At 44.0% G+C, this 576,716-nt stretch overlaps 3 protein-coding genes across 4 annotated transcripts; all 3 read right to left on the bottom strand.

Moving 5' to 3' along the window:
* Nucleotides 1–16,205: 16,205 nt before the first annotated feature.
* Nucleotides 16,206–350,001, bottom strand: WDR35 (WD repeat domain 35). Of its 2 annotated transcripts, XM_029595967.1 has the most exons (28): nt 349,680–350,000; nt 319,810–319,927; nt 306,497–306,568; nt 296,190–296,282; nt 293,963–294,091; nt 286,465–286,598; nt 285,324–285,489; nt 282,234–282,379; nt 276,664–276,789; nt 274,523–274,708; nt 233,410–233,442; nt 208,167–208,227; nt 188,006–188,150; nt 177,161–177,230; nt 167,549–167,602; nt 160,365–160,474; nt 149,931–150,141; nt 149,735–149,815; nt 149,465–149,601; nt 124,104–124,307; nt 91,367–91,513; nt 77,533–77,665; nt 70,040–70,150; nt 59,339–59,503; nt 56,704–56,844; nt 46,491–46,647; nt 28,775–29,015; nt 16,206–16,842 (listed from the first exon to the last, which is right to left on the bottom strand). In XM_029595967.1, exons 1-28 carry the CDS (start codon nt 349,701–349,703, stop codon nt 16,692–16,694), a joined length of 3,546 nt encoding a protein of 1,181 aa, XP_029451827.1. In that variant the 5' UTR covers nt 349,704–350,000; the 3' UTR covers nt 16,206–16,691. The 2 variants fall into 2 exon arrangements, with proteins under 2 accessions (XP_029451827.1, XP_029451828.1); XM_029595968.1 differs by lacking the exon at nt 233,410–233,442 and having other exon boundaries at nt 16,692–16,842; nt 349,680–350,001.
* A 17,053-nt stretch (nt 350,002–367,054) lies between these two features.
* MATN3 (matrilin 3) lies at nt 367,055–416,521 on the bottom strand. Its single transcript, XM_029596882.1, is given in 7 exon segments — nt 367,055–367,206; nt 368,286–368,408; nt 375,458–375,580; nt 382,563–382,644; nt 382,646–382,686; nt 408,731–409,300; nt 416,359–416,521. Coding segments are annotated over 7 exon segments (1,254 nt in total).
* An 8,349-nt stretch (nt 416,522–424,870) lies between these two features.
* LAPTM4A (lysosomal protein transmembrane 4 alpha) lies at nt 424,871–501,566 on the bottom strand. The gene is made up of 7 exons (XM_029595970.1): nt 501,331–501,566; nt 463,502–463,622; nt 458,253–458,329; nt 458,048–458,170; nt 456,239–456,334; nt 443,072–443,170; nt 424,871–425,572 (listed from the first exon to the last, which is right to left on the bottom strand). The coding sequence occupies exons 1-7, from the start codon at nt 501,427–501,429 to the stop codon at nt 425,498–425,500; spliced, it is 690 nt and encodes a 229-aa protein (XP_029451830.1). The 5' UTR covers nt 501,430–501,566; the 3' UTR covers nt 424,871–425,497.
* Nucleotides 501,567–576,716: the final 75,150 nt, after the last annotated feature.

A 576,716-nucleotide genomic window follows, 5' to 3' on the forward strand; every position in this document is an offset into this window, starting at 1 on the left:
CTTGAGACAAAATGAGACACTGGAAAAACTCAAAGTATGTGACAGCAACATGTTCCACCATAAACCTGGAGCCTTTCATATAGATGACGGAGTATGTTGACAGAACAAAATTCAAGCATACCTCAAGCACCAAGAGATCCAACATCAGACCACAGTGTTCATGCTCCCAATTAGACCAGTGTAGGCATAGGGAAAAGCCATACACAGATGGAGCTGGCAAACAGCATGTTGTTGGATGACAACCTTACAGACAAGTTCTGGAGAGGCACTTATGAAAGCAAACTACCTGCAGGTCCTGCTACCAACAATGGCATATATGGTCACAACGCATGAAATGTGGCACAGTTGAAAACCTTGCATGAGTCATCTGAGGGCATCTGGCTACAAGGCCTACATACATGGCCCAAATAGAAAGTGCTCTAAGATGGTGGACAGAGCCACAGTGGGCACGCTGTTAGGATATAGCAAATGAGTCTATGGATACAGGATCCAACTCTCTGGCACTTTGATGAGTCACTCTCACTAAATCTCACAATGCCAATGAGTCCCGAGAAGATGGTTCCTGTGTACATTAACACCAACATGGGTCAAGATGAAGTTACAGAACTATCAGGCATTGTTGCTAGCACAAACTGAGGCAGAGCTACAGAACTTAAAGGTGCTTCAGATGGGAGCCCAGACGAGACTGTGGAGCATCCAGTTGAGATAGAGACTGAACAGTCCAGACAAATACTGAACAGGCTAAGCATAAAGAGGAACCCGCATTTTGAAGGTCTACCTGACAATAAAGGGTATACCAGCTCACACATTTCATGTACAGAATATAGGTCCAAGACATACTGAGGTCCTCAAACTGGGAGGATGTCAGAAGACCACCTGGGTGTGAGACTGGGAATTAGAGAGCAGCACAAGAAATAAGACTCTCCCCATGAGGACATGGCATGGACATTTGTGGGATTCCCAACAAAGACTGCCACCAAGATATCTTGGAGAGGTCAGATCTTGAGGGTTGACAGTTTAGCTGTCGAGAAGGGGTGTTAGATGACCAATAGCAGAAGGTCATTCTCCAGCACATACTGCAAGAGGTTAAGCCTCCCGCCCCCCTTTTGAGAGAGGATGTAACCTGTACTAGTGAGTCATACCTTCATCTTTCTTGCTGCCTTTTGTTTTGGTTATAAACTAGCACAATCACTTGCACAGAACCATGTAACTGTATATATAATGTTTGTTTTCTATCCCAGCTTTCTGAATAAAGAATCCTTGCATGCTGCTGTAGAAGAGCTCTGGGTCATTTCTGCTTCACAGTAAGTGTTTTTCCTGGAGTTGTGAGGATCCCTGTTGCACACACACCCAGTTCTGAATAATCAGATCAGGCCAGAACTGGTACCAGACAAAGGAGAGAAAAATCCATAAATTTTCAAGGAGCAAGAATCTGAAGAAATATTAAGAACATATTTCTTATGAGAGGCTGGCTGAACAAACTCACTGTTGGAAAGCAAAATTACATAAGCATTACAGCGACCAGAGGACATATAGCTTAAATTAAGGGCCGAGGGTCACCTACAGGATTGCATCTTCGATGCTACTGAACCATACCATCCAATGATCATTGGATCCCAGGTAATCCTCCATGGTGACATAAAAAATCACTCCCCCTATTTGTAAGCACCAGATTCAATATCACCCCCTCATGTGATGGTTCTGTTTCCAGATGCTGGAACAGTTCTTCCTTCAAACAATCCAAGATCTTTCTGCTTCTTCATGAGACTGTTGCTGGAATGTACCAATCAACATCCAGCAGATTGAAATCATCTATCAGTAGTACCTTCCCTTTCATAGCAATTTTGTGAACGTCTTCAGTTAAATTTCTATCCATTTTATCTGCCTGAGATCTGTGTATCACACCAACGTAGATTATTACATTCCCTCTTTCCAGATTAACCCACATGCCTCCTCCTTATGTCATAAGCCCTGCAGTTTTGTTGCATTAATGTTTTTTTAAATATATACCACCACTCCTCCTTCCATTCTTCCTACGTTATCCTTCCTGAATAGACTATAGCTTGGTATAACTATATCCCAGTCACGGTTCTCAGTGCACATCACTATGTCCAAATCAGTCTCTTCCATGACTGTCTCTAGATTTGGAACTTTATTTCCCACGCTATGAAGATTAGTATGGGAAATAAATACATGGAAATAGCTTTCCAGATGTTGCCCTTTTTCCCTATTTCTTTATAAGTGTTTGATGTTAAATTTACCTGAGAACTTTTACTTTCCATAGGACTTTGTCTACTCATTCCTGCTGATGCTGGTTTAAAGCCCTCAATATATTCATCGGTCTGTTTTGGAAGACAACTCACCCCCTTCTTTGACAGATTGGACTCCATCTCTGCTCAGCAGTCCATGGTCAGAACAATGGGTGATGAAGTAGTGAAGAAGTTGCAGTGATTATCAGACATTCCCCATTGAGAGGTGTTTTGTAGAAAGAGCTGATTTTATAAAACTGAGGAGCCATTTTAGCTCCCTGTTCTTTCCTTCATTCTTCACATTTATCTCCTATCTTAGGAAGGTAGCTGGGACTCAAAGGTGAAGTTCACAGGCCCCCAGGAATTTGGCAGTCTTTTTGGGATCAAAGAGGATCCTGAGAGTGAGAGGACCAGAGGCAATTAGTGGAAAATGGAAAGTTAATCTCAAATTAGTCTGAATATAAGTTACTTTGACTATTCCAAGTAGCAGATTTTCAGACTGGAGTCAGAAGGATTGCTAGGCTTATTAAACTACTAGAGAATTTCTGTTCATGCAAAGTCATCAGGAGCTAATCTGTAACTGTTCAGGATAATTTATCCAATTCCATCTACTGGAACCCAGTGATCTGCATACCACTGAACACTGTGAGCAGGTACCAATACAGGGAAAGTCCCAGGATTGGGAGAATTGGGAGTTTGAGGAAAGAATTCCCAAGGCAGAGCTTCCCAAAATTTTATCCAATGTGATCCCATTTTACTACTTGAAAATGTATATGACCCCCTCAGCCTCACATCCTCCTCTCCAACCCTTCTCTCATATCCCCCAGCTGATCCCCTCTCACCTCCCAGCTCCTCTTACAGCCACTGATTTTCTTTCATTCCCTCTCTCACCCTCCACAGTCAGTCACTCTCCAGCTGATCCCTCTCTTTAAACAACATCTTCTGTAAACATTCCCTTGGGCCAGGGTCAACAACATCACTTTTCTCTGAACCTTGGGCCAAAGGTGGATGCCAATTGTGATGAGAGGGTAGGCTGATGACAGGGACAACATTTTTCTCTTGGGCTGGTTCAGTGGTAGCTGAGGAGAGAAAAGTTGTGCAATCTTCAGTCCTGTTCACTTCAGCCCCTCCATGGCTGGTTCCAAGCCCAACAGTCTTCTGCAAGTGGCAGCAGCATTAGTAATGAAAATCAGCACAGTGCTGGTGAGCCAGTGCAAGCTCACAGGACCTGCAGCAGCCCTAATCCTTCCTCACTCAAGACTTCCTGTTACCACAGAAACTCAAGCACAATGGAGCCACTTCAGGGCCTGTGAGTGCTGGCTCACAGGCCACATGCTGCTTTTCACTACTGCTACTGCTTCTGACATCTGAAAAACAATGCCATTTGAGGCACTTGTGATTGCAGCTGATGTTTTCTGTGATTCCATTAAGGGTCCTGACCTACAGTTTGGGAAGCCTAACCCTAGTACAACAGATTGCTATGATTATGTAACAACTAACAGCATTTGGATTTTGATTTCTGAATGGCTTACACTAGATAAAAGTGTACCATCTGCCCATTTGCACCATCACCTTCTGCTTGGCATTCTGTCCTCACTTGGATTTTGGGACTCTATCCTATCTTGGTTCTCTTCTTTTCTTGCCCATCACACTTTTAATGTGTCTCCTCTGGTGGATCCTCCTCTACTGCCATCCCCCATCAATTGATATGCCTCAGGGCTCTGTCCTGGCCCCTCTATCTATACTAATTCCCTTGGTGCTCTGATCTCCTCCCATGGCTGTCAGTATCATCTTTATGTTAATGGCTCTCAGATCACTTCTCTATACCAAAAATTTCATGAGGAATCTAGTCCAAAATTTCAGCCTGCTTGTCTGACATTGCACTCTGGATGTCCCACCGCAACCTTAACTCAATATGTCATCTTCCTGGTCCCGTCAGCTTCTAATCTTCCTGGTCCCGTCAGCTTCTAATCTTGGTGTCATCTTTGACTCCTTAGTCTTCTTTTCTACATGCATCCTAAACACTTAAAATGTGTCGTTCCTTTCTCTACAGCATTACTAAAATCTTTCCTTTCCTTTTTGAACAAACTACAAGAACTCATCCACATCTCATAATTTTCTGCTTAAATTACTCCAACTTCCTCTTCACAGGTCTCCCAGTGAAACATCTCTCTCTACTACAATCTATCCAAACTTCAGCTGCATGACTTACATTTCAATAATGTTGCTACACCCACATAACCCCTCTTCTCAAGTCACTACATCGGCTCCCTATCTGTTTCCGCATACAGTTCAAGCTCCTCTTGCTCACATTCAAAAGTGTTCACTCTGCAGTCCTCTCTCTTTCTCCCTATGCTCCTCCTAATGAACTCTACTCATCAGACAAGTTACTCTTATCGATGCCTGTCACCTCCATTAACTCAACTCCATGTTTTCTACTTTGCTGCATGGAAAAGACTAAGGAGAGAGAGAGAGAGAGAGAGAGAGAGAGAGAGAGAGAGAGAGAGAGAGAGAGAGAGAGAGAGAGAGAGAGAGAGAGAGAGAGAGAGAGAGAGAGAGAGAGACTGGCCATAATAGCATGTCCCGTAGATAGGTATTTGTATCCCTAGGATAGGCCCACCTAGTAACTCGAGGTGGGGATTTGGTAAGAGTGTAGGGGGTTAGGGGCCGCTTTCACATTGTACATGAGACATACGAACAGAACAGTGGTCTCTTGTGAGGATTAGCTGGCCTTCGGAGTGAGGAAACTCACTCCAAGATGAGATTTGGGCAAGGGTCTCTCAACCTAGCATGATGTTACCCAGGTAGAGAGTCCATCAAGCTAGGTTGAGAGACCCTTGCCCAAATCTCATCTTGGAGTGAGTTTCCTCACTCCGAAGGCCAGCTAATCCTCACAAGAGACCACTGTTCTGTTCGTACGTCTCATGTACAATGTGAAAGCGGCCCCTAACCCCCTACACTCTTACCTAATCCCCACCTCGAGTTACTAGGTGGGCCTATCCTAGGGATACAAATACCTATCTACGGGACATGCTATTATGGCCAGGCTTGCTCTCTCTCTCTCTCTCTCTCTCTCTCTCTCTCTCTCGCTCTCACTCTCTCTCTCTCTCTCTCTCAAACAGGTCCCCCAGTGGTTGAATGCAGGAATTACATCAGGTTTGGCACTTATCGCAGTATATGAAATGGTATCGCACTGTGCACTAACTTAGCTCTTCGCACAGGTAATTATCGCAAAATGCGATAAATACTACATTAGCATAAACCACACCCCTTTTGCTATCGCATGCGGTACTTACCACATTTTGATAAATCCAGGCCTTGGTGCATTATGCTTCCTCTCTGGCCTTATTCAAATTAAATCTAAAAACCCAGTTTTGAGGCTGCTTTTAAATCTTAACTCTTGAGTATCCCACTCACAGCCTTATTGATTTTAACCATTTTCATAATAAATAAAGCTTCCAATGTCTCTTTTGCCCTGTATGTTTGTCTTGATTAGAATGTAAGCTCTACTGAGTAGGGACTGTCTCTTAGGTGTTTTGTATAATGCTATGTACGAGGAGTAACACTGTAGAAGTGATAAGTAGTAGCAATAGTAGTATTTGCATTAAGTAATTCAGTAAACAGATTTTATTTGAAACAATGCCAGCTTTGTGTTGTTGTATTTTTTTTTATACTGGAAAATAACAGAAAGACAATTCACAGGCCTAAGAAATTTGAAAGAATTTTCTCCACACCCCTTTCCCTTTGCCAGAAAAGGATCCAAGGAGTATAAGATGTTTAGTTGCCCCTATATACTACTAGCCAGTAGAAAAGGGGTTATATTGACATTGCACTTTACAAGGTGAGTTTTCAAAAGTTGTGTGCATAAAAATCAGCAGATGCATGTGTAAAATAGCATATTCTCACAAATTTGCTATTTTATAAATGTCGACATACATGTATATGTAAGGGTATGTGAGTAAATTTACATTTGTAAAAAAAGGGGGCAGGCCAGGGTCTTCCAGGGCAAAGCTAACATTTACATGAGTAAAAAGCTGTTTTATAAGCAATTTATGCATGCAAATTTGGCAGCTTACTTGCATGTTTTGACACCTGCTCTATATCTGGAGTAAGGTGAACCTAGAAGATGTGGTACGCCTGATTGACAAACTGAAGAGTAGTAAATCACCTGGACCGGATGGTATACACCCCAGAGGTCTGAAGGAACTAAAAAAATGAAATTTCAGACCTATTAGTAAAAATTTGTAACTTAACATTAAAATCATCCATTGTACCTGAAGACTGGAGGATAGCAAATGTAACCCCAGGGGCGATCCGGGAAACTACAGACCGGTTAGCCTGACTTCAGTGCCAGGAAAAATAGTGGAAAGTGTTCTAAACATCAAAATCACAGAACATATAGAAAGACATGGTTTAATGGAACAAAGTCAGCATGGCTTTACCCAGGGCAAGTCTTGCCTCACAAATCTGCTTCACTTTTTTGAAGGAGTTAATAAACATGTGGATAAAGATGAACCGGTAGATATAGTATACTTGGATTTTCAGAAGGCGTTTGACAAAGTTCCTCATGAGAGGCTTCTAGGAAAAGTAAAAAGTCATGGGATAGGTGGCGATGTCCTTTCGAGAATTACAAACTGGCTAAAAGACAGGAAACAGAGAGTAGGATTAAATGGGCAATTTTCTCAGTGGAAGGGAGTGGACAGTGGAGTGCCTCAGGGATCTGTATTGGGACCCTTACTTTTCAATATATTTCTAAATGATCTGGAAAGAAATACGACGAGTGAGATAATCAAATTTGCAGATGACACAAAAAATTGTTCAGAGTAGTTAAATCACAAGCAGATTGTGATAAATTGCAGGAAGACCTTGTGAGACTGGAAAATTGGGCATCCAAATGGCAGATGAAATTTAATGTGGATAAGTGCAAGGTGATGCATATAGGGAAAAATAACCCATGCTATAATTACACAATGTTGGGTTCCATATTAGGTGCTACAACCCAAGAAAGAGATCTAGGCGTCATAGTGGATAACACATTGAAATTGTTGGTTCAGTGTGCTGCAGCAGTCAAAAAAGCAAACAGAATGTTGGGAATTATTAGAAAGGGAATGGTGAATAAAACGGAAAATGTCATAATGCCACTGTATTTCTCCATGGTGAGACCGCACCTTGAATACTGTGTACAATTCTGGTTGCCACATCTCAAAAAAGATATAGTTGTGATGGAGAAGGTACAGGGAAGGGCAACCAAAATGATAAGGGGAATGGAACAGCTCCCCTATGAGGAACGACTAAAGAAGTTAGGACTGTTTAGCTTGGAGAAGAGATGGCTGAGGGGCAGCGGCAGATTCCCAATGAAGACCGGCCTGGGGATTCGCCACCCAGGCCATCCCAGGAGATACCACGTGGTCTGCCGAGCACGGCTCTTGTCACGGCCGCGCTCGGCAGACCATGTGACTAGCATGACCGGCCCACCGGAGGATGCCTGATCCCCCAATAGGCCAATCCTCCCCTGCTGAGGGCAATATGATAGAGGTGTTTATAATCATGAGAGGTCTAAAACAGGTAAATGTGAATCAATTATTTACTCTTTTGGATAATGGAAGGACTAGGGGGCACTCCACGAACTTAGCAGTGGCACATTTAAAACTAATCGGAGAAAGTTCTTTTCACTCAACACACAATTAAACTCTGGAATTTGTTGCCAGGGGATGTGGTTAGTGTAGCTGGGTTTTAAAAAGGATTGGATAAGTTCTTGGAGGAGAAATCTATTACCTGCTATGAATTAAGGTGACTTAGAAAATAGCCACTGCAATTACTAGCAACAGTAGCATAGGAAAGACATAGTTTTTGGGTACTTGCCAGGTTCTTATGTATTGGTCACTGTTGGAAACAGGGTGCTGGACTTGATGGACCCTTGGTCTGACCCAGTATGGCATGTTCTTATGTTCTTACTGGGTGAGAGGTGTGGGTAAAATAGGGGGGACTTCAGGCTGAAGAGGAACAAGGTTCTTGATGACCTTCTGATGGACTGGGTAAACTGGTAGACTAATTGGTAAATATGCCACATGCAAGTTAGAAAAGCTCCCAACTAACATGCGTAAAAACCGACTTATGGGGGGGGTAAATCCATGTATATTACACAGGTAAAATCTCCATATGTATGTTTTTAAAGTTAGAGATAAAAATATGCGAGTATAGCAGTTGCACACTTTATCTGAATAAATTCCAATTTATCTGGCTAAATCTTGAAATCGGTACTTATCTGGATAAGTTCTGATTTATCCAGCTAAGTAGCAGCAAAGATGCTACTTATCCAGCTAAATCAGACAACTAGATAAGTTTAAAAGGCAATACTTATCTGGAGTATCTATCTTAGCCAAATAAGTAGAGTTTTAAGACTTATCTGGATAAGTAGTGCCTTTGCTGTTACTTAGCCAGATAAGTTGGAAATTGTCCAGATAAGTGCCACTACTTAACCGGATAACTTGGAAATTGTTCGGATAAGTGCAATAATGTATTTGCACAATTTTTACGTGTGTGAATGTTGCCAGGTTCATTTATGCATATTTTATAAACTGTGTACATGGTATATGTGTAGGTTATAAAACATCTGAGCAGATTTTCGTGTGCCCACACACACACTTATATGGGCATGCACGTATATATTAAAGTTATCCTGCTTAGTCAGTACTTTATTAAAATTATAAACAGAATAAAGGCCTCACATAATAGAAATGTTTCAAAAATGTAAGTTAAAATTAAACCAGTTGATGGATTATATTCTCCTTCAAGACAAAGGAAGATTTCAAACTAAGTATAGGGCTGTTGCAAATGACCTTTTCACTTTAGAAGAGTGCTAGTTTCACATATGGTATGAAAAAAGTGCAAGGAGTGGTTTCACATTGCTTATGTGGAACAGCAATAAAGATCTCAGCAAGTTAGAGGAATCCATTGCATCATTGAATCCATGCATATTAACAATTCTGAGAGAGAATATGGGGTAAAAGCACTGTAGTAGTACATCTTCTGCCCTAGGATAAGGCTGTTGATATCGATGGGTTCTTCCTAGATTTTTATTTTAAAAAGGTGTTTAAAAAAAACCTCATTTTCATCAGGGTATTTAATTTGGCTTTGATGGGTGGCTAGCTTCTGAAGAAATTCTGCAGCAAAAGTATTTAATGTATATATTATGGGGGTGATTTTCAAACAGTACACATAAATTAGCAAAATTCATGCATATGTTATGGCAGTGTTTAAAGTGGACTTACACATATAAGTGTGGTTTGAAAAGGATTTCACCAAATTTATTCACACACAATTCCACCTGCTATTACAGTATAAGTGAATACAATTTGGGGGAAAATTTCCACACATACTTTTAAAAATCCAAAAGGATATGCCCAAACCCCATTCCCAACTCCCCCCCCCCCCCTTCTGGAATGCCTCCACTCAGTCCAGGTAAACTTATGTATGAACAGGGCATAGATGCGTTAAATTTGTCCCAATATCTAAGCAACTGGACTGCAAGGAATGTGGGTAGAGAAGAAGCATTATGGGCTGTTCTAAAAAATGAGGATGGTGCATCCATTTTTACTGGAGACGTTTACAGGCTTCTGACTCAAATATAAGAAGCAGACAGAGATCTGGTCAAAGACATCCAAAAGGTGGGAAAGAAGGGAGAAGTGTTGATTGTTGGAGATTTTAATCAGCCAGACGTAGACTGGAGAATCCCTTCTGGGAAATCTACCAGAAGTAGAGAGATTGTGGATGCCCTTCAAGGGGCTCTGCTCAAACAAATGGTAATGGAACCCTCGACCTAGTGCTCACTAATGGGGATAATGTCTCTAATGTCTGGGTTGGTGCCCACCTGAGCACCAGTGATCATCAAATGATATGGTTTGATATTGCAAGTAGGATACAGAGAGGTCAACAAAGACCCAAGTTTTGAATTTCAAAAATACAAGCTTTATCGAAATGGGGATGTACCTCGAGGTAGAACTAGAAGACTGAGAGAAAATGAGAGAGGTGGAACAACAGTGGGCCAAACTAAAAGGAGCAATTACAAAGGCAACAAATCTATAAGTTAGAAAGGTAAACAAAAGTAAAAGAAATAAGAAACTGATCTTGTTCTCAAAGGACGTGGCTGATAAAATAAAGGCAAAAAACCCCCCAGCGTTCAAGAAATATAAAGGATCCCAAAAAGAGGAATACAGGGAAGAATATCTGGTGAAACTGAGGGAGATGAAGAAAGAAATCAAGAAAGCAAAAAGTCAGGAGGAAGAAAGAATTGCCAAAGCGGTATAGCAAGGTGAAAAAACATTTTTCAGATATATCACAGAAAGGAGAAAAGTCTGAAGTGATATAGTGAAATTGAAAGGTGACAAAGATCAACATATGAAGAGAGACGAAGAAATGGCTGAAATATTAAACAAATATTTCAGTTCAGTGGTCACTAAAGACGACCTTGGAGAAGGACTGTCGCTTGTTGACAAAGACTGTGGATGGGGATGGAGTAAACAAAACTTCGTTTACAAAAGAGAATGTATGGGAAGAGCAAGGAAAACTAAAAGTGGACAAGGCCATGGGGCCGGATGAGGTACATCCCAGGATACTGAAGGATCTCAGAGATGTGCTGGCGGGTCCACTGAAGGACATGTTCAATAGATCCCTGGAAAATTGGCTGGTGCTGCAAGATTGGAGAAGAGCGATGGTGGTCCCACTTCACAAGAGTGGGAGCAGAAAGGAGGCTGGAAATCATAGGCTTGTTAGCATCACCTTAGTGGTGGGAAAATTAATGGAGACTCTTTTCTTTATTTCCATCGTCTAGTTTTTAAGGATCCATGGTGATTATCCCATGCCTCTTGAATTTTTTCACTGTTTTCCTTTTCACCACCTCCTTCAGAAGGACATTCCAGACATCCACCACCCTCTCTGTGAAGAAATATTTCTTGATGTTGGTTCTGGGTCGTCCTCCCTGAAGTTTTATTTCATTACTTCCGCCAAGCCTTCCCAGACACTTAACGCAGCCTAGATGCTCGCATACTCGTACTATATATTCAGTAGTCATTTACGTAGACCAGTCCCCTTGTTCCCCTATTAAGATACTGTGCTTAATTGTTTCTTTGTAACTGTACTATGATACTGAGTTCAAACGTTTCTTGTAACTATACTATACGATGTTCAATTTGTACTTTGTTCTATTGTTCTATGTAAAGCCCCCCCCCCCTTTTTTTTGGGGGCATTTCACTGTTTTATGTAAACCGGAGTGATTTGTATTTCATACAAGAACCTCGGTATATAAAAATTAAAAATAAATAAGTACATAAATTACCCCTAGTTCTACTGATTTCTTTCCAATGGAAAAGATTTGACGATTGTGCATCATTAAAACCTTTCAGATATCTGAAGGTCTGTATCATATTTCCCCTGCATCTCCTGTCTTCCAGGGTATACATATTCAGATCCTTTAGCCTCTCCTCATAAGTCTTCTCATACAGACCCCACACCATTTTGGTCGTTCCAAATGAGACCTCACCAAGGACCTGTACAAGAGCATTATCACCTTTTTCTTACTGGTTATTCCTATCTCTATGCAGCCCAGCATTCTTCTGGCTTTAGCTATCATCTTGTCACATTGTTTTTCCATCTTCAAATCTCCAGACACTGTTACCGTAAGATATCTCTCCTGGTGCAGGCACATCAGTCTTACATCCCCCATCACATACAGCTCTTTTGGATTACCGCATCCCCAATGCATGACTCTGCACTTGTTACGCTTGGGCTCCGGACAGGAGTAGTGCACACCACCCAGCAGGGTGGCTCCAGGTGGAGAGAGACAGGAAGCTCGAACAGAGTCAGGTACCAGGCTGGGTCAGGGCAGGCAGCAAGAATCAGAGTCAGGTTCAGGCTGGGTCAGGGCAGGCGGCAAGTGGCAGTGTCAAGTACAGGCTGGGTCAGGGCAGGCGGCAGTCAGCAGTGTCTGGGTCCAGGCTGGGTCAGGGCACAGTAAGCAGGGCAGGGCAGGTCAGAGGGCCCGTAGGCCACACACACACACACACGGAAGGCCCGTAGGCCACACACCAATAGCGGGGCAAGGCAGGTCAGAAGGCCCGTAGGCCACACACACACACACGGAAGGCCCGTAGGCCACACACCAATAGCGGGGCAAGGCAGGTCAGAAGGCCCGTAGGCCACACACACACACACGGAAGGCCCGTAGGCCACACACCAATAGCGGGGCAAGGCAGGTCAGAAGGCCCGTAGGCCACACACACACACACGGAAGGCCCGTAGGCCACACACCAATAGCGGGGCAAGGCAGGTCAGAAGGCCCGTAGGCCACACACACACACACGGAAGGCCCGTAGGCCAGGTATGGAAATCAAGGAAGAAGGCCAAAAGGCCGCACAAGGCAAGGCAAGGAAAGGAAAGGCCCGAAGGCCACGCAAGGCAAGGCAAGGCAAGGATAGGCCCGAAGGCCGCGCAAGGCAAGGCAAGGCAAGGATAGGCCCGAAGGCCACGCAAGGCAAGGCAAGGATAGGCCCGAAGGCCGCGCAAGGCAGGCTAGAGCAGGGAGCCCAGGTGAGCTCGATGCCGAAGCACCGAGGCAACTGTCAGGCAGGGTTAAGAGGGCACACCCAGAGCATAGAGTGGACATAGGAGATGGACTGGGCCTGTCAGGAAAGCCAGCCCTAGAGGGACCCCTGGTGGTGAGGCGGTAGCACAGCAGCCACCGCCGTAACAGCACTTCTTTGCATTGAATCCCAGCTGCCAAATCTTCGACCACTCTTCCAGCTTTCTTAAATCTCTTTTCTTTCTCTCTACTCCTTCAGGTGTTTCCACTGTATTGCAGATCTTAGTATCATCCGCAAATAGACAGATATTACCTTTTATCCCTTCTGAAATGTCACTCAAAAAGATATTGAACAAAACCGGTCCCAACAACAATCCCTGTAGCACTTCATGTAACATGGTTCTCTCTTCAGAGTAGGTTCCATTTACCATTACACTCTGTCTCCTATCAGTCAACCAGTTTGTAATCCATGCCACCACTTTGGTGCTCACTCCCAAGCTTCTTGTTTTATTCACAAGCCTCTTATGTGGGACTGTATCAAAAGCTTTGCTGAAATTCAAATAGATCACATCTAGCACTCTTCCTTGATTCAATTCTCTAGTCACCCAATCAAAAAAATCAATCAGATTGTCTGACAGGATCTTCCACTGGTAAATCCATGCTGTCTCGGGTCCAGCAATCCACCGGAATGTAGGTAGTTCACTATCCTTTCCTTCAGCAGAGTCTCCATTAATTTTACCACCATTACGGTGAGGCTAACTGGCCTATAGTTTCCGGCCTCCTTTCTGTTACCACTCTTGTGAAGTGGGACCATCACTGTTCTTCTCCTGTCCCGCAGCACCACTCCCGTTTCCAGGGATCTATTGAACAGATCCTTTAGCGAACCCACCAGACATCTTTGAACTCTCTCAGTATCCTGGGGTGTACCTCATCCGGCCCCATGGCCTTGTTCACTTTCAGTTTTCCTAGCTCCTCAAATACATTGTTTTCTGTAAATAGAATTTTGTCTACTCCACTCCCATCTACAGTCTTGTTAAGCAGCAATGACCCTTTGTACAATGCAGCTAGCAGAGACTGCAATGTACAAATCAACTCCTCTTTTTAGAATTTTAAAAGGAGCTATTACAAAGGCAAGAACTCTGTCTGTTAGAAAAGTAAATAAGAGTAAGGAAAAAGAAACCAATCTGGTTTTCTAAGGAAGTGGCTGAAAAAATAAAGGCAAAAAGAACAGCATTGAAGAAGTATTAAGGATCCCAAAAAAAGGAACACAGGGAAAGATATATGTTAAAACTTGGGGAGACAAATAAAACATTAAGGAAAGCAAAAGTTCAAGCAGAAGAAAGGATGGCCAAAGAAATAAAGTGAGGAGACAAAACATTTTTCAGATGTATCAGAGAAAGAAGGGAGCTCAGAAGTGGAATAATGAAACTGAAAGGTGACAAGGAGCCATTTCTTCATTACTCTCCACACATTGCTCTCTTATAAAGAGTCTCTCTCTCTCTTTTTCTCTTTCTCTTATAATATATGCGTGTAAAGGCTGCAGACATACACATATGAGTATACCTTATAAAATAGCGTGAATCTTTGCGCGCAGCAAGATACGTGTGTTTATGGGCACACGCGCAACCCTTTTAAAATCTACCTGATTATGAACACATATTCAAAGACAAACAAAATAATATACAACTTGTATCTGAGAAAAGAAAACATCATATGTTCCTAAATATTTAAAGCATTTTACCAAAATAAAATTTACATAGAACAAATATGATGATACATCATGTATTTTCAAACATATAAAATGAATAATAAACTTTTGTACATAAAAACCACAGCAATGTAAATTGATCCATAGCAAAAATTGACAAAATATGAAACAGATGATAATTGTAAAACCCAAATTGTTACTTATGATGTCACTTCAAACCCTTGCTGCTTCTGGTATTGATGTAAAACCCCAACAAGGGGCATTTGTTTTGCCAGATCAAGGCTTTTCAGGGGGGTTTCATCAAACTCGTGTGTTCACATCAAGTCATATTCCTTTCACCATCACGCAAGAAAAAAACACCACACTGTTACTCAAATGAGTTGATCAGATCTTATTACAAAGACATTAACTGCCCTTCATCATTCAAGGTGATATCATAAATTCAAAACATGACCTTGCTGAATGGTCTAATCTTCAATCAATGCCAAAGAATCTGGAAACACGAGCTGGCAATCACAGCCCTGCACCAGCTTACTCCTCTTTCAAAAACAAGGGTTTTTTCTGGAGAAAGGATATGAATTGATGTAAGTAAATGCGTTTGATGAAATTCCCCTGAAGAAGCCTCATTTTGGCAAAACAAAGGCCCCTTGATGGGGTTTTACATCAATACCAGAGGCAGCAAGGGTTTGAAAGTGACACCACAAGCAGCTACTGGGGTTTTAGAAGTATTATCTGTTTAGTATTTTGTCAATATATGCTATGGATCAATTTCTATCGCTGTGGTTTTTATATATATGAGTTAATTATTCATGCATCATCATATCTATTCTATGTAAAGTTTATTTTGGTACAATGTTCTAAATATTTAGGAATATATGTTGTATTATTTTCTCAGATAAAAGTTGTATATTTGTTATTTTGTTTGTCTTTGGATATGTGTTTCTAATGTGTATAATAGTTTATTTTTCATATTTGTAATAATAAAAATGTATTATATGTAGTTAGGTCCCTTTCCTTTTTGTAACTGTTAATATAATAGGGAATTTCAGGTGTTTAAACCTTCAATACATCATTTCTATTTATAAAACAATTTACTCATCTGGCATACATTTTATAAAGGTTATTTACCGTACTTTCCTGTTTTGCTGGAGAGTCTGAATGCAACAAACGTACCATGTTACTTTTTGTATACATTTTTGATTGCATAATTTTTCTTGTATAATTTTACCCCTTTCAAAAGTTTCATGAAATTAAAAATATAATCTCAAGATGCTCTGTTTCAAAACTTGTAAGAAACTGACTTGCAGGGTTTTTGCATGTTTTTGCTGAATCCCTTAGAATTATGCTTGAAAGCTATTTTGTTTGACTGTGATGATGCCAAAAATATTTGGATGATACACTGATGCAATTTTCTAATATGGATTCACCTCTTAACATGGATATAGAAAAGGAATCCCTTATACTCCCAGTTCTGAAAGGATGAAGAATGTGTTGGTGGTTATATTTGAAGATTTGGCACTAGACATCAAAATCATGTTGGTGTGTTTGAAGTAAGCTATGACTAATACACAGAGAAACAACAGTAGTATTATTTCTTCTTCCTTCCCACAGATAGAAAATTAAAGTAATGAATAGAATATACAGAAAGACACCTTTGTGTATTTGTCTAGTATGGATTTTTTAATTTTGGATAAATAAATTATTGTGCAGTTATTTCATCTGAATTGAAGACAATGGAATATTGTAGGTAGAAATATACAGAAGTGTGAAATAGAATTGCTTTTGATATGTTACAGATTATTTTACATTATAATTAAAAGCACTTAAAAAAAACAAAGAAAAAAACATAGATTTTAAAGTCAAAACTTCAGTTTCAGAATGCCAATTTGTGCAAATAGGCATGTATTAAACCTCTACAAAAGGACCAATTTTCCTGCAAATGTACAGTGAACATGGATATTTATATTAAGTTGGAAAAACAGTAAAAAAAATTATTGTAAAAAAATTATTAAATCTTTTAACAAAGATGTGCCTATAAATAGATAGGAATGCAAAACCTCTTAAAGTCCACTTTATCTCCACAATATTCTGAAGCAGAAACTACCAAACAAATCTGGTCATATTTGAGCAAATGTAGATTCCTGCTTCTTTCCTTCATCTACCCCACCGAGCTATGGCACAGTGGGCAGAAGTTGTAATTGCTGATTTCTTGATCCTGAACACAATGCTTACAGATATTGCACATCCAAAACTGATATTCTGTGATGGGCCTTCCTGAGGCAATGCAGGTTGGAAGTTTCCCTTCACCACTGTCAGAGCAAAAAAAGAGAAATGCAAAAAGTTAGCCTGCAGGATGGATCTAAAGTAAGAGTGATTAAATGGCTCTTACACGTAAGCATGTAATTACTTTTTTTTTTTTTTTTTTTGGTTAGACATTGATCTAAATTACAAAAAACACATCTCTACAAAAATTAAAGAAGGCTTTCATAAACTTCAAATAATCAAACACCTAAAACCTCTTCTTCACCCCCACGATTTAAAAACCGTACTTCAAGCCCTCATCTTTTCCGGTTTGGATTACTGCAACTCCCTTTTGATTGGTTTACCAAAATCATCTTTGAGGCCCTTGCAGCTACTTCAGAATGCTGCTGCCAGATTTCTAACGGGTAAAAGCAAATATGATCACATTACCCCTGTCCTCAACCAATTACAATGGCTCCCAATAGAAAAAAGAATTGAATACAAAGTTCTTTCATTGATCCACAATGCAATCTACAAAGCCGACTACACTGCCTTTGATGACATTATACACATACTTCGCCCTCAACGCACAACAAGAACTTCTAGTAAACTTCAACTTGTGATTCCCTCACTCCCAAATGCCAAACTATCCTCCACCAGAAACAGAGCCTTCTCCATCATCGGACCAAAACTATGGAATTCACTACCCCACTTCCTCACCGCGCAAGAAAACTCAAAATCCTTCAAAAAAGAACTAAAGTCTTGGCTTCTCAACCATTCTCTTAAGGACAACTCTCAATGACTTTATACTATAATCCCATTAACTGCCAACTTTAAATATTCCATTTGGACAATCTCTACTGATTCAAGCCACTGATGCCTCCTTTTTGAAGAACCCAGTTATCTCTGCCTATCTATTCAGTGTATCTACCCTGTTTACACTATGTTCTTTGTTCATATCTCTTCTTTTGGTGCCATTTCCCACTATTGTTAAATTTAAAGTTTAAAATCTTTCAATGTAACAAGTTGTTCTATATGTAAACCGGAGTGAAGGCAACTATGCTATATCTCGGTATATAAAAAAATGCTAAATAAATAAATAAAAAATAATTATAGTGCCTTATTAACGTCTTCAAACTCTTGTACATTTTTCCACATTCTGCTCTCCAAAAAATATAAATCAAATTCATTAAAGAGTTTGTTTCACTGACTTACACAACATATTCTACACTTTCATCATGAAAGAACAATTACAGAAATATTCTAAAAGCAATTCAGAATAAAAAAAATCCTTTATTGCATAGGTCTTCACTCTCTTTGACTCAGTACTTGGTGGAAGCCCCTTTTGTAACAATAACAGTCATGAGCTGTTAGGATAAGTGCCTACCAACTTATAGGATGGTGTAGTTTTTGTCCATTCTTCTTGGCAGAATAGTTCAAGCTTTTTCAAGTTGGTTGGGAATGATCTGTTGCTTGCAGTCTTAAAGTCTTGCCACAGATTTTCTACTGAATTCAGGCCTGGAATTTGACTGGCCACTCGGCCCTTCACTTTCTTCTTGTTGAGCCACTCTACGATTGCTTTTGCTTTTTACATAGGATCACTGTCTTGCTGAAAGGTCTATGGCTGACTGGAATAGATTTTCCTCTAGGATTTGCCTGTTCTTTATATCATATATTGATCTTCAAAAAATCCCCCTGTCTCTGCTGCTGCAAATCATCATACAACAGAAACAGCTTGATTCTTTGTCCAGGAGAATTTAAATCATCTTAACTACAGGTGATCTCTATTTAATATATTAGCTTTATTATGTCAATTTTTTGAAGTGGAGCTAATTTGGGTTTGCTATTGTAAAGGGTGTAATAACTGAGAGATGCAAGATTCACTCGTTCCCTTACCCACCACATCTTCACCCCCTACCACCCATTCCCAGGTTTTCCCACAAATCAATCGACAACTTTCTTTTGGTATAATAAAAGGCCGCAGTTTATTATCAAGACCCGAGCCCCACAATGTACTTACAATACAACGTTCCCCCCCCATTCAAGTAACAGTCCAACTGTGCCCCCCACCTCTTCCAGTGGTAGAGCATCCTCATATAAAGCCTCCGAGCATCGGCCCCCCTCTTGCTCTTTGGCAATCTCGTGCAGCAGCCCCCCCGCACTGCACAAGATTACCCCCCTTTTAAAAACTTTAACAATACAATGCAATTAACAACATTTGAGGCTCGGGTTTACCGCCAACTGCGACAAATACAACACCATATATCAAAACACACCCCTTTATTACAGGGCGGGAGGGTGGGCAAGCCTCAACCTGCTGCCTCAGCCGTTCCTCACCGACGGAGCGTTAACCCCCTCCACCCCTTCCTCTTCTATCACCAATCCGTGCGTCCTATTTGAATTCCACCCCTCCCATTGGTTTGAATCTCCTTCCTACTCCTCCCCCCCCCTCTATTCCTATCTCTCCTAACCTCCCGTCCCTTTCCATCGCTCTCTTGCCTCCAGTTATGTTCGCAGGGCGAGACAAGCTCACCCTGCTTGAACAGACTTTTGCAATCAAGACTTTGTTTTTCTAATCTTAATTGGTTTTGGAAAAATGTCTATAATTGTTCTTTCACAATAAAAGTATAGAGCATATTGTGTAGATCTTTAAAATAAACTCTTATCTTATTTCATTTCTATTTTATTAGACCAGAATGTGAAAAATGTATAAGAATGTTAAGACTTTTGCAAGACACTGTACATCATTGTAAATCAAATACCCTGCTAAGCTTTCAATTGTTCTTTTCTTGGCCTATAAAGAAAAATTTAGTCTAACCCATTAATCTCCTTTCCATTAATTATCCTGCCATACCAGTCCAGATACATGGATCATCACTTCCTACTAGCAGATGGAGACAGAGGACACACCTTTTTCTGTGACATCATCACCAGTTTATAGGATAGTGCAATGTAGCCAAAGACCAATATCTTTATGTCAAAGCAATGGAAGTAAAAATCTACCCCCAAAAGCAATGGAAGTAAAAATCTACCCCCAAAGGCTACATATCCATCTTTGCCTGAACATTCAACTTGTAATGCTTAGTGAAAGAACGTAAAGACAACCAAATGGCTGCCTTACAAAAAATCTTCCAGAGTAACCGCTGCAGCTTCTGCTTACAAAGAAGCCTGAGCTCTCATTGAATGAGTCTGCAAAGCTCCACAATCTGGTGACTTTTCAGCAAGTGTGCTAAAGAGACTGCTTCCTTAATCCATTGACATAGCGACACTTTTGAAGCTCCCTCTCCTTTAAATGGACTGCCAAACAAAACAAAAAACCTACTAGATACTCTAAAGGGGTTAGTTGCCATATGATATCTCAGGAGAACATTCAGAAGTTGAAGAGACCTACTTGTCCCAAGAAAATTCTCTTTCACAAAGGTCGGGAGAGGTATTGCCTGATTCAAATGAAATAGTGAGACAACCTTGAGCATGAAGGACCGAACTGGACACAATGATATTGAGTTTGCTGAGAAAACCAGGGAAAGATCTCTGCAAGATAATATTTACAATTCAGACACTCGTCTGGCTAAGCAAATAACAAGCAAAAATTCTGCTTCAGAAAAAGATCCTTTAAGGATCATGCTTAAGATGTTCAAAGGAAGAATGCACTAACACATTAAGGGGTACATTTTAAAACATACACATGTGCGTCCATGTGTGCGTGGTTCCTGGCATGCGCACATGGACGCACTGATTTTATAGCATGCGTGTGCCGGCTCACACATGTTATAAAATCCGTTGGCTGCACGCACATATACAAGTGGCGTGTGCAAGGGGGTGAATTTTTGCAAAGTCTGCCGGCGACGCAATCGGGCCTTCCCCAGTTCCCTCCCAGTCCAATCCAATTAAGCAGTGGACTGGGAGGGAAATTCCCTAACCCCCTGCCTTACCTTCCTTCCCCTAAACCTATCCTACCTTGCCTCTATTTTTTATTACTTACTGCTCCTCGGGAGCAGGAGTAATTTAAGTGTGCTGGTCGGCTGCTGGCACGTGCTTTCCCGGAACAGTGGCTAATGGCCGCTGTCCCAGCTGACCTCTGTCCTGCCCCTCCCCTCCCCTCCCTTTCTCAGAACCCGGTACTTGTGCATGTATCACCACTTACGTGCATGGCCGGGCCTTTTTGAAAATGCTCGTGGCGCGCGTAGGGCTCAGCCATGTGTGTAAGTGGCAATTTTTATGCGAGTAGTCAATTTAAAATTCGGCCGTAAGTACCAAATTAAGATCACACTGGGGAAACAGAGCCCTGAAAGGAGATCAAATGTGCAACACTCCATAAAAAATCCATGTCACATCTGGTTGGAAGGCTATCAAAACCACCTGAACCAAATCTCTATAGGAAGAGATTGCTGCTACCTGAACCTTTAGGAAACTAAGGGCTAGTCCCTTTTCCAATCATTTCTTCAAAAAGATTAAAATGATAAGAATGTCTGCCATCCAAGACAAGGCCTTGCAACAAGCTTCAAAAATATACCATACTTGCACATAAACCAATGATGTAAAAAACTTTCCAAACTTCAGCAAAGTAGCAATTACTGCTGCAGGACAGTCCTTCCTGTGCAACCAAACTCTTACAAGAGCCAAGCCTTAAGAGAAAAGAAGCTGGATCTACCATTATTACCAGTCCTTAACTTAATGTAAGAGAACTTGACTGCAAGGAAAACTGAAAGGGTGGCCAACGAACAATTTCCATATATCAAGGCCTTTGTGGCTAGTCCAGAACTACTAGGACAACCAAGACCAAAAGTCCTCAGTTAGGGGCCATGGTAGAAAGACATGAAGAAGTTTGCCTCTTGGCCACAGTTGGATTAAAACACTTGGCCTGATGGACCCAGACTCTTTTCTTCAGCTGAAGAACCTATAAAGCCTTAGCATTCTTCTGAGTTGCCATTAGATCAATATACAGTATGTCCCATCGGTCCTCTATGATCAGGAAGACCGTCTGACTGAATTCTCTCTTTCCAGGATCCAATGTATTTCCTGTGAGAAAGTTAGTCTGAATGTTTTCAACTCCTGTAATGTGAACTTCTGCCAGAAGAAGCAAATTTTGTTCTACCCACACAAACAGAAGACTTGCCTCTTGAAACACTGCTGCATTCTGAATGCCTCCCTATCTGCTGACATGACACTACTGTGGTGTTGTCTGAGAGTACCTAGACTGCTGCTCCATTCAATAGGAGTAGGAACTGCAACAGCGCTAATCTGATGACCCTGGTATGCAACCTGTTTATAGACCACAAGGCCTCCTTTCTTGGATTACAGTCCTTGAGTTACTTGACTGCAACTGTGGGCCCACCAGCCTATCAAGCTTATGTCCATTGTACCAGAATCCAACTGAGAGGTCTCAGGTACATTCCCTTTGATAAATTCATGAATGTAGCCCATCAATTCTTTTTCGCCCTCATGGAAGCAGAAAGGCTCAGACGGATCTTGTAATCCTGCAACTGTGAAGACCACTTCATCAACAGGGATCACTGGAAGGGCCACATGTAAGCCCTAGCCCATAGAAGCAACTCCAAAGTCACTGCCATTGACCTTAAAAGCTGGAAATAGTCCCACACTCTGGAAGCTCTGCAAACAAAGAAGGACTGCACCTTGGACAACAACTTCCTATCCTTTCCTGGGCCAAAAACACTTAGCCCACCCTGGTTCAATGAGAGCCCAAAGGTATTCCAGAGATTGGGACAGGCAAAGATTGTTCTTTTCAGTATTCACTACCCAGCCCAGACTCTAGAACATGAACTACTCTGACCAAGGCCATTTGGCTCTTCTGAAATGACTTGACACTGATTAGTCAAATGTCCTGATACAGATGAATCAGTATACCTTTCCTGTGTATGAAGGCTGCCATAACCACCATCACCTTGGAAAATGTCATTGGCACTGTTGTGAGACCCAAGGGCGGGGCTCTGAATTGAAAATGTTCACCCATTATGCAAAAACGAAGGAACTTTTGATGATCCTCCCTGATAGGAATATGAAAATATTCCTCCAAGTGATTCAGGGATGAAAGAAACTCCCCCTAGTTGACTGTCAGAATGACAAGAGAGTCTCCATACCAGAACATAGTACCCAAAGACACCTGTTGACTCTTTTAAGATCAAGAATCAGTTGAATGGACTTATCTTTCTCTGGCACCACAAAATAAATGGAATACCACCCTAGAACAATGATCTTCGGGGGTATCTCACTCTCTCCTGCTCACCTCTCCAGGTCAGGTGGACCTGAGGTAGGCCTCCCACGAGGCAGGTGAAGCAGGCAGCCCGCACGCACGCTAATTCGGCCGGAACCCACCCCCGAACCGGACAGAAGCAGACGGACGGAAAGAAAAGAGAGCGATTCCAGCCACTCCCCAGCTCTCCAGCAGACGGACGCTCACTCAACCCGCATCCTGCACCCAGCTCTCCAGCACTCGGACTCTCTCTCAGACTCCAGCCACTCCCCAGCTCCCCAGCAGACAGATGCTCATTCAACCCTCCTCCTGCACCCAGCTCTCCAGCACTCGGACTCTGAATCCAGCCACTCCCCAGCTCTCCAGCAGACGGACGCTCACTCAACACTTATCCTGCACCCAGCTCTCCAGCACTCGGACTCTCTCTCAAACTTTAGCCACGCCCCAGCTCTCCAGCAAACGGACGCTCACTCAACACTCATTCTCCTCCAGCAGACGGACTCTCACTCACCACAAGAGAAACTTGACACAAGGCTACCCAATCCCAATCCTACACAACAGTGTTCTTACCAAAGAAAAATCACCTTCGCAATTCCAGACTTGCGTTACCAGGACTCTCATCCCAATCATGATCTCCCCCATTACTCAACTTCTGGATCTTGCACTATTCTCATTGACACTATTCAATGCACAATCTCTCACAAAGAAATTGCATATTCTAAATGATTATCTCCTCAACTCAAAGCCAGACATCTGCGCTATAACTGAAACCTGGCTTAAACCTACAGACCTAGCCCTGATAAACCAACTACCTACACATCTTTACGATTTCTTCTCTCTTCCCAGACAAAAAAAAAAAAGAGACAGCGGCCTGCTCCTAGCTGCCAAAAAAGAGCTTAGACTTACTCTACAGCCAGCCAAGTCGGCATCTAAATTAGAATTAGGCCTGTTTAAATCTGAACAGCTTCAAATCCTCCTCATATATGCGCCGCCAGGCCTCCTTGACACTGATGCCTCCCCCATGGTAGAAACCATAGCCAAATATATAAACTTAGACTCTCCCGCTAAGATCTTAGGGGATTTCAACCTCCACATTGATTCAATCCCTCTCTCTGCCAACTGCGAAGCATTCCTCACCTCCCTCAAGGCTATGGGCTTCAAACAAATTATCAACAAGCCCACCCATAAAGCTGGTCATACGCTAGACCTTATTTTCATAAACTCTGGCTTCTCACATTCTAGCCCTCCTGAATGTATCTCAGTCCCCTGGTCAGACCATTCATTGATCTCCACCACCCTCACGAGGAAGAAAAATCCCAACGCTCACCCCCCTCAATCTACATTTCACTACAGGAGAACATGCACACCTGAGGTCCTCAGTGAGCACCTAGCAAAGGAACTTCTCAACCTAGATGTCTCAAACCCTAACTCGGCTCTACTCTCATGGCACAGTATCACAGAATCAGTAGCGAACAAATTATGCCCTCTTGCAGCTAAAAAAAATCAATCAGACAGCAGACAGGAAACAACCGTGGTTCTCCGATGAACTCAGAAAACTTAAACAAAACCTCAGACAGAAAGAGAACAAATGGCGTAAGACCCCCTGCCCTAGCACACTAACTGCCTACAAATCAGCACTCCATTTCTACAGTAACTCCACTCTTCGAACAAAAAGATATTTTTACGCTCACAGAATCCACGACCTCATTTTGGACGCCAAGGCCCTATTCTCCTATGTATCGGACCTCACAAAAACCACCACCCCATCCATCCCTGATGATCAAGCACAATCTAAGGCAAATGAACTTGCAATCTTCTTCCAGAGCAAAATATCCAACCTATTAACACTCCTGCCCCCCCAACTCTACCACTACTCCTATCTCTATCTCTCCCCCTTCAAACACCGGAACATCGCTTGAATCATTTGAACCTACATCCGCTCTAGAGATTGAATCCCTAATAAAGGAAATGAAACTCTCTTACCATCCACTCGACCAAATCCCGACTAAATTACTCTTCTTGGTGCCGGACACCATCTCCAAACATCTGGCGGATATCATAAACTGCTCTCTATCACAAGGAATCTTCCCCGATGTTCTAAAACTCGCCACTCTCAAACCCCTCCTCAAGAAACCAAACCTAGACTCTAGGGAACCCAACAATTTCCGTCCCATCTCCAATCTGCCTTTTGTTGCCAAGATTATGGAAAAACTAGTCAATAACCAACTATCAGACTACCTGGAAGACCATAACATACTCCACTCAACGCAATATGGATTCTGCAAATCATTAAGCACTGAAACCCTCCTCATTTCCCTCACAGACCACCTCATCATGGGCCTGGACACAGGACACTCCTTCCTTCTAGTACTCCTTGACATCTCGGCTGCATTTGACACGGTGAACCACGCCATTCTCCTAAAACAACTTTCAGACATCAGGATAAGAGGAATGGCCCTCAGATGGTTCGATTCCTTTCTCAGTAACAGAGGCTACAAAGTCAAATTAATAACAAAGAATCCCCACGCATCAACCCCACACGAGGAGTACTTCAGGGCTCCTCCCTGTCACCCACCCTTTTCAATATCTACCTTCTTCCCCTCTGCCAGTTGCTTACGAAACTAAAACTTAAACACTATCTCTACGCCGATGACGTACAAATCCTGATCCCTATAACCGAATCCCTCACAAAAACACTTAAGTTTTGGGACAACTGCATCCAAGATATCAACCTCCTCCTCACTAGCCTAAACCTTGTTCTGAACTCATCTAAGACGGAACTGCTCTTTATATCTCCCAGCCACAGCGATAACCTTCAACTGACCCACATCAACACCCTGGTCAGCCAAGCAAGAGATCTCGGAGTTATAATTGATAACAGCTAAATCTAAAGAAATTCATCAATTACACAACCAAGGACTGCTTCTACAAACTACAGGTACTAAAAAGACTCAAACCTCTTCTGCACTTCCATGACTTCAGAACTGTCTTCCAGGCCATTATATTTTCCAAGTTAGACTATTGCAATTCTATTCTACTAGGTCTCCCCGCCTCCTCCACCAAACCACTTCAGATGCTTCAAAACTCGGTCACTAGAATCTTAACAAATTCCAGCAAAAGAGACCACATCACACCCATCCTCAAAAATTTGCACTGGCTTCCTGTAAGCTTTAGAATCTTACACAAGTCTTTCACCATCATTCACAAAACCATTTACAACCGGATCCCGATCGATCTCCAATGCTCACTCACACTCCACACCTCTTCAATACCTATCAGAGAAGCATACAGGGGATCTCTACACTCCCCCCCAGCCAAATCCACTCTTCATTCAGCCACCAGAGAACGAGCCTTCTCGACAGCGGTGCCAACCATCTGGAATGCTATGCCCCTGACCTCAGACAAGAACCCTGTTTATTAACGTTCAGGAAAAACATCAAGACTTGGCTGTTTTAACAAGCCTTCCCTTAATCTAGGCCCATTCCAGCTATAGTCACACTCCAATGATATCTATTCAATGCACTCCATTACCGATATTATAAATGATTTGTTATTGTTTTAGTTTTGAGTTACCTTCTGCCACTGGCTCATCTTCTCCCCAATTCTAATACCCCTGTTATATTGTAACTTTCTGCCTTCCTTTATATTTATGTTAACGTTATTACCCCTTGTTCCATGTAAACCAATATGATATGATCTGTATCATGAATGTCGGTATAAAAAAGCACTAAATAATTAAAAAAAAATAATCAGGTAGAATGCTTCTAACTGCTGGAGTTTCTCCAGGTAATCCTTGCTACTACCCTGTTGGACTTGACCTGCAAGAGACATCATGAAGGACCATAAGGCCTTTTTAGTTTGTCCAATTTTCTTTCTGGTGCAATGCCAAGACCTCAGTTGATATGAGGCTTGTTTCTTTACAGCAAGGAATCCGTGCATACACCATGCTTTCTTGAATTTGCCTCCACAATTTCCCCTGGAATGCTGTTATATGCATAAATCACCTTTTGCACATTAACAATATTATTTAAGTAAGTGATTCAAAAATTAAACAAAAAGCCAAACAGCCAAAATGAAAAGTCAATGGTTTATTGAAATTTATTGTATTAACTTTTAATTCTGGCTATCTATGCAGGCTTCTTGCTAGTTTTAGATAGTTTTTTGGTTCTGGGCCTTTCATTCATTCCTTTTTCTCTTGAGTGGGTGTTTTCTGTCTTATGCAAGTCTGGATTTCAGGTTGTCCATACATGTTCTGTTACTCTGAAAAATAAAACTGGGAGGGTCTCCAGGACACAATTTGCTAACCACTGGGTTAATGCAAGATATACTGCAGGCTCTGGGAGGTCAATATTCAAAAGATTTGTATGGGTATCTTCGAGAGTTACTCAGACAAATCTTTCTTTACAAAAGCTTCCCACTACTAGTAAATTTTGTGCATGGAAATTGTTGCCCAGACAAAATTTACCTTCCTAAAAAGAGTTTGGGTTGAAACTTTAGCTGCAGGGGGCTGATATTCACAGCTCTCTTTGGCTAAAGATACCAGGACAAGTCTGGTCAGGGTGAATGGTAGGCCTATAGTTAATCTCAATATATTCAATGGCACTTACCAAGATAAAAGGCACTTAGGGGCGGATTTTAAAAGGCGCGCAAATAGCCTACTTTTGTTTGCGCTCCAGGCGCAAACAAAAGTACGCTGGATTTTAGTAGATACGCGCGGAGCCGCGCGTATCCACTAAAATCCTGGATCGGCGCGCGCAAGGCTATGAATTTTGTATAGCCGGCGCGCGCCGAGCCGCGCAGCCTACCCCGTTCCCTCCAAGGCCGCTCCGAAATCGGAGTGGCCTCGGAGGGAACTTTCCTTTGCCCTCCCCTCACCTTCCCCTCCCTTCCCCTACCTAACCCACCCGCCCGGCCCTGTCTAAACCCCCCCCTTACCTTTGTCGGGGGATTTACGCCTCCCGGAGGGAGGCGTAAATCCCCGCGCGCCAGCGGACCTCCTGCGCACCGGGCCGCGACCTGGGGGCGGGTACGGAGGGCGCGGCCATGCCCCCGGGCCGTAGCCACGCCCCAGTACCCGCCCCCAAAACGCTGCCGACACGCCCCCGAAACGCCGCGACGACCGGGCCCGCCCCCCGACACGCCCCCGACACGCCCCCCTCCGAGAACCCCGGGACTTACGCGAGTCCCGGGGCTCTGCGCGCGCCGGGAGGCCTATGTAAAATAGGCTTCCCGGCGCGCAGGGCCCTGCTCGCGTAAATCCGCCCGGTTTTGGGCGGATTTACGCGAGCAGGGCTCTGAAAATCCGCCCCTTAATATATAGGTAAAGTTAACTGGATGAAATTATCCAGTTAACTTCACTGCTCAATGCACCACTGAATATCAGGCTCTAAAAAGTTATATCTGAACTCTTATGCTATCAAAATAGTACAAATTATTGCACAACTGCCCACACCATAGTTTGTTTTTCTTCATTAATTTATAAACATTAATAAAGCAATGATGCCTTCCACATGCAAATGTGTTGCTGTATTGGGGATTGAGATTTAGTAAGTGCAGTTTTGTTTCAATATTTTTCATCCGAAGAAGGGACCTCTCAAGTCTCAAACGTTCATAAACTACATCTTTTTTGTTGATCCTTTAAAAAGAATCAGAGCCTACTAGATACCACATCTACAGTATATAGACAAACTAAAGCAAGTTGTCAGAAATATATTACGAGAGTTCTTTAAATAGAATACAGGTTGTGGTTTCTTCTGTTATCAAGCAACTAGTACTGAAAGTAATCCCACCTGTCACAAAGGCTGTCCAGATCAGTTTTTCTGTTGTCTTTTGGGCTGTGTTTGGTGAAGATCTCCAGAGCCAGGTCTTCATACTGTTGTCTCTGCTCAGGATTCAGGGATTCTAAAGATTCAAGCTGAATAAAGGCTTCAGAGCAGGTACCAAATGCTCTGTTAGCACAGGCACAAAGAGCTAGCAGGGAGTAGATCTCAACTGCTGGAATAATGTCTTCATAATCTCTCAAGTGAAGAGCTGGAAAAAACATAACAGGGATATCTAGAGTTACCTATATTCAGGCCAAAAAAATAAAGGGGTAGATTTTAAAAGGAGCGCGTGTGGCATACAAGTGTGCCCGCTATCCGGCGCGAGCATGTGAACGCCCGATTTTATAACTTGCGCGTGCAATTGTGCACCTTGCGCGTGCCGAGCTGCGCTGCCTTTCTCTGTTCCCTTCCCCCTAACCTAACCTTCTCACCCCTTCCCCTAACCTTTCCCCCCCAGCCCTACTCTAACCCCTCCAAAATTTTTATCTTACCTTTTGCGCCTGCCACCGAGCAGAAGCAAGTTGCGCACACTGGCAGCCTGCCGGCACGCGATCCTTCAACACAGCGGCAATGGCTGCTGTGTCGGAGGCCTCTGGCCCCACCCCTGCCGTGCCTTCGGACACCCCTTTAGTAAAGCCCCGGAACTTACATGCGTCCTGGGGCTTTATGCATGTCGCCGGGCCTTTTTTAAATAGGTCCGGCGCGCGTAACCTTTTGAAAATCCGGCCCAAAGTGCACAGGAAAATGGGTGCTCAGGGTTTGACATGCATTTTGGACACGCTATTGTACAAAGGGTGGATGCACGTCCAATAAGTGCATCCAACCGCGGGCAAAACAGTGTGCCCTAGACTTCGACAATCCTGCAGCTGCTGAGGAAGCCACTTAATTAGGTTGTTGCTGCATAATTGACAGCCCCTCTCCTAGTTCAACAAACATCTAAGATCCCCTGCTGTGTGACTGAAAAATAAACAAAGCCTGATAGTGCCTACAGTTCTGTCTCACAGCTATTCAGCATAGCTAGCAAGCTGTTCACTAAGGCATAAACTGATAAAACAGAGAAACAGATCTCTTTCCATTCCCAGGAATTATACTGCTGCTTCCATCTCATGATAAAGATATAGAATTGCCTGCTCTCACTGCTATATTTGCTGCTGCTGCCCTGAATCCAACTGAGAGGTGTACACTTTGAAAATTTTTGCTGGTTTCTTATCTCTATAAATACATTTAATTTTATTTGGAATATTTTCATCCCATGTCCATTTTTTTTTTATCTTTGCATAACTGTATGGCAATAACCATCACTTTATGGCAATAACCATCAGCCTATCCCTAACCCCACGCATCTCAATTTCCGCTGGATCATCGCTACACAACCTCACCTGCCCCCCCCCCCCCCCCCTGGATGTTTCCTGCCCATTACAATATATTTACACATAATGTTTTGAACACCCTAGCTAACTTTTCACCCGCCTCTTCCTTACGCCAGTCAAGACGTTGACACTTGACTTGTAAATAATTATCTACTATTATATTGTTATATTGACTATACTGTTACAAAGCTACCGCTGTTGTAAAATGCTGTCTTAGTTTGTTAGTTATTTATGATTTCCTACATATGTATCTATCCCTGCCTCTCCATGCATCTAGCACTCTATCTCTATCTTTTGCACGCTCCCATTCTGCGGATCTATATTTTTTGTAACTGATTTCTCTTTCCAGTTCTCCCTGTTTTTGCATTGTAAACCGGCATGATGTCTCTGACGAATGTCTGTAGAGAAAAGCCTTAAATAAATAAATAAATGACAATTTTATTTTTATATGCCAGTTTTCAAGTACAATTCAAATGGTGTACAATATAAAATAATATGAACAGCAATAAAAAAACAAAATGATGTAGCTTGGCAAACTTTGCCAATGCTGAGTGTAACTCCAGCATACAGAAGCTTAAATATAAGACTGTGAGGCAGTGCCCCTAGTGTTCCCCTGTTTACCTGGTCCACCTTAAATTCCTTAGGGAGAGTATGCTCCATGGCCGGGATCCTGCGGGGCAGGTGGAGCTCAGAGGGCATAACCAAGACTGGGGAATAAAAACTGGGATCCAGATGGGGATAACCAGACCAGGCCTGGATCTCTAGAAGGAAGCAGCTCCTGTTAAGTAACACTGTTCAAACACTGAACTGAGATGAAGCTGAGTGAGTACTGAGGGAAGCAGTATAAATTGTGAGTAGAGGGAGTACATTGTCTGAAGGGAAAGGTAGTCTACTGTTGTGTTTATGACTGAAACTGTGAATAAAGATATAGTTTTAAGAAAGGCTGGAGTCAGATTAGTTTATGTCTCCAGGCCTGTGGGAATTACCGCTCATTCCCACAAAGATGAAGAGGACTTTCTCATTAAAATGTAAAAAGAATGATTGCACATTTCAATTCAAAACAAATATGATAATGTTTGCTTGATGAATAATTGATTTTTATAAATGGTGAGTTTTGTATTTGTATACAGTTTAAATGTTTAAAAATGTGAATTTTTTCAATAAAATCTTAATTTTTTTTGCATGGTCAGAACTGTGAATCTTTATGGAAAATTATGCAAATTTGTCACAGAATTCACTAACCCTTGCTACAGAATCTTGAATATACTTTTAAAAATGTTTGTTAAACAAATAAATATAATAGCAGTGCTCTTCTGCTGCCTAGTTTATGCAGAACCTGCTTACCCTTATTTGCATGTGGTCTTGGGAAGAGTGGTGGCAAAAGAATAGACTGATTTAGATGAAATTGAGAGATTTCTTTGTATACTTGTTTGGATGAGTTTTTAAAACTGTGTAAGGAAAGTGCCAAAGTAATGACTATCAAAAATAAAACTTTCCAAGAAAACAATTACAGATATATTGTTGCCAGAGGTTCAAACGGTGGTTTTGTGAGTAGGTCAAGGATTACATTTAGATCCTATGGAATTGGAGGATCTTTTATTGTAGGTTTTAGGTGAATGAAATCTTTCATGAACCCGGTAATTATAGCTTGATGAGAAATGGAAGCTCCTTTTCATTCCTCACGGTATGCTGCTATAATTATGATAGAGTTAGTCTTTAAACTGGAGATAGAGAAGCTTAATAGATACTCTAGTACAGTGGTTCTCAACCTTTCTAATGCCGTGACCCCGAAATACAGTTCCTCATGTTGTGGTGACCTCTCGCCCCGCCCTCGCCCTGCGAGGGCGGAGCGAGGGCGGGGCTTTGGTCATATGGGGGCGGGGTTATGGATGGGGTTGGATTTTAGTGCATACTTATTTATTATGACATTTATAAACAGAACCACCATTCGTCATAAAACAATAAAATTAAGAAACATAAAGCATCAGTTATAATAGTAAAACCATCCTAATAAAAGAATATTTTAAAATTACTGATAAATAGAATTTCTATTAATTAAAATCATATACATTTTTATAATTTCCCAAACATCAATAAAATATTTCAAAACAGCACATATATCAAATAACACACAATAATTAAAACTAATAAGGATTTTAAAAAGCTCCTGCTGTCCATACATGGGAGCTCTTGATTTCCAGTCACCCTGATATTGTCAAGGATTAGGAGGTTATCCTCTCTCTCTCACACATACACTCACATGTCCATTCTCTCTCACACATACACTGTCACATACATACACATTCATGCTCTTATACCCACCATAACCTCTCACTCTCACAGACACTGATACACTCTCAGGGTGTAAGACACTCTCTCCCCCCCCCCCCCCCCCCCCCCCCACTCACACACACTCTTACTCCCCTGGATTTTCTCATACACACTCATGCTCTCACTCTTACTGGCTCCCTCACAACCTCAGAGCCTCTCAGATAAAACTCTATGCAGCAGAAATAATGCTGAATGTTGAGAATTGTGTTATGCAGACTAATCTGGAAAATGCACTAATTTCCTCATGAGTCATAATGAATCAGTCCTCAGCTGCAGGCTTCAATTGATTATCCTGGCTCCCTTTATGTTTGCCAAATACAGTTCATGTGTAACAGCAATCCTAATTCTCCACCAGATCAAGCTGATTTCACATCCCACTTCATACTTTGTCACCTCCAGCTAAGTCAAACAATTAATCTAATTACTGCCACTGCTGCCACGTGGCTATTGGGGAGGCGCTGATTGCTGCTATTGGCACTGAAGCCCATTCTGCTGCCTCCTCTGTGCAGGCCCCATGGGTTTCCACTTCCTCCATGTTGATCTCGTACATTTTGAGATCCGCCATAGAGAAAGTGCTACTCTTGCACATTCCCAAAGATTACATGTACCAATCAGTAAAAAGTAATTTATTTATTTTTTTACATCTGCTTCCCTTTATTTTTTTGCCAATTCCTTTTATATTGCCTTTTTTTCTGTTTCTTTTCTCTCCACCTGTCTTCTTCCCTCAAACACACAGTCAGGTTCTCATTCTCACATGCATTTCTCTCTCACACACACATACACACACACACAGGCTCTCACTGTCACATGCTCCCTCTCTCATACAATCATTCATACACACAGTCTCTCACTGGCACAGGCTGTCTGAGTCTCACACACAGGCTCTCTCACACCCCCACATGCTGCCTTGCTCAAGCACAGGCTCTCACTCTTACATGCTGTCTCTTTCACACACACAGAGGCTCTCACATGCTGTCTCTGCAAACACACACAGTCTCTCAACTCACTCTCACACACAATCTCTCAACTCATCTCATACTCGCACACACCTCTCTCTCACCTCTGGGCCTCTTCTTTACGGGTTGCCACAGGATGGGCTCTGCAGCGGCCCTAGTCTTCCCGGCCCCGCTGCTCCTCTTCTGCACGCGGCTGAAGGGCCTCTTCTACCCACGCGGCTGACACGCCTCTTCTACCCACGCGGCTGACGCGCCTCCTCCTTCCTGCCCGTGCGGCTCCGGCAACATTTGTCTTCCGGGGCAGGAAGGAAGTAGGAAGAGCACCTGCAGTGGCTGATACACCTCCTTCCTGCCTGGGCGGCTCCAGCAACATACTTCACTGCGACGCGCTAGCTTTTTGGGCCATGTCTCTTCCCTTTTGGGGTTGGAGGAGGCAGGTCTCCAGCTTCGCCCCGCCTCCCCGCAGCAGCCGCGGCGCCGCGGACCGGCAAAAAACCCCAACGGCCCGGTACTGGTCCGCGGACCGGTGGTTCGACCCCCGCCGGGGTCGCGACCCACAGGTTGAGAACCGCTGTTCTAGTAGAAGGGGAATAGGTCACCAGTTAGTAAATTTTTTCCATTCAAATCTGTACAGTTTCCTAGTGGAAATTTCTCTTAAAGCCATAAGAACATGCTTAACATCAGCTGGCAAATGCATGGATGAGAACAAATGGATTTCAACATCCAAACCATGAAAGCTAAAGATTGACCGTTTCAATGTAGGAAATTCTCATTGTGTTGTATAATGAGAGACAAGAATGGGTAGATATTCAAAAGCCATTTAGATGGATAACTGAAAAGTTATCTGACTAAATGGGTTATCCGGCTATAGTCTAGTATAGCCAAGTAAGTTGGGGGCATTCTGGGGGCAGGCAATAGGCATTTCCAGAAGAAGTGGAGTTAGTTGGTTAAGTTAACTGGTTAACTTTGATATTCGGACATAGATCCAATCTCCGGACCTTGCCCCATTCATATGAGAGGGGAAGATCAGGCTGGTGCCAAATTTCAAAATGGCGCCAACCAGACCAAGGGCAAGGGGGTGCCCAGGCCCCACAGTTGGACCTTCTTCTCATTGTTAAGATTTGGCAAGGTGCGGGAGGGGGGTTGGGTGATGCTTGGAGGTGCATGTGGAGGGGTCCCCACTGAAACCCAATGATTGTATTTGATAACTTTGGGGGAGAGGGAGGGGGCACTATACCTTCAATGCTGTTTTGTCAGTGCATTCTTTTAGGGTTTGCATGTCCCTTTAAATATAATGCGGGAGCCTCGGAACCTGCGATAGGATCCTGGGGCTCCCATGATACATTTACTGATTCCCCAGGAGGTGTTATTTTATCATGGCTGACCACTTTCTCGGTTGGCCACGCTAAAATATTTACATCAAATTGACAATTAATGACCCACCTTGCATGCATTTGTATTATTCATGTATGCAAACTGCATGCAAAGCTGGTCATTGTAACAGGAGGGAACTTGGGAAGGGCCATGCAAATTATCACTTATATCATGCATTGGAAAACTACTGTGGTTTGATGCATCACCCAGAAAGTTTTAAGGAATCTGTTCCCACTTGTTTGCTGATGTAAAGCAGAGTTGCTTACCTGTGATAGTTATTCTCTGAGGACAGCAATACAGTCCTCACACATGGGTGACATCATCAAAGTTTCTAGAAACACTGAGCATGAACTATAAGGCATGTGCAACATGCCATACTGCTATGCATCCACACAGGGACTCCTTCAGTCTATAATTTAGCTTAATATGAAACACCTCCAAGGGGAGATGGGCAAGTTTTGTAAGGACTGACATCCTGCTGTCATCTAAGAACACCTGTTGCAGGTAAGCAGCTCTTCTTTCTCTGAGGGCAAGCAAGTTGGCAGTCCTCACACAGGACAAGCAGGATGGTAGTCCTCACATATGGGTGAGTACCGAGCTGAGGATGTCCGAACATGCACCAAATGTACCCAACGGCGTGCAACAGGCACAACAACTGGGGTGGAATTTGGTAGAGGGCATCCTGAACCCCACCGGGCAGGCGGAAGGGTGTTGGTACGTCACGTTGGAAATAGGTTACGCAGGACAGATTGGCCGAAGATGGAATCTTGTCTTCCGGCTTTGTCTAGGCAATAGTGGGCTGCGAAAGTGTGGAGAGAACTCCAGGTGGCAGCCCTGCAAATGTCAGGAAGCGGCACCGATCGTAGGTGTGCTACTGAAGTCGCCATGGCCCTCACAGAGTGTGCTTTAACACGGTCTTGAAAAGGAATGCCTGCTTGCTGATAGCAAAAGGATATGCAGTCCGCCAACCAGGAGGAGAGAGTCTGCTTACCCACAGGTTGCCCTAGTTTGTTGGGATGGAAAGAGATGAATAACTGAGTGCTCTTCCTGTGGGCAACTGTACGGCCTAGGTAGAATGCTAGAGCCCATTTACAGTCAAGGGTATGCAGAGCCTGTTCCCCTGGGTTGGAGTGGGGCCTGGGAAAGAAGATAGGTAGTATGATGGATTGATTAATGTGAAACTCCGAAACTCCTTAGGCAAAAACTTAGGGTGAGTGCGGAGTACCGCCCGGTCCTGCAGGAGTTTAGTGTAAGGCGGATAGGTAACTAGGGCCTGTAACTCACTAACCCTGCGAGCTGAAGTGATAGCCAAAAGGAAAATCACTTTCCTTGTGAGATATTTTAGGTCACAGGAGTGAAGAGGTTCGAAGGGTGGTTTCATGAGCCGCCTGAGAACCAGATTAAGGTCCCAAGAAGGGGCCGGAGGACGTAAAGGTTGCTTGATATGGAGCAAGTCTTTAAGAAAATGTGTTACGAGGGGTTGTACCAATATAGGGACATCCCCGACACCTTTATGGAAGGCGGCTACCGCACTGACATGCATTCTGATGGAAGAGGTCTTTAGACCTGATTCCGATAAATGCCAGAGATAGTCCAAAAACCTTGGGATTGGACAGGAAAAGGGATCAAAGGATTGCGAAGAACACCATGATGTGTACCTTTTCCATTTATAGGAATAAGATTTTCTTGTGGAAGGCTTCCGTGAAGCAATCAGGACACGAGAAACCGAATCTGAAAGGTTAAGTGGTTGAAGGATTAACCTTTCAACATCCATGCCATCAGGGACAAGGCCTGAAGATTGGGATGGCGTAGACATCCGTCGTTCTGAGTGATCAGAAGCGGGTGCGTTCCCAAGGGAATGTGCCTGCGGATGGCGAGATCCTGGAGTATGGGAAACCACACTTGGCGTGGCCAGTGTGGTGCTATCAGGATCATGGTTCCCTTGTCCTCACGGAGCTTCACGAGAGTCTTCGAGAAAAGAGGAAGTGGAGGGAATGCATAAAACAGACCGGCTGCCCACGAGAGGGAGAATGCATCTCTGGGCTGAGAGCGCTCGCTCCAAATGAGGGAGCAGTAATTGTCCACCTTGTGGTTCTGAGGGGACGCAAAGAGGAAAATTATTGTGTGAGGAATCACACAGGGCTCCTTCATTGCAAGGCTAACTGCAGCACGGAAAAAAGAAGACTAAAGGGAGACCCCTGTGGCTTGAGGGATTATGGCATGCTGGGCATGCTCAGTGGGTTCAGTGTGTCAGTCAAAAGTTTCTAGAAACTTTGACAGAAAGTTTTTGGTGATAGGGCTCCGTCCGGTGACGTCACCCATTTATTGTCAGGGAAGTCATCTGGAAACTTAGGGCTTGCCCTAAATGCTCAGAACTGTCTTCCTTGAAAAAAGAGCTGGCTGAAGATAATGCTGAATTGGAAGCAATAAAGAAAGTTTCACCCACTTTATATAATTCAGGAGTTAATCCCACATTACCACAAAAAAACCAAAAGTCAAAACAAAAGGGGTTTACAGTGGGCTCAGGCAGGATAAGTCCTGTGACCCACAGACACCCATTCTTGACAAGATTACCCTCTCACTCACATAAAGCATTAAGGAACTCAAAAGACAGAATTACAGTGGGCTCTGGTAGAATCAGACCTGTGATGCAGAGACACACACTGTATCAAGTTACAAAAGTGCAAAAAGGCTTCTCTGTATTAGCTATTGAAGAAGATCTTGCGAAAGAGATTGACGTAATGTTACAGTTTTGGCTGCAGTGCAACCGCCTCACCACTAGGGGTCCCTCTAGTGCTGGCTCTCCTGACAGGCCCAGGCCATCTCCCCTGTCCACTCTATGTTCTGGGTTGGCCCTTATAACCCTGCCTGACAGTTCCCTCGGTGCTTCGGCATCGAGCTCACCCGGGCTCCCTGCTCTAGCCTTGCGCGGCCTTCGGGCCTTTCCTTGTCTTGCCCTGCGCGGCCTTCGGGCCTTTCCTTGCCTTGCGCTGCCTTCGGGCCTTCTTCCTCGCTTTTCTTACCTGGCCTACGGGCCTTCTGACCTGCCTTGCTCTGCTTACGGTGTGTGGCCTACGGGCCTTCTGTGTATGTGTGGCCTACGGGCCTTCTGACCTGCCTGCTCTGCTTACGGTGTGTGGCCTACGGGCCTTCTGTGTATGTGTGGCCTACGGGCCTTCTGACCTGCCTGCTCTGCTTATGGTGTGTGGCCTACGGGCCTTCTGTGTATGTGTGGCCTACGGGCCTTCTGACATGCCTTGCTCTGCTTACGGTGTGTGGCCTACGGGCCTTCTGTGTGTGTGTGGCCTACGGGCCTTCTGACCTGCCTTGCCCCGACTACGGTGTGTGGCCTACGGGCCTTCTGTGTGTGTGTGTGGCCTATGGGCCTTCTGACCTGCCTGCCCTGCTTACTGTGCCCTGACCCAGCCTGAACCTAGACACTGCTTCCTGCTGCCTGCCCTGACCCAGCCTGAGCCTAGACACTGCTTCCTGCCGCCTGCCCTGACCCAGCCTGAACCTAGACACTGCTTCCTGCCGCCTGCCCTGACCCAGCCTGAACCTAGACACTGCTCTCTGCCACCTGCCCTGACCCAGCCTGGACCCAGACACTGCTATCTGCCACCTGCCCTGACCCAGCCTGGACCCAGACTCTGTTTTTGCCATTCCTGTCTCTCTCAACCTGGAGCCACCCTTCTGGGTGGTGTTCACGACTCCTGACCGGAGCCCAGTCGTAACAGTATGCCGAAGCCATTCACATTGGGAGAGACAGAAAGGACTCAGTATTCAGACGGTGAGTCTCCATGCTTTATTATCTGTACCATTTGTCAAACTCTGAATTATCCTACGTACCTGAACTGTTTAGCTTGTCAGCTCTCGGACCAGGAGCACTGGATTTGCAGCAACTGTCACAAAAGAAATGTGTCTGTATACCAAGAATGCCTTAATTGCAATTCTCCCAAACCAGGCTGGTGGAAGTGTCTCTGTCTTCCTTGTCTTTTGCCTCCAGGCAAACCCTGCCCCCGCTGCACAGCTAATGGGCCACCGTCTCCTCAAAAAGATTCAGCCAGAGCTATCACACTCTGCCCTGCTTCTGGCTCAGCTAGGAATGTTTTCACCCTGGACAGTTTACTAACAGAAGATTGTAGTATAACTTGTCACAAAACTTTTCACCAAAAAGCAGCTTATACTCCAAGAAAACCAAAAACTTACCTGGCCAAGAGAACTTCTAGGACTTCCGTTCTAGGAGAGCAAGCACAAAAACAGATGGAACTCATTAACCCGAGCAGGGCTCTGCTTCCCACAGCTGCTGAACAGCCTGTAACGAGCACCTTCCTTAGACGTCCTAGAACTGTCTGTGCCTTGTCTAAAATGCTCCCCCAGAAACAAAATCAGGAGCTTCAGACTTTGGCTCGAGGTATCAAGCCCTTGGCAGTACAATCTGTGTCTTCCATGTACACTACTTCTAACCTTGCTGCTCTGCCATCTGAGTTTGCTTCATCGCCCCGAGAGGGGTCCGAACCTGCTTCATCGCCCCGAGAGGGGTCCGAACCTGCTTCTTCGCCCCGAGAGGGGTCCGAACCTGCTTCAACGCCCCGAGAGGGGTCAGAGCCTGTTACAACGCCCCGAGAGGGGTCCGAACCTGCTTCATCGCCCCGAGAGGGGTCCGAACCTGCTTCTTCGCCCCGAGAGGGGTCCGAACCTGCTTCATCGCCCCGAGAGGGGTCCGAACCTGCTTCATTGCCCCGAAAGGGGTCCGAACCTGCTTCATCGCCCCGAGAGGGGTCCGAACCTGCTTCAACGCCCCGAGAGGGGTCCGAGCCTGCTTCATCGCCCCGAGAGGGGTCCGAACCTGCTTCATCGCCCCGAGAGGGGTCCGAACTTGCTTAAACACCCCGAGAGGGGTCAGAGCCTGTTACAACTCCCCGAGAGGGGTCCGAACCTGCTTCATCGCCCCGAGAGGGGTCCGAACCTGCTTCAACGCCCCGAGAGGGGTCCGAACCTGCTTCATCGCCCCGAGAGGGGTCCGAACTTGCTTCAACGCCCCGAGAGGGGTCAGAGCCTGTTACAACGCCCCGAGAGGGGTCCGAACCTGCTTCATCGCCCCGAGAGGGGTCCGAACCTGCTTCAACGCCCCGAGAGGGGTCAGAGCCTGTTACAACGCCCCGAGAGGGGTCCGAACCTGCTTCATCGCCCCGAGAGGGGTCCGAACTTGCTTCAACGCCCCGAGAGGGGTCAGAGCCTGTTACAACGCCCCGAGAGGGGTCCGAACCTGCTTCAACGCCCCGAGAGGGGTCCGAACCTGCTTCATCGCCCCGAGAGGGGTCCGAACTTGCTTCAACGCCCCGAGAGGGGTCCGAGCCTGTTACAACGCCTCGAGAGGGGTCCGAGCCTGTTACAACGCCCCGAGAGGGGTTCGAGCCTACGACAACGCCCGGAGAGGTGTTCGAGCCTGCTTCATCCCCCCGAGAGGGATCCGAGCCTGCTTCATCGCCCCGAGAGGGGTCCGAACCTGCTTCATCGCCCCGAGAGGGGTCCGAACCTGCTTCATCGCCCCGAGAGGGGTCCGAACTTGCTTCAACACCCCGAGAGGGGTCCGAGCCTGTTACAACGCCCCGAGAGGGGTCCGAGCCTGCTTCATCGCCCCGAGAGGGGTCCGAGCCTGCTTCATCGCCCCGAGAGGTGTTCGAGCCTGCTTCATCGCCCCGAGAGGTGTTCGAGCCTGCTTCATCGCCCGGAGAGGTCTTCCAGCCTGCTGTTTCACCCCGAGAGGGGCCCGAGCCTGCTGCACTACCCCGAGAAGAGCCTGCTAAACCGGTCCTGCTGCCGCCCCCGGAGGGGCTCAAACCGGTACCACTAACAGACTTTCTGACTCAGCCATCTGAGCCTGTTGAATTGCTCCAGCTGTTGCTGCCCTCGGAGGGGTCTGATTTCATTTTTGAGTACCCCCTGCTAAGATGGGACCCAGGAGGAGGGGGAGGCCTTGAGGAGGGGGTACTGTTACAGTTTTGGCTGCAGTGCAACCGCCTCACCACTAGGGGTCCCTCTAGTGCTGGCTCTCCTGACAGGCCCAGGCCATCTCCCCTGTCCACTCTATGTTCTGGGTTGGCCCTTATAACCCTGCCTGTTAGTTCCCTCGGTGCTTCAGCATCGAGCTCACCCGGGCTCCCTGCTCTAGCCTTGCGCGGCCTTCGGGCCTTTCCTTGCCTTGCCCTGCGCGGCCTTCGGGCCTTTCCTTGCCTTGCCTTGCGCTGCCTTCGGGCCTTCTTCCTCGCTTTTCTTACCTGGCCTACGGGCCTTCTGACCTGCCTTGCTCTGCTTACGGTGTGTGGCCTACGGGCCTTCTGTGTATGTGTGGCCTACGGGCCTTCTGACCTGCCTGCTCTGCTTACGGTGTGTGGCCTACGGGCCTTCTGTGTATGTGTGGCCTACGGGCCTTCTGACCTGCCTGCTCTGCTTACGGTGTGTGGCCTACAGGCCTTCTGTGTATGTGTGGCCTACGGGCCTTCTGACATGCCTTGCTCTGCTTACGGTGTGTGGCCTACGGGCCTTCTGTGTGTGTGTGGCCTACGGGCCTTCTGACCTGCCTTTTCCCGACTACGGTGTGTGGCCTACGGGCCTTCTGTGTGTGTGTGTGGCCTACGGGCCTTCTGACCTGCCTGCCCTGCTTACTGTGCCCTGACCCAGCCTGAACCTAGACACTGCTTCCTGCCGCCTGCCCTGACCCAGCCTGAACCTAGACACTGCTTCCTGCCGCCTGCCCTGACCCAGCCTGAACCTAGACACTGCTCTCTGCCACCTGCCCTGACCCAGCCTGGACCCAGACACTGCTATCTGCCGCCTGCCCTGACCCAGCCTGGACCCAGACTCTGTTTTTGCCATTCCTGTCTCTCTCAACCTGGAGCCACCCTTCTGGGTGGTGTTCACGACTCCTGACCGGAGCCCAGTCGTAACACGTAATATCCGAAGAGAGAGAAGAAACCCAATGCATACAGAAATGTCACCCCCAAAATACAAATAAAAATGTAAAGGAAAAGGGTGAAGAGGATAAGAAAATTCAATTAAATAAGACACTAAAGCAATCCGAAAAAAGCTGTAACCAGAATGAGAAAAGCTGGAAAGCTATGAGCACAAATGCTCGTAGTTTAGTCAATAAAATCCCAGATCTGCAAGCCCTAATGATAGAGGCGGACTTGGACATTGTCGCTGTCACGGAGACATGGTTCACGGAATCTCATGATTGGGAAACGGCAATACCAGGCTATAACTTATTAAGGAAGGACAGAGAGGACAGGAAAGGGGGAGGAGTGGCTCTTTATGTCAGAAACAATATCCAAGCATCTGAGCTGCAAGGAAGATGGGGCAAAGAAGCTCTATGGGCTGACCTAAAAAAAGATGATGGGGCTTCCGTTTCTATTGGAGTGATTTACAAGCCTCCAAATCAAATAGAAGAGCTTGACAAAGCTCTAGTTGAAGACATACAAAAGATGGGAAAGAAGGGAGAAGTGGTGATTGTTGGAGATTTTAATATGCCGGATGTAGACTGGAGAATCCCTTCTGTAGAATCTAACAGTAGTAGAGAGATAGTGGATGCCCTACAAGGGGCTCTGTTCAAACAAATGGTAATGGAACCCACGAGAGAAGGAGCTATACTAGACTTAGTTCTCACTAATGGAGATAACGTCTCTAATGTCCAGGTAGGTGCCCACCTCAGCACCAGTGATCATCATACAGTATGGTTTCATATCACAAATAGGATACGGAGAAGTAGCACGAAGACTCGAGTTTTGCAGTTCAAAAACACGGACTTTGATGAAATGGGGAAGTACCTGGAGGAAGAACTAGAAGGCTGAGAGAACGAGAGAGATGTGAAACAACAGTGGACCAAACTAAAAGGAGCAATCACCAAGGCAACTAATATATATGTTAGAAAAGTAAAGAAAAGCAAGAGAAAAATGAGACCTATCTGGTTCTCAAAGGAGGTGGCTGACAAAATAAAAGCTAAAAGAACAGCGTTCAAGAAATATAAAGAATCCCAAAGAGAAGAACACAAGGAAGAATATCTAGTGGAACAGAGTGAGACAAAGAAAGCAATCAAGAAAGCGAAAATTCAAGCGGAAGAAAGGATCGCCAAAGAGGTAAAGCAAGGTGACAAAACATTTTTCAGATACATCAGTGAAAGGAGAAAAGTCCAAAGTGGAATACTGAAATTGAAAGGTGAAAAGGATCAATGGGTGGAGACAGATAAAGAAATGGCAGAATTATTAAACAAATTCTTCAGTTCTGTGTTCACTAAAGAAGACCCTGGAGAAGGACCGTCGCTAGTTAACAAGAAAATAGAGGGGAATGGAGTAGATGTAACTCCATTTACAGTAGAGAATGTATGGGAAGAGCTGGGGAAACTGAAAGTAGACAAAGCCATGGGGCCTGATGAGGTTCATCCCAGGATACTGAGGGAGCTCAGAGATGTGCTGGCGGGTCCGCTGTGTGACCTGTTCAATAGATCCCTAGAAAAGGGAGTGGTGCCGAGTGATTGGAGAAGAGCGGTGGTGATCCTGCTTCACAAGAGTGGAAACAGAGAGGAGGCTGAAAACTACAGACCGTTTGCCTCACCTCGGTGGTGGGAAAAGTAATGGAGTCGCTGTTAAAAGAAGGAATAGTGAACTATCTACAGTCAGAAGAATTGCTGGACCAGAGGCAGCATGGATGCACCAAGGGAAGATCCTGTCAGACAAATCTTATTGACTTTTTTGACTGGGTAACCAAGGAAATGGATCAAGGAAGATCACTCGATGTCATCTACTTGGACTTCAGCAAGGCTTTTGATACGGTCCCGCACAGGAGACTGGTGAATAAAATAAGAAGCTTAGGAGTGAGTGCCAAGGTGGTGGCCTGGATTGCAAACTGGTTGACGGACAGAAGACAATGTGTGATGGTAAATGGAACTTACTCTGAAGAGAAAGCGGTGTTGAGCGGAGTGCCGCAGGGATCGGTGTTGGGACCGGTCCTGTTCAATATCTTTGTAAGCGACATTGCGGAAGGAATAGAAGGTAAGGTTTGTCTTTTTGTGGACGACACTAAAATCTGCAATAGAGTGGACACACCGGAAGGAGTGGAGAGAATGAGACAGGATCTAAGGAAGCTAGAAGAGTGGTCAAAGACATGGCAGCTGAGATTCAATGCCAAGAAGTGCAGAGTCATGCATATGCGGTATGGAAATCCGAATGAGCTGTATTCGATGGGGGGAGAAGGGCTGATGTGCACAGAGCAGGAGAGAGCCCTTGGGGTGATGGTGTCTAATGATCTGAAGTCGGTGAAACAATGTGACAAGGCGATAGCTAAAGCCAGAAGAATACTGGGCTGCATAGAGAGAGGAATATCGAGTAAGAAAAGGGAAGTGATTATCTCCTTGTACAGGTCCTTGGTGAGGCCTCAACTGGAGTACTGTGTTCAGTTCTGGAGACCGTATCTCCGAAGGGACAGAGACAGCTTGGAGGCGGTCCAGAGAAGGGCGACCAAAAAGGTGGAGGGTCTTCATCGAATGACTTATGAGGAGAGATTGAAGAATCTAAATATGTACACCCTGGAGGAAAGGAGGAGCAGAGGTGATATGATACAGACTTTCAGATACTTAAAAGGTTTTAACGATCCAAAGACAACGACAAACCTTTCCCGTCAGAAAAAAATCAGCAGAACCCGAGGTCACGAGTTGAAGCTCCAGGGAGGAAGACTCAGAACTAATGTCAGGAAGTATTTCTTCACGGAGAGGGTGGTGGATGCCTGGAATGCCCTTCCGGAGGAAGTGGTGAAGACCAGAACTGTGAAGGACTTCAAAGGGGCATGGGATAAACACTGTGGATCCATAAAGTCTAGAGGACATGAATGAAGAACGGGTGGCTCACGGGAATGACGGCTACTACCTGGAAATAATACCCTTATTCAATAAACATACACACGATTAATGCGACTCCAACATTGCTCCAAGTTTCAACGGCAAGAGGAAATGTGGAAAAAGATTTGCATTCACAAAAAGCGGGGAGTAGCTTGCTTGTTACGGCGGTTACTACCCCAAACCAAATAAGCTTGATACTTCACTTTCAATGCATAACCAGCATAGCTCTCTGCTACAACGGCAGGGGAGAAAGTCTGATACTACGTGCATATCCAGCATAGCTCTCTGCTTCTACGGCAGGAGAGGAAGTCTGATACTACGTGCATATCCAGCATAGCTCTCTGCTTCTACGGCAGGGGAGGAAGTCTGATACTACGTGCATATCCAGCATAGCTCTCTGCTTCAACGGCAGGGGGAATGAAGAAAAGTGGATCTATATACAGACAACAATCAACAGGGACTGAGTTGCATAGTCTGGGTAGACAAATAGGCATGGTTGTAGCTTGCTTATTGCGGCGGTTACTACCTCTAACTAATTTAAGCTATAAATTACACTTAGATGCAGCTCCAACATTGCTCCTTGCATTAATAGTGGAGGTGGAAGGGAAATAGAACCAAAGGGTTACTAAGAGCCAAGAGTAACAGATAAGTATGAGAAAAAAAAAGTGCGAAGCTTGCTGGGCAGACTGGATGGGCCGTTTGGTCTCCTTCTGCCATCATTTCTATGTTTCTATGTTTCTATGTGAGGACTACATCCTGCTTGTCCTGGGATAACTAGACATTACACTAAGAAAATTCAGAGTATTCCTAGCTTGCCTACAGCTATTTTGGATTCTCTAGGGAAAAGCTATTCAAGAGCAAATTAATGAATGAAAATAAATATTAAATTAGTTAAAAGAAAACCAACAAAGCAGCTAGGTAAACACAATACCTTCATAAGGTTAAAGAATGTCTAAAGATGCAAGCTTTTGAGACTACTAACACCTCTTTCTTTGGCAATGTACTGCAAATAATACCTAAGCATACTGATACAGACACAAGGACCTTCACTGTATTGGCTGTAAGTTACCCAAGGCAAGGAGTTTTGGATTTCTGAAAGCCTGCATCCTAAAACATCTGTTAGCATAATAAACCTTTCATCTCTACCAAACTATGGGGCTGATTTTAAAAGCCCTATATGCGCCAGGCGTCTAAGTCCCAGGGCTTTACTAAAGCAGCGGCCCGGGGGCAGAACAGGCGGACCGGGGGTGGGGCGGGGCCAGAGGCCTCCGGCTCAGCAGCCATTTACAACTTGCGCCTGCCATTTTTTGGGGGGTTTAGCTAAGGGCTGGGGGGCGGAGGAGTTAGGGGAAGGGAAGGTGGGGTGATGGGGTAGGGAACGGGGGAAGGCAGTGCGGCTTGGTGCGTGCAAGGTGCACAATTGTGCACCCCCTTGCGCGGCCAACCCCCGATGTTATAACCTGCACGCGCTTGCCTGCGCATGTTATAAAATTGGGCATACATGTGTGTGCACTGCATAGCGCGGGCACATGTACGCCCGCACGCAGCTCTTAAAATCTACCCCTATTTGTTTATTAGTTTTTTTTTCAAAAATATACATTTTGGTATGCTAGCAAAATATTTTTTTCTTAGCACATTAATGTAAAAACAGGTGGTTAAATCTAGGTGCACAAACAATTGTGCTGCTGTAAAGCTATAGAGACTTATTACTGACTAATATGCATTTCACTTTTGCTATCATGCACATTCTCAATGAGACCTACTTGTCCTCATGGCTGCATCCACATAACCCTCATAGAGCTGTCTCTGTGCCAGTAAAAAGAAATGATATGCTTCTGCTCCACGCCACGCATTGTCTATGATCCGATTATCTGACGAAAGTGCATCTTCCTCTAGTAAACCAGCTAAAGCAGATGTAGCCTGAAAAAATGCAGATACAAATCACAAAGAGAAGCTAGCTAATAAACAGTTCAAACCTTAAACAAAAAACAGGCTTTGATTTTGCAAGTTTCTTAAGTCATATAAATAAGCTAACACCATAAGATATTCACCTGCTTAAATGTTCCCTAATCTTCAGCAGCTGATGTCTAACCACAGACCACATCTGCTACAAAACCCAAGCCACCATTGCTGTATCTCGTTGAACTCTATTCACTCCATCAATAACACCACCACCCACTGCAACCTCTCTTTGGCCACCTTCCCAAATCAGTCACCATCTCATCTCAGGCCTCCCATCCCCGACTCCAACTGCATCTCCTTAGGTCCTCTGCTAAGCTCCGGCCACTATCATGCCAGGAAGGACATACCCCACTCACAAAGGAAAATTAGTTTCTTACCTGATAATTTTCGTTCCTGTAGTACCACAGATCAGTCCAGACTCCTAGGTTTTGCCACCCCTCTAGCAGATGGAAACAGAGAAGTTTTCAAAACAAAATTCCACCTTATATAGGATGGTGCCACCTACAGTCTGGCAGTATTACTCAATGTCAAAGCAGAATGGCTCCTAGGAACTGAACCTGTAGAACCACTTGAGGACGGACAATCCAATTTCTGTAGATCTGAAAACAAATCAATCAATAACTGAGCGGACTCTCCCTTATTTCCAAGCGTTCCCCGGGTGGAACTTTGGACTGATCCGTGGTACTACAGGAACGAAAATTATCAGGTAAGAAACTAATTTTCCTTTCCCTGTACGTACCCGGATCAGTCCAGACTCCTGGGATGTACCAGAGCTTTCTTACCTGGGATGGGATCTGGAGAGGCCCATTCTGAGCACTGCTTCTCCAAAGCCTCCTTCACCCGGTGCCTGAACATCCAGTCTGTAGTGTCTGGCAAAGGTATGCAAAGGCTTCCAAGTTGCCGCCCTGCAGATCTCCTGTGGTGAAGCCATTTGACACTCCGCCCAAGAAACCGCCTGCGAACGGGTGGAATGAGCCCGAAGACCAAACGGTACAGGTTTACCACGCAGCAAATATGCTGAGCCTATAGCCTCTTTCAACCAGCGCAAAATCGTAGCTTTAGATGCCATATTTCCTCATTTCAGACCAGCCCACAGCACAAAAAGATGGTCCGTCACACGAAACGCGTTAGTAACTTCCAGGTAACGCAACAACGCCTGATGAACATCCAGCTTCCGTAAGTCTTTAGACATAGGTTCTGACCGGTCCAAAACGGGAAACGACGGAAGCTCCACTGACTGATTCACGTGAAAAGCAGACACCACCTTCGGAAGAAAGGAAGGAACCGTCTGCAAGGACACACCAGAATCCGAAACGGCTCTCTACAGGATAGAGCCTAGAGCTCCAATACCCTGCGAGCAGATGTAATAGCGATAAGGAAAATCACCTTTAACGTGAGATCCTTTATTGTAGCCATTTTCAGAGGCTCAAAGGGCACCATACACAGAGCTGAGAGAACCAAGTTCAGATTCCAAGAAGGGCAAGGGTGCCTGATCGGGGTATGTAAATGCTTTGCCCCCTTTAGGAAACGAGTCATATCATGGTGAGCAGCCAAAGCCATGCCTTGAATGGAACCACGCAAACAACCAAGAGCTGCCACCTGAATCCGCAGGGAACTACACGATAAGCCCTTGGCGAGTCCGGATTGTTAGAAATCTAAAATATCTGACTCTGAAGACATAGTAGGAACAATCGCCCGGTCCATGCACCAAGATTCAAAGATTCTCCACACGCGCACATACGCGAGATTGGTGGATGTCATGCGCGACCGGAGAAGTGTTGCCACCACAGCGTTCGAATACCCTTTGCTCCTCAGGCGGTGCCTCTCAAAAGCCAAGTTGTTAGACAAAAGCGATCAACCTCTTCCAAACACATGGGCCCTTGATGGAGAAGGTCCGGGAGTAGTGGCAACTGCAGGGGACCCGCCACTACCAGATTGACCAGGTCCGCAAACCAAGGCCGTCTCGACCACTCTGGAGCTACGAGGATGACTTCTTCTGGGTGTATCTCTACTCTCCTGAGCACTTTGCCTATCAGCGGCCAAGGAGGGAAGATGTACAGCAGCACGTCGGTCGGCCAGGGCAGCACCAGGGCATCTACCCCATCTGCTCCTGTTTCTCTGTGGTGACTGAAAAAACGTAGAGCCTTGGTGTTCTGAAACGCTGCCATGAGATCCAGGCGGGGTACGCCCCATGTGTCACGTATGAGCTGGAAAGCTTCGTCTGCGAGCTCCCATTCCCCGGGATCAAGGCGGTGCCGACTGAGAAAGTCTGCCTGAACGTTGTCGACTCCTGTTTTGTGAGACGCTGCAATACTTACTAAATGCTTCTCCGCCCAGCTGATCAGCTGCCGGGCTTCTGTGGCCACTGGCCACAGAAGCCACCGTGGTGGCATTGTCGGAAAGAATTCTGACTGACTTCCCCTGGAGGAGAGGGTGGAACGCTTGCAATGCTAACCACACTGCCCTGGTTTCCAGATGATTGATCGACCACTGAGATTCTTCCTGGGACCATTGTCCCTGCACTGACTTCCTCAGATAAGCCACTCCCCAACTGGAAAGGCTGGCATCCGTGGTCACCACTGTTCATTCGGGCACCTCCAGGGAACTCCTCGGGATAAGTTGTCCGAGATAAGCCATGAAGCGAGGCTGGAGTGCGCCGTATCCGTAAGAGGGAGAGGTAAACGAAACTGTTCGGAGACTGGATTCCAAAGCGAAAGCAACGCTGACTGTAAAGGACGCACATGAGCAAAGGCCCAGGGCACCAGTTCCAGGGTGGAAGTCATGGAGCCGAGAACCCGCAATTAATCCCGCACTCTGGGGAGACGGTTGGCCAATAAGTCCCGCACTTGTCCTTGTAGCTTGACAATTCAGTCCGAAGTAAAGAACACTCTCCCCTGTTGAGTGTCGAATAGAGCTCCTAAAAACTCCATAGACTGGGTGGGCACCAGTCGGCTCTTGGCTAAGTTGATCACCCAACCCAGTGATCGCAGGAGTTGAAGCACTTTATGAATTGCCAACTGGCTGAGCGACTCCGACTTTGCCTGAATTAGCCAGTCGTCCAGGTATGGATGCACCAGAAACCCCTCTCTATGCAGATGAGCCACCACCACAACCATTACTTTGGTAAATGTTCTGGGCGCGGTGGCAAGACCGAAGGGCAAAGCTTGAAACTGAAAATGGCGACCCATTACCGAGAACCTCAGAAACGTCTGGTGGTCGGCCCGAATGCCTATGTGAAGATATGCTTCCGTTAAGTCCAGTGACGCCAGAAACTCTCCTTTTCTTACCGAGGCAATGACTGACCGTAACGTCTCCATGCGAAAACGTGGCACCCTGAGGCAGCGGTTTACACGCTTCAAATCCAGAATGGGTCGGAAGGACCCCTCTTTTTTGGGGACTACGAGAGAAAGGGCTTTATCATTGGCTGGGCCCATACTATGGAACACAATGCCCCCCGAACTCAGATTACAGAATAATCTCAAAACTTTTAAGAAAAATCTAAAAACATGGCTCTTTAAAAAAGCCTTCATTAAAGAGTGTGGAGGGTAGAGAATGAAAGTACAGGGTAATGCAGATGAGAATGAATTTACTCAATCCTACATTTAAGAAGTAATATTTCAAAGCGATAGTAACTCAATAATATACCTGGACTTGACCAATATTACTCAAATAATGATTTTATTTATGAAATTGTAACCGAACTTTATTGGCACCTGTTAGAATGTACGATAACCTACATTTACTTACCTTAGTCTATGTGCCTATTTGTAAACCGTTGCGATGGTATATAACTTAGCGACGGTATAGAAAAGTTTTTAAATAAAATAAAATAAATAAATAAATGGAATAACGCTCTTTTCTCTGCTCTACTTGAGGAACTGGGGTGATGGCGCAGAGTTGCAGAAGGTGTTGCAAGGTATCTTGTACTGCCTGTTGTTTCTCTTCATAACCGCATGAGGAGACCAGAAACCACTCCGGAAGGCGGTGTGCAAAATCTAAAGCGTAGCGTTGATTTATCACAGTAAGGACCCACTGGTCCGACATCACCTTGACCCATTCCTCGTAAAACAGGGACAATCAGCCCCCGACAGCTGGAACCAAGGAATGGGTTGGCGTCCCTTCATTGGGAAGACCTGGCCCCAGATGTGGACTGGGTAGCCCCAGTTCTGCCAAAGCGTCGGCCACAAAAGGGCTGAGACCAGGACTGTTGGTGACCGGATGCTTGCCGAAAGGAAGAAGCTGGAGCTCTGGACGGACAAAATCTCCAATTCCCTCTGAATCGAGACCGTGAAGAAAAGGAGCCCCTCGATTTGGGCCTATCCTCTGGCAGTTGGTGAACCTTGTTTCCCCCCCAGGGATTGAATCATATCCTCGAGGTCCTTGCCAAAAAGCAATTTACCCTTGAAAGGCAATGACCCCAGCTGAGCCTTGGAGGAAATAACCGCCGACCAGTTTCTTAACCACAGGAGCCGACGAGCCGAGACTGCCGACACCATTTATCTGGCCGAAGTCCATTAAAGATCATAAAGTACATCTGCGTTATAAGCGATCAAAGCTTCCAGACACCCTGCTTGCTGTGCTTCAGCATCAGAAAGACCAGCATTAGCCTGTAACTGCTGAACCCAGCGAAGGCCCGCTTGTAAGGCAAAATTGCTGCACATAGCTGCCCGCACTCCCAGTGCCAAGACTTCAAAAAGTTTGCTCCAACTTTCTATCCTGCAGGTCCTTCAGGGCTGTAGCACCCGTAACCGGGATTGTGGTCTTTTTGGTGACTGCGGACATCGCTGCGTCCACCTTGGGCACACGCAGTATGTCAGTTGCTTCCTCCGGAAGAGGATATAGCTTATCCATAGCCTTGCTAACTTTCAATCCCAGATCCAGGGTATCCCATTCTCTATATAGAAAGTCCGTGGCATAAAAATGAAAAGGAAAGGAAGTAGCCGGGCCCCTCAGACCCAACAACACTGGGTCCATGGCCCCTAGCCTGGACTCCTCTGGCGGCCCATCTATGCTTAGCTCTCCGAGTATGGCAGGGATAAGCGAAGCCAACTCCTCCCTCCTAAACAGACAGACCACCTTAGGGTCGTCTCCTTCCACAATGTGAGAGCCTCGTGCTGGATCCTGTGGATGTTGATCAGGGTCTGTATCCACCCCCATCGGAGGCTTGCCCTGCGGGTCCTGGTCCCCTGGGTCCATATCCTGACCCGTGGAATCAGTATCAGTCTGATGAGCCCCTGTACGCAAAGGACGCTTAGCTTTGGAGGACCCAGAGACTCCCTTAGACTTAGACCGTTTTCGAGAAAGAGACTTAAGACCACTAGAGGAAGTTTTACCCCCAGCCTGCAGCTTCCCTTCCCTCCTGGCTTGAAAAACCTTGTGGAGAAATAAAATAAACTCAGAGGAGAAGGAGGAAGAGGGCTATCCTCCGTTGCAGGTGAGAGAGTCTGTAAAGGTTCGCTCCCTACAGGAAACCCTGGCTGAGGAGAGAGAGGAGGCGGGAGAATCCCCTCCCCATAGCTGCATGAGTCGCTGATCTAAAAGACTCCAAAATGGCCTCCATTCCCGCGCTCAGCGGGAACGGATCTGCCTCAGCTGATCTCGGTGCAGCTAACACTCAAGGAGCTCGGGCAGCCTTGCTTCTAACCATTTTCGTGGTCCCGGAGGATCCCTCCCCCCCGGGAAGACACGCCAAGCACAGCCCTCCCGAGAAAGACGTGTGTGGGCGAGCCACATGCGTGGCATGCAGACGAGCGCAGCATCGGGCAGCGGGCCTGAGAAAGCTAAAATTAAATTCTGTAAAAAATAGAAAAATAATCATGGTCCGCACAAGCGCCGAGTCAGGGAGGGAAGAGAGCCGCAGCGCCGGCGAAAGTGACAGAAAATGAAAGAAAATCAAAACTTTTTTTTTTTTTTAAACTTGCCCGGCAGTGGTCCACGATCCTGATCCAGCGGGGTGGAGTGAACCAAGCTCCCTGGTGTCGCACCCAGAGCTGCTAGCTTGGAACAAGAGGGCCCTCGATCCTGTAATGCAGCTGCCTCAACAACCTCAGGACCTTACAAACCCCCTAGGAGGCTCAGGACAGAAACTGCTCCTTTTTTTTAAAATTAAAGTAAAAAAGTTTTACCGACTGAAAACTGTCTAAACCTCACAGAACTAACTACTTTAACTAACTCCAATAAGAAATCAGCATAGACTGTAGGCCTTGCACCTCCACCATCTGCTGGAGACAGAGAAATACTGCCGGACTGTAAGTGGCACCATCTTATATAAGGCGGAGTTTTGTTTTGAAAATTTCTCTGTCTCCATCTGCTAGAGGGGGGGGGGGGGGGCAAAACCCAGGAGTCTGGACTGATCCGGGTACATACAGGGAACTTTCCTTAGCTACTGCTGCTGAATCTTTCCACTGAGTTGGCCTCTACCAATTCAAGTCCCTGAAACTGTCCCCTGTCTCATCTGACTCTTTTCCAGAAGGAAGTTTTCCAAATGAAGCCAACAAATATCTTGTATAAACCTCCCACAGTATTGACACATCATTTTTGCACAACAATCCTAGCAACAGAAAACACCAAGAAACTAAGATGGCCAAGTCACAGAAAAAAACAACATAAAATGGCTTAAAAAATAGTTTACTTGGCTAAATATTAACGAAACAAAAATTTTAAAAAACAAAACCAAATAAAAAAAAATTGGATTCCAGGTAAGTCAACAGTAAAGGACTTGTATCTTGAAAAAAAAAAAAACGGACGTTACACCCCCTTTAATGGTAAGCATAGCGATGATACCTTTTAAACAGGGTGCGCAGATGCACATGTGCATATGTTTACCGGCTCATGCTCAGGGATACAACTATTTTATAACATCTGTACATATATGCACGCATGTTATAAAATAGGCTGACCATGCGCACAGGTGCGCGCAGTTTTAAGGTGACGTGTGCCTAAGGGGGTAATTTTCAAAAGGAGTTACGAACGTAAATAAAATTACTATTGTAGTAATTTTCAAAAGCCATTCATTTGAGAAAATGTATTTTAAAATCCGGCCCTAACAAGTAAATTTTAAAAGCCCTACATGCGCCAAAGCTGGGAAATACGTGCGTATATCGGAACGGTGCACACCCCACGGATTTTAAGAGGCACTTGGGTATGCGCGTATCTCCGGGTCTAAAATTTTTCTTCATAAAAGGGGTGGGCAATGGGTGTGCCAGGAAATATGAATGAAACTAGCATATTTTATTTTATTTTATTTATTTATTTGCTTTTATATACCGACATTCGATCGAGATGTCACATCGGTTTACATCTAACATAACAAATAAGGCAAGGTCTGCTTATTTTACATTGAAACATGTTAACTTGTAACAATTAAAGTTGTACCTTTATATATTAGGATTATAACTTTCTGATATTGTAACTTAAGAAGGATAAAATTAAAATTATTATAACGATCTACATGTAGCAAAATAACATTGTGACATTGTAGCATAGCAGGATAACTTAACAATAAGGATCTACATGGAGTTATGGAGAGGAAAAAAGAGGAGGATTCCTTATTGGGTAGCATTTAGTAGAGGGCTAGGTGGGAAAGGGGTAGGGGAGGGGAGGGGGGGTAGGGAACTACTTCTGACAGAGAGAGTAGAAGGAGGGTTCACCGAGGAGATGTTCGGGAATAGAGTGTGTTAGTTTCAAGGTGTAGCTGGGTCCAGGCAGGAGGTAGAGGTTATGTATCTGGCGGGAAGGCTTTTCTGAAGAGCCATGTTTTGAGGTGTTTCTGGAAGATTTACGTGGAAGGTTCATTTCTGAGGCGGGGTGGGAGGGAATTCCAAAGTGTGGGACCAGCTACTGATATGGCTCGTTTTCGGGTATGGGAGAGGTGCGCTGCTTTGGAATTGGGAACAGTGAGGAGACCGGTGTCTGAGAATCTGAGGGTTCTTTGAGGGGTGTTTGGTATAATGGCATCATTGAGCCAGTTCATCCCATTGCTATTTATTTTTTTGTGGATGAGGGTGAGGGTTTTATATTGGATTCTTTGGCTGATGGGAAGCCAATGTAGTGCTTTGAGTGTGGGTGTGATGTGATTGCATTTCTTTATGTTCATGATGGATCTGGCGGCAGCATTTTGAAGTACTTGAAGGGGTCTGATGGAGGATTCGGGGAGGCCGAGGAGTACTGAATTACAGTAGTCAAGTTTGGAGAAGATTATAAATTGGAGGACTGTTCGATAATCCGGTGTATGGAGAAGGGGTTTGAGCTTTTTCAGTGTTTGCAACTTAAAGAAACCGTTCTTGACTATGTTGGAGATGTGGTGTTTGAGGTTGAGTTCATTGTCAATAGTCACTCCCAGATTTCTTGTCATATTCGTAAATTGCGATTCAACATTTTTGTGGGTTTCGTTGCTGAGTGATTGTTGGATATATGCAATATTTCAGTCTTGCTTTGGTTGAGGCAGAGAGATAGTTGTGAAAGTAGTAGAGTATTTATACACACCAATGCGTGCAGGGACCCTATCAGTGTAACTTTACTTCTGCTATGGATGGCATGTAAGTTGTGAAACAAAAAAAACTAGGCTAGTCAGCAGGGTTTTAATAGTTGGTCCTAACAGGGTGAAAAGGAAGCAAGTTAGATATGGGGTTTTGGAAGTCATCTCCTTTACTGGGGCGAACTGGGAACAAACTGGGGATACAGGTAATTGCATCGGCGAGTGTATCTACTAAAATCCCCCACACTTATGCGATCGAGGCAGCATTTGCAAGCAGATGCACGCATCAATGTAAAATTGTGCGCAGATGTATGCACGTATAGCCGATTTATATCATGCGTGCATATACGCACTATGGGGGTAATTTTCAAAAGGAGTTACACATGTAAATGTAACTACTATTGTAGCAATTTTCAAAAGCCATTTACTGGAGTAAAGTGCACTTACACAAGTAAATCCTATGGACAATTCAATGGCATATATTGTAGCAATTTTCAAAAGCCCACTTACTCAAGTAAAGTGCATTTACTCGAGTAAAACCCTGTTTTACTCGAGTAAATGCTTTTTAAAATCAGGCCCATATGTTATAAAATAGACGTGCAGTGGTTTTGATCAACCTGCTTCTTACTGCCATTATTTTCTACGATTTAACATTCTTCTTCACACACATTAGAACAGTGCTCTTCCAACTGTAAGTTCTCTTCTGGTTTCCCGTGCACAGGTCTTAAAATTCACCTTTTTGCGTGCAAATGCTGCTTCTACTGCATAAGCAGGGGGATTTTAATAGACATGTGTGATGTCATTTCCTGTTTTCCCAGTTTCATTCCTACTTGGTCCAGTTAAGGGATAGGACTTCCAAATCCCCCTAATTTAATAGCCTCCTTTCTTCCCTGGTAGCCCCGACCCTTAAAACCCTGCTGACATGCCTAGATTTTTTTATTTTATTATTTACATGTCATCCATAGCAGACGTAAAGTTAAATGGCAGGGGACCCCGATGTGTGCTTTTACGCACATTTGAAATCCAGGAATGCCCATACCTTGCCCAGACCACACCGATGCCCCACCTCTGTTTTGTAAAAAAATGTTTGTGCACACAGTGGGATATTCGTGCATATCCGGTTGACTTTTAAAATCTGTTTGGTGCATGCCAGCCCAACATATTCACGTATCTCCTGGTTTTGGTGTGCATCAGGCTTTTAAAATTCACCTTTAAGAACAGAAAAATACTTGTGGACAAATTTAAGGACTGCTCCAAAAACTAAAAATACATTACAAATTCCCCACAAAATTAAAAGTATTATTTCACAATTAATATAGTATTTTGCCCATTTCTTCCACTCTGCAAAGTAAATAATATGTGCAAAAACAATCTGAAAAAATGCTGCATGCCACTCTTTTGAGCAATTTTAAAATAGCAAGTTTTACCCAAGACAAGCATTTAGGGCTAGGTAAATACAATTTTTCCTATTAAAAGATGTGCATATTATACTGCAAGGTTAGATCTTAGCCACTTTAAAACTAGATGGCATTCTGCACCTCTGAATGCTTCCCTTTCAGCTTTCCTTTTTGAGTGTTTTTCATCTGTTCGTGGTACTGTTGTACAAGTAAAGCTGCTAATACATAAAGCTTTTTCACACGCAGTGGTTTAGTCCGTTTTTTTGCTTCTTCATCTGCAATCTGAAAACAAAAAAAAAGTTGCAAATGAATTTCTGCAATTACTTGCCTCAAATAAGAGGAAAATGAGGGTTCCTAACACTTGCAATCAAACCTTTTGTGACTTTAAACTTTCATAACTCTTTACAGTTTAATTTAGTATATTCGATGGTAAAATATTACAGTTGTACACAAAAGTTTAAGCACCCCGATCAAATCGTATGTTTCAATGATACTCTAATTGAACAGAAGCTGACATAGCCTCTACATGGTACAATGCTAAAAACGACAGCTTTCTGCAATTTTTAATAAAAAATTACTCTCTGATTATTTTAATATATTAAAGATAATAAAACTGTGACAATGGCAAATACAAAAATTTGGATACTCTTCCAGTTGATTCATTACCATTTTTATTTTAATGTTATTGATAAGGGCCAGAAAGATGATTGACTCATTATTCAATTCAATTACAGGCTGATACAGAAAAATGCGCGGGAGAGCCAGCGAGCGCCCGCCCGCTTATCCCGACACGCGCACAGGCCACTCTTCTGGGCGCACAATTCAGAAAGCCCAGCTATGTAAATTAGGGCCTGCAGTAAAAGGAGGCGCTAGGGACACTAGCGCGTCCCTAGCGCCTCCTTTTTGACAGAAGCAGCGGCTGTCAGCGGGTTTGACAGCCGATGCTCAATTTTACCGGTGTCGGTTCTCGAACCTGCTGACAGCCATGAGTTCGGAAAACGGACGCTAACTAAATTGAGCGTCCGTCTTCCAAACCGCAGGCCGTGGGCAGATTTTTAATTTTATTTTTTTTTTTAATTTTGGATTTTTTTTAAATTTTGGGGCCTCCGACTTAATATTGCTATGATATTAAGTCGGACGATGTACAGAAAAGCAGTTTTTTCTGCTTTTCTGTACACTTTCCCGGTGCCGGCCGAAATTAACGCCAGCCTTCGGCAATCCTAAGGTTAGGTGAATAAACTTGTACAGCTAAGTAAGATATCACCTACGCTGCTGAATATCCCTGCTACATTAGCTGGGTAAGTTTATCTGGCTAACTTTGCTGGCTGGTCAGCAGCTGAAAACAGACCTCAGATATATTTGGAATATTGACCTAAGAGTTGCTAACTATCCTTAGGAAAGAGACTCATTTTTTCCTAAATGTACCAGTTTTCTACTTTATCTTTCTTAAAAATTCCTTTGTGCCTCAGTATAAATAGGAGATTAAAACATCTTCAATTTGTCCTGAGTATCCTATTAAGAGAAGTTTTAGTAATATTTTAAGATAACTCATTTAACAGTCAAAATAATTAAGATCCTTCATTTTTCATCATTATATATTATTCATGGGTGATATTGTTGTTTAAAGTCTTTAAAGCTCCTCTTAAATGGTTACTTCTAACAGTCTGAATTTGAGTAAATATACCTCTACACAGACCCTTATCATAACCCCATGTTGGCATCAAAAAGCACAAATGTAATGTGAACAATTTGGGTTGACTTGGGGAGAAAAGTTTAAAAACAAAGAATATAGCCATAATAAAGGCTACCATCCTTTTTTCCCAGAATAATGTAAGAATATAACCAATACAATATATTGAGGCAAGCTGATGTTCTGAGGCATCTATCTGGCTCTGCTACTCTCATTTTTCAAAATGTTGTTATGTATGAAAAAGGATCAGCTCTTTATCAACCAGGGCACATAGAAGTGGGTCCATCCCTTTGGAATGAGCTCCTGCCAGAATTGCAAGCCATGGTAGACTATAAACAGTTTCGAAAACAGTCAAAGATATATCTATTTTAATCTGTTTTGTTTCAATATCTAAGTGTTTTATTGCTTGTAATTTTATGTTTTATGTTATATTGTACCCCGCTCAGCAGGAGATTCTTTTTATGAGCGACCTATAAATGCCTGAACATAAATAAATAAATAAAGAGAGAGACAGATAGGGGGAATGAAGAAAAGAGGATTTATATTCAGACAACAACCAACAAGGACTGAATTGCACAGGCTAGGTAAACAAATAAGAGTGGGAGTAGCTTGCTTATTGCGGCGGTTACTACCCCTAACCAATTAAGTTAGGTACTTTACTTTGATGCGGCTCCAGAACTGCTCTCTGCATCAATGGCAGGGGGAAAGGAAATTGGAACCAAAAAGTTACCAATAAGGGCCAAGAGTAACAGATAATTATGAGAAAAATAAGTGTGAAAGCTTGCTGGGCAGACTGGATGGGCCATTTGGTCTTCTTCTGCCATCATTTCTATGTTTCTATATAGATAGATAAATATATAAATAGATGTCCTTCAAATTAAATTGCTACGTATTTTATAACTAGGAATGCCAATTTCCTGGCTTTATTTTAAGAACCATGCCACAAAATCAAAAGCCACATTGATTATCTGACATATTAAATAAAGCCAGCAGCTCTAGGCTAGTAAGAGTCATTTTTCTGAGCTGATAATCGTGGAATGTTTTCACAACTCGGATATTCAGGAAACTTAAAAAATAGTGTAATACCTTAAACATGAGCTTTGCAGCTTCCAGGAAATAGTTAGCCTTACGATACAGTTCAATGGCATCAAATACTTTATTTTTTTTCAACAAATGAGAAGCATATTTAGCCAACAGGGATCCAATCTCTTTCATATTATGATTTTTAGCCAGTTCAACAGCTTTATTCCACTGAAACAAAGAGAAAAGAAACATTTATCAAATACGTTTCCAGCCATATAAAAACTAACTAGCACATAAGAAACAGTTTCAGGGATTTTTTTTCCAATTGTATCTTTAATACATTTTTTCAATTAATATAATGAAAAAAATAAGGCAATTTACAATTACAAATGGAAACATTCACAAATATATATACAAAACAGAACAATACCATACTGTAATGTGTAATATAACAGATAAAGCAGAGTTGCTTCCTGTAACAGGTGTTCTCCCAGGACAGCAGGATGTAATCCTCACATGTGGGTGACGTCATCAGACAGAGCCCTGTCACGGAAAACTTCTGTCAAAGTTTCTAGAACTTTTGACTGGCAAACTGAGCATGCCCAGCATGCCATAATCCCTGTAGCCACAAGGGTTTTCCTTCAGTCTTGTTTGTAGCAAAAGGTGCGAGTGAAAAATAAAATAATAAAACGGATTCGGACCCAACTCTGCGGGGTGGCAGGTGGGTTTCGTGAGGACTACATCCTGCTGTCCTGGGAGAACACCTGTTACAGGTAAGCAACTCTGCCTTCTCCCAGGACAAGCAGGATGATAGTCCTCACATGTGGGTGATTAGCAAGCTATAGGCTGACATATTTAATTTGGACCAACAGCATACAACTTGTGCAACAGGCACAACAACTGGTGAACTGTTGGGAAAAATGAGGCAGCCTGAAAATCACGGCAGATGGATGTGGAAGAAGTTGGGATTATATTGGAAATAAGTTCTTCAAGATGGATTGGCCAAAGGCAGAGTCTTGACGTCCTTCCTTGTCCAGGCAGCAATGTGCTGCAAATGTGTGGAGTGTGCTCCATGTTGCAGCTTTACAGATCTCAGCAATCGGTACTGAACGATAGTGTGCTACTGAGGTTGCCATTGCTCTTACTGAGTGCGCCTTCACTCGTCCCTGAAGAGAAAGGCCTGCTTAGTGGCTCCTATTTGCTGTACAGTTTGAACTGAAGCAGAACCAAAATGCTGAAACCAGACAAGAAGCAAGAGGAGAGCATTATGCAGCAGATGGCTTATACTTTAGCAAAATGTAGGTATATTTTTTTCACCCACTGCATTCCTCCCTCATTATTTTTTTGTTATAAACAGTCCCACAACTTCCCAAAGAGTATGCTCAGTCAATATAAGCTCCCTCACTAGCTGAAGGCTGAAGAGAAATCGTCCTCTGAGACTAACCCTTAACAGCACTCTTTGAGCAGCAGTGGTAGCAATCGCCTCTTTTACCTTCCTTTCCAGAAGTTGACATATAACCTCTGCTACATGAACAAGCTCTTCCATTCCAATCAGACAGAAAACATGAAATACAGAATCAAACCAGATTCTTTTGCTGCACAACACAGTGTGCTTCAGCTGAACCACGGACTGGCCCAAAACCTCATTCATTTATTTGATCTAACTTCATGTGCTCAAAAAGTCCTCAATGGAAATGTTTTAAAATATTTTCCTCTCACACACCTATTTCCTTATAAGTGTAAGTTTTGCCACAAGATGGCAGCAGTGCTGCTTTAATCAAGCTTCAGGTAAAATTCCAACTTAAAACTCAGGAATTGATTACATACAACAAAAACTCCACAAGCTCAGAACAAGATTCAGAAGGCTAAGAGCATCAACATTTTCAAAAAAATTTATTTTATAAACTGTCTGAATTAACATAAAGCAAAATTGCTTACCTTGTAATAGGTGTTATCCCAGGACAGCAGGATGTAGTCCTCACATGTGGGTGACGTTACTGACAGAGCCCTATTGCGGGAAAACTTTCTGTCAAAGTTTCTAGAAACTTTTGACTGGCCCTTTGAGGCCACTGAGCATGCCCAGCATGCCATGATATTCTCTGCCACAGGGGTCTCTCTCTAGTCTCGTATGTAGCAATAAGCTTTAGCCAAGAATAAAATAATAAAACGTATCGGACCCAACTCCGTGGGGTGGCGGGTGGGTTTTGTGAGGACTACATCCTGCTGTCCTGGGATAACACCTATTACAAGGTAAGCAATTTTGTTTTATCCCAGGACAAGCAGGATGCTAGTCCTCACTTATGGGTGATTAGCAAGCTAGAGGCTGAGTCATTTTGTAGTGAAGCAACAGTGAAGTATTGTTGTTGAAAATGAGACAGCCAAAGATCACAGCAGGTTGGATGTAGAAGGAGTTGGGATTATACTGGAAACAAGTTCTTTAAGACAGATTGTCCATAGGCTGAATCTTGTCGTCCTTGTTTGTCCAAACAGTAATGAGCTGCAAAGGTGTGAAGAGAACTCCATGTTGCTGCTTTACATATGTCAAGGATTGGCACTGAACGATAGTGTGCTACTGAGGTTGACATTGCCCTTACTGAATTTGCTTTTACTTGCCCTTGGAGAGGAAGGCCTGCTTTTTCATAGCAAAACTGTATGCAATCTGCTAACTAGTTGGGTAGAATATGTTTACCCGCTGCTTTACCCGGTTTGTTTGGATCATAAGATACAAAGAGCTGAGTGGATGTCCTGTGGACTGCAGTGCGGTCTAAGTAGAAAGCCAGTGCACGCTTACAGTCCAAGGTATACAAAAGCCTGTTCTCCTTGGTGAGAATGGGGCCTTGGAAAGAATGTGGGTAAAACTATGGATTGGTTCAAGTGGAATTCCGTAACTACTTGGGAAGGAATTTTGGATGTGTACGGAGAACCACTCTGTCATGTAGGAATTTTCTATAGGGTGAGTACGTCCCAAGTGCTTGCAGCTCACTAACCCTTCTAGCTGATGTAATGGCTATGAGGAAGATAGTCTTCCATGTGAGAAATTTTACATCACAGGAATTCATGGGTTCGAAAGGAGAACGCATGAGTCTTGTTAAGACCAGATTCAGGTCCCATTCTGTGACTGGTAGCCGAATTGGTGGTTTAAGTTGAGTTACCTCTCATAAACCTGCTGACAAGCGGTTGTATGGATATTGGTGCATCTCCCATCTTGTTATGGTAAGCTGAGATTGCACTTAAATGTACTCTTACAGATGAAGTCTGGAGACCAGAGTCTGAAAGATGGTATAAGTAGTCTAACAAAGAAGTTGTGGGGCAGGAGAAAGGGTCAATACTCTTTTGGCTGCACCACAAAGATCTGCCACTACATTGTGAATGCCTGCCAGATAAGTGGCCCGGAGAAACATTGAGTGTGTTAGGGCCCAGTTCCAAATCTGTGCAGCTTCTTGACAAAGGAGATACGAGCCCGTACCTCCCTGTTTGTTGATGTACCACATGGCTACTGTGTTGTCCGTTTGGATTAGAACAGTCTTGTGTGAAAGGCAGTCTTTGAACGCATGCAGCGCATAACGTATAGCTCGAAGTTCCAGGAAAACTGATTTGAAATGTTGCTTCGAGTTTTGTCCAAGTACCTTGGGTTTGGAGATTGTTTGTGTGAGCTCCCCAACCCAAGGTGGATACATCTGTAGTTAAAGTTAACTGTGGGACTTGTTGATGGAAGGGAAGGCCCTTGCGCAAATTGTCCTTGTTCACCCACCAAAGTAGAGATGAACGTAGTTGGTGGGTTACTTGAATTGGAGAGGACAGTGGTTGAATGGCTTGGAACCATAGTGATCTTAAAGTTCATTGGGTTACTCTCATGAGCCTTGCCATAGGAGTGACATGAACTGTGGAGGCCATATGGCCTAGTAAGGTTAGAAACTGATGAGCTGTTGCTTGTTTCTTTGAGTGAATCGAGTTTGTCAGTAGGGAAAGTGTTTCTGCCCGATCTCCAGGTAGAAAAGCCTTTGAGATGATGGTGTTCAATTCTGCTCCGATGAATTGAAGCAGGTGAGATGGGTTGAGACTTTTGATAATTGATGAGAAAGCCCATGGAATGTAGTAGAGTAATTGTTCGACTGAGAGAAGTTAGAGCTCCTTGTTGAGATTGACTTCTGATGAGCCAGTCGTCTAAATAGGGAAAGACATGGACACTTTCCTTGTGCAAGTGTGCTATTACTGCTAGACCTTTGGTGAATACTCAGGGAGCAGAGGCAAGTCTGAATGGTAGTACTCTGTACTGGAAATGTTGATGACCCACCATGAAGCGCAAATACTTGTGATGAGGAGGGAATATTGGTATGTGAGCATAAGCGTCTTGAAGATCCAGAGAACAAAGCCAATCTCCTGTTTGAAAAAGTGGGAGCATGGCGCCTAGAGATAACATCCTGAACTTTTCTTTTTTCAGAAACTTGTTGAGATTTCTGAGGTCTAGGATGGAGCATAGGCCTCCGGTTTTCTTTGGAATGAGGAAATAACAGGAATAGAATCCTCTGCCTTGCTGAGTCTGGGGCACTGGCTCTACAGCCCTGGCTTTCAGAAGGGTGGATAATTCTACTTGCAATTGTAGTATGTGATTTTCGCCGAGAGAGAGAGGTCTCGGAGGAGAATCTGTTGGAATTGAGAGGAAATTGAGTTGGTAACCTCGAGATATTATTTCCAGAACCCATTGGTCAGTTGTTATTTGAACCCAATGGTTGAAAAAGGGAGGATACTCGACCTCCTACCGGAAGCTCTGGATGAGGATTGGAGAGATGGCTGTGTTCCCTGGAAATGGCCTCAAAAGCCAGCAGCCGAACCAGTCTGTGGTGGAGGTTGAGGCCTGGATGGTCTAGGTCATCTGGGCTGAGACCTTTGTTGTGGTCTAGAAGACCTGCTTCTAGATGTAGGGGGGTAATATCGCCTCTGTCTATAGAAATATCTTCTAGAATTCTTCCTTTGAGGCCTATGAGGTGGCTGTGAAGGTGGATCTTGCAGGATCAATGATAATTGTCTTAGGGTCTCTGTATGCTCTTTTAACTGAGCAACTGCATCCTGTACCTTAGATCCGAACAGATTGTCACCAAGACATGGGAGATCTACGAGCTTATCTTGGACTTCAGGCCTGAGGTCCGAGGCTTTAAGCCATGCCCAACGTCTGGCACTGATACCTAATGCAGCACTCTGGAAGCCGTCTCAAAACCATCATAGACCGCACGGACCTCGTGTTTGCCTGCTTCTAGCCCTTTATGAATGATCATTTGGGCTGCTTCCTGATGTTGTGATGGAAGTGATGGAATAAAGTCCTGCATTTGTTTCCACAAATCCCTTTGGTACTGGGTCATGTACAGTTGATATGAAGATATCCTGGAATTTAACATGGCCCCTTGATAGACTTTCCAACCCAGGGAATCCAGAAATCTATGATCTTTCCCTGGGGGATTTGAAGAATGTGGTCGAATCCTCTTGGACTTCTTTTGGGCAGATTCTACCACAACTGACTGGTGAGGAAGCTGTGATTTTTGGTAGCCAGGAGCAGACTGCTCCAAATATGTAGTGTCCATTCTGGCACTGAGCATGGATGTTCCCAAATCTGCTGTTGTAATTGCAAAAGTACCTCATGGATTGGTATGGCTACCACTTGTTTTGGAGGGTCTACAAATTGAAGTAACTCCAATGTCTGTTGCCTTACATCCTGCTCTGTTTGTAAGGTGAATGGAATGGTGTCAGCCATTTCCTGGATAAAGGTTGTGAAAGAGAAATCTTCTGGTGGAGATTTCTTCCTTGGATCAGGTGGGGAAGGATCTGATATGAATCCTTCTGAAGAAGTATCTGAGTGGGTGTCACTCCAGGTATGATTTGGATCCTGTTCTGGAGAGACTGTGGAAGTTCTAGGCGGTCTAGGAATTCCTGAGGGACCTGGTTGTGGATCTTCCAAGGGTGAATCCTCCAAGTGTGGGATCACAGGTTTGGAAGGGAAAGCACCGACCACCTCATCGAATCTCTTCATCAGAAGTTGGTAGAGTGCCATTTCTGGACGTCCCAGGTCCCCGGGAGTAAATGGCATCGATGGTGACCGTGGTGGAATCGATGATGGCGTCGGTATCTTCGGTGGTCTTGCTGGAATCATCTTAACTGGAACCGTAGAAGGTGACGGCAGCGAAGGAATCATCGGTATCGGCAAGGGTACCGGCATCGACGGGGTTGTCAGCATCGGTGGAATCACCGGCAATGGAAAGGGTACCGGCATCGGTTTAATAACCGGCATCGGTGAATGCACCGGGATCGGTGATGGCACCGGCATCGGCGAAGTTGCCGGAATAGGTGTTTGTTCTTTTAGGGCCTGGAGCACCACTTGTCTGATAAAATCGGACAATTCCTGCGATACAGTCGGTGAAGTCAGAGCGACTGTACGCGGTGGCGGTATAGGCTTCGATACGACATCCACAGAGCCCTGTGGAGGTTCAATCGATGCTGGTATAGGCCCCGGCGCCAAAGGTAGCGGAGTTTCCTGAGATTTCTGCCGTTTAGCAGTCGGTTCCCCTGGGGAGAGGGACGTCGCTGGAGTCGATGCATGTTGATGCCGGTGTCGATGTTTTGTTCGATGCTCGACGACTGACCTTATCGATGCCGTCGACGGTGATGGATGATCGCCCGATCCTTCTAGGCGACGTTTTTTCAATAAAACTCGCTTTGTAACACCCACCGGAGACGACTTCATTGATGTTGAAGGAGAAGGAAGGAGCTGAAGGTGGAAGAGATGTTCCATCTTCTCCTGACGAAGTTTTCTTCCTTTAGGAGTCATCTCTGCACATTGAGGGCAGGATGAAACATCGTGTTTGTCTCCTAAACAGACAACACACTCGAGGTGTGGATCTGTTATAGACATTGTTCTATTGCAAACTGGACATTTTTTAAAACCGGAAGCCATTTTCTGTCGACAGCTGTTGATGAAAATGGGAAAAACGGGAATGAGAAAAAGTTTTTACTAAAAGTAAAAACGAGACAAAGTTTACTCACCGGCTGGTGGAAAACTGAGAGAGATCCTCTATGGGAGAAAATTTCTTGAGAAATCGATGACCTTTCAGTCAGATATACTGTGAGGAAAACTCACAAGGCTCCTGATCCGCGATGCTTACAGCAGCGTGGAAAAACGAAGACTAGAGAGAGACCCCTGTGGCAGAGAATATCATGGCATGCTGGGCATGCTCAGTGGCCTCACAGGTCCAGTCAAAAGTTTCTAGAAACTTTGACAGAAAGTTTTCCCGCAATAGGGCTCCATCAGTGACGTCACCCATATGTGAGGACTAGCATCCTGCTTGTCCTGGGATAATCCCAATTCATATTTTTATATAGTGAAAAGGCTGCAGAAACCTGATGAATTCATCTAATAAATATGTACATAAAATAGCAATTTAACACAACCACCCCAAAATTGGTTATGCTGCAACACTTACCCTAGATGGTATATACCATTACAGGGTAGTATATATACCCATTGTAAGACCACATTGTATAAAAAGGAAAGCATTATTGTTATGTAATTCCTCCATGCTACCCTCTTGCCGCTTAAGAGTCCCAAAAAGTACTGCACAGGTCTCACCTGTACCTGCACACATAGATGTGCTCCTTTTCTGGTAAACTCTCACCTGCTTCTGGGAATGTACCCTTTAAGCTACACTCTGATGGTTTCTGAGGATACTGTGACCTCACCACAACCTGAGATCACAGAAAGGCATTTATAGATTATATAATAAAAACCTTGGGATCATACAGTAGCTCGCTTACCTGGGTCACTAATCCGTCACAAATACAATGCTAATAAACTACATAGTTTATTATTAACAAGTATTTACAGTGAACACAAAAATGACTGAAAAGCTGCCAGCAACAAACAGGGGAAAAGAAAAGGGATTTTTGCAATTAATACTAATTCTTTTACCATTGACTTGTTTGCCAATTTAAACAGCATCATTTTCCCCAGCAGGATAGGAGATAATTCTGCTTGGCTCAAAGCCAAACTTCTTAGGCTATTATATAAAAAAACCAGCTGAGAAGCTAGGTGCTGATTTTCTCACTGCTTTTATCCCATCAGCACACAGAACCATACTGGGCTCTGAGGTTTAATCTGTAACGGTTTCAGCTCTTAGTTTACAGCTGAACTCTGCTCATCTTAGCTCCTATCCCTCTCAGCATATAGCTATGATCTCCAGCTGAAACATTAACTCTTCAATTGCTTTTCAGCATGATGTCACTGGTTTAGAGCCAAAGATTCACCCTGTCAGCCCTGGCTGCAGTAATTGTGGAACGCTGCACTGTTATGCGGCGACCTGATGGTTAACTTAATACCATTATGGGAAAAGGAGACAGGAATTTCATACGGCAGACAAATACTGAAATTAATAGCTAAAACATCTGTTTCATTACAATTATTTTCTGGATATCTGTGGCCAGTTACAAATTCTGAATCAACTCTAAACTTACTATGCGCCATCAGGGAGCAGTTCACAGATCACATTTAGCCCTATTGGGTCTAGCAAGGGTTAAAGAACCCTTTAAGAGAGGTAAAGGAATCCCCAATATTTAAGTTATAAAAATAAGAAAGAAATCATTTTTCTTTTACATAAATTGTCTTCTCCTCTAATGGGTATACTAAGAATATACAAACATGTACAATTTCAGCACAAGTGACTTTTTACTCAGCTTTGTTGAAAAGCTGCAGTCTTGAGCAAAACTATAAGTCTTATTTACTGACTGAAGAACTGAGCTGTGAGATCCTGCTGGCAAGGTTTGCATTGTATCATCCTTCTGTAAGTGTTCAAATTTCTCTGTGGTCAAACTAAGGACATAAGCTGTTTGAAGCAGAGATCTTATCAGTGGAAAAAATTACTTTACTTTCTATAACACATAAAAAAAAAAAATGGGTGGAAAAGTCATTTGTCTTTTTTTTTTTATCACATTGAAATCCCCAAGAAAATAAAATACAAACTGCAAAAGAAGATCCCTACGTATACAACACTGCGTATAACAACATAACAAATATAGAGGTACATTTACTAAGCCATGATAAGCAATTAACACATGAAAAACAGTATTTATCGTGCAAAAATTGCGGTAGATTTTCAAACACGCGCACGGGCATTCGTGTGCTTGCGGTTCCCAGCTGCATATTATAAAATCCGCCAATTTTATCACATGTGCACGCTGACACGCACATTATAAAATCCACTACCTGCATGCACATGCATGTTGTGTGAGTAAGAGGGGGCAATATTACATCAAGCACGTGGCAATGGACTGGGCCTTTTCCCAGTCTGCTCCTTTAACTTCCTAAACCCCCATCTAATTTGCCTCCCTTTTCCCCTATCTGACCCGACCCCTAAAATCCCGCAAACTTTTTTTGTGTTGTTTTAAAACGTACCTGCTCTCCAGAGCAGTAGCGGGTTGCGCTCGCTGGTCGGCTGCCGGCGCGTGCTTCAGTGGAACAATGCCTAATGGCACTGTCCCGGCCCGTCCATGCCCTACATCCGGCCCATCCCTTTTTGCTGAACCCATTCTTCTGTACGTACGGGCAAATACGCGTGTGGCTGTGGGCGTTTGAAAATCCACATGCATATCTGCCCGTTTTGGCATGCCGGATTTTTAAAAGCCTGCTTATATTGAGGTATTTTGATAGTTTGACCTACAAAACCACCCCTATTGAAAATAGCTGATTTGTATGAATTTGCATGCAAAGTGGCTAATGAATAGGTAATCCTATGCAAATAAAAGGCGGCTTTCCTAAAAAAAAAAAGCAAGTCGTATTACTTTAATGAAAACTCAGGAGTTGTAGATAACTGACCTCAGGGGCATCAGGACGCTAACGTGCATCCCAGTGACCCCGGGATGCTTCTTAAATAGTCTGCAGCATCCCTAAATTGGCCCCCCCAAAGTGGAAAAGTCCCCTGGAGGTCTTGCAAGATCTCTGTCCAACCCTGCCACCTCTAGAGATGGCCTAGAATTAAAAAAATACAAAAAACAAATTGCCAGTTTAAAATTATGCGGTGATGGCTTGCCCTCCCTACCCAAATCATCCGTGGATTTCAACACTGCCCCCCTCCCCGGGTTCTTTCCCCCCAAACACATCCTACTCCTGCCCCCAGGTCTCCCCCATTAGAAATAGTCCATTGTAGTCTACTTACCCCCCCCCCCCCCCACAACTTCCACCCCCTCTTCTATGAGAAAAATCTTTGGTAGTTTAGTGACCCACCCCTTATGCCTTTAGAAAGAATCCCCGATGTCTAGTGGGACCCGGAGCTCTCCAGGCTCTGGGCTGGTCAATGTTATTTTTCAAAATGGCATTGACTGGCCTTTGCCCCTATCAAGTGATAGGGGGAGGTTAGGGCTGATGCTTGCCTTTTTAGAAGATGGTAGTCCCCTGCAAAGAGGTCTGCCATCGTGCAGTTTCACCCTTTCCCCATGAGATATTTTCTGCTATAAAAAATATTGCAGGGAAACAGCTGTGATATTTTATCAGGGAAGGGTCAAATATCACAGGAAGACACCCCCCCCCAAAAAAAAAAAAATAATAAAAATTCTCCCTTCCTGCAGTAAAATATAGCATCATAGTAAGTGACCACCATAATTATTATGCAATATTGCATATTGCTTATGTCAGCAAACTAGTTGTCTAATGAATGGAAGAGATTCTGTGTTCTTAGAATCTGTATGGAACAACTGGTAACCATGCTGTTGTTTAAAACTTTCTCTTACCTGGTTAAGATGCACACAGGCATCTACTGCAGCTTTAGGGAGGTTACATTTCAGAAATGCAGTCACAGCCTGCTCACACATTCCCACAGTCACAAACATATGTGCAATATCCTGCAAAACAGAAACAGAAGCAGGCTCTAGAGGTCTCTTCCAAAGCAAGATTAATGTATCTCCAGTAATTACTGTGATAATCATCTTTTTATCAATTACTTACTTGCAGCTTTGTATAACAATATACATTTACAAAACTGTTTTGTAACAATATAACCTATTAAATCTTTGAACTGGAATATTTTGTATTCCTGTCATTTATTTATACACAAACATATAAAGTTAACCAGCTAATGCCACAATTAACTTATATCTCTTAATGATTGTCATGTTAATAGTCACAAAGTTGCACAGCTAATGCCGCTAAGCATTTCATGATAATGCATGGTGAAATGCTAATGGCAGACTGCAATAATGGAGGTGGTGTTTCTCTATCACAAATATGAGATTTTCTGAGACTGAGACATATCTCTATGTAGGTGTAGGCATCCTTTATTAGTTATTTTTATTAATTTTCAAAAATTTTCATTCAGGATAACTTGAAGAAACATTACAGCAATTGCAAAGAAAAAGAAAAAGGATAATATTCCCAAAATGAGCAACACTTGCAATACACATTGTATATCTTGAACCACATAAGAGGAGAGGTTCCAAAACTGAGTAGGCCATTTAGTGGGATAAATGTCCTGCTGACTATACTTTTTTAACGTTAACTGGATACATGAGGCTGGCTAACTTTAAAACCAAACTGGCTATGTTTTAATATAGTTGGTTAGGTTTAAAAGTTATACAAGTAAGTAGCACTAACAGTCTCAAAATTAAAAAAATTAAAAAATATGAAAGGGCCCATGGCTCAAAATATTCCTTCCCCAGTATTAAATATAAATTGTCCAGCGCCCCAAACATTATCGACCCCCTTTTGCTTCCTTTCCCCATTGTCATATAAAAATATTCACTTTTATCCCAACCACCACAGGCTAAAACAAGTTTTGATCCCCCGTCTCTCAAAACACATGCCTGGACCTCAGAGGGGTGGGATGGGGGTCTGGGGGTGAGAGAGGGGCGATCCAAACTCGTTTAGAGCCTGCAGAGGTGTGTGTGTATGTGTGTGCGTGTGTGAAAGTGAACATTTTTACATGACAACGGGGAAAGGGAGTAAAAGGTGGCTGGTAATATTTGGGGTGCTGGGCTTGACAGAGCAATTTAGATTGAATATTTATTTATTTATTTATTTTATTTATTTATTGGTTTTTATATACCGACAACCGTTTGCACATCGTGTCGGTTTACAGATAACTTAAAACTTTTTGGCAGTGTCATTACATAGAACTTTTTGGCAGTGCCATTACATAGAACAGTAAACGATGCAAACAAGAGAAAAAACATGAACAAATGGAAACTGGATAACTATTTACAGGGGAAGGAATACTTTTAAACATAGGCCCATTGATATCTTTTGTTTTTTGAGACTGTCAGCACTACTTACCCGGATATATTTTAAAGATAAAGATATCCGGGTAAGCAGAAAGTTATCTTTTAAAGATATCCGGGTAAGCAGAAAGTTATCCGGCCAGACAAGACTGGATAACTTTAGGCCAGCTCTGTAGCAGACCTGAAGTTATCCGGCTAACACAGTTGGATATACCCGATATTCAGCTATGTTAATTGGATAATTCGGATAATTCAACCCCCTCCCCGGAACGTCCCTGGCATGCTGCTTTTTTATCTGGCTATAATTTAGCCAGATAAATGGTTGAATGTGCCAAATTTGCCATTTATACAGCTAATTTTTGCCTTTCCCTTCCGGAAGGCTCTGAACCAAAAGCTTGCATGCTTATTTCAGTCGTGCTTCCACTTGCAGAGTTCTTGAACTTAGCCACTATTATACACTCTCTTATCAATAATTTCACTCCCCATGGATTAATGCCATAATGAAAACTCACACACCTGCTAGAGCACTGTGTTCATCTAACCAGAATCTTTTGGATATTCCTTCTCCTAAGATAGCCCATTTAGACAAAACCAATAGCAGGTCCTACCATTTAGCCTTCACAATAGCAGGTCCTACCTAAAGAAATTCATAATTTGAAGGAACAAAAGTTTTTTAAAGTCCTAAAAACCCATCTCTTTAAACAAGCCTTTGAAGGCTTTTATGATGTTTTGTCATATTTTAATATTTTGCTATGTGACTTTATTTGTATTGTATTTTATCTCTTATTTTATTTCTTATTTGATGTTGATTAATTATGAATGCTGCATTGTACCCCACCCTGAACATAGGAAGGGCGGGTAAGAAATGTTTTTCAAATAAATAAATAAATAGATGGCTTTTGAATATTGACCTCAAAGTAACAACTTCAGCCAAGAAAACTTACAAATAAGGCCTAACCAAAATTCTATGACTGCATTCAAACTAACATCAGCAGAGTTATTTTGCAAAAAGCATTCCAGTTGAATGGGATCATAAAAGATGTAGTTAGATCCTTGAAACATAACAACTCACTTACAGGCCGATTCAGTAAAGTCCGCGGGAGAGCGGACGAACGCCCGCTCTCCCGGCGCGCGCACAGGCCCCTCACCGGTGCGCGCGATGCAGTATTCAAATTAGGTGGCGCGGTAGAAACGGGGAAAAGGAGGCGCTAGGGACACTAGCGCGTCCCTAGCGCCTCCTTTTTGACAGGAGCGGCAGCTGTCAGCGGGTTTGACAGCCGACGCTCAATTTTGCTGGCGTCAGTTCTCGAGCCCGCTGATAGCCACGGGCTCGGAAACCGGACGCCGGCAAAATTGAGCGTCCGGTTTTTGGCCCGACAGCCGCGAGCCGAATTCAATTTTTTTTTTTTTTTTTACTTTTCGGGACCTCCGACTTAATATCGCCATGACATTAAGTCGGAGGGTGCACAGAAAAGCAGTTTTTACTGCTTTTCTGTGCACTTTCCCAGTGCCGGAAGAAATTGGTCGGCGCTAATTTCTGAAAGTAAAATGTGCGGCTTGGCTGCACATTTTACTTTCTGTATCCCGTGCGCATACCTAATAGGGCCCTCAACATGCATTTGCATGTTGAGGGCGCTATTAGGTGCCGCGGGTTGGACGCGCATTTTCCTCCCCTTACTGAATAAGGGGTAAGGGAAACTGCGCACTGTACTGTATCGGCCTGTTAAAAGGAAACTTAACTGAAAGGTGACACCTAGGGTCAAAATCCTCTGTTTTTTTAGACATAAAAAAGTTTCCTCTGAATCTGGGTCTTCCTAACTACATCAGGGAAGAAGGAGATCTTTTGGCCAAAAAAGGAAGACTCTCTTCACGAAAAAATGATGCAAATTCTTGATCATTTCTCTCATCTAAAGCAGCCACTGGAAGAGATATATATTTAACAGCATAAAGATAATATACCTTAATGAAATCAGGAATTGCCTCCTTGAAGACACTAACAAACTCCAAAGAGAACTTTCTTAGCATCTCCATAGGAGGTATTAATGGACAACAAGAAAAATTTAAGAAACACAAATTGAATCTGCTAAGATGATTACCAACATTTTCAATTTTTCTATGCAACAATTTATTCTTTTGAATTAAGAAAACGTTAATATCAGAGATACTAGTACATTGAGTTCTAAGGGACCCCAATTGATCATTATGCTCTGAGAGTTGAAGAGAATGTTCATTAACATGGGCAGTTAGATTACCCAACAATCCCAAAACAGAGATTATACTGGAAGATAAGGCTGATTCTAAGTTAGTTATTGCTGTCCATAAGGCTTCTAAGGTGACAGTAGCAAGTTTAGGCATAACTAGATTTCTCAGAGTAGATGTTAAAACAGTGTCTGCCCCTCAGGACCTCTTATCTAAGGAAGAAGGAGATATGATCCTATCATTGATCCACTGTCTTGATTCCCAGGTCCCTGAAGAACTGAACTTGGAGCCATAGGTGGTATAGGACCTTCAGGGCTCAGGAAGACCGAAGCCTTCTGATGAATGGAGCATTCAACTTCAAGTTCCTCCAGGCGCATAGCTTGGCTTAAAAAATGAAAGGCTTCAAATGTCGACTGAATATAAGAGGGGGTTACCTGCGACACAGATGGGAGTGACTTCACGTTTCCTTTCCTCTTCTTTCCCATTTGAAATTCGATGCTAACAAAAATCCAGGGAGAAACAAAGATGAAAACTGTTATCTCCCACTGACTTCAGCAGCTAGAGTCAAGAGGTGGTGCTCCCACAGATCAACTCCCCTAGATGCAGCAGGCCGATAGCAGGGCTTGACAGAATCATAGTAGTGACAGCAGAAAAGGATGAAATGATCCAAGTCTTCTGAGCAAGTTTCTTACGGTAGTAACTGCCGCTCCTTGCAGGTTACCCCCATGTTTCGGTTAAGGGTAGTAACTGCCACTTTGTATAGGTTACCCCCATGTTACTGTGAAGGATAATAACTGCCGCTCTGTGCTGTTATCCCCAAGCCTTATAATAACCCATGAAAATTACTGATATCAACATTTTTACTGGGTGATGAGCCTTCTTGAAAATTCAGACAGTGCTACTTGATGTGCTTTGCTTCCTCCCTGGCTCTCCCAGGGCAAACACTGCACACCACAATTTTATCTCCCACTGATTCCAGCAGCTAGGGTCAGGAGGTGGCACTCACGCAGGTCAACTCCCTTGGATGCAGCAGGCCAATGGCGGAGCTTCCTCCTGGGCTCTCCCAGATCTTTAAACAAAGTCAAGTCTCCTTTTTCCAGAAAAGGAATTAAGGCTCCTAGGGAAACCATCTTGAACTTTTCCTTTACTAGAAATTTGTTCAAAACTCTTAAGTCTAGGATGGAATAGAGTCCTCCTTTGGGATCAGAAAATATTTGGAATAAAATCCCTGCCCTCTTTCCCAGGGGGAAATGGGTTTGACTTCCTTGACCTCTAAGAAGGAGGAGATCTCCTTTAGTAGCAGTTCCTGATGCTGAGACCAAGAACTTCATGGTGGGCAATCTGATAGAGTTTGAAACAGATGTAATTTCTATCCGTTCTGAATTATACTGAGAACCCAGCTGCCTAAAGTTATATTGGGCAAATTGTTTATGTAAAGTCTTAACCTTCCTCCCACAGGTGGTTCTCCGGAACAGATACTGAAAGACTGGCTATGTTTTCCTGGATCCAATCAAAACCCTGTACCAAATTCTCATTGGTGAACTGGCTGTGACTTAAGAGTCCTCTGTTTTCTGGGATGGGATGAATTGGGTGAAAAATAATGCCTCTTCAACGAATAGAAATGTTTTCTCGGCATCCCACTCAAAAACCTCCTAGATGATGTGGAGAAAGGGTCAGTAATGGCTGCAGTAAGGGTCTGAAGTGTGGCATAGTGCTAAGGTAAGGGTATGATAATTATGGTTTAGGGGTACTAAGGAATGAGTACGCAACCATTTGGCTTTTTTGAGAGATTTGGCAAATATAGACTGGTGAGGCGGTAGCTATTTATTGAATCTGGAAGCCTTCTGGAATGCCTTCTTGTTAACAGGTTGTACAAAGGAGGGTCTCCCACATTTTCATCTGTATATCCTTAAGGACATCATGGATGAGCACTGTCACAATGTCCTTAAGGGCACTGAGAAACTGGAGTATGGCTAGTAACTGTGCCTTGTGCTCAGCTTCCTTCTCCTATTGAATGGAATGGCTTAAGCCATTTAATAGAAAAATTATTGCCTGAGTCTACACCTGACTAGCAGTCATGGCCTCTGTAAAGGTTCCACTTGACTGGTGGGGTTGAGTTATCAATGATCTTCTGTGTCTTAGTGAATCTTCCTACTCTGATACATTGAGAGATTGGCATTGAAGAATCTCTGCATCATTTTGATATCTCCAGGTGTCATCAGTGTTTCTAGGAGTGGTTGAACTTTGGGCTGCATCAGTATTGATGATGCTGATGCTTGTACACCGATGTCAGTAAGCCTTTAGTTTACTGTCTACTGGACTTTTCTTTCCATTAAGGCACTTGCCTCTAATTGCACTTCAAAATGTCCTCTATTCCATAAGAAATTACAAAAAGGCGAAAAAATAAGAGTCAGTCTCCCATTTAGTAAAGTGCTAAGACACCGTGTTTTTTTCATTTCATTGTTTGAATTACTTAATGGACACCTCACAAACAGAAAATTAAAAATACTTACCCTGTGGGGTAGATTTTAAGACCTGCGTGCGTGTGCTACCCGGCGCACACACATGTTATACAATCGGGGATTGGCGCACTCAAGGGGGTGCACAATTGTGCACCTTGCACACACCAAGCCCGCGCTGAGCTGCGCTGCCTTCCCCTGTTCCCTCCCAGGTCGCTCCGAAATTGGAGCGGCCTCAGAGGTAACTTCCCTACTCCCACCCCACCTTCCCTTCCCCTAACTCCCCCGCCCCCCAGCCCTAAGATAAACCCCCCCCCCCAAAAATTATCCTACCCTGTTGCGCCTGCCTTGGGCAGGCGCAAGTTGCGTGCACCGGCCAACAGCCGGCGCGCGATCCCCCAGCACAGCTGCAAATGGCTGCTCTGCCAGGAGCCTCTGACCCCGCCCCGCCCCCTCTCCGGTCCTTTTTGAAAGCCCCAGGACTTAAGACGCATCCCGGGGCTTTATGCGTGTCGCCGGTCCTTTTTAAAATAGGCCCGGCACGCGTAACGTTTTGAAAATCCGACCCTGTGTTTTTAGGCTATCAGATTTTGGGGGTAATCTTCTAAGCCATTTAAGTACATAAAGATTTGTTTTATATGCATAAATGGCAGTTACAATATTGACTGGGGCTCTCTTCTCATAAAAGTGAACTTGTAACCTGGTTTCACAGGTACTTTTATGTGAACTGAGCAGAGGCATTCCAGGGAGAGTCAGCACGTACAAGCATACTTTTTTATTTTAAAAAGCAAACACTTAAGTGTAAATACAGACTTTACTGCTATGTGGGAAGTTATAAAATTATCCTTCCTATGAGAAGTTTCTGATGCTTTGTTTGACAAAATTCTAGAAAAGTAAAAGGGCAATTAGAAAGGGGCAGAAGATGGCCAGTTTCCAACAGCTTGAACTTCAATGTTAAATTTACAGCTTGATGTCACGTCTACAGCAATGCAGGAAGCAAGTCAGGCACAGAGGAGAATAGTTAATATGCAAATTCTTTGGGGCACTAACTGATTTAGGAACAGCAGCTGTGTGCTACAAAATTAAATAATATGCAAAATTGTGAAATGCTCTGCTTCCATCTGCTCTAAAACAAAATCTCTTGTGCATAATGGCTTAATCAAGTGGTATTAAATTATCATCAATGGCCTGGGGCCAACAAGAATTCATAAAACAATGGACAAGACCAAAACAAAGCAACAAAATGCAAAAAATGCCAGGAAAAGCAGACAACCATGGTACTGTAGACAGCACACAAAACATACGAAACACAAAGCAAAATGATTAGATCTCCCCTTAATTTTATATGCTTACAGGAAGCAACTTGTTGTTTTCAGGAAGCGCACTGGCCAGCATCTCTAGTCCTTCATAGTCTTCCAGCATATAGTAACATTCAGCCAACCGCTCCTGGTTTCTACCTTGCAAATAATATTGTACAGCATTCACCCTAAAAGTGAACATAGTGAATCAATAGACAAGTTCAGTTTGAAGCGTTAATCAGGTCTGATGTCAAACATTTAGAATGCTAGATAATTAAAAAAATAAAGCAGAGTTGCTTGCCTGTAATAGGCATTCTCCGAGGACAGCAGGATGTCAGTCCTCACACATGGGAGACATTATATGATGGAGCCAGGCACACAAAACTTATGTCAAGGTTTCTGGAACTTTGATTGAACCTAACTGAGCATGCCCACGGCATGCGTTAACCACATGTCCATGTGGGTCCCTTCAGTCTAATAATTTAACTACAGAAAATTCATGAAGTGGAGACCCAACTCCACAGGGAGGTGGGCAGATCTTATGAGGACTGACATCCTGCTGTCCTCAGAGAATACCTGTTACAGGTAAGCAACTCTGTTTTCTCCGAGGACCAACAGGATGGCAGTCCTCACATATGGGTGAATCCCTAGCTTTAGGTGGCCCCCAACAAAAAAGGGGAACAACAAAAACAGTGCCAACAGGCACAACCACAACAAAATTTTTGTTGGCAATAAGCCTTTTTTGTATGTACATACCCTAAGTGGGGCAGTCTGGTACAAAAAAATAGGCTCTAGGAAGGTACAGAGTTGGGTTGTACACTTCAAACAAGTCCAGGAAGACAGACTGGCCAAACCTGCTTTCATGTTGGCCATCCCTGTCTAAACAGTAGTTGATGTGAATGAATGGAGAGAACTTCACGTTCCAGCCTTGCAGATCTCTCCATGGGAATTGATCACAAGTGAGCCACCGATGCTGCTATGGCCCAGACAGAGTGAGCTTGACAATGCTCACCAGAGTCAAGCCCGCCCGGGCAAAACAGAAGGAGATGCAATCTACCAGCTAGTTGGAGAGCATCTGTTTGGCAATGATGATTTATGTATTTGAAAGAAAATTGTATCCCCAGCTTGTTCTGATCAAAGGAAACAAAAAACTGGGTGGACTTTCTATGTATTTCCATCTGCTCCAGACAGATGGCCAAGGCTCTCTTGCAGTCCAAACTGTGCAGGGCTTGTTCATCTTGGTGAGAATAAAGTCTGGGGAAAAATGTTGGAAGGATATTTAACTGGTTAAGCTGGAATTCTGATACCACCTTAGGCAAAAGCTTTGAGTGCATATGCAAGAATACCCTATCATGAAAAAACTTAGTGTAAATGGATAAGTCACTAAAGCCTGAAGCTCACTGACCCTGCATGCTCCACCAGAAATATGGCCTTCCAGGTCAGGTACTTCAGGTAACAAGAAAGGAGAGGCTCAAAGGGAGCTTTCATCAGCTAGGACAAAACTACACTGAGGTCCCATGACACAGCAGGAGGTCTGATGGGAGATTTCAAATGTAGCAGACCCTGCATGAAACATGCAACTAAAGGCTGCAGAGATGGGCCTACCTTCTATATAGGTGATGATATGCACCAGTTGCACTAAGGTGAACCCTAACCAAGCTGGTCTTAAGACTAGGTTCTGAGAAGTATTCAAGCAGTTAAGACTAGGTTCTGAGAAGTATTCAAGCAGTTTTTATGTGGAGCAGGAGAAAGAATCTAGGACCTTATGCTCACACCACACAGCAAACCTTCTCCATTTCAATTCATAGGACCTTCTAATGGAAGGCTTTCTGGAAGCCAAGAGAACACAAGACACATCCCTCTGACAGGCCAAGGGTTGCAGAATCAGCCTCTCAACATCTCAGTGGTGAGCATGTCCACTTCAGAACTAAGAAGAGGTTCAGTGGCTGACACCAAAACCAGTGGAGACCATGAAGAATCCTGGGAGCCTTTGAGAATGAGTTATCCTCACCATGGGGTCATGTTGCAGGGCTCTCAGCATGTGCCAGACCATTCCCTTGCTCGGCATTGTGCACTGAAGAGGACCAATTCTGATGCTTCTTTAATTTCCCTCGATGCTCAGCATGGGTCTTCCCCAGTGCCTTGGTTGAAGAGGTTAAACCCGAGGTCTTCTTCGAGCAGGAAGAGCTAAACAATGGCCTGTCTCCAGGTACCCTACCAAACACTGACATTGAGGGAACCGATGGCCCCCCTTCCCTGATGCCTCCATTTCCATCGGTGCAGCTCCATGGTCCTTCGAAGTTGATGCCTCTGATGCTGACAGATTGGTCTTCCAGTGCCCAAACAGATGTTCCATCAAATTGAAGCAGGACCGGTGTACTTTGGGGGTCATTTCTATGTACCTGCAGCAACCCCAGATGTCACGTAATACTCTCAAGCAGAGGACACACCTTTCAAGGGTATTCATGATAGACATAGTCCTTTTGTATCAGGGGAAGCGCTGGACCCCAGATGACATGGTGTCCTGAAACAAAAGGGATTCAAAATTGGACTTATTGGTGACAGATAGCTGACGGCTGACAGACACTGACAGCACCACCACCCAGAAGGTAACAGACTGCTAAAGGAAACCAGGGCCGGTGGAAGGGTATTAAGTGCCCTAGGCGAACCTTCTGCCTTGCACTCGCCTCCCCCCACCGGTCCAGGCCCTGACTCTGACCTAATTCACTCAGACAGGTCTCCTCTCTTACACACACTTAGGTTCCTTGCCTCATTCACACTCGCACCTTTACACAGGCTCCCTCCCTATCTCTCACTATTACCATTGCTCTCTCATACACACAAACCCTCTCACTCACACACACACACAAACAGAGACGCTACTCATTGCCCACCAAGACTCTGCATCTCTCGGCCTTAAGCAGGATGGGCGCTGGCTCATGGCCCACCAAATGTCTGCTTTTCTTGGCCACGAGCAGGATGGGTGCTGCTCGCAGCCCTTTGAGTCTCTGCTTCTCTCCACGAGCAGGTCTGGTGCTACTCATGGCCCACCGAGTGTTTGCATTTCTCAGCGACGAGCAGGATGGGTGCTGCTCGTGGCCTGCTGAGTCTCTGCCACTCGCAGTCTGCTGAGTCTCTATTCCTGTTGGCTGTAAATGGGATGGACTTTGCTTGCAGCCCAACATAAGAAATTGCCATGCTGGGTCAGACCAAGGGTCCATCAAGCCCAGTATCCTGTTTCCAACAGAGGCCAAACCAGGCCACAAGAACCTGGCAAGTACCCAAACACCAAGAAGATCCCATGCTACTGATGCAATTAATAGCAGTGGCTATTCTCTAAGTCAACTTGATTAATAGCAATTAATGGACGTCTCCTCCAAGACCTTATCCAAACCTTTTTTGAACCCAGCTGCACTAACTGCACTAACCGCATCCTCTGGCAACAAATTCCAGAGCTTAATTGTGCATTGAGTGAAAAAGAATTTTCTCTGATTAGTCTTAAATGTGCTACTTGCTAACTTTATGGAATGCCCCCTAGTCCTTCTATTATCCAAAATTGTAAATAACTGATTCACATCTACTCATTCAAGACCTCTCATGATCTTAAAGACCTCTATCATATCCCTCCTCAGCCATCTCTTCTCCAAGCTGAACAGCCCTGACCTCTTCAGCCTTTCCTCATAGGGTAGCTGTTCCATCCCCTTTATCATTTTGGTTGCACTTCTCTGTACCTTCTCCATCACAACTATATCTTTTTTGAGATGCAGCGACCAGAATTGTACACAGTATTCAAGGTGCGGTCTCACCATGAAGCGATACAGAGGCATTATGACATTTTCCGTTTTATTAACCATTCCCTTCCTAATAATTCCTAACATTCTGTTTGCTTTTTTGACTGCTGCAGCACACTGAGCTGACGATTTCAAAGTATTATCCACTATGATGCCTAGATCTTTTTCCTGGGTGGGAGCTCTTTGCCACCCCCTAATGACTGGCACCCCGGGCAACTGCCTAATTCACTTATTGGGATGCGCCGGCCCAGAAGAAAACAAAGAAATGCTCAAAAATTTACCTTGGAAGAATATATCAGGAGGACCGCGGGACTCCACACTGAATGGTGACGAGAGAAGAAAGAAAACAATGGAAAACTAAAAAAAAAAAAAAATTTGCAAAAATCCAATTGATATGAAACTCCAACCTCGACAACTGGACTTCTCGGAATAAGAAAGACTGAAGGGATCCCGCGTGGATGCATGGTATAAAACATATCGTGGACATGCTCAATGAGAATCAGTTAAAGTTCTAGAAACTTTGACGTAAGATTTCTGTGCCGGGCTTCATCGGATGATGTCACCCATGTGTAAGGACTGCCATCCTGCTTGTCGTCTGAGAAACCAAGAGTTATCCTATAACCATACACAAGAATGTTTTATGCAGATAAATGTCGTCAATCTACCAAAACATACAACTGAAGGACAAACTTGGACACTATTCAATGCCTTATTACTAGGGCAACTAGAAAAGTATAAACATAGTAAATTTGCAAATTTCAGGAATGTTTCACATTTCAGGTATGTATTAAAATGTCCTTGTTTTCTATCGTTTCTGCAATCTTCTTAGTTTGTTCTTTTGCTGTAATTTACTAGATAAAGAAGCAGACTGGCTAAACACAGCCTTACGAGTACACGTTCCACAAAGAAGCCTCCGCTCAGCAAACAAAGCACTACTAACAATCCCTTCAGTAAAGTCAGCAAAATTAACCCAAGTGAGAGAAAGGGCTTTATCATTGGCTGGGCCCATACTATGGAACACAATGCCCCCTGAACTCAGATTACAGAATAATCTCAAAACTTTTAAGAAAAATTTAAAAACATGACTCTTTAAAAAAGCCTTCACTAAAGAGTGTGGAGGGTAGAGAATGAAAGTACAGAGTAATGCAGATGAGAATGAATTTACTCAATCCTACATTTAAGAAGTAATATCTCAAAGAGATAGTAACTCAATAATATACCTGGACATGACCAACATTACTCAAATAATGATTTTATTTATGAAATTGTAACCGAACTTTATTGGCACCTGTTAGAATGTATGATATCCTAGATTTACTAACCTTAGTCTATGTGCCTATTTGTAAACCTTTGCGATGGTATATAACTTAGCGACGGTTTAGAAAAGTTTTTATTTATTTATTTAGAATTTTTTTATACCGACATTCTTGATACAAATATCAAATCATATCGGTTTCCATTATAACAAAACAGTCGCGGCTAAGGCGTTACATTAAACAAGGCGTCTGAACAATGGAACGTAAATATTAAATAGTAATAAATGTAACATCGAACAGCATTAATAGGCGTAACAAAATAATAAATGGAACAGCGAACAATGTTAATAGGCGTAACATGAACTAATGCATCTACTAGGGTATCTTTCGTAACCTATGGACTATCCAAATCAGGCGTAATCGGGCCCTAAGGGAAGTAAGCATGATCATGGATCCCATAGTGGACTGTTATGCCCTTTGACCGGTGTCAGAGTGTTCTTGAGAATCCGGGAAGGCTTGTCGGAAGAGCCATGTTTTGAGGTGTTTTTTAAAAGTTTGATGACATGGTTCGTGGTGAAGCTCCGGAGGCAGTGAGTTCCAAAGGGTGGGCCCGGCTGTAGAGATTGCTCGTTTTCTTAATGAGGTTTTGACCCGTGGAGCATATAGAGATCCTTTGTAAGCTTTTCCGATAGGTCTTTGTGATGTGTGAGGGCGGAGTTGCGAGCTTAAATTGAGGTGGGCAATGCCGATAATGTCCTTGTGGATCATCATTAACACTTTGAAGGCGATCCTGGATTTTATAGGGAGCCAGTGAAGACCGTTTAGGATTGGTGTGATGTGGGCTCTTTTGTTTGAGTTAGTGAGTATCCTCGCCGCTGCATTCTGGACCATCTGTAGGGGTTTGATAGTTATGGCAGGTAGGCCTAGGAGAAGAGAGTTTCAGTAGTCTAGCTTTGTAAGTATGATAGACTGAACTACTAAGCAGAAGTCGCTGAAATGCAGGAGGGGTTTCAGATTTTTGAGCACTTGAAGTTTGAAAAAACATTCTTTAGTAGTGTTGAGGATGAAGGATTTTAAGTTGAATAGATTATCGAGTCGAACCCCTAAGTCTCTGATGGAGGGGGAGTGGTTGATGGATGATTTTGCGAATTGGGATGCTCTTTGGGAGTTGATGAGAGTGTGGTTTTCGTCAGGCGAGATGATGAGGATTTCAGTTTTATTTGAATTGAGGATAAGGTTCAAGCTGGAAAGCAGAATATTGATAGAATGTAAACAACTGTTCCAGTGTGCCCAGGTTTTTTGCAGGGATTCAGTGATAGGAAGAAGTATTTGAACATCGTCAGCGAAAATGTCATACTTAAGTTTGAGGCTGGAGAGTAGATGGCAGAGTGGTAGCAGATAAATGTTAAAAAGAGTGGGGGAGAGGGATGATCCTTGCGGGACTCCTCGGTTTGATTTGATTGGGAGTGATTCTTTATTATTGATCCTGACCTTGTAGTTTGATTTGATTGGGAGTGATTCTTTATTATTGATCCTGACCTTGTAGAATCTATTCTCCAGGAACGATTGGAACCAGCTATGTGCTTCTCCTTGAATTCCTATATCAGATAGCTGCTCCAGTAGGATGGAATGATTAACCATGTCGAATGCGGCGGATAGGTCGAGAAGGGCGAGAAGGTAAGGTTCTTTTCTTTCAAGATTGAGACGGATGGTGTCGGATAAAGATGATAGTAAAGCTTCCGTATTTTGAGATTTCCTGAATCCGAACTGGAAAGGGGAGAGTATGTTATTCTCCTCCAGGTACTCAGACAGTTGTTTGTTTACGAATCTTTCCATCACTCTGGAGATCAAGGGAAGATTAGCGATTGGACGGAAGTTTGCAGGGTCAGCGGTCGAAAGGTTAGGTTTTTTTAGTAAGGGTTTTAGGATAGCTATTTTTAGTTGTTCTGGAACCTTTCCTTGAGTTAGAGAGCAGTTAATGATGTCTGCTAACGCTTTAGAAATGGTGTTTGGAATGGAGAGTAGAAGATTGGAGGGTATTGCGTCCAATGGATGAGAGGAAGGTTTGAGCTTTTTGAGTATGATTTCAATTTCCATTGAAGATGGGGTCTCGAAGGATGTTAAGTTGAAATTCCTGGTTGGTGTTGAGGAGCTAGAAGGCAGTGTTGTCGTCTGTAGGGTAGAGATAGGCTTAAGGAGGTTGGTTATCTTCTTATCAAAGTAGATGGCTAGTTCCGTGGCTTTGTTGGATGCTTGCTCGTCAGGGATGATAGGTGGCGAAGGTTTTGTAAGAGATGTTACAAATGAGAATAAGGCTTTGGGGTCGAATGAGAAATTGTGAATTTTTTTTGCAAAGAAGTCTTTTTTGGCTTTGAGGATGGCCATCCTGTATGTATTGAGGTGGGCTTTGTAATTTAACGTTGTGACGGTAGAAGGAGACTTGCATAGATAGATATATATTTGGTCAGCCTTTTAAAAATGTCTGTCTCAGGGTAGACTAATTTTCTCTCTCCGTCATATGAAGCTTTTCTTTTTTTGTGATTATAATAGTCCAATTATGTAATTACATAATTGTTTGTCTTGTATGTTTATGTATTGTACATTTTTAAATTATGTATAGAAAGTCCTTTGACTTAAGACACAACTGGTTCCTGAAAAATGTGCATTAAGGTGAAGTCAAAACCGATAGTCTCTTAAGAACTATTTTATAAATGGATGATTGGTTCCAGCAGCAGGGTCCAATACCTATTTTCACCCGAATAACCCAGAATTTAGTAATATATAGTAAAAAGCATTACTTTTTTGTTTTGAAGAGGAAAGTGCCAAGACAAGCCTACAGGACATTGCACTAGCACTGTTTTGAGAAGAGGAAATCCTTGGTATTGTTCCTATTGACATTACCCTTACCAGGCCCCATGGTCATCAGCATACCAATGCATGCCTGCTGGGAGATGCTTGTGCATCTTGAAGTTGAAATATGTGTTGTAGGCCAGACTATGACTGAGTCCAAAAGTCTATACAAAGATCAGGCTACAGCTGAAGCCAGGCAAGGACAAGGCTGATGGCTTGAAACAATGCTGAGGTTGACACAGAGCTGAAGACTGCAGTGAAGCCACAGGAGAAGACTGAAGCAAAGCTGAAAGCTGAGAAGATGGAACTAGGCAGAAGCTGAAGACAGGAATCAGGCTGATGCCGAAAGCAGCAACCAGCTGGAGCCAAAGGCAGGAACCAGGTTGGAGCCAAAGGTAGGAACCAGGCTGGAGGGCTTGAGCAACACAGAAGAATTATAACAGGAGGAACAGGAACCAGGAGACCTTCTTGCTGAGGCAACGAATCCAAGTCCAGGCAGGCTAAGTAATCATGAGCATGTGACATCATTCATTGGGGCTAAGCGTCTCTTTGCCAGGTCCTAGTATCACATGCATCAGAGTGTCCAATGGAGGCTCCCTGTTACACAGTGAACGTCCACTGCCAAGGAGTCTGGGAAGGCGGCAGGATTCTAACAGTACCCTCTCCTCAAGCCTCTTCTCTTCGGCTTCTGAGAAGAAGAAAGTACTATTTTACCAACTGAAGGCTCGGGGGTCCAGACCGAGGATCTAGAGATTCTTTGGTTTTGAGACTGGACTGGAAAACCATTCAAAGCAGAAGACTTAACTGAAGAAAAGTTTGAAAGCTTGGACAAGGACTGAGACTGGTCCTGACTAATGGACAAAGGTTCTTTGGCAGAAGGTCAACACAGTTCAGAATTTACGAAGGAACAGGATGTATAATGAAGCAGCAAAACTGGCACATCAGACTAGATGATTCAAAGTGAAAAAAGGCCGGAGACAAAGATAAAATGATACAATGTTCTCGGCAGGACAGATCCCATTGGTCAATCTGTAAGGAATTCCAGTCAATAGATGGTTGATGAAGACTCAGCCAGGGTAGTCCAAGTACAAGAGGGCTGGATGCTTTAGATAGTACACAGAAGTGAATGTTCTATTGATGAGACCCAATCTGCATCATGATGGGCGAGGAAGCTATAATTATATGACCAGATGGGATTCTCTGTCAATGGACGAAATGACATAGGGAGTGGTTAAGCTGATAGTAAGGCAACCACATTGATGTAGCAATGATTCGTGAATAAAGTAGCCCATGGCTCCAGAATCTACTAATGCTTCAGTCTGAACTGAGTGTTTTCCGTAAAACACACCAGAATCGAAGTAGCGGAGAGGAAGCAGGATGGTGCAATACTGTCTTCCTGACAAGACTTCTCTTTATAGCTTTTTCCGGTCTCAGGGGGCATTGATGGACAAAATGATCTTGTTTGTCACAGTAGAAAGATTCTGCGATCTTCGCCTTTGTTTCTCATCAAGCGGAAGTTGCATTGGTTCTTCAAAGGCAGCCACCTTCAGTAGTTCCAGGATGAGTTGCGAAAGATTCGGAGGTCTGGAAACCACGAGCGAGGTCTGATGAGAGTTTTTCTTGTCATGAACCTATTCCTGGAATCTCAGGTCAATAGAAATAGCCAAGGCAATGAGTGCTTCGAGGGATGGGGATAGGTCCCAGGCTGCAAATTCATCCTTTATTTTCTCAGATAATCCCTGCCAAAAAATGGTGGTTTGGCTATCTTCACCCCAACCGAGTTCAGAAGCTAAAGTACAGAATTCTACCATATATTCACCAACAGAACGACTGCCCTGACGAATATGAAGGAGCTCTGTGGCAACAGACGTAACATTCCCAGGAAGATCAAAGATCAAATGGAGTTGCTGCACGAATTTGACCAAATTCCTGAAAAGCAAATCATCTTGTTCCCACAAGGAAGAGACCCAAGGCAGAGCTGGACTGTCCAACAGGGAGAGTGTATATGTGATCTTGATACAGTCGGAGAAAAACTGAGCCGGCTGTAATTCAAATTGCATCTTGCACACATTAAGGAATCCTCTGCATGCTTTATGATCATCCCCATACCTTGGAGACAGCAGTAGTTGAATCAAGGACTCACAAAGTCCAGATAAGGGCTGTTGCAGGGTTCACCAGAACTGGAAATGAGACTGAAGCTAGACATTGAACTTGCATTACATCTAAACGCTGTGACAAGGTCTCTAATGAATCTTTTACTTGAATGAGTTGCTGCTGGGCGTATTGCATAAACTGGTGCATGAGACTGATCAATTCCTTGTTTTTGCCCCTACATCTGGGTGATCAAGGCAACGATGGCCCGATGTGGGGACGAGTTCACTAAGCCCATGGCCTCAGCAAACTGTAAGGAACTATGTTTGTGTGAGCCCCTTTTGCCATGATGCAGCCTTGTAGGTAGAGTCCTGAGAACCATGCCAGTGGCAGGTGAGCGAGTCTTGGCATAGGCTAGACTATCGCATCAACGACATAGGCATTCACTTAGCAGAATTCAAATATTTGAGGATCGTAATCAACACTAGCATGAGCTAGTGAATTGAATGGCACTCGTTTGCGGCTCAACATTGATAAAGAATACATATGCCATTCAATGAGCCGTGGGAAATGAAGGCTAGTGAGTGCAAAAAAATACCCCTGAAGCAGAAGCACTTCTTAACATAATGTTATTTCAGGTTTCTGACTAATTACAGCCACACTACAGCTGCACACTTCTCCATTTTTGAAACGGAAGAATATACTTCATGAGGGAAGTGAATTTTCTTTGTGTAAAAAAATATATAAAAATATTTGGCTCACTGTGGTGCTCTAAGACCCATGATTATGACTGACTATGCAAGCAATTGGACAACATATAGTCTTCCTTGCTGCCGGATGTTATGATGGTTTTTTAAGCTCATGCTAGTATTGATTCAAAGATTTTAATTCTGCTATGTGCCTATATCGTTGATGCGGTACTCTTTTGCATTTCACATTTTTTGACTCTTTATAGTAGTTGTAGACTAGACTATGACTGAGTCCAAAAGTCTATTCAAAGACCAGGCTGTGACTGAAGCCAGGTAAGGACAAGACTGACAGCTTGAGACAAGGCTGATAGCTTGAGACAAGGCTTATGGCTTGAGACAAGTCTGAGGGTTTGAAACAAGGCTGAGGTTGAAGCAGAGCTGAAGATTGCAGTGGAACCCAAAGCTAAGACTGAAGCAAAGCTGAAGGCTGAAAAAATGGAACCAGGCTGTTGCTGAAGGGCTTAAGCAAGACAGAAGACTGGAACCAGGAGCATGAACCAAGAGACTTTCTTGCTGAGGCAACAAATCCAAGTCCAGGCAGGTTAAGTAGTCTTGAGCAAGTGACATCATCATTGGGGCAGGTACCCGACTCTCCCACCCACGTGTAAAGCTGAAGCAAAGCCGACTCTCCTGCCAGCTAGGACCCACCAAGCATCTCTTTGCCGGGTCCTAAGCCTACATGCATCAGAGCATCCAATGGTGGCTCCCTGCCACACGGTGAATATCCACTGCCATGCAGTCTGGGAAGGCTGCTGGATTCTAATACCTGTACACTGATTTGAAGTATGGATACACAGTGTTTATCCCACGCCCCTTTGAAGTCCTTTGAAGTCCTTCACAGTTCTGGTCTTCACCACTTCCTCCGGAAGGGCATTCCAGGCATCCACCACCCTCTCCGTGAAGAAATACTTCATGACATTGGTTCTGAGTCTTCCTCCCTGGAGCTTCAAATTGTGACCCCTGGTTCTGCTGATTTTTTTCCGACGGAAAAGGTTTGTCGTTGTCTTTGGATCATTAAAACCTTTCAAGTATCTGAAAGTCTGTATATCACATCACCTCTGCTCCTCCTTTCCTCCAGGGTGTACATATTTAGATTCTTCAATCTCTCCTCATAAGTCATTTGATGAAAACCTTCCACCTTTTTGGTCGTCCTTCTCTGGACCGCCTCCATCTTGCCTCTGTCTCTTCGGAGATATGGTCTCCAGAACTGAACACAGTACTCCAGGTGAGGCCTCACTAAGGACCTGTACAAGGGGATAATCACTTCCCTTTTCTTACTTGATATTCCTCTCTATGCAGCCCAGCATTCTTCGGGCTTTAGCTATCGCCTTGTCACATTGTTTTGCCGACTTCAGATCATTAGACACTATCACCCCAAGGTCTCTCTCCTGCTCCGTGCACATCAGCCTTTCTCCCCCCATCGAATACCGTTCATTCGGATTTCCACTCCCCATATGCATGGCTCTGCACTTCTTGGCACTGGATCTCAGCTGTCATATCTTCGACCACTCTTCCAGCTTCCTTAAATCCCATCTCGTTCTCTCCACTCCTTCCGGCGTGTCCACTCTGTTGCAGATCTTAGTGTTGTCCACAAAAAGACAATCCTTACCTTCTATCCTGTCCACAATGTCGCTCACAAAGATATTGAACAGGACCGGTCCCAACACCGATCCTTGCGGTACACCGCTTAACACTGCTCTCTCTCTTCAGAGAGAGTTCCATTTACCATCACACATTGTCTTCTGTCCGTCAACCAGTTTGCAATCCAGGCCACCACCTCGGCACTCACTCCTAAGCTTCTCATTTTATTCACCAGTCTCCTGTGCGGGACCATATCAAAAGCTTTGCTGAAATCCAAGTAGATGACATCGAGTGCTCTTTCTTGATCCAATTCCTTGGTTACCCAGTCAAAAAAGTCAATCAGATTTGTCTGACAGGATCTTCCCCTGGTGAATCCATGCTTCCTCTGGTCCAGCAATTCTCCTGACTGTAGATAGTTCACTATTCTCTCTTTCAGCAGTGACTCCATTACTTTTCCCACCACCAAAGTGAGGCTAACCAGTCTGTAGTTACCAGCGTCTTCTCTGTTCCCACTCTTGTGAAGCGGGACCACCACCGCTCTTCTCCAATCACTTATGAGTGTAACCCTTTTAAAATCCGCCCCATAATGTGTTGTGTGTAGAAAATTTATCTGCTCACTGAGAGGCAGAGAATATTGAAACCTTGGCTCTTGTCTGGCTAACTCAAAAAGCCTTTGAATATCAGTAGAAATAACACCCTGCCCCCACTAGAAAAAAAAATCATTTTTTAAAATTCTAAAAATTGACTAAAATGTTAAAAGTTAAACAGTAGAACTCATTTATTTGCATTATCATTCTAACAAGAAGTTATTCCTAATTCATTTTATAGTTTATATTTTGTTCAAATAACCTTTTCTGACATGTAGACAGGGAGATCAAAAAGCGTGACCCTACTGTTCTGAAAACCTAGTAACTGCAGTTTTGCTTTTACTTTCAGTTCTCTGCCCATTCCACCATTTTCTTTAAACTTGCACGGTTGTGCTCCTCCAGCTATTGGACAAACTGTTGCTTTCTTCAGAACAATACACAAGAACGCCTTAGGGACATTCAGTCAGTGTCAATGTAGAACAATGGCTGGGACTGTTTTTCAGTGTTCCCTGCCTCAGAGGATGAACTAAGCCATCATTCGTTCCCAAAGGATGAGGCACTCTAAACAGCAGTGGACTAATCCCACTGTAATGCTACTATAATGTTATAAGCTGATTAACATAAAGGAACTGTTCTCATTTTTCTCCAAATAGACATAGAAACTGTCACCTCCAATCCATTCTCATCTGTGTTTTCAAAGTTTCTTTGTCTTTAATTGCTGTCTCTTCTTTTTACAAGCTGGAATAAATGAGGAGTCTCCTGATTAACCTTTATTCATGTGAAGCTTTCTCTGGATTCTATATCTCATAATCTTACAACCCACCTATGGAATAACATATTACAGTATATGATACACACTGAGATGTATATAAAAATATTTAACCACCACACATTTTATTCAAAGATAAAATTGAACTATGGAGACAGAGAATACACTTACAAGGTGGATTACTATTCATACAATTCTCTTTGTAAAACACATACCATTTTTGTCTGTCTGCAAAATAATCACCAATAGCATTATATGCCTGTTCAAGAAGAGTATCATCCGAATCGCCAGAACCTGTTCTCAACAACTGCAGTACACGAAACCAGTCTCCCAATTTTATTCGCAGGCCAATAGCCAGATCTCTGAAAATAAATGATATCATATATTGAATACTTTCATTAGTATCAGCATTACAGAGTTTAAAACAAAAGCTGTCACTTATGTTCTTTTTCAAATACTTTAGAAAAGATAATTGCTTATTTGTAACTATTATTCTCCAAAGATAGCTTCTGAATAGAGTTGCATTGATGCTACTTACAGCATCATCTCCAAAACTCTGGAGCTTTCATACACTCTTCCTTAATAAACTTCCTGTTCAGTCAATACACCCGGTGTTGAGAGATTTGTACATTTTGGAATGTAAATCATGTCATTGATATATCATCACCAAAGGCGAATGTGTTGAAACCACAGGGATGCATACAAATACTTTGCTTCAAACAATATGACATATAGATTGGCCAAGTCCGGTGTCAAAGGTGATCCCATGGCCAAACTGTGAGTCTGTAAATGCACTTCATGCTTGAATGAAAAAAAGTTGTGTAAAACCAGCTTAGCTAACTGTACCACAAAATCTGTGGGAATCCAACTGGGTTGTGATCTACTAGCCATAACCGTGGCTACAAATGATAATGCACTGTCCTGTGGCACACCTGTGTACAAGGACTGAATGTCCATGGTGACCAACCAACTTTCTTCTTGCACCTCAATGAACTGATCAAGTAAAAGCAGTATTTGGGTAGAGTCTTGTATAAAGACCACGCTTCTTTCACAAACTGTTGTAAAGATTTGTCTATGAATATAGTCACTGGTTCTAAAATGGAACTCCTTCCTGAGACAATGGGGCGCTCAGGAGGAGCAGTAAGCGATTTATGAATTTGCAGACCCATGTATAAAAATTGGCATAACTATATATAAAACTGGCATAATCTGGTTATGTGATATTGGAGGTGGCAATTCCCTACTACAAATCTAAGATATTTGTTGGGACCTGGAAATATCTCTATATGTACATCATTTAGATCCAGGGAGCATAGATGGTTCCCTCTTTCTAGAAAAGGGATTAAGGTGCTGAAGAAAACCATCTTGACCTTCTCTTTTACCAGAAATTTATTCAGCTCTAGGATGGGATGAGTCCTGCTGCTCTGTTTAGATTCAGGAAATGCTATTTGGTGGGGTTTCCAATAGATGCAATTTGTATCCATTTTGGACAATGCTGAGGACTCATGTGTCTGAAGCTGCTTTTGTCCAATAGTTTACTTAAAACTTCAGCCTTCCTGACAGGAAGGTGCCCCAGCATTGATATTGAGATGATGCCTATGACCCCTTTGATCTAATCAAAACCCTGGATTTTGGCTGGGATGCTGGCTATAGATTTGGGGCTCTTTGCTGTCTGGGATAAGAGCAAAATCCCTGCTGCTGATGGGAATAATTGGGTGGTGGATAAAGTCTCCTCAGTGTCAATGTTCCCTCATATTTTTTAAAGACTGCTTGCATAAAACATTTGTGGGCAACTTTTTATAAGCCAAGTTCAAAATTGTGCTATATGAACCACCTGAATGGAAATATCATCTGGATTTTTTTGTGTGTGCTATGTTTTGCTGTGTGCACAGGGTTCATGACCTGTGTGCGCGCACACATGCACACAGCTTAGAGGGAACAGTGCTCAGGCTGCACTCAAATACTTCCTAGATGAGGAGGGCAATTCTGGAGCGGCTGTGGAAAAGCTTTGAAGCATTACACAGTGGTTCTTCACCTCAGCCACCACCTTCCTTAATCTTATCTCCAAAGAAATTCTCCCCTCTGCAAGGCATGTCAGTGAACCTATCCTGGACATCCTATCATAGTTCTGAGGTCCAAAGCCATGTCAGTCTGTGGGCGCTGTTGCGCTGGAGGTGGATTCTTGGACTGAGGTGGGGTTGATGCAACCCGCAGGCAAGGGCCTATGGGTCTCCACCATCAGCAGGTGGAGTGAGCTGAAGCTAGAGGTCACTGGAGCTTCACCTATACCAGCCCATGTTCCCCTCGGTTTGAGCCTTTGGGTGCTGGGGCCGGCAGGACTTAGGCGGGCTTCGAGATAGAACAACAAAGGCGAACAGTTCGGCTCAGAGACAGCAGCCAGCAGGTAGCATAGTATTATCCTGGACTGGTCCCAGTACAGGAACCCAAGCACCAAGGAACGAAGCTTGACTGAAGGTGCTTGAGAGAGAAAGGCCAGAGCCTTAGGAGTCCAAGTCCAGAGGATAGGTACAGAGGCATCACTGTCAAACTCGGATGAGAGCTGGTAGCAATGAGAAGATGTAGCAAGCAACATAGAACTCTGGACACAAAGGAGTCTATAGCGTAGTCGTTCGTAGCAATGGTCAAGGCACGGAGAAGGCAGGCATGGTCAGGCGTAGCAGAGGTCAGGCACAGAGAAGGCACAGAGAAGGCAGGTAAGGTCGGACGTAGCAGAGGTCAGGCACAAAGAAGGCAGGCAAGGTCGGATGTAGCAGAGGTCAGGGCTTGGAGAAGTCAGGCAAGGTTGGATGTAGCAGAGGTCAGGCTTGGAGAAGGCAGGCAAGGTTGGACGTAGCAGAGGTTGGCACCAGGAGGTCAGTCGAAGTACATACGAGATGAACGAAGACACAGGAACTGGAAGACACTCAGGAACACGGAACGAGGAAGCACGGAGGGAACAAGTACTCAGAACCAAACAGGGAACCAAGGAGACCTGTTGCAAAGGCAAAGCTTCTATGAAAGGCTTGAGCTTTTATATGCTGAAGGATTTGACGTCAGCATCCAGGTCCATGGCCAGGTTCCCGCCGCAGGCCCTTTAAAGGTTCTACTGATGCGCGCGTGCCTGGGGAGGGGTGTGGTGCTCCTAGCGGCGACTCTCCGCAAACCCCACAGAGAGGCCTGACGGATGGAGACATTCTGGCTGGAAGTCCTGGGAAGTGGAGCAGGGCCGGAGGCGCTGGCAAGGGCCTGAGGTCGGAGCCGGCGGCCCACTGCCACGAGCGACGGAGAGCTGGAGCCTGGAAGTTGCTTGGAAAGGTGAGAGGGCTGCTCCGCGGAGCTGTTGCAGGCGGCGAGCGTAAAGGCGCAATACCAACTGTAGAGACTCTTGATTCCATTTCAAAAACATCAAAAGCTTAACTGGATCATGTGTTTTCCACACTTCATCCCCTTTTCTGCTAGTGATTCCAGGGTGTCATGCAACTTCTGAGAGAGCTTTTTTGAAAATCCTTCATGTCCTCAGAATGTTTTATAAATAATGGCTCATAAAAGTTGACAGGAAGCTATTTGGGCATTTAGCATAGCTTCCTGGGAAGCCTTTCTTCCAACGAGATCAAGGATATGGGAATCCCTCCCTGGAAGCAATAAGGAATGGGTTCTAGAGGAGCCTAGTGGTTAGAGCATTGGGTTGCGAACCAGGGAAGCCAGGGATCAAGTCCTGCTGCCACTCATTGTGACCTTGGGCATGTCACTTCATCCTCCATTGCCTCATGAAAAAACATAGATTATGAACTCTCTGGGGATAGATAAATACCTAGAATATGTTATAATTTAGACTGTAAGTATTTTAAACAGATCTGTTCTTTTTTGTTCATTTTTGAACACAAAGATGTAAGGACTAATAAAAAATACTTGAGTAGAATCTTCTTTGAAGTGTCTGAAGGATTTTGTGGACGAGTACTAACACAATATCCTTGGAGAAAATCTAGCATTTTGGCTGTGGATTCTTCATCCTTCTGTAAATCAAATGGAATACAGCCATTTTCTTAACAAACTCAGCAAAGAATAGATCCTCTCGAAACCTCATTTTCTGTGGCGGAGAAGGGTCCAAGGGCAGACTTGTTAACCCCTCTTAATCAGAAAGGTCCTGAGATTCATAGCAGTATCTCCAAGAACACTCAAAGTCTGAGCTTCACTGATAAGTGGGTGGCATGGATTGGGCCTGCATCTGGTTAACAGACAAGGGATAGCAAATGTTGCTTACCTGATGTAACAGGTGTTCTCACAGGACAGCAGGATGTTAGTCCTCACAAATGGGTGACATCGAGGATGGAGCCCACCACGGAAAACTTCTGTCAAAGTTTAAACAGAACTTTGACTGGCCCCTACTGGGCATGCCCAGCAAGGCACTGACCCTGCAGCCAGCAGGGGTCTCCCTTCAGTCTGATTTTCAAAGCTACAGGCAGTGCCTAAAAAGTAAAAACAAAACAAACCCAACACCGCGGGGTGGCGGGCGGGTTTCGTGAGGACTAACATCCTGCTGTCCTGTGAGAACACCTGTTACATCAGGTAAGCAACATTTGCTTTCTCACAGGACAAGCAGGATGGTTGTCCTCACAAATGGGTGAGTACCGAGCTGAGGATGTCCTGACTTGCACCAAATGCACCCAATGACGTGCAACAGGCACAACAACTGGGGTGGAATTTGGTAAAGGGCATCCGCACCCTACCAGGAAGGTGGAAGGGTGTTGGTACATCACGTTGGAAAAAGGTTACGCAAGACAGATTGGCCGAAGATAGAGTCCTGTCTTCCAGCTTTGTCCAAACAATAGTGGGCTGCAAAGGTATGGAGAGAACTCCAGGTTGCAGCTTTGCAGATGTCAGGAAGCGGCACCGATCGAAGGTGTGCCACTGACGTCGCCATGGCCCTCACAGAGTGTGCTTTCACACGGTCTTGAAAAGGAATGCCAGCTTGCTGATAGCAAAAAGAAATGCAGTCCGCCAACCAGGAGGAAAGAGCCTGCTTACCCACAGGATGTCCTAACTTGTTAGGATGGAAAGAGACAAATAATTGAGTGCTCTTCCTGTGAGCAACTGTACGGTCTAGATAAAAAGCTAGAGCTCGTTTGCAGTCTAGGGTATGCAGAGTCTGTTCCCCGGAGTTGGAGTGGGGCCTGGGAAAAAAGATAGGTAGTATGATGGATTGATTAATATGAAACTCAGAAACTACCTTAGGTAAAAATTTAGGGTGAGTGCGGAGTACCGCCCGGTCCTGCAGGAGCTTAGTGTAAGGCGGATAGGTAACTAGGGCCTGCAATTCACTAACCCTGCGAGCTGAAGTGATAGCCAAAAGGAATAACACTTTCCATGTGAGATACTTTAATTCACAGGAGTGCAGAGGTTCGAAAGGAGGTTTCATTAGACGACCAAGAACCAGTTTAAGGTCCCAAGATGGGGCCGGAGGACGTAAGGGTGGCTTCAGATGGAGCAAGCCTTTAAGAAAACGTGTTACCAGGGGTTGTACTGAAATAGGGACACCCTGTACACCTTTATGGAAGGCGGCTACCGCACTGACATGCATCCTAATGGAAGAGGTCTTTAGACCGGATTCTGATAGGTGCCATAAATAGTCCAAGAACTTAGATATTGGACAGGAAAGGGGATCAAGGGACTGAGAAGTGCACCATGATGTGTACCTTTTCCATTTATATGAATAGGATCTTCTGGTAGAGGGCTTTCGTGAAGCTATCAGGACACGAGAAACCGAATCCGAAAGGTTAAAAGGCTGAAGGACTAACCTTTCAACATCCATGCCGTCAGGGACAAGGCTTGGAGGTTGGGATGGAGGAGGCATCCGTCGTTTTGAGTGAGCAGATGCGGATCCGTTCCCAGAGGGATGTGCCTGCGGATGGAGAGATCCTGGAGTATGGGAAACCACACTTGGCGTGGCCAGTGGGGTGCTATCAGGATCATGGTTCCTCCGTCCTGGCGTAGCTTCACGAGAGTCCTTGACAGAAGAGGAAGTGGAGGGAATGCATAAAGCAGACCTGTCGTCCACTTGAGGGAGAAGGCATCTCTCGGCTGAAAGTGTTGGCTCCGAATGAGAGAGCAGTAATCGTCCACTTTGTGGTTCTGAGGGGACGCAAAGAGGTCTATGCGGGGAAAACCCCACTTGTGAAACAGAGAGGTCACTACCAGAGGATCGAGTGACCACTCGTGTGGCTTGAAGACACGGCTCAGCTGGTCTGCCAATACATTGTCTACTCCCGGCAGGTAAGTGGCCCTGAGGTACATAGAGTGGGAGAGGGCTTCCGCCCAGATCTGCGCAGCTTCCTGACACAGAAGGAAGGAGCCTGTGCCTCCCTGCTTGTTTATGTACCACATGGCCACTTGGTTGTCCGTCTGGATTAAGATTATCTGATGGAATAGATGATCTTTGAAAGTTCGGAGTGCATAGCGGATTGCGCAAAGTTACAGGAAATTTATCTGGTGTTCGGCTTCCTCTTTGGACCATAACCCTTGGGTTTGTAATTCGTCCACATGGGCTCCCCAACCGATGTGAGAAGCATCGGTGGTTAGGATTACTTGCGGATCCGGTGGAAGAAAAGGTAAGCCCTGAAGGAGGTTGACCTGAGTTGTCCACCAGGTTAAGGATAGGCGCAGGGCCTGTGTGACTGTGACTATGGAGGACAGAGGCTGAAAAGCTTGAATCCATTGGTGTCGTAGAGTCCATTGTGTTACTCTCATGGCTAGTCGGGTCATGGGAGTGACTTGAACCGAGGATGCCATGTGTCCTAGGAGAATGAGGAACTGGCGAGCCGTGGCAGTGTTTTGAGACTGGAGCTGGCGAGCCAGGGATATTAGGGTGTGGACCCTCTGAAGAGGAAGGTAAGCCTTTGCCTGCAAGGTGTCCAAGTCTGCTCCAATGAAGGATAAGGTTTGAGACGGGACTAAGCAAGATTTCTCGTAATTGACAAGAAACCCTAAGGAAAGGAGTGTTTGAATTGTCAATTTTAGGGAGGATTGAGCTATGTGTTGGGAGGAGGCCCTGATTAGCCAATCGTCCAGGTATGGGTAGACGTGGACACCTTCCTTCCTTAGGAATGCTGCTACCACTACGAGACATTTGGTAAAGACCCGTGGAGCAGATGCCAGCCCGAAAGGTAGTACCCGGTATTGATAATGGTCGTGGCCTATCAGAAAACGCAGATACTTGCGATGAGATTGTGTTATCGCAATGTGGGTATAAGCGTCCTTGAGGTCGAGAGAGCACAGCCAATCCCCCTTTCGTAAGAGAGGGAGCAAGGCGCCCAGGGTTACCATCTTGAACTTTTCTTTTTGCAGATACTTGTTGAGGGCTCGAAGGTCCAGAATTGGACGTAGTCCCCCTGATTTCTTTGGTATGAGGAAGTATCTGGAATAGAATCCTTTCCCTTGTTGACAAGGAGGGACGGGTTCTATAGCATTTGATTGTAGAAGAAGGGATACTTCTTGTTGTAATTGAGTCAAATGGCTGGTTAGACTCCATGCCTGAAGGGGCGGGGAGTCTGGCGGAAGAGTTATGAAGTTGAGGTGGTAACCCTGTGCGATAATTGCTAGCACCCACTGATCTGAGGTGAGCTGTTTCCAACGGTGTAAAAAGTGGTACAGACGACCTCCCACAGGGATGTGTGGAAGAGGGATTTGGCATGTGCTCAGTACAGGGAAGTCAAAGGCCCGCCGTAGGCCCAGGAGGTGGGGCTACAGTAGGTCTTTGCTTTCTCGGCTGACGAGGCTGAGGTCTGCTGGAGGACCGTGCAGGACGAGCCCTAGTTGACGGAGGGTAGTAGCGACGTGGTCGAAAGAATGACTTCTTAGAGTCCTTCTTTTGCGGTTGCTTGGAGGTCACCTCAGGTGGGACAGATGAGAGTTGTTTCAACGTCTCATGGTGGTCTTTTAACTCCGCCACAATCTGTTGAATTTGCTCTCCAAACAAATTGTCGCCTAAGCAGGGCAAATCAGCAAGACGATCTTGGACTTCTGGGCGAAGGTTGGATGACTTTAACCAAGCCCAACGTCTGGCTGAGATGGCTGTGGCTGAAACCTTCGTGGAAGCATCAAATATGTCATAGGCAGTCCTAATCTCGTGCTTCCCTGCCTCAAATCCCTTGTGAAGAAGGGCTTGAAGCTGTGGTTGGTATTGGTCCGGCAACGTGTCAGCATAGTCTTGCATCTGCTTAAAGATGGCTCTGTTGTATTGAGTCATGTAAAGTTGATATGAAGCGATGCGTGAAATCAACGTAGCTCCATGATACACTTTCCGTCCTACACTATCCAGGAACTTGTTGTCCCTGGTAGGTGGGGTAGAAGAGTGCGGCTTAAGACGCTTGGCCTTCTTCTGCGCGGACTCAACCACAACAGAGCGATGATCCAGTTGAGGTTTTTGGAAACCTGGTGCTGACTGGACAAGGTATGTGGAGTCAGCTTTCTTGTTAACTGGTGACACCGATGAAGGAGATTCCCAGTTTTTCTTGAGCAGATCCAAAAACACCTGGTGTATAGGGATGGAAGCAATGATTTTTGGAGCATCCAGAAATTGAAGTAGTTCCATCATCTGGTGTCTATCATCAGCTTCAGATTGTAGTTGAAAAGGTACAACTTCTGACATTTCTTTCACAAAATTAATGAAAGATAGATCCTCAGGAGGAGATCTTTTTCTACTCTCTGTAGGAGATGGTGGCGAAGGCAGATCTGTGTCAGAAGAGGTATCATCATCATCACCCCAGGTATCGTAGGGATCATGTGTGGCTTGTAGCCCTGATGGACCTGGCTGAGGCTCTGAAGGCATCGATGGAAACCGAGGTGGAATCGGTGCGGTAGGTGGAACCAGAAATGGCATCGATGGCTTCGGTGCTGCCGATAGAATCGGTGCCTGGCGCGGAATCGATGGAGCCGAAGGATAAATCGGTGGAGATATACCAGAAAGTACCGATGGAACTACCCCGGAAGGGGGAATTCGAAACGGTGTTTCTCCTGCCGATGAGAAACCAGTCGGAGACGGTGGTGTTGTCGATAGCACTGGAATCACCGATGGAAGGGCCGTCATGAGTGCCTCCATGCGGCTCAGTAGCGGTGCTAGCGCTTGTATCAACGGCTCGGTGGTTGGTTCCCTCCTCGGTGGCGAAGCCGGTGCCGGTGTCGGTGCCGGGGGCGGCACTGGAACCGGTGCCGGAGACGGTGCCGATGGAGGTTGTAATTTCTTCATCGCTTTCTCGATGGCCTCCTGGACCAGCCGGTCCAGTTCTGCCCGGAGACCAGGGGTAACCATACCCGGCTCGACGGGAGAGGGAGGCTGAGGCAGGGCCGGAGGGACCACCGTAACCGGTGGGATCACGGCCCCCACACCCCGAGAGGGTGAGGGTTTCCTCGATGCCGGCGAACGAGACGTGGAGGGCATCCGGTCTGTTCGTGGCTTCTTTGTCGGTGGCTCGGCTTGAGCAGAGGTCGATGGCTGTGGATCCTCGACAGGCCGAGACTTATGCCGTCGATGGCGGTGCTTTTCTTTCCGATCCCCTCGCCCATCCGGGGAAGGGACGGGAGTCGACGGCCGAGAAGCGATCGATGGCGGACGGTCACCGGAGGGTTGACGATGATGGTACAACTTCGACGGTGCCGGTTCCGATGACGTCGATGCTATCGATGGCGTTGGGGTTGGTGCATGGAAGAGGAGCCCCATCTTCTCCATCCTGGCTTTGCGACCCTTGGGTGTCATTAAGGCACATTTGGTGCAAGTCAGGACATCATGCCCACTACCCAAACACATTACACAAACCCTGTGGGGGTCTGTGATGGACATAGTCCGGGTACAATCCGGACAACGACGGAACCCCGTTGCCATGGCTGGAAGCCAAAATTTAGGCTGGGGATCGGTAAGTGCCCACAGGCCTCGAGGGCCAAAATTGACGGCAGTCGATGGAAGAAGGCAAAAAACTTACCGGGTTCCGTAAGATGACTAAAAAATTTGTCGAAGGGAGACCCCTGAGGGGCAAATTTTCTTAGGAAATTAATTTCCAAATTCCTGTCAGGAACGTGGTTAGAGAGCTCCTTTCACCGCGTGGCAACTGCTGCGCGGAAAAAAGAAGACTGAAGGGAGACCCCTGCTGGCTGCAGGGTCAGTGCCTTGCTGGGCATGCCCAGTAGGGGCCAGTCAAAGTTCTGTTTAAACTTTGACAGAAGTTTTCCGTGATGGGCTCCATCCTCGATGTCACCCATTTGTGAGGACAACCATCCTGCTTGTCCTGTGAGAAACTAGATCCCAATGAACTTTTGTGTTTCTGTGAAGTTTCCTCCCACTGGAAATTAATATTGGTACAGTGGTACCTGGTGACAGTGTCCCTCCAGGAATTGGTTTTAAGACCCTTAAGGATGCCTTATGAGTCTCCAACAAGGGCTGGATATCAGTCTACAAAGACACCAATGCCATTGCTATCTTATTATCCAAGGCCTCTGAGATCCTTCTATGCAGTTATTCTTTGAAAACTGCCAATGCAAATATTGTTTGGGTGGCTGGAGGAGAGGCCTCATCTTCCTGGGTCATTTGAGAAAAATTGGTGGCTGGCATCTGGACCCTTGAAGGCTATTGCAATTCTTGAGAATGATGAGAGGATGAGCTGTCCTCTCTACAGGAGAACTTCAGGGGATTCTCAGCTGCAGCCTGAATGACCCTGCTCCTAGCATCAAGCAGACTGATGCAGATGGTTCTTGACCTTCGCCCCATGCACATCATCAGAGCTCCTTGATTGCATCACCAAAAAAGCAAAACCCTGCACTTCCTTTGGCTGGAAGCTAGACAATGGTCTATCCTTTTGGTCCATATCGGCATTCAATATCAAGGGGGATCAATTTACTTCCAATATCAATGCACTGCCAGCAGTCGATGCAGCTCCTGGGTCCCTCGATACTGATGTATCTGATGCTGATGAACTATACTTAACTCTACTGAAGAGCTTCTCCATTAGTTCTTGTAAGGAAAGATGTTCTCTAGGGGTCATCTTCTTATATGTGAAGCACACAGAGACTTTGTGGCTCTCCCACAGGCAAAGCACACATCTATCATCAGGGTCAGTGATAGATATGATGTGTTGATACCAGGGACACTTGTTGAAACCATTGGCCTTCTTTACCTTCTGGTTCAAGGCCAAAAACATCACTGAATCAAAATCAAAGGGCTTGATGGTAAAAAAAACAAAACAAAAAAACTTGCCCAAAGCACCAATGTCAATGCATCCAGCAGCCAACAAAAAAATAAAGGAAACTTGGAAAATGAGCAAAAAACCTACCAAAAGAGGCTAAGGGGGTGAATTGCAAGATCTCACATGAAAACAACATGACTTTTGTCAGTTTTGGGACATTTTCCAACTCAAGATGGAGAGAGAGAGAGAGAGACAGCTAGATGCTGTAACCGAAGGATTCCATGGAAAAATAAAGACTGAAGGGGCCTAGTGTGGGGCATGGTGATGCACAGAACAGTGTGCTATCTTGGCTGGGGATACAGACTTCTGCTTTTTCTTGAGAAAAGCTGGTATGGTAGGGAAAAAGATTATTCTCTCTACATGGGTAGGTTCGTTGGGTCCTCAACAAAAGCATTGGTTCCAATTGCTGGTGAAATTATTCACTTTTGAATATCTCTCTGCCAAAAGGAGTTCCCCTAAATGCTTCAAAAATATACTTGGAGTAAGTTTATTGAATTTCTTTCCCCTGTGATCCAAATCTTTAGCCGCTCTTTTTAAACTGCTCTACTGGTAGAGTGTTATTTAGTTATGTAAATCCATTATTTATTTATTTATGTATTCCTTTATTTATTTATTATTTGTCTTTCATTTTTATTTCCTTTATTTTTCCCCTTTGTCTTTAAAATCTCTTTTCTCGCTACCCAATATGCAGACATGTTTCATGATATTGCTAATAAGTTTTTGATGTTAATAATGATATGTTCTCTGTAGTTATGCAGTACTGATGCCAGGTGTCTGTATCCTATGTTCTCTTTTAAGAACATAAGAACATAAGAAATTGCCATGCTGGATCAGACCAAGGGTCAATCAAGCCCAGCATCCTGTTTCCAACAGAGGCCAAACCAGGCCACAAGAACCTGGCAATTACCCAAACACTAAGAAGATTCCATGCTACTGATGCAATTAAAAGCAGTGGCTATTCCCTAAGTAAACTTGGTTAATAGCCGTTAATGGACTTCTCCTCCAAGAACTTATCTAAACCTTTTTTGAACCCAACTACACTAACTACACTAACCACATCCTCTGGCAACAAATTCCAGAGCATTATTGTACGTTGAGTGAAAAAGAATTTTCTCCGATTAGTCTTAAATGTGCTACTTGCTAACTTCATGGAATGCCCCCTAGTCCTTCTATTATTCGAAAGTGTAAATAACCAATTCACATCTACTCGTTCAAGACCTCTCATGATCTTAAAGACCTCTATCATATCCCCCCCTCAGCCGTCTCTTCTCCAAGCTGAACAACCCTAACTTCTTCAGCCTTTCCTCATAGGGGAGTTATTCCATCCCCTTTATCATTTTGGTTGCCCTTCTCTGTACCTTCTTCATCGCAACTATATCTTTTTTGAGATGCGACGACCAGAACTGTACACAGTATTCAAGGTGCAGTCTCACCATGTAGCAATATAGAGGCATTATGACATTTTCCGTTTTATTAACCATTCTCTTCCTAATAATTCCTATCCTTCTGTTTGCTTTTTTGACTGCTGCAGTACACTGAGCCGACGATTTTAAAGTATCATCCACTATGATGCCTAGAACTTTTTCCTGGGTGGTAGCTCCTAATATGGACCCTAATATTGTGTAACTACAGCAAGAGTTATTTTTCCCTATATGCAATACCTTGCACTTGTCCACATTAAATTTCATCTGCCATTTGGATGCTCAATCTTCCAGTTTTGCAAGGTCCTCCTGTAATGTATCACAATCCGCTTGTGATTTAACTACTCTGAATAATTTTGTATCATCCGCAACTTTGATAACCTCACTCGTCGTATTCCTTTCCAGATCATTTATATATATATTGAAAAGCACCAGTCCCAGTACAGATCCCTGAGGCACTCCACTGTTTACTCTTTTCCACTGAGAAAATTGTCCATTTAATCCTACTCTCTGTTTCTTGTCTTTTAACCAGATTGTAATCCACAAAAGGACATCGCCTCCTAGCCCATGACTTTTTAGTTTTCTTAGAAGCCTCTCATGAGGAACTTTGTCAAACGCCTTCTGAAAATCCAAATACACTACATCTACCGGTTCACCTTTATCCACATGTTTATTAACCCCTTCAAAAAAATGAAGCAGATTTGTTAGGCAAGACTTCCCTTGGGTAAATCTATGTTGACTGTGTTGCATTAACCAATGTCTTTCTATATGCTCTACGATTTTGATCTTGAGAATAGTTTCCACTATTTTTCCCGGCACTGAAGTTAGGCTCACTGGTCTAAAGTTACCCGGATTGCCCCTGGAGCTTTTTTTAAATAGTGGGGTTTCATTGGCCACCCTCCAGTCTTCAAGTACAATGGATGATTTTAATGATAGGTTACAAATTTTAACTAATGGATATGAAATTTCATTTTTGAGTTTTTTCAGAACTCTGTGGTGTATACCATCCAGTCCAGGTGATTTACTACTCTTCAGTTTGTCGATCAGGCCTACCACATCTTCTAGGTTTACCATGATTTGGTTCAGTCCATCTAAATCATTACCCATGAAAACCTTCTCCGGAACAGGTATCTCCCCAATATCCTCTTCAGTAAACACCGAAGCAAAGAAATCAATTAATCTTTCCGCAATGGCCTTATCTTCTCTAAGTGCCACTTTAACTCCTCGATCATCTAATGATCCAACTGATTCTCTCACAGGTTTCTTGCTTCGGATATATTTAAAAAAGTTTTTATTATGAGTTTTTGCCTCTGTGGCCAACTTAATTTCAAATTCTCTCTTCGCCTGTCTTATCAATGTTTTACACTTAACTTGACAATGCTTATGTTTTATCCTATTTTCTTCAGATGGATCCTTCTTTCAATTTTTGAAGGATATTTTTTTGGCTAAAATAGCCTCTTTCACCTCTCCTTTTAACCATGACGGTAATCATTTTGCCTTCCTTCCACCTTTCTTAGTGTGTGGAATACATATGGACTGCGCCTCTAGGATTGTATTTTTAAACAATGCCCATGCCTGTTGAACACTTTTAACCTTTGCAGCTGTACCTTTCAGTTTTTTTCTATTTTCCTCATTTTATCAGTTTCCCTTTTGAAAGTTTAGTGTTAGAGCTGCAGATTTACTTATTGTCCCCCTTCCAGTTATTATTTTAAATTTGATCATGTAATGATCACTGTTGCCAAGTGGCCCCAACACTGTTACCTCTCTCACAAAATCCTGCGTTCCACTAAGAATTAAATCTAAACTAGCACCCTCTCTTGTTGGTTCCTGAACCAATTACTCCATGAAGCAGTCATTTATTACATCCAGGAACTTTATGTTTCTAGCAAGTTCTGATGTTACATTTACCCAGTCAATATTTTTAGAAGCTCTATTTGTCTAGTACCTTTCCGAGGGGTGGGGGATATTGGGGGGGGGGGGGGGGGGGAAGGATCTCAATTTGTCTGATTGATTGTTTGAATTCTCTATTTATATTCTATTCATATTCTAGGGTTTGATGTTGCATATACATCTCACTTCTCCTTTGTAAAAATTTAATAAACATATTGAACATAAAATATTTATTATTTACTTATCCACCATTCTGAGCAAGGACAACAGTAACATCCATAATGAGATACAAAATATATCATCAAAACAATCATAAAACAATACATAACACAATAGGGCTTATACATAAACTCAATTTACAATCAGTTTGGCCTGCTTCAATTAAGCGTTTCACTAAATTCTCAAAAGCCTGTGCAAAATTAAAATCTTAAGATGTTTTCCAAAAGATCTCATTATCATCTCAACCCTTAGATAAAGTGGCAAGGAATTCCAAAATGATGAGCCTGCTACCATAATGGTTTTTTTTTTTTACTTTTTTTCTAGGAAATTCAATGACCAAAGGGAAGGAAACTCCAACAAATTCTGGGTTGGGTTGCATATGCTCAGATGATCATGCCAAAATCTTTTATGTAAAATCTCAACACTGGGATCCGGATGATGCTACCTAACTGGTAAAAGCTTAGCATCCTAACTATCCTCGGAGAATCTTTTGACACCATAATGGTTATGCTCCTTTCCACAAAGTAAATTGTAAATTACTGAAGTGGTTTCTAACCCACACAAATTCACCAGCTTGTTCATGAATCTCCCCTTTGGAATGGTACTGAATTTTTAGTGAAATGTGCTCAAACCATAGCCACAGCCTTCCTATGAGTTAATTATCTCACCAATATAATTAAAATTAGGAAAATTATCAGCTGAAAACTTAGCTATCGAAGGAGGTCATTTATCAAGCCACGACAGAGCTATAATACATGATAAATGCTGTTTATTGTGTGATATAGCCATATTGTAGCTATATCACTCTTTTTTTAAAACTAAAATCCACTTATTACAATTAGCTGCTGTGCTTACATTTGCATGAATAAAATCACATTAGGTATGAAAAGCAGCTAATGAATACTCAATTTTATGTAAATAAAATAATGGGGCTGCCTTTGAAATATTTCAGCCAACTTATTTTATCTATACTTTTTGAGTTTTCGTTATTATAGTGAGGGAGCATTGGGACACTAGCACGGGTCCTGATGCTACCGTGCTAGAATTAAAAAGCCATATGGCCTCCACCCAAAAAAGTCAACAAAAGACCATCGGAGATCTTGCTATACCCTCACCCATCTCGGGTGAGGGGTATAGCATTTGTAAAAAAAGTGTTAAAAAAAAAGAGTATATTAACTGCAAGGCAACACCACACCCCCTCTTTAACTGTTCACCATTAAATAAAATATCCCCTCCTGCCCCAAATCAAGCTAGCTCAGGGGAAAGACACAGCAGCTGCAGTTATTGAAGGAACAGTATGTCTCATTTTTAGAATGGCACTTGCTAAGTGAATCTGAGGAGCAGTAAAAGTAGTGACAGGAAGTAGGGACCCCTTGAGGAGTGGGTGCAATAGTTGTTGAAGGTAGAAGTGCCTAAGAAAAGGCAACTTAGGTTGGGGGGGGGGCAGGGCCGGAGCTAGGGGATTTGGCACCCTAGGCGAGCCTTCTTCCTTGCGCCCCCCCCCCCCCCCTCCGGTCTCGGCCCAGACTCCTACCTCATTCTCAATCACGCCCGCTGACTGGGGTTTTCTGGGTCGCGAGCAGATTGGGCACTGCTTGCGGCCCCATATGGCTCGCACCCAGTGGCGCACCAAGGGTCTCCGGCGCCCAGGGGCCAATGCATTTGTGTGCCACAGAAAATCAGTGGCATCTCTAGACAGAAGAATTTGTTTTGGGTGGGGGGGAGCCAAAATGACATTTCTTCATCACACCCTGCTTTAAAATTGGTTATAAAAAAAAGTGTTGTTAAAAAAAGTCCAAAGGGTTAAAAAAAGTCCAAAGGGTCCTCTGCATTATTTTAAAAAGCTGGCCAGTTTCACACTTCTAGTAAAACTACTATAAAATTATTTGATAGCCTCATTCAACTAATTCTATATGGATTATGAGAGTGAAGTCTGGAATATATAGGAAGGGACAGAATGTCAATACAAATCCTGCACCTCCAGTTCTGTATCTCTGTGCATCCACTGAAATTCCCCCAAACAATGGAGCTTGGATGTTTCCCTTACAGCTCATCATACTAAAAGATATTTTCAAATTCTGGTGTCACCTCACAGCAACAGCAGCACAAACACCTTCCACTGCCAGACACATTGTGAACTAACACAAAGCACCGCAAAAAAGACACCCAAAATCTATACTGCAATCCCATCATAACATAACAGTAATAACACCAAGGACTCAAACAACAATAACCCTACCTGTGAATAAGCAAGGGTAAATATTACACTGGGTCCTAGAATACCAATACACCACCTACTGAGGAAACAAAACAAACCCAATTGCTATAGATCTCTATACAGACACTATATGATAGCAGAATCTCTCATCATGGTCACACACACAGAGCAGAGACAGACCCTCACCAAATACAGAATACAAAATAAAGGAGCACAAATTAGAAAAAACTGAAATGGAAACCCCAAGAAGCCAGACTCTGTATTAGCAATGGAAAAACAGAACAACCATTCCTCATAAAACAAATAAAATCAAGAAACAAAGCATCAGTTATAATAGTAAAACCATACTAATAAAATATTTTAAAACTACTGATAAATAGAATTTCTATTAATTAAAATCATATACATTTTTTACAATTTCCCAAACACCAATAAAATATTTCAAAACAGTACATATATCAAATAACACACAATAATTAAAACTAATAACGATTTTAAAAAGCCCCTGCTGTCCATACATGGGAGCTCTTGATTTCCAGTCACCCTGATATTGCCGAGGATTAGGAGGTTATCCTCTCTCTCTCACACATACTCACATGTCCATTCTCTCTCACACATACACTGTCACATACATACACAGTCATGCTCTTATACCCAACCATAACCTCTCGCTCTCACAGACACTGACACACTCAGGCTCTAAGGCACTCTCTCCCCCTCCACACACACCCCCACACAAACTCTTACTCCCCTGGATTTTCTCATACACACTCATGCTCTCACTCTCACTGGCTCCCTCACAAACACACAAACACACACTGCCAGGCAAGCTCCCACTCATTCTCACACAGACACACACAGACACACACACACACACACACAGGCAAGCTCCTAGTCATTCTCACACTGAACCCCAGGCAGGCTCCCATTCATTTTCACACCACTCCCTCCCCATCCCCCAGGCATGCACACATTCATTCTCACACACACAGACCCCCAGGCAGGCACCAATTTATTCTCACACACACACATACACCACAAACAGGCAGGCACCTATTCTCACACATACAAACCCCAGGAAGACACCCATACATTCTCATTCACAGACACACCCTCAGGCAAGCACCCATGCATTCACACACATACACCGCCAGGCAGACTCCCATTCATACACATGCACACACTAAAGGCAGAGACCCCCTCTCTTTCTTTTGCCAGCAACCTCAGAGCCTCTCTCATTCTTCTGCTGCCACTGTCACTGCTGCTGTATGGCTATTGCGGAGGTGCTGATTGCTGCTATTGGCACTGAAGCACATTCTGCTGCCTCCTCTGTGCAGGCCCCATGGGCTTCCAGTTCCTCTATGCTGATCTCGTACATTGTGAGATCCGCATAGAGAAAGTGCTACTCTTGCACATTCCCAAAGATTACATGTGCCAATCAGTAAAAAGTAATTTATTTCTTTTTACATTTGCTGTCTGATCTTAGTTTTCTAATCGGTTGGTCACAGGCTTTTTTTTTTTCCACCTTCCCTTTCTTATTTTTTTGCCAATTCCTTTTATAACATATTTCTTTTCTCTCCATCTGTCTGCTTCCCTCAAACACACAGTCAGGTTCTCATTCTCACACGCTTTCTCTCTCACACATACACAGGCACTCATTCTCACATGCTGTCCCTCATACAATCATTTATACACAGTCTCTCTCTTGCACATGCTGTCTAACTCTCACTCCCACATGCTGTCTTGCTCAAGCACAGGTTCTCACTGTCACATGCTCTCTCTCATACAATCATTCCTACACACAGGCTCTCACTGTCACATGCTCTCTCTCATACAATCATTCCTACACACAGGCTCTCACTGTCACATGCTGACTCACTCACACACACACACAGGCTCTCTCTCACTCCTACATGCTGTCTTGCTCAAGCACAGGCTCTCACTATCACATGCTGTCTCTCACACACACAGAGGCTCTCCCATGCTGTCTCTGCAAACATTCAGGTCTTCACTCCCACACACACATACACAGTCTCTCAACTCATCTCATACACGCACACATGCACACTGTACAAACCCTCAGTCTCTCTCTCACCTCTGGGCCTCCTCTTCACGGGCCACTGCAGGATGGGCTCTGCAGCGGCCCCGGTCTTCTCGAGCCGCGCTGATCCTCTTCTGCACGTGGCTGATGCTCCTCCTCCTTCCGGCACGCGGCTGATGCTCCTCCTCTTTCCTGCCCGCGCGGCTCCGGCAACATTTTTCTTCCGGGGCCGCGCGGGCAGGAAGGAGGAGGAGCATCAGCCAATGCAGGAACTTCTCCTCCTTCCTGCCAGCGTGGCCCCGGCAACATTTTTCTTCCGGGGCCGCGCGGGCAGGAAGGAGGAGGAGCATCAGCCAATGCAGGAACTTCTCCTCCTTCCTTCCCGCGCGGCTCCAGCAACATTTTTCTTCCGGGGCCGCGCGGGAAGGAAGGAGGAGAAGTTCCTGCATTGGCTGATGCTCCTCCTCCTTCCTGCCCGCGCGGCCCCGGAAGAAAAATGTTGCCGGAGCCGCGCGGGCAGGAAGGAGGAGGAGCACCAGCATGTTTAGACGCGACTGTACCACGGTCCTGCCGATCTTCTTGCTGTGTGTATCCGGCACACAGCATAGCAGTAGTTCACCGCTCAGCCGCTATTGGGATGACGTCCACCGGCGGCCATTGGCCATCAGCGGCTCGGCGCCCCCTAATGCTCAGCGCCCTAGGCGATCGCCTAGTTCGCCTAGTGCTTCCGCCGGCCCTGGGGGGGGGATCACTAGGGCAAAAAGAGGTAGCAGTGGCAATCAGAGGTTGGAGATAGAGAATAGACAGCAACAATAGATGGAGGTCAGGGATGCTACTGAAAGATGGCAGCTGGAGATGGGGGAGGGGGCCACAAGGAAAAGCAGCTGAAGGTGTGGGAAGAGCCCTTGAAATCCAGCAGTAATGTCAGATGGAGGTCGTAGACTGAGAAACAAAAGCAGCTGGGGAATCAGAGGGTGAGCCAAAGAACAGCAGGATTCAGGGTAAAAGGGCAGTGACAGCTGGGGATAGGGAGGGAGGCCTCAGAAGAGTTGAGGGTCAGAAAAGGAGAAAAAGAGGTAGTGGCTGAATGAAGGAAAGGAACCTAGCCTGAGGGTCCAGCAGCAGCAGGAAGTTTGGGGTCCTGAGGAGCAGCATGAGGAATTGGAGGGGAACCAGAAAATGGTGGCAGATAGTATGTGTATGTAAGGGGAGAGGGAGGTGAAACACTAATAAACACTAAGTCCTAAAGTAAAAAGTTCCTCTGGACTTCGCTCCAAGTTTCAAAGGGAAAGTTCATGCATACTTCTGATTTGAAAGACACTTGCACTTACTTTCTGTGCAAATAGAAAACTAATGAAAAAGTACGCATGTGGAATTGAAAACACAATCTACATGTGTACTTTTCCTCCTCCAACCTAAACACACTCTCGGGAATGCCTCCTATTAATGTGGCTATGAGTATGAATACCGAGAAGAACACATAATTTTAGCCACATTGAGGGAGGGCAATTTTCAGAAAGCTAATTTAAGCAGGTAAATTGCTTTAAAAGTTGCCCTCTGCCCATTTACCTGTATACTTGTGAGTTAACCAGCTAAATACCAGCTTTTAAATATTTTGGAAACTTATCCGGCTAAATTTTAGCTGGATAACTCATTATCCGGCTAAAATTTGGTTGTATAATGTAGTGGGCATTCCGGAAGAGTTTTGGGGCAGAGTCAAGTTAGCTAGATAAGTTATCCTGCTATCTTTACGACGATAGTCGTTATATTCAGTGGTGCCTCTATACCAAGAATATCCTGAGTTACAGGGTCATTCATCAAAATGTGTTATGGCGCTAACGCACACGATAACGCGCTAACACATGCAATAATAATGCTAGCGCACAGCACGAATGCAAATTTTGGGAAGGGGCGGGATTAGGGAGGATTCTGGGCAGGATTTATTAAAATGAGGGGCAATATTGCACCGTTTTAGTGCTGGAAATAACTACACCTTTTTTCCTGGTGTAAAGCTGTGCGATATGACCGAAATGCCATAACGCAATTCGCGATACATTTTTTGAATTGCATTTCGGCCATTTCTGGGCGAGAGAGAGAGAGATAGTGAGAGATAGTGCCTCTGGGGAGGCCCTCACAGTATGCAACTGTTTATATGACTCTAGGAGGGGCATTTAATAGCTTGAGGTAAGGTGTTGGTGGTGGGTTAGGGGCCAGTTTTTCATGCAGAGTGGGACGTATGAACAGCACAGTACATCTCAGGAAAGATTTGATGTAATTTAGAGCGAGGAAAGTCTCACAAAGATGAAATTTATTACTATGTTATCTCACCCTAGCTTGATGGTACCCTATTATAGAGTCCATCAAGCAATGGCGAAATGTCATATTTGTGAGACTTTACTCACTCCAAATGAAGTCAAATCTTCACCGAGGTGTACTGGGCTGTTCATACGTCTCACTCTTCATGAAAAGCTGACCCCTAAACCACCATCAATCACCTCAAGCTATTAGATGCCCCTCCTATAGAGTTATAAATACTTGACTACTATGAAGTCCTTATAGATAGTCAATCTCTCTCTCTCTCTCAGATGCAAAATAGGAATTATCACGGGGTGCAAAAAGTTTACGACACCCCTGCGATACTACCGATGAAAAACGCTATGTTACTGCATGGTGCGGTAATTCTAAAATCTCCATAAACCTGCCCCTTTTTCTTAGCATGGGTGCTATCCATGCGTTGTTATAGCATTTTGATGAATCTAGGGGTTAGTTAGCTGGTTAATTTATCCAGCTAACTTTGTAAGCCAGCCAGTAGCTGAATATCATCCCCTCTATTTTTCAGTCTACAGAAGAAACAACACTCTAATATAACAGAGGGGTGCATCTTAGAATACAAAACAACAATGGCAAGATAGCTACAAGCATGCTAATCCTGAAACTTAGAAATAAAGCAACCTCTTATAAATGCCCATCCGAAAATAAACACCCTGCTATTTGCAACTTCTACTAACGTAAGAAGCACAATATGTAAAATCTGCAAATCTGAACTTGCTTTTAATTAAAAGTTATTATAATAGATTTATTCAAACACTTGTTTTTAACTGTAATGACTGTGAACGTATTGACAATGTGGGTGAAAAGAAAGCCTATCTTAATTGAAATTATCATGTACGCTCAGGAACTGCAAACATATTTAAAGAGAAACAATGTACAATAAAAGTTTTATAATACATAATATATAGAATCAGCAACTAGAAGTGGAATGCCAGTTGTCTCTTGATCAAGGACTATTGTACAAAGGCCAGGCCGGAGGAGGGAGGGTAGAGGTTATAATGCATGGCGTAAAAATGTCAACAATCAAAAAAAAATAAGGTGATAACTTTTTATAAATTAAATCAATACATTTCTTGACTAGCTTTCAGGAGTTGCACTCTCTTTATAAGATCAAAATGCTACCTCTTGGAGGAAGAATCACTGAAAGAAATTTTACCGGCTCCTCTGATACTAGCTTTCCAGCAACCAGTGAACCTCAATTAAAAGTTATTAAGAAGCTGACTTTAAACAGAAACTCTGAAAGAAAATGGCACAAACTCCTGCAAGTCACCACAGTGCAAACTATGCCAGCACATTTCACAGGACCCCATAGTTACCCACATGGGAAAGACATTCAGTATAAGAGGCCTCTATTCATGCTACTCCTCTAATGTAGTATAGAGTGACTTATAAAAATCTTCATACTCGTGTACATTTTTCAATTTCTGCTGTCTAAAAAATACAAATCAAAATGCACTAAAGTAGGAGTTTGTCTCACTGATCTATACAACATACTCTACACTTTCATATTGAAAGAACAATTATAGAAATATTTCAAAAGTAATTACGAATATAAAACAAAAGTTTGATTGCATAAGTCTTCACATCTTTTGTCATAGCAAACCTAAAATTTGTTCTGGTTCAAAACATTAGCCTTAACAAAGTGCATAATAATTAAAATGGAGCCCACCAGTGTCCTATCACACTAGCTGAGTGGATCTGAATATTCCTGGATGAAAAATCAAGCTGTTTCAGTTATATGAAGTGAATTTGAAGTAAGGGTCAAAACATGCTGAACAAGGATTTGCCAGAAAAAACTCTGGGATAATGTTATTGAAAGGTACAGAGTGGAGGAAGGCTATAAGAAAATTCTAATGTATTGCAATATCCCATGGATACTGTCCTATCCATCATTGTAAAGTGGAAACAGTATGGCACAAACAAGACACTGCTATGATCAGGACATTCCGCCAAAGCATAGGTTAAGGAAACTGCTACAGAAGATCGCTGTAGAAAAGTTGAATGATGTGCTCCTAGCATGGGCAAAGAAACACCTAGGGAATGCTGCACACTTCTTGGAGAAGGTTTTGTGGCCTGATAAGACCAAAGTAGAACTTTTTGGTCTCAATGCTAACCGATATGTATGGCATAAAACAAACACAGCACATCACCTTGCTAACACCATTCCAACATCAAGCATAACGATGGCAGCATTATGCTGGGGTGCTTTGCTACAGTGGGAAAAGGGAGAGTTGTGACGATCGAGGAAAAGATGGATACAGAAAATGTGAAGGGGTGCTACTTTGGCAAAACAGGTCAGAAGTTATAGACAAGAATAAACCTAGACAAAGAAGAGCAAAGCTACACCTCCATGATGGAACATTTTTGACAACTAGATCTCTACCTCAATTATCTTATTTATTTTTTATTTATTTATTGGCTTTTATTATACCGGCGTTCGGGAAGCACATCACGCCGGTTCACAATAAACTCAAGAAAGGAGGAAATTACAAAAAGCAGGGAGCTGGAGAGGGAGCAGGTGAGAAAGAGAGTAGTGGGGGGTGGGATATACAGAGAGAAGAGGAAGAAAGGGCAGCTGAGAAAGTAGAGATGATTAACCATAAGAGCAAAGGGAACTTATTTACAGCATTTCGTTAAAATACACCAAAGTCTTGTTTAACATAAAATCGTAAATTACATCCAATATCGTAAATTGCATCCAGTAACGTAAATTACATCCCAGATTGGGTTTGCTCATTGGGAGAGGGGGAGATGGAAAGGGGGGTAAGGGGTCTAAGGTGGGTTGGCATCAGGGTAGGCCTGCCTAAATAGCCAGGTCTTGATGCCTTTTTTAAAGGTGAGCAAGGAGGGTTCAAGACGGAGGTGTGTGGGAAGAGAATTCCAGAGGGCGGGGCCTGCGATGGTGAATGCTCTTTCTCTGGTGGTAGTGAGGTGTGCGATTTTAAGGGGTGGTGTGTGCAGGGTGCCCGCAAGAGTGGATCTTGAAGGACGGTTGGAGGAGTGGAAATGGGGCATTTCCTTGAGCCAGGCGGAGTTGTTTTTGTAGAGTATATTATGAAGGATGGTGAGGGTTTTATATTGAATACGGAAAGGTATGGGGAGCCAATGCAGATCCATAAGAATAGGAGTGATGTGTTCTCTTTTATGGGTGTTAGATAAGATTCTTGCCATGGCGTTCTGTAGGATTTGTAAGGGTTTGATGGTGGAGTATGGGAGGCCTAGTAGCAGTGAGTTGCAGTAATTCAATTTAGAGAGAATGGTTGACTGCAAGACTAGGCGGAAATCCTTTGTATGTAGTAGAGGCTTGAGCTTTTTAAGGATGTGGAGCTTGTAGAAGCCCCCCTTCAGCAGGGACTTGATGTGCGGTTTTGAAGCTGAGGTGTTGGTCTAGAGAGACTCCAAAGTCTCTTACAGAGAGGGGTTGGGGATGGGAGAAGGTGGGGAGAAGAGAGGTGGAGGAAGACGTGTGTTCAGAATGATTAGATATGAGTAATTCAGTTTTAGCCGCATTAAGTGCGAGGTGAAGGTTGGATAGAAGGGAGTTAATGGAGACTAGGCAAGATTCCCAGAACTGAATGGATTCATTGAGTGTATTTTGGAAGGGGATGAGAATTTGCACATCGTCTGCATATAGAAAGAAATCCAGGCCTAGGTCAGAGAGAAGGTGGCAGAGGGGAAGTAGGTAAATATTGAACAGGGTGGAGGATAGGGAAGAGCCTTGAGGGATGCCTTGCGTGAGAGGAACGTGTGCTGATTCGAAGTTGTCGATTTTTATTAGGTATTCTCTATGGGAGAGGTAGGAGGAAAACCAAGATAAGGCTGTGTCGGCAATACCTATCTCTGTCAGGTGGGAGAGAAGGATTTGATGATTGACAGTGTCAAAGGCCGCCGAGATATCTAGGATGGCAAGTAGGAATGACTTTCCTTGGTCCATGCCTGTGAGTATTGTGTCTGTAATGGCTGGCAAGAGATTCTTGGTGTTTCGACCTTTGCGGAAGCCAAATTGGGAAGGGTGCAGAATGTTATGATCCTCGAGGAAATCCGTGAGTTGATTATTGACTACCTTCTCGAGGATTTTGGATAGGAAAGGTAGGTTAGAGATGGGCCGGTAGTTTGCTGGATCAGTGGGGTCGAGGGTGGGTTTCTTGTGGAGGGGCTTCACAACGGCAAGCTTGAGGGGATCTGGGACATTGCCAGAAGTGAGTGAGCAATTAATTATATCTGTTAGGGATTTGGCAATGGTTGTGGGTATGGAGAGGAGGGTTTTTGAAGGAATTGCGTCTGCGAGGTGGGTGGCTGGTTTCATCTTTTTTAAGATAGATTCTATCTCATGGGTGGTTGTGGGGGTCAAGAGATCCAAGACTGATGCCATTATTGTTTGGGAGAGGAGAAGTAGGGGTGGGCTTAGTGAGGAAACACATGAGAATGCTGGAGATTTTGTTGTGGAAGTACTTAGCAAGCTCCTCGCATTTTTCATTGGTGTTTTCTTCGTGTGAGGTGGGGTGGGAGGATTTAGTGAGTTCTGCGACATATGAGAAAAGCGCATTAGAATTGAATTGCAGATCATGAATTTTGGATGAATAGAAGTCCCGTTTGGCTTTGATGGTAGCTTGACGGTAATTGTGTAGTTATTGTTTATATACTGCCTTGTGTTGGGGGGAGGGATGGAGGAGCCAGGTGCGTTTCTTTGATCTGAGGTCCTGCTTGATCTTTTTAAGTTCATTGGTTTACCATGGTTTTTTATCTATCTGCGAGACAGGGATTTCTTGATGGATCATGGGGCAGAGTTCATCGGCTATGGTGTTGGTGATGTAGTTCCAAGAGTGTAGAGCAGCATCTGGATTTGACAGGTCAAGGTTCTTTGCTGCTTTATCAAATGCTAGGGAGATGGCTTCTGAGGAGCAAGGTCTACGGAAGGAGATAGTTTTCTTCTGCATTTGTGTAGTCATAGAGGGGGTGTTGAAAGCAATTTGGGCATTGATGAAGTGGTCGGACCAGGGGAAGGGGGAGGCTACAGGTGTGTTGGGTACTGAAAAGTGTGAATTGACAAAGAGGAGGTCGAGGGTGTGGCCTGCTTTGTGTGTAGGTGTGTTAATGAGCTGTCTGAAACCCAAGGCTTTGAGGGTGACTAGGAAGGTTTCACAGGCGGGCGTTGCAGGGATGGCGTCCACATGGAGGTTAAAGTCTCTGAGAATGATTGTAGGTATGTCGGTCTTGAGATTGTCTATAATAAATTCAATGAGGGGGGAAGGGTCATGTTCAAGTAGGCTAGGTGGGACATAGATGAGGTATATCTGGAGGGGGGTGGATTTGAAAAGCCCAATTTCTAGTCTGGGGGGGGGCAGGAGGGTTGAAGTTTGAGGTTAAGATGCTTTTTAGCGGCCAGGAGTAACCCACCACCTCTTTTCTTAGGTCTCGGGATAGAGAAGATGTCGTAATGGTGTAGGGGGAGCTGGTTAAGGAAAACATGATCTGAGTCTTTGAGCCATGATTCCGTGATGGCACATATATCAGGATTGTCATCCGTGAGCAGGTCGTGAAGGATGGGTGCTTTTTGAGGATAGATTGTACATTGATTAAGGCTATGGCGAGAGTGGCTAGGCCTAGAAATTGGGTGAGGGGTGAGATCATGATAGGTACTAGTGATTTCCGGGAGTTAGATGGGTGTGTTTGTGTTGTGTTGGATTTGCGTAGGTGGGGGAGGTGTACGGTGGGAATAGTCAAGAGGCACATTTTTTTTAGTCAGGAGGTAGAAGTACAAACAGAAAGAGCAACGGGGTTCTAGTAATAGATAGAGCGACTAAGGGTCTGACAAAATCTACAATGTAATTGACACTGGTAAAGACTGTGCTATATAGTACATAAGGTAAATCAAAGATAAGAGTCTGATCTAGGCTGCACAGTGCTTAGTCAACAAGAACCAAAATTTAAAGCGAGGGACAGTGGCAGATTTTCGCGGGAAAAGGTGCACATTAAGAATAGAGTGAGACAGCGCAAGTCACAGGAGCCGTGTCCCTTGGGCGCTAGATAGCTCATTCGCAGCAGGGGAAAGGGGTGGTAGAGGAAACCTCCTGTGAGGCATTGGCAGCAGGCAAGGAGGGGCAAGTGGGCAATGGGGAACCAGGGGGGGGTGGAGGGAGGGCACTGCGAGGCACAAAGGCGGCACACAAACAGGCGCACTAAGGGGCATGCCCCTTAGTCGCGCACCTTTGGCGCGCGACGCCTGCGATGGCGCCGCAAATTTAAAGGCACTGCGGGCCCCGAGTGATGATGTCGTTCAGGGGCGGGATTAGTGCGCTTACGGCAGGCAGGCGACTCCGAAAAAGGCCGTGTGGCTCAGAGGGTGAGAGCACTCCTTTTGACCCCGGCGGGTCTGTGCCAGCCGCACAAGAAGGCAGCGGCCGGTGCAGATCGGGCAGAGAAGGAAGGAGAATGCGATGACGCCGCAAATTTAAAGGCACTGCGGGCCCCGAGTGATGATGTCATTCAGGGGTGGGATTTGTGCGCTTACGGCAGCCAGGCGACTCTGAAGAAGGCCGCGTGGCTCAGAGGGTGAGAGCGCTCCTTTTGACACGGCGGGTCTGTACCGGCTGCACAAGGAGGCAGCGGCCATTGCAGGTCGGGCGGAGAAGGATCTTATGAACAAGACATAAAAAGCAAAATTCAAAACTATCCAGAAACATAAGACATTTGAAGTTAAATGATCAAATACTTCAAAAGTAACACAAAAAGACACAGACTTGGCTTAGGAAATTGCCATACTGAGTTAGACCAAGGGTCCATCAAGTCCAGCATCCTGTTTCCAACAGTGGCCAATCCAGGCTACAAGTACCTGACAAGTGCCCAAAAAAGTAAGTAGATCCCATGCTACTGATGCTAGTAATAGCAGTGGCTATTTTCTAAATCAACTTGATTAATAGCAGGTAATGGACTTCTCCTCCAAGAACTTATCCAAACCTTTTTAAAACCCAACTACATAAGAACATAAGAAATTGCCATGCTGGGTCAGACCAAGGGTCCATCAAGCCCAGCATCCTGTTTCCAACAGAGGCCAAACCAGGCCACAAGAACCTGGCAATTACCCACTAAGGGGCAGATCTTAAAACCTGCGTGCGGGCGTAGATTTGTTCGCGCAATCTGGCGCAAACAAATCTACGCCCGATTTTATAACATCACCTTGCTAACAGCCGCGCGCAAGTTATAAAATCCAGGGTCCGCGAACGCAAGGAGGTGCACAATTGTGCAACTTGCGCGTGCCGAACTGCGCAGCCTTCCTCCATTCCCTCCGCCTCCCCCACCTTCCCCTCACTTCCCCTACCTAACCCGCCCCCAGCCCTACCTAAACCCCCCCCTTACCTTTATTCCAAAAGTTACGCCTGTCCGAGGCAGGCATAACTTGCGCACACCAGCCAGCTGCTGGTGCGCCATGCTCCGGCACAGGCCACTGTGTCGGAGCACTCGGCCCCGCCCCCGGCCCATCGTCATGCCCCCGGCCACGTCCCGGACTGTCGTCATGCCCACGGCCCCGCCCCCAGACTGCCCCTTTTTCAAAGCTCCGGGACATACGCGCGTCCCGGGGCTTGCGCGCGTCGCCGAGCAGCTTTTCGGGGGTTACGCGCATATCTTACACATGGAACCCTTTGAAAATCTGCCCCTAACTGCACTAACCACATACTCTGGCAAAAAATTCCAAAGTTTAATTGTGCGTTCAGCGAAAAAGAATTTTCTCCAATTAGTTTTAAATGTGTTACATGCTAACTTCATGGAGTGCCCCCTAGACCTTCTATTATCTGAAAGAGTAAATAACCGATTCACATTTACCCATTCTAGACCTCTCATGATTTTAAAGTCTTCTATCATATCCCCTTTAGCCGTCTCTTCTCCAAGTTGAACAGCTTTAACCTCCTTAGTCTTTCCTCAAAGGGGAGCAGTTCCATTCCCTTTATCATTTTGGTCATCCTTCTCTGTACCTTCTCCATCACAACTATATCTTTCTTGAGATGTGGCGACCAGAATTGTACAAAGTATTCAAGGTGCGGTCTTACCATGGAGCGATACAGAGGCATTATGACATCCTTTGTTTTATTCACCATTCCCTTCCTAATAATTCATAACATTCTTTTGCCTTTTTGACTGCCGCAGCACACTGAGCTGACAATTTCAAAGTATTATCCACTATGACACCTAGATCTCTTTACTGGGCAGTAGCTCCTAATATGGAACCTAACATTGTGTAACTACAGGATGGGTTTATTTCTCTATATGCATTGCCTTGCATTTATCCACATTAAATTTCATCTGCCATTTGGATGCCCAATTTTCCAATCTCACGAGGTCCTCCTGCAATTAATCACAATCCACTTGTGGTTTAACCACTGTGAATAATTTTGTTTCACTGCAAATCTGATTACCTCACTCGTTGTATTCCTTTCCAGATCATTTATATTTTGAAAAACACGGGTCCTAGTACAGACTCTTGAGGCACTCCACTGTATACCCTTTTCCACTAAGAAAATTGTCAATTTAATCCTACTTATTGTTTCCTGTCTTTTAACCAGTTTGTAATCCACGAAATGACATCACCACCTCTCCCATGACTTTTTACTTTTCTTAGAAGCCTCTCCTGAGGAACTTTATCAAATGCCTTCTGAAAATCCAAATACAGTTCACCTATATCTACATATTTATTAACCCCTTCAAAAAAGTGAAGCAGATTTGTAAGGCAAGACTTTACTTGGGTAAAGCCATGCTGACTTTGTTCCATTAAACCATGTCTTTCTATATGTTCTGTGATCTTGATCTTTAGAACACTTTCCACTATTTTTCCTGGCACTGAAGTCAGGCTAACTGGTCTGTAGTTTCCCAGATCGCCCCTGGAGTCCTTTTTAAATATTAGGGTTACATTAGTCACCCTCCAGTCTTCAGGTGCAATGGATGATTTTAATGATAGGTTACAAATTTTAACTAATAGATATGACATTTCATTTTTGAGTTTTTTCAGAACTCTGTGGTGTATACCATCCAGTCCAGGTGATTTACTCCTCTTCAGTTTGTCAATCAGGCCTAACACATCTTCTAGGTTTACCGTGATTTGGTTCAGTCCATCTAAATCATTACCCATGAAAACCTTCTCCGGAACAGGTATCTCCCCAACATCCTCTTCGGTAAACACCGAAGCAAAGAAATCATTTAATCTTTCCGCAATGGCCTTATCTTTTCTCTTCTCTAAGTGCCCCTTTAACCCCTCGATGATCTAATGGTCCAACTGATTCTCTCACAGGCTTTCTGCTTTGGATATATTTTTAAAAGGTTTTACTGTAAGTTTTTGCCTCTACACCAACTTCTTTTCAGATTCTCTCTTAGCCTGTCTTATCAATGTTTTACATTTAACTTGCCAGTGCTTATGCATTATCATATTTTCTTCTGTTGGATCCTTCTTCCAATTTTTGAATGAAGATCTTTTGGCTAAACTAGCCTCTTTCACCTCACCTTTTAACCATGCCAGTAATCATTTTACCTTCTTTCCACCTTTCTTAATGTGTGGAATACATCTGGACTCTGCTTCTAGGATGGTGTATTTTAACAATGTCCACGCCTCTTGCACACTTTTTACCTTTCTAGCTGCTCCTTTCAGTTTTTTCTAACAATTTTTCTCATTTTATCAAAGTTTCCCTTTTGAAAGTTTAGCGCTAGAGCCGTAGATTTACTTACTGTCCCCCTTCCTGTCATTAATTCAAATTTGATCATATTATGATCACTATTGCCAAGTGGCCCCACCACCATTACCCCTCTCACCAAATCCTGTGCTCCACTATGAAATAGATTTAAAATGGATCCCTCACTCATCAGGTCCAGAACCAATTGCTCCATAAAACTGTCATTTATTCCATCCAGGAACTTTATCTGGATGGATACCCAGTCAATATTTACCCAGTCAATATTGGGGTAATTGAAATCTCCCATTAATACTGCACTACCAATTTGATTAGCTTCCCTAATTTCTCTTAGCATTTCACTGTCTGTCTCACCATCTTAGCCAGGTGGACGGCCAACCTAACCTTTCCCTCCTGGGCAGTAGGCCTTGGAGACACATCCTCAGTTTGAAAGGATAATGCACCTCCTGGAGATCAGGTCCTTGCTACAGGATCCTTTCCTGCTGCACCAGGTTGATGCTCTCCGATCATGAGACCTTCTTCCTCCAACGCAGCACCAGGGCTGCCAGTCTGAAGTTTGGACTTGGCTACCATGTCCCAGAAGGTCTCATCTATACACCTCTCTGTCTGCCTCAGCTCCTCCAGGTCTGTCACGCTATCCTCCAGAGATTGGGCTCGTTCTCTGAGAGATAGGAGCTCTTTGCATCAAATGCACATGTAAAACTTCTCACCGGTGGGGAAAAGATCATACATGTAACACTCGATGCAAAAGACTGGGAGGCCCCCCCACCTCTTGCTGCTGGACTGCTGCTTTTATCTCCAATTTGTTCCTAGTTAAGTTTTAGGTTGCTATGGGAGTAGGAATGTGTCTAATTAGGGTCCTTTAAATGTACCAGTGTATTCACTATATATCTGATAGTGGCCTACAAGGGAATGATCAAACTCTCAATAAGGTGTGGGGAATTTTGAAGTGACGATATAGGGCTGATTTTATTTTGTGTGTGTGTGTGTGTGAAAGTGGCACCTGCCTATAAATTAAAGGATGAGCTAGGGGTGGGTGGGAGGGTTGGGAAACAAACACACTAACTTGTTTATTAGCTGCTTTACTGACTATTTAAAAAACAAACACACACTAACTTTTGTTTATAAACACTATTTAAAAAACAAACACTAACTACTAAGCTGACTTACTGACTATTTAAAAAACATACAAACACACTAATTAATATACCCCATTAGTTTACTTCTCCCCAATACTTTTAAAACATTTCCCAAGCAGAACTTACTGATTCCTTTCAGCCATCAGCAAGGTGATCCTCTCCTCTCAGTGCTCCCACTGGATTGCTGTATTAATTACCTACCAGGCACAATTCTACTATCTCTGTCGCCTTCTTAACACTCTGCTGTCACATCAACTCACCTCCCCGGTTCCCTCTTCCCAACACCACTGTAATGTAATCTGTGTTGCTCAGGCAAGATCATCTTTTACTTTCACCTGTTCATTTTGTTTTTATCTGGTGAAGGCAGTGCAACTCCCAAAATCTAGTCAAGAAACATATTAAGTTAGTCCAATAAAATGGTCTTGATTTAAATTGTTTTTGTTTATTGACCTTTATTTCCACTCATTCAAGTAGACTAACATGACATCAACATTACTTTATCCACTTGGTGGGGAAAACTCCTGAACCTAGAAATCTGGTATACTGCATTTAAGAAGTGTGCCAGGAGACAAAAAAAATATATATATAAAGTACAGGTGCAGTGTTATTTACACTCTATATTAAAGTCTTATGATGGTCATATATTACTTTGTAAATTCTTTTTCTAAAAATAATAGTTCTGTTTTTCCAGGAATTGATAAAACTCCCACAACTGAAACATTTTCACTAAATATGTTTTTACTTTCTAGCTTTTATTTCATAGCTTGTTGTTGAATTTAAGTAATGCTTACCTTCTGTCCATATCTAAGTACATTCGTTCAGCTTCTTCAAACCTACCAAAATAGGCTGCAACTTCAGCTTGCTTCATTGACTCGCTCAGCAAGTTGCCGAGACGTTTCACAAATTCAATACCTTGGTAATCTTTGCAGCGCACAAATGCTTGCTCAGCTGTTGGAAGATCGAGCTTCTGAAGAGCAGCCTCTGCAAGAAGGCGCCTGTTGGAAAAACACAATATCCATTAGAAAGGAAATGAATAAAGCCATAATTCCAGCATTGCCCTGCAAAAAAAGATACATCTACAATGAAACAATTGCCTCTACATTTTAGATATGCCAAAACTAGTAAAGAAAAAAGTTGCTTCAAAGTCTACAATAAAAAAGGGATTACTATTTTTAAAGTTGCTGAATAATACACAATCTCAGGCTGAAATTTTAAAATGTGTTATTTTATGACTCATCAGATCATCAGGTGGTCTCTGCCAGGACCAATATATTTGTTCTCTTGTGCATATATTTCAAAGTTTACATATAGGCAGACTAATTTTTGGTAAGGCCAAACTAAATGTTTTTAGTATTTTCATGCAACCTATGTAGCTACAATGTCCACGGGAACATTGAAAAATGTTTAAGTTAAAAGTACCTGCTGAGACTTGCACCTTCAATTTTGCAGATACATTTCTGAATAAAACAATGCATGTAGTTTTGAAAATCCAAAACTATGCACTTTGCTTTCTCTCCCATTTCAACCCCACCCCAGAGATGTCTCCACTACAATGCAGGTAAAGCAAAGTTGTTTACCCGTAACTTCTCCATAGACAGAAGGACAAATCAGCCACAAAAGTGGGTGACATCATTCAATGGTGCCAATAGCTCTCTCAGAGCTCTGAAAAAACAGGAAGATCTTTCTAAGCATGCATAGACCTTTCCACACACCTGCCACTACCATTAACTCTCCTCTCAGTCTTTGTAGTAAGCTGACCTTCAACTCCAAGGGGAGGAGGGTAGGATTGTGTGGATGATTTTTCATATAGTCTATAGAGAACATCTGTTATAGGTGAGCAACTTTGTTTTCTTCATTGACAGCAGACCTCACAATTAGGAGGTCACAAGAAAATAATTATTCAGTTTTTACTTTATAGAGGAAAATGCAAACAATATTATGCCAGAAGCTGGAGGGAAGAGTTAAGGAATCAATAAATGGGCTCTTTACAACTGTCTGTTCAAGAGTTCTATCTTGACGTGAAGCATTTTCTAGACACTAGAAGAACTTTGCTCACTTCAGAAGGCAACTGTAGAGAAGATACTAGTTTGCCTTCAACTCCATACACTCAAAACTCTGAGCCATCCTTTGAGAGTTGGCCCAGTTCCACATTCTGACAGCCTCCTGACACAGGAGTATAACCTTCTTCCTTCCTGCTTGCTCACTTGATTGTTTGGATTAGGACAATTTTGTTGGTCAGCGTATCTCTGGAAGTCCTTATGGGTCAATTTTAAAAGCGTTCCTCATGCAAAAATGGCCACATACGTGCATATGTGGGCCTTGTGCGAGAAATGCACATTTTAAGAACCCGCTGAGTATACGTGTAGATACCTGTGCAAGCGTCAAGAAGGGGATGGAAAAGGGGTAGAGATTGGACAGAGCGTGGTTGTTCCGAGGCACCAAGAAATATGCATGTTAGGTCCATATTTTAAAAAAGCTGCCCATGGCGTGCGCCAGCTTGTTATCCACCCAAGTTTACTTCTGGTCCTGATGAGGAGAAAGTCTGGAGAGCTCGAGTTTTAGGGTGTTTAGCACAGCGTGAGGGTTTGGAGTCAAGTGGGGTGCTTGCAGGATGAAGAACTAGAGGGGTCTTGAAGATCTCAATGTAAATTGGACAAACTGGTGGACTACTTGTAAAAACTGGTTTTTCCCCTCATGCAAGCATGTTTTAAAATCTGCCTTCATGCTTTCGTAAAAGCCGCTAAAGCTGTGGCCAACATACACAGGGTTACTTTAAATGATACGCGCATATTTGCAAGCACAATTTAAAACTGCAGCCTCTCTCTGCTCACGCACCGATATGCATGTTTATGGACGTACGCACATTCTTTTTAAAATTACCCTGTTAGAGTTTTCCAAATCACCCTTAGCTTGAAGAAATTTATTTAATGAAGTACCTCCTGAACAGACCATAGACCTCGAGTGTGGAGTCCCCTCTAAATGAGCTCCTTAACTCAGGCTGGATGCATCCATGGTTAGGACAAATTTGGGTCAAAGGAAATAGGAAGGAGATTTTCCTGGCCATATTAGATTGGTTCAGCTATCAGGACAGGGAGTCCTTCAGTTGCTGAGTGGTTCAGACTTTGTCTCATAGACCTTGAGTAGCTTGAAGACACTGCGACCGTAGAGTCCACTGGAACTGTCTCATATTGAGACATGCCAAGGGAGTGGCATTTACAATTGATTCCATGAGACGTAACATTTTTACATAGAAAAGGACCGAATGGTCCAGCCAGTCTGCCTAGAAAGTTTCTTATGGTAGTATCTGCCACGCTGTGCAGGTTACCCCCATGTTTCTCTTAAGGGTAGCAACTGCCAATTATCCCCAAGCCTTATGATAACCCATATAAAACATAATTCTAGCAACATTTTTGTTGGGTGATGAGCCTTCTTGAAAATTCAGACAGTGCTACTTGATGTGCTTTGCTTATGGACTTGACCGCAGAAGCAGTTCTGTGCTTTTTCCCTTATGTCTGGCCCAACACGTTCAACTGCCCCAACACGTTCAAAAAAAGACTCAAGACATGGATGTTCGGTCAAGCGTTCCCATAACTCACTAAATCTTCCACAGCTACCACAGACTGTTCTCAGCGTATTGACAACCAGAACCTAGGCTCATGTTTTTTTCTTCTACTCATCAGTAATAAACTTTCCCCTCCCCCATTAGCTAATCTCCCTCCCCATAGGCTTGTTCACTCTAATAGTTCCTCTGTCCTGGTTCATAGTTATGTTATCCAAGTTGTTCACATCCCCTGTTCATTGTAAGACATATGTTGTCATTGTTTATTATCTGTTGCAATGTAAACTGGAGTGATAGGTAACACTGTTACCTGAACTTCGGTATAGAAAAGTTATAAATAATAAAATAATGTCTGTGTATCAGTACCCCAGACCAGTGGTTCTCAACCTTTTTCCCATCGTGACACACCGGACAGGCCACGCTCACATTTGTGACACACTGCTCATTACAATTCACGGCGAAAATAAAAAGTAAAGGTCCGGTAATTATTTTTATTGTTTAAAATGACACAAGGAAAAGATACATATTCTGTCTGAACAGAAATTGCATACATAGTAAACATCCCATACCAAAACAGCACCAATTTCCAGCACTTAAACAGTAACCACCTTACCTAAGAAAAGGCAACACTGAAATATTACACCAGGCCTTAAGACACCAATACATCTCCTATTAGGAAAACAGACCAAGTCAGGCTGCTATAGAGCCCTACACAGAAACTACACGCCAGCAGAAAACCTCACCTGAGTCACATGTACTGACCCTCACCTAACAAAGAATAAAGAGACCAAAACACATAACTAGAAGCATGCAGAAAAAAATGAATTGGAAACTGCAGCAAGCCAGAGTCTCTGTATGCAGTGTAATAAAGGAAAAAAGAAACATCACCCATCCTTATAAAACAAATCAAGAAATATAAAATCAGTAGCAGTAAAACCATACTAACAAAAAGAACAGATTATTTCGAAACAGCTGATGAGTGGAATATCCAATAATTAAAAACTCTTATCAAAAATTTCTAGATACCAATAAAATATTTCAAAATAGCAGACACAAAGACCCAGTAATGAAAAATAAGGATACAAAAATGTTTTTGCTCTGCATACCTGGAAACGTTTGATATCCAGGTGTCCTGAGATTGTTTTGAATTAGCAGGAGGAGGGGTGGTTTGCTTGGAACTTTCTCCTCTCTCTATCACATACCAGCGCTCTCTCTCACACTGACTCTCAATTACACACCTATACACACATGCTCTCAGTCACTCACATATACACATGCTTTTTCTCTCACTTATATAGGCTCTTAATTACACATTTACACACATGCTGTCTATCTTTTCACACTTACACACACAGGCTTTCAATCACACACATATATGCTGTCTTTTTCTCTCACACACAGACTCTCATTCACATGCTTACAAACATGCTCTCTCTCTCTCTCATTTACACACAGGCTCTCAATCACATACTCACGTCCTCCCTCACCTAAACCAGCTCTCACTCACACAGACACACATGCTCTCTCTCTTAATTATACACACATGCTCTTAATCATACATACACATGATCTCTCACACACACAAAGGATCTCAATCATACACACATACTCTTTCACCCAATCAGGTTTGCAATCTCAAACTTACACACACAGGCTTTCAATCACACACATACATGCTGTCTTTTTCTCTCACACACAGACTCTCATTCACATGCTTACAAACATGCTCTCTCTTTCTCTCATTTACACACAGGCTCTCAATCACATACATGCTCCCTCACCTAAACCAGCTCTCAATCACACACAGACACACCTGCTGTCTTTCTCTCACACATGCTCTCAATCACATACTCACATGCTCCCTCACCTAAACCAGCTCTCAATCACACACAGACACACATGTTCTCTCTCTTAGTTATACACACAGGCTCTTAATCAGACATACACATGATCTCTCTCACAACAAATGATCTCAATCATACACACATACTCTTTCACACAAACAGGTTTTCAATCACAAACTTACACATACAGGTTCCCAATTGTAAACTTACATTCATGCTCTCTCTTTCACAGGCAGGCTCTCAATCACAGACATACTCTCTTTCACATATATAGGCTCTCACTCACACACATGCTTGCTTGCTCATTCACTCTCTCTCCTTCCCTCCCTCCCCAGCACTAGCAGCAGCAGCAGCAGCCTCCTCCCAACCCTAACCTTCATTTTCAGTCCTTGCGGAGGAGGAGTCCCATCGGCCGCGGGGGTTGACGTTCTTCTTCCTTTTTCTCTGAGCCGTGCTGCTCATTCCTCCGGCCGCGCCTCTCTTCTCTTCTTCAGGCTAATGCTGACACACTAGCATGGTCTCTTCTTCCCGTGCACGCACCCGCTGCTCACCACATCCGTTTCCGGGCCGCGGGGGGGCAGGAAGAAGAGACCATGCCGGTGCCGCTGACTCCAGCTGTCCTGCTGCGTTCCGCCCGGACTGACAGCATTTTAAGGACCGGGGAGCAGCTGGGTCAGTGGAGGTCCGGGAACTGTGGCGACACACCTGCGTGTTCTTGGCGACACAATGGTGTGTCGCAACACACTAGTTGAGAACCACTGCCCCAGACCATAAAAGTCAGGGCACATGTTGGTTATTGTCTGAATTCAATTCCTCTTCCTTCCTTCCTCCACCATCAAAGTGGTGAGCGATGCTGCAGTTGCATCAGTTCCCCAGACAGTAAATGTCGGGGGACTCATTGGTTGTTGTCTAAATCAAATTCCCTTTTCCTCCTGCCATTGAAGCAGATAGCAATGTTGCAGTTGCACCAAAAGCATCAAGGCTTATTCCACTGCGGACATCAAGGTGATGATCCTTTCTTGTGAAAGAAAAGCTGTTGCCAGAATTGTGTCTAGTAAAGATCGTATTGTAGTAATATTACATGTGCACTCTCTTCCTATCTGTAGTATCACCTTAGGATCCATTCTGGAACACTTCTTGGCAGCTAAGTAGATAATAGCATCTCAGTTCCCTGTGACCAGGCTCTTCTCCCAAACCATTCCCAGCAGGCAAGCTGTGTTTATATTTATTTGTGGTATGCTGGTCTAGCTGAGATCCATCATCCTTGTAATAGGTAACATACAAGTAAAGACAGAATTGCTTCATGTAAGTCAAGTTACTGTTCTTCTCACCATCAGGGATTTCTTCCTTCTCTTCTTCTCTTTCTCCATTCCCACATCTCTTGTTTGAATCTCTTTTGTCTAGTATGCTAAGATTATGACTACATAGCCTAATTAAATGTTTAGCTGCCTAGTTATCACCATGCTTCCCAAGAACCAAGTTAACAGTCTGTTCCTTCATCTGGTCTATTGCTAATATATACTTCTGCTATAAAATGGCATCTGTCTTATGATATAAACCTGCAACTAAAGCAACTGTGTTTATGGAATATATATGAACATATAATCTAAAGTTTAGTCTCGTGTCAGAGTAACTTTAGATATCTCAGAGCCAAGACAAATTAGTTTGTATTTTACAGGGAGCAAAGCCAGTCTCCTTTTTGTAGAAAAGGAAACAAGTTGCCTCAGGAAACCATCTTGAATTTTTCTTTCAACAAGTACTCATTCAAGGCCCCTTAGTTCTAAGAAGGGATGGAGTCCTCTTGCCATTTTTGGGATTAGGAAATACTTGGAATAAAACCACACCCTCTTTCCCATGGTGGAACAATCTCGACTGTTCTGGCCTCTTAAAAGGGAGTAAAGCTACTTGAGTAGTAGTTCCCTATCATGAAAGGCGAACCAAGATTTGATGGGTGGGCAATCAGGTAGGATTTCCAATAGATGAATTTTGTATCCTTTCTTTATTATACTGAGAACCTAGCTCTGTTACACTGGATCAATGGTTTACATAAAACCTCAGCCTTCCCCCCAGAGGGAAGCTCTCCAGGACAGATACTGGAATACTGGTTATATCTTCCTGGATCCAGTCAAACTCTGTTTCAGGTTTTGACTGAGGAACTGTCAGTGGCTTTGAGGCCCTCTTCTGTCTGGGATGAGAATGAGGTCCTTATTGTTAATGATGGCAATAAGAGGATGGAAGATAATGTCTCTTCTGAGAATAGACATGCCTCTTCAGCACCCCATTCAAATATCTCCTAGATCAGTGGTTCTCAACCTTTTTCCCATCCTGACACACCTGACAGACCACGCTCACATGTGAGACACACTGCTCATTACAATTCACGGTGGAAATAAAAAAATAAAGGTCCAGTATTATTTTTATTGTTAAGAATGACACAAGCAGAAAACCTCACCTGAATCACATGTGCTGACCCTCACCTAACAAAGAATAAAGAGATCAAAACGCATAACTAAAAGCATGCAGACAAAAACTGATTGGAAACCGCAACAAGCCAGAGTCTCTGTACGCAGTGTAACAAAGGAAAAAAAAGAAACATCACCCATCCTTATAAAACAAATCAAGAAATATAAAATCAATAGCAGTAAAACCATACTAACAAAAAGAACAGATTATTTCAAAACAGCTGATGAATGGAATATCCAATAATTAAAAACTCATATCAAAAATTTCTAGATACCAATAAAATATTTCAAAATAGCAGACACAAAGACCCAGTAATGAAAAATAATAAGGATACAAAAATTTTTTTGCTCTGCATAGCTGGGAACGTTTGATATCCAGGTACCCTGAGATTGTTTTGAATTAGCAGGAGGAGGGATGGTTTGCTTAAACTTTCTCCTCTTTCTCCCTTTCACACTGGCTCTCAATCGCTCACATATACACATGCTATTTCTCTCTCACTTATATAGGCTCTTAATTACACATTTACACACATGCTATCTTTTTCACGCTTACACACACAGGCTTTCAATCACACACATACATGCTGTCTTTTTCTCTCACACACAGACTCTCATTCACATGCTTACAAACATGCTCTCTCTCTCTCTCTCTCATTTACACACAGGCTCTCAATCACATACACACATGCTCCCTCACCTAAGCCAGCTCTCAATCATACACACACATACACACATGCTCTCTCTCTTTCTCTCATTTACACACAGGCTCTCAATCACATACTCACATGCTCTCTCACCTAAACCAGCTCTCAATCACACAGACACACATGCTCTTTTTCTTACTTATACATACAGGCTCTTAATCATACATACACATGATCTCTCACACACAAAGGATCTCAATCACACACATGTACTCTTTCACACAAACAGGTTTTCAATCACAAACTTACACATACAGGTTCCCAATCATACACTTACATTCATGATCTCTCTCACACACAGGCTCACAATCACATACATTCTCTTTTTCACATATACAGGCTCTCAATCATTCACATTCATGCTTTCTCACTCACACACACACAGAATCTCAAACACATATGCTTGCTCATTCACTCACTCTCCCCCCTCCCCCCGAACTAGCCGGCAGCAGCAGCCTCCTCCCAACCCTAAAGGCAGCAGCAACCTCCTTCATTTTCAGCCCTCGCGGTGAAAGGACTCCCATCGGCTACGGGGGTTGACGTTGTTCCTCATTTTACTCCAAGCTGCACTGCTCATCCTTCAGGCCACGCCTCTCTTCTTTTCTTCGGGCCGATGCTGCCCGCAATAGCATGGTCTCTTCTTCCCATGCACACATCTGCTGCTCACTACTTCTTCCAGGGAGCAGGAAGAAGATCGCATGGCGGTACTGCTGACTCCAGCTCTCCTGCCGCGATCTGCCCAGGCTATCAGCATTTTAAGCCCGGGCGGAGGACCTATTTCGCTTGGGTAGGGGGAGCAGCTGGGTCAGCTGGAGACCAGGAAGTGTGACGACACACTGGTGTCGTCACACACCGGTCGCAACACACCGGTTGAGAACCGCTGTCCTAGATAATGTGTGTGTATGGGGGGAGGGGGGTTAGAAATGGCTGCAGAGAGTCTGAAACATGGCTCAGTAGTCCTTTATTTGATTTGTTGCTTCCTTGACTATCTCCAAAGAAATGTTCTCCTTTGCAACAAGATTATCTTACACATCGGACCTGAAATCTGTGGATCACAGCTATGAGAGTCTGGGGGCACCAATTCCAATGGCAGAAGCTCTTGATGCTGTTTAGAAATCTGTCCAAATGTTTTCCATACTCCTTACCCTTGTCCATCAATGTTTCACGGTCATTATATTTGTCCTGAGGGAGAAACTGTAACAGGTCTTTTATTTTAAGTAGCATGTCTTGCATGTATTGGCCCAGAAAGAATTAATAAGATACTATGCAAGAAGTGAGCATAGCAGCTTATCAGCTGTGGTAAACCTTTCCCCCAACAAGGTAAAAGGTATGATAATTTCTTCCTGGGAGCAATGAGGAGTGACTCTTCCAACACTTGGCCTTTTTGAGAGTGAATTCGACTGTCACTTTACTGGAGAGGCAGCTGCTATGATCAAATCCGGTGATACAGAGGGATATGCCCCTTGGGTGTCTGACAGTGACTAAAAGCCCAATACCTAAGATTAAGGATAGTGTGATGAAAACAGAAACCTCTGACCTCCTGGGATCCTGTTCCAATCCTAGACACATGCAGTTGTCTAAAAACGTGATACAAGCTTATCTCTCACATTCTATCCCAGCTGGCATGACTGTTATCGTTCCAAGGTCTATTTCACTTCAGAGATAAGATTTGGCAAACAGCCCAGATCTGGCAAAAATCCCAGATCTAGCGGGCAGGCCAGTTCTGGAAAAGGTCCCAGAACTTATAGTTAAATAAAGTACATTATTGACAACTGAAGTTAAAATAAAAAAAATGTGAAAGTTACATGTTTGCCTTTTAAAACTAAAGTCCAAGCAGTATGTAAACCAATATTTACACATTTAAATATTAGAAGCTTCTCTGCTAACAAACATACATATATATGCAATATAGCTTACCTGTACCAGGTGTTCTCAGAGGACAGCAGAATGTTAGTCCTCACATATGGGTGACATCATCGGACGGAGCCCAGTATGGAACTTTGACCTCAAAGAATTTAGAGCTTTCAAACATGCCCTACTGAGCATGTGCAGCTGTAGTCATCACCCTGCCCCCTAGGCAAAGTCCATTAGTCCATAACAAAGCTAACAGATGGAGAAACCAACACCCGGGGAGGTAGGTGAGTTTTGTGAGGACTAACATCCTGCTGTTCTCATAGAACACCTGTTACAGGTAAGCAACTCTGCTTTCTCCGAGAACTAGCAGGATGGTATCCTCAAACATGGTTGAATCCCAAGCTACAGGCTATCCAAGCAGAACAAAGTGGGAAACCGCACCATGCTGAAAGCACCACCTCTCTCCCTTTTTTCTGTGAGGCAGCTGATCCCAGAAGGGTCTAGGCGGGAAAAGAGTTGAGTTCTACAAAGAGAAAACCATAGAAAAGACTGACGCATAAAACCCTAATGTGTAACAGAGGCACCCAAGGAAGGAGAGTGATACGAGTACCAGCAAGAAACATACTTCGCATCACGGAAAACACTAACACAGTAAACACTAACAATGACAGTAGGTCTAGAATTTCCTGGATACAGGAAATGGTCTAGAGATATAAACAAGAGAAGGACTCTTGGATGAAGACTGCACAGTTTTCATTGGTGTTACAAGACAACTGAAAAACCAACTGGGGCTTGAGAACTCTCCAGAAAGAAACTGCAGTCCACTGGCATCCAAAAGACAGAATGTCTCTGCAGAAGTGTACTCATGTTTGGCTAATAGGCATAATGGGCAGAAAACCCAAGCTTGGAAGAATAATCAGCAACAATGGCAGGGTCTGTGACAGACCCTATGTGCCAAAGCACCAGACATAGCTGAATAGCAGGACAGCATCAAGAGTTTCAGGGGATGAAAAGCAATCCTTGAATGAGATCACTAGCCCAAATCCCCGAGCAGGGAGATAATTTATGCTGAAGCTCAACCACACTGCACCCTGTCAAGGGCAGGCTATCCATCCTGTCTACAGGATAGTTCAGGTGAGCAGGAAGACACTTTGGGCAGCCTAATGAAGTGAGAAAAGCTAAAGGCAGTATTGGCCAGAGCTTAGCGAAAACATAGGGAAAAAGTGGTGTATATTTTCCTGCATGTATACTCTCAAGATATACCACAAATTCCTTAAATTTTTCCCCCCTCCACCCGAAATTCCAACTGGAAGTCAGAAAGAGCAAAGAATACAAGGAGACAGACCACTGAACTGAGAGGGAAAGCATAAGTCACTAGGTTATATAACTCAATCCCAAGTGAACAATTCACTGCCGATTCTAGTAGGAAGTTACCCGAGATAGAGCCCTCAGCCTGCTTGGAACAGCTGAATCTGAGAGTGAATCCCCCAGGAAAGAAATCCAGAAACACTCTTCCATGAGACAAGAAGCTGGAGTGTTGCAAGTGCAAACCCCCGTCAAACAGGATTTCTTCACTGGTATGGAAACTCTAAGGGTATCAGAGCAGGGCAAGGACAATTTTGGAACAGACTGCCCTGAACCTGGCTCAGGTATTAATACTTTAGATATGACAGTATATACTTCCCCCAAGGAAGCACGAGGTCCAGTAAATGGAATAATCGTTTCATGAACCGGAAGTCCCCTGTCAGCAGACAGGGTTTTCCCTAAAATGGGGAAGTATAGCTTGCAAGGCACTGCAACCAAAAGCAGTACCTCTGTTGCAAGGTCCTCGTCCCTCAACTCCTTCAGCCATGGATATGGCGATAGGCTGAAAGGCATACTCGCCAATTAAATGGATTAGATCCCTCCTCACTGAGGTAGGGTCCCGCAGGCAAGAATGACTGGCAATAGTGGTCCTTATCAAAAATCGCCCATTAAGCTCAGCAGGTATCAAAGGTGACTCCTGGACAGGAGAAACCCATAATATTCACCAGGGAGCTACTATGGAAAGGCTCCCTCATGAAATAGACTTGCTGTGCCTTAGGACAACCTAAGGAGAACGCTACCGCTCTACCGGATCTCGGATTCCACGAGTAACTGAGAGCGACTGCCAGTCAGAAGCAGTGACATGCCTTCTCTGGAAAATGGAGAATGTGGGACACCCCTTGTAGGTGTGGACAACCAGGTGACCAGAGGGGAACCATAAGATTTGCCCTGAAATCCAATCGAATCCCCCTTTCCTGAAGTGACAGGAAAGCAATGGGAATTGGGGCCTCCGGATCCCAAAAAAGTTGTCAACTCTCCAGTTGAGAGTTGAGATACAATCACTGATTGCTGAGGTTCAAAAGCCACCAATCTGCCACTGGCAGCCACCATCGGATGGGGAAGGCCATCAAGGTAATCAACGTAGGGAGCCTAGCAAAAATGGTCAGATGACTGCCGCTGTCGTCCTTGGCCTGCAAAGAGATGCACCGATTCAAAGAATTGAGGGTCTGATTCACCGATAAACTTGACAGGGATGGAGCCCCAGGGGCTTCCCCACAAAGAGGATTTGTGACACAGAAGGGGTTTAAAGACATATTCCTCTTCTGAGGAAGGAGAAGATTCCTGTCACTACTCTCCTGGTGTCTACTCCCCTTAGGGTTTGACCAAGAATGCAGTCCTAGGTCAGTCTTGTGGCTGCGGCGCACAACCTGTTGTGCTTGCCATGAGGGAAACACACACACACACACACACCCATACAATAGAGGACAACTGGAGAATAGAGCCCTCCGCTGTAAAAGCACACTGACCAGTACTCATGCAGTGGTATCCTATCCTATGTATGGCAGCACATCTATGACCCCACTTTCCATGCTTGTGGGTAGAATCCCACGGCACAGCAAGGACCGAGCACCACTTGCTAGAGTTGATGGCTGCGTGTTGCCAAAAGACAAATCACAAAGTGTGTGATGACACAGGGTTGGACACACCCCTTGAAACTGCACCAGGAATGGATCACCAGTTTCCCTCATGGAATGACAACAGCAAAGTCCATGTCGCCCATGGCTTTGTAGTTATGTCTTGCGGTATCCAACCACATTCACTGGTACTCACAGTAATGATGGTGCCCAAAGGGGCCATAGCGCTTTCACGATCATCAATGATGGATCACATCAAGGGCACCAAACGATGCTGCACCCAGGACTTCGATGGAGCTTGACCGAATCTTGATCAGTTTGATGGTACATAGGGCGATCCCTGATGCCATAGGTGCCCACGGACCTCAATAGCCTGGTGGCACTGATAGAGACCCCAGTGACCGAAGGCATCGCTAGACCGGCGGTACCAGCAACCCCAATACAGCACTGACAGTGCCCAGAGGAACTGATGACTGCCAGTGCCATCGACGGGTCCCCTCGGTTCACCTATCCATCCAAGGACATCAATGCTGCGAGCTTGATGGTGTCATTGGCCAGCAGCTAAGAATGACAATAGCCTCGCTAGCACTCATTAACACCGATGGTGCATGAAACCAGGCAGGGCCTCTGATGCCCCACTGATCCCAGCTGTTCAAGGCCCTCAAGATCATTGGCATCCATGGTGCTCGATAGCCATAGGCCAGTGATGGGACAGCACAATGCCTCTTAGTGCCCCATCGGAAAATTGCCAAGGAGCCTAAAGGGCACCAGACTACTGCACCTGGATGCTTCAGCATACCAGGGTGCCTTGAGTAAATGGAGACCCTGGCGTTCGATCCATTCAAGGCCAAAATCCCAGGGCTTCAGTGGCACTCAAGGGCTCTCAAGAGCCCCGGTGGTTGACAGCTTTGGGGAGAACAGGGCACTCAATGGTGATCCCAGTGCCTCACTGGTGGCGCTCAATATTGTCGAGAGTGGCAACGAAAGGCATCAGTGGCCAACACGCCCAATGGCATCCATGGTGGCCCAGCACCTCGATCGTAACAGGGCACTGAGACAACTTACCTCGATGGCATTGAGAGTGGCCACTCACGCACCTCGATGGCATCGAGGGTATCGAACTTAATGAGGGCACTGACATTGGGAACGGCTCTGATGGCATCGAGGGGGACCATGGAGCTTGATGGCAGACCTGGTCCCCGATACTAAAGGTCAATGCCTCTACTCTGTCACATCGAGGCCAAGGTGCTCGATGTCTCCGGTGCATCAAGACTCCACATCTACAGATGCCTATGGCACAGAAGGCCCTTATGGCATCAAGGGTGGTCACACACCCCGATGGCATCAAGGGCGCCAACGGACATCGACAGCATCAAGGGTGACCAAGGTGCTCAATGGAAGTCCTGGTCCTCGACACAGTCCTGACATTGATAGGTCATATCAACAGTGCACTGGTCACAGATGTGCATGGGCAACCGTTATTGGGTATGGCACCGAGGATGCAGCAGCAAGTTACTTGCCCAAGCTCCTGCTCACACTCTCTCACAAGGAGACTGCACTGCCATCACCGGCAAGCAGGAAGAAAGGCTACGTCATCCAGGGTGCCTGCCCTTGGAAACTAGTTCCTTTGAATGTGGGGAGAATGAGCTCTCCCCCCAACAGGAACCAATCGATTGGTGAAACGACATGGAACTCCTGCCCGAGTAGAACTCAGGCGAGTCCCCAGGCTCAGTGGTCTAAATGGATTACTCATAGTCTGCATTGTCAGTACTGCCAGCACTTGACAAAGGTACAAAAACAGAGCAAGGAGAGGACACAGATACTAAACTGCTGGTGCAGTATTATTTTTTTCCTTTTAAATAAAGGATCGATATAGACTCTGCCAGACTGCACAGTGACTAAGGACCGCCATGAGGCTAGCAGACAGAGGAAAGAAAAAAAAGGAAAAGAAATGAAACTTCTGTAAGGTAAAAGAAAGAAAACAGCTGCAGCTCTAGAAAAAATCACTTACAAAAACTGTGAGGAGACAGCAGACTTGAATACATTGAGTCCTTTGGCTCCCGTGATCACACGGCTCTGTGAAAAAAAAAAAGAGTGAGGGGGCAGGGTGATGACTACAGCTACACATGCTAAGTAGGGCATGTTTGAAAGTTTTAGATTCTTTGAAATCAAAGTTCTATGCCAGGCTCCATCCAATGATGTCACCTATGTGTGAGGACTACCATCCTCTTTGTCCTTGGAGAAATAAATGCTTCTTCAATAATAGTAATTGTATAGTTGAATAAGTAAAGCAAAGCTAGGCATTCATCCAGCCAGCTATGAATGGATGATGTAAGATTTAGTATCTAAATTTATAAATTTTCCAGAAATGTGTTGCGTTATAAATCATTTACTATCTGTTCACTGAATATTGAGATCATGTGCTCCATGGCAAAGTAATACTCTTGATCAGTAGCTAAATCTCTGATAACTTAGTCAATTACTATGTATTAGGACCTTTTTTTTCTTGGAAGTTAGATTATAAATTATTAATAATTAAAGAGTATAAATATGGGATAATTTAGAGGTTCAGGACTGCCATTTCCAAACAGATGATAGTCCGGGACCAGACTGGCAATTAACTCATATAGGGTAAACAAAACCATCTTTTTATCTATTTTCTGGATCTAAGATAAGACTTGATTTTAAATATTGTTCCTCATATGTATAATAAATAAGTATATTATTTTTAAAGAAGATATCTGATTTATTGAGCTGCTCTTTTATATAAATTATTGCTCTTGAACTAATACATTATCTCTAAGGAACAATGAATGTGTTAAACTTATATGACATGGGGATCTAAGGAGAGGGAGTAACTTATAAGGGAACACCTTATTAATATTTCCCTCACTTAGTTCTACCTAACAAAGTGTAACCTGAGACACTGGAAGCCTTCTGGATGTGATACAGCGTGTTAGGATTCCTGTCAACAGATGGTATGGGCAAGGATGGTCTCCCACATTCTCATTTGTACCTCCTTGAGGAGATGTATGGCCACTGTCACAATATTCCTGGGGGAACTGATGAACTGGAGGATGTCCAATAAATTTGTCCTTGGCTCAGCCTCCTTCTCCAAAGTAAATGGAATGGGCTCTGTCATTTTCTTGACAAAGTCAGCAAAGGAAACGTCTTATAGGGGAGACTTCTTTCTTTTGGATCAGCGAGGTCTGAGGGAAAGACCTGTTGACTTCTCCTGATCTGAGTAGTCTTCAAATTCATAACCATGATACCAGTAATGCATAAGCTGTGAATATCATATACTGGTGAAGTTATCAATGTCTGTAACTGACTAGCAGCCAAGGCCTCAATAATGGTCCCCCTTGACTACTGGGGTCTAAACTCTGATGTCATATGATGCCTCAGTGAAATTAATACTAGTGCAGCTGATGCTGATGCTCTTCAGGGCATTGTTAATGGTATGATGTTGCCAGGTTCTGCGAGAGTTTCCAGGATGGGATGCATCTCTGTCTGCGTTGCTATCAATGATGTTAATATTTATGCACTGAAGCTTGCAAGACAATGATCCAAAGCCTGCTTGATCCTGCTCTCCACCTCCTCCTCAAATACTGCCAATGCTAATATAGTAATGGAAGCAGAATGAGTGGTGATATCTTTCTGAGACACTTGAGGTGTACTGATGGTAGTAATTGGATCCTCTGAGACTGAGGCATATCCCCAGATGTCTTGAGAGTGAGCAGACCTCTCTGCAGAGCTTATTGGGAAAACATAGTTACGTCCAGTATCTCCCTGCTCTCTGCACCAAGTACTAATGAGGACCAATGTCAATGCTTCAGATGCCCATACAGGTGGATTGACTTACCAGAACTGAAGAGACTGTCCATATGCAATTGATGGTTATGAAATCCGCTGGGATACACCTTCTGAGAGGCACTGAAACCAGGAATATTGTACCTAGCACCTAAACACAGCATTCATACTTCATGAGGATTAATTATTGACATCATGCAGTTGCTTGAAGCCACTGGTCATCTTCTCCTTCTGGGACATTAGTCAAAAAATGGCCACAGTGAAAACAGTTCCGAAAACAAAAAACTGCTCGATGCACCTACACTGATGCCAATATGCAGCTGAGAGAAACAATAAAAACTTCATAATGGACAAAAATCTAACTAGGATAATCTAGAAGGAAAGGGAAGCCCAACCTAAGGGAGGCTCATCACAAAAAGCAGTTTTACTCATGAAAACAATCTTGTAGTTAGAAAAACAAAACTTTTTCTGACTGTTGGCTCTGAAGGAGCCTCATGCATATGCCATGGCATGAGATAACCTACACATGCTCAGAACACTCTACAACAGGGCTTCCCAAACCTGTCCTAGGGCCTTCACAGCCAGTCGGGTTTTCAGGCTATCCACAATGAATATGCATGAGAGACATTTGCATATACGGATGCAAATGTCTCTCATGCATATTCATTGTGGATATCTTGAAAACCCGACTGACTGTGGGGTCTCCAGGACAGGTTTGGGAAGCCCTGCTCTAGAAAACACTGCTCCAATCCAGGCTCCATTGGATGACATCTCCCATCTGTAAGGACTGAATACCCTGCTTGTCCTCAGAAAACTATTTTTACTTGAGCCCTTGAGAAAGTGTGGCTCTCCCTGTGGCTACAACATACCCAGACTGACTTGTAGTCACACCAGAGTTGAGGTTATACCAATGCAGTGAGGTCCAAGGCATTAGTATATAGGCCCTCTATTAACACTGACATCACCACCATACTCTTTCCCTGCACTCCCAAAGATCCCCAGTCAGGTAAACATCCCAAATCATATTGAATGTAGGAACTCTCACTCTGAGATTCTCCCCCATAAGAAGATCCTGGGTTCTCCAAGGTGACTTATGAGTTCCCTCTTATCTTGGTGCTTCTTGTGTCTGATCTTGCAACTGGTCTCCCTTTCAAGGGTCAAAATTCTCCCACCTTATACTCCCAGCCCCATTGGAAGTCCTTTCCCTGAGGGGCATGGTATCTTAGCCTCCCAGTTCTTTGTCTCTCCTCAAGCCTTTAGAATATAGATATTTCTGTCAGGGACAGCAGGGATCAAACATGCAGCCCCAGGCATTCAAGACCAGGGGATCTTGAAGTGGAGCCACGGGAACTCTGAATTGGCAAGAATCCTTAAATATAAAGCAAAGCAAAGTTAGGATGATTTTCCTCTGGATGCTCCCTATTGGACCAGTATAAGGTGTGGCCCATATAGACAGCTGTATATAAGCACTTCTAGCCTGCAACATCTTTGCTGGTCTAACAGTCAGTACTGAGATTTCTGTGTCTTGTTCTGTTTCTTGGTCATGTTCCTGCTTTCCTCGCTCCTGCTCCAGTCATGGCTTTCAGCTGCACTCCTGCTTCCAGCTCCAGTCTTGGTCTTCAGTCCATTCTGGTTCCTGCTCTAATGTGGAAGTCATGAAGACCATCTGCACCCAAGGGCTCAATCCGTGGGGAATGGTGGCTGCCTTAGGCGGATGACAGCAGCTCCAGATCACCCAGTCTCTCAAGGTATGCCTTTGCTTAGCCACTGCACCTTTCCTCCATCCTTAGCGGAGTGGGCTGTGACAGCTTGGACCAACTCAAAACAGTAGTCAGGCTAAATGGAGCACCTCATGCTTGTGTAAAGGACCTTAAGAAGGCAGTGAAAGGGTTGCAGGCCCAGTTTCACACCCTTCAGATAAAGGTAGAATCCCTCCAAGGACCTACTGCCAATCAAGGTGTACCACCTCCAGAACTTGATTACCACTTCCTGAGAAGTTTGATGCGAATAGGGGTTAGCTGTGGGGGTTCTTGCCTCAATGCATGTTATGGTTTCATTTACACCTGCACTCCTATCCCTCAAAATTGCTCAAGGTGGGTTTTATGATCAGCCTGCATATAAAGAAAGCCCTGTCATAGGAAACACCATTTCTGGAGTGAGATAATCTAGTCCTGAACTTAGTAGACTCATTCGTGAATACCCTTTCCCAGGCCTTCAGTGATCCAGATTGCATTCAATTGCTTGAAAGTAAGATCCTAGAGTAGTGATGGCGAACCTTTTAGGCTTGGCATGTCAAAAATTCGGAAAATGCCGAACTTGACTCTCCTGGTGTGACACAATCCCCCCCTCCCCACTCCCAACAAAACAGACACAATTCTTTACATATTAATTTATTTACCAAAAATACAGTCCCATCATATCTGGTGCTTTGTATTATATAAAAAAAATGTCAAATAGTTACAAAAATGAAAAATGAGTAAAACAAACTAATAATGAAAAAAACAGATTCATTATTAAAAAGTTTCATACAGCACATTAATCAAACAGGATGAAACAGCAATTATGCAGAAATACATACACACACATGCTCTCTTGTACCCGCTGACATCCACACACACGCTCCCTTGTACCCGCTTACATACACACATGCTCCCCTGCATTCGCTGACACATCCACACAATGTTCCCTTGCATCCACTAACACACACACATGCTCTCCTGCACCTGCTGACATACATATACACACACACATATACACACAAACACACACACGTTTCCTCGCACATACTGACAAATACTCACACATGCTCCCTTATACACTCTCACTCTCTCTCTTCTTATGCAGCCTCTAAATATATTTAAAAAAATGTACTTACATTGGTGATCAGGAGGGATCAAGGCAAGGCTACCAGCTGGTGTGGGACAAAATGGGCAGAAAGGCCTGATGGAGGATGGGTGGGAATTAGTTATTTTTTGCCATGGCCCCAACATAAGGGGGGGCCATCCGCAGAAATCAGTGAGGAGACTTCAGCTGTGGTGAAGTAACAGTGGGAGGTTTGCTGTTGCCTCCCACCGCAGATAGAGACGGGGCTGGTGTGGGGGAAAGCTGCGGGAGTATTTCCCACCACTGCGGTGGTAAGGGGAGGATGAAGCAGACCCCACAGTTATCAGTGATGCCACGAGGAAAAAGAAAAATGCTGATTCGATTGCAGCCATGTTGGCGGGGGGGGGGGGGGGGGGGGTGTGGACTGAAGACAAGCAGAAGCCTATGAAGCTGTGGGAAAAGCAAGAGAAATGAGCAGGGTTTTGAGGAAGGCTCCCACTCTACCACAGCTGCTGCAGGGCGAACGTGTTGATCACAATGGCTTACAGGAATTCTATAATTTTGTCGGGTGTTGGTGGACACTGGTCTGTTACCCAAAATGTCATTGTGTCTCACCTTTGACATGTGTGTCATAGATTCACAATCACTGTCCTAGAGCTTCATCATGGCTGGAGCAATGTAACAGAGTATGCCATGGAGCTCAATCAGTTAGTGAATGATTTGGACTGAATGAACCATCTCTGTGTGCTCACTTCCTGTGGGGTTTAGTTGCCTACATCAAGGACGAACTGGCCCGGCTAGAACCCCCAGCCAACCCAGAAGCCCTGCTCACCTTATACACTGGAATTCAGAGACGTTTTGGAGTATGAAGCCAAGACAGAGAAAGATAGTTATAAACCCTGAAAGGATAGGTTACCTCTATAAATAGGCAGTTAATCTCTGAATAGCCCTTGCTGGTCAATGGCATGAAACGCCACCTCTCTAAGGAAGAAAAAGAGTGGCACCACTGAGATGTCCTTTCAGGGTATTTTCAAAATTCCTGCTACATCAGACCTCAGAATCAAAATGGTTCCCAGCAGGGAAACACAGACTCCCGGCCCCAGGGTCGGGATCAACATTGCCTTGGGAACATATCTCTCTCAAGTCACTATTTCAGTCAAACTGTTCTGGGAAAATAACAGAATTCCTGCGCTTGCTATGACAGACTCTGGAGCATCTGTCTATTTTCTGGACCTCACATTCACTCAGCAATACCAGGTCCCATATGACAGAAAGGATTAAGTATCATGGTAGACACCACTGATGGGTCACCCTTACTGACAGGGCCTGTAGCACTGAGATGGAACCTCTTGTTTTAACAATAAGACATTGATCTTATCAGAGTGCCACACTTCTCTTTCATTCTGGAAGATGCAGAGGTGATGTTCCTATCAACATATTACAGCAGAATTGGTTGCCCAATGAAGAACCCCACAAAGTGGGATCTGAAGAAGAGAATCTGGGCCATCGGTATTATCTAGATCTTGAAGCTGGGATTGGAAAATTGCTGTAAAAGTATGAGGCATATCGAAATGTTTTTGACAAAAAGTGAGTTGACACTCTCATCCCTGCATAGACCATATGACTGCCCAGAGCAGAAACCTCTTTTGGAAGAATCTATCCTTTATCAGAGCAGGAAATGAGGCCCTCCGGGAATACTTAGAAGAAAAATTTGCAGAAAGGTTTTATTTGACGTTCAACTTTACCAGCAGAGGCATGCATCTTTTTCATGCCCAAGAAGGTCAGTTCCCTCCGGCCTTGTATTGCCTATTGAGTTTTGAAAGCCATAATGATTAGCAACTGCTACCTCCTGCCTCTTATTAATGAAGTATTGGAATGCCTTCAGGCAGCCCAAATATTCCATAAACTTGATTTGTGCAGAACATATAATCTTGTCTGGATTAGAGAGGGAGATGAATGGAAGACAGCATTTCAAACATGCTGTGGTCACTTTGAATACCTGGTGATGCCGTTTGATTTCAGAAATGCTCCTGCTACATTCCAAAACTTGGTGAACAAAATATTTTGTGATATGCTAGTTCAGAGCGTAGTTATTTACCCGGATAACATTTTGATATTTTCTGAAGATTCGGCAGAGCATGTCCAATGGGTCTGTCAGGTCCTGGACCATTTCCAGAAACACAAATTATATACCATGCTTGAGAAATGTGATTTTGACAAACTTGTACTGATATTTTATCTTGAGCTTTTCCAATTTGACAGCTCCTCTAATAGAGCTTCTTAAGATGTGGACTTCGTTTGTTCAAGTGGACCCACGAACAGCAATTGGCATTTGATCAGTTGAAGAAGGCCTAGACGACGGCCCTGATCCTAGTGCACCCAGACCCACAGCAACCATTTATTATGGAGGCTGATGCATTAAGGCTGACTACTGGGCTATACTATTGCAAAGAAGTGGACCTAAAGACCTCCATCACTCATGTGCCTTCTATTATCATAAGATTACAGTTGCTGAAAAGAATTATCATGTTTATAACAAGGAACTTCTGGCTATAAATACTGCCTTTGAAGAATGGTGTCACCTTCTGGAAGGAGTCCATTACCAAGTCCAGGTTTTAACTGACTATAAGAATTTAGAATTCCTAAAGACCATGCACAACATGAATTCCAGTCCAGCTCAGTGGTCTCACATCTTTTCGCGGTTTGATTTCATAGTAACGTACCAACCATGCTCCAAGAACAGTAAGGTAGATGCTTTATCCCAGAGAGAAGAATCTGCTGAACCAGAAGCTACCACCACAATCCTTTCATCATAGAACTTTGCCTTCAGAACCAGAAATTCAGATTTGATGGAGGTAATATGAGGGAACAAGCAGCATGACAAGTTTGTACAAGTCCAGCTGCAGGGATAGAAAGGATCAACTCTATATACCAGAAGGTACATCATATTTGGAAGTCCTTCAAAGCTGCCATGATTCCCCATTGGCAGGTCATCTTGGTTGTCAAAAAACTAAAGAACAAGTGGCCTATGAATTTTGGTGGCCTGAATGGAGCCGAGACATAACTGAGTATGTCACCTCTCGTGAAGTATGCGCCGGAATAAGATTCCATGTCACCGTCCTTATGGACTATTCTTGTTGCTGCCTGTACCCTCAAGATCGCGGTGAAGAGGAGACTCCAGGGCGGCCTCCGGGCCGCGTGGGCAGGCCGACGACAGCATCCTGCCGTGTCGGCTGAAGACATAGAATGGGGTGAGTGTGCCTGCTCGCGGGGGAACCCACGGGCAGGAGCGTTCATAACAAGTGCATCTCCATAGTCTGCCAGTTCATATCCTCTTGGACTGAGGCTCTCAATTTGTTGCACGTTTCTGCCAAGAGATAATTAAACTCCCGGATGTCTAACCCAATTTGTCATCAGCACATCATCCACAATCTGATGGGCAGACAGAACAGCTAAACCAGACTCTAGAACAGTATCTCTGTTGCTTCTGTAAATTTCATCTGACAAACCGGGTGTAGTTACTCCCTATGGCAGAGTTTGCATATAACAACTCCAAGTATTTGGCACCTAAAACCTCCACATTCTTTGCAAATACTGCAGAACTCAGCCACCAGAGTCCTAACTGGAACAAAAAGAAATGAACACATAACACCAATATTGACCTCACTTCACTGGCTCCCTATTACGGTACGTATTGCTTACAAATCAATGTCCATAATCCACAAAATTCTAAACAATGATCATCAAGGTCTTAACACCCTAAACATAATCCCTCAAAATCCTCCAAGAAACCTACGCTCTAATAACTCAGGCTACCTAAACATTCCTCCTATCAAAGATGCACATCTGGCAACCACAAGAGAAAGAGCCTTTTCAATTGCTTCACCTAAACTTTGGAACACCCTACCTAAATTCCAGAGAACCCAACATGACCTAAAAATATTCAAAAAGGACCTAAAACACTAATGTTCCGCAAATTCTACACTGACCCTCAGACGTCTGATCATTCCAACTCTCAACTGAACTCTCAGTTATAAACCTCTTAATACAGTCTCTTCACCCTGAACTGCATACCCTCCTCTTCCAACCTAATAATGCTCTCTGGACTTGATATGTTTATTTCTGATACTGTTCAAATTTTTTTTTATTGTTGCACAACTGCTAAGGAAATGTATAACGTTCACATTGTTTTTTCTGTTACACAACTGCTAAGAAAAATGTATATTTTTGTAAACTGTTATGATGGCTCTACCGAATGACAGTATATAAAACTCAACAAATAAACAAATAAATAAATAATGATATCCATCCCCATTTCCACCCATGGGAAGCTCGGTAGTCCAGGGTTCCTGCAGCGACAAAATGGGTCAATGCTTTAAGAGAATTACATGTGAAAGTCCAACGTTAATTGGAACACACTAAGAATTCATAGAAAAAAATTGCAGATAGATGATGCCAGGAAATCCCCTAGTTCAGGAGCCTATCTGTTAAATATGAGGAAATCCTCTTACTTTATCCATCTCCTTTTAAGTGATCAAACAAAAGGAAATGGTATATTGTATCAAAGGCAACACAATTTGTTAATCTATCTCCTGCCCACCCCTTAGGCTTCAGTCAAAGCCAAAAGCAGTCACATAATTACTGAGCCATGTCTCAGGATCAAGTCCCAGGTAAAAATTTGAGGCTCCAGAAATGAAGTTGATATGCCTGTGGAGTCTTGGTCTGAAATAGTTGTTTCTACTTCTTCATAATCTTGAATGTGTTCCCCATCTAGTGCCCTATAAGTCACTTAAGTCCTCCCCAGTGAAACAAGATGTCAGTCTGAAGGTCTGTTGTGCCTTGGGGTATGCTCCTGCCTCTGATAAAGGGGATGGAACAGCTTTCCTATGAGAAAAGGCTAAAGTGGTTAGGACTCTTCTGCTTGGAGAAAAGAAAGCTGAGGAGAGATATGATAGACTCCTATAAAATCATGAGAGGACTAGAACAGGTAACTGTGAATTGCTTATTCACTCTTTTAGATAATACAAGGACTAGTCGGCATGCCATGAAGTTAGCAAGTATCTCATTTAAAACAAATCAGAAAAAAATTATTTTTCACTCAATGCATAATTAAGCTCTGGAATTCATTGCCAGAGGATGTGGACAATGCGACAATATTAACGTGGTCGCGTTACTGAGCCATGTCTCAGGATCAAGTCCCAGGTTAGCATAGCTGGGTTTATAAAAGGTTTGGACAAGTTATTGGAGAAGTCCATAAATAGCTATTAATCAAACAAACTAAGGGAATAGCCACTGCTTATTAGTGGGATTAGTGGCATGGGATTTATTTACTTATTGGATACTTGCCAGGTACTTGTATCCTGGATTGGCTACTGTTGGAAATGGGATGCTAGACTTGACTGACCCTTGGGCTGACCCAGTATGGCAACTTCTTTTGTTCTTACGTTATCCTTTCAGATGTAATAAAAAAGGCCTCTGGTTGGTCTGCAGGCCCCATCTTTGTAAGTAAAGCTTGCATTGTCAACTTCCTCATTCCCCATTCCAGTTCTCTGCCCCTACCTTTGGATCTTTCTCAGTTCCCTCCTCTGTCCCCCATCCCCAAATTTCTATTCTCCATTCTTGGATCTTACTCCCTCTACCCTTCTTTGCCCCCATCCGTAGACTTCTTCCTCTCTCCACCATCATCTCTGGTCCTCTTCCTTTCCCTGCATTTCTTGTCCTCTCTCCCTTTTTCCTTCCTTTCTCTCTCATGTCCCTCTCTTTCTCATTCTCTTTCCCCATTCTTTCTCTCATCCTCATTTTCTCCCCCATCTAGCCTCTTGTCCGGTTCTCTATTCCTCTACAGTCCTCTCCCTATCTCACTTATCTTACCTGTACTCTCTTTAACGCGACCACGTTAATATTGTCGCATTGTCCATATCATTATTTTAGTAAATTAGGCATTAAAGCCTAATGTACTACCTATGATAGAACAGGAAGGAAATGCATACATCCATACCTGCATTAACTTGGGTTAGTTCACAGACCAATTACTATGCAAAACTTCCAAAGTTTGATTTACATTTTATACAAATGAAATTCTCATTCAAAATAATAGTAAATGTAAAAGCTTATGTTATTGTGGCACAATATACAATAAGATAAACATTAATTTTACCAGAGTCGGGGATGAGGGTTGTCTTCTATGAACTGAGAAGCATCTTCAATCCCAACTTTTTCAATCAAGGCTCGACTATCTCGCAATGAACGAATTTCAAAGTTAATCATGTAATCTTTGTTAGGATGCTCGGGATCCTAAAAAACAATGTAAAGTTTCATTTACTTTCAATCATCTCTACATCTAGACGTACTTCTTATAGAAACCATTTAACACTGATGTCATAATTAACAGTTAATCTTATAATGAATTTAAAAATCTGAACTTTACCTTCAATATCTCATCCAAAATCACTGATTTAATTTCTAGATCTTCAAAGTTGCAAATATACCCAGAAGTCTGAATTGGCTCCTTAAAACATACAATAGAATTGCATTAGAATGTAAGTATAAACCCACCTCCAATTTCTGTAATTTTTAAAACATGCACAGAGGTTTCATGGTAAACAGCCATTCCTTGTTTTTACCTCAGGATCCAAATTTCTGAACACATACATTCGTGTTTTTTCCATCATTGCAAACAAATCTGGATTGTCATTTGCCCATTTCATATCCCATACATCTCTGCGCTCAAATTTTAGTTGCTCTCCTATCGCTTGCTGTCCAGTGCTATCTGTTATCTGGGCTTCCAAATCAAAGAAATTCAGAACTCCTGAAATGTCTATAATTGCAAGACGGCTGTAAACAGGAAGACAGGGAATGAAAAAATATCTCATTAATATTAACCAAACCTAAAAAGCATTAGGGTGCTAACTGTTTGTATCCTGAATATACATTTACTCATATAGCTTGAACCTTAATCAGCTATATTCAGCATAAAGCCTGATAAGTAATAACGGAAAAGAAAAAGGCAAGTATGATGATCCCCCGACCCTTAGTTTTATTATATTAGCTTTATTTTATGAATGTTTTTTGTACAGTTTGTATGTATATGATGTAATCCACCCTGGACAACATTGTTGATATATGCAGAATATAAGAAAGAGTTTAAATAAGTAAGTAAGTAAGTAAGTAAGTAAATAAATAAATAAATAAATAAATAGCGGCCCAAGGCAAACTCTATCTGAGATATATGAATTCAAACCAGGCTCCATATCCCCTGCTCCCTCATTCTACCATCCTGACAAATTGACAACCCTCATTACTACATTCCCAATCCCCCACCGCAACCACCACTCTTGGATCCTTGCCAAATCCCCAGGGCTGGGAGAGCAGTAAAGTTGAACCACTTTAGCCACATCTAGTATTGCCATGACAGATTAGCTCTCTTCTGCTCTATTCTTTCTTTTCCAGTTTCACCCCTCCCTTCCTGATCTCTGCAGGCTGATGCCAGGGAGGGGCTGGGCAGAGTAGGAAGCAGGGCACTGTTCTCTGCAGGGCACTGGATAACAGAGTTGGGGCACTGGCCCTCTATGTCGTGACCAGGGATAAAACAGCATAGCACAAGAACTTGGTAATTGTCCATACTATTAACGATTCTTCTATACCCTGTAATTTGTATTAGTTATTAGCACTATTATGTATTTTTTATTCTTTTAACCACTTTATATATTACTTTGGTAACACATTGAAAAGTTTTGTCATGACAATAGTGTTTCGTGAATCTAAATATGAGAAAAGCACTAGCAGAGGAGAGAAAAGAAAAGTGAATAATAGAAAAGTACCAGCACAGGAAGTAGTTGAGAGAGAGAGAAAAATACTAGTGGTACCTCTCTCTCATTCAATCTCCTTCCCCACTAGTTCTTTTCCCGTGCCTTAATGGTGGCAGAGAAGGCATAAGGAGGTAAAAAAAATACTAGATCATATACAGGCCGATACAGAAAAATGCACGGGAGAGCCGGCGAGTGCCCGCTCTCCCAACGAGCGCACAGGCCACTCTTCTGGGCGCGCGATACAGAAAGCCCAGGTACGTAAATTAGGGTCTGCGTTAAAAGGAGGCGCCAGGACACTAGTGCGTCCCTAGCGCCTCCTTTTTGACAGAAGCGGCGGCTGCCAGCGGGTTTGACAACCGACGCTCAATTTTACCGGAGTCGGTTCTCGAACTCGCTGAGAGCCACGGGTTTGGAAAACGGACAGTGGCATAATTGAGCATCCTTCTTCCAACCCATAGCCCGCAGTCAGATTTTAAAATTTTTTTATTTAAATTTTTTTTTTTTTGGGGGGCCTCGGACTTAATATCACTATGTTAACAAGTCGGAGGTTGTACCAAAAAGCAGTTTTTTCTGCTTTTCTGTACACTTCCCAGGTGCCGGCCGAAATTAACGCCTGCCTTTGCCAGGAGTTAATTTTTGTGAGTAAAATGTGCGGCTTGGCTGCACATTTTACTTTCTGAATCGTGCGGGAATAACTAATAGGCCCATCAACATGCATTTGCATGTTGCAGGCGCTATTAGTTTCGGGGGGGGGGGGGGTTTAGCCATGCATTTTCGACGCGCTTTTACCCCTTACTGTATAAGGGGTAAAAATAGCGCGTGGAAAACGCGTGGCCAAAAGTGGGCTAACAGTGTGCTCCGCTGGAGCTCACTTTACTGTATCGGCCCGATAATGAATAAATGTGTAAGTCTTCTCGGGGAGAAGGAGTACAATGCAATGTACACACCATTAAAGAATTTACCTTCTCCAAATTCTTATCTTTTGCATTTCACCTTTTATACCTTTTTCCCCATAGCATGCGTGCGAACAGCTCATTGTTCCTGACACCAAAACACATATTTTCCTTGCTCCACAAATAACCCTTACATCCCCTTCCTCAACATCTGCTTCCCCTTACAGCATTCTCACTTTATTTATTTATTTATTTATTTTTAATTTTTATATACCGAGGTTCTTATAGAGACTATAAATCACTCCGGTTTACATATAACGATAAACTGCCCAACAGAGATAAGGGGGCTTTACATAGAACAGTGTCTTCCTTGAAAAGTCATGATTTATCACTGCTGCCTGCACATGTCCTCTGCCCCACCAAGTTTCCCTTTATGTTTGCTAAGATGGAATAAAAGTGAGAAAACATGTTCTTTCTTCATTCTTATTTCCCATATCTAGAAATAGTACTTGGAAAACAAACAGCACTGAAGAAATGGGGCAAGGGTCATTCTCCATATGCAATGTCTCCTAACTTCACCGTCTGTATTTTTTTTCATATTTTTTTATTTCTGCGACTGGACTTCAGATGGATGGTAGAGGATGGTGACTTTTTTTCCTTTCTTTTTCCTCCTTTTCCTCTGCTTCATCGGCCACCCTCCCTTCCCTGGTGATCCAGGTCACCAGTCTTGATTATTGGGTGGCCTTGTGGAACAATTGTCACTGTTTTCAAACTGCAGATGTTCTGAGTTAATGGAACTATTTAACTATTTTTTTGGTTTTGACCTTCTTTTTCCTTGGGCACAGACTTTGATGTATTTTTTTTTTCAGCATGGGAGATCTGAGTGGCCTTTCCTTGCGTCACCACCCCCTTCAAGCCATTATCCTATTTCCCTGGAAACTCTTTAGAGCACTCTCTTTTTTCTGTGTTGCTTGATTTTTCATAATATGTTTCTGTTTTCTTTCCCTTCTTTCTGTGGAGCTCCATTTTCCTTTTCACATTTCACTTGTACCCACTGTACGCCATGTCTTTCTATGCCTTTATTGTATATATATTTGCTCTTTTGCAGTCATGTTTATGATTCATCACTCACAATGGTAGCTGATTTAAAGGTGTTCACTTTAAATATTAATGGTTTAAACCACTGCATCAAACACAAGAAAGTTCTGATTCACTTTAAATCTTTCAACAATAACTCACGTGAAACCCAATTGTAGCAGATTAAAGTACAGTGGCAGAATACAAATATGACAAAACAGAATGCCAGAAGTACTATGCAATTATAGAAAAGACGCTTATGATATTATTGACCAGTCATAATAGGCTTCATCTTGTAAGCAAGATTGCTGGATGGTAATGGATGCTTACAAGCTAAGTTATTGGAATTACATGAATTGCATGAACTATACACACAGCAAATGAAAATATAAAAAAAATTGATTTATGACTTGGGACTTTGACCGATGATTAAAAATAAGGCTTACCATCCAGCAATCTTGCTTACAAGGTGAAGCCTATTATTACTGGTCAATAATATCATAAGCGTCTTTTCTATAATTGCATAGTACTTCTGGCATTCTGTTTTGTCGGTTTAAATCTTTACATCCTGATATAGTTGGTTTTTTAGGGGGGGGGGTTTGTTTTTTTTTTTTACAGGAGACCCACCTTTCTTCTGGTGAGTCCCACAAGCTTAGCCAAGATTGGGTGGGTCAAGTTTTCTTTGCGCCTGCACAGCGTAAAAAAAAAGAGTTGCCATTTTAATTTGCAAATCTCTACCTCTCCAACTTATCCAACAAGAGTCAGCTCCTGATGGTAGATGGGTTGCTGCAGTGGTTTCCTTGCATAATACCAAACTGTTATTGCTGAATGTTTATGCTCCAAGTACAGATATCTCTTCCTTCTATGTCGATATCTCAGCTTTTTTATGCACCTATGTGATCTTCCTGTTATAATGGGAGGCAATTTCAACCAGCCAGTGGAATTGATCATGGATTGCCAGTCTACTTGTCTGGCCAGACCTTCTCTGTCTCATGCGGCTATTACGCATCTCATCTCCTTGTAGACCCCTGGAAATTGTTATACCCCACTGATAAAAAGTACACATTTTTCTCTTTTCCACATCATTCTTATTCCCGTATTGATTCTTTTCTGCTATCCAGCTCTTTGGTGCCTTCCACCTTTGCATCTACCATTTCTCTTATTCTCATCTCCGATCATGCTATGGCTTCTCTATTTCTCCATTGGGATCTGCTGACACCTAGTGCCCCTAGTTGGAAATTCAATGTACCTCTTCTGGATGACTCAATTTTTCGCTCTAAAAAGTGCAGTTGCTTACCTGTAACAGGTGTTCTCTTGGGACAGCAGGATGTTAGTCTTCACAGATGTTGACATTATCAGATGGAGCCCGACACAGAAAACTTTGTCAAAGTTTCTAGAAGCTTTGACTGCCATTATCTGCGCATCCACGCGAGGTCCCACTTCAGTCTCATAATAAAGCTAAAAATACGAGTGAAAAAATAAAGCAACAAAACACAGGATGACCCACCTCCTCGGGGTCTTGACGCCCATACTTGTCCAAACTGTAGTGGGCAGCGAACATGTGCAGAGAACTCCACTTTGCTGCCCGGCAAATGTCCACGATGGGAACCTCCCACAAGTGGGCCACTGACGTCGTCATGGCCCTCACAGAGTGAGCTTTGATTCGGCCTGCAAGCTGAAGGCAGACTTGTGCATAGCAGAAGGCGACGCAGTCTGCCAGCCAATTAGACAAAGTCTGTTTGCCCACTGCAACTCCCAGCCTGTTGTTATCGAAAGAAAGAGCTGAATGGATTGCCTGTAACATGCTGTGCATTCCAAATAGAAGACCAAAGTGGTGAGCATAGCACCCTAAAAAACCTTCCTACCCAAAGCATCCAAGTCCCTATGTTCTCACCCCGGAGAGGCAGAGGCAGGGGTGCGGGAGCGTTTGGCCTTTTTGAGGGCGGACTCCACAACTATAGACTGATGAGGGAGATGATACCTCTCAAACCTAAGGCTTGCTGTACTAGATAGGTGGCAGCTGCCTTCCTGTTCACCAGAGAGATGGAGATCGAGTGTTCCCACATCTGAAGGAGAAGATCCTTAAAGATGTCATGAATGGGAACAGCCACTATCTCCTTAGGGGCGCTGACAAATTAGAGGACCTCCAACATTTTATGATGTGCATCCTCCGCCATGAGAAGCTGGAAGGAGATAGCTTCGGCCATGGCCCTGACAAACCCCCAAAGGAGAGGTCCGCCTTTCTTCGGGTAGAGAAGGCTCTGACAGGGGGTCGTCCGAGATCTCAGAAGAAGATTCTAAAGAATCAACTCCCACGGGTCATAAGGGCCTTCTTCCTCACTGAGGCCATCGCGGGACCTGTGCGGGTTAGGCCTGTATAGATCCCTGGCCCTGGGTTCCAAGGGCCTCAAAGGCACCGAGGGCAATGCTGGAATCAACAGACTCCCCGGAGGCCAGAGGGCCTGAGCAAAGGCTTGGGGAACCAAGGCTTCTAGACCATGGCGCCAGATGCATCTTCCTCCTCGAAGGACCCAATGATGGGGATTGCTCTCGTGGGGGGGCATCGATGGCTGCTCAGGAACCAAGGGTCCCTCGGGCACCGGCTGCATCGGGAAGGCACCGAGGAGGATGACCAGATGCTCGAGCAGGGGTGCCAAGATAGATGGCGGAGGTTCCAGCACTGGTATCAGGGCCGGTGGCGGCTCAACGCTCCACAGAGCTCAAAGCACCGCACTCTGTACCTTGTGGTCCAAATCCTCCTGAAAGTCCAATGAGGACAGGACTGAGGAAGGGGGACGAGGTGTCACCGGTGCCTCCTCGGGTCTCTGGGGAGGCACAGTGCCCAGCACTGATATCAGTAGGAAACAGCTAGGACTCTCGGGTTTATCGGAGGATGGGGCCTCTGTACCACGGGGTCGCTTAGGTGGCAATAAGTCAGCCGCCAGTACCGCAATGGAACTGGAACCGTATGTCGACGGTGACTGGTGTCAATGCTTGCAGGATCTCCCACGGTGCTCGGCCAGGTCTTTTCCCTGGCGCCGAGGAGGCGGAGGATCCCGATGTCATGTAAAACGGTGAGACCATGGAGGACTGGTACCCATCCCCTTGGACTTTAGAAGATGCCGCCAGGGGTGAGGCAAGGGGGAGTGTATTGAGCAGCTCCCCCCAATCCCCGGGTGTCGATGACTCTGACACGGGTGTTTTTGGAGCAGAATTTTTGAGACAATAAAGTTTCTCCATTTTATCGAGATGAGCACGATGGCCCTTGGGGGTCATCTGATAGCACAGCTGACACCCTCGGACGTTTTGCGATGCCCCCAGGCAGAGGATGCAAACCTCATACGGATCCATGATGCACATGGTCTGTGGGCACTGGGGGCACCGACAGAAGCCGGATGACGCCATGAAAAACAGCTGGCGCGCAGTCGATGACCGGGAGCCACCTAGAAGTGGGATGCCGGGAATCAACCGCGAAAAAGGGAGAAAAATATTTATGTACCGCACCGAGGAGATACACCAACCACGAAGGGGGACCCGATGATGGACCAGGAGAAAAACTGCAAATTTAAAGCACAAAAAAAAAAGGCAAAATAAACAGAGCTCCAAAAACCGCAAGGCAACTGCACGTGGAAATAGAAAGATTGAAAGGGGACCTTGCTTGGACGCATGGATAATGGCATGCTGGGCATGCTCAGTGTGCCAGTCAAAGATTCTAGAAACTTTGACAAAAGTTTTCCATGCCAGGCTCCACCTGATGATATCACCCATCTGTGAATACTACCATCCTGCTTGTCCTAGAAGAATAAAAGCTTTCATTACAGAGTTCTTTATTTTAAATGATACTGACGATGACTCACGACAAATTCTTTGGGACTCCTTCAAAGCTGTTTTGCAGGGTAAAATTATTAGCTATTCTGCTCATATTCGCAAAACGACCTTCACTCAACTCACAGAGCTAGAAAAACAGATTTCAGCATTGGAACAGGCTCATGTGCATTCCCTAGATAATTCCCTTTTGGCAAAATAATACAAACTAAATTATCAGTACAATACCCTGTTGAGTAATCAAGCTGGTAAATCTATATTTCTTCAAAATTCTAGGTATTATTCAGAGCAAAACAGATCTGGAAGACTGTTAGCTAATTATCTTCAATCCCGCAAACAGCATCAGAGGATTATTGATCTTAAACTAAAATTGGTGCACTACTTTGTACAGTCTGAATTCCTTCAGAAATTTCAGAACTACTATATCTCTCTTTATTCTACTAAATCTCGGAATAACTCTTCCCTTATTTCTGTCTTTCTATCTCCCTTCGAACATACTACTTTCTCCCCAGTGGATAAGCAAAGGCTTGATAAACTGATTATCCATTCAAAAATCTGATTTGCCATATCTTCCCTCCAATCTGGGAAGATGCCTGGTATGGACGGATTATCGGCTGAATTTTATAAAGTCTTTCTTTCTCCACTTCTTCCTCACTTAGTAACTATTTACATAGAAACATAGAAATGATGGCAGAAGAAGACCAAACGGCCCATCCAGTCTGCCCAGCAAGCCATCACACTATTTTTTTTTCTCCTCTCTCATACTAATCTGTTAACTCTTGGCCCTTAGTAACCTTTTGGTTCTGTATCCCTTCCACCCCCGTCATAATGCAGAGAGCAGTGTTGGAACTGCATCTAAGTGGATATCTATCTTAATTAGTTAGGGATAGTAACCGCCGCAATAAGCAAGCTACACCCATGCTTGTTTACCCAGTCTATGTAATTCAGGCCTTGTTGGTTGTTATCTGTATATAGATCCACTTTTCTTCATTACCCCTGCCATTGAAGCAGAGAGCTATGCTGGATATGCGTGAAGTATCAGTCTTCATCCCTTGCCGTTGAAAGTGAAGCATTGAAAGTGAAGTATCAGACTTTCTCCCCTGCCGTTGAAGCAGAGAGCTGTGCTGGATATGCGTGAAGTATCAGACGTTCTCCCTTGCCATTGAAGCAGAGAGCTATGCTGGATAGGCATTGAAAGTGAAGTATCAGGCTTATTTGGTTAGGAGTAGTAACCGCCGTAACCAGCAAGCTACTCCCCTCATTTTTTGTGAATGGAAACCCTTTTTTTTTTCCACATTACCTCATGCCGATGAAGCTTAGAGCAATGTTGGAGTTGCATTAACTGTGTGTATGTTTATTGAATAAGGGTATTATCTCCAGGTAATAGCCATCATTGGTATTATATCCAGGTAGTAGCCGTCATTGGTATTATCTCCAGGTAGTAGATCCACAGTGTTTATCCCACGCCCCTTTGAAGTCCTTCACAGTTCTGGTCTTCACCACTTCCTTCGGAAAGGCATTCCAGGCATCCACCACCCTCTTCGTGAAGAAATACTTCCCGATACTGGTTCTGAATCTTCCTCCCTGAAGCTTTAAATCGTGACCCCTGGTTCTGCTGATTTTTTTCTGACGGAAAAGGTTTGTCGTTATCTTTGGGTCATTAAAACCTTTCAATGATCTGAAAGTCTGTATCATATCACCTCTGCTCCTCCTTTCCTCCAGGGTGTACCAGTGGCAGGTGACCACGCCCTCATGGGAAATCCCGAGAGGGACTACTGGTCAGGCTTAGTGTAGGAGACAGACACACACTAGTTCTTTTATTAGACAATATAGTAAACCACCAGAGGTGGCAGTAGTGAGCTGGAAGTGCCCAGCTGGGCTGTAGTCCCTCATGTATTGAAACAGCGATCCCAAGGTGGTTGAGCTGTAGAGAAACTAAGAAAGTGAGTAGGCAAAGCATGCGGCGTTCAGGAACAAGTCCTTGATGGTAACACTCACACAACAGTCTCTTAAGGCAGCCCAGGAGTTGGTATGCATTAGGCCCTCGAGGAGCGAGTACCTGGTTCCAGGGAACGCTCTGAGAGATAGATACAGACTCACTGATGTTCAGCCATAAAGCCTTCTTAGAAGCAATATATTAAACCACCAAAGGTGGTGGTAGTGAGCTGGAAGCGCCCGGCTGGGCTCTTCCAGCTCACTACCCAGGAGATGGTATGCATTAGGCCCTCGAGGAGCGAGTACCTGGGCCCTGGGAAAGCTCTGAGAGATAGATGGAAACTCACTAATGTTGTAAGCAGCGATGACTTCTTAGCAGAAGTGGTATTCAGGAGCAAGTCCGGGACGTGGGCCCTCGAGGAGCGAGTACCGGTTCCAGACTGCAACCTAAAAGAAAAAGAGAGAGCGAGGCCCCTGAGGAGTGGGTACCTCTAGTGAAGTCCGAGGAGGCAGAGTACCTGGGTTTGCAGAGAGAGAATCCCATCTGCAGCGACCAGGAGGAAGCGAACCCTTGCTAACTCGTCTTGTTAGCAAAAACTGAGACTTCAAATATCTGGAGCTGGTGACGTCATCTCAGGGGGACGCCCCTGAGGTTTGCGCCAACAGTCGGGCCGCGTGCGCCATTAGGCATCTGGTCAACATGGCGGCCGGCAGCGTTGAGCCGGTCCGGGAACACCGGAGGAAGATGGCCTGGAGACACCGCAGCAGCTAGCCTTCCATCAACCCCGAAGGGAGTCGCCAACGAGGTAAGGTGGGCGAAGCAGAGACGTTGGACAGTGAGGGACACAACATGTTCTTTTAACTTTTATTTTGTCAGCCACCCCGCGCACATGTTATAAAATTCGGGGTCGGCGCACACAAGGGGGTGCACACTTGTGCACCTTGCGCGCACCGAGTCCTAGGGGAGCCCCGATGGCTTTCCCTGTTCCCTCCGAGGCCACTCCGAAATTGGAGCGGCCTTGGAGGGAACTTTCCTTCCGCCCCCCCCACCTTCCCCTCCCTAACCCGCCCCCCAGCCCTATCTAAACCCCCCCCCCCATACCTTTGTTGGCGAAATTGCGCCTGCCTCTGGGCAGGTGTAGGTTGCACGCGCCGGCCAAGTGCCGGCGTGTGAGCCCCCAGCACGACTGCTGTGCCGGAGGCCTCGGTCCTGCCCCGCCCATTTTTTCAAGCCCCAGGACATACACGCGTCCCGGGGCTTGCAAAATAGGCTTGGCGCACGCAGGAGCGGGTTTTCGGGGTTACGCGCGTAAGCCTTTGAAAATCCGCCCCAAAATGTTTTACATCCTGCTTATTTGCCATTAGGAAGATAAAATTCCATATTTTACTTGACAGACAAAACTCAAGAAAGAAAAATGTATTTTAACCAGAAGTGTAATGAAATATTAGGTTCAAACCAGCTCTCCTTATAATCATTTGATGTCCAAGTATCTATGTTAAACCCCAACCTCTATCTTACCTGGAGTTGCAATTCAAAGACATCTGATAGGCCCTACAGTTTAGGACATACTTCTGGGCTAAACAAAAGTTTGGAAGACTGTATTTCTGAATGGTGCCAGATTCACGACCCTGTGGGAGTAAAGTCAGTTTGTTTATCTAGGCAATTTAAATATTTGTATTTTTATTATATTAAACTCTGTAGCAAGTTGTCCTTTAAACACTGCCCTAAGCACAGAATTTGCTCAATGCAGCACAATATAGGAGAAACTTCAGTATCACAACATTAAATATCTGTCTGCAGATTCTCTTAACACCCTTCATTTATTTAGTATTAAAATGTGACTCTTTTATACGATATCACATTTCCTCAGAAACAGAAGTAAAGTGTTTGCTACTGTAATCATCCTTAGACATATATATTTGGATATGCAAATAAGAAATGAATATAAAGCAGAGTTGCTTACCTGTAACAGGTGTTCTCACAGGACAGCAGGATATTAGTCCTCACATATTTATTTATTTATTTAAGGTTTTTTTATACCGGCATTCAAGAACTCGTTCTCATCATGTCGGTTTACAGAAAACAGGGGTGCAGAAATATAACCAAAAACATAACTAAACGTGGAGAAGAGAAGCAGTTACAATTAACAAGGGATCATGAACTGGGATTATAAGAAATAAAAGAGATAGAGGAGGATAATTATATACAAGTGTACAATGTAAATAAGGATGTTGGTAAGGATAATTATATACAAGTGTACAATGTAAATAAGGATGACATCACCAACATATGTTGGTGATGTCAGTGGACGGAGCACTGACACGGAAAACTTTTCTGTCAAAGTTTCTATAAAGCTTTGACTGACACTGGCACACTGAGTGCACTGAGCATGCTCAGCCTGCAATTATCCCTGTGACCACAGGTGACTCCCCTCAGTCTCGTCTTATAGCAAAAAGTGCAAGCGAAAAATAAAATAATAAAATGTACGCAGACCCAACTCCGCGGGTGCCGGGTGGGTTTCGTGAGGACTAACATCCTGCTGTCCTGTGAGAACACCTGTTACAGGTAAGCAACTCTGCTTTCTCACAGGACAAGCAGGATGGTAGTCCTCACATATGGGTGAGTACCAAGCTGAGGATGCCCGAGCAGTGCACCAAATGCACCCAAAGACGTGCAACAGGCGCAACGACGGGGGTGGAATTTGGTAAGGAGGGCATCCTGAAACCCTTAACGGGTTGGTGGAAGGATGTTGGGTAGTTAAACTAAAAAGAAGTTGAGTAAAACGGACTGGCCAAACACGGAAGCTTGCCGGCCAGTCTTACCTAAGCAATAATAGGCTGCGAAGGTATGGAGAGAGCTCCAGGTCGCAGCCTTACAAATATCAACAAGCGGCACCGACCGTAGGTGAGCTACTGAGGTTGGCACGGCCCTAACAGAGTGTGGTTACCTTATGAAACCATGTGGTCCAATTTAGTGACCAGGTCTCGATGGGATTGTAGCTGAAGCGGGATTAGAGAACTTAATGACCTTCGTGGTGGATCGCAGGACAAGTCAGTGAATCTCGATGGCTCCGTGGATTTCGGGAGGCATCAAGGACAGCCTGAAGGACGTAACGTTCGACTCAACTCTGTAATCTGGTATGGTAGCGCAGCTACAGAGGAGACAGGCTAGGCATGTCTGGCGCTTCCACATTATTTTGTGGTGGCTCAGAACCCCGCACTGATGTCGGTGGGGAATGCCTCGGCGCCTCGGGAGCAGAGGAGCACATGACTCATGAACCCGAGCCCGCTTCGCAACTGGCTCAATGTACCCTGACGCCAGTGCCGAATCCCTCGGAGCTCGGCCCGGTCATTCTCCAGCACCAAGGACTGCCACCACTGTGTGGAACAGTGGCGATGGCAGTAGCGATACTGTTTGGCCCGGTCATTCTCCAGCACCAAGTAGGATAGCACCGATGTCGTGGATTGCGTAGCTGGCAGATGGTCACTGTGCTGGTAACGATGATTGCCACAGTGCTCGGCCCGGTCTTTCCCCAGCGCCGAGGTAGATGCCCTCACTGTCTTCGATGGCAAGTGGTGAAGGACTGTCAGCATGCCTGCACTGCTCCTGGCACTATGTAGTGCCGTAGGATGATACGGGACTTTAGTTAAGAACCGAAAGTATGGAGCATTGTGTTTAGTCAAGGGCATTGCGTTTATGTGCTATGTCAGTACTAACGATATCGATGGCAGCATTGAAAGCGGCCTCAAGGGTATCGATGTAAACATCGATGGCCCGGGCAGAGCAACGATAACATTGACGGAAGCCATGACGGCATTGGCGTAGGTATCGATGGAATCGATGTGGCACTGGTGGAAACGACACGGGCGCCAATGGCACCAGTGGAAATGATGTGGGCATCGACGGCACTGAAGGGAACGGCGTGGGAGTTGATGGCATTGATGGAATGGGCACGGCCATCGATGGCATGGATGAAACTGACACAGCCATCGATGGCATCGACACGGGCATCAATGGCATCAACCCTGGCATCGATGGAATCGACCTTGGCATCGATGGCATCGATGGAATCGACATGGACATCGATGGCATCGATGGAATCGACATGGACATCGATGACATCGACTCGGGCACCAACCTGGACATCGAAGGCATCAGCCCAGACATCGAGGGCATCGATGGAATCGAGCTGGGCATCGATGAAATTCATGGAGAGATCAGTGTCATGACAATAGCATTGACAAAATTGATGCGGGGATCGATGGCATCGATGGACCGAGGGGCATCGATGGACCGAGGGGGGGCATCGATGGCATCGATGCAGGCAGGACGGCATGGATAGAGGTACTGACGGTATCGATGGGGGCATCGACCACACGAGGGTACCGAGGGAATCGATGGAGGCATGGATTCGACAGCGATCCTGAGGCAACGGTAACCGTGGATGTCCCTATCCCACTAGCCCTAATAAGCAGGAGGAGGATTGCAAGAGGACACTCGCAGACTTTGTGGGGCTAACTCACAGGCCGATACAGTACAGTGTGCTCCAACAGAGCGCACTGTTAACCTGCCCTTGGACGCGCGTTTTCCCTTACCCGTTATTCAGTAAGAGGCAAAAAACGCGCGTCCAACCCGCGGCACCTAATACCTATTAGGTATGCCCAAATGATACAGAAAGTAAAATGTGCAGCCAAGCCGCACATTTTACTTTAAGAAATTAGCGCCTACCTGAAGGTAGGCGCTAGTTTCTACCGGCACTGGGAAAGTGCACAGAAAAGCAGTAAAAACTGCTTTTCTGTGCACCCTCTGACTTAATATCATGGCGATATTAAGTTGGAGGTCCCGAAGAGTAAAAAAAAAAAAAAAATTTTTTTAAATGAGCCAGCGGCTGTCGGGCCGAAAACCAGACGCTCAATTTTGCCGGCGTCCGGTTTCCGAGCCCGTGGCTGTCAGCGGGCTCGAGAACCGATGCCGGCAAAACTGAGCGTCGGCTGTCAAACCCGCTGACAGCCGCCGCTCTGGGTCAAAAGGAGGCGCTAGGGACGTGCTAGTGTCCCTAGCGCCTCCTTTTGCCCATTTCTACCGCACCACCTAATTTAAATACAGAATTGCGCGCGCTGGGAGAGCAGGTGTTCGTCCACTCTCCCGCGGACTTTACTGAATCGGCCCGTAAGGATGAAAAGACAGGGTGAGGGAAGGCCGCAATTCGGTTGATAGGCCTGGGAAACTGTTAGTGAGGTGACAGGAACCAACTGAAAAACATGGCATAGTACTCACCAAGCGTCGATTAAATGTACATGAAGGGAGACCCATGCAGGGAAAAAGTGTTTGTGAAGTAAAACTTCAAGTGTTTCCGTGAGGAAATGTGAGAATTTCTCTCAGAGCTCCTGACCGCGATGCTAACTGCAGCGCGGAAAAAAGAAGACTGAGGAGAGACACCTGTGGTCACAGGGATAATTGCAGGCTGAGCATGCTCAGTGCACTCAGTGTGCCAGTGTCAGTCAAAGCTTTATAGAAACTTTGACAGAAAGGTTTTCAGTGACAGGGCTCCGTCCACTGACGTCACCCCCATATGTGAGGACTACCATCCTGCTTGTCCTGTGAAAAATGTAAATAAAGGGCTCTGGCGATTTTTTAAAATCTTATTTTACATGATAAACAGGATGGAACATTGTACCCACAACACCATGATCCAATGGATGGCTAATCATTTTTATGCTGGTAGTTCTGAAAGAAATCCACCACTGGAGAATATGCAGAATGTCAGAGAAATATATCAGAAACCTATTCAAGCCCAAAGCACACCTGCATTAACAAAAATGTTGTGTGGCATACTAATCTCATGCAGCAGAGAGTGTGGACATGGAGAAGACTCATAGTCAAAAGAAGAGCTAGGAAAGCACTGAAAGTCCCACCAGTCTCTTCCAAATTTTAAAAAAGAGAGAAAAAGTGGACAGAGGGACACATGAATTCGGTTATATTGTTCCATCTGTTCTATGGTTCCATGTAAAGCCCCTTTCTCCTCTGGGCAGTTCATCGTTTTATGTAAACCGGAGTGATTTGTGGTTCTCACAAGAACTTCGGTATATAAAAATTAAAAATAAATAAATAAATAAATAAATAAATAAATGAATCTGTCACAATGAATCACCTCCCTCTATATACAAGTACACGATCAGGGAGAACTCAGTGTGATGCAGGCAGCCAGCTCAGTTACCATGGCTACTGCATGTGGCTGACAGAGCTCTTCCAATGCTCATGTTCCCAGTGTACACTCTCCTTGTCTCACTCAGCCTAGGGATAAAACAGAAGCTGGAAGGATTCAAAGGAAGAAGCTCAAGAGGAGAAAAAAGAGGCAATGCTGCATGCAAGAGGTCCAGAATATTGGGAAGATATTTTGGATAAAAATTAACCACATCTTTTGAACAAAGGGAAGATTTTCAGCGCTAGGAGGAACTCCTGTTGTTGAGCTATCTGACTCTGGAATTAAGACTGGCACATTTTTCTGGGAATCAGACACTAATATATGGCCCACGGTTAATTCAGATTCTCTGCGTTTAGAGGTCAATAGGGTCACTGAAGGTAACAAACCTTTGCTAGGTAGCTGCACCGAGAAGGTTTCTGCACAGAGAAAGAAGCCACCAATTTCTATGCTGCTTTGCCCTTGATATTTAATGGCTGCAGGGGCGGTTTCAGTGCCAAGAGGAGACAGCACCGACAAGATGTGCACCAAGAAGGTTTTGCTGGTTGATGATGACAAGCAGGCTTCAGCACCAGATGCTGTTATCCTCTTCTCTGACAGTGGTTCTGGCACAGGCCCTCTTTGAGTCAGCACTAATATGTTTTGGCGCTAAAGATAATTTATTCTCACCTCTAATGTGTCTACTGTAAGACTTGGAAGTATGCATGCTGGAACTTATTCTGATTTACCTATTGCATTCCCTAACAAAATCAAGACTATAAGTACCTGCATGCAGGGGAGTAAAACCAGGACTGGATCAACCTGTCCTGAAAATCTGGAGCCAGTTGGCAACCCTACTTGGAGGTGTCACTGCACTCAGCACGAAAGGACTCTGAGCTGCCTGACTTAGGTGTTGGTCTTTTGCTGGAAGATCCTGATGAGGTTGGTGGAGACTTCAAGTAATTTTGGAGTTTCAGTTCCTTATACTTTAAAGCCCGAGGAGAAATGCAGCCACAAGCAGCGTAATTTGTAACATCATGCAAAGGGCCAAGGCAGCATAGGCAGCATTCATTCTAGGTCCTTAACAGACATTTTAAAATTACATTTTAGATATCTTTAGAAGTCTGCTTTTTCAGTCAACAAGGAAAAAAAAGAGGAAGCTAAATCAAACTCAGCTGTTAGCTAAAAGAAACTTGAACTAAGGAATTATTTTTTTAGACTTACAAGAAAAGCAAAATAAAAATAACAGTAAAAGAGAAAAATATGAAAATATGATACTGTATCCTAAAAAAATTTGAAGAGTGGCATGAAGAGAGTACAAGGTTTATGTCCTTTCACGTCAGTGGTAAAAAAGAGACTGAGGAGATTCATGCACAAAAACCCTTCTCAATCTTTCTGGTCTCTGAAAAAGCATGTTTCATGTCAACATCCTTGGATGATGTCACCCGTTTGTGCTTGGCCATGGAGAAAATGCTTTATACCTGAGTCAACAACTTTGAAAATTGACCTAATAATACATTAATGAATGATAATCTACAAGCAAATTATAATAAACAAATGTTCCTTTCAAAACAAATGTAGTATTACTGAGGCTGATTATTCATAGAGCTGATGAAAGTAACTTTATCCAGATATTTAAACAGGCATTCCCCAAATAGTGCTCTATTCCTCCTCTACACCCTGTTCCAACCCCTCCTAACCTATCTTATATCTTTCCCCTTCTTCCCCCTACCTAGAACCAACCCCCGCTCCCCCCTATTTTAAATTTACCCCTGGTATCAAAACCTCCCTAGACCCCCACCTTAACTTTCTTTTCAATACCTGCATTAATATTTTTGATCCTTGTTTTGTATAATACATATTTTTCTGCCTCATGTTAATTACCCTATTTATCCTATATTATATCTTCCTTCATATCTTATTTAACAATTATTCTACATTGTATCTGCCCTATTATCACTCTTGTCTAATTGTATTATAACTGTATATTTCCCTGTTATCATGTTTTGTTGACTTCCTCCAAGTTCCCACACTCAATGTTCCATGTATTGCGTTAATGTTCCTTGTAAACCGATATGATGTTTCCACGAATGCCGGTATATAAAAGCTCTTAAATAAATAAATATTCATTGGGCTTATATATGTCTACTGGTGAATATACCTGGATAACTTCAGGAGAGATATCTTTCTGACCAGATAGGAATGTAGTAACTTTAGCCAGACAGTGCTCAATTTCTATACAAGCTGGCTAAAGTTATGTTCTGCCCCCAGAACAACTCCAGTGTTGACTCTTTTTATCCAGATACATTTTCTGTGGACAGTAATTTATCTACTCTGCAGAGGGAAATATTCAAATCTTGGCTTTTCTCAGCCTTTGAAAACTGACCTCACAATTTCAAAGGGGCATTTTATCATTTATAACATCTTTATTTAGTAACAAGAAAATACATGATCCTTTTCTAAATCAACACTACTTGAAACAAGGATAATTTACAAATGAATGAAGCTCTTTATTACTTACCACAATAAGAGTCTTATCAGATGCTGTTATGCAACAGATAGGATCTTTTGTTACCTAAAATACAGACAATAATGTGTGGTGTGTCAGAGAATCAAAGTTAATTTCTCTTCACCTTATTTTCCTATGTAAATTTTCTATCAAGGAAACATTAGACTTTTGGTCTCTTCCCCATTATCTCCCAAATCAAGTACATAAATGGGTATGCAGGATGCCCATCCCATAACTGGTCATACAATAGGTTTCACCAGAAGATCAATTCTTGGCTTATCTGCTCTTTTCTTCTCCATTCTGAAGAGATAAAGGCAAGAAGACTGAGAATCACAAACAAGCATTTCACTTAGCATCACAAAATGCTAACCACAGTTTCACTAACCACAGCATTGCAGGGTTTATGCACTAAAATTTGTGCTAAATTGCTTTTTAACATGTGCGAGCTAAAATTAACAGGCAGGTTAAAATGTTATTTATTGTGCAATGCACTAACGGACGAATTTTCCAGAGGATACGCACGTGGCTGGGTCATGTGCACGCCAAGCCCATTTTAGAAATGGTCCTGTCAAGGGTATCTCCCAGTACACGCAGAAGTACCGGGCCAGCGAAAAAGAGTAAGCCGGGGGGTGATGTCTGGGCGGGGAGGGGGCCGACCGGGACAGCATCCATTAGGCCCTATCCCGGGAAAGTGCGTGCTGTCTGAGTTACTTCTGCTCCAAAGGAGCAGTAAGTATTAAAACAAAAATAATTAGACTAGCTAGGAAGGGTTTAGGGGTCGGGGAGGAAAGGGGAAAAAGTAGAAAGGGTAGTTAGGGGTAAAGGGAACTAGGGAAGGCCTACTCGCATTGCCAAGTGATTGTTTTTAAAATCCCCCCCCCCGCCGCGCACGCAAGTCCCAACCTGCCCACACATGCACTCACAAACATTAAAATCCGGCACGCATGTGCGAGCGGGCATCGTATTTTATAACATGTGCGTGCTGACATGCACATGTTATATAAAATAACCGCGTCCATGTGCACACGGGTTTTAAAATTGACCCCTAAATGATTTACTTTACATATTAAAAGTTATCCTCAATGGCTAAATAGCATGTGGCCACTACAAAAATAGCACTGTTCTGAGCCAACTTGTGGCTAGGCATCTGCAGCTCCTCAGGATCTCTGGATATCTAAGATAAACACTTAGGGGGTAATTATCTAAAGGATTTACATATGTAAAAGTAGCATATATTGCAGCAGTTTTCGAAGAACAAGCATACAAATCATCCTTTGTGAACTCAATCATCAAATCTTTACTCCAAATATCTGCAAGAGAAATTATGATATGATAACCTGATATAGAATGTAAGTATTTATACAACATTAATAAAGATGGCATAGTCTTTGAAATGGACCAGAAGTATATTGCACCCCCTTCTTACCAAAGATTCTGTTTATATAATTATTTAACTGGAAATAGTGAAAAATATCCTTATTTTGTAGCAGAATATGCAAAACCACATGGGCAAAGGGGGACCGCTCACCTTCGGGGACAACCACATGGGCAAAGGGGACCGCGGGACCGCTCACCTTCGGGGACAACCAGGTGGTTCCAGTCCCGTCTCCCTCGCGGTCCTCGCAAGCCCGGCTAGGCCCCAGCGTCCCGCGGCAGTGGTCGCCGGGCCTTCACTCTCACGCCAGGCCCCACGCCGGGCCTCGGCGTCTCAACAGTCAGCCACGCCCCTACACGTGCGTGGACCAGCCGCCCTGATATGGGTTTGAGGGCGGGTCCTAGTTCCACGGCGCACCCTGATTGAAAAGGATGTTAAAAGGAAGTCCCTGGCCTCTCTTCCTTGCCTTGGCAATCGGGTCGGTTTGTTCCTGCTCGTATCGGTTTGCCTGTTCCTAGTCTCGTTCCAGGATTCTTCTGTTCCAGTTCCGTTCCAGCTAGTACCTGCCTTCCTGTCCTTTTTGTTCCTGTCTGCATTGTTCGTCTTCCCGTTCTTACCTCGGACTGCCTTTCTGCTTGCCTGCCGCCTGCCAAAGACCACAGTCTGTTCCTGACTCGTCTGCCGGCCTGCCGCCTGCCAAAGACCACAGCCTGTCCTGACTCATCTGCCTGCCTCCTGCCAAAGACCACAGCCTGTTCCTGACTCGTCTGCCTGCCTGCTGCCTGCCAAAGACCACAGCCTGTTCCTGATTCGCCTGCCTGCCTGCCTCCTGCCAAAGACCACAGCCTGTTCCTGACTCGCCTGCCTGCCTGCCGCCTGCCAAAGACCACAGCTTATTCCTGATTCGTTTGCCTGCTTGCTGCCTGCCTACAACCTCAGCCTGTCCTTGACTCTGTTTGACCTCTGGATCTTGACCCTTGCTTCGTTGACCTCTCCTTGGACTGATTCCGGGACTTTGAACTTGCCCGTCTGACCTTGCTTGATTCTGGCTCTGTCCCTAGCCTTGTTATCACCAATGCTCTTCTGGTTCGCCTATCTCCAACCTGTTCCCAGCCTCGAACCCGATAGCGCTCTTCTTGCTCCTGTGGGCATGCCGGTCTCTGACACTCCCAGGAGACCCTGCGAGGCCCACCTAAGTCCTAGCGGCCCGGGTCCCTACGGGGCTCCTCCCGGGGGGACCGTGGGCTTCCAGTGGTGAAGATCAACACTGCCTCTGTCTCCTCTCGTGCTCCGCCCCCTGTGGTCGGTTCCCGCATTGCCTCAGGCCAGGGGTCCATCCACGAGCGCAACAAAAGGAATCTACCTTGTGTGTTGCATTATCAATAAAAAACTTTATAAAAGCTTTGCTTGTCTTGTAATTTTAAAAAGAAATCATGCATATCTCCTGGTGGAAAATCAAGTGGAAGAAATGGAGAGCACTCCCAGGATAGTTTTAGCATATTCTGCACAAATTTCCAGGAGGTACTGTTGGATTTTACCAGCAGTGAGTGCGCTATATGGAAAGGACAGTTAGCATAGCTGGGTTAAAAAAGGTTTAGACAAGTTCCTGGAGAAGTCCATAAAATGTTATTAACCAGATAGATATGAGAAAAGCTACTACTTATCCCTGGGCATTATCTGCATGGGATCTACAATATCTACTGTTTGGGATCTTGCCAGGTACTTGTGACCTGGATTGGGCACTATTGTAAACAGGATACTAGGCTTGATGGACCCTCGGTCTGACTCAGGATGGCAATGAGCTATGATGGTGGAAGTTCACTGCTTACTCTGACTGAGGGTCTGGATGGCTGATTTGACTTACAAGCTTCCTTTAAAGGAAGCTTAGCAAGGCATGCCTTTGGAAACGTTTGTTAAGAACCTGACAGCCTAAATTCCCCAGGCTTCTAAAGGATATGCCTAGGAGATCTTACCATGCTTCTCCAGCAGGATACCAAACATTATCACCCTGGGAGAGCTTCTGCAACTCAACGAAACCGTCTCTTTATTAGGGATGAGTCTTTTCAGAGTGGCAGAAAATGTAGCAGAGACAGAAATATAAATGGTGCCAGTTGCACCCATAGCAACCAATAGAGGTTGGGGAATCCATTCTCTGAAAATTCTGATAGACTACCATCTAGCTTCTTTTTACCAGATGTGCGTCCAGATTGCTTCAGACCAGTGGGTCTTGGACATCAAGAAAGATGGATATGCCTTGGAATATTACTGTTGTATTACAGATGCCTTTATGGTGTCCTCCTGATGCTCCCTTTGGAAGAAGGCAGTGGTCTAGCCCACCCTGGACTATCTCCATCAGATTGATCTATTTTTATTTATTTGAAACAATTTATATACCACTGATCCACAAATCTCAGCGGTTTAAAATTTACATACATAATAAATCATACACAATATTAATACAAAAACAATAACAATCAAAATTAAACATATGTAGGTATAAAATAAACAGAGGGTAACAAAGAACAACACAATATCAATGCTCAGGCTACACTGAGAGGTTTAAAAAATTGCCTTGCAAGAGATGCAAGGAATCAGATAGAAAAGGTAAGAGTAAAAATATGAGATTTAAGACATTTTTTGAAATGAAGGTCATTTTCTGCTCTGATCTCTTTATGTAAATCATTCTGTAAGTCAAAGCCTACTATACAGAAAAGTTGTGCATTAGACTTTGCCAGACAAGCATTTTTTAAAGACGAGATCTCCAGCAGATGTTTGGAGAAAGAACGAGAGAGCATACAAGATGGAATCATTGAACTGCAAAGATGATTGAAGGTGGAGCAGGATCATGCAAAGCTTTAAAAAATAAAGGACTTTAAATTTCACATGCCACACAACAGGTAGTCAATGAAGATTGGTAAGAACAGATGAAATATGTTCCTACAATGAGGAGCCAGAGATCAATCAAACCTGTGACAGAGTTTTGGACCAACTGTAAGGCCCTTAGGTGTGAGTACGGTAGGTCTAAATATAATGCATTGCAATAATCAAGGAGGAAAAGAACTACTGATTAAGTGACTTCGCAGAAATCTAAATAACCAAGAAGAAGCTTCAAAGAGTGAAAAAGACGCAGATTGAAGTACAATGTTTGAAACAAAGCATTAATATGGGAGCGTAATGAAAATGATGAATCAACACAACCCTCAAGTCTCAAGCCTAAACTTTGATGGGGAAGAAATATTTAAATGAGAGACTTAGAGTGGAAACAGAGGTTATCTGAGATAGTACCACTTTCAGCTGGATATCGATAGCAGCAGGAGGAAATTACTGAGTAAAAAAAGAAATGAATAAAAAATGAGCTTTTTTTGAACATAGGGCAGTATTTTCTATTTTTGTGTCTCTTTAATTTTTAGTTCATACTTAATTTTAATTTCCCTTACCTTTATAAATCAAAATTTGAACAACAGGTACCAATTAGAATTTAGGTTTTTGCTAAGAATCTTTGATTAAAGAATCAATACTGTAATACCTTTAAAATGCAACTAATACTTTATTTCACACCAGGTATATCTGTCTGAATAGAATGGTAGATCACATTGCAAATCTTAAAAATAATAGTTCTTCTGTGCTTCTCTATTATCCTTCTTAGATCATTTTGCTTAAGTGATTCCATATGGATAATATCATTGGGAAATAAGAGCTTGTTTTGGTGTCTTACAGATTTAAAAAAGTAAGGAATACATGAGTTTATATCAATTTATAAAGCAACATAGGTGGGAAATGTAGTCATATTCATTAATTTCATATTTATTAAATGTATAAGATGTTATGGTATTTTTCTTCATAATTTCTTCATAATTTATTAATTTCTGAATAGAGAATAAAAGTGCTTTATTATTTATCACTGGTTTTTAATGAACCATAGATGAGGGACCCTTTACTTTATGGTCTCCAAATAAGGAAGACACCTTCTGCACCTCTAAGATATGAAGCAGATCAACAGAGTGCTGAGAGTTCCCCCTTTCTGAATGGAAACTCTGAGATCAGTCATGGTGGCAGTAAAGTAGGAGAGTTTCTGACCTACTTGGGTTTAACAGAATCCTATCTTCATATCCCCATCTGAGGGATCCATCGGATGTTTTTAAATGTTGCTTTCTTAAAAGACTACTTCCAGTTCCAAGCATTACCATACACACTGGCTAAGGCATCAAGAACCTTACATAGAAACATAGAAACATAGAAATGACGGCAGAAGAAGACCGAATGGCCCATCCAGTCTGCCCAGCAAGCTTCACACATTTTTTCTCTCATACTTATCTGTTTCTCTTAGCTCTTTGTTCTATTCCCCTTCCACCCCCACCATTAATGTAGAGAGCAGTGATGGAGCTGCATCCAAGTGAAATATCTAGCTTGATTAGTTAGGGGTAGTAGGGGTAGTAACCGCCGCAATAAGCAAGCTACACCCATGCTTATTTGTTTTACCTAGACTATGTTGTACAGCCCTTGTTGGTTGTTTTTTCTTCTCCCCTGCCGTTGAAGCAGGGAGCTATGCTGGATATGCGTGAAGTATCAGGTTTTTTTTTTCTCCCCTGCCGTTGAAGCAGAGAGCCATGCTGGATATGCATTGAAAGTGAAGTATCAGGCATATTTGGTTTGGGGTAGTAACCGCCGTAACAAGCCAGCTACTCCCCTCTTTGTGAGTGCAAATCCTTTTTTCCATTTCCTCTTGCTGTTGAAGCTTAGAGCGATGTTGGAGTCACAGTAAGCATGTGTACGTTTATTGAATAAGGGTATTGTGTCCAGGCAGTAGCCATCATTCTGGCGAGTCACCCACTCTTCTTGAAGGTAATGGTAGTGGTGTTAATGGCTATATACTGAGAGGGGATATTGGTGCATTCATATTTAGAAAATTGGCTGATCCATGAAAAGACTGTAGCAGAAGGCCAAAACTCCACCAACGAAGTGATAATCTGTTACAAGAGCAGAGCTCATTGGTAAATTTTGCTAAGAGCAAATTGGAACTCACACTGTTCTTGGAGTACCTGGGAGCCCACTTCCGCATGAAGAGAGATTGAGTGCATATGACAGTGGAAAGAATTCAGAAGCTTCAGAATCAGGTGCGCAATCTGAAACAGGCATGAAGCCCCAGAGGATGAGACTATTAAAAGTACTGGGTTCCATAGCAGAAGCTCTAGACCTGTTGCCCTGGGCAAGAACTTACATGTGCCCCTTGCAAAGCTCCCACCTGTCATAGTGGTCCTCCCAGTCTCAGATCTATTTATTTTATTTATTTATGTTTAGCTTACACCTTTTCACTGGTAGCTCAAGGTACATTACATTCAGATATAATAGGTATTTTCTATTCCATGAAGTTTCCCCGTATAGCAAAGGCCAAGTGGAGCCTAGACTGGTGCATGGTAGCAAAGAATTGGGAGATAGGGTAGATTCCAGGATGCTGCATGTTCCCTGAGCTACTTCATCACAGGTCCCAGCACTGGAACTGCAGCTTCTGCCCATAGACTAACACTAGAACTGGAATCTTTACTCCACCTTTGAACAGGAGTAACATTTCCAGTGCTAAGAAAACATTAGTTAAGCCAATGCACTTCTCTGCATTGGGGAGTATTAGTTCATTAGGGCGTATGCCTTCATTAGCATAGGATTTCCATGTGAGGGCGCTAAGGAGAATGCATCCTTCCTGCATCGGGAGTAACATTTGTGCACAAAAAATGAGCGTGATGCTCAGCACACTTTATTACATCGGGCCTATTGGAATTTTGAGACCAGGAAAACCTCTGATGGTTGATATGCTACAATAGCACTTAAATGTACTCTGATGGAATCTTATTTTAATCTTGAGTCTGAAACATAGAGAAGATATTTCTTGCTGGGATCAACACTACTTTAAACTCTACTTTAAACTCTATAGATAAAGACATTGTTTCTAGATGCTGGTGTTCAACATCCAGGCTGTCAGCACTAATGATTGAAGGATGGGTTGGAGAAATGTGCCCCTCTTACTGAGACAGTAAGTATAGAAATATTGGTAGATGGATTGGCTGAGAAATTGATAGTCTTTGTAGTCAAAGAAACCAAGCCTGGCATAGCGATTACAAGCCTTTTAAAATCATTCTCGCCCTGTCCTGCCTCAGCTTCAAGATTGTTTTGGCAATGAGAGGAAGTGAGAAAAAGCATACATGAGGTCTATTAACCATGAAATTGTTAATGCACTGGATGCTAAGGCTTTGAGTCCTAGTCTTTTGGAGCAGTAGACTGGAGGTTTGTGGTTGAATAGAGCTGCAAAGAGATCCACTGTGAATTTCCCACTTGCAGAAAACAATTTAAGGAATCTGCTTCAATATTGGAATTCCCTGGTATGTGAATGGCAATGAAATGTGTTTTCCTCTTTATCTCCCAATTTCTTATTTATACAGCTTCTTGACATAATGTTCAGGAACCCATACCTTCATGTTTGTTTATGTAGTACATTGCTGCAATGTTATCTGTCTGAATCTGGAGAAACTTCCCCTTTGTCTTGTTTATTCCAAGTTCCTTGAGAACATATGTTGTTCAAATGGGCACATTTGTCATTAATGTCAGTTGGATTGAGGAAGAAAGGAATGGAAATCCTGCCCCTTGGGAAGATTGTTTGGGAGTGTCCACCACAGTACTGAATGACAAATAGGTTGAATAATCGGTAATGTGACTCAATGATTGTTTTTCCTAGTTCCAGTGACATTTTTTATGCCATTGCCTCATGTGAAGTCTTGCATACGGCGTGACATGTACCGTTGCTGCCATGTGATCTAGTACTTCTACGAATCTTTTTGCACAGAGGTTTGAGATTGGAAACCCTTGATCAGAGATTGTAGGTTGGACATTCTTTGAGAAAGCAGAACAGCTAGAATTCCTATAAATTCCAGCTCTTGTTACACATTGCTGGACAATCCTCATGTTTGAAACATTTAAGATTTTTTGTCATTGAAATAGTAAGGATTAATCCACGAAGGGGGAACTGGGAAAAGACCTAATTCAGCGTGAACTGAGATGGATCATTTTTCTTAACAGTATGGAACCAAATGATTTAAATAATGGTATTGGATGGGGACACTTTCTGTGAGATTTTTTTACATCAGCAGATTTTTTTTATATCTGTAGCTTTGTGATAGGCTGTACCCTTTTGAGATAGGCAATCATTTTGTTTATTTTTTTATGAATGGTATTGGTTATGCTTTATTTAAGCACTGATGCACAGTGCAGGTTTGTCATTTAATTTGAGAATCAGCATGTAGGCAGGCAATTAACCATAATCGAAAGTTTGGATGGATGTGTAAAGGTACACACTTTGTATGATGAGTTATTTTTTAGATAGTTACATTTTTTGAATATGTTGTAACATTTATGTTAACATTTTGCTAAAATATTATGTTGAAGCCATTTGATAGATTAAGATCATGTTGAAGCTATTTGACCAGAAATCTCCCTGATGCAGCCATATTGGTGAAACTGTAGCCACATCTGTGTGCTTTTCAATTTTTCTTGAGTCCTACCAGGACCTACCTGAACTGCCATATTTCCCTCTTATTCTCTGTTTGCAAGTTTGAAATCATTCCTCGTCTATTAAGTAAGTGCATATAATGTTGTTCCTATAATGATTTGTTTATGGCCTAGGTTGGGCTTCTTCAATTAGCTGATTTCCCAAGGTTGGGGAGACAAATGGTTTGCAGAAAAAGGAGGTGATATTGCTTCTCTGTCTACTAAAATATTCAGTGGTCTTCGTTCAAAAGCATATGGGGGACTTACTTAAAGATCTAAACAGGTATATCCTAGAGGAAAGGCAAGATAGGGGAGATATGATAGAGACAAATACTTTAATGGTTTCCATGCACAGGAGATGAGTTTCTTTCAACGAAAAGGAGGCTCTAGAAAGAGAGGTCATGGGATGGGGGTGAAATAGGGTAAACTCAGGAGTAATCTTAGGAAATACTTCTTTACAGAGATGGTATCTGATATATGGCACAGCTTCACAGTGTAGGTAGTGGAAACAAAAACAATAACGGAATTCAAGAAAGCATGAGATAAGCACAGGGGATCTCTGAGGGAGTGATGGGAATTATAAAGCTGAACTAGTTGAGTGGATGGGTATATTAGATATTCAATACAGTCTGTTTCTAAGTAACATAAATGGGTTCCAAGCAGAAAACCAGTGGGAACAAATGTACTTCATAGCAAGATCACAAAATAGTACCTACTGCTAAAATTTTACTGTAATCCAACGTTCCATCTACAGATCCAGAAGGAGTATCATCAACATGATAAACCCTAGAAGAAAAAACAATCCCATTAACCCCTATAACTAACAACCAAATTTGTATAGTGAAACAGTCTTAACTGGCAGAATACGTATATCAACATTAATTTAGCAGTACAACAGTTTTGCTTAGTTTTACATCTGTTGAAAGTATCTGAAAACAAAATATGCCAGAAATTGACAGCAAGAAATATAGTGGGTAAGAGTAGAAAATAAGCTCTTTATTTTATAGTAATAGTGTACAATAATTTATTTTCCTGTAACATTTCTAAGTTAAAGCTTGTGCTGGAAATAGCAGAAAGATATAACATATACTGGCTTCAATTTCATGCTCCAGAGCATTGAAGAGCTTTTTGGTATATTGTTATGTAACAGTTTCCAATATTTCTTGTAGCTTTTACAGGATCAGAAACTGAAGGACTAGGGGGTCAAGATATGAAGCTGAAGAATGGGAATTTCAAAGGAAATAGAATATAAGAAAATACTTCTTTACTGAGAGTGATGGGTGCCTGGAAAACCTACCAGAAGAGGTAGTAGTGAACAAAACTAGGATAAAATTCAAGTATGCTTGGGAAAGAAACAGAAGGCAATGGTCAGAAGAATAGATAGGGTAAAGAAATAGTGGGGTGGAGGGGAGAGGCACCTGAATTTTGCTCATGGTAAAGAAGTAAATACAGTATATATCAATCTACCCAGAACAGTGGAGAGCCAAAAGGGGGAGATGATAAAGTTGACTTGCACAGAGTGGTGATACAGAGTTGGCAAGGTGAATGAGCACAAAGCAGCAATAGGGCTTTGGTATGCTCTCAAGATATAACTAGGGAAGAAAATAGGTCACCTAGCATGGAAGACTACACTTCCCTATTAATGGCAAAAAAGGATACGGAAGGGCTTCCAAGAGGCAATCAAGCATGACTGTTTGACATTGGGAGATAGCCTTAACACAGTGTACAGTAGTAAGGACAAATGATAAAGAGCAGAGCTGGTGTAGCACAAGCAGAGTCAAATGAAGTAAAAAAGTTCTTATCTACTGACATCCACTATGTTATCATTCTTATTGGTAATCTGTACTTCATCACTTTTAGCTATCCATAGGCAACTGACATTGAGAAAATATAAGTTTTCAACAGAAACATGGCACTATTCAGTTCTTTTAAATAGTTTAATCTAAGAAAAGCCTAGATAGACACATGAAATTCTTTTTATTTATTTAAATTTTTTTGAATTCCAAGGCTCCCCAAACTGTGGGTAGAAACTCCAGAAGGGGGTCACTAAATCTTCAGCTGGAGTCATACTTGCTTCAAACAGCACCACTCTTCAGGCAGCAGTAGTCACAGCATTAGTATGGAGGTCAGAGTGGGGCTTGTGAGCCATCACACACTCAACAGGCCCTGAAGAGGCCTGCCTTTGCATGAGTTTCTTTGCTAGCAGGAAGACCTGCACAAGGAGGTATCAGGATTGCTGCAGGTTATATGAGCTTGCCTTAGCTCACAGGACCCATTTTGACTTCATTACTAATGCTGCTGCCACTTGCAAATCACTGTCAGGCTTGGGAACAGCCATGAGGTGAGGGCCTAGTGGACATGGACTGGTAGGGATTGCCTTTTCTCCTCGCTCCTCATCCACCATTGAAACTATCAAAGAGAAAAATGTTGCCCCTGTCCTCAGCTTGCCCTCTCTTCCCACCAGTTGCCATCCATCTTTTGCCATGGGATGGCAACTGATAGGAAAGAAAATGCTGCTATGGACCATGGCCATGGGATATTTGGAGGAAGGGCTATTTGAAGAAAGGGATAAGATGCAGGAGAAGTTTAAGGGTTGGATCAGTTGGAGACGGATTGGCTGTGGAGGCTGAGAGAGGGCAGAATGACAGACAATTGACTATGGGTTATAAGAAAGGGGATCAGCTGGGAAAAAGGTACGGCTGGGAGGTAAGAGAGGGGATGACAAGGAATCAATTCAGGGCTATAAGAAGGGTTTGAGGGTGATAGAGGATCATATGGGATGCAAAAAGGATTGGAGGAGGTAAGAGGAGGTGAGTTGGGGAGGTGAGGAACCTGACCTTTATGGTCTGGGAAACTGACAAGCATGGGGGTATCCTACACGGCATAACAGATACCACTAGAAACTTGCTGGGCAGACTGGATGGACCATTTGGTCCTTTTCTGCCATCAATTCTATGTGAGAGGAGCTGGGGGGTTTTAAGAGGTGATCATCTGGAAGTGACCATTCTAAGCAGATTGCACAGCAAACATATACAAGAATATAAAAATAAGACAAAAATATAAACATTAAATTCAATAACAATATCAATAAAAATAAAATAAGCATAAAATAAATAAGATATCATCAGAATAGGCCAGAATAACTCAAGAGAAGGCCAAATGAAACAAATATGGATCATTTTTTTTCCATAACAGCTTGAAATCATATCATGCCATAGAAACTGCCTGATGACAGAGAAGGATCAGTTACGAATAGACTGAATATAGAAGTTTATTTATTTAACAAATATTTATATTCCACCAATCCACATATCTCTTTACAGGAGGGTACACTTAACAAATTGTTTTGCAGAATGTATTGATTTACATGAGGAATATTCAACAAGAATATCTGCAAGACATGAGGGACTCAACCTGAAGATTACTGTAAACTATTTATTTTATTTATTTATTTTTAATTTTTCTATACCGAAGTTCCTGTACAAGTACAAATCACACCGCTTTACAATATAACTAAAAAATTCGCTAAGGAGCGTTACATAGAACAGTGAAGGGAACTGAATATGGGATGTGTTATAACTTGAACATATAGTACATGTAACTTATCAAAGCGTATAATTTAACATATCGTAACAGGTCTTAACCAGAACTAACATGTATTATAACTCAACATATCGTAATATATCGTGATACAGGTAACTAACATAATCATTTTAAAATTAACACACTGTGCTATAGGTAACACTTCTAACTTATGCTGACATTGTCCATTTGTTAGTCTTGGCAAATAACATATATCTGTCATTTCAAATTCACCTATCTAATGAAAAAGCAATCTGGCTTACCATAATTGGTGTTCTCTGTAGACAGCAGGACGAATTAACCATGACATGTGGGTAATGTCATCCAATGGCACCAAACAAACCATTCTCTCTTAGCTCATAATTTTTCCTCTACTGAGCATGTGCGGGAATTCCTGCATAGGCACACTGCATCATAAGGCCCTCTGTTGATTGTAGAGCTCAGCTTTAGTTGAGTAGCCGACGCTCCAGGGAGGCGCATGGGTATTAAGCATGGCTAATTCATCCTGCTGTCTATGGAGAACACCATTTACAGTAAGCAAACTTGCATTCTTTTCGACAAGCAAGACTGAAATAACCATGGCATGTGGGGAGTCCCAAGCTGAGGGTTGCAGCTGAGCACTTACTGAAAAAGCAACCTGGACCCCACAATGGAGAGTGGATCACTGGGAGAACAAACTGCACAAAACTGCTTGTCCAAATTTACTGTCACTTCTCAATAGATTGTCCAAACAATAATGGGACATAAAGGTGTGTATTAGAGTGGAGGGACAGAGGATATGAAGAGCACTCGAAGCACATGAGAGGGCCAGATTAGGGCCCCATTTGAGAGAGAAGCTCAACATGAAGGCCTAACCTGATCAGAAACAACAACTCTGCCTCCATTACAAATTTCATAGCAGACATGTAGGCTTGTGAAATAATATAGGAACTGCTTATTTTAGTGAAGGAACATTGCAAATACAAGAATGAGAAACTGCTTGCTTAAGGAATAGAATATTTGAGTGCAAGCCCAGAAAGGCAGAAAGAGAGTCTGTAGCTTAATAATAAGAAATTGTCTTACAATATTATAGCTAAAATTACAGAAGCTGCTCTGAAACACTGCTCTTTTATTTCTACTCTGATATATTTTAGGAGAAACTGATATTGTAGTTCAGAAAGAAGAAGTAGTGCCTACACTCTCTGAGGCTCAGAATAAAGAAGCAACTTGCTGCCTCAAATAAGCTATGATGCTAAGGACTTTTAACATGTAGCTGGTGGAGCCCAGTATTTCCAGATTGGGGTGATGGCTCTGAGTAACAGAAAACAAAGAAAATAGGATTGCGCCTGTGTGAAGCCAGATCCATTTCAGGGAGCTGGAAAACCCATGGCGGTCAGTCCAGACCTAGTTTCCCAAAAAAAGAAATAAGAGACAGGGGACTAAAGCAGTCTTTGGCAAAGGCTGAGCAACAACCCCCAACTACATCACTCAACGACCCCCTGTGTCTCGGTACCGCTTTATTCCAACCGGATAGTCTATGACCCCATTGGACCACGATCCAAAGACTTCGAAGACTCTGCTGACAGTGCAGGGGATCACTGATCAGAGACATGTCTTATGTCAATGAATACCTGTTGTTGTTTCTTCTCTCTCTCTAGTACATAGATATTGATTTTCAGTGCATTGCTATTGTTTTGTTATTGCCTATCTTATTACAGAAGTTTTGGGGAAAGCATTTGCTGTGGGTTATAATTCTGCTGTTAGTTTCCATTGGAATAAAGTTTACATATATCTAACCAAATGCTACTTGACTATGCTCCAACAGAGTATGTTTTCATTCCACCAGTTAACACAAGGCAAATGAAGCAAAATAAGGTATCAACTGACAATCAAGTTGCAGCTTTGCAGGTATCCTTAAGATCATAAGAAATTGCCATGCTGGGTCAGACCAAGGGTCCATCAAGCCAAGCATCCTGTTTCCAACAGAGGCCACACCAGACCACAAGAACCTGGCAATTACTCAAACACTAAGAAGATCCCATGCTACGGATGCAATTAATAGCAGTGGCTATTCCCTAAGTAAACTTGATTAATAGCCGTTAATGGACTTCTCCAAGAACTTATTCAAACCTTTTTTGAACCCAGCAAAAACTCATAATAAAAACTTTTTCAAGTACATTTGAAGTAAAAAGCCTGCAAGGGAGTCAGTTGACTCATTAGATAATCAAGGGGTAATAGGGGTACTTAGGAATCACAAAGCCATAGCAGAGACACTAAATGAATTCTTTGCATCAGTCTTCACTGAAGAAGATGTAAGACAAATACCCATGCCAGAAATGATATTCATAGATGATGATTCAACAGAACTGAAACAAATCTCAGTGTATCTGGAAGATGTAATACAACAAATTGACAAACTAAAAAGTCGAACATCACCTGGACCAGATGATCCAGGTGATTTTCTAAGAACTAAAAGAACTGAAAAATGAAATTGTGAACCTGCCATTAGTAATTAACATTTTGCAAACTATCATTAAAATCATCTATGGTACCTGAAGATTGGAGGGTTGCTAATGTAACACCAATTTTTAAAAAGGTATCAAGGGGAGACCAAGGAAACTACAGATCAGTGAGTCTGACATCTGTGCCAGGCAAAATGGTAGAAACTATCATAAATACAAAATTTCTCAACATATAGATAGACATAGTTTATTGGGATAATGGGACAATCTTGACTCACCATTCTGCTATATTTTTTGACAGTATAAATAAAAGTGTATAAATGTGAAGCAGTTAATATAGTCTTATCTGGATTTCCAGAAAGCATGAAGTTAGCATGGGGCACATTTAAAACTAATCGGAGAAAGTTCTTTTTTACTCAACGCACAATTAAACTCTGGAATTTGTTGCCAGAGAATGTGGTTAGGGCAGTTAGTATAGCTGTGTTTAAAAAAGGATTGGATAAGTTCTTGGAGGAGAAGTCCATTACCTGCTATTAAGTTCACTTAGAGAATAGCCACTGCCATTAGCAATGGTTACATGGAATAGACTTAGTTTTTGGGTACTTGTCAGGTCTTATGGCCTGGATTGGTCACTGTTGGAAACAGGATGCTGGGCTTGATGGACCCTTGGTCTGACCCAGTATGGCATTTTCTTATGTTCTTATGTTCTTAATGCAATCAACTGGCAACTAGATAATAATCTGGGTTGTTAATACAAAATTTTGGAAAATGGAACAAAAATCTTCCTGTGAAATAATATATTTCAAGTGACATAAGATTCTTAACTTATAAAAACCAGATTTTAACACAGCCCTCGTTTGCAGTACTAAATTCAATCGTGAATCAATCTAAACCCTCAGGTCTTTTGGGGATAAGAAAATAGCGGGAGTAAAACCTCTGGGTACATTGGTTGGGAAGGACAGGTTTTATCTCCCGCTGGATGATAAATTATCCTACTTCAAGACAAAGTTGAATTATGTGAAACAGATCCAGATTGAAGGCTGAACAATAGGGTGGCAATGGAAACTGAGAGAAGCACAATCGGCAACCAGATTCCAAAATCTTGAGTACCCAACTGTCTTTGGTGATCTTTCGCTATTCCTCCAGGTAGAGGTGAATGCTCCCTCCTATTGGAGGGACAGAATTCTAGACGTCAAGGGTAGTCAAAAAGTGGGCCCAGGTTTGGGATGAGCCTGCTATGTTGTTTTTGGCTGTCTCTCTTGCTGATATCCATGAGCCAGAGATTGTTCCTGCAAAAGCACAGGTGGAGTTCGATACTACTGGAATTGATAGAACATAAGAAATTGCCATGCTGGGTCAGACCAAGGGTCCATCAAGCCCAGCATCCTGTTTCCAACAGAGGCCAAACCAGGCCACAAGAACCTGGCAATTACCCAAACACCAAGAAGATCCCATGCTACTGATGCAATTAATAGCAGTGGCTATTCCCTAAGTAAACTTGATTAATAGCAGTTAATGGATAGAAAGGGCTTCTCTGGAAATAGGAATGCTTAAGAGCTAAGTAAGGACATATGCTGCTCAGAGCCTGTCAAGAGAGACTAGACCACCACATGTTGCTCCTTGATTAGAGCGACTATCTACCTGAGTTTGTCTCCAAAGAAGTGATCCCCAGTGCAGAGGATATCTGTCAACTTGTTGGGTATTTCTTTGTGTAAACTATTGGCCCTAAACTAAGCCATTTGGTGAGCTCCAATAGTTGCTACCAACAATTTGACTGCAGTGTTTAATGATTCATCTACTGAACAAATGAGATAAATTTGCATTCTTCAGCATTCAGAAGAGCTTGTGGATACCTGGGGTGACCCATGACCCCTGATCTAGCAGCAGTTTCAGTTTCTGAATGCATTCATGTAAGTACTGTACCATATAAAACTGGTGAGCTTCAAAGTGGACATTGAGCTTTAAGCTCTGGAAACATTTTTTCCCAAAGTTATACAACAGCCTAGGATCTTTGCCTTGTTGAGTGTTGGAGAAGATCCTTGCTTTCTTTGCCCATGTCAGTGCTAATTCTACCACAACTGATTGGTAAGGCAGTTGTACTATCCCAAAGCCTGGAGTCTTCTGAACTCTATATTTAAGGTCCAACTTCCTGGCCACAGGAGCACAGGAGACTGGAAATTTCCATATTCTTATTTGTAACTCTTGCAGGATCAAGTATACTGAGATCACTGAAGATTCTGCTGGAGTTTCTAGTAGCTGGAGAAGGTCGAAGACCTCTATGTGGAGATCCTTGTCCTTATGAATGTTGACTCCCAAGGCCTTTCCTAATTATCCAAAAACCTGGAGTAGGAGAGGTCTTTGGACAGTGACGAGTGCTCAGAAGGTTCATTAGGGAATCTGAAGGAATCCTCGTCGATTACTCTTCTGATTCGAAGAGTGAGGAGAGATTAACCCAGGAGGCTGAGGCAGGGTCCTCTGTCATCATGAAATTTAATGTGGATAAGTACAAGGTGATGCATACAGGGAAAAATAACCCATGCTATAATTACACAATGTTGGGTTCCATATTAGGTGCTACAACCCAAGAAAGAGATCTAGGTGTCATAGTGGATAACACATTGAAATCGTCGGTTCAGTGTGCTGCGGCAGTCAAAAAAGCAAACAGAATGTTGGGAATTATTAGAAAGGGAATGGTGAATAAAACGGAAAATGTCATAATGCCTCTGTATCGCTCCATGGTGAGACCGCACCTTGAATACTGTGTACAATTCTGGTCGCCGCATCTCAAAAAAGATATAATTGCGATGGAGAAGGTACAGAGAAGGGCTACCAAAATGATAAGGGGAATGGAACAACTTCCCTATGAGGAAAGACTAAAGAGGTTAGGACTTTTCAGCTTGGAGAAGAGACGACTGAGGGGGGGATATGATAGAGGTGTTTAAAATCATGAGAGGTCTAGAACGGGTAGATGTGAATCGGTTATTTACTCTTTCGGATAGTAGAAAGACTAGGGGGCACTCCATGAAGTTAGCTTGGGGCACATTTAAAACTAATCGGAGAAAGTTCTTTTTTACTCAACGCACAATTAAACTCTGGAATTTGTTACCAGAGGATGTGGTCAGTGCAGTTAGTATAGCTGTGTTTAAAAAAGGATTGGATAAGTTCTTGAGGAGAAGTCCATTACCTGCTATTAAGTTCACTTAGAGAATAGCCACTGCCATTAGCAATGGTTACATGGAATAGACTTAGTTTTTGGGTACTTGCCAGGTTCTTATGGCCTGGATTGGCCACTGTTGGAAACAGGATGCTGGGCTTGATGGACCCTTGGTCTGACCCAGTATGGCATTTTCTTATGTTCTTATGTTCTTATCTTGAAGGGAAATATTCCTGCGGAATATCCTCTGATTGGCTGTATCTACTGCAAGAGAGTGGGAAGGGCTAGATTCTGCCTGTGAGAGTTCAGATGGGACATCCTTTGGCAAGAGAGTGAAATGGATTCTCCCTTGTGGAAGCAAATCCGATCCTTTGGACAAGAGAGGTTGGAGAATGCCCTTCTTCTCTTTAGTTACCAGGGAGGTAAAGAATGTCTTTACCAACTCTGCCACTTAATCTAATGGCTGCCGTGTTCTCTGGCCAGAAGCTGGGGGAGGAACATCTTCTTCCAAAACTAATATAGGATTTTCTATAAGGGTTCCCCTTGGACTTTGGAGAAGTTGCTCCGTGTGGTGCATGGAGATCAGCGGCACCACTGAACAAATAGGAACCAGTATCTTCAGACAAAGACTTTGTTTTAAAGGTCTCAGTGGTGATAGTACCCTGGATATGGGAGCGATAAATGAAGAATACATCCTTCTGGACCTCCAGTTCTTATGGAGTACACTGATGGAGCTGGTCTTGCATCAATTTGAGGAATAGCTGCATCCGTAGCATCAAGGCCTAGTGTGCCAACAATGCTGATCTGTATTCCGAGGTCAGTGGTGTCACTGGCTCCCAGCTCCGATGCATTGACAGTGCAAAAGGTAAATGCACAGGGGCTTGATGTGTCGAGGATGCCAATGGTGCTAGAACTTGATGTCTTGCACAAGTCATGTGCACCAGAGCGGACCTTGAACGCTGTTTTTGTTGTTTTTTTTTAGTTTCCACCAAGCCCCGGGGGGGGCTTGGTGGAAACTAAAAAAAAGCATGAAAGTTTGGCACTTTCATGCTTTACTCAATTTTGACAGGGGAGAGGGCCCCAAGGTCTGCATCAAATTGAGGGGAGTACTGCTTGAGGAGCTCCTGCTCAACTTGGCATCAGGGGAGCTAGAAGAGGCTCTGTTCTGAGTGAAGGACTGCAACTCTTTATAGACCTGCATAACTCCTCCATCTTCCAGGCTCTGAATCTCTGGGTCCATGGTGACATCCAACAACAGTAGTAACAATTAGAAGCATTGTGGTTAGGCCCTAGCCATCGAAAGTGGATGTCCGCCATCAGTGATATACATCTTTTTTCCACATCTGCAATCCTTACAGCCTTCTTAGAACTAGGCATCCTTAGTTCTTTATTCAGCACTGAAAAGTGCTATTGAGGGGCTGCTGAGGCAGCGGAGCAACACAAATGTTTTGAAAATTTCAAGAATTCTGAAAAAAGTACAAATATGATGTTATCAAATAACAGAGAGAAAGGGTATACATCTATACAATAACTTGGATGAAAAAAGACTAAGGGGCTCACAAGGCAGCACCCACACAGGAACTCCTGCACATGCTCAATAGATAGAGACCTTTGTTTTCAGTTTTTATTTTATTTTGCCTGAGAATTTCAATGAAAACGAAGGTCCCTATCAAAAAAGCAAAAGTTCCATGAGATAAGAGAAAAGGGTCTGTTTGGTGCCATCAAATGACATCACCCATGTGTCAAGACTAATTCAGTTCTGCTTGTCGATGGAGAACAATGATATATTCTTGCAGCAAAGACAAACTGCACTTCTATTAAGAATTCTGATTCAAATATATTTATGTATGCATGTATTCAAGTAGCTTGAGAAAAGACACCAGAAAAATCTGTCAATAAGAATTATTTACACATGGCATAATCATTCTGGGCATGAGTAAACTATATTAAAACTTGCTAATATTCAATATGATAAAAATGTAGAGGACCAATCTGTCTAGAAGTTCAACTTCATGGTCATTTGACATCTTTCCAAGTGCAAAACTAACAAAATTTATTAAGGTAGTTTTGAAACACCATAGGCTGCTTGGGGTGAAACAGCGTGCATATGGAGATGGGCTTGGGGAGGAGAGGGGATGGAATTTTCAAAATGCATTTTTACGTGCATAAATGCATGATTATCCACAAAAAGTCTTTGATTATTGATCCTTAAATGATTAGGATTAAGGAGTTTACGTAGTAAGCATTATTCTCAAACATACCAAATGGGGAAAACGCTTCAATATATTTGGCTCTCAGAGTAGTATATAACTTGCAGATAACAGAAAATTGACAGTATTCACATCTGTCACATTGCAGATTAAAATAAAAATCAAAAGACAAACCTCTCTCGGCCATCTTTTCTAGTCCTTGATACCTGGTTAATCTCCAGTGCAGTAAGTTTTTTTGCTACACGATATTGCCAAGTATAAAATGCTTCTTTGGATGCTGCTATCACATGGGTTTTGGTCATAGTAACAAATAACGGACCTGTCAAGACAAATAGCAGTAAAGCTGAAGAAATGAATGTTTTAATATATCATTTTAATTTATTTTAATACAACAAGAATTTTTAACAGTTAAGCCAAACAGAATGCAGTATTTAAGCGTAAGTAATTTTCTTTGGAACACAGTACAGTAATCCTTTAGAAATTTATATTACTTTATTTTGATTTACAGCCCACTTATATTCAAAATAATATTGCTTCAAGAAAATAACACCATCAAAAGGCACATACATAATCCAAATAAATTTACAAAAAATACAGTAACATAAGGATCTAGCAAAACAATAAAACAAAATACAAAAAATAATAATTCTTGTTACAGTATGGGGCATATTTTTAAAAAGTATGCGAGCGCGTACTTTTGTTCGTGCACCCGGCGCAAACAAGAGTACGCCGGATTTTAATAGATATGCGCGAAGCCGCGCGTATCTTTTAAAATCTGGGGTCAGCGTGCGCAAGGCTGCGCAAAATCGGCAGCCTGCGCATGCTGAGCCGCACAGCCTGCCTCCATTCCCTCCAAGGCCGCTCCGAAATCAGAGTGGCCTCAGAGGGAACTTTCTTTCTGGCGCCCCCCACCTTCCCTTTCCTTCCCCTAACTAACCCGCCCCCCGGCCCTAACTAATTCCCCCCCACACCTTTATTTCAAAAGTTACGCAAGCCTGAGGCAGGTGTAACTTGCGGCCGGCTGCCAGCGCACCATGTTCCAGTCCAGGGGCTGGTCCGGAGGCCGCAGCCACGCCCCCGGAATGCCCCCTGATGATGCGCCAGCCGCAACACGCCCCCCGACACCCCCCCCCCCCCCCCAGGAAAGCCCCGGGACTTGCGCGCATCCTGTGGCTTGTGCGCACCGCCGAGCATATGCAACATTGCTCGGCGCACGCAGCAGGTGGAAGGGGCAGCTTTTCGGGGGTTACACACGAATCTTACACGCGTACCCCTTTGAAAATCTTCCCCTATGTGTTCTCTAGCCTCAGAGCAACTGTACTGCTGTTATGAATGCCGGTTCACATCTTCTCAAGTGGAAAATCTGAACAAAATTTATGAGGGCAGTTTTGAAACCTCATTAGCTACTTACAATGAAACAGCATGCATACTTTTACCTATTTCAGACACTTTACCCTTCAGAATGCTTATGTTCAGTGTTTCTTTTAAAATATAAAATAAAATAAACTTTCCAAATACTCTAAAATAAACACTTTTTGCTTATAATGTGAGTTCATGCCTTGTGTTTAGGTTTAAGATCCTGAAGATTTTCTTTGAGCCTGCAGATCATTGAGCAAAATGCCAGTAAATGCCCTGTCTATTGTGGATTATTTCTTAAGTCTCAGTATAAACATCTCAATGTCCACTGATGGGTGTTGTATTTAATTCCAATCTCCATTACTATCCAGATTTAAGGCTAAATTCTGACATTTCTATCTCCTGAACATTCATGAAATAACTGTACGCAACCTCATTCCTGTATCTACCGCCAAAATTCTTGTTCAAGTACTTTCACTGCGTAATAGTATAATTTTCTACTTGCTGGTCCTTCCTTGTATACAATGTTAGTTAGATCATTCATTCTTTTAATTAATTGCTCAAGAACTATTTCTCTGGGATTGCCACAAGGAAAATAAATATCTCCAGCTCCACCATTCCTCAACATGCAAACACACACTCAGGAAGATTTTAAAAGGGCTGCACATGCACCCATAAAGAAGTGGATCGGTAAAAACACCAGGGATTCTTTATTATCACAATCTTTACAAACAGGCTGAGTTTCGCTCATGCATGAGCTGCTTCAGGGGCTATTGAAAATATAAACAGATAAAAGTAACACATAAAACATTAAAATATGCAGACATTAATATGAAAATGAATAAAATAAATAAAAATGATTAACATACCAACAGACCAAAAAATAAACAAGGAAAGGATAAATCAAAACATAAATATATGCCAAAAAATGATACACATATAAAATATGATATACAGAACTCAATGAAAAACAACGAAGGACAATGTGGAAAAATTTAGCTATAATTATAGGGGCGGATTTTAAAAGGAGCGCGAATAGCCTACTTTTGTTTGCGCTCCAGGCGCAAACAAAAGTACGCTGGATTTTAGTAGATACGCGCGGAGCCGCTCATATCTGCTAAAAACCTGGATCGGCGCGCGCAAGGCTATGGATTTTGTATAGCCGGCGCGCGCCGAGCCGCGCAGCCTACCCCCGTTCCCTCCAAGGCCGCTCCGAAATCGGAGCGGCCTCGGAGGGAACTTTCCTTTGCCCTCCCCTCACCTTCCCCTCCCTTCCCCTACCTAACCCACCCACCCGGCCCTGTCTAAGCCCCCCCCCTTACCTTTGTCGGGGGATTTACGCCTCCCGGAGGGAGGCGTAAATCCCCGCGCGTCAGCGGGCCTCCTGCGCGCCGGGCCGCGACCTGGGGGCGGGTCCGGAGGGCGCGGCCACGCCCCGGGCCGCCCCGGGCCGTAGCCACGCCCCCGGGCCCGCCCCCGGAACGCTCCCGACACGCCCCGAAAATGCCGCGCGGTTCGGGCCCGCCCCCCCGACACGCCCCCTCCGAAAACCCCGGGACTTACGCGAGTCCCGGGGCTCTGCGCGCGCCGGTAGGCCTATGTAAAATAGGCTTACCAGCGCGCAGGGCCCTGCTCGCCTAAATCCGCCCGGTTTTGGGCGGATTTAGGCGAGCAGGGCTCTGAAAATCCACCCCATAGTGTAGTCAAATATGTGGATTCCTTACGGTGAACTGTAGAAATCACTTAGGGCCTCATTTTCCAATATCGCATTGGTATCACATGCGATACCAAAAAGGGATGTACCTTATGCTAATAAGCATGTGTATCGCAAATTGCAATATCAGCTATGCGAAAGGCTGTTATCGCAAGGTTCACGATGTTTCCTGACAGGCCTGTTTCAGTATGATGCAGGCCGAGAGAGAGAGAGAGAGAGAGAGAAAGAGAGAGAGAGGCAGGCTTGATGGACTCTCTACCTGGGTAACAACAAGCTAGGTGGAGAGAAAATTGCACAAATCTCATCTTGGAGTGAGTTTCCTCACTCCGAAGGCCAGCAAATCTTCACAAGAGACCACTGTTCTGTTCGTACGTCTCATGTTGAATGTGAAAGTGGCCCCTAACCCCCTACACTAATACTTCACCATCACCTCGAGTTACTAGGTGGGCCTCCCATAGGGATACAAATACCTGTCTATAGGGAGGGGACATTATAGCAACTAACTAACTCTCTCTCTCTCTCTCTCTCTCTCTCTCTCCCCCCCGTGACAGGCCTGCATCATACTGAAACAGGCCTTTCAGGAAACATCGTGAACCGCGATAAACCTTTACCGGCATGTAACGCAAATGAAAGAGGTGTAGTTAGGAGCCGCGCTAACAGTGCTGCTGTTTCGCAGCACACGATAAATCCTCCCTACTTTACATTTAGTCCGCCCCCTGAATATAAAATTAAAAATTTGCATTCGCAAATCACGTTAACTGCTGTTAGCGCGATTTGCAGAATTATAACATGCGGTAACTCCTTGGAAAATGAGGCCCTTAGTCATATTCGTTAATAAATCAGCAAATAAAAAACTAAGGGGCGGATTTTCAGAGCCCTGCTCGCGTAAATCCGCCCAAAACCGGGCGGATTTACGCGAGCAGGGCCCTGCGCGCCGGTAAGCCTATTTTACATAGGCCTACCGGCGCGCGCAGAGCCCCGGGACTCGCGTAAGTCCTGGGGTTTTCGGAGGGGGCGTGTCGGGGGCGGGCCCGAACCGCGCAGCGTTTTCGGGGCGTGTCGGGAGCGTTCCGGGGGCGGGCCCAGGGGCGTGGCTACGGCCCGGGGCGGCCCGGGGGCGTGGCCGCGCCCTCCGGACCCGCCCCCAGGTCGCGTCCCGGCACGCAGGAGGCCCGCTGACGCGCGGGGATTTACGCCTCCCTCTGGGAGGCGTAAATCCCCCGACAAAGGTAAGGGGGGGTTTAGACAGGGCCGGGCGGGTGGGTTAGGTAGGGGAAGGGAGGGGAAGGTGAGGGGAGGGCAAAGGAAAGTTCCCTCCGAGGCCGCTCCGATTTCGGAGCGGCCTTGGAGGGAACGGGGGTAGGCTGCGCGGCTCGGCGCGCGCCGGCTATACAAAATCCATAGCCTTGCGCGCGCCGATCCAGGTTTTTAGCAGATACGCGCGGCTCCGCACGTATCTACTAAAATCCAGCGTACTTTTGTTTGCGCCTGGAGCGCAAACAAAAGTAGGCTATTCACGCTCCTTTTAAAATCCGCCCCTAAGTGTCAACAATTGCACCAATCAATAGTATTTAAAAATATAGATGTTACAAATGCTGGTTACTCACAAATGTAATACACACACAAAAAGCCCTAATTATTAAACTGTTGTTTTAAATATGATGAAACAAAAATGAAAAATAAATAAATAAATAATAAAGATGAATGAACATGAGGTAATACTAACCAAACTATAGCAAGATGCTCTTCATTTTTGAAAAAGGATGGCACAGAAGATCTTAAAAAGCATGATCACTGTGTGCAGGCACAAATAGCCATATGAAGCCAGAAGTAGTCTAAAAGAGAACAACTTTAGAGCAGCCAACTTTAAGACTCCATTCCAATATGGAATACTGAAAGGAAAGATAAAAATAAATGCTGTACATAAACAACAATGTTTAAACACAAAAGAATACCAAAAAACGGAGAGATTGAAAAAACTATTAATGTTTCTTTTTTTGGACGGGTGCACTGCTTTAAAATGTGACTCTGCCAAAGGAAAAATCACCTCAAATCAAATAATAACTATTCCATCATGTTCATTCATCTGTATTATTTATTTATTTATTTATTTTTCAATTTTGTTTCATCATTTTTAAAACAACAGTTTAATAATTAGGGCTTTTTATGTGTGTATTACATTTGTGAGTAATCAGCATTTGTAACATCTATATTTTTAAATACTATTGATTGGTGCAATTGTTGACACTTATTTGCTGATATATTAAGGAATATGATTAAGTGATTTCTACAGTTCACCATAAGGAATCCACCTATTTGACTACACTATAATTATAGGTTAATTTTGCCACACTGTCCTTCGTTGTTTTTCATTGAGTTCTGTATAACATATTTTATATGTGTATCATTTTTTGGCATATATTTATGTTTTGATTTATCCTTTCCTTGTTTATTTTTTGGTCTGTTGGTATATTAATCATTTTTATTTATTTTATTCATTTTAATATCTGCATATTTTAATGTTTTATGTGTTACTTTTATCTGTTTATATTTACAATAGCCCCTGAAGCAGCTCACGCATGAGCGAAACACGGCCTGAGTTGGGCAGTTTGTAAAGATTGTGATAATAAAGAATCCCTGGTGTTTTAACGATCCACCTCTTTTTGGTCGTTACTTGCAATATTGGAGCGGTTTCCGATCTGTTTCCGTGCACCCATAAATGCATGTATCTCAATGTGCGCAAAGATATGCGCTTTTATAAAGTATACGCATAGGGGTACATTTTAAAACATTGTGTGCGTGCGTACTTTTGTTCCAGGGTCGGCGCGCGCAAGGGGGTGCGCATTTGTGCAACTTGCTCGCGCCGAGCTCAGTGCGTGCTGCCCGTTCCCTCCGAGGCCACTCCAAAATCAGAGCGGACTCGCAGGGAACTTTCCTTCTGCCTCCCCCCACCTTCCCCTACCTAACCCACCCCCCCGGCCCTATCTAAACTCCCCCCTACCTTTCCGCACGCCGGGCCGGCTGCCACGTGCCATGTTCCGGTCCGGGGGCTGGTCCGGAGGCCGCAGCCATGCCCCCGGGCCGAAACCACACCCACGGCAATGCCCCCGGATGACGCGCCGACCGCGTCACGCCCGACCCCCCCCCCCCCCCCGATGACGCGCCGACTGCGTCACGCCCCCCAACACGCCCACCCCAAGAAAGCCCTGGGACTTACGCGCATCACCTGGGGCTTTGCATGCACCGGAAGCCTATGCAATATAGGCTCGGCGCGCACAGGGGCATTTTAAAAGGGTTATGCACGTAACCCTTTTAAAATCTGGCCCATAGGTTTTAAAATACTCTTCACGCGCATTATGTCTGAAATCTTTACACACATATCTTACGCGCACTCGGGGAGAGAGAGAGAGAGAGAGACTCTTTATAAGGCTCAGCCTGATGCTCAATATATACACCATTGTAAGGGGGCACTTTGATTCGGGGTGAGCTTTTAGGAGGTGGGTTGGGGCTTGGGGAGTGATGTTATAGAAACATTCAGGGGTAATCACTGTAAAATTGACATCATTAAAGAATTTTAGTCTTTATAAGCGATGAAAAGAAGTTGATTTGTACAATGTGCCTAGCAGAGACTGCAGTGTACAAATCAATTCCTCTTGTTAGAATTTTCACTGCTTATAAGGTCTAAAATGCTTTAATGATGTCAATTTTACAATGAATACTTCTGAATGTTTCTGTTAACACCTGAATTAAAGTGCCCCTCTACAGTGGTACCTATATATAGAGTATCACACTGACCCTATACAGAGGTGCTCTCTCTCTCTCTCTCCCCTCCCACCTTGATGTTTACTGGACTCCTACGCCTACTAAAGAGTTGTAGCAAAGATACATGCGTAACATATGAGCACTGGCTGAGGAAAATTAGGAAGTACACGCGTCAGTGCTGGTCCCGCTTCTGGAACGCCCATTCCCTGCCCCTTTTCCGCCTACTTTTTCTGGGTGCACATACATTCATGTACGCGTGCCTTTCCTGGCTATTGAAAGTACAGACTAATTTTAAAACAAGCACGTGTTTATCCATACACCCACGCGCTCGTTTTAAAATAGTCTGATAGTTTTTTAAATTTAAAAATATGCACATATGTCTCAGCCCTCCTCCTGGAACACCTCTCCCCTGTGCATGTAAAAGTATGAGCACAGGGATGGTAACTTTCATTGGGGCACGCGGGCGCACATGTACGTGTGTTCGTCAGCCCGCGCTCAGGAACACAGCCATTTTAAAACATACTCGTGTATATGCGCACATGTTATAAAACAGCCTGGCCAATTGCACATGTGCAAGCAATTTTAAGTGGGTGGAGGCCTGTACGTGCAAATGCCTCTTCTACCATGTAAGTGGATGGATTTTAGACACAAGCGCCAACGGCATTGCAGGTTTTCCCAGTTTGTGCACATTTCGCATTAGTTTCATACTCTTCCTTCCCTCCGTTAGACCCAATCCTTAAAACCCCTTGATCTATCTAGATTTTTTTGTTTTATAAGTTACACGTCTTACTTAGCAGAAGTAAAGTTACACGGCAGGGGATCCCAGAGTGCACCAGGGCGCAAATTTACATACTGATTTCAAGTATAAATCCAGGAATGCATATACCCTGCACAGACCACATCCATGCCCTGCCCCTTTTTTTTTAAACTTTGCATTTGTGCACACAGCAAGTATGCATGTAACCAGGCGGCTTTTAAAATCCACTTGGCACACATGCCAGCCCGACATATTTGCACATCCCCAATTTTGGTGCGCGCTGGGCTTTTAAAATTCAACTTATATTGTGTACGGAGATGTGCTGAAATTTCAGATCATGCATTCATTTGAGCACATATGATTTTAAATATGCCTGCCACACATAAGTATTCCATTTTAAGAGATTACTCGAACAAACCTACTTCACGTATCTTCTATCGCACTTTGCCAGCTTTAATGCATGCATATTAGTGGATTTTAAAACATTCTCACGCAAGAGGTATTCCCAGTATTTTCCACCAGTTTGCCCAGTCCATGTCAAGATCATCCAGACCCCTCTGGTTCTTCATCCTGCCCCCCCCCCCCCCCCCCACGTTGACTGGACACCTAAAGCCCTAAAACGTGAGATCTGCAGACTTGCATAAATTTACTGCTGCTCCTGATGATGAGCAACTAATAAGCCGCCACTCACTGTGGCCTAAGATTTTAAAATACAGTTACGCGCAGTTGATCTCGCCCTGGAAAGTACAGTTGCTTATCTGTAACAGGTGTTCTCTTAGGACAGAAGGATGTTAGTCCTCACACATGGGTGACATCATCGGATGGAGCCCGGTACAGAACTTTGATCTCAAAGAATCTAGAGCAGTGGTTCTCAACCCTGTCCTGGGGACCCCCCCAGCCAGTCGGGTTTTCAGGATATCCACAATGAATATGCATGAGAGAAAATTTGCATGTTATGGAGGCAGTATATGCAATTTTTCTCTCATGCATATTCATTGTGGATATCCTGAAAACCCGACTGGCTGGGGGGGTCCCCAGGACAGGGTTGAGAACCACTGATCTAGAGCTTTCAACATGCCCTACTAAGCATGTGCAGCTGTAGTCATCACCCTAGGCAGAGTACCTCAATCCATGATACAGCTAATACATAGAGAAATCAACTCTCAGGGGAGGCAGGAGGTATCATGAGGACTAACATCCTGCAGTCCTAGGAGAACACCTCTTACAGGTAAGCAACTGTGCTTTCTCCTAGGACAAGCAGGATGGTAGTCCTCACACATGGGTGAATCTCTAGCTCTAGGCTGTCCAAGCAGGACAAAGCGGGAAACCGCATAGTACTGGACCACTACCTCCCTCATTTGCCTGAGAGACAGCCAATCCACCAGGGGCACAGGATGGAGAAGAGTTGGCTTCCACAAAGAAAGCCAGGGAAAAGACTGAGACACAAATCCTCATGTGTAGCAGGGTTGCTTGAGGCAGAGGAGTGATGTGAGTGCAAGCAGAAGCAAACTCTGCATCACAGTAAACAGTACAAGCAAGGTGCCTGATAAGTAAACTCCAATAAAAACAGTGGATCTAGATCCTCCCGGATATAGGAAGGACCCAGAGATGTAAACAAGAGAGACTCTTGGATGAAAACCACACAATTTCATTTGGTGTGAAAAAACAACCAAAAAACAAACTGGAGCCCAAGAACCCTCCAGAAAGAAACTCATCTACTGACATCCAAAGAATCGAATATATCTGGAGACAGTGCCCAGGTTTATCTGGTAGGCCAAATGGGCAAAAGAAACCTAAGCAATGCTTGGAAGAAAAAGCAGCAAACCACAGCAGGGCCTGGGACAGACACTGTATCCCGAAGCATCAGACCTAGCTGACCATATAAGACAGCGTCAAGGGTTTCAGGGGATGAGAGACAATCCTCGAAACAAACCTGTAGCCCAAAACTCCTGAGCAGGGAGATGAGATAGGCCTGAAGCTCTTGCAAAAGCACCTTCAGAACAGGTTCATCTATCCTGTCACAGGATCGCAAGGGGAGCAGAAAGGCCCTTTGGGCAACCAGGCGAATGAGAAAAGCTAAGGCAGTATTGGCCAAGGAATGGCAAAATAAGTGGAAAAAACATGGTGTATCCTTCCCTGCAAGTATGCAGAGATATATCATGGGTGCCTTAGGTTTACCTCCCCTCCCTCCGGCAACCCAATCAGAAGTAGGAAGGAGTAAAGAACACAAGAAGGCAGACCCAAGGAATGCGGGGGCAAGCACAATTTTCCCAGTTGTCTATCAACCCCCAAGCGAACAACTCACTGCCGAAACCAGTAAGGAACAACCCACTGTGAAGGAACCCTCAGTTTTCTTGAAACAGCGGAAACTGAAAGCGATTACCCCAGGGAAGAAATCACAAAGGCTCCACTAGGAGACGGGAAGCCGGGGAGTCACATGCGCAAACCCCAGTAGAACATGATCACATTATCAGTCCAGAGACCTGAAGGGCATCAGGGCAGGCCCAGGGTGATCTCGGAACAGAGTACCAAGCACCTGGCTGAGGTATCATTACCCCAGCCATAAGAGCATATACTTCCCCTCCTAACAGAGCATGTGGCCCAGCAATGGACAACATGCTGGGCCAACAATGGACTCCTCTGTCTGCAGACAGGGTGATCCTGAAAAAGGGGGGAAGAATAGCTTGCACGCTACTGCAAGCAGAGGACAGTGCCTCTGTTGCGGGCTACTGGGCCCCCAACGTCCTGAGCCATGGATATGGCAAAAGGGTGAAAGGCACGATTGCCCAGATAATTAACTGAAATTCCCCTCATATAGGAGGGTCCTGCAGGCAAGAGTGACTGAGATAGCGATCCTTAAAGAAGATGCCCACAGAATCCAGCAGATAGCAGAGTGACTCCTGAACAGGAGGAAACCTGGAGGGTCACCGGGGAGCAACACTGGAAAGGCTCCCTCATGGATAAACCTGCTGCATTTTAGAGTGCCCATGGACGAGTGCTATTCTCGACTACTGTTTCGGTTGGCATCAGTCAGAGCAGTGCCATCCCTTGTCCGGGAATGGAAAATGAGGGACAACCCTCAAAGGGGTGCACAGTCGGGCATCCAGAGGAGTACCCGGTTGAATCTCCCCTTCCAGAGGGGAGAGGGTAAGCAGCAGGATTGGGGCCTCCTGATCCCGAAAGACCTAGCAACTCCCCAAAGGAGAGCTAAGGCACAATCACTGATCACTGAGGTGCCAAAGCAACAAACCCACCCCAGGCAGCCAGCCTCGGATAGGGGAAATTGCCACTGCAATCCCCAGAGGGGCCTCAGCTGAAGACGGTCCAATTACCGCTGCTCCTTGGCCCTGGCCTCCATAGAGATGCACTGATTCAGATTGGGGCCCTGGACCAGAGAGAAAAAGCTTTTCAGGGACAGAACCCCCAGGGACTGTTCCAGAAGAAGAAGGGGAGTTGGACATGGTAGAGGTCAAAAGACATATTCCTCTGTTTAGAAAGGAGAGGACTCCTGAGCCACTCTCTCGATATCCACTCTCCTCAGGATCTGACCACGAATGCAGTCCTAGGTCAGTCCTGCAGCTGCAGAATACAGCCCGGATGGAAATAACCCACACATACACATACACACACAAATGCCCAGGCGGCAAAAGGCAACTGGAAGCCCTCCACTGTGAAAGCACACTGGGCGGAACTCATGCAGTGGTAACCCATCCACAGATGGTGACACACCTATGATCCTAAGCGCCGTGCTTGTGGGAGAAATACCATGACCCACGAGAACCGAAAACCACGTGCCAGAGTCGGTGGCTACATGCCGTCCAACAACCAAGCACAGAGTGTGTAATGACACCTTCGTGCCAGTGCTTCTCAGCACTATGTGGTGTGGACTGGCGCGGAGGCTGAGACCATGATGAAAAATGGCAGAATCCTAGTACGGCTGAGGGCTGCACAGCCAGGGAGAATGCCACCTGCCAGCATCCTAGGTACTTGGAACAGATGCCTCCTCTTTCCCAACCATGCAAGCTGCGCGTCAACGGCACAGTAACTCCAGTGGAATGGAGAGAACAGGGTGACAACGGCGTCTCTAGCACCACTGGTGCTCTGGGTAAGGCATGGTGGAGGGTGGCAGTCTATGGCGTCGCCCCCTCCAATACCTGATAACACTTTGAGAGGTGAGCCCTCGAAACTGCGTTGGAACCTTCTCACCTGCGAGTCCCACAGGGAACGACAGCAGCAAAGTCCCTGGCGATTGCAGGTGCTTAAGGAGTACTGCAGACATGTCCTGCGATCTCCGACTGCAGCCACTGGTGCCCAGAGTGGTGATGGAGCCTGTAGGGATCATGTTGCTTTTTTGATCACTAATGCAAAGCCACTTCTGGGCACCCAATGACTCTGCACCCAGGGCCCTAACTGCACTAAACTGAAACTTAATCAGTTCGATGGTAAATTAGCACCATTCCTGGCGCCATAGGTGCCCACAGATGTCGACCACCCAGGGGCCCCAGTGGGAACTCGGCCTGAAGGTATTGGCCAAGGATGCCATGGGCATCTGCAGGGAGAGGCCCTGCAGCCCACCCACAGGTCACTGATGCAAAAAGAACCAATAACCGCCAGTACAAAAGGCAATGCCCCTTGGCTCACTTATTCGTCCGGGGGTGTCTGTGCTGTAAGCTCAATGGCCTTGCAAGCATTAACATTAATGGTGTGCACATCCTGGCAGGGCTTCCAATGCTGGGATCGTTGGCTGAAGGGACAGCTCTGAGCTAGTCAGTGCTCCGTAGTGGACACCACCCAGGAGCCTTGAGGGCACTGGACCACTGCGTACAGAAGCACCGGCACACCAGGATGCCTCGAGTAGATGGTTACCCCTGTGCTTGATCTGTAAGAGGCCAAAAATCCTTGCCACCCGAGGGCTGCAGGGTCACACGGGGACTTCAGAGAGTCCCGGAGGTCGATGACCTCAGAGGTGACAAGGGCGCTCAAGGGCTATCCCAGTGCCTGGACAGTGGAGCTCATGTAGTCGAGGCATTAATGAGAGGCATCAGTGGTCCGAAGGCCTCTACAGTGGCCCCACACTTTGATGGCCTCAAGGGTGTCAATGTTATTGGGGCAGCACTGCATCACATTGGCACTGAGGTCATGCTGGCATCAAGGCCGCACACCTCAACGACCTAGTAGGTGGCTGCAGTATTGAAGCTATGCACCTCGACAGCATCAAGAACCTGCCACCTCTTCAACCCAGACAACCCCAAGGGTGGCCATGCATGCACTTTGATGGATCAAGGACATTGATGGCATCGAGGGTCCCACAGGCATCGAGAGCACCACAGGCATCAAGGGCACAGCGGCATCGATGGTACCATGGTCATCACAGCATTGAGTGCAGTGACAGCACTGAGGCATTGAGTGCACCAAAGGCACCATGACATCGAGAGTGCGCCGCACAACGGCACTGAGGACATTGTGGGCACCCTGGCACAAAGGACACCGCAGCACCGATGGCATCGCAGTATCGATGGCATTGCGGCGAGGCATCAAAGGCATCGACTTGCACTGTACTCCACCCCCTCGATGCCCAAGCTGGTGTAGCAAGACTCCAGTTCCACCAATGCCATCAACATAGAAGGCCACTATGGCATTGTGGGCAGTTACGCACTTTGATGGCAACAAGGGTGACCCTGGACCTCCACAATGTCAATGGTACTTGAAGATGGGCCTGGTCCCTGACGTGATCCTGACATCGATGCATTGGATGAACGGTGCACTGGTCACAGCTGAGCACAGGCAACCGTTCATGAGCATGGCACCGAGGTGTGACAGCAAGCTGCTAGCCCAGGCTCTGCTCACACTCTCTCCTAGAGAGACTGCATTGCCAAGGCTGGCAAGCAGGAGAGGAGGCAACATCATCCAGGGCTCCCATCCGTGGAGACTAGTTCCTTGAGATGTAGGGAGGATGAGCTCTCACCCCCCATAGGAATGGCATGGTCCTCGATCCTTCCACCGTCTGAATCCATGAATACCAATCAATCGGTGAACCGCCATTGAACTCCAGCCCGGGTAGGACTCAGGCAAGTCCCCAGGCTCAGTGGCCTACACAGATCACTGACGGACTGTATAAGTTAGTCCTGTCAACACCATGGAAAAAGAGAAAAACAGACAGAGCAAAGAGGGGGCACAGATATAAAAACTATAGAAGCAGTTTTTTGTTTTTTTTAAAGTAATAGACTCTGCCAGGCTGCACAGGGAAAGTGCCCAAATCTTCAGTTAGCTGGATAAAGTTTGAGTCATCTGCCTAAATGATTTTGAACAAGGACCTCTATGTAACCAATTAGTTTTAGCATACTGCGATGTCTTTATATTTAGTGTTGTCTGACACTCATCATTGTGCTTGGTTATTTCTCTCAATTACTAATCAAATGTTATCAGAATGGATGGGGGAAGAATTTTATTATGAGTTAAAAGGCTGTACTAAACAACAGCTTTTCTTCAGTATGAAGCAATTATTGTAGCCAGTATAAAATATTGATTGTGTCCTTCCTAGTTACATCTTTAGTTTTAATAATGTATTTAAAATAATATCAGCTTTTGTTCTACAATTTTTGAATTGTTCTGTCCATGGCTTTATATGTCTATAAAACTGTGTTAATCAAAATCAGAATTAATAATGGTCATTAAATTTATTTTTTCCATTGGCAATTATAACAGAGAGAATTAAAATCTCTCTATAAAAATGTAATCCTCTGCCTCCATGTTACACTAATGGACCACTGTGCAAAGCCTCTTGCAGTGGTTTCATGTCGCAAGGCAGGCAAAAGTTTAACATAATAAAGCACTGCATTTTGTGCCATTTTTAACTTGAAAATTTAACAGAGTTAGAGATGTCATAGAGTGACAGGACTCAAATGAAGAGAGAAAGGACAGGTTGTGGGGCACAGAGTGCAGGGGATGGGCTAGTGGGTGCTAATTTGACCGCAAATGTTTTGTGGGTCTCTGCGAGTTCATTATATTTGCTGCACCGGAGGTGGACCCTTGGGCCGAGGTGGGGTTGACGCTACCCATATAAGGGATCCTACGGGTCCCCACCATTGGCAGGCAGAGAGGGGCTGACGGACGGAGGCCGGCTGGCACTTCACCAATACCAGCCCTCATTCCCCGTGGGTTGAGCCTTTGAGTGCTGGGGCCGGTTGGACTTAGGTGGCCTCTGTCAGTGGTCATTGATGGGTGGAATGAGGTCAGCCCAGAGGCAGCAACTAGTGTAGGTATCAGTCTGTACAGGATGAGGCGGAGTCCCAGAGACCTGGGCACCAATAGGAACACAGTCTGACAGAGGGTGCCCGAGCAAGTGCAGGCAGAAGCCTGAATGAACCACGTCCAGGACAAGGGCTGAAGAGGCGTCTTTAAGCAAGCTGGGATCAGGGCTGGCAGCAGTCTGGAAGCAGTGGCAAGCAAGGCTGAGGTCTAGACGAGGAGAGAGTCAAAAGGACGGTCAGACAAAGCAGAAGTCCAGGGCTGGAGAGAAGAAATGGCGTAGTCAAGCGATGCAGAGGTCCGGGGCTGGAGAGAGGCAATGGAGTAGTCAGGCAATGCAGAGGTCAGAGGCTGGAGAGAGGCAACGGAGTAGTAAGGCAATGCAGAGGTCAAACTAGGTTAGCAATCCGAAGGAGAGTGAAGGAACAGGAACACTGGAACAAGGAAACAGGAATGAAGGCAATCAGGATCGGGAACCAGGAACTGAGGAGACAACGAGTACTCGACTAGCGAGGGGACCTGTTGCGAAGGCAATTTGAGAGAACAGAGCCCGGGCTTATATAACGGAGCTCTGCCGACATCATCATCTAGGGCTGTGGCCAGGTTCCCGCCGCGGGCCCCATTTATGGACTAGCTGTGCGTGCGCGCATGCCTAAGGAGGGGCGCGGTGCTGGTCAGAACGGCGTCTCTCTCCGTGGGCCATGCAGAGAGGCCCGACGCAGAACATCAGGAGCTGCAGCAGAGCTGGAGGCCCCAGGGGCGGACTGAGAATGGAGCCGGTGGCCCACAGCCGCCAAAGATGAGGGACCAGATGCTGGATCACTTTGAAAGAGGTGAGGGGGCCGAGCCACAGATCTGCTGCGGCCGGCGCACGTAACAATATTTACATAAAATATAAGGTTTATCACATTTTAATTACTGGAAATTTGCAACCATTATCATTGTTTTCCAGAAGCAAGCAAATGATGCATGGTCTCTAACATATTGAATGGTATTTAATATATGACATCTAAAACAGAGTAGAGTATCCTGACAAAATAAAGTATAAGATTTTTGAAGGCTCATGAATAAGACTAGTCTTGGGGAAGCCCAGTATCAAAAAGATTGTACATTCCTGTTCAAATGAATATACCTAAGACCTGAAGTTAAAAACATGATACGTCTATACTTTTTTTTCTTGTCTGCTTTATAGAGTCTTAAAACTAGAAGGCTGTTGGTTTTATACATAGTATGGACTCATTCAATAACTACACTGATACTTGCTTTGTATTTTGCTTGTTACATAGCAATAAGAAGTATATATCATATTTGTCCAATTATAAGATGGTCTTGAACATAAGACAATCCTCATTTTTTTCATACCAAAGTAGAAACACTGTATTTTATCTCCCTTCCCCAGTCATCCTGTAGGGTTTTGGCCAAGCATATGTTGACTTGTTTGTTCAAAGCAAAGTTAGTAAATAAAATTTTGCACCATTTATAAATTAGTACCTAGCAAAGAATTGCGTGAAGCCTCTGCTATGGCTCTTCTGGGCATGCTATGATTCTACTTGGCCTGTGCCAGGGACAGTTGCAGGTGCATGGAAGCCTGCATTGCTTCCCCTGATACAGGGATGGAACTTCCCTCCGAATGTGTCACTTCACAGCTAGTAATCCAAACCCTGGAGGGAGATGAGATTGCAGCTGGAAAGCTGCTGAGAAGCCAGAATTCTATGAGCCATGAGTAGATGGAGAGTGTTTGACATAAGCAGGGTGGGTGAGCCGCAAATAGGTGGTAAGCAGTCTCACCAACCGGCAAGTCTTAAATCCAGCAAGGCACACAGGCTGTATGGATGGAAGCACACCTTAGACTGGCGAGATGCAAGACCTGCTTTTCCACCTGATTATAATTATAAGACGAGGCATGTTTTTGGAAAAGCACATTTCCAAAAAAAAAAACCCTTCATCTGATAAATTGGGACAATATAGGATATATTTATTTTGCTGGAATTATTTTTTTTAATATACTGCTTTTTTGGCACTAGTGGATTACATTCAGGTACAGTGGGTATTTCTCTGCCCCCAGAGGGCTTGCAATCTAAAAAGTGAAGTTTAAAAGCCCGGTGTGCACATCAATTAAAGCAGTGGTTCTCAACCTTTTTTCTGTCGGGACACACCTGACGGATGGTTCTCACATGCATGACACACTGAACCCATGATCGTCACGGGGCTAGATGTAAAAGTACAGTTTGCATCTACGGGAACCACCCCCTCCCCCCCTCGACCCACAATAATGAATGTAAAGCAGAATTATGATATTCCCTGTACAACTCACCATACAAAAATGATAATCTGGTTCTAGTGTCATCTTAGTAACAGCAACTCAAACTCCTTCTACTACCAGGCTCAATAGCCCTACTTATGAAAAGACAACAGTTTACTACCAATGCATGTCCTCTTGAGAAAACACAACAAATAAGACTGATACAAACACTTACATGCTAGTAAAATATCTCATCTCGGTAACTGACACAGAACCGACCTAACATACTCCCAGGATCTGTAGTAACGCACATAAACTAATCCGCACACACAGTTACACCTGTATTATGGAATACACTCAAACAGGAGCAACCCTATCTATGAAAAGGCAACACTACAAATATTAAATCAGGCCCTAAACACCAAAACACCTCCTGTTAGGAAAACAGAACTGGCAAGCAGCTATAGATCCCCACACAGAAATAATTGTAAAACTATACTAATAAGCAGAATAAATGTTTCAAAACAGCTATGAACAGAATAACATCCAACAATTAAAAACTCATAAAAACTATTGAAAATTCTCCAAACACCAATAAAATATTTCAAAAAAGCAGACACATCACATAATATTAAATAATTAAAATGGCAGTCAATCAAGAAAGATAAACTTAAAAAGCCACCTTTACTTACCCCCTCCAGCAGCTCTCCTACTCCTGTCCTCTTCCATGCAGGCCGTAGCACACACCAGAAGCAGCAGTAGTGGTTAAGCTCTATACTCATGGTCCTCTTCCTTAGGGCCCATGACCAGTCTCTCTGCCTCTCACACAAACACCACACCAGTCACACCCCCATAACCAGTTTCTGTCTCTCACACACCAATCATCTCCCAACCAGTCTTTGACACACACACCAGTCACATTCCTGAACAGTTTCTCTCATGCCATACTCACACACAGGCTTCCCACTCCCGAGTTCTATCTTACATATACGGGCTTCTCACTCCCATACTGTGTCTCACACACACCCACACACCCAGGTTTCTCACTCCCATGCTCACTCTCTCCACATGCACAGGCTTCTCATTCTCATAATCACTTTCACTCTTTTACACACACCTGCACCAGTCTCTCTCTCATTCCCTTGCTCGCTCTCTTCACATGCACAGGCTTCTCATTCCCTTAATCACTTTCTTTCTCTCAAATACACACACCCCAGTCTCTCTCTCTCTCACACCGTCACCTTACCAACCAGTCTCTCTCTCATGCATGCACACACACACACACACAGGCTTCCCACTCCCATGCTCTCTCTCACATATACAAGCTTCTCACCCCCATGCTCTCTCTCACATATACAGGCTTCTCAGTCCCATGCTTTCTTTCACACACACACACACACCCACAACACCAGGCTTCTTACTCCCATGCTTTCTCACATATCCAGATTTCTCACTTCCATGCTTTTTCTCTCTCTCACACACACACACATCAGTCACCTCCCTGACAATCTCTCACTCTCTCACACACACTCCAGTCATCTCCCTGACCAGTCATTTTTATTGTCCCTCACATATACACACATCACCTTTCTGACCAGTTTATCTCAATCACACACATGCTCTCTCCCACACACTTACACATATGCTCTCAATCACACACACACATTCTCTCACTTACACACAGGCTGGCTGTCTTCTCTCTCTCTCACTCATTTCCTCCCCCCTCCCCTCCCCCCCAGGAGCACAAATGGTAGCTGCAGGAGCCTCCTCCAGCCCCTGCAGGCCAAGAAAGAAGAATCCCATCGGCCGCGGGAGGCTTATACTTCTGTCTCCTTTGCCGATTACTGGCTGCTTCAATTGCTCTGGGCCACACTAATGCACGGGGGCTGATACTGCTGCCGCCGCCGCTACTTTTCCACGTGGCACGGCTCTTTCTCCTTCCCGCGCACTGCACTGCATATCACTTCCTGTTCCGGGGCAGGCACAGGAAGAAGAAAAAGCCAGCCGCGGGTGCCACAGCTTCCTCTTCCTCTAACACTGCTGCCATTCCCATTGGGCTTGAACGTGCTGTTAGCCCGACGGCAGCAGGGAAGAAAGAGCAGCGGGAGAGAGCGGGAGCACGCGACACACCTGCCGGTTGAGAGATGTGTGAATATATCGGCCTTGCACGCACCTAACAGGTTTTAAAAGCCACCGAGATACAAACATATCTCTCGGAGTGTGCAGATCTCGGAAGTTATCAAAAAGGGGCAGGGCATGGGCTGGTCTGGGCAGGAAATGGGCATTTCGGGGCATGTACCTGAGATGCTGACATAAATATTTATGCTCCCCGGTACACGCCGAGGTCCCCTGCTCCAGAACTTTAATTCTGCTATGGCTGACATGTAAGTGATAAAATAAAGAAAACTAGGCAGATCAGCAGGGGTTTAAGGGTTGGGACTAACTGAGGGAAAGGAAGGCTAATAAACTAGGGGGGTGTGGAAGACCTCTCGCTTAACTGGGCAAACTGGAAAAGAACTGGTTTTAATGGCAATGTTATTGGTGCCCGCTCTTTTTAAAATCCTCCCAATTTCATTGTAGAAGTGGCATTTGCACTCATAGGTGCTCGCCCACTTAAAATTGAGTACACATGTGCATGTGGCCAGGCTATTTTATAACAGCTGATTAAGAGTGGCTTGAGATCTAGGATGATTAGGCAGTCTATACAAATTTTATTATTTTTATTTTTAATGACGAGTTTTGTGGTGATTATTTTGTGTTAATATCTATTTGTATTGTATCACCTCATGTTTTATATTTATTACTTTTTCTTTTTATATTTTTTTCATGCATTTTAGCTGTGTAATGTCATGATTATGAATGTTATTCTAGAAACGGCTTAGAAAAGTTGAAAAGCGATTAATACATTTTAAATAAATAAATAAACAGGCGCACATATGCTTGTGTGTGTTATAAAATGTCAGTGTCCCTGGGCATGGGCCGGTTTTAAAATTCACCTTTTAGTTTGTACCTGAGGCAACGGATGGTAAAGTGACTTGCTCAAGGTCACATGGAGAAGAAGTGGGATTTTCAATCACATTCATCTCAAATAAATCTACTATTGTCAACATTTGTATAGTTACCACAAAGTGAAAAAACTATATCAAAAACTATTGACTGACCTCATGACAAAACATATTTTAATATATTTTAAAGTCATTGCTACAACTTAAGGAATCTCTAGCTAATTTAAAAAAATGCTTTAGCACCTGCTTACCAATGTCAATATATTTTGAATCCAGTGGAGTGCCAATAGAATTGCAAAGCACCAACACATACTGAAAGGAAAAAAAAACAAAATTAGTCTGTCTTCATGTGCAAGAAACCCACTGTGATGGCCAGTTCTTTATTTTCTGAAAATACATGGTAGCACTTGCCAATCTTTATAACCTTCCCTTTTTCATACCGTAAGGAGGTATACGGAAGAAATCTAAGTCCTCAAGATGCAAATAGTAAGGGCACTTGCCATAGCTATATAGTATAAATAAATGCACTTTATTTACATTAACAAGAAAAATGTCCAGAATCAGAATGTACACTTCATTGATCTACCAATTTAATTACTAGGAGGGAAGGGGGCACTTAGTAGATAAATGGGTCCAGGCAGTGCAGATCAGAGCAGTCGTTTAAAAGATTTGCTGGCAAGACACAAACATTTTAGGATACAGTTCAGCAAGAAAGTACTACACAGTAAATGTGTCATTCCCAAGTTTCTATAACCTTTTTGCACAAATTTCTGGGAAAAAATTGGTCAAAAGATTCATGCACCCAGTAGCAAAGTGCAGACAAAACCTCCATTAGGAACCCACATCTTGCATATCCTCAGTGTAAGCTTTTCAAAACTTTATGGCAAGTACTGACTTGGAAAAAGGAATGCCACATCTTGCAAAATACTGATGGTCTATTCTTTTAGGCGTCAATAGTTTTCTGGATAATATTACAGACACTAGATCAATCCACTCTTTTAATAAAACATTTTGTGGATAGTGTGCTGAAATCAGACATTCTTCTGCAATGTACTTTTAAACAAAATGCATTTTTATAGGCATATTATTAAGAACAAGAAGAAAAACAATATTCACACCAAATAGCTTACCATGACTTAAACACAGGGAGACTAATACTGAATAAAGCTGAGCCCCTAAATTTAGGACCCCAAGTTAGGTGCCTATTTTCAGCCCAACGTAGGAGCTCAAATTTAATAGCAGGCCTAAAATTTAGGCCTGCTATTAATTTGCATACCTATTTATTTATTTATTTAAAATTCTTATATACCACACTACAAAGGTTTGCCTGAGTAGGTTTACAATATAACATTCATAGTTAAAACAAATACTACAACACTCATGACACTCGTACCTAGTGCTGAAAATGAGTGCTAAGCTTTTAACTTTGTTTCCCCACCCTAGCTCCACCCCATTAGCCACACACTTTTTAGGACCTTACATTTAGGGACTTAGTGAAACCAGAAGCCTAAATTTAGGAACTCAGCCCTAGTACATTTTCAAAAGGGCCAATTTAGGAGCCTAACTCCAAAAGTTAGTAGCCTAAATCCTTTGAAGATTTGTCCCAGGGTATTCAGTAGGATATAAAATGAGCAGTGGGCACAGACTGGGCTCCCATGCACAATGTCTATATTCCAAAGCAGAACCCCATACTCTTTGAAATACTAGGAATCCTTTGGAACTTGTACAGAATGCCAGCTTTCAAAATCTGTCATTCTGACTTTAACCTTTCAATCTCTGCCCATCACTCCTCAGCTGGTACAGCAATTAAGAACAAGTTTTATACCACTGTAGTTCCAGCATGAAAGTTGAGGAATAAAACACGAATTTTGATCTCTGGAAAAAATTTCACATGATAAATTGAGTACAAGAGCTAAGATACCCTGTTATTAAAATGATAGATACAGTAGGTGACTCCTTTAAATAAGCAAAGAATAGGGAAAGGATGCATGTTTTGATGCACAGGAAACCAATCAAAAATAAAAATCATTAATTTAATATGAATTTTTGTAAAACATCAAGAACCTGAATTACAAAGGCTTTTTTCCCATTCTGTCTCTATGGGGAAAAGTACTTAGTAGATCAGGTCCTAAGTGAGTGGTAAAAGGTTTATGAGCTAAACATGACACTGCTTTTAGAATTTTGCAACTCACTGATTACAGTAGACTGAAGGGAAACAAATCAATTACTAATTTACATGCATTATTTCCCATGTATTTAAACAGAACAGTCTGCATGGATTTTAAAACAGGAGGACACAACATCAAATTATTTAACTATCTAAAAAACAATCTGAGACTTAAAGCCCTGTATTTCATATCTGTCCTTGCTCCCTATCTCTTCCAGTGCTTTTTTTTTTTTACTTGAAATTAAGGCAGTTCTAAAATCAGAGTCCTACTCAGCCAGGGCAATAGGAACAATCTAGCCTTTCCCTCACTTGCAGGGTCCTGCCATCTCTTTGTGAGATATACAATGGTATGGTTCTGTGATATGTACTAAATTTCTTTTATTTCACTTTGTTAGTTGTACTTTTCCTCCTTTTCAGTACCTTGTGAATCAAGAGCCAAAAGTGGGATACCCAACATTCAGCAATTTACAGGTGCATCTCACTGCCTTCGATCTACCCGTCTTCCCCATTCCTATCTCAAGGGTTGCTGCAGAAGCACTTGGCCCTGCAAAACTACACATCAGGGGCATTGTGAAGAGGCATTCTCAGGAGCGAGGTTGGGAAAGTGGGTTGCACTTAACGCACATAATTTTCAGTTTTCAAAAGAATTAGCATAATTTTTCTTGGAAAAATTACTCACACAAAAGCAAGTTTGCTTACCATAAAATATTTTCCATAGATAAAAGGATGAATTAGCCATGATATGTGGGTGATTTTGACACCAAATGGACTCATCTCTTCTAGCTAGTAGAGCTTTTTAGCCTTACTGAGCATATGTGGGAATTCCCGAGTGGGCATTATTTTGTGAGCCTCCACGGTTGACTACAGAGCTTAATTTAGCTAGGTAGTCAATTCGTCAAGGAGGCTGATGGGTATTTAGCATGGCTAATTCATTCTATCTATGGAAAAAAATGTTTATGGTAAAAAACTTGCTTTTTCTGTTAATAAGCAGGGCTGAAATTAGCCATGACATGTGAAGAGTCCTAAGCTGAGGGTTGCAGCAGAGTGTTTACTGATTAAATAACTGGGTCCTACAGTGAAGAGTATACTACTGAGTGAACAGGCTATACAAAACTGCTTGTCCAAATTTACTGTCAATCCTTGAAAGGTTGTTCTTAAAAGGTTGTACTGGGATGTAAAAGTGTGTACTAATGACCAAGTTGCAGCTTTGCAGATGTCTTCGAGAGGTACCGCTTGCAGATGAGCAATGAAAGAGGTCACAGCTCTAACTTGATGAGCTTTGACAGAGATTGTAATTTGTAGGTCTGAGGCTGTGTAACAGTGCTGGATGCAGTGTGTTATCCAGTTAGACAATGTATGTATGGTGACTGCTATGCCATCAGTTAGGATCGTAAGATACAAACAGCTGCAAAGTCTGGCAATGAAGCTGAATTTTTCTCTTGTAGTAGGTCAAAACTCTTTGGCATTCTCCCCTTCATGTGTGTGTGGCCTCAGAAAGAAGGTAGGCAATATGATAGATGGATTAATATGGAAAGTTGATATGACTTTTGGTAGAAACTTCGGGTAGCTGCAGAGCACCACACTATTGTAGAAGAAATGCATATATGCCAGATAGTGAATGAATCCTTGAAGTTCTCTGTTTTTCTGACTGATGTTACCACTATAAGAAACCCTGCTTTCCACTATTTTCCATGTCAAAAACTTAAGAGAAGTTGATTTTAATGGATCAAAGGGTGGCCTCATCAATAGAGATAGAACAATATTCAAATCCCATGGCACCAGAGGTTTATCTTGTCATAAGCCTTTCATAAATCTTCACCCCAATGGATGAGTTCAAATAGGTTTACCGTCAACTTGAAAATGTAAGTCGCTATGGTGCTAAGATATATTTTTACTGAAGATGTGGCAAAGCCTGATTCAGAAAGAGAGAGCAAGTTAGTAAATATTTGGACTCAAATAAAAACAGATCCAAAGTATTAAGTTGACACCATATGGAGAATTTTTATTTTCATTTAAAGTCATAAGCTTTCCTAGTTGATGGCTTCCTGGCAGATACTATTATGTCCTCAAAATTTCTAGATAAAGAGAGACCTGCGATTACTGAGTGTTCAACATCCAAGATACCAAGTTGAGGAATGGAAGATTTGGATGGCATAGATTTCCTTCCACTTGAATTAACAATGTTAGGTCTATCCCATTAGCATCGGAGGAGTTCGGGTAAGCTCTACAAGATATGCAAACCAATTCTACCTGGGCCATGTGGAGATATGAGGATTAGTCAAGCCCAATCCCTTAGCACTTTTTGCACTGTTCTGGCTATCAATGGATTCGGTGGAAAAGCACAAATGAGATCTGCATTCCAATCGAGCAGGAAAATGTATTGAGCTAACCTGAGTCTGCTGGGTAGAACTGAGCAAAATTTCTCCAGCTTTCGACACAATAGATTCATTTTTGGAAGACCCCATAAGTCTAATACTATGTTGATTGTTGCAGCAACCATGCATGAGAATGGAAAACTCTGCTCAGACAATCTGCTAGTATGTTAGAAATCCCTGGAAAATAAGTGTCTTGCAGGACAGCTTGATGTTTGAATGCTTATTCCCATATCCTTATCGCATCTTGGCAGACAATCCATAAGCCTGTGCCTCTCTGTTGTTCACATAAAACTTGGCTACTTGTTTGCCGGCTTGAATTAGAATGTTCTTCCCTTAGACAAAATGCGTGAAAGTCAACAGAGCATATCTGATTGCTCTCCATTCTAACAAATTGTTCTGAAAATGTCTTTCTCTGAGAGACCAAGTTCCTTGGGTTCAAAAAGGTCCAATGTGAGTTCCCCATCCTTTTGTGGAGGCATCCATTGCTAAAGTTACTTAATGGGGGAGCCCGTAGAGTGGAGCACCCTCCTGACGAATGTGAGGGTTTACCCACCAGGGTAATTCACTTTTCATCTTCCTTGAAACTTGTTCTTTGGTTGTCAAGGGCTGAGTTAGCAGGTCCCATTGACAGCATAGACCCCACTTCAGGTAATGGCTATGAAGGTGGGTTAGTGGAACTACATGAATGGACACTGCCATACGACCTAAAACAACCAGGACTTCTCTGGCTGTCGAGCGCTGTGAGTTCAATAGCTTGTGAATGATTAATCTCAGAGTGTTTGCTAGTTCATAAACAGAAAAGCTCTCTGGGTCAACACTAGATTTGACTTCTCAAAATACATCCCAACTTCTGTAGAAGCTAAATTAACTTTTTCAGGGAGACAAATACACCCTTTTGGGAGTTGTCCATGATTAGTCAATCGTTCAGGTATGGAAAGATTTGGCTTCCCTGATGTCTTAAGTATGTTGCTACTACAGTCAGGCATTTGGTGAAGACTCTCAGAGCAGTTGACAGTCCAAAGGGGAGTATTCTGTACTGATCATGGGAAGAAACTACTTGAAGCGAAGATAATGCCAATGGGCAAGATGCATGGTTGCATAGACATATGTAACATTCAGACTGTGGGCACACATCGGTTCTCCCTTTTGAATGTAGGGAAGAATCATAATGAGGGAATTCATTTTGAATTTCTCTCAGAGCAGATGTTTGTTCTGGTTTCTCAGGTACAGAATGTCTCTTAGTCCACCAGATATTTTGGGACTGAGTACCAGGAGTAGAATCCCTGACCATATTGGAGTGTAGGGATCAGCTCTATTGCTTATTGTTGAAGAAGTGATTCCTCTTCTAGACGGAGTTGCATGAATTGTAACACATCTGGATTGAAGGCAGAACAATGAGGAAGAGATAGTAGCCAGAAGCAATGCAAACGACAACCAGATTCCACAATCTTGAGAACATAGTGGTCTTTGGTTATCTTCCACTACTCTTCCAAGAAGGCTTGGCTTCTCTCCCCTACCGGAGAGGGCAGGCTTCTCTCCCCTACCGGAGGAATACGACGAGTGAGGTTATCAAATTTGCGGATGATACTAAATTATTCAGAGTAGTTAAATCACAAGCTCACTGTGATACATTACAGGAGGACCTTGCAAGACTGGAAGACTGGGCATCCAAATGGCAGATGAAATTTAATGTGGACAAGTGCAAGGTGTTGCATATAGGGAAAAATAACCCTTACACGATGTTAGGTTCCATATTAGGAGCTACCACCCAGGAAATAGATCTAGGCATCATAGTGGATAATGCTTTAAAATCATTGGCTCAGTGTGCTGCTGCAGTCAAAAAAGCAAACAGAATGTTAGGAATTATTAGGAAGGGAATGGTTAATAAAACGGAAAATGTCATAATGCCTCTATATCGCTCCATGGTGAGACCGCACCTTGAATACCGTGTACAATTCTGCTCACCGCATCTCAAAAAAGATATAGTTGCGATGGATAAGGTACAGAGAAGGGCAACCAGAACGATAAAGGGGATGGAACAGCTCTCCTTTTGAGGAAAGCTTAAGAGGTTAGGACTGTTCAGCCTGGAGAAGAGACGGCTGAGGGGGGATATGATAGAGGTCTTTAAGATTATGAGAGGTCTTGAATGAGTAGATGTGACTCGGTTATTTACATTTTCGAATAATAGAAGGACTAGGGGGCATTCCATGAAGTTAGCAAGTAGCATATTTAAGACTAATCAGAGAAAATTCTTTTTCACTCAACGCACAATAAAGCTCTGGGATTTGTTGAAGGAGGATGTGGTTAGTGCAGTTAGTGTAGCTGGGTTCAAAAAAGGTTTGGATAAGTTCTTGGAGGAGAAGTCCATTAACGGCTTTTAATCAAGTTTACTTAGGGAATAACCACTGCTATTAATTGCATCAGTAGCATGGGACCTTCTTAGTGTTTGGGTAATTGCCAGGTTCTTGTGGCCTGATTTGGCCTCTGTTGGAAACAGGATGCTGGGCTTGATGGACTCTTGGTGTGACCCAGCATGGCAATTTCTTATGTTCTTATGTTCTTAATCAGAGTAGTCAAAAACTAGGCCAAGGTTTAGGCTGGATTTGTTGTGTCACTTTAGGCTGCTGGCATTGATGCAGATAAGCACGAGCTGGAAGTTACTGCTGTTGCTGAGCAGAAAGCAGTAGGGACTGGTATCTTTGAAAAGGCTGGAAGGGGCACTTCTGGAATGTAGAAGGAGCATTTTGAAGAAGACAGTTGTTCAGATCTTGTCAAGAGGGATCCCTCAGTCAACCTCAGAAGGGAATAGCCGTGGTGAACAATTCTAAAAGACTAGACTCTGCTGCAAGTGAATGAAGTGAAGAAGAACCTTTTAGCGAAGGTTCTGATGATGTATTCACCCGAATTGAATTTCATCCTGTGGGAGTGTGCTAGCAAAACTAGAAAGGAGAAGATAGAGAGCACTTTCTTTCCATTTGGCCAAAGAGGTAAAGAAATTTTTCATAAGCTACGCTACTTGATCTGACCTCGTGGGCAGTGGAACATCTTCATCAGAAACTGGGATAGACTTTTGACCTTGAATGAGAGGCCTGTTCAATGTAAGAGGTACCAGAGAAAATACTGGAGCTGGCATCTCTAAGCGTAAGCACAGTCCAGATGTATTCCACACATTAATAAAGGTGGAAGGAAGACAAAACAATTACTGGCATGGCTAAAAGGTGAGGTGTAAGAGGCTATTTTAGCCAAAAGATCTTCATTCAAAAATTGGAAAAAGGAGCCAACAGAAGAAAATAGGATAAAGCATAAGTGTTGGCAGGTGAAATGTAAGACATTGATAAGACAGGCTAAGAGAGAATTTGAAAAAGAGTTAGTCGTAAAGGCAAAAACTCACAGTAAACATTTTTTTAAATATATCCGAAACAGAAAGCCTGCGAGGGAGTCAGTTGGATCGTTAGATGATCGAGAGGTTAAAGGGGCCCCTTAGAGAAGATAAGGCCATCATGGAAATGATTTCTTTGCTTTGGTGTTTACTGAAGAGAATGTTGGGGAGATACCCATTCCAGAGAAGATTTTCATGGGTAATGATTCAGATGGACTGAACCAAATCACGGCGAACCTAAAAGATGTGGTAGGCCAGACTGACAAACTGAAGAGCAGTAAATCACCTGGACCGGATGGTACACACCCCAGGATTCTGAAGGAACTCAAAAATGAAATTTCAGATCTATTAGTAAAAATGTGTAACCTATCATTAAAATCATCCATTGTACCTGAAGACTGGAGGGTGGCTAATGTAACCCCAATATTTAAAAATGTCTTCAGGGGTGATCCAGGAAACTACAGACCAGTTAGCCTGACTTCAGTGCCAGCAAAAATAGTGGAAAGTGTTCTAAATATCAAAATCACAGAACATATAGAAAGACATGGTTTAATGGAACAAAGTCTGAATGGCTTTACCCAAGGCAAGTCTTACCTCGCAAATCTGCTTCACTTTTTTGAAGGGCTTAATAAACATGTAGATAAAGGTGAACTGGTAGATGTATATTTGGATTTTCAGAAGGCATTTGACAAAGTTCCTCATGAGAGGCTTCTAGGAAAAGTAAAAAGTCATGGGATAGGTGGCGATGTCCTTTCGTGGATTACAAACTGGTTAAAAAAACAAGAAACAGACAGTAAGATTAAATGGACAATTTTCTCAGTGGAGGGGAGTGGGCAGCGGAGTGCCTCAGGGATCTGTACTGGGACCCGTGCTTTTCAATATATTTATAAATGATCTGGAAAAGAATATGATGAGTGAGGTAATCAAATTTGCAGATGATACAAAATTATTCAGAGTAGTTAAATCACAAGCGGAGTGTGATAAATTGCAGGAAGACCTTGTAAGACTGGAAAATTGGGCATCCAAATGACAGATGAAATTGAATGTGGATAAGTGCAAAGTGATGCATAGAGGGAAAAATAACCCAAGCTATAGCTACACAATGTTGGGTTCCATATTAGGGGCTACCACCCAGGAAAGAGATCTAGGCGTCATAGTGGATAATACATTGAAATCGTCAGTTCAGTGTGCTGCAACAGTAAAAAAGCAAGCAGAATGTTGGGAATTATTAGAAAGGGAATGGTGAATAAAACGGAAAATGTCATAATGGCTCTGTATCGCTCCATGGTGAGACCGCACCTTGAATACTGTGTACAATTACGGTCGCCGCATCTCAAAAAAGATATAGTTGCGATGGAGAAGGAACAGAGAAGGGTGACCAAAATGATAAAGGGGATGGAACAGCTCCCCTATGAGGAAAGACTAAAGAGGTTATGACTGTTCAGCTTGGAGAAGAGACAGCTGAGGGGGGATATGATAGAGGTGTTTAAAATCATGAGAGGTCTAGAACGGGAAAAGTAGATCAGTTATTTATTGTTTCGGAGGACTAGGGAGCACTCCATGAAGTTAGAATGTAGCACATTTAAAACTAATCGGAGAAAGTTCTTTTTCACTCAATGCACAATTAAACTCTGGAATTTGTTGCCAGGGGATATGGTTAGTGCAGTTAGTGTAGCTGGGTTTAAAAAAGGTTTAGATAAGTTCTTGGAGGAGAAGTCCATTACCTGCTATTAATTAAGATGACTTAAAAAATAGCCACTGCTATTACTAGCATCAGTAGCATGGGATAGACTGTTTTTGGGTACTTGCCAGGTTCTTATGGCCTGGATTAGCCACTTCTGGAAACAGGATGCTGGGCTTGATGGACCCTTGGCCTGACTCAGTATGGCATATTCTTATGTTCTTATGCTGGTGAAATGCTCGTGATTGGAGGAGGTAGGGGGTATTACATTTCCCTCTGCTCCTGATCTTGGGTGATCTGCATAAATCTGTGTCAGTAATTTAACATGATGTCTATGTTTTTTGGCTCGAAACATCATATGGTGAATCGATGGCATTAAGGCTTTTAGCTTTGGTGGTGCTGAAGATTTATGTTTCGATGATGCCAGTTGCTTCAATATCATTGTGGTTGCATGTTATGATGACAGCGACTTGCCATGCTTCAAGTGGACCAGTGTTGATGGCACTGAGCGTGAGTGTAGATAGTGCAAATGGTACGAATATTGATAGTACCGGAGTCCCATGTATCATTAGGGTACAGGGGCCATGCATCGATGCTGCCAGTGCAATATACGTCAGAGCATTGTGCCTCGATGTTGCCATGCCTTACCAATGCACTATATGTCGACTGTGCCAATGCACCATGGATCGATGGCACCAATGCAACGTATGTCACTTCTTCTTGGATGCAGGATGGTCAGCACGAGTCGACCTGAGGTTTCGGCCTGTATTAACGAAGTGGGGAGTTTTTGAGGCGCTCTTGCTCAACTCTTTTCCTGGTGAGGCAGACATTGTTGCACTGCATGAGGACAACCCACTGCAACATCTAAGAGATCTATGCAGTTCCTCCATTTTATATCCCTGGTGTATTGAGGGTGAGAGGACATACGTTTGCAATTATAATAGTTTGCCTGGGCATGGTCTTGCCTCAGGCAACAGTAGTATGCTCATGACTATCTGTAATGGACACTACCTTGCCACAAATACAGTTCTTAAATCCACTTACTGTTGACTTATGTTTGCCGGACATCTTAAGGAGACAAGCAATAAACTCTTTTTTTTTAGTAGCACTGAAAAGTGCTGTTGGGGTTGCTCCTAAGGCAGCAGGACATCTGAGAAAAGAAATAAAGTCGATTTTTGAGGAAAATCCTAAGATTGAAGAGAAAAAATATGGAGATACTGAGTACATGCTGCCTCAGACAAAAGCTGCCTCAGACAAAAGAAGACTGAGGAGGTTAACGATGCAACAGCTGTGCAGGATATTTGTGCGGAAGCATACTCAATAGAGCTAAAAGCTCTACTAGCTAGGAGAGATGAGTCGTTTGGTGCCACCAGATGACATCAACCATGTCATAGTTAATTCAGTCCTATTTACTGTTGAAAAAAGCAAATTTGCTTACTGTAAATGGTGTTCTCCATAGACAGCAAGATTATTATCCAATGGTGCCAAATGGACTCTTCTCTCTAGAGCTTTTGCTGTACTGAGCATGTGTGGGAATTCTTGTATGGGCATTGCCTTGTAAGCCCTCCTCAGTCAATTTTAGAGCTAAATCGTAGTCAACTCCCAGGGAGGCTAGTTGGTATTTAGCATTGTACTATCTATGGAGAACAACATTTACAGTAAGCAAACTTGAGTGCTCTAATGACAGATAGGGCTGAATTAACCACAACACATTTGGGGGTTTCCAAGCTGAGGATTGCAGCATAGCATTTGCTGAATAAACAACCTAGACCCTACTGTGGAGAGTACAGTAGTGGGTGAACAGGCTAGCAAAACTGTTGTCTGAATTTACTGTTACTCTTTGAAAGACTGTCCAGACAGTAATGGGATGTAAAGGTATGCACTCATGACCAACTTGAAGCCTTGCAGATATCTTCAAGAGGTACAGCTCACAGATGACCCATTGATGCAGATATGGTTATAACTTGATACAGTCGGTAATTTGTAAGCCTGCCAGTGCATAACAATGTGTGATGCAGTCTGCTAGCCAGTTGGACAATGTTCATTTGACTACTGCTATGCCCAATCGATTACAATTGTAAAAGACAAATAATTGTGAGGCCTGATGATGTAGTAAACACAGTCTAAGGAATGAAGGGCCCTTTCACCTTTGTGCACGTGTGGCCTCAGAAAGATCATAGGTAACACAATGGCTTGATTAATGTGGAAAGCTGACACCACCTTAGATAAAAACTTTGGGTGGATGCAAAGAAACACCCTATTGTGGATTAATTGCATATAAGAAGTAGAGAACCAAAGCCTGGAGCTCAATGTCTCTTCCGGCTGACATGATTGCCACAAGAAATAATATTTTTCATGTGAGAATTCTGAGAGAAGCCAATGCTAATGGCTCAAATGGTAGCTTCATTAGTTGTGCGAGATCCATGTTCAGGTACCATGGCACAGATTGTTTTACAACTGAAGTTTTAGTATGCCATAAACCTTCCATGAACTTGGATACCAACAGATACGTAGAGATTGGCCTTTCCTCAATTTGAGAATGGTAGACTGCAATGGCATTGAGATGTACTTTCACAGATGAGGTACTAAAACTGGTAGAAGCAAGTAAAGCGCGTACTTAAGTGGTTCTTTTGGTATGCATGCAAATAAGTCCAAAGAACTTTGATATCATCATGCGGAGAACTGTTTCCATTTATCATGCGGAGAACTGTTTCCATTTAAATCCATAAGCTCTCCTAGTGCATGGCTTTCTGACAGACACTATTATTTCCTCAATATCTATGGGTAAGGAGAATTTGATGATCAGCGAGCACTCAACATCCAGGCCATTGTTGAAGGAGGGAAGGTTCGGATGATATAGTCATCTGTCTTCTTGAATTGAAAATGATGGATCTGCCCTGACATGGATCAGAGAGTTACTGAATAGTTGTACCAGATACACAAACCATACTTGTCTGGGCCATACTTGAACAATAAGAATTAGATGGGTCCAGTGCTTGAGCACTTTTGTACCTGTGAAGGAGTATACAGGAGAAAAGCCCAAGGATCATATCCAGAGATCTGGCTCAGTCCATCTTAAGCCTAAGACAGCAGAGAATCCTGATCCAGATGGAGATCCCTAGCAAGGTGTATATCTAGCCAGGCCCAGGAGGGAATAGTAGGCCCAGGTAGAAAAGGAAGTCTAGAGAAAGAGAATACTACTGAATTGTATGTTGTAGTACTACATATAGTATGTGTTGTTGAACTGTAAAGAATAGAAGAACACCTTTTTTTGTTTTCTTGTCATTAATAAAGAAGTTTATGCAAGATTTCTGCCAGAGTCCAGCTTGAATCTGTCCTCTGGCTACCCTAAGACTGCTCACGGTGCCACTTATGGTGTCAGCTGTGGGATTTCTGCGCTAAAGCCTTGCACATGCAGAGAAACCATGCCAAAAGAAGAAAAAGAAAATGGGAATTTTTTTCCTTCCTTTACTTTCCCCTTTATTGGGCCTTGCTTCATCAGCAGCTGAAAGTTTAATTTATAAACAAGCTAAGAAGGATAGCTTTGTCTGGAGTGAAGGATTTATATCTACAGTGAGTCAGTGCCAAACAAGCAGGTGTTGTTTTATTTTTCCTGCAAGGAGAAAGTTGTATTTGAATGTTCCAGAATAGGGCAAAAGCTTGCAGCAAACTTTAGTGATACCAGAGCCGAGGAGCAGCACAAAACATGGGGGGCGGGCACACCCTTACTGAATAAGTAGCCTAGTAGCTGGCATTGGTGAACAACTAGCAAACAGTACTGACCCAGTGAGCACAAGCAATGCACTTCAGAATGATGCAGGAATGCTCTCCACCTCCTATTCTGTTTAAGATGAAGGCAGGGGAAGACCTGGCTGTGTTCTTAAAGAATTTTGAAAGAACTGCCCACCAGTTGGGCAGTTCTACATACCTAGCAAACCTACTCACCGGCAAGATTCAAGCATCCTTCGAAGCGGCCAATCCCAAAGGGAGAGACAACTATTCCATGGTCAAAACTGCCATCTTAGAAAGAGTGGGTTATACAACAGAGACCTACCGGCAGCAATTTAAAAGAATATCCTACAGCCAGAGAAAACCCCATGAAGCCTTTTCCATCAGCCAAAAGATGCTGGATGAAAGTGGCTACAGCCTGAGGTGGAGACAAGCCTCGAGATAGCCAATCAGGTCCTTCTGCAGCAGTTCTTGGATGGGCTGGACAGAACCAGGCGGAATTGGGCATGTCAATACCCAGGGCTCACCCTGGAGGAAGCTTTGGAACTGGCAGACACCTTTCATCCAGCTCAGCTGATACCGGAAGGAGTGCATAGACTGGAGAGACAACCTGTACATGGCAGTGAGAGCCCAATACCCCAAAAACAATCCTCAGAGCAGGACAACTCTACTTCCATAATTACAGCACAACCATCAGGCTACTCTGTTTATTTCAACTGTGGAAAGCAAGTAAGAAGTGAAGATACTTGGCAAGAGGCTGCCAATATCAAGGAGATGAGGCCATGGACATCAACCTGGTAACTCAGCCAACACCAGAGGCTAATAAATACATTGATAAGAGAGGACCTTCAAAACATAGATGATCAAAGAGTCGGAGAAAAAAGGGAATCTCAGAGGTACCCACCCTTCTGACAAGAATGGATCTGGATAATGTTTTCTTTTGCTCTCTTTGTGCCAAAAATGGACATGAGAAAGAGTACTGCCTCTATGACAAAGAAGAAAATGAAGAACCATTGGTAGGAACGGGGAAACTTAAAACTGAACAAGCATTACAGGCATGTTCCTTCTGTAAGACGGACAACCATGCTGATGAGGACTGCCAATGGCTGAAGGGCATAAAATGGGAGAGCAAGTTAGCAGAGCAGTTCAAGAGAGAATGAAACCACCTGAAGCAAGGGAGTGCCGAACCTTTTATAGACAGTGTTGATATCAAAGCGGAACAAATCCCACAGGCATGCTCCATTGTAGTGTGAAAGAGCACAGTAGAAAAGCAAGTTTGCTTATCGTAAACAGTTTTTCCAAAGATAGCAGATGAATTAGCCATTCTGTCTGGGTACGTCCTCTGTGCCACTAGATGGCGGAGCTCTCTAAGATCACCCAAAGTCTTTAGATGAGGTGTTCTCTCCTGCCTGTGCCTGTGCCTACTCGAGGCTCCTCAGTCCGTGTCAAAGCAAGACGATATGCAATGTTGGAACTGTCTGGGGATGTGGGAGGGTCAGCATGGCTAATTCTCCTGCAATCTACGGAAAACACCATTTACGGTAAGCAAACTTGCTTTTTTCCCATAGATAAGCAGCTGAATTAGCCATGCTGTCTGGGAGTCCCCAGCTGAGTTATTGAGCGTATGTTGCAACCGTCCCTTCCCGACGGCTTCACTCTGCCTACCTTTCTTTCTTTGCTCCTCCTCTTGCTGCGGATGGATGCCTGGTTACCGCAGCATCTGCCTGCTACCCTCTCTGGCGCTCCCGGACCGGCTTGGGCGGTGCCTCCCGCTATGCTCACTAGTACCTTAGGGCGCGCGCGCCGCATGGCCCTCTCTCTTATTTCCTACTTGGCGCAAACCTCAGGGGCGTCCCCCCGTGATGACGTCATGCTGCCCGGATATTTAAAACCTACAATGTTTGCTAGCCTTTGAGTTAGCAAGGGGAATTCTTACGGATGGGATTCGCTCTCCATACCCAGCTACTCTGCCTCTAATTCCATTGGACTCTTAACGCTAATGGGGTACCCACTCCTCGGGGGCCTCACTTGCTTTTCAGGTCGCTATCAGAAAACCAGAACTCGCTCCTCGAGGGCCCATATTCCCTGACTCGCTGCCTGCTCATACCTTCTCTTCTGCCTGGAAGGATTTGCTACCTTCAACACCAATGATTACTACCATCTTCACCTCAGAGCTGTTCCCTGGAACCAGGTACTTGCTCCTCGAGGGTGCTGCCTCCGTTCCAGCCCTGGTGCCATCTCCTACATGGAACTGCTGTGTGAGTACATCACCTTCAAGCCTCTCAACTCTCAGAGATCAGGTACTCGCTCCTCGAGGGCCTGCTCTCCCTATCCTGGGGGTTCTTCATACTGGGATTTGTGCATATTCCACTGTACTCATTATTCTCAGTTCCTTCCACTACAGCACTGCTACCGGAGGAGTCGCTGTTCCCCTGAGGGATACTAGCCCAGCCGGGCTACTTCTACTGCTCACCACTGCCACCTCTGGTGGATTCATCACATTGTCTAATAAAAGATCAATCTCTGTGTTTCTGTGTCCTAAAGTTGAGCCTGACCTGTGACCCCCTCATGGGAATTCCCCCCGCAGGCGTGGTCAGCTGCCACAGTGTCCAAGGGTCCATCCAAACCTCACTAATTATAACAGCATAGTAGGCATGTGGTCCTTTGTATGTCAGTTATCGCTCAATATAGAATAGGATGCGGACAGTTCTGAAGTGACTGAACTAATTAAGTGTTCTTTTCGAGAATTATTCACCCCATTTTTGCGTCATCCCACGCCTGTTTGTCTAAGCAGTAGTGGGATGCGAAGGTGTGAAGTGAAGATCATGTGGCTGCTTTGCAGATATCTAAGAGAGACACATCATGAAAATGAGCAATGGACGCAGCCATGGCACAAATTTGGTGTACTTTGGGTGAGGTAGATAATGATTCCGAATGCTTTTGGTAACAGAAACGTATGCAGTTGGTAAGCCAGGAAGATAACGTTCTCTTTGATAGGAAGACCTGACACGTTCAGATTAAATGAGAGGAAGAGTTGCGAAGGTCTTGTAGGAGATTGAGTGCGTTGTTTATAATATGCAAGAGCACGTTTACAGTCTAAGGAATGAAGACGCCGCTCGCTGTCGTTTGCGTGTGGTTTAGATGAAAGATCGGTAGTGTTATGGTTTGGTTTAAATGAAAGGTGGAAACTACCTTAGGTAGAAAGTTAGGGTGTGTACGTAGTGTAACTTTGTCGTGGTAGAATTCCAAGTAAGGAGAATAGTGAACCAATGCCTGCTGATTCTTTGTGCGGAAGTTAGGGCGATTAAGAACAGTACTTTCCAGGAAAGGTATCTAGGATGGCAGCTGTGTATTGGTTCGAAGGGTGACAGCATAGGTTGTTCCAAAACTGGGTTAACATCCCAAGGCACTAGGGGTTTCTTGATTGAAGGTCATAAATGTAGAATGCCCTTCATAAATCGGGAAACTAGAGCATGACATGCTTTAGATTCTCCATTGAGATGAGAGTGATACGCTGATATTGTGCTGAGATGAACACGTAAGGAAGCAGTGGCCAAACCTTGCACATAAAGGATGTGGAGGCAAGTCAATAGCCTTTCAGGTGGGCATGTGAGTGGATCAATGTCCATAGAGGAACACCATGCGGCATAACATTTCCACTTACGTTGATAGTTCAGACGGGTGGATAGTTTCCTTGATGCCATTTAAATATCTTGTAGTTGTGGAGATATGTTTAGGTTTTGGAACGTGAGCCATTCAATCTCCATGCAGTGAGATTCAAGGATGCGTGGAGTGGATGGAGAAGTGAACCCTTTTGCTGGGTGAGAAGAGTGAGGGCATTCCCCAGAGGAATTGGTCTGCAGATTGATAGTTGGATTAGGTAAGAGTCCCATGGTTGATGATGCCATGCTGGCGCAATCAGAATTAGGTCCGCTTTGTCCTCGATGCACCTCTGTATTGTGCGAGAGATCAGGGGAATTAGTGGAAATGCGTACAGCAGATGTTGAGACCAATCCAGTAGGAATGCGTCTTGTATCAGTCGGTGAACACTGGGGTAAACTGAGCAAAAGAGGAGAACCTTTCCGTTGCATTCTGTTGCAAAAAGATCTATTTGGAGAAGATCCCAAATTGAAAATATCCGGTCAGCCACGCATTGGTCTAGTTCCCATTCATGTGGGTGAAAAATTCTGCTCAATTTGTCCGCTTTGGAATTGTTGAATCCCGGAATATATGTGGCTTGTAGGGAGATTCCCCTGCTGTGAGACCAGTCCAGGATCTCTACCATTTCTTTGCAGAGGTTCCATGAACCGGAACCTCTTTGCTTGTTTTCGTAAAACATTGCCAATTGGTTATCGGTATGGATCATGATATCATGTTGCCATAGCTTGCGTTCGAAAGCTCGAAGAGCATATTTGATGGCTCATAGTTCCAGGAGATTGATGTGGTAAGTGCGTTCCTGGAACAATCACAATCCTTGAGTTTGTAAGTTGGCAATATGGGCTCCCCATCCTGTGGGGGAAGGCATCTGTGGTAAGAATCAACTGATGCCGAGGAGGCCTTAGTGGTGAGCCTTCTGTCAATGCTGGTGGGCGAATCCACCAGTTAAGGTCCGATTTCATGCTGTTGGTTAGTCTCACTTGGGTGGACAAAGGGCTTCGGAATTGAGACCATTGGTGTTTTAAACCCCATTGATGTGAAGTCTTGTGTTCATGACTATATATGTACATGCTGCCATATGACCCAGGACAGTCAAGATTTGGCAGGCAGAGGTAGTCACAAGATTTATTAGATGTTGGGCTAGAGAAGTAAGCGCTAATGCCTGGGGCTGAGGCAAGAAAGCTTTGTCCTGAATGGTGTTTATGGATGCCTCTATGAAGTCCAAGGTCTGGGTAGGCTGAAGATGAGATTTTTCATAATTTATCAGAAGACCCAGATTGTCTAGGCAATTGATTGTTTGAATTAAACTGTTTTGGAGGAGACAGGGAGTTGGGGCAAATAGTAGCCAATCGTCCAGATAAGGAAATATTTGAATCCCCTGACGACGGAGGTGTGCCACCACCATTTCGTAAATACCCTGGGAGCAGATGAGAGACCGAAGGGAAGGACTTTGTATTGAAAATGTCTTTTTCCTATCTGAAAGCATAGGTAATTCCAAGATTTGGGATGCATTGGGATATAAGCATACACATCCTTTAAATCTATGGAGTACATCCAATCCATAGGTTGCAGGAATGGAAGAATTGATTTGAGGAGAGGTCATTTTGAATTTTTCTTTCCAAATGTGTTTGTTGAGGAAGCGTAGGTCCAGAATTGGACATAGACCTCTGGATTTCTTGGGAATGAGGAAGTATTTTGAATAAAATCCCCTCAGATGTTGGGAGGGGTGTACTTCCTGTATACAGTGTTGTTGACGTAAGTGACTGACCTCTTGAAGGAGAGTCTCCCGATGAATACTCTGAGATCTTTTAGTACTCAAATGCGGAAGACGAGGCGGGGATATAAAATTGAGGGAATACCCGTCTCTTATTATGTTCAGGACCCAGGAATCTGTTGTGATATTGCTCCATTGTGTGAAGAAGTGGGAAAGTCGACCGCCTACTATCTGGGCGTGAGTTGGTGGTGGAATCATTTCTAAAAACTCTGTTGGTTTTTAGGGGGTTGAGGGTCTGTAGTCTGGCGTGGTTGACGAGGTGCGCGTGGGCGTTGACGAGAAGCTGGTTGTTGGAAAGGCTGTTGGCGGTTTGATTGATATGGTTGGGGCCTATAGGTAGTTAAGGCCGATATTGACGTTTCTGATAAGGTTTTTTGTATGAACCGAATTGACGTTTAGATGATGACGAATCATGTTGAGTTAAGGAAAGTACAGCTACTTTCTGCTCTTTTAACTTCACCACAGTTTCTGTAAGTTTATCCCCGAATAAGTTATCGGGGCAACAAGGTAGGTTGGTCAGCTTATTGTGAATGTCTTCACGTATGGGACTTGCACATAACCATGCCAGTCTCCTGGCTGCTATAGCATTAGCTGTTGTTTTTGCAGAGGTTTCAAACCTCTCATAAATGTAACGTACCAGATGCCAAAACCCCTCTTCCATATCATGGAATTCAGATGGAATTGTATTATCTGCCGAGCTTTGTTGTAGCAAAGGTTTTAAGGACTGAAGGCATTCAAAAAGATACTGAGCTACATAAAATTGATGGTTCTGTATCTTAGCATTAAGGATTCCTGATTGGTATGCTTTCCGTGCAAAGTCATCCAGATTTTTGTTGTCTTTGCCAGGCGGATTATTTGAATGTAAGCGAGATTTGTGTGTTTTTGCATGGCTGATTCAACCATGACAGACTCGTGCGGTAACTGTACGTTGGTGTAAAAAGGGGAATCTTGCATCCTATATTTCAAATCCGTCTTTCTTGAAGTTGGAGTCGTGGAATTTGGAGAATCCCACGTCTTTTCCAAAAGAGATTCCAGCACTGGATGAGAAGGGAGTGCTGTAGGTTCAGCCGGTGTATCAAATATTTTTAATACACCGAACATCTCTTGCCTAGGGTCAGGAATCTTTTTCTTTTCTACTCCCAATCGGTGTCCCAATTTCTCCAAAAATTGGGAGTATGTGAGATGCTCCAGTGGTGATACTGGTTCTGGTGGCAATTCCTGTGGGTCAGACGGGTAGCCGGTTGATGACCCTGGCGATGAAGTTGGAGTAGGAGAATCTACTGGCCAAGGAGATGGTCTGCTATGCAGTGTCTTTGGTGCTGGCTCCGGTATAGTGTTGAAGGCACCTCCGTCAGTGGATCAGGGGTTGGTTGATTTTGCTGTTGAACCGATGTTAGAAATTGTGACAAGATAGAGGTAATCTGTGTCAGTTTATCAGAAGCCGAAACTGATGTGGAGGGTCTGATATTCGGTCCTTGACCTGATGGAGGCACGGCTGCCTTGAGGATGTCCTGGTTCGGTCCTTGAGGACGTCCAATATCCTCAGGTGGATAAGGGAGTTTGGAATGTAGAGGTTCCTGATATAAGGGTCTTCTACAATGTTGAGATGCTGTAGAAAGTCCTGAAAAAACCTCAGTTGAATAGGAAGAGGCCTCTGATAATTGTGGTGGAGATAAGGAATCCTCCGAGTCCACTACTAAGAGTGGGGATGGGCTCCTAGGCCTTTTATGACCTGATGTATGTTTCTTATATTGTTTTACAGGTTGTTGTGTCAGAAAATATTTTAAAATTTTGTGCTTTATTGATAATTACTTATATTTAATGTAGTCAGTAATCAATTAGCCATAAAGAGACATGTTAGCATTAATTACCCATATGCCTTTACTTCTTCTATAAGCCATGGCTTTAGTCAAAGGCCTGTGCTGGAAAAACTCCAGCCCCCTCTTCTCCCCCTTTTCAGACCTTGAGAAAGGTTGTTTTCGACTTATTGCTTATCTCTAATGAGAAAGAAGTCTGCATTTTATGGCCTTGGACATCCTTAAACATGTGGTCACTCAGGCATGAATCCTGGGATGGAGGAGAGTGTATAAGTTCTTCTCTCAGAACTAGAAAGGATTGTTTTTTGCCTGGCACACCTTGGCATTAAATAAAAGACCGAAAATGGGCACTTCTTTAAACAGGGTAAGAAAAACTCCTATATTCCATATTCTGATATGGATAATATTGTTTGAACCTTATTCAAGGTTTTTAGAACTGAAGTTCTTCAAAGGCTAAAAAAGATAGATGTATTGATAGAAATAATACAGTTACTTTTGCTCAAAGAACTTTTATGGTATAAAACTAGAAGCAGACACAGAAAGAAAAGAGTGTGACTTTGGATTTTTCCTTGCACGTGACTATAGAGAGACAAAAGCGGGCTTCTTCAGATATCTGGTAAAGATATAATCATTTATTCAAGTATATGAGAACCTTTAAATTGCTATTATTTCTAGATTGGCAGATGTATTAGAAATGCATTGATTAATTCATTGAAAAGATGACACTGATTGATATTTACCTGATTTTAATATTTTCAGTTACCCTATTAATGGTTGTCACATTGATTGTAGGATATACTCTGGTAAAGTTAAGATTTGAACATAAAAATGTTTCTTAGTCATTTAGAGATTTTTATTGATACCTTTCTTTATCTGAAATAAAGAAAATATTTTTTACTACAAACTGACTGGTTTATTTTAAATGCATGCTGTGCTGCATGAATTATTGGTGAATAAAGTTCTGTGGTAGAACAGAACACATATCTCTGAAATTAAACAATAAACTGTTTGTCTATAGGCAAGAAGGGTAAAAGGGAGGATTTAAGTAAGGGGTTTTCATCCAAGCAGGATTCCCTGGTAATAGTTTTAATTCTGCTAGTGGTAGAAACCTCTATATTTCCATTCAAATCTTTTTACAGCTGAGGTGTAGATACGCTGCTGCGTCGATTTTCCTCAGGTGCTTCGAGGTGTTGACGCTCTTCAGATGTTTCGGTGTGCCAGTGCGTTGACACTGCTCCTCTGCATCGACGCTGCCCCGATGCGTTGGTGCATCGACGCTACCCCGATGAGTCGGTGCATCGACGTTGCTCCAATGCGTCAGTATGTTGATCTTTCCCCAAGGCATCGGGGTGCCACTGAGTCGGCCTATCTATAGGTCTCGACGCATCCGACGCAAGCTGTGTCAGTGGCGCATCCCCAGCAGCTTGCATCGAAGGATTTTTAGTTTTCTTTAACTGCTTGTGGCCTGGAGGATCAGCAGAGGTGGACCTCCGATGGGCATGGATCTTAGGGGTAGACTGCGGTCCCGGAGCTGACCTGGCTGAAGCGTCAGAGGGGGCATACGAGCCCGTTGCCTCCTCTCTGAGCTAGGCAATCCACGCTGCTCTCTGGCGCTGTGCCTTTGGGGACATCTGTCCACAATCAGTACAGTTTGCCTGATCATATTTTGGACCAAGGCAAAAGTAACAAAATTGATGTCTGTCGGTTACAGACATTATTTTGCCACAGTCACAGAATTTAAAACCTGGATTAAGCATGATGTAAGTATTCTGTGATGAAATTTGAAGTTTTGAAGAAATAATTGAAGTTTTTCTCTTCACAGCAACTTTTCCTCACAAGACCTGTAGAGCTCCGTGTGCGATCAGTCGCGTGGAAAAAACCAGACTGAGGAGCCTCAAGTAGGCACAGGCACAGGCAGGAGGAAACACCTCTATTAAAGACTTTGGGTGATCTTAGAGAGCTCCGCCACCTAGTGGCATGGAGGACTTACCCAGACAGCATGGCTAATTCAGCTGCTTATCTATGGGAAAAAGAAATGTCCTCAATGGGAGAATGAAGAGTGGGAGAAAGAATGGGCAAATACTTTTGCAAAAATGCAAAGCTGTAACTTGGTAGATGACTATGTGGGGAACTTTCAGAATTTGTGATTTCAGTGGAGCTGGATAAGGTGCTCACCCAGGCCCTAGTGGATTCAGGTTGCGGAAAGACCCTTATACATAAAGACTTAACTCAGAGAGGATGGATTAATTACAAGAGGAAGGTGACAATCATTTGCGTACATGGTGACCAGCAGTAGTACCCAACTAGTGGCAGGGCAAAACCATTATGGATATGGGAATATTTCCTGAGCCCCTATATCTGGTGGTTTTTATGGAACAATTATCCCCAGTTTAAAACCTGTGGGGTCAGCTTACTGACAATCGAGGTCAGCAAGAACCCGAAAGCATTGTTGCCAAAGGGAACTGAAGTATTCCAGGTACCTGGAAAACAAAGTAAAGGAACTAAATGGGATGGAGAAGGGAAATCTTAGACAGGTTAAATAGCCCCAGCCTAGGGCTCAGAAGGAAGAGTAAGGGAAAGTGCTCAAACTAAGAAGTTTGAGAAAGGAGGAGGGTATGTGAAGGAGTATAATGGAGAAAACCCCAAAACACCTTAAAGGAATGGATCTAGAGATCTGGTCCAGTCCTCCTTAACACCTAAGATTGCAGGGAATCTTGATCTGGGCGGAGGTCCCTGGGTAGGTGTATAACTAACCAGGCCCAGGAGGGATCAGGAGACCCAGGTGAGAGAAGAAAACCTAGAGAAAAAGAATACTGATGAATTGTAAACTGAAAATTACATTTGTGTTGTTAAATTGTGAAGACTAGCAGAGTGTCTTTTGTTTGTTTTGTCGTCACTAATAAAGAAGTTTATGCAAGATTTCTGCCAGAGTCCAGCCTGAATCTGTCCTCTGGCTACCCTAAGACTGCACACAGTGCCATAATACCGTTCTGACTATCAGTGGAATCAACGGAAAAGCATACATGAGGTCTGCATCGCAATTCAGCAGAAAGCATCCTGAGTGCATCTGAGTTTGCTGGGAAAAATTAAGCAAAATCTTTCCATTTTTCTGTTTTTTTTCAACACAAAGAGGTTGATTGCTGCAAGTCCCCCACAAACTGAGAAGTCTGTCAGCAGTCAATTGTTGCAGTGCCCGTTCGTGTGGTCAAAATACTCTGCTGAGATGATCTGTTAACATGTTGGAGATCCCTGGGAAATGAGATCAGGCATATCCAGGCAGAGGCCTTGTTCCAGTAACTTTGATGGTGAGACTGCTCACATTATTGGAAAGGGTAGGTAAATCATATCCCCTTCTGTCCTGAGACGGTTCTCATAGATACGGAAGTAATCAGTGCATTGGTAAATAACTGTGTCAGGAACACTGAGGCCCAATGTGTCGACAATGGAGTAATGTGCTCCAGTGCTCAAGGCATCAATAGCGTCGAGGCTTGATGCAATTTGTACTACGAGCCTCAATGCATTGAGCACGTCAAGGTCTTGTTTTTCGATGGTGATGAAGACTTTTGCCTTGATGGTGCTGAGGTCTTATGCGTCGACACCACAGGCGTTTGATGCATTCACAGCACCAGTGTTTTATGTATCAATGTCACCAATGCACCATGTGTTGATGGCGCCAAAGTTGTATGTAGACATCACCAGGATCCAATGTACTAGAGAATGATGCATCAGCTGCATGACAGTGCTGAGAGGCAATGCTTTTCGGCATCAATTGCACTGGCAGCTCCGCAAAGTGGTGCTTTTTTCCTAAAACGCTCCCTGCACCACTCTGTTTGCTCAACCCCACAGGATTAGGCCTATTTTGCTGACCGGGGAGACATTTTCAACACCTGGGGAGCCAGAAGAGGCTCTGCTCTGGAAAGAGGACTGACTGCAACTCTTGAGAGACTTACGCAGCTCCTCCATGTTCCAGCCCTGAATTTTTGGTAGTGCAGGGACATCTGGCCGCAATGATAACAATTTGCCTGGTTATGGTTCGGATCCAGGTAATGGTAACAGATATTGTGTCCGTCTGTAATGGATATTTTCATACAGCATATGCAGTCTTGAAGTCACTCATGGTGGGCTTGTTGGGCCTGAACATCCTGTAAAAAAAAGAAAAATCTCTTCTTCCTTTTTTTTTCTTTAATAGCAGTGAAAAGTGCTGTTTGGGGGACTGCTGAGGCAGTGAGGCAACTAGAACGTGGAAAGTTTTAAAAGGTAAGAATATTACTGAAGAAAAAATATGGGGTAAACATCTGTGTTGATGCTCAGACAAAAAAGGACTGAGGGGGCTCATATGGCATTCCCTGTGCAGGAATTTCCACACATGCTCAGTACAGCAAAAGCTGATGGGCGCCATTGGATGACATCACCTCATATGTCATGGGTAATTCAGCCCTGTTTGTTGATGGAGAATTAGCAGGCATAAATGCACAAGGTCAGTTTTTCTGGGATCATTTTCAAAAGGAAAGTACACTTTGAAAATTAATGTGTAGTCTAAGTATAAAAAGGACCCTCAGATTTTGCATAAATGTGGGCAGTTATAAAATTACCCCCTAAAGTGAAGAAGGAATAGTGTTAATATCAAAATCACTCAATAATAGCTCAGTAACCTATGGCAAAGGAAGAGAAAATGACTTGCCCATGGTCACAAAGGTAGTCAACAGAAGACCAGGATTTAAACTCCTGTCCCAAAAGTTCCTTTGGGTCCATATTCCAGTGGTCTAAATAGGATCATGGTGAAGCTCTACATGCCATTATTTTCATCCCCCTAGTCTTTGCTTACAGACAGTACTACAGAACCACACAAACAAACACACCACAGCACAGCCATTAATCTAAAGCTATTGTATGAGCAATAAAATAATTATTTTACCGTTGCACCATTTGATTCCGTGTCATTCTCCTCCTTTGAAACCAACATATAAACAATATAGACAAGAATTAAATTAATATGGACAGAAATGAGGCAAAGTTTGAGTTATTTTTGAGTCTCAATCGTAAACATAAGAAACTATGAACATCTTTGATGTTAACTAGCACACCTAATAAAATTAGCATTATTGCAATTTAAAATACTACATATGTGGGGAATACAAAGGACAAGTGTGAGATCATAAATAAAGATATAGAAAATGTGGTTTAAAAGCAAATGCTGTCCTTAATTTTAATAAAACTACTGCCAAATGATATTTTAAACAGCTGAACTAGAAAATGGAGTTTATGAGCTTCCTTCACAAAGAAAAGGTACCACAGGAAAATAAAACACCAATCTGCATCCTTTGTTTTAGTACCTTTAGTACCTGTACATTTCTGATCCTGTCACTATTGAAATGGTAAATTTTCAGAGCTTATCATCAAACATATTGTTTGATAGCTATCAATCTCAACTTTCCAAAGCTATTGATAGTTATTTGTGTGGCAAAAGGATTTCCAATATATTATAGTTTACCTTAATGCAATATGAAAATATCAAAAAAGAAATTAATGGGTAATTTTCAAAAGCATTTACACACATAAACCCCACTTTTATGCAAGTAAATGGGCTTTTGAAAATTGCACAGGGGTTGTGCATGTAAAAGTCCATGCAAAAGTGAATTTGTGCATACTTTACGCACACAAGAAAGAGGCGTTCCGGGACAGAGGTGTGAGGTGTGGTGGGGAAACCATTAACGCATGAATTGTTGATTTTCAAAAGTATGCGCGTAAATCTTCATGTAAATGTGTGCACATAGACCTGGCAGGGTTTTCATGCATAGCTGTTCATTTTCAAAGCAGACTTGTCGCATAAGTCCGCTTTGAAAATTCGGAGTAAAGTCTGCAGGTACTTTTTACCTTTAGATTTTAGCCCTGCATGAGCTACTGAAAATTACCCTATTAATGTATCATGAACATGTATTTTTCTAGTTTGCCATATTATATAGCATCTAAATTTTATATATTTCTTTTTACCTTCCACACTTTCTTAACATTGCCCCAATACAGATCTATTGACCTGTCAGCAGCTTCCTGATCTTATGCAATAGTCAGTATATCAGCAGGTACAACTTACTAATGTCCCTTCTCTCTCATCCCTTGCCTTTCCTTCTCTTTCTTAAAATGTATAATCTAAAATATGCTTATTCCTGCTCTGACTTCCCAGACTCCAAATCAATTTCTAATCTGCACTTTTCGGTGTTTGGAGTCAGCTCCTGTAACTCCTCCTTTCCACATTCATGTGGGCAGGAGGGGTGGAAAAAGGAAATGGAAGCAGAAACACATATAAGAAGGAAAGGGGATAGGAAAAGGACGGTGGAAGAGAATCAGAGCAGTAGTACTCAACCTGAAGTACATGTAACTTAAGAGGTATGTATTTGACTCTCAAGGGGTATATCACCAAAGAATATAGGCAATTTGAGACAGCTGGCAGAACTCATTCTGCCAGTTGCAAAGAGAAGAGTGAGGCCCGAGGCAGCTATCAGAGTTCATCCTATCAGCCAGCACAGCAAGGATTTTCAACACTCGTAGACTGGCTGGCTATATTAATTCCACAAGGTCCGCAATAAGTGTTGGTCTGCAAGTGTTGAAAATGGTCACTATGCCAACAAGCACAGCATACTGTTAAAACGAAAAATAAAGCAAACCTAAATCAAAGGGAAGTAAGGTCAAAGCTCTCATTTTTCTTGGAAGCAACCAGTGGATTCCATACACATGTGAGTTTTGAAGGTGAAATAAGCATTAATTTCTGTTGGAAGTAATATTAAGTTGTTACAAAGAAGCTTCTGTGATTGGGAAGACTGGTGCATCCAAGATAGAAAAAGTATTGGGAAGACTGGTGCATCCAAGATAGAAAAAATATTCCTTACTTTTGTGTTTGATAGTACTGTTACTTATTGTGTAACTTTGCTGTTTGTTCTCTCTATGGTTTGGGTCGGAGTAAGTACTATATATGCCAGGGGTACACAAAAGATATCAGTGTTTTGTTTATTTGACAGAATTTATAGCCCGCAACCTCCAAATAATTTGGGGTAGATTACAAGGTAAACATACACAATCATTAAAAACACAAAACAAAATGAAACAAACTAAAATAAATATAAATCCACTGTAGTAGAATGGGTACAATATTTGTCAAACTAACAGATGAGATAAAGATGATGTTAGCCAATCAGTGTTCACTTCCAGTCTAGGCCATACCCATGTCCATAACTCCACCCAAACCACATCCACTCCCATAGAAGGGAATGGGTGTAGCCCCATCCATGCCTGCCCCAGACTATGCCCCAAATCACACCCCAGCCCGCCCCTGCCTGCCCAAATCACACCCCATATCATCACTGGAAATGACCCCAGCCACTTTTCATGACATCACAATTAATGGCCCCTAACAGCTTCTTGATGACATCACAAGAAGTCCAACTGAACCATATCCTAACCTACCCCAAAATATGCCCCTCTACACCGATTGGACTTCCGGTGATACCATCAAAAAGTGATCAGGGGCCATTAATTATGAAATCATCAAAAGCAGCCGGGCCATTTCTGATTATATCATAGTGGCATAGTTTGAGGGCAGTTTGGGATGGGACTGCACCCAATCACTTCTATGGGAGTGAACACGGCATGGGAGGAGTTATGAGTGTGTTGTAAGTGAGGCCTAGAATGGAAGTGAACGCTGATTGGCTGACGTCATCCTTATCTCATCTTTCAATGAGTTTAACTAATAGTGTACCCATTCTGCTACTAATAAACACTTGTGTACCCCTGGTATATATATTATTTACTCTGACCCAGACCATGGACAGAACAAACAGCAAAGTTACACAAGAAATAACAGATCTGTAGAACATAAGAGCAAGAAAAATTAAGGATTATAAGAAAAATATAATCTTCTATTATGGATGCACCAGTCTTCCCAATCACAGATATGACCCTGTCATTTTTTATGATAACCGAGTTAATAGACCCTGTCCACCTTTTGATGACATCACCAGACGTCCAAACAACTGCTACCAGGGTTGTGACACAGCTAGAAACAGGAGTTTCTAACCCCAGAGTTCCTAGCTATTGCTACAGGGAGACCTATGACGTAGCAGGAAGCTGTCTCATTCTATACACAGTGACAAGGAGACTTACCCCCTTCCTTCTCTGTCTCTCTCTGATCAAGAGGTTTCAGTGAAAAATATGCATGCCTGTCAGGCATAGGGAAGATAATGTGCAGACATCTGCGCGAAGCCCCATATATGCCTGTATATGGGTTTGCACAGATGTACGTTCATATTTTATAATCTGCGTCCTTACATCTAAGTAGATTATAAAATACGCATATTATACAAAACAAATGCATGTATGTCATGCGCAAATGTTCTCGTTTAAGAGAACTCATACTCTTGTATTTGCAAACTCACAAATGAACATGTATATGTTTTTCTGTTGCTGAAACTGCACACCCAAACTTCCAGTTCTTCTGAGGCAGACTCATTCCAAGAAGGGCCACCCGGCAAAGCAGCCCAATTTCACCACCAGGGACATGTCACGGCTGGCATCTCTGGTGGTGAGAAATGAATATTTGCCTTTTCCTATCCAGGGGTCTAAAGGAATAAGCGGCAAATGAGGCCGGCATGGTGGGGTGTTTAGGTTGAATACCATCGAGAAGCTTCCTACCCACGTGAGGTAAGTAAATTGAGGGAACTAGGAAGTTGGGTGGGGTGGGGGACTGACAGTAGGAGGTGTAAGCAGAGTTGCTTACCTGTAACAGGTGTCTTCCTAGGACTGCAGGATGTCAGTCCTCACACATGGGTGATCTTGGATGGCGTCCAGCACGGAACTTTGATCTCAAGGAATCTAGAGCTTTCAGTATGTCTTACTGAGCATGTGCAGCTGTAGTCATCACCCTGCCCCCTAGGCAGAGTATTTCAGTCCATTATATAGCTAATACATAGAGAACCCAACTCCCAGGGGAGGCGGGAGGGTTTTGTGAGGACTAACATCCTGTTGTCCTAGGAGAACACCTCTTACAGGTAAGCAACTCTGCTTTCTCCTAGGACAAGCAGGATGTTAGTCCTCACACATGGGTGAATCCCTAGCTCTAGGCTGTCCGAGCAGGTCAAAGCAGGAAACCACACAGTGTTGGAGCATTACCTCCCTCCTTTGCTGAGAGGCAGCCAACCCACCAGGAGTGCAGGCTGGAGAAGTGTTGGGCTCTACAAAGAAAGCCATAGAAAGACTGAGACACAAACTCATGCATAGCAGGGATGCCTGAGGCACAGGAGAGATACCAGAGCAAGCAGAAGCAATCTCCACATCACAGAAAATAGTACAAGTAGGGTTCCTGATAAGTAAACCAAGACAAAAACAGTGGATCTAGATCCTCTTGGATACAGGAAGGACCCAAAGATATAAACAAGAGAGACTCTTGGACGAAAACCGCACAGTTTCTTCGGTGTGAAAAAACAACTGAAAAAAAAAAAACTGGGGCCTGAGAGCCCTCCAGAAAGAAACTGTCATCCACTGACATTCAAAGGATCGAATGTACCTGGAGATACTGCCCAGGTTTGGCTGGTAGGCCGAATGGGCATAAGAAACCCAAGCAACCTTGGAAGAACAAGCAGCAAACCACGGCAGGGCCTGGGACAGACACTGCGTGCCAAAGCATCAGACCTAGCTGACTGAGCAGGACAACATCAAGAGTTTCAAGGCATGAGAGACTATCCCCGAAACAGACCTGTAGCCCAAAACTCCCGAGCAGGGAGATGAGATAGGCCTGAAGCTCACTCAAGAGCACCTGTCACAACAGGTTCATTTATCCTGTCGCAGGATCGCAAGGGGAGCAGGAAGGCCCTTTGTGCAGCCTAGATAATGAGAAAAACTAAGGCAGTATTGGCTAGAGCATGGCGAAAATAAGTGGAAAAATTGTGGTATATCCTTCCCTGCAGGTATACAGAGATATATCATGAGTGCCTTAGCTTTACCTCCAATCCAATCAGAAGGAGCAAAGAACACAAGGAGGCAGACTGGTGGACTGCCAGGGCAAGCACAAGTTGCCTGATTGTCTATCAACCCCAAGCGAACAACTCACTGCCAAAACCAGCAGGTAGTAACCCCCTGAGATGGAGCCCTCAGTCTTCTTGAAACAGCGGAAACTGAGAGCGATTCCCCCAGGGGACAAGGCATCAGATACTGCTGTAATGATATTGAGGTGTTTGGTGGATTCTCAGGGGCAACAGTGATGGTATCTTCCACGGGGAGGAACCCCGTAGGGAACTGTTGCACCGGGCTAGACTCAGATGCACAAACACAGAGAATATATCTTTATTATACAGCTAGAATGGTTCACCAGAGGTGGCAGTAGAGAGTGGATTAGATAGCAACAGTCTGTGATCCTCGGCATAGGAGACCCGTCCACAATGGTGGTGTAAGGCCCCGATGCAGATATCCAATAAGGCACTGTAGGAGAGACAGACTGGCAGATGTTATAACACACTCCCTTATAGCTGAGTAGATAGAGTTCCCAATGAGCAGTAGAGAGAGGATAGATATCAAACAGTCTGTGATCCTCGGCAGAGGAGACCCGTTCCACAATGGTGGTGTAGGGCCCGATACAGATGAGCAGCGAGGAGCTGTAGATGGACAGACTGGGAGAAGTTGTACTCACCCTCTGTATCTGATAGGTAGTGTTCCAGCAGGTAGAAGAATATGTAGCAGGCACCAGGATAGACACATAGGCCCTCGAGGAGCGAGTACCTGCAATTAGGATAGGCACCTGGAAATAAGCAAAGGGCCCCCGAGGAGCAGGTACCAGGTTAGTAGAACCCCGAAGGGTGAAGGTAGCTTCCACAGACAGCAGAAGCGGCAGAGCAGCTTCAGACCGGAGCGAATCCAATCTGTTGCTAACTCAGCGAAAGTCCGCAAATGGGTAACCTTTTGAAGAGGGAAGCAGTGACGTCACTCGAGGGGGACGCCCTCGAGGTTCGCGCTAACACTGCTACAAGATGAGAGGCGTGCGCGCGCGTGCACCTTAGGAGGCCTCAGGCGGGACGCCACGCCAGAGCCACTCCGTGGAAGCCAGACGGTGTGGCAAGGAGACGCTCGGACGCCATTCTCCCGAGGCTGGTGGAGAAAGCTGAAATAGAGGTGAGGCATGTTGGACGAAGCCGTCTGAGACCGACAGATGCAATAGTGGTAGAGCAAGGGGCAAGAGGCAATAGGCATACATCAATAATGAAACTGTTTATTATAACATTAATGGCATTAGCTATGTACAAGTATTGCTAGAGTACTATACAGAAAGAGTAAAATAAAAGTATGCAACAAAAAGGCCCTACTTTAGACAAATTCCATAAGTATAGTGAAGGATCAAGGAAAGAAGAGAAAATCCATAGGGACATGTTTCTGGTTTTGTTGCTGGCCCCTATTAAAGAGCTGACCAGTTGTCTCTGTTGTAGAAGGTAAAAATGGTGCCAGTCTTACTTGTCATCTTACACACCAAAGTTGTGTAGTATGATTAGTCCCCGATTCTTCCCTTTTGTAATTAGTGCTGCAGGGCCCATAATACATCAGAATGGGGTTGTTCAAAACCCTGGACTGGCTTATCTTCCTACTGCAACTGGGTATCTTAGCTGTTTGGGATTGTCCCTGCTCTGGTCTAATTTCTGGCCAGGTGGCAGGAAACCACATACAACTGCATGAAAGGAAAAAATGTAAACATATCATTCTGTAGGTCAAGCACCAACAAAATTTAACTGTTTCCATTCCTAATTTTCTGTATAGATAGAATACCTCAAAAAGAAGGCCCGAGAGCTGTGCTGGAATGAGCGGAAGTGGCTCAACCAGTTGCATGCCTGGCGGAAGAAACATGGAGGTAAGTTCATTAAATGACCATCAGGGAGATGTCAACAAAATTTGTCTATTTCTTGCTTCCATCACAGGTCCCACTATTGCCCTACTACTACTTCCATCACAGGTCCCACTATTGCACAGCGAGACTCATTGCAAACTCTCGTAAATACGACCACATCACCCCTATACTCAGAGACCTACACTGGCTCCCCATAGCCTCTCGTATTATCTACAAAACACTCACCATAATGCATAAAGCAATTTACACCCACAACTCCAACTGGCTAGACCTACCCTTCACAACCACCCAGTCCAATCGACCGACTAGAACGACCAATAAAGGCACCCTAGTTGTGCCCTCCCTTAAAGCAGCCCATCTCACCTCTACACGTGATCGTGCTCTTTCCATAGCAGATCCCACTCACTGGAACACACTGCCGCCTGACCTACGCCTTGAACCATGTATGAACAACTTCAAAAAGAAATTGAAAACATGGTTGTTCAAACATGCCTACCCAGAATAAAAACTCACACCTCCTCCAATAAAAAATAGACCACATTGCGTCTGTTCCATCTTCCTCATACTGAGGAACCATATGTTGTTATCCTCTCTCCTCGTTCACACCGAGGAACCATGTTAATGTTAATGTTACTGTTATTTCTCGTCTATCCTATTTAATTATTTACCCTCCTCCCAGTTTCTAATTCCCTGTTAAAATGTAACTTCCATACTTTACCAGTTTTGATGTAAACCGGCATGATGTCCACAACTAATGCCGGTATATAAAAATGTTTAAATAAATAAATAAATAAATTTCTATAGCACTACACGACGTACGCAGCATTGTACAAACATACAAAAAGTCAGTCCCTGCTCAATAGAGCTTACAATCTAATAAGACAAACATACAGGACAAGAGACTTGAGGTATTTCATAAAGCAAGACAATGGTTAAAAAGAAAAGAAAATTAGTTAACAAGACTAAAAGCAATCAGGCATAAGATTTAAAAGTGGTTTCTATAATATGGGTCTTTAGATGGAATTTAAACATGGCAAGAGAGGAAGCATGATGCACCAGTTCAAGAAGACTATTCCAAGCTCATGGCGCAGCCAGGTGGAAAGCACGGAGTAGGGAATTTGCAGTAGAGGAGAAGGGCACAGGTAGGAGTGACTGTCCAATGATTGGAGTACACGAAGAGGGGTGCAGAGAGAGACAAGCCACAGTCTCTGCCTAGAGCTGCAAGAAAACTTTACACACATTTATTTTAGCTTTCCCTATTTCCTGTGTCACACACAGCAATGTTGTGAAACATTACTTATAGTGAACTCACAAGCCTAGTTTGAAATAAAGCAGGTGTTAGAACCTACTCTTAAAAGTTTTACCAGGGAAAGTCAATGCCTCTCATTCAACAATAACCTATATGCTTGGTGCTGCATCCTAGCCCTTAATGGCTTGCTATCTATCTAGACCAAACCCTAACATTAACTATCCACACAGTTAGCCAACTTCTGAGCCCCTATTACTAGCCAGGCACCATGTAGTAAAAGACTGGGTTATAGAAGCTTCCACATCTAGGGGACGCCTCTGCCCATGGTAGTAGGTCCAAAGCTGCCACCATGGACCCTAGTACCTGCAGGTAATACTATACCCTCAGTCTCTTTAACTTCAATAAGATCCATTTCTACAAAGACATAGTAGCAATCGTCTCCAATATCATGAAGACCCTTCCTTCCTGAGTACAGAAACATGTTTCCAGGTACTCTAAGGACTGAATCGAAACTAGACTGCTCTTAGCAAAACTTATCACCCAACCAGATCCTGCAGGAGCTGAATTACCCTGGTAGTCGAGCTTTTTCACTTCTCTGATGCCTTTTTCTAAATCAGCTAGTCATCTCGATATGGGTGAATCAACACATCTTTCCTTGCATAAAGTAGCTTATGCTATCACCATAACCTTGAAAAATGTCCTTGGTGCAGGAGCTAACTCAAATGGAAGTGCCCAAACCTGAAAGTGCCTCCCAGAACCGCAAATCTGAGATATCTCTGATGGGCCTGTTGAATTGGGATATGTAGATACACCTCCTAAAGATCTAGGAATGTTAGATACTCTTCTCTTCTCACTGCTACTATAACTTACCAGCATATTCATTTGGTAATGAGGAACCCGAAGGGCCTCATTTACTTCCTTGAGATCCAGTATATTGATCTGAAGATGCCCTCCTTTTTGGGAATCATGAAATAGATAGAAAACCTTAAGAACATAAGAAAATGCCATACCGGGTCAGACCAAGGGTCCATCAAGCCCAGCATCCTGTTTCCAACAGTGGCCAATCCAGGCCATAAGAACCTGGCAAGTACCCAAAAACTAAGTCTATTCCATGTTACCATTGCTAATAGCAGTGGCTATTCTCTAAGTGAACTTAATAGCAGGTAATGGACTTCTCCTCCAAGCTTTTGAAAAGATTCTTAGGAGGTATTAATCTTGTCTTGGGAAAATTCAGAAACCTTAAATTAGGCCTTTTCAACTCATTTTCAAATGACTCCATTTTGTTTGAATGTAAATTCTCTGATTTAATTAAGTTAATCTGAACCTCTTTAACATTTTTTATTTCAGACTCCATTTCCTTCATAGTTTTTTCCATGCATATTATTTTGTCGTCAAGACTCCAAACTTTACTGACATTTTCTTTTAACAGTATAGTCAATGTATTAATAGATTTGTCCATAGATAATAACACTTTCCAGATCTCTTCTAAAGTAATTTTTACCAGTGTAACCAATGCTGTTTTATACATTTCACAGGTATCCAATACTTTCACTCCTATCTCCAGGAAGTCTCTCCAGTCTTGTCTGCATTTCCTTCTCGCTGAACCTCCTCCCTCCAGCCCGTGGAGCCCTGAAACGGACTCTCCGAAATGACCAGCTTTCCACTGTCAATTCTCGGGGCAACATAGGTCATTGGGGTAGTTTGTCTTCCTAGCGCTTCCTCCGTTCTTTTGGGAACTCCAAACGGCGGACTGGGAGTTCTAGGTACTTTGGGGCTGAGGGATGTTTCCTCTGCCAAGGCGGTCAGTGTCTGCTCCTCATCAACAGCGGCTCCTCCTTCCAGTTTCATATTAGTGGGCCTCACAAACGCTTCTTCAATCCGCAGTTGCCTTCCATCAGAAATTGGAGTAGAGGTAATATTTTCACGGACTTTTGCCTTTCTCTTTGTATGTGGCATTATAATGCAATAAGATTTTCCCAAGAGAACAAAGAAAATAAAGAGAAAGCTTAAGTCTGAAATTCAACCACGGAGCCGAAGTGCTTGTGTGGGCTTATGTAGCGGCATGCATGAGGGGTTTTTTTTATTTTCAAAGATATTTTTTTTTAAAGTTCAGATAGGAGATTGAGGGGGTAGAGGGACATGAGAGAGTTCAGGGAGAAAGAGGGAGATACTGGGCAGAATAAGGGAGAAGGACCTGCTGTACAGAGCATAGAATGATATAGAGAGACCCTGGACTTCTAGTCACTTGCTTCCCCCTCCCCTCCTCCTGAGCCTCTGGCACTGTTACTCTGTCTCTCCCACACTTTGTCCTTAACACACTTCCCTGCCCCCCCTCCCACACCCAGACATACAAGAAAACCTAAGGGAGGACACTGATGTTGGGGGGGGGGGGTGTCAAAGAAGCACAAGTGATGGGGCAGGATAGAGAAGAGAGAATGAGGAAGATAGGGTGGGGGAGGGAGGAGATAAAGAGAAACTTGTGTGGTCAGGATAGGGGGATTGAAAGAGAGCTAGTCTGATAGGACCAGAGTATGCAGATGGAGAGAGAGCGAGACTCATGGGGATGAGGTTAAGAGCTGATCCTTTCTTTGGGGGTGAGAGAGGGAGGCTAAAAGTCCTCATCCCCTCACTCCTCAAAGGCCCCATTCCTCTCTTGGAACTGGAACAACTGCTGTCAATTTTATAAGATGATCAAAGATGGTTCTTACTGCTTCCTTTTCTCTGGAGAATGACATGAGGAAATAGGGCATTCAAACCCCCTCCCCCATTTACCAAGAGGGCAGTGAATAAACAGAATAGCCTCTTTATGGAGGTGATGGTGACAAGGATGGTATCTGAATTTAAGAAGGCTTGGAATAAACACAGAGGAACTGGTAGAGATTGTAAACCTGAATAATTAGTGTGAATGGCCAAACTAGATAGGCCATATTTTTTTTTCTACCATCATGTTTCTATCATGAAGGCATCTGCCACCTGGTGAGAAAAAACTCTTAAGGTATAACATCTCTTATAGACGAAAAACCAATTAAACTATAATGATCTGGCACCATCCTCTGTAAAACTGGGATAGCATTCTTCCCAATCTGCCACCATAGAGAGTGAACCCCTTTAATTTGATTGGGAAGCTTTATGATTTGCCGTGCTACCCACGCCCTGTTCCTAGGCCCCCTCCTTCCTCCTCGAAAGAACTGAAACTTTCCACCAAACTGCCCTCTCTGGAAGGATGCCCACTTTCTCAGCCAATAGTTTCTTGCCTCCCTGAATTTTGAAATATCCCTCTGGAACCCTTTAGGCCTATTTTCCTGACAGCTTATGAGACTCTGCCTCATCCAAGTGCTTTATCAGTTTGTCCAGGTCTTCTCCAAAGAAGTTTTCCATGAAAAGATAATTTACTAAACCTCGCCTTGGAGGGCAGATTCACAGACCAATTATGAAACCATAACAAACATCTGGCCACCAACACCTCCAGCTGAAGTCTGAATAAGTTCATAGAAGGAATATGCTATGAAGCAAATACGAATTTCCAGCCTCTCTCCCTCCTTAGAATTCATCCTCTCGTCCATGCTCCCCAACGGGGAGTGCCAGCATGCCCTGGACATATAGCTAATTCAGACCTGCAATGAATGCAGGGTGGCAACCTCAAAGAACTATTTCAGAATGACCTCTATCCTCCTGTTCTGCGTGTCCTTTAAGGCAGCACCCTCCCCACTGGAATCATGGTCATTTTTGTAATAGCAGAAACAAAACTATCCACTTTCAGGAACTTTAGTTGTTCCATAGCATCCATGGGCAGGCGTAAAGTTGCGACATCACTCTGCTCATTCTCAACCCAGCCTTCAGAGTGTAGCACTCTGCAGTAATTAGGGCTTTCACTGTCCTATTAAAAGGAAATGCCTTTGCCAGTTTCCTCCTTGATGATTTCCCACTCTTAAGTTATGCCCAACTCTGACAAGTACAGGGTGATCACAGTGGACAATTCTTCATTCTTGGATCATCACTTTCAGCTGCAAAAATCTCCTCTTTAAGAAATTCACCGTTTGGATCACTAACCCCAATAGTGTGTCCAGCTGAAAGATCCCTCACTGAATCGGCCCCAGATATGACTGACGTCATGTCCAGATCTAACTTTGAATCCCATTGTACCTCTTAGCCCAAGTCAAAGGGCTAACATCTTTTCAGGGCGTCCCAGTATTAAACAGGCATTGATAAAGGAGATCCCTGTTTCAAGCAAAAAGCCTGAAATATAAGGAGCACAAACTCTGGATAGAGTGGAAGAGGACAGCTCTTGCAAGGAACTGATTAAATGATCCAGTCCTCCTTTATTCCAGGGGCTAAATATGCCACCCCTTGTGGGGACAGAACCAGAAGCTTGGGGATTGCCTCCCGACTCTGCTTGCTATTAAAAAAGGTAGTCGCTGTTGACCATCTCCTGTCCCGCGGTGGGAGGTACCTCAGGCACTGGGTCATGGTTCTTGGCCTTTCTGTTGCAGATGCCTTTCTCCAGGAGGGGCTCTCATGGACTGAAGCCAAGTGACCTCTCCCCACTCCTAGGCAGGCATGAAAAAGGCCTGCCACTGATGAATTCTTGTAAAGGCTACCACATGCAGAACAGTGGTTCCTCTGCTTGGCGGGGGCTGCATTACCACAAGGGACTCACTGCCAGCCATCTCAGAAGGAACTCAACCACCAAAGCCCCCCTCTGGGTTGCTGCAGAACAGGAGGGATACAGATCAAAAGAGAATTTCTCACTTCTTTTCTTTATGTCTACTTTTTTTTTCTTTTTTTTCAACACATACACTTTACTATTCCTTTACAATGGCCCCAAAAGGGCTAAACCCCAAAGAAAGACCAGTTTCCCATCTGACAGCTCCTGGTCCTTCAATCCTTAGACCTCTGCTACCTTGGGGAGGGGAAGGAGCTGGGGGGATAGGGGGAAAGGGGAAGCCAGACTCTTCTGGCTCTCAGTTCCTCCCACAAAACACAACCAAGCAAGAAAAGGCTGCCGACCCCTCTTGCTTGTTCCTCCTCGATCAGAGGGCCGTCCAAAGAAGTGGACCCCTAGGAGCAACCTAACCCCAAAAGTCCAGAATGCAGATCTTGCATCTCTACCATCTGCTGCAGACAGAGAATACTGAAGCACCGACGGTGGCACAGTACCCTATATAGCAGCGGTTCTTAACTGGTGTGCTGTGACACACCAATGTGTCGCCAAGCACCAGCTGGTGTGTTGCGGCCCCAGTTATACTTCCCTTTACATTTTTCCTGCCCTCGTGGGCCAATGGGAAGCCTCTTCCCTTCTTCCTGCCAGTGGGAGGAGGAAGCTGCTGATTGGCCAGCGGGGCAGGAAGAACGGGGGCATCTCACAGCCCGGGGGAGGGGTGGTTTCAGGAGGGCTGGGAGGAGTGGCAGCGTCCAGGCCCGTGGCAGCCACAGGGCTGGAAGTGCTGAAATTAAACAAAGAGGTGAGTCACAAAGAAAAGAGGCCAACTGCGCCAGGATTTCCTGCTTCCAAAATGGCAGGGAACCGCGATAGAGTAGGGATTCCCAAAAGCGGCAGAGAGTCGCTCCGGGGATTCCCCCCGATGCAACAGTGAGAGCGGCAAAGCCGCGATTAAAGTAAAAGTGGCACTCAGCCATGCTGATTACAGATGGGGCAATTGGAGCTCCCAGCGGCCAAAAAAGCAGGCAGATGGGGGGCCGCGGGAGCCTAGGGATATCCCAATAGCCAGAAGAAAGGCTTGAGTGCTATGGCATATTTTTCTAAAATAAATGTTTGCTGCTTCAGTGCGGCTGAGAAGACAGCGGCAGCACTGGGAAATCTGCCACTGCGAAATTAAACGGGAACACGGCATTGGGGCTCTAAGCAAAGTGTGTGTGTGACAGACAGAGACTGGGCAGGGAGGTGACTAGGGTGTATGTGAGAGACAGAGACTGGGCAGGGAGGTGACTGGGGCGTGTGTGAGACAGATACTGGGCAGGGAGGTGACTGGGGTGAGTGTGAGAGACAGAGAATAGGCAGGGACATGGCTGGGGTGAATGTGAGGGAGATTGGGCAGGGAGGTGACTGGGGGTGTGTGTGAGACAGATACTGGGCAGCGAGGTGACTGGGGTGTGTGTGAGAGACAGAAACTGAGCAGGGAGGTGACTGGGGTGAGTGTTAGAGACAGAATGGGCAGGGAGGTGACTGGGGTGTGTGTGACAGAGACTGGGCAGGGAGGTGACTGGGGTGTGTATGTGAGAGACAGAGATTGGGCAGAAAGGTGACTAGGGTGAGTGTGAGAGACAGAGACTGGGCAGGGAGGTGACTGGGGTGTGTGTGAGACAGATACTGGACAGGGAGGTGACTGGGATGAGTGTGAGAGACAGAAACTAGGCAGGGACATGGCTGGGGTGAATGTGAGAGAGACTGGGCAGGGAGGTGACTGGGGTGTGTGTGAGAGACAGAGACTGAGCAGGGAGGTGACTGGGGTGTGTGTGAGAGACAGATTGGGCAGGGATGTGACTGGGGTGAGTGTGAGAGACAGAATGGGCAGGGAGGTGACTGGGGTGTGTGTGAGAGAGAGAGACTGGGCAGGGAAGTGACTAGGGTGAGTGTGAGAGACAGAGACTGGGCAGGGAGGTGACTGGGGTGAGTGTAAGAGACAGACTGGGCAGGGAGGTGACTGGGTTGTGTGTGAGAGACAGAGACCGGGCAGGGAGGTGACTGGGTTGTGTGTGAGAGACAGAGACCGGGCAGGGAGGTGACTGGGGAGAGTGCGAGAGACAGAGACTGGGCAGGGAAGTGACTGGGTTGTGTGTGAGAGACAGAGACTGGGCATGGAAGTGACTGGGTTGTGTGTGAGAGACTGGGCAGGGAGGTGACTGGGGTGTGTGTGAGACACAGACTGGTTAGAGAGGTGACTGGGGTGTGTGTGAGAGAGAGATAAGGCTAAGCAGGGAGGTGACTGGTGTCTTTGTGTGAGACAGAGACTGGTCATAGGGTTTAATTGGGTGTGTGTGTGTGTGTGTATGTGTGTGTGTGTGTGTGTGTGTGTGTGAGTGACTTGTGGGCCATAAAAAAAAGAGTACAGTGAGGACAGAGCTTCAGCAGTCACTACTGCTACTGGTATGTACTTTCAAGGGAAAAGAGTAGTACCAAGTAGTACCAAGGGAAAAGAGTAGTACCAAGGGAAAAGAGTAGTAACAAGGATCAGTCCAGACGGTGGGTTATGTCCCCCGTCCAGCAGATGGAGTCAGACCAAGGCTTCGAAGGGTGTTAGCATATAAGCCAGTGCAACCTCTGCAGGAGCTCAGTATAGAGTATATCAAAGCCAGAAGAAAAAACTTAAGGAGAATGGATCAAGTGTTCTCAACCATAATAGGTCATAATCAAAACATCAAGCCAACACATGGCAGAAAACTGCAACTTGCAGAAGAACTGTGAAAACAGATTCAGAGAACGAAACAACACAACATCCTTCAGAAAGAACAGAGCAGTCCGAGCAGGAAAGAGTCTAGAACCCAGAGAACAAACGTGGTGGGCGTCTGGACTGATCCTTGGTACTACAGGAACGAAAATTAGCAGGTAAGGAATAATTTTCTTTTCCCTGTACGTACCAGGATCAGTCCAGACGGTGGGATGTACCAAAGCCTCCCTACACCAGGTGAGCCCCTGAAAGCCCTGCTCGGAGGACCTGGTCGCCAAAGTGTGCGGAGGTGGAAGACGCCAGGTGTAGACGATAATGTCTCGTGAAGGTATGCAGCAATTTCCAAGTCGCCACTCGACAAATCTTCTGAGAGGAAACGGACCGAACCTCTGCCCAGGAGGCTGCTTGCGAGCAAAGAGAATGAGCGATGACGCCGAGAGGGGGAGTCCGCCCCGCTCCTATGTATGCTGATGTAATGGCATCCTTTAGCCATCTCGCAATTGTCGTCTTAGAGGCCTGGAACCCTTTTCTCGGCCCCAACCAGAGGACAAACAAATGATCTGAGACCCTGAAGTCATTAGTGACCTCCAAGTAGCGAAGTAATGTTCGTTTGACATCTAGAAGACGGAGAGACCTTGGGTCGTCGGATGTGAAGGACGGGAGCTCGACCGTCTGATTCAAGTGGAAGGCAGACACTACCTTGGACAAGAAGGAGGGAACAGTTTGGAGAGAGACACCGGAGTCCGTGAAGCGGAGGTAGGTTTCCCTACAGGACAACGCTTGAAGTTCTAAGATGTGACGAGCGGAGCAGATGGCCACTAGAAAGACTGTCTTGAGAGTAAGATCCTTGATGGTGGAGTTGCGCTGAGGCTCAAAGGGGGGACCTGCCAGCATCCAAAGAACCAAGTTAAGGCTCCAAGAAGGGCACGGGTCCCTCACCGGGGGCTGCAAGTGCTTTACTCCCTTGAGGAACCGGGCGATATCCGGCTGTACCAGGAACGAGGGATGGTCTGCATACTGAATGAGCGAACCTAGAGCAGACACTTGAACTCGCAGAGAATTGTAGGCGAGACCTTGTCCAAGCCGTCTTGAAGGAACTGGAGAATCTGAGAGACCGAAGCCTTTGTGGGACGGGTACCATGTGCGGTGCACCACACCTCGAATACCTTCCAGACCCTCACATAAGCCACTGAAGTGGAAGTCTTTCGGGCCTTTAGTAGTGTCGAAACTACAGGCTCGGGGTATCCTCTGGGACTGAGGCGGCACCGTTCAAAAGCCAGGCCGCAAGACAAAAGTGTTCTGCCTGCTCAAAAAATACCGGTCCCTGATGGAGCAGTCGAGGGAGATGTCCCAGCCGAAGCGGACCGTCGACTGCTAGCTGTAGCAGATCCGCAAACCAGGGACAACGTGGCCATTCGGGAGCCACCAGAAGTACGGGCCCCTGGTGATGCTCTATTCTCCGGAGGACCTTGCCCACCAGAGGCCAGGGAGGGAAGACGTAGAGTAGGAGGTGATGTGACCAAGGCAGTACTAGGGCATCTACTCCTTCCGCGCCACGCTCCCTTCTGTGGCTGAAGAATCGGGACGCCTTGGTGTTGCGAGACGTCGCCATCAGATCCAGATGAGGTGACCCCCACCGATGAACGAGAAGTTGCATTGCCTCGTCGGAGAGAGACCACTCTCCTGGGTCTAGCTGCTGATGACTCAGGTAGTCTGGCTGAATGTTGTCCACACCCGCAATGTGTGAGGCAGCCAATCGTGCTAGGTGATTCTCCGCCCACGCCATCAGGCCCGCCGCCTCGAGCGATACATGGCGACTCCTTGTGCCTCCCTGACGATTGATGTAGGCGACGGTGGTCGTGTTGTCCGATAGGATCCTTACTTCCCGATTCCGCACCAGGGGAAGAAAGTGTATGAGCGCCAATCGCACCACTCTGGTTTCCAGGCGGTTGATCGGCCAGGACGCCTGTGCCTTCGCCCACGTCCCCTGCGCCGAACTCCGTTCACATACTGCCCCCCATCCGGAGAGACTGGCATCAGTGGTGACCACTACCCAATTTGGTACCTCGAGGGAGACTCCTTGGGCTAGATGTCTCGGATTCAACCACCACCGCAGACTGTATCTGGCGAACTGTGTTAGAGGGAGCATGATCTGATAGTCCTGCGAGACTGGCTTCCAGCGGGAAAGCAGGGCCGCCTGGAGAGGCCGGAGGTGTGCAAAGGTCCAGGGTACGAGGTCGATGGTGGAGGACATGGAGCTCAGGAGTTGGAGATAGTCCCAGGAGGTGGGCGCTGGTAATGCAGTAAACCGCTGTATTTGTTCTCGCAGGGACTGGGCCTTGTCCGGATGCAAGAAGACCTTGCCCTGAAGGGTATCGAAACGCGCTCCCAAGAAGTCCAAGTGTTGCGAAGGAGTGAGGGAACTCTTGGCAAAATTCACGACCCACCCCAGGGAACGGAGAAGTCGGACTACTCTGGAGACCGCCGCCTGTCCCTGTGCAAAGGACTTCGCCTGAATTAGCCAGTCGTCCAAATAGGGATGAACGAGAATCCCCTCGCGCCTCAGGGCTGCCGCCACTACCACCATGACCTTTGTGAAAGTCCGAGGGGCGGTCGCCAGCCTGAAGGGGAGAGCTTGGAACTAAAAGTGCTGGTCCAGAATCTTGAAGCGAAGCAACTGTCGGAGAGCCGGGAGAATAGGAATGTGTAGATAGGCCTCGGTCAGATCCAGTGAGGCAAGAAATTCCCCCTGATGCACTGCCACGATGACTCAGCGCAGCGTCTCCATGCGGAACCGGAGGACCCGGAGGGACCTGTTGACTTCCTTGAGATCCAGACTTGGCCGATAGGATCCGTCCTTTTTGGGTACAACGAAGTAAATGGAATAATGGCCCAAGCCCACCTCTCCGGAGGGGACGGGAGAGATGGCCCCTATACCCTGTAACCAATCCAGGGTCTGTCGGACCGCCCGCCTCTTGAGGTCCGACCCGCAAGGAGAAAAGAGAAACTTGTCCCTCGGGAGGTGGACAAACTCCAATACGTAGCCGTTCCTTAGGATATCGAGTACCCACTGGTCAGGTGTGTCCCAGCCGAAAAAAGGTTGAGAACCACTGCTATATAGGGTAATATCAGCAAAATTGTTTCTCTCTGTTTCCATCTGCTGATAGGCGAGCAAAGCCAATGCATCTGGACTAATCTGGTGGGACAATAAGAAAAGTCATTTTTAAAATGCAGGAATCAAAACTTTTATTTGGTGTGCTAGTTAACTTAGATTTTCATGGTTAATGTAATGCTGTTTGGCACAACATTTCAATTCACTAAAGTAGAGAGACAAGTGTTCTGAAGTATTTTTCGTATTATGGTTTATGGAAAATACCCATAGTACATATGGCCATTTAAGTGCTACAAAGAGAATTTATTTAGCAAACACAAGAAACACGTTTCTCAGAAGCAACGCAGAATGTGAAAAAAAAATCAATGAAAGCATTCCAGATAAAATACATTCTGATATAAGCATTTAGTATCTGCGTCACATCATCTTAAACTGATAGAAATAAGTTTACCAAAGATCCCAAAAGAGAAAGGTACAAGAAACAATTCATATAATTCATTGATCAAGAAATGTTCATGTAATAATAAAAATAATTATCTAACTAGATAAATGAAGCTTGACCGACGTGCCGCACATGCACAGTAGAGAGCAGCTCTACTGCGCATGTGCGGCACAGAGAACTCTGAGCGACAGAGGGGAGGAGGAAACGGCAGGGAGCTGCTGCTGCGATATGTTAAGAGCCTGAGCCCGTCCCTCCTCCACCGCGGGGGGGGGGGGGGGGAGGAGTAGGGAGGGACAGCCGGACCATCACGAACAGGGACAGGAGGAGGAAAGAAGAGTCGCCAGCAAATGCAGTAGAGACCCACGTGCTGCAAAGGGGCCTTGCTCCTTACCTCCAGTTGAACAGATTAGAAGCAGCAGGAGCACAGCAAAGACAATGGAACGGAGAAAATTTGAGTCAGCCCGCCCCCTGAGTCTCGCGGATAAGGAGAAGCCAAGTAAACATTCAGCAACTGCAGCAAGGGGGAGGGGGGAGCAGTGCTATCAACCCGTGGGGGGGTCTCAGCCACCAGTGGAAGAGTTTACTTGGGCATTCCTCAACCCCCACTCCCCACAAAGCAGAGCAACAAAAGTGAAAGCCAGAGCCCTGCTCCCTCCTCCCTCTCAAGTCCCTGAGCAGATTTCTTAAAGGCACAGGTCTCCCAGAAAGAGAGCAAAGCAAGCCTTTACTTTGATGGAGCTCCAGCACTGCTCTCTGCATCAGTGGCAGAGGGGAAGAAAATTAGAAACAAAAGGTTTCCAATAAGGGCCAAGAGTAACAGACTGCTGTGCCACAAGGGAAGGAGTGAGTCACATAGCGTAGTGACTGAGAGGGGACGGGAGGGGATGAGAGTGAGGGTGGGGAGTGACTGAGGAGGGGAAGGAGTGAGAATGAGGGAAGGGGAGGTGAGAGTGAAGGAAAGGGGGTTTCAGTGAGAGGGGAGGGAGGCAGTGGGAGAAAGAGGGTGAATAAGAATGAGGGAAAGGAGTTTGAGTGGGGGCAGGGGAGGGAAGGGAGGTGAGTGGAGGAAGGAGGGTGAGTGACCAAGGTGAATGAGAGAGGGGAAGGGGGAGTGAGGGAGAAGAAATGAGGAAGAGTGCCGTTTCTGAAAACCAAACCGAAAAAAAATGTTTTAATGTAGCCCGTTGTTACGGGCTTAACGGCTTGTCTATATATAAAAGGCTTAGATCGGTCACACTGTTATGTCTGTCTGTGGACATCAAGTAGCGCCTTGAACAGTGGAAGGTGCACTGCGCAATGACAATATGCTCTGTCCGTGAAGTCCTGTCTCTCAGGTTCTTACACACTCACACACATGCATACACACAAAGTCTCCCACACACATGTTCCAACTCGTACACAGGTTCCTATTCACCTATATATACAGAAAGGCTCCCACTCACTCACACACATGCACAAACACAGAAGCTCTGGCTCACACACACACGTTCTCACTGACATACATACACAGGCTCACACTTACACACACACACACACACACACACTCACACAGACCCAACACACACACACAAACCCACTGTTGGGATATGTAAGTGTGGGCCCCACTGAGCCTCACCGTCGGGAGACAGAGTCTTGGCTGTGGGATGGGATACAGCAGAGGTAGAGAAGGAGAAGGAGAGGGTGACCCCAGGAGGCAGCCCACAGGTCGAAAGTGCAGGTGCTGATGTCAGACTCAGCTTGGATACTGTAGTCAGGCAATAGGTGCGGCACTACCCGAGGAGCGGGAGTGCCAAGCGATAGTTACAGTCACTGAAGTTACACGGGGTCCGTAGAGATGGTATACAGGAGGGTTCCTCGGTGGGAGGTCACAGCAGTGGTCCGTAGAGCAGTGTACACCGGCGAGGGTTCCTCCAGCGATATCACGGCGTGGGTCCGCATAGCGGGATAGACCTGAAGAGGCTCCTCTAGCGATATCACGGCAATGGTCCGCAGAGCGGGGTACACCGGAGAGGATTCCCACGTAGATATCACAGCAATGGTCCACAGTATGGTTACTCACAGAGACTGAAGAGAAGGAGGTAGTTCCGTAGAAAACCTCGGGGAGCGAGGCAGGCAGGAGTTCGGTGAAGGCCCTCCAAGGAGTGGATAGCCGAGAGACCACGGCTATCCATCACAGACGCAGGAACCGGAACAAGCACTGAAGCGAGAGTGGGTGAATTCAGCACGATGAACTCGTTGCCAAGTCGTCAGCTGTCTGGGCCGGAGAGTTTAAATACCGAAGATGAGTGACGTTATCTGATGGGGTTCCTGCCATGACGTGGTTAAAGCAGAGCACGAGCGCCTAGGGAACTCTGAGGGTAAGATGGCGGTTGGCAGTGTCTATGCTGCACAGGTGGGCTCAGGAACGGAGGTCAGAAGGTCGGCGGCAGTTGGCGGAGGCCACGACTTTGCCCAATGGAGCCAGAGTAGCAAGAAAAGAGGTGAGCAACAGAGGACGCAGACACCTGCGGCCGCGGTAACACCCACAGCACACATACACACATATACAAAAACACACACAGGCTCCCACTCATAAACAGACTGCCATATAGAAACACACACACAGGCTCCAACTCATACACGCAAAACACACATGCTCCCACTCATACACACACAGGCTCCCAATCATGCACACACCCCAATGACACATATACACAAGTTCACACACACAAATACACAGAAATACACTCAGGTTCTCACTTACTCACACACAGGCTCTCATTCACACACAGAAAGACACACACATACGCACACACATAAACAGGCTCCCATTCGCATAGGATCGCAAAGACACACACCCGCACAGGTCCCCACTCATATGCACATACACAGAGGCTTCCACTCACACACACACATATACACACAAACTTCCACTCACACACTCGCACAGACACACACTTAGGCGCCCACTCGCTCATACTCACACACTTGCACAAACAGCCTCCCACTGGCACACATACAGACACAAATGCACATATATTCACATGCACACAACACAGGTTCCCACACACACACACATAGACTCCCATTCACAGGCATATAGACACATACATACACTCCTGCTCATATACAGGCACACACAAATAGCCACAAGCACATAGACACACATATAAACAGTCTCAAACCGACACATACACACACATAAGCTCCCACTCACTCATACACACACACACACACATTCACACATAGGCTCCCACCTGCATAAACAGACACAGAGGCACACACATGCACATTTAAACACACACAGGTTCCCACACTTTCAGACTGATATACACATAGGCTCCCACTCACACACAGGCATATACACATATACACTCCCACTCACAGAGAGACACACACATATATGCACAAGCATATAGACACACATATACACACAGCCTCAAACAGACGCACACGTAGGCTCCCACTCACACAGGCTCCTACACTTACATAGTCTCCCAAAACACACATACACACATTCACAGGCTCCCACACACATAGGCTCCCACACATACACAGACATATACAGGCTCTCCTTGCACACATACACACACACACATATAAGCTCCTCCAAACACATACACACACACACACAGACTCTTATTCAACCACCGCCACCCCCCTTTTTTTTATATATCAGCCCTTTCCTTCTTTGCCAGCTGTGGGCTAGGGTTTCATGGCAGCCGTCTACTTCTTTACCTACTGCATGATGGCATCTATGGCAGCGCTCCTGCAGGCCTCTTCAACTGCCACGGGACAAAGTCCCGTGGCAGCCAGAAGCAGCAGACATCTAATATACTGTCAATGAGGCAGATTTAATCCACAATAGTTTCATGCGAGAATGGCCAAATATCACGGAGGCACATCCCCGGAATATTTGCCTCCTTCTCAACAAATTGTCATGGCTGTACCATGACACGATTTTTTACTACAGCAAAAAAACAAGCAAAAGAAATTGTGCTACAGTACTGTCCCGTCCTGCGCAATGGCATCCCAAGTACTGTCCCTTCCCACGCCATGGCAGCCCATCTCAGTTATCGTTTAAAGGGCCAGTGGCCTGAAAAATAGCACTCTCCAAAAGCATAAAAAAATCACACCCATGTTGACCCCGCTACCACCCTCCCTCCCCCATGCAGCCTACCAAGGCAGCACTGGCCCCCCTGGAATCAAATAAATTAAATGTCACATGCACAGTGACTGCCTTTTTCCTTCCTCACCTCCTTCCCTTCAATGGCAAAAATCCCCATAGATAAAGGACAACCCCCATCCCAGCCCATCCACCCCCCCCCCCCCATCAAAGGAAAACACTTCCCAGGTGTCCAGTGTCGTCCCCCCCCCACCCCAAAATTAGAACCCTGGTGGTCTGGGAGTGCAGATGGACCCCCATCCCTCCCACTAACCCCCAGTATCTAGAAAAAGGGTCAATAGCTCATTGGGGATCCAGGGTACCCCCTAGCCCCAGTTGATGCTATTTTTCAAAAAGAAACATAGAAACATGATGGTGGAAAAAGACCATATGGCCCATCTCATCTACTCATCTACCCAATTAATTTAGCATTATAATTCCCATCACTTCCTTAGAAATCCCCTGTATTTATCCCATGCTGACCCGACCTTGCCCCTTTCATATGAAAGGGCAAGGTCCAGGGATTGGACCTAGGCCACGTGGGTTTGAGGAGTGGGAGGGTTTGGTGGGGGGGGCCACTAAACACCAAGAAATTTTTATTTTATTTGGAAGGGAAGATAGGTATGGGCCAGTAGGCGGTGGGGGACTATCCTTTATCTATAGGAAATTTTGCCATTGAAGGGGAAGGGGGTGGAGAAGGGAAAGGGCCATCATCATATGTGTGCCATTTAATTTATTTGCTTTTCAGGGGGGCCAGTGCTACTTCAGTAGGCACTAGGGGAGGTTCTGGCAGAGGTCGACATCGTTCCCCAGAGAAATTTTTTATGCCTTGGGGAGGAGAGAGTTTATCGGGCACCTTGGCACTTTTAATTTTTCGCAGGAGTGTCAGGGACACGTGTTAGCTCCCATCCAGCAGGAGAAGTTCAGGCAAAAGGGAAACAAATTAGCCAACCAATCAACCACAAAGAGCCAAAGACATTTTAACCAGAATTCTGGCCAAAAACAGGGAAAGAATTGTGTACCTTTCCTGGAAACCATACATTAAGACCATACTCTTTCACACCATGACTTCTCCTGGACTTACCGACTGGAAGTCAGAAGAAGCAAATAAATACAAGAAGGGCAGACTCCAGGGCTGCAGGGACAACCCCCTACTGGGCTGCAGGGTTGCAGGGCTGCAAGGACAACCCCCTACTGAAAATCAAGTCAGGGAATTTCGACCGAATCTGACGCAACCCATAGGTCTAACCTCCTTTCAGTAGACAAGTAGCAACATAAACAGAGAGAATCAAATAAAAGTCAGTATGAACCCTAGATTCTAGTCAAGGGTGAGAACATCCTGAGGAAGAAGTCTGGAAGCCTCTCCATTGACAGATAGAAACAGGAATGCTGCAAGAGCTAGAACCTGTGAAAAACAGGATTTCTTCTCTACCCAAGAACTCTGAGGGTCCCAGATCAGGTTCAGTTTGACCAGCAGTACAGACTGCTCCCCCATCTGGCCTAGGGCTTCAAGACTTACTTTTTAAGATAACTTGTTCTTCAAAAGAAAAATCTCGTGGGTATACAAGGTGAAAAAAGCATGCGCATGAACAAGGACTGCCTGATAGGATCACCGCCCGCAGAAGGTCCCACTAGAGGTTTCACTCACCCAATGCCTGTCTGCAGCAGGAAAACACTGCCAACTTCTGATGCTGCCTCTTACCATGGCAGAGAGATGCCTCCAGTCATATTGTGGCTAAATGCTGCCACTGCTCCTGTCTTTTAGGTGAGCAGTGCGCATCTCTACCTCTCTTAAAGGGCTCGTGGCAGGAAAAGCCCGCGGTGCTCTCGGATGATGTCTCTTGGCTCTTCAAACAAGCTTACCCTCAATAGCCCCTTTGCCTCCCCCCCCCCCCCCCCCCTCCCCTGCTATTCCAGCAACTAACTGAAACCATGTACAAAGTTATTATCACAATTGTATTTTCTGTTTACTGGTCTGCACTTGCTCCTAAGAAGCCCATTGCGTTTTTGGGTTTGTTCTCTCTCTTTCTTTGCTATCTCTTGTTCCTATGTTATCCCCCTTCCTTTTTCCCTGTTCATTGTAATTTCCACTCTTTAGTTTTGCTGTAAATCGATATGATGTTGCCACTAATATTGGTATAGAAAAATTCTTAAATAAATAAATGTCATCTCTTGTTGCCCTATAAAAGGGCTCTTCAGTTCTGGATCAGGGCCTTCACAAGGTCTCTTGTTCCTGGTCTGCTGTGGTCATCTGTTCCTGGCCTTCTGTTCGGTATCTTCAGTCTGGTTCTCATTCCTGTAGTCTTCAATGGTCCTTGTTCTGTTCCAGATCCTTGGTGATCTTCTGTGCTGGGTCCACCTTCGCTGGATTGAGTCTTTGGAGTCCTCTTGGTTGTAGAAACTTGTTCCTAATCCTAGACTTCTGAGATCCTGGTCTTCAGAGGAGCCGACTGTAATGGAACATGTGGGCAACAACGACATAGGAAAATGTGGGAGGGAGGTTCTGGAAGCCAAATTTAGGCTCTTAGGTAGAAAGCTGAATCCAGAACCTTCATGGTGGCGTTCTCTGAAATTCTCCCTGTTCCACATGCAGGTCCTCAGAGGCAGGCAAAGCTCCGGTGTCTCAATGCGTGGAAGAGACAAGGATGCGGGGATGGTGCAAGGAAGAGATATTCAGTTTTGTAAGGAACTGGGGAACCGTTTGGGGAAGGAGGACTCTTTTCCGAAGGCATTAACTCAACCTTAACCAGGGTTGGAACCAGGCTGCTGGCACTAACTTTTAAAAAGAAGATAGAGCAGCTTTCAAAAAAATAAAAGGGGAAAGCTGACAGTCGCTCAGCAGCACGTGGTTTGGAGGTAGGGTTTCTTCGAAGGATACTAATGAAGCATTAGAGTTAGGGCATCCCAACAGAGAGGTTACAATAATAAGAAAAATAGTCCAAGTGCCTATAATTAAAAACTCACCTGAGTTAAAATATTCCAATTTATCCCTGCCAACTGAAAAGCAGAATGTTAATACAAACAAAAGCACACTTTGAAATGTTTGTATGCTAATGCCAGAAGTCTAAGACGTAAGATGGGAGAATTAGAGTATAAAGCATTGAATGATGACATAGACTTAATTGGCATCTCAGAGTCATGGTGGAAAGAGGATAACCAATGGGATAGTGCTATACCAGGGTACAAATTATATTGCAATGACATAGAGGACCATCTTGGTGGCGGGGAGGTGCTTTATGACCAAGATGGCATAGAGTTTAACAGGATAAGGATCCTGCATGAGACTAATGCACAACTGAATCTTTATGGGTAGAAATCCCTTACGTGTTGGGGAAGAGTATAGTGATAGGAGTATACCACCGTCCAACTGACCAAGATGGTAAGACGGACTGTGAAATGCTAAGAGAAATTAGGAAAGCTAACAAAATAGGTAGTGCAGTAATAATGGGAGATTTCAATTACCACTATACAGAAACAGTTAATGAAAAATGTGCAACGAACCACACTTGTCTCACAAAACACGTTGCAAACATGCAGAATGCCGGTAAGAGCATTAGGCGACTGAACGCGGCATTATAATGAATTAGACGCAAGCAAATACGAAGGCATTTAAATATTGAAAGAGTTTGGCGGGAACTAACCTTGTGTTCTCCTTAAGCCTAAACCTTCCGATTAGGCACAGAGTCCCTGAAGCAGCAAAACTGCGAAACGTACGTCGGACTATAGGAGCTCTAAGTCACACGAGCACCCTTGATCGGAATTTGCTGCCTTTTAAGCACGGCAGCATTGAAATCGAAATCTTGAAAGCGCGGCGGCGCTCTGCACAAGTGAGTGAAGGCACTACCTCGGAAGCGCTGAGGCGCTCCGCACAAGTAAGGCAATTCCGCTTCTTACTCCGTTAAAAACATTTTATTATAAATGGACAAAAAAAACGATAAAAAAAGTAAATTTAATAAAGTAGAAAATTGAAGAAATTTAAAAGGAATTTAACAGACTATTCCGGACCGATGATTAAATATGACCCGTTATGGTTGAAAGCGTGGCTTACTGCCTAAACCAACCAAGGGTGGTATGATGGTCCACATTGTGAGATAAATTCCTAAGCACATAAAATTTTCAAATTTGTTTGCAACGTGTTTTGTGAGATTTCAATTACCCCAATATTGACTGCATAAGTGAACATCAGAATGTGTTAGAGAGATAAAGTTCCTGGATGGAATAAATGACAGTTTTATGGAACAATTGGTTTCCATGGTTTCCAGCCAAATGCTTAATTTTCCCTCCAAATCAAAACTAACACTTCAACTTAGAACAATCTGTCTTTCAGATACTACAAGAATGTTTCAATGTATAAAGGTTACTATGTTTAAGTAATGTATAAAGGTTACTATGTAAAAAGTAATGCATAAATGTTGCAATGTATAAAGTAATGTCTCTATGTTCCAATGTAAAAATGTTTTCTATGTATAAGTTAGTTACAATGTAAAAATAGTATGACCCCCTCCGTCATACTATTACCCTGTTATAATGTGAACCGATGTGATGTACCCCAACGAATGTCGGTATATAAAAGCAAATAAATAATAAAATAATAATAAATTGGTTCAGGAACTGACGAGAGGGAGCAATTTTATGTATTTATTTATTTATTTATTTGTTTGTTTATTTTTATATCCCAATATTCGTGATAGCTTCATATCGGTTTTAGATCTAATTCTCAGTGGAGCGCAGGATTTGCTGGGAGAGGTAACAGTGATAGGGCCACTTGGCAATTTCCTGTTGTGCTCTGTCTCAAATAGTCTATGCAAGCCATGCCCCACTTGGTGAAGGATTTTTTTGCCACTCTCTGATCGAGAGACCATTCATGAGGGTGAAAGATTCTGCTGAGCCTGTCGGCTTCCATATTAACTACCCCTAACAGGTAAGTCACTTGCAGGGTGATAGAGTGCATTTCTGCTCATTCCAGAATTTGCACAGCTTCCCTGCACAATACCCTGGAACTGGACCCTCCTTCCTTGTTTATGTAAAACATGGCTACTTGATTGTCCGTATATATCGTCACACATTTCCCTTGAACTTGTGATGTGAATGTATGAATGACATATTTTATTGCTCTTAACTCTAACAAGTTGATCTGGTAGGTGTTCTCTGTCATAGATCATAGGCCCTGTGTATTCAGATGGCACAAGTCGGCTCCCCAGCCTCGCATTGAGGCATCCATTGTTAGGATTAGTTAATGTGGCAGACTCTGAAAAGGAGCTCCTGTAATCAAGGCTGACGGTACTAGCCATCAAGCTATGTCCACTTTCATGGCCCGAGTTATGGTCACTTTTCTGGACCTAGGCTGTTTGTATTGAGACCACTGTGTAGCCGAGTATGTGGTACGATGTGAACCATCGCCACTATGTACCATGAAGTGTGTCTGCTGCTGTAGTTGTAGTGCTAGAGAGTGTAGTACCTGGGCTCTCTCATTGGGAAGAAATGCTTTACATAGCATTGAATGTATCCTTGTTCCTATGAACGGGGACCAAGCTGGACATCTCGTAGTTTATGTTGAAGTCTAGGCTTTCCAGTGCATCAGTTGCATTGTCCGTTGTGGCATCATATGTGCTGTGGTGCCATGTGTGGACGATGAGGCACTTGCTTCCGACTTGTGCACAGATTTTTTTGCACGCTTATTTTTTGAGTATCACTAGGCTTAGCCTGGAGCACACTGGGTTCTTTCCTCACCTGGCTCTTTTTAATACCTCAGCTCCCCAAAGTTTCAATGTGTCCCTTCCACAATACTTTCTTTTCCTGGTTGATGTGCTGCGTCTTGGGCCCCGGGGATGACTGAGCAGAACGGCCATCCGTGGGCAATCTTCACCGCCCTTGTCTCCGCACAAGAGGAGACATCCTCCCGCAGTTGCAGCACAGCAACTGCTCATATTCAGGACCCAGACACAGGTAATAGTAATTATGCTGGGCACTGAACATAACAACATAAAATATGCCATACTGGGTCAGACCAAGGGTCCATCAAGTCCAATATACTGTTTCCAACAGTGGCCAATCCAAGCAAGTACCGAGACATTAGCTAGATCACAAGCTACCATTGCTTATTAATTACCATCATAGCAGTTTATGGATTTATCTTCTAGGAACTTATCCAAACCCTATAAGAACATAAAACCTATAAGGGACATAACCTTGCTGCACTGGCAGTATTTGGAGCTGGGCGCTGTTGAAAGGTGCTGTTGTGGGTTCACATTCAAGAGTGAAGAAGAGGAGAAAAAAACTTTCTGCCCAACCGTTCAGCTGCAGGGAAAAAAGAAACCGAGGAGAAAATAGAAATGCGCAGAAACTGGCATGCATGTGCACAGAGCAAAGCTCTGTTATCTAGGAGAGGAAGCTCCGACTCATGCTGTTGGAGGACGTCACCCAGAAAGCATAGCTAATTCAGCCTTCTTATCATGCTGAAAAAAGTGGCTATACATAAGTAAAATTCAGTTTTAAGTGTGTAAATCCTTTTGAAAATTACCACCATAGTTGAACTACTGTTTGGTGAAACTGTTAAAGATAATTTTATTTATAATTGCATTTCACCTAAATCTCAGCATATTTTCTAACACTAAAAGCAACAAAGTTTTCCTGTTTTGATGCCTACCTCATTTATAAGCATGTCTATTGCATCTTTTCCCATAAAGTATTTCTTTTCTTTTTTACCCACATCTACAATACTCAGTGTAAGCAATTTCATAAAATGAACATTTAGCATGACAAGGGAACACAGGAACAGATAAGGAGAGGTAAATGTGGTAAGAAAAAGAATAATGAAGAATACTTAGAGGGTTGTTTTCAAATCTAGCACTTACAAACTCATTTTCAAAGGGAAACTCTCTGCAGAGTTTCCCTTGATATTTCAGGATGGCACACATACCATAGCTACAAAGTACCCACTCTATGAAGTTATGAAAAGCAGAATATAAATTAAAATAAATAAATAAAATGTAGGGCAGGTGCAAAGTATATGCTCGAAAAATAAGCATGGGGATATCAAAAAGTTATTCCTGTGCCCACCCCAGCACCATACCCTTTTGGGCACAGCGAAAAGTAAGTGCATTACATAGAAACATAGAAATGATAGCAGAAGAAGACCAAATGGCCCATCCAGTCTGCCCAGCAAACTTTCACACTTTTTTTTTTCTCTCTCATACTTATCTGTTACTCTTGGCCTTTAGTAACATTTTGGTTCTATTTCCCTTCCACCCCCGCCATTAATGTAACCTTTGGTTCTATTTCCCTTCCACCCCTGCCATTAATGTAGAGAGCAGTGCTGAAACTGCTTCTAAGTGAAGTATTTAGCTTAATTGGTTAGGGGTAGTAACTGCCGCAATAAGCAAGCTACTCCCACGCTTATTTGTTTACCCAGCCTGTGCAATTCAGTCCTTATTGGTTGTCTGAGTATAATTCCACTTTACTTCATTACCCCCTACCGTTGAAGCAGTGAGCTGCGCTGGATATGTATTCCAAGTGAAGTATCATGCTTAATTGATTCGGGGTAGTAACCGCCATAACAAGCAAGCTATACTCATGCTTATTTGCTTATCCAGACTATCAGGTCGATACTGTAACGTGCGGTTGAAGATTTCCCATCTGTAACGTGCTGGGAGCGCACAATTCGGACGCGTAAGGCGATCCAGCGATACAGTCTCCAGTTTCACGCGTCCTTAGCGCTTCTTAAAACAGACGCATAACCCTTTCCGCACGCAGCATGTATATGATATGTAAATGAACGAATTAGCTGTATAATGAAGGAATTAGCTATTCCCCTCTGATACTGTAACGTGCGCCCCGACTATCGCTGCCATTTTGCCCCGCGTTTAACCTGCTAACTTACCACCTACCCCTACCCCTGCGTTAGAGGCAGGGGTAAGGGTAGGCGGCAAGCTTTCCCCCAGCCCCCTCTCACCTGCCCTGGCCGCGTCCATGGATGCTGGCCTCCGGGGCAGCCCCAGTCCTCCCCCCTCCTCCCGAAGAAAAAAAAAAGTTGCGAGAGAGAGGGGAGAGGACGGCAATCCTACGCTCGGCGACTTACTTTTGCAGCCCCCCTCCTCCGGACATCGTGGCTTCCCCCATGCCAGTTCCCCCTCCCCTCCTCCCGAAGCAGGGCGCGAAAAGCAGCCTTGCTCCGGGAGGAGGGAAGAAGGGACTGGCAGTGTAAAGCGGCGAAGCGACTTACTTTTTGCAGCCCCTTCCGGACATCGGACGACCTCTCCTGCCTCCAGCTGCTCGCGAAGATGGACGCCTGCACGGCCGCTGAAGACGTGCTGGTATCTCTCATTTCAAATGACATTTGAAATGAGAGATACCAGCGTGGCTGTGAAGCGTTAGGCCCGAGCACCCAGGTTACTATATAGGCGCTCTATACAGTAAAATGGGTTGCGCGGGCCTAACGCTTCCCTAACACTTCGCAGACGTGGCATGCATTTGCATGCAATTAGAAGAGAGTATCAAGCGGTAGGTGAAGAGAACTGTGCGTGCGGGGAACGAGGGTGCGCCCGGCACTGCCACACTCTTTTTACCGCGGCCTTAGAGTATCGACCTGTATGTAATTCAGTCCTTGTTGGTTGTTGTCTGAATATAAATAATCTTTTCTTCATTCCCCCCTGCCATTGAAGCAGTGAGCTATGCTGGATATGCAGTGAAAGTGAAGTATCAGGCATTATTTGGTTTGGGTAGTAACCGCCGTAACAAGCAAGCTACTCCCCTCTTTTTTGTGAATGCAAATCCTATTTTCCACATTTCCTCTTGCCGTTGAAGCATAGAGCAATGTTGGAGTCGCATTAACCGTGTGTATGTTTATTGAATAAAGGTATTATCTTCAGGTAGTAGCCATCATTCCCGCAAGCCATCCCCATGCCTCTTCTCTTCATTCACATTGACTAGACCAGTGGTTCTCAACCTTTTTTTGGCCGGGACACACCTGACAAATGGTTCTCATATGCGTGACACACTGAACATGTGACCATCACGGGGCTAAGTGTAAAAATGCACTCTGCATCCACAGGAATTTCCTCAACCCTCAGCAATGAGTGCAGAGCAGATCTAGGGCATAACCCGTACAACTCACCATACAAAAAAAAGATATTCTGGTTCTGATGACATCTCAGTAAAAGCAAAACAAACTCCCTTTACTACCAGGCACAATAGCCTTCCTTATGAAAAGACAGTAATTTACCACTAATGCATATCCTATTGAGAAAACACATCAAATAAGATTGATACAAATGCCTACATGCTAGTAAAATACCTCACCTCGGTCACACACCCAGAACTGACCTTCACCAAGTACAGAAAAAACACAAATTATAAATATGGAGACAGAAACTGGAACGGAAAACCAAAAAAGCCACTCTGCATACAGTGCGAACCTGGAGAAATGGAAAGAGAAATATAGCACCTAACAGACTCAGGATTTGCAATAATGCACACAAACTAACCTGCACAAAGTTACACCTGTATTACGGAACACACGCAAACAGTAACAACCCTATCTAAGAAATACAACTATTAAACCAGGCCCTAAACACTAAAACATTTCCTATTGGGAAAACAGAATAAGCCAAGCTGCTACAGAGCCCCACACTGAAATCATTGTAAAGTTATACCAAAAATGTTACAAAGCAGCTGCTGAACAAAATAATATTCAATTAAATACTCATAAAAATTATTAAAACATGTCCAAATATCAATAAAATATTTCAAAACAGCAGACATCGCATAATACCCAATAATTAAAATGGCAGTCAATCAAGAAAAATAAATTTAAAAAGCCACCTTTACTTACCTTCTCCAGCAACTCTCCTACTCCTTTCCCTTCCAGGCCAATAGCACTAACCAGAAGCAGCAAGGGCTGCTGAAGCTCTGTCCTCAATCTTCTTCCTTAGCACCCACAACCAGTCACTCACAACACACACACCCCCAATTAGACCCCACGACCAGTCTCGGTCTCTTTCACACCAGTCATCTTCCTGACCAGTTTCTCTCTCTCACACAGAAACACATCACCTCCCTGACCAGTCTCGCTCTCTCAATCACACTCATGTTCTCTTATATACAAGCTCTCAATCACACACAAAAGCTCTTACACCCATTCACACCAGCTCTCACCCAGGCTTCCATTCACACCCCTACACACAAGCTCTCACCCAGGTACCCATTCACACCCACAGACACAAGCTCTCACCCAGGTACCCATTCACACCCTCAGACACAAGCTCTCCCCCAGGCACCCATTCACACCCTCAGACACACCAGCTCTCACCCAGGCATCCATTCACACCCTCAGACACAAGCTCTCACCCAGGCATCCATTCACACCCACAGACACAAGCTCTCACCCAGGCATCCATTCACACCCACAGACACAAGCTCTCACCCAGACATCCATTCACACCCACAGACACAAGCTCTCACCCAGACATCCATTCACACCCACAGACACAAGCTCTCACCCAGACATCCATTCACACCCACAGACACAAGCTCTCACCCAGGCTTCCATTTACACCCACAGACACAAGCTCTCACCCAGACACCCATTCACACCCACAGACACAAGCTCTCACCCAGGCACCCATTCACACACAAGCTCTCACCCAGACATCCATTCACACCCACAGACACAAGCTCTCACCCAGGCACCCATTCACACACAAGCTCTCACCCAGGCCCCCATTCACACACAGACACACAAGCTCTCACCAAAAAATAACTTCTTCCTTCATTGCAGGGATGGGCCTCCGTTCCGCCGTTGCTTATAATCCGGCGGGCCTTCTTTTTTCGGCGCACAGGGATGGGCGCCTCAGTCAGAGGTCGGGTTTTCTCTTCCTTTCAACCGCTACGGGGCTGGGCTCCCGTAGCGGCCTTGCACCGTCGGGGTCGGGTTTTTTCTTCACCGCTACGGGGCTGGGCTCCCGTAGCTGCCTTGCACCGTCGGGGTCGGGTTTTCTCTGCACCGCTACGGGGATGGGCTCCCGTAGCGGCCTTGCACCGTCGGGTCGGGTTTTCTCTTCACCGCTACGGGGCTGGGCTCCCGTAGCGGCCTTGCACCGTCGGGGTCGGGTTTTTTCTTCACCGCTACGGGGTTGGGCTCCCGTAGCGGCCTTGCACCGTCGGAGTCGGGTTTTCCCCTCTTCACCGCTACGGGGTTGGGCTCCCGTAGCGGCCTTGCACCGTCGGGGTCGGGTTTTCTCTTCACCGCTACGGGGTTGGGCTCCCGTAGCGGCCTTGCACCGTCGGGGTCGGGTTTTCCTCTTCACCGCTACGGGGATGGGCTCCCGTAGCGGCCTTGCTTCGTCGGGGTCGGGTTTTCCTCTTCACCGCTACGGGGATGGGCTCCCGTAGCGGCCTTGCTTCGTCGGGGTCCTACACTGCTATTCCTCCCACTCCACTCCCGGGCAGTGCCATGCCTGCCTCACCGGCCAATCAAAGGCTTCCTCCCTTATTCCTACTCCCACTGGCAGGTGGCAGGGAGGAGGCTTCCGATTGGCCTGCGCGGGGGAAGGCAATATGAAGGAGGCTTCCCATTGGGCAGTGGGGGTAGGAAGAAAGGAGGCTTTCAATTGGACCGCGGGGGCTGGAAAAAGGGAGAAGGAAAGTACAATGGGGCAGTGGGACACCGGGAGACGCGACACACCTGCCGGTGTTTGGCAACACACTAGTGTGTCGCGACACACCGGTTGAGAAGCCCTGGTCTAGACTTTATGGATCCACAGTTTTTATCCCACACCCCTTTGAAATCCTTCACAGTTTTAGTCTTCACCACTTCCTCCGGAAGGGCATTCCAGGCATCCACCACCCTCTCAATGAAGAAATACTTCCTGACATTGGTTCTGAGTCTTCCTCCCTGGAGTTTTAAATCGTGACCTCTGGTTCTGCTGATTTTTTTGCAACAGAAAAGGTTTGTCGTTGACTTTGGATCATTAAAACTTTTCAAGTATCTGAAGCTCTGTATCATATCCCCCCTGCTCCTCCTTTCCTCCAGGGTATACATATTTAGATTCTTTAATCTCTCCTCATAAGGCATTTGATAAAGACCATACACCATGCATAATTTTATCTATGTTTACAGGCAACAATTTCAACAATTTTTACTCAGGTACCCAGGTTTAAAAACATAAAAACTTAGCAAATTTCTACCACAGGAGGTAATTTTGGAACAGACTGTATAAGAAAGACAGCAAATACACACTCAAGTTATATCAATTTTCTATTATAAACTCAAGCTCATAGTTTGTTTAAAAATCATCTCACCAAAACCAACCACACAATTATACCTGAAAATTTGTATTCAGACATTTTTTGTGAAAATTTACACACTATGAGGATATCTTTCAAACAACCATGCGTGGTGGCATATATGCACATATATTGATGCGCGTAGATCTACAATAGTATTTTATAACCCATGCATTTCATATATGAGCATATTATAAAATATGTGTATCTTTACCGTGGAAAATATGCATATATGTATGATTACGCGTGAATACATGTAATGCATTGAACGTGAGCATTTCGATGCACTGAATGAGCATACTTTTCCTACCTATTTTAAAAATGTATGCGCATACATTTCATGCATGAAAATAAAGTAGGACTTAACTTGCGTAAAACCCAATTTATGAATGCAAGTTAGCTTATTTTAAAACATGCATGTGTAATTAAAAATAAACAGTTTACCAATTAATCCTCCAGGTCATTGAGACCTTCTTGGTTCTTCAGCCTGAACTGCCCCCAGTTAACCCAGACTTTCCACCCAGCCAATATTACATAATAAATAAGTCTGATATCAATTGTGCAAGTTTAATTAGCAGGTGTACAATAACGCAAGTAAGTTGCCAAATGTCCAAGCGTAAGAATCTTTTAAAATAGCAGCTTACATGCATAACTGTTAGCAGCCTCTTCCCTGGAACAACCCTAGACTGCCCCTTTTTCACAAGCGTATATTTGCACGTGAAACAAATTATGCACGTTATTTTTCACTTTTATAAAATAGCAATTATGTGAGTGCAGGCTACTTAAAAGCATATATACTAATTTTACACATGTAACTTTTTGAAAATTATCTCCATACTTTTGAAAATCTAAAAATATACGCACAAGTCCAAACCCCTCCCCAACTCTGTCCCCTGGAATGCCTCTGCTCAGTCCTCAGTCCTGGTAAAGGTTCACATATATAGGACATGAGCAAATAAATTTACCCGCATATCAGATGAGCAATTTTATAACAAAGGTGAAGGCTTTTCTCCTATTTTGGAGTTTCCTGTTTTTTGGATTAGTGTCATTTCGGTGGAAACTCGAGGCTCTTGTATTTGTCACAATTTTATTACAAGCCATTTCGTAGATAAAGCATTGTTTTACTCATGGAAATGCCTTTGAAAATTAACCTCTTACAAGAAAGTGATTCAGGAGACTTAATTATGCATTTTTTAAATGATTTTTTATCTTCCAAGTGTTTCAACAAATCAGCAATGCTAAAAAATATTTTAATTCAATGAGTTGCTTTTTGTTTGCATTTCTAGCACTTTCTTTTCTTGTTATTCTTTTTCACCATTGTAGTCCTGAAATTAGAGTTTATATATTTCACAACTATGCCCTAATAACTTAATCATACCACACCACTTTATTCAAAACATTAGCATTAGCTGAAATTGTTTAATCAAAAAGACATAAGGAAAATACACTGGCAAAAATCCTCTAGGACACTCTTACAAGGCGAGAAGAAAAAGAATCAGCAATTTACTTTCTATTACCTTTTACAATTATGAGGTCCATATTCAAAAGATTTGGCCAATTTGGCAAACTAAAGCATAACAAATCACCTACAACTGGATGGTATTTATCCCAAAGCTCTGAAAGAACTCAAACATGAAATTGCAAATCTATTATTAGTCATCTGTAACCCATCATTTAAAACAGCCACAGAGCCTGAAGACTGGAGGGTGGCAATGTAACACTGATTTTAAAAGAGGATTCCAGGAGTGACCCAGGAAATTATAGACCGGTGAGCCTGACGTTGGTATGGGGCAAAATGGTAGAAGCTATTCTTAAAAACTAACAGGTCGATCCAGTAACGTGCAGTTAAAGATTGCCCGTCTGTAACGTGCTGGGAGCGCACAATACAGACGAGTAAGGCCATCCAGCCATACAGTCTCCAGTTTCACGCGTCCTTAGCGCTTCCTAAATAAACACCTAACCCTTTCCGCACCCAGCATGTAAATGAACGACAAAAGCTGTATAATGAAGGAATTAGCTATTCCCCCTCCGATACTGTAACGGGCGCTGATATTATCTCCTTAGGAACGCGCTGTTTTGCCGCAGCCTTAACCTGTTAGTTTACCGCCTCCCCCTAGTAGGAGTTAGGACTGTGTAACAAATCCATCGACACCGCTTAAGATACTCAAACACAATAAAACAATAAGCCTGGCACCTTCCTTGATGTAGTATGTCCCGGATGCCCCCCCCCCAGCGCGCCCGCCACTACCCCTTTCATCAGCTGCATCCACCCATTATGCCCCTCACGGGCATGTCCCGCTTCACAGAGCGCTCCCACTCAAATCCATTCATGGGTATATACCCTTTCGCCCCCCCTCACAGCGCCATGCTACCACTGCGACCCGGAGGAGGTGAGGCACAGCGGCGAAGACAGACGGGAGAGGAGAAAAAGCAGAGCCGAGCAAAGCAAAAGCGTGCAGCAAGCCGGCGAAATAGACCTGCGAGCAGAGGCAATAGCAGCGGTTCGGTAAGCCTGGCACCCTCCTTGATATAGTACGTCCCGGATGCCCCGCCCCCCCCCCAGCGCGCCCGCCACTACCCCTTCATCAGCTGCATCAACTGCGACCCGGCAGTCCCGTGAGGCCTACAAAAAAAATAATCCCCGGCTCCCGCGCCCCCGCACTGGCCTGCCGACTCTACCCCCCCCCCCCCCCCCCTCTCCTCCCGATCGGGCAGATAGGCGGCGGCGACGAAAACCAAAGCAATTTTTTTTTTTTTCAAAAAGCGACATCACACATTGCATAAAATAATTTCTCCAGCCTTAAAGCGACTTACTTTTGGGATCTGTCAAGATCCCAAAAGTAAGTCGCAAAAGTAACTTACTTTTCTGAAGCCATCAGGAAACATGATCTTAGCTCCTCCGGACGAAGACGAAGATGGCCGCCTGCACGGGGAAAGCGTGCAATTGGCCGCTGAAGACGTGACCTCACGTCTTCAGCGGCCAATTGCACGCTTTCCCCCGTGCAGGCGGCCATCTTCGTCTTGAGCTACGATCGTGATGGCTTCAGAAAAGTAAGTTACTTTTGCGACTTACTTGACAGATCCCAAAAGTAAGTCGCTTTAAGGCTGGAGAAATTATTTTATGCAATGTGTGATGTTGCTTTTTGAAAAAAAAAAATTGCTTTGGTTTTCGTCGCCGCCGCCTCTTGCCCGATCGGGAGGAGGGGGGGGGGGGGGTAGAGTCGGCGGGCCAGTGCGGGGGCGCGGGAGCCAGGGATTTTTTTTTTTTTTTTGTAGGCCTCACGGGACTGCCGGGTCGCAGTGGATGCAGCTGATGAAGGGGTAGTGGCGGGCGCGCTGGGGAGGGGGGGGGGCATCCGGGACGTACTACATCAAGGAGGGTGCCAGGCTTACCGAACCGCTGCTATTGCCTCTGCTCGCAGGTCTATTTCGCCGGCTTGAGGCACGCTTTCGCTTTGCTCGGCTCTGCTTTTTCTCCTCTCCCGTCTGTCTTCGCCGCTGTGCCTCACCTCCTCCCGGAGCAAGGCTGCTTTCGCGCCCTGCTCCGGGAGGAGAGACACAGCGACGAAGCAACAAAGACTTTTCGTGTTTTTTTTACACTTCCTGGTTCCTGTCATTCCAAATGCCATTTGAAATGACATTTGAAATGACAGGTACCGTCGCACCCTGGTTACTGTATAGGCGCTGTATTAAGCGCCTATACAGTAAAATGGGTTACGCGGCCATAACCCTTCCCTACCGCTTTAAAGCCGCGGCATGCATTTGCATGCGATTAGAGGAGAGTATCGGGGAGTTAGTGAAGAGAACCGTGGGTGCGGGGAGGAAGGGTGCGCCTGACACTGCCGCACTGTTTCTACCGCGGCCTTACTGGATCGACCTGTGTATTAGTGGCCACAAAGATGGACATTGCTTAATGGGGAAAAGTCAACATGGTTTTAGAAAAGAGAAGTTTTGTTTTACCAATCTGTTAGATTTATTTTAAAGTGTAAATAAACATGTGAACTCCTCGGGAAGTTAAAAAGTCTTGGGATAGGAGGCAATGTCCTATTGTGGACTGGCAAGTGATTAAAAGACAGAAAAACAGGTAGGACTAAATGGTCAGTTTTTCAAATGGAGAAAGGTCAATAGTGGAGTGTCCTAGAGATCTATACTAGCACCTGTGCCAATTAACATATTCATTTATGATCTGAAAAAGGGAGCAATGAGTGAGATGCTCTGATTTGCAGATGACATAAAATAATTCAGTTATTAAAACAGCAGAATTACAGAAGGATCTTGCTAGACTAGGAATTTGGGTATCTAATAGCAGATTAAGTTTCATGAGGATAAGTGTAAAGTGATGCACATAGGGAAAAATAATCCCAACTACAGATATACAATGCTGTACCCTGCATTAGAAATCACTACCCAAGAAAAGGATCTCGGAACCCTTATGAACAATACTTTGAAGTCCTTATCTCAGTATATGGCAGGGGTCAAAAAAGCAAATAAAATGTTAGGAATTATTTGGCAAGGAATGGAGAATAAAACAGAGAATATCATAATGCCTCTATACTGATGTATGCAGCAGAACTAGAAAAGGTACAGAGGAGAGAAACCAAAATGATAATGGGAAGGAACGCTATGAAGAAAGGCTACACAGGTTATGGATCTTCAGCTTGAAAAAGAGACAACTGACAGGAAAAATGATAGAGGTTTATAAAATCATGAGTGAGGTGGAGCCGGTAAATAGGGTATGGTAATTTATCCTTTCAATTAATACTAAATCAAGGGAACATGCTATGAAACTAAAAACCAGCAGATTTAAAACAAATTGTTTAAAGAATGTTTTCACTGCACAGCATAGCATAGCAGGTTTTAAAAGTGTTGGACAAGTTCCTGGAGGAAAAGTCCATAAACAGTTATTAGCAGAGAGTCTTGGGAAAGCCAATGCTTTGTTGATGCAGGATATACATTTATTAAATCAAATAATACTTACATCCGAACTAGCCACTGTTGCAGAAAGAATGCTGGGTTCAATGGACCTTGGTCTGACCCAGCATGGCAAACCTTACGTTTAGGTAACTTCAAGGGTTACCTTTACAAATCTTTGGTTTCAAACATTTCTCCCCGCTTTCCATGAAAATTTTGTCTAGGTAACTAAGTATATGCACAAAATTTAGCTGAATAAAAAAAAATCAATGATGGGGCTTTCTAGGATCGGAGCTTAACTTTATCAGATTAGCACTGATATTCAGAACTATCTGGATACATTTATCTGAATATGTCTGATTATATTGGAGGGTTGTCCTAAAATTATTTGGATATCTTGACTGGGGTTACTGACTTTGGCCAGACATATTAAGTGGAACACATATCTGGTTTTATCCCACCAAATATGCAAGTAAAACTGCCTTGTTAACTTTGCCCAGATAACTTTCCTGCTCCCCAGTTTACTCAAGCTAGGCCTTTACAGAATCAAAAAAGGTTTCATGCAGCACTTTATCTTGATTGATTTATATCTAAAAACAGATATTACCTGAGGATGGCTCTCATCAGTCTTTGTTGCCAAAATGCAGAAGTCTCCACAGGTAGTTATAGAAATCAAACTCTTGACATATTTAACATACTTCTCATTGTTTTTTGTATCCCAGAAGACAACACAATACTCTGGACGATCAGGTCTGGTATAAGCATAAACCACTGTATTTGAACAATAGCCCCACTGCCAAGACAGACAATAAATGTATTTGTGATCAAGTAGAGTATAAATTATAAAGTAAAGATTCTGCAGCTCCAGTAAAGAACAGTCTCAGTACAGTAGAGAATAGTCTTTTCAGAAAGTCAGAAGTGTAGTTCACATTCTCAGGCAGTTTTTGATGAACTGATTTTAGAAAGTTCTTCCCCATCTGTAAGGCATGCAGACCTGCTGTCTCTGACACTGTTCAAATCAGCATGCTGCTGGGTAACTCAGCAGGCCTCCTAGGTATCCCCAAGAACTCTTAAAATCCAAAGAACATGTCCATGAGTCCCACAGGTTTAATGATGGCTTTGCAACATAACTCTGTATCTGAATTTTCCAGACAAACATGTGCCTCTGTGTGCAAACTGGACATGAAACTGTGACTATGCTAAAAATAGATGGCCATGTTCAAGCACTGCATGGAAGTATAAAATACTAAATATAACTCAATGAGTCCTCAAAAGCAGAAAAAAATACCTATTTTCTCTGCATTGTAGCTTCATGAATGTGAGAAATTTGTAAAACTAGATTTAAGTTTCAGACCAAAAAAAATGCAAACAGCCTATAAATCAATTTGCTTGCATAATTTTGTCAGAGAACTTAATTTCAGAGATTTCAGGTAGAGAAAAAACTTCTACACAAAACATCAAACAAGCAAAATCTTCAATGAAAAGCACAATAGGACTTTTGCCAGAATCTTCAAATTATGCACTTTCAGGCAACAGTGCCACAGTGTTTTTTTAAGATGTTTTTGCTTATTCAATTCTTTTTATGAATTTTTTGTCCCTTCAGCTTTTGGAGTAATCTTAGCTAAAACGTTTTGCTTAAACAGTGCTTTTACTAAAAGTTTTAGGTAATAGGTCTCATGATGCCATTTAAAAATAGTGACGTGTGTTGTCTCAAAAGCTCAGACACATCATCCCTGTATAATTTCCACAATGGTCCAATGACAGCTATCACAATCTAGACACTCCAGCTTCCTCCGGGCCCAATGTAGCTACTAGAATTATCCATTCACAGAAAAACGCAAACTAACAACCAATAATAGAAATTAATATCAAGCAGCCAGAATATCTAATGGTAAGACTGAGCACCCATCTAACAACCCTTGATATACGTTTCACGAACACACTTGCTAATTATCTAATTAAAAAAAAAACTAAATTACTATAAGTAAAAAGGATACTATTACTGTCACCTATAAATATAATAGTAGGTATTCCTTGCTTCATTTCAATGTTTTACCTTTGTAATATTTTAAATCATGAAACTAATAGACTAAATTTTGCTCTCACATATTTATAGCCAGTTCATCTCTTAAATTATTTAACAATGATTTCTCCTCTCATTACTATCCTGTTACATCTAATTAGTTGTAAATTAGGGCTCTTCTCAAACCTGTTTACTCCATTTCTTATTCTTTTCTCCAGATTCTTTAACAGTGACCCCTCCCCCCTTACTCGCTTCTCCCAACCCACTCTGAAGTGCCTGAAAGGCAGAACAGAAATCTCATAAATAGATTAAAAATAATTGTAAATTTTGAGTTCCCCTATATCTTCCCATATCGCTTAATTTCACCTCTCTGTTCTTCCTATTATAATTTTTCAGTCTTCCCTGGCCTGCACACTTGATTGCTTCCAGACTAAACTCTTAGTAGAGTCTTCACCCCCTTTCTCCACATCTCCCTATTTCCCTGACTACACCTTCTTTAGCTGAGGTTCCCTTATGATCCTCTTTTTTTACTGATACTTGATCCTCCCCTATGTGTGCCCTGTTCTGCTTCTCACCTTGTGAAAATGTTCTCATACCATTTCAGGTAATCTGCCTTGTGCCTTACCAAGAAAAGGATGGAATAACAAATGAATATAAATAAATATATATCTACTTTAATAAACTTCTGGTAATATGATTTGGCATGCAGACAGTGTGCCTCTTACCTTGTAATCTGGTCTAACATTTGCAAAATAGATAAATGAATCAACAGCCAGCCCAACCCTCAGTCCTCCTCCTTCCCAAGACACTGCTGCAATCTGACTGCCAGGAACCTTCAATGTGCGCAGGTGCTGGAAGACAGGAAGATTATTGGTTCAAAAACATGCAAACATAAACTGTTCATATCTTGTGGCCGTATACTGGTTTAAAAAGTGTTGGAGAATTGCATTGAATTCATATTCAGTCAATATGCAGCAGAGAATCTCTGAGGGAGGTGTGGATGGGCAGACTGGATGGGCCATATGGTCTTTACCTGCCGTCAGATTCTATGCTTCTATATACCCGGCGATTTCTTGTGGAAAAAAGCCAACGTGACCCCTCTTTTCTATTCAATAATCCCATACACGGCCACACAGTAACTCAAATATGAAGAGTTGAATAAGGTAAAAAAAAGATTGACTTACAATTTAGAGCCCCTGACAGCAAAAATAGTTATACACAGATCTATCTACATAAGTATATCTATATAGTGAGACACAAAGAGATGGATGTTGAATATCAGGGCTTCAGCTTTTTTTTATATTCCTGCTATGTTTCAAAATCATCAATTTTCAAATGAGATCACTGTACAGCATTTGTACTCCAATTAGAGTCCAGAATCAGCTAAAAGTCTCCTTGTTTCTGCTAATGGGGTCATTACTGAACACAAGGGATAGAACACCAAAGCCTGCTATAATAAGCAGATTCTCCTAATTTGCGCTGAAGAAAAAATGGTTTTATAAGTAAATCTGATCCCAGTGTCATTCATACTCTCAAGAAACTTCTTCCACTAAAGTCTTAGAAATCCATTTGAAGCCTGTCCATTGCTTGGTCACCTCCAGATGAAATTGGTAGTCAAATCAATTTCTATAGCTGTTAGTATTACCATGACTGCAGGATGCTAGCTAGGAACACCATAAGGTCAATATTCAGAGAGCTGAAGAACAAGTTATCCAGGTAAAGTTGTGCATGCATAACTTTACCTGGATCACTTTAGGACAACTACACTTCCAACCAGAACTTACGCCCAGAACTTTATCCAGACAGCAAGCGATAAGTGCGCTCACCAGCTAAAGTTTAGCCCTGTCCCCCAAAGCCGCCTCTTTTTATGAAGATACATTTTGTGCACAAAGGAGTTATATGCACAAAATATATCTGCTCAGTGGAAGAAAATATTTAAATCTTGGCTTTTATCTGGCTAACTCCAACAGTTAGCCGGATAAAGCCTTTAAATATAAGACAATTACCAGCAGATGGAGTCAGACAAAGCTTCGGAGGGTGCTGACATATTAACCAGTGCACCCTCTGTAGATCCTCAGTATAGAGAATATCAAAGCCAGAATAACAAACTAGAAAGGATTGGATCAAGTGTATCTGAAAGTAGATCAAATGATACTAACAATTGCAACTCGCAAAGAGAACTGTCGAACAGCCTCGAGGAACGGAGGTAAAAGACCAACAGAAAACCAAAAATAGAAATGTAATAGCAGATCAAGCAGGCGAAGCCCAGTATCCCAGCAGTAACCGAGAGGGTGTCTGGACTGATCCTTGGTACTACAGGAACAAAAATTAGCAGGTAAGGAAGTAATTTTCTTATCCCTGTACGTACCAGGATCAGTCCAGACAGTGAGATGTACCAAAGCTTCCCTAAATCGGGTGGGCCCCTGAAAGCCCTGCTCGAATGACCCGGTTGCCAAAGTGTCCGGAGGTTGGCAACTGTAGATGCAGACAGTAATGTCTTGCGAAGGTATGCAGTGTCTTCCAAGTCGCAGCCCGACAAATTTCCTGAGATGAGATGGACTGGGATTCCGCCCAGGAGGTTGTCTGTGAACGGAGTGAATGGGCCTTGACCCCCACTGGAGGAGTCCGACCCGCACCAACATATGCGGTCACTATTGCTTCCTTGAGCCATCTCGCGATTGTGGTCTTTGTGGCCTGCGACCCTTTTCGTGGCCCCGACCAGAGGACGAACAAGCGGTTGGAAGTCCTGAAGTCGTTAGTAACTTCCAAGTAGCGGATTAGGCTGCGCTTGACGTCCAAATGTCATAGAGATCTTGGCTCGCCGGCTGCGAAGGACGGAAGCTCTATCATCTAATTCACATGGAAAGATGAGACAACCTGAAAGGAAGGCACTGTAGGTAAGGATACCCCGGTGTCCGTAAAACGGAGGAATGGTTCCCTGCTCGAGATTGCTTGGAGTTCCGAGATGTGGCGTGCTGAGCTAATGGCCACCAGGAAGACTGTTTTCAGGGTGAGGTCCCTGATGGTGGTGTGGCAAAGGGGCTCGAAAGGAGGACCTGCGAGAATCCTGAGGACCAGGTTAAGACCAAGAGGGGCAAGGGTCCCGGACCGGAGGCCGTAGCTGCTTTGCCCCCTTGAGGAATCGGGTGATATCCGGATAAGACAAGAGAGAAGGGTGATCGGTTGACTGAATGAACGAACCCAACGCGGAAACTTGTACTCGCAGAGAATTGTAGGTGAGTCCTTTGTCCAGGCCGTCCTCCGGAAAGGTTCAGAAACCTCCAGATACCGCACAAGTCTCTTTACATCCAAGGAACACAGAAGATGGTACTCCTCCACATTCCTGACCTTATCCAGTGACAGCAAGGAAATGGGCAGATTCAAATGAAAGTCTGATACTACTTTGGCCAAGAAAGTTGTAACGCCCCTGAAGTTACCCAAAGGAACGGCTCCCGGCAAGACAAGGCCTGTAGTTCAGAAATTTGACGTGCAGAATATATAGCCACCAGGAACACTGTCTTCGAGGTCAACAACTGAAAGGAAAGGCTACGCAGTGGTCGGAACGTAGGGCCCACCAAGAAATCCAGCACCAAGTTAAGACTCCACAAGGGAACCAATAACCTCAAGGGAGATCTAAGATGCTTCACTCCCTTCAAAGACAGACCACATCAGGATAAGACGCAAGGAATCACCATTCACCAGACCCCTGAAACAGGCAAGAGCTGCAACCTGCATCTTCAAGGAATTAAGGGCCAGTCCTTTATTCAACCCATCTGCAAAACATCCAGAATGAGCGAGACCTTAACTGAGCGAGGAAGAATACCATGTTCCTCACACCAGGCCTCAAATACTCTCCAAACCCTCACATATGTTAAGGAAGTGGAGAACTTTCGAATGCAGAGTAAGGTGAAAATCACCGTGGAAGAATACCCAAGCTTCAACAGGTGAGCTCTCTCAAGGGCCAAACCATAAGATAGAATCAAGTCGGATCCTCGTGAAGAATTGAACCCTGCTGTAATAGATCCGGGTGCAAATCTGCATACTACGGACGCATGGGCCAGTCTGTACCACCATTAGTACTAGGCCCCTGTGGCCTTCGATTTTGTGAATCATCCTGCCCAGCAATGGCCACAGAGGAAAGGCATAAAGCAATCTGTCTTCCAGCTAGAACTGTGCGAGAGCATCTATGCCCAGGGACCACAGATCTCTCCTGCAACTGTAGAATCGAGGAACATTTGCACTGCAGATCTAGGAAGGAAGGCCCCAGTGAGCCACAATCTGCTGAAACACCTCAGTAGAGAACACCCATTCTACTGGGTCCAGATTCTCTCTGCTAAGAAAATCCGCTCTTACATAGTCTTTTCCTGTGAGAGGCCAAGATCATCTGCAGATGTCCTTTCACCCATTCCATAAGCTGGTCTATTTCCAACGACACCTGCTGGCTCTTGGCTCCTACCTGGTGATTGATGTAGGCCACCATCGTCGCGTTGTCTGACATCACGCAGACTGCTTGACCCTGCAGCCTATGGCTGAACTGCAAGCATGCCAACCAGACCATCCAAGCGATTGATGTTCCAGCAGGACTCTTCGGCATCCCAACTCCTTTGGGCCACCAGTTCCTGACAGTGAGACTCCCAATCCTGGAGACTCGCATCTGTCGTGAGCACCAACCAAGTCGGAGAGGACAAGAAAACTCCCTTTCTCAGATAAGCCTCCTGTAACCACCACTGGAGGTGAGAGCAGATTTCCATTGTCAAGTGGAGCTGAAACAAATAGTCCTGAGACTGCAGGTTCCATTGAGACAGTAGAGACTGCTGAAGAGGACACATATGCACCCTTGCCCACGGCACCACTTCCAGGGTTGCCGCCATCAAGCCGAGCACCTGTAGATACGACCAAACCGCCAGGTGTATAGTTCACCAACTGACACATGTGAGACATCAATTTCTGAATGCGAACTTCCAGCAGGAAAACTTTGTCCTGCCCCATGTCGAACTGAAACCCCCAGATACTCCAACGACAGACAGCTGAAGACTGCTCTTGGCCAGGTTCACCACCCAACTGAGCTCCTGCAACAAGGATATCACCTTGTGTGTCACCAGGCAGCTCTCCTCAAGAGACTTGGCTCGAATCAGCCAGTCATTCAGGTACAGATGCACCACGATCCTGCTCTTCTCAAGGCCACCACTACTACCACCATAACCTTGGAAAATGTTCTGGGAGCGGTGGCTAGACCAAAGGGCAGCATCCAAAACTGATAATGGTGCCCCAACACCGCAAAATGGCCGCCAGACAGAATTGATCCTCCCGGTCAGAAAATATGGGTCTTTGCCGCAACAACCCTGACAGATAGGCCAAGCAAACGGGACCGTCCACTGCTAGGCAAAGAAGAACCACAAACCACAGCCAGCGCGGTCACTCGAGTGCCACCAGAATCACCCTGCCCAGATAAAGCTTGATGTGCCGCAGCATTTGACCTATGAGAGGCCACAGTGGAAACACGTACAGCAACACGTCGGCCACGGTTGAATGAGAGCATCAACGCCCTCTGATCTGACCTCTTTTCTGCAACTGAAAAAACAATCCGTCTTTGCATTTCCTGAAGTAGCCATGAGGTCCATCGCTGGTCTGCCCAACCTGGCCTGAATCAAGGAAAAGGCCTCCGCTGACAACTCTCACTCCTCTGGATCCAGACACTGTCTGCTGAGGAAGTCCGTCTGTACGTTGTCCACTCTGGCTACATGGGAAGCAGCTATTCTTGCCAGATGTTTCTCCGCCCAAACAAATAGGAATGGCCTACAAACAAACAGGAATGGCCTACGAAGGAACCTAACATCACGGAGATCTGAAATCTCTTTAATTTCCTCTCTCTCTCTCTCTCTTTTTTTTTTTTTTTTTTTTTTTTTTTAATCTCCAGATTGCAGGTTTGCACCTCTGCCATCTGCTGGAGACAGAGAAATACTGAGGGACTACAGGAGGCACTCTCATTTATGTAGCAGTGCCTCAAAGTTTTGTTCTCTGCCTCCATCTGCTGGTAGTGATGCATAAACTCACTTGTCTGGACTGATCCTGGGTACGTACAGGAGCTAGAGTTTTTTAGATAGCTGAATCAGTAATTTAAATAAATAGTAACCTACAAGTTACAAGCCACATAAAACTGAAAACAGTCTTATGCGTTAAATGTATAGTACCTTTCTGCCATGATAGCATTCATGCTGTTTACAAAAATTATACTTAAAAGTTCTAAACTTTCAGTTACCATGCTGTAGTACGAGAATTATAAAATTGCACTTACCTCCCCAAATGGAGTGTAGAACTGCACAGTATTTAAATCTTTGTCCATGGACGATGTTTTCTGGGAGCCTGCTACAGCTAAGACACTGCCACAATGATTCCACTGAATGCTCACCACATTCATTCCTGTATCAATCAAAATGGGGTCTGTAGAGTACACAAACCAGAATCATTGTTACAAAAGAACTAATCATATACTAAGTTGCAATATATTGTAAAGTTATAATTAAAAACTTCATACCCCTCTTCCCCCCATTAAATGAAGGTAATGTACTAATAAAAATGTTATAGCAGAAATCTCAACCATAGCTCAATATCCCCTCTTAAATGGCTGTGTTGTTGCCTAAAGAAATTAACATAAGTACTTACAATAACTAAAATGTTTGCCAAACAATTAAAACTGCTCCATTTATTAACATCTCAAACTATAAATTTTCACAAAGAGACAATGACAGAGATCTGGTGAGTGATGCAGAGTTACTTTGGTGAAACCAGTCTAACTAAAAAATCTCACTATGGGTCGATGTAATAAACTGCACTGAGCCTACTGCGAGTTCTTACTCCGGTTTTAGTGCAGGTTTTTCAACGCTAAACTTAGGTATGTGTTTTAGCACCAAAAAACCCTACATTATGAAACCCACAGTATTCTTAGCATGAGTGCATGCACATCACATGTAAACAAAGGTATTAGCTATTACAGAAAACTTAACGCCAGAGTCAAGGCAGGAGTAAAACTTAAATCACATTTCTGGTGGCCATTTTAGTTTGTTGTGTTGCTATGTATAGGTGCTTCTCTGTGGAAAACATGAATTAAGTATGGGGGTTTTTTTTATGGTGTATTTTGCAGGTGAGCTGAAAAAATAGAGTGGCAGAGGCTTTATAGCAAAGAAGAAAGAGGGAAGAAAGAGAAAGAAGGTGCTTTATTGCCAAAGAAGAAAGGAGAGTGAAAGAGGAACAGATTGTCCTGGTTCAAGTCACTCACAGAAGGGCACACAAGCAGTGGATACTTTGCTTGAGGACAATTACTACTGGGATTAACGTAGACAGATGTTGTCCATACATATAGACAAGCTCTGGTGGAGAGGGGATAAAGGGTCAGACCAGGCTGGTGCTGCTATCTGATTTATTTTAACATTTCAAGGAGTTGGGGAGTCCTGGCCAGGGGGAGAGAATTTCAGACTTTTGCGGTGTCGGGGTGAGAATCACCCAAGAGGCCAGTGACTCTGTTGGGTTTTTGTTTGTTTTTGAAAGGACAGTCATTGTTACTGGATATATTTTGAAGATATCCGGTTAAGTAGCAAGTTATCTGGCCACACAAGACCAGATAACTAAAAACCTAACTGATTTATTTAAACATAGTCACTTAGGTTTTTAGTGTCCGGCTATATGTAGATGCTCAGCCGAGTACATTCAGCAAGATGTTTATCCTGCTGAATATCCAGGACAATTTATCCAGCTAACTTTAGCTGGATAACTTGTTTACTAATCAGCTTACTGAATATTGGCCTTCTTCATTTTCAGTTATTTTATTTTTCCCAGTAATATATCAATGTTTATTATAATGAACAAAAATGGGAGAAAATCAATGTAAAAAATGACTCATTTTTTCTCACTGATTTTCTATTATTTTTCCCCCTCATTTATCAAAATGCTATAAGGCGTTTTTGCATGTGTTAAGCCCTTAACGCATGTGATAGCACCATATCCTATGGTGAAATGAGAGAGAGAGAGAGAGTGCACCTAGCCATAATGTCCTCACATTAGATCTCACACTAGATAGGTATTTATATCTCTATGGGAGGCCCACCTAGTAACTCGAGGTGAGGTTAGGTATTAGTGTAGGGGTTAGGGGCCACTTTGAATGTCAAAGTGAGACATATGAACCGAACAGTGCTCGCTAGTGAAGATTTGATGACCCTCGGAGTTACCAGGTAGAGAGTCCATCAAGCTAGGTTGAGAGAACATTGCACAAATCACATCTTTGGGTGAGTGTCCTCACTCTGAGGATCATCAAATCTTCACTAGAGAGCACTGTTCTGTTCGTACGTCTCACTTTGAATGTCAAAGTGGACCCTAACCCCTACACTAATACCTAAACCTCACCTTGAGTTACTAGGTGGGTCTCCCATAGGGATATAAATACCTATCTAGTGTGAGGGCATTATGGCTAGGTGCTGTCTCTGTCTCTCTGTCTCTCTCTCGCTCTCTCATCCCCCCAGTGGTTGTATGTAGGTTGTATGTATATAATTTCTCCCAAAGACCCTTGTATATAAGTTACACCATTGCATATTGTTCCTTCGTTTACCGTTATTGTTCACTGTTTGCACTTTCTGTACTAACTTATCTCTGGATTTACCTATACCCCCCTCCCCCTCCCCTGTTCATTGTACTTTCGATCTTTCAGTTGTAATGTAAACCGGTATAATGTTTGCATACTAATATCGGTATATAAAAACCTTAAATAAATAAATAAATAAATAAATAAATAAATTTTGGCACTTATTTCAAAGTGCAAAAAAGTTATAGCAATTTGCAGTAACTTAGCTCTTCGCATAGGTATTAGTGCAAATTGCCATAAAGTGCCTATTACCATAAAACACATCCCTTTTTCTATCACAGGCGATATTTAGTGTATTTTGATAAATCCAAGCCTTTGTTTGTTATAGTAAACACTAATAAAGCTGTGGGGAAAATAAAATGAAAACCAAAATAAATGTCCCTACCCACTGGTCATGGCTGATTTAATCCTTCCTGTTGACAGAGAATGTTCTTTCACTTTTGATTTTTTTTTTCTGTTTTTTTAAGGGAACTGAATTATGGGTATCTAAGAATTGGTTGAAAGGGTGATGTGGATGTTCCTTTCTTCTTCCTGAAGTGGCATCTCCTGAATGTTTCAAACTTAGAACTGTACAGCTTCATTCAACAGTCACAGGCATTCTAAAATCTTTGTTTAGATCCACTGCCATTAAGAGAAGTGCTACCGACTAATCATATCCTCTAACACACACACATTTAAAATAAAACAAAAAGAACAAAATTATTTAATTCAGTGATAAAATATAATCTGGTATAAAAAGCAAATTGTACTCACTATCATCATTCTCATGCTTCATTATCTGACATCTGCCATTGTCAAAACAGATAGCAAGGCAAGGACAGTCTGGTTCAACATAGCCTTCAGAGCCAGGGTACCAATGCATTCCAGCAATACTGAATGCGCCAGTCACATTCACCAAACAGTTCAACACCATTTTCACCTGCAAGTAGTCAAGCAATCTAATAACATGACATGATAGATTCCCTTTAACATAAAATTTCACTTTTCTGTATCTGAATTGCTTTCCATGAGCTGCAGGTAAATCTTTCAGAATTTGCAAGTCTCTATACATGATCCATCAACATTATTTCCAGAAAAAAGAAATCCCTACCAGCAGGTACTATCTAATAAACATAAATGATAATAAAAGTAACACTGGAATGCAGTGGCTTTTTTCTAAACAGGAAGGCTGAGCTTCTATCTCTTTGGTTTTATGTCAGCCACAGTGGTTCCTCACCAGGACGATCCTAGTAAAGGCAGCTGATCTCCACTGCCTGCAACACTGCTGGCAATAAAACAAATTGGAGATGGAAAGAGAAAATGGAAAGAAAACTGGCCAGAGAATGCCAGAGTCTGAAGCCACCACCCTCTCATTTCTAGAAGTGGGTACAGGTTTAGTCATGATGATCACAAAATCAGACAAGTGAGGTAAGCAGTTCTGACCATTATGGGCACAGTGACTGTCTCAAACAGTAAGACACACCAGCAACAACCTCTTTCACTCCTTTATAATAAACAGAACTTTTTAATTAAAAAAGTGCTACAGGGTAAGGTTCCCCCCACAGCCTGCAGTGGAACAGTCCAACTACCATTCCACTGCATATGCTGATACCATACCAGAAAAACAGATGAGGAGGTATGTTAAGCAATCAACAGTCTTTTGGCTGAACACTCCCTGGTGCTATTTAGTTCCATGGCAATGCAGAGTGTTAACACATAGACCATGATAGATCCCATAGGGAGGAGCATTAAAGAGCCATCATTTGAAACTAGGATACAAAAACACTATAATGGACAATGCTAGGTATTCATCCTTAACAGCTTGCAAAATGATGGGCCATACACAAAGTCACCTACATCCAAAATAAATGATTTTTAAAAACAGGAAGACATAATTGTTTTTCTTATAACTTACAATAAAATTTCCTTGATTATCATAAATATGTATTTCTCCATTGGCCATTCCGAAGAGCAGGATCTTGCTATCTGGGGACCAGGCTACATGGCAGAGTTGTATACCTTTAAGCTCTTTTCCCCAAATACGATTGCCTATTATATATAACACAAAATCTGTTACATTACTAGCCATACACTTTGGATTAAAACTAAAGATTTTTGCAAATCTTCTGTAGATTCTTCATCCAATGAGATTTTTTCTTTTCTCCTTATTTTTGGCTCATAAAAGTAACCATAGACATATTTTAGAAAACTAAGAAAATTCAAACACCAATAACTCATAGTTTGCACCATGGGTGGTCATGCAGGTTGTAATGGTACAGAGAACAAATTTTCCTTGCCCTTCAGGGCTCAAGATCTCTCTTTAGCAGCTTGTGATTATCCTTTCCTATAAACCCATGTCTTCTCTTCCCCCTCTCTCTATTTCTGTGGATAACACTGTTATAATTCAAGTATCCTCAGCCCGTGGATTTTCAAAAGTATGTACATAAATTTCCCCAAAAATGTTACATGCACACAATAGCAGGTGCAATTCTGTAGAGATAAATTTTGTGGGATAATTTTCCAAGCAGCCTTAAGCATGTAAATCCACTTTCAAAATTGGAGCATCTTACATGCGTTTTTACTGACTTTCTTATTTATGCAGGATGTTTAAACATTCTCCTTTGAAATGTTTGAGAATAGAAACCGAGAATACCAGTTAAGGATTTAAGAGTGGAGGAATAGACTAGTGGTTAGAGCAGCAGTCTCTGTGATCTTCGGCAAGTCACATCACCTTCCACTGCCTCAAGTACAAACTTAGGGCTTGATTCATCAAGGTATTTTCCCATAGACACAGAATGGGAAAAAAGCCTTAGTGAAAGCAGAGTTGCTTACCTGTAACAGGTGTTCTTCGAGGACAGCAGGATGTTAGTCCTCACCCACATGTGAAATCATCAGATGGAGCCCCAACACGGAAAACTTATATCAACTTGGTCACATTGAGCATGCCCAGCATGCCCTATAACACGCATCCACATGGGGGTCCCTCTCTAGTCTTATAACATAGAATTAGACATAAACCAAAAAATAGGAGAAACTTAACTCTGTGGGGCAGTGGGCAGATTTCATGAATACTAACATCCTGCTGTCCTCGGAGAACTCCTGTTACAGGTAAACAACTCTGCTTTCTCCGAGAACAAGCAGGATGGTAGTCCTCACACATTTATTTATTTATTTATTATTTATTATTTTCTATACCGGCTTTCACGCCCAAAGGACGCATCAAGTCGGTTTACATTGAACATTTTGTGCATTGAACAGAGAACTCAAGTTACTAACTGGTGCAGAAATAGTAGTTACAATGAACAAGGAAGTTTACAACTGGGAGAGGAGGAAGAAGAAAGAGATAGGGGCAAGAATATTTACACAATCAAACGTATTTATAGAGAATATTTATACAATATGTAATATGGAAACTGTGACTAGAAGCGGTCGTGGGCTGAAAGGGGACTAGGAAGTGGTTGAAGTTTGGGTGAAGGTATTTGGGTGAAGGTATTTGGGTGAAGGTATTCACATGGGTGAATCCCTAGCTACAGGCTGCTCCCCAACACAAAAGGGAACCAACAGTCACTCAACCAGGTGCCAACGGGAACAATAACACTAGTGCTGTTGGTAACAGCCTGTATCCAAACAACAGGCCCTAGGCAGGAGAAAGTTAGGTTCTAAACCTCAAACAGATTCCAAAGGACAGATTGGCTAAACCTACTATCGCGTTGGCCATCCCTATTCCATCAAAAGTGAGATGTGAATAGGTGGAAAGAACTCCATGTTGAAGCCTTGCAGATCTCCTCCATGGGGACTGTTCACAAGCAAGCCACCAATGCTGCCATGGCTCAGACAGAATGAGCCTTGACATGGCCCCCAAGATACAATCCCATCTGGGCATAACAGAAGGAGATGCAATCTGTTAGCCAATTGGATAGTGTCTGTTTGCCAATGGCAATACCCAGCCAATTTCTATCAAAAGAAATAAAAAGTTGGGTGGACTGTCCATGGACTTCTGTCTGCTCCAGAAAGAAGGCTAAGGCTCTCTTGCAATCCAAACTGTGCAGGGCTTGTTTGCCTTAGTGTGAATGGGGCCTGGAAAAGAATGTTGGCAGGGCAATGGACTGGTTAAAATGGAAGTCCGTCACCACCTTAGGCAGGAACTTAGAGTGTGTACGCAGGACCACCCTTTCATGGAAAAACTTAGTATAAGGTGGATAGGTCACTTAGACCTGAAGCTCGCTGACCCTGTGCGCTGAAGTGACCGCCACCAAAAATACGACCTTCCAGGTCAGGTACTTCAGGTCACAGAAGCACAGAGGCTCAAAAGTAGCTTTCATCAGCTGAGCTAATACCACATTGAGGTCCTAAGACACATCAGGAAGCTTTAGGGAAGGCTTCAGTTGAAGCAGGCCACACATGAAGCATACAACTATAGGCTGTTTAGAGATGGGCATACCATCTGCACCATGGTGGTATGTGCCAAATGCACTCAAATGAACCCTAATAGAATTGGTTTTCAAGCCAGCTTCTGACAGGTAATCAAGCACCTTTTGTGGGGGGCAGGAGAAAAGATCTAGGGCCTTCTGCTCACACCACATGGAAAACCTCATCTACTTCAGTCCATAGGAATTTCTAGTGGAAAGCTGTCTAGAAGCCACCAGGACCCAAGACACATCCTCTGAGAGATTGAGTGGTTGCAGAATTACCCTCTCAACATCCAAGCTGCGAGAGACAAGGCCTGAAGGTTGAGATGCCTCAACCTGTCTCGATCCTGTGTGATGAGATCTGGGGAAGTCCCTAGACTGACCAGTTTCTGGGTGGATAACTCTCATAGGAATGGAAACCAGACCTGTCTCGGCCAATGAGGAGCTATGAGGATCACAGTCCCTTTGTCCTTGCGTAGCTTCAAGAGAGTCCTAGTAACCAGTGGAGGCAAAGGGTAAGCATACAGAAGATCTATGCCCCAATGCTGGGCGAAAGCATCTGAGGCTAGTTTGTCGCATGTCCTGTACAGGGAGCAGAACTGAGGAACCTTCTTGTTCCAAGGCGTTCTGGGCTTCCCCAGAGACCTCTTGGTCCAGAAACCATTTGTGGGGTCTGAAGGCACGACTCAGTCTGTCCGCTACCATGTTCTCCATCCCAGCAAGGTGCATAACCCTGAGTACCATCCCGTGGGACAGGGCCCATGACCACATCTGGACCACTTCCTGACCCAGGAGGTACGATCCCGTACCTCCCTGCTTGGCTACTTAGTTGTCGGTTTGGATGATAAGAACATAAGAACATGCCATACTGGGTCAGACCAAGGGTCCATCAAGCCCAGCATCCTGTGTCCAACAAACCAAGGGTCCATTAAGCCCAGCATTCTGTTTCCAACAGTGGCCAATCCAGGCAATAAGAACCTGGCAAGTACCCAAAGAACCTCCAAGAAGTTGATTTGAGAAAAGTGTTCCTGAGCGGACCAGTTGCCCTAGGAACTGAGCCTATCTACATGAGCTCCCCACCCCAGGATGGATGCATCCATGGTTAGGACAATTTGAGTAGGGAGACTTCGAACAGAGATCCCCCGTTCCAGATATGAAAGTACCCACCACCAAGACAATGAGACCCTGAGAGCCAAGGTGACTCAGATGCAATCCTGGAAGCTCTGAGTGGCCTCGCGCCACGGCGACCTCAGGGTCCATTGGGTTCTGCGCATGTGTAAATGTGCCAAGGGAGTGACATGGACGGTTGCGGCTATATGGTCCAGAAGTCTCAATATGTGCCAGGCTGACACCTGCTAGATCTGTTGGATCTCTGCTGTATTGGTCGTCAAAGTGATGGCCCTCTTGCAAGGCAGGAAGGCCTTGGTCTGAGCCATGTCTAATAGCGTTCCTATGAAGTCCAATTGAAGTGATGGTTGAGATGGGACTTTGGGTAGTTAAGAACGAACCCTAGTGACTCCAACATCCAGATGGTCAAAAACATGGACCTGGAGGCCCCTGCCTGAGACGTGCTCTTGACCAGCCAATCATCCAGATACAGAAAAACATGCACTCCTAGCCTGCGGAGGTGTGTCACCACCACCGCAAGACATTTTGTGAAGACCCATGGGCAATACCTGGTACTGGAAGTGCTGTTTTCCCACCACAAATTGGAGATACTTCCTGTTACCGGGGAAGATGTTGATATGAGTGTATGCATCCATTAGGTCGAGGGAGCATAGCCAGTTACCTTTTGCAACAGGGGGATCAAAGTGCCCAGGGAAACCATCTTGAACTTTTCTTTTCTTAGAAACTTGTTCAAGGCCCTTAGATCTAGGATGGGAAAGAGTCCTTCTGTTCTCTTTGGAATCAGGAAATACCTAGAGTAGAATCCTCACCCTCTTTGCCCTGGTGGCAAAGGTTCGATTGCTCTAACCGTTAAGCAGGAAGAGAGCCCTGCTAGTAGTACTTCCTGATGCACTACTGGCCCTCAAGATGGGCATGGCAGGCAATTTGGTGGGACACCCAATAGATTCAATTGGTACACTTGATGGACGATGGACAGAACCCACTGGTCCAAGGTTATACTGGACCGCTGGTTCGCAAACAACCACAGCCTGCTCCTGACCAGAGGCTCCATCATCCCAGCTATGGGAAACTGGACTATGCTCCCTAGGACCCAGTCAAAACCTCATCCCCAGAGTTCAATGAGGAGCTAGCTGGGGCTCGAGCGCTCTCTGCTGCCTAGGACAGCTGCAGGAGTCCTGATGGTGTGGACAGAAGTGAGGGAGCAGAGGACAATACTTCCTTTGGCAAAATAAAGACTTCCTTGGCCCCTGTCTTGCCAGCCTCCTAGTACAGGAGGATGGGTCCGGAGTGCTAATGGAGAGTTATTGGAAGATTTCATGGTGATCCTGAAGTTGGCCACAGCATTCCTCACCATATCTCTGAAAAGAATCTCCCCAGTACACGGCACGTCAGCCCGCAGCCATGCAATTCTGCAGGCGCCAATTCCCACTGGGGAAGGATCGGGCCGAGCATCGAGGGAAGCTGAAGAAGCTGCTCGGCCCGATCCTTCCCCAGTGCTGAGGCCAATGATGAGGAACCCGACATCCTCGGCCTGGAGGATAACAACAACAGTCAGTCTCCGGCACCCCTATTTGCTAACGGCATCAACAGACCAATATCGATGGCTCAGTGTAGCTCCTTGGTCCTTTGATGCTGAAGACTCGGACTTCTTTGACCCAAAAGGCTGCTATATCTTGTTAAGTCGAAGCCGATGTCCCTTCAGGGTCATCTGGACACATAAATGACAATCCCGGACATCATGCGCTGCCACCAAGCAGAGGAAACATATCTCATCTGAATCCATGATGGACATGGTCCTCGGGCACCTGGGGCATCACCGAAAACTGGATGTAGCCATGTCAGACGAAACAAAGGGGCATGAACTGAAAACAATGGCAGCAGTCACCAATGCACTGCAGCCACGAGCAATCAACGGCGAAAGGAAACTTACCCAAATTTCCAAACACCCTGATTAGAAGACACTACGGGAAGGCTACAGAGAGGGATCCGACAACGGAACAATGAGGAAAAACCTGTGAAAAACACGAGAAAAAGCAAAGTTTTCCACAAGGCCAAAAAACAGCCAAAGTGAGCTCACTCACACTGCAAGGCTTACAGCTTCACAGAAAAAGAAAGACTGAAGAAGGACCCCACGTGGATGCGTAATATAGGGCATGCTGGGCATGCTTAGTGTGCCTAGTCAAAGTTCTAGAAACTTTGGCATAAGTTTTCTACAACAAGGCTCCATCTGATGATGCCACCCATGTGTGAGCACTACTATCCTGCTTGTCCTCGGAGAATGAGCTTTAATTTTATTTGCAAGAACTGCACACTTAAAAATAAGCTGTCTGACTAATGGACCAATGATTAAATGAATGAATGAATGAACCTGTCCTGGGCAATTGATGGTCTTTGGTCTTTCAGGAAGAATTTTTTCTGCAAGATTAGTGGATAGATTTTGTGATATGTGTTATAATATACCATGTTAGTTGCTTGTAATCCACTCTGAGTTTAAATTACATTAAAAGCAGAAAATCAAAAATAAGTAAATGACATTGATATCAAAATTTAATAATCTGTCGCTTTCAATGACTGTGTACATCATACATGAATACTACTAACATGCGTGTTAAAAGAGCGCATTTTATGAGAGATCTCTGCAATAGATGGGGAGAAGAAAGGAAGAAAAGTAGAAGAAGGGACAGGAGTATCCTTTAGCAGGGGTGTGATTCAGGATGACTGCTCCGGGCCCTGCATTTTGAGTTCCCATTCAACTGTGGGAGCCTTGCCCCCTGGCCTGATGCACAGTATCAGAAAGAGGCAGGGTGCAATGTCATCAGCTCACCACCTCTTTTTCAATGTGCCCACAGGGGAAAGGAAAGGAAAGGTCATGAAAGTTTCAGTGAGGAGAGGGGGACTCATGAGTGGCACAAAATCTTATGAGGGCCCCGTACTCACTAGGATTAGTCCTGGGAAGAGAAGACTAGGTATGGTAAAGAGAGGAAGAGGGAAAGAGAAAAGACCAGGGATCAAGAGTAAATTGAAAAAGAGGGGATCTGGGTTTGGGAGTGGGAGTGGGAAGATCTATGAGGGTGGGGAGGAGGTTCCAGGATTTCATAGATGGAAAATCTGGGATTAAAGGAGGGAGAATCTGGACTGAGGAGGGGGAAGGTATACCTCTCTTGACTCCAGTCCTGTTCTTTCTTGCATCCCTACCATCTCTCAAACTTCTCTCATCCCCCCAAAATCCCACACACCGTCTCTCTCATACACATACACACACACATCTGCCCCAATTCCTTCTCTCTCCATTACCTCCTCCAGCTAAACCCCCTTACCACCATCACCAGTTAATCCCCCTCAGCTACACCCCCAGGACCTCCTCACTAATCAGTTGATCCTCCTCTTAGTCCCCAGCCCCTCCATATCCTCTCCTTCAACAATCCCCATTCCTGAGGAGTGTTGCTCTTGGTGCTGATCAAACTACATTGATTCCTCCTCCTGCTGCTGCTGGCTCACACAGCCAGCTCATTATATTGCCGCGCTCCCGCCAGCCAGCTCCTCAGATTCTGCACAGAGACAGGTAAATCATGTGCTGGGGTATATTCTACACACATTCTGAACTGTGCAGTTGTGAAAAATTCTCCCAGGAGCAGAAATTTCCCCACAAGAACAAACTGTAGGAGTGACAAAGGAGGAAGCTTTCAAAAACTTTAAACAGTGATGTCTCCTAAGAAAATAGCATAAATTTAACAATAAAGAGGATACTCTTAATGATCATGTTTTGTTTTAACTATAAACTGAATTACTGTACATACAAACACTTGATAAACTGATTTAAGAATGTGTTTAGAAAATGAACATTGGTTGAGCTTTGTTCCATGCATAATACGTTACCATCTACTGAACCAACAATAACGGCCCCATCTTCATACACAATGCAGATTTTCTGTCCATCAGCATTCCAGCTCATACTTCGAACTACAGATTTATTTCTATTATTGATCATCTCCTCATACCAAGAACCTGTTAAGAGAGAAAGAAACAGGATTTCTTTATGTCATTTGCTCAGATTAGGCAGCTTGTACTTGAGGGCATTAATTTTTCAGTTTTTTCAATTATTGATTTATATTCTTCCTTTTGTGACTGGTCAGCCACTTCAAAGTGGATGACATTCAGCACGGTAGGTATTTCCCTATCCCCAGAGGGTTTACAAACTAAGGACCTCATTTACTAAGCTGTGGTAAACAGCTTAACACAGTGATATTGCATGGCATTTTAAATACTGCGCATTATTCTGCCCCCAACAACGCTAAAATGGTAATGAGCTGCTAATGCATGTAAAGCAGTTCATTAGTAGCTAATTTTATATAAATCAAATAACATGGTTTGCCAGAAAAATCGCAAGATGCACCTTATTTGCATGAGAGTTAGCTACAACTCAGAAGTAGCAGTTAACTTTTACTGGGTGCATCAGGACACTAATGCGAATCTCGATGCTCCCAAAGCAGTGACTTAAAGAAGCCTCTTGGCCCTAAGTAACCCCTCCTCCCTGTGTATCTGAAAAACCCTGGGGAATCTCTGAAGACCCCCTTGTCCCAGCCCCCTCCACCACCCCTGGAGGTGGCCGAAGTTCCCCAAAAAGAGGTTAACCCATAACCTCCCCAACTCCTCTCCTTTGGTCAAAAGTAGAGCCCCTCCACCCCAGGAGTCATCCGCCTACACTCTTGACACCCACTGTAGCAACCATTTTCCAAAATGGTGCTTGCTGCCCTGTCACATGATGGGGCAAAAACAAATTAGCTGTCAGTCAGCGACATTTTGGAAAACAGCCACTGCTGGGTCCAAAGCCGACAGGCACTCCAAGCCCCCACTAGACCACCAGGGCAAGTTTGGTAAGTCCAGGGAGGGTCAGGAGGGTGGTTAAGGTGTGCTAGGGTAAGGGGAGCCAGATCCTGTTTGGTTGGGGGCAGGACCTGTGCCTGGGTTCTTAAAATGAGTAAACCTTTTTAGGGGGAACTTCAGCCACCTCCAGGGTTGGTAGGGGGCAGACAGGCGGGTTTCCAGCAACCCCATGATTTTTGCCACTTTATTTTTTTTTAGGGGGGGGGATGTTTGGTTCCTTTAGGGCCCCACACTCCCAGGGCCATCATCGTGCAATATATTTGGGGGCAGTCTAGCCATGGTATTTTACCACCAGTACTGAACACTGCAGCTTGGTAAACCTTGCTGAATTTTCCCCTAAGTTTGTACCTGAGGCAATGGAGGGTGAAGTGACATGCCCAAGGTCACAAGTAACAGCAGCGGGATTTAAACCTTGGCTTACCTGGTATGCAGCCTGCTACTCCAATCACTAGGCTGCTACTCCACTACTACATGTCAACAGACATGTAATATTTTCAACCTCTCATTAGTCAGAACCTACCCTCAAACGCTGACAATTTAAAATGCCAACCATACAATCAAATCAGTTCAGATCTAGAATCACTAGATAACTCCAGGTCATCTGAGATAGGATGAGCCAGAATTAGTCCTGGTTTTTGTCTCACTACATCTCCAGCTCTTCTAAGAAAAGCAAAATCCCATCCATCAATGAAGAGGAGCAAAACCAAGAGAGCTCAGGAGAGCTCATCCTGCTTCTGATGACATGGAGCACTCTAGTAACAATACTCAAATCACAATTCTGAACAGATTTATCCCAGCTTCAAAAGATATTCAGATCTAATACTATCTATATAATTTGCTTTGTTTGAGTTAGTCATTCTGTCTCTGTCATGCTCTAAAACCCCTCAAGGTTGGTATTCAAAAACCATTTAGATGGATAACTGAAAAATTATCTGTCTAAATGGCTAAAGTGACAAATTTAGCCGAATAAGTTTAAGATCAAGCTAACTTTAAGACAGCGGGGCTACCTCGTCACTGAATATATCTTGCTGGCTAGCTGGATAAGTTTATCAGGCTAACTTTAGACCAGATCAATGGCACAACTAGAGTTAGCAGCATAAGTTAGCCGGCTAAATCCGAATATCATTACAAGTAAACACAGGCCTGCTTTTATTGAAGTGAAGTGATTGGTTGTTTCTGCAGTACAGTACCATTTCATATTTTCATTATCTGTAACTACCTTTATACACCATCCACACAATGATGAGCCCATTCTGGTCACTGGTAGTCAGCTTCTGATAATGCTCATTCCATGTTACCACCTGCACAGATCCTGAAAAATAAAACAGTTTACTCCATAAACTCATGAAGGGAATCACACTGTATTTTTTTAACTTTCTATGTATTAAGTTTTCAAAATAAATACAAGGAACAAACTTTGTATACTAACATTGTAAGAATTAATAAAAAAACAATAACAAAAAGCACAAAAAACTTATGCTCTCTCAAATATAAAGGTCCAAACAAGAGGTAAAGTGAGAAGTAGGGAAACCCAGAGGAGATAAAAATAAAAGAAATAAACTATTGTCACAATTGGCTACAAAAAAGGCTTTAGCATAAGATAAGCCACTCTAAATACAAGATATACACTCTCTCGAATCATTAGGGACTAATAGGCATATTCCCAGTTCTAGCATCAAAAAAAAACCCAAAGCTGTTCAGCCGCAAAGAAAATAAAACTTGATCAAGCATTTATAGGACTATCTTAGCAGAAAAGAGGCTCCAACAGCCTGAAACTCCTGTTGCATAGTAGGGATGTGTATGCGTTTCAAACAAATTTTAAAAACGCGACAAATAAGAGCAATTTGTTTTATTCGGTGGTCCCCCAAACCAAATCAGTGGCCTCCTGAATGAAATTAAACTTATTTGTTGCATTCGTTTGAAATTAATATATCTGGCCTAAGTTTAGGTCCAAAGCCAGGGCCCCACCTAAGGCATAGGTCCAAAGTAGGGGCCATGGCCTATACCCTAGCACAACATCGGTGCCTCAGCCTAGAGCTTGAAGATTTAGGTTATTTGTTAATTGCTGCTTTAAGAAAAAAACTACCTCATGTTAACAAGTAAGAACATAAAAACATAAGAACTGGGTCAGACCAAGGGTCCATCAAGCCCAGCATCCTGTTTCCAACAATGGCCAATCCTGGCCATAAGAACCTGGCAAGTACCCAAAAACTAAGTCTATCCCATGTTACTGTTGATAGTAATAGCGGTGGTTATTACGGTATCTAAATCAACTTAATTAATAGCAGGTAATGGACTTCTCCTCCAAGAACGTATCCAATCCTTTTTTAAACACAGCTATACTAACTGCACTAACCACATCTTCTGACAACAAATTCCAGAGTTTAATTGTGCATTGAGTGAAAAAGAACTTTCTCCGATTAGTTTTAAATGTGCCACATGCTAACTTCATGGAGTGCCCCCTAGTCTTTCTATTATCCGAAAGAGTAAAAAACCAATTCACATCTACCCATTCTAGACCTCTCATGATTTTAAACACCTCTATCATATCCCCCCTCAGCCGTCTCTTCTCCAAGCTGAAAAGTCCTAACCTCTTTAGTCTTCCCTCATAGGGGGGCTGTTCCATTCACCTTAACATTTTGGTAGCCCTTCTCTGTACCTTCTCCATCGCAATTATATCTTTTTTGAGATGCGGCGACCAGAATTGTACACAGTATTCAAGGTGTGGTCTCACCATGGAGCGATACAGAGGCATTATGACATTTTCCGTTTTATTCACCATTCCCTTTCTAATAATTCCCAACATTCTGTTTGCTTTTCTGACTGCCGCAGCACACTGAACCGACAATTTCAATGTGTTATCCACTACGACACCTAGATCTCTTTCTTGGGTAGTAGCACCTAATATGGAACCTAACATTGTGTAACTACAGCATGGTTTATTTTTCCCTATATGCATCACCTTGCACTTGTCCACATTAAATTTCATCTGCCATTTTGATGCCCAATTTTCCAGCCTCACAAGGTCTTCCTGCAATTTATCACAATCTGCTTGTGATTTAACTACTCTGAACAATTTTGTGTCATCTGCAAATTTGATTACCTCACTAGTCGTAATTCTTTCCAGATCATTTATAAATATATTGAAAAGGAAGGGTCCCAATACAGATCCCTGAGTCACTCCACTGCCCACTCCCTTCCACTGAGAAAATTGTCCATTTAATCCTACTCTTTGTTTCCTGTCTTTTAGCCAATTTGTAATCCATGAAAGGACATCGCCACCTATCCCATGAATTTTTATTTTTCCTAGAAACCTCTCATGAGGAACTTTGTCAAATGCCTTCTGAAAATCCAAGTACACTACATCTACCGGTTCACCTTTATGCACATGTTTATTAACTCCTTCAAAAAAGTTAAGCAGATTTGTGAGGCAAGACTTGCCTTGGGTAAAGCTATGCTGACTTTATTCCATTAAACCATGTCTTTCTATATGTTCTGTGATTTTGATGTTTAGGACACTTTCCACTATTTTTCCTGGCACTGAAGTCAGGCTAACTGGTGTGTAGTTTCCCGGATCGCCCCTGGAACCCTTTTTAAATATGGGGGTTACATTAGCTATCCTCCAGTCTTCAGGTACAATGGATGATTTTAATGATAGGTTACAAATTTTTACTAATAGGTCTGAAATTTCATTTTTTAATTCCTTCAGAACTCTGGGGTGTATACCATCCGGTCCAGGTGATTTACTACTCTTCAGTTGTCAATCAGGTCTACCACATCTTCTAGGTTCACCGTGATTTGGTGCAGTCCATCTGAATCATTACCCATGAAAACCTTCTCCAGTACGGGTACCTCCCCAACATCCTCTTCAGTAAACACCAAAGAAAAGAAATCATTTAATCTTTCCGCGATGGCCTTATCTTCTCTAAGTGCCCCTTTAACCCCTCAATCATCTAACGGTCCAACTGACTCCCTCATCTGCTTTCTGCTTCGGATATATTTTAAAAAGTTTTTACTGTGAGTTTTTGCCTCTACGACCAACTTCTTTTCAAATTCTCTCTTAGCCTGTCTTATCACTATCTTACATTTAAATTGCCAGCGTTTATGCATTATCCTATTTTCTTCTGTTGGATCCTTCTTCCAATTTTTGAATGAAGATCTTTTGGCTAAAATAGCTTCTTTCACCTCCCCTTTTAGCCATGCCGGTAATTGTTTTGTCTTCTTTCCACCTTTCTTAATGTGTGGAATACATCTGGATTGTGCTTCTAGGATGGTATTCTTTAACAATGACCACGCCTCTTGCACACTTTTTACTTTAGTAGCTGCTCCTTTCAGTTTTTTCCTAACTATTTTTCTCATTTTATCAAAGTTTCCCTTTTGAAAGTTTAGCACAAGTGCCATGGATTTGCTTACTGTTCCCCTTCCAGTCATTAAATAAATTTGATCATATTATGATCACTATTGCCAAGCGACCCCACCACCGTTACCTCTCTCACCAAATCCTGTTCTCCACTGAGAATTAGATCTAAAATTGCTCCCTCTCTCGTCAGTTCCTGAACCAATTGCTCCATAGAGCTATCATTTATTCCATCCAGGAACTTTATCTCTCTAGCGTGTCCCGATGATACATTTACCCAGTCAATATTGGGGTAATTGAAGTCTCCCATTATTACCGCACTACCAATTTGGTTAGCTTCCCTAATTTTTCTTAGCATTTCACTGTCAGTTTTACCATCTTGACCAGGTAGACGGTAGTATACTCTTATCACTATAGTCTTCCCCGACACACAAGGGATTTCTACCCATAAAGATTCAATTGTGCATTTAGTCTCTTGCACGATGTTTATCCTGTTGGACTCTGCCATTCCAGACATAAAGCACCACACCACCTCCTGGGTGCTCCTCTCTGTCATTGTTTGGGAGGGATTTTTACTTGAAGCTTTTTTGTCTGTTTGGTGTTTGGTAGTCACTAATCTACACAACATACTCTACACTTTTATCATGAAAAAACAAGTACAGAAATATTCCAAAAGTAATTAAGAATAAAAACCAAAATGTCTTGATTGTATAAGTCTTCATATTCCTTAACTCAATACTTGGTAGAAGAACTTGTTGTGCTCGGGGGTGGACCCTTGTCCTGGGGCAGGGGTGGACCCTTGTCTTGGGGCAGGGATGTTCCCAACGACTGTTGGTATATAAAAATGTTCAAGCTGTCCCTGCCAATGCCTGCCTCTTCCTCCATCTTCACAGCAGGGAGTCGCTGCTCTTCAGGCCTCCCACGTGGCAGGGACACCGCCAACGTGCCTGTCCTCTTCCTGACCTCTGCATAGGCGCGGGCACGTGCCTCTCCCTGGTATTTAAAGGGCCAGCGGCGGGAAAAGCCCCACAGCCCTTTGGAATGACATCATCAGCGTGTTCCTGCTTCAGCCCTATAAAAGGGCCCTGCTTCAGTTCTTCAGGGCCTTCGGATCGGATTTGCACAGAGTCTGTGATCTTTCTTCTGTTCTTTCTTCCATTCCAGGTCTTCCGTGGTCTCCTGTGCCTTGATGGATCTTCGTCCATGTTCTTTGTGTTCCATAACTTCATCTCCTTGATGTACCTGGTCTTGTCCCTCGTCGGAGCTCCCTTGTCACCTGTCTTCTGTTCCTGATGTTCCAGATGTTCCGTGTCCAGATGTCCTGATGTCCCAAGTCCTGAGGTGCCATGTTCCATGTTCCTGATGTCCGATGTTCCTGTCTTGACTTCGTCCATCTCATCTTCAGCTCTTCGTCCAGTTCCCAGGTCCCTCGTCTGTCCACCTCTCTTGGCGTGCCATGTCGTGGTCCATGACCAGCCCATGGGATGGCTGTGTAGGGTGCCTCGTGGTACAAGGCCTTCTTCTCGTCTGCAGCGCAAGCCTCCAGGTGACTTCTGTTTTTAATACCTTGCTTCTGAGTCTTGAATCTTGTCCTGGTCTACGGAGTTCCCTTGTGCCTGCTTCCGTCCATACCTAAGACTCTGCCAGAACCTGCTCCGCTCCAGTGTGGTCCACGACCAGCCACAGGCGGCTGTGTAGGGCGCGCCCCGGTGCAGGCCTCTACTGAATCTTCATCATATTCCAGTCTCAAGTTCCATGTCTTCGCCTGGAGTCTGCTTCGCGTTCAGCGTGGTCCGCAACCAGCCATGGGTGGCTGTATAGGGCGTGCTGTGATACAGTTCTCACCCAGTACTTTTCCCAGACTCTTGAATCCTTGCCTGAAACTTTCAAGCAACCTGAATCCTTGTCCGAGTCTTCTGAGTTACCTGAATCTTTGCCCGAGTCTTCTGAGTTTCCTGAATCCTTGTCTGAATCCTCCGAGTCTTCTGAGTATCCTGAGTCCTTTTTTGAGTATCCAAGTCTTCATCCGAGTCTCCTGAGTATCCAAATCTTCGTCCGAGTCTCCTGAGTATCCAAGTCTACATCTGAACCCTCCGAGTATCCTGAATCTTCATCTGAGTCTTCATGTTCCTGCCCTCAGCCTCCGTCTGGCCTCACGCATTCGTTGTTCCCTAGCGACGGTTCTGGAAGAGCTATCAAGTGGCCAGAGGGCTACTCTCGAGATCAGCATTGCGTTGCTGGATCTCATTGGTGCGTGTAGGTCCAGTGGAGGGCTGAGCCTGCCTAGTTCCTGTTCCGGATAATCCTTGCCTTATCTTCCCTGTCAGTTATACCCTGCCTTTGCATCTTATCACCTGCAACCTGGTCTCCATCGGACTTCAGAGCTTGAAGGCATTCGTAAAGATATTGTGTTATTGTGGTGTTGTTGAATCTTTGCATTCACTATTGATCCTTGGAACACCTTCTTCCCAACGTCAACCAGATATCAGCCATCCTTACCTGGAGGGGTGTTGGAATAGAGTCTGGTCTTTCTAGACCGCTTAATCGCAGATTCCACCACCCCAGACACATGTGGTTACTGGACTGGGCCATAATAGATAGACTTACTCATCCTGAACTTTAAGTCCGTTTTCCTGGAGGTGGCAGGTGCAGAGAACGATGACTCCCATGCTTTATCCAAGACCCCATCTAGGACTGAGTGTGAAGGCAGGGCTGTTGGCTCCGCCGGGACATCAAAAATCTTTAATAGTTCGTGGACCTCAACACTAGGATCTGGTAGCTTCTTGGTCTCCAGGTTCAAGACAGTGCCTACCTTTTCGATAAATCTGAAGTACGAGAGATCCTCTGGAGGTGATGATGGTTTGGGTGGATCTTCTGAGAGATCCTAGAGTATACGTGTCAAGAAACCTGGAGAGGGCGGAGAGGAATAAACTGGCTCTTGGTCCGGTCTGGAGGCCAGTGGGTTTAACTCCAAGATGGGATCCTCATCCTCCAGTGCTCCCCAGGGCGGGAAAGAAGGAGTGGAGTGCACTGAACCCTCTTCTGATGGGCCAGAGGGGGACTGTGGGTGTTGAGTAGACACCGTGTCGAAGAAGGTCTGAAGAATCCCAGTAATCTCAGACATTGTCTGAGAGGCTGTACCCTGTAACGCCTGGGAGGCAGATGAGGATGTTTTCTTCTTCTTGACCAGCAGAGAGCCCTCCGGGCCTGCCCCGAGAGAGTCAGATTTTCCGGTCTGTGGCTTGAAGATGAAGCGGTCCAGATGACTTGTTGCGATCATGAGATCTAGGCCATGAGCCCGGTGACTCTTGGGGCATTGACCTCTTTTGCTTTGAAACAGCTGAACATTTCCTGTTCCTGCTGTTCCTGTCTGAAATTGAAGAAGAACATCTGGAAATTTGTGGAACATCCACATCAGAAGTGCCTGAGTCTTCCAGTTCAGAGAAGGTGATTGCTATTGGCGGGTCCCTTGAATAGTGGAAACTTCCCCCAATCAAGTCTTGCGATGCTTTTGCGTTTAATGCGTCGAAACAACATGGTGGGACTTGTCTTTTGCCTTTACCCCATGCTTCGACACATGCATTGGCGTTGACTACATCATTGCTATGTCGATCGAAGCTTGCCTTGGTACCGGTAGCATCAAAGTGGTGGCCGCCTATTTCGTATGCGTCAGTCGATGCTTTGTGAAAGGCAACTTGCTCTGATCGTCTCCATGTACCGTGTTAGGTGCTTCGGCTCTGTGCCGGTCATCCTTATTCAGCATCATTGTCGATGCACTCGGCACAGGGACACCCTCTGTTCTTCGCTCCGTGGCATCTGAGACTGCGTGGGCATGTAGAGGTTTCCCACCCCCGGCCTTACCTCTAGACTTTTTCAGGGGTTTTAACTCCTGAGTCTTACTCAAACATGGCTCCAGGGAAGATGCTCACTTTTGCTCATCTGGCCTCCTCGGCTTTTGACCCAGGGAAGAATGTGTGGAGTGCTCGGTGTGGCATAAGAACCCGATGGGACCTCTTCCAACCTCGAAGCTTGGCAATCTTTGCAGTCCACTGGTGCTGGGCCCGTGGAGAAATCCTGCCACAATCCCGGCAGAATGTCTGGTCATGGTCCAGCCCCAGGCACAAGTAGCAATAATATTGTCTGTCCATGACGGATATAATTTTGCCACATTGGCAAAATTTGAATCCTGTGGTCTTCGGGGCCATGATAGCACTGAAAAGTGCTGTTTGATGTTCACCGAGATAAAGATAAGCAGAGAAAAGAAAAAGAGAAATCAGAGCGGCAAGAGAGGCAAGAGAGAAAAGAACGTATGTCCATTAGCTGTGCGGGAAAAGCAAATAAACTGAGGTGATGCAGGAAGTTGCGCAGGAAGGCACCGCACAGGCATGCAGGAAGCTCTGCACATTCTAAGAGAATTTCCTGCCTCGGGTCACCAGGGGGCGCTCCCAGACAGCAGGGCTAATTCAGCCTGCTTATCTGTGGGAATTTTTTCTTTAGGCATGCACTTTACACCCTGGCCCAACTCCACCTCCCAAAACACTCACTTTTTGAGCACTTGGCATTCTTTTCAAACCTTTGATCCTATTAAGAAGTTAGCTGATTGGATCATTCTGAAAATTGCCCTCATTTTAAAGGCAGAAAGACATCTCAAATTGTGTATACAAAGTCTGTGATCTGCCCATCTGCATGCTAAACATTCTTGGCCAACAATGTCCCTAAAGAAGTAGTTCCCAACCTGGGGTCTGTGAGACCATCCCAGGGGGTCCTTCAGAAGGGATGCAGAAAGTTTAGCTGGGGAGAAAATGAATAGGCCTCCTGCTATCTGTGATTAGTTGAGCTGCTGCCACAAGCCAAGAGAGTGTTAGTGGAGCCTATTATGGCCCCCAAAAACTTCACCTCACATTGCTGCAAACCAGAGTAGAAGGGACAAAGCAGGGCTATTTGTATCCATTAGAAGCCTCAAACCGTGCTGCCGCATGTTTAGCGGAGGTTTAGAAAAGAGGGAGCGATTGCATCCTTGAAAATCATAAACCTCACTTCTGTACTTCATGAGGATGTAGGGAAGCGAGGGGCTAATTGCAGCTATCAGAACCTTTGCAGCCTCTGCTGCACACTGAGGAAAGCAGGGTGATCACAGTGATGAGAACATTTCTCACTGCTGCCACGTGCTTTGCCACTGGCCTGATAAAAAAAAAGAGGAGAGAGCTGCACCAAAAAGTGAGTAGAATGGCTCAAAGAAAGAGAGAAGGAAATAGGACTGGGGCTGCCAGTATGAGGGGAAAGACAGAGGGGAGAGGGAATGAGACAGAAATGAAGGAAGAAAAGGAGGATAAAGAGGGTTACAGGAATCCATGATTTACCTAGTTCAGGGGAGTGAAAGCGGATGGCAGACTATCAAGGGAGAGAAGGAGAGGTCCCCCAGGAATCATGCCTGACAGGGGTAGAGAGAAAGGGAGGTAGATATGACATTAAACACAAAAATTATTTAGAGGAACAGACAGACAAACATGGAACCTTCTTCCATTGAAAAGCAGGCTATTGTTTTGCTTTTTCTACAATTTAATTATTTAGTGACTATCATTTTCTGTATGTGTTTATAAAAATCAAAAAAGAAAATAATAAAATATAAAAGAAAAGCAGGCTAAAAGTGAGCCAATTTTCAGGGAGGGTAAGTTTCAAACTTTTTATGTGGGCAAACACCTGTTACTTACATAAAAAGACCGTTTTGAAAATAACTATTCTCCGCCACTAAGGCTAAAAGTACCTACACTGTGAACAACATACAGATCTTTACTTGCAGGGAAAAAGGAGCAGAGCTAGGTTTGGGGAGGGAAAGTACATACAGAGATTTAATGTTGAAATCCTTGTGCCTTATTTCACGCATGTACTTTACTTCAAAGCAGATGCAAATTACACAGCTGCAAAAGTAGTAGCTTTCCCCCCGGCGACCCAAATTTTCAAAAGGAAACGCCACAGGCAGTATCCTTTTTGAAAATTAGATAGCAGATTTGTAGGTATTGGTGCTGAGTTTCTGCCAGATTGCACCAAGTTGCCAACCTGGAATATTTTGAACTTGCTTCCTTTTTTCCATTGCAGCTAAAATAAGAGATGGAGGCCACTGTTGGCCTCAACCTTCAGTTATAAGGGCAATTTTTAAATAGCTTTGGAAATTGCTCTCCCTAAATATTCAGTTTAGATCAAAATGTTATATATTATGATTGATTCTGGAGTGCATATCATTATTTTTTAATATGGCATGCTAAAACTAAAGAGAAGTGTGTGGGGATCCGTGAAACTTTTTGAAACTGAAAAGGGGTCAGTGACCCTTAAAGGTTAGGAACCTCTGCCCTAAAGCATATCCGAATATCTTTCCATCTGCACCCCAAGATTGTATAGACGTACATAAGAATAAACCCTTTTGTTACTACAATTACAAAGAAAACAAACCGGTAGCCGATCCAAGATGGCTGTCAGCAATGAAACACGTAGATGGATCGGTGTAAAAAAGATCTTTATTGAAGCTTGCCCGACTCTGGCCGAGTTTCGCTCAAAGAGCTGCCTCAGGGGCTTACAAGCCACATGAATTGGCTTAAAACAACGCGGAGTGAAATCAAGAGGAGGTTCCTTAGGTTTCAAAGCGGAGCTTTAAAGATATCTGTATTGCATACCAAATAATGAAGGCATACTGAAGAAAAAAGCTCGCAACATCAGCGCTCAACAGCGGGTTCTCGCTCAACAACGGGTTGCCCGACTCATATTTGCGAGAACCCGCTGTTGAGCGCTGATGTTGCGAGCTTTTTTCTTCAGTATGCCTTCATTATTTGGTATGCAATACTGATATCTTTAAAGCTCCGCTTTGAAACCTAAGGAACCTCCTCTTGATTTCACTCCGCGTTGTTTTAAGCCAATTCATGTGGCTTGTAAGCCCCTGAGGCAGCTCTTTGAGCGAAACTCGGCCAGAGTCGGGCAAGCTTCAATAAAGATCTTTTTTACACCGATCCATCTACGTGTTTCATTGCTGACTACAATTACAAAGTACAGTTCAACACATGATTGTTTACTATACTACTGTTAAATGCCTAAGTTGTACAGACCATCAAACATTTTTAGGAAAAATATATTTTGTTTATGTTAATCATTACAATAAAAACATATCATTTGACTCTTACCACTGTGTCCTTCAAGAGTCTGGTTCATGGATAGGTTGCTAGGTGCTGCAAGACCCTTTAACTTTGCATCATCTGAAAATTAAAGGTAAAATTACAAAATCATGAAATTCACTTAATTACTTGTAAATATATGTATACTGTCTATGCACCTAGTTAAAGCACAGTACTCATGAAGACCTAAAATTTAAAAAAAACCCTATGCAGTGGATACTACTTAAATATATTTCTAGAATACGAAAATGGTAAAAAGTAGTACAAACAAGGAGATGTACAGTTCAATGCATAGGTTTAGGCATCTGGGGTCAAATTATACTTTTCAATGAATCTCTAAGTAAACAGAAGCTGACAACTGCTACATGGTACAAAAGGTTAACTACAACATCTTTCTGCAATTTTTAATGCAAAATTACTGTTTGCTGATTTTAACAGATTGAAAATAATAAAGAAGTGAATATGACATGTGCAAATGTTTGGCCATCCTTTCAGTCAATACCCTGTAGCATCTCCTTTGGCAGAAATAATAGCTTCCAAAGATTTTCTGTTGTCAGCTAAATGTTTTTACTATTCTAGCTTTTGGAATTTTTCACACTCTTCCTTGCAGAACACATCTAGCTCAAAAAGGAAGAATATTTCACACATTAAGAAAGGTGGAAAGAAGGCAAAACGATTACCGGTATGGTTAAAAGGGGAGGTGAAAGAAGCTATTTTAGCCAAAAAATCTTCATTCAAAAATTGGAAGAAGGATCCAACAGAAGAAAATAGGATAAAGCATAAACGTTGGCAAGTTAAAATGTAAGACATTGATAAGACAGGCTAAGAGAGAATTTGAAAAGAAGTTGGCCGTAGAGGCAAAAACTCACAGTAAAAACTTTTTAAAATATATCCAAAGCAGAAAGACTGTGAGGGAGTCAGTTGGACCGTTAGATGATCGAGGGGTTAAAGGGGCACTAAGAGAAGATAAGGCCATCGCGGAAAGATTAAATGATTTCTTTGCTTTGGTGTTTACTGAAGAGGATGTTGGGGAGGTACCTGTAATGGAGAAGGTTTTCATGGGTAATGATTCAGATGGACTGAATCAAATCACGGTGAACCTAGAAGATGTGGTAGGCCTGATTGACAAACTGAAGAGTAGTAAATCACCTGGACCATATGGTATAGACCCCAGAGTTCTGAAGGAACTAAAAAATGAAATTTCTGTCCTATTAGTAAAAATTTGTAACCTATCATTAAAATCATCCATTGTACCTGAAGACTGGAGGATAGCAAATGTAACCCCGATATTTGAAAAGGACTTCAGAGGCGATCCGGGAAACTACAGACTGGTTAGCCTGACTTCAGTGCCAGGAAAAATAGTGGAAAGTGTTATAAACATCAAAATCACAGAACATATAGAAAGACATGGTTTAATGGAACAAAGTCAGCATGGCTTTACCCAAGGCAAGTCTTGCCTCACAATTCTGCTTCACTTTTTTGAAGGAGTTAATAAACATGTGGATAAAGGTGAACCGGTAGATGTAGTATACTTGGATTTTCAGAAGGCTTATGACAAAGTTCCTCATGAGAGGCTTCTAGGAAAAGTAAAAAGTCATGGGATAGGTGGTGATGTCCTTTCGTGGATTGCAAACTGGCTAAAAGACAGGAAACAGAGAGTAGGATTAAATGGACACTTTTCTCAGTGGAAGGGAGTGGGCAGTGGAGTGCCTCAGGGATCTGTATTGGGACCCTTACTTTTCAATATATTTATAAATGATCTGGAAAGAAATACGACGAGTGAGATAATCAAATGTGCAGATGACACAAAATTGTTCAGAGTAGTTAAATCACAAGCAGATTGTGATAAATTGCAGGAAGACCTTGTGAAACTGGAAAATTGGGCATCCAAATGGCAGATGAAATTTAATGTGGATAAGTGCAAGGTGATGCATATAGGGAAAAATAACCCATGCCGTAGTTACACAATGTTAGGTGCCCAGAAAACTGGATTGCGGATCGAAAGCCGCCGTAGATAACTGTACCATGGACGCCGTGGCCATGCTGGCACGATGAGGCAAAGATCCACTTGGTTCTTTTTTTTTCTTGCATATCCACGATTATGGCAGATCCCTCTGGTCGTCTATGCATTTCTGGAGTATTCGAGAGATGAATGGTGTTGGAGGGAACGCATAAAATATGTGTTGTGACCAATCGATGAGAATGGCATCTGGAGTCTGCGTGAGCTCAGAGAAAACAAACAAAGGATTTACAATGTATCTGTCGTACATTGTTGCGATAGTTCCACTGTAGTGAGATCGCTTAGTGAGAATATATATATATATATTTTTTTTTTAGTTACCTTTGTAATTAGTTCCCACTTTGTGGGAGTAAGAAATGATGTTGAGTTTGTCCACTATGGAATCTTGAATTCCAGGCAGATAAGTTGATTGAAGTGAGATGGATGCTCGGTGAGCGTGATCTAGTATTTGAATTGTCTCTTCGTAAAGGTTCCATGAACCAGACTGTCTGTTTTATTGACAGAGATCATTGGAGTTGGATTCCGTGTGAATCATGACTATTTTTCCTTTTGCAGGGAATTTGTAGGGAATGGCATGTTTGACCATTGTGAGTTCTTGAAGGTTTATGTGCAATGTACATTCCAACGAATTCTTAGAGTTGTGCGTGTAATTCTTGCAGATGCCGTGATGTTACTGATGACGCAGGGAATGCAGGGTGATTCCATCGGTATGCGAACGGAAGTAGCCACCAATTGTGGGTTCACTCCTTTTTTTTTTTTTTATTGCTGGCCAAGGAATGTGAGTGGTCAAAGTATGGAGGAAAAAAAATGGAGTTCATCGGTGTTTGAGGCCACATTTCAGGCGGCACATGTGTAGGCGCGTATGCGGAACTACGTAGATGGCTGCTTCATATGTCACAGAAAACAGTTAGGGCCTGGCGAGCTGTCACTGTAGTACTGTGAGCAGAGTTATAGATCATGTGAAGAGAGAATTAATGCGCTCGGATGAGATAGGAAAACCTTGTCGTGAATTTATTCGACTGTAGGCTCCTATGAATTTCAGGTTGGAAAAGCTCCAATGTGGAGGGGTTTTGGTTTTGGGTTTTTTTGTAATGGATTAAGAGTCCTAGATTGTCTAGGCCAGAATCGGTTGCTAAGATGGCCTCTTAGTAGCGTTGGACTCATGGTACTAGGTTCAATCGCTCAGACAGGGAATATAGTGCTCCCTCTGACGACGAATGGTGCACCAGTACCACTGCCTGGTATTTGGTGAAAACTGTGGGTGAAGCCAGGTCGAATGGAGGAGTTTTGATGGGCGGAAGGGTTGACCGCCTGGAAAAAACATAGGATACACCAGGAACTGGTGCTTCGATGTGTATCAAAGGCCGAGCGATCCCAGGGATGAAGGAATGAGGAATGAACTTGAGAGAAGTCATTCTGTATTGTTATATTTTATTTATTTATTAATTAATTTTGTTGTTGGGGGGTTTTTTTTAAGAATATGGAGCTACTGTAGAATATGATCGTTGTGAAATGTTAAGTGGCTGATAGGTAAGACCCATTAATCCAATGTAATGAAATTTTTTGACTGGGATATAAGTGGACAAACTTTATCCCAGAGGTGATGATGGTAGCCTTATGATATCTAAACCTCGACTGGGATTTTGTAGGTTAAGGATTCGTAAGATAGCGCAGCTGGCGAGGCGTCCTAATACACTGATGTGGTGCGTGTTGTAGATCAGCTTGTTGCCTCGATGGTTGGTAAGACAGAGTCTTATAATAGGAAGAAGGCTTAAAGGGTTAGTTTCACATTTATTTATTTATTTATTTTTAATGATCCTTGGTAGAGCGCCAAGGCTGAATAGTGACGTTGTGATAAGATAGATGTTGAGGAAAAGTTAGGAAAATGAACTGCTGTTTTCCGTTCCTTAAGCCTTGTGACTGCCAAATAAAATGACTGGACGACATGGTAAATATGGCCAGTTGTCGTGAAAAACATCATTTCATATGGCGCTCATACGTAACCATGGAAGGAGTCTGGCTGCCAAGATATCTGCTGAAGTCTTGAAGGAGACTTAAACCCTTCGGAACAGAGTTCAGGAAGTGCCTCCACCTGTTCTCGAGATTAAGGTATTGAGGCAAGGTTTATTGGAAAAAGTAGTTTTAACCTATAGAGTATCAAAGGTATGTGCAATGCAAATTGGTGGTCTGCATGCGGGTTGTGAGCCATTGAGATGAAATGGCTTTTTTTTTTTTTAAAGTCCTTCAACACCTTATGGTTCTCAGTCGGTGATGAGTTGGAATGAATCCTGGAGTTACAAGATGTTGGCATTGACAACTCAATTCCCACTGAGTCGATGTTACAAGATGTTGGAGGAACCAACAAGGGAGTCTCCAGGAATTTTATTTTTTAGGCCATCAACCAGGAGTTGTGATAGGGCTACTGGTTCAGCCCTACTGGTTCCTACTGGTTCAACCGTAGGAACCTCAATCTCTAGTAAGCCCAGCATTCCCCTGGAATCCCTTTGGTGTTGGTAATAGTCGACACGAGCGACTGTGTAGGTGGTAAAAACGTGCCCCAGGCCAAACCTGGCTCCAGTCCACCACCTAGTGGCACGGAGGACGTACCCATACAGCATGGCTAATTCAGCTGCTTATCTACGTGAAAATGTGACAGCTTCTGTTCACTTAGATATTCACTGAAACTTGCAATCTGACCAGGGGTGTCTAAACTTTAGCATACAACTGTATAAACATTTCAGGATGGCCAGTTTCCTACTCTAGTACAAAAATGTGCATATGGTTAAGACAACTAAGCAATGGCAGGGCAGCTTTCAAATGCTTAATGACACCACAAAGTGTTCTGACCTTCCTAAGATTTCAAATGAACTGTTTACCTTTAAGAAACTAAGATAAAGAAACAAACAGATATTCTAAGTATAGGGGCATCAAGGGCACATGAAAATTGTGAACATGGGTCAATAACTGCTCTAACGTATGTGGCTGAAATCTGAATAAAACTGGATAAATGGTTCAAAAGATATTGGGAGAGGGACACACTTAAAGGATGGACAGGCAGACAGAGGCACAGACATGATGATCATATAAGGCCAGTTTCCCTACAGAAAATAGGTTTAAAAGAAATGAATGGACAAAGAATAATGTAGTTCAGAAAGCCTGATATATTTTTGTAAGAATGGGATTTCTTCTAGAATGGCTCTAAAAAATAAACTACACAGCATTATTCATTGACGGTATGCTTTATTTTCCTTATATTGTATCCATTAATACATGCTAAACAAGTCTAGAACGTAAAAGAGCTTTATGAAATAAAGTTATTTTTATTGCTAAATTTCATACATCTCTATTCCCATCTCTCGGTGGCTCTCTCAACCTCTCCACACTCCTGGCTCATTTGTACCCCATTTATTCCACCTATCTCATATAACTCCTACCACCTCCTGGCTCTCCATCACCCATCCTCTGCATTTCTCCTAAGCACCATGTTACCTGAGTCCTGCAGCTTGAGAAGGGAAAGAAGGAGGGTACTACCTGTGGCCGAGTCCTGCTCCATCATTGCCCCTTACAACACGTCCTGCCATAGCAGAAACAAAGTCAGCTCAGGCCTCCTCTCTCAATCCTCTTCCCAACCCTGGCCAGTAGAGGGAACAGTGCTTAAAACCATGTCACCTTCCTCTGCCATTCTGGGTTAATCTCACGGTATGAGCCACAAGATCTATGGGGATCCATGCAACTCATACCATGAGGCTGGTCCCAGAGGAAGCTGATGTGTTATTTACCTATTGATACCTGGGAATTTTTAGCACATTTTATTAAAAGAAAATGTGCTTATGTTATGTGTTTGTCCATTGGTCTGGCTTTCTATTAAATGGAGCACCACAGGCAGGGACTAGTGGATGCAAGCAGATGGACAAACCCTTAACAAAGGTGCAATGCTTTAGCCATGCAGAGCTGGAGGTGGGACATGTACCACCTGTGGCCAAGCCCTCCTCTGTTGCTGACCCCTCCAACCCACCCTACTGCAGCAGACATAAAACCTCAACTCAGGTCTCCCTTCATGCCAGCCAGCAGGAGGAACAGTGCTTAATTTAGACAATTAAAAATGCTTACTATCCAGATAATGGGGGCCAATAAAATCTAAGTCTTTTCCCAAACAAAAATCTCCAAAATCTTTATTTTGTCCAGAACCAGGCATCATTACAGAGCACTGCATCAGAACCCAAAGCAAATAAGATTTTCTCTGACAGAAATTTATCTTATGTATCCTGTGGCACACAAAACAGTGATTTCTCACTCCTGAGATCAAGGCTTTCTGGAAAGAGCAGTTTCAAGAACAAGGATTTCTCTGCTTGACAAGCACTGACTAGTAATGTTCCATCCTCTGTACACAAACATTCCAACTAGAAGACATTTCATTTTGAAACATACATCCACCACTTCTCATCCATTCCCTCACAATCTTATCAGATTTCCTTGCAAAGAAATGCCTGGATTAACCCAAGACATTCAGTCAGTCCAAGGGTTTATGCGAATACTGCCAAAGATGAGTCCAGATAAGTAAAGTTGCTTGCCTGTAACAGATGTTCTCCAAAGACAGCAGGATGTCAATCCTCACACATGTGGGTGACATTATGCAATGGAACCCAGCACAGAACTATGTCTAGAGTCCTGTTCCATCAGCAATTGAAAGGGTACTGACTCAGCCATGGCTTTGACGAACCTTGTGAAGGAGAGATCCTCAGGGGGGATCGTCGTCTTTCCTCCGGGGAGGAGGGCTCAGAAGGCAAATCCACCAATTCCTCCAAAGAAGATAAGGATGATTCCCCTTCCCAAGGGTTGTAGGGGGCTTCCCCCTTGCGACCCTCCAGAGAAGCAGGAGGATGAAGGTTCACTTGGATGCATGGCCTGGTCCTCGACGGCATTGAGGGAGGCACCAGAGGCATCGGAGGGCCTCGAATTCTCGAGGGATCCCATGGTGCCATCGGTATCGGGGACACCAAGGGAATTGGTGGAATAAATCCCGAGGGCCCTGGGAGAGCAGGACAGTGAAGAGCAACTGCGAGCCTCCGGCCTGTCCTCCTCCGAGGAGTCGCTCACCGGTATAGGGGCCAGTGGCGATGCTGCGGTGCACCCAGAGGCCTCTGAGGGGCTTGTGGCACCGGTGCCAGCTGCATGAGTAACAAACTGAGCAGCATATTGAGCCATTCCAGCAGTGGTGCAAGTACCACAGAGCAGGCTCCTGTGGTGGAGGTGGTACCCGAGGAACAGGAGGCTTGAGGCCCTGCAGGGCCCGGCCGACCACCATCTGCACACCACTTTCTAGCTCCTCCTCGAATGCCTGTGAGGAAAACACGGTCTGAGGAGGAACCGGCGGAATCGTGGAACCCTCTAGTTGGAGGATAACCAATCCCTCCACCGGTGCTGGAGGAGGCTGCTTGGAGGCATTGGTGGGGATAATGTGGTTGGTGGGGTTGGTGGGGTTGGAGGGGATAATGTCCTCCATCATCGACCGCTTCATGAGAGGCACCGAAGCTTGGAAGAAGAGAAAGATCGCTGTTGATGCTTCCTGGATTTCTCTCGGCGATCCCCATGATCCTTCCCCGAAGCCGATGGAGACGTCAAGGAGCCCGACCCGAGAGCAGGATGAAACGGATAACGCCCATTTTAGGACCAGGCCCGAAAGGAGGGGGAGAGCCTGGGGGCGCCAAAGACAGGGCCTCTGTTATGATATCGAGGTGTTTGGTGGATTCTTAGGGGCAACAGTGATAGTGAGCCACGGGGAGGAGCCCAGTAGGGAACTGTAGCACCAGGCTAGACTCAGATGCACAAACACAGAGAATATATCTTTATTATGCAGCTTGTATGGTTCACCAGAGGTGGCAGTAGAGAGTGGATTAGATAGCAACAGTCTGTGATCCTCGGCAGAGGAGACCCGTCCCACAATGGTGGTATAAGGCCCAGATGCAGATATCCAGTGAGGCGCTGTAGGAGAGACAGACTGGCAGATGTTATTACACACTCCCTGGTAGATGAGTAGAAAGAGTTCCCAATAAGCAGCAGACAGAGGATAGGTAGCAACAGTCTGTGATCCTCGGCAGAGGAGTCCCGTTCCACAATAGTGGTGTAGGGCCCAATGCAGATAGACAACGAGGAGCTGTAGATGAACAGAATGGGAGAAGTAGTACTCACTCTCTGTAGCTGATAGGTAGTGTTCCAGCAGGAAGAATTGGTACCGACGGACGCAATAGTCTCCTTACCGAGAGGGGTGGAGGTCACTGACATTGACGACAGCTCAGAACGTTTGGCCCCTGAACAATTTTTCCATCTTGTCGAGGCGGGCCCTGTGACTCTTCAGGGTCATCAGGGTGCAAAGATCACAAACACGGAACATCGTGGGAGGCTCTCCCAGTCAAAGGACACAGACTTCATGGGGGTGTGTGATGGGGCAGTGGGAGCACCGGCGGAAGCCAGACGATGACATTGAGAAAAGAAAGCGACACGTGATCGATGTTCAGCAGGTACCAGGGGGAAGCGCCTTTGGCAATCGACCACAATGACCTGAAAAAACTTACCAATCTTGAACGAGAGACTCTATGGGACACGTTGGAAGCAACAGAAACAATTTTAGCAAAAAAGAAGCGGGAGCACCTGAACCACATGGCAACAGCTTCGTGGAAAAGAAAAGACTGAAGAGGGATCCCGCATGAACACGTGGTTAGCGGCATGCTGGGCATGCACAATGTGCAGTCAAAATTTCTAGAAACTTTGACAAAAGTTTTCCGAGCCCGGCTCCATCCGATGATGTCACTCAGTTGTGAGGACTACCATCCTGCTTGTCCTTGGAGAATAAAAAATATGAATTAAGAAAAAAAAGAGAGATTTGAGTACATGTCCATGCTAATGCTCAGATTAAAAAAGGCTGAGGGGCTCACAAGGCAACGCCCATGCGGCAACCTCCTGTATGTACTCAGTAAAGCAAAAGTTCTTTGAGCTAAGAGAGAAGGATCCATCCAGCACCATCAGATAACATCACCTATCTGTCATGCCTAATTCAGCCCTATTTGCCAAAGAAGAAAAGTTCCACTGAACATACTTGCCTAAAGTTATCTGGCCTCATGTAGCAGGATAACTTTAAAACATAACCGGCTATGTTAGAATGCAACAGGTTAGGTTTTAAAGATATCCAGCCTTGTGTGGCCAGATAATTTATCATTTAAACAAATATATTCAAAGATATCCAGTTATGTGGCATTTACAAAAAAAGTGCAATTCAGGCCTGCAGTTTGATTCCCACTCCGCAAAATTTATAAAAACTATTTAGAGGCTTCAGGTTGCCCCCCCCCCCCCCCAATACTCTCCTCATTTCCATATTAAATGATCCAAGCTGCCTCTTTCTCCCCTATGCTTAGCAGCAAATAAAGCAGCTGGGATCGCACTCAAGAATTGCAATCCCAATACAGAGGCTTTTAAATCTAAAGGTACGAGTGGGTGGGAGGGATAGGGTTGTTATGATATCGAGGTGTTTGGTGGATTCTCAGGGGCAACAGTGATGGTATCTCCTACGGGGAGGAGCCCCGTAGGGAACTGAAGCACCGGTCTAGACTCAGATGCACAAACACAGAGAATATATCTTTTATTATACAGCTAGTGTGGTCCTCCAGAGGTGGCAGTAGAGAGTAGATCCTTGGCGTAGGAGACCCGTCCCACAATGGTGGTGTAAGGCCCCAATGCAGATATCCAGTAAGGCACTGTAGGAGAGACAGACTGGCAGATGTTATAACACACTCCCTGGTAGCTGAGTAGATAGAGTTCCCAATGAGCAGTAGAGAGAGGATAGGTATTAACAGTCTGTAATCTTCGGCAGAGGAGACCCGTTCCACAATGATGGTGTAGGGCCCGATGCAGATGAGCAGCGAGGAGCTGTAGATGGACAGACTGAGAGAAGTTGTACTCACTCTCTGTAGCTGATAGGCAGTGTTCCAGCAGGTTGAAGAATTGGTAGCAGGCACCAGGATAGACACACAGGCCCTCGAGGAGCGAGTACCTGTATATAGGATAGGCACCTGGAAATAAGCAAAGGGCCCCCGAGGAGCGGGTACCCAGGTTAGTAGAACCCCGGAGGGTGAAGGTGGCTTCCAGCAGCTTAGAAGCAGCAGACCAGCTTCAGACCGGAACGAATCCAATCTGTTGCTAACTCGGCGAGAGTCAGCAAATGGGCAACCTTTTGTATGCGGAAGCAGTGATGTCACTTGAGGGGGACACCCCTGAGGTTCGCGCCAACAAGACGTGAGGCGCGCACGCCCTAGGAGACCTCAGGTCAACATGGAGGGACGCCACACCAAAGCCTCTCCGGGGAAGCCGGAGGGTGCAGCAAGGAGACGCTAAGGACGCCATTCTCCCGAGGCTGGTGGAGAAGGCTGAAATAGAGGTGAGGCATGTCGGACGAAGCCGTCTGAGACTGATGGACGCAACAGTACTCCCCTTCAAAGGGCCTCCTCCAGACCCCCTACCTGGTCTTGGTTTCCGAGGATGTGAACGAAGTTGCTGGTTCAGCATCTCTTTGTCCAAAATGTTAGACATCGGTTCCCACAAGTTATTTTCTAGTCCAAAGCCCTCCCATGACAAGAGGTATTCCCATACTCTGCCTTTCTTCCGTACATCAAGTATAGCGTCTGCTTTGTACTCTAGGTCCTCTTCTGTGTCAACAGGAGGGGGGTCTGGTGTCTTGGTGCTGAATTTGTTGAGTATGAGCAGTTTCAGTAATGACACGTGAAACGCGTTAAGGATCTTCATTGCTGGAGGAAGTTTGAGACTGTAGAAGAGATTGCCCAGACGTCGGAGGATAGGGAATGATCTGACATAGCGTGGAGCGAAGCAAGCACATGGCAACTTCAATCTAAGATGCTTCGTAGACAACCAGACCTTATCACCAGGCGTAGTTCAGGAGCCTTGCCGTGATGCATGTCATAGTCTCGTTTTGCTCGAATTCCAGCTTTGATGAGCATCTCCTTTGTCTTCTTCCAAAGATGTTGAATTTCATCGGCAGTGGCTTATGCTGCCGGGGATGACACTGAAAGCGGAAGTGGCAAAGGTGGTGAAGGCAGTCGTCCATATACCACTTCGAATGGTGTTGATCCAGTAGATGTTGCTGGATGAGAATTGATGGAAAACTCGGCCCACGGTAGAAGTTCAGCCCAGTCATTTTGGCATGAAGAGACATGGGCTCTGAGGAACTGTTTGAGGGTACGGTTCATCCTCTCAGTTTGGCCGTTGGATTGCGGATGGTAAGATGAAGTGAAGTCAAGAGTGATATCGAACTTCTTGCAAAGAGCCTTCCAGAATGTGGCTGTGAATTGTACACCTCTGTCTGAGACTATGTGCTTGGGTATTCCGTGCAGACGGAATATGTGGCTGATGAAGAGCTTTGCAAATTCGCTGGCAGATGGTAAGCCAGGAAGCGCCACAAAGTGAGCCATTTTTGAGAATCTATCCACCGTTACCCAGATAGTGTTGTTGCCCCCGGAAAGGGGTAAGTCCACCACGAAGTCCGTGGCAATGTGAGTCCAGAGCTCATCTGGTATAAGTAAAGGTTTTAGTTGACCCCAAGGACGACTGGGCGGAGGCTTTTGTCTGGCACAGTTGGTACAAGCCGCTACATAAGCGAAGGCGTCTTCTCTCATTGACGGTCACCAGTAGAAGTTTTGCAGCTTTGCCAGGGTTCTCCGTTGACCGGGATGTCCAGCCAATTTAGAGTCATGAGCCCATGCTAGTACTTTCTTCCGGAGGTTGGCAGGCACAATCGTCTTGCCCGCAGGTACTGGTGGAGAAGGCTGAAATAGAGGTGAGGCATGTCGGGCAAAGCCTTCTGAGACCGATGGACGCAACAAGGGTTAGGGAGAAGAGGGTGGAGTTAAAGACAGAAGGGGCAGCGAGGGTCATTTAATATAGATTCAGGGAGAAGGAACCAATCTGGGACCTCTAAATAATTTTAATCAGTTTCTGTGGGGTATAGGGAGATGTGAACTTGGCCCAGCAGGAATATTTGTGAAGAATTAGGGGTGTGGAGTAGGAATCAGGCCACAGGCCCATAATACTTTTTTTTTTTTAAACAGTGTCTGTTATCCAGGCTACACAAGACTGGATAACTTTAGACTTGCTCTGAGGCAGATCTAAAGTTATCTAGCTAACTTAGCCAGATACAAGCGAAAATTGAATAAGTCAGCTGGATAACTTTGGCCAATGCTGGAATGCTCCTGGAATGCCTCTTTTTTATTCAGCTAGATTTTAGCTGGATACTGACTTAACAGGCTAAAATCTAGCCGGATATTGCCTCTATATTCAAAAACTTGCCATTTAGCCAGACAACTTTGAATATTCACCCCATAATATAAAAGTACTGTTAAAATATATAACTTTGCATAATAATGTGCTTGATTTTTAATACTGATTTAATGCAGTTTAAATAAAGAGCTATTTACAATAAAACCAATATAACAGTCCATCAGGTATTTTGAAAAAATGAGACAGCAAACAAGTTTGCATATCTCAGTGAAAATGTATTGTATTAGTATAGGAAATTATCTCCTAAAGTAATCTGTACATGCCCAAAACTTATTAATTTATTCTCTCCTTCACTTACTGCCAATTGGTCTATCCACTATCACATATCAGTGAACAGACCAATCCCCTTTCAAAAGGCTGTCCTGGGGAAGTTCTTCAGCAGGATTTCCCAGGGTGGGGGGATTTCACAGGCTTGGAAGTCAGCACTGCGGGGGCGGGGAATGGGAAGTCAGCAGGGACCTTTTACTTTTGCTAAGAAGAACAAGAAGGGCCTCAGGGAAGAAGACAGGGGCCTGCTGGACAACATTTAAAGGTTAGTACAAAAAAGGGAGGACAATAGACCTGAACCACCTTGTCCACTGGGCCACCCCTTACAGAGGGAGGTCATCAAGCTGGGGTGGAAGATAAGATTTGGGATTTTTTTTTTTGGCATGCAAATATCTTCTGAGTAAAAAAAGCACATATTTTACCTTCTAGCATGCTTTTTTTGTGCTTGGGTCATTTGCATGCCATTAGTTTACTGCAACCCACAGGGACTCCGTGTATTACCAACCGTGCAAAGAAAAACCCACGCTAAAATTTAAAGACAATTTTATTGCAAGTTTTATTACATCAACCCCATTAGGAGATAGTTGAATGTCAACAGTTTTAAAAAAAAGAATCTTACTTCAGGCTGTAGGCAGAGGATGTGTCTTATGAAAAGAGAATTAAAGCTGAGTTTACTGCAACACCATATTCATACCTGTCTGCGTTTCCAGTTTTAAAACTTTCAACAATCCATCTTCTCCACCGCAGGCTATAAAGCCTTGGTCTTTATTCCACGAAATGCACTTTAGACGAGTATTATTAGGAATCGAAATCTGGAAACATATTTAGAAATATTTGTCAATTCCCATTTTAGTGAGAAAATGCCTTTTTCATCAAATTAGCTAAAACAATCAGCTTCCACATTCACTCTCCCATTAAACATCACAGAAACGCAAAAGTCTATTAAATTCTACAAAATAATAATGATTCATAAAGTACTAAATTAAAAAGGAGTAAAACTGATAGAATAGCCATAGCACCAAAAGACAAGAAATTCAGCAGCAAGGAGCAAGCTATATGTGGAAAGAAGAGTAACACATAGAAAAGAAATGAGATTAAACCATGAAGCAAATGGTTGAAAAAGGAAAAATAACTAACAGGGTTATTTTTCAAATCGCATTAGGGCCTTATTGCAGGCATTAGGGCCCCAATGCCCACGATAATGCCCGTGATAAATAATGCATCACAAGATGCGTATGCAAATTTTAAAATTTTTCCCAACTGGGAAGCGTTTGTGCAGAGTTAGGGCAGAGTAAATTAAAATGAGGGGTGCTTAGAGTTGCATGCAATAGCATGACGCATGTTATCATGGGTTTTAATGCCAGAAATAACTACACCTTTTTTCCTGATGATGGGGGTCATTTATCAAAATGCGATAAGGCGTTTTCGCATTCGTTAAGGGCTTATCGCATGTGAAAAGCCCCATTAACTCATGCGATAGGTCCTTACCACATGCGAAAACGTGTTTAATGCATGCGATAGCACCATATCGTATGGTGCGATGCAAATTCAGAAAATAGGAGGAGTTAGGGGCGGAGAGTGGGCTGGGATAGCCTGTCTGCGAAGAGCTATCGCACAGCCGTAACGCCGATTTTAACAACACCTCTTTGAATTGCGTTAGGCTGTGCGATAGCTGCCGTGACTGTGCGGAAAGGTTTCATCGCCCTTTGCGATGTCTCCCGTAAGGCCTAATTGAGGTGAATCGAAGGGCCCAGAGCCTGGAGAAAAGAGAGAGAGAGAGAGAGACTGGCCATAATGTCATTCACATAAGTAGGCCCACCTAGTAACCTAGAAACTCACTCCAAGATGAGATTTGAGCAATGTTCTCTCCACCTAGCTTGATGGATTCTCTACCTGGGTAACATCAAGCTAGGTGGAGAGAACATTGTCCAAATCTCATCTTTGGGTGAGTTTCCTCTCTCCAAAGGTCATCAAATCTTCACAAGAGACCACTGTTCTGTTCATACGTGTCACATAAAATGTCAAAGTGGCCCCTAACCCCTACACTCTTACCTAAACCCCACCTCGAGTTACTAGGTGGGCCTACCATAGGGATACAAATACCTACCTATGTGAATGACATTATGGCCAGTCTCTCTCTCTCTCTCTCTCTCTTTTCTGTATTAATTGAAAATGTTATTACTTAAAGACTGTCATGTAAATTGTGTTATTTTGACCAATATAAAGTTTGCAGAATTTTAAGTTTTTGTGCACAGAATTTTAAATTTTTTTGCGCAGAATTCCCCCAGGATTATACAACTCACCAGTTTTAGTTCTAAATACAGGACTTTCTGCACAGCAACACTACATTCTTCTAAGTCAGCAATAATGCGTGACTGTACACATACATCAAGAAGGCATGAAACATTAGAAAATTCTTTAAAGCATTTGAACTTGAGGCTGCTCAATTTTCATAAGGTTCTTGCAGAATTACCTTTTATTACCTTTAAAATGTACATCTGATGTGCTAAAGATTCCTTCTGAATTAATTCCTTCGACTAGGAAGATTATTTTTCTTCCTCGAAGGCAAAGAATGCCACAATCTGTGCACATTTGGAAAGGGGTAACATTTCTAATTTGTCTGAATATTTGGAAAGTTCTGATGTTGAATTGGTCGATAGATCGGTTCTACTTGTTTCTTTTTTCACTGAACAAGATTTGAGTTTGGTTATGAGAAATTATTTTAGGAATTTAGAAACAGCTTTTATGAAGGACAGGGTTTGTATACATCCTGATCTAGCTAGACCTACGCAATTGCGAAGAAAAGCTTTCCTGAATATGCGCTCAGAAGTTAACAACTTAGGAGTAGGTTACATTCTACGTTATCCATGTAAATGTATAATCAAGTATCAAGGTAACTCCTATATATTCTTTGCTCCTGAACAACTACGTGAATTTTTGAATGCTAGAATACTAGTTCCTGCCATTAACTTGGGTGGGTCATAGATATATAAACCGGGATGTCTCATGTGTGATTATTGATTATGTGTGTATTTCCTTTATGCTCCTCTGGTTTTCAGTTACCGTTCCCCCCCTTCTCACATATTGTTGCGCGTCCCGGCTCACCTCGCGCTGCCCTCGACTAGCTCCAGTCTCGCTGCTTCTGCCAGCTCCCGCCGTCCCCGTCGCTCACCACGGCCCTCTTCGGCTTCCACCACGCCACAGGCCTCTCAGCAGAGCGCCCGTTGGGGGCTCCACGTCTTCGGCCGCCTCGGCCCCGCCCCTAGGCGTGCGCGCGGCCGACGTACTCCCATTTAAAGGGCCCAGCGCAGGAACTCCGAAGGGGGCGCAGATTGATGACATCACATAAGAGCCCTATAAATAGCAAGGCCATGCCCCCAGAACCTCGCCTTGGCAATCGGGTCGACACTGTGGTGTAGTAAGCTTGCCTAATCCTGTTCCAAGTGTCTCCTTGTTCCAGTATCTCCATGTGTTCCTGTCTCCTTACTCAGGTAGTACCTCCTCAAACTGATCTCTGGTACTGACCTCTGCCTGCCTGACCATTCTCTTATCTGCTGCCTGGAACTGACCACTGCCTGCCTGACCATTCTCTCGTCTGCTGCCTGGAACAGACCCTCGCTTGCCTTGACTATGCTCGGACTGACCCTGGTACTGACCCCTGCTTTGGCTGACCATTCTGGACTGATACTCTGGTTCTGACCCTTGCACTTCACTCGGACACTCTCTTCTGGCCTACTGTGACTACCAGACCAACCTGCTCGCGTAGGAATTAAAATTGGCCCCTATGTGTTTAACCTTTTATGCACAGCTTTCTTAATATAGTCCTAGTTCCTGCAACAATAAAAGCAGTCTTGTTTCATTTCAGTGCGTTTTTAGGTTCATAGAGACAGTTCCCCTCAGAAATCTATTCACAGAGAGGAAAATCCATCACAATGCAGACTATACCTCTGGGTAGTGCTACATATAAAATAAATTTAGAGTTAGAAAAGAATGAATCCTAGGAAGGAACAAGGCCAAGACACTATTCACAGAAATATGAGTAGTGCTATTGCTTCAAAAGGGGAAAAGTCAGTTGACAATTCAATGTCCAAAATTGCAGAATGATGTTTGGTACTAGAACAAGAACAATTGGCCCTCTGGATTTTAAAACAAAAACATATAATGTGCTTTTAGCACTGGGGGCCTCATGGTTCATAAACATCTTATTTTAGGTTCATTCGCAAAACACTGGAAGGACGTTTGGGAGGATGAGAGAGCGCAAACAAGTAGATGTCTTCGTCTCCATGAAGAAATATTTGACAGCAAAGAAAATTCTGATGACATTTTGAAAAAAGAGACTTTGTACATAGATATCAAACATTTCCAGCACATAGGTTTTATGTATAAAGCCATAAATTAATTTCAGGTCTAACCATCAAAAATTTCTTTCTGGCTCTTTCAAAACAAACAGAGACAGTTTAATTAAATAGTCTGACAGGGTACGGTAGCTTGCAAAAAAAGAAAGCTTCCCTTAGATCAGATATAGCAGCAAGGTGTAACAGACAGCACTTTATTGTGGATGTGCCAAGCACTGTCCATGACTGGAAAAGTAATAAATTCCACAAGCAAGTACCACTCTGGAGAGATTTATTACTTTATAGACCAAATGTATTTATTTATTTATTTTATTTATGCAAATCAAACAGATGTCAAAGAAGAGAAAAAATGTTTCTCCACATAAATTGTTCACAGAATTATAGCAAACCCTTAAAAGAAAACTGTACCCTCTGTGATCCATTCAATATTTTAACAATAAAGTAAGCAGCAAAACCTTCTGCCATCAACTTACAATTTCCATTACCATTTACAGTATACAAACTTGTTTTTTCCGTCAATAAGCAGACTGAATTAGTTATTACATGCAGGGAATCCCAAGCTTAGGGTTGCAGTGGAGCAATTACTGAATAAGCAACCCAGACCCCACCATGGAGCGTAAACTACTGCAAGAATAGATTACGCAAAACTGCTTGTCTGAATTTACTGTCAGACCTTAAAAGGTTGTCCAAACAGTAATGAGATGTAAAAGTGTGAACTGATGACCAAGTTGAAGCTTTGCAATTATTCTTGAGGGGAACTTCTCTAAGATGAGCAACAGAAGCCATAAATCTACCTTGTTGAGATTTGACAGAGTGTGATCTGCAAACTTGCTAAGGTGTATGAAATTCTGGTGGCCACATCTCAAAAAAGATATAGCTGCACTGAAGAAGGTACAGAGAAAGGTGACCAAAATGATAAAGGGGATGGAATGGCTGAAGGAGAATATGATAAAATCATGAGAGGACTAGAACGGGTAAATGTGAATCGGTTATTTACTTTTTCTCAGATAACAGAAGGACTAGAGGGCATTCCATGAAATTACCAAGTGGCATATTTAAAATAAATCATAGAAAATTCTTTTTCACTCAATGCACAAGCGGATTGTAATACATTACAGGAGGACCTTGCAAGACTGGAAGATTGGGCATCCAAATGGCAGATGAAATTTAATGTGGACAAGTGCAAGGTGTTGCATATAGGGAAAAATAACCCTTGCTGTAGTTACACGATGTTAGGTTCCATGTTAGGAGCTACCACCCAGGAAAAAGATCTAGGCATCATAGTGGATAATACTTTAAAATCGTCAGCTCAATGTGCTGCAGCAGTCAAAAAAGCAAACAGAATGTTAGGAATTATTAGGAAGAGAATGGTTAATAAAACGGAAAATGTTATAATGCCTCTATATCGCTCCATGGTGAGACTGCACCTTGAATACTGTGTACAATTCTGGTCGCCGCATCTGAAAAAAATATAGTTGCGATGGAGAAGGTACAGAGAAGGGCAATCAAAATGATAAAGGGGATGGAACAACTCCTCTATGAGGAAAGACTAAAGAGGTTAGGGCTGTTCAGCTTTGAGAAGAGACGGCTGAGGGGGGATATGATAGAGGTCTTTAAGATCATGAGAGGTCTTGAATGAGTAGATGTGAATCGGTTATTTACACTTTCGAATAATAGAAGGACTAGGGGGCATTCCATGAAGTTAGCAAGTAGCACATTTAAGACAAATCGGAGAAAATTATTTTTCACTCAACACACAAAAAAGCTCTGGAATTTGTTGCCAGAGGATGTGGTTAGTGCAGTTAGTGTAGCTGGGTTCAAAAAAGGTTTGGTTAAGTTCTTGGAGGAGAAGTCCATTAACGGCTATTAATCAAGTTTACTTAGGGAATAGCCACTGCTATTACTGGCATCAGTAGCAGGGTATCTTCTTAGAGTTTGGGTATTTGCCAGGTGCTTGTGGCCTGGTTTGGCCTCTGTTGGAAACAGGATGCTGGGCTTGATGGACCCTTGGTCTGACCCAGCATGGCAATTTCTTATGTTCTCAAGCTCTGGAATTCATTGCCGGAGGATGTGGTTAGTGCAGTTAGTGTAGCTGGGTTTAAAAAAGGTTTGGATAAGTTCCTGAAGGAGAAGTTCATAAACTGCTGTTAATCAAGTTGACTTAGGGAATAGGTATTAGCCACTGCTATTTCTGGCACTAGTAGTATAGGATCAAATTAATGTTTGGGTATTTGTCAGGTACTTGTAACCTGGATTGGCCACTGCTGGAAACAGGATGCTGGGCTTGATGGACTCTTCCCACAACCCTTCTCTTGGCTTTTCTCTCTTATCTCTCCCTCCTTTCTGTTCCACACATCTCTTTTCCTTGTCCTCTTCACCTCTCCCTCTTACATTCCCTTTGCCTAACCCTAACCCCTCACCCCCAGCTCCCCTTCTTATTAGAGCCTATGTCCTCTCTCCCAGATTGTATCCTCTTTTCCCTTCCCTCAGCTCCATTCCCCTTCTCAAAGCCCATGACCCTTCTCTTAGCTTCTCTCCCAGGCACTCTCACATGCACAGCTTTACTCTACTCCTCTCCCTCTCTCACAGCTTCACTATCAGTCCTTCTTCCCATCATAGTTGCTCTCCCAGCCAAGATTCCTTTTTTGAGTTCCTCTCCCAGACCCTCACAGCAATTTTCTCTCTTTCAGCCAGTATCCTTTTTTATAACCAAATCATCCGATCTCCCAACCAGCATTCCCTCTCCTCCTCTTCCTCCTTCCCCAATCATTGCTCCTCCCCTTTTTCCACTTCCCAGTACCTCTATCAGCAGCCCTCCCCAGTTGTACTGCACCTCAGGGCAGACCTAAGGCAGGAAGGTTATCTATCCTACACTGCCAGCCAATAGGCTACAGGAACAAAAGCAAGGAGCCAGAAGCATTTCCTTCCTGCCCTTCACCCATTGTCCTACAGCATGGAGCTCTCAGCATCCAAGCCACAGAAGAAAAGGAAACAATACTGGAGGTGCTTAAGTACCCACAGACCTGGCACCTATGTTTATTTTTAAGTGTGATCCTCTTAGAGCCCTACAGGTATATACTATCCCCATCATAGAATCTACGTGTCCTCACCATTGCAAGGAGTAAGAACATGCCATACTGGGTCAGACCAAGGCCTGTTACCAACAGTGGCCAATCCAGGCCATAAGAACCTGGCAATACCCAAAATCTAAGTCAGTTCTCAGCAGTATGTGGAAGCATGACCTTTTTGAAAAGGAGAAAAGGATTATATAAAAAATAAAAGCAAGTTTGCTTACCGTAAATGCTGTTTTCCGTAGATAGCAGGGAGTTTAGTCATGCACATTAGGTGACGTCATTCATGATGTCACAAAGGTGGAGCTACTCTCTTAGCTCGAAGAGCTTTGAAGTGCGCCTGCTCTCTGGTTCCCGCGCTCCTCGAGCTCCCTCTCAGTTGGTTTTCCAAGCTAGTGTTGGTGTAGATGTTGTGAGGATGGAAGGCTGTCCAGGGAGGTGAGTGGGAGTGCATGGCTAAACTCTCTGCTATCTATGGAAAACACCATTTACGGTAAGCAAATTTGCTTTTTTCCGGCGATAAGCAGGGCATTTAGCCATGCACAGTGAGAGTCCCAAGCACATAGGTTGCAAAGACATTTCGGAATCGAGAAAGTTTTGTTTTTTTTTGCAACCAATGGAAGGTGGACAGCCCTCAATATTTATGAAAAGATTTTAGAATTGCAGATCCCAAGGAGGAATCTGAAGCAGATTGTTGATCGAGACAATAAGTGTGATGTAAACATATGAACAGATGACCAGGTTGCTGCTCTGCAAATGTCCTGGATAGGTACTCCTTGAATGTGTGCTATAGAAGCTGCAGTGGCTCTAATCTGATGAGCTTTATAGAACCAGTAAGGGGTATTTCATTTTTGGAATAACAGTATTGGATGCATGCGGTAAGCCAGTTAGAGAGAGTTCTTTTTGATACCGCTTGACCTGGATTGTTTGGGTTGAAGGAGACAACTGAGACAAACGCCTGAGTGAGGCTGTTTTGTTCTTGTAATACGCTAAGACTCTTTTACAATCTAAGGTATGAAGAGACTTCTGTTGATCATCAGAGTGTGGTTTTGGGGAAAAAACCGGAAGGGAGATTGCTTCATTCAGGTGAAAAGCAGAATCTACCTTTGGCAGAAATGAAGGGTGGGTTCGTAAAACTACCTTATGGTGAAACTGAAGATATGGAAAATTGATCACTAATGCTTGAAGTTCACTGATTCGTCTGGCCGAAGTGATGGCCACTAAGAAAAGCACCTTCCACGTCAAGAATTTAAGTGTGGAGGTTAACATGGGTTCAAAGGGTGGATTCATCAATGCTTCAAGAACTATGTTAATATCCCATGGTACTACTGGCTTTTTGAAGGGCGGGTGCAGATGAAGCAAGCCTTTCATGAACTTGGAGATTAACGGATTGGTAGAGATGGAACAGCCCTCATTCGTGAGATGGTAAGCTGCAATTGCACTAAGGTGAACTCTAATCGAAGTGACTGCCAGGCCTGAGCGGGATAATAGATGGAGATAAGTTAACAGCGTCTCAGGTGGGCAAGACAGAGGGTCCAGTCTATTATTGGTGCACCATTTTGAATATCTATTCCATTTGAAAGCATAATTCTTTCTGGTAGAAGGCTTTCGTGATGCTACGAGGACATCCAAGATATCTGGAGAAAGGTTCAGAGAACTGAGTAACTGCCGTTCAATCTCCATGCTGTCAGATGAAGGGAGGAATGCATGGGGTGAATCAAATTTCCTGCGTCTTGAGAAAGAAGAAAGGGGTCTTTCGGTAAGAGTATTGCCCGGGTGACTGAGAGACAAAGTAGATAAGGATACCATGGTTGTCTCGGCCACGCTGGAGCGATCAGGATTAGGTCTGATTTGTCCACAATACATTTTTGAACTGTGCGTGAAATTAGCGGAATGGGAAGAAAAGCGTACAGACCTTTCCCCCAAGAAATCAGGAAAGCGTCCTGTGACATTCTGTGTGCACTGGGAAGAAGGGAACAAAACTTTTGCACTTTCCGATTGTTTTCCGATGCAAAGAGGTCTATGTCCAGAGTTCCCCATTGTGCGAAAATCTTGTCTGCTTCTACTTGATTGAGCGACCATTCATGGGGATGGAAAACTCTGCTCAGTTTGTCTGCTCTCATGTTCGCAAGACCTGGAAGGTAAGATGCCTGTAAGAAGATCTTGTTGTATTCTGCCCATTCCCATATCTGAACCGCTTCCTTGCAAAGTGTCTGTGAACCCGATCCCCCCCGTTTGTTGATGTAGAACATGGCTACTTGATTGTCGGTATGGATCATTACCGACTTCCGTTGTAACCATGACTGGAGTGCCATCAAAGAGTTCTTGATTGCTCTTAATTCCAGTAGATTTATTTGGAGACTTTGCTCTGCTGCGGACCAAAGACCTTGAGTGTCGAGATGCAAGAGGTGGGCCCCCCATCCCATCGTAGAAGCATCTGTTGTGAGTATCTGATGAGGGTGAAGCTGAAAGGGCTTCCTTCTGCCAGAACGGATGGTCGAAGCCACCATTTGATGTCTTTTTTCATGGAGCGTGTTACGCTTACTTTGTGAATCATTTGCTGGGTCAACTGATTCCATTGAGATTTCAGACCCCACTGGAGACGGCTCATATGCAGACGGGTATTCTGGACTACATGAATTGCCGCCGCCATATGTCCCAAAAGCACCAGTATTTGATGAGCTGGAACTACTGTCCGACGTAAAAGAGTCTGAGAAAGGGACTGTAAGGTTTTGATTCTGTCCAGAGGGAGAAAAGATCTGGATATTGGCGTTTGAATCAATGCCCCTATGAATTGAATGGATTGGGAGGGATGGAGTTGAGACTTTTCGTAATTCACTATCCATCCCAAATTTTGTACACAAAGGAGCGTGCATTCCACTTGTTGCTTCAGGAGTTGTGGATTTGGAGATACCAGAAGCCAGTCATCCAAGTAAGGGAATATGTTTATTCCCTGTTTGCGTAAGTGTGCCACAACAACAGCAAGACATTTCGTGAATACTCGCGGGGCAGAGGAGAGACCAAATGGGAGTACTTTGTATTGATAGTGATGACTCGCAACTTGAAAACAAAGGTAACGCCAAAAATCCTTGTGGATTGGTATGTGAGTGTATGCATCCTTTAGATCCAGCGAGCACATCCAGTCGTTCGCTTGTAGAAAGAGAAGTACTATTTTGAGAGAAGTCATTTTGAATCTTTCTCTTGTGAGGTGTTTGTTTAGGGCTCAAAGGTCTAAAATAGGGTGTAGGCCTCCCGACTTCTTGGGAATGAGGAAATATTGGGAGTAGAAATTGTTCTCTCTCTGAGAAGAGGGGATTGGCTGGATTGCCTTCTGGCGAAGGAGAATGGAAACTTCCGTCATGAGAGAAGAGACTTGATTTTGGGAAGTCTTGGAAGTGATGAGATGTGGAAGAACTGGGAAGGAGCTGAAATGCAGCTGGTACCCTTGAAGTATAATACTTAAAACCCATCGATCTGTGGTAATTGTGGACCAATGGGAATTAAATAACGATAGTCTCCCCCCCACGAGAACTGTTGTTGTGGCAAGATGATTTAAAAAGACTGCTTTGGCATCTGTTGAGAGGTTTGTGGGTTTTGTTGTCTTGGTGTTCTTTGACGTGGTCTTTGTCCTTGCAGTTGGGGTTGCTGCCTTTGAGGCTGGTAAGGTTGTTGCCTATAACTAGGTTGGTAAGGTTGATAGTAGCGGTATGGTCTGCGATAGTGGTAACCTCTTCTATATTGACTCAAGAAGTGTTTAGATGTCGAAGGCGTGTCCAGGGGCATTGTCAAAGACTGGACCGCTATATTCTGTTCTTTAATAAGAAACACCGTCTCTCGTAACTTCTCTCCAAAGAGGTTATCTGGTCTGCAAGGCAAATTGGTTAGCCTGTCATGTACGTCCTCTCTAACACTGCTGGCCCTGAGCCATGCCAGACATCTAGCGGAAATGGAAGTAGCTGATGATCGTGCAGAGGTGTCAAAAGCTTCATATGATGTCCACAACAAATGACCCTTCCGGGATCTGCAGGAAGTCTTCCTGCAGATCCCGGAAGGGTTGAGGTAGTGGACCATCTCCCTGTGAAGTAGTAAGGAATGGTTGAAGCTGTTGAGTACAATTAAATAAATAGTGTATTATGTAAAATTAGTGGTGGTTGATTCTAGAATTAAGCATAGAATTTTGATAAATTTTCTTAGCAAAGTCATCTAAGAGTTTATTGTCCTTTCCGGGGGGGGTGTTGGAGTATAGTCGGTTTTTCTTGGCTCTCTTCACTGCCAATTCAACGACTATTGAATTGTGCGGAAGCTGTATGTTTGCATAGTAGGAAGTTTTCTGCATCCGGTATTTTAAATCTATTTTCTTAGAAATAGATGGAAGAAGGTGTGGCGTATCCCACGCTTTATCCATAAGACCCTCCAATATTTGGTGGGGAGGTAGAGCAGTTGGTTCAGATGGAACGTCTAGTATTTGGAGAATGCTCATAACTTCAGATCTCGGATCTGGGAAATTTCGAATCTCTATATTTAAGGCTAATCCCAGTTTTTCTAGAATTTAGCGTAAGTTAAATCTTCCAGTGGGGAAGTTGGTTGAGGAAGATCGTGTGGGGGGTCCGATGGAATACCTGTTGAACTTCCAGGCGATGATACCAGAGAAGGATCTGGTGAGATAGTGTGAACAGAAGAGAGAGGTAATTGTTGTGGAGATGGCAGGTTCTGAGATGGATCCGGAGACCCCTGCGGTGATGTAGGAATCTGAGGATCTGGTGGTAAAACGTTAGGATCAGATGGTAAACCATGAAAAAACGTATGTAACAGCGTAGTTATTTGAGACATTGTCTCTTCAGCTGATTGATGATGTGGATGGACAGGTAATCTGGTCAATTTTTTCGATCGTTTAGACGGCGTCCTAGGGACTGATGAATGAGGAGACCTTGGTCTCTTTTTGGATTGTTTAGGACGAGTTCCACAATCTGGGGATGATTCCCAGCCCCCTGGAGAGTCCTCAATAATAACATCTGATAAGGGAGCGTGATGACCTCCTTGATGAGATGGAGTTGTAGTATGTTTTGTCTTTGACAGAGATTTCCCCGATTTATTCAGAATTTTCAGTGTTGAGACTGGTTTTTCCGGTTGCGGGGGAGACGGCTTCTTAGTCTTTTGATGTAATTGCGTCATAGACTGATGAGATGCGTCGTGGTGCGTCGTGGAAATCGACTTCTTTGATGGGATCGACTCATGCGTCGGTAGCATCGTACGAGGCATCAACGCAGGACGCAACGCCGGTTTTAATGGCGCATGCGTCGTAGTCTGCGGAGCGGCCAAAGCATGCGTGGATGCCGACGCACCATGCGATGCACGACCCTCCGATGCCAAATGCGCACGTCGAGGGTCCTCGGATTGGGGCTTTTGCCTACCCGGGGAGGACTTAGTCGATTGATCATCCACCGGAGAGGGGGCATATGTCTGCCTCAATCTCTCCATCTTTTCTTTTCTCTGTCTTCTGGCCCGTGGGGACATATTTCCACAGTCCCTACACGCTGCCTGATCATGGTTGGGACCGAGGCATAAATACCAATAATAATGCCCGGTCACAGACATAATTTTGCAGCAGGTACAATATTTAAACTCTGGGCTTTTCGGCATTCTGTCTTCTTTCCGTTGATATTCGTCATGATACCTCGAAAGATTTTTTTTTTTTTTTTTTACTTTCAGTCAGGGCGAGAGTAGCACACACATCCGTGTGTAACCGCGGAAAACTGAAACTGAGAGAGAGCTCGAGGAGCGCAGGAACCAGAGAGCAGGCGCACTTCAAAGCTCTTCGAGCTAAGAGAGTAGCTCCGCCTTCGTGACATCACAGATGACGTCACCCACTGTGCATGGCTAAATGCCCTGCTTATCGCCGGAAAAATTAAAAAAATAAGGTCAAACATTTTCATATATCACTATGATGTGCTTTCAGTTACAACAACAACCAAACATGCCAAAGCTCTCCTCTCTGATTTCCTCCATCTTCTCACAGTGAGAGGCTTGTTCATTTTCTCTCCCAGCTGGCTTCTAGCAGTAGTCCTTCTGTATTGCATTTCTGGCATTTTGTCAGGCCCTCTACAGTGCTGAGCCTTCTTTGCTACTCTCAGTACACTAGCTCAGTATTCCTCATCTCTTCCTTCCAGGCATGAAAATTTGGGGCATTTTGCCTGGTCACTAAGAGGAAGAAGCAAACAAACAAGCAACTTCAAGAAATGAACTGCTAGGCTTGCACTGTTGCATGCTCATATTTCTTGCTCATGGATGGTGGAACAAAAAGAATACTAAATTCAGATCACCTTCACTTATAATCAAAGTGCTCCATTACGCATATCTTTAAAATTTCTGACTGTCTTTAATATTTTCTAATCTGTCCTTCATAGGCAGATCCCAGGATTCTCACATTTGTTCTTTTATATAATTATCTGCTTTGTGGTTTATGTGAGAAGGCAGTTCATCAAATTTTAATAAATAATAAATTTTGCTATCTGATGTTATCCTTAACATAAATAATCAGATGAAGGGAATGTAAGGCCATTTGTGACTTCCCAACACGTCTACCCATAACAGTGCAAGGAAATGTCAGGGGACCAGTTTAAAAATAGGTGTAAGTGTTATGAATCCTGCCCGTGGGCATCCCCTGCGAGCAGGCACCTCACCTCTGCTGCTGCCTTCGCCATCGTGGCGCGGAGCTGCCGACGTTCCTCGCGGCCGGTGCCGCAGTCAGCCCTGCTTATTCGCCGCGGCAGGAGCCACGGACTTCAGCCTGCCTCCTTTGCATGGCAGGTCTGCCACCGTGCCTCTTCACAGCTGGAGCTGCCGCCCACGCCAGCATCATCTTTGCGGCCAGAGGCCGCAGTCCCCGGTCTTGATTGGTGGCCGGAGCTGCCCTCGGGTCCTCCTGCAGCGGCAGGAGCCGCTGCCGACGTCGGGGCCTGCTCCTTGGCTCAGCCCTGCCTCTGCTATGTTGATGTCGGTGCAGGGTCGCTGTCCACGGTCCTGCACAGCTTCATGTTCCTGTCCCTAGGCGCCCGGCCGCACCTCTCATCAAGATTTAAAGGGCCCACAGCCGGATATGCCCTGGGCCCCACCTAAGACTGTTTGCTGTGCCAGCCCTATATAAGGGCTGCTCCTGCATTCCACCTTTGCCTTGCATCGGAGTTACTTCGCTCCTGGAAGTCCTTATCTTCCAGCGCTCTGTCAGGTCCTTCTTGTTCTTTGTTGGAGCTCCATGTCTCGTCGGTTCTTGTGCCATGTCTTCGTCTCCTGAGGTCCTCGTCCAGGTCTCTAATGTCTTAATATTCCTGACGTCCTCCGTCTCTGCCCCCCAGATGTTCCTGAAGGCCTGACATCCTCGTTGGCTACAGGTCCTTATGTACCTGATCTTCCTGATGTCTGTTCCTGCAATGTTCCAGCTCTCCGAGTTCTCCAGGTGGCCTCTCCGAGGGTAAATCCGTTCTGTCCGGTTCCTGTTTCTGGTCACTGGAGCCCCTGCCAGCTGGATTCTGTTCCTGAGCCTGCCCCGCTCCCGGGTGGTCCGTGACCAGCCTCCTTAGGCTGTGTAGGGCGCGTAGAGGACAGGGTGGTCCGTCACCAGCCCACTGGGTCCGCCCTGAGTAGTGGACTGTGTAGGGCGCCCTGAGGAACAGTGCTCACCTGTCTCGTCTAAGTATTCCAAGTCCTTTTCGTCTTGTCTGGATTTCCCAAGGTCCCTAAGAGTCATCCTTGCCTCGGACATTTCTGTTGCCTTGAGACTCCACCTACTCTAGTTTCAGATGCCTTCTATGACCGGAGCTTCCATCTGCTCGCCTTTTTGGATGTCAATGCCTTATGCCCTTCTCCTGAGTCCTGAAGCCTTTGACTCAGTCTTCAAGCTTCAGGCCTTGTCCGCCCTCATCTCGTGTCCGGCCTGCTGCTCCATGCCGATCCTATGCGGCAGGTCCGAAAGGGCTGGGAATGGTTGGAGGACTGTTTATATTCCCAACATCTTCTTGTTGGCTCCGGGAGCATGCAGGTCCAGCAGAGGGTAAGACCTTGTCTCTGCCATGCTGGGACACACCGCCAACCCTCGGTTCGGTCCTAGATTCGTCTGGGGTTGGGCCGAGGCCCAAGGGCACACGATAAATCCGAACATAACATAAGTAAAACTATTTTGACACAGATATCCCGCTTCTTCAGGATCCTATATATCAAAAGCAGGTGTTTGTACATCATACTTCCATAAAAGGAGTCTGACATCATAAAGTATCTTGCCAACCAAATAACCAGGTAACCACATTGCCAGTCAGTGACTTAAAGCCCTGCTATGTTTCCCTTGGAGTTGCTGAAAGGAGCTTCTCTCACATACACACACACAAACAGGCCAGCTGAAGCTAGGGGAGCTGCTGAGATTAAGGCTGGGGCTGTCAACCCATTCTGTTGACAAGAAAATGAGCTGCTGAGGGAGAGACTGAGATTGTTTGGGGGTAAAATTAAGGCTGACAGAGTGGTGGAGAGGAATGACTGATGCCTGGCTGCTCACATTTAACAAGCAGGAGTCTTGAGGGCTGCTTTACATTTGCATTCAAACTTATTCCCAGAGGTGATTCAAAATATCTATTCACATACATTTAATATATTATTAGTTACTAAATATATTAGTTACCAATATATTATTAGAACTAAAAAAGGTGCAGAGAAGGGCGAAAAAATGATAAAGGCTTGATCACAGGCTACACAAGCTAGAGCTTTTCAGCTTAAAAAAGAGATGGATGAGGGGACACGATACAAGTTTATAAAATCATAAGTGGGGTGGAATGGGTAAATAAAGGACTTTGAAAAATAAAGCAAGTTTGCTTACCGTAAAGGGTGTTTTCCCATAGATAAGCATGGCTAATTCATCCTGCTATTTTCGGAAAACACCCTTTACGGTAAGCAAACTCGCTTTTTTCTTTCGATAAGCAGGATGAATTAGCCATGCTTTCTGGGAGTCCAAAAATTAGGATTGCCATGCAATTGTGTGAAACATATCCTATTTATTCTCTTTTTTTTTGCAAGCCATGCTCTCTGTGGACAGCCCTCAAGTTTTTGTTACGTGGTTTAATGCTGCTGATACCACCAAGCTGTCTGAAGCTTATTGTCATTCGAGACAATAGTTGGATGCGAACATATGAATCGATAACAATGTAACTGCTTTACAAATGTCTTGAATTAGAATGTTGTAAAAAATGCACTATGGAAGCAGCAGTTGCTCACACTTGATGAGCTTTAATCGACCCTTCCAGTTGGGTACAATCCACAGTGTAGCAGAAATGAATACATTGAATCATCCAATTTGATAGTGTTCTCTTTGCCACTGCTGAACCGGGGGCATTTGGATTAAAAGAGATAAATAGTTGGGATGTCCATCTGATGGACTGAGTTCTCTTATAATAAGCTAAAGCTCGCTTGCAGTCTAAAGTATGCAACACATTTTCTCTTTCATTATTGTATGGTTTTGGAAAAAACATGGGCAATGAGATGGTTTGATTCAAATGAAATGCATAGACAACTTTGGCAAGAAAGCTGAATGGGTCCGAAGCATGACCTTGCCATGATAGAATTGCAAGTATAGTGTACTAGTGCTTGAAGTTCAATAACTCTTCTTGCTGAAATTACTGTAATCAGAAAGACAACTTTACAAGTTAAGTGTTTTAAAGATGCTGTTTCCAGAGGTTCAAATGACGGAAAAATAAGCTTTTCTAAGACCACGTTTATGTCACATGAAACTGGAGGTATGGCTTGGTGGATGTAGCCAAATAAGACTTTAAAAAACAAGATACTAGTGGATGAGTAGAAATGGAAGGTCCATCCTTTGTAGTATGACAAGCTGCTATTTCGCTTAAATGCACATGAATAGACTATGTTGCTAAACCCGACTTTGAGAGAGTATGAAGGTATTCTAATAAATATTCAGGAGTACACGTGAACAAGTCAATGCTGTTGGTGAGACACCATTCGGAGTATCTTCATCATCTGAAGGTATAGTTTTTCATGGTTGAAGGCTTCCTAGCAGACACTATAAAGTCCTGAATTTACTCTAGCAATCTGAAGTGCTCTAGTACCATCCGTTCAAGCTCCATGCCGTCAGTTGGAAGGAGGAATGCATGGGATGGAATAGAGTTCCCCATTCCTGAGTTAAAAGATCTGGGGGATGAATGAAAAGTTGTACTAGGTATGCATACCAGGGTTGTTTCGGCCGTGCCAGCACAATGAGAATCATGTTTGCTCCATCTCAGATGCACTTTTGGACTGTTCGAGCTATCAAAGGTATTAGTGGGTATGCGTAGAAAAGGACCCTTGACCAGGGAAGGAGAAACTTGTCCTGGGATTCCCTCTGTGGGCTTGGCTGAATGGAGCTGAACCTGCCATGTTTTCTGTTGTGCTCTGTAGAAAATGGGTCTATCCAAGGTAAACCCAGCAATTGAACAAATCGTTCATTATCACTTGGTTGAGAGACCATTCATGAGGATGAAAACTGCAAAAACCACATCCTCTGGCAACAAATTCCAGAGTTTACCTGTGCAGTGAGGTAAAAAAAATCTTCTCCAATTAGTTTTAAATGTGCTACTTGCTAACTTTATGGATTTCCCCCTAATCCTTCCATTACCTGAAAGAATAAATAACCGATTCAAATCTACCCATTCTAGACCTCTCATGATTTTAAAGACCTTTATCATATCCCCCCTCAGCCGACTCTTCTCCAAGCTGAACAGCCCTAATCTCTTTAGCCTTTCCTCCCCAGGGGAGCTGTTCCATCTCCTTTATCATTTTGGTCGCCCTTCTCTGTAGCTTCTCCAGGGCAACTATATCTTTTTTGAGATGCGGTAACCAGAATTGTACACAGTACTCAAGATGCAGTCTCACCATGGTGTGATGCAGAGGCATTATGACAGTTTCCATTTTATTCACCATTCCCTTCCTAATAATTCTGTTTGCTTTTTTGACTGCCGCAGCACACTGAGCTGCTGATTTCAATGTATTATCCACTATGATGCCTAGATCTTTTTCTTGGATAGTAACTCCTATTATGGAACCTAACATCATGTAACTACAGCATGGGTTGTTTTTCTCTATATGCAATACCTGGACTTGTCCACATTAAATTTCATCTGCCATTTGGATGCCCAATCTTCCAGTCTCACAAGGACCTCCTGTAATTGATCACAATCTGCTTGAGATTTAACTACTCTGAATAATTTTGTATCACCTGCAAATTTTGTCGTACTCCTTTCTAGGTCATTTATAAATATATTGAAAAGCATCGGTCCAAGTACAGATCCCTGAGGCATGCCACTGTTTAACCTTTTCCACTGAGAAAATTGACCATTTAATCCTACTCTCTTTTTCCTGTCTTTTAACCAGTTTGCAATCCACAAAAGGATATCGCCTCCTATCCCATCACTTTTTAGTTTTCTTAGAAGCCTCTCATGCGGGACTTTGTCAAACGCCTTCTGAAAATCCAAAACCCTCCTGCCCGCCGAGCCTGTTTTGCATAGGCTCGGCGGCGCGCGCAAGCCCCAGGATGCATGTATGTCCCGGGGCTTTGAAAAAGGGGCGGGAAGAGGGCATGGCACCGGTCTGGGGGCAGTCTGGGGGCGGGACTGAGACCTCCAGCACAGCGGCTGTGCCGGGGGATGGCATGCCGGCAGCCGGCTGGCGCGTGCAAGTTACGCCTACCAGAGGCAGGCGTAAATCGCGAAAAAAAGGTAGGGGGGGATTTAGGTAGGGCTGGGGGGTTGGTTAGATAGGGGAAGGGAGGGGAAGGTGGGGGGGAGCAGAGGGAATGGGGAAAGCCATCGGGGCTCCCCTAGGGCTCAGCGCACGCAAGGTGCACAAGTGTACACCTCCTTGCGTGCGCCGGCCCCGGATTTTATAACATGCGCGCGGCAGCATGTTATAAAATCAGGTGTACATTTGTGCACGCCAGGTAGCCAGGAAAGTAAACAGTAGAACTAGGGGTCACAATATGAAGCTCCATGGAGGATGACTCAGAACCAATATCAGAAAATATTTCTTCATAGAGAGGGTAGTGGATGCCTGGAATGCCCTTCCAGAAGAAGTGGTGAAGATGAGAACAATTAATGAATTTAAAAGGGCATGGGACAAACACTGCAAATCCTTAAAGGCTTAAAAAAAGCGATGGTGCAACATTTCTGCATAAGAGTAACCTGCATGGAGTGTCAGTTACTACACTAACAGAACACATGTGAGTAACCTGCACAGAGCAGCAGTTATTATCCTTAATAGACTGAGGATAACCTGCATAGCATAGAGCAGCAGTTACTACCCTTAACAGAATGCATGGGGTAACTTGCACATATCGGCGGTTACTAACCTTAATAGAAGATATGAGGGTAACCTGCATGGAATGGCAGTTACTACCATAAGCAAATTTCAGGCCAGACTAGATAGACCATTTGATCTTTATATGCTGACATTACTATGTTACTATGTAACTATGTCCCTCGTCGGGAGCTGGGCAGGGATTACATATGAAACAAACCTAATTTGTGTTACACAATAAGTGTGCATTTTACCAACTTGTTTTACATAAATCTCATGCTAAGGTTTTGATGTGCCACACTGGTGACTAACGTTTATTTAGTTTTAGAGTAATAGTGGAATTCAACAAGAAGGGAACGAGACCAAAATTGCTGAGTAAAAAGAGGGTGGCGGAAAATTGGACTTAAGCAGTAACCAACCTTGGCGGTCTGTGAAACTGATAAGTATGGGAGCTTGCTGTGCAGACTGGATGGGTCGGGCCTTTTTCTGCCGTCATTTCTATGTTTCTATATGTATATGTTAAGTTGGTATTTGAAGAAATGTATTTATTTTTATTTGGTTATTTTACATACCATCGTTCCAAATAAAAATCACAACTGTTTACAACATAACAAACATATTATAGCATGATATACACAATGACTTAATATAATCACATAACATACAGAATGAACACTGACTTAATGAAATCAAGTGAGATATAAATCTACAGGGATGTTCTAGTGTTTTAATTAAAGGTACTGGGATACAAGGTTAGTGGTTTATAAGAGATGTTTCAGATTTTTTATTTTGGCGTCATTGGGGTGTGATGGACTATTTAGTTCTATTGTTAGTTTATTAATGACTTTGACCTTATTGGTGTTTGCTCTGAGTTCAGGTAAGTTTTAAGGTAGGTTATAGGCATTTTTATATAACCATGTTTTCAGTTCACTTTTGAATTTCTTTCTGGAGTCAGTCTTAGTGTCTCGGGTAGTGAGTTCCATAATATTGGGCCAGCTGTGAAGAACACACTAGTATTGCTATTTGGATATCCTTAAAATATTATTTACAATACTTATATCTCACAAATCAAAGTACCCGGCTCTTCTAAGCAGGTGTTTAAAATCATGAGAGGTCTAGAACGGGTAGACGTGAATCGGTTATTTAGTCTTTCAGATAATAGAAAGACTAGGGGGCACTCCATGAAGTTAGCATGTGGCACATTTAAAACTAATCGGAGAAAGTTCTTCACTCAACGCACAATTAAACTCTGGAATTTGTTGCCAGAAGATGTGGTTAGTGCAGTTAGTATAGCTGTGCTTAAAAAAGGATTGGATAAGTTCTTGGAGGAGAAATCCATTACCTGCTATTAAGTTGACTTAGAAAATAGCCACTGCTATTACTAGCAACGGTAACATGGAATAGACTTAGTTTTTGGGTACTTACCAGGTTCTTATGGCCTGGATTGGCCACTATTAGAAACAGGATGCTGGGCTTGATGGGCCCTTGGTCTGACCCAGTATGGCATGTTCTTATGTTACAAACTGAACATAACAATACAAGCCAGCAATAATTATTAAAATGATGAACAAAAATTCTAATTTGTCAAAGGCCAAATGAAAAAAATGTGATTTTACCTTCTTCAAAGTTCTTATAGTCTGTGATCATACAAAGCTCCAATAGTAAAGTATTCCATAGCTGTAGACCAATTACTGAAAAGGCAGATTTTTAGCTACTTCTAAATGAGCATCTCTAAAAGAAGGAATGACTAGCAGATATTTACCTTGAGAACATAGGGGCAGATTTTAAAACCTGCGCGCGGGCACAGATTTGTTCGCACAACCCAGAGCAAAAAATCTACACACGATTTTATAACATATGCACGCAACCGTGCGCATGTTATAAAATCCAGGGTCGGCGAGCGTAAGGGGGTGCACAATAGTGCAACTTGCGCACGCCGAGCCGCGCAGCCTGCCTCGGAGGGAACTTTCCTTCCGCCCCCCCCCCCCCCCCCCCCGCCCCCCCCCGCACCTTCCCCTCCCTTCCCCTACCTAACCCACCCCCCAGCCCTACCTAGAACACCCCCCCTTACCTTTGTTGAAAAAGTTACACACGCCGGCCAATGGCCGGCCCGCGATCCCGGGCACAGCAGCAAATGGTCACTGTGCCTGGAGGCTCAGGCCACGCCCCACCCCGCCCGCGGACTGCCCCAGACCGCCCACGCCCCGCCCCTTTTTGCAAGCCCCGGGACATACGCGCGTCCCAGGGCTTGCACACGCCGCCGAGCCTATGCAAGATAGGCTCGGCATGTGCAGGGGCAGCTTTTCGGGGGTTACGCGCGTATCTTACGCACGTAACCCTTTGAAAATCTGCCCCATAGTGATCACTTAAGAAAGTATGTACACAGAATGGGGGTAATTTTCAAAAGGATTTATGTAAAAAAGTAGCATATATTATAGCAATTTTTAAAAGCCTATTTACTTGCTTAAAGTGGCCTTACATACGTAAAACCTACTGACAATTCAAAAGCATGTATCGTAGTAATTTACAAAAGCCTTCCTACTCCCTTAAAGTGCATTTACACATGTAAAACCTGGTTTTAAACAAGTACTTCCTTTTGAAAATTACCCCCACTATCTTTAAGATACCGCGGGCCATCTCCATTAAGTGCTTTGAGAACTTAAAGTCAGAGTTTAAAGGAAATTCTGTATGACATGAGCAACCAGTGCAACTGATGTAAAGTATTAGCAATTAGTTCAAATGTGCATTTCTCTATTGCCACATATCCTCTACCCCACCCTCACCAGTCCAAGCAGACACACAATTCCTTGGGCACTCTGTGACCCAAAATTTCCACTGAAATGGTCACAAAGTTGGTACACTCAGAACCAACAAAAAAAAAAGACATTTTCTTTTTTGCACTGGATTTGGTCCAACATATGAGAGATCAGCCCTGAAGAAACGCTGAACTTATGTTAGCAGTAAGGTGAGAAGGACGAAGTTCAGTGAATCAGAAACAGCTCATAAAAATTACTGACAACATGAAACTGGAGTCAATGACAATATCAAATTTGAACCAAAAACCACTGCAAAAAAAAAAAAAACAGCTACTGACTGCATTTTAGTACTTTGGTCCTCTAGCCCAGTGGTTCTCAACCTTTTCTCCATCATGACACACCTGACAGATAATGCTCACGTGTATGATACATTGCACACTACATTTAGCAGCTATAATTTTAAAAAATCCTAGATATTATTTTATTGTTGAAAATGATGCAGGTGGGGGGTCATTTGGGGTGATGAGCTGAACCGGACGTGCTTCACTTCACTTCGGCTCCGGGCCCCGCGATCCTCAAAACGCCGGCAAATTCAAAAATAACTTACCAGTCAAGAGACGGACACGAGGTGCAATCGATACATGTCGATTGTCACTTTTAAGCACCGCTCCCCGACAACGATGGCCTCCAGAAGCGGAAAAAAAGAAAAAGAAAAAGGGAAGCCGACAGAAGCCAAAATGGCGGCGGCCGTATGTGAGCCGGAGTCCTCCCAGCACAGCCCGATCACTGCAGCCACGCTAAAAGAAATTATCGCTGCCATGTTGGATGAAAAGCTCACGGGCATTTCAGCCCAGATTCAAGAGGTGAGAGAGGTGTTAACTGAGATCGGACCACGAATTGAACATGTAGAGGGGAGGGTCTCTTTATTAGAAGACGACTTGACCGCGTGCACATCTAAAGTACTCTCACAAGAAAAAGCCCTGAAAGATTGCCAGGACAAGTTTGATGACCTGGAAAACAGGTCACGTAGGGCGATTCTGAGATTTTTGGGGCTCCCTGAGGCAGCGGATGAAAAAGGGCTGGAAAGCTTCCTAGAGGGCTGGCTCCCTGAAGCTGTGGGTCTCCCAGAAATGAAAGGCACCCTCAGTGTAGAAAGGGCCCATCGAGTGGGGATGAAAAAACTGGCAGATAACCATCCCAGGATAGCCATCGCAAAAATCTTCAATTATGCACATAAGCAGAAGATATGGATGGCGTATCGTAAGAAGCGTGAGCTTTCATATCAAGGGCATAACATCCGTATTACCCAAGATTATTCTGCCAGGGTGTCTCAACAGCGGAGAAATTTTGTACAGTTTGTTCGCAGCTAATGGAGAAACAGCTCAAGTTTGCCCTTCAATACTCAGCGACATTAAGAGTATGGCATGAGGGCAAGACGTACACATTTGCTCAGCTGGCTGATGCCCAGAAATATTTGGCAACCCTGGCATAAGAACGATCTGAGCCACAGCCATGCTGAGAAGGCTAAAATCTGTGTTTTGTTTTGGAATTAACCTACAAGGTGTATAGATTTGACTTGGACTGAAAGAGTATGGATTAAGGTCTCGCTTGAACAAACAACAAAGAGAGATGTGATAGAGCTGGTCCAACCGGAGTGGATTTCAGCTACACGAGAGCAGGAGGCTGGATGTTACAAGGACTGCTATAGAGCTTAATCACGGACGTGTTTATCAACCTGGCTACGGATAGGAAGGAAGATCTGATGTGTTTAAATTTCGTCTGCAACTGTGCCACCTGGACTTCTTCATATGGCGAGACAAGGACGGTACTAAGATGGAGAATAGGAGAAGCAGGGCCTGGACATTCTAAATCGTGACCTCCTATTTTCTACCTCACGTAGTGAGGGAGAGAGTTGTTGTTGATGGGAATGAGGAAAGGAGGGGGGGGGGGGGGGGGAGGGGGAGGGGATGCAAGAGAATTAGTGTGGCAACAATTTCAACGTCAGGTACATCTGGAGGGGGGGTACAGGGTAGGATAAGGGGGAAGAGTATGGAATTTAGGAGAGAGGGGAGCAGGTGGGAATTTTTCAAGCCAAGTCATGGAAAAACAAATACCGACCAGGGGAGAGGATAGGCTGGGATCCTCTCCTATGTGGATCTGCTTTCAAAGGCTTTCCTATCGGAGTATCATTCCGGAGATCACATGACTAACTTAATTTCGTGGAATGTACATGGACTAGGGACGCCTATTAAACGGAAAAAAGTGTTAACACACTTAAAAAAACTGAGGGTGGAAATAGCCTGTATTCAGGAGACCCACCTCTCTGAGAAAGAAAGTAGCAAATTGAGAAAAGACTGGGTAGGTAATCATGCCTTCTCCGTGGCACAAGGCCGCAAAGCTGGTGTGGCCATATTAATCCACAAAAAGGCAGATTTTCAGCTAGAAACAACTATTACCGACCCAGAGGGACGGTATGTGATCATTGTGGGGTCCTGGAGGGGAAAAGTAGTCACTATATGCAATGTATATGCCCCAAATGATCCTCCACAAGGCTTCTTTGTGAATCTTACAAATGTGTTACTGTCACATGTGCGGGAGTCGCTATACATAGCAGGGGATTTTAATAGAGTTCATGATCCATCCTTAGATAGATCACAGACACCTCTGATACAAAGAACACGCCATTTAGGGGGAGTGGAATATATGTGTAAGCATTTAGGACTGTTGGATGTTTGGCGGGTCCTTCATCCCTCCGAACGGGACTATACTTTCTTTTCCAACCCCCATGGATCGTTTTCCAGGATAGATTACATTTTGATAGCGCGGGAGGTTTTTCCCAACATTGTAGGGGCGACGATTGAACAACCGGTGATTTCTGATCATGCTCCGGTATCTATACATCTCCGATCGCCAGAAGGCACTAAAAGTGGAGAGATTTGGAGTTTCCCTAGTTTTCTGAGAGATGATAAACAATTTCAAACTTACCTCGTGGAAAAATGGAAAGAATATGCAGTGCATAATGCACAACATAAGATGAATGGTATATTATTTTGGGAAGCGGGAAAAGCTGTAATGCGAGGGGAAATCATAGCATACATTAGTGCTCGCAATAAACGAATCACTAAAGAAATTTTACAACTAGAGGAGACACTGAAAGGAAGAAGGAAGGCATACATGCGGAGCTCCTCAGATGATAATAGGAGAGCATACTTCAGTGTGTTAAGTCAATTAAATACAGTCCTTCACCTTAGAGCCCACAAAGCATTACAAACAGCACAACAAAATTTTTTACAATTTGGCAACAAAATAGGGAGACCACTTGCTAATCTAGTGAAGGTAGCTAGGCCACAGTCGTTCGTAAAGTCTATGAAAAACAAACAGGGCACCATAGTGGGTACAAACAAGGACGTAGGAGAAGTGTTTAGACACTTCTATGAGAAATTTTATACACAGGGCGGAAACCCACCCCCTGGGGGGGAGGATCAGTTCTTCTCCGATATTCAACCACCCCGATTGTCCACAACGCATAACCAATTTCTTAATCATCCTATTCAAACTTATGAAGTTTTACATGCAATTAATGCAGTAGCCCCAGGAAAATCCCCAGGGCCCGATGGGTTTGCATATGATTTCTATAAAATAACGAAAGACCAAATCGCAGCCCCCCTTACACATTCTTATCAAGCGGGATTGGAAAAAGCGGCTTTTCCAGATCAATTTAATAGTGCTCACACTGTAGTTCTACCGAAATCAGGGAAGGACCCGAACTTACCTGAATCTTATCACCCTATTTCCCTACTAAATAGTGACTTAAAGATATTAGCTAAAGTATTGGCGGAGAGGCTTAACATATTATTACCTACACTGATATCGGACGCGCAAGTGGGGTTTGTCAAAGGAAGAAAGGCCACGGGACACGTGATAAAATTAATTACAGCTATGAAAATCTGTCAAGATAAGAAAATAAAAGCTTTAGCCATTGGATTCGACTCAGAGAAGGCTTTCGATAGGGTGGCTAGGGCATATATGTTTTCGGTCTTACATAGATATGGTTTCCAGGGGGAGTTTTTGGAATATATCCGGCTGTTATACAGGACACCTACTTCTCACATTATTGTTAATAATAGTCTGATAAGCTTTATCTACAGAGAGGAGTGAGACAAGGATGTCCCCTCTCCCCTCTACTCTACATTCTCTCAATAGATCCTCTCCTAAGGAAAACTGAAAGGCACCCAGAGATCAAAGGGTTTGAGGGGCCGCAACACAGGTTTAAAATAGCGGCTTTTGCTGACGATGTCCTTATTTTTCTCACTAATCCCTAAGTGGCCCTTCCTATTCTGCTAGACACGCAAACTGACTTTGGGTCCTTTGTAGGCTTAAAAATTAACAGGGACAAGTTAGAAGCTTTGGATGTCAATAACCAAGTGAAAAAAAATTGAGAAAGGGTTTTCCCTCTTAAATGGGCAGGGGATCGCATTAAATATCTTGGGGTGGTAATTCCGGCCTTCCTGGAGACCATATATGAGGCTAATATTGCGCCTAAACTAAAGTATACTTTGGACGCTCTTGAAAGATGGGTGACGCTTCCATTATCCTTGAAAGGCCATATACACTTGTATCAAATAGTACTACTTCCCAAATGGATGTATGTGCTCCAAATGTTACCATTATGGCTCACCACTCGAGACATCAAAGCGGTTAATACTGCCCTTATGAGATTCCTCTGGGGAGGAAAAAAAGCCAGAATAGCCTTAAAAACATTGCAAAGATCTATTCAAGCTGGTGGCTTGGGGTGTCCCAACATATTCAAGTATAATATAGCATGTAATCTGCGTTATGTGCAAGACTGCATACTGGGCACAGCTGTTTTCACACTTTCAGCTTGCTTAGCCAATTGGTATGGCGGGGCAACCTTAAATTCCCTGTTGCACATTGATAAACGACAGATTCCAGAAGGACTACATTCCCACTTATTTATTACTACCTGCCGTAGAACGTGGCTTCACATATGTAACCAGGTCCAACAGCCACCCAGAACTACGCTTTTAATGCAGATTGTAAACAACCCCTATTTTTCTCCTGGGTGGGGAATATCCACTTTTAGTAGATGGAGACAACAAGGGCTTGAGTTCCTTCATCAATTGTTTAACCCACTACAGGGGACATTGTACAGATTTGACGACTTACAACAACAATTTCAACTTCCACAAACGGATCATTATGCCTATATTCAGCTGCACCATTTTATTTATTTATTTATTTATTTTTAGGTTTTTTATATACCGGAAGTTCCTGTATACAATACATATCACTCCGGTTCACAATTAACAGAGAAAACTATCGCCGGGAAGGCGGTTTACATGGAACATACATGGAACATTTATGGTTAAGCACACAGTATGTTGGGCTAACCAAAAGGCCACTAAGGATCTATTGGACTTGATTATGTGTCAAACTAAGAAAGGCCCGTCAATTTCAATATTCTATAAAAATTTGAGCTGGGATGCAGGAACTGTATGACTGGAGGCCTTAATTCAGAAATGGGCACAGTGGCCACTTTTTCAACTCACTGTTAAGGATACACTGGAAGCATTTGCAGGCATAAACAGTATCACGGTAAATGAGGTCTTGAGGGAAACCCAATACAAATTTATATAGCAAGGTTATGTTTCTCTAATTCAAGCTTATAGATATAAATTACGGGATGCTCCTACCTGTTTAAAATGCCAGATGTCAGAGGGTACATATCACCATTGCTTTTGGGATTGCCCTGTCATAGTGACATTTTGGGAGAATATTTGTCAGAAATGTACGATAATATGGGGACAGGATATTTCCCGAGACCCAAATTTATGGCTCTTTGGCCACATGGAAGATGGGAACAAAACTGATCCTGTTCTCCGGCTTTTTATTATGAAAGCGGCCCTTGTGGCAAAAAAGACCATTTTAACAGTCTGGCTAGAAGACAAAGCCCCAGAACTGGAACACTGGTTCAAAAAACTCCTTAATTTGTGTTCACATGAAATGATCTCTTCTGGAACTGCTGTCAGTAAGCGAAGCAAGGTACAGACAGAACGTTGGGGAAAGTTGTTGGAGTACATACATCCGAAGGTTGGTATAATTAACCCATAGTTAACTTAGATTTAGAATCCTGACTGCAAAGGCGCATATAATTAACAATAATTTTTCACTTAATTTTTTCATTTATTTTTTCAGTTACCTTTTCCTCTTATTACATTCCTTCTTTCGATCTTTCTACCTTTATATCCCTTTCTCCTGACTGAGGTCTGTTAAAAAAAGGGGGGGGGGAGGGTTTCCAGAGGGATGATGGTAAAATCATTTAAAAAATGTAAAAAACGTAGTAAACGTACTTTACGTACTATCAAGGTCACCTGTTCAAACACTCACTCATAGTTACCCATTTGTTGCCAACTAATGGAGGTTTATACAGTCTGGTTCTAACCACACATAGGGAATACATTATTTCTAGTTATTCCTAGTTAATTACAAAACCTCATACTGAGCTTCATGTAATGTATAGTATCTACGGTCTGCAAATAATAGTGTGTTTCTTTTTCCTGATTACTATGCCACATTGAGCCACTGTTGTGTTTGTAACTGGTTCCTGTATTATTGATGTTACAACTAATAAAAATATTTATAAAAAACAAAAGAAAGAAAATGATGCAGGTGAAAGATAACATTCTTTAATTTCAATAACTGCCTATAAAATATAATTAAATTTTTTTTCACAAAAATTTAAATCTTTGCTTACTGCATCAGTGAAAAATCTGGGACTGATCTGCATATGCAGCACATTTTTCAATACAGACACTCTCATGCATCTCACTGTCAACCTCAGAAAGTTCTGACCTCTTCTGGAGTTTATACAGAGCAGAGTTAGGAAATGTCCCCTTTCAACTCACCATACAAAAAATATATTCAAATTCTGATATCCCTTCAGTAATATTACTTCAAAATCCCTTCCTGCCAGCCATTTTGTAAAATAACATGAAAACTGGCTAAAAAGATATTTAGAAATTATATAACATACCAGCCATACTATAAGAGTATTAACACCCAAGACTTGAAAGCAATAACCTTATCTATGAAAAAGCAAGATTGCAAATATAAAACACAGTACACTTACTATTGGGGGAAAAAAAAGAAAGCCAGACTGCTCTAAATTCCTACACAGAATCTACATCCTAGTTAGCAAAATCCCTCACCTCTATCAAACATGCAGGCTGCAGACTGACTAATACAGAATAACAGACCATAAATAATAAACAAGCATACAGAGAAAAACAAACTCCAAGAAGTGGGGGGGGGAGGCGCGGTGGGATGGCGGGGCAGGATACAGCATGCCTGTAACATTTATGGCTTGGATTGGTGGTGGCAGTGATTGCCAGGGTTGAGGGAAAAGCAGCAACAGGGGGCGGTGATGAGGAATTTCAAGTACCAGTTCCTTACTCTGCACTCTCCTCAAGCAGCAATCACATGTGGCTGTTATAGAAAGCATAGGCTTGCTATGTCAAACTTTTTGTGACACACCTTCCATCCCTTGGTGACACACTGCTCTATCTAGCCTGGGATTCCCTGGCAGACAGCAGGGACCCCCGACTTCATCATGAGAGACCCGGAGACCGCCACAAACAACTTCCTGAGCAGACAGAGGGAAACAGCAGCTCTTCCAAAGGCAGTGAAAGCGCTAAATCTGAGGATCATAACAGAATAGGCGAGACTGTCCCAGTAAAAGTAAATAAATAGTAGATCCCAGCCTGGGTACGGGCGCAGGATGTCTTTTTATTTATTTTTTCAGCAGGAGGTTTAATACTTCTTCTTTAGTAATAGTCGTAAAGTCATCGGACCCCCAGTGGGGTGAGGAAACCGGATGTTAGCCCCTCTTCTTCCCCCATTCAACAACATTCAGCCAAAACGCCAAGAGGGCCGTCCTCAGCCTACAATTCAAACTCCTGTGTTGAATTCTACACTCCATTTTAGCCAAAAGGCCGAGAAGACCGTTTCTGCTGCAACTTTAACCACCGCAGCGCTCACCTTTTTACTCAGGTAGATAAACATGCTGAGGCCGCTTTCGCCACAGTCTCGAGCTCACGGTGAACAGGAAGCGTCGCCCGTCTCCTGGCAACCACCCAGTGTTACCAAGTAGGCGGTTTTCCCACCAAATTGAGCCGCTTAATACATTTAAAGATGGTTTGTTTTTGTTGGGGTTTGTTTGGTTTGTTTTTTTTAACAGCAGCAGATTTTTCACCGCGCTAATACGGGCAATAAACCTCGATTCTTTCCCTCTGATTCCACATTCAGCTCGGGCTAACACCGTGGGGGTGGAAGGGGCGGTGCTCCGGGCATGCGCACCAACACGGAGACGTCACGGACTACGCATGTCCCTTGCAGGCTGCCGCTGCACCTACGTCAAAAATAGTGCAGTGTAGGTTTTCCTGCCTGTGGAGAGCAAGCAAGGTTTATGTTTTGAAACAAGGTTGGGTTCAGTTAAAATAACCTGAGGATACTAAAAAAAATACTGAACCTTCTTTATTTCATGACTATATTGTGCTGCGGGGCGACTGCCTGACAGCTACCGAGAATGGAAGGGGTGGGGTACCTGAGTGAGGCCTGTCGCGAATGGAAGGCCCGAATTGCTAGTAGACTGCGGGAGTAGAAGGTGCTGTGCGAGCAGCAGGATTGGGAGCCGCACTGAGCGATGGCTCCTGGGATGAACCGATGCTGGTTCTTGTGCTCACGATGATCCAATGGGCATCTCTATAGCTGATGGACTGGAGACCTACAGATGTCATGGAAACGTGAAGCCATAGCATGGTATTGCCGCTCTGTGAGTCCAGAGGCACTGAAGCATAGGTGGAGTTTGGAGGAAGGGGTAATGCTCCCCACCCAATGCTCCAGAGCCGGTGCTAAATTCTTTCTTAGCATTCAGATAGGTGGATCCACAACCAGTGGGTTATGCACCTCTACCAGCAGATGGAGATGGAGCAAAACTGTCATCAGCCTGCCAGCATTCTCTGTCTGCCCCAGATGTGGATGTGCATCGCCCTTCTGGGGACTACATTTAAAGTTTTGTTGTAGAAGGAGAAAAAAAAGTTTATTGCCCCACTATCCTGTAGTGATATCTTATGGTCCCTCCCTCAGTCAAGTTTTCTGAGGTGATATCTTCGGATCCCTCCCTCAGATGAGTGCTTGGTCCGGTAGCTGGTTTCTGATAGTATGGATGTAGCTGTGAAAAAAAAAAAGCTGAAAGGCAAGCGAGTGCAGGAAGCCGAGAGCGGCGGTGAAGATCTATGCCCTCCCTCTGCAGCTGGATACTGTCTCTGTACTTGGCCGTGATGGACTGAGCTCAGGTAAAGAGTAATTTAAAAAAGAGAAAAGAGGCAAGGGAGAGTTGATTTTAGGGATTCCTCTCCCCTCTGGTATCCGTGCTTGGTATGCCGATCCGATATCTATTCCCGCGTCCGGGGGAGCTTGGGGACTCGGGCAGCTTGAGCAACCTTCTGGGCTAGGCCCCGCTTTCAGGCTTAGATCGTTTGCTGCGTGGTAGGCTGCGGCAGCGATCACATGCTTTTTCTCTGTACATAAGGCTGCCCTCTTCAGGTATGTTAGTTCGCATTTACACGCCCAGCTATAAGTCATCAGTATGGGCATAGGGGTATCTAGGTGGATGCACAGTGGTGCACTTAAGGACACCTAGGCGGGCACTCAAGTTGCATATGGAGTGAGCACTTGGATAGGCGCTGAGTTGATTGTCTACTTGAATGGTGTGTTAGGCGCCTACTTTTTGAGCACCGGTTTTTTTTTTTTAAGCACCTCTTGCAAGCACAGCTGGGCGCACAGTTCTCAGATGCCTGTTGGAGCATATTGACAACGCTATGGCACCAATAGCAAAGAAGTCTAAGCATCTTACCCTTTCTGCTTGCTAGATTTGGGGATCTCAGCCTGGCGTCCCCTCTAACTTGCATCAGCACTATTTGGAGGCTCAGAGATAATTGCTCCGACTGAGTTTACTAAGCCCAGCCCTTCCCAGCATGATAAGGGAATGGAAAAACAGCTTCCAGAGATTTCGTCTGAATTTGAGGCTCCCCTAACTGGCTTATCAGAGGGGGGAAGGTAGTTCAGTGGATACAGGGTCGACGCTCTCTGGTTTTGCCATGGATCCCTCTACCTTTTCTTGGGTGGAATTTTTTCAAGGGCTGCAGTCCTTTCTTCAGGCGTAGTCCTTGGCCCCAGCCAATCTTAACAGTTTAGGATCATAGGCTGCGAATTCCCACACCTGGTGCTGCAGGTAAGCATCGGAGTACATCTAGACGTGCTGTGGGTCACGCCAATAGGGTCAAGGATGATGAAGCCAATCCTTACTCTCTGGAGGATGGGGAAATTCCTCCAGGATTGGAGCTGTATAGAACTATGTTGCATTTCTTTCATAGAGATGAGTTACCAGCTCTGATTTCCCATACATTGAAAATGCTGGGTGTACCAGGGACTATTTTTATGTCTAAGCCAAAGAAAGATCCTATTTTATTTCTTTGCATAAAGCCTCCTGTTTCTTCCCTATTATGGAGACTGTTCAAGAATTGCTTGATCTTGAATGATGCGCCCCAGAAGCTAATTTTAAAGGGGGACGAGTCTTGGAAGGGCTGTAGCCCCTGGATCCAGCAGTGAGAGAGCAAGTGCACTTTCTGAAAGTGGATGTGCTTGTGTGTGCCGTTACCAAGCAGACAACTATCCCTGTAGAAGGGGAGCAGCATTGAAGGTTGCACAAGATAGAAAAATTGAGGCCATTCTTAAGGAGGCCTTTGAAGTGATTGCAGTGAATTTGCAGATAGCTTCCTGTTGCTCTCTGGTGGCTCTCTTATTTACTTCTCTGTCAGGAAGTTGATGAGTCTGGTGTGAATTCCAGCTGCCTTTTTGGTAGATGTGGGCTGCGATTTGGTCCGCACTTCGGCCAGAGGAATGGCTTCAGTAACAGCAGTCAGGCATCAGCTTTGGCCGATACAATTTCAAAGTCTAAAGTTATGAAATTGCCTTTTAAAGGATCACTCTTGTTTGGGAGTGAGTTGAAAAAATGGCCAATAAGTCAGGTGAGGCCTAGCTTCCTCAGTTAACAGAAGATAAGAAGCAGACACCACCTTCCTTCGGCATGAGAGGTCATACTAGGGGTTTCAGACACTTTCAAACTTTCAGAGGAGTGGCTTCTCAGAGGACTCAGTCTTTGGGTAGGTATCAGTCCTTTCGGCCCAGGCAGCCCAGACGGGGCACAGGATTGGATAGTGGTGCCCTCCAAAACTCTCAATGAAGGTGTGCCGACCCATCCCTGGGAACAGGAGATAGGGGTCGCCTCTCTCTTTTTTATTGGGGGTGGGTCGAGATCACATCAGACTAGTGGGTTCTGAAGGTGATAAGAGATGGCTACGCTCTGGAGTTTCTCAGTGGCCCTCAGGACATTGATATAGTATCTCCCTGCAACTCTCCGCAGAAGAGACAAGCAGTGGAGTGTACGTTGTCAAGGCTCCTCAGCCTGTGGGCTGTAGTTCCAGACCCCATTTCACAAGAAAATATGGGCCGATACTCTATTTATTGCATTGTATCCAAGAAGGAGGGCTCCTTTCACCCCATCCTAGATCTCAAGGGAGTCAACAGTCGTTTGCGGGTGACTCAATTTTGCATGGGAAACCTTACGCTTAGTGATAATGGTAGTACAATCTGAGGTGTTTCTGAAGTCTCTGGATTTGTCGGAGGCATACCTTCATATTCCCATCCATCTGGAGCATCAACAGTTTCTGCATTTTGCTCTTTTGGGGTGACATTTCAAGGGCTGCCTTTTGGTTTGGCCACCATGCCCAGAAGCTTTTCCAAGGTTATGGCGATGGTTGCGGAAGTGCTGAGAAAGGATGGCATTTTGGTTCACTCGTACTTAGACATTTGGCTGCTTTGGGCCAAGAGTCTGGATGACAGACTTCGGGTCTCACACAAGGTGATCTTGCAACAGGAACTAGGTTGGGTGGTGAACTTGGCCAAGAGCAATCTACAGCCATCCCAGACACTGGAGTATCTCGGTGTTCGGTTCAACACGAAGCAAGGCAGAATGTTCCTGCTGGAGGTCTGCTTTCAGAAGTGATGGCGCAGTTGCAACTATTGACACAAACAATATGCCCGACAGTATGGTCTTATCTACAGGCGCTTGGGTTGATGGCCACCCTAGAGCTGTTTCTCTGGGCATATGCACCCTCTTCAGCATAATCTACTGGCTCGTTGGGAGTTCAAGGTCTCAAGACTATTCACTTCAGTTCGACCTGCCAGTGGAGATCATCATAGAACTGCAGTGGTAGTTGTAAGCGGACCATCTAAGGAAAGGGGTTTCTCTACGAACACTGGACTGGCTAATACTCATGATGCATGCAAGCTTCTAGAGTTGGAGGGCTCACTGACAGGAGTTGACAGCACAAGGACACTGGAGTACAGAAGAGTCTCTCTGGAACATCAATCAGCTGGAAGCCTGGGCCATCCGGTTAGCATGCTTACAATTTGTCGACTGATTACAGGATCGAGCTGTCCACATAATGTTAGACAGTGCAACAATAGTGGCTTAACAAGTGTCTCAGGAAATAGCCCAACTGATGGAATGAGCGGAAGTGCATCTTCAGAAGATCTCAGCCTCCCACATTGCAGGAAAATACAATGTAAGAGCCAACTTTCTTAGCAGAGAGTATGGACTCAAGAGAATGAAAATTGTCAAACAACGCCGGGTGCAAAGTCCATTGAGGGGATAGGAGTGGAGCATAATCTATCCTCTCTGGACAATCAGATCTCTTTGAGCCCCGGAGCTCCTCAAACGCCATCACACCCAGCCCAAGGATGTCCAAAAAGTTCAGTTCATGGGAAACAACTAGATGTTGATGGAAACATGAACGCAGAATGTGAACTTGGAAAGACTACCATAGGGCAAAATGTACCATCTGAAGGAGGTGATGGGAACTTGGCAAATGAGATCCAAGTGATCTCTGAAGTTTGTCAAGGGGGAGGGATTGTATCTGATCTCACATTGGAAAAAATAATACAACCCGAGGTAATAACCTTGGAATCAATCTGGAATGCTCTAATGACTGTGGAAAGATCTATTTCAAAACTAACTGATGTCATAAATGTATCTCAGAATAAAATGTATGGTATAGATTCCCTGGTTAAGAACCATGAAGTTAAGATACAGGAGATAGTGGAACAGGTAACATCTGTGAAGGAAGTCCAGGTGAGCTTAATCAAATCAGATGAATTAATGAGGAGAAATTACGAGAAAATTGAAAATAAGATGCGTTACCTCAATTTGAGGATATTAAATTTTCCATACATGAAATTAATTTCTCCTAAGGAGCAATTAAAGAAATATTTGACAGAAGTGCTTCTAATAACTCCTGAGAAAGTACCTATCTTCTCAAAAATTTACTATGCCCCTTCTAAAGAAGATAAAAAAAGGAGTTGGTACATCTGATATTAATATAGAGGCTGAACTAACAGCTTTCCTGGAAACACCTTCTGAAGAACAAATTGATTTTAGAGGGACGTTGTTAGTCTCTTTTGTACATGAGATAGACAAGAGATCATATATTAAGAACTTTCCTTCGTAATCGTAGGAAAACATATTTAGGACAAAAAGTATGGATTTATCCAGATGTCACAAGAGACATCAACTGGCCCCCCTTTTCTATATGCTTGTTGACACTCTCAAAGATCTCCAGCAGTTCAGTAAGGCATGATTTCCAGGAGGCAAGATCAATATGCATCAGCATCAGGACTTTGGTACATTCCTACATACATTCGGGGAATGGTGGCAAGTTCACTAAAATGGGCAGTGGGCTGATTTGGCTAGATTTTGCTAAGGACAAAAAGGAAAAAGAGCAATCTGCTGTCAAGCATGGTGGGGGTGGAAGGGAAATAGAACCAAAGAGCTAAGAGAAACACATAAGTATGAGAAAAAATGTGAAGCTTGCTGGGCAGACTGGATGGGCCGTTTGGTCTTCTTCTGCCATCATTTCTATGTTTCTATAAGCTTGTATGGCACAGTAGGTGGTAAAGGCAAAGAAAAGTGATTTCCACATCTAGAGCATTGTAGGTGGTCAAGCGTGTACTGCTGGGAAGTATCCTTAGTATAATGAAGGCAGAGGACACCAGGAAGATTCAGTGGGCTAAATGGTCCTTATCTGCTATGTTACTATGTTAATAAACTAAGGAGGTAATTTTCCAAAGAATTTAGTGTATAAACAAGCTTTTGAAAATAACACACATAACTCCTCATTAGGGCTGAATTATCAAAAGGTTTTACACACATAAATGGGCTTTTGAAAATTGCTATGATATATGCTACTTTTAAATGCATAATTCCTTTGAAAATTGCCTCCTTAGTCATAAATTACTAACAAAACACACATTAATAAGTGGAATCTTTATTCTCATCAATTTATTAGATATCGATAAGAGAATTCAAATATATTATTATAATATATATTAGGCCCATACTATCAATAACAATATCAGTTTACATTATAGCGCACACCTACTGATATAAAAGCTTCGAGTACCGATGGTCAAATTAAACACCAATTAGTAAACAGATTCTAAAAGCATTACAATTTCATTCTACCTCAAAGAGCGATTTCACAACATTTAATGATTTGTCTCACTGTGTTAGATACATCCTAAGCATAACATGTTATTTCAGATATGTTTTTCCTTTTAAATCATGTGAGAATTCTGTGATAGCATGAAGCAACCAGTGTAGATCACTCATAATCAGCTTAGTGCAGAACTGAAATACTGATTGGTGATGTTTCCTAAAGCATTTGTTGATTTGAATCATTCTTTATGGTTCTAATAAGGCTTAAAACAGTAGTGTAAATACCACTTGTGGCAATTATTTAATTACATAATAAACAAAGTCTTTTCAGCAGTATGAATTGAAGTACAATAATATTCAAGCAAGAATAATAGCATTAAAGTGTACATGAATTGCAAGTTTACTGAGCTTAGGAAAGTGAACTATTTGAAGAAGCAGCCAGTTGTCCTAGAAGTGCCTCTGTTTATGTTCATACACTTGCAGTTTTGTATTCATTTCATCTAGTGATTAACTGTTAAGGATAAGTAATTTCACTTTTTGAAGAAACAAATTTATGTTATCTGTAATTATCATTATCTAATAGCAGCCTGGATGAAGTCAAATGATTCAATCACTAACGCGTCCCTAGCACCTCCTTTTGACCCAGAGCAGCGGCTGTCAGCGGGTTTGCCAGCCGATGCTCAATTTTGCTGGCATCGGTTCTCGAGCCCGCTGACATCCACGGGCTCGGAAACTGGACACCGGCAAAATTGAACGTCCGGTTTTCGGCCCGACAGCCGCCAGCCCAATTTAAATTTTTTTTTCTTTTTTTGTTTTTTTTTTTACTTTTAATACCCTTCGGGATCTCCGACTTAATATTGCTATGATATTAAGTCGGAGAGTGCACAGAAAAGCAGTTTTTACTGCTTTTCTGTGCACTTTCCCAGTGCCGGCAGAAACTAGCGCCTACCTTTGGGTAGGCGCTAATTTCTTAGAGTAAAATGTGCGGCTTGGCTGCACATTTTACTTACTGTATCCCGCGCGTATACCTAAAAGGGCCATCAACATGCCTTTGCATGTTGAGGGCGCTACTAGGTTCCACGGGTTGGACGTGCATTTTCCGCCCCTTACTGAATAAGGGGTAAGGGAAAACGTGCGTCCAAGAGCAGGCTAACAGTACGCTCCATCGGAGCGCACTGTACTGTATCGGCCTGTAAGTCTATTTTATGTTACCATTGCTAGTAATAGCAGTGGCTATTTTCTAAGTCAGCTTAATTAATAGCAGGTAATAGACTTCTCTTCCAAGAACTTATCCAATCCTTTTTTAAACACAGCTATACTAACTGAACTAACCACATCCTTTGGCAACAAATTCCAGAGTTTAATTGTGCATTGAGTGAAGAAGAACTTTCTCCGATTAGAAGCCGTAATTATAGTGCACTATTATTATGCACTATTACTAGGAGAATTCTGCATCAAATACTTTAAAATTTTGCATCCCTGAGCAAGAACTTTTTCTATTTTGAAATTTAAATTCTTTACTATTCAGTGTTTATATTGTATTTTAATAAATATAGTGCACAGAATTTTTTTTGTTCAGATTTTCCAATTTTTTTCCCCAGAATTTCCTTCAGAGTAAACTGAAAAATAGGAGTCCTTAAAAATTTCTAATTACTGTGCCAAAGACATATTGAGGTCTATATTCAGACACAGTCCATGAGCTTTCAAGGACAAAGTACACTTTGTCAGACACATGAAGGTGGGTAAAATATATGAGGATGTGTGTGTGGGTGGGGGGGAAGGGGGAGGATACAGAACAAAGAGAAAGGCACTGAATTAGGCAGGTAGGGTGTGTTAATATCATTATAATCCAGCTTACTGACAACGGAGGTAAGTGTGAAAAGACAGAATGATCTGAGAACAGTTACGTTTATAGACAGCTGTAATGTGCCATGAAGTCATTGTCTCTCTACAGGCCTAGGATGATGGTGTTAACTTTTTTGATGAGTTCCAATTCAGCAGTTTCACACTGGAGTGTCCCTTCAAAGTTCCTTTTTAAAGTATTTTCATTTCATTTAATAAAATTTATTAATCGCCTAACAAAAAAGGCCTAGGCGATGTACATAAATACATATATAAAATCAAATCAGTATGGCAAGCTTAAGGTCAGATAGAGAATGTACTGGAAGGTTGAAATGTTCTCATACTTGTTTCTCATTGTTGCCATTTCTAATATCAGGTTTATGCCCATTTATTCTTTTCAGTTTTCATTAGGGACTGACTGTGGTTTGTCCTATGTAGACAGCAAAGGGACATTGTTGGCAGGTGATGGCATATATTACATTGGAAGAATAGCAGGTGAATGAGCCCTGGATTTTATAGTTAATGTTGTTGAGTCCTGTGATGGTGTTGCCTGGGTTAATATGTGGATAGAGCTGGCATCTGGGTTTCTGACAGGGTCTGGTTCTTGAGTTGGTTTCAATGTTGTATAATTTGTGGTTGCCGGTCAGTATCCAGTTCAGTTTGGAGGCTGTCGATAGTCCAGGATAAACATAAGAACATGCCATACTGGATCAGACCAAGGGTCCATCAAGCCCAGCATCCTATCTCCAACAGTGGCCAATCCAGGCCATAAGAACCTGGCAAGTACCCAAAAACTAAGTCTATCCCATGTTACTGTTGCTAGTAATAGCAGTGGCTATTTACTAAGTCAACTTAATTAATAGCAAATAATGGACTTCTCCTCCAAGAACTTATCCAATCTTTTTTTAAACCCAGCTACACTAACTGCAGTAACCACATCCTCTGGCAACAAATTCCAGAGTTTAATTGTGCGTTCAATGAAAAAGAACTTTCTCCGATTAGTTTTAAATGTGCCACATGCTAACTTCATGGAGTGCCCCCTAGTCCTTCTATTATCCGAAAGAGTAAATAACCAATTCACATTTACCTGTTCTATGCCTCTCATGATTTTAAACACCTCTACCATATCCCCCCTCAGCCGTCTCTTCTCCAAGCTGAACAGTCCTAACCTCATTAGTCTTTCCTCATAGGGAAGCTGTTCCATCCCCTTTATCATTTTGGTCACCCTTCTCTGCACCTTCTCCATCGCAACTATATCTTTTTTGAGATGCGGCGACCAGAATTGTACACAGTATTCAAGGTGCAGTCTCACCATGGAGCGATTCAGAGGCATTATGACATTTTCCGTTTTATTCATCATTCCCTTTCTAATAATTCCCAACATTCTGTTTGCTTTTTTGACTGCCGCAGCACACTGAACTGATGATTTCAGTGTGTTATCCACTATGTTGCCTAGATCTCTTTTTTGGGTGGTAGCTCCTAATATGGAACCTACCATTGGGTAACTATAGTATGTTTTATTTTTCCCTATATGCGTCACCTTGCACTTATCCACATTAAATTTCATCTGCCATTTCGATGCCCAATTTTCCAGTTTCACAAGGTCTTCCTGCAATTTATCACAATCCGCTTGTGATTTAACTATTCTGAATAATTTTGTATCATCTGCTTGATCTGGAAAGGAATACGCTTGTCGTATTCCTTTCCAGATCATTTATAACTATATTGAAAAGCACGGGTCCCTTACAGATCCCTGAGGCACTCCACTGCCCATTCCCCTCCACTGAGAAAATTGTCCATTTAATCCTACTCTCCATTTCCTGTCTTTTAGCCAGTTTGTAATCCATGAAAGGACATCGCCACCTATCCCATGACTTTTTACTTTTCCTAGAAGCCTCTCATGAGGAACTTTGTCAAATACCTTCTGAAAATCCAAATACACTACATCTACTGGTTCACTTTTATCTACATGTTTATTAACTCCTCCAAAAAAGTAAATCAGATTTGTGAGGCAAGACTTGCCTTGGGTAAAGCCATGCTTACTTTGTTCCATTAAACCATGTCTTTCTATATTTATTTATTTATTTGTTGAGTTTTATATACCGTCATTCGGTGAAGCCATCACAATGGTTTACCAGATTCAAAAGGTATTCTCTTAACAAATGTGAATTAAGGGTATAACAGGATACATATTATAAACATAAAGTTATTCTTTTTTTTTTTTATAGTTCAGAATAAAATCATTTTTGAATGAGAAGGGTTTGCTTGATGCTGGTTGATGATTTGTTTTTGCGTGGTTTCAGTTGCTAATTCTGATGGGTGTTTGAATGTTGTGATGCTTGATTGTCAATGTAGACTTTGTAAAACAGCCACGTTTTTAGATCCTTTTTGAATGTTTTGAGGTTAGGTTGGGTTCTTAAATCTTTTGAGAGGGAGTTCCATATTTTAGGGCGGGAGATGGAAAATGCTCTCTCTCTGGTTGCTGTGAAGTGAGCATCTCTGATGGGGGGACTGTTAAGCGGCCTGTGTTGTTTGAACGTAAGTTTCTTTGGGGATTCTGGGGGGTTATGTTTAAACCAATTTGACCTTGATGTTCATTGTTTAGTAATGTGTGTATGATGGTCATGGATTTGTGTTCAATTCGGGATTTAATTGGAAGCCAGTGTAGTGAAATCAGTATTGGCGTTATGTGGTCATTCCTCCTTGTTCCAGTCAGAATTCTGGCTGCTGAGTTTTGCAGAATCTGGAGAGGCTTGAGGTTGGAAGATGGTATTCCGATCAGTAGGGAGTTGCAGTAGTCGATGGTTGAGAATATGAGTAGCTGTAGTACAGTTCTGAAGTCAAAAGGGTTAAGAAATGGTTTCAGACATCTTAGGGTTAGTAGTTTGTGATATCCTTCTTTGATTTTGTTTGATATATGGTTCTTGAATGAAAGTTCTTTGTCAATAATTGTTCCTAGGTTTCTGGTGTGGGTGACAGGGAGTATTGGGTTCATTTGATTGCCGAGTATGAGTTGGAGTGGTGGTGTTGGATTGGGTTTTCTATCCATGAGGATTATTTCAGTTTTGTCGATGTTGATTATGAGTTTCAAGGATGTTAGAAGATGTTTAATTGAGACAAGTAGAGCAGATGTTTCTTTGTACGTTTCTTCAATTGAGTTTTGGATGGGAATTAGAAGTTGAATGCTGTCAATGTAGAGGAAGTGGGTGATTCCACTATCTTTTAGTAGTTGTCATATAGGAAGAAGGTATATGTTAAATAGAGTGGCCGATAGCGCTGATCCTTGGGGAACTCCAATGTTGAGGCTAATCTTTTTGGCTGGGTTGTTAATTGATACTTGGTAGGTTCTGTCGGATAGATAGAATGAGAACCATTGTAAGGTGTTGTCAGTTAAACCAATTTCAGTCAGCCGTTCTAGGAGTATATTGTGGTTTACTGTGTCGAAGGCAGCTGAGAGGTCAAGGAGTATGAGTAGGTATTTTTTGCCTTTGTCGAATCCTCTTAGTATTTTGTCGTTCAATGAGAGTAGGAGAGTTTCAGTGCCTAGGTTCTTTCTGAATCCATATTGGGTTGGTGATAGGATGTTGTTTGTTTCAAGGTAATCATCAAGTTGGGAGTGTATGACTTTTTCAATGATCTTGGCTATGAAGGATAGGTTTGAAATAGGGCGGTAGTTAGCTAGGATTTCAGGGTCCAAGTGGTTTTTTTTTTGTATCGGTTTGATTACTGCAGACTTGAGGCATTTGGGGTAATTACCTTCAGTCAGGGATAAATTGACGATCTTGGTGAGAGTTTTAGATATGGTGAGTAGCTTGGAGAGTTGTTATGGGGATGCTGTCTAAGGGGTGGTTGATGGGGGTTCATTTTTTTGATGATTGAATTTCAAGGGTGGAGGCAGTGTCAAAGTTTTTCCATGTTGAGGTTACCTTAATGTTCAATCTGATGTTTTGTTTGTTGTCGATTAGGTTGGTTTATATTAGGTTTGATATTTTCTTGTTGAAGAATTCTGCAAAGTCATTACTTCCGTGTTTGGTGCATGTAGTTTCCTGGGCGGTTTTAGTGAGGCTTTGTACTATGGAGAATAACATTCTGGGGTTGTGATGAAATTTGGTGATTTTGTTGGAGAAGAATTCTTTTTTTGCATTGTTGATGGTGTTTTTATATTGAGCTAGGCAGCTCCGATATGTATTTAGTGTGGTTGCAGTTTTGTTCCTTCTCCATTCCTTTTCTTTTTTCCGGCGTATACGTTTGGCTGCTCTGATGTTATCATTATACCATTGGTTGATGTGTTTTGATTGCTTTATTGTTTTTGTAACAGTGGGGTTGATGCTGTCAGCTACTTTTTTTGTGATATTTAGCCATGATGCTGTGGCATATTCTGAGTTTGATGTTAGTTCTGTTTGAAGAGTTTTCTGTAGACGTTCAGTGTTGAATGGAGGACAGTATGATATTTTTCTTAGTGTGTTTTGAGGTGATTTGAGGTTGAGGTTGATAGTTAAATTGGCTTGGATTAGGTGGTGATCAGATTGGATTAGGTGGTGTGGATTGTGTTTATTTGTCAATCTTCGTTGTTGATGAATATGACGTCGATGGTGTGACCTGCTTTGTGAGTTGGAGTTTCAATTATTTGTTTTAGATGTAGTGTTGATAGGGCATCAATGATGGTTTGGCAGGTTTTTGAGTGGGTGGGTGAGTCAAAGTGAATGTTGAAGTCACCTAGGATGATGATGGGTTTGTTGGGTGATATATTATTCATGATGTATTCAATTAGGGGGGAGCAGTTTTTGTCGAGTGATCCTGGTGGACAGTAGACGAGGCAAACTTGAAGTTTTGGAGAATCAAATAATGCGACTTCGAAGGGTGCGGATATGTTTGTTGGACGAGGTGCCAATTGTAGGGTTTTTTTGGAAATTAACATTAGGCCGCCTCCTTTTTTTTTTCTTTCTGGGAATTGAGAAAGTGTTGTATTCTTGGTTGTTTAGTTGGTTAATTAGTACGGAATCAGTGTTTTTGAGCCAGGTTTCAGTTATTGCGATGAAATCTGGTTTAGTGTCTATAAGTAGGTCGTTGATTAAAGGTATTTTCTTTATTATTGAGCGTACGTTGACTAGTATGAATGAGAGTAGAATATAGTTTGAGTATTGGACGTATGTTTTGTTTGTGATATTTGTTGCTTGCTTTTGTTTGTTTTGAGGTTTAGAGGTTGTGTGCTTCATTTGTGCTGAGTGGTTTTTTGAGAGCGTGGGTCTTTTGTTTCGAGTTGGGAGTTCGATTGTCATGTTCAAGTCTTCTGTTTGAAGTTCCATTGTTTGTAAGTCTATTATGTGCGTTGTTTGTAGGATGAGTTGTTAGAGGGAATTTAGTGGTTGTATGTGTTGTGAAGGTGGTTTGTCAGAGTTAACAAAGGTAAGGGGAAAAGTGTCCAGTTGAGGAGATTAGAGGCAAAGCTGAATGTGCTGCGCGAAGGGGCGCGCAAAGGGGCCTGCTCCTTTGGATGCGCTTCTTCGGTGCGTGGCACCTGTGATGAGTGTAGATTTGAATCACTCACCCGGCTCCTCCTCTGATGTCAGGAGGCAGAACTGTTGTCCTGGTTGGGCCTCTGCTTGTCGGGCCTTGCCTCTGTCGGGGTCAGACCCCTGCTGTGTTGGGTGTCGGCGGTGGCAAGGCCCAAATCCTGACCGTGTCCATGTGGTGTCCTGGTCCCCGTGTGCTGGTACGTAAGGGAAATCAAATGGTCTTCTGGAGTTAGAGGGGGGGCGCCTGTGGTGAGTGTAGATTTGAATCACTCACCCGGCTCCTCCTCTGACATCAGGGGGTGGTCCTGTCATCCTGGTTGTTCTGTGATTTTGATATTTAGAATACTTTCCACTATTTTTGCTGGCACTGAAGTCAGGCTAACTGGTCTGTAGTTTCTTGGATCTCCCCTGGAGCCCTTTTTAAATATTGGGGTTACATTAGCCACCCTCTGTCTTCAGGTACAATGGATGATTTTAATGATAGTTTACAAATTTTTACTAATAGATCTGAAATTTCATTTTTGAGTACCTTCAGAACCCTGGGATGTATACCATCTGGTCCAGGTGATTTACTATTTTTCAGTTTGTCAATCAGGCCTACCACATCTTCTAGGTTCACTGTGATTTGGTTCAGTCCATCTGAATCATTACCCATGAAAACCTTTTCCGGAACTGGTACCTCCCCAACATCCTCTTCAGTAAACACCGAAGCAAAGAAATTGTTTAATCTTTCCGCGATGGCCTTATCTTCTCTCTAAGTGCCCCTTTAACCCCTCAATCATCTAACAGTCCAACTGACTCTCTTACAGGCATTCTGCTTCGGATATGTCATATCCAGAACTCTCAGACCTTCTTTGAATCCTTAACAGACTTAAATCCATTCTTTGTTTTAGCCTACATTAGGCTCTGTAGCATTTACGTTATGTTATGTTATTACCCCATATATCTGTATCCAAGTTACTTTTACCTGTCATTGTAAGACATTAACTTGTCATTGTTCTGTTCAGAATGTAAACCGAATTGATCAGTAGCTCTGTTATTGGAAAATCGGTATATGAAAGTGCAAAATAAATAAATAATGTTTAAAAAAGTTTTTACTGTGAGTTTTTGCCTCTACTGTCAACTTATTTTCAAATTCTCTCTTAGATTGTCTTATCAATGTCTTACATTCAATTTGCCAATACTTATGCTTTATCCTAATTTCTTCTGTTGGATCCTTCTTCCAATTTTTGAATGAAGATTCTTTTGGCTAAAATAGCCTCTTTCACCTCACCTTTTAACCATGCAGGTAATCATTTTGCCTTTCTTCCACCTTTCCTAATGTGTGGAATATATCTGAACTGTGCTTCTAGGATGGTATTTTTTTTAACAATGTCAACGCCTCTTGCACACTTTTTACCTTTGTAGCTGCTCCTTTCAGTTTTTTGCTAACTATTTTTATCATTTTATCAAAGTTTCCCTTTTGAAAGTTTAGCACTAGAGCCGTGGATTTGCTTACTGTCCCCCTTCCAGTCATTAATTCAAATTTCGCGCCCAATAGCACCACCTTTTACGATGGCGCTATTGGGTGTGAAAGCCAGCAGCGATCGCACCGCAGAGGTGCCATCACTGCCGGTTATCGCAGGCCCGCCCCCCGCTTCGGCCCCCTGTACCGCGCGATTCATAGAGCTGAGCGTCGTTAGAAAATCCCGGCCTTAGTTTGTTCTCTGAAACTCCCGTATAAATAGCAAGGGTAAAGTACATGGTTACCTTTACCAATTTCCAGAGAGACACTATTCAAAGATTTGGGCTTGTCATAGAACTGCATAGGAGTTAAACCCTTGGTCATTTGAGGATCCCAACAAGCACTGTTTAGGCCTCACCTGCAACTGCACATGTGACCATATCCTGGTAACCTCCCTTCTGCCAAACTGGGTTCCCACTTGTCTCTAGGCATGTACCTTACCCACAACACTGATTTCAAGACACTGTGACTTCACAACCCAGGGTTACACAGTTTCCAGAAAGTCACTCACAGACTACTCAACAAAAATACATTGATCATATTGCAACTCACTTACCCAAGTCACAGACCAGTCTCAGACACAGTGCAAACAAACTAAAAAGTTTATTATTAACAAAGATCTAAAATGAATGCAAAAAGGGTTTAAAATCTGTAAGCAAAACATGGAAAAGATAGTGGATTTTTACTACAATCTCTGGCACATTTAATCGTGAATAGCCTATGAACCTTTAAGGTGTAGTATTCTACAGCAGGATAAGAGTTAATTCTGCTGGACTTACAGCCAGACTTTGGCCTTATACCAATATAAGCTGAAAGACAAGTTGCTGTTTTTCTTACTATTCCTGTCTTGTTAGAAACAGCTTTGTAGCACTCAAAGTATCTGTAAAAATGTCCTTGGCTCTCCCTTCCTGTTAGCAGGTAGTTTTCATTTAGATGTAACTGTCTGCTGTAATTGAACCAACTGTCTTCCAGTGCAACATCACTCACCCAGAGCAGCAGGAGATTAACCCTGTCAGTCCTGGTACTAGTGACTGTAGAATGCTGCAGCTGCACTGTTAGGTTGCCACCTATTGGTTAAGTTAAAGTCTATTTTAAAAAACAAAAAGGGGGGGGGAGGTTGTTATGCCCTGAATTGTATTTTCTCAGATATCAGGAACAATATTAACATGTAAAGGACCCCAGTTTCATCACTCCAACCAGAAATGAGTAATATGTGGTTTGAACCAAGCCAGCCCTATAATGCATATGTTAATAGATCAGATCTTGGCTTTCGCGTGTCCTGACATTATGTGCTATATAATAATTGAAGCATTTTGTATAATTCTTCTGGAATAATCAAATGACCAATCACAAACATTTTTTCCATAAAGGGACTTACGGACACACTCCTTAAATTTGTTATATAATCAGTTGAAATTTATTATGGATGTCTATTGAAAATGTACAGAGTTTAACTAAGATTCCCTACATGGTTTAGTGCTTCCTGCAGATACAGATTTGATGTTGGTTCCTTATCTGGAGTCTGTCAGATTTGAGCATATACACTGTGAAAGTAATTTTCAAAGGGACTTCTGTGGTAAAGCAGCACATACTTTTAGATTTTAAAAAGTACATGCACCATGTATTTGTGTGTGCAGAGTTTTGCTGGGATGATTTTGAAAGTGGATTTATGTATATAAGTCTGCTTTGAAAATTGGTGTAACTTATGCACTTATTTGCTAGCTAATTTGTGTGTGATGTTACAAAATCACCCCATGCATACTTATTAGCAATTTGTCCTTTTTACAGTGCCCTATTTTTAATAAAGCTCATGTCTACATGAATTGCATGAAAGCTATAATTACTATTGCTATCTGATTTAAGACATCACGGCAGCACATAAAGTAACTTTCGAAAGTGATAAGTCTACATGCCTAAGGTGTATCAAAGGAAAGAGTTAGTTTACTTTTCTCAGTGAAGGGCAATAAAGCAGAAAAAGGATATGTTTTGAAGTTAGTGCCTGAATGTAGGCGTTGATCCTGTTCTGGAATGCAACCTGGGCTTCACATGTACAAGCATCTTCAACATTAACAATTCTCTGTGCTTCCCCTGAAATATAAAAAAAAAATGTCAACTTTGATAGTGAGTAGAGCAACAGGGGTACCTAGACTGCTTAAAATATCAAGTTGCCTGTTACATTTTGCCAAGAATATACAGTTTTTTCTGTATATTCTTGGCATGTGGGTAATTTAGCCAGTAATTCAGCGGAACTGCTGAATATCTGGGTAAAGTTATCCAGATAATTTTAGACCTGCTATTTGTGCAGAGTGATTTGCCCACACAAATTTAATCAGATAGCACTTGATATGGCACTATCCAGTCGACCCTCTCCATGCCAAACCCTGCACCCTTCACTTTTATCTCCGATTTGAAAAATATATTTTTTCATTACTTCTTTTTCTTCTAATTATTTATTAAAATAGTGTGGTTGCCATATTTGTCCATTTCAATACGTAGAAGTAAAGATCAACAAACAAGGTGTAGGTTATACTTTTTTTTCTGGTTTAACTTAATACATTTTTAAGGATCTTTCGAGAGCTATGCAACTTTTAACAGATCACTATTTCTTCATTAAACATAGCTCTTGAAAGCTAGCTGAAAAAATAATGTTAGTTCAATAAAAGGTTTCACCTATAACTTATTGATGATCCTTATTTCTACATTTTTTAAATTCTGAAATGTAAAAAATATTATAAGACTAAAAGTTTGACACACGAGTAATATTCATGACCACTTAATCTCAATTTGGAAGTTTTTTACTTCCCTAAAACTTCACAAATGAATAGGGAGGAAGTAATTGACTTTCAAAATGTGTTTTTGTTTGGCTTTTTCAATATTTTCCAATAATCACATGATAATGCTGCCATATTTGGATGAAAGGTATTATATGATTTCCAAATATGTAAATTTAAATTATTTCAATAGTGCAGTGTTCCAACATGCACAAGACTCAACTCCAGTTCTAGACTAGGAAAACCAAAAATGTTTATTTCCTTTCATTGTCACTGAAATAAACAGAAAAGAAACAGTCTTGCCCTTTTAATATGCTGCTATGTAGATGAAGTGCAAATACTTTGTGAATAAAAAAAGGTAATCAAAAGCATGAGGAGCCAGACTAACATTCTTACTTGAACAGGTTTTCTTGTCTGCATTCAGAATGTATCCGTCACGGCACTTGCAGTAATAGGATCCTGCAGTACTGATGCAGATATGCTCACAGTCGTGACTTCCAAATGTGCATTCATCCAACCCTGGAAAACCATCTCCAGAGAAATGTGGCAATAATGAGAAGAGAGGAATGTTTCAGTTTCATTATATATTTGCTGCAGGTGCTCATTATTGCATAGTACTCTATAAAGGCAAAGAACTGTCTTTTTATTCTCAAATTCTATTACACATTTATTATTGAAATTTCAATTTTGTAGAATTTGTAACTTTTGTGCATACAGATTTTGGCACAGAATTCTAGAAGTAGACTCTCAGTTATGTCAGTGAAAGTAGAAGTGCAATGAAAAAGAATAGCATGACAAGGAAAAACCAAAAACAGAAAAAAGAAGATATTAGAGAAGAGTCACAGATAGTTTGCAGAAGAACATATGCAAGTGGAATACATAATTATTCCCTTTACAGAAGAGAAGATTTGCATGGAACTAACAAAACTGAAAGCAGACAAGGCAATAGAGCTAGATGTGATAAGTTTTAGGATATTAAGGGGTAGATTTATTACATGTGCGCGTGTGCTTCCCAGCGCACACACATGGACACGCCGATTTTATAACATGCGAGTGCCGGCACGTACATGTTATAAAATTGTTAGGCCATGCACACATGCATGCTGGATTTTGTAATCCGTGCACGCATGTGCGTGCAGCGCATGCAAGGAGCAGACTGGGAGGGAACTTCCCTACCCCCTACCCTAACCTCCCTTCCCCTTCCCCTCTCCTCTCCACCCCCTAAACCCTTTCCCATACCTCTTTTTTTCTTATATTGTCGCTTACTGCTCCAGTGGAGCAGTAGCAACATGCGCATACCAGGATTCCCTTCTCCGATACAGTGGCAAAAGGAAACAATGATTAAGTACCTTGAATTCTGTGGATTGCAGGATCCAAAGCAGCAGGATTTGTTCAGAGGGAGATTCTGATTAATTTCTTTGATTGGGTGACCAGAGAATTAGATCAAGGGGAGCGCAATACTTGGGTTTCAGCAACACTTTTGACACTATCCTATATACAAGAATATGGATAGAACCCAAGTTGGTTGACTGGGTTAGAAACCGGTTATACAATAGACAGCGGAGGGTATTGGTAAATGGAGTTCACTCCAAGGAAAGATGGATTGTCAGTGAAATGCCTCTGGGATCTATTCAAAATGTTTGTGAATGAAGTTGCATGGAGGTTAACAGGAAAGGTTTGATGCTAAGATCTGGAATAGAGTTGACACTCCTTTAGGATCAGGCAAAATGAACAATCTAAGGGGGTCATTTATCAAAGTGCTATATGGCGTTTTCGCATGCAATAAAGGCATTTTTCACATGCGAAAACGCTTTAACGCATGCGAAAATGCCATAACGCATGGTGCAATGCAAATTAGGAAAAGGGGAGGAGTTTGGGGCGGGATTTCTGGCCAAGTGGGCTGGCTTCTATCTCTCTACCTGGGTAACATCAAGCTAGGTTGAGAGAACACTGCACAAATCTTGGAGTGAGTTTCCTCACTCCGAAGGTCATCAAATCTTCACAAGAGTGTACTGTCCTGTTCATACATCGCACTCTGCATGTCAAAGCGGCCCCTAACCACTACACTTCTACCTAAACCTCACCTCAAATAACTAGGTGGGCCTTATATAGAGGTATAGTATGAGGGCCTTATAGCTAGTCTCTCTCTCTCTCTCCCCCTCCCCCCCCCCCCAGTGGTTGTAGGTAGGAATTACAACCATTGTGATACTTACCGCAAAGTGCAAAAAGTTATCACAGTCTGCGGTAATACCTAAGATAGCGCACTTTGCAATAAACAGCCTATTAACATAAAAACACACACCTTTTCAATCCAGGCCTAAGAAAGCTGGAGGAGTAATCAAGTGCTTAGCAGCTAAGATTCAATGCAAAAATGTCCAGAGTCGTTCATTTAGGATGCAGAAATGTAAGGGAGCAATACCTGATGAGAGTTGATGAACTGATGGCCAGCAATCAGGAGAGAGACATTCAAATACCTCAAAGATATTAATAATGCACAACAAACAATTTTTAGGGATGTGCATTTGTTCAAAATGAATATGCATCCCAAACTGAATGAGGACTAAATAAGGAAATCATCAGATTTTTCATTTTAGAGAATAGCACACGCTATTTTCCAAAAAGAAAAATCAGACAAAAAGTGAAAAAAGAAACCCTCCCCGAAATGAAATTTGGCCAAAAACAAATCAAATGAATCAAACTGAAAATGTTTTGCATGCACATCCTTAACAATTTTAAGTGAAAAGGAATTACTAGGGGGAAAAAGTCTTGTTATGAGGCTTTAAGGGGTAGACTCAAAAGCATATTAGAAAATATTTCTTTGCAGCAGGGTGATGGATGTATGGAGCATCCTTCCAGGGAAAGTGACGGAGGCAAAAATAGTGACAGAATTAAAAAATGCATAGGTTAACTTTAGAGTATCCATGGTTGCCACAGAGTGAAGGAAATATCAAATGGTGCCAGCCGTACAGGAGGGCAGTGCAAAAATGATGTCACTTTGGTGCCATTCTCCATGCAGACAGCACCATTTTTAAAGCACCAAGACACGGGCAGGAGCAAATGGGAAAATGGACATCTCTCCTGCCCTTTTGGAATGAGGACCTGGGAAGGGATAAGTGGGAGTTAGGATGGGAGTTCCCCACCCTGACATATTTAAATGGGGGAGGGCCCCAGGCATAGCTGGCTTTGGGTAGGGCTGGAGGCCTTTTTTTTTTTTTTTGCTTTATTGATTTGTTGTTTTTTTTATTTTGGGGTTTTTTTTTCATGTTTAATATATTTTTTCTGTTTGGCAAATGAACTGAACCAAGAAAAACAAGAAATGAATCGAAAAAGAAAAAACCTAGAACAAAAATATGACCTGAAATGAAAAATTGGGGGCTGCACATGCACATCCCTATCATGGTATATCATGAATTGTGATTTCAGCAATAGGCTGAAATCTGTGCATTTTTAGGCCACATCTCTCACTGAGTTTAAAACTAAGATAGAATGCCACTGTTCCAGGCCTTTTCTTGTTCAGAAGAAGGATTCCAATTTTCTTCAGAAACTGGTTTGTCCTTCAAAATCAGAGACAGAAGTGCAAAGAAGTGAGTCTTCTAGTAGCAGTAAAGACAATTGAACTACAGACACTGAATTCCCTCATTAAGAGCCATACGATCAGCTTGTAAATGAGCAGCGGAGGTTCTATCAAAATAATTGGCTCATTTTAATGAGATGACCATTGTATTTTGTTCAAAGAAAAAATAACATAAGACAGCTTTTTTTTTTATACTCAGCACAAATAGTACAGGATATGTGGATTTCTTGTATGATAAACAAGCCAGTTCAGTTAAAATCTCAAGAGGTCAGAGCACTGTTGTGATCCTGCCTGATATGCAGCCTCTCAACCACTAGATGTCCCCATGGAGCTACTCCTACTCTCACTCCAGTTATAGTCTCCGTGATCCCATCATTTATTTCCAGTTTCTTAAAAATGTGCAAGAATGGTGAAATGACATGATAATCTCAATAAAAGCCTAATTATTTTTAGCTTTATATGGCACTGTGAGGCAGTGCCCCTATGTTTCCCCTTAAACTGGTTCACATCCGGGCTAGGTTCCTGCTCCCCTTTTATTCCCCTTGTGAAAGAGAGTTCTATAGGTGGGGCCCAGCAAGGGAGGAAAAAGAGCTGGTATCCAGATGGGGATAGTCAGACCAGACCCAGGTCTCCAGGAGGAAGGCAGTTCCTCTAGAATATTGTTGTCCAAACACTGAGCTGTGCTGAAGCTGAAATGTGAGTACTGAGGGAAGCAGTACTGAACTGTGAGTAAAGACAGTACGTGGTGCGTGCATGTTATAAAATCCGATGACTGCGCATGCAAGGAGCGGACTGGGAGGAAACTTTCCTTTACCCCATCTACCCTTCCTCCCTTTTCCCCTCTCCTCCATGACCTCTAAATTAACCCTAATTTTCTTTTTTTTTTTTTTTTAAATTTAACTTACCTGCTCCTTCAGAGCACAAGTAAGTTACACGCACTGGGCGGCTGCCGGCATACGCTTCCCTGGACAGCGTCTAATGGCCACGCACATAAGCCCCAGTTTTAATACGCACTGGGTTTTTTAAATTTGGGCGACAATGTTTTAAGAAAGGCTGGTGTCAAGCTATGTTTATCTCTCCAGGCCTAGGTGATCACCGCTTAGTCCTACATATGGTGTCATGCATGGGATTTTTTCTTTAAACCTAGTATAGAGGAAAACCCAGCCTCCAAAGAAAAATTTGAGATATGTGTGGCCTGCCAAAGGCAGTTTGGAGGCCAAACAGTTTGCAGAAGAGAGAGGGAAGTACCAGTTTGGAATACAGAAAGTTGTGAAGAGGACCTGTGTTTCTAAAACAAAGTATAGAACACAGGGGCCTATGGCTCTAAAACAGAGTACAGGAGTGCACAGAGCATAGTGGCTTGTGAAAGGGTATGGCTCAGAAGCTGCAGTGAAGAGAAAAAGTTTCAGTTAGAGAGGAAACTGTGAGTGGGCCTAGTTACAGGGACAGCCAGAAAGTGGTAGGTTTGAACCGGCTAAAGAGAGAAGCTCTGCTGGAGGTAGATAGGGATTTAACAGTAGCAAGTTAATGCTAGTTATGCAGGCTTTGCTTTTTTTTTTTTACCTTTTTTGCCTTGAAAAAGAAAAGAAGAAGGAACACTGGTGTAGCAAGGCTGTGCTGAGCAGGGTGTAACCCTGGAAAAGCTGCCAGAGCAGGCTGTAAGTACGGTAAATGGGAACAGGACAGGGCCCTCTGCCAGCAAGCAAGCAACTCTGCAATTTGAGGTGTGCAGCCATGAGAAAAGCTGGAGTGTAGTAGCCAGGGTACTGCAGCAACAGGTGAAGCAAAAGCAGCCAGAGGGCTGGAAGGCAAGAACAGCCATGTATTTCTGTTTAATGGGAGTTCCCCAGTCCCAAGAGCCAGGTCAGAGGAAGGACCTGAGGCTCAAGGTTGGACAGCTGGAAAAGCCAGCCAGGGTAATGGAGCAAGGGAACCCACTCCCAAGAGTCCAGGCCAGGCAAGAGAGTGAATGCCTAGACTGGCTGGACAAGGAGTGTCAACAACTCATGGAGGAATTGAATGAGTGGCTGGCAGAGTTGTCCAGTGAGCTGACTGAGTCATGGAAACAGTTTGAGATTGGCACTACGGTGTTCCTGAGGAAGACCCTGTAGGGTGCCCAAACACTACAAGGAGTCTAGAAACACCTCCTGTGAAAAGCCCAGAGAAGGGGGCTCTGAAAAACCTTGAGAGAGATGTCATAGAAAACTCTGGAGAGGGAGATACAGACTGCCCAGGAGAAGGCAGTATTGAAAAGTTGGAAGTCGGCACTACAGGAGGTCCTGAGAAAGACCCTGTAGGGTGCACAAACACTATTGAAAGTCCAGAAACAGCTACAATGAGAAGCCCAGAGAGAAAGGGCATGAAGACCCCAGCGAGAGAGGAGATGAAGTGCCAAGAGGATGGTGCTGTGGAGACCCCAGTGAGTGAGGCTACAGAGGAGAACTCAGAGGAGCTGCAGAGAGCCCAGAAGATGGTGCTTGGGAGACCCTAGTGAATGAGGCTATGGAGGAACCAGCGGACAGTACAGGAGAATGGCCAGAGAGTGCTGAGGGGATACCAGAGGAAGCTCTGATGGAAGCACCACAGCTAGTCCAAGAAATTCTGTTGGGGTGGAATTTGAACCCAGAGCCAGCAAGAGACTTGATTAAAGGACTGGGGGTGCAGGCAGTACATAGGGTAGTGGTTATAAGTGGTCTAGGTTAACCCTGGGAGATGGGGCGAGCACAACCCTAGAGACCTTACCTCAAGCCTAACTGGCGGGAGACCAGATAAGAGGGGCTTGGGAGGTGAAGCACTCTCCTGGAAGGGATCTAAGGGAAGTAAAAATGCTTGGACCAATGGATCCAGGCTGAGGGGAGGTTATGTGAGGCAGTGTCCCTATGTTCCCCCTTAAACCAGTGCAGGGCCAGGCTAGGTGCCTGGTCCCCTTTAATTCTCCTTGTGAGAGAGAGCTCTGTGGGTGGGGCCCAGCAAGGGAGGAATAAGAGCTGGGATCCAGATGGGGATAGCCAGACCAGACCCAGGTCTCCAGGAGGAAGGTAGCTCTTGTAGAATATTACTGTCCAAACACCTCGCTGTAATGAAACTGTATGAGTACTGAGGGAAGCAGTATTAACTGTGAGTAATTGGAGTGCATTGGCCTGAAGGTAAAGGCAGTCTGCTAATGTATATATATTAATGTGGCAAATAAAGATAAAGTGTTTTAAGAAAGGCTGGAGTCAGTCCAGGGTTGTGTCAGGGATCACCGCTCAGTCCCATAGGTCCCAGTTTGGTAACTCAGGGCTGAATGAATTTTTAGTAAACTAATTACAAAGATTGTTGTACAAAGTGATTTACTGTATACATTTGTACTAAATGCTATAAAAGAAAAAACATTCTATGGTAAGATTCTTCACCTCCTCATTTCCCATCCCATTCCCATGATTCTGATTGATGTCTTATTTCATTACTCAATATTTTTTTTTCTAAATTCTGATATTTGAGCAAATATTAAAAGGTCAGAACTTTTCACAACAGTAACATGTATGACTCCACTTAACCTCATTTTGAAAGTTTTTACTTCCTAAAATCTTCACAATGAATAAGGAGAAAGTATTTGGCTTTCAGATGTAAGGCTTTTAAATAAGCTTGGTAGTGCAGTCTGCTAGCACACAGGAGACAGAGTTTTAATTCTAGACTTAGACTTCAGTTCTTCTTTCATTTGGGAACCTGTGTGAACTAGTGAAGTACTGCACAACTAGAAACGCCTACTGGCTAAACACACTATTACCAGTCTCTCAAAAGAGCTTTATCCCAAACTTTCAGCCAGATTTCCCCACAATGCCTTACAAGAACCTTAGAGGAGTAAAACAGCAGAGAGAGAAATGGGAAACGATAATCCCTTGTGTCTATCATCATCTCTTAAAGAAACCAGATGTGAAATACAAATACTTTGTGAAAAAGAAATTAAGTAATCATACTGTACTAACAAGGAGAAAGTCTGTAACATTCTTACCTGAACAGGTTTTCTTGTCTGCATTCAGAATGTATCCTTCACGGCACTTGCAGTAATAGGATTCTGCAGTACTGACACAAATATGCTCACAGTCGTGTCTTCCAAGTTCACATTCATCCAACCCTGGATTGTCACATATCCAGCGAAATGTGACATTAGGAAAAGAGAGGAATGTTCCAGTTCCATTACATATTTGCTGCAGGTGCACTTTAAATATGTATATATTTTCATTATTGCATACTAATCTATAATGCAAAGTACCAACCTTTTTATTCTCAAATTCTAATACACACTTATTGTTGAAACTTCAGTTCTAACCAGTTTTGAACTATATTTTTTCAATGTAACTATATTGTTAATGATTCATTTGTTTTCTTTTGTGAGGGATTGGACATTTTAGTCAGCTTTAACATAGGAGCAATTATCATAGAAAAAAACAATGAGAGCTCCATATGAAAGGCACGTGTCTGGGTAATTTTCGAATTACCCAGACAAACCCTGAGATTTTAAATTCCTGCCACTTTAACTGAATGAATTTTATTCAAGTAAGTCATTGCCAAGTAAAATTTATACAAAAAAAGAAGGGGCATTCCAGAGATGTTTCTGGGCAGGCTGGATAACTAGCATTCACCTGAACCATGCAACCCCCTTCCCCCACTCCATCCGAAGTTCCACCCCGCCAATGTCCCCCTCCTAATATTATCTTAGAAATCCTTACTCCCGTTACTCTTTTCCCCCTGACCTCCCCCCCATTCTATCCCTCTTCTCTCTGCCAACATCCCCTCTCTGTCATTTTGCCATTCACCAATTTCGTTACTGTACATAATTGTATCGGTTAGTCACTTCCAGTTACCTTATTTTTTACTGTATAAAGCCTGTTGCTATATTATTTCCCTTATGTGTTACTTGTAAAGCCTGTTGCTGCATTACTGTTACATATAAACCGAGGTGATGTTCCGAACGTGCCGCAGTATATAAAAATACATACATAAATAAATAAATATTCAACGTTATCTGGATAACGTTAGTTGTACTGAGAGGCAGTCCTAAAGTAATCCAGATAAACTTGTTCAGGTACATTCAATGGCACAGTTATTGAATCTACCATATAAGTTATCGGGCTAAGTTTACCTGGTAAACTGCCCAGACATCTCAATATGGACCTCTGAATGTCTTTATATGAAGAGTGATCATATAGCTCCATGTTATGAGGGAGGTGGTGGTGTAGGAAGCTGAACCAGTCCTGGTTTTATCCCATTGTATGCATGGCAATATATTCCTGCTTTTCTTATGGCGCACTAATGGAAAATCAGAGCAACATCTCCCTGCATACTGTAGGGGAAAAGCAGGATTGACTTAATCTGTCCCCCTTGATGGAGAGCTGTGTGGTCAGCTTACTTAGATGACTGATAAAATCCATTACGTCTTATGTAATTTAGATTATATAAGGCTCTATATGTCATATGGAAAAAAAAAGTTCTTTGTATTTTCTGAAAAACATAATAAATTATTGGAAAATAAATAAAAATTTCACCTAAAAATGTGTTTAAAAAAAAAAGAGGAGTTATTTGGATTACATTTGTTTCCCTATATGATACAAGTCTCTATTGTACCTGCTCACTCATTTTAACAGTAAAATATCAGTTTTGTTTTCCCTGTTTATGATATTACCTAGTAATACTTTGGTCTTTATCTGATGATGATGGGAGTATGAAAAACACTTGGAGCTTCACAAATCAATTTCTTTTTGAAGTACCAGAGGACAAATATAATGACTAGCTAGTAAAATATGAGCAGGGAGCCCTCCTATATCACAAGAGTTTCAATTGTATTCCTTATCGTTCCCCCAGATCATTCCAGACAAATGGGTTTTTCTCCCCTACCGGAAGATGCAGACAGAGAAGAAATGCTTTGCTGTACCAGTACTTAACATTCTTCAACACCCACAGTTCAAGGGAAATCCTTGTTCGGTGGTTTTGTGCGGTGGCTATGTTTAGGGACAACCACTTTGTAATTGCCCCTCTTTATAGCCCCGTATATAATTCTTTATTATTCACTCTTTATATCTGTTTTTTCTTTTTTTATCTTTTTTCTATCTTTTTTCTTGTTTGCATTTATTATCACTTCTCCCTGGCTGCTTATCCGACCCGACCAATAATTTTTTCTTTCATATACTTATCTAGGCTGCTGCCCTTAGTACTTCTTATGGGTTTGGATTCGCCTGCCCGACATTGGCCATGTTTCGGCAAATCATTGCCTGCTTCAGGGACTGCGGGAGAACAATCTACTGTGTCCGCTCCGGGTTCACAGTGTTAAGACATTTCTTAAACAAATAAAATCAGAATAAATACCATACAATCTTCCTAAAACATACCAACTGTTCCTACCACCTTTCAAGTTTTTAGTAATTACATTTCTCTCTTGTGCTATTTTCTTAAAGTGAGCGACGCCTTCATCTTGTAATTCCAGCATCTCTATCTATTCTGCCTGCTTTTAAAGCTACCGCAGGCTAACAACTGGTTGTCCTTCTCAGACCGAGGCTACCTCCGGTGTATCCAATTAATTTTGATTATGACCGATATTTTCTCTACATTCCTGCTTTCTTGCTATCTATCTTTTGTCTGTATGTACCTTTTTGTTACATACCTTTTGCACATAGCCCTATTTTATGGGGCTTATCCATTTCATTCGGTACTGCCCATAAATTTCAATTAACACTGCCAATATCGTTGTCGGACCTGGGAGGGACCATTCCTTTCTCGGACTGCTCCTATTGTATTATTTTGCGGACCTGATGGTAACCTGAATTCCATCACGTGAGTGATTAGTGAGTACCAGTACTTAAGACAGTGTGCTACCTGCAGCCACTCAGTATCCTCTGTCTCAGCAGATGGTAGAGGTGCAAAACCTGCAGTTGGAGTTTTTGTAGAAGAAATTACTCCCAGGGGTGTCAGGTCCTTCACTGGACCATCCCCCTGGTTGAGTAGAGTCATGCAGGGAGTCAGTGGCCTTTTTTTAGCTTGTGCCCAGATGCTGAGAAAGATCTGATAGTCAGTGGTGCTCGCTCCCTTAGTCCTTAAAGCCTGCTCCCTCTCTCTGTCAGATTCCCTCTCTCTGGCCCTGGCAGAAGATTTCAGAAAAGGGAAGTGTTTTCTTCTTTCCAGGGGTTTTGTTTCTCCGGGTATTGGTTCCTTTGAGGGTTTTGTTTAAAAAAAAAAAAAAAAAAGAAAGAAAAGAATTGAGTAGAAAGAAAGCTGAGAGGTTAGGAACCTCAGGCAGGCAGCAGTAAATGCAGCTCGGCACCGGTCCTGCCTGTGATGTGGGCCCTTCAGGATGCTCACATTGGATAGGGGAGAGGTAAGCCTGAGGAGTTTAAGAGCCTGCTCTCCTACATGGTGCTGAAAATATGGCCACTCCCACTGAGCGTGGAAAGTGGTCCTTAGCTTGTGGGGACTGTCGCTCTAATTTATAGTCCTCTGGTATAGGAGCCATTTGTGCAGTCAGTGGGGGGAGCTACTCGGGGAGTAATGCCTCTACCTGTGTGTGTAAAATGGTCCTCCCACAATAAGTAGCAGCTCCACGACTCTGAAGCAGACTCTAGTGAGCACTCAGGCAGAGTTGAAACAGCAGCCAGCTTTGTCTCTTTCTCCTGCAGTTCAGGGAACAGTGGGGAGGAGGGTAAGTGCTTGCTCTTTCCTTCACTGAGGTCCTTGTGTGGCTCTGTTCTGGGACTGAGGGCTCACTTTGACAGCTCTCTCAGATTTCTCTTTGCAGTCCATGGAGCGGGTATAGTCTGTCAGTTTTCTGGCGGCTGGTTTGTAATTTTGGGGTCGGTTCTCGCAAATTAAAAAAAACAAAACACAACACAGACTCCCTGGGCTAGAGTTCAATCCCATGTTCCATTCCAGGGGTTACTTCTTGGGGAAGTGTGCCTTAGGAGATGTTCTAAGGCCAGGCCAGAACAGATGAAGTCCCAGGGTGGCAGAGAGCTGGGGGTCTTCAGCGACTTTGAATTATTTTGGGTCCTCTGGACTGAGGTCTTCTAATTCTCTGAGTCAGTGTGTGCCCAGGAGGTCATTTTTATGGGTTCCTGGGTTTATCCAGTGATGATTCTAGGTTTTGCTAACTGTTGGCTATGGGCTTGGTTGACTGTGCAAGCTGCCATTCCTGCAGGGAGGGCACCTCATGTAAAGGAGCCAGTTTAAAAAAAAGAATGGGACTTGCCTATGGATCGTATGGCAGTTCTTCTATCTTCTACTACTATAGCTACTTCTGTCATGTTCTTGTGTAGTGCTCCTCGGCATGCACAAGCCTGGGTTTAAGATTGTGGCACCTGTAGTCAGGCTGCCATAGTGATGCCCCTTTTAAGCTATGCCGGCACTTGCCCTAAGTCACATAGATACAGGCTCCTTCTTGCCCAAGATATTTGGTACCTTATAAATGTGGAAAATCCACTTGGTCTGGGCACTAAATGCCACTATCCCTGTCTTTAACACCTTTTTCTTAGGAGCCTTCTATACCCTTCGGTCCCTCCCACTTAGAGGTTCTGATTGGATGCCTCAGTGCTATTTAGCCCAGCCATTTTAAGTTTAGTTTCAGAGAGCAGCCAGAGAATAAAGATGTCATTTTTACACACTCTGGCAAAAGGAGTTTTCTTTCAAAAGAGATACCTCCTAGTGCAATCCCTGCCGGAGGGTCCTTCTTGTTTATAAGTTACAGAGAAATAGATTTGTAAGCCTGGTACCTTTTAGGGGCAAAAGGGTTCTCATTCAGGGGACCAAGGACCTGTGAGCCTACTCAAAACCCTAGGTGGGCAAGCACCAGTGATGGATCCTGCTGCGAGAGACAGTGAAGGCAGAGCAAATATCCAATTTAAACTTTAAAGTATTTTTGGACTTTGAGTTAAGTTTTTTGGATTCCCCCTACAGTACTGTATGAAAGCTTGATTCCACTGACTTTTCCCTAAGAGAAATCCCTCAGGAAAGGAAACAGTTAAGACAAAGTAACAACTGAACTAAAGGAAGGAAGAACATGAAAGATGAGATCCCATCCGGATTTTCATCCAGCTAGAGACCAGGACAGGTTGGGTGTCTGAGAGGGAGAAGATGACCAAAGGTAGAATGTTTGCCATGCAGAGGGGACCCTATCACTAGGACTCCAAGGGAACAGCTGCTGGGAGAGTATGCGCCTTTAAAATCACCACGAGCTCTACCCAGATGTCTGTAATAAGGACACCTACCTACCATGCAGAAAGTCCTATATCAGTCAGATGTACACTCATTTTTGGACAATGGACTTTAACTTTATGAAACAGTAAACTATTATTTAATACCCAGTCTTGGTCCTGTCTAATTATTATTTTTTATTATTTATTTATTTAAGGTTTTTATATACCGGCAATCATGAGCACATATCTTGCTGGTGTACATGAAATGGGAGTGCATTAAATACATCAACTAGAACTGTGGTGATCGAAGGAGCAGTTACAAATAACAAGGGTAGCAGAACTTGGATAAGAAGGAAGAGATAGGAAAGAATAAACGGTTGAACGGTATACAAATAAATTAAATGCTATGTAAAAATGGCATGATTAATGGCTGAATATTTGAAGTCCTTGGTTTGTATCTATGACGTGATATTAGATTGTGTCTGGGAAAGCTTGCTTGAATAACCAAGTCTTAAGTCCTTTCCTGAAAGTTAAGAGGCACTTCCTTAGGGAAGTGTTTACATCCTTAGGGGTAGATTTTTAAATGTGCGCGCGCTTCCCGGCGTGCAAACATGGACGCACCAAATTTATAACATGTGTGTGCCGGCACGCGCATGTTATAAAATCACATGGCTGCGCGCACATGCGGGTGGCACGTGCGGGGGGGGGGGCAATTTTATAAGATTATGCGCGGCGACACAATCGGGCCTCCCCAAGTTCCCTCCCAGTGAGGTCCGATTGCATCGCCGCTCGTAATCTTATAAAATTGTCCCCCCCCCCCCCAATGCGTCCTGGCCACGTGCTTAAACCCCAGGATTTACGCACACGGGGGTTTAAAAATCTACCCGTTAGTTTTTTTGGTTCACATATAAATGGAATCTTGTGGAGCTAAGATTGGAGGCCGCTTTCCAAAAATAAATTGAGGCTACTCCTGTAGTGCAAGGCCAGTTCTCCCTCTCTGTATTGAGCACGGCCTCTGCATTGGAAGAAGGTATGGGGAGATGCACTAGCTGAAGTATCTTTTGGGGCGTTTTTGCAACTCAGATCTTCTAGTTCTTCTTTTCAGCAGATGTAACAAAGGGGAGAAGGTGCTGAATGCATTAATGGCCAGGCAGATTAAGGAAGCTATTGCTTCCGCTTATATTTGCAAATGAAGACCGGTTCAGGAGATCTTGTAGGCTCATTCCTCTGGGACACGTAACATTTCATGGGCCGAATGTCAATTGATTTCACCACAAGAGATCTTTTTGGCAGCAACTTGGTCTTTGTTGCACATTATTCTCCTGCTTTACAGGCTGATGTTCAGGTTCCAGACTCAGCTAGGTTTGGTGCGGGTGTGTTACAAGCAGGTCTTTCAGATGCCTGTCCAATTTAGGGAGGTTTGGGTACATTCCATTCATTTAGTCTGATCTGGAGGAAAAGAAATTTGGTTCTTACCTACTTAATTTTTGTTCCTTGAGTCTCAGAGATCGGTCCAGACTCACCCTATGTTTCTGCAGACGTTCTACTCTCTGTTGCCTTGTTTGGAGTTCAAATTCCTCTATGTGGGGGGGTTATCTGAAATTCGGGTTCACTTTTCTCCTGCTCGATTGGAAATGGGGATTGTTTTGTGACTTGGGTACAGTTCATGCTGCGTGACTGCAGGTGGCACACTGTCTTAAGTACCACTGGCGCAGTAAAACTTTTCTTCTCTGTCTCTATCTGCTGAAAGGGGAGAAAACGGATTCATCTGGACTGAGCTGTGGGGTAAGCAGCAGGGAGAGGAGTGGAAAACAAAAAAAGTCCATTCTTCCTATCATTGTTACTTAAAGAAACCAGCTATATAAGTGAAATGCAAATATTTTGTAATAAAAAAAAATTAAGTAATATTCATGAGGAGGTAATCTGTCACATTCTTACTTGAACAGGCTTTCTTGTCTGCATTCAGAATGTATCCGTCACGGCACTTGCAGTAATAGGACCCTGCAGTACTGATGCAGATTATGCTCACAGTCGTGTCTTCCAAGTGTGCATTCATCTAGCCCTGGAAAAGCATTTCCAGAGAAATGGGACCATGTGAAAAGAGAGGACTGGCCCAGTTCCATTATATATTTGCTGCAGGTGCATTTTAAATATTTTCGTTATTACAGATTAATCTATAAGGCAAAATACCATCCTTTTCATTCTCTAATTCTGACATGCACTTTTTATTGAAACTTCAGTTCTTACCAGGTTCTGAATTTAACCTTTTTAATGGAACAAAATTGTTACAGATTTGTTCACTTCCTTTTACTTGTTTGTGAGCAAATGAACTTTGTATTCAGCTTTACCTTATTTATTTATTTATTTAGGTTCTTTTAATATACCGATGCTCAAGACCAAGTCTTATCGTACCGGTTTACAATGGAACAAGGGGAAACCATTTAACAACTGTATAGAAGATAAAGTTACATTAAACAGGGAGCAAAAAACATGGGCTTGGAAGACAGGAAAGATATTAAGATATTATAACTGTAGATTACTGAAAGTAGTCATCAACAAAAACAGTTAAGTAGCGATAGATAAAGGTTAACAAGGGTTAAATAATTTGGCTGGTGATTTATCATAGGCACTTATTAGGAAAAATTTCTTGTGGAGGGGGGGGGAACAGGGGAGGTAAGCGGGAGGGGGCGGGGAGGTGGCAGGGCAGGGAACGGGGCGGGGGGGGGGAGGGAGGAGATAGGGAATGGGTAGGAAGGTGAAAGAGACAATATTGGTTTCTGAAAGATAGATGGCATTGTTCCTGACGTATGTCTGGGGGGAGAGAATTCCAATGGAGCAGACCCGCTGTCGAAAGTGCTCGTTTATGGATGGAGTTGTGGACCAAGAATTTGCTAGGGGGAGCCTGGAGAGAGCCTTTGTATGCGGATCTGATCGGCCTTGTGGAAGCATGAAGTTCGAGGGGGATGGAGAGTTGGAGTGAGGATTGCTGGTAGACAGATTTGTGAATGATAGTGAGAGTCTTGAAGAGTATTCTATAGTGGATTGGTAGCCAGTGTAGGATTTTTAGAATTGGTGTGATGTGGTCTTTACGGCGCGAGTTAGTAAGAATCCTGGCTGCTGCGTTTTGCAGCATCTGTAGAGGTTTAGCAGAAGAGGCGGGTAGACCGAGTAGTAATCCGTTGCAGTAGTCTATCTTTGAAAACAGTATGGCTTGAAGAACTGAACGGAAATCATGGAAGTGAAGGAGTGGTCTTAGCTGTTTTAGGACCTGTAGCTTAAAGAAACATTCTTTTGTTGTGGTATTGATGAACTTTTTGAAGTTCAATCTGGAATCTAGGGTGGCTCCAAGGTTTGTCACCTGGCTGGCTAGTGGTATAGTGGCATTGTTGGCTACGGGGTTATTGTCGCTGGGGGTGATGACGAGGAGTTCTGTTTTGGACGTATTGAGAACCAGGTTGAGACTGGATAGAAGGAGATTGATGGAATGCAGACAATTGTTCCAGAAGTTTAGAGTAGTGGAGATGGGGTCCGAGATTGGGATTAGTATCTGCACATCATCAGCATATATGTAGTGGGTGAGGTTGAGGGTATTGAGTAATTGGCATAACGGAAGTAGATAGATATTAAACAGGGTAGGAGAGAGTGAAGAGCATGGTGGTACTCCTTGATTAGAAGGGACTGGGTGGGATTCTTTGTCATTTATTTTAACTTTGTAGTGCCTGTTGGAAAGAAAGGATTTGAACCAGAGAAGTGCAGAGCTGGAAATGCCTATTTATTTTAGACGATTGATGAGAATTGAATGATTTACAGTGTCAAACACAGCTGAGATGTCGAGGAGAGCTAGAAGGTAAGATTGGCCTTTGTCAAGGCCCATCAGGATGTTGTCTGTTAATGAAAGAAGGAGAGATTCTGTGTTTAGTTGTTTCCTGAATCCGAATTGAGAAGGGTAGAGAATATTGTGAGAGTCAAGGTAGTCTGTGAGTCTGATGTTAACTAGCTTTTCCATTAGCTTGGCTATGAAAGGTAAGTTTGCGATGGGGCAGAAATTTCCGGGGTTGGCTGGGTCCAGGTTGGGTTTCTTCAATAGAGGCTTCAGCGAAGCAATTTTTAAAGAGTCAGGGACAGTACCTTGAATGAGGGAGCAATTAATGATGTCGGCCAGAGGTTTAGCAATGGTATTGGGAATGGTGAGAAGGAGTTTGGTGGGTATTTGGTCCAATGGGTGTGATGAAGGCTTCATATTCTTGATTGTCGATTCGATTTCCAAGGATGATGTGGGTTCGAAAGATTCTAGTTTCTGTAAGTGGATAGTAGGGGAGTAATTAAGGCTAGGTCGTGGTAGGGTATTTGAAGAAGGGTTGGAAGTTGCCAGTGGAGCCAGTAAATTTTTAATTTTGTTATCGAAGAAGATTGCCAGTTCCGTTGATTTGTTTTGGGCTTCCTCTTCCGGGATGGAGGGGGGAGCAGGGGTGGTAAGAGCTGCAACGTAAGAGAAAAGAATTTTTGGGTTGTAAAGGAAGCTGTGTATTTTTTTGGCGTAGAAGTCCCGTTTAGTGCGAAGAATGGTGGTCCTATAATAGTTCATAGTGGTTTTGTAGGAAGCAAGTGAGGTGGGGGAGGGATCCTTCCGCCATCGTTGTTCTTTGTGTTGCAAGTCTAGTTTGAGTTTTCTTAATTCTGTTGAATACCAGGGTTTTTTGTTAGAGCGGGATGGATTGATGACTTTGGAGGACGTGGAGCAGATTTTTTTGCTATAGATTGCGTGATATTTTGCCAAGATTTAATGGCAGAGTCAGCATCGGAGAGGTCCAGGTTAGTTAGGTCCTTGGTAAGGCTATTGCTGAGGGTCTCCATGGAACAAGGTTTCCTGAATTGGATAGAGGATTTGGAGACGATGGGAGACTGTTTTTGTTTTATTGATAGTTCTGAAACTATCAGAGCGTGATCTGACCAGGGGATGGGGGTACAGGTAGGCAGGGAGAGGGGCGAGATGGTTTCGTTCATGAATATAAGGTCAAGCGTATGGCCTGCCTTGTGCGTGGGATTGTTTATAATTTGTTTGAACCCCATGGCCTGGAATGAGGAGAGAAGAGCTTCGCAATTAGATGAGGGAGAAGGGGAGTCAACATGGATGTTGAAGTCTCCTAGAATGATAGCTGGGGAGTTAGTGTTGATGTATTTGGGAATAATTTCGATGAGTGGAGAGGAGTCTGATTCTAAGAGCTCTGAGTGGGCGTATATAAGGCAGATTTGAATCTGGGTGGATTTGAATAGACCGATTTCCAGTTTGGTCGTCGATTTGAAGGCTTGTTGGGATAGTCTCAGTTCTTTCTTTGCTGCTAACATTATTCCTCCCCCTCTTTTTTAGGTCTTGGGATAGAGAAGAAATCATAAGATTGAGTTGGTAATTGATTAATTAGGGTGGTATCAGTGTTTTTCAGCCATGTTTCAGTGATGGCACAGATGTCCGGTTGGGTGTCTAGGAGGTGGTCGTTGAGCAAGTGAGATTTGTTTGCAAGGGATTGAGCATTGAGAAGGGTTAAGGTGATTAAAGACAGAACTAGGAATTGTGTTAGCGGGGAGATCATGATTGGAATCAGTGATCTCTTTGAGCGAAGGTTGAGCATGGATGGAGTGGCTCTGAAGAGGGGAGAGCGTGGAATGATAGGGATGGGGTAGGATTGTAGCATGTTGTCTATTGTAGCAATATGGATGAAGGTTCAGACTGTTGAGCGAAGTATAGTTTTTTTTGAGGAGATGAGTGATGGAAGGTTGCTGGTAGTGATGCTAGCAGGGTTGTTGATGAGAGCAAGAGCCGAAGAGAGCTGGATAATTGCTTGAGGAGAAGGAATCTGGCTGTTTGATGGATGAGATTGATTGGAGGGGAGAGGGTGTTGGAAGTTTAGCTGGAAGAGAATGGTTCTGGGTGAATTTGTGGAATAGATTAGAGTTGAATGTTTGCTGGAATGGAGGAGTGGTACTCCTTGATTGGCTGGCTGTTTGCTGGATGTGAAAGTGCTGGATGATCGCAGGAACAGATGGGGGCCGGATGATCACTGGGAGAGGCGAGTGCTAGGAGATTGCTGGGAAGAGACCGGTGCAAGATGAGTGTTGAAATGATTGCTGGCATAGAAGAGTTCTGGAAGTATTCTGTTATAGATGAGTGCAGGATGTTTGTTGAATGGGAGAGTGGATGCTTGCTGTGATGCTTGCTGTGGGGTAGTGTGCTGGATATTGCTAGTTGTTTGCTGTAGGGAAGAGAGCTGGGTGAACGCAGTAAGAAATGAGAGCCGAGTGATCACCTGGAAAGGCGAGTGCGGCTGATTTTGGGCTATAGTCTCGAATTCGGTGAAGCACCCAGGGGCTGCACGAAGGGGTGCACTAAGGGGCCGGCCCCTTAGTTCGCGCTCCTTCATGCGCGCGATGCCCGGCGTGCGGCGCCGCAGAAACGCACCCGAATTTAAAAGGCTTTTGGGGCCTTCCTCCCAGGCGCCCACGTGGACGCAGCTCCGGTCTCCGGATTGGAGGAAGCGGAGCTCAGGGAGGGAGTGGGCGGAGTAAGGCGTCGCTTGGGCTGGGAGCCTTACTTGGTCGCTGCTTGTGGAGAGGTTTTTCTTGGTTCTTTTTCTTTTATTTCTCTTGCACTAGCGCAGCAAAAAAAAGTGTTTTATGTTGTTGGCATAATGTAATTACTTATTATATAGCTTAGATTGATATGGCCTCTTGCATGTCATCCGAATACAATGCTCTTTATATCTTCTGAACACATCCATAATATATCGGGCTTGGTAGAGTGTCCGTCAGTGCTCGCGCATGTTCCCCAGCCTGCCAATAGATGGCGCTATAATATATCAGGCTTGGTAGTGTGTCCGTCAGTGCTCGCGCATGTTCCCCAGCCCGCCGATAGATGGCGCTATAATATATCGGGCTTGGTAGAGTGTCCGTCAGTGCTCGCGCATGTTCCCCAGCCTGCCAATAGATGGCGCAGGCGGCTCCCTGGCCGCCTTGGAGATTCAAAAATGCCAGAGGTACGTAGGACAGCGGCCATCGCGGGACAAGCAGAATATAGCAGAGGAGACCCTGGTATGCCCCCGAATGGAGCGCGTCCTGCAGCACACGCTCCATTCGCGGTGAGGATGAAGGCCCAGCGTGCCATTTGCAGTCAAAAGGGAAGGCCCCTGTGTGCCACGATTGGCGTGCCAGGGCCTTCATCTTCGCTGCGAACAGAGCCTGTGCCGTGGGACGTGCTCCATTCGTGGTATGCCGGGGTCTCCACTGCTATTTTCTGCTCAAGGCGAAAATGGAAGGCCCCCATGTACCGCAAACGGCGCGCTGGGCCTTCATCTTCGCCGCATACAGCACGGGTCCCGTGGCATGCCGGTGAGAGAGAATGTGTGCCGGGGAGGGTGAGAGAGAGCAGGAGGGTGTTTGAGAGAGCATGGGGGGGGGGGGGGGGGATGCCGGTGAGAGAGAATGTGTGTGTGAGAGAGGGGGGGTGATAGAGAGCATGGTTGCTGAGAGGGGGTGGGGAGGGTGTGAGAGAGCATGGGAGGGGGATGCTTGAGTGTGGGTTTCAGAGAGAGGGAGCCTATATGAGGGGAGGGGGATGCCGGTGAGAGAGAATGTGTGTGAGAGAGGAGAGGGGGTGTGGGGGAGTGCGAGAGACAGCTTGGTTGGTAAGAGGGGGAGTGCACGGGATGCTTGAGTGTGGGTTTCAGAAAGGGAGCCTATATGAGGGGATGTATGTGTGTGCCAGAGAGTGAGGGAGCCTGTATGAGGGTGTGTGTATGTGGAAGGGACACTCTTACAGTGAATTTCTAGGGAAATTCGGCTCAAAACAAGAGCAGATGTGCCAATAAAAAGGCTCGCCGCCCAGGCGTAGAACAGGTACAGTTGCTAGTATAATATATTGAAAAGTAAATAAAATAATCACCTAAAAAGGTTCCTATCTTGATGATACGGTATAAAAAAAAAAGAGTGCTTTGGATTAAAGTTGTTTTTCCATTTGATTCTCCAAAGTAGTTGTTCTCAGTTTAATAGCAAAATATCATTGTTGTTCTCCCTGTTTATTACATCATCGGGCAATGCTTTGCTCTTTATGTGATGATGTAAAGAGTATGAAAAAGCAGTTTGAAATCCCTGTGATGGAGGCGGACCCCCTGCTCACATTTTAATACTTTGCTAGCTAGTCATATTTGTCCTCCAGTACCTCAAAGAGAAAATGATTTGTGAAGCTCAATTTCATTATGTGACAGATAGTTATAGGGAGAGTTTAAAATGTCACTACTTAAAGTTTCTTATTTCAAAATAAAGGCAAGATTAGACTCCTAGCATCAAGTGGTGAATCTCAAAATGTCTCAAGTTGTTATTGTAACTTCTAAATAAATCTCCAAAGCAAACAGTGGACACAAAGTAATTCTTAGAACACCCTTAGGCAAAAATGTGAGATCATAAGACAAATCTTGCCTCTGAAGATTATTTGCCTCTAATAGACAATAGGATTTGTTTATGCATTGAAAGCTACAGATTTTAAAACTATAGTAACACAAGTCACTGGTAACAAACAACAATTTGCAGCAATATAAGAACACAGAAAGGAACTTGACAGAGTTTAGAGGCAAAATCCCACTGAGAGAGTATAACAAAACTTTGTCTTCAGCTGGATCCTTCAAGCTTCGTTGGTCAAACTTTGTAAAATAGAAATCTCATTCATTACTTCTAATACAGAGTGGGGCAGATTTTCAAAGGGGTACGCGCGTAAGATAGGTGCGTCCCCCCCGAAAACCTGCCCCAACCTCCCCCTGCGTGCGCTGAGCCTATGTTGAATAGGCTCAGCGGCGCTCACAAGCCCCGGACGTGCGTAAGTCCCGGGGGTTTGCTAGGGGGGGCGTGTCGGGGGGCGGCGCAACGTTGGAGGGCGTGGTACCGGCCCGGGGCGTTCCAGGGGCATGGCCATGGCCTCCGGATCAGCCCCCGGACCGGAACATATCGCGCCGACAGCCGGCCTGGTGTGCACAAGTTACGCCTGCCTCAGGCAGGCGTAACTTTTCCAACAAAGGTAGGGGGGATAGATAGGGCTGGGGGGGTGGGTTAGGTAGGGGAAGGGAGGGGAGGGGAAGGTGAGGGGAGGTGGAAGGAAAGTTCCCTCCGAGGCCGCTCCGATTTCGGAGCGGCCTTGGAGGGAACAGAGGCAGGCTGCGCGGCTCGGCGCGCGCAGGCTGCCGATTTTGCGTAGCCTTGCGCGCGCCGACCCTGGATTTTTAAAAGATATGCATGGCTATGCGCGTATCTATTAAAATCAGGCGTACTTTTGTTTGCGCCGATCGCGTGAACAGAAGTACACGCAGGTGCAGTTTTTTAAAATCTACCCCAGTGTTATTAGTCTTTGAAGACAAATATATCTTTGATAGTGTTAAAAACCCAGAGAAGATAACAACTGGTCACGGAAATCATGGAGCAATCATAAAAATCTAGAAAACAGAACCCAAGAGACCTAGGGCCATCTTTACCACTTAGGCAATTTTCACAGTGTCACATACCGGTAGCAGCCAAGTACATGGGTGCTTCTGTAGCTACATATCTTTAGTAAAATTGCAAAGAGAAACTGCCCAGATAGTTTCTCTTTGGAGGTTTGCTAAAGGGACGTGGGTACAGAACTGTACATATACATTGGCCCTGCTACATCTGTGGATAGTGTTAGGCAGTGGAGATGATGCACATATTGGAATATTCAAGTTACACCCCTGGTAATGTCTATATTTAGAGTGTCTAAATCCTGCTGCCTCAAAAAACTAAGCAGCGAGATAGCCATTCTGCATAGGGAAATTTTCAAACAAGCAATCTGGCTACCTAACTTTGGGGGTCATTTATCAAATTGCTATATGGCATTTTCACTTGCGTTAAGGTGTTTTTGCATGCGAAAACACCTTTAACACATGCAAAAACGCCATAACGCATAGTGTGATGCAAATTAGAAAAAGGGGAGGAGTTTGGGGCTGGTTTTTTGGCCAAGTGGGCTGGCTTCAGAATTTGCGAAGCCATATCGCATGGCTTTAACATGTATTTTAACTACACCTTTTTCATTTGCATAAAGCTGTGTGATAGGGCTTTATCGCACTTTGCGATGTTTTCGCAAATGCTGTTTTTACCTCCTGGAGAGCCAGCCTAGCTATCAGGGCCCTCCTACAACCACTGGGGGTGGGGGAGAGAGAATATTTGGTTGTCTATTATGCTTTTTTTTTTACGTGCCACTCTTTAAACAACCAATGTGATTTATAAAACTTCTTAAGACTTTTTTTTTGCAAAAATGTTTCTTATATCTCGCCCATACTCAGTGCCATTGTATTTCTAACATTAATTACTTGATCCTTCTTTCTAACAAAATCATTAGCTTTAACAACACCGACTTATCTGAATCGGATTACTGCGGTCCCAACGAGGCCTTGTTTCAAATCCAAAGATTTTTCTTCAGGGGATGTTGTTTCAATGTCAATTTCCAAGTAGGCGTGTTTCCTGCATTCCTCTTTCTGGTTTTTTCAATGTTATGTGGCATCACATTGGATCACCATGTCCAGCGCCTGGAAATGGTGATCCGACATTGACAATCACATTGGTTATTTAAAGAGTGTGGCATGTAAAAAAAAGCATAATAGACACAAAAAAATTCTTGTAATATATAATAACCACACCTTGACTATTTGTTTAACTTTGTTTAACTTTATATCTTTATGCTATTATAAATGTTCTCTGTATTAGACAAAAGGAAACACCTGGTTCCCTGCACCACTCAGTTGTTTGTAAACCACTGTGATATGTGACATTTGTTTAACTTTTTATCTTTTAGCTGTTATAAACCTTCCCTGTATTAGACAAAAGGAAACACCACTCAGTTGTTTGTAAACCGTTGTGATTTGTAAAATAGAACATCGGTATATAAAAACAAATAAATAAAATAAAAAAATTCAAAAAGATGGAGGAGGTTGGTTAATGATTATAAGAGCAGAGCACATTACATGGTGGTAATGGCATAAAATCATTGTATGAAACCTTCCACCCCACTTTAAAAAAAAAAAGTGTCATTATTAAAAAAAGGTTTTTTTAAATAGAGACGTTGTCCATTATAACATTCAGTTAAGATCAAGTAACACCACGGTGTAACAGAAAAACACAAAGATTTAATAAATTAAACAAAGTGAGAAAGGAGGGGTCAGGAGTGGTATTGGTTTAATTATTCTGGATATCATCTGGCATAATCCAGAATGACAAGGATGGACTTATTTATTTGAGTAGATATCTCTCTAGTGGCCCCACAAGGTCAATGCCCATCCTTTCAAAAGAGGTTTCTAATATAAGCATTGGCATTAGAAGTGCCACCCGTACAACAGCAGGTTTTGGGACTAAGCAGGTGAGGCAGGACCAGCAATACATCTGGACTTGTTATGTAGGCCTGACCGATAGAACTGTGCCAGTATTTTCTCCTGGGTCTGTTCCTCCCCTAGGTGACCCCTTAGAAGGTGGCTGTGAGCTAGTTGCATAACCTTCTGGTGATATGGTTTGGGAATTAGGAGTTGTTCTATCAATTCCCTCTCCACACTTCCCTTTGTAGCTCATTAAAGTAGGTCCCCTTTCATTACAAAATGAGGAATAGACTCTGTTAGCTGCGACCCAGGGACTAGCTTTTCATCCACCTTTTGTATATGCTCCTGGGCCTACTTAAAGGACTCATCTTCCCTTTGGACCCATCTGAAGTTTCCCAGGTCACCCCCTTTTTCCCACTCAAAGGGGCCAGGTAAAACATTTTGGATGAGTCCCTTGACTTTGACCCTTCCTCCCCGGTTGCCTCTAAATTAGCAGCATAACTGTATTTGTTCTGTCAGTATTGCCTCCGGGACTTAGGAGCCAGAGTCTTTATGATACAGAACTGGATCATCCAAGGGAAAGAGTTCTTCATTGTTGTGGCTGGATGAACACATTGTGAGCTGGTTCCTTAGTCCCATCCTATCACCACAGGATAGGGTAGCCAAGGAAGAATTCCACCTCAATTTTGTCTTGGATGACTGGGGTCTTCAGTTCTATCTGACTTGTTGGATATTCTTTGGTCCCCGTGGATGCATGCCAGGGTTACTACTTGGTGATAATTAATATGGACCCACTTTATTAACTCTCTTTGGATGAGTGTTTTCACACTCCCAGAGTCCAATAAAGCCTGGGTTGGAATGCCATCTAGCTCTACCACAATTACAAAAGTAGAGACTCCTTGGCTAGGGACATCCACAAAATTACAAAAGTGTGAGGCCATGGCATAAATGTTCATTGGTTCCCCTTTCCTGTGGGGAGAATCTCATGCAAAATGGCCCCTCTCACTACAGCTAAAATATGGAAGTCCCGTGGATCTTTGTGGTTGAGGTGAAAAGTTCAGCATGTCTAACTCCACCTGCTGTCAGGGTCTCCTGTCCTTAGGTCGTCAGCGTCCTCTCCCTGGGTTGGGAGGTCTCCCCTGAGTCTAGGGATGAATTGAGCTTGGAAATAGGCCTCCACCATCTCCAACGCCAATTCCAATATAAGGTTCGGGTGTCTGCACACCCACTACCTCATAAGCTGGCCGATGCAATACGGATTGCTAAAAACGTGCATCTAAACTGGATGCACCTTTTCTTAATGCATGCACAATCACCTCTCCTGGGCGCTCGATGTAATATGCAAATGAGTCACTGCAGTAAAAAGGATGCAATAGGGATAAATCGTGTGTCCCTAGCATGTCTATGGCATTGGGCGCACAGGAGAAGTGGCTGTGCGTAGGTTAGAAAACCAGATGCTCATAAATTGAGCATCCATTTTCCAAACCTGACTACTGGCACAACATTTTTTTTCAGTATTTTCTGCTTTTCTGTAAATTTTTGGGGCTCCTCAAGACTTAACACCAGCTCTGGGGCTGGCGTTAATTTTTGAGAGTAAAAATGTGCATGTCGGGTGCACATTTATTTTTTACATAAGGGGATACTAGCTAATAGGGATGAGCATTTTTTTTCACAAATTAGACAATATCAACGATATTGTCTAATTCCTGATTGAGCATCAGCCCCAAAAACTGAAGCATATTTTGCCGAAAATTCAGCAAAAATTTGTATTTCATGTTAGTGCTAGCTAACGAACTCCTCTGAATTGATACTTTTTAATTTTTAAGTTGCAATTTTTTAGTGCGCACTAATGAGCCTTTAAGTGCATTAACATCTAGCTAGTGCACACTATCTCGGACGGTGTATTGCGCACACTAATGCTGTAATAGTGCGCACTAACTGGTTGTTAGTGTGCAGTAAGGCCCATTAGTGCGCACTAACGCACTTCGTCGAAAAATGGCAAAAACAAAAAAAACGAGTCGTAAGAAAATGAAATTTTCCACGGAGCACCCAACCCGAAGCCCAACCCAAAAGCTAAAAACAATTCACATCCCTACTAGCTAATAGCCTCATCAACATGGTATTTGCATGTGATGAGAGCTATTAGCTGCGCGCTGGTTTGGACATGCATTTTGGATGCGCTAATACCTTTATTGCATAAGGGGTTATGGATGCCTGTCCAAAACATGCATCTAACAGTGGGTTAACATGTGTTCTAGCCTGACTGCATGGTATTGCATCGGCCTGAGGGTGTTTTAGGCCATCTAGGAACTGTTCCAACAAAACCATGTTGGCTACCTTCACCCCGGTTTTCTCTTCCAGGCACAGCCACTTACAAGAAACAATCTTAAGTCAGTGGAAAAGGTTCTGCAGGTTTTCCTGTGGTTGAAGAACTCCTTGCTGAAAGCACTGTCTGTAGGCTTCTGGGGTAAGTTCTGCCCTCTTTAGGATGGCTCTTTTGACTTCAGCATATGTAGCCCTTCCTTTCAGGCGGTTTGGAAGGCAACTTGACTATTCCCTGTAAGGAGGCTCCGCAAATAGGTAGTCCATGTATCTTTTGGCCATCTTGCCAAGTGAGCGGCCTGTACAAAGCTCTTCAGGAAACACTCAGGGTCTTCTTCTGGGACCATCTTAAGTATGACTGGCGACAAGGGAGGTGGCCTGGTTATAGTAGTCTGTATGGCCTGTGTTACAGAGTTAGCATTGTGTTTTGCTGTATAATTTGTACTTGTAGCACCTGCTGCTGGTCAATTTGCATTTGTAGGGCATTCTGCAATTGCTTCTGTCTTATAGCTAGGACATGGATCACTTGCTCCATCTTCCCTGCTTTCCAAGCAGTCTCCAAACTGGGTATCTCTCCAAGAAAAGGAGAGGGCCCCCCTCCCCCCCCCAAAAAAAAAAATCTGCTGTCCTGTTTGGTCCTGACTCACTGCTTGAACCCTGACTGCACAGGCGGGTTACCCCCTTGGACTGTTGTAGTTTCAGCTAGATGAGTGGAACTAGGAAGCCTCAGGAAAGAGAGAAAAAAAACCTCTGCAGCTGTGGGCTCCTGCCTGTGCTTCCCACTTAGGCAGCAGATCCTACTGATACCATCATATGTGGTAACTTGGGCGATAGCGACTTGGGAAACGGCCAGGAGGAATAAGGAGGCAGACACTGGCTGTTTCCTTTAAATGCAATTTATTTACAGTGCAAAGCAAATCAAAACAAAAATGCAGCTCACCTTAACTTCAGGTAGTACACACATCAAACATAGGAGATATTAACGTAGGCTGGCTTCCTCCCTGCTGCCTGGGGCCTGTTTAACCATTCTAGGCCCCGAGTTCTTATATTCTGGTGAGGTGCTCCTCCATTCACCCAGGATTCCCTGTGGGTCTGGATCTTAAGGAGGACCAAGCAAGACAGCGGTGCCCGGTCCTTTAAGATAATCTGAGGGAATTTTCTATAGATTCCTTTACAAAGTCATTAAGATTACAAAATGACAGTGTACACAATGTTTAATAGTATGGATAACTGCCATATTCTGATACTGTTCTGTATTCTGGACATGGCATACGGGGTTCAATACCCCATAGAGAATCCCTTCTGCTTCCATGCAGGCCCTCCCCTCCCAGGAGCAGCCTACAGCGATCAGCAGACAGAATACATCAGAGAAGAATTACTGTGTTCCCTAATTTAGCCTCTCTTCCCTGATGCAAAGGGAAAAAGGTGTTGGTACTTACCAGCAGAAAAAAAGCACTAGATTGAAGTAATTGTATGTTAGTGACTGAATTATTGAATGTAATAAAAACAGGAATTAAAAAATATTAATTGAAGTTTTAATGAATAAATTAACAGGTTGCAATGTATTCATTGTAAAACTAATAAAGTGATATGCAACAAAACAAAATAGAAAATAGAGCTGTTAGAAACAACTTAGGGAAATATGCAGGTGAAAGGGATTATTTAGTTTACAGTTAAAACAGAAGTGACTCATAGAGAGAGACAGTCAACATAATTTGTTAAATATTTTCACTCATGTGCTAGCCTTGTGGTTGGCACAGGAAACTCAAGTTTGAGTACAATGAAGCCGGCAGGGCTTAAGTTTGCTTTGAGAGGACACCTTCAAGTCTGGGGAGGGAGAAAAGGCAGCAAACTCTGCTAGTCAAAAAAAGGTCTTGGGTAAAATAGCCCTACAGGCCAGCCTTGGTATATTTGTGCCATTTGAAGAGGGAGAATACAAAAAGATGGTAAAATAGTATAAAAAAATACAAATGCCTTCACTCACTGGCCCCATGGCTCTGTGGTAATGCTAATTTCAAGAGTGCAGAAAACCATGACTCGGCTCTCCTATCTTGTGGGACAAAGGTGTGCCAAGATGGTCCAAGATTGGAGCAAGAAGAGTTAGTGCAACTGGTGTTAACAGAGTGACCACTAATGGTACAGTGGTGGTATTGCGAGGTTCAGTCCTAGAGACAGCTTCTCTTCCAGCCCTTGATCAGCTAGAGCAGAGCTTTCCAAACTTTTCATGTTGGTGACACACTTTTTAGACAAACATAATTTCACGACACGGTAATTCAGTCTACTAGTAAACCAGAGGTTAAAGGTTAAACGAACGAAACATATTTCGACAATTTATGTATGTTTCCTTAAATATATACATAAATAAAATGTTTCACGACACAACCTATCTCATGAAAACCTTAAATTTATATTAAAAATATATATTCCAAGATTCATGTTATTGTTATAATTTATGAGAAACAATAATAAAACAAATTGTCCCCCACTCACTCATCTCTCTCCTCCCCCCAGCACATGTCTGGCCCCCACACACTCATATCTCTCCCCCTCAAGCACATGTCTGTCCCCCCAGCACGTTTGCCCCCCACTCACTCATCTCTCTCCCCCCAGCACATGTCTGGCCCCCACACTCATGTACCTCGTCTTTTTGATTGTTGCCAGTTAAGTGCTTCACTCCTTTCCATGATCACCAGACACTGCTGCTTGCAGTCAGTACTCCTCATGGCCAGGCCTCATTGGCAGCAGCAGCCAATGCAAGGATGGCTGGGCTCATTCCACCCACCAAGCCCCCCAAAAAAACGCGATTGACAGCAAAAATCACCCAATAATAAAGCAACCCATAAACTGAAAAAAAAAAGTGAATCTCTAGAAAAAAAAAAGCCCAAACTCGCATCAGAGTTGACCGGGCTTGCGCGACACACCTGCACACTGCAGGCGACACACTAACGTGTCCCGACACACAGTTTGGAAAGCTCTGAGCTAGAGGATGACTCATCCAGGCTATCAGTTTGGAGAGGCTGTAAGGAATGGGATGGTTATGTGGGTAATATTTTTACAAAGTACTCATTCACCCAGAATTTGTTTTGTTTTGACTCTGAAATAATGAGGGAGTTTTTACTTATAAAATAATTTTTTTATTTTGTGATCTGGCGCAATCAAAGGTTTTTGGGGGTTTTTTGTCCATTTTTGCTCAATCATCTGCAGACTTTCTAAACCCTCCTTTTTTGTTTAACCAAAGGAACTCACTTTCAAAAATGCTGGTTCTACAAATCAGGAAAGGCAAAAGAATCCATTGACAGGCATACATGTACATATGGAATATTAAGAAACTATTTTAAAATGTGCTTTACTACTAATTTTGAAAGTTGTTATAACAGTAAAAAAAAAAAAAGTCAGCTGGATTAATTAGCCAGAGTGGAAGAAGATCATAATAAGTTTTGCATAAAATTCACTTTAAGTAGAATGAATCTGCATCAAAACTAATGCAGTGACAGACTTCCTTCTCTTCATCACATCAAGGACAAGATAAAAGCTTTGATCATTTAACTTGACATCTGCCACTAAGGCTATGTTAGGGGACAGAGGTATAAGAGTGTCAACCCTGGTTTGGTTTCTCCACTTATCACTGCCCATGAGGTGTGACCATGAAGAAATTACTAAAGCTCCCTCTCTGATCAACAGACCATAATGCTTTTTAATAGGGATGTGAATCGTGTCCTCGATCGTCTTAACGATCGATTTCGGCTGGGAGGGGGAGGGAATCGTATTGTTGCCGTTTGGGGGGGTAAAATATCGTGAAAAATCGTGAAAAATCTAAAAATCTAAAAATCGCAAAACCGGCACATTAAAACCCCCTAAAACCCACCCCCGACCCTTTAAATTAAATCCCCCACCCTCCCGAACCCCCCCCCCAAATGACTTAAATAACCTGCGGGTCCAGCGGTGGTCCGGAACGGCAGCGGTCCGGAACGGGCTCCTGCTCCTGAATCTTGTTGTCTTCAGCCGGCGCCATTTTCCAAAATGGCGCCGAAAAATGGCGGCGGCCATAGACGAACACGATTGGACGGCAGGAGGTCCTTCCGGACCCCCGCTGGACTTTTGGCAAGTCTCGTGGGGGTCAGGAGGCCCCCCACAAGCTGGCCAAAAGTTCCTGGAGGTCCAGCGGGGGTCAGGGAGCGATTTCCCGCCGCGAATCATTTTCGTACGGAAAATGGCACCGGCAGGAGATCGACTGCAGGAGGTCGTTCAGCGAGGGTTCCGGCGCCTCGCTGAACAACCTCCTGCAGTCAATCTCCTGCCGGCGCCATTTTCCGTACGAAAACGATTCGCGGCGGGAAATCGCTCCCTGACCCCCGTTGGACCTCCAGGAACTTTTGGCCAGCTTGTGGGGGGCCTCCTGACCCCCACGAGACTTGCCAAAAGTCCAGCGGGGGTCCAGAAGGACCTCCTGCCGTCCAATCGTGTTCGTCTATGGCCGCCGCCATTTTTCGGCGCCATTTTGGAAAATGGCGCCGGCTGAAGACAACAAGATTCAGGAGCAGGAGCCCGTTCCGGACCGCTGCCGTTCCGGACCGCCGCTGGACCCGCAGGTTATTTAAGTCATTTGGGGGGGGGTTCAGGAGGGTGGGGGATTTAATTTAAAGGGTCGGGGGTGGGTTTTAGGGGGTTTTAGTGTGCCGGCTCACGATTCTAACGATTTATAACGGTAAATCGTTAGAATCTCTATTGTATTGTGTTCCATAACGGTTTAAGACGATATTAAAATTATCGGACGATAATTTTAATCGTCCTAAAACGATTCACATCCCTACTTTTTAATACAGGAGTCTCCCTATTTGGGTCATAGGAGAAGGTAAAGAGCTGAGCAAGTTCTGGTGCCGATGGTAGCTTGGGGAGAGGAACAAAGTGAGCCATCTTGGAGAAGCGGTCTACAGTTACCCAGATGACTGTGTTCCCCTCTGACGCGGGCAACTCTACCACAAAATCTGTGTTAAGTGCATCCATGGCCCGATGCACTTAGTACAGGGATCAGGGAGTGGGGGGAAGAGGACTGGACTGGCCAGGATGTGGGGTAGGATGGGGTGGAAGGGGAGGAGAGGGGGAGAGAAGTGGGTCAGGTTGGCATTTCAGAAGATCAGGCAAGCACAAGCACAGCCTCTTTTCTCAATCACTGCCACCACAAGTAAATGGGCCATGGAGCTGTAGAAGACAATGGAATTCAAAAAAAGCTTAGGATATAGAGAGGATCCCTAGTGGCAAAAGGATTGTAATGAAGCACTGAGGTAGCCTGCACAGAGAGGTGGTTCAGCCCCAAAACAGCATTGAAACAACTGCATTGTGCTTCCAAGAAGGCATCAGGGGAAACGGTATGGAATGGCAGTTACAACCCTAAACGCCATGCTGGAAAGACTAGATGGGCCATTTTGGTCTTTATCTGCTGTCATTTACTATGTTACTGTTGCGGTCCCGGTTGCAAGGCTTGTGACCGGGTTCTTACCTGGCTCTCCCCGGGGGCAGCAGTGGGAGGTTCGGGCCTGTCCACGAGGGAGATGCCGCCAAGCCTCTGATTCCGGCTCCTCCCTCTCTAGGCACACGCAGGAAAGCCCAATTTAAAGGACTTTTCCCGCCAGACCGCAGCCCACCCACTGAAATGACGTCAGACGCCGGCTACTATTTAAAGCCAGTGTCTGCTCCCATTCAGCGCCTTGCAACGAGGTTCTCCTGGTGAGTGCTAGTTGCGTTTGTGTTCCTGCTCTTCCTGCTCCAGATCTTCGGATTCCTGTTCCTGATCCTGTTCCTGATGCTGTTCCTGATCTTCGGATTCCTGTTCCTGCTCCCGTCGTTCCTGCTTCAGCTCCTGGTGTTCTGGCTCTGCTCCTGCTCCCGGTGTTCCCGCTCCAGCCTCCGTCTCCATCTCTGGCATCCTCCGTCCCTGATTCCTCTGGTTGGACTCTCTGGCTTTGACTCCGGCTTGTTCCTGGTTCTGTTCCTGCAGCCTGCCCTGACCTTGGATCATCTCATCGTCTTCTACGCTCTTGACCTCCTAAGTCCCAACGGTCTGGGACCTCACGAGCTCCTCTCAGGGGGGGTCCGCTGGCTTCCAGGGTGAAGACTCCAGGATCTACGGGTGTCCCGTCCACCGGTCTACCTTCTCGCCGCAGAGTGCTGACCTCTCCTACCAGCTCACTCTGCCAGGCCGGCCCAAGGGTCCACTGCTATACTCGCAACAGTTTGCAAGGCCATGGATCCAGTGGATCTGTCAGGGCTTCAGGCCATCCCCGGCATGGCCCAACGCCTGCAGCAACAACAGCATTGCCTAGATGTCCTGGTGGCTACAGTGGAACGTTTGGCCAACCGATTGGACGCAGCACCCCCTGAAGTTCCACAGGTTCCGTTACCCCTACCGGTGGTAAGCGTCCATACACCGACCCAGTTGCTGGCACCGCCTCGTTACTCCGGAGATGCCAAGGCCTGTCGTGGCTTTCTAAACCAGTGTTACATTAGATTCTCACTGTCGCCTAATCAGTTCCCGACGGACTCTGTGAAAGTGGCGTACATCTTGTCCTTGCTGGATGGGAAGGCGCACTCCTGGGCCTCTCTCATGTGGGAACAGAGCAATTCTCTACCGGATAATTTGCCGCAGTTCGTGGCCAGCTTCAAACAAGCCTTTGATGAACCGGCATGACTTGCTACCGCCACGTCGGAGCTCCTACAGCTGAGACAGGGCTCTCGCTCTTTGGCAGACTACGCCATCGAATTCCGTACACTGGCTCTTGAGATCGGGTGGCGAGAGAACAGCTTCGGGGCCTCTTCCTGGAGGAGCTGTCATCCTGGGTTAAGGACAAGCTAGCGGCCCGTGATCTTCCAGATGACCACAACGAATTAATAGACTTAGCTGGAAGGATTGACCATCGCCTACAACAGCGGGCACGGGAGAGCCGTCCATTCTGGCGTGCTGAGCCTCTAGCACCTGCATTTTCAAGACCTATGACTCCAGTACCCAGTCAGGGAACGGCACACCCGGCGACGTCCTCTGAAGAACCCATGCAGCTGGGGTGTACTTCCTTAACAGCGGAAGAAAGGCAACACCGGCGCTCTTTGGGCCTGTGCCTCTACTAAGGGGGGGAATGGACACTTCCTGGCCCAGTGTAAGGAGCGTCCGGAAAACGCCCAAGCCTAGGAGGTTCCGAGGAGCTACTCCTCAATGTACCATTCCTATTACTACTGGAGTATCCAGGTGGCACCAGCATCTACTTCTGCTCCTCAATGTACCATCCCTATTACTCTGGAGTATCCGGGTGGCACCTTTGAGACTCTCGCTTTCATTGATTCCGGAGCAGGCGGGAATTTTATTCTGTACGACCTGGTGCAGCAATTACGGATTCCTGTCCTTCCTCGCAGGACTCCTCTACGGATTACATCGATCCGAGGAACGCCTCTTCCTGGGAGTATTTCCGCCTCTACGGGACCTCTCACACTCCATACTGGGGTTCTACATTCTGAGAGGATGTCTTTCTTGATTCTGGAAAAGGCCGTACACCCAGTGATACTTGGACTCCCGTGGTTGCAGCAACATTCTCCAGTTATTCAGTGGGATACTCTGCAGATAGCTAGGTGGAGTCCCTATTGCTTCGACAACTGTTTACACGTTCCACGGGCACCCAGCATTCCGCTTCTGCATGCTTCGGTGGTGCTTCCTGCTGCCTATGCTGACTTTGCTGATGTCTTTTCTAGAAAGAAGGCAGAGCTCCTGCCGCAACATCATCCCTTCGACTTCGCTATAGAACTGGTACCGGGATCCACGCCACCTCGTGGAAGGGTATATCCTCTATCCCTGCCTGAGACACAAGCCATGTCTGAATACATAGCTGAAAACCTTGCTAGAGGGTTCATTCGACCTTCAAAGTCACCAGCGGGGGCAGGCTTCTTCTTTGTAGATAAAAAGGATGGCTCCTTAAGACCCTGCATTGACTACAGAGGTCTGAATGCCATTACCAAGCGTGACCACTACCCTCTTCCTTTGATCCCCGAACTTTTAGACCGGTTACAGGGGGCCAAGATATTCACTAAACTAGATCTATGGGGCGCTTACAATTTGGATCGAATTCGCCCCGGTGACAAGTGGAAGACTGCATTCAACACCAGGGATGGGCATTATGAGTATCTCATTATGCCTTTTGGCTTATGCAACGCCCAGCAGTCTTCCAACACTTAATGAATGAAATATTACAGGAGCTTCTTTATACTTCTGTTATTGTGTACTTGGATGACGTGCTAATCTATTCTCACGACTTGGATTCCCACCGACAACATGTAAGACAAGTTCTTCAAATCCTCAAAGACAACTACTTGTACGCCAAGCTGATTCCTCTGGTTGGACTCTCTGGCTTTGACTCCGGCTTGTTCCTGGTTCTGTTCCTGCAGCCTGCCCCGACCTTGGATCGTCTCATCGTCTTCTACGCTCTTGATCTCCTAAGTCCCAGTGGTCTGGGACCTCACGAGCTCCTCTCGAGGGGTTCTCAGGCTTCCAGGGTGAAGTCATCGTCTTCTATGCACTTGTTCTCCTAAGTCCCAGTGGTCTGGGACCTCATGAGCTCCTCTCGAGGGGTCCTCAGGCTTCCAGGGTGAAGTCATTGTCTTCTACGCACTTGGTCTCCTAAGTCCCAGCGGCCAGGGACCTCACGAGATCCTCTCAGGGGGGTCCGCTGGCTTCCAGGGTGAAGACTCCAGGATCTATGGGTGTCCTGACTCCGTCCACTGGTCTACCTTCTTGCCGCAGAGTGCCGACCACCGTGTGTCCTGACTCTGCCCACCGGCCTACTTTCTCGCCGCAGAGTGCTGACCTCTCCTACCAGCTCACTCTGCCAGGCCGGCCTAAGGTTCCACTGCTATACTCGCAACAGTTACTGTAAACAAAGGCAAACAAATTTACCCTGAACAATATTGGGGTTGCAGAAATCGGTTCTTTTTTACTGTGGAAAAGTGGATGGATCTGTAGGGTTTTTAGGCCTGTTTCTGTGGAGAACTTGACAAGAAAACAGGCAATCATGGCTTCTAACAAAGCAGAATTCCAAATCTTCAGAAATGTGGTTCAGTCTTAAATACTAGAAATAGGAGCAGAGGGGAGTGAATGTGCTAGAAGTGATAAAGACATGAAACACTGATTTAGCTCATTAATATATCAGCTTGAGACTAAGCAAGAGTATCTGCCCAGCTGTATATATGCAACCGTGTTAGCAAATTAAATGAGGTCTAGGTAAAAGCTTAGGAAAAATACTATAATAACTTTTTATTTTTGCGAGCTTATATGTACTAGATTGCAATATAAATAAGATAATTCTGAGCATATAATATCAATTTCCAAGCAATATCAGAACAACGTAGTGATTACTGGATATGGGTGTAGCTAAGAAGCTAGTTGTTAGTATGTATGGAAACAAAATAATGAACATAGAAAATATGTAAATCTGTAATTCAGCTTGTACAGTATTAACAGAAAACATTTTTGCCTTTTTTTCTCTCTCACTCTTTCTTGCTGAGCTTTGCAATTACAACTCCCTATCATCTTTGCAGTAACGGGTTATAACTGACAAGTTTGTATATACCCATGTATAAGTCGATCTCATGCATAAGTTGAGGCTATTTTTTGGGTCCCAAAATCAAGATTTATCTGTCCCCCCATGAATACATGGAAGGTAAAACCTAGAGGGCTTATGAAATGGTGAAATCATACTAAGAAACAAACCGATAAATAAAAGTGATTTTCTTAAGTTATTTTTTAAAAGCAGAATGAAACATTCTCATTTAACAACTTAAGAAAATGTCCCTGCTGCATGTATCCTTACCTCCCTCCTCCATGGCTGTCCCTGCTATTTGAATCCTTCTCTTTTATCAAATCTTTCCAAGTCCGATTCTTCATCATTGGAATGTCCGAATAAATTGTGGAACCTTTCTTTGGTGATCAGCGTAAATGTTGTCTTCGCTGTCTTCATCTGTTGAATCATCATCCGATACGGATTCATCTTTGTCTTCATAGAGGGTGCATTCTTCTGATCCATCCATAGCATTGCTAATTTGCATTTCAGGAATGACTTCTTGACCATTTCTGGGGGAACTAACTCCCAGGCATCCTTTATCCATTTCGCTACCAAATCAATGTCTGGTTTCATCCGGTTCCCTATGCCCTAAATCCAAGAAGGGCCCAGGTGTCCAGTAAGGTTCCTACCACGAAAAATCTTAAACCCGAAAACAACCTAGAGAGATATCCCAACCAACTAGTGAGTAGACTAGAAGGAAAGCCCTCCCAGACCTGGTCAGGATCCCCAGGTTGGGTTAGCCTGCTTCCTCTGACTGGGCCTGAAAAATTGCAAAACAGAAGACGTTCCTATCTCCTAACCCTCCAAATACCATAAAAGACTGCCCAAGAATCTTGGGAGAAAGCTGTTATAAAGCCTCTCAGGGGGATGGCCATTCCCAGACCCCTCAAAAAGAAGGAGCTGAATTTAAATGGATCCTTCGACCCCCCCAATAATATGGCACACCTAGGCCTTAATGGTAACCGGAAATGGCTCCCTGTTACAAGAAGGAAAACCAATTAACAAAAACCACCTAAAGGCACACGAGGGAGAAAACAAAACCCACAGGGCCCTGCTAGAAAAAAACAGCTTTTGAAGCTCCAAAAACTTTCACTGAGTGAGTTTATTTATATTCTGCTTTTTGGCACTTCAAGTATTGTAGGTATTTTCCTATCTCTAGAGGGCTTACGGTCTAAGTTTATACCTGAGACAATGGAAAGTAAAGTGACTTGCCCAAAATCACAAGGAGTGGCAGAGGAATTTGAACCCTGGTTTTGCTGGTTTGTAGCCTGCTGCTCTAAATCACTAGGCTACTCCTCCTATGAGAAAGAGAAAGCAAAGAACCTTGACATGCAGGATCAGCAGAAAAATTAAGCCTGAGGGGCCCTGCCTGGGAGGCAGGGAGGTGGCTATAGCTGCACATGCTCAATAGAGCGTGCTCAAAACTTGTAAAATCTTTGAAATCAATGTTCTGTGTCAGGCTCCATCAGGTGACGTCACCTATATGTGAGGACTGCCATCCTGCTTGTCCTCAGAGAACTGAGATCTCACTGAGGTCTGTGGTGGGGTAACTTGGGTTCCCACTGTTTTTAAAGCTGTGGTAAGCTGTAGTTGTTCAGACCTCTAGTGGAGGATACTCAGAAGTAGGACATGAAGGTTCTGCTAGAGCAATATCATGTAAAAAGTAAACAAAGATCACTTAACAGAAACATCAGATCCAATCACATAATAAAACAAATATCAATATATTCTTTTATGAATCTTCTTTGCAAAAATGCAGAGAATATCATAACTACAATAAAACAGCAATAATCATAATCATCATAGAAAGATTTGCAACAGGTGCAGCACTGAACTAGGACATGAAAAAAAATTCAAATTCCGATGTTACCTAAGTGATAGCAAAACAAATTCTCTTCGCTGCCAAACACTTTGTGAAATAACATAAACATCTGCAAAATAAATACCTAGAACCTTACCATACCAAAACAGCATTAACTCTCAGGACTCAAACAGCAACAACCTTATGTACAAAGGCAGCAAGGCAAATGTTACATCAGGCCCTAGAACACTCATACACTACCTAGTGGGCAAACACAACAAACAGAACTGCTACAAATCCCTAGAGAGAAACTGCATGCTTGCCAAAATACTGCATCTCTGTCACCCATGCGCAACACAAGCAGACCCTTACCTAATACAGAATAAGGGACTAAAATTAGAAACAAACCTGCAGACAAAACTGAAATGGAAAGCCTGAGAAACCAGACTCTGTGAACACTGGAATACTGAAGAAAAAGCAAAATACAAATATATAAGAAATGCACATTCCCAAAGATGGCATATTCCAATCGCCGAAATGCAAAATAATTATTTTTTTACCTTTGTTGTCTGATGCTATTTTTCTAATTGGTTAGTCCCTGTCTCTTTTTTTTTCCCTTGTCTGTCTTTTCCTTATTCTTTTTTCAGGGTCTCTTTTATTCTGTCTTCTTTCCTTCCTCTTTCATACACACACACACACACACACACACACACACACACACACACACACAGACAATTTCTCACATGTTCTCTCACACAGACATGTTTTGTCTCACACAGGATCCCACTCTTCCATGCTCTCTCTCACTTACTCACAGGCTCCTACTCCCACATATTCCCACATCCACACACAGGCTTTCACTCTTACATGCTCTCTTTAACACAAAGGCTCTCATTCTCCTATGTTCTTACACATATGCTCCCATTCCCACAAACATAACACACAGGCTCTCACTCTCACATGCAGATTCCCAATCCCATTCCCCCCTACAGACATACACAGGCTCTCATTCTTACATGCTTTCTCACATGCTCTTTCACACATGCAGGCTCCCACACCCATACATATGTAACCACACAGGCTCTCACTCTCACCTGCTCACACACACAGGCTCTCGCTTTTACATGCTCTCTCACACACAGCTTCACATTCCCACACAAATACACAGGCTCTCATATGTTCTCTCTCACATGCAGGCTCCTGTTCCCACTTCCATACATAAGAACACACACAGGCTCTCACTCTCATATGCAGGCTCCCATTGCCCCATGCTCTCTGTCACACACACCCCCCCCCCTCAGGCAGCTCTCATTCACACCCCCCCCCTCAGGCAGCTCTCATTCACACCCCCCAGCTCCTCAGGCAGGCTCCCATTCAGGCCCCCCACCCCTCCCAGACAGGCTACCATTCACACACATCCAGGCAAGCCACCATTCACACACATACATACATACATACATACACACAAACCCAGGCAGACTAAAATTCACAGACATATACACACACACACCCAAGCAGGTTCCCCTTCACACATATAACCCCCCCCCCCCCCCCCCCAGGCAGGCTACTATCCTCATACACACTCACACCCAGGCTGGTTCCCAAACCCCCCCCCCCCCCCCCCCCCCCCAGGCAGGCTATCATTCATAGGCAAAAGGGGTAGCCTGTTCTGCTGCTCCTCATGTGCCTGCCCATGGCATTCAAAACTCATGAAGCTAATATGCCCTCTGTGCTGATCTCATGATACATGCGATCAGCATGAAACACTTACTGGCCACACATGTTTTGAATGCTGCAGGACCAGCACACGTGGAGAAGCAGGAGAATGGACACCTTCCGGTGAGGGGTTTTTTTTTTCCTTCAATCTCTAGCCTCCCAGTTCTACTCTTCTTCTTGGCCGCTGGTGGGATGGATCCACCGGCGGTCTCAGAGGCCTGTCTCGACTTCTTGGCCGCCAGGCTCCCTCCTCTTCTCAGCCGCTGGTAAGATAGGGTCCATCAGCGTCCTTGCGGGCCTGCACCACTTCTCGGACACCAGTGGGATGGAGTCCACCGGCGGCATTGTGGGCCTCTGTCTCCTCTCAACTGGCATGTCTGCTGTGGCCCCGTGAAAGGGCTTCTTCTTGGACCACTGGGCAATGCTGATTGGGTGGGTCTGAGCCTGAGCCATAGCCCACCCGTGGCTACGCCATTGGGTATGTCCCGAGGACTGGGTTAAGAGCCACTCTGAAAATGATTGCAATGTGCCCTTGAGCAGTGAGGATGTCATATGGGCTCCTTTGTGGACACCATGCCCAGTGAGAAATGGCAGAATTGAGAAACAGCTTGTTCAGCTAGATGGCAGCATAAACTTGCTAATTTGGAGATGATCGTATGAATTTACAATCAATATCAGATGAATGTAATTATGTCACTGGATACATGTGTAGCTTATTATGTATGGGAACTTAGAATAATGAGCAGATAATATGTAAATCTGTGATTGAACTCATACATATAGTGCTCTCTCTCCCACTCCTTCTTGCTGTATTTTGCCATTACAAATGTCTATCATCTTTGCTGTAACATATTTGCTATAACTGACAGGTTCCCGATAATAAAAAAAATACACTAATTATTTTATGAAGAATGTCTCCTTGTGATATTTAAGGAAAGGAAGAGGACTTGGCAAATAGAACCATATATTCAGGGCATTTACAATTACTATGATAGTAAACTGCCATATGGATTAATGACACTAAATTAAATGTTATTAAGTTCCGCCTAGAACAGGTCCTGGAAATAGGTGGAATACAAATTATTGTAAATAAATAAATGTTCTTCATTATAACAAATAGGCTGTGAGCCAATAAATACTTAGAAAGAATTTGTTGAAGCAAAATTTGCTTTAAATAGTGCACAAGATTTTTTTCATGGGACTTCAGCCCATTAAGATCAAAGTTTGTTATAAACAGAACCAAAGTTTGAGAGACTTATCAGACTTTAGAAATTGAATTTGCATTTGTGCAATAACAGCAATATATTGCCTTACCACATAGAGTTTCCCTGAATTTAGAAGTCAACTTTTCAATGACTCCATAGGTCTCCACAAAAAAGACGTGCTCATCCAGTGGCTCACTGGCCATCAGCCTCAGGGACTGCATATCTGCTCTGTCCACCCCAACAGCATAGATCTCAATGCCGGAGGCCCGTGCTCTAGCAGCAACTTCCTCCACCTTGTCCTGGGGTCTGCCATCAGTCACAATGATTGCCACTTTGGGGATGTTCAGTGACACAGACCGAGCACCTGACTCCTCAGCAAAAACCTTCTTCATGGTTGTTTCAATAGCTAATCCAGTCATAGTGCCCATGGAAAGAGGGGCTATCCTGGAGATGGCCTCCTTCATGGAATCTTTATTGAAGTAGGTTTTGAGAAAGAATTCTATCTTGACAGTACTGGCATAATTCACCACTGCCACCCTGGTGGCAAGCTCCCCTGTGTCCAGTGTGTCTATCATGTCGGCTAAGAAGACCTTCACCTTCTCAAACTCCTTGTGGTGGACACTGCGGGAACTGTCAATAATGAACACCAAATCCATGGGGCGACTTTTGCAGGCAACCTCTGAAATGGAAAATTAGAACAAACAAAAATTATAGAGAAAAAGTGAATAGTGGGAAAAAAATTAATTTCATCACCAATGTATAGACTTGTCTATTGAAAGATAGGTAAATTGCCTTTTCGTACAAGCATTATCTTATCAAAGTCCAGGTTTAGGTATGCCATGGAGGAGTGCCAAAGGCAGACAATTGCTACTTTTTATTCTTCTAAACAGTGAGATACTAAAATTGTATCAAAATCCCAACACACCTTCAAGAGGCAATGTCCCAGAAATCATCTTGCCTCTTATAAAGTGGCACATGTTATTAGAAAGGGAACAGTAAGAAGTTCCTAAATTCAAGGAATGAAGGAGTAGCCTGCGTGGAGATGCTATGCAAATTTGTTTCTTTTCCTTGGAAAAAAAAAAATTCAGTAGGTGACATAATGACACTGTACAGATACATTTAAAATGTTAAGAATCCTGGGTCGGCTCAGGGGCTGGGCTGAGTGCTGCCATGCAAAAGATTTGAGCCCTATTCCTGGCCCCTGCTTCTGCTTTCTGGGACTGGTTAGAGCTGGAGATGCGTTGAAGGCAGCATTCACAGGCCCTCGAGAGTCCCAGCCACCGCTCCAAGGTGAAACCTATTTGTCACATTCAGGGTGCAGGCTTACTGAACACTGAAGGCAGCCAAGGTCTGCGGTCCCAGGCCAAGGACTGGGGCTGCAATGGCTGGGCTGGTGGGAGCTTATCAAACAGAGGGTGGAGGGGGAGAACCCAGGTAGTAGTGAATGAAGGCTCATGGCACCATAGCCCACTAGAGATCAGATTGAACTGAGCTGGAAGCCCAAAAGGAGCAGGAGGAAACTGCGGAGCCAACTCCCCTCCTACCCCCCTCTGCCCCCACCAAAAAGAACCCAAACATTAAGGATTGTGGGAAAGCAACTAACAGAATGAGCAACCAACCTCTGAGACAGAAAAATGGAGGTTTGTTTCATCATTTCCAGAGAAGTCAATATTTTATACTGAAAGAAGTGAAATTGTGAAGAATGTTTCTAAGGAAATGTGCCTGGCTACATAGTTACAGATATTTTAATGGCAGGTTTATTTATTTAAAAACATTTTGTCCGCCTCTAATAAAGCTTTCAAGCTAAGCGGATCACATCTTAACGTATAGCAATAAAATCACGGACAACAAACAATAAAAACAATTACCATAACTTTCTCAGTTTAAGACCTTATTGTTTAAAGAAGCATTTAATGGTTTCCTGAAAATCTTTTAAATCACTCAAAATCCACAACTCCACTGGCAAATCATGCCATAATTTACAACTAATTAATGATAAAGCATTAATTAATTGCAGTCAAACTTTCCCCTTGGATGAGACCTCTCAAATCTGTTGACTGCAATGATCGACAGGGTTGTAAAACTTAAACAATTGTGCAAAATGGAAGATGCTCATGAATGCTCACGAAATGGACTCTTTGTGACTAAACAACTGCAAAACTCGCAGGCGCTTTTTGTGGTAGTCCAACATACAATGAATATTAGTAGTCCACTGTAGACAAAATAAAAGCTTGGACTACCGCTGTAGAATTTGTCACATCAAAGATAGGTCTTAAATAACACAAAAAACAAAGTTTAAAATAACCAGAAGAAAGAATAGTACACAACTGGATCTTGAAATCCAAGTTAGAATCAAAAATAACTCCTAGATTTTTCACCTGATCCACATAAGGAATAATTTCTCCACCTACTCCAATAGTCAGTAAATTTTCTCTAGGTGTTCGTGAAATCCATTAGGCTTTTGATTTTGTATAGTTCAAAACTAAACCATTAAGTGCATTCATTCCCCAACTGCTGTCAAATAAGAGTAATCCGATCAAAAAAACTGTTTCTCAATATGTGAACTAGCAAAATACAATTGAACATCATCTGCATAAAGAAAAACATCCAAAGAATCTAAAAATGAACATAATGAAAGCATAAATATATTAAAAAGTAGATAAGTTCATGGAGTACAACAAGACAAGAGCACATAATGATCTGCTTACTTTGCAAATGACGATTAAGAGCCCAATGTACTAACACTTGGTATTTTTCGTAGGTTAGCAACCTTTTGGCGATAGTTTGCTATGGATGCAAATTAGATCATTTGCATCCAGAGCTCACTTTCATGTGAAACAGTCCATGCATTCTCTGCTGTGCCACCAATGAAAAATTTCTGTTGCTGCTTTGCATGACTCTGTATTGCAGGAGCTCATTATTGGGCAATTTTAATAAACGTTTGCGTGTAGCAGATTACACACAAAGGTTTTCTATTGTAAAACCCACTTTTGTGACTTTTTTTTTACTTTTTTTGCTGAAGGGAATTTCATAGAAACATGACAGCAGAAAGAAAACCATACGGCCTATCTAGTCTGTCCATCTACACCAACTGCTCAGCGCTATAATCCTTAACACTCCTTCTTATGCAAAATATTATGCACTAGACATTCACACTTTTGTGTTTTTAGGCATGTGTGTGGGCATTTTGCAAAAAACAAAATTCACAATTTAGTACATTGGCTTCTTAGGAAGATGCCATTTTTGAGGCCTTGAGAGCAAAACCACCCGCCATGAGAAACAGTCCTATTTATTTATTTATTTTAAAACTTTTCTATACCGTCGTTTAGTGATATACCATCACAACGGTTTACAGATAGGCACGTAAATAAGTTTGGATTGGTTTATAAATTATCTAGTAGGTACCAATAAATTTTCGGTTACATGATTCAAATAATATTGCTATATGGAATGTGGATTGGAAATTCCAAACATGAGATATACTGTACTTTTCTTAAATGTATACTTAAGTATGAGAAAAAATAATAAAGAAAGCATATATGTTATTTGGTGACTTTTAACTGTGTTTAGGAGTTCTTTTTCTTGTTCATTAGTATTACTTACTCCCCACTCTCATTTCTGGCTTTCCCTTGGAATAGCACCAATGAACTGCCAGAGAGGCCTTTAAGGAGACTGAGCATGAAGTACATTCCATCTCCTTTCAACATAAATTATGTTTATTTGTGGGACATAAAAGTCCAGAGACAGTGTTTCTTAAAGTTAGTACTGAATTTTCATAAATCAAAAGCTGCCCCTGAAATAGATCAAGCCCAGCAGTAACGGAACTAAGGTATTCCTACTTCTACTTCGCATTTTTACAGTGCCATTAGACCTATGTAACACTGGTTTGCATTAATTTTAGAGGTTCTGATTTTATGGATACAGATTTATCAGCATGCCTTTCTCCCATGCACATTAAGTTTTCTGAACAGGTTAAAAACTATTTTTTCCAGATTCTTCTTCTTTGATCCTCAGTACATCAATGCAGCAAACACATCACTATAACCTGAACAGAGGATTGCTATCTCCAGTTGCATAAACCTGGTAGCACTATATAAATGACAATGTTAGGGATCTTACATTATACCCAAGAAATACAACACACCGGCTCACAACTTTGATTTGTATTGCGTATAAGTGGAAGAATTAGTCAGAATTTTCACAGCATGATCAGGGATTGCAATATGTTTATCTAATGTTAGTAAGGGTTCCCAAAGATGTTAATTTGTTGTATATTTTTTGTGATTTAGTTTCATTGTGTAAAACATGGAGGAATGTGTTGGGATTTTTATCATGACTAGGGATTTCATTGTGTCAATACATAGTTAGCAAGGGTCCAAGAAATGTGAATTTACCAACTAATTTTTATAAACCATGTACACTGTGAAAAACATGTAAAACATGTATGTTCAATAGAGGATATACAAAACTACAGATAGTCATATGCATCTGATGTTGTACCAAATATACATTTAATAGGGTACTTAAACATACATGTTTAGAATTTTTGTTGTTAGAAATAGCTTTGTAGCCACATTGATGTATTGAATTGTGTTATAATGTGATACATGTGAAGCCATATAGCCATAAAGATTTTGTATATAAATTCACATATGAGTGCATAAACTCACATCCATGTAGAAACAACATTGTAGGTTTGTACTTGAAACATTAATAAAGATTTGTTTTTACAATTATGAACATTAGTTCACCTTTTCCATTTGGAATTCTTCTTATATATCTAATTAAGTACTTCACATGATATACATATTGCCCGATTTCTAGTAGTTAAATATACATACACATACATCTCTCTCTATATATATATCTATATCTATCTATATCTATATATATTTTACATAGGCCGCCAGCGCGCACAAAGCCCCGGGACGCGCGTAAGTCCCGGGGCTTCGTAAAAGGGGCGGGAGGGGCGTGTCTGGGGTCAGGGGGCGGTCCAAGGCAGGTCCGGGGGCATGGTGATGATTCGGGGGTGGGCCGGAAGGGCGGTCCCGAGTCCCCCGGCACTGCGGCCTGTGCCGGGGTATGGCGAGGCGGTGCGCACAAGTTACGCCTGCTTAAAGCAGGCGTAACTTGTGCGCAAAGGTAGGGGGGGATTTAGGTAGGGCTGGGGGGTGGGTTAGATAGGGGAAGGGAAGGGAAAGTGGGGAGACACGGAAGGAAAGTTCCCTCCGAGGCCGCTCCGATTTCAGAGCGGCCTCGGAGGGAACGGAGGCAGGCTGCGTGGCTCGGCGCGCGCAGGCTGCCAATTTTGTGCAGCCTTGCGCACGCCGACCCCGGATTTTATAAGATACGCATGGCTACACGCGTATCTTATAAAATCCGGCGTACTTTTGTTTGCGCGTACCTTTTTTAAGATCTACCCCATAGTACCTATTACGGCGCCGAAATTAGGGGATGTACAAATATATTGGGCCGGCGCACAATGAGCAGATTTTAAAAGCTGCCCAGCTACGCATGGATTTCCCGCTGTGCACACAAATGAAAAGTTTCCAAAAAGAGTAGGGGTGTGGGCATTGTCTGGGTGGTGCATGGGCATTCTTGGAGTTTAACCTGAAATTAGCACGCATATACTTTCACGCACCCCTGCATGCCGGGGGTCCCCCGCTGTATAACTTTACTTCTGGTATAGATGGCTTGTAAGTAATAATAAATCTACACAGATCAGTGGGGTTTTAAAAGTCGGATTTAACGGGGGGGGGGGGGGGGGGAGGAGGGTTATTAAACTAAGGGGCTATGGAAGTCCTATCCCCTTTACTGGGCAAACTGGAAAATGACATCAACACGTATGTCTTTTAAAATTTCCCCACTTACATGGTAAAAGCAGGATTTGTGAGCTTAAGTGTATGCCCATTTAAAATTGAATGCACATGTGCACACAGTCAGGCTATTTTATAACATGTGCGCATTTACACATGTATGTTAAAAAATAGCTGTGTCTCTGGGCACGGGCCGATGAACAGGCACACATGTGCGCCCACCCATCAGTTTAAAAGTTACTGTCCCAATGTACATATTATGAGCTGTGCTGCTTTCTTTTTAAATATATTTAAAGCGACATATCTTCATAAGGAATGTACTTTTGTGGATTATGACATTTATTATTATAATATGATTAGAATTTATTGGATTTTTTTTGTAAATTGCTTTGATGACACTATTGAAAGGTAGTCAATCAAACGGAAGAAATAATATTACATTTCTTTGAATTTATTAATAAGATCTGTATATATTTTTCTAGGACTCTCCAGTTTGATATACTTTCCTTTCCTACAGTTTATATTAGGGGATTCACAATGGTGATTTTTTTTTTTTAATCTCAAACCCCCCCCCCCCCCCCCCCCCCGCCAAATAAAAATCCTGCAAATGTCCAAAAAAAGGGGTCCTGCTTTTTTTTTTTTCTTTCCCTTCTAGGACAGATGTTCGTTTTACTGGATTTTGATATTTCATATAGTTAAAAAAAAAAAGCCTAACCTGAATAAAATCTATGAAAAATAAACTATCAACTGTAATTACTTAGAACTGTCAAAAAGGGCAAATCTCACCAAAATTTAGTTTTATTTTGAATAGTTAAGCACTAGCAGTGTTAGCGACCAAAACCGTAAAGTCAGTTTTAATATAAAATAATGTAAGCTGCTAAAATTAACAAATATCCGATAAATTGTTATAAAGCAGCTGCTGAAACTAGACCTGTATGTTAACCGCTATGAATCCCTGATACCGTGTAAAACCAAAAGTGCCCCCATGATACACTCCATAAATCGTCCTGGGAAAACTGGAATAATCTGGCCGTTTTATACACCCCCTGGAGGAACTTGAAAACTTGGGCGGAAATTCTGCCAGACTAGCATTTAGAAGCGGTCTGCCCCGATACCTATGAGAAAAAGGAACCTATTAACAGGAATTCACATGCATCCAATAATTAAGGCATTTTATTACTGTGGGTTCCATAAATTATGATTCGATTCATTTTTCCGAATACAGATACATGAACCTATGAACGCATCTCTAGTAAGCTGAGGCTGAACCAAGCAGATGTGGACGTTATGTGAATACTGTTGTCCGGTCAGTGGGTGTTATCACATCCGGTACTGGCTATCCTGCAACAACCTTTCAGCCTAACCCGGTTTGATTCTATTCCCTGCAAAATGCAGTTGCTGGTGGCTCCGGGTTTCATGCGGCTCCTGATTAAAGACCTGCACTGTTCACGGACAGCCGATCCTGCATTTAATCCGGATTTTCCTCCTCCCCCGCTCCCTCCTCCGGTTTGCAAGAAGCTCCCGGGTAGCCCCTGTCCCAGCGGGGGAGAAGGGAGCCGGGGGAGAGCCATAAACTGACCTGGCACAGAAAAAGAAAACAAAAAACCCCAAACCCAGCGCAAACAGTGCAAGGCAGTGACACCGGGCAGCAGACACATCCTGTTTAGAAAAGTAGCCATGATTTGTGCATTAAATCCTATTTCTAGTTAATAAACTTTCTGAACCCGTTATAGGGCTAGGTAACAAAACTAGGTCTGTGCACGCTGCAGGCAATACGGTTTTATTATCTAATAGCATTTCAAGAGAAACATGCAGAGCTCTCTTTTTAGTGAGAAATTCTTTCCATGCTGATCCTCAGACTCGCGCCCTTGTCTCTTTGCCCTCCAGGGTCGGTCTTCTCCCCCGCCCCCTCCCCTCCTACCTGCCGGGGGACTGGCGAGCACCGCTGAGCTGCTGGCAGGCCCGGCGTAGGCCGGGGGAGAGAAGCCGAGGCTCCTCTGGCCGGCAGGATAGAAGCCATAAAACCTGTAATTGGTTCCGCACACTGCCTCCAGCAGGAAAGCAAGACCAAGAAACCCGAGCATCCTGCGGGGTGAGGCCACTCTGGCCGTCCGTTTGGGTATCTGCAGCTGCAATCGGGCAGGGGAGAGAGGAGAACTGATAAAGCCCAGAGACACGGATGTTTGGGAGCTACCTCAGTGCCCGAACCCTCCCTCCCTCAACACAGACAGATCACCCTGGCCTGCCCCCTTTACCTAGGAGATCAACTCACTGTACATCCTCATCCATCACCCAAATGCAGCTCAGAGAAGTTTCATCTGCAGAAGGAAAAGAAGCCCATTCACACGCTCTCCTCGGCGGTTAAAGATTGCATCTTATTTGGTTTGGGCATGTAACAGAAAGGGAATATAGCATTAGCATAACCACAACAACATTTGGGAAAAGCATACCAACAACAGGATAGAAAAACATTAAATGGACATGATAATTTTTCAAAGGACTAACAAACATTTTAAGATGCAAGCGTTTGGGACTCCTAAGGTGCTTTTCTTTTCTTCTGTTACCTGGAGTATTGACCTTTGCAGTTTATTAGCTTCTGAACTTCTAGTTGTCTTCACTAGTTTGTAAGTTCCTTTGAGCAGGAACCTTCTCTCATATGGGTTTGTCAGCGCTGAAGAGCTCCTTGTAGCACTGTATAAATGATCAATAGTAGTAGTAGTAGGTTGTTATCCTAATAAATAAAATAAATACAACTGGTAACATTACTACAAATGTTATGCTTGGTTTCTACATTATCAGAAAAAAAACCTTAAAAAACTGTTTATATGTTATTATAGTCATGAAATCAAAAGTTTAATGTTTTCAATGTACTCCTGTTAGGAAATATATTTTAGTTCAAATGATACTTTATTTACAATAGAATTTAGACTTCATTAGGAGCTTGTTTCACTGAAAGTTTGGTCAACAGCTATAATAAGTATAAAAACATAATTTTGAATGAAACTATACTTAGTCAAGCAGAATTTTGTAAAACTCTCTTTAAAGGAAGGTGAATGTATTTTCAATTAACTAATTGCCTTTTGGAGTTGATTGTAAACCCTTTGGGATTGGGAAATAGCCACAGTACCTGAAGGTAATCTGCTTTGAAGTCGAAAAGCAGAATAAAAGAAAAAAAGAAAAAATCAAATCAATGACATAATTCAATTACCGCACTTCTAATAAAACTCCATTGGCTACCTATAACTTACAGGATCATAGTTAAGATTCTCAATCTTGCTTATAGAACTTTGCATAGGGGCCACCCTTGTTATCTAGTTAATCATTTATTGCTTTGCAAATCCACATCTTGTGTACTCTTAATAAGATCTTCTGATATCTTCAACAGCAGCAATTAGTTCAGAACAGACTGGTGAAACAGCTTTAAGTGTTATTGCTCCCTTTGAGCCTGATGTAATAAGATGTGCCGGGCAGAGGGCACAGTTTTGTTAATTCACAGTTACACACACACACACACACACATATATACAGGTGCAATTCTGTATGTAAATGAGGGGTCACGCTAATAAGGAGATGCTAGGGACAATAGTGCATCCCTAGCGCCTCCTTATTAGTGAAAAGGTGGCTGTCAGTGGGTCCCGACAACGGACTTTCTATTTTACCGGCATCGGTGTTCAAACCCGCTGACAGCCATGGGTTAGGAAAATGGATGCCGGTAAAATTGAGCGTCCATTTTTCTAACCTGGTGGACCGGCGGGCACATTTTTTGTTCCGACTTAATATCACTAGGATATTAAGTTGGAAGGTGTACAGAAAAGCAGTATTTTCTGCTTTTCTATACACTTTTCCGGGTTGCTCATTTTCTGGGAGTAAAATTTGCAGCTTGGCCGCACATTTTACTTTCAGTATCCCGGGCGACTAACTAATAGGCTTATCAACATGCATTTGCATGTGATGAGGGCTATCAGTTTTCGGGGGGGGGGGGGGGGGGGGGGGGGGAGTTGGCCATGCGTTTTTGATGCGCTATTACCTCTAACAGTATAAGGAGTAATTAGACACGTGCCAAAAACGCACAACCAATCGCATGCTAAATGGTGTGCTCAGCCAAGCACACCATACTTTATCGGCCTGTTTGTCTGCAGAATTTACTGCTGATCAGGCAAGGAATTTTGAACACAAAACATGTGGGCATAGCAAATGTGCAAGAAAGTTCCATGCTAATGATGGCATTAGTTATTACCCACTCTACGCTCGATACTTAAAGTAATCTGGGGGCTTATATAAGTAAACAATTCCAACAGCAAGTCACCCAGTAAGATTTAAATCCATTGATTGTGTGCACCAATCTTATTCTTTTTATATTTATTTATTTTTTTGTTATTATTGTAGGACCTCCAAGTCTACAGTGTATACGAATCACACACTGCTTTTGCTCACAAGTCCACCTTTATTTTATTATATTAATTCCTCTTAAAAACTGGGGTGAGTGCAGGTTAGAGACTGACCTAAGAAGGGAGTGTGCTCGCAGGAGTTGGACCTGAGAAGGGGGATAGTGCTGCTGGGGTCATGCCTTGAGGAAGCGTGCTGAGGGTTTAGCCTGAAGAAGATGGGGTCTATCCTGAGGAGGTTGGAAAGGGTAACGTGCTAAGGTTTGTCCAGGGGAGGGAAGAGTGTTGGGTCCATCCTGTGAATGCAAAGAATGCTGGAATCTTCCCCCACCTTCTCTCCCCCCCCCCCCCCCCAAGTCTCAGGGTGACCAGAACTCAAAAAAGGTCCCAGCTATGCTACTTGGGGTTTTCAGTTCAATTTTTGTCCGTGCATTCCTATTCTGTATTTGGTGAGGATTTGTCTGTGATCTGTGTTAAAGAGGTGAAGGATTTTACTAGCATTTAGTTTCCGTGTAGGGGGTCTGTAGTTCAGCTTCTTCCTCTTTTATAGTAAGAGGTATATTGGTATTCTAGGGCCCCTTATATTTCCAGATATAAGGGTTACACCTTTGGCACCATGATCACAGCTGCCCACTACAGATTATAAATAATTTACACACACAACAGTATTTTAAAGAAAAAAACCAAAAACATTCAACAGCAGCTTCCAAATTCATGGTGTGTATAGGGTGAGGGTGCAGTTTTTCACTTGGGCATAGGCGCCAATTTGCTTGGCTACAGCTCTGGCTGCACTTCAGGATGACTTACGAAAGCATGCTAATGCCCAACTTCCTCTCAGATCCTGCGAGAACAGAGTTAACACCAATCAGAGGCAATGAAATCCTTTTGTCAGGAAATGGAGAACGAGGGCCACCCGTTGTAGGGATGGATAACATGGCATCCAAGGGGGATCCCGTAAGGGTTGCTTCTGGAAACCCATTCATAATCTCCCCTTTCTGAAGGGGCAGGAAAGCAACGGGAATCAGGGCTTCCTGATCACAAAAAACCTTCCTACTCTTCAGGGGAGAATGGGTTACTTTTGCTGAGATTCATAAGCAACCGAATCAGCTGTAGGTGGCCACCACATCAAATGGGGTAGGCCACCACAGTAATCCAGGGACCAGCAAGAACGGTCCAACGACCACCGCTATCATTCCCCCTACCCCCCTCTTTCAAAGGTCCTGGCCTGCAAATAGGTGCACTAATTCAAAAGAATTGAGGCTGCAGTTTGTTGATAGACCTACAAGGGACAGAGCCCGAGGCTTCCCCCCTAAGAGGATTCAACATAAGCTAACATGAGAGGGGTCAAAAGATATACCCCTCTTCTATGGGAGAGAAAGACTCCCACCACTACCCTCCTGGTATCCATGCCCCTAGTGGTTTGACCAGGAACGCAGTCTTAGGTCTGTCTTGGGGCAGCGGCATACAACCTGTTGTGCTCAGATCGAGGGAAAACAGACAGTTAATCCAGATTAACAAAACCTACACTAGAGAGGAACTGGAGTCCTCTGCTTTTAAAAGTGTGATTACTAGTACTCATGCAACGGTACCCCTGTCTTGCGGAAGGTGGCACGCACACCCCCCCCCCCCATTGCTGCGCTTGAGAGTAGAATCCCACGGCACAGCAGGGACTGAGCACCACCTGTTAGTCTGCAGCTGTGCACTGCCAAAAGGCAATCCAAGTGTATGATGGCAACCTCCTCGCTAGTGTCCCATTGTACCCTAAGGTGCAAAACAAATGAGGAAGCAGATACCTTGACATAGCAGTCCCACTATCTCTGGCACAGGTGTGCACGGCCCTGACAGAGAATGCTGCTCGCCAGCACCTGAGGCACTTGGATAAGTACACGACCCCCATTGTAGCCTACCATGCATGATGCACTCCACTGGTGCACTAACTCGTAATGAAGTCAGCATGTATGGAGAGTGTTGATGGCATCCCCAGTGCCACTGGGGTTTTGACCACCACTGTCCCTGATGGTGGGCGGTGTTGCCCCTATGGTACCTGATAACACTCCAAGAGGCTAATGACAGCCCTTGAATTGGGGTAACATGCATCGTCACTGCCATATGGCCCAGCAGTTGGAGGCACTGGTGAGCGGAGACGTGTGTAAACTGGAGATGTGTCAGGCAAGAGCCACGAGGGCAGTGGTTCCCAACCAGCCAGTCAAATTTTCAGGATATCTATAATGAATAGGCATGAGAGAAAGTTTGCATGTCATGGAGGCAGTGCATGCATGAAAACCTGACTGGCTGGGGGGACCCCAGGACAGGGTTGGGAACCACTGGACTAGGGTTTCTGCCCTGTCCCAAAGCAGGAAAGCCTTCTTCTGGATGGTGTCCAGGTGCAAGGACTGCTGGAGATAGGATTTGGGATAGTTGATCAAGAATTCCAGAGTGGCCAAGGTGTTAATCGTGAGGCACATGGCACTCTGAGCTCCTTGTCAGGAGTTGTCCTTGATGAGCCAATCGTCGAGGTAGGGGAAAACATGAATTCCCCGCCTTCGAAGATGGGCCCCAATAGCCAGACAGTTGGTGAAGACATGGGGCACAGATGCTAGGCCAAAGGACAGAACTCAATACTGATAGTAGTTTCAGTCAACCAGGAATCTCAGGTACTGCCAAATCCACCTGAAAAATGGGAATATGGGCGTATGCGTCTGAGATCGAGGGAGCAAAGCCAGTCTCCCGCCTTGAGATGGGAGTGTGCCCAGAGAGACCACTTTGAACTTTTCCTTTACCAAGAAATAGTTTAAAGCTCTCATGTCCAGAATAGGCTGGAGGCCACCCATCTTCTTGGGGATTAGCAAATACCTGGAATAGAATCCTTCGCCCCGTTGGCTGGGCAGAACGGGTTCGACCGCTTGAGCAAGGACGAGGGCGGAGAGCTCCATTAGAAGTATCCACAAGTCCGCTGCTACTCTCCATGGGGACCTGGAGGGAGTGAGGTGGAAATCGCTAGAAATGCAGTCTAACCCTGCGGGACAATGGATAGGAACCAGAGGTCAGATGTGATTAAGATCCACCAATCTGCAAATAGCTGGAGTCGACCTGTCCTGTGGAGAAGGCTGGCTCATGTTCCCTAGCTGCCAGTCAAAACCTAATGGTGGTGTTATGCAGCAGAACTGTGGGCAGCTAAGGTGGTCTAGGTTGTCTTATCTTAGGTCCAGGCCTTTGAGCCCTGGACCTCTGTGCGGGTGGGCAATATTTATGAGGCTGATAGAAAGGCCTTTTAGGATTCTGCTGTGAGGGATTCCTGGTAGGCAGGGTGTCTGAAGTATTAGCCGACAACTGCTGAAGGGTCTCCTGGTAGTCCCCCCCCCCGTACACTGCTAATTAGCCAGACCGTCCTGGATCTCGGGGTGCAAGTCAGAGGCCGGTAGCCATGCCGTCTGTCGGGCTCCAATGCCTGCAGCAGCAGTTCTCATGCCTGTTGAAAACATAAGCCGAGCCAACCTCTTGCTTATTGCACTCCAGGCCCTGCTGGACAGTAGACTGGAAGTCCTCCTGGAACAGAGGCAGACACTCACTAAATTCCAGGGCCTGCTTCCACAGATGCCAGGTGTACTGCCCCATGTAAAACTGGTAGCAAGCTATGCGGGCAATGAGCATGGCACCCTGGAACATTCAGCTTCCCAATGCATCAAGAGCTTTATGCTCACGCTCTGGAGGAGCAGAGGCATGGGTAAGAATTCTCAGCCTTTCAGGGCTGACTACCACCACGACTGGTGGAGGGGGGGGGGGGGAGGTTGACAGCAGTCAAACCCAGTGGATGGCTGGACTAGGTACACCGCATCCATCTTCCTGTTAACAGAAGACACAGAGATGGGATGCTCTCAAAAGGTGGGTCATCAGCTCCTTGAAAGTGTCATGGTGTGGTGGTACCGCCACCTCTTTCGAGGCATCCATGAATTGCAGATCTCAAGCATTTTACGCCCGATTCCTGCTCTGTCAGTAGTTGGAAAGATTTAGCCATGGCCTATAATATTGCGAAGGAAAGATTGGGGGAGATCGCAGTCCTTACTCCAGAGGAGAGTTCGGAAGACAAATCTTCTGATTCCTTGGAGGATACAGATGCCTCCTCCTCCCAGGGGTCATAGGGAGCTTCTCCCTCACTGCGACGTGTGTGAGTACGTGCATCAAAGGCCCATTGGTGTGCACGGCCTGGTCCAAGGGCCCCAAGAGGCACTGGAGGCAGAGGGACCTCAAGGCTGCAAGAGTGGTGAGGGGTCTGACTGTCAGCAGGATCAGGGGGCACCGAAGGCATCTGTGGAACTGACCAATAGGGCCCTGGGAGAGCTGGCAGGTGAAGTGGCACTGTGCATCTCCAGGCCTCCATCAAGCCTGATGGCCCTTGCTCCTTGGAGGAGTTGCTTACCGGTATGGGAACTGGTGCACCCATTGGCTGCGAAGGGGTTTGGGGCTCTGGAGCCAGCAGCATAATCAAGCCACTCTAGCAAAGGTGCAAGCACAAGTGGAGCAGGTTCTTACAGTGGAGGCGGTACCTGGGGAACTGGAGGCTAGAGGTCCTGCAGGGCCCAGCCGACAACCAACTGCACGCACCTCTCCAACTCCTCCTCAAAGGCTGGTGAGGACAGAACGGCCTAGGGAGGAGCTGGTGGAATTGGTACATCCCCTGGAGCATGGGAGTCTGAGCCCTCCACCTGTGTTGGTTGAGGCCGCCTGGAGGTATCTGTGGGGTTTGGAGAGGATGGCCTCCTCTGCCCTTGACTGCTTTGAGAGAGGTACAGAGGTTGATGCCTTCTCACAGTCTGGTTTTGATGAAGAGGATGATCGATGACTGTGCTTCTTAGACCTTTCGATTACAACAGTCCTTGCCCGGTACAGATGGAGACATTTAGGAACCCGACCGGGAATGAGATGACAATCCCCTGTGTCTAGTTCAAGGCCAGGCAAAACAGGAGGCGGTGAACCTGACTGAGCTGGGGCCAGGGACTCCTTTTAAAGCAGGGTGGAGGTTCGACACCAGACAGATCAGAATGCTTGGACCTGAAAAGTTTTTCCATTTTGTCAAGACAGGCACAAAGATCAGACACAGACATCATGAGAAGCCCCCAGGCAGAGGACATAGACCTTGTGGGGGTCTGTGATGGACATGGTCCGGGGGCACTGGTGAAAGCCAGTCAATGCCATGGGGGGGGAAAAAAAAAAAGCCATGCACAGCACGCAGTCAATGGTTGGCAGGCACCGAGAAGGGAAGCTGTTAGGAATAGACAGCGAAGGCATGAAGCATTTACCGATCACTGCCCGAGGAGGGCATGAGATGAGTGGAAGAAAAAAAAAAAAAACCCACTAGCCAAAAAGCACAAGCTCTGAAATTGCGAGATGATAGCTCTGTGGAAGAGACTGAAGAAGGACCCCACGTGGACGTGTGGTTAGCGGCGTGCTGGGCATGCTCAGTGTGCCTGTCAAGGTTTCTAGAGTTTTCTGTGCTGGGCTCCATCTGATGTCACCCATGTGAGAGGACTATTGTCCTGCTTGTCCTTGGAGGGAAAGACTGCCCACTCCATAATAAAGTTGAAACAAAATATAAGCCCATATCCACAATGATTATGCATGAGATAGATTTGCATACAATGGAGGCATTGCATGCAAATCTCTCTCATGCATATTCATTGTGGCACTCAAGGACTGGAGTTCGCCATCACTGCTCTAGGAAGTCTTCTGGACCATTCCAGAATTAAGGTAGCATTTCTGGTTTGGCTAACCTAGTTCTTTGGTATCTAGGGATAGGGATGGGTGTGGATCCACTGCATAGCTTCCCTGGGAGAAACTAAGTTTGAATACTCTGGGTCAGTTTAATGTGTCAGATAACAAGAATCCTCAAACATGAGACAGGCTTCTCAATTCAGATCCTTTTGCTTGCAGGGTGTACTGCTGGAGCTGAACAGAAGATATTGAAAACTTGGTTGGTCATTTCTAGTTTTATAGTATCTTACATTTATAAAAGCTGGAGAGGTGGTAGAAGGCAACAGATCAGAACCCATGTTTCTTAAAAGACTTATTAAAGCTTTATTTTAAATCAGGAAAATGAGGTTACATACAGATTAGGAACATGCAGCCATCATTTATCACAGGTTATATTTCATACACCCAGTGTGCATCTATCATGTACACATAGCAGGCTGTACAATTTCTTTTCCTCAAAAGCTCTCTTCAGGGTAATGGCAAGATAAAAAGGTAAAATAGTTGCATATAAGAAGTGCAAAAGGAAGAAAGTAAAAAGTACCATACTTCTAAATAACCCTCCCCCGTAAACGTTTCAAAGTAACACAATGTGAGCTTGTTAACAGATTGTCTTCATAAATCATCTTTATATTTTGTAAGTCATGTATTACAAAAGTACTTACTCTACAATTTAAGGCATCAAAAGCTCTTAGTATTCTGACACAAATGAAATGAAAATAAAACACAAAAAGCATTTGTAGGTCTGTCTCATAATGTGCTGAGACCTTTAAACTTCTAGAATATGATTTACTTTATAAATGATGAATATTTCTATTATCTAAAACTTGTTTTACAAGGAAAAAAAGTGGAAAACACCCCTCCCTCATCCATGTATAAGAAACCAGTAGAGCTTTTTTTTTTTTCTTCATCAAGAAACGTGGCGGAGCTTCAAGCAGGTATGTAGGGAGGGGGAGGATCCTTTTCTGGCATCTTCACTGCCATTTCATAGGTTGGCAGAACATACTGAAAGAATAAACAAAATATTTAAAAAAAAAAAAAAAGATGGTGTGATCTTCACTATCTGGCAAGAAAATTAATTCGTTCACATACGACAAGCCATAATTTTCAAAGAACCTGTAATCCTGTCCTGCTCCTCCTCCAGCCAGCTAGGACTAGAAGCAAAAACACAAGCAGTGTGCACTTAACTACTGGGGAGAGAGAGTCCAAGTGTACTATTTTGGTCCACTAAAAGATGCGCTTCTATAATGTTCCGTTCTCACACTTACATGGGCAGGGAGGGGAAGCAGAAGATACAAACAGGGAAAAAAAATGCTCATACCAGCAGAAGCAGTTAAAAAGGAAGAAGTGTGTCACTTTTTTCAAGTCATCCTGTTGCTGGAATTAACAAGTTTTAAGATATACACCAAGAAAGCATGCACACACACGTAGGTTTTTTTTTTTTTGTTTTTGTTTTTTTTAAACAAGAGCGATATGTATTATAGCAACAAACTGATCTCATGTACTTTTTATAGTATTTATCAATCGATCTTCCATAAGTCAAAACATATGTATTTGGTGCTAGCAGGGTCCAAGATACAGATGAAAAATGACCAGAGTGATAGTAAAGAAACACAAGCAGATAGACAAAAAAGGCCAAAAGCACAGGGGTGAGGTAAAACTAAGGCCTGCTATACAGCACAGACTAAACACAAGAAATATTTAGTTAGTAGTGTGTGTTCCATTTTTCTGGTTGGTTTCGATTTCCCATGCTTCTTACCGTGTTTCTGTAAAACCACTACTGTGCCCTTAATATGCTGTTATGGGGCTTTTCACATTCTGTCTCTGAAATAGCTGGTGTTCAGTCAGCTGCTTCATCCTTCTTTTCAAAATGAGTATTTGCAATACTTGTTTGCCTTCTGCAGTGCCTCTGCCACTCTCTCCTCAAACACTGCTTTACACTTAACTTCACTCCTAACCCTTTTAGTTTCTACTAGAGATGAGTGTAAAAAAATTTTTCCCATTCGGTTAGGGACTAAAATAGTATGGGGTAGATTTTAAAAGGTTGCACGCAGGCGTACATGTGCGCATGCTACCTGGTGCGCGCACACATGTACACCCGATTTTATAACTTGCGCGCACAAGTTATAAATCAGGAGTCTGCACGCACAAGGGGGATGCACAATTGTGCGCACAGCCTTCCCCCTCTAGCCCTACTCTAACCCCCCCCCGCCAAAATTTTTGTTTTACTTTTCGCGCCTGCCGGCCAACAATCCCCGGCACAATGGCAAATGCCCGCTGTACCAGGAGCTGTTGACCCTGCTCCGACTGCCCACACCCCGCCCCCTCCCCTTTTTGAAAGCCCCGGAACTTTTAAAAATAGGCCCGGCGTGCGTAACCTTTTTAAAATCCGGCCCTATATTTTGAGTTCAAAAATGGAGAAATTACATACCTGATAATTTCGTTTTCCTTAGTGTGGACAGATGGACTCAGGACCAATGGGTATAGTGTACTCCTGATAGCAGCTGGAGACTGATCAGATTTCAATCTGACGTCAGCCCTAGTAAATATACCCCTGCAGGAAGTGCAGCTCTTCAGTATTCTCCTCGAAATGCATTGTGGATATATGTGTGACTAACAATTAACTTGGGACTGGTTGAATTGGCTATAGCTGGAGACCGCCAGTGCCCTCAACTGGGAAACTTGACACCTGGTAGGATGGGTGTCCTAGATGAAGGAAAGCATGGCTTACCCTTGAATTACTCGCTCCTGGGGATGTCCCCCAAGAATTCCATGAGTAACGGCAGCCGTGGGTGGGATGCTGAGTCCATCTGTCTACACTAAGTAAAACGAAATTATCAGGTAAGTAATTTCTCCATTTCCTAGCATGTAGCAGATGGACTCAGGACCAATGGAATGTATAAGAGCTACTCCTGAACCAAGTAGGAGGCTGCCCGTGATCCACTTAGTACTGCCCTCGCAAATGCTGTGTCCTCCCGAGCCTGAACATCCAGGCGGTAAAACCTGGAGAAGATAATGATGGAAGACCATGTCGCCGCCCTGCAGATCTCGGTGGGTAACAGCATCTTGGTTTCTGCCCAGGACACTGCCTGGGCTCTAGTGGAATGGGCCTTGACTTGTAGAGACAGCGGCTTGTCTGCTTCTACGTAGGCCGCCTTGATGACTTTTGATCCAGCGGGCTATGGTTGCTCGCGAGGCCGCTTCCCCTTGCCTCTTCCTGCTGTGAAGGACGAATAGGTGGCCCGTTCTTCGTATCGGTTCGGATATTTCCAGGTATCTGGATAGGAGTCTGCCGATGTTAAGGTGGCGTAGACTTCGAGCTTCTTCCGACTTTTTATGCTCATCCGGCGATGGTAGCGAGATGGTTTGGTTGGAGAGGAACGAGGGGACTGTGCGTAGCTGGATGGTTCACGGGGTGAGCCTGAGGAACAGCTCACGGCAGGACAGTGCTTGTAGTTCGGATATACAACGGGCTGAACAAATTGAAGACATTATTCCTGCTGGCAAAGTTAATAGTCTGAGAGACGGGCTGCGGAGGGGTCTGAAAGAGGCTCCTGCTAAGAAATCAAAGACCAGGTTGAGGTTCCAAAGAGGTACCGGCCACATGTGCTAGACTCCTTTCAGGAAGCGTGAAACATCAGGATGAGAGGCTATAGTGTCTCTCTCGCTCTTGGTTCCGTAGCATGACAATGCAGCCACCTGTACCTTGGAGTTGAGGGACAATCCCTTCTGTAGGCATTCCAAGACAGCAGGAATTTTGACTGAGCGTGGTATGTCGTCGTGTTCTTCGCACCAGGCTTTGAATACTCTCCAAATCCTTATGTATGTTAGAGATGTGGAGAACTTGTGTGCTCTGAGTAGGGTGTCGATTACAGCCCCCGCTCGCTTAGGTGAGCCCTCTCAATGGCCAGACCGTAAGAGAGAATCGAGCTGGATCCTCGTGGAGGATAGTCTCTTGTTGGAGCAGGTCTCTGTGTGGAGGTAGTGGCAGGGGGTCCCTGTCTGTAGTCTTCGCATGTCTGCGTACCACGGTCTTCTTTCTTGGCCAGTCCGGGGCCACCAGAAGAACTGGTCCCCTGTGTAGTTCTCGCTTGTGAATGATTGCACCTATTAGGGACCATGGTGGGAAGGCGTATAACAGTCTCCTGTGGCCAGGTCTGCACCAGGGTGTCGATCCCCTGAGACTGAGGTTCCTGCCTGCGGCTGAAGTAACTGGGCACTTGGGCGTTGGACCGGTTTGCCAGAAGGTCCATGGTTGGTGTTCCCCAACGGTTCACTATCAGTTGGAACTCTGTGGTCGACAGCTTCCATTCTCCTGGGTCTAGACTTTCTTTACTGAGGTAATTTGCCGTGATGTCTTTTCCAGCGATGTGGACGGCAGAGATCTCCTGGAGATTCACTTCTGCCCACGACATTAGGGGTCTATTTCCAGAGACACCTGTTGACTTCTGGTTCCTCCCTGACGGTTGATGTAGGCCACTGTTGTGGAGTTGTCCGACATTACTCTGATTGCTTTGTCTCTGTGACCAAACTGTAAGCAGGCTAGTCTGACTGCTCGAGCTTCTAGACGATTGATGTTCCATCCAGACTCTTCTGCATTCCACTGCCCTTGGGCGGTTAGCTCTTCGCAGTGTGCTCCCCATCCTCGCAGGCTGGCATCCGTGGTGAGCAGGATCCAGGTCGGTGAGGATAGTCTTGTTCCCTGGCTCAGGTGGCTGACCTGCAGCCACCACTGTACCTGGTCCGGACTCTGCCTGGGAGTGATAGCCGTACGGCGTAGTTCTGAGACAGTGGATTCCATCGCGATAGAAGTGAGTACTGTAGGGGTCTCATGTGAGCTCGTGCCCATGGCACTACTTCCAGTGTGGATGCCATCAGACAGAGGACTTGCAGGTAATCCCATGCTGTGGGGTGAGGTTTGCTCTGCAGAATTTGTAACTGGTTCCTCAGTTTTGATCTCCTTGTGGGAGTCAGGCTGACCTTGTCTTTGGTGTCAAATCAGACTCCTAGGTATTCTAGAGACTGAGGGCTGCAGACAACTTGTTTGTTTGTGTTGACCACCCATCCTAGGCTCTCCAGTAGAGTTTTGACTCTGTTGGTTGCTTGGTGGCTTTCCTCTGGGGATTTCACCCTGATCAGCCAATCATCTAGGTAAGGATGCATGAGGATTCCTTCCTTCCTCAGTGTTGCCGCCACCACCACTATGATCTTGGTGAACGTCCGGGGTGCCGTGGCTAACCCAAAGGGTAGTGCCCGCAACTGGTAGTGACTGTCCAGGATTTTGAAGCGTAGGAAGCACTGGTGTTCCTGATGAATTGGGATGTGTAGGTAGGCCTCAGAAAGATCCAGGGATGTGAGAAACTCTCCCGTTGTATCGCCCTTATTACAGAGCGTAGGGTTTCCATGCGGAAGCGGGGAATCCTCAGGTGGCGGTTGACCAACTTGAGGTCCAGGATGGGCCTGAACGTCCCCTCTTTCTTGGGGACGATAAAAAATGAAATGCCCAGTATTTATTTCTTGTGGAGGCACTGGGGTTATGGCCTCAAGGGCCAGTAGTCTGGTCAGTATAGCTTCCACTGCCACCCTCTTGGAGGGGTCGTGGCAGGGGGATTCCACGAACTTCTCCGGAGGGGTTCGTAGGAAATCCAGGTAGTATCCCTCTTGAATGATGGCTAGGACCCATTGTCTGAAGTCATCGACCCATCTGTGATAGAATAGGGCTAGTCTGCCCCCTATGGCTTCTTCCCTTGGATGGGTCGGCTGAATCTCATTGTGGGGTGCAGCTAGGGCCTGGACCCGAGCTAGTTCCCCTCTTGTTGTGCTTGTTCCGAAAGGACTGGTTCCTGCCTGTAGGGTGGGGCGCTTGATAGTTGCTTCTGTATGGATTGAAGTGCTGTGAACCTATGCCCCTGGAGGACCGGGCGAAGGGTCGCTGGTTTCTCTTATTCCTGTCCTCCGGTAGGCACGGCAATGGGGACTCGCCCCATTTGTCGGCCAGTTTTTCTAGTTTGCTGCCGAACAGGAGGGATCCTTTGAAGGGCATCCTTGTGAGATGTGTTTTGGAAGATGTGTTGGCTGACCAGCTGCGGAGCCAGAGTTGTCTCCTGGCCACCACAGCTGATGACATTCCTCTGGCTGCTGTGCATACCAGATTGGAAGCAGCGTCCGCAAGGAATGATACTGCTGGTTCCATGGCCTCCCCAGGGGTGTTGCTCCTGGTCTGAGAGAGGCAGGCACATGTCACTACAGTGCAGCAGGCAGCTATTTGTAGGGACATAGCGGCGACGTCAAAAGACTGTTTACGGATGGATTCCAGACGCCGGTCATGAGCATCTTTGAGCGCTGCTCCTCCCCTCCACTGGGATAGTAGTGCGCTTAGAGACTGCACAGACCATGGCATCCACTTTTGGGCATGTCAGAAGGTCTTTGGCTGCTGGGTCCAGGGGGTACATGGCTGCCATAGCTCATCCCCCTTTGAATGTGGACTCTTGAGCACTCCATTCCAGGTCGATTAGCTGCTGGATGGCTTGTAACAGAGGGAAATGGAGGGAGGTCTGGCGAAGGCCCTCTAGCAGGGGATTCGTCTTAGGTTCCCCTGAAGCACTTGCACCCGAGATAGCGAGCTCCTTCAGGCTGTGGGTGACCAGGTCAGGGAGCTCGTCCTTTGTGAAGAAGTGCCTCATGGTTCGGTGAGGCTCTGTCCCAGTGGGGAGTTCCCCCTCTTCAGAGTTGTCCGTATCCCCATAGGTGGGGCTTCTGGGCGATGGAAACATTTGTCTAGGCCTAGAGGGGCCTGGGGCATAAAGATCCTCTGGTGGAGGCTGTGGCTGTTTGGCCGGAGGCTCAGTCAGCATGTGGACGAAGGTTTGTAGCCCTTTGAAGAATTTCACCCATGAGATAGCAAATGTTGCTTACCTGATGTAACAGGTGTTCTCACAGGACAGCAGGATGTTAGTCCTCACAAATGGGTGACATCGAGGATGGAGCCCACCACGGAAAACTTCTGTCAAAGTTTAAACAGAACTTTGACTGGCCCCTACTGGGCATGCCCAGCAAGGCACTGACCCTGCAGCCAGCAGGGGTCTCCCTTCAGTCTGATTTTCAAAGCTACAGGCAGTGCCTAGAAAGTAAGAATAAAACGAACCCAACACCGCGGGGAGGCGGGCGGGTTTCGTGAGGACTAACATCCTGCTGTCCTGTGAGAACACCTGTTACATCAGGTAAGCAACATTTGCTTTCTCACAGGACAAGCAGGATGGTTGTCCTCACAAATGGGTGAGTACCGAGCTGAGGATGTCCCGACTTGCACCAAATGTACCCAACGGTGTGCAGCAGGCACAATAAGTGAGGAGAAATTTGGGAAAGGGCATCCGCACCCAACCGGGTAGGTGGAAGGGTGTTGGTACATCAGGTTGGAAAAAGGTTACGCAAGACAGACTGGCCGAAGATGGAGTCCTGTCTTCCAGCCTTGTCCAAACAATAATGGGCTGCAAAGGTATGGAGAGAACTCCAGGTTGCAGCTTTGCAGATGTCAGGAAGCGGCACCGATCGAAGGTGTGCCACTGACGTCGCCATGGCCCTCACAGAGTGTGCTTTAACACGGTCTTGAAAAGGAATGCCAGCTTGCTCATAGCAAAAAGAAATGCAGTCCGCCAACCAGGAAGAAAGAGCCTGCTTACCCACAGGTTGTCCCAACTTATTAGGATGGAAAGAGACGAATAATTGAGTGCTCTTCCTATGGGAAACTGTACGGTCTAGGTAAAAAGCTAGAGCTCGTTTACAGTCTAGGGTATGCAGGGTCTGCTCTCCAGAGTTGGAGTGGGGCCTGGGAAAAAAGATAGGTAGTATGATGGATTGATTGATATGAAACTCAGAAACTACCTTAGGTAAAAATTTAGGGTGAGTGCGGAGTACCGCGCGGTCCTGCAGGAGCTTAGTGTAAGGCGGATAGGTAACTAGGGCCTGTAATTCACTAACCCTGCGAGCTGAAGTAATAGCCAAAAGGAATAACACTTTCCAAGTGAGATATTTAAAGTCACAGGAGTGCAGAGGTTCGAAAGGAGGTTTCATAAGACGACCAAGAACCAGGTTAAGGTCCCAGGATGGGGCCGGAGGACGCAAGGGCGGCTTTAGATGGAGCAAGCCCTTAAGAAAGCGTGTTACTAGGGGTTGTACTGAAATAGGATTACCCCCAATACCCTTATGGAAGGCGGCTACCGCACTGACATGCTTTCTGATAGAAGCGGTTTTAAGACCTGATTCAGAGAGATGCCAAATAGTCCAAGAATTTGGAGATTGGACAGGAAAGGGGATCAAGGGACTGAGAAGTGCACCATGATGTGTACCTTTTCCATTTGTATGAGTAAGACTTTCTTGTGGAAGGCTTTCGTGAAGCTATCAGGACCCGAGAAACGGAATCTGAAAGGTTGAAAGGCTGAAGGACTAACCTTTCAACATCCATGCCGTCAGGGACAAGACTTGGAGGTTGGGATGGAGGAGGCATCCGTCGTTTTGAGTGAGCAGATGCGGGTCCTTTCCCAGAGGAATGTGCCTGCGGATGGAGAGATCCTGGAGTATTGGAAACCATACTTGGCGTGGCCAGTAAGGTGCTATCAGGATCATGGTTCCTCCGTCCTGGCGTAGCTTCACGAGAGTCTTTGACACAAGAGGGAGTGGAGGGAATGCATAGAGCAGACCGGTTGTCCACTTGAGGGAGAATGCATCCCTCGGCCGAGAGTGCTGGCTCCGAATGAGAGAGCAGTAATCGTCCACTTTGTGGTTCTGAGGGGACGCAAAGAGGTCTATGCAGGGAGAACCCCACTTGTGAAACAGAGAGGTCGCTACCAGAGGATCGAGTGACCACTCGTGTGGTTGGAAGACACGGCTCAGCTGGTCCGCCAATACATTGTCTACTCCCGGCAGGTAAGTGGCCCTGAGGTACATGGAGTGGGAGAGGGCTTCCGCCCAGATCTGCGCAGCTTCCTGACACAGAAGGAAGGAGCCTGTGCCTCCCTGCTTGTTTATGTACCACATGGCCACTTGGTTGTCCGTCTGGATTAAGATTATCTGATGAAAGAGATATCTTTGAAAGTGCGGAGCGCATAGCGGATTGCTCGAAGTTCCAGGAAATTGATCTGGTGTTCGGCTTCCTCTTTGGACCATAACCCTTGGGTTTGAAAGTCGTCCACATGGGCTCCCCAACCGATGTGAGAAGCGTCGGTGGTTAGGATTACTTGCGGATCCGGTGGAAGAAAGGGTAAGCCCTGAAGGAGGTTGACCTGAGTCGTCCACCAGGTTAAGGATAGGCGCAGCGCTTGTGTGACTGACTATGGAGGACAGAGGCTGAAAAGCTTGAATCCATTGGTGTCGTAGAGTCCATTGTGTTACTCTCATGGCTAGTCGGGTCATGGGAGTGACTTGAACCGAGGATGCCATGTGCCCTAGGAGAATGAGGAACTGGCGAGCCGTGGCAGTGTTCTGAGACTGGAGCTGGCGAGCCAGGGACATTAGGGTGTGGACCCTCTGAAGAGGAAGGTAAGCCTTTGCCTGTAAGGTGTCCAAGTCTGCCCCAATGAAGGATAAGGTTTGAGACGGGACTAAGCAAGATTTCTCGTAATTGACGAGAAACCCTAAGGAAAGGAGTGTTTGAATTGTCAATTTTAGGGAGGATTGAGCTATCTGTTGGGTGGAGGCCCTGATTAGCCAATTGTCCAGGTATGGGTAGACGTGGACACCTTCCTTCCTTAGGAATGCTGCTACCACTACGAGACATTTGGTAAAGACTCGTGGGGCAGAAGCTAGACCGAAAGGTAGGACACGGTATTGATAATGGTCGTGGCCTACTAGAAACCGCAGATATTTGCGATGGGATTGTGTGATCGCAATGTGGGTATAAGCGTCCTTGAGGTCGAGAGAGCACAGCCAATCCCCTCTTTGTAGCAGAGGGAGGAGCGCGCCTAGGGTTACCATTTTGAACTTCTCTTTTTGAAGGTATTTGTTGAGGGCTCGAAGGTCCAAAATGGGACGTAGTCCCCCTGATTTCTTTGGTATTAGGAAGTATCTGGAATAGAATCCCTTGCCTCGTTGAGAGGGAGGAACGGGTTCTATAGCATTTGATTGCAGAAGAAGGGATACTTCCTGTTGTAATTGAGCCAAATGGGTGGATAGACTCCACGCTTGAAGAGGCGGGGAGTCTGCCGGAAGAGATATGAAGTTGAGGTGGTAACCCTGTGCGATAATTGTTAGCACCCACTGATCTGAGGTGATCTGCAACCAAGGTTGTAGAAAATGGTACAGTCGACCTCCTACAGGGATGTCCGGAAGAGGGGTTTGGCATGTGTTCCCTACAGGGGAGTCAAAGGCCAGCCGCAGGCCCAGGAGGAGGGGCTACAGTAGGCCTTTGTTTCCTAGGCTGACGCGGCTGAGGCCTAGTAGAGGATCGAGCTGGACGAGGCCTGGCCGATGGAGGGTAATAACGGCGTGGTCGAAAGAATGACTTCTTAGAGTCTTTCTTTTGCGGTTGCTTGGAGGTCAGCTCAGGTGGGACAGATGAGAGTTGTTTCAACGTCTCATGGTGGTCTTTTAACTCCGCCACAATCTGCTGAATTTGCTCTCCAAACAAATTATCACCTAAGCAGGGTAAATCAGCAAGACGATCCTGAACCTCTGGGCGAAGGTTGGATGATTTTAACCAAGCCCAACGTCTGGCTGAGATGGCTGTGGCTGAAACTTTTGTGGAAGCATCGAATATGTCGTAGGCAGTCCTAATCTCGTACTTCCCTGCCTCAAATCCCTTGTGAAGAAGGGCTTGAAGCTGCGGTTGGTATTGGTCTGGCAACGTGTCAGCATAGTCTTGCATCTGCTTAAGGATGGCTCTGTTGTACTGAGTCATGTAAAGTTGATATGAAGCTATGCGTGAAATCAACATAGCTCCATGATAGACTTTCCGTCCAACACTATCTAGGAACTTGTTGTCCCTGGTAGGTGGGGTAGAAGAGTGTGGCTTAAGACGCTTGGCCTTCTTCTGCGCGGACTCAACCACAACAGAGCGATGATCCAGTTGAGGTTTTTGGAAACCTGGTGCTGACTGGACAAGGTAAGTGGAGTCAGCTTTTTTGTTAACTGGGGACACTGATGAAGGAGATTCCCAGTTTTTCTTGAGCAGATCCAAAAACACCTGGTGTATAGGGATGGAAGCGATGATTTTTGGAGCATCCAGAAATTGAAGGAGTTCCATCATCTGGTGTCTGTCATCAGCTTCAGATTGTAGTTGAAAAGGTACAACTTCTGACATCTCTTTCACAAAATTAATGAAAGATAGATCCTCAGGAGGAGATCTTTTTCTACTCTCTGTAGGAGATGGTGGCGAAGGCAAATCTGTGTCAGAAGATGTATCATCATCATCACCCCAGGTATCGTAGGGATCAAGTGGGGCTTGTAGCCCTGATGGACCTGGCTGAGGCTCTGAAGGCATCGATGGAAACCGAGGTGGAATCTGTGCCGTAGGTGGAACCAGAAATGGCATCGATGGCTTCGGTGCTGCCGATGGAATCGGTGCCTGGCGTGGAATGGATGGAACCGAAGGATATATCGGTGGAGATATACCAGAAGGCACCGATGGAACCACCCCGGAAGGGGGAATCCGGAACGGTGTTTCTCCTGCCGATGAAAATCCAGTCGGAGACGGTGGTGTTGTCGATGGTACTGGAATCACCGATGGAAGGGCCGTCATGAGCGCCTCTATGCGGCTCAGTAGCGGTGCTAGCGCTTGTATCAACGGCTCGGTGGTCGGTTCCCTCCTCGGTGGCGAAGCCGGTGCCGGTGGCGGCACTGGAACCGGTGCCGGAGACTGTGCCGATGGAGGTTGCAATTTCTTCATCGCTTTCTCGATGGCCTCCTGGACCAGCCGATCCAGTTCTGCCCGGAGACCAGGGGTAACCATACCCGGCTCGACGGGAGAGGGAGGCTGAGGCAGGGCCGGAGGGACCACCGTAACCGGTGGGATCACGGCCCCCGCACCCCGGGAGGGTGAGGGTTTCCTCGATGCCGGCGAACGAGACGTGGAGGGTGTCCGGTCTGTTCGCGGCTTCTTTGTCGGTGGCTCGGCTTGAGCAGAGGTCGATGGCTGTGGATCCTCGACAGGCCGAGACTTGTGCCATCGATGGCGGTGCTTTTCCTTCCGATCCCCTCGCCCATCCGGGGAAGGGACGGGAGTCGACGGCCGAGAAGCGATCGATGGCGGACGGTCACCGGAGGGTTGACGATGATGGTACAACTTCGACGGTGCCGGTTCCGATGACGTCGATGCTATTGATGGCGTTGGGGTGGGTGCATGGAAGAGGAGTCCCATCTTCTCCATCCTGGCTTTGCGACCCTTGGGTGTCATTAAGGCACATTTGGTGCAAGTCAGGACATCATGCTCACTACCCAAACACATTACACAAACCCTGTGGGGGTCTGTGATGGACATAGTCCGGGTACAATCCGGACAACGGCGGAACCCCGTTGCCATGGCCTGAAGCCAAAATTTAGGCTGGGGATCGGTAAGTGCCAACAGGCCTCAAGTGCCAAAATCGACGGTAGTCGATGGAAAAAGGCAAAAAACTTACCGGGTTCCGTAAGATGACTAAAAATTTGTCGAAGGGAGACCCCTGAGGGGCAAATTTTCTTAGGAAATTAACTTCCAAATTCCTGTCAGGAACGTGGTTAGAGAGCTCCTTTCACCGCGTGGCAACTGCTGCGTGGAAAAAAGAAGACTGAAGGGAGACCCCTGCTGGCTGCAGGGTCAGTGCCTTGCTGGGCATGCCCAGTAGGGGCCAGTCAAAGTTCTGTTTAAACTTTGACAGAAGTTTTCCGTGGTGGGCTCCATCCTCGATGTCACCCATTTGTGAGGACAACCATCCTGCTTGTCCTGTGAGAAAAGACGCTAGGTCCAAGCTAAGGGGCGATGAGTCCCTGGGGGTCCCCGTCTGAGGGGGGTGTCCTGCTGGAATTTGCTAGGTCCAGGGTACTCATTGAGGAGCTAGTACTTGGCCCTGGATCTCCCAGGGCCTCCTTACACTGAGTGCACAGGGCATTGGCATCTTCGCTTTGTGCGGCTCTGATATGGCATACTGGGCAGAGGCCTTGATCTCCGTTTCCGATGGGTACCATGGCTATAGGCACGTAAACCCTTATGTGCTCCGGTGTGTCTTAAGATGTGCGTGCGGGTTGTGCGCCCAAGTCGCAGGTATGCGCTCGATGCGAGTATATCTTATGCGCACGGCCCTTGTGCGTGTAACTTTATGCGCACAAGTATTTTGTGCACCTAGCTAGCCTTGTGCGCCTGGATCGAGACTGCAGACAGAGCGGCAAATAGGGCCAAGATGGCGACTGTGACCACACAGGCAATATGGCGACCACCTCTGAGGGTCTCCACGTGGGAAGACCCTTTGAACTAGCCGGGGCCTGGCCCTGGTAGGGCGGATCAACCTGGTGGCACTGGTCCCGGCCGGCAACCTGTGTGACTCCGCGAACATCGGAGTCTATGCTGAAGATTTTTACCTTACCTTGTCTTCGGTGCTTCCCGGTTTCGTTCCGAGCGGTCTCCGGCCGCCCCCTGCAGCCGGAGACCGCTGATCGCGGGTGCACCTTCGAGCGTGGCGGTGAAGGTATTTGCCCTCTCCCCCTGAGAGGGCAAATACTTTCACCGCCACGCTCGAAGGTGCACCCGCGATCGGGGGGGCTAGGTCCTTGCCATGAATCAGTCGCCGGACTGAGGCTTACCTCAGAGGGACCATGGAAATCACCTTGGGAATTCTCAACTGGGGGAGGGACCCGAGGGTATCACCGCAGGAGAGCGGAGTTAGTCTTAAGAGTAGGTTTTCTCCGTTGAATTTGTTCTAACGCTGTGAGAACGTGCAGATAGTCCCTAACTGCTATGGAGACGGAAAATACTGAAGAACTGCACTTCCAGCAGGGGTATATATACTAGGGGTTGACAGCAGTTGGAGACTGATCAGATTTCAATCTGACATCAGGAGTACATTATACCCATTGGTCCTGAGTCTGCTACACGCTAGGAAAGGTGTGTATTAAACTGACAAATAAATGCACTCTACCTAAAAAAAAAAAAAAAAAAAAAAAAAAAGTGTGTTCTTGCTTCTTTTTCTTTTACTAACTTTAATCAGCCCTCCCAACTCAGGGGGGGAACAACCTCCCTGAGCCACTAGAACAATTGCCCATCAGAGGAATTTTAACTTCTTTGCAAGAAGGGGGAGTGACCGGCCCACCGGTAAATCCTCCCCCGTATAGCTCACCGGGTCAGGGAAAAAAATCTCTCTCTGGGAAATGGCTGTAGGACAATGCCCTGCCTGTCTGTGTCCTTTTTATTTATGTATTTTTAAATATCCTTAGGAATTGATCTAGTCAAAGGATTCTCCCCCTAAGTTTAAACCAAACATGTAAGAAGAACCCTCCAAATTTAGAGATCAGGACTGCAGGTTATGCTCTCTCAATCTGCTCGAGTCAGAGAAATACTGAGTGATTGCAGGTGGCACGCCAGGTTATATGGAAGGTGCCATTCAGCTTTTCTCTGACTCCATCTGCTGGAAGGGAGGCATAACCCAGCAGTCTGGACTGATCCTGGTACAACCAGGGAACTCATGTTACTGTTGATAGTAATAGCAGTGGCTATTTTTTTTTTTTTTTAAGTCCACTTAATTAATAGCAGGTAATGGACTTCTCCAAGAAGTTCTCCAATCCTTTTTTAAACACAGCTACACTAACTGCATTAACCACATCCTCTGGCAACAATTTCCAGAGTTTAATTGTGCTTTGAGTAAAACAACTCTCTCCGATTAGTTTTAAATGTGCCCCATGCTAACTTCATGGAGTACCCCCTAGTCTACTATCCGAAAGAGTAAACAGATTCACATCTACCCGTTCTAGACCTCTCATGATTTTAAACATCTCTATCATATTCCCCCCTCAGCCGTCTCTTCTCCAAGCTGAAAAGTCCTAACCTCTAGTCTTTCCTCATAGGGGTGCTGTTCCATTCTCTTTATCATTTTGGTCGCCCTTCTCCATTGAAACTATATCTTTTTTGAGATGCGGAGACCAGAATTGTACACAGTATTCAAGGTGTGGTCTCACCATGGAGCGATACAGAGGCATTATCACATTTTCCGTTTTATTCATCATTCCCTTTCTAATAATTCCTAACATTGTTTGCTTTTTTGACTGCCGCAGCACACTGAACTGATGATTTCAATGTGTTATCCACTATGACGCCCAGATCTCTTATATGCTTCTATGTTAGTGCCCCTTCCCCTCCACTACAGATAACAGACAGCAGATTCTTTCCCATCTTGAGCTTCTTTTGCCTGACCCTACCTGTGATTTTCACTTGCTTAAAAAAAAAAATAAAATAAATAAAAATCTTTAGCTTGGGTAGGGGAATTTGTCTTACTGCTGCTTGTGCTTGCCTTGGGTGCCCTGCAAGTCATAGCATTTTTGCTATGTTTGTCCACATCTACCTGTGTCTATACTAGTTACTATCACAGTTTAAGTCTTCAGTCATTTCAACACCTTCCCAGACCTTGCCTTTGTGCATCTATTTGTCTGATCCTGCTTGTTTTGTCTTTCCAACTACTTTCAGTTCAGTGGCGTCCTGCCCATCATGTGCAGATGCACTGTGCCAGTACTGACTGCCCCTTCTGTATTCCAATAAAAACCAAAACACTCAAACAGGTCCTTTCCAGCTACTTCTACCTTTTCTTTACTGCCCATTTCTCTTTGCAGTATTCACATCTCCAGTCAGTGCTGCTAGTTACACTAAGCACATTTTCTCTGTTTCAGCTGACCTGTGTCCAGTTGTTGGTACTGAGTGAGGTCCATTTACCTGGTTTGTGATCACTGTTCTGGAAGATGTGTAAGTGTACGGTGTGCTTGCCCCTTGTTACAAACACCATACAGTTTCTCTAGTCTCTGTACCCATGCCTTTGTCAGCACTCTAGCACCGTTTTATCTGTAGGCAGTGCTTTTTCCTCGTAGGTGTCCAATGCTTGTTTTTCACTGTCTGGCTCGTCTACCTACAGATGAACCACTCTTTCCCACCACACCACTATTTTTTCAGTTTTGTTCTCTCCCTTTCATTTCCCCTATCAAGTGTTCATCTCTCTCTACTCTACCTATCCACAGATGCCTACATCTGCCCCTGTTTTCCAGCCGACAGCACAGTTTTCTAAGGTAACGCAAAAGCATAGCCCTTATGCCTCGGCCTAACACTACTAACTTTCATACATTGACATAAGGCTTATGATGGGCGCAATCTGATCTAAACACCCCCATGCAGAAGCATATAGAAACAAAGCATTATGGACAGACATGCTTTGCCCATGAGGCATTTGTTTTTCCCTTTCTGAAAAAGAATTCCTAATAGCTATTGGAATTTGACACTACATTTTCAAAATGTACTAGATATAAAAAGGAAAACCACAATTTTTAAAACTAACATTAAAAGAGGAAGAAAGGCAGAATGTAAGTCAGAGAAATATATATGAAGTTACAAAAAAAAAATGCATATGAAATTTGTTCTTGTGGACTAATCAGACAAAATGGGACTCCATAATGTAAATGTTTGATTCCAAAAGCATTTATCATTTATCCCTCTGAACAATTGTTTCAATTTCTTCACTTATTAATGTAGATATCCTTTAAGAAAATACTACAATATCCAACACAAATGGCTACAAAGTTCTATCCCAATCTTGACCAATGTTTTGGCCAACTAGGCCTTTGTCAGGGGAACATTAAATCATATAATGTAAACTTATCTGTAGCATAATATATTTGGAAATATCACTCATAGCTCACTTGTCACAACTTTTACTAAAATCTCATCAGAAAAATGAAGTATGTTTTCAACCACACTTCTATAGATAAAGGACCTAGGGTTCACTAGAAGCTGTTGGACATCACTAAAGTTTTTTTCAAAAATGTAAAAAAAACCCAAAAAACCCCCACACAAAAAACAAAACAAAACTTTGAGATCATTTACCATAAAGCTTTCAACACAGTTGAAATACATACAGAAAGGAAAGTGGGCTATGATTTCAGACCAGGAAATGCTAGGGACTCCTTTAAAGGATGAAATCAGATCTTTTCTTCTTGACCAAAAAGGTCAAAATGGAGTCTGCCAAATATCAGTTCACACCACAATATTGTTTTGGTTGGAGAAGGTTGTTTTTTTCCCCCCAATTGGACTAGAGCAGGGGTCGGGAACCTTTTTGTCTGAGAGAGCCATGAACGCCACATATTTTAAAATGTAATTCTGTGAGAGCCATACTAACTACAACCCCCCACCCTCCTGACTCCCCCAAGACCTACCAAATTTACTACAACCCCCTACTCTCCTGACGCCCCCAAGACCTGCCAAATTAATTTACTACAACCCCCCCACCCCCCCACCCCCCCCCCCCCCCCCCAAGACCTGCCAAAAGTCCCTGGTGATCCAGTGGGGGTCCAGGGCTTGCAGACAAATCTTTAATAAAAAGTAAAAATCTAACAAAACCCCCCACCCTCCTGACGCCCCCCAAGACCTCCAAAATTAATTTACTACAACCCCCCACCCTCCTGATGCCCCCCAAAATTAATTTACTACAACCCCCACCCCCAAGACCTGCCAAAAGTCCCTGGTGGTCCAGCGGGGGTCCGGGAGCGATCTCCTGGACTTGGACTGTCGGCTGCCAGTAGTCAAAATGGCGCCGACGGCCCTTTGCCCTCACTATGTCACTGGGGTCGACCAATGGCAGCGGTAGCCCCTGTGACATAGTAAGGGCAAAGGGCCCTCGACGCCATTTTGATTACTGGCAGCCGACGGCCCTTTGCCCTTACTATGTCACAGGAGCTACCGCCGCCATTGGTCGACCCCAGTGACATAGTGAGGGCAAAGGGCCGTCGGCGCCATTTTGACTACTGGCAGCCGACAGCCCAAGTCCAGGAGATCGCTCCCGGACCCCCGCTGGACCACCAGGGACTTTTGGCAGGTCTTGGGGGGGTCAGGAGGGTGGGGGTTATAGTAAATTAATTTTGGAGGTCTTGAGGGGCATCAGAAGGGTGGGGAATTTTGTTAGATTTTTACTTTTTTATTAAAGATTTGTCTGCGAGCCAGATGCAGCCATCAAAAGAGCCATATCTGGCTCCCGAGCCATAGGTTCCTGACCCCTGGACTAGAGGTACACAGGCGATATATTTATGATTTTTTTTTTTTTTTTTTTTTAAATGTGCTCTGATCTAGCCATACAACACTTACCTATTTTCTCTGAATATTTTGACTTAGTCATTTCTTTCACTTGCTAATTATTTTTAGAATATACCTTCCATTGTTTCACTGCCTACACAGCCAGTTTTAATTCAACTTATGACTAAATAAGAATTTCTCCGCTTGAACTACACAAAAGGATAAAAGCATCTCTAATTCAAGATGTAATCCTTACTTCTACAGAATAGTAGTAGGCATCTTACCTGTGGAGGAGCTCCAAATGCAGGGTACACAGCTAAATCTGACACATTTCTGTTGCTGATGTATTTGTAACAGTTCCACACACAATTAATAAGATAGGCCTGTAAAAAGAAAAAAAAAAGCTCATCACTTTAGTATGAAAATTCAAAAGCAGCAACCTAACAAGAGCAGCTCTTGATTATTCATATATTTTGACGAATTATTAAAATCTTTCCTTTTCATTACGAGTCCTATTTCACGCCCAAAGAGATACGAACTTAGCTATGCCAATCATTATGAATTTAATTACACCAGTCTCTGCTGTGCTGATCCTCAGACCCTTATGTAAGTATAAAAACTGCAAGGAGAGTGAATTAAGCAAAGGAGATTTTTCAAAACAAAGAGGGTAGTGCCACTATGTAAAATTCATAGGGTCATTCCAATGGCTCAGAGAGCCCCAAGTTCCTTTCACAGATCATGTCTACTTTCCAGGCCAGCCAGGGCTGGGGATGCTGCAGAGTCAGCATTCTCAGCTGCAGGGAAAGGAAGAGACCCTCAGTCAATCGCTGAAGTCCCATGGGGACCCCTGCCTAATCCCTTCGGTTTTGGTGCTAAAGGCACAGAGGGCATCGGCAGCACCAGGAGCACAGATGATCAGACCGGGCAAAGCTGGATACAGTACCAAGGCCCCCTCCCCAATGGTGCCCTGGCTGTGATGCATTGTCCTCCTCTGAGGAACCCACAATGGGGATGATTCCAGAGGGAGGAGAATGCGGTGGCCACTGGGGTATCGTGGGACCCTGGGCACTGGTAGCTGCTGCGTGGGCAAGATGACAGGCGCTCCAGTAGCGGTGCCAACATTGCAGAGGTGGGCTCCAGCACCACAGGAGCACCGGTGGAGCCAGTTCGATGCCTTGAAGGACTGAGCACTGCCTGCTGCACTGTGTGGTCCAACTCCTCTTGAAAATCTGCCAAAGACAGGACAGATGGAGGAGGAAAAGGTGTCAACGGAACTTCCTAAAAGGCCCAAGGAAGCTCAGTGCCCTGTACAAAATATCAGTAGGGAATGCCTGGAATTCCCAGGTTTGATAGAGAAGTCGATGCCACCTCTCCATGGGGGTCGCTTTGGTACCATGCAACGACTGACTGGTAGAGATGTTTCCGAGGTTTCCCACGGTGCTCAGGAGTCTTTCCCTGGTGCAGAAGGTGGAGACGATGACAATGACTGCCTATCTCTGGCCCTCTTTCTAGAGAAGGCCCTAGCGGAAGAGTGGTCAATGATGGACCTATATACATTGGTTTCCCCCAGCCATCGATGCACCTGATGCCGAAGTCAAAGGATCAGACTTTCTAGATCCAAAGAGCTTTTCCATCTTGTCTAAATGGGCCCAATGACCCTTGGGGGTCATTTGATCACAAAAATAACACCGCCAGGCAGAGGATACAAACCTTGAGCGGATTCATAATGACATGGTCCACAGGCACTGGGGGGCATCGGTGATACTCAGACGCCATGGAAAAAAAAAAAAAAAAAAAAAAGAGCCAGCAAGCAGTCAATGACCGGCAGCCAACAAAGAGCAACACTGTCGAGGAATCTACTGCAAGAACGAAAAAAAAAACCTTTACCATGCCATCCTATAGAAGCACCAGTGAGGAAGAAGGGGCACCCAGTGCAGACAAGTCACAAAAATGACCGGAAAAAAACTCCGAAGAGAGCTCCACAGCCACGAGGCAAAAGCTGTGTGGACAAGGAGACTAAAGGAGGACCCCGTGTGGATAGTTGCATGCTTAGTGTGCCAGTCAAATTTCTAGAAAAACTGACAAAAAAAAAAGGTTTTCCCATGCCAGGCTCCATCTGATGATGTCACCCAGCTCTCAGACAAGAAACTTGGAAAATATCTTGAAATATGGAATCCTTTTGATTCATGGATTAAGATGAAATTCAAAGAATGACTTCAGTTTCTTTGTGTGAAAAATGTTTGTGGGGGTGGGGGGGAGGCTTAGTAGGGAGTGGGCAGTCAGGTTGATAATTTTGAAAATTGTGTTTGGATGTTTGTACACAGATTTGGGTGCATACATGCTTCTGTAGCTCTGTATATGTTTTGATAAATATTTGGCTTGTCTAATTTTCTTATAATCACAATAAAAGTGTTATTTACAAAAAAAGAAAGACCAAAGATACGGGCACAACAAATCCACATTTTCTACACAACATGCAAAAGGATCAAGGCTTATGAAATCTAGTCTGTCAGACAACATTTCAGGGTTTTCTTTGCTGGGGATTTGATTGTTGTCAGTCACAAGAACTGCTACAATGGGCAAGATCAAGGATCCATCAAGCCCAGTATTCTGTTTCCAACAGTGGCCAAGCCAGGCCACAAGTACCTGGCAGGAACCCAAATAGATTCTAGTTGCTTACACCTTGGGATAAAGCAGTGGCTATCTTCAATGCTAACTGGTTAATAAGTTTATAGACTTTTCCTCCAGGAATTTGTTCAAACCTTTAAGCTTAAGCTACATCAACTGCCTTTACTGCATCCTCCAGCAATGAATTCCAGAGCTTAACTGTGTCGAATATTTTCTCCAGTTTTAGAATGTGCTATTTGGTAACTTCCTGGAGTGTCCCTTAGCCCCTATTTTTTTTTTTTTTTGGAAAGAGTAAACAGCCAGCTCACATTATACATTCCACTCCACTCATGATTTTACATCATATCTCCCTTCAGCTGTCTTCTCTTTAGCCTTTCCTCATAGAAGAGCCATTACATTCCCTTTCACATTTGGGATGCTCTTCTCCGAATCTTTTCCAATTCTGCTATATATTCTTTTTGAGATGTGGCGACCAGAATTGCACATAGTACTCTATATTTGGTCCACCATGAAGCAATACAGAAGTATGATATTCTGCCATGCTTTTCCTAATAATTCCTAAGGTTATTTGCTTCAATTGCCGCTGCATACTGAGCCAAGGATTTCTACATATTGTCTACTATGTAACCTGGATCCTTTTCCTGGGTGGTGACTCAATATTGAACCTAATATTGTTTAACTACAGTTTGGATTACTTTTCCTTATGTGCATCACTTCGCACTTGTACACATTAAAATTTTATCTGCCATTTGGATTCCCAGTCTCCCAAGATCTTTCTACAATTTCTTGCAAGCCACTTGTGATTTAACAACTTGGAATAGTTGTATGTAGTTTTAATGCCTGTCCCAATGTACAGTTTTATGTGAAAAAAAGGATTCACTGCCTATTCTTCGCCTACGTCTTTTCTTCGCCTACGCCTATTCTTCGCCTATGTCATCAACAATACCACTAAAGAATGCTTCTTTAAATTACAAGTCTTAAAGAAACTAAAGCCACTTCTTCGCTACAGAGATTTCCGCACAGTGCTCCAAGCCATCATTCTCCCGAAACTAGACTATTGTAATTCGCTTCTGCTGGGACTTCCCGCCTGCTCCACCAAACCCCTCCAGATGGTACTAAATGCCACAGCAAGAATTCTCACCAACGCCAAAAAAAAAAAGACCACATCACCCCGATCCTCCAGCACCTTCACTGGCTTCCCATTAAATACAGGATACAGTTCAAAAGCAGCATGATGATGCATAAGGCCCTTCATAGCATATCCCCACTCAACTTAACCTTCAAGCTGCAACTACATACTTCCGATAAACCAACTAGAAGAGCATACCAAAACAGATTGATTACCCAGCCCGCAAAATCCTCCCTGAGAAAACGCGCTCTATCAACGGCGGGCCCGTCCCTCTGGAATTCCCTTCCACCAGACCTCCGCCTTGAGCCGTGCCATTCTACTTTTAAGGCGAAACTAAAGACTTGGCTCTTCCTGCAAGCATTCCCAGAGAGCTAAGATCTAAAACAAAACAAACCCTGTCCTTTTGTTCTAATGTATTTATCCTTCTGCTTTATCCAAGATTATAAATTGCCTTATTTATATGTTTATAGTTGAACCTAGTTAGTTTGTTTTTTTCTTATTTACTTAGACCAAATTTTCTGTTTTTTGTTCCATGTAAACTGCCACCCGGCAGTAGTTATTACTGTTAACTGTGAACCGGAGTGATATGTATTGTATACAGGAACTCCGGTATATAAAAACCATAAATAAATAAATATTCACCCCTTTACCAATGGTACTGTGATGTTTAATATCTGTGGGTTGCCCCATAAATGAGTGGCCTAACATCTACAGAGGCAAATCCAGGCAGCCAGTGGCAATAAACCGAGAAGCTGGGCATCTTTCACCTATGCCAGTCATCCTCCCCTCAGGTTGAGCTCATTGGTGCTGGTGGCTGGTAAAATACAAGTAACTGGGATAGCCCCTGATACAAACAAGAAGCCTGGAACAGAGGGCTATTCTGGAACACACCAGAATACCCAGAAAAAGAAAGGCGTTCAAGCAGGAACACTAAAGGCAGAATCCTGGAGACAGTCTTCTGGATTCAGGCAACAAAGAGAGCCAGAGTATGAAGACCAAGCTCTGGTGACTAAGGAAAAGCTTCAGTATAAATATATGTTTAGGTAGAAAAGAAGATCAACAAGGGGGCGGGAGTGAGGGAGAAAGCCGAGAGTTCACAGTGCCACCTGTTGTGAAGCTGGCAACGGATCCTCATAGGTACAGTTTGGGTGGCCCTGCAACTGGAGTACTAAACAAAAAAACCCAAACACACACACACCCCTGTGTGACTTACACTTGGAGTTAACCCAACCCTTGAAACTAAGAGACCAAGCCAGAAGGGAGATATCCTGAAATACTCAGGTCCAGAAGGGAGAACCCTCTGAAAGCCTGAAAAGTATAACCATTAAAAAGGGTTCTTCCCCACCCCCATTTATTAACCATCTTATTCCAGAAGAACCTGATCAAAAAGGGTAATAGTCTAATAGTAACCCTTATGCCCCCCCCCAAAAAAAAAAACACCCCCCCCCCACACACACAATTTAGAAACTTGCTTCATTGTGTGGCTTGTGAATCCTAGTTCCCAAATGGCACCTGCACATAGTGTGCTTGCTGAGATGGAGGCTGTAGAGATCCCACATGCAGATACCTTTCCATCACCACCAGGAGCAATAGAAGTAACGTACGATTACATAGGGATTCTCTAGCACCATTTTCCTTCCTTTCCATAGCCCAAGAGCAGCCCTGACTCATCCATGACTATCAGAAGAGTAGACTGCTGCAGGAGTGGAGTAGCTGCCTAGTATTTAGAGCTGATTTTAGAGAAATCATGATTTAAAATCCTACTTCTCCCACTGATGCTCTTTATGACCTTGGGCAAGTCACTTAACCTTCCATTGCCTCAAGTACAATCTAAGGGCCTGATTTACTAAGGTTCTTCTCCCATTCTGTGTCTATGGGAAAAATGCTTAGTAAATCAGGCCCTTCTGAGGACAGGGAATTACCTACTGCACCTGAATTTATGTTTTAAGCATAAATTCAGCAAGGCAAGTAATTAAAGTCAAATCCACAAGGTGGAAAAGGAAGCAGCAACCAACTATTGAATATAGCAGCCCATCCTAAAAAAGCTAGCTGGCTAACTTCATCCAGCTAACTTTAGGGTAACTCTTAGGTCTGACCAGACTTAGCAGATTTAAGTTTAAATATCAGGGTCAGCTGGATAACTTAGCCAACTCATTCAACTCCTCTCAGTTACACCTCTGGAACGCCCCAACTTATTAACCAGCTTGAATATAGCTGGCTAACTATTTAAGGGGTAATTTTAAGACTGGTCACATAAGTAAAAAGCCTGTGGGTACTTTTTACCCATGGGTTGAGCCATTCATGTAGAAAATCTGTGTAATGGGCATGCTTTCACTTTGAACATTATCCTTGGGAAAAAAAACTTCTTGCATTCATTTTCTCCTGCTAATTTGAGTTTTTCCAGGGGGGGGGGGGGGGAAGAAGTTACATGCACTTTGTTTTTTGGAACAAAACAAAAAGTGTGTGTGTAAGTGCAAACCTGTCAACCCCCTCCAGGACTACCAACCCCCAACTGTACGTGAAAGTATGCATACAGGCCCATTTGCCCTTTTACTTACATATAGAATGAATAAGTTTTAAAAAAAAGCCCATATCAGAGGGTGAAAGCTCTGTTTTATCTGTATAAATGGCTTTTAAAAGTTACTTTCCTTGTGCAAATGTGGATGCACTGATGTTTAAACTTGTGCATTTTAGATTTTCACCAGGAGACAGGAGACTTACAACTCTGGAGACTCATGACCTGGCTTCACATGTCATGAGTCCTGTGCTTATTGTTTAGAAGTGATGCATTGAATTTCTAGGGAACAAATATTGCACTCTTAATTTGCATTTTCTTAATTTTCCTTGTACTCTCTTAATCACACCTCAGTTTGTTTCATATTTAAAAGAAAAATTGGGTCTTGAGGAACATTTTAGCTTCCTTTTCCAAATGTATTATTTACCTAATCCTTCTGCTGTCTCTTTAGAAAGTTTGACTGGACCAGTTTTCTTGAGCAAACCAATGAGGTTATTAATAACCATGCCACTCTAATGGTCTCTTGCATGTTTGAATTAGTAAAAACTTAATTATGAGACTGGAACGTACAACAGTGATGCAGATGTATTAGATTATATTATGTCAGGTTTTCTTCTGTTAGTCACATTTGTTCCATGATCCTTCAGAACCCCATTTGGTGGGCTATGTTTATCATCCATTGTGTTTTACTTTGATTTTCCATTGTTAAAGGAAAATTAGTTTCTTACCTGATAATTTTCGTTCCTGTAGTACCAAGGATCAGTCCAGGACACCTGGGTTGTGACTCGCACCAGTAGATGGAGACAGACTAAAACTTGTGGGCGGAGCATATATGCCCCTGTGCCAGTCACAGCCCCTCAGTCATACGTAATGTCAAAGTAGACAAAAGCCAAAAAGGCAACCATAACTAACCATACAAACTTGGTAGGGAAACGAAAGAAATCCAACACCCCTACCGAAACCAGACTCCCAAACCGGGAGAGCAACTCAAGAAGGGTCAGCGTAGACTCCCAAACCGGGAGAGCAACTCAAGAAGGGTCAGCGTAGTGAAAGAAACAATAAAGAGCGGACTCTCCATTACTATAGCGCAGCACTGTGGGCGGGATCCTGGACTGATCCTTGGTACTACAGGAACGAAAATTATCAGGTAAGAAACTAATTTTCCTTTCCCTGTACGTACCAGGATCAGTCCAGGACACCTGGGATGTACCAGAGCCAACTTACCGAGGGTGGGAAGCAGAGAGTCCCGCTCGGAGTACCCTCTCTCCAAAACCCCCAGCTTCAGTAGCCTGAACATCCAACCGGTAATGTTTAAAGAAGGTATGCAACGACTTCCAGGTAGCCGCCCTGCAAATCTCTTGAGGCGACCCCTGAGAAGATTCCGCCCAAGACGCAGCGTGAGACCGCGTCGAATGAGCCCGAAGACTCACTGGCGGCGATTTTCCACGCAGAAGATACGCAGAACCAATGGCTTCCTTGAGCCAACGGGCAATTGTCGTGCGGGACACCTCAGCACCTTTCTTTGGACCCGAAGTCAACACAAACAGATGATCCGTCACCCGATACGGATTAGTAACCTCTAGATAGCGAAGAAGGGACCTCCGCACATCTAGTTTTCCCAAGTCTTTCGTTTTCGGGTCCGAAGACTCCCCAAACATGAAAGCGGGAAGTTCAATCGACTGATTCAAATGGAACGACGACACGACCTTAGGAAGGAAGGAGGGAACCGTCCGCAAGGAAACCCCCGAATCGGAGATGCGCAAGAAGGGCTCCCTACAGAACAACGCCTGTAATTCTGAAACACGACTGGCTGATGCAATCGCCACCAGGAATACGGTCTTCAACGTGAGATCCTTGAGCGTATAACGTTTCAGGGGCTCAAACGGCGCTGAGCATAAGGCTGAGAGTACCCAGTTGAGGTTCCAAGACGGGCAAGGGGCCGCAACGGAGGACGGAGGTGCTTAGCCCCCCTAAGAAAGCGGGAGATATCTGGGTGGAGAGCCAGAGAGACTCCCCGGACCTCACCTCGCAAGCACCCAAGCGCCGCCACTTGGACCCGAAGGGAATTGCACGCTAAACCTTTGGCGAGCCCCGCCTGGAGAAACGCCAAAATATCAGAAATAGAAGCGGAAGTGGGATTCAGACCCCGCTCCACGCACCATTCCTCAAACACTACCCAGACCCGAACATAAGCCAGGGAAGTAGACTGTTTTCGGGATCTCAGCAACGTAGTAACGACCGCATCCGAGTAGCCTTTTCTTTTCAACCGGTACCTCTCAAAGCCATGCCGCGAGACAGAAGTGATCCGCATCCTCCAAACAGACGGGGCCCTGCCGAAGAAAGCCCCGCGAACCCCTGAAGGCGAAGGGGGGCGGCCACCGACAACTGGACTAAGTCCGCAAACCAGGGACGGCGCGGCCACTCCGGCGCCACCATGATCACGTTGGACGGGTGCAAGTCTATGCGCCGCAGAATCTTGCCGATCATGGGCCACGGTGGGAACACATACAGAAGCACATCCGCCGGCCAGGGAAGCACCAACGCGTCGACTCCCTCTGCGCCCCTTTCGCGACGTCGACTGTAAAATCTCGGAGCCTTTGCGCTGTGCCACGTGGCCATCAGATCCATGTGGGGCGTTCCCCAAGTCTTGCAGATGAAGAGAAACGCCTCTTCCGCCAGCTCCCACTCTCCGGGATCCAGACTGTGACGGCTGAGAAAATCCGCCTGGACATTGTCGACTCCTGCAATGTGGGACGCAGCGAGATGGCTGAGATGCCGCTCTGCCCAGAGCATCAAGAGCCACGCCTCCTCCGCCACTAGAGGACTTCTTGCCCCGCCCTGGCGATTGATGTAAGCCACGGTGGTAGCGTTGTCCGACAAAACCCGGACCGCCTGTCCGCGTACTAGGGGTAGAAAAGCATGCAGCGCCAGACGGACCGTTCTGGTCTCCAGCCGGTTGATAGACCACCGGGTCTGCGACTGACCACAGACCCTGAACCGACTTCCCTTGGCACACTGCCCCCCAGCCGGAAAGACTGGCATCCGTGGTCACCACCGTCCAGTCGGGCACCAGAATGGACACTCCACAGGAGAGATGCTTGGAATCCCACCACCAGCTCAGGCTGGCTCGCGCCTGACCCTCGAGAGGGAGAGGTAGATAAAAATCCTTGGAAACCGGTTTCCAGCGGGAAAGCAATGAGGACTGCAGCGGTCGTAGATGAGCGAACGCCCAAGGGGCTAACGCCAGAGTGGATGCCATAGACCCCAGAACCGTCAGGTAATCGCAGACTCGTGGCCGGTGTAGCGACAGAAGACGTAGCACCCGAGACTGCAGATTGCATATCCGTTCCTGAGAGAGAATCACCTTGCCTCGCTTCGTGTCGAAAAGGGCTCCAAGATACTCCAAGGACTGAGAAGGTTCGAGATGACTCTGTTGTAGTTGACCACCCAGCCCAGGGACTGCAAGAGCTGTAACCCCCTGGTCACCGACTGCCGACACAGACTCTGAGACTTCGCTCGGATTAGCCAATCGTCGAGGTAAGGGTGAACCAGCAGGCCTTCCCGCCGCAACTGCGCCGCCACGACCACCATCACTTTCGTGAATGTCCGAGGCGCTGTCGCTAGGCCGAACGGGAGCGCCCGGAACTGGAAGTGCCTGCGCAGAATGCAAAACCGCAGGAACCGCTGAAAAGCTAGATGGATGCCTACATGAAGGTATGCTTCTGTGAGGTCTAGGGACGCCAGGAATTCGCCGGGGCGCACTGACGCGATCACGGAACGAATGGTTTCCATCTTGAAATGAGGAACCCGAAGGCATCTGATGACTCCCTTCAGATCCAGAATGGGGCGGAAAGAGCCGTCTTTCTTGGTCTAACTCGTAGCCGTGTCTTATCACGTCGAGGACCCACTGATCCGACGTCATGCTGGCCCATTCCTCGAGAAAGAAGGAGAGACGCGCCCCCACGTTTGGGACAACGTGCCGAGGCCACGAGGAGGGATGGGCCGGCAGGACTTCATTGTGAAGGCTTGGCCCCCGCACCCGACGGAGCCCCTCCTTGCCGGCCAAAACGCTTGCCCCGAAAGGACTGCTGCCACTGAGCGTTCCGCGAGGAGGACGACCTATATGAGGATCCAGAGGATCTTTGCGGTCTGGACTTCCTGGGCCCCCGGAACCGGGCTCTGCCTGAGAAGGAAGATCGCGGACGGGCCCTATCCTCCGGCAGCTTAAACGCTCGATTCTCACCCAGGGAAACCAACAAATCATCTAACTCCTTGCCAAATAGCAATTTCCCTTTAAATGGCAATGCCCCGAGGTGAGCCTTGGAAGAGCCATCCGCTGCCCAGTTGCGCAGCCAAAGAAGACGACGCGCCGACACCGCTGCCACCATGGAGTGAGCTGAGGTGCGCTACAGATCATGGAGCGCATCGGCCCCATAGGCAATGGCTGCCTCCAACCTGTCTGCTTGAGAAGCTTCCTCTGCAGAGACCTGCATTCGCCTGAAGGACTTGAGCCCAGCGCAGACTAGCCCGCATAGCAAAATTCGTGCACATGGCGGGCCGCACTCCTAGGACAGAGACCTCGAAAATCTTTTTGAGTTGAACCTCCAACTTCCGGTCTTGAATATCCCGGAGGGCTGTCGCTCCCGTGACCGGGATGTTAGACCTCTTCGTGACAGCGGACACCGCCAAATCCACTTTTGGGAGCCGGAGGAGCTCCAGCGCGTCCTCCGGCAAAGGGTAAGGCTTGTCCATGGCCTTGCTGACCTTCAAATCCAACTCCGGAGTATCCCATTCCTTGAAGAGGATATCCGTGGACGAAAAAATGAAAAGGAAAAGCAACCGCCGGCCCTGTGAGCCCGAGCAGGACAGGATCCATATTTGCCTCCTGGCGGACCACCACCGGAGGGGCATCAATCCGCAGCTCCTGGAGAATGGCCGGGATAAGCGGCGACAGCTCCTCCCTAAGGAACAAACGCACCACCTTGGGGTCATCCCCATCGACGGCCTGTGCTCTTTTCCCCGTAGCGAGCTGCGCGGAGCCATCTGACGCTGCCTTCCTGGCTCCCGGCAGGGGTTCCTCAGAGGCCTCCGTGTCCGCCTCGGCGGATTCTTCGGACTCCGAGCCCTGCGGCACCCCTCGCGGAAGCCGCTTGCTCCGGCCCGCGGCCTGGGCGACCTTCGCCGTCCTCCTGGCCGGCTTTTTCTTCGGCGGGGACCGGTGGACCCGAGCGCGCGAGGCATCCCCCCGACTGCGCTTGCTTCGCCTATATCGGAGCACCTTGCGCAGCAAAGCGCTAAATCCTCTGAGAGCTCGCCAGAATCCGAAGAATCGATTTCCGAAGTCCCCTGGGACCGGGGCCCCTCCGAGGGGGCCTCCCCCGCCGCACCCCACTGCGGGGAGAGCTCAGGGGGCAAAACCGAGGCCTCCACCGTTTCGCGTGAGACTACCCGGCCGGTGGACAAAATGGCCGCCACTCCCGCGGAAACCGGGAAAGAACCAGGAGGCCTGTCAGGGGCCCCTCCCCCCTGCGACGGCGATCGTGCCACCCGGGAACGGGTCCCCCGAGGTGCCCCCGATGATCCCTCGTCTCCCGGGACGCAGGCCGAGCAAAGGCCGTCCCGGGAGAGACGCGCACGCGCCGAGCCGCAGGCCCTGCACTGCGAGCCGCGCGGCATCGAGAAAATCGCGGGAAAACAAAGGACGCGCCGAAAAACACTGAGGGGCGCTGAAGAAAAAGAAAAAAATCACCGCGGCGAAATCGGCAACCTCCCCCCTGCCGACGACGCCCCCCCCCCCCCCCGAGCGGGACGGGACGGAGCGCAACGCCAGGCAACGGAGAGCCGACAGAAACAAAAGTCAAACACTTTTTTTTTTTTTTTTTTTTTTTTTTTTTTACAGAAAACGCTGTCCCTGGTACTGAAAAAGCCCTCTGTCCTGCAGGGGTGAGTGAACCGGGCTCCCCGGTGTCACCCCTGACGCTGCTACTAGTCCAGCCGGGTCCTCAACCCTAGCAGCGGCCTCCACCTGGGGAGGGTAGTCCCCTCAGGACCTCTCAACTCCCCAGGGAGGCAGGGCAACCGGGACTAAATTAACCAAATTAAACAAAAAACCCAATTTACAGAAAAAAACCAAATAGGCCTAATAGAAAATAAAACCCAAAAAGCGAACCTGACTAACAACCAGATTCAGGCCCGACAGGGCTGTGACCGGACCTGCACCACCTACTGGAGACAGAGTAAGACTGAGGGGCTGTGACTGGCACAGGGGCATATATGCTCCGCCCACAAGTTTTAGTCTGTCTCCATCTACTGGTGCGGAGTCACAACCCAGATGTCCTGGACTGATCCTGGTACGTACAGGGAACTACTTGTCACCCTAATTTTTTCCTGTCAAGACTTGCACTTGTGTATTATTTTGAAAATTAAAGAGTAAAATCTAAGTAAATATGCATGCAGAAGGAAACTGGAAGAACTGCAGATTTCTATATTTCTCTGTACACAAAAAGGGATTTTTAGTTTTTAAACCATTTTTGGCAACCAAACATTTTTTTCGTGAAATGTTGGTACTGAAGATTAGACAAATTCTGGAAAGTTAACTGCTCACCCTCATCCATTACATGGTTCAAGGAAACCTGTTCCTTCACAGAACGTAACAAAAAAAGTATAAAAGCCATCTACAAGCTTGAGACACTTACAGCCTTGTCAAATATGGCTACAGTATTTGTCCTGTAAATACATTTCAAAATTGAAAACATCTTTATAGATATATGGTACTCAAAACAAACATGCTGTTATATGATGCCAAACGAGCTTAATGCAACCTTCACAACACTTTTTTTGCTGAAAAGTGCCAATGGGTAAACAAGCACTTCCACTAGAACTAGGTTGCAATAAAACAGTTCTGTGGTACTGGGATTTCAATCACTGGTAGCAAGCCTCAAATTATATTTGTTTTAAAGCTCCAAACTGCATTTCACACTCAGTGGCACTTTATAATCAAGGAGGGCCACCCAAGCTTGGTCCTGCTGTTCAAAATGGAAGGTAGGTAGGTAGGTTTTCAGTTCTATTTAACTGACTCAATGCAATCTTTTGATTGTTTCTAGAAAAGAAGACTAGGAGTGTTTTTTTTATGAACATTAAAAAACACAAAAAACACACAAAAAAAAAACAACAACTTACCTTTAAAATAATAAAGAATGTGAAGAATGCCAGAACAATGAACAGGAGGCAGCTGGAGTCCAGAGAAAGTACATCATCTTTATATGGAAAATCGGGCTAATTCAAAACAAAAGAATGTCAGACTAGATACATTACTGAATTTTCTTAAAACATTTAACTTAAAATGCTAAGTGGATACTGTAAATGTATAACTTTCCTTACAATAAAGTATATTTATTCAAATCAGTAACAGCAATACTGTGTTAAAAAGAAAAAAATTGGCAATCAGACTCAAGGGAAAAATGAGCACAGCAGCCTATTCTGTTTAGCACAAGATTTATTTAAAAGGATTTATTACCTGCACCCTCCAATTGTTTGGGACTGATTACAACAATTGTTGTATTGATTACAACAATACAAACCATAAATTACAAACATATACTCACTTACTGCACTCACCTACTCTACTGTCCTTACTACTAGGGACCTCCAATTTTGGTTTTTTATATTTTTCCCTGGAATTTCAGGGTTTTATTTTCACAAGATGTAAAAAAGGAGAAATCAGTCAAAAAATTACTCATTTTTCCAGCTTAGTTTTATGGACAGAGGGAAAACATGAAACAGATTGAGGGGGAGATAGAGAAAGCAAGGAAGAGTGGGGATAGGGCGAGAGGTGGGATGCTGAAGAGAAAGAGGAGGGGTCTGAAGGGGAGAGAAAGATGAGAGGTGTATCCAAGAAGAGCCATGACTGCTTTGCAGCTCCAGCATAATTTATGGTACTATGTGGGGCCTACTGAGTCTGTTTTTCCTCAAGGATAGCGATAGGAGTGGATAAGGAGGGGTGGCAGGAGGGGGCAGAATGGAGCCTCCCCAAACAAAAACCAATGAGCAGGCTTCTCTGCTTTCTTCCTCCAGCATCCCACCTCTCTCCTCCTAACCTACCCCAGCTTACTCTCATCCTTTGTCCCATTGTCTCTCCAACCCCCTCACTCACCTCCTTCACTCCCACTCCCTCAATCTATCCACCCATCTCAACTCTCTCCCCAACGCTGCCATGATGCTATCACTCACTCTCTTCCAAGAATCGTGACTTTGCAGGGCCTCTGGTCTCTTCCTGCTCCTCGGCTGACATCATTCAGGCGCTGACAGCCAAGGAGGAGAAAGAGGAGCTGAGGCACTGCAAGGCCAGGACCCTATTTTAAATTTTAGGAGCACAGATAGCAAGTGACCAGGATTGGGGCAGAGGTAACGGCAGCAGCTGCTACTGCGGGGGTGGGGGGAAGAACAGTGCCTGGCCAATGAGGCTTCTCTTTTGCTATGGCCCCTGCGGCCTGCTTCAGATATATATGCCAAATTCGGGTGAAAATCTGTTTAAACTGATTGTTAATTACATTACAACTCTGAATGTAAGCAAGGTCATTTTCTCTGAAATAGAACTTGCATTTCCATCCAGTCACTGTATCACCTTTTCAAATATTGCTCTTCCAAGTTACTTCGCTAAACTATCAAACTCCAAATTTTACATAAGGCTGCAGTGGACAAAACCCTGGTCTTCAATTAGGCAGAGTTTTGAGCATATGAAATCTAAACCTGGGTTTTTCAACATCACACCACTGACCCTGTGGTTCAGGGCAGAAAGTTTCACTGCAGCATTCAAAAGGGCTTTACAAGATCTGGAATACAGCCGACAATACATGCTATACCATGGTTTTCTACATTTATTATAAAGAGTATGAAAGGAACTCATTAAAAAGTAGTCTTTAAAAAATATATTGAGTTCACTCTGATATGTCACACTTTGGCTACACAGTAAATAGAAGAGAGACTTACTAATTCCTCCAGATACTGCTTAATTCTTGGTAAATAGGTAAGAGAACTGATGGCAACTAGGCAACTAAGAGCGAAGTTAAAGAGCTGATAGCAGAAGAATGGAATCAGCCAGCCTCCTCGATGCTGGAAAAACAAAAAAGCAGTGTCAGTATGCAATCACTTTACCATGATGGATCATGAGGCTGCCAAAAAGTTAAATACTCACAGTAATTGCACCATACACCATCATTGCGCTCATAGTGAACATGAGGAGGGTGAGCGCGAAGAGAACACAGGCATTTTCTAGGGAAAATAAAAGCAAAGTTGAAGGAACATTACAACTTTGAACGTAAGCAAGGTCATTTTTTCTGAAATAGAACTTGCATTTCCATCCAGGTACTGTATTACCTTTTCAAATATTTCTCTTCCAAGTTACTTCGCTGAACTATCAAACTCCAAATTTTACCTAAGTTTGCAGTCAGTTTCTATAAAAACTGAACATGACAAATAAAGACCATATGAACTGGCCATCCACATCTCCTGCTCAGCTTTACAATGCCTTCCTCAAAGATTCTCTGTGCTTGTCCCATGCTCTCTTGAACTCCAATAATGTCCTTGTTTCCGCAACCTTCAAGGAGGCTATTCTATGCAGCCACCACCCTTTCTGTAAAGTTACATTTTCTTAAAATTACCCCCAGGGTCTTCACTCTCATCACATGACCCTTTCAATCCAGAGCCTCTTTTTTTGTTGAAAGAAGTCCACCTTCTATGCATTTATTCCTTGTAGAAATTTAAATCTCCCTTATCTCCCCTTTCCTCCCAGTTATACATATTCAGATCTTTAAGTCTGTCCCCCTCTTTGCTTGATGAATCCAGTTGATTGTTTTAGTAGCTGCCCTCTGGACAAATTATTTGGTTCTATCCTTTTGAAAGTGCAGTCTCCAGAACTGTATACAGTACTTTAAATGAATACTTGTACAGAGGCAATATCGCCTCCCCATTCCTGCTGGCTATTCCTTTTCAAAATGCACCCTTCTGGCTTTTGCTTTATCTACCTGTTGGCCCCATTAATATCAGATGATATTGCTGCCAGATTCCACTTGTGTGCAGAACATCTCCTGCTATACTCTACTGCTCTCTAAGGGTTTTGCAACATTACAAGGCAATTCTAGCCACAGTATATAATTTCTCAATCTGATTTTTTTTTTTTTTTAACAGACCACAGGCTGCCAACTTGCATGGTCCCTTGGCAGTAGGATGCAGAATTCTTAACACCATTATGAAAATGCTTAGGAGTTCTTACACCAAAACTGTGGAATAAGGAGACCCTGTACTGAGGAAAGAGTAATTTCATATTCAGGTTTGTTTTGCACATTCTATGACAGGAATTAACCTCATTTGAAAGGTAGGGTAATACAGTAAATGACAGCAGATAAAAACAAAATGGGCCATATAATCTGCCCAGCAAGGGGTTTTTAAGACTAACTAGCGCTCCAGGCAGAAGCATGAAGCCAAAAAAAACACCAAAAAAAACCTCCAACACCAAATGCTACCACAGGTTTACTTTTGTTTCTTCATTATGAATACTCTTTTTCCCACACCCTTTTGACTTCCATTACCATTCTTGTCTTAACCACCTCTTCCAGGAGGGGCATTCCATGGATCCACCACACTTTCTGTGAAAAGTCCCCTGGTGTTTGAATCTATCTCCTTGGAGAGTCAATCATGGCCTTTACTTCTACAATTTCTTTTCCATCAGAAAAAGGTTAGATTCTTCCGCATCATTAATACCCTCCAGGTATTTAAAAAGTCTGCCTCATATTCCTTCCATTTCGCCTCTCTGCTAGGGTATGCATATTTAGGTCCTCTGTTCGGGGGGGGGGGGGGGGGGACGGGACGGGACGTGTCAGTATGTGCTGATTGAGAACCTGTATGTGTAACTGTGAAAAGAGACAGCATGTGTGTAAATGTGTAATTAAGAGCCTATATAAGGAGAGAGAAAAAAAAAATTATATATATATAAATAATGAGAGAAAGAAAGAATATATAGTTGCAAGCAAACCATCCCTCCTGCTAATTCAAAACAATAGGGCTCCTGGATATCAATGTTCCCAGGTATGCAGTGCAAAAAAAAAAAAAAAGTTTGTATCCTTATTTTTCATTACTGGGTCTTTGTGTCTGCTATTTTGAAATATTTTATTGGTATCTGAAGATTTTGATATGATTTTTATTGGATATTCCATTCATCAGTTTGAAATAATCTGTTCTTTGTTAGTATGGTTTTGCTGCTATTGATTTTATATTTCCTGATTTGTTTTATAAAGACTGGTGATGTTTGTTTTCCTTTGTTACAGTGCATATAGAGACTCTGGCTTGTTGCGGTTTCCAATTCAGTTTCTCTGCATGCTTCTAGTTATGCGTTTTGGTCTCTATTCTGTGTTTGTCAGCACATGTGATTCAGGTGAGGTTTTCTGCTGGAATGTAGTTTCTATGTAGGGCTCTATAGTAGCCTGGCTTGTTCCATTTTCTTAATAGGAGGTGTACTGGTGTCATAAGGCCTAGTGTAATATTTTCAGTGTTGCCTTTTCTTAGGTAAGGTGTTTACTGTTAAGTGCTGGAAATTTGTGCTGTTTTGATGTGGGATGTTTTCTATTTATGCAATTTCTGTTCAGACAGAATATGTATCTTTCCATTGTGTCATTCCTAACAAAAATACTGGGCCTTTATTTCCACTGTGAATTGTAATGAGTAGTGTGCCATACATGTAAGCATGGTCTGTCAGGTGTGTCACGACAGGAAAAAGGATGATAATCAAGTTGACGTACAGCAATGGTTAATAGCAGTTAATGGACTTTTCCTCCATGAACTTATCTAAACCTTTTTTAAACCCAGCTACACTAACTGCACTAACCACATCCTCTGGCAACAAATTCCAAAGCTTGTACAATGAGTGAAATAATTTTCTCCAATTAGTTTTAAATATTTTAAATATTTAAGTGTTATTTGTAATGACTCCTGCAATAGTATGTCTTTTCATGTTATCGCAGAATATAGCACGGACTGCATGTCTACAATGAACATCTGAAACCTAGTTCTTCCTGGGAGTGCTGGAATCACTTAAATGTAACATGTTATTAAAACAAGACACACTGTTTTTTCAAATAGGAGGTTCCAAAGCCTTAGTGTCTCTTTCCTAATTACTGTGCCCATTTCCACTAATATTAAAGACAGACCTCTTTTTAAAAAGTTAATTTTCATGAGACACCCCCCCTACCACTGTCCAACCCCTACACAAAACAGCTCAAGGTTGCAAGATGGTAGAAATGTTGGCAGTGCTGCTCTATAAGACTGTTGCATGTTACTATTCTAAAAGAGCATGACGAGGGTAAAGTGAGGTCTCTTGCTGCTGTGTGATACAAAAACTATTCCTCGCGACCACTCCCCTTTGTTCCCTCACAATATATTTATGCTAGTTTCCCCACTGCAAGTCAGTTTCATGACTATCAGCCTCCTAGCGACAGTGTTTTCATATGGCATTTTCCGCCCTTTACTTTCATGTACTGCTTCATCACACATTCTAAAGAAAGGTTCAAATAAAAGTGCAGATTAATTTTGCTGCTCGAGTCTGCCAAGAGAATTGTTTATACAAATGTTGCTAGTTAAGGATGGAACTATGAGAAATGTGTTAAAGTGTCCTTTGCTTTCATTGGGCTCCCCAGCCCTCCTCACTTTGCATTTAAAATAAAATGCTAAGTGTGGGGGTGGTGGGAACCAGGGGAGTGCTCAGACAGTCATAGGAGGAAGTGTGTTTTTTTCCTCATGTTCGCTGGAAGGGCAGTGCAGCTACCCCAGCAGGAAGGAATGTGGAAACCAGATGGGACCCTACAGCATTCTGGCAAACTTTTTCCAGGCTTTCACCTAACTGTCCAATTAACTAGGCAGCCCAGACACCCGTGGTTCTATCCTGCCCCCGCCTGGTGGCAGACTGCAGTCACCAGAGGGGTCCAAGCAGACCGCCATGCAGCAGGCCCTGCCGGACCTCCTCGCAAACACACCTGGCTGTCGATTCATCAAGGTCTAATCCCAGGCTTGACATTCATGGCCAGGTGCCAAGTGGTTGCCCCAAGGCCACACTCTTCCTTACAGGCACCTTCCTGCTTCGTTTCATAGCTTCCAGCATTACAACAGTCTTTCCAGGACTGATGCCACCGCCGCGACAGCATAAACAATGTACAGCGATTATTTGCTAACAATTTGTACTAGCTAATAAGGGGGGGGGGGATTGGGCAGAAATTGCCCCACGCCAGGGGGCAGGGATGAAAGAGGCTGAACAAAGGGGAGCCGGCAGGTTTTAAAGCCTTTCGCCGGTTCCTCCCCATTGTCGACATCGTTGCGTCACTCCCCCAGCCAGTCATGTGGCCCGGCACCGGGGCGTGTCCTGACGACATCACCGGACCCGATCAACCAGAGGAAGAGATGTCACCCGCGACACGAAGAGGAGGAAGTCTTGCTTATGGTGCCGGCTGGGCGCTGCCAGCCCATTACAGTCAGCTGCCGGGGGGGGGGGGGGGGGAGGGGCCTTCACAGCCCTGGTGCTATGGTGGCTGCACGGATGTAGCAGGCACCTGGTTGTTTCCAGCACCCACACATCCATTCCCGGGTGCCTTCCACAAGTACAACAGAAAAGCAAGAAAATGCAGTGCCACTATGGGTCCTGTCACTAGATCACATTGGAAGATCACAGAATCCTTACTGGATGGATTATAACCAGTCATGTACCAACATGTGAAAACTGCACTTACTATTTGCAGAGACAGCACATGCAGTTTTTCTGCTGGGACCTTTCTACATATAAGCCCAGAAGAAAAACTGCACATTAAGTTTTGCAGCAGAAGTGCTCACAGAGAGAGGGAAAAGGAAAAAAAAAAAAAAAAAGTCACACCTCATTTTTATTACAAAATTTGAGCCACAAAACAAATTTCATGTGTGAGTTGCTTTGCATGATATTGCACTGCAACAACTTATTATTCAAATAAAATTTTGGAGGCAGAAAAACTACATGCAAAATTTTAATCATTGGAAAATGCAGAAGTTTGGCGTGTCTGTGCACAAAATGCATGTGCATTATTTGTGATTTGGGTGGAAAGCATGCATAACTTCATTTTCCTGTTTCTCCCCCCTACTGGGTGGAATGTTATCCTGTTATTTTCTTTCGCACACTAACTGCAGTTCTGTTGGTATATTTTTCTACCATTAGTTTTTAATAGCAGATGTAGTTTGTATTCAGTTTGTTACAAAAAAGGCAGACAGTTTTCAGAAACATTTAGTGCAACTGTGGTAGATACACAAGCAAGAAACAGTTTGAAGAATAAAATAGCTAAAGTTTCAACCTTCTTGGTAAAGATTTATAAAGGAGGAAAAAAAAAAAGTCTAGTACTACACAAGGTTGGGCTAATGAGGGCGCACAATACTCACCAGACATCTTCTCAGAAGCATAGTAGTTACCGAGAACCTCATACTGTAAGTCAACTGTTGGCACTATGTTAGGGTGAGTCACTTCCACAGTCAGGAAAATGCCCATTAGCAGGTGGACCACCTGCAAGCAAACCATCAACCAAATAATGAGGCAGTGAAGGGAAATGTTAAAAGCATACAGCAAATGGTACTTCATTCTTCTGCAAAACAAACATTGCCCATCTAATACTCAAGCATATCTACAATTTGATTTTGACCAGACTTCTCATTTTTAGAATGGAACAAAATCTCAGAAGAGAGGCAAACAAATACTTAGGCCTCCACTACTCTTCCCATTGTAAGAAACCTTTGTATTTTATAATACAATTTTCAATAATTTTTGAAGGCATTCAAAAACACAGAAAAGCAGTATCCAAAATCTAAGTCTGAACATGCATCTCCCATGCTGCCTGTGAATAGGTTCCAAGGCAGGCCAAGATTGCACAACCTCCAAAAAGCAAAAAGGACTGTCGACTAGCACTGTCTGCTGTCCGATAGCAATGCAGAGTACTCTGCACTACTAAGAAGTATACCTAATTAACTAGATAGGTAGGAAAAGAAATCATTAGAAAGTGCTTCCTAATCAGCCAGCCAGTATATCCCCTGGCACAAACAATGATGCTCCACTACTTCATGAAATCTTAAAGATGCTCTAACTTTAGCGATAACTAAACCATACTGCTGACCATACTTTTTTCTATTTCAGGAGCTCATTTTTGGAGAATGTTTTCTGCTAGAAAATACCCCCCTCCCCAAAAAAAAATCCAAACACAAAAACGAGAAGTAAAAGGAGGTAGTAGGGTAGTGGGTGTCAGGACTTCTCACAGAGGACCCTCAACCTCAGAACCATCTTCATCATAATCCCTGGTGTCTGTCCTTTTAAAGATTGTACTTCTCCCCCCTTTAAATATTTTAACTTTATCCCTTACACAGTTGTAAAGAAATAAGGAAACTGCAACACCTAACTGTCCATCTTTGCAACAGAGGATTCCATGGCTGGACAACCATGTCTTATGATTTGTTTGCATGCTTTGAAAAACACATTACACATCAACCTTGACTATTTTCCCTGAGCTTCAGTTCCCATGTGTAATGTGTTTTTCAAAGCATGCAAACAAATCATAAGACATGGCTGTCCAGCCATGGAAATTTATTTATTTATTTTTAAAGACAACATATCACACAAGATTTTTTTTTTTTTTAATCTATTACTATTTTGATAGAAGAAGCCTACTCAGCCAAAAATGCACTCAATGGCATTTGTAGCTATGAAAGGGGGGAGTGAAGCCAAGCAGTTGTGTGGTCTGCCATCATATTTCTAGGTTTCCAAATGCCACAATTGTGTTTTAAATGTACTACCTATTGTCTTCATGGAGTATCCCTAGTCAGATCCTAAGCTAAAAACTTAACCAGTTATTTACTAAACATGGTTGAGATACATTTCAATTTATAGTAAAAACATATTATATGATTCTGTTACTAGTGTAGCAATTTGTTTTATGATTGCTTTGTTTCATAAATGTAAACAGCTTTGATTAAGAAAGGAGATATCACAAGTTTAATAAAATTTTTTAGTGTAGTTTAACATTCATCTATCAATTTCTGTATCTGAAACTCCTTGGCAATACTACTAAGTAAAAAAGTAAAAGTTATCTTTATATAAACAGCAAGCATGATATTATCTAGCAGGGCTTGAGCTAGGGATAAATAAAAAAAACTTTAACCATCTTGTATGCTCAATTATGACATCTGGATCATACACCGGTAAAGGCGTCCAATTGATGGAGTAGAATAATTTGAGAAAACAGAAGGGAGACTGAGTCAAGGAGGAAAACTACTTAACAGCAGAGACGTTTCCATATATTTATTTATTTAAAGTCTCTTTTATACCGATATCCGTTCGCACATCGCATCGATTTACAATTAAACAGGAACAGTTGGGCAGAACCCGTACATATAACAGAGAAATACAAGTTAACTTTTTGGTCAGGGCCCTTACATGTAACTGAAAACAAAAGGCTAAAACAGGGATAGGGGATAGAGCTGACTATGCGGGGCAAAGTCATTAAAATCAATAAATATATACAGCAGAAATCGCTATATACGTATAACCGAAACTATATACATAGCTATGAACATAAATAACAAAGTCAATGTACAAAATCAACAGGCATAAGGCGAATTCTTAGACATAGATTCTTAGTCATATAGGCGATTCTTAGTCAAACAGTGGGGTGTTATGTAATGGGGGGTGACATGGGGTAAGCTTGCTGGAAGAGCCATGTTTTCAGTTTTTTTTTGTATATGTCTCCAAGCGTATATCGGGAGGCAGGGAGTTCCATATAGAGGGGCTGGCGAGAGAGAAAGCTCTGCTTATGGTGGATGATAATTTGAAAGATTTGATAGGTTGGGCACGAGGGTTCCTTGGAGGGCTGTACGGGTAGGTCTATTTGAGGCACGGGGAGTAGGGGGGGGTTGATCCAATTGAGGTTGGAGTTCAACAGACTTTTGTGGATGATGGAAAGGGCTTTATAAAGAATTCGAGAGTGTATAGGGAGCCAATGAAGTTCGATAACTGTGGGGGTGATGTGGTCTCTCTTTTTTGAGTTTGATAGTATCCTAGCGGCAGCGTTTTGTAATAGTTGTAACGGTTTGGTATGTGTTGCGGGTATGCCAAGAAAGAGTGCGTTACAGTAGTCTACCTTAGACAAAATGATAGACTGGAGTACAGTGTGGAAATCAGAAAAGTGTAGCAGCGGTCTGAGTTTTTTTATGGTTTGGAGCTTAAAATAGCATTCCTTGATGATAGATTTGATGAAGGGTTTAAAGGTAAGATGATTATCAATAAGAACACCAAGGTTGCGAACGTGTGATGGGAAAGATGTGGAGGAGTATGCAGGTGGGATGTCTGGGAGCGGTGGCCTATTAGATATGATTAAAAGTTCAGTCTTGCTGGGATTTAGAGCCAGTTGCATGTCATTTAAGAGCTTGTTGGAGGAGAGACAGGATTCCCAGTTTAGTAGAGCAGTTTGTAGAGAGTCAGAGAAAGGGAATGAGTTGCACATCGTCCGCATAAATGAAATGCTTGATGTGAAGGTTAGTGAGGAGAGTGGTGAGGGGAAGCATGTATATATTAAAGAGATATATATATATATATACATACATAGATATATAGATTCAAGGGAAGTCATTTTCAGTTTTGTTTTTAACAGCGTTATAGACATCACCTGCCGGAACATCCCCTGAGGAAGGACGTGTACCGTCCGAAACATGTACATGTTGGGACATTTATAGTCTGTAGGCACGATACATAAAATAGAAAAAAAAAAAAAAAAAAAGAGTTGGTTCTCTGTAAAAAGAAAGTGATTTATAGGATCATATCCAACAGAGTATAAGTGGTAGTGTTGTAGCAACTGGAAATATTGTCAACTAATCCCCGTGAGAGATATTTGCCAGATGTCATTGCAATATTCAGAACAAGGAAGAAGATTGAAATTTTAATAACACAAGTTCACATAGAAACACACAAAACAAACCGGAGGAGGCTGGCAGGTCTATGATTATAATAAGCCTGAACAAGGCAGGGTTGCCTACATGGTTATATGAGGCCTTGCCAACTTCTCAAAAAAAAATAAATTTTTTTCTTCAAAAAATAAAGTTCCACTTGGCATGTAGTTTTATTAAATTGTATTAAATATAAATATTTTACAAGTTACAATAATTCAGCATTATAATAAGATGAAATTTCCACAGTGAGTGAACCATTTGGTTCCCCTTTCGATTATCTTTCAATTATAAGTTAAGGCAAATTTAAGTTTTACATACAGTAGTCCTAATTTTCTATTTTTAAAGTTCATTTAATTGCATTTTTCAATTATATAAAATGGAGTATGCACAGCAGAAAAGCAACAGTTCCATGGTCCCTCACATATCCCAGCCCAACTGGGAGGGGTTTCCAAGAAAACAGGAGGCTAAAGAGGGGACCATCAGCTTTTGGAAAGGGTGAAGGTGGTTGAAGGAAGGGCAGCATGAGTGCTCAGCAGCTCTCTAAAAAAGAGAGAGTGTTAATCCAGCCTGTTCTCTGAAAAGGAGGAGTAAAAGGGAAAAGCAAAGTATGCCATACTGGGTCAGACCAAGGGTCCATCAAGCCCAGAATTCTGTCTTCAAATAGTAGCCAAACCAAGTCACACAAACATTAAATAGATCCCATGCTATGAATGCTGGCAACAAGCAGTGGCTAATCCCTATTAATAGTGATGTGGGTGCTCATAGGCCCTTAGTCTCAGTGAAATACTTTGACATATATATGAAGTTATTATTCCTGTACTCCTGGGTTTTGGATCCCAAGCAGTTTTGTAAGTACTAACAGTCTCAGCCTTACACTTGTTTTTCCTAGACAAAAGACTGTACATTTTGAACCGATGAGGTGTTTACATTCCATCTAAGATTATAGAAAATATTCTTAGAACAAGCACAAGGTTACTAATGGTGGCAAATTCCAAGAAAAACATTTACATACGAGACGAGGATTAACTTGAAAGCAAAGTTACTATATGGCTGTTCAGATTAGCTTTTTATTATAAACAATCATAGAAATTTTTGACAATTATGTAGCCTAGCTTAGGGGTTGAAAATATATAACTATATTCTATGTACTGCTGTGTTATCAGTAAAAATAGAGGGAGTTTATGCTAGTGTGACAATCTGCCTCTCCATAAAAAAGGTACCTTATTTAAATGTCTAAGATTTATATTATAACATTTAATAAAACTTATTTTCAGAGAACCACAACAATAGCAGTTTATGGACTTCTCCAGAAACTTATCCAAACCTTTAAGCCCAACTACACTAGCTGCCTTAATCACATCCTCTGGCAAGAATTCCAGTGCTTAATTGTGCACTGAATGAAAGAATTCTCTAATTTGTTTTAAAATGTGCTACTTGTTAACTTCATGGAATGCCCCTAGTCACTGAATTATCTGAAAAGGATAAATAAACCATTTACTCGTTGAAGACCTTTCATGATCTTAAAGACCTCTATCATATCCCCCCCTCAGCCATCTCTTCTCCAAGCTGAACAGCCCTAACCTCTTTAGTCTTTCCTCATAGGGGAGTTGTTCCATCCCCTTTATCATTTTGGTCACCTCTCTATACTTTCTCCAGTGCAACTATACCTTTGAGATGCGGCAACCAGAATTGTACACAGTATTCAAGGTGCGGTCTAACTATTTAACGATACATAGGCATTAAGACATCCACCATTTTATTTGCCATTCCCTTCCTAATAATTCTTATCATTGAAATAGTCTGCTCAATAAAGTAAAATATATAACTGACGCTCAAGATCTTTTTCCTGGGTAGTAACTCCTAAAATGGAACCTAACATAGTGTAGCTACAGCAAGGGTTATTTTTCCCTATATGCATCACCTTGCACTTGTCCACATATTTCATTTGCCATATGGATGCCCAATCTGCCAGTCTTGCAAGTTATTCCTTTATTTATCACAATCCATTGCGATTTAACTACTCTGAATAATTGTGTGCCATCTGCAAGTTTAATCACCTCACTCATACTTCCTGATCTATAAATATATTAAAAAAAAAATCACTGGTCCAAATACAGATCCCTGGAAGAACTCCACTGTGAAAACTGACCATTTAATCCTACAGTTTCCTATCTTTTAACCAATTTGCAATCCACAAAGGACATCTCCTCCTATCCCATTTTAGTTTTCTTAGAAGCCCCCCCTAAGGGACTTTTCATACCCTTCTGAAAATCCAAATACACCACATCTGTTAGTTTATCTTTATCCACATGCTTATTCACCTCTTCAGAAGAATAACACAGATTTGTAAGGCAAGACTTCCCTTGGGTAAATCCATGCAGGCTGTGTCCCATTAAATCATGTCTATCAATATGTTCTGTGATTTTATTCTTTAGAATAGTTTCCATGATTTTTCCCAGCACTGAAGTCAGGATCAACTGTCTATAGTTTCTGGATCACCTCTGGAGCCCTTTTTAGATATCAGGGTCACATTGGCCACCTTCCAATCTTCGGGTACAACAGAATTTTAATGATAGGTTACAAATTACTCGTAAAAGGTCTGAAATTTCATTTGAGTTCTTTCATAATCCTGGGATGTATACCATCTGGTCCAGGTGATTTTCTACTTTTCAGTTTGTCAATCTGGCCTACCACATATTCCAGGTTCACCATCATTTCAGTCAGTTTATCTGACCCATCACCCTTGAAAACCATCTCCAGAATGGATCTCTCCCCAACATCATCCTCAGTGAACAATGTTAGTCTTTCCATGATGGCCTTATCTTCCCCAAATGCCCCTTTAACTTCAGTTTTCTAAAGGTCCAACTAACTCCTTCACAGGCTTCCTTCAGATATATTTTTTTAAAAAGTTTTCCTTATGAGCTTTTGCCTCTATGGTCAATTTCTTTTCAAATTCTCTTTTAGCCTGTTCTATCAATGTACATTTAATTTGCAAATGCAGAGTCATTTTTATCAGATGGATCCTTTTTCCAATTTTTGAAGGAAGATCTTTTGGCTAAAATAGTTTACCTTATCTTTTAACCATACTGGCAATAGTTTGGCCTTCCTTCCACTTTTCTTAATGCATGGAATACATCTGGTCTGGACTTCTAAGATGGTATTTATTTAAAAAAAATGTAAAAGAGGTGTGGATATTCACTTGAAGCTGCACCTGTCAGCTTTTTTTCTCTTCTTTTTCTCATTTTATCAAAGCTTCCCTTTTGAAGGTTTAGTGCTAGAGCAGTGGATTTACTTATTATCCCTCTTCCAGTCATTAACTTTCTATCATGTTATCACCACTATTGCCAAGTAATCCATCACTGTTACTCACCAAATCCCTCACTCCACTAAGAATTAGATATAAAATAGCTCCCTCTCTTCTGTTCCTGAACCAACTGCTCCATAATGCTGTCATTTATTCCATCTAGGAACTCTATAGATGTCCTTATGTTATTTTATTTATTTAGCATTTTTCTATACCGACTTTCCAATAACAAAATTATTGATCAATTCGGTTTACATTTTAAACAACAACAACGACAAGTAAATGTCTTACAATGAACAGGTCGAATTAACTTGGATTAAGATATATGGGGGTAATAACATAATTAACATGAGCGGTGCCTAATATAGGCTAGAGGCTGGGTTTTAATGATAGACTACATTTACATGTTACATTTAACCAGTCAATATTTGGATAACTGAAATTTCACATTACTGCATTTCCAAGTTTGGTTAGCTTTCCTAATTTCTCTTAGCATTTCATTGTCCCTCTCACCATTTTGACCTGGTGGAAGATAGTATACTCTGACACATGTGATTTCTACCCATAAAATTCTATTGTGTATTTAGTCTTACATGATCCTTATCCTGTTGGGCTGTATGCCATCCCAGTCATAAAAGCACTACCTCCCCACAAAAATATTCCTCCCTATCATTAAGATACAGTTTTTACCCTGATATGACACTATCCCATTAGTTATCCTCCTTCCATGTCTCCGAGATGCCAATTAAAAGTGTCATCATTCACTGCTATATACTCTAACTTTCCCATTTTACTACTTAGACTTCTGGCACACAGACATTTCAAAGTGCGTTTGTTTGTATGAAGAGCCTGCTTTTCAGTTGACAGGGATAATTTGGTATCTTTTAGCTCAGGTAATGCTTTACTTATAGGCACATGGACTACTTTTGCTTTTATTGGGATCTCTGTTAGGATTGGTTCCACCCTGGTTAAGGTGGCACATGACCCTTTGGAAAAGAAGGCTCCCCCTTCCCCAAGAGGTCCCCAGTTCCATGGAAAAAAAACTTAATCCCTCCCTCTTCCATGCATTGAGACAACCCGAGCTCTGCCTGCCTCTGGGGACTTGCATGAAGAACAGTGAACATTTCAGAGAATGCTACCCTGGAGGTCCTGGATTTCCCCAACTAGAATAGGGTTGCTTTCCTACTCTAGTTGGGGAAAAAGAGGGAGTCTTCCTGTACAGGAACAAGAAACAAACATCAGATATCTACATTTTCTGATAAGCTGGCGATTTCAACCTTTTAGAGACCCTTCTCAGAGTAGAGGACATCATTCGAAAAGACAGGCACTAAAAAAGAGTCTGCTACAATTATTCCTAGGGGAATCATGGAACCTATATTACCAATCATTTGTGCTTTGCTGAGCTGTACTCAAGTATCACATTTTTTAAGAGATGCATTACTTTTTACAAGTTTACCATTTTCATGTTATTGATCTGGTCATCCTTTGTGTAAGGAGTATTACTTTCTAGACTGTAACTGAAACCCTAACAGCCTGCAAGCAATCACTCTCCACTCCACTCAATCTGAAAGAACCACTGGGACTAAATTGGTCCTGCCTCAGCAGCACCCAGTGCCCTCTTTGCTCCCAAGTCTGGTATAAAAGGGTTATATTCAGCACAAATTTAAATAGCACTCTCTTAACATTTTCCTTAACATTAATACTCTTAAAAAGGGAATAAGTGGACAACACAATGACTCCAATGACTTGAGGGCCGCCAGTCATTATGAGAAAGCAACAGGTGCAACCATCAGTACACTTAGATTTCCAAAGAAAGGAACACCAAAAACATAAGCAGATTTGTAGGCTGTGGTACTGGACCAATGAAACTGATGAGCTTCCAAGACTATACAAGTTCCCTTCTTCACATGTTACTGCTCATGTACAACATCGGTTTTTAGTCCAAAAAGGTGGTTTTGCAACCTACAGGATGAGCCCTGTTTCTAAATTCCTGCACTTCCAATATGCAAAGGGAGGCAATATTGCTCTTGTATGGATCACCACCGAGACCCCTACCTCAAGCAGTATTCATTCAATTCTAAAAGTTACAACTCTATGCTAGCAAAATGGTACAGGACCTGCACCATAAGCCCAATGCAGAGAGACTCAGGGAATTAAGAAAAAAAAATGAATAAGGACAAGGTGGTGTATAACAAACATTGGGGGAAATATATTTCCCTCAATGTTTGTTATACACAGTATACTATCTTCCACCAGGTCAAAATGGTGAGAGGGCCAATGAAATGCTAAGAGAAATTAGGAAAGCTAACCAAACTTGGTAATGCAGTAACGTGAAATTTCACACACACACACACACACTTTCAATGAAGTACAAAGAAGCAACTTTTTTTTTTGTTCTATTGAAAAAGTAGTTCCAGGACAAAGTCTCATGATATTTCTTCGTATCTCTTTACCAAGACAGCAGGAGATGCCCAACTGCCTACTAATAGCAGTGCTGGTAACTTGATAGTAACAGAATTCAAGCATGCTTTGAACAAATATGGAGGGCAGTGGCAAAGGTTAAGGTTAAGTCCAAGCAGTGTCTGTGATGACAAAGTAAGCAGGAGAAACTGGTGGGTAGGTTAATAAATCTTTATCTGCCAATTAACACAAATATATGAACAAAGTTACACACATATTTGCAGATTACTATAAAATGTTATTTTGAAGACAGCATCTGTTTAAAGTTTAAAAAAAAATACCCCAAAACAAACCAAACAAAGCCACACAACCGAGTCAGTGTTTTAGGGCTCTGAAGGCAACACCAAAACCCTGGCAAGAAGCTCAAGGCATCTATTTTTTTAAACATTAATTCATGTGGAATGTAAAGTTCCCCTCTCCAATCAGTGCCACTTCTCTCCTTCCCTATCACCCCCACTCCTATGATATAATGCATAAGAACATAAGAAATGCCATAACTGGGTCAGACCAAGGGCCCATCAAGCCCAGTATCCTGTCTCCGACAGTGGTTAATCCAAGTCACAAGTACACAATAGATTCCATGCTATTAATGCCAGCAATGAGCGGGGCTGCTGCTCTAACCTGTTCAGCTCCTACTCCTAATGTGGCCATTGCCTTTCCCTCTCAGTGCTTTTCTCACTTTCTCTCCCAGTCAGTGCTGCTGTCTCCTACTTTGTTTGCCTTCACCATTCCTTCAGTTCTCCCCCGGCACCTTGTAAATCAGATATGTGCCACACAAACTAAAGAAAAAATAAAAAAAAATATAAGAATGATTTTTAAAAGTTGTTTACTATAGTGTAATCTAACAAGACAATGCAGAGTCAGTTTTGAAAGAGCCAACAGGGTGTGGACAGGACATGGAAGCACAGCACAAGGTCTGCTTTCTGACTGAAAGCCAGCACAATTAGAATTCAAAAGCATCCTGAGGAAGCGTTATAAATGAATAGAGGCTTCAGTTTATAGTTTTAGGTTTCCCCTTCCTAGGTGTAAGGAGCCTTCCACTATACTTGAGATCAAGCAAACCCCTAACACATTTAACAAGGTGAAAAATTTACCATCAGCCTGTCTATCATTCTGTATGACACCCAACCAATCTAGGAATCCTTTTTATGGCTACATTCAGAGAATATATCACTTTAGCATTCTTCTGGTACCGATAGGGAGGGGGAAACCATATTACTCAGTCACCTGCTTGTAGCAGCAAGACATAATGCAAAACCATTGGAATTCCCCCAAATAAGCTTTAGTCCTGTGGAGCAAAAAGCCAACATAATGACTTCTGATCTAGTCCTATTGGACTGCTTACAGATATAGGATGCTTTGGGTGGATACAAAATAAAATTCTAGCAAGTCTGAAATAATGGGAATCAGTCCCATTACATTCTAGCAGGTGTGGCTAGATTTAGGGTGCTCCAGTGTAGATGCCAATATTTGGACACTGAAAATCAACCCCAAGTACAGTGCATTCAGGCCCCTTCACTTTTGCACTTCTCAATCTACATACAGTACCCTATAATGACAAAGCAAAATCAAGTTTGTAGAAAACTGTGCAAGTTTAAAAAACAAAAACAAACACAAAACAAAACACTGAATTACTATATTTATATAAGTATTCAGCCCCTTTGCTATAACACAAAGTTGAGCTCAGGTGCATCCTGTTTCCATTGATCATCCTTGATATGTTTCTCCAACTTTGAATCCATCTGAGGTAAATTCAGTTGATGGACATGATTTGGAAAGGCTCATACCTTCCATGCAAAGGTCTCACAGTTGACAGCACACGTCAGAGCAAAATCAAAGCCATGAAAGTAGAAGGAAAGGTCTGTAGACCTCCAGGAAGCCAAGATTGAACTCTTTGGCCTGAATGCCAACTGTCATGTTTGGAGGAAACCAGGTACCGCTCATCACCTAAGAAATACCATTTTTAAAGTGAAGAATGGTGGTGGCAGCATCATGCTGTGGGTATGTTTAATAGTCAGGATTGAAGGAAAGAACAGAGCAAAATAGAGTGTTCTCCTCGAAAACTTGCTCCAGAGCACTCTGGACCTCAGACTGGGGGGACAATTCCTCTTCCAACAGGAAGATGACACTAAGCACACAGCCGAGATACAGGAGTTGCTTCGGGACAAGTCTGTGAATGTCCTTGAGTGGCCCAGCCAGAGCCCGGACTTGAATCTGATTGAAAACAGGAGACTTGAAAACAGCTGTGCATTGATAATCCCCATCCAATCTGACAGTTTGAGGTTATCTACAGAGAACTGGAGAAAAATCCCCAAATCAGGTTTGCCAAGATTGTAGAGTCATACCCTAGAAGACTTGAAGCTGTAATTGTTGCAAAAGGTGCCTCAAAAGTACAGAGTAAGAAGTATGAATACTCATGTAAATGATGATTTCAGGTTTGTTTTTTTTAATTTGTACAAGTTTCTACAAACCTGATTTTGCTTTGTCATATGGGGTAGTAGTGTATGACGAGTAAGGAGGGAAAAAATGCATGTTATCCATTTTAGAATAAGGCTACAACATAAAATTTGGAAGTAGTATTTTATTGCCTTATGTAAATTTGCTTTTAGCTCCAAATTGAAATAAGACAGCAGGAACTGATGCCAACATCTGGAGCAGCCCTAGTGAAAGAGCTCTTTCCTAGACTCTAGATTGCTTTCTGGTATCTATCACTTCCTTGGGAGAGCAAAACCAGCTTAGTTTTTCCCCCACATGACTCTAAAGCTAAGGTCCGCTAAGGGCAGTCTGCTGCCTCCAAAAAAGGGAGAATTGCTGGCTTTTTAAAAATTTTATTGAACAAGTCTGCCTTTATTGTAAACCTCCAATGACCTACAAGAACAATACAGGGTACTAACTCTCTTAATTGCTTGATTCTAGTGATTGGAAACGCTTATGGAAAATAACCTCATCTTTAAAATGTACCGTTTTACACATGGAAAACAGCAAAATGTGACTGAAATCTAAATTTAAGGTTTTTTTTTTTTAATATATGCAAATAAAATTCTCTCCTACTGTCCACTCTCACAACTCTAATAGAAATAAAGCTTTTACACTTCAAGGAATCCATTTACGGTTTCCAAGCTAACACCTTTTACACAGTTCTTTTTTCTCAAGTTGTGAAAAATGGCAATTGTTTTAGCTCTGCTTTTGGTTGCTGCTGTTCTATTGCTCTGCTAGTCTTGATACCTGCAGTTCAGAATTGTTTAATTTTGTGCATAGGAGGTACTGGGCCTGGTGATGAGGAGGCTGTTGGAAGCCTTAGGGCATTGTAAGTTTTGAGTAAATAAATGCAGGGCTCATTTTACATTTGAGCCAAAAATTAAAGGTGAATATGAGCTATGAAAGATATTCTCTACACCAGCATGTAAATTGATTTAATCTCACTTATCCAGTGACAAGACCCTCCTAATCAATGGACTTCATAGGTCCTAAAAAAATATCCTTAATGCTTGGGCAGTTAAAGGAAAAAAAATCTTAGCCTCGTATAGCTTATTGGCTGATAATAAGTATCATCCAACCATGATTCAGTCATGCAGAGAAGATTTATACGATTAAGCTAAATTTACCTAAATCATGTCCTCCTGGATATTTGTTTTTGATTAACATAGAAGGGAAAAAAAAAAAAAAATTCAGGAGTAACATAGGGAAGTTTTTTGCTGTCACAAATTCCCATCATTCAGCCAAACTGCTCAGGATACCTTCTGATAAAAAGGTGGTTTCTTTTGGGATACTTGTAGTTTATATAACCCTTCATGTTTGACAAAATTGTCCAGTTTTAAAATAACAAAAACAAAAAAAAATGACCGGGTCTAAAGGTTACAATTTAATACCAGCAAAGTCAGAAGGTGCAGTTGGAGATCTAGTGATGGAATGCTCTATTGTTTTAGTGCAAGGTTTAGTAGAAGTATAGCAGCAAAATTTGGTGCAAGCTGTAGAGGACAGCTCCATGGGAAATTGAATGCCATATCTGGAGAGGAAATGAGAGATTATGCATGAGGGAAAAGACAATAGAAAGGCAGAAGGAGTGTAAAAAAAAACAAACTTACAAATCAGAACTTAAAAGATCTACTCTACTTCAAAAGAGACACAGCAGGTTACAAGGGAAAACAAGTTTTTGCTCTAAAGACAAGTTTCCAAAAATAGTTTTCTACCCCTGACATCAGGATGACAAAACATTTCATAAAAAGGTTAATGCAAGCCAAAATAGATCTTAATGCCCAGAGCAAGAAGGCATTACTTTCCTAGGAGAAAGCACTCCGATTCATCTTGTAAATTTGAAAGCTCCCTTTGTAAGTACCACCCAAAATGTATTTGGAAAACAAAACAAAAATAGCTACAGCAATTGCTGGGTGTACAGCTTGTAAACTAGAAGAGATACACTTGTTAAGCAAACTATTAGCAAAGCTGTATTTTATATACTCAATGACACAGGAAAAAAAAAAAAAAAAAAGTGTTAAGCACAAGTTTAAGTTTTATTACCAACATTTCATCTGAACTTCCCACCCCATTTTTCCGATTTTAGAATATTTTGAGTTTAAAAGGCCATCTGTGGAAGTCTCCAACTTCCAGAACATATACAGTTTGTGTAAGGGCTCTTTATTCAGTAAAGAAACGAAACTAGAAGCAAAAAAAAAATAAATCAATATTTTCTCCCCACTTCAACAAATTTGGGCTTGCACCCAAGTTTTCTAATGACTTTTCTACACCTATCAAATAAACCATTACGCCAATGATCTGTTGCAAAATAAAGTTTACGATCATAAGCATTCAATAGCCACACCTAGTAACATACATACTTGTGATTACTAAATACACAGCACAGATCTTTTAAAAGCTAGTCACTCAAATCTAAGAAGAGTGAGAAACCAAAACTGCATGTTCCTATTCTTCTAGTTCAAGTGCCACATGTTGACTAAAAAGAGAGACTCCTCACAGCTCATAAAATATATTAGAATGTAAAAAAACAAAAACAAAAAACCACACCCCCCTTTCAATGCTTCCCATTGAAGTGCCTGCCAAATTCTTGAAGCTTTTACAAAAACTGGCATTTAATTACATTTGAAAAAGGGAGGCCTCTGAAGGTGGCCCAAAAAGGTGCTATTTTTGAAAAGAGAGCAAGGTGGGTTAGCAGTTCCGGATTTTCAGAAATATTTCATAGGACCCTCAACTGAGCAGCTCTCACTGGTTCCAATGTATAAGCTTAAGTGAGGGAGATGTCTCAGGGTATATTATGTACCAAGTTGTGGGGATCAGAAAGGTCTCCCAGTAGGAGAACATCACCCTGGTGTAGCAGGAAGTGATCCTGTAGCAAGGACCTGCTCTCCAGGTGATGTATTGTCCTCTCGCACTGAGGACAAATCTCCCAGGGCTACTGCCCAGGAGGGAAGGGTTAGGCCGGCCATCATAGTTGGTGATTCAATTATTAGAAATGTAGATAGCAGGGTGGTTGGTGGACGTGAGGACTGCCTGGTAACTTGCCTGCCTGGTGTGAAGGTGGCAGACCTCTCGTGTCACCTAGACAGGATTATAGACAGTGCTGGGGAGGAGCCGGCTGTCGTGGTACATGTGGGCACCAACGACATAGGAAAATGTGGGAGAGGTTCTGGAAGCCAAATTTATAATTTTAGGTAGGAAGCTGAAATCCAGAACCTCCAGGGTGGCATTCTCTGAAATGCTTCCTGTTCCACGTACAGGTCCCCAGAGGCAGGCAGAGCTCCAGAGTTTCAATGCATGGATGAGACGATGGTGCAGGTAAGAGGGATTCAGCTTTGTAAGGAACTGGGGAAATTTTGGGGGAAAGGGGAGACTTTTCCGAAAGGGCGGGCTCCACCTTAACCAGAGTGGAACCAAGCTGCTGGCACTAACTTTCAAAAAGGAGATAGAGCAGCTTTTAAACTAGAACAAAGGGGAAAGCCGACAGTCACTCAGCAGTGCATGGTTCGGAGAAATGTATCCTTGAAGGATACTAATGAAACAGGAGAGAGTTAGGGCATCCCAACAGAGAGGTTCCATTAAAAGCAAACATAGTTCATATACCTAAATGTAAAAAATCACCAAAGCTAATGATTTCAGAATTATCCCAAACAACTAAAAAAACAGGTTGGTAAAACAAGCCAAAACCACACTTTGAAATGTCTGTATGCCAATGCCAGAAGTCTAAGTAGTAAGATGGAAGAGTTAGAGTGTATAGCAGCAAATGATGAGATTGACATAATTGGCATCACAGAGACTTGGTGGAAGGAGAATAACCAATGGGACAGTGCTATATCAGGGTACAAATTATATCGCAATGATAGGGAGGATCAACTTGGTGGGGGTGTGGCACTTTATGTCCGGGAGGGTATAGAGTCCAACAGGATAAAGATCATACAAGAGAGTACATGCTCAATAGAATCTATATGGGTAGAAATCCCATGTGTGTTGGGTAAGAGTATAGTGATAGGAGTATACTACCATCCACCTGGACAAAATGGTCAGACAGATGATGAAATGCTAAGAGCAATCAGGGAAGCAAACCAATTTGGCAGTGCAATAATAATGGGAGATTTCAATTACCCAAATCAATTAAATATTAGCCTACAAAGGTGTCAGCAAGCCTTGACGTTATGTCTAAAGTGACATAACGTCAAGGCTTGCTGACACCTTCGTAGGCTAATATTTAATTGATAATTTGGGTTCCACATTTTTGGTTATTCGATTTGCTGTTGTGGTTAACCACTGACTCCCCTATTGAGTAGATTTCAATTACCCCAATATTGACTGGGTAAATGTAACATCAGGACTTGCTAGAGACAAAGTTCCTGGATGTAATAAATGATTGCTTCATGGAGCAATGGTTCAGGAACCAACACAAGAGGGAGCTATTTTAGATTTAATTCTTAGTGGAACGCAAGATTTGGTGAAAGTAGTAACTGTGGTGGGGCCACTTGGCAAAAGTGATCATAACATGATCAAATTTAAACTAATAACTGGAAGGAGGACAATAAGTAAATCTGCAGCTCTAACACTAAATTTTAAAAAGGGAAACTTTGATAAAATGAGGAAAATAGTTAGAAAAAAACTGATAGGTGCAGCTGCAAAGGTTAAAAGTGTTCAACAGGCTTGGACATTGTTTAAAAATACAATCCTAGAGGCACAGTCCATATGTATTCCGTGCATTAAGAAAGGTGGAAGGAAGGCAAAACGATTACCGTCATGGTTAAAAGGTGAGGTGAAAGAGGCTATTTTAGCCAAAAAAAAAAAATCCTTCAAAAATTGGAAGAAGGATCCATCTGAAGAAAATAGGATAAAACATAAGCATTGTCAAGGTAAGACAGGCGAAGAGAGAATTTGAAATGAAGTTGGCCATAGAGGCAAACTCATAATAAAAACATTTTTAAATATATCCAAAGCAAGAAATCTGTGAGGGAGTCTGTTGGACCATTAGATGACAGAGGGGTTAAAGGGGCTCTTAGGGAAGATAAGGTCATTGCAGAAAGACTAAATGAATTCTTTGCCTCCGTGTTTACTAATGAGGATGTTGGGGAGATACCAGTTCCGGAGATGGTTTTCAGGGGTGATGAGTCAGACGAACTGAACGAAATCACTGTGAACCTGGAAGATGTAGTAGGCCAGATTGACAAACCAAAGAGTAGCAAATCACCTGGACCGGATGGTATGCATCCTAGGGTTCTGAAGGAACTAAAAAAATGAAATTTCTGATCCATTAGTTAAAATTTGTAACCTATCATTAAAATCATCCATTGTACCTGAAGACTGGAGGGTGGCCAATGTAACCCCAATATTTAAAAAAGGCTCCAGGAGCAATCCGGATAACTATAGACCAGTGAGCCTGATTTCAGTGCCGGGAAAAATAGTGGAACTATTCAAGATCAAAATCGTAGAGCATATAGAAAGACATGATTTAATAGGACAAAGTCAACATGGATTTACCCAAGGGAAATCTTGCCTAACAAATCTGCTTCATTTTTTTGAAGGGGTTAATAAACATGTGGATAAAGGTGAACCGGTAGATGTAGTGTACTTGGATTTTCAGAAGGCGTTTGACAAAGTCCCTCATGAGAGGCTTCGACGAAAACTAAAAAGTCATGGGATAGGAGGCGATGTCCTTTTGTGAATTACAAACTGGTTAAAAGACAGGAAACAGAGAGTAGGATTAAATGGTCAATTTTCTCAGTGGAAGAGGGTAAATAGTGGAGTGCCTCAGGGATCTGTACTTGGATATATATATATACACAGATCCCTGAGGCACTCCACTATTTACCCTCCACTATTTACCCTCTTCCACTGAGAAAATTGACCATTTAATCCTACTCTCTGTTTCCTGTCTTTTAACCAGTTTGTAATTTGTAATTCACACACCGTATTTTTCACTCCATAAGACGCACTTTTTTTCCCCCAAAAGTGGGGGGAAAATGTATGTGCGTCTTATGGAGCGAATATATAAAAAAAAAACAAAACAAAAAAAAAAAAAAAAAAACACAACCCCCCCCCCCCCCCCGACTCCCCCAAGACCTGCCAAACGTCCCTGGTGGTCCAGAGCTTTTCAGATATATTTAAACTCAGCCACTTGTTGTCATGCAACCCGAGAGTCAAGTAGCTCTTGCTTTTTTTGATTTCAAAGTTGTGCTTTAAGCAAAACATGAGAAAAAAAAAAAAGTTGTTGCTTTCTAAAATGTATTTAACATTGCTCCCTACTCAAGATAGTAAAGCTAGATGTGGTAGATTGGGAACAATACTGGGGGGAATCTGATATATCCTATGATTGTCAACTACAGTGTGGTCATCTGGGACCATTTTTCCATATTTTGTGGATGTACTCAAATACTGCAAATTTCTGGAAGAGGATAGAGGGGACAATCAGCAATATTTTATCTGTAAAGATTCCCTGGGACTCCCAGAGTTTTCTATCTGGATTCCTGGCCTACCAATGCAGAGATTTTGTTAAGTAATCTGTTGTGTGCTGCCCCAGTGTGAAGTGGGAGCCCATCGAGTCAACCCAAGGGACTCTTACAGAAGGTGTAGTTATCACATCATGGGGTACACTTTAAAAGGTTGCGCATGGGCATGCGCACATGTACACACGATTTTATAATTTGTGCGCGCAAGTTAAAGGGTCGGCACGCGCAAGGGGGTGTACACTTGTGCACCTTGCGTGCGCTGAGCTGCCTTCCCCAGTTCCCTCCCCCTTAACCTGATCTTCCCACCCCTTCCCCTAACCTTTCCCCTCCAAAATTTTTATTTTACCTTTTGCGCCTGCTGGCCAACTGCCAACGTGCAATCCCGGCACAGTAGCAAATATGGCCACTGTGCCGGGAGCCTGACCCTGCCCTGGTGCTTTGTGTGCCGCCGGGCCTTTTTAAAATCCAGCCCTATATGAATTACTGAACTGCAATATGTAGAGGCAAGGTGCAGCTTCACATACCCATTTGGGAACCTTTTCTGTGTTGGTAAACAGTACAGCTGAACCTCATGTTTAAGTTACCGCCATCTGTGATTTATTTTAGAACGTTGCTAGGACGAGGAGGTGGAATAAGACCGAAAACACCCATGGAAGTATGTTTTGAAAAGTTTTTGTATTGCATTGAAGCATACACTATGAGGCAGTAAGAAAACTTTCAAATACAACACACAAGGAGAGAGTGTCACATATCTGTGCAGAAGATCTGACAAAGACTTGAAGGGCTCACAAAGCCATGCACAGCAACCACCATGCATGCTCAGTGAAAAGACTGAGATGGGTCTATTGAACACAGTCAGATGACATCACTCGTGTGTCATGACTAGTTCAGCCATTCTTGTAGATGGTGAAATAAGATGACCTATCATATGGGTAAACCCAAGAGACAAATTAATACAAACCAATATAGTGTGAGAAACTAAGAATCACTGGTTATATATTACATATCTTAAAACTAAGCAGTCACTTAATTTGGATTATTACAGGAATTACTACTGAAGTTTCATCCTTCCACTTTTGTTTCCTGTTCATTATCTAGTACATGGCTATCACTTCTGTACAATATAAAGCCAGCAGCTGGTACTAAATAATTTCTAGGAAACTTTCCCAGATAAAGTGCTAAAGGATTCACACCAGAAAAAAACCCTCATTATCAACCTCCAGGAGGCATTTAGACAGGCAGTCTCATAGCACCTCTCCTCCATCTTCCCACAAATGAACCAGTATAAGCAGCATAATCTGTTGTTGTAATTGTACTTTAGGTTCTTATTGCTATTGTAAAATGTTATGCTGTAATCTGCTTTCAGCAATACTGAATAAGGTTATAAGTTTTAAATAAACCCTTATTACAGCCTATAGTGGAAAGACAGTTGGGACTGCGGAGCACACTGTATAACCCGCAGTCGGACACAGGTTGAATAGGGGCCAATGAATCTGCTAATGCAATATTCAACGCACATCCGACGCGGAGAGAGTCTAATAGCGCTAATCACATGCGTCTAGGGTGCACATTTAGCACTCAGCAATTAATGCCTGCCTGGAGTAGGTGTCAATAGCTGAGCACATTTAGAACAAGTACAGAAAAGCAGAAAAAATGCTTTTCTGTACTTTTTTAAATGCTTAAAGAAACTGTACTTAGACGGTCAAGTTAGGGAAACCGAGTGGGGTCGCGTTAGCAAGGAAGCGCTAGGGGCACACAAGCGACTCTAGCGCCTCCTTGCTAACACGACCCCCTAATTTAAATATTGCATGGCACCCCCCCCCCCCTTGGGCTGTTCAGCGCCCGCTTTCTACGCACTTTTATTGCATCGGCCCCATAGTAAGTAGATAATAGTAGATGACTAACTGGACTATCCAGTCTGCCCTGTTATTCCTGCCACACTGCAAAGATATCTCTCAACTACCAGCCATAGAGAGTGTGACCACCTGTAGAGTATACAGTAGCTTGCAAAAAGTATTCAAACACCCCCCAAAAAAAAAAAATTAAAAAAAAAAAAAAATCAGGTGTGGATTAGAAACTATACTTATAAAGACCGTTCCAAACAGTAGTTTATGGCAAACCAGTACACTCTTAAAGTCACAATTCTTATTTCTTTGCATTCAAGCCCTTCAGACTAGCACTTGGTAGAACTACCTGTTGCTGCAATAACAGCTTTAAGTCTGTTGGGTTAAGTTTCTACCAGGTTTGCACACTGTTTGGGAGTGATTTTTGCCCATTCTTCCTAGCAGATTTGCTCCAGGTTGGTTGGATGACGCTTATGGACTCTTTTTCAAATAGTGCCACGATCTTGAGTGGACTGAGATCTTGATTGACTTGGCCATTGTAGAACATTCACCTTTTGTTGTTCAACCACTCCTGTGTTGCTTTGGTCTTGTGCTTGGGATTACTGCCCTGCTGAAAGATGAACTTTATCCCAAATTTGAGGGTTGCTTTTTTTTGTTTAGCTGAATGAAGCAAGTTGTTTTGCAGTATCTCCCTGTCTGTTGCACCATCCATCAGTCCTTCAATCTTAAACGAGATGTCCAGTCCCCACTGAGAAAAAAAAAGCATCCCCACAATATGCTGCTGCCACCCCCATACTTTTTATTGTGATAGTGTTTTGCCGAGGAATGGGTAGTGTTAGGTTTTAACCACACATAGCACTTTGGCCAAAAAGCTCCATTTTTGTCTCAGCTGACCACAAAACCTGTTCCCACATTTTTGCTGCATCATTGAGATGTTTTCTGGCAAACTACAGACATGCTTTGATGTGCTTTTTATTCAGCAATAGCTTCTTTCTAGCCACCCTCTCATGCAGGCCAGTTGTATGCAGAGCTCTTGCTATGGTTGACTGATGCTCCTCCACTCCAATCTCAGTGTCTGAACTCTTAGTTGGCCTCTGTGGCTTCCCTCACACGTCTCCTTCTTGCTCTGACACTAAGATTTGAGGGACAGACTTATCTAGTCAGTATCTGGGTGGAATGATGCAGCTTCCATTCCCTCACAATTGATCCAACAGTGCTCACTGGAATATCCAAGCACATAGATATTAATTTTGTAGCCTTTTCTTATCTTGTGCAAGTCTCTTAACTATCTTTAAAGTTTCCTTAGAATGCTCTTTGTTTTCACAGCTTTCTTTCAGATTCACAGTTTAACCAATGGTACTGGAATTAGGGGGGCTTATCAGAAAAGCTGGCAATTTTAAATGATTCACAGAGAGGCCAATATCTGTGTAAAACTTGAGCTTCCACAGCAAGCAGCATTTTTCAGTTTTTACACAAAAATGCAGAGAAAATAAATTATGATTGAGAATTTACTTTAAGAGCATGCTGGTTTGCAACAAACATTGTATGGAACAATCTGTGCAGGTGTAATTTGTAATCCACAAATCTGCTGTCTTTTTTGGGGGAGGGGGTGTAGAATACTTTTCCAAGCTACTGTATCACTTATCCTCCAAGACAGTATTGTCATCTTCCTCATTTGTATTTATTTTGGAAAGCAAGTTGGGTTACCACACGCTGTTTTCTGTAGATATAGAGTGCATGAGCCATGCTGTATGGGTGCGACGTCTCCCAGCAGCACGGTTTGGAACTTCTCCAATAGCAGAGCTTTGTTCTGCCCATGCGCAGGTGTTCGCATGCAGCTACCTCAGCAGTCATCAACGGTTCCTCTCAATTGGTATACAAGAGCGTATACCATGACCATCGAGGCTGCCAGGGAGGTGGGTGGGTTCACATGGCTCATTCACTCTGTTATCTACAGAAAAAGGCAGGTTTGCTTACCGTAAACTGTGTTTCCCTTAATAGCAGAAAAAATTAGCCATGCTGTCTGGGACGTCCCTCCAAGGGTGGCTAGGTGGAGCTTCTCAAAAGGTGAGAGCTTTGCTCTGTGTGCGGCTGCGTGTCCTTTCCCTCGTGGCTCCATTTTCTTCTCAGTTTATTCCAAGCAGCGTCTGAAGCATGAAGTGGAGACTGTCCAGGGAGGTGGGCAGGATGAATTAGCATGTCTAATTCATCCTGCTATCTTCAGGAAACACTGTTTACTGTAAATAAACTTGCTTTTCCCCTCACATATAAGCAGGCTGAATTAGCCATGCTGTCTGAGTCCCCAGCTGAAGGTTGTGAGCGCAGTCCCTGTGGGAACGTTGCGCAGTTCCCGAGGCTGAGTAGGACATGCTGCGCCCAATCTGGTCCAGAGTAGTGGACAGTCTCTATGTGGTCCCTGATAGGCAGATCCATACTCTAATTACCACATCCGCAGTGGCTTCCTGGCAGAGACAGTATTGGGAAGTGAAAGTATGGAATGAGGACCACATAGTGGCTTTGCCTATGTCCATTATAGGGACCTTACATAGGTGAGCTGACACTGCCATCGCTCTCACCTGATGGGCCTTTGGTGAACTAGTCAGGGTCTCTAATCTTTTATTGTAAAAGAACTGCATGCATTGCGAAACTCAAGTTGAGGGAGAGTCCTCTTTGAGACCGGCAGACCCATGGCATTTGGGATGAAGGAAACATATCTGTGAAGTTCTAGATTCGGAGTGCATTTTACACTTATAATAGGCCAAGGCTCGCTTGCAGTCTAGCATGTGGAGCAGTCCTCTCACCCTCATTTGTGTGTGGCTTCAGAAAGAAGGGCAGCAGTTTAATGGTTTGATGTGGAAAAACGAAACTACCTTTTGTAAGAATGAGGGGTGTATCTAAAGTCACCTTGTTGTGATGAAATTCAAGGTATGGTGAATAGCGAACCAGAGCCTGCAACTTGCAGACTTCTTAGCGACTAAAAACAGAACTTTCTATGATATATCTCATATGACTACTTTCCAGAGGTTGAAAGGGTGGAAGAGACAGCTGATCCAGAACGAGGTTGGAACAGGAAGTCTGAACCAGTGGTTGCAGTCATAGAATGCCCCTCATGAACTGGGAGACTAGTGGGTGGCTGGACACCAGTAGGCTATTGTAGGAATGATGGTAGGCTGCAATGGCACTGACGTGGACCCTCACAGAAGCTGTCGCCAGTCCCACCTTATAAAGGGAATGGAGGTACTCTAAAAGGAGTTCCAGTGAGAAGGGGTGTTTATGCCTTTTCACACCATCTAATCCACTTGCCCTGATAGTTCCTTCTGGTAGAAGAATTCCTGGATGACACCAGAACCTCTTGGATCTCCAAAAGGCAATTGTAGGTGACTTAATACTGTCTTTTTAACCTCCATGCTGTGAGTCGAGGACTGGATTGACTCCCTCGTTTTCAGACTCTTGAGAAACCTTAAGTCCCAGAACTTCAAGGACCTGAGGAATAAGGGGTCTTAACTCATCCTACTTGAACAAACGCACCATGCTGGGGTCCACATCAGCTGGATCCGGCCACGGATCCGGGTCTGCCGCCCCTACTACCCCAGAAGCTGGCGTCGCCCCAGACCCCGGTATCAGATCTCATGTACCCTGGGGAGAATCCCCTGTGGGGTGAGCCTGATCAGAGGTGCTGACGAGGGTCCATACCCAGACCTTTTCAGCCGGGTCCGAACCTGCCCCCAGGAGAGTGGGCCGCTTTACCGCCGAGCGTTTCCTTGCCAGGAAAGCCTGGTGCATAAGGAGGACAAGATCTGGGGAAAACTCCTCTGGGTCCCCCTCCCCCACTGGAGTGATATCAGTTCCCCTGGTGAGGTCTTCCCTCACTGGGGCTAGAACAGGGGGAGAATCCTCTACCCGCGAAGCTGAAGATGAGACACACGTTCCCTCCCCGAGGAAGGAGGCAAGAAGCCCTGAAAAGCCCTCTAACCCCGGGGAAAACACTCGGCGTATAAGGAGGCCACATCAAATGCCTGGCCGCGTGACCCACATGTGCGGCAGGCTTGCGATTCTGTTTTCAGTCCCATCTGCAGCAGTGCGCCGATAGTCTGAAGTGAAATAGAAAAGGGCGCGAATAAAAAAAAAAAGAAACGCTCGGAGCCACAACAGAGAAAATTTCAGTCAAGCAGGACCAGAAAAAAAAAAAAGCCACAAAACTTTTCATGCTGCGGGCTAAAAGATTATTGGCTGAGGAAGAAAAAAAAAAAAAAAAACAAAAAAAAACCCGCGCACAGCCGTGCCGCGGGAAAGGAACCTGTCTATAGTGAAATCGCAAGGCCCCCAGTAGGGAAGCGGCGAGTAAACGAGGCACACTGAGAAAAATTCACCCTTGCCCTCAGAAAACGACCCGGAGCCCCGGGATCTTAGGGGAACACTGCTGACAGCTTCCCCGGCTGGCCTTAAAAGACCCGGTCCCTCCTGCACTGAAGACTATCAGTCAACCACAGTGAAAACAGCTCTTTTTTTTTTTTCTTTAAAATTAAACTTTACCAAGATACAGAGAACAGCTGTTGCAGGAGACAAGGAAGCAGCTGTAGCAGAGACGTGGTGAGTAGCCAGGAGCCCCTGGTCGTCAGACATCGAACTGTGGCGGGCGAAACCCTGACAGGAATATCCAATTCCCCGGATGCTCGGCTTCTACTGAGGGATGGCCCACGAAGGCGCCTAACACCTCAGGAAGTGACCGTAAACAAAAAAATTAAATTCAAACAAACTAAATAAAAATATAACTAAAGTCTGCAGGTGTGCATCTGTACCACCCGCTGGAGTCAGAAATACTGAGTGACTGCAGGTGGCACGCGTTATGTAGCAGTGCCCAAAGTTCTAATTGTTCTCTGACGCCACCTGCTGGTAGGGATACACAACCCACTTTTCTGGACTGATCTGGGTATGTTCAGGAACTCCCGTTTTCTCCACAAACTTAGTATGTGAGATTGTCAGGTAGGGAGGTAAGCTCTGGAGGGTCTTCTGGTTCATCAGAAGGGAGACCAGTGGAAGAGGTCTCAGACAACGAAGGTGACTGATATGGAGGAGGGGAGCTTGGTCTCTAGCTCATCTTGATCTGGGGAAGTTTCTGGGGACTCTGGATTCCCTGAGTTTAGTCTTGGGGTTTGATGAGTTTTTGGAGAAACTCTACCCTGGTCTATGCTGTGATGCTCAAAACCTGGGATATTAAATTTTGTAGTTTATTGGCGAAAAACAGAATATACAAACATTGTAGTAATAAAACATCACCATGTAATACAGGCACCTTGAGTCCCCCCTCCCTTACCAACCAGATAAATGTCAAAGAGAAGCAAGAAATATGTAGTTCCATTGTCCCTCTCACATGAACTTATTCTTCTCCAGATCCTCGCCACTGCAAATATGGGTCCCAGATATGATGAAACCTGTGAGGCTTCTGTCGTTCATACGCCATTATCACAGAACCGCAGGAAATTGAGGTCCTTGGGGTAACTGCCAGGAGTTGCAATCTCCATTCTAAGTGCTATGCAAGCTTGTAAACAATGATTGATCAGGTGGTCCCTCTAGTCTAAACTGTATTATGGAGTAAAGCAAAATCCATAGAAAGAGTAATGTCTGTTTTCAGAATGATTGACAAGATGTCTTGCAAACGTCTCCACATGGGTAAAATACCTAGCCCAGACCACCACATATGAGCAAAAAGTACCCATTTCCTTACATCCCCTCCAACAATGACCCGAAATATTAGCAGAGAATTTACAAAGTTTCTCAGACGTGATATACCAGCGATAAAGAATTTTATAGCCATTTTCTAGGAGATCCGCTGAAATGGATGCTTTGCTAATCTGAAAAAATATATGGGACCAGGTTTCTGGTTCTAATGGTTTAGCTAAGTCAATTGGCCACTGCCTGAGGAAAGATGGTACCACCAAGAGTGGACCATTCATTAGTTTATAAACTTTAAAAATTAATTTTTTACCACAAGGGTTCGAGCAGAATCCTTCAGACATGGATTTACTTATATTCATCACTTCCAAATTGATGATACCCCTATAATGAGAAATTTGATTATACGCCATGAATTCGATGAGAAAGGTAATAGTAACTCTTCCTTCCCACTAATTTTACCTTCCTCTTTTCCCACATACGTAAAGTATTTCTAGTAGTAGGTAGCATTCAGGCATGGCCTCCATGTTTTCCTAGGTTGCCACGGGATAGCTGAGAGTGCTATGCCGGCCAAACAACATTGCTCTATTTGGGCCCAATGTTTAGTTTCCCGAACATCATGCCAGACCACTATCGGACATAACAGATGCAGCATGATACCAATTTAAGTTCGGGACCCCCAGCGCACCATCCAATTTAGAAAGATACAGAACTGCTCTCGCCACTCTCTGTGGCCTACGCTTCCAAATATAACTAAATATTTTCTGTTGCCATTGTTTAAACAACTTAGAGATACCTACAGGGAGAGATTGGAACAAGTACAATAATCTAGGAAGAACATTCATTTTAATTGTGGCAATTCGCCCCAACCATGAGCTGGGGAGACGTGTCCAAATCCAGATAAATTTTTTGTATCAGGGTTGTATAATTAAATTGGAATAATTCCTTAGGATGACTAGCCATCCGGATTCCCAAGTATTTAATTGTATGAGGTGCCCATCGGAATGGGTGATGGAGCCACAGATCATCAATTGTGGTTTGGGAGCATATGATATTGGGTATCTCAGATTTCTCCCAATTCACTTCGAACCCAGAGGCTTCACTAAATTGTTTAATTTCTTGTTCAATTGCCTGTGAGAGACGCATGCGGATGTCAGACTGTGAACATAATATCATCAGCAAAGAGAAAGTTTGTAGGTGTGATCCCCCACCTCGAAACCCCGTATTTGGTTATTCTGCCATATGCTTATGGCCAGGGGTTCCAAAAATAAGGCAAAAAGCACTGGTGATAAGGGACATCCCTGTCTGGTTCCCCTTTCCACAGTGAATTGATCAGAACATCCCCCATTTATCTTAAGACAAGCCTTAGGGTTGTCATACAATTTGTGAATCCAAGTACAAAAATAAGCACCAAATCCCATCTTTTTCAGGACTCCAAATAAAAATGGCCAGTGCACCACGTCAAATGCTTTTCAGCATCTATAGAGAAAGATCTTCCGAAGCACTAGAGTGAGCTATCCACATTAAATTGAGAAGTTTGCGAATATTATCTCCTGCCAAACTTCAAGGGATAAATCCTGCTTGGTCGTGGTGGACCAATAGGGTTATGTATTTGTTTATTCTGCCCGCTAGAATTTTTGCCAAAATTTTAAGATCAGTTATATCTGCCGATACGATCCACATACTGTAGGATCACGACCTGGTTTTGGGAGTACAGTAATACCTGCGAGATTGGCATTGACGGAAAGGAATTCCCCACCCTTAATGAGTTAAAACACTTTTTGTAAATATGCCACTATGTAGGGACCATACTGTTTATAAAATTTGATAGTAAGACCATCTGGATCCAGTGATTTGCCAGACTTAAGGGAGTGAATGGTCGCCAATATTTCTGGAGTCGTAATTTCAGCATCAAGCTCATGCTGAGCTTCCTCTGATAATATTGGTAGATTAATATGTGCTAAATAATTCTCCACATGATGCTGAGATATTTTTGTTGGCAGTATAGAGTACAGCATAGAAGTTGAGAAATCTATTCCTTATATCTGTGTTATTAGTTAAAATCATATCCCCGCTACCCTTAATTCTAAGATATATTTTGTTTTGGTATTGAGTCTTTAATTGGTTAGCTAAGATTTTCCCTGCTTTATTGGCCCCTTCAAAGTATACTTGTTTTGTCATTTGCAACCAATGAGCCATAGTTGCAGACTCTAACCTCATTAAATCTTCTCTAGTCTTGGACAACTTGAGCAAAGGCTTTGGATCCCCTGTAGTTTGATGTCAGCAGCTCAATTCCATAATAGCATTCCTCAGGGATTGGATCTCTCTAATTTTCTTTTTCTTTACAAACGTTCCCCGGGATATGAGTATCCCTCTAAGATATGCCTTAAATGCTTCCCAAACCATAGGGGGAGCAGTGAGCTCATTATTTCTTCAGAAAAAAAACCCCTCTTTAATATCTAGAATTAGAGCTTGGTTAAACTCCTTGTCTAATAATAAAGATTCATTAAGTCGCCAGAATCTAATTCCTCTATCGTATGAATTAAAGTTTATAGTCAAATCAATAAGTGCATGATCTGACCAAGCGGTGGAAATAATACCCGCCTGTGTGACTTGGTGGAACAATCCCTTGTCTGTTAAAAAGTAGTCAATCCGGGAGTATGATTTATGAGTGTGTGAATAATAAGTATATGATCTAGTATGCGGATACCTGAGCCTCCAAGTGTCTACTAATTGAAGTGTGTCCATGAATTCTTGTAAACTATTCCTGTGTCTAGACAAGGTAGACACATACCCCTTAGATGCATCAATACTGGGTACTCTAAATTAAAAAAAAAAAAAAGTCTATCCCTATCAGTAATTTCCCCTTGCCTTTAGACAATAATAGATTCTTCATCATGTCGTAAAATGGCCCTTGTTCGGTGTTAGGAGCATAAATGTTGAGAAGTGTATAGGTCTCTCCATCCACTATTATCTCCAACAAAATATATAGACCTTCAGGATCCTTAACACAGGATATACACTCGAAAACAAAAATTAGAGGCAAACAGTATCCCCACCCCTGTATATTTAGCCCCTTTAGGGCATGGAACATAATATTGATTAGAGACTGATTTAGATGCCATAAGATACTCATGTTGACCTTTTAGGTGGGTTTCTTGCAGGAAAATGATATCTAATAGTAGGTAGGCAATTTCTTTAAATAACAGACATCTTTTAAAAGGGCGTATTAAGGCCTTTTACATTAATGGATCCAATACACACGGATGTCATAGTTATTGGTAAGAGAGAACCCTTCCTGTATCTGTCAAGTTGGTAAGGATTCATTTGGAAGATTAACCACACACAATACACCAATAATATGTGAGTGTATGTATGTCCTAAAAAAGGATCTGACTCAACAGCATCTTAAAGACCATAACTCCTGTCCCAGGTTGGCAAAAAATCCCTCCCTCCCTCAAGAATCTGCACAATCCTCCATGCAGATCCATACGCCTTACTATGTGGAGGAAGAAAATAGCTTTCAAGAACTCCCACACACCCTTAGTTAACTAACAGAGAGAACAATATGACATGAACACCCAATCTTCACTCAGCTATAGCACAATATTAAAACATATTTGGCACTTACAATACAGTAACTAACTTTCATGCTCTAAGCAAACCTGAACAGTAATGTCTGGCAATTACTGATTGAAATACCAAGGAGTGCCAGAACCACAGTATTTGCAACTGCAGGGCTGTTATTAGAGGCTCTTGTTATTAGAGTCTGAGCTCCTTTTCAAACAGCTATTTCGCGAGCCGACTCTTTGCCATCTGGGGTGCTGATCCTTCACATTAATTTTCTGGCCACTGGGGCCTGCAACTTGAAAGGATTTGAAGCCCCTGCCTCCCAAAATGGCGGCTGCCTCGTGTAGCGATCGGATTTGCGATGTAGTTCCATCCCACGTGTAGGCAAGCCCAAAGGGGTGTAGCCATCTGTATTTCACATTTGCTTGCCACAAGAATTGAGTAACCTCTCCCAACTCGAATCAATTTTGTAGGGTTGCTTGCGAAAGGTCTGCTTACACAGAGATTTCTTGATTCTTCCCATTGCCAGCACATCTGTTTTCTGTCAGCAGTGAAGATTTTTTCTTTTTGTGAATATTCATGAAAACTCACTACTATGTCGTGAGGCGCATTGGCTCTTGCTGGTCTAAGCGCTCCGTGAGCTCTATCTATTAATATAGGCTGTGCATTTGGTGATTCACCATTCCCTGCCAAAGTGAGCAAAAAGTTACAAAATCATGTCACTGTGGCATGGCAATTTGCATTGTCTTCACTCTCCTTGAGCCCTCGAAACCGAAGGTTTCACCGTCGAGCTCTGTTTCCCAGATCGGCGAGTTTCGCTCTGAAAGTAAGGTTGTCTTCTTGTAGATTTTTGGTGAGTTCAGACTGACCATCCAGCCGTGTATCGACATTATCTAATTTGTTGCCCAGCTTGTTTTGAGAGGAAATAAAGTCCTCCAGCATGTTATGAATCTCTCTTTTATAGTTCAAGTCTTGCCTCAGTGAACAAAACCAGTTCCGAAAGTCCGCTCGAGTGGGAGCGCCTTTCGCCATAAGATTAAATTCATCTCCGTTTTCATCCATCTCGTGGTCAGGATCGTCCGCCATTTCTGCAGTGTCTTCCGAGGGCCCCAGCTCAGACAGCTTACAATAGGAGAATTGCTGAAAATCTATTGATTTCTTCCCAGTCATCTCGGCAATTTCTTATTAAATTTTCGCCTCCGGTCCATTACAAAAAATTCATATAATGGGGTGTAACTAAATGAGAAAGAACTCGGGTGATGTAGGAGCTCACGAGCTAAGCTGCCATCAGCATCGATGATGTCACTTCCTCCTCTGATAATAAATTTTGGAAGACTGACTTCTGGGTGATAGGTAGAAAAGAAGCCAGAAAGGAGAGTTCATGTCTGTGGCATAACCTCCATGGAGCTGCGTCTCGGCAATGTTGGAACTGGAGGCTATACCAAGTGGGGGCGGTGATACAGAACACCAGCCTGTCCGAGGCTGCCCGGCTGATAAATCGGAGACCAGAGAGTGAAGAGGTCTGAAAGCCAATGGTTCCTTCACTACCTTCTTAGTTATGGGATATAATGGTTTCTGAAGCTGAGGGACATAGTGTCTTCCTCTGGATTCACTTGATGACTTATGAGAAGATCCCGAGGAGATAACCAAAGGGGATCGGGCTTGTGGGGATCAAGGTCTGAGTGTAAAACTTTGTAGCATGGGTACAACGTCCACCACTACATGGGACGCTTGTTCCCTAGGAGTACTATGGATCTGTAGGAGTTGCCCTTTGTTGGTGATTAGGTTGAGGGGGCTGGAATAATTTGAATTCCTTGCTGGTCAAGATTTTCCAGTGGAGGTTTTAAAAATTTTGAATGCATTGTAGAAAGCTTCTAGCACCACGTGCGTAGAGATTGCACTTTGACAGTTGGTGTTGTGCTTCAACTGGATGGAACAGTAGTCTCAGAACAAAGCAGGTGAAGCGTGGGATTATGCAGATGCCTCGCACAACATCACTACTTCGTGAGACAGCACAATGTGTTGCGCCGGGGTACATCGTGCATTGATGAGTTGTTGTAATGAGTCGAAGGCCTCATTGATCTGGTCATCTTCTGGGATGAGGCAATCAATAAAAACAGGCCAATTCATGCTTGTCTGCAAGGGACAATCTTTCCAAATACAACTTCTTAAAACCACTCACAGTTGAGACTTCTTCTTTGGGCCAGACATGATGGAAAAGGCAGCAATGTTTCTTTTGTAATTTTTTTTTTTTTTTTTATTTAGCACTGAAAAGTGTTCTGGGGCTACAGAAGCAGTGAGGCAACTTAAGCAGACCGAAGGAAAAAAAAAAGTTTAAAAGGTTTTAAAGGATTTTGAGAGAAAAATTAGGGAACGACTGAATTTACGTCCATGCTATGCTCAGACAAAAAACGAGGAGACTCCTGCATGGGCACTGCTTTGTGAACTACCACACATGCTCTAGAGCTCAAACTACTAGTTGGAGAGAAATTTGTTCGGTAGTACCGGATGTTACCCACATATAATAGCTAATTCAGCCTGCTTATAGCTGGAAAAAGGGGAGCATATAAGATCCATTTAGTTCATACCCAGCACACCTTCCTTTCCACATCTAACCACGAAGTTTTACAATATAAAATAGCTACCAATAATGCAACCGTTGCCTCAACATCCAGCTTCCTAGGTCTTCTGCACAGCCTGCCAGGAAGGCCCTACTATGCAAGCACCTGTGTTTTGCTAGGACTTCTAGATATTACTGTACTGGCAGCCTGCCAGACAGACCCAGCTGCTGGTTAATTCCATCACAGAAACAAGAGAGCAGAAAAAGAACATACAGCCTTCCTAGTCTACCCAGTTACACAACCTGCTCAGCTCTACAACCCCTACCAGTCCCTCAGAGATCCCCTATGCTTTCTTAAAATGTAAATACTATCCTGGCCTCCACCAGCTCCACAGAGAGGTGGTTCCATGCATTTATCAACCTGTTAAAAAATAAAAATATATATATGGCATACTGTGTTCATTTGTGGAGACTGCACCTTCAAAAGGGTATAAACCAGGTAGTCTGTCCAGAAGGTGGCTACTAAAATGGCCAGTAGTCTTCACTATAGAGCACAGACTTAAAGATCTAAACATGTATAAGAAAAAACAGTATGGGGAGATATGCAGACATTTAAATATCTCCAAGAAATAATGTACAGGAGGTGGGCTTTTTCCAACAGAGGCTCTGGAAGGAGATGAGATCATAGGATGAGGGTGAAAGGGTAGTTTCAGGACTGATCTATATGGAGGATTGCCATTGCTCCTCTCTCCTCACCAACCACTGAAAGTACCCAAGAGAAAAAAAAAAAAAAAAAAGTGTTGCCTATCAGTCTTCCCTCTTCCCACCAGTTATCAGCCACTTTTGATCCACAGCTCAAAGGAAAAATGTTGCTACTGACCCTGGCCAGTGGGATGTTTGAAAGAGGGGCTATCTGAAGAGAGGGCTGAGAGAGACAGGAGTTTTTGTGGGTTGGATTGAGGTGGAGATTGGCTGTGGAGGATAAGGGGGGGGGGGGGGAATGACAGAAGATGGACTGAGGGATATAAGTGGAGCTGGGGGGGGGGGGGGGGGGGGGCAGGTGAAGCTGGAAAGTGAGAGATGGATAGTAATGAGAATGAAGAGAAATGGGAGATCGTCTAAGAGGGAGGGGAAGACATGATCAGCCAAGGGTTATAAGGGCTTGGAATGAGGGTCAAACTGATTATGCAAACAAAGGCTGGAGAGAGGGGATGGGCTACAGAGGAAGTTATGACAGAAGCCCTTTGGAGAGTGAGAATGTGATTGTGGAGGTACTGCACGCCTGCTAAATTTATTTTGGCTGTTCTCTGGGGTCATGTGGATTTTCAAGTGCTAAAATGGGGTCACATTGGCTAAAAAAAAAAACCCAAACATTTGGGAAGCCTTACCTTAAGCTCCTTGGATATGATCACCACCCAGATCCTGCTCTTGTTTTGTACTTAAGAATTTCACTTTCTATACTGTACTGCTCCCTTGGGCTTTTTTTTTTTGCAGCTCAAAAGTATAACTAAATTTTATCTTAAATTGCCAGACTCTAGACCATTTCTCAAGTTTATGTAGGTCTCATGTTCTCTACATCTTCCAGGTCATCAACCATGTTGCAGCTTTTTTTTTTTTTTTTTTTTTTTTTTTTAATGGATACTAAGACAGGCCTTTCCCCAATAGACTTTCTGCAATATTGCTTACTAATGGCTGGATATGCCTAGCAAGCACGTGTGATTGCCTAAGTTTCCTGCCAGTATTTATTTCATATTATCCTAGTCATCATTCATTCTGGCAGTCCCAACATTCACCATTGACTTGTTCAAGTAAGGCTCATTAAACACATGCCACTAAGTTGTATTTCTTACACTGCACCTTTTATAATTAAAATGCTTCTGGGCTTATTCTACACCCTCTTGACAACCATCACTGTTTTAGCCTCCACCCTCTGTGCCAGGCAAGTGTTCCACACATCCATTCCCTGTCCAAAATATTTCCTGACATTGTCAGGAGTATTTTTGAGTAAAGAGGTCCCTCCTAAACATTATCTTTGTTTCACCTCTTCTCTACGGAACACAAAATTTAGACTGTCAAGTCTCAGTAGCCCTTCCCTGTACTGTCTTCATTCTACACTTTTTAGGAGATGCAGCCTTCAGAATTAAGACAATATTTCAGGTGAGGTCTCACCAACCACCTAGCAAAATTTTCAGTCACTTCATGTTCTCCATTAGTTATGACTCTCCCTATCGCCATTGGCTTAACTGTGTCCTCAGGTAACAGACATAACTTTGCCATCGCTGACCGACCTTCAGGCCCATCTATGGCACGTCCTACTCCTCAACCACCGGCTTTTTCACAGATTTGTGAAGAGGGAAGGCTTTCGCCAGACCCCTCAGGCCATCCATGACCAGATCCACTCCCTCTTGATCAGACTCCTGAGGAACCTTAATCCTCAGCTCCTCGATAACATGAGGGATTAAGGAACTCAACTCTTCCTTACGGAAAACATGCACCACTTTAGGGTTCTATCTTCAGCCACTAGCACCCGGTTCAACCCTCCATCTGGGTCCAGTATATCCGGGGTAGTGTCAGGTACAGCTGGAACAGGAGAGGCAGAAACCTGCTGAGCTCCGTCAAAATAGTCAGCTGGACTGCCCAGAGCCATCCTCATCCTGAGGACCCTTGAGCCCACCGTGGAACCGGACCCTTGGAACTCCAGGCCTTTTGCCAGGACAGGGGGTCTGTGGTCCATGAGCCCGGTCCAGCTACTTCCCAGCCGCCATTCGCACCAAATACGTCTCATGCATGAGGAGAATGAACTAAAAACGTTGCAGGGTCCTTCGAAACATCCCTAGAAGAATCCCCCTCGTCTTCAGAATCGTGCTCCTTCTGGTTGTCAGAACTCTGCCCTACCAGAGACAACAGTGGGGGAAACAGATCCTCACACTTCTGACAACATGGCTGCTTTTCCTGTGCCCAGCAAGAGAGGGGTGACAGACTGCAAAGGTGCTCCTACACTTGTCTTTTGTTTAGGCTGCCACTCCGATACGGCTTCTGCCAACCTCGACCTGCACTCTCCAGAGACAAGAGAACAGCCCAAAGTGGGAAAACTATGCATGCACATAACCGCAAACGCGGTAAACGCATGCCATCTCTACAAACACCACGCTGACTCTAAAACAAGGCCCAACCGCATGGTAAACACAAGCACTACCGCACAGTGGATCTGCTCTGCCACCCGAGAACTCCCTTCCTAGCAGCTAGTGAGCACCGCAAGGGCCCCACACACCCTTCCCAGCTGTTACAAACCCTGTCGCTCCCCTAGTTTTTCTTTTTTTAAACTTTAATTAAAAAACAAAAGAACCAAAAAAACCCAAGGGTACTTCACAAAGGTTAAAGAGCTGCAGGATTTAAACTGTTCTCCTTGGGGGGGGGGGGGGGTAAGTTGGCCCCTCCAACTCTACACCCCCCCTCCCCCAGCAGCAAAAGATCAAGCCAGGCAAGGGTCCCCAACCCCCTGCTCATTCTCAATACCAGGAGGGATAGCTCCACCAGGGCCTAGAAACCTACAGAGGGGACCTTCTGAATTCCTTTTCCTGTGTCTTTTTTCCCTCCAGCCTGCAGGGGATTGCACTTCTACCATCTGCTAGAGACAGAGAAATACTGAAGGACTGCAAGTGGCACACTAGTTTATATGCCAGTGTCAGTAAAACTGTCTCCATCACCTAGAATGAAAGCAAAACTAGGAGTCTGGGCTGATCCAGATATGAACAGAATAGACAATCTTCCAGGTGAGGTCTTGCCAACCACCTAGAAAAATGTTCAATCACTTCCTGTTTGCTATTAGGTATGACTCTCCCTATGCACCTATATCTGGCAATGCATAAAGGTGTTATTTTTGGGTGCTGAAATTTTTCTTAAGTTTTTTGGTTAAATGCATATTTAAGTACCAGGGGGGTTGTTTTGGTTGAGACAGTTCAATTGAAGACATTTCTTAAAAACAAAACAGAAAAAAATCTTAGCTAGCTTATAGTATACAACCTAAATTGGGGGAAAATGTTAGAACATGCCATCCACCTCTCTGTAATTCATTATATTTTTTGAGTTTGTTTTGTTTCTCTTCTCCCTTCTTATTGTTAGGATAATTGGGTATTTCTTTTTATATAATCATTTGTATTTCTTTTCCTGTATATGCTGCATTAGTTTTTTTTCCCAGTTGAGCAATTGCTTGGCTTGAAAGTTAAACACTTTTATATACAGACATTCGTTTGCACACCACATTGGTTTACAGTAGAATGGAGAACTATGGAAGGGAAATGACATTAACAATTTGAGAAACTATGTCTTAACAATATGAACTAAGGAGACTAAAAGGCGAAAGGAGGTAGGAACGTAAGAGCACAAAAGCAGATAGGAACAAGTAACTATAATAATTGTAATTGTAAGGGTGGGGGGGTTGAGGAGGGGGATGATCTTTTCAGGAACAGGATTTCATATAGGGGAGGAGATAGATAGTCACTGTCGAGAGTGTGTGAAGATTATTGGTAGGCTTGCTTAAAGAGCCAAGTTTTAAATTCGTTTTGTTTTTTTTTTAAGTTTTGGGTGTTAGTTTCAATCCTTAAGTCAGGGGACATTGTGTCCAGATGATAGGTCTGGTGAGGGAGAGAGCCCGTTCCCAGGTCAAGTGTAGTTGGGTGAGTTTAAGCGAGGTTATTGGTAGAGTGCAGTTATTGGTAGACCTTGTGGATCTTGGGGGGGGGGGGGGGGGGAGTGTTTGAAAGTGGAAGGAGGAGTTGGTTATATAGTGTTTTGTGGATGAGGGTGAGAGACTCTTGAAGTGTATTCTAAAGTGAATGGGGAGATTTTTTTTTAATATAGGGGTGATGTGCTCATTTCTTTTGGTGTTTGTGAGGATTCTGGCAGTGGCGTTTTGTAGCATTTGCAGGGGTTTTATGGAGGTTGCTGGGAATCCTAAAAGTAGGAAGTTGCAATAGTCTATTTTGGATAGGATGAGGGCCTGCAGGACTGTTCTGAAACCGTTTTGATGAAGAAGAGGCATTAATTTTTTTTAGCACGTGGAGTTTGAAAAAGCAGTCTTTTATTGTGGAGTTTATGAATTTTTTTAGGTTAAACTCACTGTCTAATGTGACACCTAGGTTTCTAACTTCTTTTGTAAGTGGGGATTTTATTTGTGAAAGTTATAATAGTAAACAAAAGTTTACCTATAACCGGAAAAAAAAAGTTTGTAGTGCTTTACAGTAAGGTAACAGATGTTGCTTCCCTTGAGTTACTGTTTGGACAGTCAGTCTACAAGTTTAGGTTGTCAAGATCACAGATCTCATGGCTGGCTGAACATGCACGGGGGAAAACAGTAAGACGCAGATGGCAACATTTACAAAACGGCCACGATGTGATTCCCGAGCCTGGCTTCAGGTCCCCGATGCCGTGGGGCACTGCTTACAGCTTTGGAAGTAGAAATCATGCCAGACATTCCTCACTGCAACACCTACTGCATGGCACAGAATACACATATGCTAGGGCCTGGAGAAAACCACAGCCTGTGCCTTTCCATCGGCTGACTTTTTCTGGATTAGATAAGAGGAGTTAAAAATGTGGGACGAGGCGGATGACTCTGTGTCACCGTAGGGGGATATGATAAAGCTGCAAGCCCAAAACAAGAGGTAGTTACTAGCCCAGAAAATCCACAAGCAGCACTCAGAAAGGGCGTTTCCAAAACCCTCTCCTGCCTGGGACCAAAACCAATAGACTAAACGGATTAGAAAACAGTGCCAGCACTATACTATTCCGAAACTCAGGAACAAACACCGGATCCGAGCCCCTAAGCAAAGCATCCACGCGTTATACCCGAGATCAACCCTTTAAAAAAAAAAAAAAAAAAAAAGGGGCCACTGAGCGCATGCGCACAGATAAAGAACTCCCCCCCCACTCACCATGTAGAATATGCCCAGGATGATGGTCCCTATCCGGACATGGCAGCAACCGCAGCAGCGAGTGCTGAACAGCCGCTCTCGACTCCGCTTCAGGTTCATGGCGCCGCTCCTTGAGGGCACTTCGGCAGAAATCAAAAGACGCTGCAATACCCCGTTACTGCCTCGTTCACTCAGAGCCGCGTGACCCAGGCGTCGCACAGTAGCAGCCACACAAGTGACCTCTGAGGCAGCCAATCAAATACGCGCGTGGCTACCGACCCGGATATTGTGTCCGTCCGTGAATTGGACGAAGCAGCTGCCATTCAAAAAGTTGTGCATCCAATGGGGTTTGTCTTTCGCACGTGAACATTAGACACCCCATTCTGCTCTCTCGTGGGGTGCGTGTGATTGGTGGCAGTTGTGGCGCATGAAGGTTACACGAATCGCGTGAATAAGAAGGCGACGAAGCAAAGTGGCAGGTAGTATTGCTAAGTAAGCGGTTTTCCTGCCACATTGGCCTGTTTTTTAAATGCATAAGCGGGGCATTTTTCTTCGCGCTATCGCTGATTACAGGTTACGATTCTTCCAACACTGGAGAAAGAGGGAGATGGTGCTCTGTGCATGCGCACTTACACAGGCAACTTGACTGCGAGAGGTCGCTGCGATAGTCCTTTGTGTTAAGGAAAAGCAAGGTTCAGCACTTAAAACAAATACTCAAAGTCCGGTCACAGCATGGATCAATACAAAGACAATATGTTCTTTTCCATGTTATTCTTTATTCCTTTTCAGATCATTCATAGAAACATAGAAACATAGAAATGACGGCAGAAGAAGACCGAATGGCCCATCCAGTCTGCCCAGCAAGCCTCACACATTTTTTCTCTCATTCTTATCTGTTACTCTTAGCTCCTTGTTCTATTCCCCTTCCACCCCCACCATTAATGTAGAGAGTAGGGATGTGAATCGTTTTAGGACGATTAAAATTATCGTCCGATAATTTTAATATCGTCTTAAACCGTTATGGAACACAATACAATACAGATTCTAACGATTTATCGTTATAAATCGTTAGAATCGTGAGCCGGCACACTAAAACCCCCTAAAACCCACCCCCGACCCTTTAAATTAAATCCCCCCCCCCCCCGCACCCCCCCCCCCCCCAATAACTTAAATAACCTGCGGGTCCAGCGGCGGTCCGGAACGGCAGCGGTCCGGAACGGGCTCCTGCTCCTGAATCTTGTCGTCTTCAGCCGGCGCCATTTTCCAAAATGGCGCCGGCTGAAGACTCTTTTTGCTTTATGACAAGGCACTTTTATTGAATAGTGACTCCTAATATGGAATTTGCGGGCCGATACAGTAAGGAGCGGTAGGAAGAGCTGCGTTAGTGCCAGGCGCACCCGCGTTTACCGCACGCACAGTCCGGCTCACCTACAGCTCAATACTGTATTTAAATAGCTTGCAAATGCAAGCCGCGTCCAAGAAGCATCCGTTAAGCGTTAGGCCTGCGCAATCCATTTTACTGTATAGAACGCTATACAGTGCCTATACAGTAACCTGGGTGCGCTGGTACCTGTCATTTCAAATGACATTTGAAATGACAGGTACCAGGAAGTGGACGGTTCTTCTACGCTCAGGATTGCCAGTCCTCTCTACCCTCCTCCCGAAGCAACGAAAAGCAAAAAAGGAGAAAAGCGAAACGACATGTGAAGTGTAACTTACTTTTCTTGCAGCCCTCCTCTGGAGACGCACCGCAGCTCCCCTGCCTCTCGGGGGCTGCCCCCTGCCTCCCGGGGACAGCCGGCGGCGAAAGTGGCCCCGCCGGCGAAGATGACGTCACACCTTGGGCGGCCAAACTGCACGTACAGGTTGAATGCACGCAGGAGACCTGGCCGCAGCTGGAGCGATCATGTCAGAGGGCCTGTGCAGGCATCCATCTTCGCCGGCAGGGCCGCTTCCGCCGCCGGCTGTCCCCGGAAGGCAAGGGGCAGCCCCCGGGAGGCAGGGGAGTCACGGTGCCTCTCCGGAGGAGGGCTACAAGAAAAGTAAGTTACACTTCACATGTCGTTTCGCTTTTTGTTGCTTTGGGAGGAGGGTAGAGAGGACTGGGCTGCCCCGGAGACCGGCACCCATGGTCGCGGCCAGGGCAGGTGAACGAGGGCTGGGGGAAAGTTTGCTGCCTACCCTTACCCCTGCCTCTAACGCAGGGGTAAGGGTAGGCAGTAAGTTAGCAGGTTAAACGCACGGCAAAACTGCAGGTTTAAAAAGCGATAATCGGGGCGCGCATTACTGTATGGGAGGGAATAGCTAATCCGATCGTTTACATCTCATATACATGCCGCGGGCGGAAGGGGTTTCCCGTTGATTTAAAGAGGCGGTAAGGATGGGTTAAAAGGGTTAGTGAATCGCGGGTTGGACTAACGCGGCCAAATTGTGAGTAGAAAGCGGGTTAGAAGCAGGGTAACCGCGGCCGCACTTTACTGTATTGACCTGCTAGTGTGGTAGTTAGGATTATTTTTCCTTATGTGCTTCATTTGCCACTTTTACATTCAGATGCCTAGTCTGGCAGGTCATTCCTAGCCTGGCAGGTCATTCTGTAGTTCTTAATCAACTGCTGTTCTAACAGCTTTGAATAATTTTATGTCCTCTGCAAATTTTATTTATTTATTTATTTGTTGAGTTTTATATACCATCATTCGGTAGAGCCATCATAACGGTTTACAAAATATACATTTGATCACCTCACCTAACTGTTCTCTTTTCCAGATTATTTATAACTATGTTAAACAGCACAGGGCCCAATGTAGATCCCTCCACTAAATGACCCTTTCCTTTCTCCGGCCAGCAGATGGAGGCAGAGACAAATTCAGGAACATAAGATATGCCATACTGAGTCAGACCAAAGGCCCATCAAACCCAGTATCCTGTTTTCAACAGTGGTCAATCTAAGTCACACGTACCTGGCAAGTAACCAAACATTAAATATATCCTATGCTACTAACGCCAGCAACAAGCTGGCTATTCCCTATTGATTAATAGTTTATAAGAAGAGCTGACTTCACTTGCTATAAAAGGCCTGATGCTTCCTGTAATACGATGGGTTAAAGAATGCTCTCAGAACAAGCGAAAAAGCATTATGCTGTCCTGTTATATTTTGAACTTGGGGAAGTTGTTTCTCAAGCAAAGAGCTGTGTCAGCAGGACTGGAGCAAGCTGTTGTGCAAGAGAGTAGCTGTTTTGTGTCTGACCTAGCAGGAAGAGGGATGCTTGGCCAGCAGTCCTTTCCTGAAACGGGAAATTCTCAGGCTCGAGCAAAGCCCTATAAAAGTTCAGGGTTCTCCAATGGGAGCCTGGAGCCTCACCTGTGCACTTACGAGTGGTGCAGGGTCTTTCCCATTGAAGCTGCGTGCTCCTGTTTTTCGGTCGCACTGGGGTTCCCTGACCTGATTAGTGGCAGGATGCTGATTTGCTGCTTGCTCCTGTGGTCCAGGTTTGTGCCTGAGGTAGCCAAGGGTGGGATGACTTGCGCAAGGTCACAGGTAGTGCTGGTGGGATTTGAGCCCTGACTTCCCTGGTTTGTGGCCCTCTGCTCTGACCATTAGGCTGCTACTTCCTACCTCCACTTCTTACTCTAAACTCCTGGTCAGGTTCTGCTTTGTAGAAAGTTCAATACCTTGTTCAAAAAAGAAAAAATATCTTATAGGGTCATTCATTAAAATGCGATATTCCGTTACTGCATACGTTACGGTGTTGTCGTGTGCGATAACAGCATATCGCAAAATGCGTATGCATTTAATTTCATATTTAAGTGGGAAGAGTTTGGGCAGAGTTCAAGTAAAATAGGGGGTTGTAGCGAGCTGTGCGATAACAATCGCATAAAATCGTGGGTTGTTGATGCGGCTAGTAACTATAGCTTTTTTTTCTGGGCGGTACGCCCATATTGCGGATGCTATCACGTTTCGTGGTATTATTGCAGCACGTATCTCGTGTAGTAAACACTGCAATCTATACAAACACACCTATCAAGCATTCCTGGACCAATCAAAACTGGTGTTTTTAGCAGGTCTAGCTTCCTGGCTGCTTTTGGTGAGTGCCAATAGTACCGGTACGTGCATTCTTCATGCCTGGCCAGCCTCACCACACACAATGACGTGTGGAACATGAAGAATCAGAACAGGACCCAAGGCTACTACCAGATGTTCCAGGGAAGTACCGGCAGTGCATGCAGAGGCTGCGCAGTGGAGGGGTCTGGGTCCTAGTCAGTGACGTGCACATGCCCAGCCACCTTCAGGGAGATACAGGGCGTGTATTTTTCCACCACGAACATCCTTGCTGGGCATGCCTGAGAATATTGTGGTTAGATATCGTCTCAGCTCTTGGGCAATCCTGGAGTTATATGAAGACATCTGAAGGAATCTTGATCCCATCATGGCAAAGCCATGCGCTGTCCCCAGCTTCATCAAACTGTTGGTCATCCTCCATTTCATGGCAAGCGTCTCCTTCCAAACCATTGTAGGGGTAGTGGGGTGAATATCACGCTGTCTCGACCAGGTCAGTGCAGCTGTAAGTGACTGCATTGATCGATACATACATTTTCCTCGTGACAGGCAGGACTTGATGGACTTGAAGAGAGGTTTCTATGCCTTCACATACTTTCCCAATATAATCGGAGCTATTGACTGCACTCACGTGACCATCATACCGAAGAAAGGTTTCTCGGCATCAAAGACGACCATTGCGCGCTGGATAAAGGATGCCATCTCTGCGGCGTATATCGGGGCGGGTCAGGACCCGCCTAGGGGCGTCATAGCTCATTCTACGCGTTCGCAGGCAGCGTCCTGGGCGGAGTCTCGTTCCATGTCACCACAGGAAATCTGTCGGGCGGCGACATGGAAATCGCTTCACACGTTCTCCAGGCATTATCGACTACACCTGGCGCCTTCGGCTTCTGGGCGCTTTGGCGATCAGGTACTCCGAGCAGGTCTCTCAGGACCCCACCCGAATTAGGGAAGCTTGGGTACATCCCACCGTCTGGACTGATCCTGGTATGTACAGGGAAAATAAAATTATTCCTTACCTGCTAATTTTCGTTCCTGTAGTAGCATGGATCAGTCCAGACGCCCACCACTCTGGGAATTTAGACTCCTGCTCGGGCTGTTACGTGTGACTGTTCTTTCTGTCTTCTGTCTTCTTAATTCTCCTATTCATGTTCACAGCTCCTCACAAGTTGGCTGTTGTGGCCCTTTTGGTGGCCGTTTACTGTTATGTTTAGTGTTTCACATACTTAAGAGTTCTTGATCCAAATTGTTTTGCTCTTTTGGGCTTTGCTATTCGTTATACTGAGCTCCAGCAGAGGGTGTACTGGTATATATGGTGACAATCTTGAGCTCTGTTCTGACTCCATCTGCTGGACGGGGGACATAACCCACCATCTGGACTGATCCATGGTACTACAGGAACGAAAATTAGCAGGTAAGGAATAATTTTCTTATCTTTTAGTTAAAATTTGTAACCTATCATTAAAATCATCCATTGTACCTGAAGATTGGAGGGTGGCCAATGTAACCCCACTATTTAAAAAAGGCTCCAGGGGTGATCTGGGTAACTATAGACCAGTTACTCTGACTTCAGTGCCATGAAAAATAGTGGAAAGTGTTCTAAACATCAAAATCACAGAACATATAGAAAGATATGGTTTAATAGAACAAAGTCAGCATGGCTTTACCCAGGGCAAGTCTTGCCTCACAAATCTGCTTCACTTTTTTGAAGGCGTTAATAAACATGTGGATAAAATAGTGTACTTGGATTTTCAGAAGGCGTTTGACAAAGTTCCTCATGAGAGGCTTCGAAGAAAAGTAAAAAGTCATGTGATAGGTGGCAATGTCCTTTCGTGGATTACAAACTGCTAAAAGACAGGATACAGAGAGTAGGATTAAATGGACAATTTTCTCAGTGGAAGGGAGTGGGCAATGGAGTGCCTCAGGGATCTGTATTGGGATCCTTATTTTTCAATATATTTATAAATGATCTGGAAAGAAATACGACGAGTGAAGTAATCAAATTTGCAGATGATACAAAATTGTTCAGAGTAGTTAAATCACAAGCAGATTGTGATAAATTGCAGGAAGACCTTGTGAGACTGGAGAATTGGACATCGAAATGGCAGATGAAATTTAATGTGGATAAGTATAAAGTGATGCATATAGGGAAAAACAACCCATGCTATAGTTACATAGTGTTAGGTTCCATATTTTTTTTTTGAGAGAAAAAAACCAACAAAAAATTGAAAAACTGAAGAGAAATATGAGAGGGAAAATCAGCGATCTGAAGACCCCCCCCCCCCGACGTCACGATGACCAGCCAGCGGCGACCCGATTAACGGCGCTATTACACCAGGCGTCGCACGACGAAGGGGCGCGACAAAGGGGTTTTCCCCTTTGTGCTCCCCTTCGTGCTATCCTTTGTGCTCCTTATATCATAACTGTATGTATATGGTTTGGTTAACAATTTAATCTTTATTATTATATTTTTTGCATTGTTTAAAAAAAAAAAAAAAAAAAGTCGTTACAAATGTTTAAATGTATTAGACTAAGGAATTTCAATTCCTGCTTATTCAGTTTTATTGTAAACCGGTTTGATATGCATTTTATGCAGAAAAATCGGTATAGAAAAACTAAAAATAAATAAATAAATAAATATTAGGTGCTACCACCCAAGAAAGAGATCTAGTGGATAACATTGAAATCATCGGTTCAGTGTGCTGCGGCAGTCAAAAAAGCAAACAGAATGTTGGGAATTATGAGAAAGGGAATGGTGAATAAAACGGAAAATATCATAATGCCTCTGTATCGCTCCATGGTGAGACCGCACCTTGAATACTGTGTACAATTCTGGTCGCCATATCTCAAAAAAGATATAATTGCAATGGAGAAGGTACAGAGAAGGGCAACCAAAATGATAAGGGGAATGGAACAGCTCCTCTGTGAGGAAAGACTAAAGAGGTTAGGACTTTTCAGCTTGGAGAAGAGACGGCTGAGGGGGGATATGATAGAGGTGTTTAAAATCAAGAGAGGTCTAGAACGGGTAGATGTGAATCGGTTATTTACTCTTTCATATAATAGAAAGACTAGGGGGCATGAAGTTAGCATGTGGCACATTTAAAACTAATCAGAGAAAATTCTTTTTCACTCAACGCACAATTAAACTCTGGAATTTTTTGCCAGAGGATGTGGTTAGTGCAGTTAGTGTGGTTAGTATAGCTATGTTTAAAAAAGGATTGGATAAGTTCTTGGAGGAGAAGGCCATTACCTGCTATTAATTAATTAAGTTGACTTAGAAAATAGCCACTGCTATTACTAGCAACAGTAACATGGAATAGACTTAGTTTTTGGGAACTTGCTAGGTTCTTATGGCCTGGATTAGCCACTGTTGGAAACAGGATGCTGGGCTTGATGGACCCTTGGTCTGACCCAGTATGGCATGTTCTTATGTTCGTAACATAAAATCAAAATGAGTAGACATCAACAGGGTAATGGGGAACTACAGACAGATTCAGATGGAACGTCCTATCAGCGGACATAGTCAGACAGGTAAGATCATAAAAGGTCTTTGAAAGCCTGTTTAAATAGGTGATGTTTTAGGTCTTTCTTAAAATCTTGCTTGTTATTTAGAATTCTTACAGATTTACAGAATTGGGTATGGAGTTCCATAAAATGGTGCCGGCAATGGAAAATGCCCACTCTGTTGTTATGTTGAGTCTTGTTGCTTTAGGGGGATGAGATCTGAAGGAGGGATTGGTTTTGGGATTGAAGGGTTCCTGAAGAGGTGTAGAGGCTATCATAAGCCTTCTAGGCTTCAGCTCTCACAGCTCAGCTTCTACATCTCTTTCTTTCGAGCAGCATAGGATTGGAAGGTATGCACCAAAACACCACATAAATTTTCAACATATTTTTTGTAATTGTTACAATAACAGGGTATTAGTTCAAATCAAGGGTCAATAAGTGGTGCAACTGGGTAGTTATAAGTAGATTAATTGTAGTCTTTTCAGGATCACTGATAAATATAAAATAAACCAATAGATTCAAAGTACTTTAGATTAGTTTTAACATCTTTACTCCCTTAGATATTTTAAATCGCTAACAACTAAACAAAATTAAGATGCAAACAGCAATCCAGCAGCGAGAAGGGGGTCATCCAGTCTTTTGCACCGAGTGCCATATATATGATTACCTACCAGTTGATGAGAAGCTGTACATGTGCAATAAGTGCAAAGAGTTCTGAGCCCACAAAGAACAAGTCTAATATCTGGAGACTAGAGTAGCTAGGACTTGGACTGGTGGGGGAGAGGCAGGCTGTACTGCCACTGGGGATGGGGGGCAGGTAGTGCTGGGGCTGGGGAAGGGGATTGGCCTGGGGGGAGGGGGCTGTGCTAAGGTTGTTGGGGGACAAGGGCAGACTTTTTTCTTTATCTATTCCATCTCACCCTATGTTGATGTGTGTAATATGACCCAAATGGGAGGCTCAGAGTTGTGGGGGAGCCTGGGACAAGTTGTGGGGGCCAAGCCAGTATACCTGGCTTGTCAGGATTTCTATGGAAGTTATAGGCCAAATGTATGCCTTTTTCAGACCATTTTTCACTGAACTGCTGAAGTACTGTGGCCAAACCAGGCACCAAATTTTATAAAAATGAGGCTGTATATATGTACCTAGTAATTGTTACCTAAAAGGACCCATTCCTATGATTCCCTTTGCTGCCATTACAATGGCTCTTCTGATTTGTAACCCTGCGCAGTGCACACTGCTGGCACACCACCTTTATGTGTGGTCAGTTATGGAGCCATATGGAACATAGGGAACACTGAGAGGAGAGGATCACCTTGCTGGTGGCTGAAAGGAATCAGTAAGTTTTTGCTTGGGACATTGTCTTTTTTAAAAGTATTGGGGCAAAGTTAACTATTTGGGAATATTATTTAGTGTGTTTGTGTGTTTGTGCTTTTAATGGTCAGAAAGGCAGTGAATAAACAAGTTAGACTGTATTTTTAAATAGTCAGTAAGGTAGCTAGTGTGTTTATTTTTAAAAGTCTGCAGAACTGAGTGTTCTGCAGACCTTTAAGAACTGAGTGTTTGTATTTAATATAAACTGAGTGTTTGTATTAACAAAAAAAACCCACCAACCCCCCCCCCCCCCAAAAAAAAAAAAAAAAGTAGCCAGAAGCTAGAAATAAGCTAGGAGCAGTGTATACCTAAGTAAAAAGGTTGAATAGTTCAGCTCAGTTACTCACCTTGGAAAGGTGTTGAGGTAGTGTGGTTGGGTTTGAATAGGTATCAACATTTGTTAATCAAGAGAGCAGTGAGCACCTAATATGGAACCCAACATTGTGTAATTATAGCATGGGTTATTTTTCCCTATAAGCATCACTGTGCACTTATCCACATTAAATATTGGGGTTACATTAGCTATCCTCCAGTCTTCAGGTACAATGGATGATTTTAATGATAGGTTACAAATTTTTACTAATAGGTCTGGAATTTCATTTTTTTAGTTCCTTCAGAACCATCCGGTCCAGGTGATTTACTACTCTTCAATTTGTAACTATTTTATATGTATATAATGTTCTATAAACTAATTTATTATGCTCCTTTTATTGTAAAACACCCAGAACCTTGGTTGGCATGTTCAACAAATCTTTTTAAATAAAATAAATAGCATCTAGAGTCCTCTGCTAGAAGAAGTATGCAGAAGAACCTTCTCATCCTCTGCTGCTAGAAAGAGTGTGGGGATTATGAAAGCTTAAACCTAGATAGCTTACAGTGTCCTCTACTAGAAGAAGCATTCAGATGAGCCTTTCCCTTCTCTGCAGCTAGAAACAGTGTGAGCTATGAAAGCTTAAGCCTTGACCGCTTGTGGTATCCTCTGGGGTGCTCTGCTGTGGGAGCTGGAAGAAATATGCAAATGAGCCTTTAGGTCCTTTGGTGCTAAGAAGAGTATGGGGCTATAAAATTTGAAACCTACATGGCTTACAGTGTCCTCTTCTGGGGCTGCTGGAAGAAGTATGAAGATGATCCTTCCAGTCCTCTGCTGCAGTCTGAGAGACACCACTCTTCCTAAGCGCATTATATATAGAGATCACGGGTGGCCAACTCCATTCCTCAAGAGCCACTAACAGGCCGAGTTTTCAGGATATCCACAAAAAATATGGATGTGATAGATTTGCATATACATGGAGGGAGTGCATGCAACTCTATCTCATGCCTATTCATTGTGGTTATCCTGAAAACCTGGGATGTTTGTGGCTCTTGAAGACTGGAGCTGACCATTCCTGATGTAGATCTTTGGCTCAGTATGTGACGGTAAAAAAGCAAACAATGTTAGGAATTATTGTGAAAGAAATAGAGAATATCATGATACCTCTGTATTGCTCCATGGTACAATAGCAACTTGAGTATTGTGTGCAATTCTGGTTGCCACATCTCAAAAAAGATATAGCAGAACTAGAAAAGATACAGAGAAAGACAATTAAAATGATAAAGGGGATGGAACAGCTCTTCTATGAGAAAAATGCTAAGGACGTTAGGACTTCAGTTTGGAGAAGAGACAGCTGAGGGGAGATATGACAGAGGAGTATGAAATCATGAATGGCATGGAACAGGTAAATGCAAATTGGTTGTTTACACTTTAAAAAATGAAAAAGACTAGAGGACATTCCATTACATTACTAAATAGCACATTTAGAACATCAGAGAAAATATTTTTTCATTCAGTGTATAATTAAGCTCTAATTGCTAGAAACAGCTTTTTGAACTTGAGCACTTCAGCCTTTGATCTTTAAAGTGCACACCTTTACCTTTTTATGGATGTTTTAAATTTTCACATAATGTTCTAAAAAGAACAAAACTCTTTCAAAAAATTGTTCATTGTGAGACCAATGATTATATGATTAAGGAACACTGTAATATATAGGAACAGCAATTTAGCGAATGCTGATGTCTCTATTATATGATGGTCTCTATATTTAGCGAGTGACCTATCTATTATACTTATTAGATACCTTGGTTTAATTTGATCTTTTCACTTTTGATATATACCTTGGTTTTCTTGGTCTTATACAAGTGATTTCTTATTTCTACTATGTCCTTGTTGATCTTAGGCAGCATCCACTGATTTAAAGTTTAGTCTGAATGTATACCTTTTTATTGCCAAGTTGAAATATGTTTTTTGCTGCTCTGTAAACTTGTTATACACTTTCTAGTTGTATTCACTTTTGCATATATGCTGCTCTATCTACTGTACTATAAACCATTTTATGTGAATATCATATTCAAAAAAGCAGATGATAAATCCAAATAAAGTGTTACACATAACACCATCAATAAAACCAAAAGCTAAAGCCAGGCCTTTAATAATACCGTCCCAGATCTAAACCATACTATCTATAAGAAAATAAGATTTGCCATACTGGGTCAGAACAAAAGTCTATCAAACCCAGTATCCTGTTTCCAACAGTGGCCAATCCAAGTCACAAATACCAGTCAGGATCCCAAGGGGTAGATAGAATTCATGCTACTTATCGCAGGGATAAGTGGATTTCCCCAAGTTCACCTTAATAATGGTTTATAGACTTTTCTTCCATGAACTTGTCCAAACCTTTTTTTAAACCTAGCTACACTAACATCCTCTGGCAACAAGTTTCAGAGTTTAATTATATGTTGAGTAAAAGTAAAAAAATAAATTTCACCTATTTGTCTTAACTAGTAACTTCATTGTGTATCCCCTAGTCTTTTTACTTTGTGAAAGAATAAACACCCAATTGGCATTTACTTGCTCCACTCCACTCATTATTTTATTGACCTCAGTCCTATTTCACCATAGCCATCTTTTCTCCAAAGTGAAGATCCCTAACCTCTTTAGCCTTTCCTCATAAGGTAATTGTTGCAACCCCATTACCATTTTGGTTGCCCTTCTCTGTACCTTTTCTAATTCTGCTATATCATTTTTGAGATGCAGCAACCAAAACTGCACACAATTGTTGAGTCCATCGCTGCTCGACGCCCTCACTCCGCCATCTTCACCTCTGTGGCGACTCCCTCCAGGTCTGATGGATGGTTAGCTGCCGCGGCGTTTTCCTGCCGTCTCCCTCCGGCGTTCCTGGCCCGGCACGATGCTGCGGATCTGCCATGTTCCTGATGACGTATGGCACATGCGCGCTCCGATTGATGTACCAGCAAGGGCGCGAACCTTGGGGGCGTCCCCTGAGATGACGTCATCTGCTTCCAATATAAAAGGTCTCAGTATTCGCTAACAAATCGAGTTAGCAATGGGGGATTGCTTTGGCTTTACTCCCAAGCTACTCTACCTCCTCGGACTTACCAGGGGTACCCGCTCCTCGGGGGCCTCGCTCTCTTTTCTTTATTTCAGATTGCAGATAGGAACCGGTACTCGCTCCTCAAGGGTCCTTGTTCCTGAACACTCTGAAGATTCTCTACTGCCTGGAAGCTATCACAGATACAGACATTTGTGAGTTACCATCGCTCTCTCAGAGCTTTCCCTGGAACCTGGTACTCGCTCCTCAAGGGCCTAACTCTTTCCAGCTACTGAGCTTCCTAAAGACCTTATGTGAGTTTTGTCATCCAGTTCTGGCTATGAACACAACATACCCTGTCTACTCACTATCTATAGTTTCTCTACAGCTCAACCCTGGGATCGCTGTTCCAGTACCTGAGGGACTTTAGCCCTGCTGGGCATATCAGCTCACTACTGCCACCTCTGGTGGTTCTACTAACCTGTCTAATAAAAGAATTATCTGTGTCTGTCTTCGTATTCAAGCCTAGCCGGTGGTCCCTCTCAGGATGTCCTCCTGGGGGCGCAATCATCTGCCATCGGCCCAAGGATTCACCTATCTACATTCCTCTACAGCTGAGTGCCCTCTCCAAGCACTCCGCTGGTAACAGATTGCTACTCCTTCTCCCTCAGGAATCTTCAGCAACAGATTCATAACAGATTGCTACTCCGCAATCTAAACCCTAACAGATTGTTTACTACTCCCTCTACAGGAGCTAAGCATAACAGATTGCTAACTCCTCCCTTCTTGAGGAGTAGATCATAACAGTTTGCTAACTCCTCCCTTCCACAGGAGCCAAATCATAACAGATTGCTAACTCCTCCCTTCCTCAGGAGCCGATTCATAACAATATAGAGGCCTTGATGATAATATGTTTATCTTTGAGAAATCCACACACCAAACTGCCAGGCATTGTTGTGTGTATGTTACTGTTTAACAATCTGTCATCATATGCATCTGTAGCCCTGGCTGGCCTAAGAAGGAGAAGCCAGGCCCAGAAATCGAATCCAGTCTGCTGCATGCCAGTGTTTACCAATGAGCCCTCATCAGGGCTAGGGATGCTGTGCAGGCATCCTTCATTTGTTTTCTTCCACGTTCCTCAGTGAAACTTTCCACTTGCTGACACTGAACCCTAGTTATAGCTGGGAGTTTGGGGAGTGCTGAGGTGTGTCAGTCATTTGAGCAATTATAGTAGCTACATACCCCCCACAGCTTAAAAGGTATACTGGGTAATAACACCAAGGAACATTATGGGTCTTCTAAAACTTGTTGTGATACTGATCAACTCAAAATATATTAATTTTAAAAGTAAAAAATTAATGTTTGAGAGAATTTTTAAATAAAATTTACCTTATAGAGAATTAGGGGAATTCTACCTTCATGTCTAGCTCTCTGTGTACACATTGCATAAGAATGGCCGGAGGGCCGAATGATTAACTTACAGTACGGCTTTTCTAAGAGGATCTCACAGTCCCACCAGTGCTGAGGCTCTGCCTATCTGCTTCCATGCCTAAGTGGATGAGGAGGAGGTCTGGCCTAACCTATAATAACCAATCCTCAATGAGACCAAGCATCAATTTGAATCCTCATATTGATCCTGATTCTATGCTATTATACTGGAACACAAATATAGAAAACAGTATGAACACTTTGGCCCCTATGTCCCTCTGCAAAAAAACTCCCAAAACAAGCTCTCTTTGGTTTTCCAACTCCCTACGTCTTCTGAAACGAAAACTGTGTAATCTAGAATGCCATTGGCGTAAAAACCCACTAGTCACATGCAAACAAGCCTATTACAGCCATCTCCATCTCTATAAAAAAGAAATTGTACATGCCAAAAAAGGTTTTATGCATGCAAAATCCATAAAGCAAATGGCAATCCTCACACCCTGTTTAGCATTGTAAAATCCACAACATCCATCCATAACTCAAAACTCAATCTTACTCTTTACCAATGGCTTCTGCAATAAAATAGTGTCACACTTCAAAGAAAAAATAGAAAATATCTCTGCCGATTTTTCTTTGCTCCCACTTCCTGTATCCACTCTACCCCAAGTATCCAGCTCCCTCTCTGGATTTGACACTATAATTCGCATCTTAACAAAATCTAAAGCATCCAACAGCCCTTTTAATCCGTGCCCTGGCTACTTGTTGAAGAGTATTAAAGAACACATTGCCTCCTCCATATCAGACATAGTCAATGCCTCCCTTACCCAAGGCATTTTCCCAGCTTACTTGAAAAAAACATCTATCCTACCTATCCCAAAAAAGAAAAATCAAGACCCATCAGACATCTCAAACTATCATCCAATTGCTACCCTCCCATCAATAGCTACAGTTCAAGAATCTGTTATACTACAGCAACTTTCCGACTATATACAGGAAAATAATGTTCTACACACCAACCAACATGGCTTTAGAAAAGGGCACAGTACATAATTTCTCCTTATCTCCTCATTCGACACAATCCTCAGAGGTTTTGACACCAATATAGACCATATCATAGTCTTATTGGACATTTCAGCTGCATTTGACACTTTAAATCATGTAATCCTTCTGTCAAATTTGAAACACATTAGTGTATCTGGTCTTGCCCTACAATGGTTTCAATCCTTCCTATCCAACCGCCCTCAAAGAATAACTCTTGGCAACTTCCACTCTGACTGATACATTACAAACTCAGGTGTTTCCCAAGGATCATCTCTCTCGGCAATCTTCTTTAATATTTACCTTCTACCGCTTTGTCACATTCTGTCTGGACTTGATCTGAACTTTAAAATTTATGCAGATGACATCCAATTTATAATCCCTGTTACAGATTCATGGAAGAAAACCTTCTCTCTTCTACACCTATACCTATCAACAATAAAAACCTGGCTATCATATAACAAGCTAAAACTGAATGCGTCAAAGACAGAATTGATTTTCCTATCAACCATTCCAGATGCAATACATCATCCTTCTAGTAAATTCACCTTTGTAGGACATACAATTCCCATTACAAATTGTGCCAAAAACCTCAGTATTTTCATAGACTCAAAACTATTAATGCTTGATAATATAACTACATTAGTTATGTTAGAGAAACTCAGTTTAAAGCACAATAAGTGGATATTTACTCTATTATTCACATAAATGGACCAGATCCATGTCACTTATCATATACCTTATTTTATGAAAACTTGTAACTGAAACATTATGGGCACTCTTGTTAGAATAGTATATACAAACAAATATTTGTGCCTCCCTGTAAACCGTTGAGATGGTACTTAACTAAACGATGGCATAGAAAAGATTTTAAATAAATACATAAATAGTAAAAAAAAATCCTTCTTCAAATTGCAAATGCTAAAGAAACTTAAACCCCCTCCTTTTTACATCTGATTTCAGATCTATAGTCCAGGCTTTGATTTTTTCCAACCTTGACTACTGTAATTCCCTCTACTTGGGACTAGCAACTTCAACAATCCACCCTCTTCAACTCATTCAAAACTCCGCCGCGCGCCTATTATACAACCTATTCCACAAGGATCACATCACTTCAATATTACAGCATTTATATCGGTTACCAGTCTCATATCGTATCAAATACAAAATTCTTACCACAATCTACTCTGTAACCCCTCATCAATCTGGCTCTGCACAATGTTAAGGCTCTACAAACCGACACGACAACTTCGCTCAATGGACACATGTATTATTGAAATACCAACAATAAAAACAGCAAGACTTGACCTGACTCGCAGACGTGTGTTTTCAGTTGCTGGCCCGATTCTTTGGAACTCCTTACCTGAAGACATTTACCTACTACCTAATACTAAAGATTTCAAAAAGGCTTTAAAAATTTATTTTTGTACCATTGCCTTCAACCTCACATAACCATATTCCTATGTTCACCTCCTATTATCTTTAACCGAGTAATTCTAATTCTAGTCTATTATCCAGCCGTGTTTGATATGAGTCCATTAATCTTTGATGTTTTTATTTACAAACCCCCCCCCCTTTTTTTTTTACTGCTTAAATGATGTTTTTACTCTCATAAAGATTTTATGTATGTTTTATTGTAAACAGCTTAGATGGATTAATTTAATCGTATTAGCGGTATATAAAAACTTTTAAATAAATAAAATAAATGTGCATGATTGTTCGGTCCCCACAGTTACATGCTTACATTCTAGAGTGGCAAGAAGGAGCTGGGGCAGGAATGGGGCTGTGGCAGCAAATGCAAAGGAAGGCAGTCAGTTGGGGACAGCAGTGGAGGCCTACAGGAGGGCTTCTTGCTGGCCTAAGCAGCTGCAAATGCATTAAACAGGCCCTGTGGGCTAACCAAAGCCCAAATACAATTTTAGATGGGTATCCTATTTCTCAGGCCATTTTCTACTGGCGTAAAATACCAGAATAATCAAGAAAGGTAATTATTTCATTTTTTTTTTCAGTCTGCATATCTGTCAAGACACAGCCCCAGCAGGACTCCACCCTATGCCCTGCAGCTTCTAGTCTCTCTTTCCTGAATGAGCTCTCTGCCATCTAGTGTTGAATGCTTTGTTACCTCACCTGCATTCTGTTATCTGAATTTGTGCTTTCTCTGATGGACACAGTGGGAGCATAGCCCTAATTGCTCAGTATATTTCAGTACTTCCTCTGGTTCAATAAAATTTGGCATGCCTGACTAGGAATCCAGTTCCTAAGTTCTGCACTAGCCCTTGTTCCAGCCTCACCTTGCGTTGTTCTTATGTCATCTGTCTGGACTATACCTTGCTTCTTCCTGCATTTTGTATTGTCTGGGCTAGCAGAGACCGCAGTGTACAAAACAACTCCTCATTAGAATTTACATCACTTATAAGGTCAAAAATTATTTAATGATGTCAATTTTACATTGGATACCTCTGAACATGTCTGTAACACCCCCCCCCCCCCCCCCCAACCCCAACCCACCTCCTGAAAACTCACCCCGAATCAAAGTATCAGACGGAGCTCTTTAAAGAGGTGTTCTCTCTCTTTCTCTCTCTTCATCAGACTCCTATGCCTACTGAGGATCTGTAGTGAACTGGCATGTGCATGTTACACTTGTCAGTGCTGGCCCTACCTTTGGAATGCTCTTTTCCACCTACTTTCTCTGGACACATACATTGTGGTACGTGTGCCCTTCCTGGCTATTTAAAATTCACAAGCTCCCCCGCGGCCCACTTATGCACATATGTGGCCATTTTTGCATGCACAAGGCTTTTAAAGTCTACCTCTAAGCTTTTGCTAATTGATTTAATCCTGCCTCCTACATCCCTGAAGATGCTTATGTTAACTCCTGCTCTAGGATCGTCCTGCAAGGTATATGTGCTTTGCTATTTAACTGTGCTTTCACATCTGAAGAAGGAATATCCGTGATCTCAACAGCTCATGTACATCATAGAACCTCTGGATAATATAGCATTTCAATATAAAGTATCACAACTTAAAAAGAATCCAAATCATCTGCCCCCAAGAAGCCTCAGCATCAGGAATATCATACTGATTATTTGATTCTTAGCTGCAATTATCACTAAGACAATCTACACAGAAAAAGCTGGAAAGCAAACCATCTCTCTAAAGATTTGACATGACCCCAGCCCATAACATGAAAGAGACACTTGTTACACCAGGATTTTAGACAGACTAAGCCAGAGCTTCCAAAAACTGTCCTGGAGACCCCACAGGATATCCACAATGAATAGATTACTAAACGAGGATTTGGAACAGTGCATGATCTGCCTTGCCTTCTCCTAATTGTTTTAACATGGCCCATCCCGTAAACACAGCTACATTGTAAATTTAACAGCCAACCTCACAAATGGGCAATTCTAACAGAGACTTCAATGAAGAAGCAGTTCCAGTTTACTCAAGGCAAAGTCATTTTTCCAGGCTTCAGTAAGTGGTCTGCCATGGGCTGTCAGTTTTAGTTTTAAATTAAATTCTTTAGGCAATAGAAAACAATTGATGAACATGTTTCATCTTCCAGTCAGTTTAGTGCTTACTTTGGGCCAGATGCATTAAGAGTTGGGTTGGGTTTTTTTTTTCCATTTTCTGTCTGCGGGAAAAATGCTTAGTACATCATGCCCTGTAAGAGGTGCCAACCCGCCAGCTCTAGAAACTGAAGCCCATTGTTTTATCAAGTCTGAATATTTTCTATGCAGGATAAATAGGTAAATATCTAGACACACCAAGCCTGCGTCAGCTTTTTCTCATGCAGTTATTTGGTTTTGTTCCTGGAGGTTTACTTCTGTGTCTCCTCTTTTTCGCTCCCTTGAATTCTGCCAACTAAGAGGCCCCGGATAAGTACACGCTTCCTAATAGTATGGTGCCAAAGTAGCCTGCCCCAGATGCTAATCTCAGGAGGGACCGGTTCAGTTTTTATCCACATTAAATTCTGCTATAGGTGCAGATTAGGGCTCTCATCGGGGTCTTTTATGATGGAAATGTTAGTGATGTGGCCAACTGCTTGCTAGGAATGGGACTAAAACAATCAACTCATTTCCACACAGGCCACCAAACAGAGAATGACACGACTAGCTTTTGAGCTGTAGCATTCTAGACAAGGACATGAAATCCCAATTTAGAAAAAAATGACTCTGTATCATCATGCCAAAACGTCCCTCCTAAATGAGGGTCAAATTATTTAGTCTAAAGTAAGCATCAATAGAGCCAACTAAGTTTAGCAGAGAACAAACGACTTCTTTCAAATTTCTAGCAGCTGTGTCAAGTGATAGGCTATGAATCCCGGTCCCTGTTGCTGAAGCAATGAGCCCTTTTGCAAAAAGAGACATGAGAACTGGAAATGAAGAGTGAAAGCTGATAACACAGTTCAACTATTTGGCTACTTAGAAAATAGAAATAGAGAACAGATAATGAAGAAGGCATATCTAATCTGCCCATTTTCATTCCTGGTACAATGCCAGAGACCTCATTTGATTTCTGTAGACCTAGAGAATTCTGTTATCGTCCCAGTTGGGACATGTTTCCTGGCTTATTCAATTCCTTCATTTAAAAATAGTCCAGTTCCACAAGAAAAAAGTAAACAAACAAAAAAAAGAAGACACTAATGATATTGCTTCTCTGTAACTTTCTCCTTTCTATATTTTATTTTTACAAATTTATAGGCGGCACCATCCCATGCTCCTTTTACTGCCATTGTTAAACTATTTCAGTAAATAATTCCCCAGCCCAATAAACTAATCTGAAAATTCTCTAATGTTAATGTTTATTTTTAGTATTGCCATAATCAAAATAATGTATTCCGTGGTAGAGTTTGGACAGAAGCTGGACTTGTATGCGGTTGGCAGGAAAAATCTGCACCGGGAGGAGCCAGGTTCCTAGGGCATTTCCTCCTTACACAATTACTCAGTCTGGAGCTCAGGAACGCACGCCTTGCAGGCTCACATTCAAAGGAGGGAAGAGCGACCAAAGCATGCTGCCTTTATCTGCGGGTGCCAGAGAAGATCATGAAGGGATGTGACATCTCTGCCAGCAATTTTGGCTGCTCGGCAGGCTATTTCATGTAAAAAGAAACTGCCAAGATTTACATTTCTCTGGTTATGTGATATCTAGTATGGACTATGTCAAAAGCCACTGTCCAAGTGCTGCCTAATCGGCTGACACTTTCCAGGATAGGTGCTCAGAGACTGCTGTTTGCAATGAAAAGCTACTTTATTTTAAGTGCCAAGAATTACTTCACATTTCCAGCTTTCCAATCTTTTGGTGAGACACCAGGTTTACTCTACCGTATTTGGTAACAATAATAGGCCACCACAAGTCCCTCCTGGACTCTCTAGAGCCACAATGAATATGCATAAGATAGATCTACATACATTGGATACCCAGTGTGTCTATCTCATGTATTCATTACAGATATCCTGAAAACCTGACTGGCTAGCTGTGCCTCCAGGAGAGGGTTGGGAAAACACTACCCTAGAGCCCACTTCCCCACAATGCCTCTTACAGCTCGGGTATAATTGATCAACAACCATAATTGATCAACAACCAGAGCACCACTGCTTCTGAGAGTGGGCAAATTACCTGTTCTGTCTCCACACCCAGTTCCTCGAAAAGACAGTTGCTGCTTTCCTTAAAAAGCACAGGATTCTAGCAGCAGCTTAATTACCTCCAGCTGTGTTTCATAATCATTGGCACAGCTTTTTGTGACAGTTAGTTTAACCTTGATTGGTTCCTTGCCGGAGTTCACCAGACTACCTTTCCCATCAGCCATGATCCACTTGTTCCTCCAGGTTTTATCATCCCCTAGGCAACTCTGTGGCTTAGATTTATTTGTCCTACAGACACGGGGTTCCCAAAAGGCCTACCATCATAGCTCCCTCTGTCTACTGGAGACCCTTAATACCCTGTCTTTTTAGTCTTGTTTAACGTGTTAACCCCCTAATTTATCACAACTGGCGATAGCAACATGAACACTAACACAGAAATAGAGAATATACAGTAGATAAGAACCAGAAGGCCCATCAAGTCTGCCCATTCTCCCTTTCTGTTGCAACCTTAGCTGATCTCTGGATTTCCCTTCATTTCCCTAAGAGGGCACATGAAATAATTTCAGAGGAAAATGACTTTTAATTGTAAATATCTCCCCAGACTCCCTTCTCATTTTAAAGCATCAGTGGCTGCCTATAATTTTCAGAATTCCACTGTTAATGTAGGAGCAAAAGCATAAATGAAAATTGACTGCACAGAGACATTTTCCTGCACTTACATACTTATACATGGGGTGGATTTCTCAATAGTTGGAGTAGGCAACTACCTAAGTGCAGTCGCCCTGCCACTGGAAATCTGCTGCATCACTGCAGTTTGCACTCCTTCATGGTCCTGTCATTTCATGATGGCCGGCCAGCTCGACTTCATAGGGGGACCTTCTCAGACCTGCTGCAATGTGTGATTTTGGAGTGGGTTAAATCCACCACTATTTTTTATACAATATCAAGATGGCCTGAATTTGTCATGATTTATCCATGCTATAGTTATCCAATATTAAAAAGGCAATAAACCTAGTCAGCTGGCACTCTACTTTTCTTGGCAGAGCACAGTGGAAGAACTTTTATTGACAGGAAAATTAAACGTATGTCCTATGGGGCTCTAGCCTCCAGAGGGGTAGCCATGTTAGTCTAAAGCTGCAAAAATAAGACAGAGGCTGGTGGCACCTTACAGACTAACCGATGTATTGAGGCATCAGGAATAAAATTCATCAAATGCATCTAATGAAGTAGACTCCTGACCTCGAAAGCTCCTGACCTAAAAAAATCTGTTAGTTTGTATGGTGGTACCAGCTTCCGTGTCATTTTAGGGCTCTAGGACGTCACTTAGCCTTTGGTACAAGGCAACTACTCACCAATCATGCGCTCTCAATTGTATTGTCACAGAAGGAAGCACACCACAACAGCAACAACAAAAAACCTTAAAAGAATGAAAAGGATTAACAATAGTAAGCCCAGGGGTGTTTTTCAAGAATTTTGTGAACAACTGGATACAATGCAGTTGGCCCAGTGTATTACCTCAGCTATGAATAGGGGTGGATGCACTCTGGATCAGTTACTTATCCCTGAGTCTCTTGAGGGGCAAGTTAGTAATCTTTCTATTAAGCTAGTCTTATGGACTGAACATCATTTCATTTCTTTTAACCTTGCATTAAGGTCTGACTGCTTCTGGGTAACCACTGAACCAAAAATTAAGAGGACTCATGGGCCCATTGATCCTTGTACCTTTAGAAATGAGAGTTTGCTCACCAAGAATCAGCTGGGTTCTGCTAGTAACCTTACAGATTCTTTATATTCTGTTCTTTTAAAAGTTATAGACAAGATTGCACATTACGAACATAAGAACATAAGAAATTGCTATGCTGGGTCAGACCAAGGGTCCATCAAGCCCACCATCCTGTTTCCAACAGAGGCCAGAACCAGGCCTCAAGAACCTGGCAATTACCCAAACACTAAGAAGAAGTTTGCATTCAATATGCCATAAAATGCAGGATTCCTTGGTATAATAATCTCTATCAAAAGAGAAAGGAGGAAGGCAGAAAGGAAATTGGTGCATTATGCAGCTCATGGGAAGGACTCGCGAGCTGTGCTACTCACCCAATGCTGCCATGTTCCTGTTGCCAGTGGAATGCTGCCATCTCGCTCAGTGCATCAGGACACCACCAGTTCTCCCTAGTGCATGCGCCAACGCTGAACCTCTTAAAGGGCCCATGGTGGGAAACCCCCCGTAGCACCTTTAGATGAGGTCATTGGTCTTCCCCTACATAAGGCCACCTCGGACACCATTCCAATGCCTCACCAACAGGTCCAGCTACCTTGTGGTGCATGTTGCCAGCTTGTTCCTACCTCATCTACCTATCCTGTTCCTGCCTTGTCCACCCTGCCTGTTCCTGCCTCATCTGCCCAGTCTGATCTTGTTTGCCCTTCCCATTCTCCTCTTCCTCGGATGGATACCTGGTATTGACCCCTGCTTGGATCCTCATTTTGCCTGATTGCTGCCTGCCTTCGATCCCTGTTGGGACTCTCGTTTGACTGATAGCCACCTGCCACTGATCCTAACCTGGCCCTGGACTCCACTACTTCATGAAATCTCAGAGACCTTCACCTAATCCTGCCAGCCCCGGCACCCAAAGGCTCAATCCAAGGGGAATGAAGGCTGGTATAGGTGAAGCCTTCCAATAGTCTCTATCACATCAGGGTTTGCCTGCTGGCAGTAGGAACCTGCGGGGCCCTTCTCCTCAGGTTGAGCCAATCTCAACCCAGTCCAATGCTCCACAGACACATCAGAAATGGAGAAAATTCCCTTCTGCATTTACTCATCAGCATTAAACTAAGCTATGAACTGACTACAAGGTCTTGTTTATGTTAATCAGAAAGCAGTTTACATGACTCAACTCCAGTTCTCCCTTGACCACACCCAAGAGCTGTTTTGAACCATGAAAACAGTGGAGTGCCTCAGGGATCTGTACTTGGACCGGTGCTTTTCAATATATTTATAAATGATCTGGAAAGGAATACGACGAGTGAGGTTATCAAATTTGCGAATGATACAAAATTATTCAGAGTAGTTAAATCACAAGCAGATTGTGATACAATACAGGAGGACCTTGCAAGGCTGGAAGATTGGGCATCCAAATGGCAGATGAAATTTAATGTGGACAAGTGCAAGGTGTTGCATATAGGGAAAAATAACCCTTGATGTAGTTACATGATCTTAGGTTCCATATTAGGAGCAACCACCCAGGAAAAAGATCTAGGCATCATAGTGGATAATACTTTGAAATCGTTGGCTCAGTATGCTGCAGCAGTCAAAAAAACAAACAGAATGTTAGGAATTATTAGGAAGGAAATGGTTAATGAAATGGAAAATGTCGTAATGCCTCTGTATCGCTCCATGGTGAGACCGCACCTTGAATACTGTGTACAATTCTGGTCGCCGCATCTCAAAAAAGATATAGTTGCGATGGAGAAGGTACAGAGAAGGCCAACCAAAATGATAAAGGGGATGGAACAGCTCCTCTATGAGGAAAGGCTGAAGAGGTTAGGGCTGTTCAGCTTGGAGAAAAGAAGGCTGAAGGGGGATATGATAGAGATCTTTAAAATCATGAGAGGTCTTGAATGAGTAGATGTGAATTGGTTATTTACACTTTCGGATAATAGAAGGACAAGGGGGCAATCCATGAAGTTAGCAAGTAGCACATTTAAGACTAATTGGAGAAAATTCTTTTTCACTCAATGCACAATTAAGCTCTGGAATTTGTTACCAGAGGATGTGGTTAGTTCAGTTAGTGTGGCTGGGTTTTAAAAAGGTTTGGATAAGTTCTTGGAGGAGAAGTCCATTAACTACTATTTATTAAGTTGACTTAGGGAATGGCCTCTCCTATTACTGGCATCAGTAGCATGGGATCTTCTTGGTGTTTGGGTACTTGACAGATTCTTGTGGCCTGGTTTGGCCTCTGTTGGAAACACAATGCTGGGCTTGATGACCCTTGGTTTGACCCAGCATGGCAATTTCTTATGTTCTAATGTTCTTAACATTGATTGATGACCCGAAGAAGCAGCAGTGTCAGCCTTATTTCAGTCCCCTAGATTTTGTGAATTATAGTCTCCAAAAGCTCAGTCTGTTGCTGCCTTTGAGCAGTCCTCCCTGTATTAAACCAAATGAGCTGCTCTCAGGCAATATCACTGTCTCCAACAATACTGCAGTCTGGAATACTTTTGAAGACATTGGTAAGTCTGAGACTGAAGGCCTTATGGGTCAGCTAAAAAGCTCTGTTTGTCAGTTAGACCCCTGTCCATTTTCTTTTTTTTTTGTAATTTATTCTTTATTACATTTTAACATTTATATGACATACAATGCAAATCAAAATAATGGATATTGAATCACAAAAATCAATAAAGAAACAGAAGAAATATTATTCAGAGGAAAGGGCAAAGGAAAAAAGACAAAATTTTTTACCATCAAGTTATCAAATCAAACAATCATTATTTCACTCAATCCTTTACCCTTTTTCCTCCTATCCCATAACATTTATATGATTAAATACCCTGATGCCATGTAATTGGGGAGGCCAAGAATCCAGTTAGGAGCAATATTAATACTCAAAATCAGATATCAGAGGAAACAAGGAGAGTCCCGGTCCATCTTCTATGCGATAACACTAGTTATCAGCATTCCCGCTCAATATCTTGGCATCTAAGAATGACTTAAGGTCATCTGGTTCAAAATATAAGTATTTAGGATTATTTATTTTCATGATACATTTGCATGGATAGCGAATATTAATCTGAGCTCCTATTTGCTCAGCTTGTTGTTTGAGGGCTAGAAATTATTTTCTCCTTTGCTGAGTTGCTTTTACAATGTCCGGGAAGATCCATACTTTTTATCCATAATAATGAACCTGTCTATTTCTTAGAAATAACTTGAGGACTAAACCTCTGTCCAAAGGAAATATAAACTTAACAAGCACTGTTCCTCGTCTTTCAATAGACTCTTCTCCCGATGCCTCCAGTATTGCTGAAATATTAGCAGTAGGCAGATCTTCTTTTCTTTTGTCAAAGGATACGAAGTAAATCTTAGCCAAAGGTAGCATTGCTTCAGAAGGGATTTTTAAGATGTAAATATCTCTTAAACTGGTCTTGAATTGAAACATATTGAATTTGAGGAAAGTTCAACACTCTCAAATTCATATATCTTGCTTCATTTTCTATCTTTTCCAGCTTTTTTCTTCGATCCATTTCTCCCTGTATCAAATCTCCTTGAACCTTTTGAACTTGAGCCACTTTTTGTTCCAAATCTTCTATTTTTGTGACATATTCACCACCCTGTTGTTCCAAAACTTGTGATCGTTTGTTTGCATCAGCTACAGCAGATATTAACAAGGATGTCGCTTTTTCTAACGATAGTATAGCTGACCATACACTATCCAAAGTTATTACAAGAGGTTTTTGCAAAGTCCTTTCAGGAATAACTGCAACTGCATCTCCTCCACCAGTCATTACCTCACCCCTGTGTTCACTGGCAGTTCCTCCCTTCCCCCTTGGAGTCGACGCCATTACTGACTCTTGTTGGACAAACTCTTATCTGAAGTACTTTTCTCTATCAGAGAAACACCAAAGGTAACATTCTCACTTACTTCAGGATTCTTAACCGTATCCAAATGATTTCCTTCGGCATCTAACCCGGTCGGGGTATCCACTCCCTCAGAGTCTTTTATCCATTGTATTTCACAGATATTACCGGTAAGGGGGGGAGGGTGTTGTCAGCGCTCCAGGGCGAAGAGAGATGGACGAAGCAAGTGATGCTGCATTTTGCTCCTCAGCATTGTTCACAGTGCTTCCGACTCCTGGAGATAAACTGAGACCCGCGGAGAAAAAACTCTATATTCTCTGTTGAGTCAGGCTTACTGGACAAGATACATTGAGTATATCCTGCAGTTTGCCCTTTCTTTTAGTGTGCAGCATGTTAATCTAACAGCCAAAATCAAAGAGGAAATAATTCAGCCCAGAGCAGAGCCTGCCCGTCGCATCTCTCCTTCAGGCAGCCATCTTGGACTCCAGGGCCCCTGTCCATTTTCTGTTCTATATTCCCATAGGGATGAGCTGACCTACACAATAGCTTATCTTACAAATCATTCATTTCAAGAGGATGTAGTTCCAGTCATGCTTAAGAAAGCAGTGGTATGGCCTTTTCTTAAAAAGAACACTTTGCCAACTATTTTACCTTCGCATTGTTGACTAATCTCTACCTTAACCACCACTGGGAAATTAATGGAAAAAGTTGTTTACACCCAGTTTGCAGATTTTCTCCAAGAAAAGGACATTTTTGCATCCCCACTAATGTGGCTTTCACCATAAACATAAAACAAACAAAATATTACCTCAGGGGCTTCTATTTGCTTTTAGGACACAGTTCAAAATGTGGGTTTATTTTTTATTCAAGATTTACGTTTAAACCTCACATCCGTTAGACAATTAGAACAGTTATTTTAAATTATGTATGCTCTGCCACTTAAAAGGCATTTTAGATCTTAATGATTTTCAATTGATTATGCAAGGTTTCATAATTACAGTTATTGATTATTGCAACTCGCTGTACTCTAGGCTCCCTGCTTCTTCCATCAAGCCTTACAAATCCTACAAAACTCTGTTGCCCGACTGATTCTGGGGGAGCATCGATGGGACCATGTGTCCCCCTCTGTTATGCAGCCTTCATGGCTGCACATTAAACAATGGATTGATTTTAAAACTTTGCTTTAGTTGTCAAAGTTATGAAATATGATGGGCTGTCTTAGCATAATAACTTGTTGAAGTTTTATGAGCCCCCCAGACTATTGCATTCAGCTGGTACATTTCTACTTCAGGTACCTCCGCTCTATCTGAACTTTTAAGAGCAGTAGAAGAGCTAAGCATCTTTTGTAAGCAGTTGAAAGCTCTTTTATTTAAATTTTCCCAAATTCATAAGGGTAACAGGCCATTTAGAAGTTGCTTATGTTACTGTTTACTTTTTATTTTTGTGGTGGTAGGTTATTTTTAATTTGTATTATTTTAAATGTTTTATTACCATGTAATCCGCTTAGCACAAAATTTTCTGGTATTGGTGGAATATAAATATTTTTAATAAATAAATAAGGGATCTTAAAATCTCCAGTTCTCTGAGTACCTTCAGTGATTTCTTTGCTTGGCTGATAACTGAGCCTTCACTGGCCCCTGAAATCACAGAGAATGAAATTCTTTACTGCCAGCTCAGTGAAAGGACCAATCAGAAGGCCAGTGAAGTGAATAAATGCATATTAAATGTCAGTACAGCTGTCTGCCATACTGGCATTTAATACTGAAGCCAGCAGGAGAAGGACAAAACTTCTCCAGCTGGCTTAGCTGTACACTGTTGGGGGTTGAGGAATGGAGGACGGAGGTTTATGGTATGTGTGAAATTGGATGGAGGGATCAGGGCTGCTTCGCTGGCACATTAACATTTATCAGGGGGGTGGGAAATCAAGGGTACTTGGACAGTACATTAAAATTTATCAGGAGAATCAGGGAGCAGTAGGAAGGATCGAGATTGCACAGCTGCTGCAAAAACCCAGTATTCAGTAATAGGGATGTGCATTAGTTTGCTACAAAATAGGAAATAGAGATGATATTTCCTATTTCTTCGCAGTTCAGGCGGGTGATGAAACAATAAGAAAACCCTTGAAATTTCGTGTGGTTTTCTTATCGTATTTCGGGGTGGGGGGAGAAAGGGCACATTAAAAAAACCCAAAAACCTAAACCCACCCCAACACTTCAAATTTAATTAATTGCAACCCCCCACCCTCCCGACCCCCCAAGGCTTGTCCGATCCCCCCCCCAAAAACAAAAGTCCCTGTTGGTCCAGCGGGGTCCCAGGAGCGATCGCCCCCTCTCAGGCCATCAGCTGCCACTAATCAAAATGCGCCGATGGCCCTTTGCCCTTACCATGTGACAGGCTATCGGTGCCATTGGTCGGCCCCTGTCACATGGTAGGAGCACTGGATGGTCTGTGCCATTTATTAAGATGGCGCCAGCCGTCCATTGCTCTACCATGTGACAGAGGCCGGCCAATGGCACCGATAGCCTGTCACCATGTGACAGGCTATCGGTGCCATTGGCGCATTTTGATTAGTGGCAGCCAACGGCCTGAGAGGGGGAGATCGCTCCTGGGACCCCGCTGGACCACCAGGGACTTTCAATAATTCTTGGGGGGGGGGGGGGGGGGTCGGTCAGGCAAGTCTTGGGGGGTCAGGAGGGTAGGGGTTGCAATTAATTAAATTTGAAGGGTTGGGTGGGTTTGGGTTTTTTGTTGGGTTTTGTTTTTTTTTTACAACTCCTGTTGTAAATCAGGGCAGGTTTCTTATCGTTTTGGATAGGTAGATGAAATAAAATTGGCCCGAACCGCGGGAAACAAAATTTCCCGCGGCGGGCTGATAACGAAGGCTGATAACCAAAAGGTTTGGCCGAATCACATCTCTATTCAATAAGCTGGCTAAGAGCTAAGTTACCCGGATAACTTTATCCAGTTAACTTTAGCCAAGTATATTCAGTGAGAGATTCAACCTGCTGAATATTTGGCTAAAGTTATCTGGGTAACTTTACTTGGATAACTTTGCTGCCAACTGGCTTACTGAATACTGACCTCTGTATTTTTTGAAAGTGTAAACCAATTCACATTTACCTGTTCCACTCCACTCATGATTTAACAGCCCTCTACCATATCTCCCTTCAGCCAACACTTCTTCAAGCTGAAGATCCTTAATCTCTTTAGGCTTTCCTCATAGAGGAGCCATTCCATCACTTTTATTATTTCGGTCACCCTTCTCTATACCTTATTTTAGTTCTGCTATTTCCGAGATGCAGAAACCAGAATTACATACAGTACTCTAGGTGCAGTTGCCCCATGAAGCGATACAGAGATATTATGATTTATTCTCTGTTTTATTCTCCATACATTTCCTAATAATTCCTAACCTTCTGTTTGCTTTTTTAACTGTCTCAGCACACTGAGCAGAGGATTTCAATGTATTGTCCATGATGAGGCCTAGATCTCATTCCTGGATGGTGACTCTTAATATGGAACCTAACGTCGTGTAACTACAGTTTGGATAATTTTTCCCTATGTGCATCACTTTCCACTTGTCCACATTAAATTTCATCTACCATTTTGATGCCCAGTCCCCAAGTCTTGCAAGGTCCTCCTGCAATTACTTCCTTATGTTTCTCAGCCACTTAATATCAAGCAATTCTGTGAAATCCAACACTCTAATTAGTGACTTTATTAAGGAAGAATGGAAGATAGGCGTGGGTAGGAGTTGAAGAGGGGAGATGAAATTAAAGTTAGAAAGAAAAAAGGAATCCCACAACAACTAAACAGCCATTTCACTCCTAAAATTTCTCTTTATAAAACAAGCAGTAATGATAATCCAGAAAACTGACAAGCAATTTAAAATATATCCCTCGAGCTCAGAAAGTAAGGAAAACGAAATAAAACCATTAAGTCAGCTGACAGTTGGGGTTGGAAAAAAGACAAGCAGTTTCATATAGCTTCTTTCTGGTTATTGTATAAAACTGCACATCATTTCAAGGAAATTGAAAAATAGCTCCTGAATGTAAGTATGCGTTAAATAAATATAATTAGGGAACTGTCCTTGGTACTTCACTTTGATACTTCACTTTGAATACATATCCAGTGCAGCTCACCGCTTTAACGGCAGAGGGGAATAAAGAAAAGAGGATTGATATTCAGACAACAACCAACAAGGACTGAATTGCACAGGCTGGGTAAACAAATAAGCATGGGAGTAGCTTGCTTATTGCTGCAGTTACTACCCCTAACCAATTAAACTTGATACTTCACTTTGATGCAGATCCAGCACTGCTCTCTACATCAATGGCAGGGGTGGAAGGAAATTAGAACCATAAAGTTACCAATAGGGCCCTGAACTCAGCGGTCAGAGTAACAGATAAGTATGAGAGGAATAAGTGTGAAAGCTTGCTGGGCAGCCTGGATGGGCCATTTGGTCGTCTTCTGCCGTCATTTCTATGTTTCTATGCTTCTATGTTACTGAAATATTTGGGTTTGAGAAATTGGGAAGTGTGAATGCACTTGAATAGAGAAAATCCATTTTCTTGATGAGTCGAAAAGAAGGGAAAGGAATGTAACAGTAATCTAAGCAGAATCATGTGGATTATTCTCTGCTTTTAAAAAGAATGTTTGTGTGAGACTGAGAGGTGACTGAAGAATACAAATAAACCACCAATTTCAGCTTATCTTCTCGGGGGATAAATTGGCAGCCAAAAAATACTGATTGATTAGAATGTTCAGCCTGCTAAATCTTTTCAGCGACAGTGAGAGCCTATATTGCAAATTCTGAAAACAAAAAAAAAATTCCTTTTCTTTGATAGAGCAACCCGCTTTATTAATACATTTGTTTAAGGAAAAAAAAGGAAAAGTTGAATATTGAGGGATTAGTTTTAGAGAAATACCTCTATTTAATTTTATTTTATTAGTAAGCACAGATCAAACATGCCAAAGTTCCAGACTAGTAAGGGAATACTCCTATCAGTGTGAGGAAGATGCAACACGCAATGGAGTTAGTATTTCTTATTGATTTCTTTAAAAGAATAGTAGAATAAAGAGAGAAAAAAAAGATATCAGACTTGAGAAGAAAAAAGATGTCATAGCTAAAAGAGCATGCCCAATTGACTTGTGCAAAAACTGAGAGCTGGGTTAATCTAAATAAAATATGTACATACACAATTACGAAACACAAAAGAGATAAAATATTATACTTATTCATTCTGCGGAAATTTAAAAAAATTGAGTTGAGCTAAAAATTGTTTTTACACAAACTATCAAATTATAACGTAGTAACACAAAGGCTTCATTTTGTTGCGATGCGGCTATGGCCGGAGCCATGAGCCGCCTCTCACCTTCATCGCTGTTCCGACTGGGCCGCAGCCTGACTTTGCAGCGAGGTAGGCTGCATCCCTGGACTTTCCTGGCGGGAGGAGCCACTGCCGCTCTGCGGCCCGGAGGCCGCAGAAGCCTCGGATCCTTGCAGCTGGGGCCGCCATCTTGCCGGCATGGCAGGAGCCGGGTCTTTCCAACGCAGCCTGGAGGCCGCTGAAGCCGGGACCTGTCCGGCTGTGCCACCCCCGGACTTCTCCTGTGTGGCTGAGGCAGCCGCCGGCGTTGGGGCCTGCCCTGAGGCCCAGCTCTCTGCTCTGTTTCCTCTCCGCACAGCGGCAAGCATGGGTCCAGGGTCCTGCCCCTTTCCTCCTAGGTGCGGGCCCGTGGCTTCTTCCCTGATTTAAAGGGCCAATGCAGGTGTGGCCCTTATGGAGCTCCTCCCAGGGAGTTGCCTCCTGCCTACTTAAGGACTCTTCGATCATTCACTCATCGCGTTGGCAAGGGATCAGTCATCCCTAGGACTTCTCTGGCTTGTTCCTGCCTGGCTTCCTTGATTTCTTCATATCCTGATTCTGATGATATCTGCAGTATCCTGATGTTCCACTCCTGATGACCCAGGTTCTGAGTACCCTTGCCTCTGGAGGTTCCTGTTTTTATTGTAGAGGTTCCGACCCTCACGTTCTCCTGTTTCGACCTCAGAGGATCCTGGGGGTTGCTCAACCCTTCCTTGAGTCTAATCCTGAGTATGCACGCTCCCCTTGTGATCTGCAACCAGCCTTTGGGCTATGTAGGGCACTTGGAGGACAGTGTGTCCGGGACCAGCCTACAGGCTGTGTAGGGTGCCTGAGGGACTGTGCTCGCCCATCTCGTCTATTCCAAGTTCCAAGACCCGTCCCGTCTTAAAAAATGGCACAGGCCATCCATTGCTCCTACCATGTGACAGAGGCTGGCCAATGGCACCGATAGCCCCTCTCACACGGTAAGGGCAAAGGGCCATCAGCACCATTTTGATTACTGGCAGCCGACGGCCCGAGAGTGGGAAATCACTCCCAGGACCCCCACTGGACCATCAGGGACTTTTGGTAAATCTTGGGGGATCAGGAGTGTTGCAATTAATTAAATTTGAAGGGTTGGGGTGGGTTTGGGTTTTTTCTTTTTTTTTTTTACAACCCCCCCCTCCCCCCCCCCCGTTGTAATTCAGGGTGGGTTTCGGGCTTCATTTCAAGGGGGCAGATGAAATAAAATCGGCCCGAACCGCGGTGGGTCGATAATGAAGGCCAAACCAAAAGGTTCAGCCGAATCACATCTCTAGTCACCAGTACCTGGCAAGTAACCAAACATTAAATAGATTCCATGCTACTAATCCCAGTAATAGCAGTGGCTATTCCCTAAAGCAACGTGGTTAATAGCATTTTACGGACTTCTTCTCCAGGTACTTATTCAAACCTTTTTCAAACCCAGCTACACTAACTGCCCTAATCACATCCTCTGGCAACAAATTCCAGAGCTTAATTGTGTGTTAAGAGAAAAATAATTTTCTCAGATTTGTTTTAAATGTGCTAATTGCTATCATTGTGGCATACCCGCTAGTCCTTCTGTTATCTGAAAGAGTAAATAACCAATTCACATTTACCCATTCTAGTCCTCTCATGATTTTATAGACCCATATTATATACCCCCTCACCCATCTCTTCTCCATGCTGAACAGCCCTAACCTCTTCAGCCTTTCCTTATAGGAGAGCAGTTCCATCCCCTTTATCATTTTGTTTGCCCTTCTCTGTACATTCCCTAGTGCAACTATATCTTTATTGAGATGTGGTGACCCAAAATTGCATATAGTATTCCGTGTGTGGTCTCACCATGGAGCGATACAGAGGCATCCCTCTTCATGTATTCTGCATTGGATTATTTATTTATTTATGACATTTATAACCTGCCTACACTTAAGCCCCAGATGGCATACACAACTACATACATAATACAATCATCAAAACATAGACAGAAAAAACAAACAAGTAAGGTAGTCAGAACAAGAACTTAATGTCATCAGTGCCCTCAGCAGACATCAAATTTGAATTCTCATGGATAAGCAAGTCTAAACAAAATGTGTAACCTCATCGGAGGGAGCTTACTGCATTCTGATGGGGACATAATAGATTTATTGTTCTTCCAGGCTGGAACCTCAGGCTAGCTCTCTCATGGTCTCTTTCCCCCAGGCTCTGCATCCTTTTTCAATGGGGGGGGGGGGGGGGTGTCTCTTCCAGGGCCCGGAGTGCTAAGGGTGACTTCTATGCACATTTTTGTTTAACCCTGGAGAGTGGTGTCTCTTTTCCCAATGTGTGTGCAATACTGAGCCCAAAAGCCTTGCTGGAGTAACCGTGTTGGTGCCCAAATAAGTCTTTACTGATGGTAAAATGACAAAGTCAACAGAACCTCTGCACCACAAATATCTCTCTTTTTCCTTACAGTCTTTTTACTCTGTCTGTGTATGACTCTCCAGACCAGTGCTAGGAAGCTTCCACCCTCCAGTGGGTAGATAAGTGGAGTTCCAGGTAGGTAGAGTATCCCTCAGCTAGGTGGAAAACCCCTTCCAAGCTGGTAAAATTGGCAATTACAGTCTTTGGCACCAAGAGTCTCTCTCTCCAGGGGATGAAGACGCCGGATGGGTGTCCTCAGTGATCTTTACTTTGCTCTTAATCACAGTTAAGTGATCTTCTGTTAATTCTCTGCTTTCTCTAATTTCTTTTTTTTTCTTTCTCTGGGGTTGCAGATGGGAGGGATCTGCTGGAAAAAGGCAGCTCACCCTGCTCCAATGCAGGAAGGAAGGGGCGACCAAAATCTCAAACTCAAATCCTTTCCCTTTCAACAAAGCTTAACATTGGAGTTCTTCCTTGCAGCAAGTCAGCACCTCCTCCATCCTCGTTCAGGGCATGGAAGGGCAGATCTTCCCTAACTTGAGCAGCCCCACAGGGTTCCTCATGCCGGGGTAGATTTTAGAAAAGTACGCCCGCGCGTACTTTTGTTCGCACACCAAAGCACCTGGCGCGCGCAAGGGGTGCACATTTGTGCAACTTGCACATGCCGAGCCCTGCGTGCACTCCCGTTCCCTCCAAGGTCTCTCTCTTGTAGGGTTGTAGATCCTCAGCAAAGCATTTGCCCAAGAAAAAGAATCAAGAGCAATTAATTTCTGGACTCAAGTGGCAATTTTATATTTAATCCTCCACTGCACAGGTAACCAATGGAAGTCAAACATGACTGGCATAATATGCTCTCGCATGCTACGACCAGAGAGAAGACCTAGAGCAGCATTTTGTGCAGTGCTTTAACTGATGACATCAGTAGACCCAGATGTAATGCAGTTCAGTAGTCCAACATAGACAGAAGAATCACTTGCACAATGGATCGAAAATCAGCAGCATGCAAAAGGGGTTTAAGCCCACACAATAAATACAATTTGAAAAAGCCAGACTTAACTGCTTTGATTTGATTTTTAAAAGAAAGATTACTGTCAATTAGTACCCCTAAACTTCTCACAGAAGTAGCCAGTTTTGATTCTGCAACAAGTACAGTAATTTAATCTGGTATCATATATTTGCCATGATGAATGTATAAACAGAAGTGCATGAATATGATGCTTTTTTGCTGAATGTTTTTTTCCCATATGGGTAACTATAGGGTTCTGTGTGGCATGGATTTGTGCCATTTTCTTCTTTTTGGATTTCTTTTGAAAGCTTGTTTCAGATTAGTTTTTGGTTCACATAAGGTGGTTACTGAAAAACTAGAATTGTAATAGTGGCTGTAGGTCTTTTTATGATTTTTAATAGCTTTCGATTGTATATTACCTTGGTTCCTGCTCCGTGATTTTCCTCTATTTACATTGTAGTGGTTCCTGCTTAGTTTTTTTTAATTGAAAATACGATTTTCTTCAAGACCATTTTAAGGTTGTAACTTTTTTTTTCATTTCTATTATTCTCATTTCCTCTGATATTTTTCTTAAAAAAAACCCAGACTCATCATACATTCTTAGCATAATTCCACTTAACACCTCTGTGGGGTGGGTGAGCATTATGCAGGACAGTTTATTCGCAAAGTACAGGAATTCAAACTGTAGGCACATAATCCTTTAAGTGACCCCTGCTTCAGGGCTAGAAGGTCAAGCCTCAGCCTTCTCCTAGAGACTAGTCTAAAAATGTATATACTTTAGCATTTAAATCAGCTTGACATTAAACCATATATCAAGAAAAGGGGAAGAAATATATATGCTTTATTTCAATATTTATATCAGCTTGGAATTACTCTGCTAGTAAGACAAGGGGATCAGGAATCAGCCTGTCCCAAGAATCCAGCATTCTCCAGCTCACTCCTGTAGGGAAATCTGGGTCATACTCCACCCTGTGGATAGTGGGTGCAGCTCCTTTTGGAGACAGTAAATTACAGCTTTGTTTTCTGGGCACACCAATATAAATTCCTCTTTAGGAATGAAGGTCAGGATTCAATTTACCTCTCTGGGCATATCAATATGGATTCCTTTCTGGGGGGTGAAGCATCGTGTTCCTCTCTGATGGCAGAGGCTTCTGGAGTTTCCTACTTCTCAGCAATCTGGCAGAGCTCCAAATCTATCACATTCTCTTAATGCTTCTCAGCTGCTACAGCATCTCAGTCCCTCCTTGTCTCTTCCCAGCCTAGGAAACTGCAAAGCTTTAGGCTGCCTGGCTCTCTGATTAAGGAGCATTTGCTCTTGCTAGGTGTCTGGTTCTCAATGTGGGGATTTTCAGTGCAACCTTCTGACTGTGTATAGTGAAAAATCTGGATTTGATCATCAGCAAAGGAACAGACTCACACTCTGTTAAGTTTTGTACTTTTTAAAATAATCTATAGGGTACTTAGACTCTTGTCTTGTTTCCTTATTTGATTCCTTGTCTCATTGTTTTCTTCTACTATTACTTAACATTTCTATAGTGCTACTAGACATATGCAGTGCTGCTCCAGTCTCAAAGAGTTGAGGTCTTCAAACAGGACTTGAACACAGCTAAAGGTGGAGAAAGATACAGCAACTTGGGAAGGCTGTTCCAGGCATACGGTGCCACAAGACAGAAAGTGTGGACTCTGGAGTAAGTAATGGAGGAGGAGAGCATAGATAGGAGCAACTTGCCTGATGAACAGAGTGTCATGAGGAGGGGTGTAGGAGGAGATAAGAGAGGAGAGGTAGCATGGAGCTGTAGAGTGAATGCACTTGGAGATGAAAAGTTTGAATTGAATTCAGAAGTAGATAGGCAGCCAATGTAGAGCCATGAGCCACTACCTCTATGCGGACGACATTCAGATTCTCATCCCTATCACAGAGTCGCTTCACAAAACATGGGCCCATTGGAATAGTTGCCTGCAGGCCATCAACCGACTCCTCACCAGCCTCAACCTTGTCCTCAACACCAACAAGACAGAGATCCTTCTAATATCTCTGGACAACAACAATGTCCCTCTCAACCCCCCCAGTTCTTCTCAACTATCCAAAACTTCATTTAATCACTCAACACATGTGAGAGACTTGGGTGTTCTGCTCGACAACCAGCTTAACTTGAAAAACTTCGTCAATAACACCTCCAAGGAATGCTTTTTCAAATTGCAAGTACTTAGGAAACTAAAACCACTCCTACACCTCCGGGACTTCTGCTTGGTGCTTCAGTCAATCATCTTGTCTAAAGTTGATTACTGCAACTCCCTTCTTCTGGGCCTACCAGCTAACACCATTAAACCCTTACAGATAGTCCAGAACGCGACTGCCAGGATACTCACCAACGCCAACATCACCCCCATCCTTCAGAACCTTCACTGGCTACCAATCAAATTCAGGATTCTCTTCAAAGCCCTCATGTTCATCCATAAAGCACTGCATGATATCACCCCCTTCAATCTAACCTTCTAACTACTGCAGTGTTTTATGCCATCTATTGAATCTCAAATCATCTTCTCTTTGTTAACGTTTAAACATTTCCATCCCTTCCTTTTCCTCTTAATACTTCCAGTATTCATCTGTTTCTTACATTTCCCTTCCTTCTTCCTGCCTATGGAGTGTAGGAGTTGCCTAGTGGTCAGAGCAGTGGGTTGAAAACCAGCCTTCAACTCCCACTTCCCCCACTGAGATTCCTTGTGACCCTCAGTAAGACACATCACTGTCTATTGCCTCAGGGACAAACTTAGATTATAAGGCCTTCTACCTGATTGTAACTTGCCTTCGTAAGGAAAATGATAAATCTAAAACTTCGAAATCAAATCTTATGCCCCCATATTCCCTCTCTACGTGCCCCTCGCATTCATGCCTTCCAGTCGGCCCTCCTGTTTCTCTCCTTCTGTCACTCCTCTCTCGCTCCTTCAGTTGCTCTCTTTTCCATCTCCCCTTGCTGCTATAATTTACCCTCCCTAATTCTATGCACCCTTGCTATATTACTCCATTTCTTAGCATCTGTAAATCCCCCTACCATCACCCACCTATTTCAATCAAATCTATCCATACCAATTCCCCTCTTACCCATCTAGTCACCATGCTGACCCTCTCTTTCTGCCATTCCCAGCCTCCCATCTTCCCCTTCTCTGCTGCAGCAGCAGCAGGAATTGACTGGCAGTGGCCCTTTGGGACCCCAAGAGACAGAGTGACGCTTACTGTCCATGCACCACCCTTCCTCTTTGTCTGCCACCTTGGCAAACAACCTCCGTCTAACAAAGAGGGAAGAGGAGTGGAAGGGGCAGCCTGGGAACAGACATGAATTTTTACGACCTATCTTTGCAGCTGATATGGGTCTAAGCAGGCGCTCAGTCAGCGTCATATGTGATGAGGTAATTTCCCTCGAGATCATGGGTAGAGAATTGTAGTCCTGTCCGCTGAAGGCTTCTTGTTTTTCACACAGTAGGGGGTAAATTATCAAAGGATTTTTTACACAGGTAAATCAACCAGACCTAGGCAAGAAGGCTTTTAGCCACCAGAAAGTATGTATATATTTTTAGAAAATAGTCATTTTGGGGGTTGTGTTTTTGGAGTTGTGATTGAAAAGTTCATATATAAATTTGATTTTAAAAATGTCCATGCATAGTAGGCATGCTGCTGATTTGTAAGTGTGCCCAAGTAGCTTCTAGTTGCATAAGAGGCCACTACTCAGATACAGAGTATGCTTGTAAGGCTCCTGAGATCACATACTGGATCCATACTCTAAATCAGAGCGGTATCACTTAATTTTTATGTGTCCCTGTTGTGCTTTGAAGTACCTGAAAAAGTGAAATATAAATTGAATAAAGAAGTAAATTTACAAAAATGTGTGCGTGCACTGGTAGTATCTGCCTTCTTGGAGGGTGGGCATTGAGTGGTATGAGGACCTCTAGAGCGGTGATTCTCCACCTTTTTCCCATCGAGATACACCTGACAGACCATGCTCACATGTGTTACACACTGCTCATTTCAATTTACAATGGAAATAAAAAATAAAGGTCACAAGAAAAAGATACATATTCTGTCTGAACAGAAATTGCATAAATAGTAAACATCCCACACCAAAACAGCACCAGTTTCCAGCACTTAACAGTAACCACCTTACCTAAGAAAAGACAACAATGAAAATATTATACAAGGCCTTAAGACACCAATACATCTGCTATAGAGCCCTACACAGAAACTACATGCCAGCAGAAAACCTTACCTGAATCACATGTGCTGACCCTCACCTAACAAAGAATAAAGAGACCAAAACACATAACAAGAAGCATGCAGACAAAAACTGAATTGGAAACTGCAACAAGCCAGAGTCTCTGTATGCAGTGCAACAAAGGAAAAAAAGAAACATCGCCCATCCTTATAAAACAAATCAAGAAATATAAAATCAGTAGCAGTAAAACCATACTAACAAAAAGAACAGATTATTTCAAAAAAGCGGATGAATGAAATATCCAATAATTAAAAACCCATATAAAAAATTTCTAGATACTAATAAAATATTTTAAAATAGCAGACACAAAGACCCAGTAATGAAAAATAATAAGGATACAAACAATTTTTTGCTCTGCATACCTGGGAACTTTTGATATCCAGGTGCCCTGAGATTGTTTTGAATTAGCAGGAGGAGGAATGGTTTGCTTGCAACTTTCTCCTCTCTCTCTTTCACACTGGCTCTCAATCGCTCACATATACATGTGCTTTTTCTCTCTCACTTATATAGGCTCTTAATTACACATTTACACACATGCTGTCTATCTTTTCAGGTTTACACACATAGGCTTTCAATCACACACATACATGCTGTCTGTTACGCTTGGGCTCCGGTCAGGAGTCGTGAACACCACCCAGCAGGGTGGCTCCAGGTGGAGAGAGACAGGAATGGCTAGAAACAGTGTCTGGTTCCAGGCTGGGTCAGGGCAGGCAGCAAGTAGCAGTGTCTCGGTTCAGGCTGGGTCAGGGCAGGCGGCAAGTAGCAGTGTCTGGGTTCAGGCTGGGTCAGGGCAGGCGGCAAGTAGCAGTGTCTGGGTCTAGGCTGGGTCAGGGCAAGGCAGGTCAGAAGGCCCGTAGGCCACACACACACAGAAGGCCCGTAGGCCACACACAGTAAGCAAGGCAAGGCAGAGAAGGCCCGTAGGCCACACACACACACAGAAGGCCCGTAGGCCACACACCGTAAGCAGGGCAAGGCAGGTCAGAAGGCCCGTAGGCCACACACACACACACACACAGAAGGCCCGTAGGCCACACACCGAAAGCAGAGCAGGCAGGTCAGAAGGCCCGTAGGCCACACATACACACGGAAGGCCCGTAGGCCACACACCGTAGTCAGGGCAAGGCAGGTCAGAAGACCCGTAGGCCACACACACACACACAGAAGGCCCGTAGGCCACACACCGTAAGCAGAGCAGGCAGGTCAGAAGGCCCGTAGGCCACACATACACACGGAAGGCCCGTAGGCCACACACCGTAGTCAGGGCAAGGCAGGTCAGAAGGCCCGTAGGCCACACACACACACACAGAAGGCCCGTAGGCCACACACCGTAAGCAGAGCAGGCAGGTCAGAAGGCCCGTAGGCCACACATACACAGAAGGCCCGTAGGCCACACACCGTAAGCAGAGCAGGCAGGTCAGAAGGCCCGTAGGCCAGGTAAGAAAAGCGAGGAAGCAGGCCCGAAGGCCGCGCAAGGCTAGAGCAGGGAGCCCAGGTGAGCTCGATGCTGAAGCACCAAGGGAACTGTCAGGCAGGGTTATAAGGGCCAACCCAGAACATAGAGTGGACAGGGGAGATGGCCTGGGCCTGTCAGGAGAGCCAGCACTAGAGGGACCCCTGGTGGTGAGGCGGTTGCACTGCAGCCAAAACTGTAACACTGTCTTTTTCTCTCACACACAGACTCTCATTCACATGCTTACAAACATGCTTTCTCTCTTTCATTTACACACAGGCTCTCAATCACAAACTCACATGCTCCCTCACCTAAACCAGCTCTCAATCACACAGACACATGCTCTTTCTCTCACTTTCATACATGCTCTATCTTTCTCTCACTTTCACACATGCTCTCAATCACATACTCACATGCTTCCTCACCTAAACCAGATCTCAATCACACACAGACACACATGCTCTATCTTTCTCTCACTTTCACACATGTTCTCAATCACATACTCACATGCTCTCTCACCTAAACCATCTCTCAATCACACACATACTCTCTTTCACATGTACAGGCTCTCAATCATTCACATACATGCTCTCTCACTCACACAAGCACACACGGGATCTCAAACACTCATTCACTCACTCTCCCCCCCCCCCCCCTGAACTAGCGGCAGCAGTAGCCTTCTCCACTTCTAACTCTAAAGGCAGCAGCAACCTACTTCATTTTCAGCCCTCGCGGAGAAAGGAGTCCCATCGGCCGCGGGGGTTGACGACGTTCTTTGTTTTTCTCCGAGCTGCGCAGCTCATTCCTCTGGCTGCGCTTCTCTTCTTTTCTTCGGGCCAATGCTGCCTGCACTAGCATGGTATCCTCTTCCCGCGCATGCACCCGCTGCTCACCACTTCCTCTTCTGGGCCGCGGGGTGGGGGGGGGAAAGAAGAGAGCATGCGGTGCCGCTGACTCCAGCTGTCCTGCCGTGTTCCGCCCGGGCTATCTGCATTTTAAGCCCAGGCGGAGGACCTATTTTGCTTGGGAGGGGGAGCAGCTGGGTCAGCGGGGGAATAGGAAGTGTGGCAACACACTTGCGTGTTCTTGGTGACACACTGGTGTGTCGCGACACACCGGTTGAGAACCACTGCTGTAGAGGGATAGAGAGCTCAGCTCCAGGATGGGGATAAGTGAGCTATGTTTCCAGCAGGTTCCCTGGGAACAAGTTGGACACTGGAGAGCTACAGAAGCTTGGCCCAGTGGAAAAATTAACTTGTTTCAAATAAATAAATAAATAAATAGTTCTCTTGTGCTTCAGTCTGGTAACTGTGTTTTGTCTACCAGTCTGCGGATTGAGCCTTGCTACTGAAGATAAATTCTAGCCAGGGGTGTAGGGTGACTGCTGAAGCTGGTGGCGTGCCTTCACCCGAGCAGCCCCACACTCACCCTCCACCCAGACACCCACTATTGCAGAGCAGAGAGAGCAGCAGTGCTCAGAAGAGCAGCCTCACGCTGCAGGGCCTTTTTTCTCTCTGTATCACTCAGAAAGACTGACGACTCTTCAGCTTGGCACTCTCGCCCACACTGATCTTCCCTCATGATGCGGCTCCCGAGTGCTGCTGGTCTTCTTCCTGCTGCTGCCACCGCTGAATCCTCCTGCTCTGGCCCCCTGAGCCTGGCCTAGGCTGTTGTTGATCCTCCTGCCTCTGCACACTCTTCCTTCCCATGCTGTTTCTTCCTCTTCTGCCGCTGGTTGCCATGGCATCAAGCCTGCAATAATTGTGAGCGCTCCATGCTGGCTGCTTGCTCCTGGCCCCACAGCATGCCAACACTTGTCATTTTGTCAATTCCACTAGGCAAAAAATTGGATGCTGGTGGTATATGGCACACCTCTTTTCTAAGTTGGTGGTGCCTGTGCATCACTGTGCCCTATAGGTAGTATGCCCTGATTCCAGCCCATTGGATCTTTGGGATGTTTCCTGCTTGGTTCCAGAAATGCTGACAATTCTGAAATTGACCCATGAGTGCTGCATGGATGTCCAGGTAACCAACTTATTGATTTGACATCTTGGGTTAGAAAGAGGTGTACACTGTTCAGTGTCAGTGGAAGACACTGTTACCCGTGCCGGCCACGGTAGACCCGCGGCTCGGCCCCCTCACCTCTCTCAAGTGAATTCAGTGCCTGGTCCCGAATCCCTGGTGGCAGTAGGCCGCCGGCTCTGTCCTCGGGCCACCCCTGGTGCCTCCAGCTCAGCTACAGATCCTGGTGCTCTGTGTTGGGCCTCTCTGCATGGTCCGCGGAGAGACACCACTATGCAGCGCCGCATGCACATCACTGTGTCTTAAGTAGGGCCCACGGTGGGAACTGAGCCGCAGCCCCGGATGATGATGTCAGGGGAGCTCCGGTACTTAAGCATGGGCTCCACTTCCTAGAATTGCCTTTGCAACAGGTCTCCTCGCTGATCGAATACTTGTTGCCTCCTAGAGATTCTCCTTTGTTTCTGGTTCCTGATCCTGCTGACCACGCCATTCACTCTCTCCAAGCCCAGATCTCTTCTTTACCTGACCACGCTGTTGATTCTCTCCAAGCCCGGACCTCTGCTTTGCTCGACCACGCCGTTGACTCTCTCCAAGCCCGGACCTCTGCTTTGCTGACCATGCCGTTGCTTCTCTCCAGACCAAGACCTCTGCATTGCCTGACTACTCCGTTGCCTCTCTCCAGACCCGGATCTCTGTATTGCTTGACTACATTCTTGACTCTCTCCTTGTCCAGATCTCAGCCTTGCTTGCCACTGCTTTCAGATTGCCACCGGCCCTGACTCCAGCTTGCCCTAATACGCCTCTTCAGTCTATGTCCTGGACTTGGCCTATTCAGGCTTCAGCCTGTTCTTGCTGGGCGGCCCCTGTCTGACTTTGGTTCTATTGACCCCCGGGTCTCTGGGACCCCGCCTCATCCAGTACAGACTTCTTCTCTCCTCTGTTGCTGCCTCTGAGCTGACCTCGATCCTTCCATTGAAGACGACATATGGAGGCCCACCTAAGTCCAGCTGACCCTGGCACCCAAAGGCTCAACTCGCAGGGAAGGAGGGCTGGTATTGGTGAAGCGCCAGCTGGCCTCTGTCCATCTGTCCACTCCATCTGCCGATGGTGGGGACCCGTAGGACCCCTCCTACGGGTTGCGTCAACCCCACCTTGGCCCAAGGGTCCACCTCAGGCGCAACCGACCCCGGTTCTTTTTCCATTGAGCCTGTAATGCCCTCCAAGGCTGAGACTGAGAACCACCTTGGATTTGTTCATTCCTTTTCATCTGTAAGAAGTGACCTGTAGTGAAGATTTTTGTCTATTTCTTTGAATGGAAGGGGTTTTTTTTTACTGATGCTTCTGATCCTCTGCTCTAAGTTTTTGTAAGTAAAGACACATTTGGGGAAGCTCAAAACCTGTGTGCGGACTAGTTCTTGCAGCAGAAAAAAATACTATTGCTTTGTTCATCATCAGTAAGTCCTTATATCATGAGGGCCCCCCTACACTCCTCCATGAACAAGAATCCTGAGGAGCCTGCCTCATCCCACCCAAGATTAAAAGGGCTATACATGGGTACTTTGAGTTTACCTGCACTTTTCCAGTTAGGCGCCCCTGTTGAATATTTACCTCCAGACGTTTTAGTGAAGACATTGCAGGTAGCTGCCTCAGGCTACAGGCACTAAACCCTCGCTGTGGACAATTAGCACTTCTGGCATCGTGCATTCACCGATGAGCACTGAGGTCACAAAAGGACCAGACTGCTTCTTTTTATGCCCAGCGGAGGTTCCTGGCAGCTTCCTGCTGCTGCTGGCCATTTCTGGGTGAAATTCTGAAAACCCCTGCTTTTCAACCTCCCCAGCCCCCCTCCCCTCCACCCCCATTTTCATTTCAACGAAAATCAAGGTTTTCTGAATTTCATGTGAAAGCCCCTGAAAATAACAAGGTGCCGCCAGCAGCAGGGAGTCTCTGCCAGGGACCAAAGAGAGGAAAAAATAAACCCTGAAAACCCTGACCTAATGAAGAGAGGATAACTCTGGGAAGCTAATCAGAGATGTATTTCGGTAAGTTTGTTTATTTATTCTCTTTGTAGCCTGCCAGTCTGAAATATTTACTTCTGGCAAGTTACAAAATTAGTCCAGTAAGAGGTTTGTGCCTACAACTTGTTTGTTCACCCTTAATTTTACATAGTAAGTGGAGTAACACGGCTGCCACGGATCTTTATCCTGAAGACTAAAAGTCTTCCTTATTTTATAATGGTGCTAAACGATGAGATTTTAAATTCCAACAGCAGATGGCAGTACAAGAAAACAAAGAGCTTTTTGGTGGCCAAAAGCAGAATAGCAGAAAATACTGTGCTTGGTCAATTAGAAAAGTTATTTATAGATGGCAAAAAGGTATAAACTTTGCTACTGGTATCAAACATTACCTTTATCAGCCCCAGAAAATAAACTTTCCGAATGCTCTCATGCCTTATCAGAGAGAAAACAAAATTAAGAAATTTAAGTAACATAAACATATTAGACATCTTCTTGTCTTACCAAAGCAGATCATTATTTACACAGCTAAATACTGTGGCAGGGAGAGACAGAGTTCATTGCTGCCTGCCTTCCCTGTTCCTCCTCCTCCTCCCAGATTGGGCCACAGTGAAAGTCAGCAGTTCAGGCTTCATGTGTATGTGGCTGTGAGAATGTATGTGTGTGTGTGCGTATACGTGATAGAGAAAGAATATGACTGAATTATATGATTGTGTTTGTGTTTACGAGGGTGAGCGTGTGCCTGTGTAAATGAGACTGTGTGTGTGCTTTGTCTGTCGGGAATCTGTGATTATGTGGGGCCAGGGGTAGAGAAGTAGGGCGAGGGAGTCTTATGTGAGTGAGGCTGTGGCCATATGAAGGTATTTGTGGATGTACCCTTGTGTGTATTTGAGACTCTTAGGGATGCAGTGATCGCATATGTATGACTCGAGGCTGCGGTTATGGGTCTGTAGATGAGGCTGTACGGGGGAGATTGTGGCTGCATGTTGATAAAATTTCCAGAGGGGTAGCTGCATGGGGATTTGTAGTAGCAAAACAACACATAGACTAATGGTATCTTATAGACCAAGTTGATTGTCTAGTGAATCCTTTGATGTAGGTGGTATATCAAGAGGTCAATATTCAAAGGCACTTAACTGGATAACTCACAAGTTACCTGACTAAATAACAAGTTTTCAATATTGCCTGTACTGATCCAGCTAACTTTTAGCTGGATAAGTCATTATCCAACTCAAAATTATCCAAATAAGTTTCAGGGGTTTTCCAGGGTGGGGACAAGTTAGCCAGGAAACTTATCTCACTGTAGCCATGCCCTGGAGCAGGTTTATAGTTATTCAGGAAAGAATGCCCTATAAAAATAAAATGTGTGCCTGATTCCCAAGTCCCTCCCCAAGCTCATCCATGCCCCCTAAACCCCTCCAAGTATTATTTAAAAATAAAAGTATGAGGGGTCAATTCTGGCTTCCCCCCCCCCCCCCCCCCATTCTTCCCAGTTAGGCAAACTCTCAAATCAATGCTCCTTTCTCTCCCTGCATCTTTGTCAACCCCTTTCTATGGCGGGATCGCAGTATGCTATGATGATGTGATCCTGGTGGTTTTCAACTTTGTTCTGACAGAGCCAGATAAATTGGCCATTCTAAATTTTTTTGAAAATAGACTAGATCAGCTCAGGGCTTCCTCCTTTCTCTGATATATCTGAAAATGTTTTGTCGCCTCACTTAACTGTAATAGCTTCTGTTAATTTGGCCCACTGTTGTTTCCCTTCACCTATCTTCTCCCAGTCTTCTAGTTCCTCCTCAAGGTACGTCCCCATTTTACTAAAGTCTGTATTTTTTTAAATCCAAAACTTGGATCTTCGTGCGACTTCTCTCAGTCCTGGCTGCTATATTGAACCATATCATCTGATGATCACTGTGCTCAATTGAGCACCTTCCCATACATTAGAAACATTATCTTTATTTGTGAGCACTATGAGTATCACACCCTCCCTCGTGGGTTCCATCACCATTTGTCTGAGCAGAGCCCCTTGAAGGGCATCCACTATCTCTCTATTTCTTGCAGATTCTGCAATAGGGATACTCCAATCCATATCCAGCAGATTAAAATCTCTAGTGAGCAACATTCCCTTCTTTCCACCTTCTGGATATCTGATCAGATCTCTATCCAGTTTTTTTGTTTGAGTTGGAGGTCTATAGACCGGTATAACTGGAAGCACTATCTTCTTTTTTTAGGACAGCCCATAGTGCTTCTTCTTTACCCCATGCACAGGGATGGATTTCTGCTTCTGCTGCTCCAGGCACTGTTGGTACCATGTTGCCCCGCCTCCTCACTATGGACCTCTGATTTTCCAACCATACTGTCATGAACCTCCAATTCTCCTATCATTCCTTTCCACAGACTTCCCATTTGATTCTCACCCACCCATCCTGGCCCGTTCCTGCAATCTTTCCTCCGATTCCCTCCCGCCGCCCCTCTGCAGAGCTCAGTGCTTCGGGTCTAGTTCTGCTGTTATTAGAAATCAGGGGACAGTATCAGGTCTGTTGCGATTCTGCTCACGGCTAGGCCGCGAGCAGCCTCTCACTTCCTTACCGGTAGCCTGCTCGTCGCTCCGACACTGTCTCCGCGGTCTGGAGACTGCCCACGTTCTGCTCCTGCACGGTGGGCCTTGCCGCCATGCTTCCATGCGGCCTGGAGGCTGCCAACATTCTCCTCTGGCTGTGCGGCATGGAGCCAACCCCCCCCCCCCCCCCCCCCAGCCTCCTAGGCGGCCTGGGAGCTGCTGCCACCGTCCTGCCTGCAGCAGGAGCTGCCGATGTGTTCTTCCCTCCGGTGCTGGCAGGGCTGCTGCCTCCATCTTCCTCTTCTGTGGACCAGAAGCCACCCTGGAGCTTCTCTTCGCGCCCGGAAGTCTCTGACACCATCTCCTCCCCTGCATTTGGAGTCTCCACCTCCAGTCTCTCTCCGGCGGCTGGAGTGCCGCCTCCAGTGCCTTGGGCCTACTCCTTCTCTGCGGCATGCTGCCGATGTCCCTTGTCCTGCCTCCTTAGGTGCGGGGCCGCACCTCTTCTCTGGATTTAAAGGGCCAGCAGTAGGCAGTCCTCCTGGCTCCTCTTAGTGATGTCATCCAAGGTGTTTCCTTTTCAGCCCTACAAAAGGGCTCTGCCTTCAATTCTTCATTGCCTTCACAAGGAGTCAGTCATGGAGCTGGACTGCTCCTGGATCCTCTCTTACAGCTCTTCATTCCAGAGTCTCCAATGTCCACCTCCGCTTCTTCAAGGCACTCTGTTCTTCGTGGGAATTCTCTTGTCTTCATTTGTGGTTCCTGATCCTTCATCTGCATCTTCGATCCATGTCCTGGTCTCTCACCAGATCCTATGTCCTTGTCTTCAGATGTCTTCGTCGTCCGACCTTCCTGATGTCCTTACCTTCAGATCTTCCTGACGTCCTCACCTTCTGATGTCCTGTCTCTCCTGAAGTCCGTTGTCCAGTTGTTATGCCTCTCGGTGCCTCCTCGCTGCTCTTGGTTGAGTGACCTGGGGGTCTGAAGTCCAGATGTCCAGATGTTCCAGATGTCTTGTTCTCAGTTCTCTCGACACCTTCGCGATGCTCTTGACTGATTGCCCTGGGGGTTGAAGTCCTGATGTCCTTGTCTTCAGATTCTCCTGACATCTTCATCTTCATATGCTTCGCTTTCAAGCGTTCAGACCTTTTGGCTCCTTTTTCAGGGAAGCCTTCTTCTCGGATGTCAAGGTTCCGGATTTACCTCCTAGTGGGCCGTCCTCAGTTCAACTTCGGGATGACGTTCTGGTGCGTCTTCTATGCCGGGTCTGAAGCCTTCGCTTTTTCTGGTTGGCCTGTCAGGTGCGTCGATCACGCTGGGTCACCGAAGCTCCATCCAAGTCGGTTGCCGCTACAAGTCTTTGCCGGATTCCTATTCATGCTGAGTTTTAACTCTTCTGTCGTCTATCCACTCATCAAGTGACTTCATCAATGTTCCTGAGGTTTTTCTCTTCAGCCTTCCCTTAGCCTTGTCAGTACCTTTGTCTGACCTTGTCTTCAAGTATCATCTGATAATGACTTCAAGTATCATCTGACCATGTCTTCAGTCTTCAAGTCTTGTCTGAGTCTTCGAGTTCTTGTCTTGTTCCAGTTCCATTGCCTGCCCTCGACCTCTGTCTGTCCTGACGCATTTGCCGTTTCCCTACGGCAGGTCCAAAAGGACTATCGAGTGGCCAGAGGGCTACCCCAAAGACCAGCATTGCGTTGTTGGGTCTCTTCTGATGCGTCAGGTTTGTCAGAGGTCAGAGTCCCTGGTCTTCAGCCTGTCCAGCTGTCCTTGGACACGTCTCACCTGCCTCGGCGCTTCCACGGAGCTTTCTGTAGTCGCACCATGGTCCAAGGGCACACAATTCTCCCCGGAATTGGGATCGCTCCCTAGCACTCCCACAAAAAGGTCAGGCCGTGCACTCACAGGTCCCACATATGGGCTTCCATGTAGGGGATAGGGCTCTGCAAAGGAGTAATGGAAGGAAAAGGCTGGCAGGTCCAGTTAGAAAATGGGTTAGAGAAAGAGGGAACAGACTGGCCATGAGGGTGAAAGGGGGGAAGAAACTTTGCTGCCCCTAAAACTGTGCTACCCTAGGTAGTGTGCCTATTGGGAAATCCAGGACCTCCTACACCCTTGCATTTCAGTTGCTACTCCTCCCCTTTTCTGTCCTCTCTGTCCTTCCTTAACAGGAAGGCTGTATCCCAATCATGAGACTAATTGAACCATGTTTTTGTAATAGTAACAATGTCTCCACCTCCACCATTAGGTCCTGTAGAACTGGGATTTTATTGCCCAGATTATGAGCATTTGTGGTCATAGCTTTCCAACTTTTCTCCTTTGGTTTGCTGCTCTTCCTAGTCACATATTTTGCTCTTTGCTATTTTCTTCTCCCACTTCCTATATTGCTTGGGGGTAACATTCCAATTTCATTGGTCACCTTCTGCCACCCCATCCTTAAGTGCCTGATAATGTATGACCTGAATTTCTTTCGTAGGATTCTCTTTCCTGTCATGGACAAATTTAGGCCATCCTTACTGCATAGATATTACTGCTTCATACACAGCCCCAGCCTACAATATATCGAAAACCATTTTTTTACCTCATGCTTTGAGCCATGTAGTAAAATTATCTATATGGCTTAGCCTTTTCTTTCCCTTTCCATGAACAGGTAATACTTCAGAAAAGGCAATAGTCTTTGCCATGTGCTTGGATACTGTTTCTGGTGAAGTCATTGGTCCCCAGCTGGATGATAACATTGATATTAGATTTCTTACTTTATTTCTATAATTGCATCGATTACTTGATTTGCATTTCCTCCAGCTGAGGATCCTGAAAGGCATTTAACTACTGTCCCTCTCAAAATGAGATCCCAGATTAGTTCCTCTGATGACCAAGTCTCCATCAGAAGGAGCTTTATTTTATAATATTTGATAATGTTAAAGGGTTTCAGGGTACATAGGGTATCTTCTTCCTTTTCAAATACCACTTCCTTTTCTATTTTACTGGAGTATCTTCATTTTCCAATGCAGAAAAGGCACTATGTAAGAGTATCATTGGAGGGAGTGGGTGTCTCTTTGTCACAGGCCTTATTCTACCAGAGCCCACCATAATCCATTTATTCCTGGATTTTTTTCTTCTCTGGGAGTGGGGGCAGATATCCTGATGCTGAACAGTTGGAGTGTCTCTGGGTCACAGATCTTATTCTACCAGAGCCACTGTAAGCCCTTTATCTCTATGTTTCTGAATTCTCTATGGGAGATATTCTGGATGCTGTAAGGTAGGAGAGGTTTTTTGAAGTTAAACAATTCCTCTTTCAGAAGAGTCAGCTCCGTTTTCATTGTAGACAGCTGAAGGCAAATTGGACAACCCTTGTGTCTCCAAATGGTAGGCCTTAGAATAAATATCACAATTGTTACACTGAATAAAATATATTCTGCTAATAAGTGACAACAAGACTGACTTGCACTATCTTTCTTGACTAATGAACAAGTTACTAGCTTGGTACTTTGTACTAATATAATTCACTTAAGTCCTTGGAAGAGCTATTTAAGAAGAAAACACACTAGGGGAGGTAGAAGGGGTTGGATGGGAGGGAATAAACAATGCCTGTAGATACAAGCCCCTTTCTTTCTCCCTTTAAAATATGCAGGAATTAAAAAAAAAAAAGGCTACAAAGATTAAGTTCTAAACAGCTAGAAAAAAAGATTTAAAAATGCATGCAATACAATGCTTTGCCTGAAGAATATAGAAACTTAATGAATGGGTAACCACATTTTTTGTTTGTTTTATTTCTTTATTTTTGTGTCTCTCTTATGATCTTTATGCACGTTTGTATTACATTTTTTATATCATTCCATGTTACAAGTGTCTGTTTTGCTCTAATGTTGTATATTATGGGGAGTTATGAAACCAATCAAAGTAAGGTTTATCTTTATCCACAACAGTTGGTAACTAGAAAACTACTACTATCTTTGATTTCTTGTTAGATCAACTCCAGTGTCCCAGACTCCATCCACCTGCACTCCCAAGTGACTATCGATTCTGCCCCCTATAGCTTTTCTGCTTACATATAAATATTGCTGCATGAAAAATTATTTCAAATAACTTGTTTGCAGAGACAAATGCTTGAGAGATGTGCTTTTGATCAGAAAACCTCCAAACTTCTACAGCTTGGCAAATTTATATCAATTAAGTCTTATTTGTAAAACCTGAAATAAGTCTTGGATGAAACCCACCCCTCTTCCTCCCCCATCCCTCAAACAAAAGAACAAAAGGAAACAGTTTATAGTTTTCCTCACCTGCAAGTACCTTCTCGACATGAAGTCATCCTTTGTACTGTTTCTCATTATAGATTCATACGTACAGGCAAACTGTCTCAGTGCTGGGCTGCTGGCAGCACCAGCTTTCCAGAGGCAATGGATGGATTTCCCCTTTCATCCCACACAGACACAACAACCTCGCCTTGTTCTGTCTCATCCAGTTGCTGTCTTGATTTACAGGGACTGAACTAGACTTTTCAAAGCAGGCTTAACTTCCTTATTTCAGGCTGGGGACATTGCCTCATTTTTACTGTAGCATTCTTACTTGTGAAAACACTGAAAAGATACAACAGTTATCATTTATCATGCCAGTTATGGAAGCTACAAATGCAAATTCCATGCTTTTCTTTTTTTTTAAGAAAATCTATGAATTTTTAAGTCACGTGATTACACAGAAAAATATGTGTGTATATATTGGACACATGATAACAGACACAAAAAGGAGTTGCATTTTTGAAAGTTTGAAGCACTTAGAGGCCTATGTATTAAAGTGCATAATGTTTTGTAAAAGGGGTCTAAACAAAAAAAAAAACCATGCAAAATGCCACAAGTCCTAAAAAAATGGCAACATTTTGGTGTTTCTTTCACATATAGGTCCCATTTGTGAAAAAATGTGCAACTTTCCCCTTTTGCAAATAGTAAAGTTTCACATGTGCATAATTTTACTACATAATTTTTAATACAATTCTGAATTAGTGAATTTCTGTAATATAATATCATGCAGAGCAACTCATTAATTCAGAATTCTGTGAAAAATGGCACAAGAAGATGTCTATGCAGATCAGTTTTTGCAATAAAAGCGGTTTCTCAGTGAGGTAGAGTTATCTTTTTTCGGTTGGGCCCTATATCTAAATTTCTCATGAACATTTGCTAATGAGTAGCGAATCTGATGGAAATTCCATAGGTTAGAACACTGGCCTCACTTTGTGAAAGGACATGCTTCTTCCAGCTCCTACCTAAGGGGGTTAGAGCAGTGGGCTACGAACCAGGAGACCAGGGTTCAAGTCCCGCTGTCGCTCCTTGTGACCTTGGGCAAGTCATTTTACCCTACATTGCCTCAGGTACAAGCTTAGGGCCTTATTTTCCAAGTTGCTCGCCTGCAATAAGGGACGTTTCGCATGCGAAAAGTCCCTTATCGCATGCGATACCAAAATGGGAGCGGAGTCGGCCCCGGAAGAAGAGGAGTCGGGGCGTCACCAGGGCCGACTCCGCGAAGACACAGTGGACAATGAAAAGGTAAGGCCCTTTTCGTGTCCGAGTTCACGCCCAATAGCTACACCTTCTATGGTGGCGCTATTGGGTGCGAAACCGGCAGCGATCGCACCGCGATGTAGCGATAGCTGCGGCTAGTGCAGGCCCGCTCCCCATTTCAGCCCCCCGCCCCTCATTCCCTAAAGTATCGCAGGTCTGCGATACTTTAGAAAATGAGGCCCCTAGATTGTAAGCCCTCTGGGGATAGGGAAATACCTACAGTACCTGAATGTAAACCGATGTGATATCTCAGATCGAATGTCGGTATATGAAAATAAACAAATAAAATAAAACTCACATTATGGCCTTTTCGGATGTAAAAAGCACCCTAACGTATGATGCATACTAATTTTTTAAAAGGGGAGGAGGGAGGGAGTGAGTGTGAGTGTGAGAGAGAGAGAGAGAGAGAGAGATACTATCTACAAGGCACTTCTAGTAGTAAGCTATTTATGCTACTATAGAAGGCCCACCTAGTAATTTGAGGTGAGATTTGAGTAGTAGTGTTCAGGGCCACTTTGACATGTAGAGTGAGACGTACGAACAGAACAGTACACTCTTGTGAAGATTTGATGTCCTTCGGAGTGAGGAAACTCACACAAAGATGAGATTTGTACAATGTTCTCTCAACCTAGCTTGATGGACTACCCCCTTAGGTAGGAGCTGGAAGAAGCATGTTCTCTCACAAAGGGAGGCCAGTGTTCTAACCTATGGAATTTCCCACAGATTCGCTACTCATTAGCAAATGTTCATGAGAAATTTAGATATAAGGCCCAACCGAAAAAAGATAACTCTACCTCACTGAGAAACCGCTTTTATTGCGAAAACTGATCTGCATAGTCATCTTCTTGTGCCATTTTTCACAGAATTCTGAATTATTGAGCTGCTTTGCATGATATTATATTACAGCAACTCACTAATTCAGAATTGTATTAAAAATTATGTAGTAAAATTATGCACACTCCGAAGGATATCAAATTTTCACAAGAGTATACTGTTCTGTTGTATGTCTCACTCTGCATGTTAAAATGGTCCCTAACCCCTACACTACTACCTAAATCTCACCTTGAATTACTAGGTGGCCCTCCTATAGAGATATAAATAGCTAACTACTAGAAGGGCCTTATAGATAGTCTCTCTCTCCCTCTCCCCCCTCCCAGTGGTTGTAGGTAGGAAATGCAATAATGGTGGTGTTAACACACTTTGCAGTAATACATATGCAAAGCACTAAGATAGTGCATGTTGCAATAAAACATGCCCCTCTTCCTATCACATGCAATACTTTGATAAATCTAGCCCTAAGTTGGCTATAATTCCTATTTATTTATATTCCACCAATGCAAAGAGCTCTAGGTAGCTCGCAACATAACATACATAATTTTAAAACCAAGCAATCAAATAATCATCACAATAAAACAATCAAAGCAATTGAAAGTTCCCTGTTGAAACCAAAAAATAACTACAGTTACTGAATATTTCTCATCGGGACATGCTAGAGAGATAACATTCCTGGATGGAATAAATGATAGCTTTATGGAGCATTTGGTTCAGGAACCGACAAGAGATGGAGCAATTTTAGATCTAATTCTGAGTGAAGAACAGGATTTGGTGAGAGGTAACGGTGGAGGGGCCGCTTGGCAATAGTGATCATAATATGATCAAATTTGAATTAATGACTGGAAGAGGAATAGAATGCAAATCCACGGCTCTCATGCTAAACTTTCAAAAGGGAAACTTTGATAAAATGAGAAACATTGTTAGAAAAAAACTGAAAGGAGCAGCTACAAAAGTAAAAATTGTGCAAGAGGCATGGTCATTGTTAAAAAATACCATTCTAGAAGCACAGTCCAGATGTATTCCACACATTAAGAAAGGTGGAAAGAAGGCAAAACGATTACTGGCATGGTTAAAAGGGGAGGTGAAAGAAGCTATTTTAGCCAAAAGATCTTCATTCAAAAATTGGAAGAAGGATCCAACAGAAGAAAATAGGATAATGCATAAATGTTGGCAAGTTAAATGTAAGACATTGATAAGACAGACTAAGAGAGAATTTGAAAAGAAGTTGGCCGTAGAGGCAAAAACTTACAGTAAAAGCTTTAAAAAATATATCCGAAGCAGAAAGCCTGTGAGGGAATCAGTTGGACCGTTAGATGATCGAGGGGTTAAAGGGGCACTTAGAGAAGATAAGGCCATCGCAGAAAGATTAAATTATTTTTTTGCTTCGGTGTTTACTGACGAGGATGTTGGGGAGGTACCCGTACTGGAGAAGGTTTTCATGGGTAATAATTCAGATGGACTGAATCAAATCACGGTGAACCTCGAAGATATGGTAGACCTGATTGACAAACTGAAGAGTAGTAAATCACCTGGACTGGATGGTATACACCCCAGAGTTCTGTAGGAACTAAAAAATGAAATTTCAGACCTATTAGTAAACATTTGTAACCTATCATTAAAATCATCCATTGTACCTGAAGACTGGAGGATAGCTAATGTAACTCCAATATTTAAAAAGGCTCCAGGGGCGATCTGGGAAACTCAGACCTTTAGCTGACTTCAGTGCCAGGAAAAATAGTGGAAAGTGTTCTAAACATCAAAATCACAGAACATATAGAAAGACATGGTTTAATGGAACAAAGTCAGCATGGCTTTACCCAAGGCAAGTCTTGCCTCACAAATCTGCTTCACTTTTTTGAAGGAGTTAATAATCCAAGTATACTACATCTACCGGCTATTCCAGTCCCTGCGGGCCTGACAGACGCAGGGAGAAAATGAATACTAGAATTATGGGAATGCAGGAGAAGAAAGAAGGAGAGGGGGCCCAGCAATCGAAGGTGCTATAGGTGTGGGCAGGAGGCTAAGGATGGTGGAAGTGTCACAAATGGGATGGGAGGAGGGAAGGCACTTGGGAAGGGACCATCGGTAAGGGCAGGAGAGAGAAGACAGGAATGGGGAAGAGAATCAGAAGGAAAGAAGAACGGCAATACAGAATTTGGTGAAGGGAAGGCACTTGAGAAGGGGCCATAGGTAAGGAGAAGTGAGGCAGGAGGGAAAAGGCTATGTTGGGGAGGGCAGGAGGGAGAGGACAGTGTACACAGGAGACTGAAGGCAGGAGGAAAGGTGTTTGAGAAGGGTCCATGGGTGAGGGAAAGCCGGGCAGGAGAATAGGGACCATGGGGGGGGGGGGGGGGGAAGCTAACCATGGATACAGGGTACAGAAGGCAGGGGGGAAGGCACCCAAGGAGGGGCCAGGAACACAGGAAAGAGAGATCAAGGATGTTGAAGGGGGGCAGTGGGAAGGCACTTGGGAAGGTAGGGAAGGGGCAGCACTCAGGAAGGGGCCAAAGGTGAAGGAAAGGAGGGCAGGAGGGAGAGGACAATGAACTTAGGAGCTACAGAGGGAACACTCAGGAAAGGGCCATGTGTGACGGGAAACAAGGCAGGAAGGAGAGGGTCATGGGGGGCAGGAGAGTGAAGATGGGAATAGGGAAAGGGAAATGGACACAGAGAGCAGAAGAAAGGAGAGAAGGCACTCAGGAATGACTCAAGAGGAGGACCGCATTCGGGAAAAACCCATGGGTAAAGGTAAGCAAGTCAGGAGACAGGGTGATTTTCTTAAAAAAAAAAAAAAAGGAGGAAGAGACATATATTGAAATTCTCTTCACCTCTTCCCTTTAATGATGTGGGCCAGTCTCAAACTCTCATCTTTCCCCCTTCTCATCATCTCTCTTTCTCTCTCCTCTGCAGTCCATCCCCACCAGTCTATCCCCGCCAGTCTCTCTCTCTTCCCCCACCACAAGTTTGCCACACAGACCCAGCTATATAGTTGCCAGTATTTACATTATGTAAGTTACTCATTGAGTACATTCTTACTTATTTACTGCTGTGCTCCTCAATTATATGTATTCAGTTTATATCAATATTATTTAATACATGTTATATATTAAAGATTCTGGTATGCATATTATTTTTTGTTATTATATTAATAATTTTTCCATATATAGCATATAACTGTAAAAATTAAAGAGGTATGTGAGGGTCTGCAAAAAGTTTGGAGATTAAAAAAGGTTTCAGGTTCCCAAAAAGTTTGGAAAGTTTGAGTACCCCTAGAGTAGACCTCTTAGACACTATAACTAAAGATTGCTTTTGCCAGTAAGAAAGTAAGGAGACCCCTTCTAAGAACATAAGAAATTGCCATACTGGGTCAGACCAAAGGGCCATCAAGCCCAGTATCCTGTTTCCAACAGTGGCCAATCCAGGCTACAAGTACCTGGCAAGTACCCAAACACTAAGTAGATGGACTCTCTATCAGGGTTCTATCAAGCTAGGGTGAGAGAACATTGAAGAAATCTAATCTTTGTGTGACTTTCCTCACTCTAAATGATATCAAATCTTCACTGAGATAAAGTGTGCTGTTCATATGTCTTACTCTTCATGTAAAACTGGCCCCAAAACCCTAAACCACCACCAAAACCTCACCTTCAGTTATTAGCTGGCCCTCCTATAGTGATATAAATAGTTGAATACTATGAAGACCTTATAAAGTCTCTCTCTCTCTCAGTAATTTAAAAATTGATATGCTCCTTTTTTTTTTATCCATGTGAAATTATAGAATTTGATGAATCTTGGGGAAAGTTAGAGAGGGAGTGTTGTATTTTGCCCCTTTGGCAAGAGTATGTTCATTCTAGTAGCACTGCTAGAAGGACTGAAGTCCAGATTTGAACTAGATCCGTTAGCTTGAAAAGTGGACTAGCTGCTTTCCATTACTTTTGAGGTTTACTGGAAGCCATTCCATAAGAAGCTGGAGGGCCTGTAGAGAGTAAATTTGCTTTCTCTGCTAAAGTATACTGAATCCAATCACCATACTTGGGAAGTAGCATGGCAACTGAAAGAAACCTGTCAATTCTTTGGGAAATAGAGCCAAATCAGGTTTCATCTAGAGAATAGAGCCCCCACCTAGCAGTGAACATTCTTATTTGGGAGAGGCATGATAATCCACAAGTGTTAAGATGGTATCCAGGGAGTGTCAGACTGCTGAAATTAATAGACTGAGTTAGAAGCTGTTGGGAATTATTGTGCCCCAAGCATTAAGATATGCCAGTTGGCTTGGAGCTAAATGTTAATAATAATTCAAACTAAGACCATTTGAAGAATTAATGTAAAAAGTTGGAAGCAACTGAACTGTATGCTGATACTCATACTGCATTATGTTGTTACAACTTCTGCCTCATAATAAATCAGGTCCTGAGAACATAAGAAGAGACGGTATGGAATTCTACTCCTTTGACTTAAAGAAGAAATGTATTTCTTCCACCAGAATTGAAGTTTGAAAAAATATATTTGTAATCTGAAAAGAAATCACAAAGACCATGGGCATGATAAGAATATGGTCCAATTACACTACAACTGAGGGGAATCCTTTTATTTCATTTATTTACATAAAGCTGAAGAGGTGATGCAGGTGGGTAGAATGGATGGGCCATAAAGTCTTTATTGTTGCACTTCCCGGCCGCTCTGGTGCCGCGACCAGGCCTGCACACTTGGTGCGCCCATCTACAAGCTCTCTCAATCCCAGCACTGCTCATCCGTGGCATCCACGAGTGTCCCCAGGCTCATTGGGGCCTTCCACCTAGCTGCGCTCCTCGCGCCGTAGCTCGGTGTCCTCCTCAATATCGGCCCTGCCCCCTAGCGTATGCACGTGGAGCTCTCCCATCTTTAAAGGGCCAAGCACGGGAAACTCACGGGCGGCACCCGATTCTGACGTCCCTTGAGCCCTGTATATATAGCAGGGCTCAGCTACTAGCAAATTGCCTTGGCAATCAGGTCGTACACTCCGGTGTCTCTAGTTTGCCTGTGCCTATTCCAGCGTCTCCTGTCCCAGCGTCTCCTGTTCCAGTGTCTTCTGTTCCTTCGTCTCTCCATTCCTGGTAGTACCCTTCAGACTGATCTCATGGTACTGACCTTTGCTTGCTTTTGACCTCGTTGAACTGCTGCCTGGATCCGACCTCTGCCTGTTCACCGACCACGTCTGACCACTGCTTGGAACCAACCTCTGCCTGTCCACTGACCTTGTATGACCACTGCCTTGAACTTGACCTCTGCACCTGACTACTCCCGGACTGACTACAGGCACTGACCCCTGCTTCGGCTGACCATTCTGGACTGATACACTGGCCTTGATCCTCGCTATCCACTCGGACACTCTATTCTGGCCTCCTGCAACCTCTGGACATTCTTGCTTGGATATTGACCATGCACCCTTGTTTGTGGTGGGCACTCCCCTGCACTTCCTCTCTAGGAGACCCTGCGAGGCCAACCTAAGACCAGACGGCCCGGGTAACCAAGGGCTCAACCTGAGGGAACCCTGGGTTGCTATTTGCGAAGCTCCAGCTAGCCTCTGTCTCCTCCTGTGCTCCACCTCCTGGTGGCAGGCACTCTCTGGGTCTGACTAGAGGCCTGTACAATCCTGTACTAATCCTGCAGCAGGCCAAGGGTTCACCTCCAGCGCAACAGGTTGTTAAGGCCATGAAGTGGGAGAGGTGATGGAGGATGTCATCAGAATGCTCCCAAAGTGGGGAAGCCCATGCCAGGGCTTCCTGCCCTGCAGGCATCCCTGGCCTAGCTGCTCATGTCCGAGAACAACAGCGAACCATGGAAGCATTAGCTTCATCTGTGGAGAGATTATGATCTCAACTAGAGGATTATGATCTCAACTAGAGGATTCTGTTATGGCCAACTCAGGGGGTTTTGCTCAAACCATGCCCCCGTGGCCCTCCCAGCTCCACCCCGTTTCAATGGGGATCCGCGCCTCTGCCGAGGCTTCAACCAATATTTTATGCAATTCGCACTACAGCCTGCGCTGTTTCCAAGTGGGACCACCAATATCACCTTCATCTTCTCACGCCTTGAAGGGAAAGCCCTGGCATGGGCTTCCCCACTTTGGGAGCGTTCTGATGACATCTTCCATCACCTCTCCCACTTCATTTCTGTTTTCAAACGGACCTTCGAAGATTCCAGCTGACAGGCGGTTGCGGGTCAGAAGCTGTTATTTTAACCTAACAATGCATTGTAATGGTAAAACCAAACCGCCTAAATGTTCCCAACAAACAAGCTTAACATATGCACTTAGTTTATAATTATGAATTGTTACCGTACAATGATGGCACATAACCAAGTTGTAATCTATACCACCCATATGTTTCATTGTTGTGCCCTTATGTAAACCGTTGTGATGGTTAGCTAACTTAACGACGGTATAGAAAAGCTTTTAAATAAATAAATAAATAAAAATCATCTTATCCACCTTCATCAAGGCTCGCATTCACTCACTGAATTCACAGTGGAATTTAGGGCATTAGCCACAGAACTGGGGTGGCAAGAGATCTGCCTATGGGCAAACTATTTAGAAGGCCCGTCTCCTGCCCTCAAGGATGCACTGGCTGCTCGTGATATTCTCACATCTCTTGAGGACCTGATTTTGCTGGTTGGCAAGATTGACCATCGTCTTCGACAGCGACACCAAGAGGTAAAGGTCCTCCGGCCTCTTGCCTTACGCCCAGGTCATACCACAAGCTTCCAGTTGAAGGCCTTACTGGCACCTCCTCCATCACCAGAGGAACCGATGCAGATTAATCGTGGGCGCTTGTCTCCTGAAGAGCGTCTCTGACGTAAGAAAGAAGGCCTTTGCCTATACTGCGGTGCTTCCGGACATCTCCTGCAATCCTGCCCCGTACATCCAGGAAACTGCAGAGCCTGAGCCCGGCGGGGGTCCCAAGCTTGGGCGCTACTGTTACTGGCCCCCAATTACTCCTTCCTGTGTCCCTCTTTAGGGAAACACACTCCTTTGCCACTACCGCACTCGTGGACACTGGGACGAGTGGCAATTTTATTCTAGAAGATATTGTCACATTACTTCAGATCCCGCTTCAACCTCTGGAAATACCTCTCTGCATCGCATCAATCCAGGGAGAGCACCTCCCTGGATGCATTACTCATCGCACCGTGGCCTTCCGCCTCGCCGTGAGAACCCTCCATGAAGAGGAGATTTTGCTGTATGTCATGAAGCGTTCCACACATCCTGTAATCCTAGGACTTCCTTGGCTGCAGGGACACGCACCCCACTTTGACTGGCAATCCCTGCAGTTAACTCAGTGGGGACCCCAGTGCCAGAACCGCTGTCTGCGACAGATGTCTCCAGCGGTTACTGTTCTGAACTCTACAACCCTTACCGGGTTACCTGCTCCATATTCTGACTTCAAAGATGTGTTCTCCAAACAAAATGCTGACATCCTGCCTCCACTCCGAGAATTCAATTGTCCCATTGAGCTCCTACCTGGCACCACGCCTCCCAAGGGCAGAACCTATCCCCTCTCGCTTCCGGAAACCCAAGCAATGTCAGAGTACATTAAAGAGAATCTGGAAAAAGGATTCATAAGACCCTCCGATTCCCCAGCAGGAGCTGGATTCTTCTTCATGAAGAAGAAAGATGGCAGTTTTTGCCCTTGCATTGATTACCATGGGTTAAACGCCGTAATTCGCAAGGATCGATACCCTCTGCCACTCATTAGCGAACTATTTGATCGCCTACAAGGAGCTCAGATCTTTACAAAGTTAGATCTCCGAGGGTCATACAATTTTGTATGAATCCAGCCAGAGGACATCTGGAAGACCACCTTCAATACGAGGGATGGCCACTATGAGTATGTAGTGATGTCTTTCGGACTTTGTAACCCTTTGCCCCTGCGGTCTTTCAGCATTTGATGAATGAGATCTTCCGGGACCTACTATACTCATTTGTTGTGGTATATCTGGATGATATACTGATCTTTTCCAAAGACCTGAAGTCCCACTGCTCACATGTTCAAACAGTCCTCCAAGGCCTCAGAGACAATTGCCTCTACGCAAAATTAGAGAAATGTATTTTTGAACAGACTCGTCTTCCATTCCTGGGCTACTTCATCTCCAATCGTGATTTCACCATGGACCCTGAGAAACTCCAAGGTATTCGAGATTGGCCCCAGCCAGTAGGTCTCAGCGCCTTACAAAGGTTCCTTGAATTTACAAATTATTACAGGAACTTCATCGCTAACTACTCCACGCTAGCTGCTCCACTCATGGCCATGACTAGGAAAGGCAGTAACCTTCTAGTTTGGAGCCCCAAAGCTCAATCTGCTTTACATGCCTTGAAAGAGGCCTTCTGCACCGGACCATGTCTATAGTATACAGATCCTAACCACCCCTTCATCATTGAGGTTGATGCCTCTGCCATTGGAGCAGGGGCGGTCCTGAGCCAATATTCCTCCAAAGGGATCTTAGTACCCTGTTCCTTCTACTCATACAAGTTTTCTGCCATCGAGCAAAACTACACAATTGGGGACCGTGAACTCTTAGCTGTGAAACTGGCCCTTCAAGAATGGCACTCCTGGTTAGAAGGAGCACAGCATAAGTTCACGATATTTACAGACCACAAAAACCTTGACACAGGCCCGCTGGGCGCTGTTCTTTGAACGTTTCCACTTTGAACTCCGCTACCGTCCAGCAGCAAAGAACACCCAAGCAGATGCTCTCTCTCGCTCCCTCGAGCCAGAAGATACGCGTGAAACTCCTAGGCACATCATCGACCCAGCTTGCTTAACCCTCGCAGTTACTAACACGGTACCAGCTGGGAAGACGGTAGTGCCATGCTTTCTCCAGGAGTGCATCCTACGAAGTTGGTCGGCCATCCTGGCTGGGCTTGGACCCTTGAGATGTTAAGAAGACATTACTGGTGGCCTAGGCTCGGCGCGCACACCAGGTGGAAGGGGCAGATTTTCGGGGGTTACGCGAGTATCTTAGGCGCGTAACCCTTTGAAAATCTGCCCCAGAGTGAGTCACAAAGAAAGACTGACAGAAATTTAATGTTCTCACCTCTAGAGTATTGAAGATTTTCTGAGTAAGAACTGAAACCTGTAAGAAAAACAGTAAAAATATTTTGAGAAAAGAATCATATTCTAGGTTTTAGAAATTTTTGCTACAAATTTATGTTGATCATTTGAACTGAAACATCTGATTTTTTGTTGGTGAATCCTTCTACCTGCAAAATAAAAAGTAAAAAAGAAAGCTAATATTTGGAGTTTTTTGAAAACCTGAAAGGAGAAAATAAAGTAGTTAATAGTGAAAGGCAAACAATTAAAGGAAATATACTTACCTATTGAATATTTAACCTGAAATTGTTAAAGTGTATTCCTGGAAAGTATTTAAAGAAATTTTACTAGTTACCAAAATAATTTTCCTTTATTTAATGCTCTTTGATTAAATAAATTCTATTGAATGTGAAAATCTGAGTCAAGACATTTATTGCTGTGAATTTACATTTATTGTATTTCAGGATTTTATTACTGATTATTATTTTCTACAACTAAATCTCATGGCTCTTACTTCTTTCCCCTACCTCTGGGGAAACCACTTGTATTGATAACAATCACAATACAGAGAAGAAGTGCTCTTCTAGGTGTGACTAACATTCGGGTCGATCCTGTAAGGCCGCGGTAATAACAGTGCGGCAGTGTCAGGCGCACCCTTCCTCCCCGCACGCACAGTTCTCTTCACTAACTCCCCGATACTCTCCTCTAATCACATGCAAATGCATGCCGCGGCTTTAAAGCGGTAGGGAAGGGTTATGCCCGCGTAACCCATTTTACTGTATAGGCGCTTAATACAGCGCCTATACAGTAACCAGGGTGCGCTGGTACCTGTCATTTCAAATGTCATTTCAAATGACATTTGAAATGACAGGCACCATGAAGTGAAAAAAAAAAATACCAAAATATGTAAAAACCTGAGTGTTCAAAAAAAAATAAAATTTAAATACCTGTCGGAGGGCCGCGTGGGTCCAGGCGGCTGGTGGGCGGCGGCGGGAGCCGGGTGGTCGCGTGTTTAATCTAGGCTGCGGGCGGGTGGGCGCCTGTTCCAGGCGGCGGCGGCAGGGGCGGGTGGACACGCGTTAGTTCGAGACGGCCGGCGGGCGGGCGGCGGCGGGTGGTCGCGTGTTAAATCTAGGCCGGGTCGCACAGGCGCGCATTCATTCATCCAGGCGGAGGAGCCGGCGGCGAAAGCCGCCGGCTCCGCCTGAATGAATGCGCACCTGTGCGACCCCTGCGATTCGGCGCTCAAGGCAGTCACAGCATTCATTCACTGCCGGTGGGGGCTGCCCTGGCAGCCCCCACATGCCGTGACGTCACAGCATGTGACTGCCTTGAGCGCCGAATCGCAGGGGGTCGCACAGGCGCGCATTCATTCACTGCCGGTGGGGGCTGCCGGAGGCAGCCCCCACCGGCAGTGAATGAATGCGCGCCTGTGCGGACCCGGCCTAGATTTAACACGCGATCACCCGCCGCCCACCGACCGTCTCGAACTAACGCGTGTCCCCCCGCCGCCGCTGCCGCCTGGAACAGGCGCCCACCCGCCCGCGGCCTAGATTTAACACGCGACCACCCGGCTCCCGCCGCCGCCGTCCGCCGGCCGCCTGGACCCACGCGGCCCTCCGACAGGTATTTAAAATTTTTTATTTTTTTTCTGACAGGTTTTATGTGTCCCACATCATTACATTTTCTCGATCATCTCTGTATCGCTTTTTTTTTTTATTGTGTTTTATTGTTTTTGAGTGTCTTAAGCGGTGTCGATGGATTTGTTACTAGACTCACAGTCCTAACTCCTACTAGGGGGAGGCGGTAAACTAACACGTTACGGCCGCGGCAAAACAGTGCGTTACTAATGAGATAACCTGAGCGCGCCTTACGGTATCGGAGGGGAATAGCTAATTCCTTCATTATACAGCTAATTCGTTCATTTACATGCCGGGTGGGGAAAGGTTACGCGTCTGTTTTAAGAAGCGCTACGGACGCGCGAAACTGGAGACTGTATCGCTGGTTTGCCTTACGCGTCCGAATTGTGCGCAGCGAGCTCGTTACAGACGAGAAATCTTCAAATGAATGTTACTGTATGGAGCTGATTGGAAGAAAGAGAGCAAGAGAGATTATTCCCTTTTACCCTGTGATGGCTCTAAAGCTCTCCCTTTCCTGTTCCACCCTTGTGGAGTTACAATAACCTTCTTGGTTTTAATTATTTTCTGTAATAAATGAAATTCCCAAAGTCTCTTATTTGTCTTGTATTTTTATCTTGATAAGATTGTAAGTTTTACAGAGAAGGGACTGTCCTTGATGTGCATTTGTATAGCACTATATATGTCTAGTAGTACTATAGAAATGAATAATGATAAGTAATAATAGGGCCCTGCTTTTCTGAGATTGCTTCCACTGAATCTGAATGGATTTTTGACTGGGCTATATGGGTCTGTGTAAGAATTCAGTCTGGTGAGCAAGACTTGAAGCTGATACACTCAAAAGTATGCAGGTACTTACAGTATTCACTCATTGTAGGTCACAGGCCCAACAGAAGAACTACTGCCCCCCGGCAGTAGTTCTTCTGTTAATTGTGAACCGGAGTGATATGTATTGTATACAGGAACTCCCGGTATATAAAAACTATAAATAAATAAATAAATAAATAAATATGGCTACACGATTTGGTGTAGCGACACATTGATTAAATGTGTATCCCCCTTTAAGACCAATAGATTGGATTATGATTATAATAGGGAATTTTCCAGTTAACGAGAGGTTTTGGAAATGATTAGTGTGTTGAGGGAAAGAGAGTTCCTTCTTCTATAGGGGATGGGTTTGGGAGAAAAGTACCTAAGGTGTTTTCACAAGCATTGGAGGGAGCTATTGGGAGTTTATAGAAGTGGTAGGCTGAGACTCTCATGAATTAGAAGTCAGCAGAGTAAGGTTGAGGCTTGATGCCCTGGTGGGTATCCATATTAGTCTGGTTTGAAAAGATCTGAGAGATGGAGTGGAAGAAGCCAAGGAAGGTTTTCAAGAAGACAAAGATTCCTTCAGTCATCTGGGATGTGTTTGTCTATTTTGATAAGCCCACAGCTTGGAGCAGAGCAGAGATTTTATAGGAGGAGAGAGGTTTCCAGTGCTGCATTTTCAGTTCTACATGATTAAGGGGGCCTTGGATGGTGGTTGAACTGGAAAAGTGATCAACATTGAAGTGAAGAGAACTATGAATAACATTTGTGAAGTTATTGGTGAGTGGGAATGAAAAAAATGTTTTTTAAAATTTAAATTTATTTATTTATTTATTTTCTTTTATATACTGACATTTGATCGAGATATCACATCGGTTTACAGATAACTGAGAGAATAGGGCCAGGTCTGCCCTATTTTACATTGTAACATGGTAACTAGTCAAAGTAACAATGAGAAGAGTATCTATTTTAACATTAAGGGGCGGATTTTCATACTCCGCGAATAGGCCTACTTTTGTTTGCGCTCCAGGCGCAAACAAAAGTACGCTGGATTTTAGTAGATACGCGCGGAGCCGCGCGTATCTGCTAAAAACCTGGATCGGCGCGCGCAAGGCTATCGATTTTGTATAGCCGGCGCGCGCCGAGCCGCGCAGCCTACCCCCGTTCCCTCCGAGGCCGCTCCGAAATCGGAGCGGCCTCGGAGGGAACTTCCTTTTGCTCTCCCCTCACCTTCCCCTCCCTTCCTCTACCTAACCCACCCACCCGGCCCTGTCTAAGCCCCCCCCCTTACCTTTGTCGGGGGATTTACGCCTCCCAGAGGGAGGCGTAAATCCCCGCGCATCAGCGGGCCTCCTGCGCGCCGGGACGCGTCCTGGGGGCGGGTCCGGAGGGCGCGGCCACGCCCCCGGGCCGCCCCGGGCCATAACCACACCTCCGGGTCCGCCCCCGAAACGCTCCCGGCACGCCCCCTAAACGCCGCGCGGTTCGGGCCCGCCCCCCGACACGTCCCCGACACGCCCCCCTCGGAGAACCCCGGGACTTACGCGAGTCCCGGGGCTCTGCGCGCGCCGGTGAGCCTATGTAAAATAGGCTCACCGGCGCGCAGGGCCCTGCTCGCCTAAATCCGCCCGGTTTTGGGCGGATTTAGGCGAGCAGGGCTCTGAAAATCCGCCCCACATAGTATTTAAGCATTTGTAAGATAGGAGGTGATAGTAATTAATATAACATAAATAATATATTAATATAAATACAGAATTGCTATGCAGTTAGGCATTAAGAAACATTAGGATTTTGTGTCAGTAGTCTAAATGCTAGATTTAGACTACTGACATTTTTTCCTTTTTCATCTTTCTTCGGTTATAATTGGATTTTAATTTTTTTGGACATCTGGAATAAATTCTGTCTATATTTTGGAACAATACATAGCTTTGGGCATGTGACTCCCCTTGGGCCCCATAGGTTTTCTGCTTTTCCCCAATGGAAGAACCCAGGTTCCAGAGCTGCAGACAGGCTTTTGCCACCCCTGTAGTCACTAAAGGGGAACCCTGGCAAAGGTGGGGTTACATATGTTTACTCGATCACAAATATACCGGTTTCTCTATCATGTTATTGAGTCAAATGACTAAAAAGGTTGAGAAATACTGAGTATATTACAGAAAGAATGGTATATGTAGGCAGCTTACATTTTGCTTAGAAGTCATACTGCCTAATCTCCACACATGATATGCAAATATATTTAACAGCTTATAGACCAAATGTTTTACTTAAGAGTTGTCTCATAATTAGTTTTACTCTGTTCCATTTCTTATGCAATGTAATTATAACCCCATTAGGGGTTATAATTACATTGGATCTCTATTACAGCATATTTCCCTATAGAAAGGCCACACAGTGTAGTGTAGGTCAGAGGAATATAGCATCTTGCCACAGCCACCCCATTGGAGGTTACGATGACCCAGTCCATATTCTATAACATAGAATGGTCCCTAGTGATTATTGAGGACGTTTTAGTTAGAGATTGTAATAACAAGAGCCTTTTACCTCTTGTTCCACTGCATATCATTGGCAGACCTAAAACCTAAGGGGTAGATTTTAAAAGGTGCGCACGGGAGTAGATTTGTTCTCGCAACCCGGCGCGAACAAATCTACTCCCAGTTTTATAACATGTGCGCACTACCGCGTGCATGTTATAAAATACAGGGTCGGCGTGCGCAAGGCTGCGCAAAATTGGTAGCCTGCGTGCGCTGAGTCGCGCAGCCATCCTCTATTCCCTCCGAGGCTGCTCCGAAATCAGAATGGCCTTGGAGGGAACTTTCCTTCTGGCCCCCCCTACTTTCCCCTCCCTTCCCCTATCTAACCCACCCCCCAGCACGCCCCCCCAGGAAAGCCCCGAGACTTACACGCGTCCCGGGGCTTGTGTGCACCGCCGAGCCTATGCAAGATAGCCTCGGCGTGTGCAGCAGGTGGAAGGGGCAGCTTTTTGGGGATTAAGCGCATATCTTACACATGTAACCCTTTGAAAAGCTGCCCCTTAGTGAGGAGTCTAGGCTTTGGGTAAGAAAGTTGCTTCTAATTTCTCTCCCTAAAACTAGTAGCATCTCCACTTCCTGTGGTTATTTCTCTCTTTTGATAGTTTTAATTTTGAAGGACATCCCATCCAAAAGAGCGGGCAAAGACCACTTAGGAAGTGCACTATAGTCTCTGTTCCTCTGGGGCCTGGCCTCTTGTGAGAAAGACCCTGATAATAATTTATTGTTGGAAGTAAGGAATTTAATTTTACTGCCTGGAGGTTTCTCTAAGGTTTTTCGAACCTTTACAGTTACCCCATATCACTTAGTCGGATAGACTCAGTTGCCCACTCAGCACATCTCAGAAAAAGGAGTGGATACCTATACTGGGGCAGAGAATTGAAGAAGAAGAGTTACCAATCTTGTGTTCATCTAGCAGCAACAGAGAGGAGAGATGAAAGGAAGAAAAAAAAAAGAGATCAAACCTTGGATCCCATGAATGGAAGTGGAATCCTCAGAGTAGGGGTCCCTAAACTACAGCCCACTATCATTTTCTTTCTGGCAGCTGGATCCAGCCCACAAAATTTTTCTTGTTCTTTAAGAGCTTTTTTTTTTAGGATATTCTTCTCTGGCAGCAGCAGCAGTGAAAAGACTGGTCTGGTTTCCCAGGCCCTGCCAGTGATAGAAGAGCTTGTGGATCTGGAAACAGCTGTTGGCAGGGAGGCCAGGCCCCTCTAGCAGTAGAAGAGTCATTGGGCCTTACCTTGCTGGAAAGAGTCATTTATAGGGAGGCCAGGGCCAGTCAGCAGTAGAAGAGCCAACAGATTAATGGCACTGGGAACAGCTGCAAGATGGTGGGGGAGAAGGATGAGAGTGACGGGATGGAGGGACATTAAAGGGGAAGGGAGAGGTGAGTGGGAAGAGAAAGATTGGGTGAGAGGAAGAGGGAAGAGACATGAGAGTGAAGGTAGAGAAAGCAGTGAAAGACGGAGGGGAGAATAAAGAGAAGGGTAACTCTGAAGGGAGAGAGGAAGGTAAAAGAAGGAGGGGAGAGGTGAGAGGGAACAGGGAGGATGGAGTGAGAATAAGAAGGGAGGGTGAGTGATGGGAGGGATGTGAAAGAGGGAAGAGAGAGGTGAGAGGAAAGGGAGGAGATGGGGTGAGAATAAGAGAAGAACTGATGAGAATGGAGGTGAAAAAGGAAGGGGAGAGATGAGTGAGAGAGAAGGGAAAGGGTGTGAGATTGAAGGAGGGGATAGCCTGCAACACACATGTACCTCAGGGGATAGATGCATGGGGCAGTGTCCCTGTGGGTGTGGCACAGCTGATAACATCTGAGAAATCTTGAACTATTATTACTGACACTTTTGGGAACTCTATCGCCTGCTTTTTCCCATTTCAAGCATTTCAAATCAATGAAAGGGCCAGACATGACTTGCTCCCCCTCATGCAAAGCTCAGAGTGGGTACCCTACCCTGACCTTCTTGATGATTTGAAATGTTCTATGTGACCCTTTCTCTGAAAAGTTTGGGGACCCCTACCTTACCGGCTGATTTTAAAAGCATTGCTCGTCCACGTGCGTGCAGATGCGGGCCTCGCGCAAGGAATGGGCATTTTTAGAAGCTGTGAAGAATCCGTGTACATACCTGTGTATGCATCAGGAAGAAGGCGGAAAAGGGGCGCAACATGGGCAATCCAGGACAGGGCCGAGACTTACACGCGTAGGTCCGCATTTTTAAAAAGTTGAGCATGGCGTGTGTCGGCTTGTTATCCGCATAACTTTAGTTCTGGTCCTGATGAGGCGCAAGTCTGGAGATCTCAGGTTTTAGGGCATTTAGCCCTAGTTTTAGGGCATTAGGGTTTTGGGTCAAGTGAGGGGCTTGCAGGACGAAGAACCAGAGGGGTCTTGAAGACCTCGATATGACCTGGGCTAATTGGAGGACTGCTTTGAAAAACTGGTTTTTTTCTCACGCGAGCATGTTTTAAAATCCGCCTGCATATACGTGTAAAAGCCGCTAAAGCCCTAGCCAAAAAATGCATGAGGGGGTACTTTAAAAGATACACGCGTAGTTGCGAGCGCAATTTAAAATTGCAGCATATCTCCGCTCGCAAGCCGATACATGCATTTATGGGTACACGTGCGATCCTTTTAAAATTCCCGTTACAGAGTGTGGAAAACTCTAGTATTCACAGTACCCAGGGACTGCCTTAAAGGTTCGAGAGGGACCACAAACAGAGAATTATATTTCTGTAAAATGGATGTGACAAGAAGAAAATGTATACAATGCCAAATAATTACCACTGAAGAAGCAAATCAGTAAAGTTTATGTTGGAACACCATCCTGAAGTCATGACTGTTTATTGGCACTAAGAAATATACATAATGCCTTAGGCCTCGGATGTTTATCCTTTCCTTAATGGAGAACATACATCACGGTGGATCAAGAAAAAGGCAGGGACTTAGCCCCGGTACTGAGTGTGAGCTCCTTCAGGATGGCCTAGGGTAGGGGTTACATAATTATCCCAGTAAGTGTTTAGAATAGGACATGAATTTAATTCCATGCTGTATGTGAACCTTAGGCTGAGCGTGAGAATGCATTCATAGACTTATCTTAAACCTTAGTTTCATGTTAATAAAAAACTGACAAACTGAACCTTCATTTAATATGCAGGCAGATGACAATGGATTAATTTTTTTCTCTACTTTAACTTCCTGCTCTGGTTTGTGATCATTGTGTTCAGTGTGACACAATTACATCATTCAATCCATCCTCCCAAAAGCTATTTACTTGAAGACTTGCTGTTACTTGCCAGTCTCCTTTTAAAAGCAGAACAAAAAAAGGTGAACCTTCACTGCAGTAGAACATTTTACTATTGTTATAGCTGGGATCAATACAACTTTACCTTATTTTAATTATTATAATTACAAATTATAATTATTTGCACTTACACAAAAAAATTATTCGTACTTACTTCTTATAATTATTCGCACTTACAAAAAGTTCTATATAAAGAGCTTTAAGCTAAGTCAAGGTTATTTTCCTTCGCATGTATAAATAGTTCATGTTACTCGCTTTAATCTAAGTTAAGTTCATGTTTTGTTCGCATTTATAAATAGTTCATATTACTCGCATATATCAAGAGTTCTCTGTAAAGCATTTATAAGCTAAGTTCATGTTTAATGTAAACCGATGTGATACTCACAGTGAATGTCGGTATATAAAAACTTTTAAATAAATAAAATAAATTTGTAATGAGCAAAGCATGTAGAATTCAGACTGTGCATAGATAATGCATAGATATTCTACCAGTGCTATAGAGCATAAGGTTCATAATCTTATAGATGTCCTGTAACAGGAGCAGTCAACTTAGAGTTTTTGAAAGTCCATCTTTTTTATGAAAGTGTTATTTGCAATATAAGTATTGATACAGTATATACTGTAAGGTGATACTTAACTATAATCCGCCTTCTGTTTGCAGGTTGTGCCTATTCTTGTGAATTCCATATGGTAGCAACACAACTGATTTTCTCACTAATCAAGTTGCAGTGTATGATAAGGCACAACAATCCCTGTTTAGTCATTAATAGCCACTTGCACCTGGGCGTCTTCCAAAATTCCCATAATTACCAGCCGTAGGGCCTGAAATATTGAGGGGTTTTCCTACAGATACAAAATAAGAGAAAACACTTGAGAAATTATTCTTCTGATCAAGTTTCACAAGTAACTGGTAGATTGCTAGGGAGCAACAGGAACCTGAAGAAAGGCTCACATGAAAATTGGCAGGAGTTCCTATTAGTTTACACAGTCTCCACCGTGTACCTACTACCTGTATCTCTAAACAGACAAATAGCAACATACCCCTTACCTTAAGATTGTACAACTTCGGTCCTCAAGGGCTGCAAACAAGTCCAGTTTTCAAGGTATCCAAAATGCCAATTAACCTGGTTTGTAAACCAAATGTGTGCAAATATATTACACCCGAATGAATATTTGTTGTGGATATTCTGACTATTGGATCTGTTTGTGAACCCTGAGGACTGAAGCTGTGCTCCCTACCTCCCAGAAACATGATTTACAGATTCCCTGCATAGCATGCCTCTTGCAAACAAAGCACCCAGTCATCTTGCATTCTGGTTTGAGACAGTGTATAGTCAGCAATAATGACAGGATAAAGTTGAGGCTGGGGCTATATAACTTGCAATTCATTCCAAGCCATTCCATTTCAGCTCTGAACAAGTACACACCCTTTCCACCTAGCAGTTCATGAGAAATTCTGACAGCTTGTCCCAACCCTGCTGTATCAAGGTAGCAATGGGTAGGGTAGAGTTTCAGTTTATGCAGCTACTAGCAATCAGGAAAGAAAGCAGTCAAGAAGCATGAGAACAGTGCAGCATGCGGTCCTTGTACTGACAGGTCAATGTGTTATGCAAGAATTCCCCTCCAGGTATGTGAATCATGCATCCCACTGCAGTATTATTTCCCTTGTTTCTGAAAAAGTACTGACACGGCTATGACCCAGTCAACTGAGTTCTAGTATTGGTGATCATAGGGAGTGGTAAACTGGGTGACTGCCTGGGGTATCACACTTTAGGGGACCACAAACTTTAACAACATTTTTTGGGAGTGAATTTTTTTGTAAAAAAGTGGCTCTCTTTGCATTATGAAACTCGACTATCTAATTCCCTCAAAGAATATTATTAAACAATCCACGATACAAACTTCATTGCAGTTCCATAGATAAGGCAAAATGAAAATGTCTGATCTGCTTATAGGTCATCAGAATTAATTCTCTATGAGGCTCCAAACAACTCTTACCCAGGACTCCAGCAACCCCAAGGACACTATTGCTTCTAGTAACCATATTGTTACTAGATAAAAATATATTTTTAGCAAGTTTTGAAGCCTTTTATTCTATCAATAAAACGATTGTGCCAAAATGATGTTATATATGAGTTTGTGACTTCTCTTCTTCATATGTCTGACAAAGCTAGTATACAATAGCAACTTTGGCTAATTCATATCTCTGTCCAATGCAAGGTTCCACAGCTTGCAAGGTATCCAACAAAATGAGAACGCAATGAGGGGAAAAAAACCAATTACTGAAGTAGGTGGATTTAAAAGCCAGTCAGGTTTATATACATTTTAAGTTCAATGATTATCAAAACCTCTCAGTTGTGTTTTCTGGTGGGAAATCTGTCACTTTATATCTTCTCATGCAACAATTGTTAAGTCCTATTCACTCAGGTGCAATTGTTTCCAAGGACTTTATGTTAGGGATTGTGGACCCATGGCCCGAGGTGGTATTTGTGCTACCTGTGGGGATGGACCCCATAGGTCCCCACCGTCAGGAGGCGAGGCCGAATGGGAAGCAGAAGCTAACAGGAGCTTCGCCACTACCAGCCCTCGTTCTCCGCAGGTCGAGCCCTTTGGTGCCATGGCCGGCTGGTCTTAGGTGGGCCTCTGCACGGCTGGTCCGAGGGAGAGTGGCCAGAGAGTGTTCCTGGGCCATGGGTCTGAAGCAGGTGAGAGGCAGGCCAAGAATGGTCCGAGGGGGCTGGAGCTGGAACTGGAGACCGGGCTGGCTCGGTTCAGGCGAGGCTGGAGGTAGGCGGAAGGAGGCGTGGTCAGGTCCAGTCTGATGCTCAGAGGCAGGCGGCAGATGACGTGGTCAAGTCCGGTCCAAGGTCAGAGGCAGGAGACGTGGTGTAGTTCCAGTCCGAGGGTCAAAGCCAAAGATAGGTCCAAGGGGGGCGAGGTCCAGAATCGGAGCTGAGGCACCAGGACCGGGGAGCCGGATCCGGAGTGCTGGAACAGGAATGCTGAGATAGGAACGCTGAGACAGGAACATGGGGAAACATTGCCAAGTCAGTTTGCTGGAGCCAGAAGCGGCCTTTAAATAGGCCGAGAGTACCGACGTCATCAGTGGGGCCGAGCACCCTTTTCCTGCCGCTGGCCCTTTAAATGGGCTGGAGTGGTGCGGGCACACGCATAGGGAGGGCCCGGGCTGGAGAGGATGTTGGCAGCGTCCTGGCCGTTGAGCGAGCGGGAGTTCTGGCGGGTCCGGGCTGGGGCTCTTGCGACGGCAGCGGCTCCACGCAGCTGCCAGGAAACCGAGGGCTGCTACATGTGGGCGGCGAGGGGTGAGTGAAGCCGGCCGTGGAGTCCCGTGGCTGGCGAGCGTAACACTTTAATTTTGAGATAGAAACTGCAGTAAGTACCTCACAACTTTCAGTTCAGCATCAGTGCAATCAATGATAATCTTTCCTCTTTCTCTGTTCCTCTGCTTTAGAGGGAAGACTGATCATACTGACTCATCTTCAATATGGAACAACAGGCAACTGATCAAATGCAAGTGGCTTCCTTTCTCAGGATCTTCTAAGGTGCTAGAAATACCATTCTTTATGATCTGTCTCTGCATCATCAACTACACTGGGAGTTAAGGAAGCCAGTAAATTTCACCCTCCGGGGTGATTCTGTCCACTCAATCGCTTAAGATAAAATGGTCTTTTCAGCCCACCACTGGGAGATTCTAGGATCCCCTGCTCTTTCCCACAGGAGTACAGTTCTGGCCTGAAATGGAGCAGCTTTTCTCACATGGAGTCTCCCCACAATTACAACATCAAACTGGTTCAATACGTTAATAATTTCAATCCACTCGGCAGCTTTAGTGTTCCTGCTACTGCTGTCATACTGCATCAGGATCTCGTTGGCAGCAAACGTTTTGAAAAGATGAAATAGGAAGCCCTGGTTGTTCCTTCCTGGCCCTACCTCCTGTTCTCCAGCACATGGTGTGAGCAAGAAGCAAGTTTTTACTCGTTTCCTCCAACCTATACTGAGTCTTCTGAACATAGCACACAGCTTCTCCCAGTAAGAGCAAAATGTCTCAAAGGAGATAATTATGCTGGGCTCAAACTGCTTGTCAGACCCCGGGGCTCAGCTCTGATTCTTTATTTTTTGTGGATCTTCTTTCTCTACCTATTTAATCCCTAGATTAATCAAAATGCTGTATAATGCCCGTGGTAAGGAAAAGCATGTTTAGGGTAATTCTAGAATTACCGTACCATGCACTAACATAGCTCTTTGTATAGGTAGTATTGTGGGGTGTGGTAAAGTTTTTGCACCCTGGGATACTTCTATTTTGTAGCTTATGAAGTACCAGACAGGTAGCCATTGCTAGAAGAGGAAGGAAGGGAGGGAGGGGAAGAGAGAAAGAGAGAGCCTATTTATAAGGCCTTCCTAGTACTCAACTATTTATATCTCTATAGGAAGGCCAGCTAATAGCTCGAGCTGAGGTGCTGGTGGTGGTTTAGGGTTTAGGGGCCAGTTTTACATGCAGAGTGAGATGTATGAACAGTACAGTAGACCTGAAGATTTGATGTGATTTGGAGTGAAGGAAAGTCTCACAAAGTTGAGATTTCAATGATGTTCTCTCGCCCTAGGGCACTTGCGCACATGTTTTAAAATACACCAATCACATGTAAG

The sequence above is a fragment of the Rhinatrema bivittatum genome, chromosome 3 (genome assembly GCF_901001135.1).
Source record: "Rhinatrema bivittatum chromosome 3, aRhiBiv1.1, whole genome shotgun sequence".
NCBI lineage: Eukaryota > Metazoa > Chordata > Amphibia > Gymnophiona > Rhinatrematidae > Rhinatrema > Rhinatrema bivittatum.

Coding starts and splice junctions, on each gene's coding strand:
- LAPTM4A (XM_029595970.1), bottom strand. CDS start 501,429: ATGAACCTGAAGCGGAGTCGAGAGCGGCTGTTCAGCACTCGCTGCTGC. Junction 458,171..458,252: donor TGGTGTATGGTGCAATTACT/GTGAGTATTTAA, acceptor TTGTTTTTCCAG/CATCGAGGAGGCTGGCTGAT. Junction 443,171..456,238: donor CATTCTTTATTATTTTAAAG/GTAAGTTGTTGT, acceptor TTCTTTTTACAG/GCCTATCTTATTAATTGTGT.
- WDR35 (XM_029595967.1), bottom strand. CDS start 349,703: ATGTTTATCTACCTGAGTAAAAAG. Junction 285,490..286,464: donor ATAATCAAGGAAATTTTATT/GTAAGTTATAAG, acceptor GACTACTTGCAG/GTGAAAATGGTGTTGAACTG. Junction 16,843..28,774: donor CTGGACAGCCTTTGTGACAG/GTGGGATTACTT, acceptor TTGCTCTGACAG/TGGTGAAGGGAAACTTCCAA.